This window comes from Leptopilina boulardi, unplaced genomic scaffold (genome assembly GCF_019393585.1).
Source record: "Leptopilina boulardi isolate dan_hultmark-lab unplaced genomic scaffold, ZJU_Lbou_2.1 LbouV2_341, whole genome shotgun sequence".
Taxonomy (NCBI): domain Eukaryota; kingdom Metazoa; phylum Arthropoda; class Insecta; order Hymenoptera; family Figitidae; genus Leptopilina; species Leptopilina boulardi.
This window is the reverse complement of record NW_026137909.1, coordinates 4,999,638-5,576,353: the sequence shown is the minus strand read 5'-3', so window position 1 is coordinate 5,576,353 and position 576,716 is coordinate 4,999,638. Positions and strand designations below refer to the sequence as shown.

The window sequence follows — 576,716 nt, the reverse complement described above, 5'->3', positions numbered from 1 at the left end:
TAGCAGCAGTTTTAGCACAAGTTTTAGAACCGTTTTCAGAAGCATTTTTAGCAACAGTTTTAGAACCAGTTTTAGAACTGATTTTTTTAGATTGATTAAGATTGATTGATTTTAGATTGATTAAGATTAACTATTACTAAAACTGTTTATAAAAATGGTTCTAAAACTGCTGCTAAAACTGGTGCTAAAAATAGTTCTAAAACTGGTGGTAAAACTGCTACTAAAAATGGTTATAAAACTGGTGCTGTAACTGCTGCTAAAAATGGTTATAAAACTTGTGCTATAACTGCATCTAAAAATGGTTCTAAAACTGCTTCTACAAATGGATCTAAAACTGGTACTAAAACTCCTTCTAAAAATGGTTCTAAACCTGGTACTAAAGTGGATGCTAAAAATATTACTAAAATTGGTGCTAAAACTGCTTCTAAAAATGGTTCTAAACCAGGTGCGAAAGCTGATGCTAAAAATAGTTTTAAAACTAGTGCTAAAAATGTTTCTAAACCTGGTGCTAAAACTGTTTATAAAAATAATTCTAAAACTTGTGCTAAAACTGCTGATAAAAATGGTTCTAAAACTGGTGCTAAACATACTTCTAAATGTGTTTCTAAAAATGTTTCTAAAAATTGTTCTAAAATTGGTGCTAAAGCTGGTGCTAAAAGTGGTTCAAAAACTGAAGCTAAAACTGCTGCTCAAAATAGTTGCAAAACTGATTCTAATACTGTTTATAAAAATGGTTCTAAAACTGGTGCTAAAAATGTTTCTAAAAATTATTCTAAAATTGGTGCTAAAAATGGTTCTAAAACTGGAGCTAAAACTGCTTCTAAAAGTGGTGCTAAAACTGCTTATATAAATAGTTCTAAAATTGGTTCTAAAACTGGTCTACCGTGGGCATACCGTGGCGGTTAGGCGGATCTACCGTGGGCATACCGTGGCTGTTGCGTGGATCTACCGTGGGCATACCGTGGCTGTTGCGTGGATCAACCGTGGGCATACCGCGGCTTTTGCGTGGATCTACCGTGGGCATACTGTGGCTGTTGCGTGGATCTACCGTGGGCATACCGTGGCTGTTGCGTGGGTCTACCGTGGGCATACGGTGGTTGTTGCGTGGATCTACCGTGGGCATACCGTTGATGTTGCGTGCGTCTACCGTGGACATACGGCGACTGTTGCGTGGGTTTACCGTGGGTTTAGCTTGGCTGTTGAACTCGGCTAAATATTAATATATTTGTTTCAACTTTGAGAAATTCTGTTCTGTCTGATGAAAACTAAGTGGAAAAGGTGGAAAAAAAATATTATTTGACTACATGTACTAATTTATTTGTAGTTCTTATGCTGCTTAATATCTTTTAACGGATAAAGTTCACTTGAACTCGGCTAAATATTAATATTTCTGTTTCAACTTTAAGAAATTTTGTTCTGTCGGATAAAAACTACGTGGAAAAGGTGGAGAAAATATTATTGGACTACATGTACTAATTTACTTGTAGTTCTTATGCTGCTTAATATCTTTTAACGGATAAAGTGCACTTGAACTCGGACAAATTTTAATATTTTTGTTTTAACTTAGAGAAATTTTGTTCTGTCGGATAAAAACTACGTGGAAAAGGTGGAAAAAATAATTATTGACTACATGTACCAATTTATTTGTAGTTCTTATGCTGTTTAATATCTTTTAACGGATAAAGTTCACTTGAACTCGGCTAAATATTAATATTTCTGTTTCAACTTTAAGAAATTTTGTTCTGTCGGATAAAAACTACGTGGAAAAGGTGGAAAAAATAATTATTGACTACATGTACCAATTTATTTGTAGTTCTTATGCTGTTTAATATCTTTTAACGGATAAAGTGCACTTGAACTCGGACAAATTTTAATATTTTTGTTTTAACTTAGAGAAATTTTGTTCTGTCGGATAAAAACTACGTGGAAAAGGTGGAAAAAATAATTATTGACTACATGTACCAATTTATTTGTAGTTCTTATGCTGTTTAATATCTTTTAACGGATAAAGTTCACTTGAACTCGGCTAAATATTAATATTTCTGTTTCAACTTTAAGAAATTTTGTTCTGTCGGATAAAAACTACGTGGAAAAGGTGGAGAAAATATTATTGGACTACATGTACTAATTTACTTGTAGTTCTTATGCTGCTTAATATCTTTTAACGGATAAAGTTCACTTGAACTCGGACAAATTTTAATATTTTTGTTTTAACTTAGAGAAATTTTGTTCTGTCGGATAAAAACTACGTGGAAAAGGTGGAAAAAATAATTATTGACTACATGTACCAATTTATTTGTAGTTCTTATGCTGTTTAATATCTTTTAACGGATAAAGTTCACTTGAACTCGGCTAAATATTAATATTTCTGTTTCAACTTTAAGAAATTTTGTTCTGTCGGATAAAAACTACGTGGAAAAGGTGGAGAAAATATTATTGGACTACATGTACTAATTTACTTGTAGTTCTTATGCTGCTTAATATCTTTTAACGGATAAAGTTCACTTGAACTCGGCTAAATATTAATATTTCTGTTTCAACTTTAAGAAATTTTGTTCTGTCGGATAAAAACTACGTGGAAAAGGTGGAGAAAATATTATTGGACTACATGTACTAATTTACTTGTAGTTCTTATGCTGTTTAATATTTTTTAACGGATAAAGTGCACTTGAACTCGGACAAATTTTAATATTTTTGTTTTAACTTAGAGAAATTTTGTTCTGTCGGATAAAAACTACGTGGAAAAGGTGGAAAAAATAATTATTGACTACATGTACCAATTTATTTGTAGTTCTTATGCTGTTTAATATCTTTTAACGGATAAAGTTCACTTGAACTCGGCTAAATATTAATATTTCTGTTTCAACTTTAAGAAATTTTGTTCTGTCGGATAAAAACTACGTGGAAAAGGTGGAGAAAATATTATTGGACTACATGTACTAATTTACTTGTAGTTCTTATGCTGCTTAATATCTTTTAACGGATAAAGTTCACTTGAACTCGGACAAATTTTAATATTTTTGTTTTAACTTAGAGAAATTTTGTTCTGTCGGATAAAAACTACGTGGAAAAGGTGGAAAAAATAATTATTGACTACATGTACCAATTTATTTGTAGTTCTTATGCTGTTTAATATCTTTTAACGGATAAAGTTCACTTGAACTCGGCTAAATATTAATATTTCTGTTTCAACTTTAAGAAATTTTGTTCTGTCGGATAAAAACTACGTGGAAAAGGTGGAGAAAATATTATTGGACTACATGTACTAATTTACTTGTAGTTCTTATGCTGCTTAATATCTTTTAACGGATAAAGTTCACTTGAACTCGGCTAAATATTAATATTTCTGTTTCAACTTTAAGAAATTTTGTTCTGTCGGATAAAAACTACGTGGAAAAGGTGGAGAAAATATTATTGGACTACATGTACTAATTTACTTGTAGTTCTTATGCTGCTTAATATCTTTTAACGGATAAAGTTCACTTGAACTCGGCTAAATATTAATATTTCTGTTTCAACTTTAAGAAATTTTGTTCTGTCGGATAAAAACTACGTGGAAAAGGTGGAAAAAATAATTATTGACTACATGTACCAATTTATTTGTAGTTCTTATGCTGTTTAATATCTTTTAACGGATAAAGTTCACTTGAACTCGGCTAAATATTAATATTTCTGTTTCAACTTTAAGAAATTTTGTTCTGTCGGATAAAAACTACGTGGAAAAGGTGGAGAAAATATTATTGGACTACATGTACTAATTTACTTGTAGTTCTTATGCTGCTTAATATCTTTTAACGGATAAAGTTCACTTGAACTCGGACAAATTTTAATATTTTTGTTTTAACTTAGAGAAATTTTGTTCTGTCGGATAAAAACTACGTGGAAAAGGTGGAAAAAATAATTATTGACTACATGTACCAATTTATTTGTAGTTCTTATGCTGTTTAATATCTTTTAACGGATAAAGTTCACTTGAACTCGGCTAAATATTAATATTTCTGTTTCAACTTTAAGAAATTTTGTTCTGTCGGATAAAAACTACGTGAAAAAGGTGGAAAAAATAATTATTGACTACATGTACCAATTTATTTGTAGTTCTTATGCTGTTTAATATCTTTTAACGGATAAAGTTCACTTGAACTCGGCTAAATATTAATATTTCTGTTTCAACTTTAAGAAATTTTGTTCTGTCGGATAAAAACTACGTGGAAAAGGTGGAGAAAATATTATTGGACTACATGTACTAATTTACTTGTAGTTCTTATGCTGCTTAATATCTTTTAACGGATAAAGTTCACTTGAACTCGGCTAAATATTAATATTTCTGTTTCAACTTTAAGAAATTTTGTTCTGTCGGATAAAAACTACGTGGAAAAGGTGGAAAAAATAATTATTGACTACATGTACCAATTTATTTGTAGTTCTTATGCTGTTTAATATCTTTTAACGGATAAAGTTCACTTGAACTCGGCTAAATATTAATATTTCTGTTTCAACTTTAAGAAATTTTGTTCTGTCGGATAAAAACTACGTGGAAAAGGTGGAGAAAATATTATTGGACTACATGTACTAATTTACTTGTAGTTCTTATGCTGCTTAATATCTTTTAACGGATAAAGTTCACTTGAACTCGGACAAATTTTAATATTTTTGTTTTAACTTAGAGAAATTTTGTTCTGTCGGATAAAAACTACGTGGAAAAGGTGGAAAAAATAATTATTGACTACATGTACCAATTTATTTGTAGTTCTTATGCTGTTTAATATCTTTTAACGGATAAAGTTCACTTGAACTCGGCTAAATATTAATATTTCTGTTTCAACTTTAAGAAATTTTGTTCTGTCGGATAAAAACTACGTGAAAAAGGTGGAAAAAATAATTATTGACTACATGTACCAATTTATTTGTAGTTCTTATGCTGTTTAATATCTTTTAACGGATAAAGTTCACTTGAACTCGGCTAAATATTAATATTTCTGTTTCAACTTTAAGAAATTTTGTTCTGTCGGATAAAAACTACGTGGAAAAGGTGGAGAAAATATTATTGGACTACATGTACTAATTTACTTGTAGTTCTTATGCTGCTTAATATCTTTTAACGGATAAAGTTCACTTGAACTCGGCTAAATATTAATATTTCTGTTTCAACTTTAAGAAATTTTGTTCTGTCGGATAAAAACTACGTGGAAAAGGTGGAAAAAATAATTATTGACTACATGTACCAATTTATTTGTAGTTCTTATGCTGTTTAATATCTTTTAACGGATAAAGTGCACTTGAACTCGGACAAATTTTAATATTTTTGTTTTAACTTAGAGAAATTTTGTTCTGTCGGATAAAAACTACGTGGAAAAGGTGGAAAAAATAATTATTGACTACATGTACCAATTTATTTGTAGTTCTTATGCTGTTTAATATCTTTTAACGGATAAAGTTCACTTGAACTCGGCTAAATATTAATATTTCTGTTTCAACTTTAAGAAATTTTGTTCTGTCGGATAAAAACTACGTGGAAAAGGTGGAAAAAATAATTATTGACTACATGTACCAATTTATTTGTAGTTCTTATGCTGTTTAATATCTTTTAACGGATAAAGTTCACTTGAACTCGGCTAAATATTAATATTTCTGTTTCAACTTTAAGAAATTTTGTTCTGTCGGATAAAAACTACGTGGAAAAGGTGGAGAAAATATTATTGGACTACATGTACTAATTTACTTGTAGTTCTTATGCTGCTTAATATCTTTTAACGGATAAAGTTCACTTGAACTCGGCTAAATATTAATATTTCTGTTTCAACTTTAAGAAATTTTGTTCTGTCGGATAAAAACTACGTGGAAAAGGTGGAAAAAATAATTATTGACTACATGTACCAATTTATTTGTAGTTCTTATGCTGTTTAATATCTTTTAACGGATAAAGTTCACTTGAACTCGGCTAAATATTAATATTTCTGTTTCAACTTTAAGAAATTTTGTTCTGTCGGATAAAAACTACGTGGAAAAGGTGGAAAAAATAATTATTGACTACATGTACCAATTTATTTGTAGTTCTTATGCTGTTTAATATCTTTTAACGGATAAAGTTCACTTGAACTCGGCTAAATATTAATATTTCTGTTTCAACTTTAAGAAATTTTGTTCTGTCGGATAAAAACTACGTGGAAAAGGTGGAGAAAATATTATTGGACTACATGTACTAATTTACTTGTAGTTCTTATGCTGCTTAATATCTTTTAACGGATAAAGTGCACTTGAACTCGGACAAATTTTAATATTTTTGTTTTAACTTAGAGAAATTTTGTTCTGTCGGATAAAAACTACGTGGAAAAGGTGGAAAAAATAATTATTGACTACATGTACCAATTTATTTGTAGTTCTTATGCTGTTTAATATCTTTTAACGGATAAAGTTCACTTGAACTCGGCTAAATATTAATATTCTTGTGTCAACTTAGAGTAATTTTGTTCTGTCGGATAAAAACTTCGTGGAAAAGGTGAAAAATATTATTTGACTACATGTACTAATTTACTTGCAGTTCTTATGCTTTTTAATATCTTTTAACGGATAAAGTTCACTTGAACTCTGCCAAATTTTAATTTTTTGGTTTTAACTTTTAGAATTTCTGTTCTGTCGGATAAAAACTACGTGGAAAAGGTGGAAAAAATATTATTTGTTTACATGTACTAATTTACTTGTAGTTCTTATGCTGCTTAATATCTTTTAAAGGATAAAGTTCACTTGAACTCGGCTAAATTTTAATATTTCTGTTTCAACTTTAAGAAATTCAGTTCTGAAGGATGAATACTACGTGGAAAAGGTGGAAAAAAAATTATTTGACTACATGTACTAATTTGATTGTAGTTCTTATGCTGCTTAGTATCCGTTAACAGATAAAGTTCACTTGAACTCGGCCAAATTTTAATATTTTTATTTTAACTTTGAGAAATTCTGTTCTGTCGGATAAAAACAACGTGGAGATGGTGGAAAAAATATTAATTGACGACATGTACCAATTTACTTGTAGTTCTTATGCTGTTTAATATCTTTTAAAGGATAAAGTTCACTTGAACTTATTTTACGGGGAACAGAAAATAATGATACTTTTATGCCCATGGTTCGGAAGATTTCAAAAATTTACGAAAAACTTTAGGTAAAACAATTTGTTTTGGGAAATGGAAAATACCGTTTTTTATGGGCCCATGGTTCGGAAGACTTCAGGAATTTTTAAAAGAAGGTTAATAAAAACAATTATTATTTTATGGGGAACAGAAAATAATGATATTTTTATGCCCATGGTTCGGGAGATTTCAGTAATTTTAAAAAGAAGGTTGTGTAAAGAATTTTTTTTTTGGTAATTGGAAAAAACCGATTTTTATGGGCCCATGGTTCGGAAGATTTTGTTCATTTTTGAAAGAAAGTTTTGTAAAACAATTTTTATTTTAAGAGAATGTTAAATAATGATTTTTATGCCCATGGTTCGGAAGATTTCGGAAATTTTTAAAATAAGGTTATGTAAAGCAATGTTTTTTTCGGGAAATGAAAAAGATTTATTTTTATTCGCCCATGGTTCGGAAGATTTCGGAAATTGGAAGAAGAAGATTAAGTAAAGTAAGTTTTGTCTCTTGGGAAATGGAAAATAATGATTTTCTTATGCCCATGGTTCGGAAGATTTCAGGAATTTTTAATAGAAGGTTAATAAAAATAATTATTATTTTACGGGGAACAGAAAATAATGATATTTTTATGCCCATGGTTCGGGAGATTTCAGTAATTTTAAAAAGAAGGTTATTTAAAATAATTTTTATTTCGCAGAGAATGGAAAATAATGATTTTTTATGCCCATGGTTCGGAAGATTTCGGAAATTGGAAGAAGTAGATTAAGTAAAGTAAGTTTTGTTTCTTGGGAAATGGAAAATAATGATTTTCTTATGGCCATGGTTCGGAAGATTTCGGAAATTGGAAAAATAAGATTAAGTAAAGTAAGTTTTGTCTCTTGAGAAATGGAAAATAATGATTTTCTTATGCCCATGGTTCGGAAGATTTCAGGAATTTTCAAAAGAAGGTTAATAAAAACAATTATTATTTTACGGGGAACAGAAAATAATGATTTTTTATGCCCATGGTTCGGAAGATTTCGGAAATTTTCAAAATAAGGTTATGTAAAGCAATGTTTTTTTCAGGAAATGAAAAATATTTATTTTTATTGGCCCATGGTTCGGAAGATTTCGGAAATTGGAAAAATAAGATTAAGTAAAGTAAGTTTTGTCTCTTGGGAAATGGAAAATAATGATATTCTTATGCCCATGGTTCAGAAGGTTTTAGGAATTTTCAAAAGAAGGTTAATATAAACAATTATTATTTTACGGGGAACAGAAAATAATGATATTTTTATGCCCATGGTTCGGGAGATTTCGGAAATTTTTGAAAGAAAGTTTTGTAAAACAATTTTTATTTTAAGAGAATGTTAAATAATGATTTTTATGCCCATGGTTCGGAAGATTTCGAAAATTTTTAAAATAAGGTTATGTAAAGCAATGTTTTTTTCGGGAAATGAAAAATATTTATTTTTATTGGCCCATGGTTCGGAAGATTTCGGAAATTGGAAGAAGTAGATTAAGTAAAGTAAGTTTTGTTTCTTGGGAAATGGAAAATAATGATTTTCTTATGCCCATGGTTCGGGAGATTTCGGAAATTGGAAAAAGAAGATTAAGGAAAGTAAGTTTTGTCTCTTGGGAAATGGAAAATAATGATTTTCTTATGCCCATGGTTCGGAAGATTTCAGGAATTTTCAATAGAAGGTTATTAAAAACAATTATTATTTTACGGGGAACAGAAAATAATGATATTTTTATGCCCATGGTTCGGGAGATTTCAGTAATTTTAAAAAGAAGGTTATTTAAAATAATTTTTATTTCGCAGAGAATGGAAAATAATGATTTTTTATGCCCATGGTTCGGAAGATTTCGGAAATTGGAAGAAGTAGATTAAGTAAAGTAAGTTTTGTTTCTTGGGAAATGGAAAATAATGATTTTCTTATGGCCATGGTTCGGAAGATTTCAGGAATTTTCAATAGAAGGTTAATAAAAACAATTATTATTTTACGGGGAACAGAAAATAATGATATTTTTATGCCCATGGTTCGGGAGATTTCAGTAATTTTAAAAAGAAGGTTATTTAAAACAATTTTTTTTCGCAGGGAAAGGAAAATAATGACTTTTTATGCCCATGGTTCGGGAGATTTCGGAAATTTTAAAAAGAAGGTTTTGTGAAACAATTTTTATTTTTTAGAAAATGGAAAATAATGATTTTTACGCCCATGGTTTGGAAGATATCAGAAATTTTCAAAAGAAGGTTGTGTAAAGAAATTTTTGTTTTGGGAATTGGAAAAAACCGATTTTTATGGGCCCATGGTACGGAAGATTTTGTTCATTTTTTAAAGAAAGTTTTGTAAAACGATTTTTATTTTAAGAGAATGTTAAATAATGATTTTTATGCCCATGGTTCGGAAGATTTCGGAAATTGGAAAAAGAAGATTAAGTAAAGTTAGTTTTGTCTCTTGGGAAATGGAAAATAATGATTTTCTTATGTCCATGGTTCGGAAGATTTCAGGAATTTTCAAAAGAAGGTTAATAAAAACAATTATTATTTTACCTGGAACAGAAAATAATGATATTTTTATGCCCATGGTTCGGGAGATTTCAGTAATTTTAAAAAGAAGGTTATTTAAAACAAATTTTTTTTCGCAGAGAAAGGAAAATAATGACTTTTTATCTTATTAAGCTGCTATTATTCTTCTTATATGTGAGAACCTATGTAAGAACTCATACAAGATCTCGGATAAGATCCCATGTGTGTTCCTATTTATCGTGTTGTTCATATAGGAACCTACACAGGAAACCTCATGGGATCCTGTGTTATTGCTTTTACAGAGACATAAGATCATGCGCGAGCTCTCACGCAAGTTCATCCCAGGAACCTTTTCATACAGGATCTTATGTGTGAACCTGTATGGGAACCCACATAAGAACTCACAAGAGATTCTGGATGGGATCCCATATGTGTTCTCACATAGGAATTTTCAACAGGGAAAAAGATGATAAAAATGTTTTAAAAATTTTTTCGCTCAATTCAATAATAGAGTAATGTAAAAACTTATAGTTTTTAATTATTTACGTAATTATTAAAATTAACAAAAATTTTGACGTTACAAAAAAAAATTTTTGCAAAAAAAAAAATTAGAGAATTCATTATTTTTCAAATTAAAAATTTGATACAAAAAATTTTTTGTCAAAAATAAATTAGAAAAATTTTGTTGTTTGACAGTAAGCGTCAATAGATGGCAGCTTTTTTCAGACGTTTTTTTTAATGAATTTTATTATTAATTAAATTTAAAAAGATGATAAAAATGTTTTAAAAATTTTGTCGCTTAATTAATTAATAGAGAATTGGAAATACTCACAGTTTTTAATTATTTTAGTTATTATTAAAATTAACAAAAATTTTGACGTTACAAAAAAAAATTTTTGCAAAAAAATAAAATTAGAGAATTCATTATTTTTCAAATTAAAAATTTGATACAAAAAATTTTTTGTCAAAAAAAAAATTAGAAAAATTTTGTTGTTTGACAGTAAGCGCCAATAGATGGCAGCTTTTTTCAGACGTTTTTTATTAATTAAATTTAAAAAGATAATAAAAATGACTTTGAATTTTGTCGCTTAATTAATTAATAAAGAATTGGAAAAACTCACAGTTTTTAATTATTTTAGTTATTATTAAAATTAACAAAAATTTTGACGTTACAAAAAAAAATTTTTGCAAAAAAAAAATTGATTCTGAAATCAATCCAAAAATTGATTCCAGAATCAATTTCTTTTGTATAATTCAATAAAATTAGAGAATTCATTATTTTTCAAATTAAAAATTTGATACAAAAAATTTTTTGTCAAAAAAAAATTAGAAAAGTTTGTTGTTTGACAGTAAGCGCCAATAGATGGCAGCTTTTTTCAGACGTTTTTTTTAATGAATTTTATTATTAATTAAATTTAAAAAGATGATAAAAATGTTTTAAAAATTTTTCGCTCAATTAAATAATAGAAAAATGGAAAATCTCATAGTTTTTAATTATTTACGTAATTATTAAAATTAACAAAAATTTTGACGTTCCAAAAAAATTATTCTGAAATCAATCAAAAGATTCATTCCAGAATCAATTTTTCTTTTTTAATCTAATAAAATTAGTGATTTTATTATTTAAAAAAAAAAATCAATTTTTTTTAATAAAATTTATTAATTAATTGATGAATTTTTTTATTTATTTTTATTATTTAGTTTTAAATCATTATTTATTCAAGTGTTAGTAATTTTTTTTTAACTATAAAATGTATACAAGTTAACCCTACTTAACCTGGAATGTTTTTTTTAAATTATTTTTTCTCTACTTACCTTGAGTTAAACAAATCGAAGAAAACATTTGGTATTCCATTTTAGGTTATTTTTCTACACTCACTTCACTTTTTATTTTACATTTAATTTTTTAATTTAATAATTTTGTAAACATTTTCTGTTTACATTTTCAAATTAAAAAAAGAAAATTTCTAGTGACTTTCTCTTAAACTAACCAATCACAACATTTCTTTCAATCGGAAGTCATCCATTTGTTTTTTCACGGAATGCATTACGGATAACCAAAAAACGTAAAAAATATCTTTATTTTTATAAATTTGTAAAAATTTTTTTTTTAATTTTTAACCAAATAGTCCCTCTTAGAATTTTGTCTAGTTTTCTGTGACAAGAGGTTGTTCACATATTATAAATCACCCTGTATATTCATATATATACGCACATGTCTCCGTAAGCGCACGTACCTAAATGAAATTACCGATATTATCGTCAGGAAAGTGAACCGTCTCTGGAGAGTTGGAAAGGGCGGTAGTTCATATTCATGGTAATTGCCGGCGCTGGGTGCGAGATGTCGAGTGTAGTTCATAATTAATTCATTGGATTAAACTTTACGCCATGTACCCAGTATGCATTACCTGAGTCCCGTTGCCTTGTCATCTCCATGCCCGTCCTCCTCTCTTTTGCTTGAGAATCGTTCTAGGCACTCGGTACTCACTGTTGGAAAATGAGAAGAAGGAGGTCGAAGCTATTAACATGATATTTGTATATTACACTATGGGAGGGATGAAAAATTCCCAACCTAACAATTTTTTTATTTCTCTCCCGTTCCTCCTTCCATGATCAATTATGACTCTCGTAATATTGTCATATCCCTCAATTAAAGATTGTTATGCCTAGAAAGGACAAGACAATTTAATTATTTTAATATTGTGATGGATATGTTAATTTGACCGCTATCAAATTGATCCGCTACAAACAAAACTCAATCCACAAGGAATCGTCAAATAAAATTATATCTCCAAGAGATCATCTTTTCAGTCTAGAATCCCATCATCATAATATTTTAATGAGTGGATATTTTGGATGAATATATAGAGATTATTTTTTTTATCCATTTGCTTCATATTACCCCAGATCAAATCTATTTAAATAAAACAACTAAATTTCAAATTTCTCCTATCTATGATCAAGACAATTTTTCGAGAATTTTTCATGATATAATGTATATGGAATATTCGTTCATATAAATACAGGATGCACAAGATGAATATTGATATTTGTGGTTTTCCCGTGTTCTTCACATATAGGGAAATGGGAGTCCAAATCTCTTGGTATATAAGACGATCTCAAATCCGATAAATTCTAATTCTAAGTTTGGTCGGGGATACGTGGGCACGATATACTCCGTTATCGTATCGCGTGCTTTAGACTCGAGCGGCATGGCATTAGAGGCCACGTGCATTGTTAAGTGGGATCCCAGAGATGATAATTGGAGTTGGAATTAATCTCCGGCCGTTAGGAGCCACCTGAAAACTTGATTAGTATCTTCCCCACCCCACCCCCCCCCCTGATGATGTGTGTTCGAAACTTCATCTCGGTAGCAGCTATCAACGTGCTGACACGATTACCGCGAATAGTTTTGGAAACCAAGGTGGTTTAGGTTGCCAGTATACACGAATTGTGTACAACGACGCACTCCCGTGACGAGTGACTTCCATTTATTGTGCGGTTAGCGAACCGAGCCATCCATTTATTCTAAACTTAATACACAATGTTATGTTATACATCAACTATTGTCCCCATCATGTTGGGAGATTTTAGAGTGACCATTTGTTTGCTCATGTGAATACAGATCATAATTGATATTTATTTCTTTTACCTCTCTAAATGTTGAGGTCGACTTCAAACGGTAATGATATTGTGATTATTCTGATAGAATTTCATTTTACTAAAATATTAACATTTGAGAGGCAGTTTAGTTGGTTAATGTTCAATCTCCTAATAGAAATATTTAACTCACTTCTCGAAATTAAAATTATAATTCAAAACCAGAATTTCGTATGACTTTTAATAGAAAAGTATTGCTGTGTGAGATTGCACGGAAACTGATTTGAATATCTGTTTATCTGATATTTCATAAATGGTTAAAGCTTAATTAACACAAAATTAGAACTTGATACTCTATATCTCCTGACTTAATTTAATCTACAAGACTTGTTTTAATTGCCGTATGTGGAAACTTGTCGGAAGTAAATACAAACTTTACATAAAGATCTATTTATAGAACAAAAATCAATTTCTAAAAGACAATTTTCATTATTACTTTGAAAACAATTGATAGAATAGAAAACAGATTTAGATTTACATTCGCAAAAACGAAATAATAATTATTACAAATTATTAATTCCTATACCATTGATTTTAGAATGACAGTTATATAATTATCTGACAAATATAATTATTGTTACATCTTTAGTAAATTCAACAATTCCAAACTTCTTACAGTCACCGCCTACAGAATTGAGGACAATTTTAAATTTCTATTTCAAGTCATTTCTACGATTTCAAAATTCTTACAAAGTCACTTCTACAATTTTCAAAGTACATTTCTACAAGTCTTTTTCTACAATTCTACAAGTTCCAAGTTTTAATAAAATCTAAAAATTCGAATATTATCCAAATTCTACAATTCAAATATATAAGAAGGAAGAATAAATTCATTAATTTTGCATCTTCAGGAAAATTTTCATCAAATTAATAAAAAGTAAATGACAAAATTATATTCACAAATTGTCTTTATTTCTTTTTGAAAACTTTTTTAATTCTCTCAAAAATCTTTCATAATTCCCAATTCCGAAGAATACTGCCGTTTAAAGCTGGCGGTTATTCTTCAATTGTATATTATTTTATTTCCTATATGTTTCCAAATAATTATTACCTTTGATTTCTAAATTTATTAATGTCACTTTATATAGTTGTGACTAACAAATTTTACCCTTTGTATTTCCTTCTGCAAAAACGATTATCCCTCGATATTCATATTTATGTTTAAAATTATTAAACCGTATTTATTTTCTTCAATTTATAAATATTATATCACCATATTTAAAATTAAAAATTTTTAAAATTATTTTTCTGAATATTCATATTCTAATATTGTAGAAATCCTATTTTTCTTTTTCTACAAGCGTTAAAAATGTTGACACCAATTTGCGATTTTAAATTCTATCGACATGTGCTATGGAAAATGGTTGTTGAAAGCAAATAGTACAGGAAAATTCAAAAATAGCTTGTTATGCAGGATAAATTCTTCTATATTTTCAGTTGCATTAAGGATATCGTAAACTGTCCGATAGATATTTTTTTCTATCACTAAGGATACTACCTTGTGTGTGATCAAAAAACGATAAATAATATCTTACAGGATGCATTTGATCTCTGTCAATATTCCATAAAATGACTTCTCGTTCCCGGTTCTTCTCTCCGAGTGACGCTTCAATATTTTTCAGCGCACTGAAGCGTAATTTGAACTTTCCGTCGGACACGAATCCATTAACACTCGCGCTTGTAATCCCTGCGTGTATTGCAGCAGTGTGCACAAAGCTCTTTAGATTTTAAAATAGAAATAAAGGGAAATATTCAAGCTTTTTTGACACACTGTTCTATATATATATTTCTGAGTGAAAACATTTTTCAAACTTTTGACTAATATGAACCGTATTGAAAAAACTTTTTTTTTTACACCTTTTATGTAATTTCCATTATATTAATCAGCGGAGTGAATAATTTTTCTTTTTGAAAAATTATTTATTAAAACGTTACTTTTTAAATGAAAAAAAAATTAATGTTGAAAATATTGTCTACTTTGAAAAAGGAGATAACTGCATCTACTAAATTCGAGAATTATTATCCTCTTACACGAAGTAATATGATTTAGCTGTAGCAAAAAATATGCATTAGCTGAAATTAATTAGCTGGTAGTGCTAACGATTTAAGCATAGACAATTAACCGTGAAACACAACTGAAATATTTGATTATTACAACTTTATATAAAATAAAATATTAAGAATAAATTTTCCTTTATAAATTTGGGAAAATAACTAAACCAGAAAATAGTTAAATAACCCGACGAAGTAAGTTTATAATTTTACATAGGAAAAACCAGCTCAAGAACTTTATTGTTACCTTACAACAACAATAGACCTCGGAGAGGGGGGATAAGGATAAACACCATTAATTAGACAAAATTTATAACAATAACACTATTTATTAATATTCACTTCAAATTTTATAAAAAGTTAAATAATGACAGAAGGCTGAAAAACAAGATTCAAATTTTATTTATTCAATTATATTTTAATAATAATGAGATCGTTTCTGAAGGAAATGACCCTTAAATTTAATAATTGAGACTCATCGTCCGAATTTACATGATGACGACGACGATCATCGTCTTGTTTGACTTTACATTTAGAATTATTTCATCAAAAAAGAATGACACTAACTCGACGAACACCAGAATGAGAATGAGAGTAAAATGGCCGACGAGTCAAACTTGAAAGCGTCGCTAACCAGCGCCCTCTCTTCTCGGTGTCATTTAAATTAATTAATATTTAATATAATATCCGCTATCGATACGCGGCCGGTCGGTAACGCAGATTCCTGAACTATCCGATGTTGAATTGATTGATGTTAGAAATCCATAGGAAAATTGCAAGATAGGATAATTTAATTATTTAAATAAAATGAAGTACCTTTGAAATTTTCTAAATTATCCCAAAATTCCAACCTCAATCTCCCATCAGGAAATAACGTTTTCACGCTCTCCTCAGATATAAGGCCTTATTTTTAAAATTAATTTTTACAATAACAAAAATTACGTAATTATAAAAAGAAAATTTTTAATATTTTTTTTTGTCATATAATAGCAATTAAAATCAGCTGAAATAGCTAAGAGTTAGCTATATCAGCAAACTTTTTTCTCGCTCTAATTTTTTTTGTTACTTTAACTTTGCTGTATCTATTGCTTTTCTTCAATAATTTGAACAGATTATAGAGTCGACAAGTTATTATATACGAAATAATCCACTAAACATTTAACAACCCTATATTGGATTTGGTCAAGTCACTTGTTTGTTAAATCGCGTGGAATGGTATTTGAAATCGATGTTGAGGGATAACAATAAACCTTTAGAGATTCCTCTTTCGATCGATATATATACATATATTTTTAACTCTCGTTTTTGGTTTACAAACAATAGTTTGAGTGTTTACGACTTTTGATTTCATAAAATTTCCTTCCATATAACAAAGCAAATTATCGTAATAATATTCAGGAGGTAATTCGGACCTTAAGGGTGGCGCGAAGTGTAATTCACTTAACCACTTACACTTAAGTGCCTGTCGATGCATAATCGGATGAATTCTATTAAACCCGCGTCTTTGTATATTTCTCACAGACTAATCTCGATTAAATTCTCTTTGATAGTTTTGATATTATAAACAGTTTTTCTTTATTATTTGAAAGAAAAAAAATTTTTCTAAAAATCATTTTTTTATAATTTTAAAAATAATAAATTAACATGTAATTGTTAATTTAAATTGGATTAAGTGTGTGCTCGATTTGCATCTGAATGAATTAAAATAATGAAAAGAATCGTCCAAATGCAACGAACCGAAAATTTTCCTCTCTCACTCGTTAAAGAGTCTTTGATGTGGGACAAATTCAATATTTAACAGTTAACTGAATGCTAGTTTCTAGAAGAGAAGAGTTCGCATGCAAATCACGTCTTACTTTTTATAAATACACGCGGAAATACGGATGATTTTATACTTAAGTTGAATAGCAGCTGCGAGTAAATTTAACTAGAATTTAAAGTGCAATATGGATTTTTCATTTGCATGAACAGCAGTAGAATCGTCGGGGAATGTGATTCTAATGTAATTTTCTGCACTTTTGGTCGCAGTGGAATTTCAATTTCGTTCAACATTTTTTACGAATTCACTGGCAAGAGGAATCAAACGCAATTCGCGTTCATCATCTCCCAAAGCATAGGTGGAGGTAGGGAATGAGTGTTGTTTTAATTGGTTTTCCAGCAGATCAATTCGTAACAATTAATTGTAAGAAGTCAATTGGTTATATCAATTACCCTAGAGGCCTTAAATTAAAAGCAATTTTGTAAATTTCATTTTTGTCGTCAGTAAATTTCTATTTGTTACTAAAAGTGTATCCTAATAATTTAGAAATGTATCTAGAAAATAATTTTCTACTATTATTAAATAAAATAATTTTTGTAATACAATTTGATTTTATTGATAGATCAAAAATAATATCAGTCGTATGTGTTTGATTAGTTTTGCTGCGTGAAATTATTCACAACTAAAATAATTGCTACCACTCTTGTATTTTGGTGCCAAACTTGCGGGTGCTTGACTCTCAAAACCAAAATTTGTTGAGCTTCTAGCGCGCTTGTGGTAAACGTACTCGAAAAAAACTTAAATACTTTAAATTTATTGGTGTGCACATTTAGTTGACAGTTTTGGTTTTAAATTTTATTCAAGTACAGAAATGAAAGATATAAAATCGTGAAGAATTTAAATGATGATCGACATAAGGTACACAAATATATATATTTAAAATAATTATAATTAGTAATACATTATAATAATTCTTCTAATTCTTGTTTAAATAAATATTTTGTATTATTCTATTTCCTGTAAAAGTTGAAGTTCTAAATTGAAGAAAAATTTATTTGAGAAAATTTCTATTTCTGATAAAAATAAAATTTAAATGCAATTTTTTAAAACTTATGAGTAGCATCATATATAGCAGGAGAGGAAGTATCGAGTTTGCTGAACGCGACGCAACTCAAGAAGACTCGCATGCTTGGAGTACACAATGATCACATAAATCATGTTTGCATTGGGTTTCTATAGGTACAACGTAAGGGTGAGACTGACCGCCCTATTTCCTGATTTATGGACCAAACTTCTACGGACTTATCTACGCGAAAATACTCCTCCGGAAGCGATCTTGTCACAAAAAATCGGCAGGAATTTCAAATTTTTCATAAGTCTGAGGTCAGGGAAAATATCGGTCTCTAAAGTATATGAATTTCATATTATATTTTTTCCCTAGATTGAAAATTTAATTGTTAATTAATTATTAATATAAAAATTTTAACAGTTCATTAATTAAATTAAACATTCATTATTTAAATTTTGATTGTAAATTAAGTTGACAATTTACAAGCAAACACTGCCAAGATTTATTCCACACCATTTTTTTTTCTCAAACTATTTTTTCAAATCAGGGATTAGAATAATAATGAGTGATTGGCTAAGACGACACCCTTGAATGACTTCCCCTTGTTATCCTAAACTGCACACTCAATTTCTTCCCTAACCCTATTTGTTCTATCATCTCATCAATCCTCTTAATCTCCATTTTCTGTCATTTTTAACATTTACTTTCAGGGGTTGAGTAACTTTTCTCCTATTCCCCATTCCCGCAATTTCATACTCCTTTATCCTGAATCTATCATTCTTGCTCCAAAAATTTGTAATTTTAATTCAGATTTAGTTACAATTCATCATATACATTTTTCATTTCGGATTCTGCAAAAATTGATTCTCATTGCAGAAATTGTTTAGTTCAAATAAATAATTTTTTTTGACACTTCTGAAAAAAAAGTTTATCCAATGACACACTTTCCTAGAATTTCTCCTTTCATCTATAATGGCACAATTTACTAATTAAACAAAATTGAGGATTGCGACAGTGGCAAATGTCTAAGACGATTGACGCCATTCTCAATTTGACAAACTCATCCATTGAATCGTGTGCAAGTTAGACATACAGCATCAATGAGGAAAATGACTCGCTAGTCGAACACAAGATCCTATTGATTTCCTTTGTGTTCCAATTGCCATGATGTCGTGTACGGCATCGCAAAGAGCGAATGTCTGCTTGCAGTTTGTCCAAGGATCGACGAGCAAGGAATGGGAGGCGGCCCCATTAATCAGGTCGATGCTTTGAAAGAATGGCACGTATGAAGTACCAAGAGAGAAACCTCTCCCCTCCCCCCAACAGCAGATACCCCTGGAGGAACTTGAGAAGCCGCTGGCTACTAATGGGATCGGGCAAGTTACTCTCAGGCCCAGAGGGCTTTTTTCCACAGCACACTGCGACTTCTAAACTCTCTATTTTAATGTTACAGGAGAGCGTAACATCATTCTTGAATGATAAACTCACATTGGCAGATTGTTTTTTTTTTTATAAACTCTCTGGCGAAGAGGGAAAAATTTTAATGTTTTGTTATTTATGTATCGATTTTTTCCAGCTCTTAATGGTTTATATGTAGAAAAATACTTTACAGTAAAAAATATAAAAAACGATTTATAATCCCATTAGAGAAAGAGGAATTCGGAAATTAAATTACATGGAGAAAAATGATTTCATCTAATAGTTCAGGAACCTGCGTTACCGACGGCCGCGTATCGATTATCGATTTCGGATTTGAATATTAATTAATCTAAATGACACCGAGGAGTGAGGCCGCTGATAAGCGACGCTTTCGAATTTGACTTGTCGGCCATTTTACTCTCATTCTCATCCTGGTGTTCGTCGAGTTAGTGTCATTCTTTTTTGATGAAATATTTCAAAATGTAAAGTATAAAGTCAGACGAGGCGATGATCGTCGTCGTCATCAATTAAATTCGGACGGTGAGTCCCTAAATTTTAGGGTCGTTTTCCTTCCAAATTGATTTAATATTAAAATAGAAATGAATAAATAAAATTCGAATCTTGTCTTTCTGCAAATTTTTGACTTTTTCTAAATTTTGAAGTGAATATTAATAAATAGCAGATAGCTGTATTTGCTAACTTTTTTCTCCTAGTTGAATGTAATCTCCTTTAGGATGATTTAATTTCACAGATACAAGATCTAATTATATTAAATTACGTTATTCAGTTAAATATTTTTGACAGCAATCAGAAAACATCGGCGATAATTCAAAAGATCATTTTGATTTTAAAATGTAAATGTCAAACTAAAGTACTTAAGGCATTAGTGAAAATTAAATTACGTAGAAAAGAGAGTTAAAATTTACGGTCACATGAAATATTAATGCTTAAAAATAAATATTATATTTTTGGTCGTAAAAACGTAACTATTCATAAGAGAATTAAAATCAGCGTCTTTTCTTCATGAAATACTCTTATGTTATAGAATGCATTCTAAATTCAACCCACGTTCTTATAAGCTTTTATTGCCTGGCGACAATAAGCACCCAACAATTCTCGTACTACATGTAAGTATAACATTTCGCATTACTTTATATACTGTGCAACGTTTTATGGACATTGGAATCGTTTTATTTACATGAGATTCGTTCAAAAACTATGTCATACATTGTTAGGAGGAAGTGTGAGGGAGTGTTAAACTGGTTTACAATTTTTTAAATACAATATCAGTTTTTTTTCATGAAAACATTTTTTTTTCCATTTATTGGGTTACAAAATTCTTTTCCATGTAACGAAATTTTCATTCAACAGAATTTATATACAATCCAATTTTCCTGTAACAGAGTTTTTATTTAACTTAATTTCTTCTTTGAAAAACTTTTATTTCACTGATTGTCTATTTGTTGTAATTTTTATTTATCGATGGAAAAAGTAATCGAGAGAAATCAGAATAGTAATTATGTGACGTTGTAAATTTTTTTTATAAATTTTACAATTCACAAATTTAATTTATTTTAAAAAAAATTAATTAATTAAATTTTACTTAATCAATTTTCAAAAAAAAAAATTTTGTTGAACATTTGGAGGTTGCAACGGATATTCCAAGATTGTAATTTTAATCCAAGGATGATTGGGACGCCTCTTATCTGTTGGAAATTAATGATTATCCATTGAAGATTTATGAAATTATTTCAAAATTTGCCGCCTTTTTTTTATTGTGTTGTCCATTGACTAATCAGAAGATCAAAACCTAGTACATATTCCCGCAAATCCATGGCACAAGGATATTTTATATTAATTATATATTATGACGAAATTGATGTTTGTCTAATTTTCTATTTTCTACAAATTATATAACCTTGGTAGAATTCAACTAGCCTTCCGTTTTCTAAACGCGAAGCTCCTGATGCCTATGGCCCATTTGAATCGTCATACGAACCTGTCAAGCATTTTGTATAATTTTTGGATTCATTCCCGTTGTGTTTTATTATAACGTAGTCCTGACAGAATACTATTAGAAGATAATAAAGGAGAGACTTTTTGGATTATCTATTTAATTTTGAAACATCTGGATAAAATAATAAAATATTATTATTAAGGAATATTAAAAGGGCCCTAAAATACCCTTACAACCCGCCCTGGATCAACACATGAAAAATAGCAGAAGACAATTGAATGCCGGTGCATGGTTACCGATTAATAACATCAAAAATAAAATACCATTTATCGTCCTTTTTTGTCGGCAACCTCCAAAGAACCAACATCTTAGAAAAAGTTATATTTTTTTAAAATATTTGTTTTGTGTTTTCGCTGTGCCATCATAATTTGTGAAATTTCTTTTGGTAAGATTGTTTTCTTTTTGAAAAATTCAGCAAAGGAAAAATATATATATTATTAAAAATTTTCTTATTTTCTATTTTTAACTTATCTTGTAAATGATTTCCTTTTTCTGAATTTTTCTTTTCATTGATAATTATAATTCATTTTTGCATGTTTTAATTGTGATTTCTTTCTTATTTAAAAATGTTTTCTTTATTATTTGAAAATTGTAATTTTGACCCTATTTCTCATTAATATTAGTTTGTATTTGTGACTACTATTAATTCCCCATTTATGTGTTTTGACTATTTCCCCAAAAATCTCTTGATAAAATTTTTATTGATTGTCATGATTTAATTTATAAAAAAGAAATTAATCAATCTTGGAAATTCCGTGACAAGTGAGCACAAGCGTCTTTCTTATTGTTGATTTTGCTTGTCTTTTATTATAATCAGCTATTTTAAAAATTATGTTATAAATTAAAAAGAAATGTTTAATTAAAGTGAAATTTATATTTTATAACTTTGTTAAATTATTTCTATTAATACAAATTAATTTTTTTTGTGACAATTCTTGCAGCCTTCTTTCACGTATTCCCCTCTCTACCGATTTCTTTTGAGTAGCCGAGGAAATCAAGTCGTTGTGATTTATTATTATTTTTTTTGTGATCATTTGATCTGGCGCCCGCGGATAATTTTATTAATTTAATCTTTCAATTATTAACAACGCCAGTGTAACCTAAAAATTATTTCTATTTAATTAAAAATTTACTAATAGGGTTACAATTATTACTATCTAAGTTAATTAATAAGATATAAAGTTATTAAATAACTCGTGGATATCTAATTATTTGTTACATGTTATCCAATTCAAGAAACCATTGGACTAATTGATTTTTGATGTCTCTATAGCTGAATAAAATAATTATTGAACTTTCACTAATTATGAATTCCGCGTGTGAAGTTATACACACCTACAATTTAATTAAATGTTTGAAATGAATAATGGTGTAGTTGGATAGTGCAAGATATCATTTACTTACGACCCTCAACATAATTAAATTACTCTAAGGATAGTAAATTACGAATAGATGAAGAGAATGCAAGCAATGCACTAATTTCTGTGCAAGACCACTGTTTAACTATTATCCGATACTTCCCTATTAACCGCAACCGACAAAACTTTCAAACATGACGGAGACAGAATTTCAGAGATATTTTAGAAATTCTGCGACAAAAAAAATTATTTTTTTTATATCGCAGTTTTTCAAATAAAATTTGAAAGTCATGGAAAAAAGTTAATTTATATTTAATTGATACGAGGAACGTCTGGTACTATTCAAATGATTATTTCATACAACTTTGGTATACATAACAATTTCTTATTTATCAAAGCAAATATTAGAATCACTAATAAATGATATCAATTTTTAATTATTATTAATTTTTCCTAATCTATGAACTTATAATAATTATTATTATAATTATTCATTTATATTACATTACAATATTAATTACATGATTAATTATTATTAACATTTATTTTATACATAATTATTTGTGTAATATTTATAAATAATTATTTAATTACAAGTATTTGTTTCATTTGCAAATACTTGTGAGGAGAAAATAATGTGTGGGTAAAAATATATATGAAGAGAGACCGGTACTTAATAAGGTTAGGAAGTACCTGCAAAACTCTTCTGTCGGACTTCAAGATGTGGTTTAGTTTTGAATTACTCCGGCTTGGGATTAATTAACCTCCTGAGCATAGCTATTTACGGTAGATATTCCAAATTTCACCCTGGTCATTTATTACTCTGACCTTTGCCCACTTTTATCTGATTATAACTTTAAGTTTGTTAACGACCGTAATCTAATATTCAATCATCACTATTTTATTATCTATTGAGGATTAATTATAATTGATCAAGTTCAAAAGTTTTGTTAGCAATCTTGTCGGATGTCAAATTATGAATGTGCAACAAATCCGTTGCACATTTGTTGCACATTCATAGTTTGCGTTTATTTTTTTGTTACTCTGAAAATAAATAATAGCAACAGGAGAATTGAAATTTGTAAAAAAAAATTAAAGGAAAAGATCACTTAAATATTTAAAATATAACAGGACAAAATATATTTGGCCAATAGTCTGGCTTTTCTCTTTAAGGCCCGGAGGCGTCAACCCCATGGAATGAAGGAAGTCACACTGCACGTTTATAGTCAGCCCTATCTTTTCGCGTGCTTTTCACGGCCGGCTCATTTATCAAGCAAGCTTCCATTAATATCCGACAAAATAGTACAGAGACGCGACATCCTATACAAGTCATGCTTGTCCGGCGGCAGCATTCCATCTTGCACAAAAGTTCGCCAATCTCAACATTCGCGTTCTCATTATCTTCCAGCTGGCTCTTAACCAGACCTTTATCACCACAACAAATTTTCTCTTTCTCTAACTTATTCATACATACAATATAATGAACTTTATTTAGAATTTTAATTATATTTGGTTTGCAATTTAGAAACAATGGAAACTATATACAGCATTTTTGAAATATGCAGAAAAAAAATCGATTTTTTGAACCCCAAACATTAAATTATCAACTAAAGGGATCTTCAAGTTATAACAGTATCCTGTTGCGGTTTACAAATTTAGGATCAACCCTTTGATATCGAGTTCCATTTTCCAAAATTTGTGGAATATTTTTTTAATTAACGTGAGGGAATAATTAATATCTTGTCAATTTTGAAATTGAGGTTTATTAAATACATACTTTAAAATGAAAAGAGAAGCGGCATATCTAATAAAGAGGAAAAGCACCTTTTTGATCTTCTATAATTCACTCTTCTATCCAGAGAGCGATGAAACGAATGTCTTCGTAGCTGTGAAGTGGAAGACGACAAATGGCCACGGCAGGCTAGTAATAAATTCAAGATATCGCCCATTCACAGTCTCGTCTCGTGGCACAGAATTGTAACTTCAGACCTCAGGGAAATCTGAACGATTTTACGTTACTGGCTTAACCAGTTTAAATTATGAACATCGACTTTTAATAGAGCCTTAGATTTATCTTAAGTATTTGAAATCTTTATGAAGGAACCCCATTCTTGTTTATGGAAATTAGAGGAATATGCTGACAATAGGAGTAAGGAAATTGATAGATAAAAAAAAAACCCCGAGTAACTGGATCTGGGGAAATAAAAATTTCAACTTGAATCTGTTTTTAATTTTGAAATTACATAATTAGAAATTATTAAAAATTATTTTTTGACAAATTAAATATAAATAGATAAAACGTGACTCGAAAATTCTGTGAAAAGTTATGATTAAATAATTAAAAAGAAGTAATTTGAAAGAAAAAAAAAAGATGAAACCTTAAGTTAGAGATCTTAACTATGACCTGGAAGAAAGGAAAAAGGCGTTTCGAGAAACGCTACTAATCTTACGTCCCTATCTTCTAACTATTTTAACCTTGTTACTTAAATTAAACATTAGGGTATAAAACTTTTCTTAGACATTTTAAAATTTGATTTTATAAGTGTTTAAATATAATAAAAAGTTGAGAAAAATTCGATCCTTGGAAGGAATAAAATAACATAAAAAATGTATGTTATTAATATTGTTATTATTAATATTTATATTAAAAAATATACTGAAATTCGTTTAAATAACATTAAATTTCATAAAAAAATAATTCTAATAATATTGTAAATTCACAAGCACTTTTATATAAAAAAAATTCGTAAAGTCAGTTTACCTTATAATAACTCAAATTTCATTAGATTGTCAAAAATTCTAAAAACGTACAAATACTATTCCAATAGTTAAAAAACCTTTAAGATCTATTATAAAATTAGGAAAGGATCCTATTGACAAGTGGGATGAAACGAACATTGTTTATGAATTTAATTGTAAAAACTGTCCAGCGAATTGCATTGGAGAATCTAAGCGTTCATTAAAAACACGTATTAATGAGCATAAAAATACTAAAAATAAAACATCGTCTCAATCAGTAGTAGGATTACATCGATCAGAATTGAATCATGAGTTTGACTGGGATAATGTTCTTATACTAGACCGTGAACAAAATTATAAAAAACGATGTTTTTCAGAAATGTTACACATAAAAATTAATGATTCCACTATTAATAAAAAAGGAGACATAATGTATCTAAACAAAATATACTTCCCTTTAATTTCCAAATTAGACTCGTGATTCTATTTTTCTGAAAATATTTCACTTCCACGTACTGTTTACATCTAAGTTCATTGACTCCTCTATTTCATTTAGATTTTAAATTTTGTATTTTCAATTTAGTCTTGACAATACTGGTCTATAAACCTGACGTGCCAGCTTAGTCTGAGCAAAATAAAATTTTCTAACGCTAAGATGTAACGGTTCAACTAATTATTGGTAATTGTTATTACTTGTGTATTTTTATTATTTGAAAAAAAAGATAATGTGGTGTTATAAATAAAATTATAAATATTTTCATTAGATTTAACCTGAAGATGATGACGAACCAAGTCATCGAAACGTCGTTTCTTGTTTTGTGACAATAAACAATATTAATAACATACATTTTTTGTGTTATTTTATTCCTTCCAAGGATCGAATTTTTCTCAACTTTTTATTAAACATTCCGGAAGGGAAAATCCTTACTCTACAAATGTTTAAATATAACTTCATTTTCGAAATTATTTTTTCATTTCTAAGATAATAAATGTATAGGCAGAAAATATTTTTTCCTTAAATAAAATTGTTGAATTTTTTTTAGATTAAAAGAAATTGTTCTACTAAGATGGTAAAAATGGAAAAAAATTCTGAATTTCTAAATTTGTTTTATAAAATTCAAAAAATGTAAACTTTTTTTATACAGAAATAAACAAAAACTTTTGCAAAAGAATATTCTTTTCAAAATAAGAGAAGCAACTTAAAGAAATGAAATTTTGGAATATCCACATATCAGACTTAAATCTAATCCAATAGATTTAGCACATATTTCGTGAATTTCTCAAAAGATTTCAAGTTTCTTATCGTAGTTGTGAGATTCACAAAAGGGAAACTAATGCAATGCTAGGAAAATATCACTTCACTTTTTTAAGATATGCTACACAGTACGGAAATAAAAAATTTTATGTTTTTACTCTAATTATTTGTTTTATTATTTCAGAAAAGAGGTGAAAAATCTGCATTTCTCCCGGACAACAATCTGAAAAGGAAATCCGATTTTTTTAATCTTTTCGGCCATACACTAAGATAATATTTCGTAAAAAATAAAATTTTTTAGTAAAATTTCTATGATAAAAATTCTATTTTATAATTATAATTATTTTTCAGGACTCTAAAAATTAAAAAAGAATTAATCGGAATTCCGTCAGAATCCCATCGAAAATTCTTTGGAACTCCGATGAAATTCCGTTGGATCCCTCATAACAAAAGGATATCCCTAGGATATCCATAGGATATCTTGGGATATCCAAACCGCCGGTCTGTGGGACATCCATAGGACATCCACAAAATATCTATTGGATATCATATCGCAGGATATCCATGGGATATTCTTAGGATATTTATGGATCTGTAATGACCTGTTTCACGTGTTTGGCGCTCTAAAGTAAACTACTTTCTCTAACAATATTCTCAAAAAAAAATATTTAATAAAACAATAACAGCTATTAGTAACGTTTACACTAATTAGTAAAATGAATAAGACAATTAAGATTTATTTCTTTAGAATTGTTGTCGCCGTAAGAAACAACTAATAACTCTCATAACAAAAGGATATCCCTAGGATATCCATATCAATGGTCGATATCCTAGAATGGTCCCCAGAATATCTTGGGATATCCATAAGATATCCCTAGGATATCCTAACCGCCGGTCTGTGGGACATCAACAGGACATCCATAGGATATCCACAGGATATCCCTAAGATATCCATAAAATATCTATTGGATATTATATTCTTCAATATATTCTATATATATTCGATATTTTTGGATATCCTTAAGAGATCCTTTTGATATCCATAGGACATCCCTAGGATATCTGCGGGATATTATCAATATATCCCAAGATATCTTGTTTTATTAGGGATGTTCCGACGGAATTCTGATGGAATCTCCAGGGGGCACTTTCCGGGGAATCTATTCAAGTGGGGCCCGAAGAGCAGGTATCAATTTACCGTAGGTAGTCGGTTTGGAGCAGCGGGCACTTGAGAAAGAATGCGAAATTTTAAGGAAAAAATTTTTCCAATCGATATAAAACCTTTTGTCCTTTATTCTAGAAGGTTCAAAAAATTTTTTAAGCGATAAAAAAAATTTTCGATTTTTTTGAAAATTCTACAGTGGTGTAATCCCTTAAAAATAGTGATTGTATTATTAATTTGTAACAATAACACGATTCATGTTTCAGTGTCTATAGTTTGTATCAAGTACATTGTGTAGTACTTATAAAGTACACACTTGCGATTAGATGAAGTTGAGCTCAAGTGCGCGCTTGCTAGACCTACACCCCATTTTCGATGATACAATCCTTTTCATATACTCTTATATATATATACTTTGTAGAACAAACGCGTAAAGTTTTCAGACATAAGCATCGTGTGGTTTCAGGGAAAATGTGCTCACGTTCTTGCTTTAAAAAATTTTCATAAAGACTTTTCTTTGGTACGAGGTTTTAAACGTATAGAGTAAAAGCGTTTAGAAGTCACTTGCAAACCGCTCAGCTGTTACATGCGAAACTCTTTTCGAACTGCGATATACATTGTTTTTACCGCTATTCTGTTAAAGACATTTTTTTTCTATATATACCTTTGTATAAAATTGAAGAAGAAAATTAATTGTCTAACTTTAAGAAAATTTATCTTACTCCCAGTATAGTAAATTAATATTATCGTACCTCTTTTTTTTTATTTTTAGTATTTTTTAAAAATTCTGATTAATACAATAAAATTCCAATTGCAATAAATATTCCGTTTAGTGTATCAAAGTATACACTCTTAAGTGGTTATATATTTAATCAAAATCAATTTTTTAAATGAAATGGACCAATAAATGTCCAACAAGAATTCTGTTTTAGAGACTGTATCAGAGTTAAGTTCGTATTTAAGACACCTAAAAGTTACGAGCGCCTTTAGCGATAGAAGGCTATATATATATGGCTGTACTGAAACTTAGAAAGGACTCGTACGAAGAGTGAATTCTGATCACGGCATAAGATGAGATAAGCGGTTAACCGGAAACTTATTGAGAAAAAGTTTCCCTGGTAAAACCAGAACGTTCTTCATGTTTCTAAAGGACTTTTAAAAAAATCTTTCATATTTCTATTTTTTCTAGCAAAAAAAAAAAAAAAAAAAAATGGAAACACACCAAGAACGAATTTTTATAGGAAGAATTTTCTTTTCAAACGAGTATTAAATGTTCACTACAGCAAGACTTTGTACTCAGAATTTTTATCATAAAATCTTTCCATCAATTCTGAAAAATTCTATTTGTATAATATTGAAATTATTATATTATATCTACTTAGAATAGAAATTGATATATAAGGATCAAAATTTTATTGATTAATTTTTTTATAAATTGTCCTTTAATGAACTTTCTTGGAAAAAAAAGAAAAAATGTTGAAGTGTTAAAGGAGTTAAGACGCCGTGACATTTTGGGATCTTGTGAGGGATTTGTATATATATTTTGCAAGCTGGGCGAGTGCAGATAAGTACCTCGTTACTCTGACTTATTCAGCCAAATACACTCGGACCGTTGACTTAGTGTTAAAGGTTCTTGTCAATGAAGAGACAACTATGCTTCGTCTCAGATGGCACATTATAATACATATAATACGATGCGGTATAATATTCGCTGGAGACGAAATAATAGCTGCAGAACAATAAATCCGCTTCAGAGAATTGCGCCATGTCGCGAAAAAAATTGGAAGCATTTCGTTGGCGATGTAGGTCGACGTCGACCTCACTGTGCTCTCTGCAGGTCTCAAAGCCTCAAACCGCACGCTTGCCATTTTATTCGCCAAGTTTACACTAGTCTGCGCTATTCATAAAAAGTATTACAAAAAAAAAAAGAAGTAGTAATGTATATACGTTTCCTTACTATACGCAGATCCCGAAAAATAACATCCGTGAAGATTTTCCACCTCGTCGTGATGAATCGAGTTCTTTTTTTTTTTATTTCCTTGCTACTTTATAAGTTTCATGTACATTCCCTTTCCTTTTTATGAGCTTTTAACATTATTTTTTTTTTTTTTTGGAAAACAGTTTATTAAAAAAAAACTTTTATGTTAAATTATTAATTTAGAAATAGAAATAACTAATGGTAAAAATTAAATTTTTTTTAATAAACTGAAATAGATTTTTGTATCTTCTATTTATAAAATAGTTACTGTTGGTAAATTTTATAATTTAATTTATTAATATTCAATTTTATGGAACCTGTGATTGATTAAGTACATACGATCCTGGAATTGTCATGGTAACGACGCATGCGTGGTAGGGAAATTTGGTATTATGACTCCAGTAGTACTTGACAACATCGGGACAATTTGTGTGACATGAGTATTTTCGACGAAAAGTAAACAAATCGATCTTTCTAAATAAATATCGACGAAGTTCAAAAAGGGAAGAAATAAGTGAGATTAAAATCAAAAAGTGACAAAATTGATAATAATCATCGATAAGTAGCAATTTTATAATTCGATTTTTGTAAATTCATTTCATGCATTAGAAAATTTTGTAGGTTAGAAAATATTTATTTTTTTTGTATTTCTTTTTAATTTAATGAATGTAATTTAATTGCACTGTCAAAATATTACGTAAATAAATTTCAAAAAATTCCCAAATAAATATTAAGAAAAATATAAGAATAAAAGTAAAATAGATTGTTTTTTATCATTGAATAATATCTAAGGCGCGGCGTTATTTAATTTTTATATTTTTAATATTAGTAATAAACCCCAATAACGTGGAATATTCCATTCACATTCCAGGAACATTAATTTGGAATATTCCAGGAATATTAAAATATCCGACCTTCGGAATATTGAGGGAATATTTAATTGAAACATTGTACGAATATTTTTTTCGTAATACGCATTTGAAATTTATCAAAAGTTATTATTATTATTATTATTTGTTATTATTGTTATTATTATTTGTAAATTTTAATTTAAAAACCATTTTTGTATTGTTTCAAAATTTATTATTATTATTATTATTATTATTATTATTATTATTTGTAAATTTTAATTTAAAAACCATTTTTGTATTGTTTCAAAATTTATTATTATTATTATTATTATTATTATTATTTGTTATTATTATTATTATTATTATTATTATTATTATTACTATTATTATTATTATGTTTCCATTAAATATTTCTTCAATATTATCTGATAGAATAATCCTCCAACATTCCAACGGAATTTTACTCCAAAATTCCAATGGAATATTCCCAAATATTCCGGTGGAATATTCCCTCAATATTCGACTCCCACAGCACTGAAACTTTCCTAAAGATTTCTTTGAAATGTTCGGAATATTTAATTGCAATGTTTAGTGAAAATTGTGCAAAGATTTAAATGTTTACACAATTTCCACTAAACATTGCAATTAAATATTCCGAACATTTCAAATAAATCTTTAGGAAATTTTTAGGAAAGTTTCGGTGCTTTGGGGGGAGTGGAATATTTCGAAGGTCGGACATTTTAATATTCCTGGAGTATGGATGGAATATTCCAAAGAAATATTCCGAATATTCCAAAGAAATATTCCGAATATTCCAAAGAAATATTCCGAATATTCCAAAGAAATATTCCGAATATTCCAATGGAATATTCCCGAAATGTGAATGGAATATTCCTTGTTATTGGGGAAACTAAATTTAAATGTCCCGCTACATTTTCGACACAAAACTGCTGAAGTCAAGTTTAGAATTATTTTTATAGTTACTCAACGACTCGTATAGTGCATTGTAACACGTCATTGTGTGGAATTATTCTTAAAATTGACCAATTCGGAGCTTCAATTTTTAATTAGGCAAATTAATTTTCGCCATATTTAAGTTGTAACTTTTGTATTTATTAAGTATTTAATAGTTAATTCCTCTAAATAGAATGAATCGTTATTAGAGAGTTAAAAAAAATATTTGATGTGAATTGATTTTATAGTCAATTGTTTATTTAAATTGTCACAATTTTTGCGGTTATAATATACAAAGAAAGAAATATGTGGTTAAAATTTATTTTAATTATCCGAATGATTGAAATATCATTTTCTGAATTGCAAACGACGATCGAAAATGAAGCCAATACAGAAGGGGAAAATAATGTGGATCTTGTGCCAACAACTGAGCAAATATTTGATCCAAATATAAAACTTCTCAATTCAGGAAAAATCGATGAGGATGATGAAAAAGATGATGAAGAAGAGACGAGTATAAGGGATAAAATGTTAGCAATACGTGACGTTGCTTATTTTCTACGTCGACATAAATTTCATGATTACGACAGAAGATATCACACAAATGTTAACGATGTGCCAAGACGATTGTACGAGGACTTTCCAAAACCGCCACTCAAGATCTTACACTGGGAAGTTCATAAGGAGTGTGAAACCAGCTTTGTCCTTTGTCTTAAGTACCTTCAAAGGATAGTGAGTCTCGTTGCTTTGAGGCGAGAAGATGACACCGTCACAATTATGTTGGAACACAATTGGACACTGCCTAATAATACTCCACAGATCAACATAACACAAAGTGAATGCGAACAAAAAAATAAATCAGAAGAACAATTATTCGAACCATTTAAAGGACCAATTGGTAATTCAAAATGTAATTGTTTGTTTTATATTAATGGGAAAATGAAATTTTCCAATATTCAATTAAACTTTGTTCAATATTTCTAAAACTCTAATCAGTTTTATAATTAGAAATTAATATTTTAAAGTTTTGCGTATATAAATAAATAAATAAATAATTGAACCAACTTTAGAGCGATTTCAATGGCGCACGTCTGCGAGTTATTACATGTGTTGGTATACGATGCTTGGTACACATGAATTGACCCATTTTGGAGAACCGTGCGATAACCATGCAGATTGTTTGGGAATTTATGGGACCCATAACAAAGATCCAAGAGCAGACGACAAAAACCCATTTGCCTGTGCCATCTACAGTTTCTGTCCTGATGCATGCTGTTCTATGAAGCATATCACAAATTGGAAAGAATGTTACCAAAATAATCCCTGCTATGAAAATAATCCACCAAGTATATTTAATTTTAGCACATATATATATAGCAATTATTTCTCTATGTGAATTTAAGATAAAAAAAATTATTTTCTACAGATAAACGTGAATGTAAATTAAGCCCATCGGAGAACCAGAATTTTGAAGCTTTGATGAGAAATGAAATAAACGTAACATGCCATTGTCAAAAATCGGGTTATGAGTGGTCCTCTAGATATGGAATATGCATCGATGTGGATGAGTGCATCACTAATAAACACAATTGTTCTTTGAGTTTGGGAGAAAGCTGTTTCAATTTGCCTGGCGATTTTGTCTGTGTCTGCCAGTTTGGTTACATTTATAATTTACAAAAGCAAGGATGCATACCGGATCTAATAGTTGAAAATCTATTACACAAACGTAGTAAAATTCCTCAAAAAATGATTCAACACAAAAGTATTTTAACTTTAATTTCAAACATATTCCATAAATCGTCTGCAGCTATTTTTAGTTTTCATTCCTTTTTACTTCCCTCATGTTACTCAATTTTACTCGCTGTTTGAAAATTTTCCTTTTTTTTTAAAAAAAAAAAAGAAAAAAAATTCAATTTCATTTTTCATTGCTCCTTTTCAGGAGATTTAAAAAATAAAAGTTATTACATGAATTTTTAAAAATTTAATACCACTTCTTAAATTCTTACGAATTACTTATTTTATTTGAAAGAATATAAAAATTTAGAACATATTAAACGATTATTGTCAAACGTAAATTTTTGACGATAATATTTTTTTTTTTTTTGTAATAAGTTATTACGTCGTCGATATTTACAATGCAATATTCACTTGAAAAAAAGGGTATCACGCCACTTAAAGTACTTATTGCTTCGCGTATAACCTCGACGATCATACTTCTCGACTATAACAATTCAAATTTTAATCTCGCACTGTAATGACCTGTTTCACGTGTTTGGCGCTCTAAAGTAAACTACTTTCTCTAACAATATTCTCAAAAAAAAAAAAATTTAATAAAACAATAACAGCTATTAATAATGTTTACACTAATTAGTAAAATGAACAAGACAATTAAGATTTATTTCTTTAGAATTGTTGTCGCCGTAAGAAACAACTAATAACCCTCATAACAAAAGGATATCCTTAAGATATCCATAGGATATCCATATCAATGATCGATATCCTAGAATGGTCCCCAGGATATCTTGGGATATCCATAAGATATCCCTAGGATATCCCAACCGCCGGTCTGTGGGACATCAACAGGACATCCATAGGATATCCACAGGATATCCCTAAGATATCCACAAAATATCTATTGGATATTATATTCTTCAATATATTCTATATATATATATATATATATTGGATATTTTTGGATATCCTTAAGAGATTCTTTTGATATTCATAGGACATCCCTAGGATATCTGCGGGATATTATCAATATATCCCAAGATATCTTGTGTTATTAGGGAATATTATTTTTGTGAGTCGGTTACTCAACTTACAAACTCTATTTATTTAACAAGCAAAGTACAAAAACTTGGAGGTAATCAATCATAAAATATCTATTGGATATTATATCGCAGGATATCCATGGGATATCCTTAGGATGTCCGTGGGATATTCTTAGGATATTCACGGGATATTTAATATCTCAACATATATTTTTAAAGGTTAAAATTGTTAAGCTAATATAATGAATAATAATATAATAATATAATATAAAATAATAAAATAATAAAATAATAATATAATAAAAACAAAAATCTTATGAGCTTCTAATTTATTTTAAATGAAGATTTGAAACGCATTATTCAAAGTTTTTAAATAAACTCATGCACTTAATGTATAATATGACTTTAAAAACAGTATCCTGAGAATATCTTCTTGACATCCAGAAGATATACTGAGAATATCCTGAAAATATCTGTGGGATATCCTGACGATATCTATGGGATATCCTGACGATATCTATGGGATATCCTGATGATATCTGTGGGATATCCAGACGATATCTATGGGATATCTGGAGGACATTTATGAAAGTCTATAGAGATATCCGGAAGGTATCCTGTGGATATCCTCAGATATCCATGGGATATCCAAACCGCCGATTTTTTGGATATTCTTAAGAGATCCTTTTGATATCCATAGGACATCCCTAGGATATCTGCGGGATATTATCAATATATCCCAAGATGTCTTGTGTTATTAGGGAATATTATTTTTGTGAGTTGGTTACTCAACTGACAAACTCTAATTTATTTATTTAACAAGCAAAGTACAAAAACTTGGAGATAATCAATCCTTTCAAAGCTTCACTGAGTCTTTTTGGAAGACAATTTACTAACCGTGCTATCACTTTGAGTAGCGACTAATTAATCTGACCACACCTGCTTATGCATTAGTTTTAAAGGTTCTGTCCCCACTCTTTACAATACACACTCATATTTCATACTGTCGACAGAATCGAAAGATATTTTCTTTGTTTACTTTTAATAAAACTCTAAATTTTATTTTAATCACTATCACAATTTAAATTCTTATTTTATATAAGAATAATATTTACATGATAAAGAGATTTAAATTTTATACGTAAACAAGAGAATCCTTTATTTCCAAGAAATGTATATTATTTTTTTGTCGAAGGTCCTTGCCTCTATCTCTACATCAGATATGCCACTTTTGCAAAAAGAAATTGCAGAGCATAACAGGAAACATTCTCGTTTTGTAATATTTTTTAAAATGCAAATGAATTACTGAATCTGTGCAAAATTACATAACTAAAGTGTCTTTGCTAATAAAGCGTATTTACAAATTTTCGTAATATTCGACTTATTTACTTTTAAATCATGATATAAAATTAATTTAAACAATTTTCCATAATTTTATTGTAGCTTGAGGATAAAAATTTTATTAAATCTTATTAACCTTTGTGTTAATATTTCGATTTAAAAGCAATTATTTACTTTTGTGGTTTATAAACAAAAATCCTTGGAGTTACGTCATTTCAAAATAAACGTATATATGTAAGTCATCTGTGGGTTTCTGAATGTCGACCTCTAAAGTTTAAATGTCGCTCATTAGTTGTGCGAGTGAAATAAAGCCCAAGCCTGACGAAATATCATGCAAATCTAAACTTCTCGTAAGTAGAGGTTGAAGGGAAGTTGAAGCTCGTTTACATGTAGATGCATCGCATCGGTTTCACTCAATAGATATAGGTTACGATTAAACGTAAAAGGAGGAAACCAAATTCGCAGCATCTATTAATATATATTATAGATGTTATACTTTTTAAAATGCATAAAATATATATTTAAAAAATATATAACGATTCCGGTATGAATACATCCGAAAACATTATTTTTGATTATTAAAATCATAACATTTAGATATTTTTTTTAAATTCTTTGATAATAATATAAAATCCTTCAAATATGAGTGGAAGACATTAAAATTAATCCCCTAGAATCATTCTGAGAAAGAGAAGTCTATAATTATGCATCAGACGAATTAAAGGAACTGAATTTACGACATTTGAAAATAATTGAAATATTTATTAAGCACTCAAGATACTCGGAATTTAATTTGATATTTCTATTTTTTCTACAAACCCATCTCTCCACGACCTGCATATCAATTACACGTGTAATTACATGTGGCCAAATCTACACGTATAATTACACGTGTAATTTTTTAATAGGGACTTATTTGGTCGATCTTAATTTAATATATTTTGATTTGTTATAAGTTTTGAAATTTTGAAACATAATTTTCTTATTATATATATACTATTAATTATGTAATTTTTCTCACTCTGAAGAAGAATTTAACAAAACTTTTACTAACTAAAACGAAACTCCAAAAAAATACACATTTTCGACAAATTAAATTTTTTAGGAACATATTCTTCTAATTCGGTTTATTTCTGAAATCAGGAAGTAAACGGATTTCTTACAGGTGAAGTATTGATTTCTCTACGTGCGCCCTATAAGTTGAATATACTCTAAGATTCTAAGCACGACTTCAGAACTAACTGGAACCAGGATAGGCCAAGTTTTCATTGAACTCTGATCACTCCTTGACTCAAGAAAACTATGAATTCCTTGATGCTGCGCTACCGATAGAAGATTAGATGTGAGATTAGTTTCCATGAAAGTGTCTAAGAGTTAATTGAATCTTAGCAGACGTTTAATTTAAACTTAAGTTCAGTTGTGTGTTACATTCATGAGAACAAACTGTAATTGACGATATACGAGTTGCCATGATCTTCATAGATTTTTACAAGATCTTTATATATATATATGAATTTATATTTTTAAAAATCCTATATTTTTCTATAGCTTACTTTCCGACACTTCTTCTTATAAACTTCTCAATAGCAACCCACTTAAGAAACTTCAAAATAATACTAGTAAAATTCTCCAATATTTAAAAGATAATGAATTTTTAAAATACAAATATCATCACAATGCATTAACTTTAACTGATACTGTTTTACCAAGATTCTATGGCGTCCCAAAAATTCATAAAAAAGACATTCCATTTCGTCCTATTATTTCATTAATAAATAGCCCTACATATTTTTTGCAAAAACCTTGTACAATGAATTAAAAAATAATATCTGTATTCCTAAATCACATATTAATAATAGTTTTGAGCTCATTGAAAAAATAAAAAATTATTATATTCCAAATGATTACATTTTAGTCTCTCTTGACGTTAAATCTCTGTTTACCGAAACGTACCTCTTGACTTGGTCATTCAAAGTCTTGAACGAAGAATCACAAATATTAATAATTGTAAAATCCCCTTTAATGATATCTCACACTGCACTGATTTTATTTATAAAAACACCTTCTTTGTCTTCGATGGAAAATATTATCAACCGATTGGTGGTACTCCTATGGGTTCTCCAATTTCTGCGTTTTTCGTTGATATTGTAATGGATGATTTGGAAAGTGATTGCCTTAAAAAATTAAAAATTGAACAAAAATTGTGTACCTATTTTTTACTTTAGATATGTTGATGACAATATTTTATGTATACATAAAGATCATATTAACCCTGTCATTGAAACTTTTAATTCTTATCACAATAAATTAAAATTCACCTATGAACAACATCAATTATTTAGATATTTCTATAATTATAAAAAATAATAAAATTACATATAATTAGTTTCAAAAATCATCTTCTTCTAGAAGACTCATCAATTACTTTTCGAATCACCCACTCCAACAAAAAATAAACATTGTATATAACCTTGTAGACCGAGCAATGTTATTATCACATCATTCCTTTCACAATGACAATGTAATGAAAATTAATAATATTTTACAAAACAATGATTATCCACTTAAATTTATTAAAAAAATATACTAAAATTCGTTTAAATAGCATTAAATTTCACACAAAGAATAATGATAATAATTCTAATAATATTGTAAATTCACAAGCACTTTTATATAAAAAAAATTCCTAAAGTCAGTTTACCTTATAGTAACTCAAATTTCATTAGATTGTCAAAAATTCTAAAAACATACAATATACATACTATTCCAATAGTTAATAAACCTTTAAGATCTATTATAAAATTAGGTAAGGATCCTATTGACAAGTGGGATGAAACGAACATTGTTTATAAATTTAATTGTAAAAACTGTCCAGCGAATTACATTGGAGAATCTAAGCGTTCATTAAAAACACGTATTAATGAGCATAAAAATACTAAAAATAAAACATCGGCTCAATCAGTAGTTGAATTACATCGATTAGAATTGAATCATGAGTTTGACTGGGATAATGTTCTTATACTAGACCGTGAACAAAATTATAAAAAACAATGTTTTTCAGAAATGTTACACATAAAAATTAATGATTCCACTATTAATAAAAAAGAAGACATAATGTATCTAAACAAAATAAACTTCCCTTTAATTTCCAAATTAGACTCTTGATTCTATTTTTCTGAAAATATTTCACTTCCACGTGCTGTTTACATCTAAGTTCATTGACTCCTCTATTTCATTTAGATTTTAAATTTTGTATTTTCAATTTAGTCTTGACGATACTGGTCTATAAACCTGACGTGCCAGCTTAGTCTGAGCAAAATAAAATTTTCTACCGCTAAGATGTAACGGTTCAACTAATTATTGGTAATTGTTATTACTTGTGTATTTTTATTATTTGAAAAAAAGATAATGTGGTGTTATAAATAAAATTATAAATATTTTCATTAGATTTAACCTGAAGATGATGACGAACCAAGTCATCGAAATGTCGTTTCTTGTTTTGTGACAATAAACAATATTAATAACATACATTTTTTATGTTATTTTATTCCTTCCATGGATCGAATTTTTCTCAACTTTTTATTAAACATTCCGAAAGGGAAAATCCTTACTCTATTAATTTTTAATCAATGTTTAAATACATGGTTTTATAAAAAAAAAATTGCTAAAGTTATGAATAATTAACAGTTATTAGCGAATTATTATTTTTTTTTAAATACTGAGTAAACAAATATTTACGAAATCAGTGTTTTTTCAGTGGGTAAGCTTTTTTTAAAACAATTTTTTAATTGTCATTTTAACGAGATTGTGACAAATATTTGTCGATCGATAATCGCTCGACGTGCATCACTTTCCAAATGACAGGTGTCCTCATTAATTTCCTAGATATTTTGTTGGCGAGTAATTATTTGTACAGATCGTATGTCTAGATTATTTATTTAAATATTTAATATTATTGTAATTAATATTCTATATTATAGTGGAATTCACGAGGATGAAACGTAATGTAAAAGTTAAGGCAGAACACTATACGTGTCGTTGAGTAACTACAAAAATAATTGTACACTTGACTTCAGCAGTTTTGAGTGGCAAATAAAAGGGGAAACTTTAAATTCATTTAATAATTAATAATTCTATCAAGTTTTATTATTTAATAAATAATATTTTTAATATTAATAATTAATAATTATTCAATAATAAAAAAAAATCTATTTTACTTTGATTGTCACATTTTTCTTAATATTAATTTGCAAATATATTTTTGAAATTTATTTACGTAATATTTTGACAGCAAAATTAAATTACATTCATTAAATTATAAAGAAATATAATATTTTCTAACCTACAAAATTTTCTAATGCATGTAATGAATTTACAAAAATCGAATTATAAAATTGCTACTTACCGACGATTATTATTAATTTTGTCACTTTTTGATTTTAATCTAACATATTTCTTCACTTTTTGAACTTTGCGGGTATTTATTTAGAAAGATCGCTTTGTTTACTTTTTCCGGATCCCACTTTCAAAATTCCAGATTACACATTCCGAATTCCACTTTCAAAATTACGTATTTTACATTCCGTATTCCGGATCCCACTTTGAAAATTCCTTTTTCGGGATTCCACATTCCTTATTCCGGATCCCATATATCACATTTCGGATCCCAGATTACGTATTCCACTTTTCAAACTTATGATCTTACATTTCGGATTCCACTTTTCCCATTCCAAATATCACATTCCGTATTACGTATCCCACTTTCAAAATTCTGTATTCCACGTTTCACATTACGTATGCCGGATCCCGCACTCCGGATTTTACATTTTTGATTCCATATTCCGATTTCCACATTCGACTATTTACATTCCGTATTCCACATTCTGAAAGTTAATTCCGGAATTTGGAATCCGCAATATGGGATCTGGAAAGTGGAATACGGAATGTGAAATATAGGATTCGGAATACAGAATTTTAAAAGTGGAATCCGGAATGCGGAAAACGGAATGTGAAAACTGGGATCGAGAATGTGGTAATTGGAATATGGAATCCAAAACCTGGAATTCGGAATACGGAATGTGAGATCCGGAATTTCGATAGTGGAATCCGGAATATGGAATTTGAAATACGGAATTTTGAAAGTGGGATCCGGAATGTGAGAAGTGGAATCCTGAATAAGGAATATGAAATCCGAAATGAGGAATCCGAATCCCACATTTCACATTCCGAATTTCACATCCCACTTTCACAATTCCGTATTTCAGATTCCACATTCCGGATTTCACATTCCGGAATATGGAATGTGGAATACGGAATTTTGAAAGTGGGATCCGGAATGTGGATTACGAAATGTGAAATACAGAATGTGGGATCCTGAATACGGAATTTTGAAAGTGGAATCCGGAATCTGAAATAGGGAATTTTGAAAGTGGGATCCGGAATGCGGGATCTGGAAAAAGTTACGTAATTGACCCTCAGGTAAAAGCAAAAAAAAAGGTGTTTTTTTGTTTAATTTTCAGTCTGATGAGGTCGACGAAACGTTGCTAAAGGAATTAAACAGAATTTTTTTTCTATCTACCTTCCACTGATCATTTATTTATCACCAATACAAATTAAATATGAAAGGACGTAATTCAAATCGAATATTAAACATTATTTAATATGTCGATTGGTTATTGAAGACGACTTACAATTAGTCTCATGTATTTAATCCGAAATAGAATTCGAGTCTAGTTAGGTATACGATTTCTTATTTTCTCATATATATGATTGGTAATTAATAATAATAATAATTTTAATTATATATATATATATATATATATATATATATATAAGAAAATCTCTCACTCTCTACTCGGCGCCAGTGAATGAACTTTCTACCCTGTAAAAGAAGTTTGTTGTCCCGCACGTAAAGTTATTCAACAATCCAGTCACTTTCATTTTCTTTCGGCAGTTAATAATCATGTCTCTCAACGAGTGGTTCGGTGAACGCGAAGTGCTACTTACGGGAGTTACCAGTGAGGTAGGCCGTGCTGTTCTCGAAAAGATTTTACGTACTTTTCCAAAGATTAAAGTTTATTCAGTTCTAAGGTCGCGTTCAGGATATAACAAGGACGATCGGATTAAGAGGATTTTCCTCTCACCTGGGTATAAACTTTTTGATAATCTTAATAGATCGGAAGAACAAATTAAAAATAATTTTCCTTCATTTAAATTTCTTAATATAGTTTTAATTAAATTAAAATTATTAAATTACACTGACCATACTGACTGATATATTGATTATCTTAGAGAAGATAAAATTTCAATTCTTTTGTGTTTACATTATTATTTGAGTTGCTTTATAAAATAAATTCAATAATTAATACACTCCAAGTTTTTGTAATAGAACAATAACTTTTTTATTTTAAAAATTTTGTTTTTTTAATTAAGGTTATTTTTCTCCTCTTTCGAAACTAATTAAATTTATAATGATTTTCTCGTAAGAAGACATTTTTTAAAAAAATTTTTGCACTGAACGTTTAATTAACAACGATGAAATTCAATGATAAAATATTTTTAGCTTCTTTAGAAAAAAAAAGATTACTCTAAATGTTTCCAACGCATTTTGACATCTTAGAATTGAATTCGTTGTAGAAATTGCCCTTTAACGTCAAGATTGTAAGATATTTTAATCTAAAAGTTTGCAAATAGCGTATAGTTTTTTATTTTTGAAACCATGTAATATAAACAAAAAAAATTTTCTAAAAGAGATTTACTCTTTCTTTGATTGCATTCTTTAAACGTTCATTTCCATTTTTCAACATCCCAAAGCGACTTTTCTGCTTTGAATAAAATTGCCCCTTAACTATTTTAATTTCGAGTTGAAAAAACGAGAATCTGGTAGACGAGAGATTTTCAAATATTTGAACAAAAAATTATTATTGTTATTGGTGTTAATCCGACTTTTTTTAATTTACATATTAAGAATAAAATTTAAACTTAAATAAAAAAAAAATTACCAAATTTATAAAATAAATATATTTAATTTAATTAAATCATTCTTTATTATAATACAATTACTGTAACAGGAAATATTTTCCTATTATATTTTGGTAAGGGTTTATAGTCACGTGGGTGAAACGCAAAGCACTATACGAGTCATTGATTAACTACAAAAATAATTGTACACTTGACTTTAGCAGTTTTGAGTATTAAATGAAGCGGGAAATTTAAATTTAGTTTTATTATTAATATTAAAAATATGAAAATTAAATCAATTTTCATTTAATCAAAATTATATTAGTTTTTAGAAAAAAGTACATTTAGAAGAATCATACAAATATAAAATGAATATTTTCTTATTTAGACTGATAACATGATTAAAGACAAATAATTAATAATTTTTTCAAATTTTATTAGTTGATAAATAATATTTTTAATATTAATAATATTTAATAATTATTTTACTTTGATTCTTATAATTTCCTTAATATTTATTTGCAAATATATTTTTGAAATTTATTTACGTAACATTTTAACATGCAAAATTAAATTACATTCATTAAATTATAAAGAAATAAAATATTTTCTAACCTACAAAATTTTCTAATACATGTAATGAATTTACAAAAATCGAATTCCTACTTACCGACAACTATTATTAATTTTGTCACCTTTTGATTTTAATCTCACATATTTCTTCACCTTTTTGAACTTTGTCGATATTTAGAAAGATCGCTTTGTTTACTTTTCATCGTAAATACTCGTGTCACACGAAGTGTCCCGATGTTGTCAAGTACTGCCGGAGTCATAAAGCGACAATTAAAATTTAGAAAATATTATCTTTACCATGTATTATTAAATTATATTAAACCTGTTTTTAATATTAATTTTACTTGAAATTTTATACCAACATATTTTTAAACCTATAGCTACGTGTGGTGTGTAATTTTTTAAAATGATAACAAGATAAAAATATCCACTTAAAGATATAGGTTTGATGTAAATTGAAAAACTAATGCACAGCTTTAACCCATATTTAGCTGCAGTGTGAAGTAAATATTGAAATAAAAAAAAAAGTAGGAAAAACTTGGAAAAAGTTTGATAGCCTCTTAAATAGGGGCAATAAAACAAAAATTCGATAAGCTGATAGCCCTATCTCAAGTTGGACGTCCAATGTAATGCACTAAAGATTCAATGAACCTTCCAGTAAATTGTACGCGTACCAACGAATGGGATCGTCGTATTACGTGTTTGGACGTCGTTATGACTGAAGCTTTTGCATCATGAAAGCACGCGAACGTGTTTTAACATTGTCGCCTAGAGGTAGCAATTTTTTCTATTAAATTCTTCCTTAGTAACAAAAAAAAAAAAATGTAGATTTAGATAAGAGATCCCGAATGTCCATTGGGAAATTTACCACTAACTCATTAACCAATGAGATTTTGACAACCCGATATTAAATACTAATTAAATAAATTTTAATGCATATTTATAAAAATTTCTTTTAAATTAAAATTATTTTTTTAAATTCTATATTATAAAAATTTTATCTAATTACAAGTCATAAATAATATGAAAACAAAAAGGATTAATTCTAAAATCATTTTGAAATATTGGACTAATATTAATGAGCCAATTGGTGTTATTGGCAATTTCCCGCATTGAGCAGGAATATGTCACATAATGTCATTGGCTATTAAATGTCAAAGATGCGTGTGCGGAAGTAATCCAAATTTACAGTATACCCTCATTAACTCAAGTGCGCTACCAGATTTCTAAGGCTTGTAAGCAAATCGATCCTTATCGTATACATTCCATTTAAAATGGTTTCATTATACGAAAACATAAAAATAAATTACTTTTTATCTTTCTCCTTTAACAACACAGATATACAATAAATTTTCTTATTACTTTATTTTTATTATTATTGACTATTTTGTGAATATTTTTTTTTTCGAATCATTAAAATGTCTCTTTGGTATTTTTACAATACACATTACAAAAAATAATTAAAAATTGAGGTTGAGAGATTTGATAAAAGAATTTGACATAAAAATTGGAATAATTTTAATTTAATTTTCACGATTCACTGCGGTATCCCAATTAATTGCCTCATCAGGTAATTTACTTTATCTCTTTCAATAGAGTAAAGTGCTTGTCTATTCGATTGAACTATTGCATGAACGTGTAAAAGGTGCTTTAAGACAACTCGAGGGGAGAGTTAAAGGGAGGTTTTTATTGAGCTGCAAAAGACTTGGGATTCTCCAACGACTTTCGTGAAATGTTACAACTCAACGGTGATTTTTCTCTTTTATACAAAGAATTCGCGCGCAATAAATCTATTCCTCCATTTTCGTTGAATTTCTTCTTAAACGACAGCTATCTAGCAATGGTCTTGATGCCCTTTTCCTTTTCTTTATATTGTAATAACTATAGAATTCCAAATTGAAAATTAGGTTTTATTCCATTTGTGATTCTATTAAATATTATTAATTACATTCTTTATATTTGACAATTATTTAGAAGATTTGATAATAATTTTATAATTTAATGATGAAGTGAAATAAATTAAATTTTAGATATGAGAGACTTCGACTTGAAGATCCAAATGCAGTTTCACGTGTAAAGGCACTAGAGGGAAATCTCCTTTACGAAAGCCTTGGACTAAGTAAAGAAGATCAAGTGCTTCTAGCGAATGTCAGCGTCGTATTTCATGCAGCTGGACCACATGACACTGTGCTTGAATTCTGTCAAGACCTACCTAACCTCAAAGTGGTTGCAGCAGCTACTAACCTCTTTAGATATAGGGGCCAAATTGCTGAAAGTTTACTCAATGAACAAGTACCTGATGTGCCACTAGCTCTCATTCGACTCCCCATTGTGGGTCCTGTTTACAAGGAACCAATGCCAGGTTATGTTGAAGTCATAAAGGGACCAACTGCCCTAATGGTCGGTGCTGGATTTGCATTTGGACACGCTGACTATCAAGCTGAAATTATTCCTATCGATTTGGCCGTTAACACCCTTATTGTCACAGCATGGGAACGAGGTTTAAGGTAACTAACTAAATTATAATTGTTATTTAAAAAATAATATTCATATCAGTAGAAGTAAATAGAATTTTATGATTTCCCGATCATAAAATAAAAAACTATAAATATTTCTATTTTTAGCAATAAAAATACGTTTATTCGTAGCGGTAAAAATTTTACACGTGATTCTCGATCACCGAACCAATTATTTTTTGGAAAAAGAGCCATCATAACAAAAAAAAAAAAACCCCAAATTTCCGATACTATTCAATTTAATCAAAAATCCGAATAACTTTTTTTTTATTAATATCTCTAGGAACGTGTATATTGAAATATTTCTCTTTTTTTAGTCTAGAAACAAAAATTTCTATAATCAATTTACAAAAAAAAAATTTATCGATATATATATATAGTTAATAAAATTCTCTTTTGAAATTCCTTTTTTTGCTATTATTAAAGTTTAAATTAAATTTTTCCACATATGAAAGAAACTAGAACTATTTGAAAAATTCTTTGTAGGTACGTGATAGTTTTTTTTTTTTTTTTTTTTGAACGTAATATGATTTAAAACTATCTATCCTGTATGTATCTTTTTAACACACGATATTGAAATTCAATATGTATATGACAAACCAGTAATAATTAAATTAAAATAAAAATTTTCGATGAAAAAAGAAAACTTATTGCAAAAATATAAAAGCTGTGAATATTTTTATTAAAATTCTGACATAGGAAAAAAGTAAAATAGTATAGTAGCAACGGCAGCATTGTGTTAAAGCCCATTTTCTTTATATATTACAAGCATTGACCAACCTCCCGATTCTTCTGAACAAGCGCCCGTCGTAATTTTTACAATAAATTTTCTCTTTTCTCTGCACGTGATGTTGCAAAGGCACTTTCTCGTCTGCGTATTTTCCTGACTAGCCATCAGCCTTTCTGTTTTCCAACGTTATTTATCGTCGCAACACGAAACGAGTATATGTAGGTTTTGCGAACAACATTGCTTAAATTATATAATAAACAACTTCGACTTTTTAGACTCTTCTACATCCATCAATTATATTTAACTGCTCTTAAGAAATTATTATCGTCCATGTAAATTATATAACACGTTTATAAATAAACAATAATTAAAGAAAATATTGACATTGGTCTATTAATAAAAATTATTACAATGTATTTTCAACATTTCGTTAAACTGGTTAATTGAATTCAAATTTTAATTGTATAATTGAATCAAATTTTATTCATATTCCAAAATTGTCAAGTCGCACTATAACTAAATAAAAAATAAATAATTAATAATTTATATAGAGTCAGTTGAGGTAAATGGGGAAAAGAGTTTTCGGAACTTAATTTACAGTTTTAAAATTAAGTTTAACGTCAATATTTTAACCTCAGATCTTATATATATTATATAATTACAATAAATCAACTATATAATTATAATTATGTACGTATATAATAACAATTAATTAATTATATAATTACAATTCATTACGTATATAATTACAATTAATAAATTATATAATTACAATTAATTACGTATATAATTAAAATTAATTAATTATATAATTACAATTAATTACATATATAATTACAATTAATCAATTATATAATTATATTTAATTATGTATATAATTGCAATTAATCAATTATAAAATTATAATTAATTATGTATATAATTACAATAAATTACTTATATAATTACAATTAATCAATTATATAATTACAATTAATTACGTATATAATTACAATTAATTAATTATATAATTTCAATTAATTACTTATATAATTACAATAATTTACTTATATAATTACAATTAATCAATTATATAAGTATAATTAAATACGTATATAATTACAATTAATCAATTATATAATTATAATTAATTACGTATATAATTATAATTAATTAAGTATATAATTATAATTAATTATGTATATAATTACAATTAATCAATTATATAATTAAAATTAATTACGTTTATAATTATAATTAATTATGTATACCTATAATTACAATTAATTATATAATTACAATAAATTAATTATATAATTACAATTAATCAATTATATAATTACAATTAAGTACTTATATAATTACAATTAATTAATTATATAATTACAATTAATTACTTATATAATTACAGTTAATTACGTATATAATTACAATTAGATAATTATATAATTACAATTAATCAATTATATAATTACAATTAGATAATTATATAATTACAATTAATCAATTATATAATTACAATTAATTACGTATATAATTACAATTAGATAATTATATAATTATAATTAATTATGTATATAATTACAATTAATCAATTATAGAATTACAGTTAATCAATTATATAATTACAATTAATTACTTATATAATTGCAATTAATTATGTATATAATTACAATTAATTAATTATATAATTATAATTAATTATGTATATAATTACAATTAATTATATAATTACAATTAATCAATTATATAATTACAATTAATTATATAATTACAATAAATCACTTATATAATTACAATTAATTACTTATATAATTACAATTAATTAATTATTTAATTACAATTAATTACGTATATAATTACAATTAATTAATTATATAATTATAATTAATTACTCATATAATTATAATTAATTAATTATTTAATTACAATTATTTAATTATATAATTATAATTAATTACGTATATAATTACAATTAATTAATTTACTAATTTATAAGACAGAAGTTGAAATTATTATTAAAAAATTATTCTTATATTTAAAAAATTATTTCATTTCTTTTAACTAATAGTTGAATATGAATTTTAAATTTATTTTGAATTTTTTTCCCTTTGTAATTAAAATTGAAAAGAAGATAAAAATTGTAAAAAGAAAATTATATGTCTATCGTATAATTTACTTAGATACTTATTTGCAAACGTATTTATTAATGTGACAAATTAGTTTCAAAATGAAAGATATATATCTTTTTTGAAGAGTAAAAAGGAAAAAAAGTAGTTTTGTATCGTAGAAGAACTTACATATTAATATTAATTCATACATAAAAGTTAATTTTGTATTTATTTAAAAACATAAAATTTTAATTTCATTAAAAAATTGTTTTTTCTTATGCAAAAACGTTATGTCTCATTTAATAATAAAATTACTTTATATTTTTTTTCTATTATTTGTGATAAATGTTGAAGCAGACATTGACTGGAGTCCTGTAAAGAAGGTTCTTGGTAAGTATAGTATTTAAATAAGTCAAGGTCAACTGTGATTAAAAAATGTCATTGATTACAAAAAGTAGTTTAAAATTCCATTTTGACATTTTGATATTTACAGATAGAATAACGAGATGGAAAAATTCTACAATGTGGCCAAGTCCAGATGAATCTTTTTGGTAATAAAATATAAACAATCTTGTAACACATTTTAAATATAATTTATAATGAATACAAAGAATAAAGTTTGAAGAAAATTAAAAAAATAAATTTTAGTTTAAAAATTGTTTTCTTCGAGATTTTGCTTCGGCAAAACTGTGTTTTGTCTAAACCTCAATGAATAATTTATTTTAATAAATAACAAAATAGCGGACTGTTAAAAAAAGTTTCAAAAATTGCCTTTTTTCTTATTAATGATTGATTTTTTAAAAAAATAGAAAGTTATTTATGTAAAATAATGAGCATGGTTTGAAAAAAATCACTTGGACAGATCAAGAACAATTAATACCAGAATTTCAAACCGGTTTTTAAAAAATAGAAACTGTCTTGACAATATTTTTACCCTAAATTCCATTATACAATTAAAAATAAATGCTAAGCGGGGGAAACTGTTTGTCGACTTTCGAGGGGCTTTTCCGTCAATTAATCATCAGCTTCTTTGGAAAAAATTATATTGTTTGGGCATGAGTGATAAGGTAATAAAGATTCTTATGGATTTATATAAAAAAGCAAACGTCTCTGTCAGGAACAGTGATGGTGTTTCTAAATCAACTAAAGTTACAAGGGGGGTGTTACAGGGAGAAGTTTGTAGCCCTATCCTTTTTTCACTTTTTATCGCTGACTTGGAAGAGTTTTTAAAAAACGAGGGTATTCATGGAGTGTCTGTGGGTCACCTCATAGAAATTCTTATTGTTGCTTATGCCGATGATATAGCCGTTATGTCTAAATCTCCGGCAGGGATGAATAAAATACTGAAAGCATTGCGTAAATATTGTGAAATTAATGAACTTGAAGTAAATGTTAGTAAAACTAAAATCGTCATTTTCCGAAAAAGTGGAGGGAAGAAAAAGTCGGTATACGAATATTTTATGTATGGACAGGAGAAAATTGAAACAGTATACATATTTGGGAGTCCTATTCTCAGAATCCTCTATTTTTTCCGATGCTTCTCAGGATTTCATAAGTAAAGCTAATTTAGCCGTTGTTTCATCAATATCAATAATAAATAGAATAAATGAAAATCAGTGGGCAGCAAACGAAAGAATATGTAACAGTCTCATTATTAGCGTCTTATCTTATGGTATTCAAATCTGGAGTTTGAGATATCTCGATGAAATCGAAAAAGTGCAGTCTAATTTTTATAAAAAATTACTAAGAGTCCCTTTGAATATACCAGCTTATGCTATTCGTTTAGAAACAGAAAGGAATAAAGTTGAAGTTAGAGTATTTAAATTGATATTGAACATGTTAGACAGAATTTTGAGTATGAGTGATAATAGATATCCTAAAATATGTTTTAATAGATTACGGGATACTGAATTCCTTCCTGATTTGAACGTGAAATATATTTGGGGCAAACAAATATGTAGATTTTTTGAGTCGATAGGTAAAGCAGATAGCTGGAGAACAATTTCACTTGAATATTTAAATAAAAATAAAACACGGCTAATTAAAGCATATGAATTTTATGTACATGAGGAAGACCGGAAAAGATTGAATAATTCACAATCCCTGCAGATTCTTCCTAATCTCACGATGATGGATAGAACACAAAATTATTTATTAATCAGAAATAATTTAGAATATACTAGACTGTTTGCTCAAATTCGATTAGAAAATTTTTATAATAAAAGACTAATATTTAAAAATAATTTATTAAAATTAAAATGAACAGACACTTGCTGGGATTGCGATTTGCAATCTACGGAAAGCTTTTACCACTTATTTGTCGAGTTTTCTATGTAAAATGATATACGTCAACAATTTATATGTTCCAACAACGATATAGAAATGGTTAGAAATACATGGATAGACTTCTTAAATGATCCAAATTACGACCGAATAAAAAGAATATATTTATTTGTTAAATCGGTTATTGAAGGAAGAAATTTGAGATTGTAATTTTACGCTGTATTAATCGCAACTTCTTTGTATAAACAATTGGTTCTTGAACAAATAAACATATATATATAATTACAATTAATCAATTATATAATTATAATTAATTACTTATATAATTACAATTAATTGATTATATAATTACAATTAATTACGTATATAAATACAATTAATTAATTAAATAATTATAATTAATTATGTATACCTATAATTACACTAAATTAATTATATAATTACAATTAATCAATTATATAATTATAATTAATTACGTATATAATTATAATTAATTATGTATATAATTACAATTAATCAATTATATAATTATAATTAATTACGTATATAATTACAATAAATTAATTATATAATTACAATTAATCAATTATATAATTATAATTAATTACGTATATAATTACAATTAATTAATTTACTAATTTATAAGACAGAAGTTGAAATTATTATTAAAAAATTATCCTTATGTTTAAAAAATTATTTCATTTCTTTTAACTAATAGTTGAATATGAATTTTAAATTTATTTTGAATTTTTTTCCCTTTGTAATTAAAATTGAAAAGAAGATAAAGATTGTAAAAAGAAAATTATATGTCTATCGTATAATTTAGTTAGATACTTATTTGCAAACGTATTTATTAATGTGACAAATTAGTTTCAAAATGAAAGATATATATCTTTTTTGAAGAATAAAAAGGAAAAAAAGTAGTTTTGTATCGTAGAAGAACTTACATATTATTAATTCATACATAAAAGTTAATTTTGTATTTATTTAAAAACATAAAATTTTAATTTCATTAAAAAATTGTTTTTTCTTATGCAAAAACGTTATGTCTCATTTAATAATAAAATTACTTTATATTTTTTTTCTATTATTTGTGATAAATGTTGAAGCAGACATTGACTGGAGTCCTGTAAAGAAGGTTCTTGGTAAGTATAGTATTTAAATAAGTCAAGGTCAACTGTGATTAAAAAATGTCATTGATTACAAAAAGTAGTTTAAAATTCCTTTTTGACATTTTGATATTTACAGATAGAATAACGAGATGGAAAAATTCTACAATGTGGCCAAGTCCAGATGAATCTTTTTGGTAATAAAATATAAACAATCTTGTAACACATTTTAAATATAATTTATAATGAATACAAAGAATAAAGTTTGAAGAAAATTAAAAAAATAAATTTTAGTTTAAAAATTGTTTTCTTCGAGATTTTGCTTCGGCAAAACTGTGTTTTGTCTAAACCTTAAAAAATAATTTATTTTAATAAATAACAAAATAGCGGACTGTTAAAAAAAAGTTTCAAAAATTGCCTTTTTTCTTATTAATGATTGATTTTTTTAAAAAATTGAAAATTATTTATGTAAAATAATGAGCATGGTTTGAAAAAAATAATTTCAAACATAACTATAAATAAATATTGTGAAATTTTTTATAAATTTTGAATGCATGATGAGCGTGGCAAAGGAGTTATTTCCGCATCCATCATTTTGCATTTCCTCTTTGAGCACTCGACTGAGCATCGAGTTCACATTTCATTCGAAAGTACGTATTCGCCTTTTCTTTTTTTTTTTTTGCTTCTTTCTTAGTCGATACACTCTAGACTTGGGGAATTTCAACGTCGCGACTTTATATTCGAATGCCTTCAAGAAGAGATCGCAATCGCTTACGAGGAAAAATAAAGCTTAGTTTCGGAAAACCACTGGAGTTTCAAAATGTAATTTTCTAGGGGTATAGAGAAAATGTGGCGATATTCGACATTGATGGATCACTCGCTCGGATGATTTAACCTCTTCTGCCTTCATCTCAAGTAGGCACGATACCTTTTTTTTGCCAAATGACACTTGATATAAAATATTCTCCCATATATATTTTTTTCCCTACATATTGTCTTTATATCCTCACTTTATTAAATTTATTGTTATCAATTTTTTTTATATTCCTTCTCATTTGTTTTGCGCCCAAGAACAAAAGGTTCAGGAAAAATTACACTCAAGTTGCTATAAAATTAAATTTTTTCAAAGAATGTAAAATCATTCACTTTTGCATTTATTTTATATTTAGAATTTCTGGTTATAATTTCTATTCCACATATATTTAAAGGCTGAAACATTATAAAATTCTTAATTGTTTTGGTTTAAGTTGACTTTTTCATATTGGACAATATTTTTTAACGTTGAAACTTTCATTAATTGTATATATATATATTCAATTCAAACATGTGAAGTGAATATAATTTATCTTCAGCGAATTTCCCGGGAAAGCTGCAAATGAAGTTTCATGTTTGAAATGTTAAATATAACGTCATTTATTTTTAAATTAAAAAGTCTGAGTTTAATCAAATGACACACACGAACTGCACGAGTTTAAGTACATTTTGGCAAAGTAATTCAATAATATGTTGTACATAAAATTATGCATCTCCATATGAACGTAAACTGAAATTAAATTCGAAACATCTCAAATATTATTAATTTTATCAAGAATATATTATATCGTTCTTAGTTAAAAATAAGAATGATTTAATACTTATAAATTAAATTTAATTACTATTGGAAGATTGATAAATGAAACACTATTTTTTTTTTGGTTTTGACACAATTTAACAAAAGTATTAAAATCTTACAAAATAAAGAATAGAATTTATAATTGAAAATAATTTTAAAAAATTAAATGAGTAAAAGAATTTTTAAATAAAAAAGAAATTATTAAATATTCAATCCTGTAAGCTTTCTAATTATGATATATAAAAGCAAAGTTAGTTTTGAAATTTTTATGTTATTTCCAGAATGAGTTGTTTGCACAGCTAATGTTAAATTTTGTTAGAGGTTTTCAAGATATACTTTTCCTTTCATAGTCGGTAGCTTTCTCCTTGCCATTATATTACTTACGAGTTGCAATTTTTTTTTATCTATATCTACACATATTACCCAATGTTTAATTTCAGTTGTACATTTATTAAACAATCATTGAATTTTAAAAAATAATAAGAGAAATTAATTTTTTTAAATGCAAAACTTGTATAATTAAATTAATTATTATTAAAATATTTGTTGTCCTAATTTTAATTTTTCTTTAATATTTAATTTTTTCTAACAACTAATAACAATTTCTTAATCTAATCCTCTAACTTAGTTTAACAAAATTAAGTAGAGAAGAGGTAGTATCAAAATGAATAAGAATTTTATAGGGGAGAGTCAGTACAGTTGGGCCACCTTTTGATTTGTGGCCATAACTTCCGTTCTAAACTGAATTTCGGATTTTCTCACGTATGGTTGGAAACATCTTTTCCAGTGCAACATTTTCCCTGAATAACAAAAAATGATTGGATCAAATATGTAAAAGTGATAGGCATTTCAAAAAAATAAATTTGATCGTTATGGTCGGACCAGGTGTTCACGGTTGGGCCACCGTACAAAATCAATGTTATATATAAAGAAAAATTATTAAAAATGTCCCGACACAGAAGAAACATAGTATTATTTTCATCCCTAAATCTGTATAATATTTGCCTGCAACAAATTTTACCATAATTGAGGGCGTCACCGTCTATGTGAAGTAGCATTTGTTAAAATAGTATTTTTTGCGCAATAAAGTTTATGCTGGTACTACGTCAAGCAAAACAAAATTCCCGCGGTTGGTTTTTCTCTTTCTTCTCGAAGTTGGTCTGAAAATTCAAGAAAAATGACAAAAATTAATAATATTAAAATTTTTGTTTGCAGTAGACTCGAAATAAGACATTATGAATCGTTTTAGGAACTTTTCTAAAACGAAAATTTTTTTTTCCCATTGGTAAATGACGTTTTTGACACATCGCTACGTCGAAAAATGAATTTATGATGTCAGGACGTATCGTAATTGCACAATTTTAAGTGGCCCAACCAACACTACATTTATTGGCCCAACCTAAACTATCACGTCGTTTTACTTTTTTATTATACAGGCAAAAAATGCATGATACAAACATCAAATAAGACACCACATTTTCAAAGAATACTCTAAAGAACAAACTTAGTCAACTTACTTTATTGTTTGCATCTCCTTCTTTTTTTTATTTCACTTTTTCGGACACCACAAACAAGTTTTCCTTTTAATCTTTAGCTTACATTTACAAAACACATCTGTACAAATTGCGCATTTCACTGAGACTTGCTAAAAGTGACGTGAAAAGTTTATTACCATGGCTAGTAAGTATTTGCATGCAAAGGTAGATGGCGCTAATGTGAAAGGTCTTTAAACGCAGTACTGGCCCAATCGTAAAAGTGGCCCGATCGTACTGACTCTCTCCTACAAATTTATTTATTAAATAATTTAAATATTTTATTCCTAATAATTAATAGTTTTTTTAAGACTTGAATTAAATAATCCTTGGTTATTGAGTTAAATTAAGACTTGAATTAAATAATCCTTGGTTATTGAGTTTTGTAATTCTTTACCTATTTGATGTGATTGTTATGTCATAATTATTGAATTAAAATTTTTAATTATTATTAATTCTTCGCAATCTAAGAACTTATAATTATTCCTTACTCTAATTCCTCAATTTAATTTAGTTTAAAAAAAAAACTAAGTTGGGGAGAGTTTATTAAATGAATGAACAAAGCGATAATTAAACAAAAGATTATTTATATATATATATATATTATATATTAATTTATTTAACAAATTAATTTTACAAAAAATATTATTTATTTATAAAAAATGTTACGGTGACGTGACACTTTAATTATTTTTAATTTAAAAAGAAAATTATTTTTGATTATAAAGGTGCAAAAAAATTGAATGTATACCAATTTTTTTTTTTTTTGCAGAAGTAGAAATGACAAAGTGTCAGTTTACAACGCAACTTCAATTGGATGCACATGGGGCGAACTTGTTACATATGGAAATCGAGGAAATCGTAAATTTACATATCCAACATTTGGTTTTCGTGGAATGACGAATAATGTCGTGCTCCACTGGTTAGCCGTCTTTTTTACTGACTGGCTGCCGTCCGTCATCTGTGATACAATCTTGAATTTGTTTGGTGCAAAACAGAGGTAAGTTAATTAATTAATATCCTGCTATTATATAGATGAAAAATTATAAATTCATTAATCTTGGCAAAAAATTGTGTTTTACATAGAAATTGTTTCTCACAACCAGTTCATTATTCTTCTTTGATAGATAATTTATCTTTAACTTAAATATTTATAAATACAAGAAAATTAATTGGTAATTTAATTTTTAAGTCACATATGAAAATAAATAAAAAAAAATTTAATTCTCGAACAAAGGCAAACAAAATATGAATAGTAAAAAAATAATAAAAAGATAGAGGATATGAATATATATAAAATTCTTTACTTCAGAAAAAATTCTATCCTTTCTTCACTGTTTTTTCGTAATTCAATTTGATACATCTTACATACAAGAAAATATAATATAAAACGTATCCGTTTTTCAATTACATTACAAAGTATTCCTTTTTTTATTTGGAATTTGAAAAAAAAACAAATTTAAAGTAAGTAATTCACTTTAAACGATGAACTAATTTCTTTTTTCCATTGGAAAAAAAAATTCAATTGCCAAATCGTTTCATATGAAATATTAAATTTTCTTAAAAAAAAATTGTTACGAAAACTTATAGTTAATTAAAAATTTATTTGCAATGATTTACACATATACTTGCATAATCTATAATACATGTTTAAATATACATATTATATGTTTATGTGTATAATTTATATCATAGTCTATTCGTGTTATTTTATAACTTGTTTTGTAATAAATTTCTCATATAATAAAAGACATTTAACACAATTCTTCCAAGTGGGTTAAAAGTATCAATCACGTCGACACTTTTATGTTTCCGACTTGTTTCACTTTTATATATATATATATATATATATATATATATATATATGAAAAGAATCAATGTTTCGACATCAAAGATGAAAACCGTCTTAACAAATAATGCACCACCACCAAAGTGTGTTAGATCGCAATGCAAAAAAAAAATTACAAATTTTTAGATCGAAAACATTGATTTTTACAAAAATTTGTACTACTTACGATACAAACATTAAAAAAATATAACGAAATGTAAAAGTAAAGGGAGAGCACTATACGAGTCGTTGAGTAACTTCAAAAATAATCATACCCTTGACTACAGCAGTTTTGAGTGACAAATACAGCGGGAAATTTAAATTAATTTTAATTTAATTTTATTATTAATATTAAAAATATGAAAATTAAATTAATATAAATATTAAAATAATATTTAATAATCTTTTTTGTTATTTGATAAATAATATTTTTAATATTATTAATTTAATATTATCTATCTTAATTTAATATTTCATTATCTATTTTTATTAAATAAATAATTGAATTTATTACACGATCACCTTAGTTAAAATACGAAAAATGAATTGAACGATCACTCCGAGTCAGATTTAATTTTTATTAAACATTATACATAAAAATTATTTATTTTCTAATATAAATTTTAGTATATTAATTACAACTAGCGATGTATTCCTCGCTCGCTAACGCTCGCTCGGTTAAAATTGTACTTATTGTTGTTTACTTATTGTAGTTTATGTATATTATATATATAATTTATGTTTTAAATTAATATCTTATTAATATTGTATAAAATTTATCTTAAAATTGAAAAAAGATGTTACATAAAAATAGTTTGTAAGATTTTCTAAAAGCATATATGCAAAGTATTTTGATTTATTTGAAAATAATTGAAAATAGATTTTTCAAGGACGGTGTCGAGGTCACGGGGTCGGTGTCGTTTTTCGAAATTTGTTAACTTAATATAATAGAAGATGTTTCGTTTTAAATTAAGAAATGTTAAAATTATTAAGTTAAAAATATTTGATTTTAATGACACTTAAAATTAGACACAATATTATAGGTTACTAACTAAAAATTGAAAAAACAACAATAAATAATAAAAAATTGAAAAAATCAAAAAATTCTTAAAAAATTGCAAAATAACCCTTTTTCGGGTTAAAATTGAAAAATAACCCTTTTTCGGGTTAAAATTGAAAAAAGATGTTACATAAAAATAGTTTGTAAGATTTTCTAAAAGCATATATGCAAAGTATTTTGATTTATTTGAAAATAGATTTTTCAAGGACGGTGTCGAGGTCACGGGGTCGGTGTCGTTTTTCGAAATTTGTTAACTTAATATAATAGAAGATAATAATTGCTGCAAATAAGCTTTGAATTAAATTTCCATTTGCCAAAAAGAAAAAATTTAAAACACAAGCAAAAATCAGACATTATTTAATGACAATAGATTTATTTTACTTTAATTCTTATATTTTTACTTTAATATTTATTTGCGAATATATTATTGAAATTTATTTACGTAATATTTTGACACTCCCGATGTTGTCAAATACTGCTGAAGTCATAAAGCGACCATTAAAATTTAGATTCATTATATATTTTTCTTAATATTTATTTGCAAATATATTTTATTAAATTATTTACGTAATATTTTGATAGGACAATTAAATTATACATTCATTAAATTAAAATGAAATAAAATTGAAAATATTTTCTAACCTACAAAATTTTCTAATTGCCGAGAAAAAAAATGGTCAACTTTTATCTATTGAAATGCTAAAAAAGCATTTCAAATATAGATATTTTTTTTGTCAAGTTTTGAGAACAGAATTGAGCATATCAAGATTGGTTTTCAATTGGTTATTTTCTAGGATCGTTGCTGAACATGTCCGAGTGCAAAATGCGCTTCGTTCTCTGGAGTCAGTAGCATCCAAGCCGTGGTCAGTAGAGAGAAATCACGTCAATCGACTTTACAAGCGCCTTAGCCCACAGGATCAGGAAACATTTCCTCTTCAAGCTGATATCGATGTTGAATCCTACGTTTTGTGCGCTGCTGCCGCAAGCAGAAAATATTGTGTGGATGAAAATAGTATTAAAATTGTCCGTGGTTTTACAAGAGCTATTTTCTTTCTTACTATTGTCATGTTTTGCTTTATATTTATCTTTTAAGGTATAAAAAAAAATACATTTCTCTATTATCTATTTAATGTCAGAAATAGTATTTTAAAAATCACGAATTTCGTAACATATACTGATTTGATTTGAATATATAAATGTAGTTACTCGTGTAAATATTTGTATAATAGAAATTATATCCGTAAAATGTTAATTATTTATGCGTCTTTAAATTTTATCTGATAAATTGGGTGTACTTCCGAAGTAGGGGTACCTCCGATTTTAATAAAACTTGGTATACTAACGTATTTTGGTGCGCTGATTACGAAAATGATAGTGAAAATTGGCGCAAATTTGATTATCATGGTAAAAACCATAAAAAACACCATAAAATAATGGTTTTTTACGATTATCTCGTAAAAAACAAAAAATTTCGAAAAAAGTTTTAGACAAAAGTTGTAGATCTCAAAAAAACACACATTTTATGTTTTATGCATTTTTTACCAAAAGTCATTATTTTTCGAGAAAAATCCAAAAAACGAAAAACACCATGATAATGAAAACATATACAGCAGTCATGGTTAGACATATTATTTGACTCGTATATAGTATCATATTCACTATTAGTCAGGATCTAACGAATTCCGCAAAATACTTTCGGCCATATCCACCCCCTCTCGCCAAGGTTTTTTTTAAAAAAAAAGCGAGCAGTACCTTACGCGGCCGAAGGCCGTGTTTACTATTTTGCGTTTACCGCTGCTGTGGACTCCACCCCACAATTTCCGCAAATTACTTTCGGACCATTTTTCTCGAAAAATAATGACTTTTGGTAAAAAATGCATAAAACATGAAATGTGTGTTTTTTTGAGATCTACAACTTTTGTCTAAAACTTTTTTCGAAATTTTTTGTTTTTTACGAGATAATCGTAAAAAACCATTATTTTATGGTGTTTTTTATGGTTTTTACCATGATAATCAAATTTGCGCCAATTTTCACTATCATTTTCGTAATCAGCGCACCAAAATACGTTAGTATACCAAGTTTTATTAAAATCGGAGGTACCCCTACTTCGGAAGTATATCCGATAAATTTATTAGATGTGTATAGTATATTTCATTTTTATAATAAATAATACAATTTTCTACCTAAAAAATAGTATATTTATTAGTTGCATAGAAATATATGTCTAATACCTATGTAAGAAAATATTACCGTCGATTTTGAGTATAAAATAAACATAACTTTAAAAATCAAGGTCAAAGACCAAGGTGCGAATATAGTCTCATTGAAATTATTCTAAGTAATGTCTATTTTTGAAAAAAACATAAAATTTAATAGTTTTATAAAAATTAATTGAAGTTGGTGTGTGAAACGCCACCTTGTATATATATATTAAGTCCTTCTTGAAGCTAAAAAAAGGTTTGGACGGAAATTTTATTTACTCTCGATAAAATAGTTTGACTTCTCAATGCTATTGGATCGGTGTAAAAGTGGGCCGTTCTCGTTAAAAGTTTGCGTACACTTGTTCAGTGATGTTCGCTCGATAGTAATTTTATCGGTCCCAGTCTGCTTTAGACATTCCGCTTTTGCTTTAGACTTTGCTCTACATTTCTTAAAATTGAACTCTATTCAAGCATGAACAAAATTCAGGCATTTAGATATTTGTAAAAATTCTTCAAGTTTATGGTCCCTTCAATTTAATAGTATAGCGCAAGACTTTTGGAAAGGAGAGAATGGGAAGGATGAAAATATTTCAACTTGATTATTGAAAACTCAATAAATCTAAATTTGATGGAAACCTTCCAAAATATAGCGGAGAATTTGCATTTATCATAGAGACAGGCCTTTTTTTTGGAAAAGACTCTTTTTCGATCGAAAGAAATTTTTTTTACAAAATTTTTTCATCTAGAATCTTTTTTCTCTTTTCAATTCTATTCTCTTGACGTCATAGTTTCCTTTCTTTTCTCAATCCAATTATCACTGTTATATTATTTTGCCGTAAAGTATTTTACTGCGCGCGAGAGAAATGCATTTACTGAATTATTATTAACATGTCAATCATATTTAATGTTTGTTTCTTTTTTTAACCTGTGTAAAGCATTTTCAGACTATAAAAGACTGTTTTCAACAAAACTTAAATATAATTGCAAAGAACCAACACGTAACTTCATGCACGCAAGTTTTCTCACACAAATAATAAAGTAATCGTGTTTCAAGAAAGAGAGACAGAAAAAAACGTGTCCCGTTGAAATCGTAGGAAATTGCTGTAAAGCGAATTCTTTCGCTACTTGACAAGACACGCAAATTAAGAAATGTCATTTTAAATAGAAAATATTTATCATTCTTCAATGATATATATATATATATTTTTTTTAAATTCCTCTAGCTCTCTTAGATTCATCAAATATAAGAAAATTCGTCGCATTGTTTCCAAATTCCAAATCCTTTATTGTTTTTATTATGTTCATGAAAGTAACGATTATAATTCTTTTTATTTTCTATAATTAAAATTAAATATCTAGTATGTAGTAGTATTTTATTTAGTATAGAATAATTAATAATTGAATTTGAATCTCGCGCGCCTACCACCTGGTGGTGCGCATATAAACTAAAGTAGCAGACGATAAAGCCATGCCGGAGACCTGTTGCCGAGGAGCTGACAGAGGGATTCGTTAACTTGTGCCTTGATCACATATATTGCGCCATAATATAATTGTTATAAGTAATTAAAGATTTTAGTCTGTGTAATTAAAGAATATTTCGATAAATCGCTGTCTATTGTAACGTTGAATTTATTTTATTATTGATTTTTATTTTAAATTATTTATTATTATATTTTCAAGACAATCAACGTTATCTACACTTTTTAATTATTAATTTTTCCAAGACGCCAAATTATTTTATCGAAAATAAATAAACAAAAAAAATAGTTAAATAACCCGACAAGTAGATTTTATAATTCTAATTAGGAAAAACAAAAACCAGCTCAGGAATTCGATTGTTACTTTACAGCAACAATAGACCGCCGAGAGGGGGGAATAAGGATAAACAACATTAATTAGACAAAATTTATAATAACAACACTGTTTATTAATATTCACTTCAAATTTTAGAAAAAGTTAAATAATGGCAGAAGGCTGAAAGACAAGATTTATATTTTATTTATTCAATTATACTTTAATAATAATGAGATTGATTCTGAAGAAAACGACTCGTAATTAATTTTTTGGAAGTCACCGTCCATTTGACGACGACGATGACACCTCGTCTCATTGTTATAATTTTAAATTTTTGTTATTTTACACGAAAAAGAATATAATACAACTTGACTCTACGAACACCAGGATGAGAATGAGAGTAAAATGGCTGACGAGTTAAACTCGAAAGCGTCGCTAAACAGCGGCCTCTCTTCTCGGTGTCATTAAGATCAATTAATATTAAATAATATAATACCCGCGAACGATAATCGATACGCAGTCGTCGGTAACGCAGATTTCTAAACTATCCGATGCTAAATTAATTGTTGTGAGAAGTCCATAGGAAATTGACTGCCAGTATTGAGTTGACAGATCGTCAACAAAACAGTAATTTTGTCTTCTTGGTGTTCTTGAATATTCGGGACTCTCATCCAAATATATACACCAGGAAGCTCTTCTCTTGATGACTTCTAATTACAATGATAGATAGTGATATCCTGAACGTTTTTGTGACCCGGCGAGAATCCTCTGTGCTTCGCGAGACTTTTCATAACAGAACGAAAGGATAAATCAGAAACGAATTTTGGATTAATGGAGACTGCCGATAATCAAGATTGTATTCTGGTAACTTTGATCAGTCATATTATTTCCTCGCTTTCAATTGCTCCTATTTAATTGGTCGTCTCGCAATTTTTTCTTTATATTTCCAATCCTTCATTCTCATTGTGGAGATCTCTTATTTTGTGTTTCTCTCGTGAAAATTAATGGAATTTAACTGAAATTCCGTTTCCTTATCCAGCGAATTCCATTCAATTTCTTTCGAAAGCAGAATTTGCATTTTCATAATTACGTCGAATTTCAATTTCCGTTAATGATGCTTAATCCTAATTATGTTGAGATACAAGATACCATTTATATGTATAAAAATAAGATTCGGGATTCTGATAATAATTTCAGCCGAAATTCTGTTTTCTTTTTCGCCGATAATGGATAAAATTTATCCAAATTGTTGTGTCCAAGTTTCCCTTGATTTAGAAATTAAATTAACAGAAATGGATACGCTGTTCTTTTGAACCCGCATAAAATGTCTATATATATAGTTTATTTAATCTTGGAAATATAACCGAACGTCTAAAATCTCGATGCAGGAGCCTTTTTGAAAATCTAATTTTTCTTTTTACTTTTTATCCCTTTTTACTTGGGAATAGAAAGGAGAGCCATTTCATTTCGCAGAGAAACATCCGCCTTTTTACTCAAGACTTTTCCGCTTCAACACTCGCTGCTATATAATGTATATAGGTATAATGCATATAAAGTTAACGTTCATTCGAAACGCCAGAATGAATTTAATAAATTCACTTAGTCCTTCTCGTTCCACGGTTAGCACTTCTCAGAAGCACTACACTTACTACGTCTCATACAATTTTCTCAATTCCTCCTTCCGCTTTTGTGCAGGCTTCTTCTTTGGCTCTCCTCTGTGTGCGCGCATTTGTACAACCGGTAGAAACCTCGCTCTCAAGAAGAACAGACTTTCGCAAATTATCATTACAGAAAGAGAGAGCGAGAAGGGAAAGGGAGAAGACTCACCCCAATTATTGCCCACGAAACTAATCCACAACTTTCTTTGCTGAATTTTCTGCCTCGGAATCGCGTAATGGAAGACTTTTAAAAGGGACATCTTACGGTTCACCGCTCGACGATCAACAGTCACGCGACAGAATATTACGTCTCTCTTTCTATGTGTGTGTGTGTGTAAAAGCCGGATCGTTCCCGCTTCCTCAAGAACTCCTCAAGACTGAACAACTCAAGGGGTCGAGTGGTTTGAGAAACTCGTAGATTCTCCCTTTTTTTGTAAAATGAGGGGAAAAAGAAAACGAGAGGTTAATTTGCCTTCAAGAAAATTGGCCAAGAGGAGTTCAACTTTTAGACTTTAAAATATAACCACTATACTATGTATAAAGATATTTTTCTTTTTTATCAAAAAAGGAGGCAAAAGAATTTTCACTATTACGACGTAACTTATGGAAAATCGATTTCCGTAACTCAACCCAAAAGGAACCTTACTAGAATTCAATTGATTGAAATGATGAAATTCCTTGAGAGATTTACTGGGAAGCATAGCGTTTCAGGTATACGTATAATTGCGTTTCAATGTAGCATATATATATATATGTATTGATAGAAGCGTTTTGTGGCACGGAACCTCGAAATTTTACCGATTAAAAAGCATCACTAGAATTGTGAAGGGAAGCGACTAACGGAATCTATATTGCGGAATGCCAATACAACTCGTATACCGTGTGCCGCGAGTAATTACGGATATCGATGGGAAATGAAATGCTGTTGGTCGCCACGTACATTCTCCACTTCTATATCGCGCTATATATATATACGTATTAGGAAATAAAAAATAAGGCATTGCTGATTCTTTTGCGAGAATAAAGCAACGGATTTTCAAAGATTCTCATATATATTGAATGTATGATTCGATGTCCACTCATCAATAAAACGAAATGGGTTCAACATTTCATGTGCGCAATTCCATTCAAAACATAAATCACTTTTATGATTCATATTGCATCAGTAATAACGTATATTATTATCTTCGAGATCAAAAGGTTGATTTTCTTCAGTTTTGATCTATGATCTTAATAATAAAATGCCGTGATGTAAATTAAATAGATCTTTCGAATAATTGAATAATAAACGAACATTCCTTTTTGTATATAGGTATGGGTAAAATTATACACATCCCATAAAAATTTTAATGGCAATTTTGAAGATGACATCTAATTATTTTTTGAAGGAGTCAGAATTCCTATTTTTATATAATATTAACAAAATATAATAAAAATAATGATTGTAGTACATTACATTAGTCTACATATCTTTAGAAGTCTTTTCCATCTTGACCAATAAAAATTCTTGCACTAGATTATAAATTATCCGCTTTAATTCATTGGTACTTTTTGACTAATTTCGGCATCGAAAATCTAGGGATCATGATTGGTCATGCTAATATTAATATTTAAAATCAGGAGCAAGACCTGCCAACTTACTAAAACTGATGTATCAAAATCCCTTAATATGGAGCACCCCTGCCTATGGCTGTCCGCTACCAAGAGTCTTGTAAATTCTTGTTAGACCTTGTCGTGGTGGTGGTGCTTTTCACTAAAGGACTTCTAAAAACCAAGATGTATATAGGGAGAAATATATATGAAAAGTAAAGAATTGAATAAGGACGTTTATGGTGCAGGGGAGGGATAACCTACTGCCGGCTCTGCTGGAGGTGAGGAAGTTGGCTTCCTAGCGTCGAAATCCGGTGACAACAGTGCTGCAGTATTGGATACCTTGGGTGCTGCAGCACCTTATGCCACAAAGAGGATGGACCATGGAGGCACCCAGTTTCTTAAGGTTCCCCAGGTTCGTTTGGAAAAAGATGGTGAAACCTTGCGAAATCCAGAAGACCGTTAATCGAACGATCAAGAATGGATTAAAGGTTCTTCAGGACCTTATCCTACAGGAGAGAGCGTATCCATGAGAAACGTCTTCGACGCGCGGTCATGGAGGCGCAAAAGAAGAAACAAAGTTGAGGAATGATGTCAAGGTGACGGAATCACTAAAGCCGAAACAGTTCAACAAAACGAAAGATTCGGGAGAATTAACAGTGGTCGTCCGAGTAGCTTCAGGTAAGACGTATGCTGATGTGTTGGAAAAGCTCTGCATGGAAGTTAATCCTGACATTAGCCACACGAGAGTCTTGGTGACAAGGTCCCCAAAAAAAGGAGACGTCTTGATCAAGGTCAGAGGTGACTCGGACAAGGTAGCTTTTTCCGCCGAGATGATCAAGGCTGTTGTCAGCATAGATAAGGTGCAGACGATAGATCGGAAGGTTATACTCGAGATCCGCGACCTGGATTTGTTTACCCATGAAGCAGAAGTTCAGGAAGCGCTGGAACGAGGGCTCGGAAAGCCAGGAAGCTGACGGTCTTAGGACCCAACAAGCGAGGGATGAAGCTCACAGTTGTTGTCACCGACCAAGAAGAGGCTGCCAGACTGGAGGAATTAGGGCGTATAAAGATTGGCTTTATGTGCTGCGAAATAAGAAACAGTCATGGTCGTCTGGTGTCACTGATGCCTGGGTTACGGCCATCTAGCAAGAAGCTGCAAGGAAACAGACAGATCGGCTGCGTGCTTTAAGTGCGGGGCAGCCGATCATAAGTTTGCAGATTGCAAGAGCAGCCACAGTTCCTTCTTGTGCAAAGCGAAGTCCGGCGACAAGGTTGCTCTTAGCCACGTCGTTGGAAGTGGAGCATGCAGAGTCCCTAGGTAAGCCCTCGAGGAAGCCAAATAGACCAGTAAGATCGGCAACGGCAAGGGTCGCGATAGCGTGATCCCAGGGACCGTCACCTACGAAGTTTAAAGCTTGACGGCAGTTCCGTAGTGTGAGGATTACTCCAGCCAAAGGGTGTGGTTTTTAGTGGGTCGACCAGAACAAGAACGGTCATACCCTCGGAGCACTGGGCTCCAGGTATCTGCCTTGGATACCAAGGGTTATGCAGATTTTCCACTTCCCTCGAAAAAAAATATTTTGTTTATATAATCAACTTTGTTAATAGCAACTTAACGTATACCCTTTATTCCATACTAAACCGCGTAATGATCAATTTTAAACTCTAAATATTAATATCAGTTTATAATTAAGAAATAATATGAAACCAACAGTTAATAATAAATTCTATCATTTCGTGAAAATTGTACACTCCATGAGCGTTTATAATTTTGTTAGTAAACAATAAAGTGAGGAATAAGTAGTTGAGAAAGTTAGTAGGAAATCAGCTTTACTTGTAATGTATCACACAGCGTAGCATCAAGACGATGTCGTTTATGTATACATCGAAAGTGCTTGAAAGCACCTCCTTCCGTATGTGTAACGAGATGTTAGAGCTAGACAAACAAGAACGGAAATTGGAGCCGACTTGGTGTCTCGAGGTTCGCCAAGCTCGGTCAATAAACACACGGCGTTCTTCCGCTTCGTTCATGAGTAGTAGTAGTAGTAGTAGTAATGTCTTTCGCTGTGCGTTTCGCTAGAGAAATTACGCACGTGAAATGAGAAACGAAGTGTGTAAACTCACTTGCTACTGCGCTGGCAAATATTTGCAACCATTTCCATTACTGAGAAACCGCGACACAGTCTTTTCTGCAAACGTACGTCAAACATTCTTGATAGGTAAAAGGAAGTTGTTCTTTCTAACTATTGAATTTGACGAGATAGTCAAATAAACATCTTAAATTACAAAATTTCTGTTTTATTTACATAAATTTAATTATATATTAGCTTTACTTTAACGTAGATGATCAATTTTAAAATTTATACGATTTTAGTGAGAAAATCCCAAGCTTTCCTCATGGGAGCGAAGGATAAAGATTTAAACTTATTATTAAGTACAAATATTTATTGAAACACTTTAAAAGGATTGTTATTCAATTCATTATTAATGAAAAGGCTGAAAGATCAAGATTGGTGTCAGGTCCCTGATGATTACTTTAAAGTAAGAATAGAGTACGAATAGTGGAAGTGGAACTCACACCACTAAAAGTGTCGTTGCAGGTAAATTCAGTTTCGCAACCTCGATGATCTTGTAGGTTAAATGTTATTAGTTACTTTTTTTATTTAAATTTAATTGTTTATAGAAAATTTTCGAAGTTTGCGAATACTGTTACTCTGGCCAAGTTCATATTCGTTTGAACTGGATTACACTAATCCAGAGAAATTGGCAACCAATGGAATTTATTCAATACAAAAATTAGAACAACTCAGAGAAAAAAATAACGTTTCCCCGTTGAGAAACCGTCTAATCAATAAAATGAATATATACATTTTCCAATAGGGGACATAAATTATTTTGCTCTTTATCATATCAAAAAGTATAATTTCCGCAAATTGACATTTTCGATTCATCTATTGCGGTGAGTTCTTGCCTCTCCCCTTAATAGCGATCGTCCGGAATTGAAAAACTCTCTCTCTCTCTCTCTCTTCAGCTTTCGATGCGAGAATGGCTTCGATCAACCGCAGAGTGGTTCGCACTGTTAAGTACTACAGCAACGTATACTTGGGCCATTCCATGCGAAATCTATGTTCGATCGAGGTTTCTTTAGCAGAATCATGTTAAGAGCCACTTTTAAAAGCCTTCGCCTTTTAACGGAAGTTGGCACATTTTTCTTATACGATACTCGTGCACCGTAAATTTCGCCTTCCTGAGTTAATTCCAAATTTAAAATCTTGTCTTCTAAATTAGAATTTTTTGTATTTTAAAATAAATTCTAATTTTCATTATTATGATAATTTTGTGGAAAAATTGAATTTGGAATATATTATTACCTAAAGACAATATTATACGATTAATCTCCATTCAATTATAATAATCAAACATAGGACCTAATGAATGTATACAATGTGTGATTAGCATTAAGCCATCAAATAGATATAACGTTTTCAAATAATTATTGAATTTGACAATCATAATTTAATTTTTTTTAAAAACATTAGTAGATAAATTTGCAAAGTACCGTGAAGTAAGTAGTCTTTCGAAATTTCTACTTTTTTTAACATTTATACAAACTTTTAATTAATTTTTCAAATTGGTTGCGTAAATTTTTCCGGATTCCATATTTTGGATTCCACTTTCCGGAATCAACTTTTCACATTCAGGATTCCACTTTTCACATTCCGCATCCAACATTACAGATTCAACTGTTTACATAACGTATTCATGATTCTACTTTTTACATTCCGGATTCCACTTTCCACATTTCAGATTGTACTTCTCACTGCAACCCTATTTGCAAATTTTTTATTAAATAGAAATAATTTTTAGGTTTCACTGGCGTTGTTAATAATTGAAAGATTAAATTAATAAAATTATCCGCGGGCGCCAGATCAAATGATCACAAAAAAAATAATAATAAATCACAACGACTTGATTTCCTCGGCTACTCAAAAGAAATCGGTAGAGAGGGGGAATACGTGAAAGAAGGCTGCAAGAATTGTCGCAAAAAAAAATTAATTTGAATTAATAGAAATAATTTAACAAAGTTATAAAATATAAATTTCACTTTAATTAAACATTTTTTTATTTATAACATGATTTTTAAAATGGCTGATTATAATAAAAGACAAGCAAAATGAACAATAAGAAAGACGCTTGTGCTCACTTGTCACGGAATTTCCAAGATTGATTAATTTCTTTTTTATAAATTAAATCATGACAATCAATAAAAATTTTATCAAGAGATTTTTGGGGAAATGGTCAAAACACATAAATGGGGAATTAATAGTTAATCACAAATACAAACTAATATTAATGAGAAATAGGGTCAAAATTACAATTTTCAAATAATAAAGAAAACATTTTTAAATAAGAAAGAAATCACAATTAAAACATGCAAAAATGAATTATAATTATTATCAATGAAAAGAAAAATTCAGAAAAAGGAAATCATTTACAAGATAAGTTAAAAATAGAAAATAAGAAAATTTTTAATAATATATATATTTTTTCTTTGCTGAATTTTTCAAAAAGAAAACAATCTTACCAAAAGAAATTTCACAAAATTATAATTGCACAGCGAAAACACAAAACAAATATTTTAAAGAAATATAACTTTTTCTAAGATGTTGGTTCTTCGGAGGTTGCCGACAAAAGAGGACGATAAATGGTATTTTGTTTTTGATGATATTAATCGGTAACCATGCACCGGCATTCAATTGTCTTCTGCTATTTTTCGTGTGTTGATCCAGGGACGGGTTATAAGGGTATTTTAGGGCCCTTTTAATATTCCTTAATAATAATATTTTATTATTTTATCCAGATGTTTCAAAATTAAATAGATAATTCAAAAAGTCTCTCCTCCATTATCTTCTAATAGTATTCTGTCAGGACTATGTCATAATAAAACACAACGGGAATGAATCCAAAAATTATACAAAATGCTTGACAGGTTCGTATGACGATTCAAATGGGCCATAGGCATCAGGAGCTTCGCGTTTAGAAGACGGAAGGCTAGTTGAATTCTACCAAGGTTATATAATTTGTAGAAAATAGAAAAGTAGACAAACATCAATTTCGTCATAATATATAATTAATATAAAATATCCTTGGGCCATGGATTTGCGGGAATATGTATTAGGTTTTGATCTTCTGATTAGTCAATGGACAACACAATAAAAAAAAGGCGTCAAATTTTGAAATAATTTCATGAATCTTCAATGGATAATCATTATTTTCCAACAGATAAGAGGCGTCCCAATCATCCTTGGATTAAAATTACAATTTCCCACGATGACTCGTTGAACAGGAATCAGGAATCGGGAAACGGAGTTTATATAAATAAAAATAAATTTATAAAATTAATAAAGGAATATTAAATTAATTAATTTAAAGCAATCTTGGAATATCCGCTGCAACCTCCAAATGTTTAACAAAATTTTTTTTTTTTTGAAAATTGATTAAGTAAAATTTAATTAATTAATTTTTTTTAAAATAAATTAAATTTGTGAATTGTAAAATTTATAAAAAATTTTACAACGTCACATCACATTCCACACTTCAGATTCCACTTTTCACATTCCGTATTCCAGATTCCGGATCCGACTTTTCACAATCCGCATTCCACTTTCAAAATTCCGTATCCAATTTTCCAGATTCCACATTCCGGATTCCACTTTTCACATTCCGTATTCCACATTCCTGGTCCGACTTTTTACAATCCGCATTCCACTTTCAGAATTCTGTTTTCCGGATCTGTATGTTGGGTGTGGAATCCGGTATTTTGGAAGTGTAATTCAAAATGTGGAATCCGGAATGTGAAAAGTGGAATCCGGAATGTAGAATACGTAATTTTTAAAGTGGAAACCGGAATGTGGAATTCAGAATACGGAATAGGAAAAGTGGAATCTGGAACACGGAATTTTAATAGTCGGATCCGGAATGTAGAATACGAAATTTTGAAAGTAGAATTCAGAATTTTTAAAAGTTGGATCCGGAATATGGAATCCGGAATGCAGATTGTGAAGAGTGGAATCCGGAATGTGGAATCCGAAATACGAAACATGAAAAATGGGATCCGGAATTTGGAATCCGAACTGTGAAAAGTGGAATCAGGAATGTAAAAAGTGGAATCTGGAATACGGAATTTTAATAGTGGGATCCGGAATGTGAATATTGGAATCCGGAATGTAGAATACGGAATTTCCAAAGTAAAATCCGAAATTTTTGATAGTTGGATCCGGAATGTGGAATCCGGAATGCAGAATGTGAAGAGTAAGATCTTAAATGTGCGATCTGAAATACAGAATTTTGAAAGTGAAATCCGGAATCTGAAATACGGAATTTTGAACGTGGGATCCGGAATGTGGAATGCGTATTGTGGGATCCAGAATACGGAATTCTGAAAGTAAAATCCGGAATCTGAAATACGGAATTTTGAAAGTGGGATCCGGAATGTGGAATACGGAATGTGGGATGAATCAATAAAAAAAAACTAAATTGTTGCATTTATTTTTTAATAATATATTAATTCTTCTAGAAAGATATTGTGCTGTGCGGGATTTAATTAAATAACTATAATTTTAATCTTAAAATTTTGTACCTACTAATTAATGTAGATTTTAAAATATTAATTTATCGACACTTTTGGAGTTGGCTAGTCGCAGGTTTTAACATCGTAGACCACACGACGAAAATACTTTAAGGAATACGTGAAAAGACGACATCGAGAGAGAGAGAGAGGATCCAAAAGCCAAGGGACTATATCTCTTAAGAGTTGTAGGTTGTGGCGAGAATAATATATCAACCGGTTCCATCTTCGGATATCGTCGTTTCGCGAAATTAGATGGGATATCTCTTTTCGTATATCTCCCAGCTTCTCTTCCACTTTCCTGCAAATATTTTTCTCTCGGACATTTTTATTATTCAGACAACAGGTCTCGCGCGCTCTATTTTATCAAAAAACATTATTAAATAAAATTTATCAGTTGATATATATATATTATTTCCCGTATATATATATATGATATTCATCGTAAAAAAATGTTTTCATAGAACGATAAATGAAAATCGTAAATTGTATCAAATTTTTTTTTGTTTTAATTTTATTTTACAAAAAAAGAAATAAATGTGAAAAATTGATATAAATTTACCATTATATAAGTATATTGAACCACAAACCTCGTAAGTCAAAATTCATTGGCCATAACTTTCCGTTTGATTCTAATTTACACTCAACTATTAGTGAAGAGTAAGTGTCCCTCTGGGGTACCGTTGATTTACATGAATAGTGGGAAGAGGATGGATAAGGGGTTGAGTGTGAGAATTTGCGATTGCGCGGCAGTAAAATTCTATTGTTTTGGATATTGCGTGTAGGAGGCGGTTTATAGTGGGAGCGTCGGGCCGAGAATATGATAGCCTCCGGAACCGACAAAATGCATACATATGTATGCGTTTCGATACATACAGTATATATCCGTTTTTGAAAAGCGCGACTTGCCTTTATTAACAAAACTTGACTGTAGATATAGTTGAATTTTACCTGTATAACTGCCACTGATATTTGTGTCTATAGAAGTGGATATATAGATATATATATATATATATAGTGAGTAAATCGAAACAGATTGGAGTAGACGCAAAACGGACATACATAAAGACATTTTGGATCGAGCATCGACAAGTGCCGTTCAACATCCTGGCAATTTGCAAAACGACCCTTGTTCTTTCCCATGTTTGCGACGATTATCGTAAAGTCAAATTGGAAATCGATACCGAAAGCAGAAGAGAGCAATTTCGAGAACTATATTGGACTAAGAAAGAGCAGTAAATGGACTTGCCCAAAATTTATAGCTTCATGAATAATTAAAACAAACTATATATCGAAAGCAACGAATTACTTCACTGTACTGCCAAGATTGGCAGAGATTCTCGAGTTTCAAGACTCGAAAGTAATTAGTAGCTTGTCTACAAAACGTTAACGAAGTCCGCTTGCTATATATTGTCCGCAAAGTTGCTTTTTTCTTCAAAAGAAAGAATTTGATAAGACCTTTTCATATAGAAGACTTTAGACTTTACTTTAAAAGACGTATTCTATTTAGGTCGTTACATTGCAAAGAAAGCGTTGACTTCTGTCTCAACAAAAAAAAAAAATATAAGACACTGTTTTAAGGAGTTACACCATTGTAGAATTTTCAAAAAAACGAAATTTTTTTTGACTTACAGATTCTTTGATAGTAAATTGTTACCTGCTCTTTGGGTCCACATAATACCATTGAATTCAACTTCGAACTTTTCTAATTCACTAAAAGACGTCATTAGAAGGTAAACTATATATGGTCCTGGAATAGCAGCAACTAATGGTAAAAAATTTTTAGTACAATTTATTATTTTTTCATGAATTAAACACATGTCAAAACTTTAAACGCGTTTTTTTCGAAATACGATTTTTCAAATTTGCACGCAGTATAACTCAATCAATTTTCACTTTTTTTCAATTAAAATTTTTATCATATCTTTAAAACAACATTCTTCACTGAAATACGTGTCCGATTTTCGATATAATAAAATTTCTATTTTTTAGGGACGAAAAAGTACCGATTTTTTGGTCGAAATATCAACTTGTAATTTCAAGAGCTCGCCAATTTAACAAAAATGAATATTTTCAAAATCCTTGGGATATCCGGGGAAATGATTAGGATATCCCTGGGACGTCCTAGGGACATCCTTAGATATCCCTGGGATATCCTAACCGCCGCTACTTTGGATATCCTTAAAGTATCCTTAGGATATCCCTGGGGTATCCCTAGGATATCCAAGGGATGTTTTTGGAATATCCTAGGATATCTGGTGCTGTGAGGGTCAGCTGATCATAACGTTTATTTTATTTTTATTTATAAAAAAAAATTAATTTCAATTTTTTTCAGAATCATTTCGAATTAGGATTTTTTATCACATTAAATCAGGATTATTATGGACTAATACCAGATTTTTCATACAAAGATTTCAGAGTATGTACGGACTCATTATTATGATTTACATAAAAATTCTGGATTATTCTGGGTTTATTTTGAATTATTTTTTGATCTAACTAAAATTAATTTGTTGCGGGCTAATTGCGGATTTATTTCATGTCAATTTCGAACTATTTCAGATTTTTTATTTCATCCGGACTGATTGCTGACTAATACGGATCATTTTTGGATTGTTTTCGTACAATCTCTGGACTAATCCAGACTGATCTGTCTGTATTTAATCTAAAATCAGGGGATCAATTAAGTAACTTTTTGCGGATCCCACTTTCAAAATTCTGTATTTCAGATTCTGGATTCCGCCTTCAAATTTCCGTATTTCGAATCCCACATTCAGTATTACACTTTAACAATTCCGGATTCCACTTTCAAAATACCGTATTTCACATTCCGTATTTCGGATTCCACTTTTCACATTCTGGAATCGACATTCTGAATTCCATGATCCAGGATTACACTTTACACATTCCGTATTCTACTTTTTACATTCCGTATTTCGAATTTCACATTTCGGATTCCACTTTCAAAATTCAGGATTCCACATCTCACATTCTAAAAGTGGAATCCGGAATGTGAAAAATGGAATCCGTAATGTGGGATCTGGAATGTGGAAAGTGGAACATGGAATGTTGAATATAGGATCCGGAATATAGAATTTTAAAAGTGGAATTCGGAATGTGAAAAGTGAGATCCGGAATGTGGAAATCGGAATATGAAATGCGAAATGTGAAAAATGGGATCTGGAATTTCGAATCCGAACTGTAAAAAGTGGAATCAGGAATACGGAATGCCGCATCCGGAATGTAAAATATGGAATGTGGAAAGTGGAATACGGAATATAAAAAGTGGAATCCGAAATGTGAAATTCGGAATACTGAATGTGAAAAGAGGGATTCGGAATTTGGAATCCAAACTGTGAAAAGTGGAATCAGGAATACGGAATTCCGGATCCGGAATGTGAAATATGGAATGTGACAAGTGGAATACGGAATATGAAAAGTGGAATCCGGAATACAGAATTTTGAAAGTGGAATCCGAAATGTGGAATTCGGAATACTGAATGTGAAAAGAGGGATTCGGAATTTGGTATCCAGAATGTGGAATGCGGAAAATGTTACGTAATTGATCCCCAATCCGAAATTTTAATCAGAGATCAAACTACCACTATATATTATCAAAAGTATGACACGGGAAAGTACTTCCTGATAAATTTTTTATAAAATTTAAAAAGAAGGAAAAAGAAGTAGAATAAGACAAAATTACTGAAATTGTTTAATGATTTAAAAGATACATCTTTTTTTCTGTATTGCAAACAATAAACGAGTATAGAATTTTACAGGATTGATAACCATTTATACCAATTCTAAATAATTATTATTGATTACTATTTTATAATAAATATTTAAAATGGCAATTGATGACTAACTTTGCATTTACCAGATCCATGTCCTGAATATTGGCTACAGTAGTATCCTTCACAACAATCGCCCAAAGTGCCATCTTTTTTACATCTTTGATCCTTTTGAAGGCATGCCATTGCGGAGGGAGCTATCATCATTAGAATTGTTGCAATCAACATCACCAATAATCCAATTGATTTAAATCCAGCCATTTTTCTATTATTCTTTCGCTGTAAAATCAATTTACAAAATAATTATAAATTGTTAATTATTTTTACTAAAAATAAAAAACTATTGAAAAAATCTCTTTTTGCAATATTTTTCTCCACAAGGTAACCAATTATTTTTCTCATACAAAGCAAAAGTTTTATTTTTATACTATTTTTTTAAACTTTAGTTTAAAAATAAAATGTAAATTTTTTTCACAAGATAAAAAGTGTAAATATAAAGTATCAAAATTTTTATTACTTACCGCAATTTTAAATTGATATCAAGATGAAGAGATTATGAATAAGTACATACTTGGAAAAGAAAGAGGGGGTCTTTATACTAAAACGATTGCGTCAGATCAATCATTATCTGATAGTTGTAAATATATGCCAATTAATTTTCCTTCTATTTATCATTATATTTTAAATTTACATATATTAAATTTAGTCGCACAAAAAAATTTTTTTTTTGCGCCGTACGATATAAATAGAATTTTTATTTTATTATTGATAATAAAACTTCAATTTCGTTAAATACTCTGTTTACATAGGTGTCTATTTTGTATCAATTATTGAAAATTTTATTTACCCTTTTATATTTTATCATATCTATAAATTTTTATTATTTCTAATTATTAGAATTTTTTTTTATTTAAATTCGATTAAAAGTTTTTTATAAATAAACAAAAATGTTCTCAATTCCTCAAAAAAAAAAAAAAAATATTAAAAATCCAAAAACCAAAAACAAATTCAATATATTTTTAAGGCAGACAACGAATTAAATTTTTTTTTGTTTATCGATTCTAACCTCAAAATAAGCTTCCAAACAAATAAATTACAATATACATAGCGCAATTAAAAATAGGTAACCTTATGAAAATTACTACTCAAGTCTTTTTGTGGTTACTGATGTCAAATTTCAGAAAATTCAAAATGGTGGATCCAATATGGCGGCCAAAAAAAATCCTAAAATTGGACCTAAGTTGATGAAAGTTGTTATTCGGGGGTTTTTGGAGTCGCTGATTACGAATTCGATATCCGTTTCATAAAATTCAAAATGGCGGATCCAATATGGTAAACTTTATTATTTTAACGAATTTTCGCTTTATACATGTGATATCAATTTTGGGAAATATAATATTTAAAACAATGAATTAGAATTTATTTTACAATTTTTAGTGGAATTTTTTATTGCCTAGAAAAATACATAATATTAAAGATAAATATTTTAAACGTTTTTAATATCTATAGGAGTGACAATCGTTACCAAATCTTCTAAATTAATTATTATTATAATCATTTGTTGAAAATTTATTAGAAAAAATATAATTAACGTCATTTGCATATTCCAGTTGCTTTGCCTCCTTTTGCATGACAATATCCAGAACAACATTTTTCCTTACTACCAATAACTTTGCAACTTTTACCAGTAATACGGCAAGCTGTTATCGCAGATGGAGCTACCATCATTACGATTATTGCAATCATCATCAACAATAGTCCAATTGATTTGAATCCAGACATTTTTCTGTTTGCTTCGCTGTAAAATCAATTAGAAAATAAATATTTGATTTTCGAAGCAATTCTTAATACTTAAACACCTTTTTATTTATTATTAAACTCATTTGTAAAACAATATGTCCCGAAAGCCTTATAGTTTCGCTTTGGCGTCAATCCGTCCATTCGTCGTACATTTATACGGTTGCCATGGTATTAGTTACCATAGCAACCGTTTCCATGACAACAGTTACCATAGGAACCGTTGCTATGGATTTTTTTCCTTAGCAACGGTTGCTATGGATTCTTTTCTTTAGCAACGGTTGCTATGGCTTTTTTCCTTAGCAACGGTTGCTATAGATTTTTTTCCTTAGCAACGGTTGCTATGGGTTTTTTTCCTTAGCAACGGTTGCTATGGGTTTTTTTCCTTAGCAACGGTTGCTATGGATTTTTTTCCTTAGCAACGGTTGCTATGGGTTTTTTTTCCTTAGCAACGGTTGCTATGGATTTTTTCCTTAGCAACGGTTGCTATACATTTTTTTCCTTAGCAACGATTGCTATGGCTTTTTTCCTTAGCAACGGTTGCTATGGATTTTTTTCCTTAGCAACCGTTGCTAAGAATTTTTTTCCTTAGCAATGGTTGCTATGGCTTTTTTCCTTAGCAAGGTTAATATTAAAATTGGCCACGAAACAATGTAAAAATTTTTTCATAATAGAAAATGTGTATTAAGTATCAAAGTTTTTATTACTTACCGTAATTCTAAATTCTTGATATCAAGAAGAAGGTATTATGAATAAGTACATAATTGAAACAGCAAAAAGGGGTTTTTTACTAAAAAAAGATTGCGTCATATCAATCATTATCTCTATTAATTGTAAATATTTGAAAATTAATATTTCTTCTATTTATCATCATATCATTTGAAATTTGCATATATTAAACTTAGACTAAAAAAATATTTTGTACCGTACTGCATAAATAGAATTTTTATATATTTATTGATAATGAAAATTCCATTCCGATATATTTTTTCTTTACATAGGTGATAAAAATTTATATTTAACAAAAACTGTAAAAATTCTTAAAAAAAATTAAACTTTTTTTCGAATTTTTTTTAAGTTCGGTATTGAGATGTCCTTTTTTATTATTTTCGAGATATTAATTAATTAATTAATTAATGTTAATAAAAAATGAAATATTTCACAAATAAATAAAGTTATTGCAATCCTGAAGATACCAATTGAAAGCTGACGTAATTTTAATTTATAAGATATATGAATTTTTATTAACATTAATTAATTAACTAATATCTGGAAAATAACAAAAAAGGACATCTGAATATTTTTTAAGCTAAAAATGCACATTTTTAAATTACAATAAAAATAAATTTAAAAAAGAGACGGAACTTAAAAAAAAGTCAAAAAAAATTTAGATTTTCAGAAAAAAGGACAAATTTTGAAATTTTTTTTTACCAATCGAAAGAGCACAAAAAAACCTTTGGAAAACATTTATGTTAAAATTTTTTTTATTTTCTTATATAATATTTACAATTTTTAGTTAATTAATTAACTATTTAAGGTTAATGAGGAATTCCATGGAATGTGATCACAAGAATTTTTGATGATTAGAGCAATTTTATTGAAACCCTGTGAATATATTCCTTTATTTGTATAAAATGAAAGCCCACAATCAGTTTTTCAAAATTTTCAAAATTTTTTGAGATATCTCTAATTAAAAATTTATATAATTTTTTTAAAGAAAACCATGTAACTTTTTTTTTGTTATCCAAATGAGATCAATTTTTTTTCAAATTTCTCACAAAAAGATGCTATTTTAAGAAAAAAATAGTTCGAATGAAAAGAAATAATTTTTTTTTGCTCGGAAAAAATGCAAAAAAAAATTTTGAATTCATTTTTTGAAAAAACTACATCTTCGATTTCAAAAATTTTTTTTTCTACTTATTGCCTATGATGTTAAGAATATATATACATGTGATATTAATGTTGGGATTTAAAATATTTACAAAATTGTATTAGAATTTATTTTAACAATTTTTTAATAAAAATTTTTATTGGCTAGAAAAATACAAAATATATTAAAAATTTGATTAAATATTTTTAACGTTTTTAAAATCTATAGGAGTGGTAATTATTATCACGTCTTCTAAATTAATTATTATTGATCATTTGTGGCAAATGTATAAAAAAAAAATGTAATTAACGGCTTTTGCACATTCCAGATTCTCTGCCAAATATCTGATAACAAAATCCAGAACAACAATTTCCCCATTGTCCATTAGCTTTACATTTTGTACCATTTTTAAGGCATTGCGCCATTACAGATGGAGCTACCATCATTAGGATTGTTGCAATCAGCATCAACAATAATAATCCAATTGATTTGAATCCAGACATTTTTTTTTCTTGAAGCTAGCTAAAAACCAATTTTATGAAAAAATATATCCTAAACTATAGTGATCGTAAAAAAAAAATTTTGCTAAGTTTTAAAAATATGCTAAATGTTAAACACACCTCTCCATAGCAAATTTAAGAGTCATTAAAATGTTGACTCAAAATTATGGTAGGATCTGTTTAAGCACATCGAAAATAGTCAAATATGCAATTTTGATGAAAATCCCAGCTGCTCCCCTTTTCAAAATATCGGCGAAGACGTTATTTTTTAATTAAAAAACACTGATTTTGCAAATTATATAATAGATTTTATATAAATATATCTCTCTATATTATAAAAAAAATTCGTTGCTGTCTTCAGTATGAATCATTCCATATCAACTGTATACAACCTACGTTTTTGACAAGGTTAGGTTAGGTAATTTTTGTGGTTATGTTCGTTTCTTGGTTAGGGGTATTTGAGGTTATGTCTGTCGGACATAGCTTCGAATCCAGCAGCCTACTCAGATTAGTTTAGGTTGATTAAGTTAGGTTAGGTAAGGGTAGGTAATTTTCGAGGTTATGTTCGTTTCTTGGTAAGGGGTATTTGAGGTTATGTCTGTCAGACACAGCCTCGAACCCAGCGGCAATCCTAGGGACTTGTGGCTATATTCTTGGTCAAAATTCATATATAAATTTTCAGTTTATGTTCGTTTATTTGTATTTTCTGACAAAATTTGAGCTAAGTTTAAAGTTATGTTCGTTTCTTGGTTAGGGGGGGATTTCCCGCCAAAATTTGACCTGAATTTGAGGTTATGTCTGTCAAACATAGCCTTGAACCCAGCGGCAATCCACTATTGCAATTGAACAATTCAACACTCGTTAATTAATATAAATATTTGTAATTGTCTAATTACCGAAAATCCGAATTAAAAACTCCGAATTAAAAATTCCGGATTTCACTTTTAAAATTCCGTATTCCAGATTCTACATTCCCGTATTTTACTTTTCAAATTCCGTATTTCGGATTCAACATTCCGGATTCCACTTTTCACATTCCATATTTCGAATTTCGCATTCCAGATCCTACTTTCAAAATTCCAGGAAACAAGATAAATATTTTTCTTAAATTTACCAAAGAGAATAATTTTGAAAATAATTTTTTGTTTTCAAATAAAAGTATGATTCAATCACAATAAATATGATTGAAAATATTGTAAATGCAACAAGTAATAGATTAGTGTGGAACAAAGTTCATGAGATAAACGTAATTACATCTCTTATAGAATGTGATGAAAAACAAAAAAAGCAATCATTATCACTATTCGAAATTATATACGAGGTTTTTAAAATTGTAAGTGAAATGCGCGTTATTATAAAAAGAAGTGTTCTTCGTGTTGCAATAAATAAAATTTTAATTAATTTTAAAAGAAAATTAGAAATCCGAATTCCATATTCCGCATCCCACATTCCGGATTTCATATTCCGGTTTTCACATTCCGGATTTCACTTTCAGAATGTGAGATGTGGAATTCGGCATTTTGAAAGTTGAATCCGAAATGTAAAAAGTGGAATCCGGAATATGAAAAGTGGAATCTAGAATACGGAATGTGAAATGCGAAAACCTGTTTGTGGAATTTTGAAAGTGGATTCCGGAATGTGGAATCTGAATTACGGAATTTTGAAAGTGGGATCCGGTAGTGAAATGTGGAATATAAAATACGGAATTTTGAAAGTAGGATCTGGAATGCGGAATTCGAAATACGGAATGTGAAAAGTGGAATCCGGAATGTTAAATCCGAAATACGGAATTTGAAAAGTAAAATACGGGAATGTAGAATCTGGAATACGGAATTTTAAAAGTGGAATCCGGAATGTGGGATTCGGAAAAAATTAAGTAATTGACCCCCTGTATATTGAGAAGTGTATGAATAAATATATATTTTTAGCAAATTTGGAGTTTTTTAATTGATAACTGACGTTTTCGTCGATATTTTGAAAAAGGGAGCAACTGGGATTTTCGGTAAAATTGCATTTGACAATTTTCGATTTACTTCAAAAGATGCAACCATAATTTTGAATCACCATTTTAATGACTCTTGAATTTGCTCAAATGTTTGTAATTATTTTTGATAATAACCTTTGTAATATTATTAGAAAATATTAATAAAAAAAGTGACATTTATTGCTAATGAAATGTTATTTTAATTTTTTTGTTAAGTGTAAAAAAAATAACTTTATTATAGAATTATGAAAAAATGTCAAAAAATTTTTTTTCGTAATAAAAAATGTGTATATAATAAATAATTAAGAAAATCAATTTGATATTACTTACATCAATAGAGAATTGATGTCCAAAGATTTAGAATATGAATAAGTACATATTTCAAAAGCAAAAGGGGATTTATACTGACAGATAATTATTATCTGTAACCAGGTCAGTTGAGAGGGGAACTATCGTGTGAAATAAGTTTTTTTAAAAAACAACTATTTAAATGCTCTTTTATATTAAAATGGCTTAATTCTTCTTAATCGGCAGTATTTAGGGTCGCAGATCACGAATTGAATATCTGATTTTCGAAATTCAAAATGGCGAATCCATTATGGTGGAAAACTTTCTAAGCTTTTCTAAACTTTTCTGTTCCATTACATATTTTTATGACACTAAGCGGTTACCAAAATTTGGATCAATTTTAACGCAAATTTAATATGGTCGTTCAGTCTCCTTATACTACTCCATGGCTGATTATTTGGATTCTGTTTATGAATACTAATCTTCCTACTTCATCAACTAATTAATTCTAAATATGCGCAATCAATATTGGGAAATAAAATATTTTTAAAAATGTATTAGAATTTATTTTACAAATTTTTAATGAAATTTTTTATTGGCTAAAAAAATACATAATATATTAAAGATTATATGCCAATTTTAAATGTTTTTAAAATCAATAGGAGTGGTAATTATTATCACGTCTTCTAAATTAATTATTATTGATCATTTGTGTCAAATGTATCAAAAAAATATCATTAACGTCTTCGGCATATTCCACTTGATTTGCCTATTAGTTGATGACAATATCCAGAACAACAGTTACCCCATTTTCCATTAGCTTTACATTTTCTGCCATTTTTAAGGCAAGCCGCCATTGCAGATGGAGCTACCATCATTATGATTGTTGCAATCAGCATCAACAATAATCCAATTGATTTGAATCCAGCCATTTTTTTTCCTTCAAGCTAGCTGAAAAAGAATATTATGAAAAGATATATTCTAAAATTGAACGTAAAAAAAATTTCGTTAAAACTAGTTTTAACCCTTAACTGCCACCATGGGTCCAGTAGACCCAAGCATTTTTTCTTGCTCAAATAAATTAAATGAGTTATTTACACCATTCGAAAAAAAATCACTTTTACCCCTTTTTTAAAAAATTTCAAATGTTTATAATTATTTTTTACACTAACTTTTGTAATATTATTAGAAAATATTAATAAAAAAGTGACATTTATTGATATTGAAATGTTATTTTAATTTTTTTGTTACATGTAAAAAAAAATTACTATTATATAAATGTGAAAGAATTCCAGGAAAATTTTTCGTTACATAAAATGTGTGTGGATAAAAAATGATTATGAAAATCAAGTTGCCATTACTTACGTCAATAGAGAATTGATATCGAAAAAGTTAAAACATTAATAAGTATACACTTCAAAAGCAAAGGGATTTTATACTGATCGATAATTGAGTCATATCAATTATTATCTGTAACCTGGTCACTTGAGAGGGGAACTATCGTGCGAAATAAGTTTTTCTAGAAAACAACTATTTGAATGCTCTTCTATATATTAAAATTGTTTGATTCTAGTTAATCGGCGGTTTTTAGGGTCGCTGATCACGAATTTAATATCTAATTTTCGAAATTCAAAATGGCGGATCCATTATGGTGGAAAACTTTCTGAAAATTGATTACTAATTCAATGTCAATTTTATAAAATTCAAAGTGGTAGATACAAAAAAAAGAACTTTAATTAAATTTTTTAAATACTAATAAAGCAATCAGAATTCAGAAAAGTAATTATTGTTTTTAGTTTAAAAACATATACGAATGTGTTAGATTAACTAAAAATGATAACTTATAATTCTCAGGAATTTGAAGTGTTACTCAATACTACAGTAAAATAACAATAAAAATTAAAAATAATAATAAGGAAAAACATACACAAATTATATTACCAACTATTCTCGATAAAATGTAGATTTCTTGATTATTGATAATGAAAAAATATATTATCAGCTAACACGTTTATAAGTATCTATTAAAGACTCTAATCATTTCATGATAATAAAATTATATCTTTTAAAATTTGTTTTATACATAATTTGATTGCACTTGGATTTCTCAAAAATAAATTGAAAGAAATTTATTTATTTAAACTGTGAAGGTAATTTAAAAAAATAATGTTTAACTATTGATGCAGTTTTATAGGATACTTGACATTTTTTCGAGGTCACAAATTTTAAGTAAATGTGATTGTTACATCGTGATTTCATATGTAAATATTCTCTATAAATTTGTCAGTAAAATACTTGATTGATAGATTAACCTAAATATTTTGTGAAGAGAAATAAAAAATAGTATAAAGAATCTCCGCGCATGATGTCAAAAAATTGCAAATATTTGAAGAAAATAGCAATTGTAATGGAATAAATTTTTCAGAATTCTAATGAATTAAACCACGAAGAACAAAAATTATATATTTTCGAAAAAAAGAAATTCTCTATAATCATAAATTATAGACCGCGAAAATAAACCACGGTAAGGAAAAGCACCATCAATTATCGGAAATCACTGAACTTATTACTAATCAAATAATTTGGATAATATTAAAAATTTATAGGTATTAGTTAAAATTATTTAATTATTAATTAATTATATATAATATATTATATAATAATTAAATTATTATTAGTTAAAATAATAATCGTTATTAATAAAATATAATTTTAGTTTTACAATAATAATATCTGTTCAGAAGGAACGACTACAATTATTTTGGGACTTACTTTCCAGTCGTAACTGATCTTGATAAATAGTTCGACCGAGTTTTAATATTTAATTTACTATTATTTTATCAATATATTAAATTACAAATATTCGATAAAAGTTTATAATTTTACATAAGAAAAACCAGCTCAGGAACTCTATAATAGACCTTAAAGAGGGGAGGGGTATACGGATAAAAACCATTAATTACACAAAATTTACAACAATTATACTATTTATTAATTTTCACTTCAAAATTTAGAAAAAATAAAAAATTGCCAGAAGTCCGAAAGACAAGATTCAAATTTTATTTATTCAATTATATTTTAATATTAATGATTACGATTTGGAAGGAAACGACCCTAAAATTAAATAATTAGGACTCACAGTCCGAATTTAAAGGATGATGACGACGACGATCATCGCCTCGTCTACCTTTACATTTTGAAATATTTCACCAAAAGAGAATGACACTAACTCGACGAACACCAGAATGAGAATGAGAGTAAAATGGCCGACGAGTCAAACTCGAAAGCATCGCTAATCAGCGCCTCTCTTCTCGGTGTCATTTATATTAATTAATATTCAATATAATGTCAATAATCGATACGCAGCCGTCGGTAATGCAGATTTCTGAACTATCCGATGTTGAATTAATTGATGTTAGAAGTCCATAGAAAAATGGCTGCCAGTAGTATTTTGATAGATTGCCAACAAAACAGCATTTTCGTCTTTCTGGTGTTCTTGAATATTCGGGACTCACATCTGAATATATATACGAAGCTCTTTCCTTGATGACTTCCAATATCAATGATCGATAGTGATGTTCTTAATATCTTTGTATTCTGATAAGAATCCTCAATGCCTTGCGAGAGTTTTTGATAACAAAACAAAAAATCAGAACCGATATTTATTTCATTTCCGATTGACTATTAATGGTGACTAGTGATGGAGTCATTATAATTTGATCCAGCGGGAAATTAGAATATCCCTAAGATGTCCGTGAACGTCCTAATTTCCCTGGACAAAATTATATTCCTTGGACGTCTGTAGAACATCCTGAATATCCGGATGCTGTTAGGATTGTCACGTCCTTGCGACATTATGTCTGCAAATTATCGACCTGTGGATCTCCGCCAGCTTTGAGACAGTTTTGCTCTATTTTAATCTTGCCAGCTTTGAGGCAGTTTTTCTTGGAAGTTTCGACAAACTTGCGTCATTCCTTTGCCAACGTTGGTTCTTTAACAATCTCAAGCCATTCTACCGCCAATATTGGGGTTTGTCGACTTGAGCCATTTTTCCACCAAATTGAGGTCATCATAACCAATTGCCAGTTTCCTGACAGTTTTGGGGTTAGCCAGGCTTGGACCACCAAGTCGCTAATCTTTGGGCGTTCATCAACCGTTTGACTTCAGGAGGAACAAAAATTACATTTTGAATTAAAGTAAGTCATTCCAATTTATATTTTAATCTAAAAATCTTAATTCTGAGTTCTAAAGTGTTTGATTCCGCTTTTAGTGGTATCTGATATTTGGACAAAAATCCACCTGACAGTTTCTACGAGAGATATTTGTAAAAGTGAAAAATAAACAAACCTTTGGTTCATCTAACAAAAGCATTCTGTTTCCTATCTGTTCCCTTAGTTCGAAGCCTTCCGCTTCGTAAATAAAACAGGTTTGAAATATAATATTATATTGTAAGTTTTTTGCATTTCCTTCGGAGACGTAACAGGATCATGAGATAATAAATACTTATCTTTCTTCGGATGTAAAAAAATGTGTTTAAAATACCCATATATAATTAAATTATGTTTTACGTTGCTTTTTAATTTTTTTTCTCAGGAAATTTTGTCAAGAACTATATTAATAACAAATCAAAGACGTATGAGAGTAAAACTTACTTATAAAAGTTGTATAAAGTCATTTGAGTTTGAATTATGCACGCTAAGAAATAAACTTAACTATATAAATATGCAACTGCCGCCATGAAACTTGACTCTCGAAAAAGCAGAATTTTGTGTCTCGAAAACTTAAGAAAAGACTAGTTTAATGTTTATATAAAGTAAACTTTACCATGAAGCTATATGTGTGTGTGTATAGTAAAAAAGACTCTCGTGTGTGCATTAAGAATTGTACTAGAGTTGAGCTTTTGTCGTGTGCAGCGCGTTTCTTGTTACTTGCGGGTGGCTACAATCTGTGCTAAATAATGCCACTCACTATCCTGAAACCGACATTCAGTTGCACGAAATACAAAAAGACAACAGCAAACTCCAAGATTTATGGAAGCGGTAGACCCACCTCATAGCATTCTCAAATATCTCCGCACTGAAATCCTGCACATCCATGAAATACACCTATATTCACAAACGGAAAAGGTATCACCATTTCTCACAATTTGCCCACATATGGTTAATATTATTCCAAGAAATGAATTTTATCTCAACATAATCTGATATGTTAATATTATATTCCTTTTCGGTGAATAAGATAAATGTAACATTTCTAATGTCATGGAAAATATAATCCTTAAAAAAAGTTAATTATCTAAAATGGTTTAAAATAAATTATACAAATTTCACCTGATGGTATCGTCATATTTATTTCTAACAGTTTTGAAATTGATTTAGTTTCCTCTGTTTATTGGAGAGGAGAAAATACTGTTTATATAGAAATGTGAGAGGGAAAAGAAAAATTGAAATATATACAAAAAGAAACAGTGATCCTTAAAAGTAAGTTATAAAAACATTATTTTTGTTCTATTTTAGATGCAGAATGTTTTTTAAAAATCCTTATTTTTATACTCCTATATATATATCCATAAGGAGATGGAGAAAATGAGATGCACATCTACTTGACAGGTAGATATTTTGCATTTCCCGTATCTCTTCACCTTCAATATGATGCTCGGCGACACTTTTCATCGGAAACTTTTACCGCGGAAGGAAATCTTGAAATTGGATCCTTCGATTTGTACCCCTTCACACACACACACATTTTCTACATGTGCTTGAGAAGCATCAACAGAAGGGAAATGGGCACGTCACGAATTACCAAACGATCGTATCCCTAGTTAGACGAGCTTTTGACGGATCAAACAGAAAGAGAGAGAAGGTGGGAGAGAGAGAGAGGAAGAGAGTTTCTGCAAACTTGGACAGCGTCGTATCGCATGACGAGCTTTGCCGGATGATCGCATGTGCCACGCTATTTTTGCTCATATCTCATGTGAAGCGTAACTATTCAAAAACTTGTTATTGCATTTAAATGTAAATCGTTCCCCACAACTCCCTTGTGAATAACACTATCGAATCGGTTCGTCAAGTGATTTGCCCGTCTTGTCCCAACGATAAAAAAACCATCTAGATGTCAAGGAAAATTATTATCACACTGTTACATAAAAAGATGAATTGTTTATCAGATTTAGTCTGAAATGCAGATTATGGAAAATTTTTACTCTACAAATTTCCAAGAACAATTCTTTTTATAAATAGATAGATTTTTCTAAGAATAGTGAAACTAGATTTTGCGTTTTGATAAATTCGCTATGAAAACATAATTGAGGAGGAATTTTTCAAAAACTGATGAATCCAAAATTTGGCATTTCGAGAAATTTAAACAAATGACATTTCTGCAATAATAAAAATAATAAATCATCCAGGTTAGGACCAAATGTTTTTTTAAATTGAAAATTCTTTGATAATTTTTTTGTTGAATTCTACTTTCACAAATCGATTCGTATTGTGATCTATCTTAAATCTTGTCATGAGGGTAAGAGTTTATGCTGCCTCATAGTTTATTACTGAATATATATTTTTGTTACTTTAAATAATAAAGCATATAACTAAATTTATTAATAATCTTATAATATAATAAACACACTCCACAACTCTAGTATGCTGGAAAAGAATAATGTAACACGGAACTGGGCAAAACCTGCGCTCATTGACACTGTGAACCTCAAGAGTAACGGTTTTTCACCGGGAGTGCGTTTTATATAGGCGATCAGTGGAGGAGACGCATGCGCAAGATTTCAGCTGTACAGCGCGCGCGTCGTGATCGGGAACTAAATTGATGTTTTCCAACGGTCGGTAACATACTTAACGACATAGGATAAATTAACTAAATATTTACGCACCAATTTTTAAATTATAATTACAATTTGTTAATTTTCCTTTTGAAATGTTGATGACAATAGCAATAAGTATAATTTGATTTGAATCGAACAATAAATTTTCATTATTAAACGTGGAACACAAATTTCTGTTATTTAATTAATGCTTATCGTCCAAGAAGTCTTACAACGTTTCCAAATCTAAATGATTTCCTCTTTATGGAGTCAAAATTAAAATAAAATGATAAATCATACTAAAGTTGTCCAACGTACACAGTCAATAAAATAATAATAATAAAATAAAAACAACCATAGTTGGAGAAACAGAGTTTGGAGTTGAAATCATAAAAGTGAATTATTTTAATTTTCTGAAGTGGAAATCCTTTAGATTTCGACCTTGTAAATTGCTTGGGTCCGTAAATGAATTTTTATGGTAACACCATTTTTAAAGAATTCTTTAGTCAGTTGATCATCGAATCAATTTGACAGCCTGTAGCAAATCTAAAATAATGTTGACACCTGTTACCGTTATAATAAATTTTTTTCTGTTTAAGGTTTAAAGTTTATATTTGCGTTATATTTTATTTTTTGGGTTTTCGTTTAATTAAAGTTTTTGTTGATAGAGAAGTACGGTCTATTTTGACGCCGTAAGATCCCTTAGGTAAATTTAACATTTATTACTATTAGTTATCTTCGCGTTTGTTAAGACCAGGTCAGGAGAAGGATAGCTCATGTAGCGGTAGAAAAGGGATAGGACTAATTACGTTAGAAATAATATGGAAAAGAAGGGCAGAATTAAATTTGACAGTGAGGTGAAAGGTCGACAAGAGGAGCTCCTGAAGGAAGTGAAAGAAAGAGGTCCAAGAGGAGACTATTGTAATATAATGAATTTGAAAATAAAATAAATAAATTAGTCAAATTAAAAATTGAGAGTAGAATTATTTACCATAACGAACGAGATGATATAAGATAATAAAATAGAGATTATTCGAATCAACAATATCAATAACAAACAAAAAAAATCACAATAAGAAATATAATTTCAACAAATCAATTATAGATATTTTATTAAAATATTGATGAGAGTTTAAAATGATGCATCATTTATATAACATTAGTGATTATTCAGATTACTTTATACATATATATATAAATTCATTCACGTCAACCACATTCACACACATACAGATATCATCAAAGAATTCATACATACATAGATTAGTAAACTGGTATTTAAAAGGAAATATAACAATGTTTAATAAATAATAAAAAAAAATAAGAATACTCATTCCTCGTTCTATTAAAGGTGAATTCGTAAGACGTGGCGCTGACTGGGTATGGAGATATGAACTTAAATTCCGGAATATCTAGAATTTCCTTATTAGTTCCAAAATCCTTAAGACCATTCGATATTTTAGTCGTAGTTTTATGGGTTTTTATAAGTAGCAACAGCTCCAAATCATCCCCTTGTACTCTGCCAACGCTTAGAATCCACAATCCCGCCCATTATCAATTAAACGCCACACTTTGAGTCATCGACGTCGGACATCAAAATATGGCGCGGGATTTTCTTTATACACAAGATAACGAGCAAATGAGGCAGAGGACAAGGGAACTACTTATTTTATATTTTCCGCAAATCTCTCCCCCCAAACGCCAGTCCACGATTCACCGAAATTCATAAAGTTTTCGTCGAAATTTTACGAAGATAATATGTATAAGAAAATATCTACCGTCAGGCGCTAAATCGTTCTCATATCGAGGATTTCCTCACACTATGGTTGTCAGCAGTCTCAAGAATGTAAGTACAATATTAGTTTTACTAAACTCTAAATAATACGGTACGAGGTCCGTTTATTTAAAATGAAGGCGATCTAGGCCTTATAGATGGCGACAGAATTACTCCTGGTATTGCCAGAAATAAAATAATTTTAATTAACATAAAATCGGATTACAAGGTATTTTTTTAAAAATAATTATTCTACTTGAAGGGACAAATAAAAATATTTCTCATATTTTCATATCCATACTGCATCATGAATAACGTAAAACTAAAGTCCATATAAAAGTTTTCGAGTGACCAACAACCACGGTAAGGTTCTTAAACTTCTCTCAATGGTCTTATTGGTTTGGAATCGTAAGTACGGCTTAAAAGTTTATGTCGTCCACTTCAGGAACGTTCGTCGTTTATTGTTCATTTTATCTATCTATAATTTTTAACGACTGTTACTAAAAGAACTGAAAAAGGGTGAAGAGCTTTGTTGAGTAAGTTATTAAGAGGATTTGCAAGGATTTTGAATCACTACTTTTAAAATTAGATGAATCGTAAGATTTAGAATTCTCAGCATTTGGAATAGATTTGCTATTTGGGTCTTGAAATTTGATACTAAAATTTAATATTAAAATAATAAAGATAAAAAATCAGACATATTTTATAAGAATACCTTATTATCTTCTATTAAATTCTGATATTTATTAATTATCCTACACATTAATGGATAAAACATGATTTAGTATTTTTTCCATTTCAATAGATTTGAAATGTTTAATAAAACGTACAATTTATTGGATACTTTAAATATTTATAAACATTCTATACAACCGTAGAAATTTTTAATCAAAGAATCCAATAACTGGAAATTTGTCAATATTGTACCCTTTAATATTTAAATATTGACATTTTGCGTTACACAATTTGTTTATGAAAACAAAAAATAACATTTTTAAAAAACATTTTTTTGGAAAAATATTTACAACCCAGTTATCAAATTGTTTTCTCATCATAAGACAATATTTATATGCCAGGAAATGAAAAATATTGAAATATTTACTTTACAATGGAAAAAACATGCTCTATTAAATATAAAGTTTAACGACAATTAAATTTTTTTTTATCAATTAAAAATGGTAATAAATATATAGAATTGTTTTTGAATTCATTTTGTCAATCAAATTATAATTCTTACAAAATAATTAAAAATAATAAAAAACAAATTTTTCAAGTTTAATTTTCAAGAATAATTATAAAATTTAAAAACTCCGCAATATATTGTTTCATAAACAAAATGCAATTGATAGTAATTGTTCCCTGGGTAGAATGAGATAAATCCAAATGGTTTAATGTGATGATATACGTGACGCCTCATGAAATATTAACTGTTTCCGAGCATATGGCGAGAGTTTCGAAACTCCTGTCCTCGCAGATGCAAGAAGATCGTAAATACTCTACTTATATCCTTGGCTTGTTTCTATGAAAACAGTTTAGATAATACACTTTGAACAACTCTAATAAGTAAATTAATACCAATTGACGTTAATACATCATTGTCAAATGAAAATAAATTATTGTTTTACTGGAATCTAAGGAAATAAAATTATCATGAATGCAATTTGTTTTATTAGATTTGAAATTAATCCAGTTGATATTTTTTTCAACTATTCTTAGATGTTTAATTGATAATAATTAATATACAATTTGAAAATATAAAACAAGTAGGTTAATTATTCCAAACGAAAATTATAAAGTTTGCGTTATTTTGTTAAAAACAAAATCAACATGATTTAAATTGAAAGGAAGTTGCTAATTTTCGGTTACTTTATTTCTTGGGTGGCGCAAACTATTCAGTTGCAGACACACTAGAGTCCAATACTACTGACCGATAAGCGACCGGAGCGTCTGATGAATAGGTTCGGATGCTTAATACCCATTCGTGTGCTCTGGGTGTACGCAGTAAAATCGATACTCCGGTGATTATGATGAGAGTTGGAGTTCGGCCAGAGCAGTAGTTTCACCGTAAATCCAAATCCAGACGCTGAATCCGGACTTGATCCCCTGGAGCGAGTCATCGCGTATAACAGTCCTGGCACCGATCTGGCACCAAAGTCACTTCCTAGCTGTGCGATTCTATATACATATATATATGAACATGAATTCATCTACTCGTCATTCTGACGCGACTGCTCACGCAATTCGAAATTTTGTGACTTCATAGCTCGTTTGCGCAATTGCGTCGCTCTAATCAAGCCAAGACTGTTGACGAAGATCCCTCCAAGGGATGCACAACGAATGAACGTCGTAATTAATAAGACACTGTAATTGAATTCAACGCTCTCGCAGCAATAATTATTTTTTTTAATTATACAAATTATAGTTAAAAATTGTCTTTTAAAGTTTAATAGGAAACTGAGATAAGAATACTTCAAAGATAATTTGTATTTCAATCTGATATAGTCAGCAAACATTTCAAATTGATATATACTTTAACGCGGCATTTTGTTGCTTACAAATGACTTAAAAATAATAAATTTTGTAAATAAACGACACCAGAGTGGGAATACAGCCATAATGGTTGTAAAATGTTGTAAATTATAAAAATTGTTTTCTTTTGATACTCACTTCATTTTGTTTGAATAATAAATTTTTGTATTAACAAACCAACTTGCCAAAGTCATCAGATTAATAGTCGACTTGTAATAAATAAATTCGATTCTAATTTGTCCTTTCGTTCTGTTATGAAAACTTTCGCCAGGCATTGAGGATTCTCGCCGGGTCATATAGACGTTGAATATATCAACTAACTAACTATCATTGAAAGTAGAAGTCACCAAGGGAAGAGCTTCCTGATGTATGTATTTGGATGAAAGTCCCGAATATTCAAGAACATCAGGAAGACGAAATTGCTGTTTTGTTGACGATCTGTTAAATCAATACGAGTAGTCAATTTCTTATGAAATTCTCACAACAATCGATTTAACATCGGAAAGTGTAGGGATCTGCGTTACCGTCGACTGCGTATCAATTATTGGTCGCGGGTATTATATTATTGAACATTAATTGATCTCAATGACACAAAGAAGAGAGGCCGTTGTTTATTGACGCTTTCGAGTTTGACTCGTCAGCCATTTTACTCTCATTCTCATCCTGGTATTCGTAGAGTCAAGTTGTGTTCTAATCTTTTTCGTGTAAAATAATTAAAATTTAAAATTATAAAAATAAGAAAGAGGCGTCACCATCGTTGTCAAATATACGTGACTCCCGATAAATTAATTAGCAGTCGTTTCCTTCAGAATCGATCTCATTATTATTAAAGTATAATTGAATAAATAAAATGTAAATCTTGTTTTTCGGCATTCTGCCATTATTTAACTTTTTCTAAAATTTGAAATGAATATTAATTGTGTTATTGTTATAAATTTTGTCTAATTAATAGTATTCATCCTTATCCTCCCTCTCCGCGGTCTATTGTTGCTGTAAAGTAACAATGGAATTCCTGAGCTGGTTTAAGTTTTTCCTAATTAGAATTATAAAATTTACTTGTCGGGTTATTTAACTATTTTTTTAAGTGGCGTCTTGGCAAAATTAATAATTAAAAAGTGTAGATAACGTTGATTGTTTTGAAAATATTATAATAAATAACATAAATTTAAAATAGAATAAAATATTCAACGTTACAATACATACTCAAACTGGAAAAGCATATAGTAATTAAATATTTTAATTTAAAGAAATATTTTACTAGGAGGACGTTTAGGACAGATTTATTCAGAAATAATGAAATCTTTAAATAATAATTTAGTATCACTTCTTATTATCAAACTGTAGTGATCTGAATTTTTATGCTCTAGGATTTCCTCGCCGGATGGGGCAAAAATTCTACTTTAAAATTTTACAAAATCTTTTACTTCATAGAACTCCTAGTCTTCTATATTTCTAACATGATGTGTGAGTGGGATGTAGTTAATGAAAACAAGGCAGGTTATAAAATGATAACATATATATATTTTAATTTAAATATACATAATTCCGTCGACCGACATAAGAAAACGGAAATAAAGAATATTAAGAAAATAAATTGATCATGGGACACACATAGACAAACCCTTACGAGGCATTGCTAGGTGGAGGGAAGAGATTAAAGAGGAGCACCTCTTTAAATCCCTTCCATCACGAATTGCTAATCGTTCACCTTAAAGGTTTCCAATTTTGGAATGCTCTGGTTTAAAGGTAGGAGCATCTACACCCTCCCTTGCCTACGCTACACCCCCATTCTGACTAGTACTCGAGAAATATAAAATAACTAAATGGATCAATTCTAATCATAAATTCTGAATCTAACCTTGAATCTGGTAATTTTATCAACTTTTGTTAATAAGATACATATGGAAAAAATTTCATTTAGTTCTAAGGGAAGATAGTAAAATTTCTTATCAATGTAATTCAGAATATTCTACTTGTGGAAAAATTTGAAAATATACTAACCTGATTTACACTTAAAGAAGTAGCAAGTTGAAATTTTTTTCTTATCACAATTTTCCCTCGTGTGTCAAGTGACGTTTCTTTTTCACATGTATACCTAATGCTGATGCTAAAAGTGTCTGAGGTATGCGAAAGGAAATTCGCTTGGAAGCTCTTTCGACGTGTTATCCGAATTGAGATCTTCCTGAAGAGGATTCTATCAATAAGAGAAGGTAATGGAACGTCACCTAGTTCCATTCTATGTGAAAACATGGAGGCAAACAAATTACGATCCACCTTGTTTTGCTCAAGCGATAGGAATTTCTCTCATTGACCGGATTTGCAACCACCTTTATATATATAAACAGTAAACGTATACAAATAGCCAAATTATATAAATTAATTTGTCAAGTTCTATTTATTTGAAAAGCTTTTTTTGGTAGGAAATATATTTTTTCGGCTTCTTTAGAAAAATTTTCATGAACAGTTGACAAAAATAACTTCAAATTATAAACAATTTTTACACTCTTATCACATTGGTCGTTATGTATTAAATTTTTATACGATATGATTATAAAAAATATTGATATTCACGTCGTGTTGAATCGCAAAACGATTCATTTTTATTGGCTATTCGTGGCAATATAAAGAAGGAGATTGCCCTTTTCATTGAGCATAAAATAAATTGCCAATAAACATCATATGTATTTTTGAATTGAATGAATGTAATGCACGTAATTATAAAGATACATTTTTTTTCTGTATTTTGTATATATGTTGAATAATTGAAATACTGTTTATGATATACTCGAAGAAAATCTTTATCTTACACTTTTTTTTCAATGCTCTTTTTCCCCTTCATGGAAATACTTGTCTGAAGTATAGCCATTACTTCCTATTAGACTGGACTTTTTAATCTCAAAGCTTACAAAAGATTGTTCTACAATTTTTTATGAAAAAAGTTGACGCCAGTAGTTAACTTTTATGTAATAGAAGAATAGTTTTGCAAATTATGTTACAGCATCGTCCAATATTAAAAATCATTAAAAACTTATATTGTTTGTAAAATGTCAATGAATTTAAAAATTTGAAATTTATTATTACTTAAAAAAAATAACATTGAAGAAAGAAAAATGAATTACTATAATGAAAGATATATATTTTTTAAATAATGCATTCTTTCTGTGTAACATTTCATAATTTATATGCTAGCACGCATCAAGTCAGCAAAACCCGTATGTATACAGGGACTGTAAAACTTCATATAAAACTTTAAGGTCTTCCTCGATGCTCCAGTTAGAGGTTTCTACTTAAAATAAAGAAAAATCGAAGCTGTTGGGGAATCCTTAAAAAAAAGAATGCATAATTTTTTGCATTCTTTTACATACATTTTTCCTCAGCTATTTTTTTATCGCCACATCGTAAATATTTAATGAAACTGCGTATTTGTTCCGTTACTCCTTGCTATTGGTATATCGTAATATGATGTATTCCTGTGGGATAAAGTGATAAAAAAAATACCTAGTTACATATTAAAAGTGTAATTTATAATTATTTTCTCCACATGTTTTTATAAAATTAATAAATTGAATACTTATAAAGTAACACAGAACAAAATAATAAAAAACAATAACTTTTGTAGAAATAATGAATTGGTTTTTAATTTCTCCCTCTACTTACTAATTCACATATTCTTCCTTTTCTTTACATTAAGGTAAAAAAAATCTCGTCGATGGATGTCCGCTACCAAAAGTCTTGTAAATTTTTGGTAGACTTTATCGTGGTGGCGGGAGTTTTCACTAAAGGACATCTAAAAACCAAGATGTAAGGTAAGGAGAAAAATCCAGTGACAACAATGTTGCAGTATTGGACACGTTGGGTACTACAGCATCCAATGTCACAAGAAAGATGGACCATGAGGGCATCCAGTTTCTTAAGGTTTCCAAGGTCCGTTTGGAAAAACTTGGAAGTGGAAGCGCTTCAAGCATTTCTAGTGTCATCAGCGGAAGAAATTTGACTTCATCTGACCTAGACAACGAGGCAATGAAAGACGAACGGGAGAACTGTTTAAAGCTTAGTCAGGTCGAAGGCTGATTGTCTTCAGATGATTGAAGAGGAGATTGCCAAGATGGTAAAGTATTGCGAAGTCCAGAAGAATGTCAACATGACTATTAAGGACGGACTTAAGACTCTTCAGGATCTTGTCAATGAGGCGAAGACGCCCTAGTTGATAATGAAGATAGCAACCTTGGTGGTGCTGTAGGCTATGCCATAGCACCGAATCCTAAGCAAATCAGTAAGAAGAAAGCGACAAGTAGATCTACAATGGTGATTCAAGTAGCAACAGGAATAACGTAAGCCAACGTACTGAGAAAACTTCGGAGGGATGTAAATTCGTACAGTCACACGTAGATCGTAGGTGCAAGGCCTACAAGAAATCGAAATCTCCTGATTAAAATAGCAGGAGACTCCAATAAGGAGGCATTCACCGCTGAGGTCACCAAAGTGGTTGGAAGCATGGGTAAGGTGCAGACTGTGTATCGCCAGGTCACACTGGTAAGTGACGGTCCTAGGACCCAACCGATGAGGAATGAAGTTCTTGGTTGTAGTCACTGACCCAGAGGAGGCGGACAGGCTGGAAAAATTCGGATCGCGAAAGCGAAATTTTAGGGACCTTTATCTACGAAGTTTAAAGCTTGATGACAGTTCCTTAGTGCGAGAATTAGTCTAGCCAAAAGGTGTGGTTTTCTTGGTAATTAACGAAATGAAAATAAATTCTATATAAATTTAATACCATAAACAAAAATTAATACCAAATATTAAACGAATAGGAATAAAAGAGAACACGATCCAGTAATTTAAACTAATCGATAATGGTCCAATAAGGAAAGTACTAAAATGCGCACGAATGGAAATGTAAGCGAAGCTTTGCGTCTCTCAAAGAATCTATGCGAATTGTGGTAGGAGAAAAGAGCCAAAGAAGTTATCGGCCCTGTGCGGAACGAGGTTTCTGGGTGGAAAGAAGGAAACGGCAAGTGAAGGAAGAGCAGAAATGAGAGGAAGAGGTTTTCTAGGCAAGATTATGTAGGTCACCGTCCATAGAGACTGAGGCTATAAATTGTCGTTAATCGAACGAATTACAGGGATTTTTGTGGGTATTGCTCCACGTAGTAGTTTTTTTTCAATTCTAGGTCATGTCTAATACCTACATCAATAATTATTGTTTTCCTTAAAAATTATTGTTCATCAATGTAAGTTGTAGAAATTAATATTAAAAACTCTTTTTTGTTTCTAATTCTAATTCTTAAATATTGATAATCTCAAAAATGCACACTTTTCGCGAATATAAACTTTTTGTTAAAAAAAGCACTTTGGGAATTAAATTTAGTACAGCTCTTCCTTTTTGAAAAAGAAATTAACTCTCGTGAAAAACATTCTGCTAACTCAAGAGCAGACGATTAGGGTGTATTCATACAAACTCCGGCTTCTAAAGCACGAGTGTAATCTTTTAAGTTGGAATTTAATTGTACTTGGACCGAGCAAGCTCTCCTCATTATCTTACAATTAGTGGTAAAAAGTAACACCTTTTAACATTACGAAGATTTAACATCTGCTTTAAAAAAAGAAAATTCACTCGTTTATTTTTCCCAGGATGGGGATAAATATATATATTCTTTTAAGAACATTTTGCTGCATGACACCAGCAGTATGAAGCTTCTGATCCTCTTTGCCTGAGTGAAGGAAATATTGTTTCACTTTTCACATCTCATACACTTCCTGACAGTTTTAGAGAAAAGATATTCCTTCTGAATTTTATCTTTTCTTTTCTCTCTCATGGGCTTTAGTTTTCAAGTTTTGAATTTAACTCAATACAGTGAGTAAAAAAAACAAAAAAAAAATTTTGTTCGTATGTATTGATCCTTTCTTTAAAAAACAATTTTTAAAAACAATGACATATGTAAAAATTCAGTTGATTTTGAATGAAAAGAAATTTTCTGTTTTAAAAATCTAAATTTTTTATTCAGTGACTAAAAATTCATTTCACGTGAATTCGTTGAATATATAACAATACTGGAATGATATAAACAAAGAGTTAAACTTTTTCAAGTTTCTTTTATTATTTTTCAGTTGAAAAAGGATTTCTCAGAAAGAGATGATTTTGTAAAAAACTTAACTGCTTATGCAGGGCAATAAGAATAAGCCGAGCGGTAAAGTTAAGAACTGTGGAAAAATAACGTTCGAAATTAGTCGAGACGTGCGTTCGAAAGAGATAATAGAGTCGCGTAACGGGATTCACTGATGTGCAAGGGGAACAAAAGAAGGTGTGATGAAATAGACGTGGACTGGGGAATCGTCGCTATTCTTTGAATTGCTCAAGATTACATTTTGCAACGCGTGCAGTTTCTCCAGCTCCATGGACTTGATAAATGCTCCAAAAAAAAGCGAGGACCTTTAACTTTTTTTTTCTCATCCACGGAAAAAGAAAAGGAGTTAGTCCGAATAATATAGCGGATTTCTATATTTCTGTTAATCTCACTTGATTCTTTACTTGTTTCAAATTTTTTCCTTTCTATAATTCTATTTAATTGTAAAACTTTTAGTTGAAATAGAAAATTTAATTATTCGTTGAGAACCATATATTATTATCGATCATTAGTAATACTTTATAATTGAAATTTTTTATTCCGCTAAATCCTTGATTATAATTAATGAAGCGAAAGACCGTTTGCACTAATATATATGTGCGTTCACTGGCTCACTATCGGAAACGATCAATGCCATTGCTTGACTAATCTAAGTTAGAAAAACAATTATACTATCATCACGCTATGGAAAGACTAAAAAGTCATGTTTTATAAAATCTAAAAATTTACCATCAAATGAAAAGAGGGAAATACAAAAATTGTCAAAGGAAAAAAATCGACGATTGGCTCAATAATAATTTGAAAATCTAATGAAGCAAATGAATTGTAATGAAAAATTAAATTTAATATTAGTTGAGAAACGCGGTTAAACTTCAGGGATTAAATTAAATATTAAAAATAATACATCTATCCTCAATAATGAGATAAATACAGAATAAATAATTATATTCAGAAAAGTTGGAAAAAATTACGCATGCGGGGTCGATTATATAATTCCATTTCTACTTTTCAATTTCCATTCCCTCTTTCACTTTTCTAATTTTCATTCCAGTTTCTCAAATTATCATTCCCACTTACACTTTCTCCACTTTTCATTCCCACTTCCATTTCCAATTCCATTTCCAATTCTTATTTACATTTCCTCTTCCACTTTTTCTAATATTCATTCTCATTTTCAATACTACTTCTACTTTTCCCATTTCCATTTCCTCTTCCTATTTTTCTAATCTTCATTCTCATTTCTATTTCCACTTTCATTTTTCCCAATTTTCATTCCCACTTCCACTTTTTTAATTTTTATTCCCATTTACACTTTCTCTAATTTTCATTCCCACTTTTACTTCTCTAATTATCATTCTCATTTCCACTTCCCCGTTTTCTAATTTCCATTCCCAATTCCAATTTTCTTATTTTTATTATCATTTCCACTTTTTCTCATTTCCATTTCCACTTCTAATTTTCTAATTTTCCTTACTATTTCCACTATTTATAATGTTTATTCCCATTTCTATATCCAATTTTTCTAATTTTCTTTCCCACTTCCATTTCCACTTCTTCTTTTTTCCATTTTCAGTCTTATTTCCATTTCTTCTTTCATTTTTCTAATATTCATTGTCATTTTCATTTCCTCTTTCATTTTTCCATTTTTCATTCCCACTTCTATTTCCACTTTTTCTAATTTTTATTCACACATCCATTTCCGCTATTTATAATTTTCATTTCCACTTCCACTTTTCTCATTTTCATTCCTACTTTCATTCTCCTTTCAATTTCCACTTCCACTTTTTTTAATTTCCATTCCCAGTTCCAATTTTCTGATTCTTATTACCATTTCCACATTTTACAATTTTCATTCCCATTTGCACATCCACTTTTTCTAATTTTCATTCCTACTTTCAATTTTCTAATTTTAATTACCATTTCCACTTTTTCTATTTTCCATTCCCAATTCCAATTTTCTAATTCTCATTTCTATTTCCACTTTGATTTTTTCCAATTTTTATTTCCACTTTTCTAATTTTCATTCCAATTTCCACTTTATCCAATTTTCATTCACATTTCCACTTTTTCTAATTTTCATTCCCACTTTCATTTCCACTTTTTCTAATTTTTATTCCCACATCCATTTCCACATTTTCTAATTTTTTATTCCCACATCCATTTCCACTATTTATAATTTTCATTCCTATTTCCACCTTCTCTAATTTTCATTCCCACTTCCACTTTTTCTAATTTTCCGAATGTAAGTGGGAATAAAAATGAGAAAAAGTGGAAATGAGAATGAAAATTAGAAAAAATAGAAATGGAAGTGTGAATGAAAATTGTAAAAAATGGAAGTGGAAGTTGGAATGAAAATTGGAAAAAGTGGAAGTAGAAATGAGAATGAAATTAAAAAAGTGAAGGTGTAAAAGGGGAATGAAAATTATAAATAATGGAAGTAGAAATGAAAATGGAATTACATAAAGGACCCTAAGTAATTCCTTAACAAACAGCGATAAATCAAAATTTTTATTTAATTATAATTATTTTTATGATTCATCGAAAAAAGTATATACATTTAGAATAACTTTAAAATTATTTGCTATATGCTACTATAACGTATATTTCTAATAGCAGTTAGTAATTACTTTGAAATTAGCTAGCATGCAATCTTCAAAGAGTTTGTCGAAGTCAGTAATTGCTTTTGAAATCGAACAAGGAGCAAAAAGATTTTGAACAATTGTAAAAGAGTTTGTCAAATAAAATTGTAATGTACAAATTGTTTTTTTAAGGACACACACTTCATATTTGTCAGATCTGATTAATTTGTTTTTTGTTAAAATTTAAGTAGGGAACCTCTTAACCTAATTCTTTTAGGCTTCGGTGACAATCGGCAAAATTTCTTTTTAAAATCTGAATAAAAAAAAAATATATATTTATATATTACAATATATGTTGTAATATATAGTGTCAAAGTTATTTACGTCTTTGCTTTGCTCATATGAAACTATTGTATTTCATTAACTGTAAAGAGAATGAGAGAGAGAGAGTTGAAAATCTCTGGCATTCTTGGCAAGCCATATGTTGCTAACCGAGCGAGTTAGAAGTTGGTTTTGGTGCAAAACAGATTGTAGTTAGCAGTACGTGTGTAGAGACTAGGCACTTGCGCAACTTGGCTGGGCTACAAATGTGCTAAGTTCACTCCTTCTCTTTGCAATTGTCCTGACAAATCCGAAACTTTGGCGTGTCGAGTAAACTTTCTGCTTTCGGACCGTAGTTATCTCAAAGCACCTCACCTATTCCACGTTAACATGCTCTACTTTAAATCAACCTGTGAGTATACAAACCATGATATACATTCACAAGTCTAAAGAAGCTCATCAAACTCATTTTCAGTGGTGCGGCAGGAAAGTGAAATACTTTCTGTACACAAATTTTTTACAAACTTTTAAAAATTCATTCGGGAAATAAAATCAAAAGGAACATTTATCAACATTTAGAGGTCTAATTGTAATTATTTTTTTTTTTATTACTTTTTTGAAATTATTAAAGGCAGATTTAATTTCAACATTTGTCGATAGTTTTAATGTACCGTTAACGGGTTAACCACATTTATGGGAAACGTATACGTATTGCTCATTAGCATTTAAAGCGAAGACAAATTTAATTTATTCATTAACTGAAGATTCTTCAGTTGATGATATGCTAACAATTGTTTTTTCAGAATGGTTCGATTTTGTTTTTATTATGATATTGTTTCTGTCATAAATAGGGAATCAATTACGTAATTTTTTCCGGATCCCATATTCCGTATTCCACATTCCATTTACAAATTTCGGATACCACAATCCGGATTCCACTTTCAAAATTTTTTATTCCTCATTCCGGATTCCACATTCCAAATTCCGGATCCCACTTTTCACATTCCATATTCCGGTTTCCACATTGCGGATTCCACTTTCAAAATTCCGTATTTCAGATTTCACATTCCATATTCCGGTTTCCAGATTCTGGATTCCACTTTCAAAATTACGTATTCCGAATTCCACTTTTCACATTATGGATTCTTAATTCTGAATCCCATATTCCGGATTATACTTTTTACATTCCGTATTCCAAATATTACATTTCGTATTCCACATTCCATTTACAAATTTCCGTATTTAGGATACCACAATCCGTATTCTACATTTCGTATTCCACATTTCGGTTCCACTTTCAAAATTTCGTATTCCAGATTCCGGATTCCACTTTCAAAATTTTTTATTCCTCATTCCGGATTCCACATTCCAAATTCCGGATCCCACTTTTCACATTCCAGATTCCATATTCCGGTTTCCACATTGCAGATTCCACTTTCAAAATTCCGTATTTCAGATTTCAGATTCCATATTCCGGTTTCCAGATTCTGGATTCCACTTTCAAAATTACGTATTCCGAATTCCACTTTTCACATTATGGATTCTTAATTCTGAATCCCAAATTCCGGATTACACTTTTTACATTCCGTATTCCCAATATTACATTTCGTATTCTACTTTCAAAATGTCGAATTCCACATCTCATATTCTGAAAGTGAAATCCGGAATGTGAAACTTTAAATACGGAATTTTGAAAGTGGGATCCGGAATGTGGAATACGGAATTTTGAAAGTGGAATCCGCAATGTGGAAACCGGAATATGGAATCTAAAATCTGGAATACGGAATGTGAAAAGTGTGATCCGGAATTTGGAATCCGGAATTTGGAATCCTGAATCTGAAATGTGGGATCCACAATCTGGACTCCGGAAAATGTTACGTAATTGACCCCCAAAAAAATGTCAATGGATTTGACAAATCTCAATCAGAAATTGGATTTTTTTTTTCACAAAATTAATATTTGTAGGAATAAAGAAAACTTTACCAAATGTGATCATTTGGTTTTAATGTATTTTGTTTTAAATGTTTATCTACTGAAAATGCATTTATTGTACAACTTACTGAAAGCCGTTAGGATAGAATTAGCTCCAGAGACTTTAGTGTTAAGTACTCCTGGTTTACTTAAACATTTCACTAGCACATTCAATCCTTGAGGATCAAGACCCTGTAACCGTTAATGGCCATTGCCAAAGGACTCGAATGTCTAGTGCACTTTTAGGGTCAATACAGGTTCGCATAGTTCAGAGCTATAACGATAATGCTAATTCTCACTGTTCCTTTATAGCATCTCTCCTTTGTTTCCCTTTTGTTTAAATCAATCTAAATCACAATTATCACAATTATATACATTTTTTTACTTTATTCAGAAAATCTTTATTTTTTTCATCTTGATGCTTTTAGTTCTTTCTTTTATATTTAATATTTTTTTTTTCATTTTAAAATCAAGCCTTTGTTAAACTAAACGTTTCCTTTCTGAACTGATGTTTTAAAATAATCAAAACAAAAAATTTAATAAAACTTTATTCACCCTTTGTTATTCTGTATATATATTGGAACAATAAAGTTCATCCTTCGTAAAAAATAGATTTTACTTAGCTATGAAACTTGGTTACTATTATGGAAGGAAGATTTTTTAAATCGTATTAAAAACTTGCTACATCTGCATATAAAAAATGGAACACTATAAAAAATCACATGTATGAGAATATTATGCGAATACATCGTTAAAAAAAAAACTTTCATGCAATGGGAGATTTATAAAGGAAACAATACAAAATATTTAGTAATTTAAATTATTTAGTCTGAAAAATATAATATGCACGAAATTCATTTACGGATTCTAAGGAATGTAGAAAAAGAAATACATAATAAATTATTATTGAATTTTAGAAAATTTAAATAAACGATTTTATCAATAATTTTACAGGGAGAGAAATTCATGGCAAAATGCTTAAGCTGTGAAAGTTTTTTTCTAAATAGAAATGGCTTACAGTGAAAATATACGATACAGAAACAAGATCGTCGAGAATGTAGGATAGACAAACGGAGGTCAGAAAATTCTTTGCTTTTCTATTTCGTGAACGGCGAAGAAAGCTATTGTATGTCTTTGATGCGATTCGAAAAGGCTCATATAACTGACGTTCAAAAGAGTAGCAAACGTCTACGTGATAGTACTTGGCTATGGGCCAACAACCTGGCTTGGTTAAACGAAGCGAATTGTCCGAGGGTTGAACCACGTGGATGGTCATACCTATCGATGTGGTTTTCTTTAATCGAAACTTACATCCTTTTTATTTCTTCTATACAATTTCTTAGACTGCAACATTCAACAAATAAACAACTCGGGGTCGATTATGTAATTCCATTTCCACTTCCATTTTCATCACCAAATCCATTTTCACTTTTTCTAATTTCCACTACCACTTCTATTTCCACTTTTTCTAATTTTCATAAACCACTTCCATTTCCACTTACATCTTTCTAATTTTCATTTCCACATCTATTTACACTTCCACATTTTCTAATTCAATTTTCTAAATGGATGTGAGAATGAAAATTAAAAAAAGTGAAAATGGAAATGACAGTGGTAATGGAAATTAGAAAATGTAGAAATGGAAGTGGGAGTGGAAATGAAAGTGGGAAGGAAACATATAAAAAGTGAAACATGAAATGTAAGTGGGAGTGAAAATGAGAAAAGGTAGAAATAGAAGTGGAAATGGAAGTGGAAATGGAAGTGGGAATAAAAATTAGAAAAAGTAGAAGTGGAAATGAAAATGGGAATGAAAATTAGAAAAGATGGAAATGGAAGTGGGAGTGAATATTAGAAAAAGTTGAAATGAAATTGAGAATAGTTGTGGAAATGGAAGTGGAAATATAAGAGGGAATATTTGAAGTGGAAATGAGTGTAGGAAGGAATATTTAAAAAAGTGGAAATGGAAATAAAAAAAAGTGAAAGTGGGAATGAAAATTACAAAAGTGAATGTGAGAATGAAAAGTGGATACAAGTGGAAATGAAAAATAGAAAAAATGGAAGTAGGAATGAAAATTAGAAAAAGTGGAATTGGAAATGAAAATTAAAAAATTGTAAGTGGGAATAGAAATTAAAAAAGTGGAAGGGGAAATGGAAAGCACAATGGAGATTGGAAGTGGGAATGAAAATGAGAAAAGTGGAAATGGAATTGGGAATGAAAATTAGAAAAAGTGGAATTGGAAATGAAAATCAAAAAATTAGAAATGGGAATAGAAATTAAAAAAGTGGAAGGGGAAATGGAAAGCACAATGGAGAATGGAAATGAAAATAAAAATGAGAAAAGTGGAAATGGAATTGGGAATGAAAATTAGAAAAAGTGTATATGAAAATAAAAGTATGAATAAAAATTGGAAAAAGTGATAATTGAAGTGGAAATGGGAATGAAATTGAGAAAACGTGCGAATGGGAATAAAAATTGAAAAAAGAGGAAGAGGACATGGAAATGAGAATGAAAATTAGAAATAGTGGAATTGGAATTAGAAATGAAAATTAGAAAAAGTGGATGTGGAGGTGGAAATGGGAATGGAATTACTTAATCGACCCCCTGCAGTAAACCAAACTAAAAATTTCACCTATTAATTTATTTTTTGTAAGATGTATAAAATATTTGCATAAGGTAAACCAAAATAACTTTTGTCATTTTGCAAAAATTACATTATACCACTTCAATTCTTATTATTGATACTATATTTCAACCTTAAATCGTAACCTCTGTCAGGGAGAAGATTATCACTCTCTTTAGTAGAAACATAATCGATAAAGTAAAGAAGGGTCTATCATGAGATTTTCCGTATGAAACATTTATACTAATGTTCTTCAACTCATTGTGTTTCGAAAGTTACTGAAATCAAATTACACGAAAGTTTACAACTTTTATTAACTTCCATTATCCATTTTCTAGAAAATTTGTTTTTGACATTAGAATAGGCACAATGTTCTATTTATTTTTTTTTTTTTGATTAAAGAGGATGTATCACGTCAATGTTATCTCTTATTTAAAAAACGTTTAACAAGCTATCATCAATTTAAAATTAATGAAATATGATTAGTAGTGTTGCAAGGCGGGTTCTGGCTCACTTACCGACCGAGTAGGTAATGTAGAAATCTACTTACCGACCGAGTTAGTTCCGGCTGCCACCGCTAGATGGCGCCACCGGCCAATTCAAACCCTCTTGGCGGGAAATTTGAATTTTTAAAAGTGGCTTGGCATTTTACCGGCCAATTCAAACCCTCTTGGCGGGAAATTTGAATTTTTAAAAGTGGCTTGGCATTTTACCGGCCAATTCAAACCCTCTTGGCGGGAAATTTGAATTTTTAAAAGTGGCTTGGCATTTTACCGGCCAATTCAACCCCCCTTGGCGGGAAATTTGAATTTTTAAAAGTTTAATTTAAAGTGGCTTGGTGTTCTACTTTACCGACCGAGTTAGTTCCGGCTGCCAGTGCTAGATGGCGCCACTTTCGATTACCGACCAATTCAACCCCCCTTGGCGGGAAATTTGAATTTTTAAAAGTTAAATTTAAAGTGGCTTGGTGTTCTACTTTACCGACCGAATTAGTTCCGGCTGCCACCGCAAGATGGCGCCACAATAGTTTATCGGTGAATTTAAAGTGAGTTGGTGAATGGGGTATTTTGAATTTTCGCGCCAGTGTCGGTAAGTATATACTATCAGTCGGTAATTTAGATCCCTGGCATGGATCTTGACTCGGTCGGTATGTCAGAGTTCTACCTTACCGACCGATATAGTTCAGGCTTTCAATCATTGGTGGTGATACTACAGTTTAAAAGTTACTTTTAAATGGTTTGGTAAAATAATTAAAATTTTTATCGGCAAATTTAAATGAATTAGTGGAGGTATTTAAATTTTTCTATTTTTAAAATGCTTTAAACTCAGCTGTTATTGTAAAATGGCGCTACTGCAATTGACTTATCAATTATAAATTTTTATTTGTAAGATGTTTTAAACTTACCGCCAATGTGACAACTACGAGTACCGTCATTTAGTTATGGTGTGTGTGTGTGTGTATTTAAGTTCTCACGTTAAAACCTAGGTAATATACGACACAGAAATATTAATTGTCCGCTAGAGCCAATGAAATTAACACATTGCAAGTATGAACGAGTAGAATTCATGTGATTGTACCTTAAGTTAATAGTCATGATAATTTCTTAGTGATTGTATCCTTCTTTCATCTTTTAAACCTCGTGGGGTGATGGTTCGCTATATGCTAATAATTGAGGTGCAATAATGGTAAGTTGTATTTAAATATTACAAAGTTATTTACATATTAATACTCTTAATAACAATGTTAAAAGCAAAAATTATTATTTTCATTGTAGAATTATCAAATGAGGAATTGTGGAAGGTGCTGTTTCTGTCGATACATGATGTCTTTGTTTGTAATTATTTTTATTAAATTATACTATTATTAGTATTTAAAAATTTTTATAATATAAAATTTGTGTTATATTTTAAAGTTAAATTATTGTGAAAATTAATTTAGAATGATCGACAAGGTGAGATTAACTTAACCTAAAATAGAGTATTGTTATTAAATTATGCTATAATTAGTGTTTAAAAACATATAATGTTAAATTATATGATAAATAGTGTGTAAAAAGTTTTATAATATTAGATTATCAAGTTAGATCATCATTATAATAAATTTAGAATAATTGACATGGTTAACCTAACCTAATTCAATCTAAACGTTATTCCACAGATGCAACATGGTATGAATTACTTTCCGTATAGATGTGCAGAAGGAAACCTTTATGGAAATTCATCAAATCAATCAGGTGCTCCACCACAACCTGGGATTCAACCTGGCGTTCTACCCGGAGTTCAACACCCGTCTATGACACAACCTCGGGCACAAATCCCGGTCGCTACAGTTGAACCACGAGTACGATTTCCATCTGCAGCTCAACCTAGAGCACATTTTCCGCCACCTGCTCAACCTCGAGGATGTGTATTCTCATCTTTGGTTCCATGTGCGGAAGCAAGGTCTGCTGATGGAACTTCATCTCAACCTCGAAAAACCATATTTATTGAACCTCAACCTCAACCTCAAAAATCACAATCTCGAAAATCCGAACCTCGAAAAACCATATTTATTGAACCTCAACCTCAACCTCAAAAATCACAATCTCGAAAATCCGAACCTCGAAAATCTGCACCTCAAAAATCCGAACCTCGAAAATCTGCACCTCAAAAATCTGAACTTCGAAAATCGGAACCACGAGAATCGAAACCTCGAAAATCTGAACCAAGAGAGTCAGAACCTCGAAAAACTGAACTTCGAAAATCGGAACAAGATGTTAAAGAAACTCAGCATGCTGATACGGTAATAGGAAAATTTTAATAATTATAAATTTTATATAAGATACTACAAATTTATATCTATCTATATTTACATTTATTTACAAATTTACAATTAATTTACATTTAATTTCATAGTTATAAGTATATATTTACAATTATAAATTCTATATAAGATACTACAAATTTATATCTATCTATATTTACATTTATTTACAAATTTACAATTAATTTACATTTAATTTCATAGTTATAAGTATATATTTACAATTATAAATTCTATATAAGATACTACAAATTTATATCTATATATTTACATTTATTTACAAATTTACAATTAATTTCATAGTTATAAGTATATATTTACAATTATAAATTCTGTATAAGATGCTACAAATTTATATCTATATATCTATATATTTACAAATTTACAATTAATTTAAATTTAATTTCATAGTTATAAGTATATATTTACAATTTTACATGGAATTTTATATATTAATTATTTACAATTTGTTAAAAAAAAAGGTGGAAAAAACGGACTCCATTCAGCGTAGACCATCAAGATGGGAACCAGTTGAGGAATACATTCCAGCAACAACGAACAAAATTGAAGATGAAATTTACATTCCAACTCCAAAGGTTCAAGAAACGGAAGAGGAACGACCGTCTTCACCTGTTTCAATTAGCTCGGAATCATCAAGTTCATCTGATTCCTCTAGTTCTTCATCCAGTTCTTCTTCATCGTCATCATCGTCTGACAAGGCAGTTAAACAATCGTCTTCTTCTGAAGTCGCAAATACTTTAACAGTGGCAGAACCTTCAAAAGTAGTTAACACTTTAAATGTGGTGAAAAATTCAGACGTGACCGAACAACATTTAATAGAAAAAACTTCCGATGTGTCCACGTCTTCTAAACCTAATGAATCAATAAGTGTCAGTGATCCTTGTATCAGAAAATTAACAAAACCCAAAACAATTACAGGCAAGAGAAAGAGGTCTAAAAATCGCAAAAGTGATGACGATGGGGATAAAAAACACAAGGATAAACCTAAGAGAGCAAAAAAAAGTTCATAGATCTATGTTTTTTGTTTTTACATGTGCTCCGTTTTACGCGTTTTTCGTTTTACGCGTCTTTGTTTTACAAGTACTTTTTTCGCTTTCAGCGTTTTTCACATTCACGTGATGTAGTTTTACATTTCCACGTGTTTTTTTGCTTCAACATATTATTCATTTTCACGTGTTTTTCACTTTAACATGTTATTCATTTTACATGTTTCTTCGTTTTACACGTTTTTCATTTTTAAGTGTTTTACGCGCTTTTCGTTTGTATAAACGAATTTAAATATCCACATTTGTGAAATGGAACAAACACATTATATCAAAATATATTTTTTTTATTTTATGAAAATAAGGACATTAAAGCGCTTTATTAGTGTTATTCGTTTTATAAAAGTTTTTTCTTAAATGAAGGGCTGTGATAAGAAGAAAAAAACTTTTTTTTTGTTTCGTTTTCATTTTTTTTTTCTTAAGTAATTTTTTTATGTTCTTCTGATTTAGTCCTTCTATTTGTTTTTACAAATTCCATGTTTAACATAAATCGAAAATTGTATTAATTTCTAAGATACAAAAAGGTTGTGCTTTAATACATTTTCAAAGTGTGTGTTTCTCTTTGTTATTAACGGGATAAAAAAAAAGTTATGTTTAAAAAAGAGATTGTTAAATCATGTAATTTAATAAAATAAATTTGCATTTAGTGTCTGTGTTTTTTTACATAGCATTTGATTTAAAACAAGTCCTTATGTGCTTAAAAAAATATTTTGAAGAATACATAATCACGCTTAATTTCAATTTTACATTTATGCCTTCAAGAGAATTTTATTTAATTACATAAATAAAGTGAAACTATATACAAGTGAAACAAATGTAAAATATTTAAAGTGATTGTCATGAGTTGACATTTGTAGCGTGATATGTTTAATTTATGTCATAAACGAAATCTCTTAAAAATCGATAAACAATTCATACATATAAAATAAAGATTTCATATTTTTCTTGCACAATTTTAACAGAAATTTATATCTTATAAGTAATTGTTACCTTTAATAATTAAATACCTATCTACAAATCAAACTAAAGGTAAATGCGAATTATAATAACTTTAAACTCATTTCTATGCTTCTATGTCTATAAAAATAATTAAAATTCATTACTGTAATTCAACTATTTAATACTGTACAAAGTAATTAAATGATATTTTAATTAAGAGGGAATCATAATTTATTTAATTAATTAAAGAAAAAAAAAAGTTTAACATTAAGGAATTGTAAAGCGCAGAACTGATGGTGCATAAGAGAGAGAGAGAGAAGATACATCTATAGTGGGGCAAATGAGTGAGTGGGGATCGCTGCGGTGGGGAGCGCCGTGGTGGGGATCGCTGGTATAGAGCACAGCACGCCAGCCACCAGAGTCATTCTTTCAGCTCCAATCGTTTAGGTAAATGTCTCTTACAGCTCTGCCAGGTCTTCTCTTGTATTTCAGCATTCGTTTGATTCCAGTTATTTCTTACAGATTTTTTTTGTATTGCAGTTTTCGATTCTTTTTTCTTACTTAATGTTTTGTTTTAAGTTTTCGTTTTTATATTATTTCTCTTATATTTCTGTTTTCATTTTTTCAGTTATTTCAATTTTCCTTTTTTTTCTAAACACTATTTTAGCTTTTGTACCTCTTGCTACATAATTTTCTCTATTTGAACTTTGTTTCAATTATTTTCTTTTCATTCAACTGACCTTATTTTTCAAATCTTTTTTCAATTATTTCTTTTTTATTTTAGTTATCATATTAACTCATTTTTTCTTATATTATGTACTTAATTTATTTGAATTATCCACATTTTTTTTCTGAGATTATTTTGACTATTTTTTATCTGAAATTTTTTTTTTTTAGAAATAAAAAAATAATGGACCCTCAACCAAATTTAGATGATGATAATGATAATGATTCCGTAATCATAATTTTTGACGAGTACGCTCACAATAATTATGAAGACGATGATGATGATGATAATTGTGATGATGATGAGGACAAATATGATAGTGCGGGAGAAACTATCATCATTACCGATGATGAAGATGATGATGATGATCATGATGATGATGATGATAATGATGACGATGATGATAGACTTGTCATTGATATTGATCTGGAAGAAGTTAGTAAAAAAAAAGTTATATTTTAATTAAAATTAATTTTTACAATTAACCTGAATATTTTTTTTTTATTTTTAGATGGCGGAGTTATTAGAGGCCTATCCCGCGACTGAGGAAATGTTGCATATAATTCAAATGAATTTAGAAATTTCAATCACATCACCACCACCTTCACCATGAATTTTAAATAATAAATTATGTTTTTCAAATTTGTGTCTAATTTCTTTAAAAAAAAATGAAACGTTTAATTTTAGTATGCATAATTTAAACATATATTAAGGCGTGGTTTGTTGCATGCGTGCGCAATGTAGAGTGTATGTGTATAGTGGGGATAAATTTGCGCGCGCATTATAATATGTGGTGGGATTGGATAGGAAAGTGGGGAACTAGTAATATAAGACAACTTCCAGGCTATCAAGATCATTCTTTCTTACAGGTCTCTCCAGTAATAGTAAGTATAGACTTCTCTCTTTAGTACAACACTTTTTTCAGGTTTTCTTTCAGCTTTTACCATTTGCAGGTTTTATTGTTATTTCAGCATTATTTTTTTCTAAGTTTATAAATTAAATTATTCTCTTTTAGTTTTTGTTTTCTTTTTAGGCCTTGTTCTCTTTTTTTAGGTCGTTTTGTTTCCAATTCTTTTCAGCTTTTACCATTTGCAGATTTTATTTCAATTTCAGCTATATTTTAATTTCAGATTTTTTTATTTTTATTTAGGTTTTATTTTCTACAACAACCACTAAAAAATGGATCTTGAAAAAGTCAACGCAGTTGGACGTTTCGAAGGTTACTTGCCGACGAAACCTCTATCTGAGATGACGAAAAATGGTTTATATTATATTACGAAAATGAAGAAGGTGCAAACTAAATATGGACCAAGAATCATTGTCGAAGTGAATGCTGATTTCATCACCTATTTACCATCGAGATTCGCCAAACACTTTGAAGAAGAACCCAGCTCTATGGAAATGATGCAAGAAGCAGCAATAGCCAAGCAGCTTCAAATGAAATATCTTGGAGGAACATACAATATTGTTGAATTTCAATTTTTAAAATAAATAATTGTATATATATATTTATTACAAAAAGAATGTTAAAAATAAAAACACAAAGTTTTACCTATAAATTTGTTTTAAATTTACTTTTTCCCTAACATAAGTTAATTTTAAGCAATAGAATTAGTTTATTTTCATGAATTATAAAATAAAATTTAAATTAATTAAAGGGATAGGTTTTTAAAATTAACAAAGATTTTTATTTAAATTTAAAATTAATATTTATTTAAAAAAACTTATTAAATATAATCACAATTTTCATAGAAAGATTTTAAATTAGTAAACGTAGAATCAACTTCGTCAGTTTCTTTAACAATAGCACTTATATATTGGTTTGGAGGATCCAAAAACCAATCGCGAAGAATCTTTACATTTTTTACAGCACAATTATCATTATAAAGAGTATGATGTGTACATGTTAACAAATCAGATTTAATTTTTTTCAACGATGGACATTCAAAATCTTCTAAATTTTGTACATTTACTAAATATTTTTCTAGCCATGTCTTTTTCTCCAATCCTTTTACATAGATGACACTAGCATTTCGAAGTACGTCTTGTAGAATTGGACGAAGTTCATCGTATGAGACGTCTCCAGCTGTCCAATCTATTCCATGGTAATTGTGTGTTAACCAGCGATTTTCACTTTTATAGCGTCCTGGCAATGAATTCCACGTACAAGGTGATTCAAATAGGTAGACAAGTGGTTGAGCATCTGATTGAAGAGGAAGTATTGCCAACTCTTTGAAAATAAAATCGTTGTAGGGTCTTTTAAATCCTTGAACGTCCACAATGAACTCCATGTTGAAACAGAAATGAATTTTTGACTGAAAACTACTGCATTTATACCCAATCATACCCCCCCCCACCACTTTACCCCCACTCCTCTACAGCAACTTCTTGACGACGCCGCTGATTGGTTTATATTGTACAACGCGGTCATGGATAATGAGGCAATATGCAGTGGTCTCAGCTGGCATATTATTTCCTGATTCAAATTCTAAACGTACATCTACTGATGCTTGTTTAAGAAACTCATTTTGTTTTGAACAATCAATAACAATTAGAGGAAATAGTTGTTTAAAAATAGCCCTTGTTAAAATAGGTTCTGAGTCTTTTCCATAGTAAGATGTTTGAAAATTAGCATACATTTCATAAAGAAGAGCGTACTGATTTTGATCAAAGTTTAGATTTAAATTTCCATAAGGGTAATATTGTGAATTTAAAAATAGTTTAACATTTGTAATGTTACAATGATCAAAATGACAGGCATATTTTTTTCGTTTATCTTTTCTTGCTGTTTGAAATCCTACAATTACATATCGTGGTTTCTCCAATTGTGTTGATGTTTTTATTTGCCATAGGACTTTTGAACTTGTTGGAACTAACGGATACTCATACATTTCCCATGATCGAAAACTTATTGAAATTAAAGGATCTTTTTCAATAAATTTCAATAATTTTATTTTATTATTATCAGCTGGTAAAATGTATGGTACCATCCATTCTAGTTTATTGATGAAAATTTTAAATTCTTCATCAGCTCCTTGTCCTGTTTGTATTATAGCATTAGTATCATTACGTGCTCTTGTTAAAATAAGTTCATGTTTAGCGTTCATAAGAATTTTCTTATAATCCTCAGCAAAACCAAAAATCATGCCAAGTGGTATTGTAACATCAAAATATCCATTTTCTAAAGTAATTCTTGCATCAGCTGAAATTTTTGAAAACCCTGCATTCTCACTTAGATTTAGCTGAGGTGGAGTTAGAGATACTAAATTTTTCATTATAGTTGTATGTCCAACGTATTTGCATCGATCAATCTCGATACCATTTAATTCATAGCGAATTTCATCAAATAAAAAACATATTGCATTGCTAGACAAGTGCACGTTTTCTGTAACGGCAATACCATCATTTTTAGTCAATTTCCCAAATATGTGCAATGAACTTTTACTCGGTAGAATACATAAATCTTGATGTTGAACTGCAATTCGAATTTCATCACTATTGTTAAAAGAGGATGAAGCATACGGTTGATGAGCATGAATTTCATAATGAGCAATGGACTCATCAAAATTCACTGCTGCTGGAATGTTGAGAATTTCGTCCATTTTTGTTGCAACAACACCCAAAAAATATATAAATTATTTGTCTTGGCGTTTTCCTTGAGGTATAACTTTTAGACCTAGTTTTTTCAGGAACAGGCGATTCTGAGGTGTTAACACCTTGTGAGACAAATTTAAACTGATTTGTCTTTGACATGTTGGTTGACTTTTATAGTTTCCACCAACTTTTTGATTATATACAATTCCCATTACATTGACTTTATGTGCAATCGGATAGTTATAGTTTCTCCTCGAAAATTAATCAAATCACCGTCCTGATCGACAATGCGGAGTTGAATATTATGTATTGTCTTGACAACAATCGGAAGGTAAATGACGTGTGCTGGCACTTCCACAATCTTATATCCTGGTGGAACGCTAGGGAAGAATTCATGGATGGTGTGGGCCTTTTGATTATTTATATACGCTCCAGATGTAATGCTACACTCAACTCTGACTGAATTTACCTTGAGAATTGCTACAGGTAAATCAGACATGTGTGTTTCATTAGGTGATAATTTCCGCGGCATAAATCCCAATAATTTACCAATTGAATCTTTATGTTTAAAATCAATTGGTAAATTTGATTCAACTAAACAGCGTAATGTATTGTTATTAGGTTTTATACTAATAACAGTTCCAAGTTTCACAGAATCTTTTATACATGTTTCAATATCTTTAATTTCATAACTTCCAGTTGGTATATCAATTATATGATTACCAATGTAAAATTTATTGTTACCTTTATCAATATTGGGAATAGAATTAAAAGTCAGTAATTCAACAAGACCGAGGACATAATTTTTATTTGGATTAAGTTCTATTGGTGGGAAATATTCAGCTTCAAGAACTGAAGTGTTTCCCGTCAACGTTAATGTAAACGAATCACTCATGATGCGGTCAGTTTATATACTAAAATAATACAAAAGTTACATGTTCTTATATAGGCTAAAGCTACTCTTAACAACATTAAGTTGTTTACATAAAAATTTTAAACATAAATGTCCACACACATAAGTATCATAACTTTGATATCTCTCATGATTATATTTTATTAAGTTACCGTCACCCAAGTATGTGATTAGATCTGTTGGTGGAGGAAGGTTGCCAAAACTATCAAAATACATTATTTCGTTATTACATTTTTTATATGCCACCCAATGTGTTCCTGGACCTTCTTTATTATCCAAGTTAATAATTCCAGACTCATGTCGATAAGGTCCTTTAAATGGTAGTTCATTTCGCATGAAAACTCCACGAAAATATGGTATTTTCATAGTTTTAGCATATTTCAAGAGATCAAAATCAGTTAGAGGACGGTGAGGTAGCTTCAATGCAAGTTTTTTTTCTTCCTTAATGTTGGTTTCATCTTCTTCTTTTTTAATCCTTTCCCCTGATTGTATGGTTTAATATGAAGACCAAGTCCTTGTCGGTAGGGTTTCAGATGTAATCCTTTTCCAAGCGATATTGCTTCCATTGCTTTATTATGTCGGTGAGCTTCGGCAAGTTGTTCCTTGGCAGTTTTAGCCTTGTTTACAGCTTTCACTATACCTGAAGCTCCACCAGCAAGAGCTCCCAAAGCACTAAGTCCAGCAAAAATCGGAACCAGTGGTAAAATACCACCAACTTTAGAAGGTACAGGTAAAATTCGCGGTGATAAAATTTTTGATTTACCACCAGCATTTTTTATTGCTTCTTTTGCACCAATCAGAGCAGCTTGAATTGATTCTCCAGAATTATGATTGGGTAGCATACTTTTTCTAGCAGCATCAACAACTCTTCTTAATGCTAGTCGCTTTTTCTTACACATGGTTTTTCTTTTCTTCTTAATTGTAGACTTTTTCTTCCTTTTCATTCCCATACCTAATGTTGATTTAGCTTTCATCGTTCCAGATATCGCTAAAGCTGCTGCCTTTTCACTAATACTAGAATCCTTAGCTGTAACACGTTGCCACGCCTTTTCAGCTAGCTCTTGGTCTGCAACGTTTCTTGCTTTAATGTTTTCTTGATTTTGCGAATATGCAATATCATGTGCTTTACATGCAGCGTCTAATGGGTTAACACCTTTATCACCACGTGCTAATCTTTTTGTCAACTTTGTACCGGGTCCACAGAATTGGTATCCAGGTAAATGTAATTCAAAAGGTAAACTATTGATAATACGGTTAACTAACCCTCTACCACAACAAAGATGTTTTTTATCACTTCGATGTAAAATCATTCTACACTCTATGAAGTTTGATGTGCAACTGACTGTAAGACTATAAAAGCCGAGTATTTATAGTTTACAGAGCAGTTACTGTCAAGATGCAGTTCACGAAACAACCTGTAGCACTCCCAATCACAAGTATTGACGTTGAAACTAGTGAGAAAAAAGTTCAACGTCATGGTAGTTTGTTTTCAGATAGCATCCGAGCTGTCTTTTGTGGTCCCTCAAATTGTGGTAAAACAAACGCTCTTCTCTCTTTAATCATACATCCAAATGGTTTAAGTTTTGAAAATATTTACCTATACTCTAAATCTCTGCAGCAGCCAAAATATCAATTTTTAGAAAATGTAATTCATGACGTGGATGGAATTGAATACTTTCCATTTAGTGAGCATGAAGAAGTAGTATCTCCAAAAGATGCTAAACCGAACTCAATATTCATCTTTGATGATATTGCTTGTGAAAAGCAAGACAATGTTAGAGCTTTCTTTTGTATGGGTAGACATGTAAATGTTGACAGTTTCTACTTGTGTCAAACATATGCTCGTATTCCAAAACACTTGGTGCGAGATAATGTAAATTTACTGGTGCTTTTTAGACAAGATGAAAAAAATTTAAAACATGTCTACGAAGATCATGTAAATACAGACATGTCTTATACTCAATTTCGTGATTTATGTTCTGAATGTTGGAAATCTGATAAATATGGATTTGTCGTTAGTGATAAAGATAGGAATTTTAATGAGGGAAGATATAGAAAGGGATTTGATTGCTTTATTACACTATAAATATAACTACTTTATTCCATTTTAAATTAGTATAGTTTATGTTATCAAGACGGAAACATGTATCGAAAAGAGCAAGAAACACTTCGTCAAATAGCAAAAGCAAGCGACGCTATTAGACGAAAACATCGGTTACTTAAAATGGGTAAAGAGGCTGCAGAGACATTGTTAAAAGAAACTCTGCAACCAATAGTTACACCTCTTCAAAAGTTGGCAAATGTAACTGAAACTCCTTTCAAAAATGTTAAAATTGAAAAATTCAAGAAAGATGATAATGATTTCTCTTTTTCAACTGCTGTTGACGATGATGAAGAATTTGATAAAACTCTACTAAATTCAACTTTACTTGATAAGAGCAATAACTTTGAAAAAGAAGAAGAAGATTATGAAAAAATTACAAATAAATTTATTTTTATGTTAGATAAAAATAGAAAACTGTTTGTAGATACGGTTTATGGAGTACGTAAACTTGCCAACGGTTCTTTTATGATTGGTGATACACCTATTGAATTTGAAGGTTCACATATTAAGCTTATTGGAAAGAAAAATTATTTAAAAACTGCTGGGTTACTCGAACTATTATTTAAACAAAAACCAAAAGAAGCTTTAATAAGTTCAGATGATTTTTCAAATTATAAAGAAATTCTCATTGCTACGAATGCACATCGAAAAAATTATAGTGCAAGTGAATCTGTCAACATAAGTAGAACTTCCAAGTACACTGATGTTATTGCAAAACTTATCAAAAGTACACCAAAGAAAAGTGGTGGTTCTTTAAAGAAGAAGAAGAAGCCTAAAAATATATTACCACAATTTATGATTGCAAAAAGACAATTTAATCCAGACTACATCTATTGGGATGATCCAAATGAACTCGTTGACCGTTTACGACTACTCATAGGATCACAGCAAGCTGGTAATCCAAGTCATAATAATGAGATTATGTCAATTATCGAAGAACTTCGTGAAGCTCGAATTATATATTAAGAGAGAGCATATAGAAAAATTGCTTAGTATTACAATGAGCATTGATGTGTTCGGACATTCTTTAACACGACCTGTTGCAAGTCGTGGACTGCCTGGACCTTCTGGCATTGGATTTAAAGTTACTCCAAGTGGAGATTACAATATTGAAGGCAAAAGACTTTGTAACGTTCAAGACGCTGAAGAGCTTCATGATGCAGTAAATTTACGACTTGTACAACAAATTATCCGAAACGAGATAAAAACTATCTTTCAAATTACATCTTCTTTAAGATCAGCCATTGATGATTTAAATATTTTAATACAAGTTGTTGAAGATAGAGTTAACGAAAAACTAAAACAAATTGAATTCCAACAGAATATTATTATCAAGGAAACTACATTTATTCCAAATGATGAATGATAAAAAGTTAACAGTTGTAACTGAACTGCATAAACAAGCGAGAAGGAATTTTCCTCGTCGTAAAGTTCAAATGCGTGGCATAGATGAAACCTGGCAAGCAGATTTGGTAGAAATGATACCTTACTCCTATTCCAATAAAGGTTTCAAATACATGCTCACAGTAATAGACATATTTTCTAAATATGCCTGGGCTGTACCTGTAAAAAGTAAAAATGGAAAAGATATTTCTTTAGCCATGAAATTAATATTAAAAGAAGGTCGCATTCCAAAAAATTTACACACTGATAGAGGCAAGGAATTTTATAACTCTGAATTTCAGAGTTTAATGCAAGAATTCAATATTAATCTCTATTCGACTTATAGTAATTTAAAAGCATCAATTGTTGAAAGGTTTAACCGCACTCTAAAAAATATGATGTGGCCTGAATTCAACTTGCAAGGCAATTACAAATGGTTTAATCTTTTACCAATTCTCATATCAAAGTACAATAATAAAAAACATCGTACGATTGGTATGAAACTTAAAGATGTCACCGTAGAAGATACAAGAGAACTGATGAGACGCATTCGTAAACTAAGAAGAATTCCACTGAGAAGACAAAAATTTAAAGTTGGAGATAGAGTTCGAGTCAGCAAACATAAAAACATCTTTGAAAAAGGATACACCCCCAACTGGACAACGGAAATATTCACTGTAGATCAAGTTAAACGAACAAAACCAGTTACATACAAACTTACAGATTATGAAAATCATCCAATCGAAGGTGGTTTCTACGAAGAAGAACTATTAAAAGTTAAATATCCAGATGTTTACCTCGTCGAGAAAGTCCTTAAAAGCCGTGGCAACAATGTATATGTAAAATGGCTTGGATTTGACAACTCACACAATAGTTGGATAAAAAAATCTGATATGTAATATATATATAAATAGTTAAAATAAAGTCAAATATAGTTAAAAAAAAGTTAAAAAAAGTTAAAAATAGTTAAAGATAAGTTAAAAATAGTTAAAATAAAGTTAAAAAAAGTTAAAAATAGTTGAAGATAAGTTAAAAATAGTTAAAAATAGTTAAAATAAAGTTAAATATAGTTAAAAAAAGTTAAAATAAAGTTAAAAATAGTTAAAAAAAAAGTTAAAAATAGTTAAAGATAAGTTAAAAATAGTTAAAATAAAGTTAAAAATATTTAAAAATAGTTAAAATAAAGTTAAAAATAGTTAAAGATAAGTTAAAAATAGTTAAAATAAAGTTGAAAATAGTTAAAATAATGTTAAAAATGTAACTAGATTAAGGTTTTAATAAATAAACATAATATGAAATGTACAATATCTTTTATTAAAACACCTTTATATTTCCAAATCATCATTTATTTACAATTCCATAGCTTCATCATCATTAATTTGTGTAATTTTACAATGTCCCCATGCAAGGGTATCGGTACTATTGGATAACAGAAATCTTTTATCGTCGTAAGGACTTAAAGCTATTTTTGTTTGTTTTAATGTTTGAACATTGTGAAGTTTCGATCTGATACAATATTGAGTTCGCGATTGCATTTTAACATTTCGTAAACAATATGTGTAGTCATCAAAGGTAATAGTTTTCTTTACAACCGCAGATTTCACACCTTTTGCTTTTTTAATAAAATCTTGATCTTCCACTCGCACACTGTACATTTTGCTCCGCAAGCCAACAAATTCAGTAACAATTTTTCCACTGCACTCATCTTTCATTAAACCTAAAATTTTTTTGTTGGCTTGCGGAATACCGTAAACGTTATTTACAGGGTAATCGGAAGTGTCGTATTTGTGGATATCTGCTTTCATGTCTGCAAAGATGTCACAACATTTAATTTCATAAATCAGACTGTCGGTGTCGGTATACAATAACTTACAGTTTGTTTTGTCATACTTTTTTAAAATATAATCATAGTGAAAATCGTAGATTAAAGTTTTTGAAACGTCTAAAACGGTTAAGCCAACATATAGTGGCTTGTTCATTAGAACTTCTACTTTTCTAAGTTCCACAGCAACCAAATTTTCATTGAAAATGGCCCTGCTGTGGAAATTAGGTTTTGAGATTAAGGCTTCAGCTCCATATCTACCCTCCCACTTTGTCACAAGTTTAATGTCTACATGTTTTCGCACGTTCTCCATTGTTTTTCCGAATACCGCATTGTTCATTAGTTTAAATAAGTTTTTCTCGAATTCATTGTTAGCATTAGTTCTTCGCATGGTATTGAAATCAATGTAGCTTTTTAACCATGTGGATTGATTAAATTTTAAAACGCGATGAATTTTAATTAAAATAAGGCCGTTGGTAATAGCTTGTTTCAATGCTCGGTAATGGAGAACGTGCTTTCTCTTCGGTAGAAGGGTAGTTAGGAGCTTCTCCTCTTTGGACCCTGGTGGCTTCGAGCGTTCAGGGCAAAACGGAAAGTCACTATGTTTATCATGTAATTCCTCGGGATAATCTAAGTCAACTTCTAAAATGTAACCAATTGGTGCATCATCTGCAACATTAAAATCAAAATTATTGTCAACATTTTCTACCCACTCGAAGCCACCAAAGGGAAGCGACTGAATCATGGCCCAACCATATAGGTTGTTTGCGTCAAAGTATACGATATAAGATGTCTCCTCACTTGCATCATATTTCTCCATGTACGGATTATTAGCTTTCGCGTATCGATTGGTGCATTGACTTACTCCACCTCTTATTCCGCGTTCAATAAACATTACCATGTCAATGTCTGTGAGGAGTTCCAATCTTATATTCGTATACTTTAACATGGCATCCCATGTCAGTCCTGGCGTTGTATAATAATGCGCAGGATCAAGACCGTACGCGAGTAAACACTGATCCCTGAAATTTTCAAAAATATCCGCGAGTAACAATACATCGGTTTGCATGTACAAATACACATAATCACCAAGATTTTGACAGTTGAATTCACTCCACACATTTTGCGCATGTACATAATCATTATCTGAAATATTAGAATCATTCAAAGTGCTATAAAAATTTTCTTTTGACGGTAATTGAGTTTCATCGAGCTTTTCCCTCGAGTCAATGTACTCATAGGGGAAAACTCCTTTTCGCGTTAACAATTGAATTTTGTCGTGGCTGTAATTGGAAAAAACCGAATTAACAATTTTATATTCGTTGAGATAGGACGCTAACTTGTCCAATGATGATGCCATGAATTTAAAGGAATCAATGAATCGAAATTTGATTAAACTATTTTTAATATTTTTTGTAAAGCTGATATACTTTTCTTTGTTTATAGGAAGTAGATCAACTCTACCTTCAAACTCAGTAGCAATAGCTTTAATAATAAAATGAGCGTCATAACCGCTAAGGTTATGAAAAACAACAGGTATGGTCGGTGATTCATGGTAATTAACATTGCAATTTTGATGCGCAGCACCTCGGTACTTCCCTGTTAGATGGTTGTGGTCTCTTACTTTTACTTCACCTTGCACGATTTTCTTTTGACAAATATGACAAGTATTAGCATTTTTAAAACCAACTAATTCTTGTGAGGTTAATGCTTGCATGGGTTTAAAATTCTTTAAAATGAGCTCTGCTTTATCTGCTAAATTTTTTAACTCTTTTGAAAACCATTTAGCAGGATCTTCTTCATCTTTTGGGGATGCTTTATATGTGGACAATGAGTCATCAAAGCCACACTTTAAATAATATCCAATACTGAGCGTTTTATGATTTTGCAAAACCTCAGTATTGCATGCTTCTTGTGGTGCTTCCGCAGGAATCAAAAGACTCTCACAATCAGCATAAATGATAAAAGGCACGCGCTCCTTATTTTGATAATTCTTAAACTCAACAGTATTTTTACCTGGTTGCGGTAATCTGATCCTTGTATCATTTAATTTTTTGCATGTTTCCTCGTGTTCTGTAAGCTGCAATTTGTCTCTAAAATAATGGAGACAACGATCACAAATAAACTTTTTATTTTTCTTCTTCGACAGCTGTGATCCAACCAATCTGGATAGATCTTTTATCCAGACATAGTGGTAGTTAAAAGATATGATTGGTAAATCATCTTCCTCTTCTGCGCTAAGACTTTCATCAATGTAATGATCTTCAATGCGTAAAAGATTAATATGATTTACTCTCTTTTGTGATGTAAGATGTAGAGGATAGACACTAAAATTTTCTTTCTTTTTCGACAAACCATAGACATTAACTGAAATATTAACGTTTTGAGACTCAAATTTTGAAATATCTTTGAGGGCAAAAGGAAACTCAATTCCTAAAAAATTAAGTTCACCTTCATAAGACTTATACTTTGAAACTCGTTCCGCGTTCTTTTCAACTTGATGTAAAGCAGATAAAATTGCCCATTTAAAGCATTGATTATCACTATTTTTTATATTAACACAAGCATGTTTTTTATTAATAGAAGATGGTAAATTGATGTAGGAACTTGCGCGCATAGGGTTAAATTTGTTAATGTTAACCTCTAACCTATGAATTGAATCAAGTTTCCAGTTAGAGTCCTTCTCCTGGAATTCTTCGATTCTTTTCAAAGTTATTTGTTTAACATTAACATTGTACCAGTCATCTAACGGGGTTGTTAATAAAATTTCATCCGTTTTCGCGATAAAAGTTTTTAAGTCAGATTGTTCTTCTTTACCATTAATTAAATCTTTTTTAAATTTCGCACCCAACACAGTATAAACTTTTAAAGGACCATACTTGTTTAATGCTTTTTCAATATTTAATTTAAATAAAGCGTAGGCATCATCAAGGAACTCGTTAATATCCTTGTAATCTAAATTTATAATAGCACTGGTTTGCAAACGATTATCGAATGCTTCATCAAAATCCACCCATTTCATTCTAGCATTAGTCACTTGCACACCCGCACCACGTTTCATTAGAGCATCAAAATGGCAACGCAAGTATTCTAATTTTTGATCTAAATTCAAACATCTAGATCTTTGAGAAGTAGTTAAATCTGATCTTCGCAAAAAATTTCTAAAAATATTTTTATACCTTTGACACTTATTTTGCCATTCGAATGCGGTAATGAGCTTCTCATCAACCGCCATTGACATTGTAATAATGAGCTGCTGCTCCGCGGATTTAATAAAGTTGTCAGATTCCTGACAAATTTCAATAAATTCATCAATCTCGATTCGTTGCCGAGACTTTTTTACCGCCTTACATTTAGGCATCTTAAAAGATAAATCTAAAAAAAAATATCTAAAATAGAAAAAAACCCACCACCTCCTGAAAAGAAAAAAAAACCTAAAACTAAAACCAAAATACCCACCACCTGAAATAAAAAAAAACCTAAAACTAAAACCAAAATACCCACCACCTGAAATAAAAATAATAAACGAAAAACAAAATCTGAAATAAAAATAATAAACGAAAAACAAAATCTGAAATAAAAATAATAAACGAAAAACAAAATCTGAAATAAAAAAAGAGAACCTAGAATAGAAAAAAAGCTGAAATGAAAAGCTGGAATGCTGTGGAAGTACTGCGCTAGACCTGTAAACAGAAAGCAGTGATGCTGGTGGCCCGAGCGCTGTGCTATATACCCTACTTCCCACTATGAGGCACCCCACTACCGCGCTCCCCACTACGACGCGCCCCACTACTCAAGCGACGCGCGCAACCAGGTGGGACTGCCGCTGCGCGCTCTGCTGTAGGCATAGGAGGGAGTCCCCGGCTGAGTTCACATCGATGCGGGGAGAGACGATACTCAGCATATGAACCCAGCGCTGGCAGCGGCATAGACGCAACCAGCAATGGGGATCCCTCTCGATGTTTTTTCCATACAGGTTTAGATATATACATTGAAATTTTAAACTTTAAATTAACTTTAAAATAGGTAAAATAAAATGGCGCCATCTTGCGGTGGCAGCTGGAACTAACTCGGTCGGTAATTTAAGCGGGAAATTTAAAAACCCCCACTTTATATTAATAGAAAAAAAATAATTTTACATTTGGCGTAAAAATAAAATAGCGCCATCTTGCGGTGGCAGCTGGAACTAATTCGGTCGGTAATGTAGAACACCAAGTCACTTGAACACAAAAGTTTAAAAATTCAAATTTCCCGCCAAGAGGGTTTGAATTGGCCGGTAAAATGCCAAGCCACTTTTAAAAATTCAAATTTCCCGCCAAGAGGGTTTGAATTGGCCGGTAAAATGCCAAGCCACTTTTAAAAATTCAAATTTCCCGCCAAGAGGGGTTGAATTGGCCGGTGGCGCCATCTAGCGGTGGCAGCCGGAACTAACTCGGTCGGTAAGTAGATTTCTACATTACCTACTCGGTCGGTAAGTGAGCCAGAACCCGCCTTGCAACACTACTATGATTTAAAGTTTTTGATAAATTTAATTTTGAATTATCTTTGCATATATATACTAAATTTTGTGAGATGAGTTTTACTAATCGACGAAATAGTCGAAGTGGGAAAGCACTTAGTTACTTGTGCAAATGGTTATTCGATACAGTACACGCTGATAGCCTCGAACGCATTTGAATCATATAACGCAAATCGCATAATGACAGTAAATTCCGCTATTGATTATTCTCACATTATAGTTATAGATTTCACAATATATTCGGTTGGAATAATAAAGTATTTAAAAAAAAAATAATAAAAAAAAATTAAAAAGTTTTATATAACATTGAAAATTTCAGTTAAAGAAGATTTGCAAGTAATTGTAGAAATCATCATTTAACTAACAAATTAAGTATTTTTAATTATTATATCAATATAAGCACAACGTAACGCTATAATACAAGGAATTTAATTCATCGAATAAAATATAAATAAAAACTTAAAATCAAATTGGGAGAATTCTTTATTGGAAGAATTAAAGTTCATTAGTAAGTATTAAATAGAAGCATTAATGACTTTATGATTTAAAAATTGACAACAATTTCTCCAGCCTGTCCGCCTCCTCTGGGTCGGTGACTACAACTGCGAGCTTCATTCCACGTCGGATGGGTCCTAGGACCGTCACTTTCCTGTTTCCTGGCTTTAGGAGCACTTCCGCCAACGCCTGTGTGACGGTATACACCTTTCTCATGCTTCCAACCGCTTTGATGACCTCAATGGTGAATGCCTTCTTATTGAAGTCTCCTCCGATTTTGTTTATAAGATCTCCTGATTGTATTAGATTAACAATATTTCCAGTACCAAATCCCAAAAAGGTATTACCTTTCATAATTTTTAGAAGTAATTTGTAATGGGAATGTATAGTGTTAACACCTTGCCCAAGTTAGAATCAAAGAATATTCAGTAGTAGAATTTATAGGCACTGAAGTTTAAAGCAAGTAGTATACTGACACTTACGTCAGACATAACTGGCAGAGAACACACCAGTTTACCTCTTCTCTGCCGATCACACCATTGTCTTTAAATTTAATTCCTTTAGTAAGAAATCTTTAGTCACAAATATTAAATAACGAAAAGCATAAAGATCTTCTTTTAAAAAATTTTATCATTACAATCCCCGTAAAATTTTGAATATGAGCATTTTATATTTTCTAATCACAGAATCATCTAATAGAATATTAAATACTAAACAGGAAGCTAATAAACAACAATAAAAAAATATAATATTTCAAAATTTCCTTTGAAATAATATTAACAATTGTGTATCTGTCAGCTATTTCGATTTACACAATTCTTATTTCCTTTTAAAAGCATTTATTTTCTAAAAAATAAGACGTCACACGTTTCTTCCCGCTGGGAATGTCAGCAGGCAATGTAGATTTTTTCTTGCCCTTTCCCTCTCACAATGTCTTCTCGATATACGTAAATCTTGTAGTTTAGTTACTGTGCGCGAAACGGTTTAAAAGATCTGTTGATTGTGAACTCGTGACAGCTTGCACGCTTCTATCGCGTTAGGGGGCCGCCGGTGGTTGGTGGAGTCGTCGAAGTGCGACGAAGAAAAGAAAAATAGAAGAAAACTCCTGAGAGAGTTCTTCTCTGCCTTCTATTCAACTCTCTCTCTCTCTTTCACACACACACACATAAACATACATATAATGTGTGATAGAAAGTGGAACCGATCCCCTATGCTTTGCTTCTCAAGAGGAGAGTTTCTTGTTTGCAATTGTCAAGCAGCAAAGCAATATCAAAACATGTAATGGGATATCGATATTTGAGACAGCAGTAGAAATATCGATATTTTATAAAACGATATGTCGAGAGTAAAAGAGAAGTAATAACATTTTAAAGTAATAATTAAATGTTGTTAAATCCTGAATAAAATAGATCACATATACCAAGAGAGTTCAGTTCAAATTTTGGTGATCATCATCTTATACGAATTTTTTTTTAAGTTTGGAACTACTGTTACTCTGTCCAAGTTCATATTCGTCTAGACTTAGAAGAATTTCTAGCATTGCATAAAAAAAGTTCTCCGTCAACAATTTGAAGGAAAAGCATTCTAGTTCCAGTGTATTCAACTCTGCTACAATCTTCACTACTTTTTGTAGAAGAACCATTTTTCTTGTAATTTGGGTTTCATCACGGTCAATTGGATTCTGAACCTGAGTACATCACTGAGGTCCTACTACAGGCTCTATTACTTATATATATATATAAACGTATGTACATACATAACAAATTGAAAAATAATATTATTTAAATTAAAATTATCTTATTTTTAGCAATACCAGGAGTAATTCTGTCGCCATCAATAAGGCACAGATCGCCTTATAATAATGAGGCAACTATCGCCTTCATTTTAAATATATGGACCTTGTACCATATATTTAAAATTATTGAAAATGATATTGTACTTACATTGCTGACACTGGTGAGTACCCATCTCCTCTTGGAGCTCTAACTTCCACTTCCTTCAGGAGCTCCTCTGGTCGACCTTTTCACCTCACTGTCTAATTTAATACTGTCCTTCTTTTCCATATTATTTCAAACGTAATTAGTCTTAACCCTTCTCTACCGCTACATGAGCTATCCTTCTTCTAACCTGGCCTTAAGAAAGGCGAAGATAACTAATAGTAATAAATGAACATATAATAATAAATGTTAAATTGACCTGAGGGATCTTCCGGCATCAAAATAGACCGTACTTCTCTATCAACGAAAATTTTAATTTAACAAAAACTCAAAAAAAATAAATATAAACTGTAAACCTTAAACAGAAATAAATTTACTATAACGGTAACAACAATCTTGAAATACATTTCTTTGTCTTGCTAATTAATTTTAATAATTCTTCTTGCTAGTTATTTATCTACAAATAGGTTGGTCCTCCGGTTGCAGTTTTGTTGTTTCTTAGATCTGCGGCTATAAAACTCTTTTGAGTCCAAAGTAAAACAGTCTGCAGAAAGAATACAAACGCATTCGGCAGACTTTCAGCGGACAGTTGTCTGCAGGAAATCTGCGGGCTGTTTAACTTTGGTTACAAATCAAACATTGAAAAAATAGTCTCCTTTCAAACTGATATAACTGGAACATAGATTGTCTACCTTGTCTCTCAAGGAATAAAATTTCATCAGAAACTACTAAATGGAAACTACTAAAGCATTAATTAATTAGAATTCAAAGATTTACAATTAGAAATCAATATGGAAATGTGAGGAAATAATTGTCCACTAAATGAATAAATCTTCTTCAGATGCTCTTCTCAGAGGCTTAGGATTCTGGTTTTCTTAGATTTTGGGAGTTCTTTTTGTTGACGTATTTTCGCCAATTCAATCCAAGGACTCTTCACTAAAACATAATTCCTTCTTAATTAATCAAGTTTATAAATTTAAATTTCGTTAAATACAACGATCTGAAGCCAGAATACAATTCGAATAATTAAGCATTATTGATAAATATTTCAGCTTTTAAGTATCCTAATTTCCTATTTCGTTTTCTTACCAGTACTCTTAGTTCATAGGCTTCTTCTCTGTAAATTAAATAGAATTTGAATAAAAATAAATAATTAAATTACACATTTCTTAATTCGCAACGTAACACTGTGATCAAATTGATATTTCATCGTCCCATTGGAAAAAGTTACTCTTCAAAAAAAAATATCCTCAAAAATTTCCCATACCATTGAAACGCAAATATTCCCATCTTGCTGATGCCAAACATTTCCCAACTTCCCAAAGAAGTTTAGAACTTGATTTTAACCATCAAAGATTATCGATTATGGATTTGTAATTTCATCAAATATACGCATATCTTTTGGAATTTCAATTTCATTTGATTTTAATGTGAATAAGATTCTCACGTATCATTATAATTCTAAGGGAATATTTGTTTAATTACATGCATATCTACTTTCAATGCTTAAATCAATTTCTATTGATTTTATTTTTATGTCTCAAATTTGAAAAATTTAAAAAATAATTGAACCTTCTTTTCTAATGATGAAAACTTATAACATTTCCCTAGGCTGTTCCTCGTTTTAACTAAGTTAATCAAAACTATATACAGTTGAGAGGAGAACTAAGTTAATTAAAACTATAGTTGAGGCGATGCTAATAAATGAATAGAAAATTAGATAAAAAAAATTTTTTTAGTGGTAATTCCTTTTATCATTATAATAAATTACTTACAATTAAAATTATACGAATCCGGTATTAGTTACTAAAAATTTAAAAATTCAGACTTTCAGATCCAATGTAAACAAAACAGTCGAGGTCCTCCTATGAAAATTTCTATTCGGAAATTTTTTGGATTCACTAATTACAAAATTGATGTCATTTTTCAAAAATTCAAAATGGCGGATCCAATCTGGCGGACAAATATTCAAAAAATCAAGCTGCGCGCACAAAAATTGATACTCGGGAGTTTTAGAAGTCGCTGATTGTGAATTTGATGTTAGTTTAAAAAAAAAATTAAATTCAAAATGGCGGATCAAAAATGGCGGACAAATTTTTATCAAAATCAATCCAATTGGTCTAAAAATTGTGACACGCAAGTTTTCGAGGTCGCTGATAGCAAATCTGACGTTAGTTTTTCGAAATTCAAAATGGCGTATCCAATATGGCGGACAATTTTTTTTAAAAATTGATCCAATTTACTTGAAACTTGTCACTCGGGGGTTTTTGGGGTCGCTGATAGCGAATCTAACGTTAGTTTTTCGAATTTCAATATGGCGGATCCAAGATGGCGGACTATTTTTTTAAAAATTGATCAAATTTACTTGAAACTTGTCACTCGGGAGATTTCGGGGTCGCTGATTAAGAATCTGATGTTAGTTTTATGAAATTAAAAATGGCGGATCCAAGATGGCGGACTATTTTTTTTAAAATTGATCAAATTTACTTGAAACTTGTCACTCGGGGGTTTTCGAGGTCGCTGATAGCAAATCTGATGTTAGTTTTACGAAATTCAAAATGGCGGATCCAAGATGGCGGACTATTTTTTTAAAAATGGATCAAATTTACTTGAAACTTGTCACTCGGGGGTTTTCGGGGTCGCTGATTAAGAATCTGATGTTAGTTTTACGAATTTCAAAATGGCGGATCCAAGATGGCGGACTATTTTTTTTAAAATTGATCAAATTGACTTGAAACTTGTCACTCGGGGGTTTTCGGGGTCGCTGATTAAGAATCTGATGTTAGTTTTACGAAATTCAAAATGGCGGATCCAAGATGGACTATTTTTAAAAAATTGATTAAATTTACTTGAAACTTGTCACTCGGGGTTTTCGGGGTCGCTGATTAAGAATCTGATGTTAGTTTTACGAATTTCAAAATGGCGGATCCAAGATGGACTATTTTTTAAAAATTGATCAAATTTACTTGAAACTTGTCACTCGGGGGTTTTCGGGGTCGCTGATTAAGAATCTGATGTTAGTTTTACGAAATTCAAAATGGCGGATTCAAGATGGCGGATTATTTTTCTTCAAATTGATCAAATTTACTTGAAACTTGTCACTCGGGGGTTTTCGGGGTCGCTGATTAAGAATCTGATGTTAGTTTTACGAAATTCAAAATGGCGGATCCAAGATGGACTATTTTTAAAAAATTGATTAAATTTACTTGAAACTTGTCACTCGGGGTTTTCGGGGTCGCTGATTAAGAATCTGATGTTAGTTTTACGAATTTCAAAATGGCGGATCCAAGATGGACTATTTTTTAAAAATTGATCAAATTTACTTGAAACTTGTCACTCGGGGGTTTTCGGGGTCGCTGATTAAGAATCTGATGTTAGTTTTACGAAATTCAAAATGGCGGATTCAAGATGGCGGATTATTTTTCTTCAAATTGATCAAATTTACTTGAAACTTGTCACTCCGGGGTTTTCGGGGTCGCTGATTAAGAATCTGATGTTAGTTTTACGAATTTCAAAATGGCGGATCCAAGATGGACTATTTTTTAAAAATTGATCAAATTTACTTGAAACTTGTCACTCGGGGGTTTTCGGGGTCGCTGATTAAGAATCTGATGTTAGTTTTACGAAATTCAAAATGGCGGATTCAAGATGGCGGATTATTTTTCTTCAAATTGATCAAATTTACTTGAAACTTGTCACTCCGGGGTTTTCGGGGTCGCTGATTAAGAATCTGATGTTAGTTTTACGAAATTCAAAATGGCGGATCCAAGATGGACTATTTTTAAAAAATTGATTAAATTTACTTGAAACTTGTCACTCGGGGTTTTCGGGGTCGCTGATTAAGAATCTGATGTTAGTTTTACGAATTTCAAAATGGCGGATCCAAGATGGCGGCCAAAAAAATCAAGCTGCGCGCACAAAAATGTGCCTAAATACATAAAATCCAGTCTGTGGAAAATCTTTTCAGCTTCACCATACTTTTAGAAATACTTTTAATTTTATTTTCTTCTGGAATTTGTAAATTTAAATTCGTTAAAGGATTAAAATAATTAATTATCTGAAATGAAATTCAATAAATTAGTGATAAAGGTATCTAAATTAAGTCAGGTGTCAGTTTACTCAAAAAAAAAAAAAAAAAAAACGGTAAAATCCAGTGATAAACTTCTACCATCGGAGGGTTAACATGTTTTTTTCGCGTTTTTTTTTCCTTTTATTTCAAGTTCCATCGATAGTATTGGTTCGATTGGTTCGTGGTCATCGGGTGGTTCGAGATCGTTTGCAAGGGTGGTTCGACGTCGGTCGCGGTCGGCGCTCCCTGGAGGTGGCAAGAGTCGACCTCCTCCAACCACCAAGGCTGGAAATTTAGCTAAGCGCTCGCGCAGTTGTTCCGTGCGCTCCACCACGAGAGCAGTTCTATTTACCGTTCCTATTCATACACAAGCTTTTGTCTTCTCATTGAGGCACAAAATAAAAATAAAGAAATTAAAAAAAAAAAAATCATCATGAAAAATTCTTAATGACGATTTAAAAACAAAAAAAAAATTAAATTTTAATTCTAATAAAAATGAACAAAAAAAGGTGATTACAGTGAATAATTAATGGCACGTGGACACTTTTTCCAAGTGTTTGTGATTTAAGGTGGCTTAAAAAAATGTGCTAAGTGAGTGAAAGTGAAATTTACTCATCATAAACGGATAGAGATGAGTAGAGAAGGTGGAAAAAAATTTCTCCTCCAAGAGTGGAGCACGTGGTTTTATTATGGGAATTAGCAACGTATGACTTAAAAATTCTCCTTAAAAAAAATTTTTTTAATTTAACAAAAAAAAATAGTCCCTAAACGAGATGGCAGTGGGAAAAAAACTTTTATTCATGTGCGATTTAAACCCAACAAGGTGTGTTTGTAAAAACAAAATTTTTGCTTTTTAATTTCATTTTTGAATAGAAATTATACTTGACTTAAAATTTATTTTAACTTTATTTGTTTTTTTTTCTAATTTTTTGTAAGAAAAATTTTCTTTTTATAACGAATTTTACAATTAACGTTTAATTTGATCGTTATATTTTTAATGTAACGTTATTTTTTATTTTTCAAATTCTTTTTTTTATTTACTGCACTTGTTAGTAAACGGGAAGAATCACAATATGACGTTAAATGAAGGTAGTTCAAAGTTCGAACAATCGTGTCATATTCTAGCATTTAATATTCAACTTTGTTTTTAAACTCTATTGAAATTTTCAATTAAAATATTTTATGTAACAACAAAAATTGTTTTTCGAAATATATGACAGTGTATTTTTAAGTAATTTTTCAAATAAACATTTTTTTTTAACTTTTTTTATATATAGTATCAGAAAAGAGAATAAAAATTTAAAACGAATAAAATATAAAAAAAAAAATTTATATTCCCAATTTTTAGAAACTGAATAATAAAATTTTTTTTTACATCTAAAAAAGTGGTTTAAACTTTTCTCATTATTTGAAAATATAAAAAAATTTAACTTTCAATTGTAAAATAAAATTTATTTATATATTATGATCAGTTAATGGTAGAAATTTTTTTTTTTACGAATTTGGTTAAAATAATTATGTTTGAATTTAAAAAAAAAGTGAAAATATGTGAATAATTTCAAAAAGGATAAAATTTTACGAAGAAAATAAATTTTGACGCCGCCCAAGTAAAAAAAGAAAAAAACTATGTAAAAATTTTCAAACAACTTTGACACATTAAAAGTGCACATGAAGTTTTTAAATAAAAGAATTTCTTCTTTTTTTTATTATTACTAGTTTTCTTTTATTTTTATCTGTTAAATAAGTATTCGCAAGTTGAACCCATTATGTAAAAAAAAAACTCACAACAATTTGCATTTGTAAATTATAATTTTATTTAATTTTAATTTATCTGAAATTTGTCTAAGCGTAAAAAATGAAAGAAATTTATATTCTTAGAATCGATTTTAATAATCTTTCAATCTCGAATGTTCGAAACGTAAAGGTAAACTAAGAATTTTCGTTTTTTTAACTTTTTCCCAATTAAAAAAAAAAAATTTTTTTTTAACATAACGAGTTCGATTTTTTTTAATTTTCTCAAGTTCAAAGGATATTAGACTTTTGCAATAGGAATTTATCCATAGAAAATTTTACCGGCAATTATATCTCGAAAAGTTTTGCTTAGGGTCTTTGATTACAAGAAGTCAGTTTATCAAATTCAAAATGGCGATTCCAATATGGTGGACATTTTTTTTTAAAACTGACTTGATTCGCTTGAAATATGTTACTCGGGGATTTTTAGGGTCGCTGATTACAAATCTGTCATCGTATTATGAAAATTCAAAATGGCGGATTCAAAATGGTGGAGAAATTTTAAAAAAGTTAAACCAAGCTCACGAAAATAATTACTCAGGGGTTTTAGAGGGTCAGGAATTACGAATCTGATGTCAGTTTTTAAAAATTCAAAATGGCGGATCCAATATGACGAAAAATATTTTAAAAAGTTAAATTAACCTCGCAAAAATAATAAGCTCAGAGGTTATAAGGGTCGCTGATTACAAATCTGATAATAGTTTTTAAAAATTCAAAATGGCGTTTCCAAAATGGCGACCGAATTTTTCAAAATTCGTAAAATTTACTTGAAACGTATTACTCGTCGATTTTTCAGATCGCTGATTACAAATTTGCAGTCAGTTTAAAGAATTTCAAAATGGCAGCTACAATATGGCAAAATTTTTTTCAATTTTATCGAATTTACTTTCAGAGTTTTTAGAGACGAATATTTCGTATCAAATAAAATTTTTTTTTTTACAAATTCAATACTGTTAGAAGTTTTTATTATTATTTTTTTTAATTCTACTATTTTTATTTATTATTTTTTTAATTTTACTATTTTTTATTATTAAGTCTAGCTGATTACAAATTTGACATTATATTTTGTAATATGAGTTCATTAAACCAATATTTTACGATAAATAAGTGACATATTTAGAACGGTCGCTGTTTATATATAAACAATTTATCACATTGAAGTAATTAATATTATTAAATGGCCTGCACTGAGAATATTTAGTGCAATATACATATAATTAAATCCCTTGAATATTGTTGGAAGCTATTCGCGTTATGTCAAACCTATATTATAAAATTAACAAAGAGGAAACCAGACATTGTTGTTGGTAAATTTTGAAAATCCATCGTTGATAAACGATGAAAGTTAAAGTGCCAAATATAGAGAGATCAAAGTACCACTTTATGGTAATGATAATGATAAAGAGGATGCTAATAATGGAGATTTTAATTGACATTGTTTGCACACATTATCGTGTTCTTTTTTTTGAAAAAAATAAAATTTATTAAAAAATACAAAAAAGACGCTAGAAAAATTTTAGAATTTTTTTTTTTATTAGTTTGCAACATCTTTTTCCATGTAGCTATTTTCTTTTTTTTTCTTTTTGTTCAGTGGATTTAAAAAAAAAATTATTTTTCTCGTATAATTTAAATTTAATGAAATTTAAGCAAAAATCATCTATTTTCACAAGGGTTATTTCACCATCGTTGATGTGAGTGCACAGTAATTATATTCGTTTTGCGGTCGACTATAATTTGAAATGATTTCAAGCATATGAAAATTAACGATCGCACGAAATTATATATGTAAATTTCATTCTACTATAATGCGTCGAGCTGCACTTTTAATTGAAGTTTAACTTCTCGCCTCCGTCCTCCGGCGATTTTAGCGTAATTTAATACGCTCGTGAGAGCATCGCTAATTTCATTTACACCATTTGTACTGTACGATTGCGACTACTACTATGTGTGTATATGTATATAGCTAAAAGAGACTAAGGGAAGGGAGAAACAAAGTGAATTGCCAGTTGTCTCTTCCTTCCTTTTCTTTTATATTGCATATATATATATATACGACAAAGTCACTCATCTCCATTAATGCAACTTGTGTTGTTCAATATTACGATATCGATAATATCCTTTCGATATATTTTATATCGATATTCACATTAGGAAATGACTATTTCACAATATTCCAAATAGAAAATAGTTTATGGGTTTTAATATTTTTTTCTCTCATATTCAAGATACTTGGAACGCGGCATTTTACAAAGAACATAAAATAAAATTTATTAGTTGCAATAATAAATCTCACAAATCTTAAAGTTGAGATTATTTTTACAATTTTTTTGTTTGTTCTTTTAATACTAAAATCTGAATAGTGACAGTTTTCTATTGCACTAGATTATAAATTATCTGCTTTAATTCACCGGTACTTTTTCACTGTGAAACTGGCGCTGCAAAGGTCAAGTACCAACTAATGTATCTTATTCTCAACAGGCCCTAGTTCCTAAATATTTTACTATAGTTTGCAGAAATATATTCTCTACTAGATTTAATAGCTTAAACCTTCCATTTTTCAATTTTGATTTTTAGCCAGGTTTTTTGGGATATGGTCCACTGTGAACTATACTGAATTCGGAATTAATCCAATTCGAAGTAAGTTCGATCAAACGTAACTAGTGAATGCAGATTCTAGATTTACTGATTTTAAGGCCGGAATAATTTTTGATTCAATAGAAGTAATTTTGAATTTATTAGTTGTGTATGATTCGATTAATTTTGGATTTAGTTAAATAAAACCAAATCATATAGCTCAGAATTTCTCCTAAGAATATTTAAATTACAAATAAATACCAAATTTTCCAGATAAAGATATCAGATTATTACGAATCCACTTGGAAAGATTCCCCGGAAAGTGACCCCTGGAAGTTCTATCAGAATTCCGCCGGAACATCCAACGTAATTCCGTCGGAATTCCATCGGAGTTCCAAAGAATTTCCGATGGGATTCCAACGGAATTCCGATGGAATTCTGACGGAATTAGGACTCTAAAAATTTTGAAAAAGATTAATCAGAATTCCGGCGGAAATTCTTTGGAACGAACAACAACAAACAATAACACCAAGATCACAAATCTAATCCTTCTTTTCCATTTTGGAAATTTTTGATTATTTTTTGATCTAACTAAAATCAAATTGTTGCATGCTAATTGCGGATTTATTTTATGTCAATTTGGGACTATTTCGAACTGATTAAACTGAATAAAATGGATTTTTATTCAGTTCACATAGATTTTATTAAATATTTGGAGGTTGCAGCGAAAATTCACAGATTGATTTAGTTCAGTTAATTTTAGATTTTTTTATTATTAATTTTGTAAATTTATTTGATTTATGTCCCTAATAACACAAGATATCTTGGGATATATTGACAATATCCCGCAGATATCCCAGGGATGTCCTATGGATATCAAAAGGATCTCTTAAGGATATCCAAAAAATCGGCGGTTTGGATATCCTTTGGATATCCCATGGATATCTGAGGATATCCACAGGATATCTTCTGAATATCTCTATAGACTTTCATAAATGTCCTCCAGATATCCCATAGATATCGTCAGGATATCCCACAGATATCATCAGGATATCCCACAGATATCATCAGGATATCCCACAGATATCATCAGGATATCCCATAGATATCGTCAGGATATCCCACATATATTTTCAGGATATTCTCAGTATATCTTCTGGATGTCAAGAAGATATTCTCAGGATACTGATTTTAAAGTCATTATGAGACTACGAGTGAGAATATTCTGTGAATTAAATTTTATATAAGAATATCCCACGGACATCCTGAGGATATCCTGCGATATAATATCCAATAGATATTTTGTGGATGTCTTAGGGATATCCTGTGGATATCCTATGGATGTCCTGTTGATGTCCCACAGACCGGCGGTTTGGATATCCTAGGGATATCCAATGGATATCCTGTGAATATCCTAAGAATATCCCACGGACATCCTGAGGATATCCTGCGATATAATATCCAATAGATATTTTGTGGATGTCTTAGGGATATCCTGTGGATATCCTATGGATGTCCTGTTGATGTCCCACAGACCGGCGGTTTGGATATGCAATGGATATCCCAAGATATCCTGGGGACCATTCTAGGATATCGACCATTGATATGGATATCCTATGGATATCCTAGGGATATCCTTTTGTTATGAGGGGTAAACTTTGTTTCCTAATTCCTGTTCAATGAGTCATCGTGGGAAATTATATTTTTATTCCAATGATGATTGGAACACATGTTATCTATTGAAAAATAATAATTATCTATCAAGATTCAAGAAAATATTTCAAATTTTACCGCCTATTTTTGATGTGTTATCCATCGACCAATCAAAAGATCGAAACCTATTCCATATTCCTAAAAATCCATGGCCGATGGCCGAAGAATATTTACATCGTGACGCGGTGAAAGAGATTCTCATTCTGGTGTTCGTAGAGTACAGTTAGTTGTTCTTTTTTTTTTGGTAAATAATTAAAATGTAACGTGTAATGATAGGACAAGGAGTCCTCTTTCTCCTCAACTGGACGGTGAGTCCCAAATAATTAATTAGGTTTCGTTTCCTTCTGAATCGATATCATTGTTATAAAAATTTGTAAATTTGTAATTAATTAAATGCAAATCTTACTTTTCCGGCCTTTAGCCTCAGTTTAATTACTGGGTTTTTTTTGCGGAATTTAAATAATAAATATTATATATTAATAATCGGAATTAACCCCAACATGAAGTGATGTTTAATAATTAATGTAATTATTATAAATTCTGTGCAATTAATTGTGTTTCTCCATACTTCTCCTTTTCCTCGGTCCATTGTTGCCGTAAGCTAACAATAGAGTTCCTTAACTGGTTATTGATCAAAATATAATAATTTGCATTTCGAGTTATTTGAATTTTTCTTTTGATTGTTTTTCTGCAAAATAATCTGTCGTCTTGGATCTCGTAAATAAAATAATTGAAAGTGTAGATAACGATTGTTTCGATTCAATAATAAATTGCCACAAATAATAAAAATAATAATAATAGTAATAATAATAAATTGTAAAAATCAATAAATCCTCTCAATTGAAAATTTTAAAATAAATTTTTTCATTCTTCATTCATTAATTATAATTTATAAAAATTGTATTATAAATTATCTTCTTTAAAATTAACATTGTCTTAAGATAAAATTCTTTTTTTGTTTCTTAAAGAAAAAAAAAAGTGGTTAACAATATCTTTAGTTTCTTTGATGTAAAAATTTAAGTTCGACTTTCCTCTCGCGAATGTCTTGATTATAACTCGATTTTAAATTCTGCTTTTCAGAAAGGTACACGGAAAGAAGTTTTGATGGAACTTTTCTTATTAACTATATATATAAAAGAGAAAAAAAAGAAGAAAAACTTATTTCTCTTTGTCAGTCAGAGGTTTTTAACACACGAAACTTAATTTTTTTTTAGATATATAAATATATGAAATGGATGGTAATTATTATTTTTTTTTATTTATCTAAATAATTGAAGTTCCTAGCGCTAAAAAGCTCTCCGAGGAACAATTACATATTTATATACATATATTCGAAGAATTATAACAATATAATAAAATTCAGAATGAAAACGTAATTAGTAATTACCGAATAAAAATATTTAAATATAAATTTAAAAATTTTGTGAATTAAATAAAAAAGAATCTAAAATTGAAGGAATTAAAAAAATAAATATTTACGGATTGGTGAATGTAATACCAAATATTGACAAATGCACATAAAAACTTTTTTTTTATTTTCATGTAGCATTGAACTGAAATTTTGTTGTGACAATAAAATTCAGAGAAGTGTACAAACTTGTAGTTTTATCTTCTTTCAAGTTATAACAAAGCACAAGTTACACGATAACGTGAATGGAATTTTTTAAGCCTTTAACTTTGTTTCCGAATTTTAGGGGAAAGGAAAAAGTGTATATATATGAAATAGAAAATTCCCCTCCTTTCAATAATAATAAATAAATAATTAATTTAAAAAAAATCAAACTCGTTTTTAAAAAATTCTTCCGCCATATTGGAACCACCATTTTGAATTTTTAAAATGATATTTAAATAGAAATATTTAATAGTAATTTATATTCTTAATTATACATTGTTTAATCTGTGATAAATATATTATATATAATAGTATAATTGTATTATGCAAATTAAAGTGACGGAAAAAAAAATTCAGGAGCAAAAAAAAAAGTCGTTGGTACATTCGATTTTTCTCTATAGAGATATACGAACTGATACCTCTCTCTCTCTCGAGTAATGAAAGAATCTCGAGAGTCGTTTCTATGTACCGCGCGCGCTTGCATTACTGCGTTTGGTTTTAACGCGTGAATTCAATCAAAATGAAATTACGATCGTCCTCTACTTCGAAATTGCGTTTCTGCATTGTAGAGAGTACTAATTGCATTCGTCCGAAAATTGAAGCCATTATCGTTTCGATTATGCTTCGATAATTAAAAACTCAACACACTTCACGAGACATTTGTGTAGGGATTTTTTTTTTTTTTTAATTTATTTTTAATCATACATAGTGTAAGCAATTCATTAAAACATTAAATTGCATTACTAAGCAAATTAATCTAATTATCCATTGTCATGCTTAATTTATTAATTTATGTATTTTCAATATCGATTTTCCTTCTATTATTATTCTTGTTTTAAAAAAAATTTAATTTTTAAATATATTTTTAGTTTCTAACAATTATCGTCGATAAACAAAAAGTTTCTAAAAATTGGGATCTGTAAAATAGTATTTCTTAAGTGCACTAAAAGAAGTGGATTAAAATTGTTTAAAAGAATTTTTTTAAATCTGAATACATAAAATTTTAATTACTGAGTAAATTTTTGTGAATTAGTTGTAAATCTCGTAATAGAAAAATAAGTGTGACATGATAAAATACAGGGTTCAATCGATTCGGCGAGGATAGAAGAATTAAACGTAAAAGAAAATAATCTTGGAGGCTCAAGATTCTGGGAAATGAATCAAAAACGATGGCTTATCGAAACGAGAAGAATGAATTTACGACAACATGAAAGAGGAAATGGATGTATGCATTTCAAGATGATGTATACCATCTTTCTTGTCATCTTCCTTTACAGTGAGTATAACTTCAACTTCAAAGACTTCTTTACATTTTGACAAACATTCTTTTTTTTTTAAAGTGTAAGATTTACACTTTTTCTTTTGATGTAATTTTTTACAAATTCATAAAAACCAAACCCACTTTCCCTTTTTCGTAAAAGTTGGTTTAATGACACTGTTATGTAGCACAAATAATTATTTTATACAATAAAAATAATTAAAAGTGAATTATAATTATTGTATTTTTGAGTCTGGATTCTCATTCAATAACTCGGGAATTATTTCAATTGAATTCTATTAAATTTATTTAAATTTGAAAATTAAATAAGGAATTACACATTTTGCAAAGAAAGAAAATTTGATAACTACGACGATTATAAGTAGTTTTTTTAGGAATCATAGGTTTTAATAAAATTGGAAACAATTTGGAAATTATATTCAATTAAAGAAATAACCGCCCATATTGTGACGTAAAGTTTTATTAATTTTACCACTTACAATTTTTTATTTGTATTTAAAATTTTATTAAATGGGTGAAATTTATTTGGTTGTCATGGATTTTATTAAATATTTGGAGATTGCAGCGGAAATTCCCAGATTGATTTACTTTAGTTAATTTTAGATTTATTCATTAATCATCGTGGGAAATTAAATTTTTATTCCAAGGATCATGGGACACCTGTTATCTATTAAGAAATAATAATTATCTATCGAGATTCAAGAAAATATTTCAAATTTTACCGCCTATTTTTGATGTGTTATCTATCGACGAATCAGAAGATCGGAATCTATTCCATAATCCTTAAAATCCATGTCCCAAGGCCCAAGGATATTTGTTACTTGTATCCTGACGCGGTGAAAGGGATCCTAATTCTCATACTGGTGTTCGTAGAGTACAGTCAAGTTTTTTTATTTTTTGTGAAATACCCGACAAGAAGCCTGGAATAGAAAAGAATTAAAGTTATCTCATATTCGTATACGAAATTAAAAAATTTTAATTCCATTTAATACCTGATTTTTCCACTTTTTTGAAGTCATCGAAATAAGATAAATGGCCAACGAAATGAATTCTAAAATCCAATAAATAAATTATTAATAAAATGTTTTCTATTCATTTAAATATATTCTATTCATATTCTATTTGATATTGCTTTCCGAAAACGGAATTAAAAGTTATTCATGTTTGTTGCTGTCTATTCCTTATAAAGACTTACGAAATAACAAATAAATCAGGTATTAAATGGAATTGATTTTTTTAAATTCCTTTTAAATTTTAGCCTTCTTGCCGGGTAATTAAAATGTAACGTGTAATAATAGGACAAGACGTTATCGTCCTCGTCAACTGGACGTTGAGTCCCAAATAATTAATTAGGAATCGTTTCCTTCTGTGTCAATCTGATTACAATAAAAATAGTAGAGGAAACTCAGTACAGTTGAGCCACGTTTTTACTTGTAGCCATAACTTCCGTTCTAAGCCGAATTTCGGATTTTTTCACGTATGGTTGGAAAGATCTTTTCAAGTGCGACATTTTCTCTGGACAACAGAAAATGATTGGACCAAAAGTGTAAAAGTTATAGCCATTTCAAAAAAATAAATTTTGTCGTTACGGTCGGACCAGGGATTCACGGTTGGGCCACCGTACAAAATCAATATTATATGAAGGAAAATGATTAAAAATAGCCCGCCACAGAAGAAACATAGTATTATTTTCATCTCTGAATCTGTATAATATTTGCCTGCAACAAATTGTACCCTAATTGAGGGCGCCACTGTCTATGTGAACTAGCATTCGTTAAAATAGTATTTTTCGCGCAATAAAGTTTATACAAACTTTATTTGTTTGTACAAATTTCAAAAAATCGTTTTAGGAACGTTCCTAAAACGTAAATCTTTTTTGCCCACTGGTAAATGACGTTTTTGACACATCGCTACGTCGAAAAATGAATTTATGATGTCAGGACGTATCATAATTGCAAAATTTTAAGTGGCCCAACCAACACTACATTTATTGGCCCAACCAACACTATCACGTCGTTTTACTTTTTTATTACACAGACAAAAAATGAATGATACAAACATCAAATATGGCACCACATTTTCAAAGAATACTCTAACGAACAAACTTAGTCAACTTACTTTATTGTTTGCATATTCTTCTTTTTGTTTAATTCACTTTTTCGGACACCACAAACAAGTTTTCCTTTTAATCTTAAGCGCACTTTTACAAAACACGTCTACACAAATTGCGCATTTCACTGACAATGAGACTTGCTAAAAGTGACGTGACAAGTTTATAACCATCGCTAGTAAGTATTTGCATGCAAACGTAGATGGCGCTAATGTGAAAGGGCTTTAAACGCAGTACTGGCCCAACCATAATGGTGGCCCAACCGTACTGCGACTCTCCTCTAACTTTTGTAATTAATTAAATGTGAATCATACACCTATTTTCAATCTTCAGACGATTTCCATTGTTCACGAAAAAATAAATTTCACCAAATTGTGATAAAAATGTTCACGTCATTGATGTACTTTTATTTTTATTTCCATCATATTTAATTGGATGATTATTTTCCGATTCGATAGAAAAATTCCAGTGGAAAAATCCTTTAATAAATCTTTTTAAAAATAAGAGAAACTTATTTTATCTTGAAAAAAAAAGTTATATTCTTTTTATGAAACGTATATAGCAGATAGTTCGGAATACTTGTTATTCCTGAGGGAAATTATAGAAAAAGAATTCAAGGGATAAAACTCAATCTCGCACATTGTTTGGCAAATTAATAATATCCAAATGATGTTAAAATTGTTATTGATTCTTCGTTTGGAATAAATAATAGAATATCAAAATTTATATATATATATATAGGATTTGTTTAAAGTGATAAAAGTAAAAAATAATCTTCAATTTTACAGAAGGAACAAATGAATCGCAGGTTTTCTTTTGAAGTAATAAAATATAATTTGTGATTGTGAAATTAGCAATAATGATGGAATTTTCAAGAGTTCAAATTTTTTTTTACCCAAATAGCATGTTGACGTGTAGTTTATTAATAAATAAAGTGGCAATTGTTTTAATGAAAAAGCTGTTTGGTAGAAAAAAAATTGAGTGAAGAAAATGGAATGAATATAATGAGTGAGAAAGTAGTAGAGGAAAACAACGATTCAAGTATGGTGAATTTGCGTTTTAGGTGGACGGCCAACATCGTCGTCGTCGTCGATGTAAATGTAACCACATTTTAAATAGCATTTCCGCATGGTAAGATGGTGCTTTGTCGGGTTCTTCTTGCGGCAGGTGCACAATTACTGCGGGCGCCACGAATGTACTTTTCATGCTAATAAACTTAAGTAACGAACGTCCTTCGTGTTGTGGCAAGTTGAAGTACTTGGCTCGGTTGGACTCAGCGGTTGGGATTATGAGCCGGATAAAATAAGGGAGACACTGACTGCCCTCGTAAGTTACATAAGATGAACTCTAAGAAGGTGGAAACCTCAAAACACACCCTCTCTCATTCAGTGTGCCTTAAAATTATTACAGTTTAACATTCTTGAAAGTGCACAATTTAAAAAAAGAAATCATAATTACTTTAATTAAGCCTAAAACTGTGTCACTATTTCAGTCGCAAGTTTCACTACTGCAATTAGGTAAACTATTTCTAATGACTTCAGCTCGACATTTATATACTCCCTTTAACTTGACACTTTTACTCCATTTACCCTCTCAACATTCATCCCCTTTTAAATAAGAGTTAGAATTTTTTAAACAGCAATCTTTTTTCCATTTGCTTTTTTCACCAGTCTTTAAATGATTTTAAAGAATTTGGAGATATGGCAAAATAATGTCGACTTTATTTCGAAGATTCAATAAATTGTTAAATTAATTGTGATTATCGAATTTTTGACTACTGCTTGATAATTGAATTGGTGACTCATTTTTTTAAATTATTTGTTTATAAATAACTTAATTGGTAAATATGCAAAATATTATTTATACGTTACGGTGACATGACATTCCAATTAAGAATTGTATATTCCAAAAGAAATATGTATTTCAATCTAAAAATACTTCTTTTTTCTGCTTTGTAGTCAATTTAATATTTGATGCAAAGAAAATAACCATTAAAATGGCAAAGAGTTATGATAGAGGAAAAAAGAAGAAAAACACAGTAAATGTGATAATATAATCCGTAATGTTTGATGGATATAGGCATTGCATACCGTACTCTAAAACTATGGCTTTCTGTTATGTAGAATGTTGTGTATATATATGTTAACTGAATAAAAGGCAGTTTGAGAATCGACAATGAAAGTTCACCGTAGGCAAATGCAACGCCAGGATACCTCGAATCTCCATTAGGAAATGGAAAATATCAGAAACTTGGCCTTTATATATATATGTTCGAATATGAACAATATATGGAAACAGACGATATCCGTCAAGCTATCGGAATTTAGTTTTGCATAATTCTCTTTTCTCTGATAAATCCAGTGTGTTTGTTGTCTAAAACCAGTATTTTTCTCATCAAAAAACAGTAAACTTCAATTGCCAATTGAAAAGTTATCTTTCAATATTGAACTCGTTTTTTGCTATTTGAAAAATTATTTAAAATCCCTAAATCAATGACAAATATTTTTATTCACGATAAATCTTGACGCAAAAAAAAAAATTATGATGAAAAAATTGTAATTAACCTTTTGTCAGAAGATGATATAAAATCTCGTATAGCAGTAGAAGCGATAGGAAATGAATTTCTGGAAAATCGAATAGCGCTAGATTTTGAGAAATTGAATCTGTGTGAACATGGAACGACGTAGAAGGAAGACGAATCGTCCTTTAAGAGCAGTTAATTAATCCAAGTCTGCAGTTAATTCGATGGAAGGACTTAGTTCCAGTGCGCGATTCCCGCGAATGACCCAGTTGTGGACATTGCTTTCGCTTCGTTGGCAAACAAGGCTGAGGAAGATTAATCATCATTCACGGGGAATATAAGGGAGTGGAACTCTACAACACTAAAGCAGAGAACCGTACATAACGACACTGCAATGCGAGCAACAGAAAATAATTAAATCTTTGGACTGAGATAGAATGTTGTCAGTAATAAACTGTAATACCCCCCTGCTGCCAAGCGTACAGCAGCAGTGCATTGAGCTCAAACACTATTGATCCGAATTATCTGATCAAGAACTTCTTTTTCTTTTTATTCCATTCGATTTTCTACCGTAAAAGAGACAGTATAACTGTAACATCGATTCTTTTACGAGGGTCGTAAAATAATACCTCGAATACCCATCGAAGGCAAATTCAAAAAGATCCCTGTGATTTAATTTCGCTTAAAGTGGAAAGCAAATCCAGTTTTAAAGATTTTGAATTTCCAAGTGAAAAACTTTCTATTTTAGACAATCATTTTGTAATTCAGCTCTCTTTCTCTCTGTTTTTTTTGTAGTTCTTTAATAATATTAGAATAGATTTATTGAATCCCACCTACAAAACTGATTTGGTATTTAAAAACCGATGAAAAGTACTCAAGTTATATCACGGTAATGATGAAATAATTAGAACTCCTTCATTTGTTGGTCGATACAGACCATCCTTAACTACAAATTAATTCTACATTCATAACATAACTCGCAGAGATCGATATGATATAATGAGATTAATTGGAAATAACAATGACTTTAGTTACAACCAGATGAGATCAATTAATTTAATAATTTTGCAAATAATCAAAACATTTATTGGTGACAAAAATAAATATTATAATGATTTTGTTCGTTTAATAAGAATTTATTATTATTTCTACATAAATGAAATTAAATGATATTTTTTTTATTAAAATAAAAATACGACTCAAATAAACTTTTATTTTTAATATTAAATAAATATAATAATTCATCATTTATAATTAAAAATAATTCATCAATTATTGGAACTGGTTTTTGAATATAAAAATTACTGGTGATTTTTAGGATTGCTGATTACGAAAGTGAAGTCAGTTTTTCAAAATCTCGGCTTTAATATAGTAATAGGTAACATGGTACACGGTAATAAGTACTCTGATTCCCGAACCCTGACACTTTTTTTATTTTTTGGTATTAACTAACTAAACCTGAACCACATTCTTTGGCTGAACTAATCATCACACTACGGAACTGCCGTCAAACTTTAAACTTCGTAGGTGAAGATTCCTGGGATCTTACTTTTGCAACCCTTGCCTTTACTGATCTTTCTGGCCTAATTATTCGACTCCTAAAGATCCGTCCTGAAGACGCAGCAGCCTCCGCTGTCTGCAATATGGCTAATTTTCGCCTTATTGACATACTTTTCTCTACATAAGAAGCAGCTTGGGAGTCTACTGCAGTTTGCAAACTTATGATCTACTTTACCGTACTTGAAGCATTTCCCCGATCTGTCTGTTGCCTTAGAAACTCTTCCTATGTGTCCGTACGCCAGGCACCGGTGTCACCGAACGACCATCACGCTGATTTTTATTGGACAACACATGAAGCCAATCCTTATGCGTCCCAATTTCTCCAGCCTGTCCGCTTCCTCTGGGTTGGTAACTACAACTGCGAGCCTCATTCCTAGTCGGTTGGATCATAGGACCGTCACTTTTCTGTTTCCTGGCTTCTGGAGGACTTTTGCTAATGCCTGTTGGACCTCTTCTTTCTGGGTAAGGCAATCCAGGTCGCAGATCTCCAGTGTGACCTGTCGATACACGGTCTACCCTTCCCCATGATTCCAATCGCTTTGGTTACCTCAGCGGTGAATGCCTCCTTATTGGAGTCTCCTCCGATTTTAATCAGATCTCCGTTTCTTCTAGGCCTTGCACCTACGACTTTTGTGTAGCTGACGTGAGAATTCAATTCCCTCCGAAGTTTGCTCAGAATATCGGTATAGGTTGTTCGTGTTGCGACTCGAATTACCATTGTAGATCCACTCGTCGCTTTCTTACTGGATTGCTAAGGATTCGGTGCTACCGCATAGCCTACAGCGCCACCAAGGTTGCTATCTCCATTATCAGCTAGGGAGTGCTTTGTCTTCGCCTCACTGACAAAATCTTGAATAGTCTTAAGTCCGTCTTCAATAGTCATGCTGACATTATTTTGGACATCGCAAAACTTTACCATCTTGGTGATCTCCACTTCGATCCTCTGAAGACACTCAGCTTCCTCCTGCCTAAGCTTTAAACAGTTCTCGCGTTCTTTTTTGATTGTCACTTTGTCTAGGTCAGACGGAATCAAACTTCTTCACTTGCTGACAGTAGAAACGCTTGAAGCGCTTCCTCTTCTATTTCCAAGTCTTTCCAAACGGACCTTGGGAACTTTAAGAAACTGGGTGTCCTCATGGTCCGTCCTCCTTGTAGCATTGGATGCTGTAGTAACCAAGGTAGAAGAGGTGTCTCCTCTTGCTTTTACTTCTTCGCCTCAGCGTTAGTCCTCTCTGGACTGCTGGAGATTTTTCTTCGTTTCTGTGCCTCTATGACTGCCCATCAAAGCCGCTTCTTATGGATACGCTCTCTTTTCCTGTTTCGCTCTTCTCGGTTCACCTCCACATTGTTTATAGCGCCACCAAGGTTACTATCTCCATTATCTGCTAGAAAGTGCTTTGTCTTCGCCTCACTGACAAGATCCTAAAGAGTCTTAAGTCCATCCTTAATAGTCATGCTGACATTCTTCTGGAATTCAAAAGACTTTACCATTTTGGCGATCTCTTCTTCGATCCTCTGAAGAGATTCAGCTTCCTCTTAGCTGATGATCGTATTAAAGCTGATTAAAGACGGAATCGAATTTTGGTTTAGTGGTCGACTGATTTCTAGGACAAGGATTTGAAAAGATCGTCATTCGGAGTGTCGTGGCGAATACCGGTGTCACGTGGTACATGCCGAAGAAGCTAGGTCACTGTAAAGTCTTGTTAATTTATTAATCTTGTTGAAAATATTAATTTTACTTTAAATTTTGAACTGGTATGGAATATTCTAAGCAAAATTAAAATAAAATATCACACTATTAAGAAATAAATTCGCCTATACAGCAATTTTCGCTCGTTACAACAGTTTCAAACTTACCATTTGACCATAACACCATAGTGCTAGTTACGTTTAAACATAATTTTTTCAACTTAAAAAGAAAACTCCGGAGTTTTCGTCTGAGTCACACAATATATATATATAGGTTGCGCGTTTGCGTCGCTTGGTATCTGAAAACTTAGAGTGTGAAATTTTCCAAAGTTTCCAAAGTAGTTCGAAAAGAGAAAGTTTAACGGCAAACCGTCTCTGAAGGATCTTGAAGATACTAAAATGTTTTAGTCTTTCTATTTTTTTTTTATTTTCTTCTCCCTTTTTCCAATGTGCCATACGCGCTGGACGGAAGTTGTAATTAAATTTTCCTCGAGAATTACAGTAAACGACCAAAGTTTCACATAACCGTATCAAATTGAAAAGATTATACTCCTTGGCTAAATGAAAAACTTAGGACCTTTTGACAAATTTTTATTTTCCATGACAAAAGAGTATCAAAAACTGTTGAATATTAAAATATATGCAACAGGAGTATAATATATTACTTCAGTGTTGATTATAATGTCAAATTTGTCGAAAGGCACCTTAAGAATTCAATTTTTTTTTACGAGCTTACACGAATATTAAAAAGCATATTTGATTTTTATTTATTGCCACTATATATATAATTTTTCCTAAAAAACGAGAATTGGTGAAATCAAATAAATTTGATAGTAGCTAAAAATGGAGTCGAATTTTTAATAATAATTGCTGGGGGATTAATTGCTTTATCTCTGTTCGGCAAAAATAAATAGAATGAATCATTCATTGACGCGGTGATAAATTATGGTAACTAATAAAAAAAAGCTAACTAGATTTTTTGGTATATGTTTATTTTATTGCAGCATTTTGCTTTGAAGGATAAAAATTGCGAGATGGATTCAGATGGTTCAATATTAATGGTGTATCTCTTTGGCAAACTCTCATCGAAATTTTAATTTAATACATATGCCTTTGATCTATTTTTCCGATTCTCGAGGCAACGTGTAATGCAAACCTGATTTGAATCTTTTTATATATATATATATAACCACTGTATTTACTTAAAATCGAATATTCACGATAAACTCCTTTAATTCCAATTTACATGTTAATATTAGTTTGAAAATATTCCCACTTGGAAAGATTCCCCGGAAAGTGCCTCCTGGAGGTTCTATCAGAATTCCGCCGGCACTTCCAACGTAACTCCGTCGGAATTCCATCGGAGTTCCAAAGAATTTCCGATTGGATTCCGACGGAGTTCCGACGGAATTCCGATTGATTTTTTCAAAAATTTTAGAGTCCTAATTCCGTCGGAATCCCATCGAAAATTCTTTGGAATTCCGACGGAATTACGTTGGAATTTCCGGCGGAATTCTGATAGAACCTCCAGGAGGCACTTTCCGGAGAATCTTTCCAAGTGGGTTTCGAATTATTTATTTGTAGATAAAATAATAAAATCGGTTACATTTTCACTTTCTCAATTGTCTTTGTGTGTGTGTGTGTGCTCAATTCTCAATTTGCGCCCTGTTGTGTTCTTCGCCAAAGTTCTCAGATACAATCGACAATTGAGTTCTGCTGGATTAAAACGAAGCTTTGAAAACATTCAAGGCACGAAAATAGAGCTCAAGAGGAAAAGTTTAAACTAGAATTGAAGCAGTTCAGATCGACGAATACTTCGTTGTCGATAGAGGAAATTTCTTCAAATTGAAGAAGTAAAGTAAAATTCGATTCGATCTTGCAGACATTTGTAATAAGAACTTCAAACTAATATCGAAAAAAAAAATGTTTTAGAAGAAAAATATAACGAACTTGATTGACATTGCTAACAAAAAAAAAATTTAACAAAAAGTAAATCTATTACAATGTTTGACCTACATTGAACTGAAATTTGACACTGTCGTATTCTGTTTCGATTTTTCAATAAATGTCCAAATTCTAAGAAAATAAATCTATTTAAGAAAAATATATATATTTTAAAGGTAATTTTGTTGATGTAATCGAGTACATTTTTTCTCTTTGCACTTGATAGAAAAATATTGGATTCACAAAGCTATCATTTCATACTATATGCACTTTACATTACAATATAATATAAAATACAATTGAAATACATTGCGAAGGAAATGTGAAATTCATGGTAGAGATTCTTTCATTTTTCCCACACACACACAGAGAGAGAGAGAGAAAAAAATATTTTTCAATAATATTTGTTCTATAACGTAATCTTCGACGAATTTCTAAAAAGGTTTTGTATTCCCTACACACACAAAAAACTGGAGTTATTTTATGCAAAAAAGTATTATAAGAGTAAGCAAACATAAAAGTTTTAACAAAACTGGATTTACCTTGACTGTGTCGTCTAAATTTTCATTTCTATACTAATATAATATGAATTTTGCATATTAGACTCAGTGGTGTGTTCGTATACTAAACATTCACTTTCAAAGAATTTAAAATTTTTCAACTTTTCCACAAGTTCTTACAATTTCATTTCATAGTTGACGTCAGTAAATTAAGCCGCCCACTAAAGCTTTTACCGTGGGGGATTAAATTTTTATGCTTTATTTTATTATATTAGGAAAAAAAAGGGATTTTAAAAAAAACTTCACTCTCTGAAGAGTATAACTTGATTTTTATTTGCGAGATTCCTTTTTTATTAGCAATAAAATGATTAAAAAAAAAATATATTTTATGACACTTTAAACTAGAAAAATTGTTTGCTTATTTATACAAAACATTTTGTTTTTGAAATAGAAATTAGTGAAATCGAAAATTTTTTTAATTTATAATTAAATGTTTTATATTTAATTATTATTAATTTAAATTATTTACTAATTTATTTAAATTATTGCACGACAAAAGTAGAATCAAATATTCAACATCAAGCATATCGATCAGAGATATCGGAATTAGTCATTCAATCTCCGTTGGTCGTTATCTGCAACGAGCAGGCATCAATATAGTTTTATATCGCCGCAAATTTACAATTTATACTTTTTTATACTTTAGCAAAAAGAAAAAAAGTGATCTTGTTAAAAATTGATCATCAAAAAACAAAAATTTTAATAATTGTTATTTTAATTGTTTGCGCGAGAATTAACGATAAAAAAATATATTAAATTCAAAAATTATCAGATCAAATCAATTATTATTCAAAAAAAATTAATAATCAATAAATCAAAAGAAACTAATAATATTAATTGAAAAATGAATCAAATATCAATAGAGAAGGGTCACAAAAAAAATTATGTTTATAAATAATAAAAAATATATTTTAAAAGAATTAACGTGGAAATACAGTAAAGGAAATCAATGCAAAAAGAATCTGAATACTTTTCAAAATGAAGATTTACATCACAATAATTAATTAAAACTAAATATACATAAAAATAATATTAGTTTCACTATAATAATGAATAAATTAATCATTCTGCATTTATGACACTATAAGAGTTGTTAACTACAAAAATAATCATACACTAATTGACTTCAGCAGTTTTGAGTGGGAAATGAAGCAGGAAATTTAAATAATTTTAATTTAGTTTTATTATTAATATTAAAAATTATAAAAATTAAACCAATTTTCATTTATTAACAATTTAATTAGTTTTTAGAAAAAAGTACATTTAGAATAAATAAATTAAAAAGAAATTAAAGAAAAATATTTTCTAACCTACAAAATTTTCTAATGCATGCAAAGAATTTACCAAAATCAAATTATAAATTATTATCAATTTTGTTACTTTTTAATTTTAATCTCACTTATTCCTTCACTTTTTGAACTCCGTCGGTATTTATTTAAAAAGATCGCTTTGTTTACTTTTCGTCGAAAATACTCGTGTCACACGAAATATCCCGATGTTGTCAAGTACTGCTGGAGTCATAAAGCGACTATTATAATTTAGATTCATTGTATTTCCCTTAATATTTATTTGCAAAAATATTTTTAAAAGTTATTTACGTAATATTTTGATAGCACAATTAAATTACATTCATTAAATTAAAAAGAAAGGAAATAAAAAATATTTTCTAACCTACAAAATTTTCTAATGGATGCAATGAATTTACAAAAATTAAATAATAAAATTGCTACTCATCGATGATTATTATCAATTTCGTCACCTTTTGATTTTAATCTCACTTATTCCTTCACTTTTTGAACTCCGTCGGTATTTATTTAGAAAGATCGCTTTGTTTACTTTTCGTCAAAAATACTCGTGTCGCACGAAATATCCCGATGTTGTCAAGTACTGCTGAAGTCATAATGCGACCATTAAAATTTAGAATATTTTTATTAAAATTATTATTTACTTGTGAAAAAATTTTCTAATTGAACTTTAATTTCAATATTTTTCAAGGAGAAAATATTTTATATTCGATAAAGTCAACTTATCAGAATAACTGTAAAAATTGGATAAAAAAGACTTTATGTTTTACGAGTACACTATACACACTTTATAAAGTTAAAAAGTAGGTACGTTATTTGGTAAAAAAAAAAGAAAGGAAGGGGCGGAACGATGAATGATAACTTTACTTTCTGCTTTATTATGCATTATTAGAATCATAAAGTTCTTCGACCAAGTGATTTAGGAGTCGAAAGTTGTCTGGAAGTCATTAAAACCTCGGCAGTTTTATATCAGAATTTTTAAAGGCGCTTTAGATGAAATGATATATGTGTATTCTTTGAAAATTAGTCTATTATATTAATGTTCTCTTTGGCTTCAAAAAAATATGGACAAATTAACAATTTTTAATGAAACAAAATTTTATTTCCATACTGACGATAAACTTAAAAAAAAAACAAAGCATACTTTTTTAACTGCTGTGAATCACGCACTGTTTTAAATATACAGTAAAGTCTAAACGTTACATAAAAATACTAATTACTAATAAATTTATTATTTTAAAACATGCAAAAATAAAAAAAAAATAATTCCATTTTGTCAAATTTGGATTTACATTATTAAACACTGACAATTAATTTGTAAATATCAAACATTTACATATATATTTAAATGAAGTTTGATGAATTAATGCCTTCAGCAATGTATATTTGCAAATGTAATTATAACATTTGTTAGTATTAGACCACAAGCAGAGTATTTGCTGTTTAAAATTTAATAGTGGCTTTTGAATCTTCTGGTTTAGTTAGCGGAGATTTTGACGTCGATGAGTCCAAGTGATTGATGCACACGAAATCCATCACAAGTTTGTACACACTTGCCTCGACAACGAGTACATAAATCAACAGTTATTACTATATTTTTTTGGTTTTCCTGGTGTGAATATGTATTGAAAGTAAAAAAGCAAACATTCCATACATATTGTGCGTTATATTCAAACCAGAAATTGACAACATGCGCAGTACTGCGGCTTCAACATTGGATATAGTATTGACACAATGTATCGTGCTACAGAATTGTGGCGTAATTTTCAGCAAAAAAAAAATTGAAAGATTCATGTAAAATTGCAGTACTTAATACGCTGAACAACAAACTTGAAAGGATAAAATCTTTTAGTGTTTATTTTACTAGAATTTTAATTAATTTATTAATGATAAACTCACAAATTTTGATTATTATAATATGAAGTCTATTTGCGATGCTTTAGCTGTGAGTAATTCTCAGAATTGGTCGGTGTTTTCCGAGAAACTACGGAGAAATTCGAGAATTGAAAAGAGGCTTGTGCCGTTGAATGAGTGTGATGAATGCCATTGGGGGTCGTCGGGGTGTGCGGAGATTTTCGGGGAATTTTGATAATAAAAGTGGAATTCCTGGTCTTCTCTGTCATATCGCTTCTAGGACTTGAAAAGGGCCTAATCACGCCACGCACAAGTGTATCGCCGATAGCACATTGGTAACTTATATTCTTGAAATTTAGATTATTGAATTGTAAAGTGTTTAAATTTATTTTTATTCAGAATTGTAGTGTTTTATTATTATTTAAAGGGTGTGGCGGTTTTTTATGCAATGGTGGGTGATCATATTTAAATTGGAGAAGAGGCGTGAGATAGAAAAGACCAGGAATCATCGATAGTTCGCAAGGACACTTGGTCCAGGAATTCAGGATAATTTGGTTCGCAATTCCAAGCAGATTTTGAGGAAATTAATCTTTTGATATTTGGAAAATTCCCGTTGCACACTGACGATCCTCATTTGCCGATTCGTTGGGTCTTGGTTACAGACGCCGTTATCTGATGTCGCCATTCTTCTCACCAATACCATTGAGAGCGATAAATTTTTAATTTGTTTATTGTTACTGTCTCTTTGTTTTATTGAAATCCATTTCCTTCTATAATTGTTCGACATATTTTGGAAATTGCATAATTCCCGTTCATATTTTTACATCTAGCAGTTGTTCTTTTATTTTGTGTGTGTGTGTTTATGTGTATGAAAAAGTTACGAGAGACGTCTCTAAATTTCTAGTTTGAACAGAATTGTCGATGACGTAAACAAAGTAATTTTATAATTATCTTCATTGACTTTAAATATATATTGATTGAATTATTCATTAATGTATTATTTTGCACCTTTTAAATATCTTAATTAATTTGTATAGACTTAACCTGGTATTATTTGGAATTAAATTTATATTTCTAGTTCTCGAAGTAATTTCAATTTGAAGTCATTAACTGAATTTTATATATAAATAAATAAATATTGTTACAAACTCGTAATTAAAATTTTAAAATTATTCATTGAATCGAAAATTCAGAAGTATAATAATTAATTTTCCCGTGTTTATGAAGAAGTTCATTTGGCACCAGAAAGTGTCAAAATAAATGAACAAATGAGATATCTTTTTTTTTATTAACGATAGTTGTTTTCAACGTGATAGATTAGTACAAAGAAAAAGTTTTGTAAAACATTAAAGTAGTTGAGGACATGCTCGACAGTTAGCAACGTGAGACCACTCTGTGATAGTATAAAGTAAAGAGTCATCTGGGTTATGTGTTCACAATTCTAACTAGATTAAGGCTGGCCTTTCCAACTGTCGTAAAGTTACAAACAAAAGGTCATTACCTCACCGACCTTTTCCAATTATCACCATCTCGAGTAGTAGCGTCGCATTCGCAAATATATATATATATACATATAAAATATATATTGTATATATATATACGGGACAGATTTTCCTCGGTCTCAGTTATTAACTTATTTTGCCGTAAGGGGACACCGTTACTGAGCTATTATGGAAGCAGGCGGCACAATAGAGCCGCAAGGTACAACGGCGTACTTCATTCCGGGATTCCTAACAGAGGTTTATGTGCTCGCAAACAATGCTGTCGTTCGTCTCTCCTTCACATTTTATTTTCTTTTCTCTATTTTTTTTCTTCTGTTGCATTTTCAATTTACTCACGCGTTCTGTGAAGAACAGTGTCATTCGCCTCTTGACATTTTAGTATTTTCAAAAATCCATGTTGTCGTTACAAGCATGAGCAATTATTCCAAATTGTGTTGTAGAAGTTTCATCTTCGATTTTATTATTTCTTTTTATTAAAAACTGAAATATATAATACAGGGTAAGAGGTTCGGTTGTGGTCACCACTCTTTTTTCAAACATCCTTAAATATCGTCGTTTATTACTATTAAGTGTTTCTATGACTTTTTCAGGTTTTTTTACTCATGTCGACTCAAAAGAAATCGAAATCCTACAGTCAAATCACGGGGATGAAACGAACGATGGAAGAGGAGCATTTCACGTAACGTCACTGTCACTCAAAACTGCTGGAGTTGTAAAGCTACTATTTTCTAAATTTTAATGGTCGCATTATGACTTCAGCAGTGCTTGACAACATCGGGACATTTCGTGTGACACGAGTATTTTTGACGAAAAGTAAACAAAGCGATTTTTCTAAATAAATAACGGCCAAGTGCAAAAAGTGAAGGAATAAGTGAGATTAAAATCAAAAAGTGACAAAAATGATAATCGTCGATGAGTAGCAATTTTATTATTTAATTTTTGTAAATTCATTGCATTCATTAGAAAATTTTGTAGGTTAGAAAATATTTTTCTTTCATTTCCTTTTAATTTAATGAATGTAATTTAATTGTGCTATCAAAATATTACGTAAATAACTTTTAAAAATATATTTGCAAATAAATATTAAGGGAAATACAATGAATCTAAATTTTAATAGTCGCTTTATGACTCCAGCAGTACTTGACAACGTCGGGATATTTCGTGTGACACGAGTATTTTCGACGAAAAGTAAACAAAGCGATCTTTCTAAATAAATACCGACGGAGTTCAAAAAGTGAAGGAATAAGTAAGATTAAAATCAAAAAGTAACGAAATTGATAATAATCATCGATAAGTATCAATTTTATAATTCGAATTTGTAAATTCATTCTTTCTCCCCTGATAAAATCCTTCTTGTGAATTTTTATACTCAATACTTAATATTTAAATTCAATTTTTTTTCAACGCGATTAAACTCACCGATTTTTAATATTTTTCGGCAAAACTAAAATAAAAACATGAAACAAAGATAAGCAACTCATTAGTTTACTACGTTGACAAGTTGCTATACCCAAAAAAAAAGATAAGAATAGAAGTCGCGTGCAAGATCGCTGCCATTCTCAGTGCGCGGAGGATTTCTGCTCACGACTGGAGCAAATTGCGGATTACTTTCAAATCCAAGGGATTTCTCAGTAGCGTTACTTTAAATTCTAGATCTTCAAATAAATGTGTCTTGAGTCTTTTTCTTTTCTCTCCGTTTTTTTCATCCAGTCATGACTAAAGTTGTTGCAAAAAAAAAGAAATTTAATCTCTTTAATTCTCTTAGTAACTTTCACTCAGGCAGTTGACACGACACTCACAATATCCTATTATCAGCTCAGCGAAAAAAAGATTTTTATCTACCTTATGTTATTCCACGACTTTTCTCCAATTTTATATTCCACTTTTCTGTCCGTTTTATTTAATTCCCCTCTAGCTGTACAATATTCCTTACTAAAAACACAGAAAGTTTACTTTTTTTTAAACTACAAAAAAATGATTCTTACAAAAATACTTATAGAGAAATATTTAATATCAAATTTAAAAATTCAAAATGTCCGACCCAATATGGCGACCAAATTTTTCGTTAGTTGGATTTTAAAGTAGGGAAAATTTCTCCTATTGTAAATATTTCTAAACTAGAAATTAAAAAAAAAAAATTAATCCTCTATCGATAGTTTGAGCATTTATGTACAAAGCGAACAACGAAAAAAATTAATCCACAAATAGCGAAGCTTGGAAAAAAGAATGCAAAAATTGTGTCAACGAAAAGTTAATTACAATCTTCACCTTTATTCACGGTTAATAAAGGAAAGTTTAAAACATATTTTTAGATTTTTAACTTTACGTTGGACATTATAATTAGAACGTTCTTTTTCTACTTTAATTACAATTTTTTTTTTAAATTTGCCAGAGATGCGAAACACTTTATATAATACAATGATTTTTCTTTTTTTGTCAAGAAAAAAAAAAAGTGAAAATACACAGCGATTTAAAAATTAATATTAAAACCGAGAAAATAGGAATGTATTCTAGAAATTACAAGTACCTTAGCAGCTTTATATTGCCGGTTGTAGGAGTTAGAAGTAATTTATTAAAAATACCGCGCGACTCGAAAGTTTTAAACCTCAATTCGAGTAGGTACTCTTGCTCCAACTTTTATTATTATTTGCATAAAAGTGAACACAGCACGTAAAGCAACATCATGATTTTAAAAATATAATGAGTCACCATGTACTAGAAATAATTTTTCATTTTTTTTTTTTAATTTCATTAAATCGTCAAACTTAAATATTCTCTTTTAAAAAGTTGTTATATTCCTGTGGGATTTAAAATACAAATTTATATTTTCATTATATATATATATACAATTTAATAAAAATATAATTTGATTAAAATCTGAAACAGTATAATTTATATTTACTTTTTACAGATACGTGCAGTATTAAAACAAATAATTGAAAAGTTATACAAATAATATATCAGCGTTATTAATAAAATTCACTGTAACTGAAAATTTTTTCTTTATCTCTTATTTTGTTAAATTGAAATAAATTTTCTGCTATAAATAATTTAATCATTTTAAGCAGCTTTTGTCAAGGTATTAAAAGCATTTTGTTATAATTAATTTAATACATAAAATATAACGAAAAATGTTTAAAATGTACATTTGCAATTTTTGTTTATATATATGTAGTAATGTATATAAATTTATGTTGAAATTTTATATGTTGAGCTTAATTTAATTAAAGTAGAGTATTTGTGGAGAAGTGAAGGCATGCGTTTCAATTTATTGCTCAAATGTAAATTAAAGCCTGGATTAATAATGTTAATTCGACGATGGAAATAGAGGTAACATTCGCTTTGATTTATTTCAAATCGAGAGAAACAGTAAATTCAGTCATAAACTCAATGTTCAGATTTCATATAAACTGCATTTCTCTTGTTTTTTTTTATTACATGTACAACATGTGTTTTCAACTGATTTTTATATACTAACTGTAAGATTACTTAAGTAAAAAAAAATTTTACTCTGTACCCACAACATATTTTTGTTGAGAAACACGATCTAAGAAATTTCCAAAACTTACGTCACGAATTTGATTATAAGTACAAAATAATATTAAAAATATCAAATTTTTAAGGTTTAATTTTATGAATTAAATAAATTAATCAGATTAAAATAATGTGATTGAACACGTGGTAAGTCTTTCATTCTTTTAATTTTAATAATTTAACATTCTAATTTAATAAATAACAATCGAAATCTTTTTATTTATTTGAAAAGTGCATTGACTTACCTGATGAGGGCTAAATAGCAGAAACATGTAGTAACAACGTTATGTCAACCAATAAATAAACATCTTAACTGTAAAAGGCTTCTAAACATCATTAACAAATTTATAATAAAAACAGTTTGAAAGAAATTTAACAAAATAATATTATCTTTCATTATGAAATAAAAATTAATTATTTGTACGCTAACTTATTTTCAGGTTCTGCTACTGAAAAATTTAATATTTCCTAGGAGAAAATTTTGTCCCATCTTGGGACTATTTTTTGCAATACTAAAAATAATAATTCCGTTAAAATCATTAAGATTTATTTATTTAGTTTAAAACAACCTATAGGAGTACAAAAAAAGAGAGAGAAAAAAAGATTTCTAAATAGTTTCTTTGATCCACTGCAGGAAAATTCACTGTTGTCAATTTCTCTCAAGATTCTCTTGATGTGATGTATATATATATATATATGTATATGCGTCAAAACTATCTAGAAAAGATCGTGGAATTGAATTTAGAACTGTGTGCTTTATGTCGTCGTATAACCATTTACAAAGTGCACCACAACCCACCACAACCGCGTTTCATGCAGAGCTAGGTTCGTGGCGAATATGGCACCGCACTACAACGACGTAACTCACTGCTTAACTGTATGTGGTATGCCTACTTTTTAGACAACTTTGTTCTAACAATACATCTGCAGTTTTCAACAAAATTTATTTATATATAATTTGTGACGTTATTTTTCTGATTGACGTCACAATTGCATCAATCTGAGAATAAGATTTTTAGAGCAATTATTGATTTTGTTTCTTTGGAATTGTGGTGTTCCACTATATCGACTTTGGAAGCTGATAATAATAATACAATAATAATTATATTATTACACTTAGATTTGTTTATAATATTTATTTCTTTATTGAAATTAATCAAACAGCAAAATTATTTTATGGAAAATAATCTAAAAAAAATAGTTAAATAACCCGACAAGTAAATTTTATAATTCTAAATAGGAAAAACTAAAACCAGCTCAGGAATTCTATTTTTACATTGCAGCAACAATAGACTGCGGAGAGGGAGGATAAGGATAAACACCATTAATTAGACAAAATTTATAACAATAACACTATTTATTAATATTCACTTCAAATTTTAGAAAAAGTTAAATAATGGCAGAAGGCCGAAAGACAAGATTTATATTTTATTTATTCAATTATACTTTAATAATAATTAGATAGATTCTGAAGGAAACGACTCCTAATTAATTTATTAGGACTCACCGTCCATTTCATGACGACGATGAGGCCTCGCCTTATTTTTATAATTTTAAATTTTAATTATTTTACACAAAAAAGAATAGAACACAACTTGACTCTACGAGCACCAGGATGAGAATGAGAGTAAAATGTCTGACGAGTCAAACTCGAAAGCGTCGCTTAACAGCGGCCTCTCTTCTCGGTGTCATTGAGATCAATTAATATCCAATAATATAATACTGGCGACCGATAATCGATAGGCAGTCGTCGGTAACGCAGATCTCTACACTATACGATGTTAAATTGATTGATGCGAAAAGTCCATAGGAAATTGACTGCCATTATTGATTTGACAGATCGTCAACAAAACAGCAATTTAGTCTTTCTGGTGTTCTTGAATATTCGGGACTCTCATCCACATATATACAACAAGAAGCTCTTCTCTTGACGACTTCTAATTTTAATAATAGATAGTGATGTTCTCGACGTCTTTGTGACCCGTCAATAATCCTCAATACCTCGCGAGAGTTTTCATAACAGAACGAAAGGACAACTCAGAATCGAATTTATTTATTACAAGTCGACTATTTATTAATTATAATAGATAAAGATTTAACGAACGCAAGATGACATTTATCAATAAAATAAGAAGGAATTTTGTCAGTTCCATATGTATTCTTATTATTTAACAATTTCATTTTATCTCTAATTGTCATCAAATTCCATCTCTAATAAAATAATAAAAAATAATATACCTATAACAGAAATAATTTTTTATTTAACTTTGACAAGTTGAATAAATATTTTCCCTTGAACATTGCAATATTCGCTTAAAATTCGAGTTCATTATTTCTTGTGCTACCAGTGGGTGGATATAAATATCCTTGCAAATTTCTGCAACTGTATCCAAATTACCCTATTACAAATTGGATAATTTCATTCTCTTCTTCTTAAATTTTCTACAACATTTCCTCAAGTACAAGTTTCCGCTTCAATACTCTATAGTAGTTGCTTTACCTAAGTAAAAGCCATTTTCTTTATTCGTGCACAAGCAGTAAAATGGAAATGACATGTCGTATGGAGTTCGATAAAAGTTGAGAAAAAAAAAAACATTTTCCTTCTCTCTTCACTTCTCGTAGCGTTGAGAAAATAAAATATAATCTTTTATTGTTATTTTTACATATATTTTTATTTTGTCCACTAATGCAATGAAATCTTTTTTTTATGCGAACAATAAACTTCCGAGTTAAATAATTGAAAGTTCTAAACGAAGAAAAAACATACTATTTTAATTGTTAATTTTTTTCTAATACAAATGTTTAATTATTTTTCTATTTGAGTACTATTACATCTGTTTAGAATTAAAAATATTCCCCCACCCCCCTTTGCATCGAAACACATCTACTCATTTGAATTTAACTTAGTTTTGCGTTAACAAGAATTTCAGTACCACGACTGTGACAAAGTCACTTGGGAACGCGGCCTAGCGACTACATAGTCCAATGTCGAGTCACAGCACTAATGAAATAATTTCATTTTGCGTGTTCACACTCTCCGGTTCTCGACATTACTTTTTGACTAAATTTCCAACTGTACCGATATGCGTCCTGTCATTAGTCTGCTTTTATTAACGACTTTTAAGCCTTTGCCTATCTGATGCATAAAACATTCGCCGTATTTCATGAATTTCAACAAAATATGTATATTAATAGTAATTCTTTTAAACAGTCAATTTAGCTTATAAAAGAAAACCAAGTGTAAATTGAAAGTTACATTTATAATAATAATTAAATTCTATTGATACTATAATATCATCGTTATTGAATAATAATAAATAATTATTAATAACTTAAATATTTCTATCAATATCTGTTGAAATAACAAATTAAAATTAAGAATCTAATTCTTCTTCAAAAATTTTTTGTCTTCTGAAACAAGATTTAAATCTAAGATCTAGATTTAGGATTACACTATAAAATTAAATTACATTTCCTGTAATGTTTTAGAAGTTTGACTAAAGCATTCTGAAGAGCATCTCTCTAAGTTTGATGTAGTTTAAAGTTCTTGTTAGAGTTTGGTCTGTATACATTATTGCATTTTCCAATTTGACTAAAATTTAATTTTCACACTTCCAGTAGTATGGAGTAATATAATTTTCACCGCAAAGAGTTTTGTAGACAATGCTTTAAAATACCTCAATGATGTTCGTCAATGGACAGGAGTGTTACATCCCGAGATGAACATAATAATTTAAATTTATTTTTGAATCTAGACTTGACGTCTACTAAATTTTTTGAAAGTAAATATGAATTTTGAGTTTTAAGAATTAAATTCTAATGCAACTACCCTAATAACACAAGATATCTTGGGATATATTGATAATACCACGCAGATATCCTAGGGATGTCCTATGGATATCAAAAGGATCTCTTAAGGATATTCAAAAAATCGGCGGTTTGGATAACCTTTGGATATCTGAGGATATCCCATAGATATCTTAGGATATCCCATGGATATCCTGCGATATAATATCCAATAGATATTTTGTGGATGTCTTAGGGATATCCTGCGGATATCCTATGGATGTCCTGTTGATGTCCCACAGACCGGCGGTTTGGATATCCTAGAGATATCCATAGGATATCCTGGGAACCATTCTAGGATATCGACCATTGATATGGATATCCTAGGGATATCCTTTTGTTATGAGGGTAAGATTGTATTAAAAGTTTAGAGTACTAAAAATTTGATACTTTTTGCAATGAAAGAAATGTTATGTAAAGTTTCATTAACATGGCTTGGGTCCAGTTTCCTCTACTTTTTTTTCTATGCACATAGCTTATATATGTCGAGTATATTCACTGCACGAATATAAAATATACATATTCATTGTACATGTAGAGTCTCTTCAAAGTAGAGTATATATATATATATATAGTGGTATTCCCCCTCGGACCATAGTCGAAGCACTAGAGTTGGTTCGCGTCTTCATATAGGCACTCAGCAACCGAAGCTCCCCGGGATCTCATCTCCCGTCCCATGTCTTCCGCCCTGGCATGTCTGCCTCGTTTTGCCTAGCCTCCTCCGTCTTTCTACTTCATTCTACATCCGTCTTTTCCAACCTTTGCCCATCCTCGTCCTTGTTCTCTCCCCAGACTCACACTCCTGCCGCGCATCTGTTTGAACAACGAGGTGAATATTATTCCCCCGACTCCCTGAGAGACTTTCTACGTACATAACCGAATTCCCTCCTCAGCTCACTCCCTCTTTCTCTCTCTCTCTCTCTCTATCTTTTTCAAAAAGAGACTTATGAGCAACGTTTTGAAAACGATTTCAACTTTATCTCCAAATGCGATTAACCTCTTAAAAGGAAACGCTTTCAATTCTCAAAAGCAGAGTTTGTCGTGGTGAAACTTTTTTTCATGAAAAAAAACAGAAATTCTTCATTAAAAGAATTTAATATTTTTATTATTTATAAACTTGACTGCAAATCTAGAGTTGCCAAAAGTTTTCCAGATTACTATTCAAGATCCTTTCAATGTATAGTGAATTCTCCTCTGATTGGGACAATCTCAAAAAGACTTTCTGAAAATTATATACTTCAAACTTATTCAAATGTTAATTTAATATTTTGTAACAGGAAGTATTATTTTAAAAATATTAAACAAAACTTTTTCTATAGTCGACTAAAATTTAGAAGACAAGGGCCAATTTCGTTGAGGGTTATTTCCATTTTACTTTTTTTTTGTTAAAATACTAAAGTAAATTTCAAAAATTAATTTTATTTAAAAATAAATTAAATGTCGACAGACGCCGGGAAATAAAATAACATAGTTTATAAATTTAATTATTGATTTCATTAATCCTTAAACCCGCACTGCAATTAACCCTGAGCACGTGCGGTGAGAGAATTTTCTTGTAATTTAATTCAAGTAAAAATTACCTCGTTTCAATTTTGAATATATCTAAACTTAATAAATTTAAATTGACTTATTATTATCAAGAAATACATTAAAGGAAAGACGAGAATACTTCATCTGGGAGAGAAGTTAGTATAATCGGCAGTAGTACTAGTCAGATTTTGGTCAGACAATACAAAGCCTCAAAACTATAGTCCTGGATACCGACAATCTTGGAGTCTAGAAATTGGATTCTAGAATAGACCAGGGAATTCTGCACATGGCGTACTACGAGAAATTCACGTAACTTTTTGTACACGCATAGTTGAATCTGTAGCATTCCATATATATAAACATATATACATACATACATATATATATATATATACATAAAGGAATAGTATATATCTCCTACTGCAAAACTTTTCTAGTATCTTCCGCTTCCGTAAATAACGTATATGTATATTAGAGAGATGTTCGAGAATGCAGAGAATAATAAATATGTAGAAAATGTTATGTGTTCTCACTCCAATTCCCCTTAGAATTATTCCTAATCGCAAAAATAATATACCCCATTATGTATTCTTTTTTAGTAGTAGTGGAATTTTTTTAATGCTTTAAAGTATGCAAAATATAATTTTTATTAAATATGAGTTTCTTTATCATCACATCCCATCCCTCATAACAAAACGATATCCCTAGGATATCCATATCAATGGTCGATATCCTAGAATGGTCCCCAGGATATCTTGGGATATCCATAGGATATCCCTAGGATATTCAAACCACCGGTTTGTGGTACATCAACAGGACATCCATAGAATATCCACAGGATATCCCTAAGACATCCACAAAATATCTATTGGAAATTATATCGCAGGATATCCATGGGATCTCCTCAGGATGTCCGTGGGATATTCTTAGGATATTCACGGGATATTTAATATCTCAACATATATTTTTAAAGGTTAAAATTGTTAAGCTAATATAATGAATAATAATATAATAAAAACAAAAATCTTATGAGCTTCTAATTTATTTTAAATGAAGATTTGAAACGCATTTTTCAAAGTTTTTAAATAAACTCATGCACTTAATGTATAATTAATATTAATAGTTATTCGTTATTTGCGGGGAAGAATTTATATTGTTTAAAGCCAATTTATTTTCTGACAATATTAAGCATATGAATAAAGGAATGAATCACGAATGAGAAAAAAATTAGTTAATAATTTTTCAAATTAAACAACTTTCTCGAAAAACAAGTTGCATTTTATTTTATTTATATAAAATTTAATTCACAGAATATTCTCACTCGTAGTCTCATAATGACTTTAAAAACAGTATCCTGAGAATATCTTCTTGACATCCAGAAGATATACTGAGAATATCCTGAAAATATCTGTGGGATATCCTGACGATATCTATGGGATATCTGGAGGACATTTATGAAAGTCTGTAGAGATATCCAGAAGATATCCTGTGAATATCCTCAGATATCCATGGGATATCCAAACCGCCGATTTTTTGGATATCCTTAAGAGATCCTTTTGATATCCATAGGACATCCCTAGGATATCTGCGGGATATTATCAATATATCCCAAGATATCTTGTGTTATTAGGGTAGAATAATAATAATGTTTGAGGTTCATTAATTTAATTAGTTAATTGTTAACTCTGTTACGAAACTAGTAAAACGAAAATAGTAGTCAAAACAAATTGTTTTTAACTAACTAATCATTTTAACTCTGTAAAATTAAATTAATTTTACAAGTCACAATTTCTTTTTAATTATAAAACTATTTCTATTTCCGATTCCTGTTCCTATTTCCTGTTTCCTAAGTCAACGTGGGATATTATTGACTAAATTAATGGATAAATTGATCGCAATTCATTTATTAATGGACAATATTATTTCTACAAGATTTTGGATTAATTCAAATTTTACTACATTATATCAACAAAATTATATGACACAGTACTGGTAGTGATTTTTTTTTGTACGACAGTAAATGCAAAATAAGGTAAATATTTAATTGATTTAGGCAATTTGAATTTCATGCAGAGTTTATCACGGAAGCACTAGCATCTTTCATGCAAATATTTAGTACATATGACTTGCTTGCTTACTGTGCTCGCCCACAGGTGTAAATAATTGTAAATTACACAAGGGAGCGGAAACTGAATAAGGCTTGTGTTTACAGCGTTATGGTTCAGCAAAATTACAAGCTGTATTATAAAATACCTTAAAATCTCATACGGAGAGATATTAATCTAATTAGTGTATTACTATCATATTAATTAATCCCTTTATTTTATTTACTTCTTTTTTAGTTCCAAATGAAATAATTACTGTCAAAAATTAATTTTAAGGTCGAAATTCAATTGAATTTCATAAACAAAATTTTTTTTTAGTCTTATCACGGTGAGCCAGAAGGTGATTTAAATAAAAATAAATTGGCACTTAAAAATTCCTTTTGATTATGGTTCTAAGATGAATAAAAAAAACTTTTCTCAATAGGTTTTAAAATCAGCTTACGTGCCCATTTTAAAACAAATTGAGTTTTAAATATTTAAAAATAGTATTTTATGAAGAACCAGAATTTATTTAATGTATACTTATATGCGTATAGATAATAGATGTTTTAGATTTGGGTTCATATAAATTTATTAACAATGAAGTTATTTTCTTGTTTCGTTTTTATATTTATGCATTAAAGAGTGTCGAACGGTATCTGAAATTCTTTGGCAAGAAAAGAGCTTTAATTATCGCTCTGAACGTGAAATAGTATTGATTTTAAAATACTTTTTTCTCGAAACACGAACACTTTTAACAAAATCAGCCAAAATCCTCATCTTATAAATTTCCTAAATCCAAAAGACTGTACGAATCCATAGAAAAACATGGTTACAAAACAAAAAGTAGAAAAGTAATCTAATAACAGCTGCGACTTTGTGCGCCCTGCAAGCTGCTGCCATCTGACGGCGGCAGGAGGTAATGAACCCCTCATTATATTACTTTTCGTTTTGCAATCGTGTTTTTGTATGGATTCGTATAATCTTTCGGATTTAGAAAATTTATATAAGATAAGGATCTCTAGCTGCTTTTATAAAAAGTGTCCGTCTTTCGAGAAGAAAGTATTTTAAAATCAATGTTTATCATTTTCACGTTTAGTGCCGCTTTTATAGAGCAATAATTAAAGGTCTCTTCTTGCCAAAAAATTTCAGAGATCATTCGACTCTCTTAAATAAATTTTGTCACTCTTAAAATCGTTCTTTTAACATTATAATTTAATTTTTTAAAATCGGACACAAACACTACAGCAATATAATTATTTATATGTAAAATTGAAAATAAATAATTATTTTATCATTTATTACAGTATTTTATAGATTAAATAAATTCTGATTCCCCATAAAACACTGTTTTTATATAAAAACTCAATTTTATTTAAATCGGACACGTAAACTGATTTTAAAAACTATTGAGAAATGTTTGTTATTCATCTAAGAATCATAATCAAAAAGAATTTTTAAATGTCAATTCATTTTTATTTAAACCACCTTCTGGCGCACCGTGTTATATTATGTTTATTTCAATAATTTTTCTATATTCATATAATGGTGTTTTTGTTTCAGGTTCATCGGCACAATGTTCTAGACTATTTAGAACGGACTTTCTTCAGGAAGTGCCTACTCCAGAGACAGGTCCTTATTTCGACACGACTGCCCCTGCGAACGTGACGGGTCTTGTAGGGAAACCAGTTCACCTAGTGTGCAGAGTAAAGAACCTCGGTAATCGAACTGTAAGTACCATGACGTGATCGATAGTACTTTTGCATTTGAAAAAGTGAGGTCATAATACTCCAACTCTACAGCCAATATAATAGGAAACGTGATCGAAATTACCGTAATAGACTCCAAATAACGACATGGCTAGCATGAAAATATTGATTTTCTTATTATTATTGTAATAATTTTTGATTACACAACATTAGAATAATAAAATAAAATCAACGGTAATTTTTGGACAAAGTAGAAAAATTAAACACTAACTTGAATAAATTGGACAATTTTATTTTAACTTTAACAAAAGAAAGAATTTTGATTTATTCTGACAGAACGAAAACTGAATTATAGATGTTAGGGTCATTATATCATTTAAATGTGGGTCTTCAATATATAACAACTACTAAATCCTTTTGGAAGATTAAGTAATATTAATGAAAATTTTAAGTAGAGTAGGTGATTGAATGTATCACGACCCTAAGTTAAAAATGCAACTTTGCTGAAATTGCACAGAAACAAGGAGATGTTGATTGCAGAATCAACTCTTCCACTACATGAATCGGGTGTGATCATTGCCACCAATTTCATTGTTTAAAGAAGTTTAAATAGTCTTCTGCTGTGCAAAACTGAAAAACCGTAACCTCATTTTTCAAATAGGTTACGTTGACCATTACATTTTTCCTTCTGCAAGAATATAGAAATTAAAATTATGAAAAATTTAATCCATATCAGGTAGAAATAATTATTTCTATCTTAACAAAACAAAATTTGATCGAAATTTTAATCTCTTTATTTTTATAGAAGTGAAAATGTAATGGTCAACATAGCCTAATTCAAAAATGAAGTTACGGTCTTTCAGTTTTGCACGGCAGTCTTCTCCGCAAGGCGATGATGTCTTTTCGGCCAGAGTGTCAAGTGTTCAGGAGTGGGATTACAATTAGCGACAGCACTACGAAGATTTCGCTACGTAACGATTCTAAGCAACATTCACTTTAAAAAATTTTTTAGTTATCGGGTAACTCAAAAAATGGTATCATTTTGATAGATTTAAGTTGGTACAATTGTTTTTCTGTGTATTTTTTTCTCATATTTGCGTTATTTTATAATTTAACAATTTTTTTTAGAATCAAGAATGTATCAAATTCATAAGAATTTCCCACGATGAAGAAATGAAGCAATTAAAAGAAATATCTAAAAGCCTGACAAATTTTTCAAGTGTAACACTTCAATTCTCAAAAAGTTATAAAAAAGGCAATTCTAGACAACGATAATTATTAATATTATTATATTAACACTTTTATTTCTAAATTTAAACCTTAAATTTTTTTATAATTAATAATTATAAACTAAATAAAACATAATAATAATAAAGAAAAAAAGGAGACATTTATTTCCCATTTCTTTACAAAAAATCAAGAAAATAAGCCAAGTTTATCCAATAATAATAAACTATTTACTTTTCTTTTTTATATTAATAATTAAATATTTATTGCATTTATATTTATTATCTTTTTCATAGGATGAAAAGTTTCTATTAGACATTGTCTAAAATGGGAAAAAAAATTTAATTAAAAAATTTTTGAAGATATAACCTCGAAAAAAGAATTTTTGTTCTCACGCAAGGGTTAACTAAAAAAAATACGGCATTTTTTGTAAGTTAAAGAGTTTATCAATAAATGAAAATTTAAATCAATTTAATTAAAAAATTATTAATTAATTTAATTAAAAAAATTTATCAATTTTTAAATTTAGGTAAAGAATATCCTAATTTTAAATCTCATGCAATTATTATTTTTAATTCTTGCAATAAGATTAATTTTCTTAATTTTTATTTATTACCCTATTGAAAAAAAACACGTATAATTATACGTATAATAATACGTATAATTATACGTATAATTGTACGTATAATTATACGTATAATTGTACGTATAATTATACGTATAATTATACGTACAATTATACGTATAATTATACGTATTATTATACGTATAATTATACGTATAATAAGACATACGAATTTGAAACAAGAATTATACGTATAATTATACGTATAATAATACGTATAATTAATTATACGTATTATTATACGTATAATTATACGTATTATTATACGTATAATTATAATTCTATTAAAAATAGAATAATAGAATAGAATAGATTAATTAGTAGCAAAATTGCGCTGAAAATTTTTAAAAATTTTAAAATGCAAATTAAATTTCACGAAAAAAAATATCGTCGAATGTCAATTCAAGCAGTCACCCATCCAAGTACTAACCGCGTCCAACGTTGCTTAACTTCTGTGATCTGATGAGAACTTGTTCCTTCGCCTTGGTGTTTCCGCTGTCTTGTCTTGATTAATAACTTTGTCGTATAAGTATCACTAAAAGTGAGGTTAGGTGCGATACAATACTTATACGACATAGTTATTAATCATGACAAGACAGCGGAAACACCAAGGCGAAGGAACAAGTTCTCATCAGATCACGAAAGTTAAGCAACGTTGGACGCGGTTAGTACTTGGATGGGTGACTGCTTGAATTGACATTCGACGATATTTTTTTTCGTGAAATTTAATTTGCATTTTAAAATTTCTAAAAATTTTCAGCGTTATTTTGCTACTAATTAATCTATTCTATTCTATTATTCTAGTTTTAATAGAATTATAATTATACGTATAATAATACGTATAATTATACGTATTATTATACGTATAATTAATTATACGTATTATTATACGTATAATTATACGTATAATTCTTGTTTCAAATTCGTATGTCTTATTATACGTATAATTATACGTATAATAATACATATAATTATACGTATAATAATACGTATAATTATGCGTATAATTATGCGTATAATTATACGTATAATTATACGTATAATAATACGTATAATTATACGTATTATTATACGTACAATTATACGTGTTTTTTTTCAATAGGGTAAATTAAATTAAAAAAAATTTATTTCCCTTTATAAATTATTTTAACATTAAACCAGATAATTTATTTTTAAAGTAGTTATTTATTAAATTAATAGGTTATTTACAATAGGTATTAAAGTATAATTTATTTCGTCACCCTCACAACACAAGGATATTCAGGATATCCCTGGGACGTCCTGGGGATATCCATTTGCTTTTGGCGATTCGGATATCCCTAAGATATCCTCTGGATATCCATGGACATCTCTAAGATATCCCAGGGATATCCAAACCGCCGAAAACAAATCGATATCCCCAGGACGTCCCAAGGATATCCTGAATATCCTTTTGTTGTGAGGGCACTAATTAATTATTTTATTTGAAACTAACAGTTGGCAAACATGAAGTTAGAGAATTGATTCCACCTTCATGTTGTATTTGTTTGCTACGTAGATAAAATATTTTAGGAAATTGACATGAATTCTATGTCAATGTCCTTATCTAGAGGGGTTATGTTTATATTTTCTTCTAAATTACCATCTTGCAGTTTAAGCTTTGAAGAAACTGTCAACGGTAATTTATTTTGATCATGATTTGGAACAAGTTTCACTAAAAATATGTAAGTTTTTAATTCTAAATAACGAAAAGCGCTACATAGCGACTAGCGCTATTAGTAATCCCACTGCAGTCTTATCCGCAAGGTGAAGGTGTCTTTTCAGTCAGAGTGTCAAGTGTTCAGTATCATTTCCCGCAGAGTGGATGTTGTGTTTATTCCCACAAAAGGCAGATGATTATATATTGTTGTATCCCACTAAGTGTGGTTGAAGTTATTAATTATTCCCCGAGTCAGGGTTGATTTTTGATTGTTTATATTAAAAGTACAAATATATTGAAAATATAAAAGTTAAATCAAAAGTATTGAGTGATTCTTAATAAATAAAATAAATAAGAGAAGACTTCCGCATTTCTAACCATCGAGTGACAAACACGAGTAATACGATACTTTTCTGTTCCGATTATAATTCTGATGAGTCTCTTTAAATAATTGCCTTTAATGAAACAGTAATTCTTAAAGAAATCAAACATATCTTTACACAAAACACAAAAACATCATTTATAACAAATTAAAGTTGTAATTTGGAAATAAAATCTTTCTTGTTTTTTATTTGTGAGACTTGATGTAAGTCAAGTAGCTTAGTTGATTTTATTATTGAATTGTGAAATAAACATTTATATTCTTTTGATTTTTAAAAGAATTATATTAGGAATATATTGTAATGCTTTTGAGGTTTATGTAATAAACTGAGTATATTATTTTAATTCGACTCCATTTATTTAATTCACTTTGAAATACTTTTGTCTCATGTTTTTTTTCGATATTTTCTCCTAAATACCGTCTATCCGGGTTAATTGAATTAATAATTTACTGAGAGGTAGTCCACTACCTTATTTCTAAACATTGTTTAGCGAAGAGCAATTTACGTTTTACCAATGAGCGGAATTGTTAATAATAACATTTAAATTTGCAATGTAAATATTATTATTTTTCTAAAATTTCCTTTTGTTTAATTAACTTCCGTCTTTAACAATAGATATTTTTTTATGAGAATTTTACAAAGTCTTTTTTTGGTTATTCAAAAACCACGTTACAATATCAGATTTACAAAATACAGTGGAAACCGCTTTTAACAAGATCCCTTGTAATGAGCGATCGGCTATAACGAACGGAAAATAATTATTTGTTTGGTTTTAATGTAAAGTATATGTAATGCAAATCGCTATTAACGAGAGATCAGTTATTACAAACGTAAATGCAATGTTTATTTGGTTTCCATACGTATAGAAAAGTGCTTATAGCAAGCCTCGTACCAAGCAGATCGATAAGTGAATAGGCAGTTCGTTTTTGGCAGAATTAGTAGAACTTTAAAACAAATCAAAATTCGTAATACTGTAAAAATGTAAAATCCGAAGAGAGTGAAAATTTTATCTATAAGTGACAAAGTTGATATTAATCGTAAATTAGAAAATTAATCAACAAATTTCACTATGCGCAAAATTTATCGATTAAAATACAACGTGATTGCAATATTCCGATTCGTGGACTAATTTAAAAAATTCAAGCAGAAAAATTTGCTATTGATCTGGGGGTTAATAACGTAACTTTTTCCGGATCCCACATTTCACATTCCGGATTCCATATTCCGAATTCCACATTTTGGATTTCATATTCCGGTTTCCACATTCCGAATTCCACTTTTCATATTCCGGATTCCACATTACATATTCCACCTTTCACATTCCGTATTCAGGATTTCACTTTTCACATTCCGGATCCCTCTTTCCAAATTCCGTATTGCAGACTTCACATTCCGGATTAGACTTTGAAAATTCCGGATTTCACATTCCGGTTCCAACATTTTACATTCCGTATTACCGATCCCACTTTTCACATTTCGTAATCCGGATTCCACATTTCGAATCTCACTTTTCACATTCCGTGTTTCGCATTCCACATTCCTGACTCTACTTTTAAAATTATGTATTCCGGATCTTATATTCCACTTTCCACTTCCCACATTGCGGATTCCATTTTCAACATTCCCGATTCCACTTTCAGAATGTGGAATCCGACATTTTGAAAGTGGAATCCGAAATGTGAAATCCGGAATGTGGTATTTAGAATATGGAATGTGAAATCCGGTTTTTTAAAAGTGGAATCCGGAATGTTGAATCTGAAATACGAAATTTTGAAAGTGGAATATGAAATACGGAATTTTGGAAGTGGGATCCGAAATGAGGAATTCGAAATACGTAGTGTGAAAACTGGAATCCGGAATTTAAAAAGTGGAATACTGAATGTGGAATTCGAAATGTGAAAAATTGAATCCGGAATGTGGACTGCGGAATGTGGAATCGCGAATAGGGAATTTTCAAAGTGGGATCCGGAATACTAAATGTGAAATACAGAAATTGGAAAGTGGAATCCGGAATGTGGAATCTGTAATTTTGAAAGTGGGATTCTTAGACATTGTTGCTTATTAATTCATATTTTCGACCTGAGGGGATTATTTTCAGTGGAAGAGTAGAATTAAATTGACGGTCTCGGAAGGTAAATTGCGAGTTTAAACAATGTTAGCTAGTTACATACGATGTATTTAATTACAACACCCAAAAGGACATCGAAATTAACATTAAGTTTATATTCCAGTTACTTGGTATAATTGCTCACAAGAGTCAAATTTGTGTTATTAAAAATTTTAATAAGTTTGAAAATATTTTCATTGTCAAAAGTAGAATTATATATATATAGTAATTTGAATTCCTACAAGTTTCTACTAATAATCGTAATATTTCTGCATATAGTAAAATTTATAAAAATTAGTCATTTTTAAATTTTTTCTAAATTTCAAGTTAATTACAAAAAATTTACTACTTTTGAATTTAAAGATAAACATTTTTATTTTTATACTTGTTTATTTTTCTAAGCATTTTTAGTAGGTAATTCAAGGGGATTATACTATTAATTTTATGAGAAAATATCAGAAAAGTATTGTTAAACCTGTGAAAAAATATAAGTATAGATACTAAAATATAGAATTATATTATAAAACTAAGTATTCCTTGTAAAATTAACTTTTTCACATTATCTTACAACTTTCTCGTTTAAAATATTATTTTCTATAAAAAGAAACTATATTACTTTTAAATCTTTTTCGAATAAAAAAAAAAGATGAATAACACTCTCATTAAAATTTACTTATTCTTAAAAACTTTTCCCTCTAATTTAATTAATTTCGATTGTCCATAAAATCAAAAGACATTAAAAAATAAAGTGTCGTAAATTATTATTATTTTTTTTTTTTAAAGTAAAACAAAGTAATCAAGTAACAGAAGAGCGACTTGGATCGTAAAACTTTCATATGGATAAAAGCAAAGGAACAAAGTTTTATATACGTTCAGATTATATATAAGGCAAGGCGTGAGTTTGTTTTTCATTGACGGCAATCAATATCGTTTGCAATTATTCTGTAAAATTGTAGATTTTTGAAGAAATAAGATTAAAAAATTTTCAATTTGTGTAAATTTTACTATTTTTTATTATCCAAAAATATTTCCATTATTTTATTAGTAAAATTTCTTAGATATAATAAATTATATAAAAAAATATTTATTTTTCAATATAGTCAACAATTTGAAATAGTTAATTTATATCAGACGTCTCTATAAATCAGTTTCTATACAGAAAAGGCTTTTTGAGGAAAGCATCCATTAAAAAAATTAAAATCATAGTGTTATATATTTTTCTCGTCTATAAATCTAAGGCTTTTGGATGGCCAAGACCCTTTGACATATAAATCCTAAATCCGCATTTGCTTTGGGATAATATTAAATAGATAAGATAACAGAGGAAAACAGTGATCGATTGTTTACGATTGAATGTTTTTTCGATTGATTGGAGGATTTGAAACGAAACTTGCAGCATCAAAATTTCAAATTTAGATTATCTTGTACACGACACATTGGATCACAATATAAATCACATAATTTTGAGAGCAGTAGTTTAGTATTACTTTACAAAATATTTGTAACGTTTGTAATTGTAAGAATCAATATTTAGCTCGCCGAGCCAGGGTTCGTTTTGATTCCAATAAAAATAATAACAATAACGGGTTAATTACAAACTGAAACAAATTATTTATTTACAACGGTATTTACAGGTGAAAAATATATAGGCGTACATATAAATCGCGGAAATCGGTTTTACACAACGATTGTCGGCGTCTATCGCGATACGTTGAGCCGCGGAATCGAGAATCGGCGCAATCTGATAACGTCGCTTATTTTAGCCGCGCATTAACGAAATCGGCTTCAACTTGCTGCGATGAGCCGTGAAATCAATTGCAATACTTCCTAAAAATCCGCGATATTCTAGTGAACCACGAGTAAAACTCGTGTTCTAATTATACGAAAAGTAAAACTCTAAGTATATCTACAAACGATAATAAAAACGGAAAATTTACTTTAAACTTCATGAATACAATATGAACTACGAGTAAAACTCGTATTCCAATTATACAAAGAGTAAAACTCTAAGTAAATCTAAGAAACGGTAAAAAGAACGGAAAATCTATTTTAAACTGCGGGAATATAATATTTCTTTACTATACATTTGTTACGTTACTTTACAATATTTCTTTACTATAGATTACGTTACTTTACATCTCGATGCATTACTTTACAATTCGTTACTATACACTATTCACACATAAAACCGATATAATGTTCGACGGGTAAAACCCGACGAACGAGAGTAAAACTCTCTACAAAGATTTTCGGAGTAAAACTCCTAGTCAAGTGAGTAAGACCCACCCGGACTCCGTGTAGCACGATAGTGACGGTCCTCGGCGAGAGCGCAGCTTATATAGCCGATCGGTCGGCTGGGCGCACGCGAGTGAGCTATGGCGATGCGGCCCGCGCGGCAAAATCGGGTACTACGTCTTTGTGCTGCGCGGTCGCTAACATGTTTATCGACGCGTGATAATATTTAGTACAAATATTTACCGGCCGATTTCTAACTATCATTACAAATTGAGGAATTCAAATGCTCTCTAAAAATTTTAAAGAGGATATTGAAAAACTTTATAATAAATATTTTATACCATCAAAGCAATGGTTAGAAGTCATTGGATTTTAAAATTCAATTATAATCTCAACTATATTAATTTCTGATGTTGCAATATATTACAGACATTAACTTTATAGTCGTGTATTCGAGTGTATTAATGCTAAAATAGAAAGAGAGAGAGAGAGAGAGAGGAGTTTCATTGTATATAAAATACGATGACAGTTTCTCAATTATTGCTTAGATTAGAATACAGAGTTTATTGAAACTAAATTCACAATTTTCACGAAAATTAAACAACCACATTTGAAACATTGTTTTCATTTATTTGTCCAAAAAAAATTTCCTCAACACATGAAAAAGTATATCCCCTAATATTTTTTTAAAAAATATATCACTGAACGTGATAAGATAAGAAAATACACGAAAATAAAATTTAACGAATAAAAGAGAGAGAGGTATAAAAACTGACCACTGTAATTGTACGCAAAGTGCATAATACTCATTACCTTTTTTACTCAAAACGTGATTGAGATCTTATCACAAATATAACTAAAATGAAAATAAACGAAATTCTTTGTGAAAAAAAAAATGAAAAGAACTTTTATAATCTGGAGATGAAAATCTAGTTTAGTTACAGGCAATTTGTATTATTTTAATTTCTCATAATTATATTTCGTTTATTTTTTTTTTTAAATATTTAATTGTTTTCCTTTAAATTGGTAATTTTTTTAAAAATTAAACAAAAATTCTACTAATTTTTTAAAAATCAATTTTTGAGATTAAAAATTTAGAAATCTGTAAATTAATAAATAAGAGATTTGGTAATACACAATCATAATAATACCAAATGTATTTGATTTGTTTTCAGGTATCATGGGTTAGGCATCGCGATATTCATTTATTGACAGTTGGTCGTTACACGTACACAAGCGATCAACGTTTTGAAGCGTTGCATGCTCCACACACTGAAGAGTGGACCCTCAGGATTCGATATCCTCAGCGTACGGATTCTGGAATCTATGAATGCCAAATTTCCACAACTCCACCAATAGGTCATCCTGTTAATCTTAATATTGTTGGTAAGTTATATAATGTCCAGAATGGATAGGACAATTTAAATATTTTACCAGCAATGTATTTTTATCGTGCCAAGTTTCGTGAATATATTTAATAATCAATATCAGATTATGAAAATAACAATAAACGTCCTTATTTATTTTTAAATTGAACTTTATTTGTATGAAATAATTAGAGCGAATATCGTATCGTATGGGGAAACCTAAGGCTCTCCACGGTACGAAGGCCTTTCTATATCGTCCGTGCCTTTGCTCATGCGCAGTTCCCAATAGCGATTTATTCAGTCAGACAGTTAATTTTAATAAAAAATTCCATTTCAAAAGTTTTGAGTAGACATTTTAGAATCTATGATTCAATCAAGGTTTGCAATTCAAATTAAATATATATGTGTCTTTATAAATAGAAGAAATAACATGAGCCAAAAATATCAAAATAAAAAATTAAAAAATATTCATCCTCAAAAATCGTACTCTCTAGGTAAAAATCATATACAGACATATAACGAGGAGAATACACATACAAATTGTGATTGCTCGACGAATAAATAATGCAACGCGAATACCACGAGCGCTGCCTAGAAACTAGCTCGCTATCTAGAAATTATCTGTTCTCTCGTTTACTCTGAATTCACTAGAAATTCAAGGTAGGAGAAACCACTACTTAGATTAACACTGCAATTAGCCTCACCTTAGAGGGAAGACCCATTCTCTTATTTGTTTAAGAAATTTCTACCTCAAACTCTAATTAATCTTTGAATAACGCAACTGCAAATAAAAGATAAAAAAAAAATTTGCTTTTTTTTAAAAAAAAAATTAGAGAAAATAAAAACCACACAAAAAAAATAGATGTATTTTTGCTGAAATTTTCTAAGTAAAAGTAAAATATTTTGATCATGAGAGAAATGACGCTAACCAATTATTCTCCAGCTAATGAAGCTTTGCAAAAGGAAACTCGCTTCCTTTGTTTTCTTTTCTCCTCTTTCGAGGTTCTTTCATTATTTTTACGTCAAGTACTTCTAAAGTTCCTACACCGCGATTCGATTTTAATAATTTTGCTATAACAATTTTTCATTCCTCGATAATTTTTTAAATCAATGGGAAATTATATTATAATTCAACTAAATAGAAAAAAAATAGAAATACGAAAAATTATTCCTTGTAAAGAAAATGACTTTAAATTAGAACGATCATTTAAAAAAAATGTTAATTTTATGATATTTCATTTCCGACTCTTACTTTCATTTTCTTTTCTTCTAATCCTTTCTCTCTCGTTTTTTTTTCTGCCGGGAAGTTGAAAAGTTCTTGGTGAAAAATAGTGGAAGAATGACTGCCCTCTTTGACGGAACTGTGGATCTTTCTTTATTTTATTTTTTTTTTCCCAGAGAAACGTCGACCGGAGACAAATCTTTCATTCACAGGAAAGAAAAGTTATCAGCGAAGCGCATTAAATCTTTAAGAAAGATAATAATTCTTTAAAAATAAAAGCTTCTTGCAGGTTTTTATAACGATAAAGAACATCGGATCAAGAAAATAATACACAAAGTATTACATCAAGTATTTATTTTTGAAAATATAAAATTTTTTTACATACTAATAATTAGATTTTAATGAAATTTTCTATTAAATTAAAATAAATTTTCTAAATTCTATTTAAAACTCATTTGAGGGTTTTTAGGATTTCTGATTACGAATTTAAAATTAGTTTAGCAAAAAATTAATAAAGTCATTTTTTTTTAATAAAATGCTTTAAATTTACAAATTGTACAACATAAAAAACATTGAACAATCATCCAACAAAGGAATCAATTAAAGAGCTTGTTTTTTTTCGACAAAATTCAGGTAAAAATCCAAACGAATTATAAATGGAATGGCTAACTAGTATATTCGTGAAACAAACTCGTTAAGCGAGAATAAAAAAAAAGCCTGACAAAGGCTGGTGTCACTGAAGTCCTTTGATGCTATTGTCCCGACGAAAAAGCAATCTTGTTCACTTTCTACTTCTTTTTTAGTTGGAACACTCAGTCTTTAGAAAATCTTGTTAGAACTGGTAATAGTTACATGTCACACTATATTATAATAGTGAGACAAATGAAAAACATTTTTAAATAAATAATCAACGATTAAATTAATTTAAAAAAAAAAGTTTTTAAGATTCGAAATGATTTTAGTTAAAATTGAAAATTATTAAATGAATTTGAATTCCTCGGTCAGTAAATAATTATATTTTCCACTGCAATTGTTTTTTTTTTTTTGTTTATTAAATTCGTTAGAAAAATATTTTTTTTATACTTTATTACAGAAAAAAGTGGGAAAAAATATCTACTGTAGTGCAGTATATTATCATGATCGCGGGTGATTGCGCGATATAACGAGAGCTCAGCTTAATCAAAAATTTTTCTCTTTACCTCTGCACACCAATAACTTGCGCACACTGACAATGATATCAAGTTCATTGATAAATGCTTTATTGACATTTAAAAATAACAGCTTGGGAATATAAACCCTCTCCCATAAATTGATGAACAGCAGCGCGATATAATAAAATTCATTTACAGAAAATTAAAACATGAAAAGAATTTAAAAAGGAAAATAATTATTTTTTTATTATTTATTTGGAAAAAATTTTTTTTCTTCGTATTTAGCAATTCCGAAACTATTTTTTTAATTCTCAATTCGGATCAGCAATTTTGAATTTAAATTTAATATGATTATGGAATCTTTTAACAATTATTGGTAATTTAGCAACAACTGTTAAGAAGAATATAAATGGATTTATTAACAATGACACTAGTGTTACGTCTCAGAAGGAGATGGACAAAACCTATTATATTATTATTTTCTTTTAAGGGCATGTGGAATAAGCCAACTTCAGTTTATACATGTTTTAAATCCCACCGATTTTCATGAAAAATACGAAATAAATTTTAATAAAATTCACAGAAAATCAAAAGGCATTAAAATAAGCTGCAACGCTTATTATTTTAATCCAATTTTGCTTATTTTAATCCATTTTGGTATTAAAATAAGCAAAATTGGATTAAAATAATAAGCGTTGCAGCTTATTTTAATACCTTTTAATTTTCTGTGTTGAAGGAAATTTTATTTGGAACATAGACGCATTGGTGTCTGTTTTGTTTGAAATAAAATTTTATTTCTAAATGTAATTATTTTTTCATGAAAATCGGTGGAATTTAAAACATGTATAAACTGAAGTTGGCTTATTCCACATGCCCTTAAATCTTGTTTTATTTACGAAGCAAAAGGCTTCGAACTAAGAGAACAGGTAGGAAAGAAAATTCTTTTTGTAGACGAACCAAAGGTTTGTTTATTATTCACACTTTTACAAATATCTCTCGTAGAAACTTGATTTTTCGTTAAAATATCTGATCCCACTGAAAGCAGAATTAAACACTTAGAACTCACATTAAAATTTATAGAGTAATATATGGATAAAAATGACTTACATTAAAATAAATGTAATTTTCGTTCCATTTAAAATCGATTGGTTGAGGAATGCCCCAAGATTGGTGACTTGCTGGTCCAAGTCTTCCCGGGATGAAACATGTAGGTATTCCAAAAGTAAAATTGAGTCACATAGTATTCGAATAAGTATTCCTCCGTGCCAACATGTAGACTGTGGAATACTTTGAGAAAAGTTACTAAAGTAAACTGATGGTATACAAAGATCTACCACATAGAGAGGAGAGTATACCGTTCGTATACATTGGGATATTATATGAATTTTTCCAAATTATCTTGTAATGAACTCCAACTATAGAGTTCTAATGGTGTCTAATAGATGTCGCATTGTCATAAAGACAAAAATTCTTCTTAATAACAAATGTGAATAAAAATAAATAATATTAAATGATAATTAATTTATTCATTGAATATTTTTTGATACAAATAAACACCAAATATATACAAAAATTTTTTCTTAAATAACATAATTATATACATAATATGTAATAGTTAATTAATTAATATACAAGTTAAATAAGTAAATAGATAAACATAAAGAAAAATAACTATCTGAATTAAATATTTGAAGCGATAAGTAATATGGTATATCCTTTATAAAACTCATAATTCCGTACCTGAAAAAAATGTCAACATTAAGTTGCATTCTAATCAATGATATATTTAAATATTTTAATGTTATTAAATTATTTTTTAGAAAAATTTTTTCGTTATAATATTTTATACAATAATTTATTAAATAAACTATTACAATTGGCAGTGAATACAAGGTTAACATTTATAATATTAATATTATATTATAATATTTAATAAAATATAAATTTCTGGTTTAGTAAATAAAAAACATATGAAAAACATACTTGATTTGCTTATAATTTTTACAGCATATGATTTCGTACCATCCGATGGGTAATTTGTTATTAATAAATTGTGTCACTTAGTGCAGGATTTTTTTAGTTAAAGAATTATCTTACACTTCAAATTATTTCGTTTAATAAAAAACTTTAAATATTACATTAAAATAATAATTAATAAATAAATTCTCAATAAATTCTTCACTTTAACTCACTAACTACAGACTGTAGGTTGCCCTTCGTTCCCGACAAATGCTAGAAAGCAACTGAAAGCTTGAAGATCTGCCTTAGGAAAATTTTTGATAAAATACTAAACATTTAAAAACATTTTCTTCGTCTCTTTGCATCTTCAAAATTCACACATTTTCTATCTAAATAAATCTATAAGAAGAAAACAGGTAACGAAAAACTCATAAAATAGGACCTCTTTCATCGAGAAATCCTTGACTGGTCATCCTAATGCAAACCAGATGTGTCAAACCTTTACAAACGAAAAAATACTCCAATCTCTGCTTTAGAGTAAAAATATTTTGCAGTATTAATAAAAAAATCTTTCTTCTTGTTATCAGTTATGTTTAGTAGTTCTTACTCAAAATATAATACTAAAATTTAAATAAAATACTGTAAATCTCAGTTTATTATGTATTATTTTATTTATTTATTAGTGCCATTCTAATTTTTTACTTCTGCCATCTATGTGTTGTATCACCAATTAAGTATCCAAAAATTCAGAGACTGCAGTATTCATTTTATTTACTCCGGAAGATGTTCATACTTTTGAGAGAGTTCTGAAGACCTTCTAGATTACTCTGAATACTTTGGTATACTTAGGAAACTAAGATGATCCATTTGAAGATTCAGCTTAGTTTACTTAGTGTACTGTCATATGCGTTTCGAATATTACGGAAGACGTTCAGGTATACATTGAAGATTATGTATACAAGTTAGAATACTATTTGGTATACTCTATATACTTTCAATACCGTTTGGAATACTATTTCGAATATTCCGATTACTGCGTATACTTATTCGAATACTATTTATTTTATCCCAGGTGGTAAAACCAAAAATTGTTAGGAAACTGGAAAGAAGTTACGATAACCCAAAATTGACGTTGAACTTGTTGTACGTACAAGTTAAAATAATTTAGAATAACTTCTTGAGTAAGAATTTATTACTGCTCCCTGAGCAGAAGTTTTATTTGTGCGTTGACACTTGTTGAACAATAAGGAATTTTCTTGAAGAAGAACTGATTAACTGACACCCAAATAACAACTGATTTGTTCCTCGAAAATGTATAATTTATATAGTGAAAAACCAATCGATGGCAAAGGGCTGGCCAGAATGACGCGATTACAATACCATATTTGATCATCTTTGTATACTTACTTTTAACAGAATCAAGGGTTTTTGGCACGTGTAAAAAGAGGAGTACACTAATAACAAAAATTTATAATCTCAGAGATTCCAAAAATCAACAAATAACATGTTTCATGAAAATTGGTTTTGCTGTATAAAAGTTATTAACAATAAGTGTCAATGTCAGCTTAGCTTTAAACCGCTTTCCGCGGTGAAATCACATTTTTCTATATTTACAATTTTCTCAGTAACCCACTTTACAAATCTCGTGGATTTTCTGAAATACTTGACTGTAATCTGATCGTAGGAGTTTACGGCCTTACGGGAAAAAAAATTGCTTAGAGATGTACTATTAATGAAATAATCCATTATGTTGAGCGAAAGAAAGATTTATTTACCATAGGCTAAGGTATTAACACTTCACGAAAAATTGATCTCCTGATAATGATTATTATTTTTAATAAAAGTTTTTAGTTCAGTCATAAAAAAGTTCCTCCGTATATAACTATATATATTTTTTATTACTTACTATATTCTTGCAAGGAATATTAAAATATTGTAATAGAAGGAGAATTTTTTGAATACCTAAGCATATAAAATGCATTTTAACGCAAAGGCATAACTTTTATTTAATGCAGAAAATTACCACAAAATGTTGAATAAGGAGAAACCAACACTTTGAATGAAAATGGCCATATATGGATAGTGAACAGTAGCGTTTATATACACAATGTAGAGGATGGTTTCATGCGCAGTGCGGTGTAATACACGCGGGATATAGTATCACTATAGCTCTTTCTTTTCATTTCCGAGCGCGGCGACGGCTTATGAGAAATTTCCAAGGCAGGCAAGGCTAACCGCATATCCGTCAGTGTTGGCTGAACATAATGACGTAACTTACCAACAGACAAATGTGCTTTATGAATTAATGTTACAACTAAGGTAACCGAAACTATCATGAGCATGTGTTATTCACCATTATGCCATATATGCAAGCACGATATGGTATTTACGTTCTGAAAAAGAACAAAGACAGCACGGATTTCCAGTTTATTGAAATCAATATTCAATTTGAAATTCATAATTGAAATCATCAAAATAGAACTAAATGTCATGAGAAGTTTCATAAAATTGATGTGAAAATTATTTAAGGCTTTTAATGGTTAATTGTTATCTAGGAAATAAATTATCGTTATTAAAAAGAGTTCCATATACCATTAAGATGGAAATTTGTAATTGTTAACTTATTTACAATTAGTTGATGTACATTTTTACAATATTTATATACAACAAAGGGTAAAATTAATTTTTAAAACCTATAAAATTGAATTTCTGGAAATCCTGTCTAATAATAAATAAGAAGGTAATAATGCTAAACTGACCATGGCATCAAAATTTTTCGACGAATTATTTTTCTTTAGCAAATATGTAACCAATCTCATCGTTACATATCATGTTAGCACAGTATTCATCCGAATAAACATTTTACATCTCGTTTCGGTTATCGACTGCCAATTGTCACTGGCCTGTCTGATGCAAGTAGCGTTTCCTCTTCACTGGGTTCGGCATTACACTACAGCTCATTGTTACGATAGGTCGTCATTGATTCGTCTTTCTAGCATTCTTGAATAATTGGGATTCACATTCGATTACATGCGCCAGGAACACATCCCGTGATGACTTCCAGTGACATACCATAATTTCCTATAATAACGATTGATTTTGATTAAATATTTGATGATAGTTATTTGTATAATTAAAAAAATTATTGATTGTTAAAATTGACGAAATAGAAAGACAATGATTAAAATAATTTTAGAGAAAAGTGTACATTATTAAAAAATAAATAAAAAAAAAATATTCAGTTTCCTTAATCAAAACACGTGTTCAACAAACTTATTAAATTCACATTATCCCATTATACAAATTCTCAAATTGACTGCACACAACTTGAGCATGTGTTCAACTCGAGGAGCACTATTTCCAAATAATCGGAAATCGAGAATCCATCCAATAATTCATAAACTTTAATAACCACGTATTCACACCGCTCATGAAAAATATTTTATTTAAATTTTCAAATCCTAAGTAATTCAATTATCTCACTTTCTTTTCTCTAAAAATATTTAAATCATTTTAAGTTTAATGAAGATAGAACAAAATTCCTTATTCCCTTGGCTGCAAAGTTCAGGTCAAGTGGGATCGACCTTTTTTTCTTTTTGCTTTGTTCCTCTAACAACCGTATTTTAGAGTGCTGTAATTCGTCAAAATTTCAATTTATAATATTCAATAATAATTTTTATAAAAAAGATTATTCGGATGAATACTGTGCTAACTTGGTATGTAATGATGAGATTCGTTACATATTTGCTTCTCCTTAACTGCAGGAAGTGTTTTCAAAAATTAATTTAGAAATAATAATAATAATTTAGAAATAATCTCAAAGATTGTTCTAAGAATATTTCCACAAACTTATCTAGGAACATTCATGAAAGATTATTTTGGTTCATTCAAATCTAAAATTCCTTGAATAATTTGTGTTATCAAATTTAATTTAAACTTCATAATTACTATTTAATTATTTATTCGTTGCATTTTCTCCTCCATAATTTGGATATGCCACGTTCTGTTATGACAAATTAGTAATCCATTTAATTTGCTATCAAACACAAAAGCTTGTAACATTGATTTCAATTTATTTATTGATTTTCATTATAAATTATTTATTATTATATTTTCAAGACAATCAAATCAATTCCATTGTTACTTTACAACAACAATAGACCGCGGAGAGGGGGGGATAAGGATTAACACCATTAATTAGACAAAATTTATAACAATAACACTATTTATTAATGTTAAATGTTTTTTCCGGTGTCAAACCAAGACACCGAAACGTTGCCGAATAAATAATTTGGTGTTTTATTTATTGCTTCCAATAATCGAAAGAATCTCAAATTCTACTATTTATTAATATTCACTTCAAATTTTAGAAAAAGTTAAATAATGGCAGAATACCGAAAGACAAGATTTATATTTTATTTATTCAATTATACTTTAATATAAATGAGATTGATTCTGAAGAAAACGACTCCTAATTAATTTATTGGAAATCAACGTCCATTTGACGACGACGATGACACCTCGTCTCATTTTTATAATTTTAAATTTTAATTATTTTACACGAAAAAGAATAGAACACAACTTGACTCTACGAGCACCAGGATGAGAATGAGAGTAAAATGGCTGACGAGTCAAACTTGAAAGCGTCGCTAAACAGCTGCCTCTCTTCTCGGTGTCATTGAGATGATATGATATTCAATAATATAATACCGGCGATCGGTAATCGATACGCAGTCGTCGGTAACGCAGATCCTTACACTATCCGATGTTAAATTGATTGATGCGACAGGTCCATAGGAAATTGACTGCCAGTATTGATTTGACAGATCGTCAACAAAACAGCAATTTAGTCATTCTGGTGTTCTTGAATATGCGGAACTCTTATCCAAATATATACAACAGGAAGCTCTTCACTTGATGACTTCTAATTTCATTAATAGATAGTGATGTCCTCAACGTCCTTGTGACCCGGCGAAAATCATCAATGCCTTGCGGGAGTTTTCATAACAGAACAAAAGGACAAATCAGAATCGAATTTATTTATTACAAGTCGACTATTAATCTGATAACTTTGGCAAGTTGGTTTGTTAATACGTGAATTTATTATTTAAGCTCTAATTGCAAATGATGAAAATTACATTACTTTTATTTCGAAAAGTAGATCATTTAAAAAATTACCAAAAAACTGTAACAATATATGGGTAATACTGATAAAAACAAAAGCGGATCAACGGCTGAATTTTTGAGGATAAAGTAAATATTCCCTTTATATATTTCGATATAGCGACGAATGATTTCCAATCCTGGCTTTCGACCAAAACTCCTTTCGAGCGGTTAAACAGAAATAAAAGATGCAGTATTGAGAATTTGCCGAAAGTAAATGCTCAACTACGTTTCCCTATTGAAAATCCCCACATGGGAAACCACATGGGAAACCACATGGGATCCTATGTCAAAAACTATGTAAAACCCCATTCCCCATATGGGAAACCACATGGGATCCCATATAAAAACTCATGGGAAATTGGGACAGGAATTGGCATAGGAAAATATCAAAACGAGGTTCCTCCATGTCATTTCCTATGTCAAATCCCATGTTAAATACCATGTTAAATACTAATTGAGATCCTTTATCACTTTTTTGAAAAATTTTCCCATGTCATTTCCCAAGTAAAAACCTTTATCATTTTTTTGAAAAATTTTCCCATGTCATTTCCCATGTGAAATCTTTTATCATTTTTTTGAAAAATTTTCCCATGTCAAATCCTCTTTCGCCTTATCGAAAATACCCACATAGGAAAGCATATGGGAATCCACATGGGACACCATATGGTAATCCACGTGGGAAATGGAATACGATTTCATGTGCATTCTTCCAAATGATAAAACAAATAGATTTAAGCATAGGAAATCATATAAGATTTCATATAGATTCTGAAATTTCAACCTAAGATTTCACATGGATTTACATATAGGAAACGATATAGGATTTTATTCGGGAATTTTTTAGTTGGCTGCTTTATGCAGGCGGCAGTTTACAAAAAAAATTAATTATTTGATTAAATATCAAATAATAATACTTCAACTCATCTGAAAATAAAAAAAAGTTTACTTTACTTCTGCCTTAGACTCTCAGCTTTTATAGTATTCCAGACTGATCTCAACTGTGAGAGAAAATATTTTCACCATCTGGTGGTGAAACAATGAAACTATAATGACGATCAACATCTATATTGAAATTTCCTATGTCATTTCCCATGTCATTTCCCATGTGAAATCTTATCATTTTTTCGAAAAATTTTCCCATGTCATTTCCCATGTGAATTCCTTTATCATTTTTTTCGAAAAATTTTCCCATGTCATTTCCCATGTGAAATCCTTCATCATTTTTTTGACAAATTTTCCAATGACAAATCCTCTTTCGCCCTATCGAAAATACCCACATGGGAAAGCATATGGGAATCCACAGAGGAAATGGAATACGATAAAGGATTTCACATGGCAAATGACATGAGGTTTGACGTGGGAATTGATATGGGAAAATTTTTCCAAAAAATAATAAAAGATTTCACATGGGAAATGACATGGGAAAATTTTTTGAAAAAAATGATAAAGGAATTCACATGGGAAATGACATGGGAAAATTTTTCGAAAAAATGATAAGATTTCACATGGGAAATGACATGGGAAATGACATAGGAAATTTCAATATAGATGTTGATCGTCATTATAGTTTCATTGTTTCACCACCAGATGGTGAAAATATTTTCTCTCACAGTTGAGATCAGTCTGGAATACTATAAAAGCTGAGAGTCTAAGGCAGAAGTAAAGTAAACTTTTTTTTATTTTCAGATGAGTTGAAGTATTATTATTTGATATTTAATCAAATAATTAATTTTTTTTGTAAACTGCCGCCTGCATAAAGCAGCCAACTAAAAAATTCCCGAATAAAATCCTATATCGTTTCCTATATGTAAATCCATGTGAAATCTTAGGTTGAAATTTCAGAATCTATATGAAATCTTATATGATTTCCTATGCTTAAATCTATTTGTTTTATCATTTGGAAGAATGCACATGAAATCGTATTCCATTTCCCACGTGGATTACCATATGGTGTCCCATGTGGATTCCCATATGCTTTCCTATGTGGGTATTTTCGATAAGGCGAAAGAGGATTTGACATGGGAAAATTTTTCAAAAAAATGATAAAAGATTTCACATGGGAAATGACATGGGAAAATTTTTCAAAAAAATGATAAAGGTTTTTACTTGGGAAATGACATGGGAAAATTTTTCAAAAAAGTGATAAAGGATCTCAATTAGTATTTAACATGGTATTTAACATGGGATTTGACATAGGAAATGACATGGAGGAACCTCGTTTTGATATTTTCCTATGCCAATTCCTGTCCCAATTTCCCATGAGTTTTTATATGGGATCCCATGTGGTTTCCCATATGGGGAATGGGGTTTTACATAGTTTTTGACATAGGATCCCATGTGGTTTCCCATGTGGTTTCCCATGTGGGGATTTTCAATAGGGTTTGCTTTATAGAAAGGGAGAGAGAGAGAGAGATTCTGTTTCACGGAAATTTCACGAACGAAGAAAGCCCGGCTTTCAAGCTTTATGGAGAATGATAGAACAGCCGGTTTCGGTTCTGGTTATCACGCTTGCATTGACTTTCATTATCTGATTTTCACGTCTTGACTCCATTCAATCTCTTGAAATGTTGCTTTTTGTTTTCGATTATACTGTTATTCATTTTATTTTCAAGAAACTTATGATTTAGAGAACAACTTTGTTTCACCTACTTTAAAATTTGTTAATAAAAGATATATTAGGTATGCACCATTTATTTATTTTGACTAAAAATTAAATAGTTGACATATATTATTTTACAAGAATGCTTTTTACAATATGATAAATATGAGTGGATGGTACATTTGGTCACTGTGAATCTTGTAATATTGTGTATACGTTAGTAAACGTCACAATATCGATCTACTAATACCCACATAGCACCTGAGTGTGATATGTGACACAAATAGTTATTCAGATAAGGCAAGAGATAATTAGAGTGTCCTGAGGGAACCCGCATTTACAATTCAGGTCTTGGAACCTGAATTGGCACTTAGATAAACAATCTACTCCAATATAATTCACGAGAAAGATTAATTAAACAAAAAAATTATTTAAAAATAGTAAATACAAATTAAAGTTGTGTTGATCCAGTTTTTAAAAATAGAATTTTATGTCAAGCGAAAGAGTTTCGGAAATAGAAGTGTATTATTAGTGAAATCGAAAAAACACGCTCTTCGTTTCATGGAGAATATGAATTCCCAATGCAAAAAAAAAGGAATGAAATAGTAGCAACAGAAATCTGGTCAATCATCACGAAACATGGGCAAAACGTTTTGCGACACGTGTCGACGATGATTTATTAGACGTGCCGGAACCGAAAAGTAATCGCTGGTTTCCCATCGGGTGGACAGTAATCGTTTATCGTATAATGATTTATCGTAAACGGAATTGGACAAAATACAGTATAGTATATGATGCGTGATTCACAGTAGATATAATTTTGCCATTTATGTATTCGAAATTTAGTTTTTGAAAATTACAAATCCATTAAAATTTCAAATCTTTTTATATTTATCTCTAATTCGTTAATATTTATATCTGTTAATTCTCAACATCTTCTAAAAGTGATGTTCAAGAAAATTAAATTGCTTTCAGAGAATTCTAGAATCTTGTCTGAGATTTTTCGGTTAAGTACTTGATCCCTCTTTTTGATTAATCAGTACGAGAAAATCTAATCCTATCGTTTTTTTAAACAGTTAAGGAAGTTGTTGAATTTTGCTTTTCAAGATGACGATTTGAGGCTTCTGATGCAATATATGACATTAGATCGTAAAAAGACGTCGAGGAATGAAAAGGGGAAGCAATATGCCTGCAAAGCAGTGTGTTGTCGTATAACATGAACATTCTCTCTCCCTCTCTCGAAGGAAACGAGGATCTCGAACAAAAGACGATCGACCGCTTAGGATTTTCCTTGACCTCCTTTGGTCAGCAAACCTACGTTATGAGAATCGGAAGGCTCAACAACGATCGTAAGGACCAAATGGACCATAGATATTGCTAATGAAGCATCAATTCTTATTCCTCTCATCTCTTTTATCAAGTATATCAGTTATTATCATTGACAATAAAAATTTTGTCTAATTCACAAACAATTTCTAAATTTTTACTAAGGAAAAAAATTTGAAAAATTATTATTGAACATTTTTGCTGGTTCATCTTTGAATATACAAAAATTCTTTTCTACTCTGAATCTCGGAAAGTTTAACCGAGTGAAAAGCTAATGAACCGAAAGTATCGCAAATATATACCTGTCTGAAAGTTGAAAATAATGTTTCCTATGTATTATCGGTTTAAAGTTTTGCTTCTCTAAAGTAGCCGATATCACTTTACCAAAAAGACCATATAGCGGAGAACCACAGTAAGGCGAGTGGAAAGAATTATGACACGAGTTTTGTAATATTGGCGACAATCTAAATACTGGGATTTGGGAATATTTTCCTTATGTAAAATCATTGGGAATTGTTTTATTTTCAATAGTGTTATGCATTTGAATTTTTTTTTTTGGTAATTTTCAGCCTTTAGTAAAAAATTCTTTCGATAAGAAAACAAAAGAAACTCGTAACTCGTCGTTCCCTCGTAATTCGGTCGTTCTAATTTAGATCTAAGGAAAAACAGAGCGTGTTTTATTCTTCGTGAAATGTCCTCGTCGCAAACGATTTTCGTTCTACTACTAGTACGTGTAACGTATTGTCTCGATTTGACTTGGTTTCCTTGCCAAGCGGCCAAATGATGCAGAAAAGTATGAAAAGAGAGAAATCGCCAGTTCTGTAATTTCAAATAGAATTTCCAAATAGCAGAAGAGTCAAAATGAAAATGTAACCTATATATGTGATACTTCGATCCACAAGCGAGTATCTCTTTATAATGTATCTATATATACTGCTATCTGAAATTAGATCTAAAATTACGTCTAATAACGTTCAATTTACGGAAATATTGAATTCTTCATTAGGATTCGATTTCGTGTCAAAGCTAGAGCTTGTACAAACAGAATATCTCTGCTTTCAAGTTAGGAAAAACAAATTGGTATTATAGAAATTCGATTCTGAAACTAATTCTGAATTAATTATTATGATTAATGTCCAGCTCCATTGGAAAAATATTCTCCAATATTGGTATTAAAGATTTAATTTAAATAATTACTTTCCCTGAAGTTAGAATTAAATAATTGATAAAGGAAATGCTCATATTAATTTCCGTTTGAATTTCGTATCAGTTTTAGACAATGGAAGAAAGTCCTAGTAATGTAATTGAAATTCCGTTTTCGGTGCAAATCCAATAGAAATATTTTTTTTGAAAATAGAAAAACTCCCTGGTAATTTCGGCAGAATTCTTATGACAGTTTCCAATTGAATTTCGTTTCTTTTTCCACCGAAAAGGAAATCCGAAATTCGCTTGTACTTCTGATAATTATTTCGGAAACGAAATTCCCATAGGAACTTCAGTGAAATAGAGGGAATCTTTTTTATGTTTAATTACACTGAGAGAAGAAAAGCACGGAATCAGAAATGGAGAAGTTCAGCATCTGTACACCAAGTTGAGCGCAGCAGCAGCGTCACTGTGTGATAGATGCCGTACTAAAATGTGCAATGGATGTTTTGCTCGGCTTGAGTATTTGTCGGTCGCTATGAGACAGATTCCGTATAACTTAGTTCACACCGCTGCCGCGCTGCTAGAGCTTAGTATCTGAACTATAAACAACACCAACTGAACAAAACTAAAGAACGGATACTGACACCCATTTTACACGGCCGGCGTTCGTCACAGTACGGATTCTGTGCTTTTCTTCTCTCAGTGTACCGAATTACCTAGATAATTGGTATTTCTTTTAATTTTAAGAAAGCTACCGGAATATAATTAAATTATCAAATATTAAACAAAATCATCAATCCCCAAATTATCGATTGGTATTCCACCATATGAACTACGCATTTTTGATGAGTAAATCAGTTCTTATTTGGATGTCACTAAAAAATAATATAATAGATTTTGTGCATCTTCTTTTGAGATGTAACACTATCATGTGTTTATTTTTCAAAATAAAGTGCAACACAGGTTTTTTTTGTGTGGCGGGTAAAAATGCAATCCAATAGAGTTTGTGTGCTAGTTTGGCTTTTAAGGTATATCCTGGGATACCAGAAATAGATGTTAGATGGGTTAAAGGTCCGCCAGGTACTATCTTTTTGAAAAAAGGAAATAAGACGAGGCGAGACGACTCGTCTAGCATTCCCTTAACGCGATCTATGCTCAGCGGATAGAGTAAAAGGCACATCAAAGCCGATCTTATCTCTGATACTATAAAGGTTTCGCTATCCGAACTAAAAGTGTCTGCTTCTCTCAATTTCTTAGCAACGGCAACGTTGCAACTTGAGATAAAGCCTCGAGAAAACGAGCTTTATATATACCTTTCTTTTTTTTTCTTGTTTATAGAACCAATCACCGATGTCGTTGGTGGACCGGACCTTTTTATCAACAAGGGCAGCACAATCAACCTCACGTGCCTCGTCAAGTACGCCCCGGAGCCACCCTCCGCTATGGTTTGGAGCCACAACCAAGAGGTAAAATATGAAAAAAAAAAATTATTTAATATCGCAGCTTGAAAAAAAATTAATATAAAAATATAATTACAATTCTCCCTAAATTAATATTTTTGGAAAAATCGCCTTTAGAAGAAATAGCATTTTTTTCAACATTTCTGGCGCAAAGTACATATCCTTAAATTGGCTGATTGTCCCTTTAAGATAGTAAAGTTTTTCTTCCTCGAGGGTTAAATTTATTTTTTCTCCCCTATCTGTGATATGGTGGGAGATAAATATTTATTAGAAACTTTCCGACTCGACGTCATCAAAACAAAAGTAAGACTGAAAATTTTCAAAAAAGAAGATGGAATTATTAAAACGTCAAAATGATATAAAATGTTTCTTTTATTAACATTTTTTAGTAAAAAAAAATTACTACACATAAGCAGATGAAATTAAGATGAAATGAGAATTAAAACGTTTGATGTCATTGCTTTTTAACCTCCAGGGCAGACTTTGAAGTTTTATTGTACTGTTTTTCTCCATTATATAATAACGCACCAACATCAATGAAAATGTGAAAAGAAAATGAATGAACGTCTAAATGAACATACAAATAAATTTTTAACAAGGTACAATTTTTATTTCTATAATATTCATTGTGATGCTCATATATTTTAGTGGGAGATAATATGTATTAGTTTGAAAATTCCAAATCTGAGATTATTTATTATGTACATAAATAATCCGTAATTAGAATTTGTATATTTTTAAGTTTAGAATTTTTGACTAAAATCAATTCGGAGTGTTCTGGATTTAATACACGAAACTGATGTCAGAAAAAATCTGAATTAATCTAATTTCTCTTTCATTTGTAATAATTTTGGATCAATGGGAATAATTTTTTAAAACAAATTAATCTGGAATCATGTCATCGGAAATTAATCCGATAACTTCGTAAATCTAGAATTAGGCAGTCTTCGAATTAAACCAAAATTAGTTCAAAACCGGAATGCTTTTGGGATTCTTTATCTTTTAGAATATTTGAGCTAAATATTAATTATAATCTTAGAATTAGTGAATAATTAATTAGAAATGAAAGCAAATTGTAAAATTTAAAAATTCCAAAAAGATTAAGCGTAAATATCTCCCTTTTTTTGAATAATGGAATCAAAATGCTAATCACTAAGCTTGAATAGCTTGTTAAATCAAGGGAAGAAAGGTCTAATAACATTTATGTTCCATACTCATCGAGCAGGAATTTTCGACGATAAAACCAAATGCAACCATATAACACGTATATCGCAACGTATTCTCTTTATTCGCAGGCGATTAACTTCGACTCTCCAAGAGGTGGCATTAGCCTGGTTACCGAAAAGGGACCCGTGACTTCCAGCCGTTTACTCATTCAGAAAGCCATTCAAAAGGATTCTGGTCTCTACACCTGTGCACCGAGTAATGCCCACCCAAATAGCGTTCGAGTTCACATTCTTAACGGTAAAGATTCTCGTTTCTAACTATATACTCATTAGGTACTGAAAGCTTTTCCTTTTACTTGTTCTATACTTGTAGATATTCTTTTTTTGCACAGCAACACAAAGGAATTTTATTTTTTATTCTCACATCTGATAAATTACCAAATTGGAACATAGGGAAACTATAAATATTTGTTATGTATATTTTTTTTGGATAACTAAAATAATTAGTCACAGAAAAAATTGTGAAACGAGAGTTTTAATTAATATAATATTTCAAAAACTAATATCTCCTTCATTCAGTGCGATCCAGGTTTTGAAAAATTGATGGGGTTCAGTTAACAATTATTATTTATTATCGAGTGCTTGGGAGTCCATTACGTAATTATTCCTCATTTCACAAATTAATTTTCACATTCCACTTTCCTCATTCGATTTAGTATTTATTACAAAAAATCTACTTACAATTTGTTGATTAAGTGTTATGTCCGACAACGCAACATAATTAGTAAATTTTAATTTATTTTTGAGTCTAGATTCATTGTCCACAACTCAGAAATCTTTCAAATTGGTTTATTCAAAAAGGGGTAAAAAGAATTGAAAAAATAATAATGCACTAAATGTACTGAAATCTTTTCAGAAGGAATATCAAAAAATAATGAGCAAATTTTTTAAGGATTGAAGGAACTAAAATGCCGCAAATTAATGTCCTTCGGAACTATACTCTGTCCATCGAGAGTTTGCCCTCGGAAAACGACGAGTTTTAGTCATTTTCGCGCAGAACATCATAAAAATGAAAGAGTTGGCGGAGTTTTGAAATAAGGACCGCCTTTTTTGAAAAAAATGTTAATTTTAGGCTTGGTTCAAACATATGGTTTAAATCGTCACTTCTAATCCCCAGTCGTCCGTGCGATCACAAGTCCCAAGTTTATAAGGGTCCTAATAAACTGCACATTACAGTGCAATAAAAATTTTAAAAAATTTTAGTTTTGCAGATAATTAATTTTGAACAATATATTCGGAATCTGCAAATTCTCACGATTCTAATGATATGTAATAGTTTTGCAAAACAAGAATCCCTGCAATTGTTATTAATGTTTCAGTTGATTCTAGTTCAGAAAGTGAATAAAGAAAAAGATTTGTGCATATTGTATGTTAAACAAATTATGTTTTATTTTGGGAGTATTTACTCGCGTATTAGTGCACAATTATCTTGTAATAGTCGTAATACTTCGTAATAAGTGTAATAATAACATCAAGAGTGTAAACTGAAGATGCACTATTATTTAAATTATAAAAATTTTAATTACAGTGAATGACTTAATTGTTATTATGTATATCAATTAATTAATCATAATTAAAAATACAACCTTACATTAATAATTAAGTTAAATTAAAAGTTTATACTAAATTCTAAAAAGCTATGTGTACATACAAACATTTCATTAATCACTGAATTTGTAAATTATTTAAATTTTAATGTATTATAGTTAAACAACATACTGTTGAAATCACAATAAAATGAGGATTTCAAAAATAACATTTTTAATTTTGTAAGAACAAAATTAAAAAACTTTGTATTCTTTATTAAGTCATTACCATTTGAATGTCTCTTTTAGGTATAAAGGTCATAAATTACCCTTTGACTCGTGAGGGCCTAAGACCGTGTGGAAAGGTAGGAGACCGAAACGATTGTCATTGGCTATTTTTCCGATGAAAAAATTACGGAAACGCCATTTTTAAGTTTTTCAACGCCCTCAGAGAAAAAAACTGCGCGACCGAGGGCAAACTCTCGATGGACAGAGTATAGAAGTTTGACAAGTGAATTAAAAAAAAGAAAGAACATTGATAAATAATAAAATTACTTACTTTTTACAATTTTATTTATGATGATTATGGGAAAAAACTCGTTTAATAATGAACCTTGGACCCTTGGTATATAATAATGATATCTTGAACTTTGAAAATAAAACTGACTAATCACTGGAGAAATAATTATAAAATTGAATGATTTAAAAGAATGAACTCGAAACTTGAAACAATTGAAAATAGAAGAATGAACTAAGAGAATTAAACTGAACTGAGAAAACTTAAATACTACTGACTTTTTCATTAGGGTCTATAATTTTTATATTGCTATCCTTTCTTAATTTTTTAAGACGGGTGTAAGTTTGGGGATGAATATTTTTAAGAGTGGGAAATTAGAAAATATCAATGATTGGATTTATTGTGAAACAAAATAGGAAAACTTAACTAAAGAAAGATGTCATTGGGTCCTTTAGGCCCAGCCCTTGCAAATGATGACTTTGCGTAGGCGTATCTTAGGACAAGGGTGTCTTGAAAAAGTGGGGGGTTAAAAGTTCAAGCTATTTCTAAAAGATGGAGCCAAGATTCACTTTTCAAACGAATTTTCAAAATTACAAAAAATTTTTAAAATTATTTAGAAAATACATAATTTTATAATTATTTACGGAAAGACTTTATCGGAAAGAAAAGGACCCTAGCGCTCGACATCTGCTATGGGATTCCGTTTAGCAACGGCGCTAAGTAGTGCTACGCTACGCTACGCTTGGCTTAGCTACTCTACGGATTCTTCTAATTAAAAAACAACTTAAAAACAGGGTAGTACAACACAACACAGTACAGTACAGTACAGTACAGTACAGTACAGTACAGTACAGTACAGTACAGTACAGTACAGTACAGTACAGTACAGTACAGTACAGTACAGTACAGTACAGTACAGTACAGTACAGTACAGTACAGTACAGTACAGTACAGTACAGTACAGTACAGTACAGTACAGTACAGTACAGTACAGTACAGTACAGTACAGTACAGTACAGTACAGTACAGTACAGTACAGTACAGTACAGTACAGTACAGTACAGTACAGTACAGTACAGTACAGTACAGTACAGTACAGTACAGTACAGTACAGTACAGTACAGTACAGTACAGTACAGTACAGTACAGTACAGTACAGTACAGTACAGTACAGTACAGTACAGTACAGTACAGTACAGTACAGTACAGTACAGTACAGTACAGTACAGTACAGTACAGTACAGTACAGTACAGTACAGTACAGTACAGTACAGTACAGTACAGTACAGTACAGTACAGTACAGTACAGTACAGTACAGTACAGTACAGTACAGTACAGTACAGTACAGTACAGTACAGTACAGTACAGTACAGTACAGTACAGTACAGTACAGTACAGTACAGTACAGTACAGTACAGTACAGTACAGTACAGTACAGTACAGTACAGTACAGTACAGTACAGTACAGTACAGTACAGTACAGTACAGTACAGTACAGTACAGTACAGTACAGTACAGTACAGTACAGTACAGTACAGTACAGTACAGTACAGTACAGTACAGTACAGTACTTATATTACAATTTAAAAAAAACGAACAATCATCTCTATGCTTAACATAAACATTTATTTTAAACCACCTCCATAACAACGGTTGCTATGGTAACCGTTTCCATAGCAACCGTTGCTAGGGTAATCAACAACACTAGTAGATCCCAACAGGTGGTTGTTGGGTGTCGACGAGTCTCATGTCTCAATTTAGAGAAGTCTCAAGCCTCAATTGCGACATGTCTTATGTCTCAATTGAGACGAGTCCTAAGTCTCAATTGTGACTTAAAACTCGTCAATTGAGACAAATCTCAAGTCTCATTTGAGAAATAATAATTTGCCTTTTCAACAGGCAAGGGGTTAACCACTTTATTTTAACCCTTTTATTACCCTTGGATACATTGTAAACAATTTTTACCGCCATCTTAAATAATTATGGTAACGAAAACTAAAAAAAATTTGATTTTTTGAAAAAAACTCAGTGTATTCTCCTCTTAAGTGAATTTGAATTTGTGTTATAGCTAGTGACTTTGCGCTACGCTCCGAAGCGATTACACCGTAGCGATTTGGAACAAAATCTTGACCAATTCGCTAACTCGTAGCGCCGATAGACTTTGTTTTTTATCTTACACGCCACTAATTAATTTTTTTGACAAAATTCAAACGGGAGTTGATCTTGATTATCATATACAATAAGTCTGTAAAAAAAAATTAATTTTTTAGTGCTAATTAATGCAATGCGCTACTTAGCGCCGTTGCTAAAAGGAATCCCATAGCTGGAGGATGCACTTGTAGAGATTTTACGGTAGTATTTTATAATTTTTATTGTTAGCAAATGTTGGATTTTTCTAAATTTCCAAGTTTATCAACCTGTTGCGATCTCATCCAAATTGCGAATACGCATGCGTCGTTGCCATGACAACCTCAGGGCCGTAACGTGAAATTAGAGATTCAGTAACTTTACATTTAACAAAAATTTGTTATTTTATTTATTTATTAAAATATTTCACAATAAAATTGTTTTTATCTTCTAAAAATATGTATTCGGAAGTGAAAAAATATGTTGAATAAAAATTTTGAAAACACTCTAGCTGAGGCTTTGTTTCAGAAGAACACCCAGCGGCAATGCATCACGGAAGTGGTGACAGAATGGCAGCGACGTTACTTCCGGTTGTCCTACTTCTCAGGATGATATTCTAGTAGCCAAAGGAAACGTTAGTCAAAACAAAGATGAGAAACTAAGTGCAACCGTAAGATCAACAAACAATATTGGCTTACCTAAAAGTGGAATGTTGCGTCAACGTCAACACAAGGAGAAAATGATGCCTATAACAATATATGACTATTTAAATTAAATAAAATGTAATATAAATCATTTTTACTGGAAACTATCCACATTATTTTCTCTTTGCGTTTGATGTTGTGAAAAATTTTGCAATTAATGAAAATTGCATATTGTACCTGTGTATTTGATGATTCCACTATTCTAAGCCAATTATTAAATTGTTTGGAACAATTTTTATACCCACGGAAGAATCGAGTTTCAAAATCAATATGAGATATGGTCAAAAAAAAATAATGTACATTGATATTTTATTAATTCCAAAACAAAAAGATGGAACTAACAGACTTTCATTTGAAATTCATCAAAAATAAGAAAACAATTTTGGCCAAACCACGTCAACTATACACAGCTTTCAAAAAAAAAGTATCTTTAAAGATCAAGAGTTGATACTTGGCTATATTATATTTATAGTATACAGTAGGGGGATTATGCACAGCGATATAGTTAAAAAACTTTTATACTCTAAATAGCAAAATGCGCTACTTAGTGACTTGCGCTATTTTATAATCCTCTTACAGGTGAAAATACATTCAACCACCAAACAATTTAATCTAATATTGACGGGTTTGTTATGATGCAAAGAGGCTCGAAATTTTCTCCATAGCTCTAAAATTTGCATTATAAATTAACTTCTGTGAAACTAAACTGATTAAACTTTTATTATTGGGATTTTAGAAACGATTTTTCCTCTTTTTTTGAGAATAAATAAAAATTTAATTTTCTGTAATAAAAAAGGATATTTTTTTTTAAAAGACGGATTTAAAACATGTTTATTGAAATTTTGAAAAATAAAAATTGGTTACATGAAGATATTTTGTGTCTGTGATTAAAAAGCCGAAGTTTTTTTTTAAAAATTGCCAATCCAATATGGAGAATTTCAAATAATTATTGGATTTAGCTATAAATATTCGTAATTATTTACAAAAAATTTTTGGTGGTTCAATGAAATTCTACTAATTTAGTCCAAGGATGCAGTGGGAAAAAAAAATTATTTTTTTTCCTATACAACTTTATAATTCAATAAACAATGAATTTTTCCTTCAAATTGTTTTTGTAAATTTTTAATTTAACTATTTTACAAAAAAACCTTGATTTCAATTTAAAAATTAATTCGTTTAAAAAAAATGTATATTTCAGTTTTATAAATCACTTTTAACGTTTTTTTTTCCTTTTCATTCTTTTTATCTGGCTTTGGCAGATTTTAATATTTAACAATTGAGTTAACTTCGCATTTCATTAAATCTTCATTATATATTTCACATTTTATCATCCATATTGAAAGTCTATCATTTCCATCCCTGTACGAAATTCTTTCTTTTCAGAACTGCGCGGAGATGTATAATATAAAACGATGAGAATAAAAAATGAAACTGTATTAACTGAAAAAAAATGTATTGTACCTGCCCTTATTAACAAATATGGAAAAAAAGTGATATTTATTTCAAATTTTTTTTTTTTATTGATTACAGAAAAATAAACCGAAACAATTATTTCTTACTCATTTTTTTCTGTAACTAAAAAAAATAGCTCATGAATTTTTTGTAAGGGTGGGTCAATTTATATAAAATTGAAATAAAAAAATTTTACAATTTAAGTGAAAAATATTATTTTATAAATTCTGCATGTATAAATATTTAATTTATTCTTCGAGTGAATTTTTTTTTATTATTTTCACGTCTATTTTATTAATTTTATTACAGTGAGTAAAATTATTAATATATACAAAATTTTCAATTTCATATGAATTGTCTCACCTACTATTATGATTTAGCAGCAAAAAAAAAAATTTTACTCAAAGTTGTAGTAATGAAATAACGATAAAATTTGCTATAAAATTAAATGAACTTTTTTATTTAGATAAAAGAAGAAGTATAAACATAAAAAAGAATATTCGAATTTAGTACAATTTTTTAAAATATTATTTTGTTAAGAGTTAAAAATTAAAAATTTTGCTACTTTATTCAATTAAAATTAATAAAATTTATTTAATTTTTTGTTAATAATTAAGTAATTAATATCGATATTCTATTATTATAACAAATGACATATATATATATTAAATGATGAGCATTGTAAATAAACACTTCTTTGTACATATCACTGGACAGAGTAATTAGAGTTAAGCGTTAAAAAATTGCATTATCGATTGCCAAACAATCATTTCATGCTTTTATTATAATAAAACACAAAATTTTTAAAAAACTAAACTTTTAAGAATATTTTTAATTTAATGTTAAGTCTTTTTATTCTTTTTTTATTATAAATAAAAAAAATAAAAATAAATTATCCAAGCGTTGAGCAAGTGTTAAAGTTTGCGGTAAATTTTATCGGTAGATATTTGTTATTGTTTTGGTTTTTTCAACATTTTTCGAAAAAGGCTTATCTTCTCGGATTATACAAATTTTTTCTAAGAAAGCCTAAGAAATCTTTGGAAATTACTTTAAAATTTAAATTATTAGAAAAAAAATTACAATTTTTTTTCTATTACATATAACACGAGATGAGAGAGCCCTTTTCGAAATTCAAAATTGAATTATTCATTGCAATTTGTTTTACGATTGTTATTACTCAGTTCAGGTTGCGCTAATAAAATATTTATAATCGAGCATATGCGGTGATTTGTCATTTTACATTGTATTATAGACCGTCAAAATAAACGTAACAATTTCTCTCAAATTTCGATTTATAATTTATTCCTATATGTTTGTATAATTTTCAGTCGAGATAATTTTATTGTTACAACAAATTATATTGTTGTCATTAGAATTAGGTTTGAATTTGACAATTGATAAATATTAATATATCATTTTCTGCTTTTCTCTTTTGTAATAAAATTTAATGAATAAATATTAACTTTATTTTAAAATGAATATAACCTCAAAATTCCCCGGGGCTCTATGTAACTATTTTGCATTCCACTTTTCACTTTTTGTATTCCATATATTCCACATTTCACTTTTCAGATGAATGTGAAAAATGGAATGCATAACGAAGTAGTAAATCAAAAATTGTTGTGATTATTTAATTGAAACTACTCATAATTTTTCTGATACAATATTCAATTCGTCAATTATTTTTCAAGAATAATTTCAGCCTGTCCTGGTCGACTAAACAATATAACGTTGAATTTAATTTATTATTGATTTTATTTTAAATTAAAATGATTTATTATTATATTTTCAAGACAATCAACGTTATCTACACTTTTTAATTATTAATTTTGCCAAGACACCAAGTTATTTTATGGAAAATAACTAAAGCAAAAAAATATAGTTAAATAACCCGACAAGTAAATTTTATAATTCTAATTAGGAAAAACTAAAACAAGCTAAGGAATTCCATTGTTACTTTACAACAAGAATAGACCGCGGAGACGGGGGATAAGGATTAACACCATTAATTAGACAAAATTTATAACAATAACACTATTTATTAATATTCACTTCAAATTTTAGAAAAAGTTAAATAATGGCAGAAGACCGAAAGACAAGATTTATATTTTATTTATTCAATTATACTTTAATGATAATGAGATTGATTCTGAAGGAAACGACTCCTAATTAATGTATTATTGGGACTTACCGTCCATTTGACGACGACGATACCTTGTCTAATTTTTATAATTTTAAATTTTAATTATTTTACACGAAAAAGAATAGAACACAACTTGACTCTACGAGCACCAGGTTGAGAATGAGAGTAAAATGGCTGACGAGTCAAACTTGAAATCGTCGCTAAACAGCGGCCTCTCTTCTCGGTGTCATTGAGATGAATTAATATTCAATAATATAATACCCGCGATCGATAATCGATACGCAGTCGTCGGTAACGCAGATCCCTACAGTATCCGATGTTAAATTAATTGATGCGAGAAATCCATAGGAAATTGACTGCCAGTATTGATATGACAGATCGTCAACAAAACAGTAATTTCGTCTTCCTGGTGTTCTTGAATATGCGGAACTTTTATCCAAATATATTCACCAGGAAGCTCTTCACTTGATGACTTCTAACTTCATTAATAGATAGTGATATGCTTAACGTCCTTGTGACCCGGCAAAAATCCTCAATGCCTTGCGGGAGTTTTCATAATAGAACAAAAGGACAAATCAGAATCGAATTTATTTATTACAAGTCGACTATTAATCTGACGACTTTGTCAAGCTGGTTTGTTAATACGTGAATTTATTATTTAAATTAAATGAAGTATCATACAACAACTTTTATAATTTCTAACATTTTACAACCATTATGGCTGGATTCCCACCCTGGTGTCGTTTATTTACAAAATTTATTTAAATTTATTATTTTTAAGTGATTTGTACGCGACAAAATGCCGCATTACAACAGTTAAAAAATTGGAACTTGAGTGAACATGCCGGTTTCTACCGGCGTCTCGTGTTTGCCACGTGACGTCAAACACCGCCATGACACGTCCAGGGCCGTAAACGCACAATTCTGTTAAACCAAATTTCTAATTAATAAAAAATACTTCCTGTTACAATACTGAATTTTTCAGATAAGAATAATATTCCCAGCAATCGTTTACATCAGAAAAAAGAATTAATAATTTTTTTTTCAAATACCAAAAAAATTTTCTTTACAAATGTCCCATTTGAAGAAAATTTATTAATTTCTGAAATACTGCTTTCTAAGTATGCGAAAGTATATAGAAGTCTTCTCTTTTTACCCTTGCAATGAAACATTTTAAAATAACTCTCAGTTTCATTTGCGAAGTTATAATGGCACAAGTTCGAGGCGGTTTATATCTTGGTTAAAACGACGGTAAGCAGTAAAAATGTCCTCCTTGGTGTACGCGAAAAAAGGGAATAAATTGCTTTTAGTAGAAGGAAAAATCACAAGCATCTCGAGCGTGTTTCATAATTTACAATCTTTATGTACTTTGTTACGACGTCATTTGTCGGAAAGAGAGGAAAGTTGTTGCGTACGAGAAAAAAGCTTAATACTTTTAAACGTTTCTCCTACCAGCATCGAACTCCATTAATTTTTTTTTCTTTGAAAATTTTTTCTACCAAATTAAAATAACTGCGAAAAAAAATTTTATACTTTAGATAAATTACAGTAATATTTGTAAAAATTCAAGTCATAGTGTGTATTAAATTGAAGTTGCTTTATATTATATTTGTAAAAAGAAAATTGTGCCTGGTAGAAATGCCCTACATTTGAAAACTAGACAAGTCGATTCCGGCGGAGTTTCTTTCTTTAGTTCGCATATAGCAAAAGCAGACCTCCTTCTCTCTCCCTCTCTCTCTCGAGATACACGAAAAGTTACTGGAATAAAGCGACTGCAAAATCGTTTTCAAGCAAAACTTGGAACGTCCAAGTTCTTAACTTTCGAATGCCAGATTGTTGCTGCAGGAGCTTGGTAAAAACGATTGTTTTTTCACCAACTTCTTCCTTCAATTTCAATGCGAGTCGAATTTTCACGGAAGTAGAGATAACGGATTTTCGCCCGACTTTTTTTTTCCACCAATCAACGCTTTCGTTTAAAGTAACTTCCGTGCGTCTTTAAGTAATATTACACTAATGGGATATCGATATCAAAATTATGTCAACAGTATCGTTATATCAAAAATGGTATATGTTCCTACAAAAAGTTCCATTCATTGGGTTTTTTTGGACAAATAACAATTATCTGCTTTTTAAATTTTTTATTTCTTTCGTAAATTCGACATTTTATTGTTAAAAAAAGTACAATTTTTGTAAAAACTGACATATTATATTTTCCAAATGGCTCGTACAAAGTTACACGAAATACTAACTAATACATTTTTCTTCACGTGGAAAATTTTCTTTTTACTCTTTCCGAGTTTTCTTTAAATGAAAGAAGAAAATCAACACTTCCCACGAATGACGATTATTTGGCACAAAATCAGACATTTTTAAACTACCAATATTTGTACAGACAACAAAAAATTACTAACATATCAAATCGGTTTGTTTACCATATGCCTAAGCTTGGTTAATGACGTTTTGGATATATCAAAGTCAAGCAGCATTTACTGCTGGTGCCATCTATTAACAAACAGCGGGAACTTAGTTGGTCACCTAATAATTAAGCAGCACGCGTCTTAGAACGAAAGTACAGTGGAAACTCTCTATAACGAAACTCTTTATAAGATAAAATTCTCCATAACGTAAATATCTGTTCAATTTGGTTGGTTTGTATTAAAATCTGTATATAGATACACTCTCTTTAACGAAGCAGTCACTCACCATAACGAAAGTACAATGTCTCAAAATAAAAATATTTTTTTCCAATTTTGCTTCATTTGTTTACTTCTGTGTGCTGTTATTGCTACCAGACAATTTCTGATGGTATAGGTAGATAGATAAGAATGTATTCGTTACTGTGAAAAATTAATTTAGTCTCTGTTTGAGTTTACTAGAAGTCGAATGTGACTAATTGTACATGGCTTGTAAAAGAAAAAGTTTTTCTATAGACGAAAAGGTTTCGGTAATTCATGCAATTGAAAAAGGCGAAAAGAAAAGTGACGTCGGGAAATGTTTTGATCTTAGTGCATCTACTGTGGCGACTATTTGGAAGAATAAAGATAAGATTTTAATTTTTAACAAAAATTCTTTTTATTTCATGAACAAGATTTAAAATTATCTCAAGACATAGACAAAATAGTTAAACAAATCCAAATAACATATTTGCAAAGCAGAAACACTCAATCTAAAATCACAGACTATTATAAATAATTTGTTTTCATGATCACAAAGGGTTAGCTTCTTTTTCTTTAATTCTGTCTATTTTTTTAAAATAAAAATTGAATGTGAAATACTGTTTTTTTTGCTCACTCGAGATAACGAAAACTCCCTATAACGAAACAAAATGCCCGGTCCCTTGAAATTCGTAATAGAGAGTTCACACTGTAATTGAAATTAATTTTCGATTAATAAAAAAGATCGCTATGAAATTTGAATTAAATGTCACCGACTGTGAATGATACTTTGTCAGGCAAACCCCGCCTGACATACAAGTTTGGAGGAATTGTAACTATGTGACAAGAGTTGCAACTCTTGACTGACCACTGAGATCTCCCCAGGCGACGAAAGCTGCTAAATAGACAAGCAGAATAGTTACTTTACTTTCAGAAAGCTTTCAACGAAGAGAAAATGGTACACGCAAAATTAAAATAAAATAATTGAAAAGTTTGTTTTAAATTATAACTTTAGTAAAGTGTAACGCAGTATTACATGATCATTAATCATCTCCCGTTAGTCGGTGTACTATATATAGAGTCAGGGATATTTTCAAATCATTCAAACACCTGTGGACAATTCTCTCTTATCCAAGGGGAAAACATTTCCTTAACGCACCAGCATGTCATTTATCTTCAAAGAATTGTTCAATAATTGCGACAGTTCAAAAATATATTTCCAAATTTAAAAGAGTATTGTTATGGGAACACATCATAAACAGCATTCCTCATGGTAATAGGGGAATAAATCATACTAATACAGCGGGAGCCCTTGAGGAAGACTTCAATAGTTTTCCTTCATTGAAAGCAGCTATTACACGGGAAATTTAAATCTTCCTAAGGGCAGAACAAGCTTCTTTACTAAAGTGCAATGCAAAGTAATATTTCTGAAATTTCTTATAAGCATCTTCCTTCTTTATTATTATCTGATTTCTCATGGAATCAATTAGAGATCTTATTGCAACCATAATAGATAGATCAAAGCTTGCGGAAGTTTAGAAATTGTACCCTCCTTAACAGGTAAGGTAGTAAACGGAATGTAGAACTACTCCTATTTGAGAATAGTTACTTAGAAACCTGATCTATAAATAAAAATTATAATTCCCATGAAAATAGATGATTTTCGGAATCACTCGGAACAAAAGGCGCGAGTACTTCTTTTTGTACAATTTCAGATTCTAACACTTAGTTTTTTTTATTTAAACGCCATTCTACATTCGAAACTGCTGTTAGATATTTAAATTATAATCAGCTGCTGAATATTCCGGAAGTATGTTTTCACTGTTGGCATATTTTTTAGGATTACGATAGAGAGAGAGACAAGAAATTCTTAACAAAGGATTTTTATTGCACTCTTTTCTGGAGGTGCCTCCATGTTTTTCTTTGACAAATGCTTTATCATCACTTATCCATCTCGTAATTTCAAGGACACTCAATGTCAATTCAAAACAAAATCATTCCAGGTCATTTGAAGGTCAAGTCAAGGTAATTTGAAGGTCAAATCCCACTTGGAAAGATTCCCCGGAAAGTGCCCCCTGGAGGTTCTATCAGAATTCCGCCGGAACTGCCAACGTAATTCCGTCGGAATTCCATCGGAGTTCCAAAGAATTTCCGATGGGATTCCAACGAAATTAGGACTCTAAAAATTTTGAAAAAAATTAATCGGAATTCCGACAGAATTAGGACTGTAAAAATTTTGAAAAAAATTAATCGGAATTCCGTCGGAATCCCATCGGAAATTCTTTGGAATTCCGACGAAATTACGTTGGAATTTCTGGCGGAATTCTGATAGAACCTCCAGGGGGCATTGTCCGGGGAATCTTTCCAAGTGGGATCAAGGTCATTTGAAGGTCAAATTAAGGACATTTAAGGTCGTTTGAAGGTCAAATCAAGGTCACTCAATGTCATTTGAATGTCAACTCTCAAGGACATTCAAGGACCAGTCATGAACATTCAAGGTCACTTGAAGGTCAACTTAAAAACATTCAAAGCCATTTGAAAGTCAATTTAAGATATCTCAAGGTCATTTAAAGGTCGTTCAAGGTCATTTGTAGAACAAATCAAGGAAATTCAAGGCCAAGTCAAGGTCACTCAAGGTCATTTAAAGGTGAAATCAAAGATATTCAAGATCATTTGAAAATCAAGTCAAGGGTGACAGTTTCTTTTTCTCACGTAAATATATTTCTAATATATATTTACTAGTAAATATGAATTTACTGTAATTGTAAAATTTATGAAACACAATGTAATAATGACATATTATAATGTTATTTTAATTTTACTGGCAAATAATAATTGTTATACAGAAATCATTAAATCTTTGATCATTAAAAAATACTTTAAATAAAAATTTCTTTCTAAACTTCCGTCGAGCTACTTTCGTATATTTTAATAATCTGCACAACTTTTAAATAATCCATGAATATTTTTCACTTCCTGAACTTGATAATTCATTATTATTATATGAACAAGTAGAAGAAAGTATAAAAAAAAAACTTGAAAGAAGTTTGCACAAGGCGAGTTGAAATTTTTATGAAGCTTTGACTCGGGAGAAATATTTTCCACCAAATTTCCAAGTCTACGTATAATTACGTGCAGGGGATGTGACTATGGGTGAGAGAGAATGAGAAGTTGGCTTTCGAGGGGAGCTTCTCGAGAGTCGGGGAGGAACGGAACAATCCGAGCAGAAACAGTTCGTTCAACACACATATATATATATATAGGGACGATACGATTGCAATGTGTCTCGAATGAGTCGCTTTTTCATTAGGCAAAATGCTCCGGGCTTTCCACCACTCAAAGCTACTTTAATTGTTTTATAGATGCACGAAGCTAAGTGGAACATGCTTTCTTAGTGTTTGGTTCTCTTGCTTCTTGTAACGGGAAAAGAATTGCATTCGCCCTCGTTAAAAGGGGAATTCACGCGATGAAAGCCTCAAAAAATTCATTTTCAGAGTATACTATTTTTAGAGCCATACTGTTTTTTATTGTTAATTTTGTCGATAAAAATTTATTCTCACATTAATTAAATTGATTAAATTACGATAATTTTCAAAATAAATTTGTTTTGCATCTGAAAAATAATTGTCTTGTATATGAGGAAAATTTCAACTTTATACAAATATATAGTAAGAAAATAAACAATTTATTCAATTAAATAATTCAAATGAAGAAGATGTGAATCTGTGATTCAAATTAATTTACATAAAACTACCTCTTCAGAAGGTGATCATACCAACCAGAATCTCACAGTGTGTTTTGTAATAAAATAGTCGAAATTAAATTTCCAAAGAGGAACAAAATTAATTCATAAATAATTGAGTTTAAAAATAGGTTGCAATATAAGGAAAATTTTAAAGGAAAAAAAAAATAGGGTCCATATCATCTGCTGTTCGCAGGCGCAATCCACAATCGATTGAACACTCGCATATTTTTGTTCGCTAAACAAAAGAAACAAGTTTTCTGTGAGAAATTCTAACTTTTTATGAGAAATTAATCTTCTATGATAATCCAAAGAGCAGAAATCATGAGTTGGAATCATCTACAACCAAAAAGAAAAATCAATGGTCAGATGGTGTGTGCATTTAATGGGATTAGGAATAACGAAGGAAAGGAATTCAAAGGAAGCTATAACAAATGATAGATGCAAATATCAATTTCAGAAAATAAAAAGTTATAATTAATTATTAAAGTACTGCAACTGACTTTCCGTTACTTTATTAAAGTAGATTTTTATATTTTCCTTAATATTTATTTGCGAATATATTTTTAAAATTTATTTACGTAATATTTTAACAGCACAATTAAATTACATTTATTAAAATGCATGCAATAAATTTAATAGAAAGATAATTAAATTGAAGGATATTGTTTGGCATATTTTTATGTTTGTAAAAATATTTTTTTTATTTAAAAAATTTACAATATGGCGGAGTTACAGACGTTCTTCGAAAATGGTTTTTATTGGAGGGGCTCCACTGCACGCAGCACACAAGTTGCAAAAGTTAATGTGGAACAAAATAAATTTTTTTTTTCTTAATTGACATTAGAATAACTACAGAAATAGTTGGTCTTATTCTAGAAGGGTTCAAAGAATTTTTTAAGCCAAAAAAAAAATTTTCGGTTTTTTAAAAATTCCACAGTAATGTAACTCCTTAATAATTGCCAATAAAAAATTACCGCAATTTGACACGGAAGTTACCGATGCTGTCAACTTTCAGGGGTCTCTCGAAATGCGCAGGTCATTGAGTCGGGGGATCCCGCTATAGCAGTAGTTGGGGAATGAGAACCTTTTGTGTGACGTCACTGACATGCAAAACTGATGAAGTCTAGTGAAGTACGATTTACTTTAACAGTAACTCGCTGATTTCAGCAGTACACTGTACGTTCGGTACATTTCGTGACGGCACGCGGTTTTATTTCAAAGCATTAAAAATTTGTATTTATAAAAGTTTGAAATAACCAATGACAGTGAAAAAATACAATCTGTGAATTGTAAGAATAACAAGTGATTTTATTACTGATGAACAAAATTATTACTTTTAATCTGATGTCAAATTGTAGTTATGTTAACGAATATAGGTTAGGTACATTGCGTCAAACTTTTACAAATTTTCTTTTTTGTCAGTTTTTAGTGTTATGAGATTTGTACTATTTTCCTAATTTTATGTTTTTATTTTTAGTAATGATCAGTAATCACTATTATTATATTAACATAAAAAGATATAAAATTTTTTAAATGTATTTACTAAAAAGATTTTAATATTATTTTTTGATAAAATTTCACGATTTAACATAAAACTTTTTGGCTATAAAAAGGTAAAATAAAATTTGTACGTAAAATAAAAATTTTCTCATCATAAAAAAATTTATTCCCAAAAGTATTTTTTTTTTTTTTTACAATGAAAAAGAAATTAATTTTGAAAAACCTATCGCAATTGTAAAATAATTCTTTGTTTCGTTATAGTATTTATTAAGTGTGATTGAAAAAAGCTGACGAAGAAATAAGTAAAATATTCTTCATTACCACTCAACTTGTTTTTATCACAAAAAAAAATTCTTTTTTCATATATATATTAAAAAAAATGACAGATTTTTTTTCAGGAAACTGTTGCTAGTGACAGATGTTTGAATTTTAATTGAAAAAAACTGCAATAACAGACGCAAGGTGTGTGTGCACGCAAATATCCAAAAAGTAGTAAATGTACCACTACCACCTCCTAAGGCTGGGTTTGACATTGTTGGAGAGCTGATAAAAAATTCAGACTTTAATTAAGAATACGAAAGAAAAGCCGTGGGTAAATACCGCCTGAAATTAAATTCCAAGCACTCTCTAGTGCCAGCGGAGCATTAATAATAAAATGCACCTCGTATGTCAGACTTGGACTCATCGTGTAAAATCGTTTTGTTGGTGGGGCACACAAAAGTTAGTCAAAAAAAAAAATGCTCCAAAACAAATCCAATGAAACGAGCAAAGTTTCAAAACATTAACGTTCATAGTAACGAACATGTACACAAATAGAAGAGTACACGTAACGTTGAATCGAAATAAAAGTTTCTAAAAATCTATTTTTAATTATTTGCAGTTAGCGAAAATTTAATATAAAGTTTTAACTGACATTCTTATCTTTTTTCTACCAAAAAAAGAGAGAGAGAGAGAATTGCCGCCATATTAGATTCGCCATTTTGAATATTGGTAAAGATTCGTAATTAAAAAAAGTTTTAAATAATTAGAGTAGTTGAAAAAAAGGAAATAGAATTTATTGTATTGTAATTTAATATAGTTTTAACGAAAGTGGCTTTTATATTCACACTCGTCTTTTCCAAGACTTCATTAAAATTTATAAAATATTATATTCTTCCTGTTAGGATATGTACACCTCTCGGGTTTAGTATTATATATATACATCATTTTTAAGTTTGATTTATGTGAAAAAATGTCATGTTATCCGAGATGATATATAGATAAAGTATTGTAGATTTTTTTCTATCGAATTTAAGGTTACCAGGCGACGACCTACTATATTTTATATGACATACTTTTTAACAATGTGATCTCTGAGTAAAAGGGAGAAATGGATGTTGGGAATTTTCAACAGCGCGGCGTCATTTATTAGGAAATAGTCTGGCAAAAGGTATTTCCCTAGTTGGATTGGCCCTTGGACAAATGGGGGTCGCCGACGCGACGTCTTATCGTGACTCTGCGTGTCAGTGGCCTTCCCTCTATGTATATATATATTATCCGCAACCTGACCTCGCTCCCCTCTTCGTTTACACCCTTAACCCACAAGCTAGAAGTTGTCTGCTTACCCTCTTGAATCTATTTTTACTCTATGATGTGCCGCGCAACGATTCAAGCAGAACGCGTCATCAGTCCTCGAAAATTCCTCCTTTTCCTGGCGCGCAAACACACTCGTCCAAAAGTTCAAACAACCTCTATGAATTAAATTTCTACCACTTCGTCGACGAGGATCGATCCTCTACCTAAACAACCAGTCTGAACTTGTGTGGCACTTGTTTTTTTTTTTTTTATTTCTTTCTCTCTGGGAAAATAAGTTTAATGTACTTTTCCTAAGAAAATTATCAAAAGTTTTACTTTACGTTTATTACTCTCCTTTTTTTTATTGGAAAACTTCTCGTTTTTTAGATAGCAATATTTTTAAGCTTTTGAGTATTGTTTGCAAATATAAAAAATCAGAGATTAATGTACTTTATAAATCAAATAATATTTTGTTACGTCACGTCAAGAAATAAATATTAAAAACTAAAAGCTCGTCACAAAAATTTCTGATTACGCAAAATACAAATTTTGTACAATTTTTGATTTTACAAATCATAAACCAGAAGGATTAAAAATTAGAAAATTAACAAACGTTGGAAATATACCGAGTTGACAAGATTGAATTTCAAATTATTCCTATCTTGAATCAATTTAATCCCGAGGAATTATTATAGAAAATCGCTTGTGCCTTGGACACGCTACAAATCTTAACGTCAAATCTTTAACAAATAGGAATTATACAGTAATAAGAGAGTGCGTTTTCAGTCCAAGACTCGTTCAAAATCCTAAGGTTGAACCTCTAGGAATTTTTGGTTCAGGAAGGGAACAAATGCCGAATTTCGCGAACGAAAAGTGATCAATCAACAACAATAGAGTTACGTAAGGCAACATAAATAAATTTTAATAATCAATAAAAAATAATTAGAAATTATTGAAAAATTTCCATCATTATTATTATTAAAATTTATTTAATCAATTTTGAACCTAGATTCTCATCCAATAGCTCGGGATCAATTTGGTTATTTATTTCCATTAAATTTTTAGAAAATATGAAAAATTAAGGAAATACACAATTTAAGGAATAAAATTTGTTAGTCACAACTTTATAAAGTGACATTAATAAATTTAGGAGTCATAGGTATTAATTAGTTATAAACACATAGAAGATAAAATAATATACAATTCAAGAATAACCGCCAGCTTTAAACAGCAGTATTCGTTGCAATTGGGAATTATGAAAGATGTTAATAGATTTAGAAAAAGTTTTCAAAAAGAAATAAAGATAAATTATGAATATAATTTTATCACTTACTTTTTATTAATTTGATGAAAATTTTCGTGAAGATGCAAAAATATTGAATTTATTTTTTCTTATATAAGTATTTGGATTGTAGAATTTGAATAATATTCGATTTTATAGAATTTGTAGAATTGTAGAAAAAGACTTGTAGAAATTTTGTACTTGAAAATTGTAGAGGAGACTTTGTAAGATTTGTAGAAATGACTTTGAATTTACAGGAATGAATTTGAAAATTGTAGAAGTAACTAAAGATTGTATAGAAACATAGGTTTTTATATGGGTTTGTCCCCACTTTATTTTTGAGTTTGTAATGTTGGGGAAAAAATAGCGAAAAAGAAGAAATTTGTTGAAGGAGATGAAAAGTCTTCGAAAGGGTTTTCTGAAATCGTTCATTTATATCCTTTGACTTTCCTGTAGTAAAAATATTCTCCTTTTGTAGCACTGATTCTGTCTTCTAGAAAACAATAAATGAATTAAATCAATAAATATTTTTTGCAGAGAAATTTGATTAAAACCATGTTAATTCAAGTGAATAATAACAATTAATTTAGAATGTTGTTTCTCCACAAGATAAAGGTATATCTATCGCATTTCTCTCTATTCTTCCTCTCAACTCATCCTCTCACCCCGGGTGTCGAAATTCCGCTGATTTCTCGACGAACGTCAATTACAATTTCAAGTTAGAAGATAATTTAATCTGGTAAACCGCGTGTCTAATTTTCTGTACTAATGGAATTTCGTCAACGTGCTTTGTTTGTACGCGGCGATGACGACGAAGCAGCGACTACGAATCGCAGGCAACCTAGAGGAAGATTGTTCCAACTGTGTGCCGGCTCCTACCATGCAATTACGCACTATTAATAATTAACGATCAATTCCTCCAATATTCCCCATATATATATAATAATTGATTAAATAAATTCCTGTTTATTATTATAAACAGATTATTAATAACCAATTATTATTCATACAAAATTGATATATCATATTAATTTGTGTTCTTCATTAATTATTATAATATAGATAGGTGTTGTAAAATAAAATGACTCTCCATAGTACAAAATACGGTTTATATACAAATGAGCAGTCAATATTCTTGGCATACTACGCATGTAATTTTGCTATAATGATCAGCTATCTATAATCATGATATGAGGATCCGGGCCGCGTATTATGCAGTGGATAATATGTATCACATTTTGAGGTATAAATAAAGACATAGCTATAACGCTGCTGTCAATGCAAAAGGTGCAAAATACACATTACGATAATGTCTGAACGTGCACGCATGCATAAATCTAATCGATTGCTACCCACAATTCTCGCTCGTGCACGATAGGATCTGACAATACATCATGGATCAAACAGCATAGTAATTCAGCCAGTTGGTACAGGGTTAATACAATAGGTCAATCGACATGTGGTACACCCAACCTGGCATATGCGACCATAATCATTTATGTGTACCTGAATTTGACTGACGCCTATGTCTATTGTATATATATATATATATACATATACCCCTTGCCTTTAATTATTTAATGTCATAATTTAAATTACCATCAATTTCATCTTTAATTCAATTTCCGTGTAACAGCTTCGTGAAAAAGTCTGGAATATTTTCTACTTGTAGGAATTGGCAGAAATGATTTCCATTAGTAGTTGTGTCCAAATTCTTAAAATAACACAATTATTTCCCTGTGACTTTGATAGTATTTAATTTCACTTATTTTTGATCTAGGAGTAATATATCCTAATATATGGACTTCAGAAATTATATTAATAATTTTAATTAATAAAGAGAAAAAACGGTTTCGACTCACGAGAGAAATACAAATTAAGAGATCTCCATAATGACAGTGAAGGATAGGAAAATGAAAGAAAAGATTGCTAGACGAACATTTATGGGCGAGCAATTGGAAGCGAGGAAATAATATGACAATTTTGACTATCGTCGGTCTCAATTAACCCAAAGGAAGACCACGTGAAAAGGTTTCAGGGAAATTTTGCAGAATGACTCTGGAAGAAGTTTCTCGAACATTCTCGGAAAATTACTACAAATAATTCCCAGAAAATTTGCAATTTGTTTATTAGTATATTCCCAAGTGTCAAACTAATTTAAAGTTATTGTTTTCTCAACTCTACTAAGGATATTAATTAAATATTTTTAAAGTGTAATTATTATTATTCATTAATTATAAATTAATAATAAAAAAAATATTATATAGAGGAGAGTCAGTACGGTTGGGCCACGTTTTGACTTGTGGCCATAACTTCCGTTCAAAACCAAATTTCGGATTTTCTCACATATGGTTGAAAAGATCTTTTTAATTGCATCATTTTCTCTGAACAACAAAAAATGATTGGACCAAAAGTGTAAAAGTTATAGACATTTCAAAAAAATAAATTTTGTCGTTACGGTCGGACCAGGGCTTCAAAGTTGGGTCACCGTACAAACTCAAAGTTATATGAAGGAAAATGATTAAAAATGACCCACCACAGAAGAAACGTAGTATTATTTTCATCCCTAAATCTGTATAATATTTTCCGGCAACAAATTTTACCCTAATTCAGGGCGCCACCGTCTATTGTGAACTAGCATTTGTTAAAATAGTATTTTTCGAACAATAAAGTTTATGCTTGTACTGCGTCAGAGAAATCAAAATTCTCGCGGTTAGTTTTTCTCCTTCTTCTCAAAGTTGGTCTGCAAAATTTAAGAAAAATGACACAAATTAATAATATTTAAATTTTTCCAATAAAATTTATTTATTCACTTTAAAGAAACGTTCCTAAAACGCTTCATGTATATCAAAATAAAGTATTAAAAGCGTCTCCAGAAAGGGGGATCCCATAAAATCTTATTTAAATTAATGAACGCTCCCAAAAGGTTTTCAAAACACGAAACGTTTATAATGCGTTATTGCAGTAGACTCGAAATAAGACGTTATGAATCGTTTTAGGAACGTTTCAAAAACGTTAATCTTTTTTCCCACTGGTAAATGACGTTTTTGACACATCACTACGTTGAAAAATGAATTTATGATGTCAGGACGTATCATAATTGCAAAATTTTAAGTGGCCCAACTAACACTACATTTATTGGCCCAACCATCACTATCACGTCGTTTTACTTTTTATTGCACAGACAAAAAACGCATGATACAAACATAAAATAAGGCACCACATTTTTAAAGAACACTCAAACGAACAAACTTAGTCAACTTACTTTATTGTTTGCATCTTCTTCTTTTGTTTAATTCACTTTTTCGGATACCATAAACAAGTTTTCCTTTTAATCTTTAGCGCACTTTTACAAAACACGTCTGTACAAATTGCGCATTTCACTGAGACTTGCTAAAAGTGACGTGAAAAGTTTATTACCATCGCTAGTAAGTATTTGCGTGCAAAGGTAGATGGCGCTAATGTGAAAGGGCTTTAAACGCAGTACTGGCCCAACCGTAATGGTGGCCCGACCGTTCTGACTCTCCTCTACAATATATATTATTTTATGATCAATGAATATTTTATAAAACTCTGAAGGGTCTCTTCTTTAATTTTTATTTTTTTTCTTGCAATTCATTATTGGGTTTTTTTAATTACATATAACAATTATTTCACAGCGCAGTATGTAATCAAGGCAGGAGATCACGAATCTCTCTGCCGGTTTCTCGGCAACAGGTCTCCGACGTGGTTTTGTCGTCTGCTACTTTAGTTTGCATGCGCGCCACCAGGTGGTCGGCGCGGGATATTTAATTTGAATCTTTGCTTTCACTTGACATATCAGTGTGAGAAATTATTCATCAGGAATTTCCGAAAAATAAAAAGAAAATGGCTGACCGTATGAAATGGAGAATGGATCACCGGCTCATCTCATCGCATGTCAGTGCGTGAATTTCACTCGTCAGTAATTGTTTAATAATAAATAATAAAAGGAATATAGAAAATTGAAAAACAGATATAGAAACAACGTATTAAAACATTTAACTGACAGTTATTGCTTTTACTAATTATTTTCCTTTTGTTCTATTGGATTGGATAATTAATTAACCAATTATCGAGATAGAGTACGCTTTATAAACCAATTAGTACAGAAAAAACTAAACAATATTTCTAGGATGATCGAATTACTAAAAAAAATTGCCACCTATCAAGAGTTTACGATCAACACATATTCCTTTTATGACGATAACATCTTATGAAGAAAAATAGAGAAGCGAAGAGAGAGAGTAAGCAAGCAAACATTATAAATTTCGTTTTACTGCATGTGGAAATGGTTTACGAGATATTCCACGTGAAGCTCTCGCACCGTTTCTTGATATTAAATAAGCAACACGTTTCCGGATCTTTTGCTAAATAAAGCATCGAGTAACGAGGAGCTGGACGTTTCGCGAACATTCCGAGAGAGCTTTATGGAGAGTCTACGCCCTAATGCGGTACAGTTTATCATGGTTTATGCAACGTGTTAATGGAACCGCGAATTAAGAGGTCTATAAATTTACTCTTATATGCTGACTGCTCAACTCTTGATGATACCTCAGAGTAATTCTTCAACAACAAAGAATTGTTTGCATAAGATGAGTTTATTTCACTGGAAGGCAAAGACACTATTTCACATTCAAGCAGTGAAATATTTTTTATAATTGAAATCAATTTTGAAATTTATTTTATTAGTATTTCATTACTTTTTTTTAATACTGATTGCAAAGCACATTTTTTGCAGAGAAACATAATTAAACTTTTAATTAACATTTCCTATCAAAATGTTTGTACTCAACCTAAGGGGTAGATGTGTCTTTGGGATTTTCGACTCTATACTAGGCAATTAGGACTCAACTCGGCTGACCGTTAGACCGCAGGTGCACCAACTACTCTCCTTAATTGAAGTTACGTCCTTTTGGAGACATGGAATGTATCCCCAAAACTTTCCTTTCAATAACAAATTTCCTTTCTCAATTGAAAATTTACGATCAGCACAGAATTAGGTGAATGCTGGTTGCCTAAATTTCTAAACTTTTAGACCAAACATTGGTTCATGTTTTTAATGAAAATTAAAAAAAGTAAAATATACGGCTAGAATTTTAGAAGATTAAACATTTAATAACTCTTGTTTTAATGTATGAATACAAGATTTCTTAGCTTATACTTTTATGGATGAAATTCATTAGGCATGCACTATGTTCAAAGAGCGTTGTAAGTTAGCATGAAAGTACATTTTCAAGTTGAGACTTTAGTTGAAATATCTGAAGGTTAGGGGACTCATGAATTTTGCGAGTCCCTTTGAAAATGGAGTTATTAAATCATCCAAACCGAAACGCTTTATCGAGCTTCTCGCAGCGCAGATTACCGAGTTGTGAGAGTAAGAACATATTTTATCAGAGGAATAGTAGTCTCAGAAAATGCTCAAGGATTTTGATCGATAGGCCCTAGAGTACAAAGATCTCAATATAACCCGTCTTTTTTTTTTATTAAAAGAACATCAGTCACTTAATTTTCCCTCTCACATTTTCATTTTAGAGATGCATAAAATATTATTAAACAGAAATATCAATGAAATAAAAAACTAATTTCGACATTAATTTAACTTTTCATAGTAAATTGAAGTTTATATGGAGACTTTAAATATGTCAAAAATTTTTTTTTTTCTTCACCATGAATTCTAAATTTTGTGGGGAAATATCTTAAAATGTAGATCTAACATTGCGAGATCGCAAGTATCCGCACACAATGTGCGCACGTTCTGGTAAAGTTTGTGTTGGGGAGGTCTAAGATAAGCTAAGCGATAAAGGACTTTCATCGTCATCACGAATATACGATCCAGCAGGGAAGAACGATAGCGTAATCAACGTCAACGAAGAGGATTCTTATCGTCAATTTCATCCCTCAACTTGTTTCGTTATTCGGGAGTTCAACATTCGGTACCCTGTAAAATTGTCGATGAAAAAATCTTTTATATAAAACATTTGTGGAGTGAAGAAAAAATATAAAAATCTAATCAGTTACAATTTGCTAACCTTTTCTTTCATCATAGAATTTCGTCCCCTCGATGAAATTATTTCCGATGGAAAAAATATACTTTATATAATTGAATTAGAAATCTTTCCTAAAAATATTGTGTGGTTTTGAAATTTATTAATTTAAAAATTATTCCTGTTACAAGAATAAGATGTACAGAAGTTGTAACAATTCACCGTACAAAATTAAAGTTATATGAAGGAAAATGATTAAAAATGGCCCACCACAGAAGAATCGTAGTATTATTTTCATCGCTAAATCTGTATAATATTTGCCGGCAACAAATTTTACCCTAATTCAGGGCGCCACCGTCTATTCTGAACTAGCATTTGTTAAAATAGTATTTTTCGTGCAATAAAGTTTATGCATGTACTACGTCAAGCAAATCAAAATTCTCGCGGTTAGTTTATCTCCTTCTTCTCGAAGTTGGTCTGAAAATTCAAGAAAAATGACAAAAATTAATATTTAAATTTATTCACTAAAATCCATTGATTCACTTTAAAGAAACATTCCTTATGTCAAAATAAAGTATTAAAAACTGGGGAGGGGGGGAGTTACAAAAAAATCTCACAAAAAGGGAGGGGGTATAAATTTAAAAAAAAAATCTCATTTCATTTCATTCCAATGTCCTCGTAGAGTAGTTTCTGATTGGTCAATGTTGATTGACATAATTAATTTTGCTGATTTTGTTTCTGACTTATCAATGTTGATTGACATAATTAATTTTATTGCAAAAGTCTCTGTCACTCCTATTGAAAATTCAAAATATAGGAAACTTCACTCTTTTTCGTGATGTGATGGTGAATTTAATATTTGATATGATAATTATTATTGTCAATTGAAATAATTATTAAAATTCCGTAATTATCTTCAAAAATTGCGTAACGGCATGTAACTAAATAAATAGTAAGTCGTGATACATCCTTTGGTTGACAGCTGCACACCAATAACAATGACATAACCTCAAATAACTGTTGCTCTACGATAAGATAATTTTTCAATTTGCATGGTACAGGTAAACCTGAATCTAAACATAAATATTCTAGTTGTATATATATATATATATATATGATTGCATCATTCGTCACTTATTTTTTGTGACTATATTACTTGTTATTTTATTTATAATGAGTTGTAAATGCAGACATTTTGTTTTGTGCACGCGACGCGTGCTTTAAAACACTTCGCACCTACTTGCGTAAATATAACTGTAAGCGTGTTGAATTTGATAAGATCCGTAACGGCCATATTGCAATCATGATAGGAAAGTGAAAACTGATATAATTAATATAATACGAAGCGAGCTTTCAGTCGGAACTTATTTGCTAATCGTCACAAGTCCCGCAAAAGCTATATAAATTGTAATGTGGATATTTGTGTATATCTATCGTAATAAAAAAAATTTCATGATTGTCCCCGATGCTTAAAAGAAGTAAATAAAAAAATAATAACCAGTAACAACAGCAAACTTAAATTAATGCATTTTTCTAATTTACCGTTACAAAAATCCAAACATTGTGTCTATGGAAATTTATAAAACACAGAAAATTGCGGAGTAATATTATATATATAAAACTAATGGAAATTGAATATATATAGACATTTTAAAAATTGATTTCTTTTCACTTTATTAAACTCCACATTTATGATTAAGTGATGTCATTGTGTGAATAAACTCAATGTGAATACAACCCTAATAAACTGCGCATTTTCATTTCCCTCGATGAAGGGAAAAAATAAATAACAATATTGATAATAATTGTGACACATTTTATATGAACCGTGAGAAAAGACCCTAATATAAAGAAATTCTATCAATTTTACGAATGACAAATCACAACACTTGAAAATTTTTAATTATTTTTATGGTTCAAATAATTATCAATAATTTATTTATTATAAATGAACAAAATTTAAGCAATGCACGTTTCATAAATATTTCTAATGCGTTGTCAATTAATGCAATTAATAATTTCCTATTACACAATATCATAATCGACATATATGACATTTGTAAACAAACAGGGTTGGGAAACAAGAGTCCAAAATATGTTCGTCCAAAACAGAGTTGGGTAGGATTGAAATTCGCTTTGGACGAATATATTTTGGGCTCTTGTTTCCCAACCCTGTTTGTTTACAAATGTCATATATGTCGATTATGATATTGTGTAAAAGGAAATTATTAATTGCATTAATTGACAACGTATTAGAAATATTTATCAAGCGTGCATTGCTTAAATTTTGTTCATTTATAATATATAAATTATTGATAAGTATTTGAACCATAAAAATAATTAAAAATTTTCAAGTTTTGTGATTGTGAACTTAACTTAAATCTTATGTGATAAACATAAATAAAGGTTAGTGTATTTTATTTTATTTCGAAATAAATTTTTTCTTATTTAATTGCTCGCAATTTATAAGTTTTCGCTTCTCTCTTTCTTAAAATTCATAATAAAAGTATTTTTAATATCTTAATATTCAGTGCAGTGAATAAATTAATTAATAAACTTGTCAATAAGAGCATGCCAGCCATGACAGTTATACTTTGATACCAATTCAGGTATCAAAAAATGATCCCATATTATCGATCATTTCTTGAAAATGATCCAAATATTTGGATCAATTTGATACCTTATAACGAATCAAAACGTTGCATTCCAAAATGATACCATCCAGTTTACAGTGATATGGTATATTTTTTTTATTAATATTATAATTTTTACTTACTTATAGGAACAAACTCCATTATAATTCCATATAACTGACGACTTTTACAAAATTTTTGGTATAGAAACTTACAATTAGGTCCTCTTCTTTTCTAATTTAAACGTACAATCAACGAATTTCACGAACGCTATATGTTTGAACTGACACCGGCACTGCTATAATTAATTTGGGGGCCAATTATGACTGAATTTAGCTTCACTATGGTCTAGTGTAGCTTTAACTGAAAGTCTTTAATAAATAAAGGTTCAATCACAACACAGAAAATTATAAGGTATTAAAATAAGCTAAAACGCTTATTATTTTAATCCAATTTTGTTTATTTTAATACCAAAATGGATTAAAATAAGCAAAATTGGATTAAAATAATAAGCGTTGCAGCTTATTTTAATGCCTTTTAATTTTCTGTGAACTTTTCAGTTTTGCATTCTTGAAAATTTTTTAATTCAGATTAAAATTGTTTCTATTAAAAACTTATAATTCAAAAATCGGACAACCGGTGGGACAAAATCTGCAGATATTGAAAAAAGTACATGTCCGGGAAATGAGCACGATTAAAAATTATTTTCCGCCCATCAGTAAATTAAAAAAAAAACAATCAGATAATTATGAACTCAAAAAGTAGATAAATATCAATGCATATTGCACTGAAAAATAAACATTTATCAATTATTTGAATCGACAAACGTGTTATAATATTTACTCGTATCGCTGGCTATCCACTCAAATGAGAAAATATCGTAATAGACATTTTCAACTTGAAAGCATCGATTCGAAACACACTTGAGTATCTCATGAGTTTTTCCAGTATGAAGTATTTGGTGAATGTTGAAGTTTTATTGCAGAGAGTTATAAAAGTTTTGTTGGTACTGAGATTTCTATTCTTATACACAGAGGGTGCGGGAGAGAAATCGAACAGCAATTTCGTGTAGGGATGGAAAGGGTGGTTACGCAATACACCGCAATGTAAATTCACTTTGACATAACATTTGCTGCCATACAAAGGCAGAATCCAAGTAGGTACCATGACTGAGCCTCGATAGTAGTGGCTATAGGTAATGGGACGGGAAACTTAGTTGAAGGAGAGAACCGTTTCATTGTCAACCGGAGTAAACTTGTTCCTTGTGTATGAAACGTTCTACATACAGTAATTCTCTCCTATGTGTTGATAGATGGTAATTTTGGCAAACATTATGTTACTTGAGAGTATAGGATTCCTTTGGAAATTACCAATCTGAGATAACTGTTTTCAACCTGCATCTATATATAGATATATTTCAAACAGATTGAGAATATATACGTACTATTGAAAATTTTGGATTATAATTTTAATACAAATAAAAAAGATAATAATTTTAAAACTATTAATATAGTAAACATGCCATTACTTTAGCATCCTCGATTGACAAAAGGAATATAAAATTTTTTAGACTAATTTCTTAATAATACATCAGCAAAATAACAAAATTCCGTCGCTTTTAAATAAATTTATTTAATCTATTACATGGTAGGCTTAAAGCTGGAATTTCAAATCAAGCATTTTTTCAGCTAATCATTACAACAGAAATTGTCACGAAAATATCACAACTTATAACAAAACCAGTCGTGGCAAAAATTAATTTTTCTCCAACAGATCGAAAGCATCTCAATGATTATTTCTTTTGGCACAGATATTATTTAAGTACTAAAGATTCGTTTCAAGTTCCATATATAGAAAACGTCACGCTTTGACTAAATGTTGTTCCTTTCTATGGAGATTCTATCCGAATTATATCCTACATTTTAATGGAATGCAATTTACAATTTTTTAATAAGATATTTTTATTTTAATGTTTAATTCAGATTTTTGCTCAATTTAAATAGTGAATTTATTTTATAGACACATTTGTTTAAAATTTGTTTTCTGTAGAATTTCGTAAGATAAGTATTATTAATTATAATTGATTATGATTATAGTATTACAAAAAGATATAATGCTTAACAGAAATGTATATTCAAGATAATTTAACATATTTAAGTTAAGCAAATTTGTATTTTTGAAAATAATTATTAAGATATCAACGTTGATCATATCCCATTGCCCCATATCAAGATAATTAGGTTTACCCTCTGAAAGACACCATGTTTTGTTATAATGTAGAAAAATATATATTTTTTCTAAGTCATCACCTTCTATAATAATAATTAGTTTGCAAAGGGGAATATGATATACATAAAAGTTTAAATAACCTTTAATCTAGATTTTTTAATTTATTATAGTCGGAATTTAAACAGATGAACTCTAATTGTAAGTGAATTTTTTTTTTATTTCTGTTTAATTCAAAACTTGATAATAATCAAAGTTGATTATTGAAACTTTTTTTTCTATATACAGAAATGAGACTTGGAATAAGAGAGAAAGGGACAAAGTTAAAAAGTGTTGATAAGTATTATCGAAGAGGAACTAACGAGGAAGCAGATAGTTACTTAAGTGTTGGCACTTCTTCTTTAAGTTATACCGCCTGCGTTGCACTCTTGTATAAGGATGAGGTGAAATAAAAGAGAAGGAAAGCTTAAAGACAGTTAAAAGAAGAAAAAAAAATAGAAAAGGACGAGATAAATTGCCTGGAATAATCGGATACTATCCGTCATCGTCAAAAATAACCTAAAGATCTACGTTTTAGCATAGCATGTGCATATCGCATTTCTATAGGTTTGAAAACTTCTTATCTTTTTTTTTTAAATAAAAACTATATACAATATTATGATAACAGGATTTCATGCAAAAATAGTGGTGTACTGCTATCTAAAGAAAGATATTTTCAAAATTTCTCACTCTGTTAAAGTTAAAGATGTAATTATTATTTTTTGTACATAAAGAAAAGTAAAATTATGATACCTGCGCAAATTAGAATTTATTTAATTAATCGAAATAATGATGATTCTTCTTATCTTATCTCTCAAGACTCTTCCATCAAGACTGGGACTTCATTCCCAGCAAGAAGGCTGGAATTAAAAAAATCAATTCCATTTAATACCAGATTTTTTTGCTATGTAAGTCATGTAAGAAATAGATATCAGCAAACTTGAATTCCTTTTAATTCCGTTTTCTTAAAGCAATATGAAATAGAATATAAATAGAATATATTTGAATGAATAAAATTCACATTTCGGATCCCACTTTTCACATTCCGGATTCCTTATTCCGGTTTCCACTTTCCAGATTCAACATTCCGGATCCCACTTTTCACATTCCGGATTCCACTTTCCAAATTCTATATTCCACATTCCGTATTTCACTTTCCACATTTCGGATTCCACTTTCAGAATGTGGAATACGGAATGTGAAAAGTGGAATCCGAAATGTATAATACCGAATTTTGAAAGTGAAATCCGGAATGTGGAATACGAAATGTGGGGTCCGAAAAAAGTTATGTAATTGACCCCTAGGAAATGACGAAAGTCTTCTCAGTTTTCGTATAAGTCGAGTAGTATTTATTATTTTGACTATAAATACATTATTAAGGCTAGGTCCAAGTGAGGCAGCGCCATCTACATTGATACTAAAATTTTGGAAAATTTTCAACAGCCTTTTCTTGAAAACAAAATAGTAAAATGCTTTTTCCTTTATGGATAATTGATTATTAGCAAGATATATACCAGCTAAAACTTTTTTTGAGTTAAAATAATGAAAAAAATTTCATGTCGATAAATTAAATATGAGCACTTTTTTCACAAAAACTGTAACAGTACTTTCTCTGAAATTACAATCAAAAATGCAATTTCCATTTGGAAAATTAATAAACGCTAAAAAATACACGACCTAAGATTTACCAATCACGAAAATAAGAAAAAAAAATTTTATTAAATATTTAACATATTGATACGGCTTTACTGATTGTGACAGCCCTTTGGTAGATTATGTATTTCAGGTGGTTAGCAACAGCGCCAATCTCCTCCTTTCGGCAAAACTGCGAAACGTCTGGTGACATATATAACCTGCCAAACGGCTGTCATAATGAGTAAAATATGTTATGTTAAAATACTTTTTTTTTGTTATTTTCGTGATTGGTAAATCTTAGGTCGTGTATTTTTTAGCGTTTATTAATTTTCCAAATGGAAATTGCATTTTTGATTGTAATTTCTGAGAAAGTACTGTTACAGTTTTTGTGAAAAAAGTGCTCATATTTAATTTATCGACATGAAATTTTTTTCATTATTTTAACTCAAATAAAGTTTTAGCTGGTGTATATCTTGCCAATAATCAATTATCCATAAAGGAAAAAGCATTTTACCTTCTTGTTTTCAAGAAAAGGCTGTTGAAAATTTTCCAAAATTTTAGTTTCAATGTAGATGGCGCTGTCTCACTTGGACCTGGCCTTATTTAACTGGATTTGTTCAAAACGTCCATCGTGAGTGTCGGGTTGATGATTTGGTTGGTTTCCATTGTCCCCCACTCGCCAAAGTTCCCACTCGCCATTTGTCATAATTCTCGTCAACTACCGCACCCTGCTCTAGTGAAAATTTAGTAGACGGTTCCAGAATAGGTGAAAAGCCAAGTACACAAGTGCAAGTCCAAATGCAAATCCCATAAGTGCAAGATAGATAGATAGACTACCTATCTCTTTCGCACTCATAGGATTATCACTTGGACTTGCACTTGTACTTGGTTTTTGCACCTATTCTGGAACCGCCTTTATATATAGACCAAATTTAGGTTTTTGGTACAGCAGACGATAAAAGGCGGGAAAATTCGAATTTTGCAATTTGAACCTTTATTAAAGATTCTTCTCGGTAAAATTTGATTATACAATCAACAAAATTCACAGGAATCGAAGTGAATTTTAAAAATCACTTCCGAGCAACAATTCAATGATGAATTAATTTTGCAAACATTTTTGAAAAGTAAAAAAAGAAAAAGATACAGTACAATTGATAAAAAAAATCAGATATTGTGGGTTGACGTAAAATTTAACAGCATCACCTGCAAATAATATCGATTTATACTGCTTTTTTATTTTTATAAAGATCATAAAAATATCGAATTTATATTTGTGACCAGATATTGTATCAACTTTTTTATGGTCTTTCTTTCACGTTTGGCACTAAAGTAAATAGCAAACGTGACATAATTTTTTTTTCTATAATTAGAATTATTATCAAAAAAAGAAAAAATATGATGATGATAATGAATTTCAGAATAAAGTAAATAAGTTTTATTTTTAATAGTCTACTTATATCTATTCTGAATCTAAATTATACATGAAATAAAATATTTACACTCATAGGGAAATAAATATAGGGTATTTCAAGTGTAGAATTTTTTTTACCAATTGAAAAATTTTTTTTTTTTTGATTCAGAAAAATGAATAGTAAAAAACTAAAAAAAATATTTATTAAATTAAGTTTCCCAAAAAGAGTAGGTATTTATAATTTTTTTTTTTTTACTAAAATTGATTTTTGTCTATTTAAACATTTATGGATGAAAGAGTAGGTTCAAAATATAGATTTTTAAATTTTAATCTAAATTTTTATCATAATCTGTGTATATAATATGATTTAATAGATAAAAAGTAAATAAAAAATAAAAATCTAAGACGAATAGCAAAAAAATTTATATTTTATTTACTTTTGATTAGAATAGAATGTATGTACAACTGATATTTGAAATTTATGTTACATGAACTATTTGTATAAGTGATTTTCTGTAATAGTTATTTAAACAAAAATTTATTCATTAATTTCAATTTAATTTAATTTTTCAATTTTAATTCTTCAATTTTAATTTTTCAATTTTAATTTTTTTATTTTAATTTTAAAAATTTTTCAATTTTTTTTTTAATATTGCATTATTTTTAATTTTAATAGATTCAGTTATGAAATGTTTAAAAAAATTATCGTTCTTTAAAAATTTCACTTTCCAATAAAAAAAAGGAAAAAAATTATTAATTTATATTTAGGTTCGTGTTTGATAAAATTGTTATAAAATAAAAAAAAAAGTATGAACATTTTAGTGGAAAAAATTTTATTTAATACTAACAATTCTCAAGTTTCTTGTATGTTCTCTAAAATAATAAAATTTTATGACAATTATGCCTTATGAAATATTTTTTCTCTAAATCGCTGTAAATAACTGATATTACAAGACAAAATTTACCTTTTGATTATGAAAAAAAAAATTGTAAATTTTTAAATTAACAAAAACATTTACAACGTTATATAATACCAAAATGATAATAACAATAATATTTATAATAATAATAATAATAATAATAATAATAATAATAATAATTATAAAATAATAATAAAAAGTAATAGTAATAAATTTTATTAGACGCAGAAAAGTATGAGAACCTGCTGTGCATGCTCAGATTAAAAGAAAATAAAATAATTTTATGTCGTTGAAATTCTTTAGTAGCAATAAAAAATAATCAGTTCTCAAATGCAGTAACAGAATTTATAAATAAAGAAAACTTTGCTGTATAATAATATCAAAAGTGATTGAATAAAATGAAATAAAAATCATGCGAAGGAATTTAAGAAGGTTATTTTTTTCATCTTTTATATCAATAATTATTTATTCAATAATTTTTTTTGTCTCAATAATTAATTAATATATTTAGGTAGATTAATTAATTGTTATATATTAATTATTAATTAGAATATTATTATTATTATTAATTATTATTATTATTTATTAAATATTAATTATTAAATTTATTATTATTGTTATAATTTTAAAATTAAAATTAATTGTTCCTATAAATTAATATTGATGAATATACATATTTTCACTTAAATGAAAAGTATTTAGAGAAAAAAAAATATTCGTTTTAAATCGTTCTATCGGCAATCTTCAAAAATCTCCTACTCCCACTTGTATGATAAATCATTTTTGAACACAAGAATTTTAAATTCGTGAAGAATAAATAATCAAAGAAATACGAAATCACAAATTACTTCAGTATGTGTTGAATCAATTTGTAGTGACGACGGAAATAAGATTAAAAAATAACGCAAGATTTTAAAAGTATAAAATTTTGAATAGTAAAAATAGATTTATTAAAAAAAAACTTATTTCTAATTAAAGAGATTAATTATAAATATAAATTAATTAATTTAATAAATTTCTTTTATATGATATATTTATAATTAATTATAATAAAATTAAATATTTTGCATTATCATTTATTAATAATGACTTATATGTGAAAGAAAACTGTTTTTTATTAAAAAAAAATTTTCTTTTAGAATGAAATTTTTGGCTTTTAAATGTTTCTTAATCATTGTTGTAACAACAAAGTAAGTAATTTTTTAAATTATAAAATATAATTTTATGTATATATACCATTAGTAAAAATTATATTGGTATTTTTTTTTTTAAAATAAGACATGGGATTTCAAGTGTAAATGATGTATCAAGAAAAAGAAAAATAATTATTGACACTGATGCTGGAGGAGATGACGCAGTGGGTATTCTTTTGGCTCTTAAATATGAATCAGCAGAAAGGGAAATTGAAATTATTGCCATTACTTGTACATACGGTAATACAAATATATCAAATGTTGAAGTAAATATTCAGAAAATTTTAACTATTGCTGGAAGAAACGATGTAAGTAAAATATTAATAATTAATTAATGGCATTAATTATTTAATTAATTAATCAGTTAATTAGTTTATTCATTACATCGAAAATATTCAATAAAAACTGATGTTGTTTTTATATAAAATTAAAAAGGAACTTTTAATTAAGATAAAACTATCCCTAATAACACAAGATATCGTGGGATATATTGATAATATCCCGCAGATATCCTAGGGATGTCCTATGGATATCAAAAGGATCTCTTAAGGATATCCAAAAAATTGTCGGTTTGGATATCCTTTGGATATCCCATGGATATCTGAGGATATTCACAGGATATCTTCTGGATATCACTATAGACTTTCATAAATGTCCTCCAGATATCCCATAGATATCGTCAGGATATCCCACAGATATTTTCAGGATATTCTCAGTATATCTTCTGGATGTCAAGAAGATATTCTCAGGATACTGTTTTTAAAGTCATTATGAGACTACGAGTACGATATAATATCCAATAGATATTTTGTGGATGTCTTAGGGATATCCTGTGGATATCCTATGGATGTCCTGTTGATGTCCCACAGACCGGCGGTTTGGATATCCTAGGGATATCCTAAGGATATCCCAAGATATCCTGGGGACCATTCTAGGATATCGACCATTGATATGGATATCCTATGGATATCCTAGGGATATCCTTTTGTTATGAGGGATCATAAACATAATAATCTATAAATTTTTGCTTCCTAGGGTCACTTTTTTCAGAGTGCGTCACATTTAATTATTGAATGTAAACATCCAATTATTATAAATTTTTAGATTCCTATTTATTCCGGTGCTCATAAACCATTGATTAAAAAATGGGCACCTACCCACTATTTTGGAGAAGATGGAATGAATGATTTTAAATTTAATGAAACAATTACAGTTAAAATTAATAAATCCCAACATGCAGCTACAGCCATGGCAGATTTAGTTAAAACATATCCAGGTGAAATTTTTTTACTTTTTTCAAATAAAAAATTCACGATTTAAAAATTCTATTGTTTTCAAAAAATTTGTATAAATAAAAATTCAGTGAAATGGAAATTTTTTCTAAAAAAATTGTGTCACTTAAAATTCTGTTAAATGAGAATTCGATGAAATTAAATTTCAGTTAAAATATGAATTAAAAAAATTTCTCTAGATGATTACATATTTATCAGTTATTGGCATCGAGTGTACCAATTATATAAATGCTAATTATACATTTCAAAAATAGAAAAACATAATTTATCAAATAAATCTGGGTTGAATAAACAAAATGAAACTAAATTAAAATTTTTGCATGAATCAGCAATAGCTGAAGGGGAATTAATTTGCTTTCTTCTACTAAATTAAATTCTCTATTTGAAATTTTTCCAAAATGAAAATTACTTATTACTAATTTTAATTAATTACTATTATAATTAATTACTAATTTTAATTAATTACTATTATAATTAATTCTAATTTATTAATATTAATTATAATTAATTAATTACTAATTCTTCATCGATTCAAAATAGAAAATTTAAATAATTTAATTTGAAATTATCCCACTTGGAAAGATTCCCCGGAAAGCGTCCCCTGGAGATTCTATCAGAATTCCGTTGGAACTTTTAACGGAATTTCATCGGAATTTCATCATCCGATGGAATCCCGACAAGATTCTGACGGAATTCCGATGCAATTACAATTAATTCTTTTTTCATTTTTAGAGTCCTACATTAGGAAAATTATTATTATTATAAAATAGAATTTTTATTTCTCTAAATTATTAATAATTTTGATAATAATAACAATAACAAGTTGAGTGGAAAAAAATAATGTAAATGTTTGAATAAAGAAAAATTAAATTAAATCTATCTATCAAGTTGAAGAACATTGTTTGAATTTGTTTTATGTTTTTCATTTATAAATTCTTTAATACATAAACGATTTTTTTTTATCTTTTGAGCCATACACTAAGATAATATTTCATAAAAAATCAAATTTTTTAGTTAAGTTTCTATGATAAAAATTCTATTTTATAATAATAATAATTTTCTTAATGTAGGACTCTAAAAATTAAAAAAGAATTAATCGGAATCTTATCGGAATTCCGTCGGAATCTCATCGGCAATTCTTTGGAACTCCGATGAAATTTCGACGGAATTCTGATGAAATCTCCAGGGGGCACTTTCAGGGGAATCTACCCAAGTGGGTAAAATTATAGGAAAATAATATTATTTTTCGATATTTAGGAGAAGTAACAATTATTGCACTTGGACCTACAACAAATATAGCACTGGCTATCAGCCTTGACCCAGAATTTATAACAAATGTTGGCCAATTAGTTGTTATGGGATCAACTATCACTGGCTGGGGCAATATATCACCTGGTGTTGATTTTAATTTTGGTTCTGATCCAGATAGTAACTCAATATTAATGGAATCCACAAAAAAACCAATTATTCTTGTACCACGCGAAGTCTCATTAAGCAGTCCAATGTATTTGGTAAATAGCCTTAAAAAATTTAAATTTTTTTCCCAAAATTAATAACTTACTTTCCAATATATATTTAAAAAAAATTTTAATTTTTACTATATAGAAATGGAGGAAAATAATTTTGGGCAATATAAATTCATCATCAATCAATTTTTTAAATAAAGCAGAAAATATTTTTCAAGAAACAAAAAATCTTTATTGGTCATCAGCCGATCCAAGAACTGTTGCTATTGCTTTATGGCCAAATGATATAGTCAATACAAATTATTTGAAATTACAAATTATTCCAATACGTGAGGGAGAAGGGAGAGGAGGAATTCTTGTTGAACGAAATATTAAAGAACTAAAATCATTTAATGCATTAACGGCAATTACAATGAATGTTGAGAAATTTCAAAAGATATTAATTCAATATTTAAGTATTAATTAAATGAAATTTTATTTGTTTAAAATTATTTTTTAATGAATATATGTAACACGTGTGAGGAAATTAATATTTTAATCTCTTAACTACCATAGCGGTCTCTCAGACCTTTTTTCGTTTATAGGATATTTTCTCTGCGCATCTTTGTGCGCAACTAATTCATCATAATCTGTAATTATTGTTCTGACGTTTTTTGTGTTAATTAATTAATTAATAATATTAAAATTTGCTGTTTACTTATTTTCCAAAAAAAAAAATGTGAAATAAAATTTAAAAAAAATGAAATTAAAAGAAAATACACATCACAATTTGGGTGCATGTATATTTTTATGTGTAAATGAATTTTTCACATTAAAATGTATTTTTTATCAGCAACCAGTGCTTTTGTGGGCGAATTCTTTCCGCAAATGTGAAACTGCTGAAGGTATGAATTTCGTAACATAACGCTTTATGACCTCACAGCTAAGCTTAATAACTAACATAAGTTATGACGGTCCCTCGACTCATGTGCTCGTTTCAACTTGGAATTGCGAGGAGATGAGCACGTATTTCCACACCTTTTTGAAGAAAGAATACAAAAATTTTCAAAAAAAAAAAAAAAAAAAAACAGAAAAGAAATAATTACATAAACTTGTTTTTATTATTTAGAAAATATTTTCGATTATAAATAATTTTAATAAAAACGAAGAATATTTAATAAAATTTAATTTTTTTATAAGTAATTTTAAATTTTTTAAAAAATTATATTAATAACGTAGTTTAAAAATAGTTTGGGAAAAAAAATATTTCATTTACTATTTTTATAATATATATATATATATATATATATATATATTTGGGTGAATTTAGTGCAGAAAGCAGGCACTCTAAAATGAAATTTAATTCGAGTTAATTAGCATATCATTTAATTACTTAGTTTCAGAAAATTTAACTAATTAGTCTTCTTTGTCAAGTTAAAATAAAGTAAAATGTTTGAAACGCTCATATATTCAGGGTTGATGTATTTTTCAAGGGACATATGGTGAAAACTCTTCCTTTCATGTGCTCTCACACAATACACACGTATCATATGAGGAAGTATTCTCTCGTATAATTTTACTATTTTATATATCGCAGTGTAATCTTGCTTCTGATATGCATTTCTTATGGTTGCCTTTACCGCACGTCGCATGAGACATTATACCACTGTCTGTTCTCTTGTTCATTTTCCACCAACTCTCTCTCTTTCTCTACGTTTCTGTTCTTTTTTTCCCAACTTTTTTTTTTTTTTTTTTTTTTTATCTTTTTCTCAGCGTTATTTCATACACCTTTATCTCTTTTTCTACTACTAGGACCAGCTTTGAATCCTGAGAGGTTAGCGCGCGAGACAAAAAGTCTAGAAAAAGCGACCATAAGGGAAATTTCCTTAAGGCCATCATAAAATAATTCATATTTTATTCATATTTTTAAATTTATTAAGTACTTTTAATGAGATAAATTGAAATTCTTTTTTGTGATTTTATTATAAAATTGTTTTACATTTTACAAAATTATGGAATGTAATTACATAATTATGGCCAAACGCTTGAACCCTATCAAAAAAATTACACGTGTATACATTTGACCACATGTAATTACACGTGTAATTCGTACTTTCAATTTGAAAGTTATTTTTCAAAAAAATTCCACTTGTAATAACACGTGTAAATCATACTTTAAAAATTTTTTAAACTACAAGAATTTGTTACACATATAATTTACACACGTGCAATTGATAGGGGAATAGTGTCAGGGTTGGACACTTGGCTTTTTTTAAATAAGAACACTAGCGCCACCTGTGTGCGTACGTGACGAATCTTCTAGTAGTATAACTTAACTTTTTGTGGCATTACATTTTTGGAGAATCAAAAGTAGCGTCTCCTGTGACTTCGGTGCAATCGAAGAGATAAAAAAAGTTTTGTTTGACTTGTGAATAAACCTAAAAAATGTGTAAAAAAGCAAGAATTCGGCAAGGTAAGCTTATTGAATGTATTGTGGGGTACATAATTTAAGAAGAAAAAAAGTGAAAAATCGAATCGCGACACATGTCTGGTTATGGTTAGCACAATTCGAAAATGATGCTTCTAGTTAGGGTTGGACACCCATATTAATTATGAATTTGACACAATTTATAAATAAATATACAAATAAATTTTATTTTATTGATATTTCAGTGCAAAATTGTGCCAAAGATAATAGAAAAATAAAACTTAAATTGTATAAATTTTGTTCATCATTTCATTGAGTTATTTGGAACAATAAAGCGATATTTTTTGTAATTTGAGTTCATTCCTTTTTTAAACCCATGAAGCTTTACAATTTGTAAAGAATAAGTAAAGATAAACATGAAAAAATAAGAATAAAAAACATTACAAATGTTATTTTACGTTTTTACCAATAATGCGTTTCGATTTTTAAAAAGTGTCCAACCCTGACTGAAAAGTCCAACCCTGACTAGATTTTTTTTTTAATGTTTATAACTTTTTTAATTTTGGACCAATCAATTTACGGTCCACAGCAAAAGTGTTCCTCTTTTGTAGATCTTTCCACCCATATACCACAATTGACTGAATTTATCTAAACAAAATATTTATAAACAAAAAACCAAAACTGTGTCCAACCCTGACACTATTCCCCTACTTTAAATATATCTCAAATATTATATAAACTTTTTACACGTGTAATTAAACGTGTAATTCATACTTAAATTTTTTTTATAATTTCAAGAATTTGTTACACGTGTAATTGGTACTTTGATATTTCTCGAATATTTTATAAACTTTTACATGTGTAATTACACGTGTAATTCATACTTTGAAACTTTTTTAAAATTATACGTGTAAAAGTTAATAAAATATTTAAGAAATGTCAAAAAATCAATTACACGTGTAAAAAGTTTTTAAAATATTCGAGATATATGTAAAGTATCAATTACACGTGTATTTACACGTATAACAATTCTTGAAATATAAAAAAGTTCCAAAGTATGAATTACACATATAATTACATGTGTAAAAGTTTACAAAATATTCAAGAAATATTAAAGTATCAATTACACGTGTAATAAATTCTTAAAATTTTTAAAAATTTCAAAGTATGAATTACACGTGGAATTTTTTGAAAAATAACTTTTAAATTCAAAGGACAAATTACACGTGTAATTACAGGTGACCAAATCTACACGTGTAATTACACGTGTAATTTTTTGATTGGGAAACAAAACATTCTATTTTTTGGGGAACAAAAAGTACTATTTGTAATTTAGAAACATAAAAATATGCCTAACAATATCCTTCAATTTAACTATGTTCCTATTTCTCCTTCCCCGAAAAAAATAGCAAAAAAAACATTAAATTTCAGCCTCCTATAGTGGTGTAACCCCTTAAGCTACTTAAAATCGTTCCAGAGTTATTGGATTAAATTTTGTTTTAATTCTTTTTATTGTTATAAAATTTTTTAAATTATTTATGTTGCATTACGTAACAAGTGTTTAATTCTGCTTTTAGTGGGATTAAATATTTGAACTAAAGATCATAACCCGTCAGTTTTTACGAGAGAGATTTGTAAAAGTGTGAATACAATAATTTTTTTGATTCATCTACAATTAGCATTTTCGTTTCCAACCTATCCCCTTAATTCGAAGGCTTCCACTTTGTAAATAAAACAGGTTTAAAAAAATATAATAGCTTTTTAGGATCTCCTTCTGAGATGTATATAATCATTAGAATTAAAAAAAGAAATAAATATATTAACAAAATAATAAATTTAAAAAGATCTCAATTGACTTTATTGATCGTAAAGTTTAACTGATTTTATACAATGGAAAATAACATAACTTGGCCTCTAGTCTCAAAGCATATATACAAAGTTTTATAGTTGTTTGAAGATATAAATTTGAATTCCAAATCCAAAGCGATTGCAGATGCTGCAAACAGGTGTAAAATACATCTTCTTAAACGATTTCAAGGGTGGTTATTGGAAATTTTCACGATTTCTATAAAAGTGACATAAAACTTCGTATATTACCTCTGCAATTCATATTAACTATTTGAAATTAGTAAAATATTTCTAATCAACTGACAGAAAATTAAACCTTGTAGTATTTGTTACTCAATCAAAATTTGTATCCGCAATATTGTTTACAGAAATGGAAAAAAAACAGTTAAACACCTTGAGGTGCCAGGTAGAATACAGAAATATAAGCACAAAAAAAATGCAAGAGACAATCGTTTATTGATTAAACTCTAGTGTTTCGTTTACTTGCCAGTCTTCATTACCGGAAGTCAAGGAGAGAAGGTACCAGGACATTGAAACACGACACAGTCGTCACGTAAACTGCACTCGTGACTTGAATCGTGAGCTTTTTCTTATTGCCGGTATACCTTCTCTCTGTTATACAGGATCAGAATATAGTACAATCCTATGCAAAAACCCTCAGCTGTGATTTTGCGAAATTCTAATAAAAGTAACTTTACGTTCAGGATGTTACCATTATGAATATACATATTATATAACGCATTTATGATTTTACCGCGCCAAACTTCAGAAAATTCAAAGCTAGATTCACGAAAATGTATACAAAACTAAATTAATAATTTAAATTTAATTTTCAATATCAAGACATCCAAAAGGAGCGAATATACCTAATTTACAGGAATAACCATTTCTCCTTGAAATCATCTAATTCTTTAATTGCATCTTATTCCCAGACGAAAATACTTCGTTTGCGTTAGACCGAGGGGGACTTCACTTCAGTAATCAGTAATCGCTAACGGTAATCTGTATCAGATTTTTATGTTGATTTCTAATATTTCTCGATATTTGTTTGGGATTACCAGATTTCTTTGCGATTACCAGGACCACCATGCGATTACCTATAGGGATTACTCCGCGATTACCTGAAATTTCTAGAGGGACTGCCGGCTTGATTGCCAGTCACTGCGTCTGTACTCATTCTATTGAAATTTAACTTCGGACGAGCTCGGTGGAAATAAGCTTTGATCGGCCTTTTCAATCTTAATATTTATTACTCGGGAAATATTCATATCAATAAAAATTATGTATTAAATGGAAATATTATATTGATTACGATAGAAACATTAATATAAAATATTTAATTTGAATATAAATATTAAATTAGTTTTTAACAGATACCCATTTAAGTAAATTTGAAAATTATATGATGTGATGTGATCAAGGATGTGATAATAATATTATATTTGAATCTAATTTGTTATTAAAAATACAGTTGTTACTTGTTTTTATAACACACAATCTTGTATTATTATAATTTTTATTAATCAAGATTACACAAATATAATGAAAAAATCTAATCCATTGTTTTAATATAAAATTATAAGTTACGCTTCATTACTTGTAAACTATATTACATAATATCGCCATTCTAAATATAAATCATACAATATATAATTCGAAATTAACATAAAAAGAAAATAAGATTTAATACAGATTTTGACAAGTATGTTTTGGTGTCTTGGCTGGCATCATCACACTAGACACTTCGTTCTAGCTTGGACTTCTTCTCCAGTTCTCGGCAACAGTCGAAAGATCTCAGTGTTCAAGGGAGCCATACAATCGCACCACGATTTCTGGCGTGATTACCTGATTACTATAGAGACATCTTGCGATTACTACTAACATTTTTGAAGATTACTAAGATTACTTGAATTTTTCTTTCATACCCAAAAAGAAGGTAATCTTGGATTAATAAAGTGAATTTCCCCTCGCGTTAGACAAGAAAATATTCACAACAGTGAAATAAAATTTTTGAATGGATTATGTTAAAATTCCCTATTATAGTATGAAAGGTACAGTGGAAAATGATGTTTCGTAAATTATATAACTAGCGGTGTGTAAATTGTTCGGTTATACGATGTGCAGACCATATTCCGGCATAATGCAACGGCCCACGACACACGTTATGTAGCACGTTTGATGCGATCATTTATAAACACATCCGAGCGCTATTAATCACGCGTTTCAACGGTTCGACGAACGCACTAATTGAACGATTCGATACGTTCCTCGAACCGTATTGATCCTGACCGCATCGATACGACCGGTAATAGGGAATTGCATTTGAATTCGACTCTTATTATATCGACCTGAGCCCTTTCAACGTAGCGGATTAGTCGATCGACAGCGATTTGCATAAATGAATGTTTGCTACTTTCCATTAACACACCTATCCCCTTTCTCTCACATTCTGCTCTACTGTGTCTCTCAGCAACGGAATTCGCATTTGTGAATGTAACTGCTCATGTATCTTAACATTTATATAAATTTTTCTATTTTGGAGATACATTACATTGCATTGGAAAATTCAAACATTGATCAACGAATTTTAACCTCATCACATCAATTTAATGATAATCTTAATATAAATGACAGATATTTAGACTTGGTTCTGTCATCTTTACCCTGCGAAGTTGCTGATAATAACATATTATAATTTTAATCGCTGGTAATTGATTAATGCTTCTCTTGATGTTAATGAAGCTGCATGTTAATTTTATGATTTACTTTATAAAATTTTAGAGGCTAAGTTTCCTTTGGTACCCTAGAAGAGGCGTCTCGGATGAATATCCTCAATGGTATACTAAACAGATTATTATTCTAATCAGGCTTAAAAATAATTGTAGACTAAAATTTAAAAAATCTGTTAATGAACTGCACCTTTAGGCATATAAAAGAATCAGATATGATGTAAAGAAGAAGGTTCACAATCAGTATAATGATTACCTTAAGGCCATTGAGAGTGAGGTGACTATTAATCCAAATTCAATATGGTCTCATGTTAATAGATCAAAGAATGTTTCTGGAATTCCTGGTGAGGTTTTGTATAATGGCCTTGAAATAGATAATTCATAAGATATTGTAAATGCTATTTCTAACTTGTTCCTAAGCGTTTATAAACCTTCTTCTACACATCCAGGAATATCTGAAACTGAACTTCTCAATTTTATTGGAGATGGAATTCATGTTGATGACAATTTAATTAGAGATAAAATGAAATTTTTAAATAATTAGAATACATCTGACAAAAATCTTTCTTATTTTATTGTCATCTTGGGTTCGTTAAACCTTTATCTATTCTAATTAATTCATCACTTAAAACAGGTGTTTTCCCGGATGTGTGAAAATCAGCTAAAATTATTCCCGTATTTAAAAGTAGTGATAAATCATGGGTTTCTAACTACAAACCTATTTGTACTTTGAGTAACTTCTCTAAAATTTTTGAAATGATAATTAGAGACATTCTTTGGTCTCATTAAATTTATCTCCGAAAGCTCTCTATGAGTCAACACGGTTTTGTTACTCGCCGTTTTACAACATCTAATTTATTCACATTTATCAATAAAATTGAAAATTATTTTTTATTTAATCAACAAGTTAATGTAATTTTTACAGATTTATCGAAAGCTTTTGTTTGTGTGAACCATGAGTTAATAATTACTAAGTTAACTAAACAGTGAGTTCCAAATAAAATACTTAAATTAATACTATCTTATTTAAGTAATAGAAGTACGACAGTTTTTTTATAATTGTTTTTCCTCCTTTTCTATTGTTCCTACCTCTGGGTTACCTCAAAGTTCTCATCTTGGACCATTACTCTTTCTTATATATTGTAACGAGGCATTTTGTCGGGTACAAATGACTTAAAAATAATAAATTTTGTAAATAAACGACACCTGGGTGGAAATTATAAAAATTGTTTTCTTAGCATACTTACTTCATTTTGTTTAAATATTAAATTCACGCATTAACAAACCAACCTGCCAAAGTCGTCAGATTAATAGTCGAATTGTAATATAAATAAATTCGATTCCGATTTGTCCTTTCTTTCTATTTTGAAAACTCTCGCGAGGCATTAAGGATACTTGCCGGGTCACAAAGACAATGAGGACATCATTTTTTATCATTGAAATTAGAAGTCATCAAGGAAAGAGCTTTCTGGTGTATATATTTGGATGAGAGTCCCGAATATTCAATATCATTAGGAAGACGAAATTGCTATATTGTTGAAGATCTGTGAAACCAATAATGGCAGTCAATTTCCTATGGATTTCTCGCATCAATAAATTTAACATCGGATAGTGTAGGGATCTGCGTTACCGACAACTGCGTATCGATTATCGGTCGCGGTTATTATATTATTGAATATTAATTGATCTCAATGACACCGAGAGGAGAGGTCGCTGTTTAGCGACGCTTTCGAGTTTGACTCGTCAGCCATTTCACTCTCATTCTCATCCTGGTGTTCGTAGAGTCAAGTTGTGTTCTATTCTTTTTCGTGTAAAATAATTAAAATTATAAAAATGAGACGATGCGTCATCTTTGTCGTCAAATGGACGGTGAGTCCCAATAAATTAATTAGAAGTTGTTTTCTTCAGAATCGATCTCATTATTACTAAAGTATAATTGAATAAATAAAATATAAATCTTGTCTTTCGGTCTTCTGCCATTATTTAACTTTTTCTAAAATTTGAAGTGAATATTAATAAATTGTGTTATTGTTATAAATTTTGTCTAATTAATGGTGTTTATCCTTATCCCCCCTCTTCGCGGTCTATTATTGCTGTAAAATAACAATGGAATTCCTGAATTAATTTTAGTTTTCCTAATTAGAATTATAAAATTTACTTGTCGGGTTATTTAACTATTTTCCTAGGTTTAGATATTTTCCATAAAAGAACTTGGCAAAATTAATAATTAAAAAGTGTAGATAACGTTGATTGTCTTGAAAATATAATAACAGATAATTTAAATTTAAAATAAAATCAATAAATAAATTAAATTCAGCAATGAATGATTTAGATGAAATTCTTTGTAATAATTTTTTGCTATATATTTTGATGACATTAAAATATTTAAAGCAATTAATTGTATCGATGATTGTGATAACAATTTCGCATCTTCGCTCAGATTCAACACACATTGATACTATTGTTCGTGAAGCAAACAGAACCTTGGTTTTTATATTCAGAACTTGTAAAAAATTTAAAAACAAAATTGCTATTAAATCCCTATTTTATTCTTTCGTAAGGTCTAAGTTTATTTACACCTATGCTCAGAATTTGTGATACTTTTAATAAGGTCTACTCTAACTGTAATAATAATTTAGATTTTTTGACATGTGACATGTATGGTTTGCTATTACAAAGAGGATATGATGCCTTAGTTTTATGTACATGTGTAAGCATGTGTTTTATATTATTATAATTATTAATGATGGTAGTTACAACTTAATATACAATTTTTTTTGTACAACGATAATCCCGTAATTGGTCTTTGAGACTGTTGGATTTATTTCAATAAATAAATTATTATTTTTCACAGGGATAATGAATTTTAGCTAAAGCTGGTTAATTTCGTAAGGTCCAGCGGACCGTTATATTCTGTCCTTGCAAAGCGTTAGTTTGCACATCTTCGCTTGTTCCTCCATCACTACAGATAATCCAAGTATACAAGCATCTATTCTGTAGTTTCTGTCAGCAAGCAAACACCCTAACTGCGATCAACAGCATCACATTTGCACTGCCTCGAAATGTACACACTACAATTTTACATCCAATATAATTAGTAATGTCTGATAAAATTGATACTCATATTTCTTTTTTGTAAAAAAAAGTATATTTATTAAGGCTCATAATAATTTTTAGTATCAATGTCAATTTCAATAACACGATAATTTCTCCATAAAGTTTGTTTGAGGAATATGTTATTGTTTAGAAAACAGATTATGATTTAACGGTGAGAAGATACGGAAATTAGAGGATAACATTTATTCTCTGTATCTAAATCCTGGCAGATTAGCTCTACTATAAGTAAAGAGCAAGTATAGCAACATCAACATATAGCAGCATAACGGAGGGATAGGTACTAAACAGCTATGCAACACTCAAGCGGATAAAGTAAACGTCAAACCAACACTGGTCAAACTGTATGCATAAGAGGAGAGTCCTCATCGACTGTTTACACTGGAGTTTACCGGCTAAGGTAATTACCACAATCCTACACGGTTTCGTGCTGCGAAACAACTTCAACATCAATCACTTAACGTCCAACGATACCGAAAGACTTTGTGTGAGCTACAGCCGACAGGCACGCACCTTAATAATACAAAAAAGGCTAAAGAAATACAAATTTTATTCAGAGATTCTGTCTTACTGACATTTATTAACGTATTGAATTTTTATGTTCATTCATCATGTTTTCTCGCTTCTGGCAAAAAGTAATTGGATTTATTCAAAGGGAATATATTCTTCTTATCTTTTATTTTACAGAAATATATTTAATCACATTAAATAACTCCAAGAAATAAATTTTTTTAAATATTCTTTTTTTGATTTCTGTCTCTTTTGCTTTTATTGTTACTTAATGACTATTGTAAGGAAGATATAGTATTTTGAGTTCAGTCATAATTGTACCTTCAGAAATGTCACAACTTTTAAAATCTGCCATGTCTTATTTAATTATTTGTTTATTTATTTTTCTGACAATTGTGTTTTTTGTTTTTCTTAAAGAATGGATTATTTTTGAGTGTAAGTTTTTTGTTTTATTTTTGTTTTATTTTATTAATTATTATTAAATTATTTTATTTTCATTTTCATGATTTTTTAATTTATTATTATTATTTTAATCATTTTTATTTTTATCATTTACTAATCTAACAATAAAACTATTCCTTCGATTAATTCTCAATTTTATTCATTTTTAATTGAATTTTAATTCTGACTCCAAATACTATTTCTCCATCGTATGGGTGTTTTTTTGTTGATTCCATTTTTATCGATTTTTGACGATTGTGAGAATGATTGACTGATAATTGTTTTCATCGTTTTTATTTGGTAACTTGTATTTTGTTTATTATTTTATTTATCGAATTTATTTTGTTTTTATTTATTTTTTAATTCTTCTATAAATTAATTAATTTTATTTATTGATTTATATTTTTGTTAATTGTTCTTTTATAATTTTGTATGTATATATTTTTATTTATTTATTCAATACTCTGACTACCTTTTGTATTTTTGTTTTTTAAAGTTTGTAATAGTCTTCGTCTCATATTAATTTAGTTTCTTTGTATTTTTGTTTGTTGTTTTTAATTTTTTGTAATTTTATATTACTTACTAGACTCCCTGAAGAGGAAATCAGTGTAATTTTGAAAAGTTGGAGAAAATTTAATTAAAAATCCATTTGTCCGAATGTTATCGTTTTTGTTGCTTAATCTTTTAAAATTAATCAACTAATTATAAATTTAACAATATTTATGAACTACTTTTGCATTAACTTTCCAGTCGTATTTACCAATAAAGTAGTTCGGAGTAAGCTCCTATTAACAGATTGCTAATTGCTAATCGTTTTATTCAAAATATGTATATTGAAATACAAATTAATATTATTGAAATTAAATTAAATATTAACTTTTTCATCCGGCATATTTAGTATTTATAATAAATTACTTATTTCTTAATTATTAATTTATTTAAATTAATTATGGTAATAATTAATAATAATTCATACATACAGCTTTAAAATAACTTGAAGAAGGTTATTTAGATAAACATCTACTTATCCAAATTATTTATTTAAACGTAAAATTCCTTTTCCATATCATACAAGAAAATAACTAAATATCAAGCTATTTTCCTGAATGTTGAAAATATTTCTGATAGATGGACGTATAATAAAAAAAATTGAAAAAATATTATTTCAATATAAGGAAAAAGTTGTGTATTATATATCGATGGGCGTTTTTTTTAAGACAATATATATTGATATGTGTAAAGGAACAACAACAACAACAAAAAAAAGCCGAAATAGTTTTGTAAGAAAATGAAATAAATTGATAGGAAATAACAGAGAGTCGAATATATGAAAGTTTTCAAAGAAACAAGGTTGAATATTGCCATAGGTCGTTCACTGGGTAAATAGAAAACATCAAGTTTATTTCAAGGGGGGTAGAAATGTTTGTGCAGGAAGGTTCACGAATGCTCCTTCGGCACGCTTCGCAGCTCATTGACCATAATTCAATAAAGCACTGGCGGAATTGCATCTGGAGCTGTGCCGAACGATTGCATCACATAATCGAAATTGACGAGGGCATCCTTCATAATACTCATAGACAATTGTTTAGTTAAGTACACTCAACGACTCCTCGTTGACTATATATATATATATATATATGCATCAATATATGTTAATATTGTAATTTCAGATAATAATTCATAATCGAAGTTGATACTAAAAATTAATACAATTCAACATTTATTAGCATCTGGATATTTAGGATATCCTACGGAGGTCCAAGGGAAGAATATAATATCCGTTGATACTTAGAAATTAATAACCGGTTTTGATTAAAAGTAATTTTTTTAAATAACGTGGCACAGGAAAAACACCGTTGTAATGTTCAAAAAAAAAATATCTCAGAAAAATTTCCCGGGCTTGGAAGAGAATAATAAAGAAAATATAGTTTTAAATTAGTGTAGAACTTGGATAATTCGAAATCTTGAATAACTTGAAATTTTTTTTCTCCCTTCATCCCCTTGGGGAATTGGTTATAGTTACTTACTTTTGAGGCTTTACTGAGTTCGGTTTAAGTTTCAAGATGTTCATGTTTAAATTTAAAATTCGAGGAAGGTCAACAGTTGCAGCTATCAATAGTAGAAAAAAAAATTAAATTCATAATTGTGGAAATTAAAATTAGGAATAGGATATTAAATTAAAATTGAGCAAATTTAATAGCAATATTACAAGGTGTAATTATAACTGTTACGCCTGACAACGTAACATCCGTAAATTTTAATTTATTTTTGAGTCTAAACTCATTGTCCACAACTCAGGAATCTTTCAAATTGGTTTGTTTTAAAAAGGGGTAAATTTAAAAGGACTGAAAAGATAATAATGCACTAAATGCATTAAAATCTTTTCGGAAGGGATTATAACATTTTGACTATTTTTTTTATTTTTATTTATTATTATTAAAATTTATTAAGTCTTAATAAAATGGATAATAATAATTATTATAATATGAATTATAATAGAAAAATGTTATCTACACTTTGAGGTTAATTTTGAATTATTTTAATTTTATAAGGGAATAATTTATTGTAGCGCCAGAATATTTTATATAAAAAAATATACAAAAGTTGACTATTTAATTATTTTAAATATTTACCAGACTAGTTCAGAAAATGATAGGAAAACTTTCTAGCAAACCGCGGAGAGGGGGGAGGTAAAGAGAAAAACACATTAATTATTTCACTGAATTTAATTTCACTGTAATATTTATTTAAATTCCACTATTCAATTTTATTATTAATTTATTACTTTCTTTTTTTTTAAATAACATGTGAAAAGTTTACTTAATGTATTCGGCCTATGGCCGAACTTACAACAATATTATTCCGCTTGTCATGCGGTGAACAAACATCACTTTTAATATTTTCAAAACTTTATTTTTATTTTATGCCAATCTGGCGAGAAATGGAATTTATTGATCACTGGGACTCACCGTTAATGCGTCGCCGTCCACGCATTGCGCCTCGTCCTGACATGTTCGAGTTAATATCAAAAATTATCTTTTTCACTAAATTGGCGTGCTGCCTGATACCACCACCAATACGAGAATAGAGTATCAATTAAATGGCTGACCTTTGACTTTAGTCGGCGTCACCTTTCACGCTTTCTTTTTGATGGTGAGTCCCAGTGAAAGTAATTAATAACTTTCTATTTGTCGATAATCAATATATCACGCGTCGATAAATTTCATCGATGTCGCGGTTAAGGTAGATCGCAACTCTACCAGAGAGCGTAATAGTGTCCTCTATTCAAAATGGCTGCCCCCATTATTGTGACAGGATCAAAACAATCAATATTTTTTCGGCTTCCTGGTGCTCTTGAATATTCAGGAATCTCATCCAAACATGTGCACCAGGAAGTACTTCCCCTGCTGACTTCGTAACAGATGGGCGACCATGGATTTGGCTATTGTCGACAATTCCTCGTGATAACATGAAATCATTTTTGGAACGCGAGTATACAAATTTTATTTATTAAAATAATTCGAGAGTGATTCGACGAGTTGGCAGGTTTAATCTATTATTTTACTTTAATTTTATTGTTACATTTAAATAATTACTTATTTTGTCTAATTTATTATTTTATTTATTTTAGGAAAAAGGAAGATTCCCATTTTGATGGGGTAATAAAAAAATAACAACAATTTATTGTGTGTTGCAAAATGCCACGTCACAGGATATAAAAAAAAGAGCAAATTTTTAAAGGAATGACGGAACTAAAATGCTCAACTTAGCCAGACTACGTCCTTCGGAATTAGAAGTATGACAAGTAAAAATAATTTAGATGACAGGAGTAAGTAATTTTCTAAGAACCGATGAGAAACTTGAAAAAAAGAAATATAAAATATAAAGAAATAACGCTGGACGTTACATAAGATTAAATTTATGATTTAGTTCCGTGGAGTAAATACTTGCCGAGGAAGCATATCCTAAATAGACAAACAAAACCTCTGAACTACTCTGAAAATTCCATAAAATCTTAAACAGTCTTGCAAAGGAATGTCACATCACAAGGTTACTGAGATCCCAGGGTCGTATTACAGAAAATGAGATCTGGTAAGGAAAGGGGATAGAAATAAATTTACTGATCTCACATTGGTGGTGGGTGGTATTATAATCTTTGAAACCAAAAGGGGTTGAATGATAAATTAACTTGAAAAATTTATTTCATTTTATACAAAACATTCTATAAACTAGAAAGATAATTCAATTGCCTTAGAATGATATCATATACAATGTGAAGCAATATACCGACATGTCTAGAAAAATAGTACTCGTTATATTCACCCACTTTCTTTAGCATATCGTATAGCCACTCGCGAATGCATAGAATTTTTATTCTTTGCATTCACAGATTATCCCCGCTGTGGTATAGTAGGTAATAGACGTCGCATTGCCAACGCGCCATACTGCGACTTTTCTGCTTTAGCAAAGATAGCAAATTCAGCAGCTCGTTTCCTCCATTCTATACTCATTCCCTCTTTCTCTTTCAACGTCTTACTTTCTCTCGTGAATCTTCCGTTCTCAAATAAACGCTGCATTCGTGCATCTCACTTTTCACCTATCAACGGAAATTAAACAATCTTGAGAAAATGAGTTTCACTAGTGACATCCGTCTTAGTTCTCTCGAATCCAAAATAAGCATTACTACTTTAAAAACATTGCTTCTTTTATTTGTTATATTCATAAAATTAATAGAATCATTAATTTCAGATGGAACTTTGATGATGTCCATTAGAAGATTGATTTTCTGACATTTCGCCAAAATTATATTACTAAGCACTGTACAATTTCTACATTTCACGAATTCAGGAAAATTATTTGTTTATTTTTAACAAAACGGGATATTTAGATAAAATTACTCACGTTGCGCCAGAAGGAGGTTTAAATAAAAATGAATTGGCACTTAAAAATTCTTTTTGATTATGGTTCTAAGATGAATAAAAAACTTTTCTCAATATGTTTTAAAATCAGCTTACGTGCCCAATTTAAAACAAATTGAGTTTTAAATATTTAAAAATACAATTTTATGAGGAACCAGAATTTATTTAATGTATACTTATATGCGTATAGATAATAGATGTTTTAGATTTGGGTTCATATAAATTTATTAACAATAAAGTTATTTTCTTGTTTCGTTTTTATATCCAAAAGACTGTACGAATCCATAGAAAAACATGGTTGCAAAACAAAAAGTAGAAAAGTAATCTAATAACAGCTGCGACTTTGTCCGCCCTGCATGCTGCTGCCATCTGACGGCGGCAGGAGGTAATGAACCCCTCATTATATTACTTTTCGTTTTGCAATCGTGTTTTTGTATGGATTCGTATAATGTTTTGGATTTAGGAAATTTATATAAGATAACGATCTCTCGCTGCAATATAATTATTTATATGTAAAATTGAAAATAAGTAATTATTTTATCATTTATTACAGTATTTATTAGATTAAATAAATTCTTATTCCCCATAAAACACTGTTTTTATATAAAAACTCAATTTTATTTAAATCGGGCACGTGAACTGATTTTAAAAACTATTGAGAAATGTTTTTTATTCATCTAAGAATCATAATCAAAAAGAGTTTTTAAGTGCCAATTCATTTTTATTTAAACCACCTTCTGGCGCACCGTGATACTATCACGTTCTAGCGACTAATTAATAGATAATTAATTATTATTGATAATTAGATTCATTAAAATAGAAATACTATTACAATTTCATATAATATGATTTATTCTCAATTAGCAAAGCTAATTAATAATTTTGACTGTTTATAACAATATATATATGGATAATTACAACAGCTCATCAACAAAATGTATAATATTTAAATCTTATCAATTATCGTATTGATAAGTAATTACCAATTAGGAATATAATTGTTTCATATAGTTTGAAATATCGCAATTTTTTTCTCTATATCAATTAGAATTATAATTTTTTAAATTTTTAATAAATAAATTACACTAGTTATCACTGTTTTTTGTATAGAATTTTTGTAAAGTACTTGAATGTAAAAGAACAATTTAGTTTTATAAACATGTTAGTATGTAGTTATTCACATGACGTAATAGAAATCTCGAGAAGTAAATGCCAAGCCACCGGGACAACAAGCATAGATATATCGCGTATACACCAAGTAGTAACAATCTTATATAGCATGCGACGGAAACAGTGTCTGACGCAATCAGCTGTTTCTACTTGCAAAGTGCTCAAATAATTTACCACTAAGTGAAAAGATAATTTCTAGCTAAATTATATACAATGATATCTTTCCTTTATTTAGAAATATTATATTATATTTTGTTTATTTTATAAATGATAATTTTTTTTTATCTGAATATCGTGTCTTTGCATATCTTTAAATTCTTGTAAAATAAAATCTGTCGAATTATGTATTTACTAACGTATCTGACACTAGCGGCAAACATAGGAACTACATACCACCTTCTTTGCGATTGGTTTTTATTACCGCTGTTTTATCACAATTTTTTTTTTTACAAATTAACTTCAATTTGGTTGTTTTAACATATTTCACTAAAAAAAAAAAAATCAATAACTCTTTTACCATATCTCGGAATATATTTACCTTGATTCCCTCTAGGAAATTCAGTATTCGCTCTGAAAATTCATTTTTCTATAAAAAACTGTATATATCCTAGAAATGTCGCGTCGTTATACGAGTAGCCATACCGTCGAAATGCGTCTCGTGTCCGTTGGCCAAGATATATATGGGCAAATCCACAGAACCGGCCGATTTTTACTTATCAAGATGAAAATTTTCCAAATAGCAAGCACACCTTTTATTTATGGTTTACTTTCTTTAAAATATATTCAAGAACAATTATCTTCTTGCGTGATTCATTTTATTTTAATGCCGTTTGAGTTAAAAGCCAAAAACGAAAATATTATTTTTCTTTTGGAAATTATAATTAAAAATGGCATTTCTTTGTTTTTTTTATATATTATTTGAAATATGTGCAAAACATTTTGAATAATAAAATATGATAAAATACAAATAATTAATTTTTTAATTATCAAAAATAAATTATTTATATTTTATCATATTTTATTATATATTTTATTTATTAGCATTTAATTTTTTATTTCTGTAAATTAAATTGTTTACTTACTAATTTTGATATTAACTATTTTAACCAACAAACTGACATTATTGACATCGATTTTGATATAACTTTGAAAATAAAACAAATGAAAGGATAATTCATTTTTCACGATTAACTAGTTAAATTTCGATAAATTTTTTTTTATTTTTAATTTTTAGACGTTATAAATTGAAAATATAATTTGGCGTTTGCATACAAGAATTATAATAATGTCTTTATATAATCACACATGTTTTCAACTCATCATATTTTATCCTGTAGTTGTGCTACTGAAAAAAGGCTAAGTTGAAAATGGTTCACGCTTAAACATAGAGTGATAATTATTGGAATATTTTCTTTAATTCTGATTGCACTCTATTCTATGATACATACATTTGTTCGTCTGTTCACAAGCAATAAGCTCCAATTTGAAAAATTCAAATCGAATAATCGCCGCAAAAGATATTTACAAAAATGTATAGACATTTCATTATTATAAAATAATGAGTAACGCTACTTTCAACGACTATCATTTCTTTTTATTTAAGAGCACATATTTTTTATTACTTTCAAAACATTCTTCAATAAGTAAACTATAATTCACCACAGTTTGGAATTGTTCGGATCTATGCCGAACAAGTTATACCTATAAGAATTAAAATTTATACCTGGAGTAACACCGTAAATTTCATTTTTTAAGTTACTTAATTCGATTTTATTTTTTATAAAAGACTAGAAGGTTCACATTTATTCAATTTTCTTATTTCAATAGGTTCTCAGAGATATTACAAAATGGTTGAAGTATGAAAATAATTAATATAATACTTCTAAAATAGAAAAATATGTGAGTAACATGAAATCGGCCGGTTCTGTGGATTTGCCCATATATATATATATATTTTTTTTTTTATTTGCTTTATGCGAGTTGTCTGACGTTGATTTATGAAATTCTTTTCTATACAAAACTACAAATGCGACTTGCATCGTAAAAGAGAAATGATAGATCAAAGGTTACAGGCAAAATATATATAGTCCAAAGAAAAAAAGAAACTTAACCCGCAAGTATTAATCCATTTCCATCAAATGTAAAATTGATTCGAATGTGAAAAGAAAGAGATTGCACAAGTCTTATTGGCTATAAAAACTATGTGAAAAGAATCGCATCTATGGAAGCGTGAAACTAGTTCTATATTCTATATCTTAATAATGAGAATGTAATGGAGAAAAACGCAATCGGTTTTCAAGCATTGCTGCAAAAAAAAAAAATATATATATATATATATATATATATATATATATATATATATTGAACCGTAATTCTCCATTGCGCGGTATCCATTTCCAGCAGCCAATGATATTTGAGCTGACATAGGGTCGACTGAGTTTATTTTCAATCTCTGTTTCGTTTCGCTTCTTGTACCTTTGTGCCAAAGCATATCAGCTTTTCGACCAATGGGAGAATATTTCTTCTCATCCAAAAACGAATTTCTCTCTCTCTCTCTCTCTCCCTTGCTCTCCTAAACCTCACCTCCTGAGCAATCTCTTCTGCTCTAATTTACACCCTTGTAGCGCTTTAACCATTTCTCTAAATTTCATTTTCTCTGAATTCACATCCCCGTTGGCTTTAAGTATATATATATATGTCTTCTTAAATTGTATTTCCCATTTGTGAAAATTTCTAACACTTACATTACTCAAATTAAAAATTTTAACCCTAATAACACAAGATATCTTGGGATATATTGATAATATCCCGCAGATATCCTAGGGATGTCCTATGGATATCAAAAGGATCTCTTAAGGATATCCAAAAAAATCGGCGGTTTGGATATCCTTTGGATATCCCATGGATATCTAAGGATATCCACAGGATATCTTCTGGATATCTCTATAGACTTTCATAAATGTCCTCCAGATATCCCATGGATATCGTTCTGAGAATATCCCATGGATATCCTGCGATATAATATCCAATAGATATTTTGTGGATGTCTTAGGGATATCCTATGGATGTCCTGTTGATGTCCCACAGACCGGCGGTTTGGATATCTTAGGGATATCCCAAAATATCCTGGGGACCATTCTAGGATATCGACCATTGATATGGATATCCTAGGGATATCCTTTTGTTATGAGGGTAATATATTGTTTCAACTAATCGATGATTATAGGCATTATGAAATAAAAAGCAGAACTACATTTTCTATTTCTTTTTTTGTCTTTCAAAGAATGTATAATTAATACGAATTTCAAACCTAAAAATCCTCTCCATTATTCAACGTACAAAAGGAATGTAATATAAAAATAACAGCGAACGCAGAATACGATTTTAAGCATTAAATGCGTCGAAAAAAAGGCAAAAATAAGAAAGAGAACTAGAAAAGTTGTAAAAGAGGAGAAAAAGAGGGACGTGTTGAAAAAAAAAACACACACACACATTCACCCTCGGACTCGGAAACCTTTACGAGCCATCAACCTTGGTGCGCAAACACCGTCAAACGCATGCACCATTAAGCTATGAAAAGAGGACGGAAAAATCCGAGTAAAGAAGAATCGCACCAGAAATGGAAAAAAAAGAAAACAAAAAAAAAAAAAAAGGGGGACGATATGACGAGGGGGAAAAAATCCATTCGAATGTTATGATGGGACAAGGTAATTCAATGACTACTCCTGTGTGCTTTTTTGTTTCTACACATATATGTGTCTTACCAAACCCGTTTCAATGACCATGGTAGTTTTACAGAGTGCTTGGATACTTTCAAGTGTGTGTGAAAACCCCTTCAACATTCATCCCAAAAAACATTTCTCTAAGTGGGTTTTCTTTTCTTTTAACAAGTTTGACAAACAGTCATAACTTTTATTTTTCATTCTGTCGCAGATAAGTGAATTAATAATATAAATCGTTCGGATACATATATGATCACGATATACAAGATTTTAAATCCAAATAAAAGTTTTCGAACAATATATATACGTATTTTGATATGTCAATTTTTGTCAATGAACCGTAGTTGTATTTTTTATTAAATTTTTAATTTACTTTTTGCTTTGAAAACTTAATGTAGCAAAAAGTTTATGCTCTGATGTTTCATTTTTTGAAATAAACAATGACAAAAAAAAAGTAGACAAAATTAAATTATCAATCAATTTTATTGATACAATTCGAAGAAGATATTGTCACTTAAAATAATTTCAAGATTTACCTAAAGTTATGTAAAGTCAAGTTCATGTTATTCAAGGTCAAATCAAGGACATTCAAGATTATTTGAAGATCAAGTCAAGGAAATTCAAGGTCATGACAAAATAAAGTCAAGGACATTCGAGGTCATTTGAAGGTCAATTCAAGATCACCCAAAGTCATTTAAGGGTCAATTCAATGTCATTTGAAGGTCAAATCCAGAATATTGAAGGACATTTAAAGGACAAACATTCAAGGTCATTAAAAAGTCATTCAAAGGTCTAATAGAAGACATTAAGATCATTTGAAGGTCAATTTAAGGGCATTGAAGTTCACTTAAAGGTACAATCATGGATATTAAGATCATTTGAAAGTCAAGGCCATTACAAAGTCATTCAAAGGTCAAATGTAAGACATTGAAATCATTTAAAAATCAATTAAAACTCACTCAAGGTCATTTGAAGGTCAAATCAAGGATATTAAGGTCATTTGAAGGCCAAGGACATTAAAGGTCTTTAAAATGCCATTCAAAGGTCCAATAAAAGACATTAAGGTAATTTGAAGGTCATTTAAATGTCAAATCATGGATATTAAGGTCATTTGAAGGTCAAGATCGTTACAAAGTCATTCAAAGGTCAAATATAGGACATTGAGATCATTTAAAAGTCAATTCAAAGTCACTTAAGGTTATTTGAAGGTCAAAATGAAAGGTATTAAAATAATTTAAAGGTCAATTCAAGGATATTAGGGTCATTTGTAGGTCAACATCGTTACAAAGTTATTCAAAAGTCAAATCTAGGACATTATGGTTAAATTGAAGGCCTAGTCAAGGGCATTCAAGGTCATTTGATTGTCGAATCCAGAATATTCAAGGTCATTTAAATGCCAAGGGGTATTCAAAGGTCAAATCAATGATATTATGGTCTTTTAAAGGTCATGTCAAGGACATTAAAGACTATTTAAAGGTCAAATTCAGAATATTCAAGGTCATTTGAAGGTCAAGGTAATTTAAAGGTCAAATCATGGATATTAAAGTCATTTAAAGGTCAATTCAAGTTCACTCAATGTCATTTGAAGGTCATTTGAAGGTCAAGGTCATTACAAAATCATTCAAAGATCAAATCAAGGACATTAAGGTTAAATTGAAGGCCAAGTCGAGGGCATTCAAGGTCATTTGATGGTCAAATCTTGATTATTCAAGGTTATTTGAAGGCCAAGAGCATTCAAGGTCATACAAATTTGTTCAAAGGTCAAATCAAGGATATTAAGGTCAATATAAAGTCAAATCAAGGTCATTCAAGGTCATTTTAATTTCAATTTAAGGACATTAGTAGGTTAATTCCAGAATATTTAAGGTCTTTTGGTGGTCAAGGTCATTACAAAATCATTCAAAGATCAAATCAAGGACATTAAGGTTAAATTGAATGCCAAGTCAAGGGCATTCAAGGTCATGTGATGGTCAAAGCAAGGACATTCAAGGTCTTTTGATGGTCAAATACTTAATAGTCAAGGTTATTTGAAGGTCAAGAGCATTCAAGGTCATACAAATTTATTTAAAGGTCAAATCAAGGATATTAAGGTCAATAGAAAGTCAAATCAAGGTCATTTTAATTTCAATTTACGTTCATTTGAAGGTCAAATTCAGAATATTTAAAATCATTTGTAAGTCAAGACAAGGGCATTCAAGGTCATTACAAATTTATGTCAAGGATATTGTCATTTGAAGGTAAAATCAAGGACATTAAAGTCATTTTAAGAAAAAGTGAAAATCATGTAAGATCTTTTAAGGTTATTACGAGGTCAAGTCATTTTTAGGTTAAATCTGGGATATTTAAGGTAATTTGAAAGTGACAGTGACAAGCTATTGCTTGTTTCTCTTTAGTAATTTTTTTTGTAACATTTCTTCTTTTTCGAATAGTAAAATAGTAACAACATTTTAGCGTTAGCTTATATGTGTAATAAAGTTTCGATAAAAAGTTAGATGTAAGGAAATAAAATACTTAAAAGTTTAAGATAAGTAAAAGATCGTTACAAACGTCTCAACTATATATAGCTGAAAGGATTTTAAACACCAGTATTACATTTAGGGCAGTATATTGCCTCAAGCTTTACTCTCGACACATTTGTTACACACAATTCGTTGCAAAGAAGCAGAAAACGACTTTTGGTTAATGTGAAAAAATATTCGTTTTTATCCAACGTATTTTTAATCAAATATATTAAAAAAGGAAATTTATAATGAAAATGTAATTTAATAATAAAATATAATGCCAAAACAAAAGATTATAGAAGAATTTTTTTCTTTTTGTAAATTTTAAATACAGATATGTCCCTCACAACAAAAGGATATCCTAAACTAATGTAGGATATCCTGAAAACGTCCATAGGATATCCTAGGATATCCTGAGGATATCCTCAGATCATCCAAACCGCCGTTATGTAGGATATTTTTGGGATATCCCTGGGGATATTCCATGGATATCCTAGTGATATCGTGGGGAAATTCTTGGGATAAACTTGGTATATCGTTAAAATATTCTAGAAATATCGCTAAGATCTTCCTAGGATATCATCATGATTCAAATTTTGACTATTTGAGATAGCGATTTTTTGATACAAATAGGTTTCCCATGATTGTCAATCATCTTTCAAATCTGGACCTTAAAGTTGATAATTAGAGCATATATTTAAGCCAAAAATGCGATTTTTGACACTTTAAATTCGTTTTTTATGGGACTGACCGAATGAAAAATTTTTGTTCTAACACACGCACCGAAAGTACACCATTTCTTATCTGTGTAGCTGGAGAAAAGTATGTCTTTTCCGACGAGCCGGAGGGAAAGTTACATTCCCTCCCGGTGACGTCACTGAGCGTCGTTTTATGGATACCTTAGGGACATTTTTAGAACGACTCAAGGATATTCTAACTCTTAAGATAATATAGACATACTGTGGATATCCTTAGGACGTCCTAAGGACATCCCTAATTATTCCAGGGATATCCTAATAATATCCGGGGAAATGATTAGGATATCCCTGGGACGTCCTAGGGACATCCTTAGATATCCCTAGGATATCATAACCGCCGCTACTTTGGATATCCTTAAAGTATCCTTAGGATATCCCTGGGGTATCCCTAGGATATCCAAGGGATGTTTTTGGAATATCCTAGGATATCTGGTGCTGTGAGGGGTAGTTTTAAATCTGTATTTAAGATGAAAAAAAAATTATATTGACTGGGGGAAAAAAAAATATATTAATTAACAGTAGTTTTAAGCGCATCTTAGTTAAAATGAGTAGAAGTTTCTTGATTACTAAAGAACAGTTTTGAGGGTTCGCTCAGCAAGAGTTACTTTACGAGCGACAAAGCGCCCAAGGCAAAGATTTCCGCTTCAGGATGACGCACAAAACCGCAAAGTGACAGTCTGCTTTTCCCGTTGAAACTAACTGCTGTCAAGTTAAAAAAGTTTACAAAGTACGTTTTCTGAAACGTTATTAAAGGCAGTAACACTTTCAAGACACTTGGTTTACTTTCAAAGATCATAGACTTAGAAATCCTTTTACAATAAAAAAAAATATATATATATATTTAAAACAGTCTACAATAAAAAAAAAATGTAAATGAAATTATAAAAAGTAGAGCAGACATAATTTTAAGGCAATATATTAAATTTTAATATATATAATCTAAATATTTACGAGTTTTACTTATATGTTTACTATAATCTTGGAATATTGGTTTGAGAAGTATAAATAATAGTTTGAATTGCTAAAATATTCTGTTCAATGCGCGGAAACGTTTTAATATTATACGGAATATAATAAGTCGATTTCGTAGTAAATCCCAGATTGCAAGTGCAATGGCTGATTCCGCCTTTCGGCAGTTGTCACGATTTCATTTGCATCTGATCCACTTGAAAGGAACCTCGTATATACATATACATAGTAAAGTCTGGTTTCAGTTAAGAAATTCTCTTTCTTAGATTTTACACCAGAAGATACGCCCACAAAGTAATGAATTGCATTCTGAGTTTGAAAACTTATTTAAAAATTCTGTTTTTGAATTACAATTTACAATTATTTTTGAGTAGCTGTATAAAAGAAAATTACGTATTTACACTCATAATAAAAGGATATCCCTAGGATATCCCTAGGATATCCATATCAATGGTCGATATCCTAGAATGGTCCCCAGGATATCTTGGGATATCCATAGGATATCCTTAGGATATCAATAGGATATCCTTAGGATATCAATAGGATATCCACAGGATATCCCCAGGATATCCAAACCGCCGGTCTGTGGGACATTTATATTGTTTAAAGCCAATTTATTTTCTAACAATATTAAGCATATGAATAAAGGAATGAATCACGAATGAGAAAAAAATTAGTTAATAATTTTTCAAATTAAACAACGTTCTCGAAAAACAAGTTGCATTTTATTTTATTTATATAAAATTTAATTCACAGAATATTCTCACTCGTAGTCTCATAATGACTTTAAAAACAGTATCCTGAGAATATATTCTTGACATCCAGAAGATATACTGAGAATATCCTGAAAATATCTGTGGGATATCCTGATGATATCTGTGGGATATCCTGACGATATCTATGGGATATCTGGAGGACATTTATGAAAGTCTATAGAGATATCCAGAAGATATCTTGTGGATATCCTCAGATATCAATGGGATATCCAAAGGATATCCAAACCGCCGATTTTTTGGATATCCTTAAGAGATCCTTTTGATATCCATAGGACATCCCTAGGATATCTGCGGGATATTATCAATATATCCCAAGATATCTTGTGTTATTAGGGTAAATACAAATTTGTATCTTTATTTGTTTTTTTTTTAATTTAGAGTAATTTTAACCATTTGAAAAAGAGACCACAAGGGTACAATTATTTATTTCGATTCATATGTCAGTCCAAATCTCCAGTGCCATAAAATCACTCTTATCACATAAATAATTGTATGTACTCCCGTAGAGATTCAAGAAGATTAAAAGAAATACAGAGGTCGTTATGTGTGCTCTCGACCGCAATGCAAACTTTTCTACTGTACACATGTTAAAAGAATAAGTGGAACAATTCAATGTGATTTATTTACAACTTTTGTTAGGTAATAAATAAAAAAAAAACTGTTTCTTAATGATAGAATTATTCTGACTAAATATTATTAAAATTATTTATCTGAAAATGTTTTCCCTTAGTCAATTAATATAATCTATATAAGGTTTAATTTTTGGCAGTTCTTTTTCGATTATATTTGAAATCTAACTCTTCCGAATTTAAGTGTTAACCCCTTCGCAGTCGAAGCCAAAATATCATAAGTGGGCCCAAAATGTCAGAAAAATTTTTGAATGATCAAAATTTGTGCAAATGTGTATACTATGGTAATTAAGGTCTCTGATTACGATTCCAAAGTCAGATTTTAAAAATTCAAAATGTCGGAGACAATATGGCGGACGATTTCTCAAAAAATGACAAAAATGATTTTAAAATACTTAAAAATTATTACTCAGGGGTTTTGAGGGTCGCTGATTACGAATCTATAGTCAGATTTCAAAAATTCAAAATGGCCTTACCAATGTGGCAGATAATTTTCTAAAAATTTAAAAATTAATTAAAATTACTTAAAATCTGTTACTCAGGGGGTTTTAACTATCGCTGTTTACGATATTTAAGTCAGATTTTGAAAATTCAAAATAGCATAGTATGGGTGTGATTATTATTGTATCCATTTTGAATTTTGAAATTTTGTAATTCTGACATCAAATTCGGATTCAGCGACCCCAAAAACCCCCGAGTAACGAGTTTCAAGCGAATATGGTCAATTTTCAAAATTTTTGGTCGCCATATTGGATCCGCCATTTTGAATTTTGTAAATCTGACATCAAATTCGGAAGCAGCGACCCTCAAAACCCCTGAGTAACAAATTTTAGGACAATTCCGTCTTATTATTGGGCTCAAAATTTATGTGCGTTTATACATGTCATCGACACTTTGAGCCCACCTATTCCATGACGTATATACACGTCATCGACACCCAAGGGGTTAACAGTTTTTAATTTTACAAGCTTTTTTTAAAAAATTTGCGTTTAAAGTGGAATTTTTACATTCCGAGGCAGAGATTATCTCTTTTACCGGAAACTCACAACAGAATGGAAATTAAGAAATTACTCGCGACATAATTAATGGAATTATATCAAAATCTGTAGAATTCCACTGGAATTCTAAGCTTTTCATTTTTTATCAAAATTTTTTATAATAATTTCCACTGTAAACGGAATTCTGAATTAAATTGACAGGATACCCTTCAGTTTTCTGCGAAAAATCAACGTAATTTCGTCTGAAATTAAAAAATTCCAAAAGAAATGAGAAAATGCACTTCTGAAAATGCTTTCTCTCGCTTTAAAATGACTTTAAAATGGAAATATTATAAACCAAATATATTGAGAAGATTCTGTATAATTTAGTCATTAATTGTTTCCTTCTTAAGTTGTTCTCTTAACTCGGAGCCTTCTGATCTGTAAATAAATCAGAGGTTAAAATATTTAAATTCTTTCATGTTGTCTTCTCTTCCGAGACGCAACATCTGCTATAATTTAAAAACGTGTGTAATTAATCACTAGACATTATTTGCCTCACTAGTGAGAAATAAAAAAATTTTCTAATATCCATGACGTGTTTTTTAATCAATAAACTACACCAAAAAAATCTAGATCAAATGGCATACATTTTTTCTTAAAAAAACCCATGTTATTTTCTTCAAAACAACTTGTCACATTGATTCTCAAAAAAGAGACAAGTTTATCTAACTGTTATTATCATGTACCTTTTGCATTTTCCATCGAGCCAATTTCAAAGACGTGGAACAAGTCAGTATTTGATGTTTTGAGAGTAGTGCAGAGAAACTTTTGTTTGAATATCGATCCTATACGGAGACTGCACTCGCGTACAAAAGACTATATATATACCTTCGTTCTTTTTCTTTGATATGTCAGTTTCGCTCATTGCTCTTCTTTCCATACATCATACACGGGAGCGCGCGAATGAGAAAAGTACCATGTTGAGCCCGCGTGTGCGGAGACAATATCACCAAATAGATTTCTTTTTTTTTGTTCTGTTTTTCTATTTTTAACTTCTATATTTAATTCCTAAAAAACTTGCCAGTAACTCATAACTGAGCGTTGTCTACAACATTCACCACAGTCTTCTAATTTTAGTCGACTATGGAAAAAATTTTGTTTTAATATTTTAAAATAATATTTTCTGTTACAATTTCAAAATATCAAATTATAACGAATTGATATTAATATTTGGATTAAAAAATTATTATCATTTGTCCGTGACAGCCGCCAACGCTTTGGTATTTCCTTATACGACTTTAATCTAGTCTTAGGTCCAAAGCACTTTCCATAAAGAAAAGGCAGCAGCCTAACTGTTATTAGGATTAGCAACAACAGGGAATATATGATGTGGTTTCTACTTCCTCTCCACATTTTCTACATTTTGGATCTTCAGCAAAATCTATTTTATGTCTATGATAGTGGCGGCCCGGCATCAGAATAGGGCCCCCGTAGGTTATCGCCTGTCGTAAGAGGCGACTAAAGGGTACCCCCTGCTGGAACGAGAACGGAGTCCCAGCTAGGGTCTGGCAGTGCAGAGGCGTTCATGCAAGTCAAATATTTGTTCGTCCGTCCTCAATGCGATCCGTGCGAGTCGGATAATTGAGAATGCGTCCCAAAAGCCACGGTGATGATAGTGAACTCCCGTAATGGTAATGGTAAAGGACGGTGGTCTGTGTTATACTTGCCACTGTTATTGTCTGAGGAGGTTTGCTTTAGAGTTTTTCTGGCATCAATCTCGCCGCTGCCAACAATAATTAACAAACCTGTGTAACATTGGCCAATAAGCATCCCAAAATGCCGAATGGTTCAATCGTGATGTTCCAATAAGCAAATGGTAAAAGATGGTGGCTTCGGCACGTGTTGCCGCTTGCCTTGACCTGAAGTAGTTCCGAGTTTTTCGGAAATCACTACCTTCCGGTTGGTCTTGACATATATGTGGTGCATGTTGTGGTATTTAACCGGTAACCGACCGCCAGTATGGCCTCCGGTTCCCCGGATACTGGAAAGTTGTACTCATACCTGAGTAGAATGGTACCATGGGACGTGTCTGGAACCCAGGAGACCCTTAGGTCTCCGCCAGGCATTGGGTATGAATTCGTGGTGACAGTAGTTACAGCCCACATCGCTTGGGGTTAGCGTGCGTTAGCACGTTGTGCACACGTCTTTCGCATTCGGTGTGTAAGTTGCATTAACTCAACTCGGGCGGAAACCTGCAGAGTTTCCAGGGATTGGAAAGGTCCCGGCTCTCACCAAGAGTGGCAATCGTGACTTAGGTCGGTCGCATTGTCAATTGGCAGGTGACTGGAAGAAATTCTGCGTCATCGGTGCTGGTCAGGCATTAACTCTTGATTCCGTGACCAAGGGGTCTGTGTGGGTTTTCCCTGACAGGGAGATCTCGCACGTAAAACTACTAGGCTACTGTCTATGATAGTGTAAGTCTTCGTTTCCGGTTAAAAGATTGTTATGGGTTACGATTTTTGCGTCTTTTTTATTGAATCTGTGGAAATCCGCTGCTTTTTTTAGGTCTATATTATTTCCAATGAGTACCATGGCTTGTCTACAACCTATAGTTGCCTGCCCCTTTTTTTGATACGCTGTATTTTGTCACTGCTTAAATTCCGAGACCACACATTTTTCAGAGACACTAATAGGTTTAATAAATTGTTCCCTAGCTCTTATTTTAGCTGGTCAAGCTTTAAACTTCGTAGGTGAAGATTCCTGGGATCTTGCTTTTGTGACCCAGAAGACTCCGCTATCTGGGATATGGCTAATGTTTGCCTTATCGACATAATTTTCTCTACATAAGAAGTAGCTTGGGCTTCTACTGCAGTTTGCAAACTTATGATCGATTTCAGCACGTAGTCGACCTGTCCACTCCCTTACAAACTCTTCTTATTTAGCCGCATGCGAACCGAATAAACATCACCCTTCTTATTTTTGGGTAACACATAAAGCCAATCCAACTTTTCCAGTCAGTTGGGTCTTAGGACTGTCACTTTCCTGCTTTTTGGAACTTTTCCTCCAACGCCTGTTGAACCTCTTCTTCCTGGATAAGGCGATCTAGGTCGCGGATCTTCAGTGAAACCTGTCGATACAGTCTGTACCTTTCCCATGCTTCCAACTGTTTTGATGACGTCAGCGATGAATGCCTCCTTATTGGAGTCTCCTCTAATTTTGATCAGGAGATCTCCCTTTCTTGTAGCCTTGCACCCATGAATTGCGTGTGACTAACCCTGCTACCTGCGTCCGAATTCACTTCCGCCCAAAGTTTGCTCGGTACATCAGCATACGTTGTTCCTGCTGCAATTTGGATCACCATTGAAGATCCACTTCGCCTTCTTTTTGCTGGTTTGTTTAGGATTCGGTGCTACTGTCGCCTTTGCAATCTTTTTGACAAAAGGTGCCTCCTCTTGCTTTTTCTTCTTCGCCTCGGAGTCAGTCCTCTCCGAACAGTTAGTGCTTTTTCTCTGTTTCTACACTTCTATGACTGCCCGTCAAAGCCGCTTCTTATGGATACGCTCTCTTTTCTTGTTTCGCTCTTCTCGGTTCACCTCCGCATTGCCTATAGCGCCACCAAGGTTGCTATCTCCATTATCTGCTAGGGCGTGTTTTGTCTTTGCTTATTACTCTTTCTAATGATCTGTACCTCGCCACCGATTAAATTCCAGGACCAGACATTTGTCACAGACACCAATAGGTCCGATAAATTGTTTCCCATCTCCTATTTTGGCTAGTTGATCCGCTATGTTGTTATCATTAATTCCGCTGTGACCTAGGATCCAGAGGGTGGTTATTTTCAGCTAGTCTGTTGAGTGCCGATTAGGACTCCAGTGTTACTTTTCAAAAATGCAAGAAAGAAATTTTTAAAAATTAATAATATTTGCTTGAAACTAATGACTCCGTAGCTTTCGGGATTAATGAGGCCAAAAATGTCAACGATTCCAAAACTAAATCGTTATTTAAAATATAGATAAAAAAAAAGAATTGGATTCACAATCCACCAAATGTGTACGATTGAGAGAAAAAAGAAAAAAAAATTTCATGCGCATTTAAAACCTAAGATTATAGGAAATCTATGAAAATATAATAGTCGGATAAAGTGCACTACGAAGAAGTTTAAACTATATAGTGCCGGAGAAAGCTTATGTTTTTCAGCATAAAAAAGCGAAGCAATATAGGTTAATAGGAGACACCATTATATGTAGTTATGTAATTTCTTTTTCTCAGAAAAAAAAATAATTCTCCTTCTTTTTTCTGCTATTTCATATCTGAAGATGATTTACGAAAGAAAAGCAGCTTTAATTTCACGCGTGACTAGATATATCGACCATCTTGTTTGTCGTTCGCCCTTGTTATCATACCACCTTATCGAAAACAGGAATTCTATTCCAGTATTTTAGTCTTAAAATTAAATTATATGTTTTGAAATTATTTATTGATAATTTTTAAATTTTGCAAAAATAGGGGGAAAAAAATGAGTGAAGAAAAGGGAAAAAAATTATCCTTTGGTTCTTTCAATATTTTAGTTATTTTTATTATTATTATTATTATTCTAAAAAGAAAATACATATAAAACGCACGCATGGTTCTGAATACTTTATCATTTATTTTAAATTGAAAAAGCTTCCCAATGCTGTAAGTGAGCAAAAGCAATAACGTAATGGAACACACTCAGATGACCCACATTTCTGTGGACTGTTGGTAAATGATATCTCGCACACTACTGGGTTGTGTGCCAACTTGATCGACGAAATCCTCTATTGTTAAGTACACCTTGCACACGAATAAATCCAAAAAATATATTGTTCCCTTAGCAATTCAACTCTTTTTCTCTCTCTCTCTCTTATATTGCCTTTCATTTCTATAAAATGATGTACACCGTTATGAACTCCTTAAATTCTTTCAAAAAATTTCAAATTCCCAGCACATTTTTGATATATAATGAAAATTATTTTTATTTTCCACACACACACACATTATATAAAAACTTTTTCCATGGAAAATTGAAACATTCTTCAAATTTTCCTTTTTCAGAATTTCGTATTATTTCTCATGTTTCTTTTTTTGGAATGCTAAAAAAATTTTTTTAACCAGAAATGCTACAAAGGTAAATAAGAGAAAGAAATTGTCAGATAAAAAGAAAAATTTAGAAAAAGATAAGTGAGAGAAAAAGAAAGGAAACAGTAAAGAAGAAATAGAGCCAGGGAGAAGAAACGAACAAAAAAAAAAAAAAAAGGTGAAAGAAAAATATGGAAAAGCCCGATTTGGAGAGGTATAAAGAAAGAGGAAATAATAAAAAAGAATAAATATTCTGGAAAAACTAATTAATATCAAGAATATATATATATTGTAAATGAATTTATATTGAATGATAAATTGAGACATTTAAGATGGTGATAAATTGAGACAATCTTGTTTTCGCGCAGTACATTTTGTCAAGTCTGTTGATGAGAGAGAACGGAAAATGGATACCTGAGTATTATATTTCTTGAAAGTAGCGACGCAAAGACGACAGTTATGTATCCAGCAAAACGTGTATGTTATGAAAAAGTGGTCCCAGTGCTCTACAAGTTATCTAAGGTTCTATATACATATATATATAGAGTACGGATCACTTTACGTAATTTGGAAGCATCTTCTTCTATATGTTCAGGTGGAGGCACTTATGTTAAAATATATAAATTCTACGCGCAAAAATTGCTGCTTCATATTAAAAACTATTATATTTTTACTTTATAGAATCAATAGCTCATAATTCTAATAGTTTCATTTTTTGACAAAATAAAAAAAAGTTGATTAAAAAAGGCTGAAAAAAATTGTTTTCGATTTTTACAAAAAAAAGTACGTTAATCTCACACATGGGTCTATTAGACCTCAAGATTAATAAAGTCTGCTTTGTATGACAGTAGACAAAAAAATTAATTAATATGGAATTCATTGGTAGTTTTGTATGTTAATTTATTATAATTTATCTACAACCACGTATTTTCCACATTTATATTTACAACTTGTAAATTTCTCCCATTGAATATTAATTATATTAATTAAAAGAATTATTGTCTAGAATATTAAGAAAAAAAATTACAATTTTCCAAATTTATTACTCGCCTGCTTCTAGATTTAACCATAAAAATATTTATAGTCTTAATTTACTGCCATACGAAAGTTTTACTTTGTTTTCAGATAAAAAAAAAAAAGTCAAGCGGAGGCTTACGGGCTAAGTAACAGTATCTTTTGATTTTATAGCTTAATCACTTTATTTGTTCAAGTATAATATATGATATTTTTTTTACAGCCTATACTTTTCTTCTGAGTAAAATGTATATTTGACATAAAACCAATCTCAGAATCCAATCGACATTTATATTAAGAAAAATAAAATTGTTTTGATTACTCCTTAAAAAATATATAGGAGACAAATAATAATCCTTGTAATTAGTTTGAAAATTTATCTCTTTTATTGACTTTTTAAAATTCTTGTTTTTATTAATATATTTAATTATTATTAATTATTAAAAGACTGGAAAATAATTATATTTATTAATATTTACATTACGATGACGTGGGAGCATTTTTTTTTTAAATAACTTTTTACAAAGAAATAGAATTTATCGCATTTTGAAAGATTTTCTATCAGATGGCACCATCTATTGCAAACAGGATCAAACTGTGGACTACTCACAGCATCTGCTTTATCTGGTTAGCGGTGAACATCATCAAAAGATGGAAATCGTAATTTTTGCAATTTTTTCCATTTTTTTAAATTAATTGTCAATTTTTAATAATTATTTTTCTGCATTAAATATTTAGTAACCTAATCCTATCTAAAAGAGGAAATTCGTATTGTTATGTTATAATTATTTAATTTAAATTTTTAATTATTATTAATTTTTCCTAATCTATGAACTTATAATAATTTCCCAATCTAATTACTCAATTTAACTTAGTTAAACCCTAATAAAACAAAATATCTTGGGATATATTGATAATATCCCGTTGATATCCTAGGGATGTCCTATGGATATTAAAAGGATCTCTTGAGGATATCCAAAAAATCGGCGGTTTGGATATTCTTTGGATATCCCATGGATATCTGAGGATATCCACAGGATATCTTCTGGATATCTCTATAGACTTTCAAAAATGTCCTCCATATATCCCATAGATATCGTCAGGATATCCCACAGATATCCCGTAAATATCCTAAGAATATCCCACGGACATCCTGAGAATATCCCATGGATATCCTGCGATATAATATCCAATAGATATTTTGTGGATGTCTTAGGGATATCCTGTGGATATCCTATGGATGTCCTGTTGATGTCCCACAGACCGGCGATTTGGATACCCTATGGATATCCCAAGATATCCTGGGGACCATTCTAGGATATCGACCATTGATATGGATATCCTATGGATATCCTTTTGTTATGAGGGAAGAAACTAATGTTGACTAAATGTTGCCACTTGCGTATATTAATATTTTGAACTGCTCTCAATGGGAAATGTTTCCCTTCATATAGAAACATTTTTGTATTTAAAAATTTATTTTTTTAACATATTAATTTTTGAAAAAAGTATTTATTTATAAAAAAATATTACTGTGACGTGACAGTATATTAAATCTTTAATTAGAATTTATTGCAAAAATTACCTAATAAAAAAATATTCATGTTTAAAATAAAATAATTTTATAATAAAAAAAAAATCTGCAAAGCACTCAAAGGATCCACTTTGGGAGCCCTTGAAATATAATTAATTCAATTAATGTTGAGAGAATGGAAAGGGTAACTTGATCTTTAATTTGTAGTCGTGCTCTCAAAGTAAGTGCGCTTCTAATGACAGATTGAATAAGAGGAAATGATGAAAGGTAATGCCCATGGTCATCATCAAGTACTTGCACTCAATCAAGAAAATTGTTTTCCTTTCTTTGAAGAATTTCAAATGACTTAGATAGGTTAATGCAAAAATTACCCTCAGCTTAAATTGGTAAAAAAAAAATTTACTCCTAACTTGAAATATAAATGAACAATTAAGTATAAATTATAATACAATTTATTAAATAATATAATTTTTACAAGAAAATTTAAAAACAATTTTTATAAATTATAAATCGTTTTCTGATGATTCACTGACCTGACAAATATATTTCCGTTATTAATTTAATTGAAACCAATTGCATGGGTATTGTGAGAAAAGAAAAAAGAAATTGAATGCAATGCAGTACTCTTTTGTTCATGGTAAGCCATGCGAAATTATTGCGACGTCTTTTCACGACACACTGACGGCAAAATTCAACGCCTGCGTCTTTCCAAAAGACAGGAAAATTTATCAGTGGGTACTTTACAACTTGACCGAAAGTAAGAGTAATGCTATCAACTCATGCTTTAATGAAGAACCATTTAAGTCAAAGCTTCTTTGCTCAATGTTCTTTACAACAAGCCCTTTCATTAATCAAGAATTAAATAAATTTTTGTTCCTTTTCAGTTCTACTACAGCATATACTCTTTTATCCATTTTGCGAAATTTAATTCAATTTTATAGAGTAATATTTTTCTAAAAGAAAATTTTCTTGTAAATTATTATTATTATTACAGTAGTTTGTAGCCTATTCTCTTATAAAATCAAATAGAATTAATTATATAAACAGTAGAAATCGAATTAGATGCGAGATGTCAGTTTTGTTCAGTTTGCAATTCCGTACAGTGGCAGAAGCAAACTCTCTGTCGACTGCTGATGGAACAATCCGGATTTGATCAGCTGGCAGATTTATTGTTCCATGTCACGTGGTCATTTTGAATTCTCGCAAACTGGCGTGCAGATTGTCGTGTCGTTTGCTTCTGGCACATGTACCAATTTTTTGCTTTTACTATCAGTTTTTTTTAAAATGACAAAAAGCTGTTAAATAATGAATCCGGTTAAAGTGAGAAATCTATTGCAAGTATAGTGAATGGATGAAGAGACAATTTTATCGTTTATCAATAAGTTATACTCGGTTACTATTGAACATAACATCATCATAAAAAATACAAAATGTATATTAAATATTATTCAACAACAAATTTCAACTGAAAATAATTTTTTGGTTTCAGGTCAAAGAATTTGATTCAGAAGCTGCATGTTCCACAGATTTTAATGCAAATGAAACTAGTGATATGGCCTACGGAAATCTGCTATCGATTATTTTAGAAGCCGAAGAAACTGAACAAAATTGTATTAGACGGATCAAAGCTTTGTTAATACAGCAAATTGTATAGCCGATTTAACAATTAAGGTTTGTTATTTCAACTGTTCCATAACAATTTTCATTGTTTATCAAAGAATTCTGTTTGTTCACCGAACAATTTGAATAGTTTTAATAACAATCCCATTTTAACAATTTTTTTTTGTTCTAAAAACAAATAGAACTGCTGGTTCTATATTGACAATCCGGCATTGTCGTGTGGATTAATTTTTAGTAACCACAACAATTCTTTTTTTCCCTGTAGTTTCACCCTTATTTCTACGTTGCATTTGTTATTACGAGACCGATCGTATTGTAATATAATGAATTTGAAAATAAAATAAATAAATTAGGCAAATTAAAAATTGAGAGTAGAATTATTTACCATAACGAACGAGATGATATAAGATAATAAAATAGAGATTATTTGAATCAAAAATATCAATTACAAACCAAAAAAATCACAATAAGAAATATAATTTCAACAAATCAATTATAGATATTTTATTAAAATATTGATGAGAGTTTAAAATGATGCATCATTTATATAACAGTAGTGATTATTCAGATTACTTTATACATATATATAAATTCATTCACGTCAACCACATTCACACACATACAGAAATCATCAAAGAATTCATACATACATAGATTAGTAAACTGGTATTTAAAAGGAAATATAACAATGTTCAATAAATAATAAAAAAAAATAAGAATACTCATTCCTCGTTCTATTAAAGGTGAATTCGTAAGACGTGGCGCTGATCGGGTATGGAGAGATGAACTTAAATTCCGGAATATCTAGAATTTCCTTATTAGTTCCAAAATCCTTAAGACCATTCGATATTGTAGTCGTAGTTTTATGTGTTTTATAAGTAGCAACAGCTCCAAATCATCCCCTTGTACTCTGCCAACGCTTAGAATCCACAATCCCCCCATTATCAATTAAACGCCACACTTTAATTTCAATACAAAAAAAAATACTTTTAATAAAATTTAATTAATATATATATATATAATTTAACAACCATTGATAAAACAAAAATAGATAAAATTACACAAAAGAACGACATTTGAGTCATTGACGTCGGACATCAAAATATGGCGCGGGATTTTCTTTATACACAAGATAACGAGCAAATGAGGCAGAGGACAAGGGAACTACTTATTTTATATTTTCCTCAAATCTCTCCCCCCAAACGCCAGTCCACGATTCACCGAAATTCATATAGTTTTCGTCAAAATTTTACGAAGATAATATGTATAAGAAAATATCTACCGTCAGGCGCTAAATCGTTCTCATATCGAGGATTTCCTCACAGTATCATTTGTTTTTCATATTACTACAAATAACAACGATAATAATTTATTACTAATTAATAATAAATAAACAATAATTATTTATGTAATAAATCACTCATAATGAATTACAAACTGACACAAAAATACACAAACTTTTGCAGTAGTGCTAAGATGTACCTACAGTTACCAAGTGACAAGTTACCAGTTTATTCAATTTATACACATTCATTTCTACAAATGTTTCAATTAAAAATAATGTTATTTAAATACAAATGACCGTAAAAAATATAATTTATGCATATGTTGTATTCCAGGCTTCTTGCCGGAAAAGTTTTTTTTATGTTATTTCATGATTTATGCAAAAACTTTAATTAAAAAAAATACAGAAAAACTGAAATCTAAATTAAATGTAATTACTCAAAATAATTTCGGTGAATGAAAATCTGAATTAAATATGTAATTACTTAAAATAATTTGGATAAATTAAGTTTTGATTGATAAAATAAAAATATTTTTATAAACTAGTTTTGCCCTTAACGTCATGCACCAAATCACAATCTATGAAACAATTAAAATCAAACTTTAGAATAATTTAATTAAAATAATAAAGAACATTTCTTACAACTTTTTAATGAAACTACTTAATCTTATTGAAAAAGGATAAAATATTCAGTGATGATTTGATTGAGAATCATTAGAACAACAAAGTTTATCTAAATCATGTTGTGAAATATTGTGATGTCTTATTTTATTCTCCAGATTTATAGCGTCTTTGCCTGTAAATATTTTCTTATGTTCAGTGTCAATTGAAATATCACCGGAATCACCAGCCTCTTGGAAAGCAAGATCAGACATGTTAGAATGAAGAGAGTTTTCCCTGAAAACGAAAAATTTAATATCAAAGAATTACTAGTGTTAAAAATTACAACAAACATAACAAAAATTATAAAATAATTTCTTATTAGAATTCTATTTGCTGATAAATTCGAGGAGCAAATTAACTATGAATTAACTTGAAGTATATAATTATCCAGAATTATTTAAAGTATCGTGAATTATTTTGAAGTATAAAATAAGTGTACACCAAATTTTTTAATTATTTACCCCTCGGATAAATTAAATAATATTCCTTTAATTTGGAATAAGTTAATACCTGAAAGGTGCTATAATAAGAATCTCCTTATCTCGAGGTGCAGGATCTTTAATTATTGAACCAGGTTTTGGAGTGGTTAATTCTTTTTTAATATGTTTTTTCTCTTTGCAATGTCTTTTTCCATTGTCTTTGTCACTGGTAACCCAATTGTGAAGCAATTCCCTAAAGTCATTGTTGTCGGCGGTATTTCGTTTCTCAGGTTTGATGGCTTTGAAGGAATTCCTATGGGAGTCAAGATATTGCACAAGACTCACATCCACAAATCGATCGATTAGTCTGTGTTGATCCTCTGGTGTCAACAAGTGATTTTTCTCTAATATTTCAATTTCTCTTCTATCTTTACAATTCTTTTTGCAAGGCCTAGTTCCAATACAATTTTTTTTCTGAATTGGAGTGCGACCCTTACATTCTGATAATTCAGCAACAACGTCATCTTCACCAGGATGTGCTCCTGGTTTTACACATTGTACCTTTCGACGAAGAGTACCTTTTTTCTTATTACAAGCATTACACGCACTCCATTGACTGACTCTCCATCTAATTATTGTTTAAATATAAATAATAAGAAATTGATAAAAAAAAATTAATTTGAAGGAAAATTATATTACTTTGCAAGGCATGATTGTTCATTGCATGTTTGAGTTTTGGGTTCTGGACGTGGTATACTGGAGCAAAAACTGGGAGACACTTTTCCAGCTTGCTGTTCAAGACACGTAGGTTCTGAAATCTATTTACAACCGAAATATATAATATAGTTACAGCACCTCCTAACTTAGATGTTAATTGGATTGTCACCTGTGGAAGTATCATCCACACAGTCGGTAACATTTAATTCAAGTTCAAGAGCGCCTTTTTCTAATTTATTGGTAATCTAATTCAATTGCTTTTGCAACTGTCACCAGTAACCATTATTATACTTTAATTAGAAAAATTAATCAGTAAAATTATAAATTGATTCAAGCTAATAACTTCGGTTCCCACTTGGAAAGATTCCGCGGAAGAGTTACTCCTGAAATAATTTTCGTCTAGTAGGATCTAAAAAATCTAATCTACCTAAAAATCAATGGAAGTTCAATGGTAACCAAAATGTGAATTTTGCAGGAAACGAAAATCCTCCCGCAGATTGTGAAGAAATTCCGATATTTTCCACTGGAATTTCCTTTCCTTTATAGCCGCGAAAACATAAAAACTCTCTGAACATTTTAATAATTATTTCCAGCCGAATTCCGTACAATTTCCTCCAGAAACGGAGTTTCAACATCTTTAATGAGCCATTTTATAGGAATCTTTCCAAGTCAAATTGAGTTATTTAATTCAAACTTACCTTTGTACCTCCTCCACATTTAGCACTACATGTTGACCACTCTAAAAATTCCCATGCATATTTAGGAGTCGCCGTAGAATTTCCCGACTTAAAGTAGTATTCATAATGAACCCCAGGATTAGTTTTTTCAAAAAAGCAATACTGCAACAATATTTCACATCAACAAAATTTTATCATCTTATTAGAATAATTATGAATAAATTTCAAAAAAAAAAATACCTGCAACTGAATATCCTCAGTAATTGGTCCTTTTATTGCCAAATTTTCTTTGTCCGTTTCCGGATGAGTGTATATAATGGTAGAACCAGCGCAAGGGTAATCTCCATTGGATTTTTCTTCACTAAATTTTAATTATTTTTCAATTAGTTGCAAATAAAAGTTGTTAATTTGTAGTAGTATATATTAAAATTTATTTTAAAGTATTGGTAAAAAATGGGCAAGCGCTTTTCCCAGAGAAGACTGACGTTTGGTATATGGAGGGTTCAAAGGGAAAGAGCGAATCAAGAATCAGTAGAGGTAACTACATCACAGTTGGTTGAAGGATGCCGTACGGCACCCAACAGACCAGCGGAAAATAACCGCGTTACCCTCCTCTAGGGTTCCTGGACACAACAGAATTAATGGTAATAACATAGCCGATAAACTAGTCAAAATAGGAGCTAGAAAACAATTTATCGGACCTATTGGTGTGCTTTATTCACTGCCAGAGAAGCGCAGAAACGAAGAAAAGCTTTGGCAGTCCGGAGAGGACTAACGCCACGGAGAAGAAGAAAAAGCAAGAGGAGGCACCTCTTGTCAAAAAGATTACGATGGTGACGGTAGCACTGAATCCTAAGCAAACCAGTAAGAAGGAAGCGACGATTGAATATACAATGGTGATCCGAGTTGCAACAGGAACAACGTATGCCGACGTGCTAAGCAAACATTGGAAGGATGTGAATCCAGATGTGATCTCCATGCAGGAGATCTGCAGATCAAAATCGGAGATGATTCCAATATGGAGGCATTCACCGTTAAGGTCACCAAATCGGTTGGAAGCATGTGAAAAATCCAAACCTTGTATCGACAAGTCACACTGAAGATCCGCAGCCTGAATTGCGTAAGATGTCCAATAGGCGTTGGCGGAACAGCTCCAGCAAGCAGGAAAGCGATGGTCCTAGGACTTAACCGACGAGGAATGAAGCTCGCAGTTGTAGTCACCAACCCAAAGGAAGCGGACAGACTGGAGAAATTGGGACGCATAAGGATTGGCTTTATGTGTTGCCCAATAAGAAGAAGGTCATTCGGTGCAACTAAAGCCCGGCGTGCGGCCACGTAGGAAGAGTATCTAAGGCAGTGGACAGATCGACTACATGCTTCAACTGCGATGAAATCGATCATAAGTTTGCAAACTGCAGTATAAACCCCAGCTGCTTCTTATGTAGAGAAAAGTATGACGATTAGGCGAACATTAATCATATCCCAGATAGCGGAGTCTTCAGGGTCACGAAAGCAAGATCCCAGGGATCTTCACCTACGAAGTTTAAAGCTTGACGTCAGTTCCGTAGTGTAAGGATTAGTCCAGCCAAAGGGTGTGGTTTTTAGTGGGTCTTTCTTGGATACCAAGGGTTATGCAGATTTCCCTCGTAAATAATAATAATAATAATAATAACAATAATAATAATAATAAATTCATCACATACAAATCAGCATTCAGACAATATTTATCTCCTTTCTCGAGTTTAACTGCCAACATACTTCCACTTGGTTTTTTCTCATACATCCGAATACTTGTACTTCCCTTTGGAACCGTTACCACTTTTTGATAATCTATATAGCGTTATGTATTCAAATATTAATTTACATTAATCATTAAATTAAGCCTTCAAAAAAGAATATATTGCAACCGAAAGCAAAAAAGATTTTTGTCAAAGAGATATTTTATATTCACCAATATTTTTCGTATTGATTTCTTTTCAATTTTTTTACATTATTAAATATCGATTTGTTATTTATCGAAATATATTCATATTACTTTTGAGTTTATCCTTAGTGAAATCTCCTTGTTCATGAGTGCAACCAACACCAGTGCCTTTGCAAACCCCACAAGGATCTTCAATGGTATCTGAATCTATTTGCCAGTCACATCCAACCTTCTGCATTTATGGATATACAAAAAGTTAAGTTCCTTTACTTTTTCCAATAGATTATAGTAGTATCATAATGTGACTAAATAAAATAATATACTAAAAGGAATTCTTTCATTCGAATTTTAATTGTCAATTTAATTAAATTAAAACAGGGATCATAGGGAATTAGTTTGGGCACAGTTATCAGTAATACATTTTATTTTTTTAATAATTTTTTTTTGAACTCATTAAATAATATATTTTGCTTCCTCGTGGAGGAAGCTTTGTAGTCCTTTCATTTATAAAACTTTTCAAAGTGGCGGAAACAAATTTTTTTCTTTATAGAAACATGTTATATGAGATCCTGATCAATTGTCCGGATGTATGTATGTGTGTGTGTATGTGTGTGTGTGGATCCCTTTTTTGTTTAGAAGATAACTTTAACAGGTTTTAATGGATTTAGATAAAATTTGGTAGGCTCATTTATCATATTAATATCTCAAATCTGACCAAAGGATTTTGAAAAATATCCCAAAAAAAAAATTTTATCGTCTTTTTTCCAAAAATTTTTTTTTAATCGAAAAAATTTTTAAATAGAAAAATTTAAGGTTATATATAATAGAATCGTTTTCCTTACGTCAAGACGAATCGATCGATATATATAAAGTATACATTTGAAGTAAATTTAAAGAATTAATGAAAGTTAAAAAATCAAAAATTGACATTTTGGCAATAAAATTTTGCTTTCTCCACGAGGAAGCAAATTTTTTTGCTGATCGTAAAGAGGAAGCAAAATGTTCATGTAATGAACATCTGAATTTACAACTTGTTTAAATAATTAATACTTGAAGAATTTTCATCTACTTTTATGTATTTAAATAATTAAGCGAAATTTAAAAAGAAATTAATGAAATAAAAATTGTATATTACTCTGCAAATTCCTGATATACACATGTAATTAGTTCCAATTTTACAAGAAGTTCCATCTTTCACGACTGGAGCAAGCTGCATTACTACATTTTTTTCATTTATACATTTCAATGAACACATATTAGTCTCATCTACTGTGTAAGGAGTCCATGTATGCAATCCGTCCTTAACTTTCTTCTTGTTAAACTCTTGACATTGACTAACACGAAACGAAATAGCAGAGGAATCACAAGGCTGAAAAATTACAATATTTAATCTTTTTTTCATAAATAACTTTATAACGTCTAGAAAAATTTAATTTTAGTGTCACTATCAGACATATTGGATCCGACATGTTGAATTTTGAAAAACTGACATCAAATTTGTAATTGGATGTTTTAGATAGACAATTTTTGTTTCAATTTTGTTTCGACAATAACATTTTTTTTTCTGAATGTTCTTTTTAGGATAACATCAAATTAAAAAAAATTTTCCCAATTTTTGAAAATATATATAAAGTTTCATTACCTTTGTGTTGCAAATTTCAAATTTCTTTCTCTCACCAATGCAAAATCTACCGCCATTCGATGGTGCCGGTTTATCACATTCTCTTTCCATACTTTTGACACCCCCGCCGCATGTTCTGGAACATTCGCTCATTGGTCCCCACTCACCCCAACCGCCATTCACTGCTGACGGACGTGAACCAATGTCCACACATTCCTTATGAATGCACCACTGCATAAAGTCGAAATTAAAAACGTTCAACAATATGACATTATCCACGTACATATATATACACTTTTTATACATATGTAGTCATTCAATTAAATACATATTGTTTATGTTGCGAGGCAGAAAAAAAATCGGAACAAAATTTTTTAATCTTTTATTAAAGGGGATACACCAGTTGTAACTTTCGGAAAATTTATTTTTTTGCATTTTTTTAAAATATATGTTTTTAGAAGGGTGTCTACATTTTTATGCTGATCCGACGAAAAATAAATATCACTATGCGGAGGCGCGCCACATAGTTACAAATTACTTTCGGACAAAAAAGTATGTTGTTTTAATGTTCCCTTTGATTGGGAACTAAAAAATCTTATAAGAAATGTAAATTAATTTTATTTTTCTATCTTAGATGAACTATACTTGTGGAATTCTGGTCACCGGATATCATGCTTTTTCCAAAGGCGTCACTTTGTGATGACCATAGTCGCTGAGCATTGAAGATAGTTTTCCTGCGAGGGACAAGGCGCAGATTCATAGATATGTAAGTAGGTGGGGTAACCAATTAGACATGGGACCTAATCATGAGGTGACAAGGAAGAGAGGGAATCCTCGAGTAAATGACGAGAGACAACAGTTCTAAATTTTGTCTTGAACCATCAACACTTATATCGTATATACGAAATTTTAATTTGCAATTTCTACCCGCAATGGGTCTTCATTGGGCCGCGGCCATTTTTCTCATACGCTTTAATAGTGGATCCACGTGTTCCAATTGTGTTCTATTGTGCAGTTTGTGATTAATAATTTTACGGAATAAACTAGTCATCAAAGATTATTCCTTGTGTCACCTGGGACCAAAGATTTTATAATTTAGTGCTCATTCTACGACCAGTCACGTAGGTTTTTCGAGGGACGCCTCATATTACATAACCGCATTTTATTGAAGGAAGTTATCAAATCAACTTGTCAAAGGATTTCAAAGGAATCGACTTGCATCATCTCCACATATGATCATCAGTATTACAAGTATTTTACAATATTGTATAATGAATATGAGTAGATGTATGTAAGCCTGTGTACCGAATGAATTATTTTGTTCAGGGTAATAGATATTAGCGTGATGACGGAAGATATTCTTCGTCTCGATTACCATTGATATTGCCAAAAATCAATCCCTAATTTCTGTCAATACTTGAAGAGAGGAAGAACATGAACCTGTATCGAGGACTATAGGTAGGCGATAGCATAGGATACCGGGATTATTTTTGTAATTTAATTTTTATGTGTATAAGAAAGCAGGTGAACTGATTATAATTAAACATCTAAATTTAACTTTAAATTATTCGTCTTCTTATTTTGTCGAATTTTATCATATAACTTATAGATTATTGTATACCAAATTTTATTTGATATTTAAATTTTATTATAATATTATAAAGATTAATTATAACTTCGATGGCTCATAAAGTTTTTGATAAAAAAAAATTTGTTGTTAACGTTCTAGACATGTACTTTTAGGTAATAAATAATATTTTTTTAAATTTACGGTTTACTAAGAAAACATTATTGAAGAAGACCTTATTTTCGCCTTACAACTGGTGTACCCAAACTAGATACATTCTTTATTAACAAACCTTATTTGTACCACATTTAGAACCTTCTGCCGGTGGAGCATTATTTGTTATGCATTTGCCACCATTTTTGCACCAAAGTGCCTCACAATCACCTTTTTTATCACAAGACTCCGAATTGTTGTATATCAATTTACATTGATAGTCTTGTCCGTACATTGCTCCAGGCAACATATTTGGATATTTAAATTGATCAGAAGGATTTTTTGGATCATCTGTTAGACAATCGCCTAAACCAGTTCTGTGGAATTTTTATTTTCTATAGAAATTTTTATTTGAAAAATAAATACGAAAATAAAGAAAGTGTTCTCCAAAAACAAAAATTAAAAAAAATAATTTCGAAATTAAATTGTTAATTGGTAATTACTCCATTAGAGTTGTTATAAATTTTTTGCTACATGTTGACCATTTTAGAGTGTAAATAAAAACATAAGGCGACATGAGAAAATAACTTTTGTCTTTATCTTGAGGAGGACAACCACTAATTTCTTCGGTGTCATGGGCACATCCTAAACTGTAAATTAAATTTTACTGAACTAATAAATACTTTTTCCAGTTATTTATTAGTAGGCATAAACATTATTCTATTTACGTGTGTCCAACTTCATGAGCTACTACAATACCCAAAAGAAGTCCACTATCTTCATTAATGCAAGCCGCCTTTGCTCTATCACAGACTGTTGATACATAAGCTAAACCCATCAAAGAACATTCCTCGTTTTCGTCACAAATGTCGTATCTAAAAAAGGGATGTTAAAAATAAATCGCAATTAATTCCAAAGCAATAAACTATTTTAAAATAGATAACAGTGTGTCACTGTTGACTACTAAATTATAATCAAAACCTAGTAATCAAAATGCCAAGATCGTGATGATTAGGATGAGTATGAGATTCGGGATTCATTTTCATAGCCCATTTAGCAAAACTTGATAATGTCACCTCTGCATTGGAACTAATTGTTAAGTCAATCTGCAAAATAACTAAAATTGTAGTAACTATTTTTCCTTCCAGAAAAAAATAGCAAATTTCAGCCTCCTACAGTGGTTGTAACCCCTAAAAAGAAAACCTCTTACTTCTTCTTTTTCCTGTTCCAAATATACCATTCGCACTACAACAAAGTCAATTTGATTTCCAACAGAACTGTCGTGATAAAAATCTGACACCATATTTGATATTGTCAATAAATACTGTTGATAATCTGTTCCCTTGTGATGATCTAAAAATTTTTTATCAGCAATAATTGCTGCTTCAATATATCGATGAACGCTGTGAGTTGCATCTGATTTTTTGTCACTTCGTTTAGTTGTATTGTGATTTTGTAATGATAATTCACGCTCTCTTCTTTCTAATTGTTCAGCCCAAGCTGTTTCCCAATTGTCTAAAAACAATCAAAATCTGTTTTAGAGATTTTTTACTCAAAATTCCTAATTTTATGATTAAACTAAAAGTGAAATAAAATTTCAGAATTGTTATATTAATAAAATGCAGAAAACTGACCATCAGTACCACAGAATTTATCATTTTTTTCATGCGGAGCACTTCTTTTATAAGCTATGTGAACATGTTGACCATCCGGTTCAGCTTTTACTTGATGCAATGGTTCAATAAAATATCGTCCATTATTGGTATGTACGTAACCAGCCTATAAGTTAATAGTCATAATTAGTGGATTTTTGACGTCAATCAGTAATATTAACAATTATTTTATAAAAGAACATTAATATTAATCAACAAAAACAATTAGAGTAAATTCAAAATTCGAATAGATTTTGTTTTGATAGACCAAGAATATTTTGATTCTAAAGCTTATTAAGACTCTTGTTATGTTTCTCTTTGAGTACATGCAAATTCATAAATTCATTTGCACATAGATCGACGCGATGTTACACTGTCGCCGATTCAGCGACGTTTCGCTCTCTCTCTCTCTCTATATATATCATAAATTCAGGATTAAAACGCGTCAGCAATTGGAAACTAGCAACAAAACGCAGATCTGGAAACCAAGCTGTCTAGTCGCTTGAGTTGTAAAATTATTCCCGACATTAAAAGCTTCATAGTGCCAATAACAAGAATTGTTGCTTTTAGTCGTGTACAACTATATTTGAATTTCAAATTATGACACAGTAAGATTTTAATTTAAAGTTTCTGAATTGAAAATTGTCCTTTTCTTTTTACAGTTCGCTGAATATTTAATTATATTATTTCCTTACGAAATTGATTTATTTGTATTACCTAATAAATATTCCAGTATATTCTCTAAATTTGATATTTTTGCCTTAAAAAAAATTGTGCTTTAAATAAATAAAAATGATGATAATAAAGTGTACTAACAACACCGTCGCAAAGGGATAAAGCTGCTCTTGAATTCTTGTCTCCCCTGACAGTGCCCCTATAATGACACTGTTGATCCGACACCCTCTTAAATTGAAGACCTTTGTTCAAATCGCTACTGATTCCCTTTCCACGGATTTCAATCACCATTTCTGGTGAGATAAAATCGTGAAATGGAGTTAACTCAACATGATGTTCAATTCCATTAAACGGAAGAACCAAGTGCAATTTGTCCTCATTGTCATCATCATTGATTGATCTTTTTCTTCTTGCATCAACTTCACGACGATTGTAATATCCAGACAAAAAATATGTTTCCAAATTTCCATCATGAGACACACGTCGTGGCACCAATAAATGTGGATCCTTTATGTCTCTCGTATATCTAAATATTTTTCGAAAAAGGTTAACAAAATTTAAATAGGAGAATTATTATTTGTTTGCGGAAATTATTATTTTTACAGGATTAGGTTAAAATAATTTTATTCGATATATATTTATACCGCATTTATATAAAAGGGAGAAAAATGAAAAAAAAGCAAGTGATGCGTGAAAGAAAGAGAAAACGAATGAAACAGACATTGGACGAAGCATTCAATGTGAATATCGATTCCCAAACATGAGCCTCAGGGTTAGGAGTGACAAACCGAATTCAGGGAAGGCGAAATTGATGGCACCAGCAAAATGAGATCGAACTTACCTACCATGGTAAATACTCCCGGGGCTCTTGGTATATTTGTCCAGGATTTTCCCATCGGCGTTAAGCTTATTCGTTGAAAAATCACAGAGTATTAAAAAAAATGTCACTAGAAACATTTTCGTTATATTCAAAAAACTTTGAAAAACTTTCAAATAACATAACATTAATGACATGTCAATAACAAGTCAAAAGCACTACTGGGTTATTTTTATCAAACGGTTTACTTCAGATATGACAAATATAATTTATACTTCAAAAAAAAGAAAACGAAAACATACAATTAACAACAAAAAAAATTGACTTTTAATAAAAAAAATAGAAATTTTTTTTTTGTTCGTATTTTACGAACCGTAATCGAACGATACGGTTTTGGGAACAATTTAAAAACAAAGTCGTTATCACGAGGGACAATCATGCAGAACACAGAATTGCATACGAGAGAATTTAGCAGCCTATTTATCCGGCGTTCGGCATTCGCTTCAATGCAAATAGTAAATAATCCGTGTATGGCATATTCAACGAGGGAGGCAACGAATTTCGGTACGCGTGTCACGCATTTGATTCTAGTGTACCTCCATTGTCATGTCACTTTATATATATATAGAGAGAGAGAGAACAAATCAATTTTTTTTTAAATCGAATAATAGCAAATAAAATTAAAAATCCATATATATAGATATGAAACAAAATAATTTTATAAACTAATATTTTTTTTTTGCTTTCAATTTTTTACACCGGACCACCGGAGACAATCATTTTCCACAATTTTTAAATTATATAAATTCTCTCGAAAAAAATGGATTTGCTTACTTTACACTAATTATGAATTTGATGTCAGTTTAGAGAAATTAAAAATGGCGGATCCAATATGATTAAGAACACAATGAGAATTATTAATTTAACTTTTTAAAGATATTTTTTTTTAACAGAATAAAGAATTTTTATAAATTATTATTAAACAAATAAATTATATTTTACATTTTTTTAAATATCCATAAAATAATAAAAATTATTTTATTTTTATTACTTAAATTAATAATAATATGATGAAAATATATTTCATATTAAAGTAAAAATTATTTAAAAATTAATGATAAAAGTTAAATAGTTGTACTTTTTTTTTAATATTAATAGTATAAAAACATTACATTACCGTCTGGAATATAAAATTTTATTCCATTTGTTTTTAATAATTAGTTTTAAATTAATATTTTTACTTAAGAATTTAGAATAATATAAAAATTCTAATTTAAAATTTTTTTATTTGTACTAAAGCTGGTTTAAAATTAAATAACATTAACTACCTTGTTTCTAGAATATTCCCTAATATTTCTTTTTCATTTATCAATATTTCGAAGCCTTTTTCGACCTTTTTCGAACTCCATAATTCTAATAAAATTTCGTTAAAATTTTATCACAATTATAAAACGTCTAAATTTTTCACGTTTACACTTTTAAAACCAAACAGTCTGATAGAATAATCAATTCTGATCAATAATTACAAATTATATTCAAAATCGTTGTTTATAATTTGTAATGATGGAAAAAGGAACCGGAGAATTGTTTATTTATTATTGCTTTGAATAAAATTTTGTTTTGGTAGTAATTTTCGAACGATTAATAGTTTTAGTGGTATGCATCAATTTTTAAAATTGTTATTCGTAAATATTTACTAAAAAATTTGAAATACATTTCTTAAAAGACAAAATTTTTTTTTCAGAAATCCATTATATTTTTGTATCAATATTTATAGTATTAAATAATTTAGTGGGCGTTTCAGGAAAAATCACATTGAGATATATTCTAATCATTAACCGTTTTTTTTCTAATCAATAGAATTAAAAAGGAGATAAAAACTGATTTTTTTGTTGTGCAAGATCGCTTGGAGGTATAAATTTGTAAAGGGACGGAGGCTAATAAAATATATGCAACATTTTGTCACCGTGACATATTTAACAATAAATAAATATATTTTTAAATAAATAATTATTTACAAATCAATGAATATGTTTGTAAATTAATTATTATTTTTAAAATACTAAGTATTTCTAAAAAAACAAATATTTGTAAATAAACAATTATTTCTAAATAAACAAATATATATTTATACATCATTATCAGAGGATAATAAAACCGAATAAATTGATGCAACATAGGAGTGACAGAAAATCTTCAAGATAAAATAATGATCATATTCAATAACAAAGGATTATTTGATTAAATTCATCTTTCACATATTAACAATTATTGAAAATACAATATTAAAATTTATACAAGAGTGTGTGTGTGCAAGAAAGAAAGAGATAAATTAAGAGAGGGAGCAATGAGATCTCTGGTACAGCAAGAGAAGAGAACAAGATAGTAGCGTCATCAGTGTTATGACGGCGATATCACAGCCCACCGCATCATTGAACTTTTCATCGCGACGCGCATTATTGAATCGATTGATAATTCTCACATAACTGTGCATTATAATTTTTTCAAATGGTACACATTACATTATTGTGACAGTAAAAAAAAATTTATTACCACTTTCTTTAAATTTGTTTCTCATACAATTTTGTGCAATGTGCGTCAAATTTTAAATATTTTGTGTTGTTTTCATCACATTTTTCTTGGTAAATATTAATCGGTAAGTTTTATATTTTATTACAATATTTTTATAATTTTTTTCTGATCTTAGTTGCTCAGTAAAATATAATATAATATAATATGATATTTGAGAAACTATATATATAAATTGTGGAGAACGAATTGTAATAATTAAACACTTGTTAACATTTTCATTTAATTATATCTTTTGTATAAATTTATACATTTTTTGAGGAAGATTACAGTCGAAAGTACAAAATGAGATAAAAAAAAACAAATTCCAATTCGATTTAACCCTGACAATTCGGAAACAATGAATGTGCAACGATTTCGTTGCACATTCAAAGTCCGTGGAAATAATGTGAATAATAAATTGAAATTGAAAATTACCGTTGAATTTAATAATTGTACTATTCAATGACTGATTTTTTATGTTAATTTAAGTTGCAATTATTATAATTAAAGTAAATGAATTTTAGCACAAGTACTAACTGTAATTTTCATTCAATTTCAATTCATTTTCAACATTATTTCCACTTACTATCAATGTGCGACGAATTTTTGTCGCATAGTTTTTTTTCAATCCGCGACAAATTTCAAGTAGACGTTTCATCAATGTATGATTCAATCATTACAATGTTCGGAGTTTAATTAAATATAGAAAGCGTCGTCATAAATGAAAACTAACATATGAGCCAAAAATAGCAACAGTAATATTTCATGACAGATTGGATGGATCGTGAGAAAAATGCAAAGCGCTTTTTGTCAGTTCCGATCATCAAGTTGCATGGTCGAATGGATTCTTCTATTACCGTAACTGCGTGTGCGTTACTTGACGAACCATAACAAGCACTGGTACATATCTAAAAAAAAAAAAAAAAAAACAACAAATATGCAAAATCATTTTACAATTTTCTCGTTGGCTCGTTTTAAAATCGTCGATGCATGGATATACCATGTATAAACAATGAGCGCAAGTTCGTTATTTGTAGGTTGGTTTAATTTTAAAATTTTTGGAACATTGTATAAAATAACGAACCATTTGGGGAAATCTAATAAAAATATATAAAAATAATTTTCTCTTTTATGTCATCTTTTTTTAACAGAAAACTTTCATATATTTTAAAGAAAACGATAATTATTTTTGTAAAAAAAAAATTATATTCTTTGTTACAGTTACTGATAAAAAAAGTATCGTTTCAAGATTTTTGATGAAAAATTTAAAATTTTGAAAATGAATAACCTGGTTCTATTGCTTACAATTGTTCTTACAACAGTGGCTGATGGAACAATGCAACCACGAGGTAAATATAATTTTATTTTACAATCTTTTTGTGTGTATTTTATTTTCATGATAAAAATCAAATATGTTTTTAGATATACTCATTTAATTAATTTTTATAATGATCCACATCTTTCGAATTTTGTAATGATGCATATATATATTATTTCCTTTGATAAAATTTTAAAGGATATCTTTTCTTTGGAACATCAATAGGAAGCAATTATTATTTTATGACGATAAGAGGCTTTTTTAAAAAAGATATTAAAATTGACTTTTCAATTTTAATATCACATTGTATATCGATTGAAACTCGAAAGCAGTGTTTACCTATCATAAGCTCAAATCCTGCCTCATTAGCGTTGACAAACCAATCTCTTTGTTCTACTAACAATCTACCTCGTAAATATTTATTATCAACACTTCAACTATATTGGATACATGTAAACGGGTCTCTAAAACTGCTTTGTAATTGGACAATTCTTTTTTTGCTATAAAAGGTAAAAGCTTCCGAATTAAGAAACGACAATGATTAAAAGTTATACAGTTACGGTATTGTAAAAGATGTGGCAAATTTGGAATTTATGAAATCAAAATATAAATAAATTTAATGGAGGAATTCAGAAAAAAATTACTGTCAAACTAGGACGTGATAAGAATTAAATTATTCTGTAGTAAAAATATCAATGTCATATTGAGTGCGTTAAGGTCAAGAGATTAAGCGTCATTAGAATGATTAATACCATATGCGGTTTAACAAACGATTCTCTTTTTCACGTTAGAACGTACTTCCGCAGGGTCAACAACTCAAATGATTAAAATACATCAGTTTACTGATTTTCAATCATTATAGAAATTTCAAAAATTAGTTTAGATGAATTTAAATAATTCTCCGGATACAAAATGTTTTCTTTTTTTGGAAACCAATCTGGATCCACCACCTGAAGGACGGGGGTCAATTACGTAACTTTTTCCGGATTCCATTTTTTACATTCCGTATTCCAGTTTCCACATTCCGGATTCCACTTATCACATTCCGGATTCCACATTTCGGATGTCCGGTTCCACATTCCGGATAACACTTTTCACATTCCATATTCCGGATACCATTTTTAAAATTCCGTATTCCACTTTCCACATTTCAGAAATGTTGAATCCGAAATGTGAAAAGTGAATGGAATCCGGAATGTAGGATCCGGAGAACGGAATATGAAATCCGGAATATGGAATCCGAAATGTGGAATGTGAAAAGTAGGATGGAGAATTTAGAATCTGAAATGTGGGATCCGGAAAAAGACAAAAAACAAGTCCGGGAGGAATAAAAAATTTTATTTAATTAATTATAAAGTTACAATTTTTGAGTTTAATGAGATCGACTCGGAAGAAAACGGCCCCAACAAGAAGACTGGAATGAAAAAGAATTAAAAAAATATAATTCCATTTAATACCGTATTTCCGTATTTCGAATTCCATTTTTTACATTCCGTATTCAGGATTTCACATTTCGGATTCTACTTTCAAAATACCGAATTCCATATCCCACATTCTGAAAATGGAATCCGGAATGTGGACAGTGGAATTCGCAATGTGAAATCCTGAATACGGAATACAGAATTTTAAAAGTGGAATCCGGAAAATTCAACCAAAATGTCAATGAACATCGCCGTTTTCTTTTGGAATTACTTTAATGATGTCTTCTCATTATTTTAATGCCAAACTAAAAATAATCGGTGAAGGGAAACTGAAATTATCTTAATTTTTCATTTCTATTGGTTATTTTATGTAATTTTTGTAATATTTATTAAAATTTAATTACAAAACATGAATTTTCGTATCAATAAAGAATTTCTACAATAATTAATTCATTGAAATATTTTAAAACATTAATTTTTGTTAAAAATTGATGAAAACAGCGGTTTTTAAATGGTAATTAATTAATTCTATAAACGTTAAATAATGTTTAAAATTTTTTTTAATTTAATATATACACTTAGTCATCAAAAAAAAAATGACATATCGTAAAACTCTATTCCTCTAGTTAAGTAACAAAGTCACGATCATTGCATAAGATAGGACTTTCTTAAGAGCTTAGTTGGTGCTGACTCATACGAAAAATTGGTGTTCGGCAATTTTACGACTTGTAGTCGCAAAAAACGACATAAAACTAAATTTTCTCTTTTGATGGTTTATAAAGGAACTAGAAATACATTCTATCATCCAAAGATATATATATAGATTCACTTCTGAATTATATAATAATTCATCCCCTATTAATACTGTCTGGATTTTTTTCCGTTCGACAAATTTTTAAATAAAAATTCTATATTCCCTTTAAAAGAATTAACTTTTTTAAAAATTGAAAATAAAAATAACAGATATTACACAATGTATGAATTTTTAAAAACGATGGAATGAATTTTTATAAATTTTTTTTTTATACAAAATGTATAAGTATCGACGATGCATTAATTTCATATATAGTGAGAGAGAAAACAGAAATTCTATTGCAGATGGAGAAATTAGATTGCGTTTATAATTCTTTTGTGTGGGTCGCTTTTGTTATTGGCGTTTCAAGTTCATCCCACACGCAATGTACATTTATTTGTTCATTTCGAATTTTTTTTTCACTAAAATAAATCAGTCACACACGATTCAAGGATTTTCAACCCCTGTTAGCCATCTTCTTGGAAATACATAATGTCGGATACACAGTAAGGTATCTTTCACACCAAATACTGCGTTGCGTCGTTTCACTTGAGACAACGTCTAAGTCACGTACACACAAGAAAGGATAAGAGTAAGTGTCGTAAATTACAACCGACTGTATAGACGTAGGTGCCAACGTGACTGGACCAACAAACCATCTAACATCTTACTTTTCCGTTTCATATATATATATAGACAAAATCAAATACTTGAAAAATATATCTAAACCATATAATTCCTTTTTTTGATTTTCATTTTTAAATTATCAATCACATAGAATTATTTGGATATTATTTTTTCGATTATATTCATTTCACAATTTCAGAAACCCTAAAAGTTTTCGTAAGGAAAAAGAAAAATGCATAAAAAAGAGAGGGAGAGAAAATTGAATTGAATAGTAACATAAATTTCCAACACGAAAATTGATTGTTTTGCGTGGGTTTCAAGTGCGTATTTCTTTTGGTTTCCGATGCCCGTGACGATTCTTTATTTATCGATCTGAAAGCAAAGGGTGTGTAGGATGAATACTTTGAAGATTCAATATGTGAATTATTTGATGAAGGAACGAAAACAATCACTACCCACGATTTTCTAAGATTACAAACTTATTTGTATTTCCCTCCTATTCTGTTAATTATTTACTGAAAAATAAAATCATGCATCGATTCCCGTTAATTTATCGCAAATATTTTTTCTACATGAGAAGTAGCTTGGGGGCTTCTACTGCAGTTTGCAAACTTATGATTAATAATAATATAAATTTTGCTTACAAAAAATGTATCAGATATTTATTATACTATAAATGTTCCCCTGGCTTTCAAGATAATTAATTTCTCCTTCCGGATAATTTCTTCAAGTTTAGGAGAGACGAGATTGTAGAATTATAATTGAATTCGAAGACGATGTCATGATTGTATCATAAAATAATACAACCATGAAGAGAATTAAATTTAATGCAAAGGATTCTTAAACTTATACGAAATAAAAATCTATTCGCTCATCTTATTTATCAAAAATTCATCAGCAAAAAAGAAATTCCCGGGATGAAAAATGTAGGTATTCTAAAAGTAAACTTAAGTCACATAGTATTCGAATAAGTATTGCTCCGTGCCAAAAGGTAGTCTGTGGAATACTTTGAGAAAAGTTACTAAAGTAAACTGATGGTATACTAAGATCTACCACATAGAGAGGAGAGTATACCGTTCGTATACATTGGGAGATTATATAAATTTTTCCAAATTATCTTGTAATGAACTCCAACTATAGAGTTCCAATCATGTCTAATAGATGTCGCATTGTCATATAGACAAAAATTCTTCTTAATAATAAATGTAAATAAAAATAAATAATATTAAATGATAAGTAATGTATTCATTGAATATTTTTTTATACATATAAACACCAAATATACACAAAAATTTTTTCTTAAATAACATAATTATACATAATATGTAATACTTAATTAATTAATATACAAGTTAAATAAATAATTAGATAAACATAAAGAAAAATAACTATCTGAATTAAATATTTGAAGCGATAAGTAATCTGGTATATCCTTTATAAAACTCATAATTCCGCACCTGAAAAAAATGTCAACTTTAAGTTGCATTCTAATCAATGATATATTTAAATATTTTAAAGTTATTAAATTATTTTTTATAAAAAATTTTTGTGTTATAATATTTTATACAATAATTTATTAAATAAACTATTACAATTGGCAATGAATACAAGGTTAACATTTATAATATTAATATTATATTATAATAGTTAAAGAATCATCTTACACTTCAAATTATTTCGTTTAATAAAAAACTTTAAATATTACATTAAAATAATAATTAATAAATAAATTCTCAATAAATTCTTCACTTTAACTCACTAACTACCGACTGTAGGTTCCCCTTCGTTCCTGGCAAATGCTAGAAAGCAACTGAAAACTTGAAGGTCTGCCTTAGGAAAATTTTTGAAAAAATACTAAACATTTAAAGACATATACATTGGAGATTATGTATACAAGTTAGAATACTATTTGGTATACTCTATATACTTTCAATAACGTTTGGAATACTATTTCGAATATTCCGACTACTGCGTATACTTATTCGAATACTATTCATTTTATCCCGGGAAGACGATAAAATAGTACAAAATATATGCAAACATTAATGATAAAATCGTTGCTTGATAAAGCCACGAAACGCAATGAATTACTCATAGTACGCCTTAACGGTGAGTGCAATCGATTCCGACTCTCTCTCTCTCTCTCTCTCTTGATGAACACCATCTGTAAATTGGTCAAAGCAATGTAAATTTACTCAGATTGGCGGTGTATTTTCAATTAAAAAAATTATACCACTTTTCTAAATAAATTCAAATTCTTCTAGATTGACCTCTTCGTATATCGATTAATTATTTTTGATTAAAGTCTCTTTATTTTTAGAATTTAATTTAATGGAAAATTATATATTCCAAAAAAAATAGGATTTAGAATCAGCATATATAGAGCATTAAATGATTATAGAATATACCCGCGGCATTGCAAGTTCAACGCTTAACTTCGCTTGTCGAAATTTCATTTGTTTAAATTATCCTGCATGCTGTCAGATAAATCATGAGGGAAAGGACGAGAACCAAAGTTGCGGATAACATTTTGTGTTGAATCCAATGGATGGACAAGTTACATTTTGACCTATATGCGTCAATGTACATGCCATACCAATTTAACGACAACGTTGCATTCCATCGATTTAGTCATTGTAAATTTACTATATGTAATAATACATAACATTTTATAATACAGTTAATAGTCAATCGATGTATTTTTAAATATGGATTTAATTTGTCCAAAACGAGAAGAATAAACAACTGCTGCATTAAAATATAAACATGAAACTTCTTTCAGAATTTTTAAATTGTAATTCATAAATGTTTCTATTTAACTTAAAAATTATTTTATATTAATATATCTATTTAAACTTTTGAAAATTTCATTCTACAATATTTACGCATATATATGGCGTTTAGTTCTTGGTAAAATGATGAGGTTTATTAATTAACATCCTGTCAAAGATTGATCTCTCACTTACGTGCTAATGTAGATTGGCTGTATTACGCATTGTTAATGTGCTGACACATATTCACTATATATACGACAACGATCGAATTATACCTTGTTGATCTTGATAGAAGCTATAGACATGGCTTCACAATTAGTAAATTGACAATATCAAGAGTAAGTAATTAACATTGACACTTTCTCCCTAATGACATATCTCAAAACAAGAATCCTTTATCACTTTATAAGAAATTAAATTATTCTGACGAAAATCTGAATTTTAATTATGGTAATATGTAAACTTCAGAAATGAAAATTTATGATAAAAACCCACTTTCGCGGAATTCCTGATCTACTTTTGCGACCTAATTTCACGAATTCCGTGATCTAATTTCGCGTAATCAGCAACGTACTTTCGCCGAATCTGTCCTCTAATTTCACGAAATACGTAATATAATTTTGCGGAATTCGTGACGTAATTACGCGTAATTGATGACCTATTTTCACTGTATCCGTGATCTAATTTCGCGTAATCAGCGACCAAGTTTTGCAGAATTCGTGATCTAATTTTGCGTAATTGATGACTTATTTTCGCGGTATCCGTGATCTAATTCCACAGAATTCGTGATCTAATTTCGAGAAATCCGTGATTTAATTACACGTAATCTGCAACCTAGTATTACGGAATTCGTGATCTAATTTCAAAAAATTCGCAATATAAATTTGCTGAATTCGTGACATAATTACCCGTAATTGATTACCCATTTTCGCGATATCCGTGATCTAATTCCGCAGAATTCGTGATCTAATATCGTTAAATACGTGATCTTATTACGCGTAATTCGCAACATATTTACGCGGAATCCATGATCTAATTTCGTGTAATCAGCGTCCAAGTTTTGCGGAATTAGTAATCTAATTTTGCGTAATTGATAACTTATTTTCGCAGAATTCGTGATCTAATTTCAAAAAATCCGCAATATAATTTTGCAGAATTCGTGACATAATTACGCGTAATTAATGACCTACTTTTGCGGTATCTGTAATCAAATTACTCATAATTCGCGTATTAATTACCTATTTACGCGGAATATGTGATTTGATTTCACATAATTGGCGACTTAGTTTTGTGAAATCCATGGTCTAATTTCACGAAATCCGTAATATAATTTTGTGGAATTCGTGACCTAATTACGCGTAATTGAAGACCTATTTTCACTGTATCTGTGATTTAATTTCGCGTAATCAGCGACCAAATTTTGCGGAATTCGTGATCTAATTTTGCGTAATTGATGACTTATTTTCGCAGTATCCGTGATCTAATTCTGCAGAATTCGTGATCTAATTTCGAGAAATCCGTGATTTAATTGCACGTAATCTGCAACCTAGTATTACGGAATTCGTAATCTAATGTCAAAAAATCCGCAATATAATTTTGCGGAATTCGTGACATAATTACGCGTAATTGATAACCTATTTTCGCGATATCCTTGATCTAATTTCGTCAAATTCGTTATCTACTTTTAAGAAATACGTGACCTAATTACGCGTCCTTGACGACCTATTTTTGCGGTATCCATAACCTATATTTTCGTGGTATCCGTGATCTCATTTCGAGAAATCCGCGATCTAATTACTTGTAATTCGCGACCTATTTTCGCGGTATCCATGATATAATTTCGAGAATACCGTAATCTAATTACGCGTTATCTGCAACCTAGTTTCGCGGAATCCGTGGTCTAATTTCGAAAAATCCGTGATCTAATTACGCGTTATCTGCAACTTAGTTTCGCGGAATTCGTGATCTAGCTATTCGTAATCCGTGACCTTATTTAGCAGAATTCGTAATCCAATTTTGTGAATTTTGTAATCTAATTTCGTAAAATTTGTTATCTAGTTTCGTTGAATTATTACCAATTAAGAGTCAGAAAGTCCCAATCAACTTATGGGTGGTAAATGCTGATGCAATATATCGCCTACTATTAATAGCGGCGATTGATAAAATTTTTTCTTGAAAATTAATATTAATTATAATTTTAAAAATTTATTGCAATTATGCTGATGATCCATGGGATAATTAGTTTTCGGAGATAATATTAGCTCTTGGAATTTATAATTAATTAATTTAAATATTAGCTTATGTGTATTAGGAACAACAATAATAAGTAAATAACTTAAATATATCTATTTGTAGAGTTTATATAAATAGTTTAACCCTTAAATACAATCCGTTTGTAACAACGTAATTATCCATCCTTTTAGATGGAATCCGCTTGTAGTACTTATTTGCATTAGTTTACCCTGCAATGTTAACTATGGCTGAATGAGACTTTTGAGATAAGCTATAGCTACATACCTTAAGGTTTAAAGGGGCTTGAGTAGGCTCACAATACATAATTAAGTGGTACGCTGAATCTTCCTTTCTATACAATTTCCATTTATACCGGTAAATTCATGTTATTAAATTTTCCTACGTAACGCTAATTATTCACTAATTATTAAATATTTACTGATGTGTGTATATAATCTATTTTTTTCGATTGTTATAGGAATTTATACATCAGGACATCTTGTTGATGTAGAAATAATTTTTCCACGAAGAGTAACACACGATGGTGAACTGATTTCATACAATGTAACCCATCATCAAGGAAATAATACCGATCAAGATTTACATTTGCGCTTGACTCGAGCAAACAATGAATATCATCTGCATCTAACACCAGTTGTCGATTTTATTAGTCCCAAGATAATCATCGAGAAGCAAAAGAGGAATATTCATGTTCGTCATTCAGTCAAAACTTTCAGTAAATGCCACTATCGTGGATACGTTCGGGGTCAAATAAATTCAAGAGTAGCTCTTTCTGCCTGTAATGGTCTGGTGAGTTTTATATTTATTTTCCCATTTTCAACTTCTTTGGATAAATATTTTATTATTAAATAATGTCTTATTATATTTGATTTAAATTAAGACCATATGGAAAACGAAATAAAAAGTTTCGAAAGAGGACTATTAAAATCTTGGACCAAAAGGAAGAAGAGATATTTGACCTTATACTTTGTATAAACTTTCAGTTTATATAAATTTCTTAACTTATTGTCTTAACTTTTTTTGAACATTACTGCAAGCCACACTTAATACTGTGCCCATTTTTGATCGCCTTATTCGCGTTTATAATAAATCAAGACGTACTTAAGCAGATACTTACAGCTAACCTCTAGATAGTTAGATACTGGCGCAACGTGTAATCCGGATATACCCGAGTTCAATCTAATTTTACCAGGGGATCTACTTTCTTGAAAGTACTACTCTCTTGAAAGTCAAATAAAGAGACCTCGTCGCTCAAAAGGGTTTCGAAGATCGTAAACGAGCTTTGAGTTTGGCAGAGTTATATACGCATATCTTTCTCTTTTAGCTTTTGTGACTTTACCCCATACTATCTCTATATGTATAGCGAAGCGGTAAAATTTATTCCGCGAACGCTAAATCGACTGACTAAATTAGCAACGATGCAAGAGAACCTTTAGCGGAATACTGCGAAATATTTCCCTAAACCACGAATGTAATGTAATTAGCTTCCACAATTTCTATAATCAATTAACCCTTTAATATCAGTGAATTTAGAATTTAGCTTTGTATAACGTGGTAAATTTAATCTCACCTGTTTATGAAACCCACATCCGGAGAAATTAAATAATCTTTCGAGAAGTAAACATAGAAAGAAAATTTAACTTTTAGAAAAATAAAATAATAAATATTTCTTAGATTTCCCTAAATTAATTTCAATAACTAACAAATTTTAAGAACCACTTTTTTTAATTCATCAACTAGCTAAATTCCACTAGAACAATTAACTGGAAAGATAAAAGATAGAATTGCGAAATTAATTTCGAGAACCAAGAACTCTCTTCTGATGTACATTAGGAACTAAAGTCTATTAAATTCTAACATCGATCGAAAAGAGAGATAGACTTTCTAGAAGCTGGCAAAATGCATCGTACTCGTTTGTCTTATCGCGTGACTCGTCTCGACAAACGCCTCTGTGGGCTACGGTTTTGCCTTCTAGCACGCATTGCAGTCACATTTTGAAAAATTTCAAGCTATCTCAAGTTTTTAAGTGCAAATTACTTATAGTCTCCTTCATTCCCAGTGGAAAGGATTTGCCATTAATCATTCACGATAATTCGTATCATTCGGATGAAAAAATAATTCTGGATATAAAATTCTCGCACTAATTTTTCTTTTTATATTTCTAAAGTTCAATTTTTAATTATCTATAGTAAAGAGTATAAAAAAAAATGATAAAATTATACAGACATAACTTAGTAGTTTAACTGATTTTTTTACCAACGGAAAAAACGTACTACTATTGTTTACTTTACCTTATCTTCTGCAACTTTATCTCACGAATAAATTTAAAAAAGTATCTTAATCCGCAAGTGAATAAATGAGAAAAAAAAGTATCTACACCTGAGCGAGATATTTTGATCTAATTAAAATAATTTATATATTCATTGTTGCCGATGACTTTATGTAATTTAATTTCGAATTTGTATTGTATATCGTGTGTACATAAACTATCAGTTTATCTTTCTCAAGGAACAACAACGCGAGTATATACTCATCCCGAAATGAATTATTCTTCCGCAAGTTGTACTTTATTATTCAACAAACAGTTTAACCACATGACCATGTCTGTTGAAGGGCTGGGCACATACTTGTGTTTGTAAACACAACAATCGCTATACATATATTGGTAAACAAGAAATTTAATTATATGCTATATATCTTCATGGGAATTGATTTGTTAATTTTGATAAATGAATATGCGACGAATTTATCGCACATTCATTTATCTATTAATTGTACAATGAATGTGCAACAAATTCGTTGCACATAGTTTGCCATCCGTCTGGATAAATAAAATATTAAGAAATAAGTAAATTTATCAAACGAAATACTCAATATATTTATAAAAAAAAATAAATATAAATCAACCGTCCATTTATTAATATTTAAACAATTTATAGTTAATCAATCAAAAATTATTCAAGAATCGATTCTCCCTGATCAGGTCATTAAATTTAATAATTTTATTAATTGTGCTATTATTTATTTTTTTTATTTAATTTTATACCTTCCAAGGATCGAATTTTTTCAACTTATTAAAAACATTACGAAAGGGAATATCTTTACTTTATATAAACTGTAAATCCTATTAATAAAATTTAATTAATTGTCGATATGAAGTAGACTGGTACCGGGCGACTGTAAAGTATTGTTAAATTATTAAACTTTTTAATATTAATTTAACTTTTTTCAAATCTGTCGCGTGCAGTATGGAAGATTGTAATTATCATCAATTTTAATTCAATTTTCCACATTAGTTTTGTTGCGTTACAAAAATTAAACTTTAAAAGATTTCCACAAATAGCCGGATTAATATAATTAGTAATTCCGTTTTTTATTCAGGTCGTTAATCCCTCTATTACGTAATGTAAAAAAAATTTTTATAACAAAAATGTTACGTCCCGAACTAAGGCAAGGGTGGTTTTTATTAATTAACAAAAAAGGGGAGGTAAAGTGCTGATTTATCAAGTTGGTAAATCTTGATATTTATTTTTATGTGGATTTGTGTCACTTTATAAGAACATGGGTCCTTTGTAAATAATATTATGCATATTCCCTTTTAAAATGAACAATTTATTTGACAATAATGTTTTAAAATATAATTTTACTTACAATGTTGAAGTTGATTCTGGATTGTTACAATGAATGCAACCGGCTTTACACAATTGTATCGCAGGATGACAATAATTAAGTTCGTTATTTAGCACTAATGCACCAACGACTATTTAATACTATTTAAGAGTTATTTCTCGACACTGTATCTTAATACAAAAAGAAACTTGTTTAATAATCGGAAGTAACTTTTATAAAATAATATTGATAGACAATCGAAATAAATGAACTTATAAAATACAATGAAAATTACCTTCGATCTTATATAAATTATAAGAAACAAGATTCTTTTTATTAACGCTTATTTAAAAGTACAATTTCACGACTGAAGGGCCGATTTAACGATACTGTTCGGGCAGAAACTCACCGGAGTAATATGACCATTATAAGCCCATTAACAGCGGTTTATATACTTTTTTAAACAATGAAATGATCTAATTTAATTATGATAAAAATTATAAGATCAAAAGGTTATTTAAATTTGTATTTTAGTTAATGCAATTACCTATTTTAATTATTATTGCAATTTTTATCTTCGATCAAAGTTTATCATCTCATGACATACTTTCTTATATATTTACTATATTATAATTATGTGCCTTCTCAGAAAGGTACGAAAAATATGTTTATCTATTATTATTTAAATCTTTCCATTAGTTATTGCGCAAATGTTAAGCTACTATTTAATTATTTGTATATAAATAACTTTACTGAGAATGTGATATTCTTTAATATCGACGCCTCATAATTAATTCTAATTGTAAGTTGATCAATTATCATACGGGTTGATAACGCATCGACTGCAGTGAAGAAGAGCAATGCTAATTATGGTCGATAATATTGAACAACGCATGTAGATCATTTCTTTAAAAGATGTAAACATATCTATATACTTTTCTTTTATGAGATAATTAATTTTAAATACTATATATTAATTACATTATAATAATAGTTACCCACATAGCACCGAAAGTTTCCTAAACCTGTATTAAAGCTGTGCGTGCCAAGTTGGAAAAATTTACCGTAAAGCTTAGCACAGGTTGTGTAAATATGTAAATGTCCGCAATTGAGTAAATGTTTAGCGTAAAACTGTACTAAATCTTTAAATTACGTATTTAGTACAGGTTTAGCGTAAAACTGTACTGAATCTTTAAATTACATATTTAGTACAGGTTTAGCGCAAAACTGTACTGAATCTTTAAATTACATATTTGGTACCCCTATCGAAAATTCCGATATCGAAACCTATATAGGAAACTATATGGGAAACTATATTGTTTCCCATATAGTTTCCTATATAGGAAGCTATATATAGCTATATATAGCGTCAATAATATAAAAAAAAAAAATTCTTCCGACGTGTTGACTCTGAGACGCGAACCCTCGACCATCATAGCTCTCAACCGCACTGGGAGCGCCTTAACGGGCTCGACCAGGGGAGGCTATGAAATATCTTGAGAAAATGTCTCTTATAACGAAAATACTTTAAACAGATACTTATATTATTTTGTAAAGTCATCAAACAGTTTTTCAGATGTTTATTATTACAAAGAGTATATTATTGTATACATATATTTTTTTCCAATGGTATATGCGTTTTAATACCCAATTTTATATTCGGAGTTTATTAACTTCAACATTTTAATTTAGAATGACATGAATTTAAATTTTAATCATGTGAACTCTGCATAAATTTCAATTTTTTTGGAAATAAATTAAGTAACAACCCTGGCGGACTGTGAAAACCGAGTTGTAACCGAATTGGGTTACGATTCGGTTACGATTCGGTTACGTTTCGGTTCATTGTGAAATATTATCGTTAATCGACGAAATATGTAGTAAATAACTATTAGGAATGGTTATTATACATTTAGAGAGCTTATTTATGCAATAATAATAATAAATTAAAATATAATTAATTAATAATAAGTATTTTAAGTGTACAGTGCATACAGTTGTTGAATTACCATATATATGTATATTACCATTAACGGCAGCTGTGATACGCGCGTTAAACCCTAGATGGCGTTAAGGATCACTTTTTCGAATGAATTTCTAAAATTAAGCCCTTGAGTGTCAAATGTGTAAGTGAATATATAAGTTTTAAAAAAATAGATCAATTTATTATAACAACTTTTTTGACTTGTACAAATATAAAAAATAAATTTTTATAACGAACAAAAATTTTTTTAATAAGAAAAAGTTTTTTTTGTGTCAAAATTATTCTTTCTCATTTTATTGAGAAAAAAAATTTTTTTATTCAGAAAAAAAAAATTTTTTAGGGAAAAAAAGTTTTTTTATGTCAAAATTAATGTTTCTCATTTCATTGAGGAAAAAAATTATTTTAAGAATAAAAAATTTTTTTGGAAAAAATTTTTTTTCAAAATTAATCTTTCTCATTTTATTGATGAAAATAAAAATAATAATTAAACAAATAACAAAAATAATTTTAAATAATAATTACAATAATAATAATTAAACAAATAACAAAAATAAACATTTTTTTCTTAATAAAATTTCTTTTTCTTCAATAAAATAAAAAAGATTAATTTTGAAAAAAACTTTTTCTCATTAAAAAAATTTTTGTTCGTTATAAAAATTTATTTTTTATATTTGTACAAATCAAAAAAGTTGTTTTAATAAATTGATCTATTTTTTTAAAACTTATATATTCACTTACACATTTGACACTCAAGGGCTTAATTTTAGAAATTCATTCGAAAAAGTGATCCTTAACGCCATCTAGGGTTTAACGCGCGTATCACAGCTGCCGCTAATGGTAATATACATATATGTATATGGTAATTCAACAACTGTATGCACTGTACACTTAAAACACTTATTATTAATTAATTATATCTTAATTTATTATTATTATTGCATAAATAAGCTCTCTAAATGTATATTAACCATTACTAATAGTTATTTACTACATATTTCGTCAATTAACGATATTATTTCACAATGAACCGAAACGTAACCGAATCGTAACCCAATTCGGTTACAACTCGGTTTTCCCAATCCGCCAGGGATACGAACATTGTTACTTAATTTATTTCCAAAAAAATTGAAATTTATGCAGAGTTCACATGATTAAAATTTAAATTCATGTCATTCTAAATTAAAATGTTGAAGTTAATAAACTCCGAATATAAAATTGGGTATTAAAACGCATATACCATTGGAAAAAAATATATGTATACAATAATATACTCTTTGTAATAATAAACATCTGAAAAACTGTTTGATGACTTTACAAAATAATATAAGTATCTGTTTAAAGTATTTTCGTTATAAGAGACATTTTCTCAAGATATTTCATAGCCTCCCCTGGTCGAGCCCGTTAAGGCGCTCCCAGTGCGGTTGAGAGCTATGATGGTCGAGGGTTCGCGTCTCAGAGTCAACACGTCGGAAGAATTTTTTTTTTTTATATTATTGACGCTATATATAGCTATATATAGCTTCCTATATAGGAAACTATATGGGAAACAATATAGTTTCCCATATAGTTTCCTATATAGGTTTCGATATCGGAATTTTCGATAGGGGTACCAAATATGTAATTTAAAGATTCAGTACAGTTTTGCGCTAAACCTGTACTAAATATGTAATTTAAAGATTTAGTACAGTTTTACGCTAAACCTGTACTAAATACGTAATTTAAAGATTTAGTACAGTTTTACGCTAAACATTTACTCAATTGCGGACATTTACATATTTACACAACCTGTGCTAAGCTTTACGGTAAATTTTTCCAACTTGGCACGCACAGCTTTAATACAGGTTTAGGAAACTTTCGATGCTGTGTGGGTATCTATAAGTCTAATTATTATGTATATTATGTGTACATATATGCACATATATATATATCCATAATTATGTAAAAAATTATTTTGAAGTGGTCGGGATGTAACAAAAAATAATTTTCAAATTATTAAAAATGTCAATTATAGTTATAAAAATTTATTTTGCATTTTTGCCCCTGGATTCACATTCAATAGCTCGGGAACGATTTTGATTATTATTTTCTATTGAATATTTGGAAAATAAGATAAGGAATTACACAATGGAAGGAGTAAAATTTTTCAACTACAACTAAATAAAGTGACTTTAACAAATTTTGGAATCAATGGTAAAAATAAATTGAATACACAAAAGGTTAAAATATACGCGATTAAAGCGAATAACCGACAGCTTTAGACGGCAGTATTCTTAGGAATTAGGAAATATGAAAGATTTTAAAGATTAAAAGAAGATTTCTAAAGAAATAAAAGATAATTTTCAAAATATAATTTTTTGACATTTATTTTTTTATTCAGTTGATTAATTTTCCCTGAAGATGTAAAAATATAAATATATCGTCCTTCTTAGATTTTTGAAATTATTCGATAAATTCTTGAAGATTGTAGAAAATAATTAAATTGTAGATTTTGGAATAATAGAAATATTTGTAAAATAATTTGAACTTGTATATTGAAAATTGATTTGTAGAAAAACTCAAGAACTTGTAAATTTTAAACTTGAAAATTGACTTGGAAATTTAGAAGTTTGAACTTGAGAAACTCCAAGAATGTGTGGTTTCTGGTTATGAAACTTATTGATATCCCACTTGGAAAGATTCCCCGGCAAGTGCCCACTGGAGATTCTATCAGAATTCCGCCGGAACTTCCAACGTAATTCCGTCGGAATTCCAAAGAATTTCCGATATTATTCCGACGGAATTCCGATTATTTTTTTTCAAAATATTTAGAGTCCTAATTTCATCGGAATTCCGTCAGAATTCCCTCGGAACTCCGTCGGAATCCCATCGAAGATTCCCCGGAAAGTGCCACCTGGAGATTCTATCAGAATTCCGCCGGAACTTCCAACGTAATTCCATCGGAATTCCAAAGAATTTTCGATGGGATTCCGACGGAGTTCCGACAGAATTCTGACGGAATTTCGATGGAATTAGGACTCTAAATATTTTGAAAAAAATTAATCGGAATTCCGTCGGAATCATATCGGAAATTCTTTGGAACTCCAATGGAATTACGTTGGAAGTTCCCGCGGAATTCTGATATAATCTCCAGGTGGCACTTTCCGGGGAATCTTTCCAAGTGGGATGGCTATACTTTTTTTTAATAAACCAAATTGGGCAATATTAATTGATAAAATTCAATAATATTTTTTATTTAATAAGGGAAATTATTGTTAAGTACGAACAAGTAGCATATTCTAGTTAAAAGCGACAATTTCTTAAAGTAAAAACCACATAGCAAATTGATGCAACATTGGATTAATTAAAAAATTAAAATCATAAAATAATTATGATTCATTGTAATTACAGTGGTTTTCGTAACAATTTTCACTCACTATACGAATGTGCGATGAATGTGCAACGAATTCGTTGCATTCCAACCCGGCAGGGACGCTATATAAATAATTTAACGTTATAGATTAAAGATGAATATACATATTTTAGAGAAGGACGTTGATTATCCCTTGAATGTTTCCAGTTAGAATTTATATGTGTCAATTGGAAATTCTCTAAGTTGTGTCAAGAAAACACTATCGAGGTATATGTGGACTACCAAAGATATAACGATGCTTAACGGAGCAAAGCAAATATCCTACCGCAGTACGATACTATTTAGTCAAAGGGTCATAGAGCGTCGATCGAGTGGAGAGAGTAGGGTATTCACGGGCAATTGCCAGATCGGCGATTGCCCGTAAAATTCGTGGCCTCTACGTTCATGAGGTAGTAAACTCAATTAATCGGCAACTACCAACACTTCTATGCTGTGGAACAACCAATAAGTAATTTTGACCTTTAATTCTCAATATTAAGATCAAATTTTATTTGTCTACTTTCTCAAATTCGATATAATTCATTGATTTAACTTGTTTCTAATTGTAAATTAAAATTAAAAATAGCTATATTATTTTTATAATGGAAAGTAAAGGCAAAATTTATAGGTGCATTTTTTTTGTTGATTTATTGTAATACATTTTTTAATATTAAAGGAAAAAAAAATCTGTACATAGTTTATTGTCGTAAAGTTTATACACGTATATATTATATATTAAAAGATCGTTTAAATCACTTGGAATCTTTTATGTGGGTAATATGTTAAAATTAAAATTTCATTATGAGAATTGCTCATTCAACTTCCGCTGTGTGTACTATTAAGGAGTCTTCGGTGAGATTTCAGTGTAGAAACCACAGCTTAATATCTATTATGGCCACTTATTCGCATTAGCTGGCGCTCTGTTATTAAAGTTTGTACTTTACGTCTTCATCTAAAACCGACATAATGAAATTGATAATGTTTCCAATTAACTTGTCTTTTAAACTACAAATAAACAAAAAAATTGTATTTCTTTGATTTAATAATATATAATTTTTTCCCCCTAATTTATAGATTAAATAACGTTTTTAAAAATTATCTAAAAATTTCTACTTTCTTGATATAGAAATAAATTTTTCCCCACTTGTAGAAGATTTACTAGTATAAAATAAAGTCTCCAATAAAGAAGGTGAACAATAATTTACCCATTGTAAGATTCTAGAAAAATGGCATAAGAAGTAATTTAATTATTAGATCCAAATTATTTAATCAATGAAATTTTTTTTATTAATCATTAATATCGGTAAAAAATTTCTGTCTGTCAATATAATTGTTTAACATATGTCGATAGGAGCCCTTTAAAAGCAATATTATATTTGAATGTTATAGAGGCAATATTATTTTAATACACTGTGACTGACGCTTTCAAAGTTACTTCAATCAGCTATATACATTGTATATACAGAAATAAATGCGTGTATCTTCAGCATATCAATGGTTATGTTTCAGGCAGGTGTCATTCATGAAGAAAATGGTGAATTCTGGCTCGAACCAATTGATAATAAATTCCATCACGAAATTCAAAATGACATAAAATCTGCAAATCTACTTTCGAAGCTTGCTAAACCTCACGTTCTGTTTCGTAGATCAAGTGTTGCATTCAATGAACATAGGAGAAATAAAAGAAGAAAAAAAAAGAAAGCTGAACAAAATTGCGGTACCCGCGGTGAGAATCTCTTGTAAGTTATTTGTACAGTCCCATCACAAAGAGAAATAACAAAACTTTAACCAATTCATAATTATAGGGTTACCAAAAATTCTAAAAAGTTGTTTTAAAAATTAATCCGCTTTTTTTGTATAGTAAACAGAAAGCTATACGAAATGAAATTGCCTAAAAGTATAGAGAATTCATTAAAAATTTCCCTCGATTCTGTATTCCAAAAATTCATCACTTCCGGTCAAACTTTCGCAATGGGAAATCAATTTTCAGAAGTATAATATTTATATGTATTTTGAACTGTACAGAACCACGTCGATTGTTTGAAACACACGACAAAGAACAGAATCAATCGAGAGTTGATGAAGTTCAAGGACAAGGACGAAGAAAGCTACCACTGAGACAATGGCAACGAGCCAAGAGATCTATAAGCAAAGCAAGACATGTGGAAGCTCTTGTCGTCGCAGACACCAGTATGACAGCTTTCCATCAGGATGGTGACGTCGAAACATATCTTTTAACAATTATGAATATGGTCTCGGCACTCTATCTTCATCCATCGATTGGCAATTTTATCAATATTGTCGTTGTTAGAATTATTCTAATAGAAGAAGAGGATATAGAGGTATATGTAAAAATCAATTATTGAATAGTTCATTTATTCAATTTAACTGGAATTTTCATTTATTTTCCACATTGTTTCCAGTTATTATGAATGTGCAACGAATTTGTTGCACATTCATGGTTCCCGATTCGCCGCAGGGTTAAAGCGCATGTAAACAGTTCCGAGTTTTTCAAAACTAATTTAAGTAAACTAATGTTGATTCCTAAACTGTATTTCAATGCAATTCTCACTAAATCATAATTATTATTGCAAATTCAATCAAGTTCCCTGGTTTAAATTTCGGAATAATTTCAGATTAAATACAGATTCAGGGGGTCAATTACATAACTTTTTCCGGATCCCACATTTTGTATTGCACATTCCGGATTCCATATTCCGGATTCCACATTCCAGATCCCACATTTCGGATTCCACATTCCGGATCCTACATTTCGGATCCCACTTTCAAAATTCCGTATATCAGATTCCGGAGTCCACTAACAAAATTCGGTATTCCGGATTCCACATTCCGGATCCCACTTTCCAAATTCCGTATTTCAGATTCCACATTCAGGATTCCACTTTTAAAATTCCGTATTATACATTCCGGATTCCATATCCCGAATCCCACATTCCGGATTTCACTTTTCACAGTCTGTATTCCGAATTCCATATCCCATATCCCACATTCCGGATTTCACTTTTTACAGTCTGTATTCCGAATTCCACATTCCGGATCCCACTTTTAAAATTTCGTATTTCAGATTCCACACTCCGGATTCCACTTTTTACATTCCGGATTCCACATCCCACATTCTGAAAGTGGAATCCGGAATGTGAAACGTAGAATACGGAATGTGGAATGTAGGATCCGGAATACAGAATTTTTAAAGTGGATTGCGGAATACGGAATCAGCAAAGTTGAAACCGGAATATGGAATCCGAAATGTGAAATGCGGGATCCGGAATGTGGAATCCGGAAAAAGTTATATAATTGACCCCCAGTTTGAATTAGTTCAGAAATTGTACGACAAACAATCCAAACATGATCGGTATTAGCAATCAGTTTGGATGAACAGATAAATCGGAGATCAGATGGGAATAGTACGCAATTGACATGAAATAAATCCGCAATTAGTCCGCAACAATTTTGATTTTAGTTAGATCAAAAAAGTAATCCAAAATGAATTCATAATTTGTATTTAAACTATCCGCAAACAGTGCACAATAATCCGGATTAAGTATACTATCAAAATACTGAATCCGACATGAGTCCGTAATAATCTGAAAAATCTTTATGTGGAAAATTTGGTATTTATTTGTAATTAAAATATTCTTAGGCGAAATTCTGAGCTATATAATTTGGTTTTATTTAACTTACAAGTTACAATTAATACAATCCAAATAGGAGTCTAGAATTTGTATGTAAACTATATCCACAAACAGAACGCAACAATTCGGATTAAGTACTGTCAAAAAACTAAATCCGGCATTTATGTGAAAAATCTGGTATTAGTCCACAATAATCCTGAGTTAATTTATTAAAAAATCCTAATCCGAACTGAGGATTCATTTCGGATTAATAATATTATACCACATTAAGACCGGATTGTTGTTGATTAATACTGAATTTCTTACATAGAGTCTCCGGATTCTTCCGGACTCATTTTCATCAAACTGATTTCGGATTAGACCTGATTTAATTCCGAATTAATTACACAAATCGGATGAATTTCGGAATTAGACAAACTAATTACGGATGACAAAAACCTGACAATAAACCGGATTGTTTGTAACTAATTCAAGATTAGTAGAAAACAGTTCAATAAATTTCCCAAAGATCAGGGAACTATTTTCCTATGACCTAATGATTTCAGCATGGACTGAACGTTTCAATTAATGCAGAGAAGACTTTGATCAACTTTTGTAAATGGCAAGAGAAATTGCAGCTTGGCGATGACACACATCCAAATCACCATGATGTTGCAATATTGATTACCCGAGAAGATATATGCACACGAAATGATACACCATGCAGTACTCTTGGCGTAGCTCATGTGGCAGGTATGTGTCAACCCAATCGCAGCTGCAGCATCAACGAGGACAACGGGATCACTCTTGCACATACCATTGCCCACGAGTTAGGCCACAAGTAAGTTTCACCTTTACAAAACCAAAACACTGACAATCAAAATCCACCGTGTATATATAATAGATATATTTGAGAATTAATTTCCATAAAGAAAATTCGTTACCTTTCGTTTTCAATAAATTCTTGTAATAATTCTGCAGATGCAATTTTCTATCGGAAATTAAAAGAATTCGGAATAAAATAATTTTTTTGATTACATTTACAAAACTTATCAAAATTTGAACATTTTTGTAACTTTTGTACGAATTGTGATTAATTAAATATTTATATGCATTTCAGTTTTGGGATGTATCATGATACAGAAAAAATGGGTTGTAATAAACGAAATGGCAATAAATTACATGTGATGACATCGACATTCGAACCAGACGCTATGATTGTAGCTTGGTCCAGATGTTCAAGAAGAGATATCACTAACTTTCTAGAGTGAGTGATTAAATTCCTTATATGTCTTTCCGCCTCTAAATTGACCTTTTAGCTTTTTCTATTGTTCAACACACACCCTTCGATTTTGGACCTTCTTTTTTCGATATAAAAACCTTTTCTTTACACACTTAGTTTGATTTCCCTTTCGTTTCCTTTTTTGTCATTTCCTTCATTCTGTTATTTAATTTCTTAAGTGAACTCCGTAATCTTACATCATCAATTTTTTTTTCTATCCAGTGCGAGGTGTTTTTTTTTTTTTACTTATTTTCACTAATTTCATTAGACGTAACGAATTCTTGTTTAATAAATTTATCCCTTCGTAAAAATGTATTAAACGTATATGAATTAATATTGATAGTTTCCAGTATTAATTAATTAGAAAATCAGATTTAGAAAGCCAAAGTGAAACCAATGGATTGAATTAGATTAATTATCTAATTCAATCCATCGGTTTGACTTTGACTTTTCAAATCTAATCTCCTAATTCTTTTAGGACATAATTTTTAATGGATTTTTACTTTTTCGGATAGAAAGCGTTATAATATTTCAAAATGAGTATATAGACTTTGTGATAGGTTGCTTTTATAGTTCCTTGAATGTTATTGTGTAAACATTTTCAGTAAAGGTAAAGGAAAGTGTCTCGAGGATGAACCTGCAGATAACGATTATGCTTACCCAGATCTTCCTCCAGGAGCAATGTACAACGCAGAACACCAGTGTCGACTTCAATTCGGAGTCAGAGAAGCGTCAGTGTGTTCGCCATTGCAGGAGGTAAAGTTAGATTTGTACAAAGGAAAACGTATCTCAACTGTGACGTCCCAGAGGGGTGGCGAATGCAAGCTACATATATATATATATCAAGAAAGGGATTGTAAACTCGATGTTTCGAGACAATTTTTTACAGTATACTATTTTCAATATTGAAATTGAAAATTCCTAAAGAAATATCTTTATATATATATATATTTTATTTTAATTTCAATTTTAAATAAAAGATTATTAATTAAAAATAATTTATCTAAATTTGTTTATAGGAGAGAAATTAATATATTTTCTTTTCTTGTTATTAGATTTGCTCTAAACTTTGGTGTGTTGTGAATGGAACTTGCACAACAATGTTGCATCCTGCTGCACCTGGTACACATTGTGGCAAACATATGGTGAGTTTAACTTTATTGATAAATGCATATGGTCAGTAATAATTTCACGATTATTGCAAACAATTAAATTGTCAGTAAATATTTATTCCATGTAATTTAATCCTATAAGATATTAATTGCTGACATAAATAATTACTGATTAGTAAAATAATGTAGAACAAGAGGAAAAAGATGACAATTTTTTAAATCCCAACAAAAATATCTTCGATGTAAAAAGTTACGCCAAGCAAAAATTATATCGAAACAATCTATGAAATGAAAGTTAGTTAAGTAAATTTTAGGATTATATGTTAAGTTTTAATTAATTTTTTTAATATAAATAATTAAATTCAAAAATGGTATATTATACAAATTATAATTTTAATATATGCGTGCAATGTATAGAAAAAAATAATAGTTTTGATCTAAATATGATAATAGAGTTAATAATTATTATCAAAATAATTAATTGAAATCAATTTTTTGATTAAAAAAAAAATTCTATCAATTCCAGAACTAATTATTTCTTATTTAATATAGAAATAGAATATGAATATTATAGAATAGAATATTGTATAGAATATGTAATTTAGTAGAGAAAGTACAATAAATTCTTAATGTTTATTTATTTTAATTTCTTTTTACACTTTTGTTTCGAGCGCATTGGATTGGGAAAAAGTAGGTAGCACATCTGTGGGGAGAAACTTGCAATGTGACGCTTTTCCAGAATTTTATCGATAAAGTAACTTTCAAGCTTATCATGTTCCGAGATAACTATATAGCTTCTGCGGGAGCTTGCGTAGACGCAGCAAACGTAGAAAACCTTTGGTAAACTATATTAAAGAAAAAATTTCCACGACATCATTCCAAGAAATCCGAAACAAAAAGCGGAACAGAGTTCACTCTTTTCTTCAAAGAGGGGAGTTTTGCTTCCTCAAGAGGAAACTTTGTAGAGTTACAAATTTAATTATTCTTTCCTTAATTTTCAGACACAATTTTTGTCACTTCCCTTACTTAAATCTAATTTTTAATGTATGTTTAACAGAATTTTCATTTCATCGAATCTTTCTTCAATATAATTTGCAAATTAATCTAGTTCTCATTAGACCAAATTGTTATTTTATTTTAGAATCAATATAATAACAAGTTAATATTATAATTAACCCCTTAACTGCGATGACGAAAATTTAACGGACAAAATTTTCGTTATATCAGCAGTTAAAGGATTAATATTATTTAATTAATAAATATTTAAAAATAATTGAAATTAAAACTTGGATTTGAAACTTTTTTAACGACATACAGTGGTGTGAGAATCAAGAATGTGTCCCAATGATGGACAAACCAATTGAAATTGATGGTGGATGGGGTGAATGGAGTTCATGGAGCGAATGTTCAAGAAGTTGTGGTGCCGGTGTATCAATAATGGAGAGAAAATGTGATCATCCAGAGCCTGCTAATGGAGGAAAATTTTGCATCGATGAGAGACGTCGTTATAAAATTTGCAATGTGGAATCATGTTCAGAAGACGTTCCTACTTTCAGGAGCTTTCAGTGCAGCAGCTACAATGGAATAGAATACAAGGGAAGAAACTACACATGGTTACCATATTTTCACAAATGTAAGCGATATATTTTTAACAAACATCAATTACAAATGACAAACATGGATACTCTAAAGAGATAAGTGAAAAAAATTTATCTAAAAGCTTGAATCGTTCAGCGGAACCATGCGAGTTGTACTGCACTGATACCGATGAAGGAATTATTGTACCTTGGGGTGAATCTGCATTCGATGGAACGCCTTGTAAACTGGGATCAAGGGACATGTGTATCGCAGGAATTTGCAGGGTAATTTGAAAGATCATGGATTTATTTCTCTTTTATAATTAAGTATAGAAAAATTGAGTTAATGGAGCTGGAGGTCAATTACGTAACTTTTTCCGGATCCCACTTGTAAAATCACGTATTTCAGATTACGGATTACTCAAAACAAAATTCCTTATTCCGGATTCAATTTTTCACATTCTGTATTCCAGATTCCACATTCCGAATCCCACTTTCAAAATTCGTGATTCCACTTTCAACAATCCGTATTCTTCATTCCGTATTTCAGATTCCACTTTGAGAATTCCGGATTCCAGATTCCACTTTTCACATTCCGTATTCCACTTTTTAAAATTCGGTATTTCAGATTCCATATTCCGGATTCCACTTTCAAAATTCTGTATTTCGGATTTCACATTCCACTTTTCACATTTCGGAATTCACATTCCATATTCCACTTTTCACATTCCTGATTCCACTTCCAAAATTCCGCATTCCACATTGAACATTCTGAAAGTAAAATCCGGAATATGGAATCCGGAATGTAGAAAGTGGAATATACAGAATATGAAATAAAGGATCCGGAATACGTAATTTTGTAAGTAGAATCCGAAATACGGAATGTGAAAAGTGGAATCCGGATTATAGATTATGGAATCCGGAAAAAGTTACGTAATTGACCGCATGGAAATAATTCCGGACTGTTCTTGGGGGTCAATTACGTAACTTTTTCCGGATTCAAATTTTCATATTCCGGATTCCAAATTCAGGATTCCACTTTTCACATTCCATATTCCACATTTTGGATTCCACGTTTAAAATGTTATATTCCGAATCCTATATTCCACATTCCGGATTCCATTTTCCACATTCCGTATTCCACTGTCAGAATGTGGGATGTGAGATCCGGCATTTTGAAAGTGGAATCCGGAATGTAAAAAGTGTAATCCAGAATATGGCATTCAGAATGTAGAATCCGGAAAGAGAAAAGTGGAATCCAGAATACGGAATGTGGAATTTGAATATGGAATTTTGAAAGTGGGATCCGGAATGTGAAATGTGCAATGCGGAATGTGGGATCCAGAATACGGAATTTTGAAAGTGGAATTTGGAATGTGGGATCTGGAAAAAGTTACGTAATTGACCCCCTAGAATAATTTGGAATTAGTCCGAAACATTCCGGTTTGTCAGGTTTTTGTCATCCGGAATTAATCCAGGTAAATCTGAAATTTGATGGATTTATGTAATTAGTAAATCTGTAATTAATCAGGTTTAATCTGAAGTCAATTTCGATCAAACGAAACTACTCGGGGGTTTTTAGAGTCGCTGATTACGAATCTGATGTCAGTTTTTCAAAATTCAAAATGGCGAATCCAATATGGCGGATGACAAAATTAAAAATTAGTTGGATTTACCTAAAACTTGTTACTCGGGGGTTTTTAGGGTCGCTGATTACGAATCTGTTGTCAGTTTTTCAAAATTCAAGATGGTGAATCCAATATGGCGGACGAAAAAATTTAAATTTAATTGTAAAGGTGTCATATTGAATTTACTATTTACTTCCATCTTGAGTTTTGAAAAACTGACAACAGATTCGTAATCAGCGACCCTAAAAACCCCCGAGTAACAAGTTTCAGGTAAATCCAACTAATTTTTAATTTTGTCATCCGCCATATTGGATCCGCCATTTTGAATTTTGAAAAACTGACATCAGATTCATAATCAGCGAACAGTGTCAAAATTTTTTTAAATAAATAAATTAATATTTCAATTAAACTTTCTTTAATAGTCATATATATGTATATTTTGCCACTCAAAATATGACTTTCCAACCCCTATTTTCAATCCTTAAAATATCTTCATTGCCGATATAAAAAAAGACGTGTCAAATATTTTTAAATCCTCTAAAAAATGCGCATAGACTCAAGTCAATCGGCGATTGTCACTTGGGCAGTGTTTTACTTGTAAGATTTACATTTTTTTTCCGCCATCATTTTTCAGAAAGTTGGATGCGATTGGAAAGTTGACTCTAATGCAACGGAAGATCGCTGTGGAATTTGTCATGGCGATGGTACTCAATGCGAAACAATAAGTGGCTTTTATGATAATATTGAAGGACAAGGATATAAGGAGGTAATTGTAATTCCTGCCAGATCGAGAAATGTGAAAATTGAAGAAGTGGGAGATAACAAAAATTTTATTAGCATTGGAATACCAAATTCAGATGAATATTTTCTCAATGGTAAAAGGTAAGAATATATGTTATAAAAATTTAATTTTAATAAATCCAACATTTTGTCGATGTTTCGAAAAAATAAACCCATGATTTTTTTTTTGCTTTACCTTCTTAAAAAGGCAAATCACCCTGCCAGGTGAATATTTAATTAGCGGAACTCTTGCACTCTATGAACGTGATAATGATATGGAAAAAGTGGAAATTCCAGGGCCAATTAAACAAGATATTGCTATTTATGTAAGTTGAAATTTATTATAATATTTGTAACTTAAATGTTTTTCACAGTTATTTTATAATTTTTGCAAAACGAACACTTGTAGATTATAGAAAAGTTAAAAAAAAATTCTCCGTGGTAATAATAATTTTAAAGTAGTACAATATAGTAAAATAGTAATAGTAAAATATTTATGACTGTCAACAGTTGATGTGCTTTTTATGAAATCTGTAAAGTACCGACTAATTTCTGTAGTACAGAATAAGGTAAACCTTCTAATTTACCTGTTCCTTGAAATTTTTGAAAATGTTGACTAATAAATTGAATGCATGTTTTTTTCAATCCTTGCCTGCTTAATTTATCTGCTAATGTTACAACATCAGTGACATTATCAGAATCTAAATTTTTGGACAATACTTCTTCGCAAACAATCATCAAATCTTCAATTTGATAAAAGTGAGCAGCATTTAAAATTTCCAGAGCCAATTCATCTGACTTTTCTATCTTGCCGGTGTACATAAAACGCAAAACTTCGACAAATACCTCATAGTTAATATCAGTAACGTTCACATCATTTGTAACTGACTCTTTCATGTCAATGGCAAACATTTTATTAAAAACTGTACTTTTTGAAGTAAGAATGCTCTTATGGGCATGTATTGTTTTATTTCCTACGTGAAGATTGACGTCTTTGATTTTATCTTCACTAATGAAACATTCATCTTCTTGTAACTGGTTGTGTTGAATGTTTGCTTTCAAAAACATTTCTACTTTACAGAACAATATTAATTCATTTTCTTGTAAATTTAAATCATCTTTTAAATTATAAATAGATAAAGTTCCAAGGTATACGTCCAGATTCTTCTTATTCTTTTCAAAGTAAATCATTCTACTTAGAGTAAACAGTTTTTCATTCCTCGGGTTTAGTACTGAGATACATATAAAAAAATTAATAATAGAATCCGTACTTGAGTGTTCACGATCATAAATGCATAAGTAAACATGCGTAATATCAAAACTTTTTAATTTTTTTAATAATAAATTACAAATAAATTGTGGATACTTCGTCATTGAGCAAGGTTGACTTTCCTCGTCAGAATGTATTTTATTATTTAAAAAATTATATTCATTTGGAAATATCCATTTGAAAATCATTGTGTCATCAGCAACCATTGTCAATCTGTAACAAACATCCAAAAAAATGAAAAATTCTGTGATTATCCCACAAATAATTAGGAGACTATTTTTAAAAACTCGAAAAATAATCACAATTCTTTTTCAGTTATATTGTGAGAATTATTTAACAATGTTTACTCTAATAGAACCATAAATACGACTTTACTTATGACCCTTAAGGTCAGGTCCAAGTGAGGCAGCGCCATCTACATTGAAACTAAAATTTTGGAAAATTTTCAACAGCCTTTTCTTGAAAACAAGAAGGTAAAATGCTTTTTCCTTTATGGATAATTGATTATTGGCAAGATATACACCAGCTAAAACTTTTTTTGAGTTAAAATAATAAAAAAAATTTCATGTCAATAAATTAAATATGAGCACTTTTTTCACAAAAACTGTAACAGTACTTTCTCAGAAATTACAATCAAAAATGCAATTTCCATTTGGAAAATTAATAAACGCTAAAAAATACACGACCTAAGATTTACCAATCACGAAAATTAGAAAAAAAAATTTTATTAAATATTTAACATATTGATACTGCTTTACTGATTGTGACAACCCTTTGGTAGATTATGTATTTCAGGTGGTTAGCAACAGCGCCAATCTCCTCCTTTCGGCAAAACTGCGAAACGTCTGGTGACATATATAACCTGCCAAACGGCTGTCATAATGAGTAAAATATGTTATGTTAAAATACTTTTTTTTTGTTATTTTCGTGATTGGTAAATCTTAGGTCGTGTATTTTTTAGCGTTTATTAATTTTCCAAATGGAAATTGCATTTTTGATTGTAATTTCTGAGAAAGTACTGTTACAGTTTTTGTGAAAAAAGTGCTCATATTTAATTTATTGACATGAATTTTTTTTTATTATTTTAACTCAAAAAAAGTTTTAGCTGGTGTATATCTTGCCAATAATCAATTATCCATAAAGGAAAAAGCATTTTACCATCTTGTTTTCAAGAAAAGGCTGCTGAAAATTTTCCAAAATTTTAGTTTCAATGTAGATGGCGCTGCCTCACTTGGACCTGGCCTTAATACACGGTCGGGAATTTGAAACAATAATTACGTCCGTATTCATGATTATTTATGTATTTTAGACCTCATTTACGGTCATTTTACTTAAAAACAATATTTAATTTTTGTCTAATTAAAAAAAATTTTTATTTTTAAAAATCTATTATTTAATATATTTTTTAAATAATAAATAACTAGATTTTGATTAAAATTACTTTAACATTTAATAAAATATAAACATTTTTTTTTAAATCATATAAAGACTGCAGTATAGTCGTTTTTCTCATTTATTATCAATTTATAAGTTTCCGTCTAATCTTTGAATAAGACTTTTATTACACAGAAAGTTGAATAAGACGGGGCTCATGAATATCCCATAAAAATCATTAGTCAGACTTTTCATTTGTATGAATTTCATTTGACAGAATTTCTTTTTAGACGAACTTTTATTTTTCGAATTATCATTTGTATTACTTTCTTTATAAACAAAATTTTATTTAACATAATTTTTAGGTACCGAATTTTTATTGTAACAAATTTCTTTTTATCCATCTTTTATTTAAAATTATTATAATTTATTCAATTTTAATTTATCAGAATTCTCATTCAACAGAATTTTAGTTATTCAAATTGTTTAATGTCAAAATTTTTAATTTATCGAATCTCCATTTATTCGAATTGTTATTTGATAGAATTCCTGAAATAACAAATTTTCATTTGATAGAAATTACAAATGACCAAACAAACAAAAATCAGGAAAATTTAGGCGCAATTTTTAAAATAGACCAATCAGAAATTGTTAAGAAAATTGTGATTTTTCTATTTTAAAAAAAGCGCTGAAATCTTTTTGACTTTTGTTTGTTCGGCTATTTGTAATTTCTATCAAAGAAAAATTTGTTGTTTTAGGAATTCTATCAAATAATAATTTGTGTAAATAAAAATTCTGACACATGGAGATTCGATAGTTTAAAAATTCTAACATTAAATAATTCGAATCGCTAAAATTCTGTTGAATGAGAATTTTGATAAATTAAAATTGGTTTAAATTATAATAAATAAAATAAAATAAATAAAAATAAAAAATTTGCCAATGGAAATATTAAAAATGTTTCAATAACGTCGAGGGAAAAAATTTGATCTCAAATAATTAAATTAATAATTATTTAAATGTGCATCTTTATTAGTAATTTTATCAAAAGAATTTTAAAATCATTTTTTAAAATCATTTTGCAACAATTATATTAAATAATAATAATAATTAAATAATAATAATAGTTATTTTTTATTAACGCGCCGTAATTGGCGCACTCACCGTAATTGATGAACTTACCCAATCTAAAAATTAGGGGCGGTACGAATTCAACACAAGTAAACTCTACACAAAAAAATACTGCACCGCTAACTGTACACGAGTCAATTCTCAACAAAATTAAATAAAAATATATTCTTCACAATTAAATACTACATCGAAAAACCCTGCACAATAAACTATTTACTAGAAAATTATCTCCATAAACTCTACACAAATAAACTCAACACATTAAGATATAGAATTAGAAAAATGAAAAAAAAATTTTTTATAATTCTACACAAATAAATACTACATCAGTAAATTTTACAAAGCTATAAAAAATAAAAAATTAAATTCGACACAATTAAATTTTACACATGAAAATAATATTTTCTTTATTTCCGATTATTTATAAAATTCTACACAATTAAACTCAACATTTATAAATTCTACACATCAAATAAAAATATTTTAATCCTACACAAATAAACTGTACACATTCAAAATTCAACATATTAAATGAAAATAATTAAATTCAAAACGAGAAAACCGTACACAAGAAAATACTTCACCGCTAACTGTACACGAGTAAATTCTCAATAAAATAAAATAAAAATATATTCTACACAATTAAATACTACATCGAAAAACCCTACACAATAATCTATTAACTAGAAAATTATCTCCATAAACACTACACAAATAAACTCAACACATTAAGATTTAGACTTAGAAAAATAAAAATATTTTTTTTATAATTCTACACAAATAAATATTACATTAGTGAATTCTACACAGCTATAAAAAATAATAAATTAAATTCGACACAAAAGGAAAGATTATTTTCGTGTGTTGAATTTAATTTATTATTTTTTATAGCTGTGTAGAATTTACTAATGTAATATTTATTTGTGTAGAATTATAAAAAAAATATTTTTATTTTTCTAAGTCTAAATCTTAATGTGTTGAGTTTATTTGTGTAGAGTTTATGAAGATAATTTTCTAGTAAATAGTTTATTGTGTAGGGTTTTTCGATGTAGTATTTAATTGTGTAGAATATATTTTTATTTTATTTTATTGACAATTTACTCGTGTACAGTTAGCTGTGGAGTATTTTCTTGTGTAAAGTTTTCTCGTTTTGAATTTAATTATTTTCATTTAATATGTTGAATTTTGAATGTGTTCAGTTTATTTGTGTAGGATTAAAATATTTTTATTTGATGTGTAGAATTTATAAATGTTGAGTTTAATTGTGTAGAATTTTATAAATAATCGGAAATAAAGAAAATATTATTTTCATGTGTAAAATTTAATTGTGTCGAATTTAATTTTTTATTTTTTATAGCTTTGTAAAATTTACTGATGTAGTATTTATTTGTGTAGAACTATAAAAAAAATTTTTTTTTATTTTTCTAATTCTAAATCTTAATGTGTTGAGTTTATTTGTGTAGAGTTTATGAAGATAATTTTCTAGTAAATAGTTTATTGTGTAGGGTTTTTCGATGTAGTATTTAATTGTGTAGAATATATTTTTATTTTATTTTATTGACAATTTACTCGTGTACAGTTAGCTGTGGAGTATTTTCTTGTGTAAAGTTTTCTCGTTTTGAATTTAATTATTTTCATTTAATATGTTGAATTTTGAATGTGTTCAGTTTATTTGTGTAGGATTAAAATATTATTATTTGATGTGTAGAATTTATAAATGTTGAGTTTAATTGTGTAGAATTTTATAAATAATCGGAAATAAAGAAAATATTATTTTCATGTGTAAAATTTAATTGTGTCGAATTTAATTTTTTATTTTTTATAGCTTTGTAAAATTTACTGATGTAGTATTTATTTGTGTAGAATTATAAAAAAAATTTTTTTCATTTTTCTAATTCTAAATCTTAATGTGTTGAGTTTATTTGTGTAGAGTTTATGAAGATAATTTTCTAGTAAATAGTTTATTGTGTAGGGTTTTTCGATGTAGTATGTATTTAATTGTGAAGAATATATTTTTATTTAATTTTGTTGAGAATTGACTCGTGTACAGTTAGCGGTGCAGTATTTTTTTGTGTAGAGTTTATTTGTGTTGAATTCGTACCGCCCCTAAAAATTATGTTAAATAAAATTTCGTTTACAAAGAAAGTAATTCAAATGCTAATTTCGAAAAATGAAAATTTGTCTAAAAAGAAATTCTGTCAAATGAAATTCATACAAATGAAAATTCTAGCGTCAGTATCAATACTGTCCCAAAATTATCTACATTCATCCAATTTCAAGATTAAAAATAGAAAATTTTGAAAAATAAAAATTTCTAAAATTTTTTTTATTTAAATATAATATCTATAAATACGACCAATTTACCAATTTTTTTTCTAAATCCACCCCGAAATATGACAATAAACACGACTGTAGAAACAGTTATAAAACTACAAAATATCAATAATATAAGTTAACAAAAATGTCTTGATAAATCTTTTATTAACTTCGAAAAAATATTTGAGAAAAATGACTTACTTTATTTTATTCTCTCTTACTAAATGAATAAAAGCTCAAACGGCACAAAGAAATAAATCAAAGAAAACCCGAAGCCCAATATCAGTTTCAGGGATGGGAAAGTAGATTATAATTTTTTTGTTGGAATTGATCCTACAGGTGCCTTTTCATGGAAAGAATGCCATTGCCCCTACTCCCTAAAGGTACTGCCACAGTTCAGCTATCTAAGTAGGGTTGTCATGGTAATAACGCATATAAAAGTGAGAGAAGTAAAAAATATTCTTATTTCTCTCACTCTTATATGTTACCATGACGACCTTAAGGTGCTTTTATACCTCACCGATCCCGAGTATACTTCTGTCGTGTACCATTGGAATAAAAGAGACACAATTATCTTTTGTCTCTTTTACTCCAATGCTGTACGACGATAGAATATACTCGGGATTGGTGAGGTATACCGCCTTTACTTAGATAGCTGGGTTATGACCGTACCATTAGGTTTCCACTCACTATTTGTCATAATTCTAGGTCAACTACTGCACCCTGCTGTAGTGAAAATTTAGTGACTTAAGGCTGCAGTCCCATGGCAGCGTTTTGCGTTGCGTTTTGTCACTAGACCATGAGTGTAAAAGAGATGCAGATATATGTTTGCTATGTTTACACTCAGGATCTCAGGATCTCAAACGCAACGCAAAACGCTGCCATGGGACTGAAGCCTTATTATTAAAATTAAAAGTTACTATAAAGTCACATAATTTTAACTAGAGCAGGGTGCAGTAGTTGAAGAGAATTATGACAAATGGCGAATGGGGACAATGGAAACTAACCAAAAGCTTCGCGAACAAGATGCATGAACAGGGTTGCGCATGTAATATACCTCAGGTAAATTACATAGGTTTTCTATGTATATTACATACGTAATATATCTCTTTGATTTTCTACAAAATGTATAAGGGTACGGTCACACTATCTCATGCATGCAGAAACATTTGGCCGGTCACACTTCAACGAAATCTAGTAAATGTTTAGTAACTTTCTAGTAATTTTCCAAAAATTTCGGTTGTAACTAGAAAGTTACTAAACATTTACTAGATTTTGTTGAAGTGTGACCGGCTAAATGTTTCTGCATGCATGAGATAGTGTGACTGTACCCTAATACATATAATCAAGTGATTGCGCGGACAAATTTAAAATTATTATATAAAGAAACTTACTTATTTTGCACATAAAAACGAGACGAAATAAGTGTTTTAAATAATTCTTTAAAATTATATAATGCATTTTAATTATCTGCCTTCCTCCTGCAACCTGCCCATTCTTAACAATTCGGGCACGAGCTACATAACCTTAAAAAGTCACATGTTTGTATGCTTGCAGGTGGATTATTGTTGTTGCGATTTATCAGTGTTGAATTTAACAAAACAAATTTATTATTAAAGAATTTTCAATTTTAAAAACAATTTGCGGACTAACCTAATATAGAATTATAATTTTTTGTTTCTATTTAGAAAAAATGTCAAAAAGATAAAAACCTTTTAAATCACCAAATTATAATAGACTTTGATTACAAAAAAATGCCTTAATTTTTAAAGATAAATAATAGATTAAATATAAATAATTTATTAAAAGTTATTAAATTAAATTAAAGGTATTAAATTTTTTAAAGTCATGTAGCTCTGTTTTTGTTTATCCGCTATACATTTTATTTAACAGATCCTTAAAGTTGTGTGCATTTCCATTTGAATGGAAGAGAGGAATAATTGTACCGGTTTACAAAGATGGAGATAAAAAAAATGTTACTAACTACCGTCCAATTACCTTACTAAGTGCTGTATCTAAGGTCTTTGAGAGTATAATTTTTGATATGATCTATGAGCAAGTTGAACATTTGATAATTGATGAACAGCATGGATTCATGCGGCGTAGATCAGTATTAACAAACTTAGTTTTATTTACTAATTTTATATCATCGAATCTTGAAAAGGGAATACAAGTTGATACTGTTTACACTGACTTTTCTAAAGCCTTCGATAAGGTTGATCATGCTATTCTAGTGGGAAAGCTTGTATCTTTGGGTTTTTCTTGTAATTTAATTAGTTGGATAAAAAGCTATCTTACTGACAGATATTCGTCAGTGCGTATTGAACATGAATTTTCAAATGTTTTCCTAGCAACTTCTGGTGTTCCCCAGGGATCGAATCTTGGACCTTTATTTTTTCTACTTTTTATAAACGACACAAACACTATATTTAAACATAGTTTATTCCTCTTGTTTGCTGATGACCTTAAATTATACAAAGCAATAACATGTGATCAAGATGCTCTTGATCTCCAATCAGATCTGAATGAATTAACAAAATGGTCAATAAATAACAAACTTCTTCTTAACATTAAAAAATGCAGTGTAATTACCTTCAGTAAACTTCAGCTAATTAAAGAGTATCAATACAATATTGGTATTGATGTTCTCTCTAGAGTATCAGTGGTGCGTGACCTGGGAGTTACACTAGACTCAGAATTGGATTTTGGAAAACATATTTTAAATATTGTCAATAACGCGACTAGAGTGTTGGGCTTTGTCACTAGAAATGCATCGCGGTTTAAGAATATAATAGCGTTAAAGGTTTTATATTTTTCATTAGTTCGACCAATACTTGAATTTGCTTCATTGATTTGGTCACCTTATCAAGAATACTTATTGATGGCACTGGAACGGGTGCAAAATAAATTTATGCGTTTTGTTGCTAGGCAGACGGGGATACCATTTGATAGATTTAGTCATGACTATACTGAACTGAGAAGGATTCTGGGTATTCCTCTATTAAGAAACAGATTCTTATTTACTGATTTACTATTTATGTTTAAAACTATTAACGGCATTATTAACTGCCCTCCACTCTTATCTTTGCTAAATTTTGCTGTTCCTTTTAGACCAACCAGAAATCCAACTCTGTTCAGACAGTCTTTTCAAAGAACAAACTATGTAATAAATTCTGTTATAAATAGGATAACAAGAGAAGCTAATGAGTACCATAACAACCTTGATTTTTATGGTATTTCTTTAAGTAAATTTGTATGTAAGCTACGCTCTAAAATTTTTGATAATGCTTGAGAAATAACAAAACATTGTTTCGCACTGTCATTTTTCTTATGTTCTTTTTTTTTTATATACTTTAGTACTCTTGTACGAAAGGGCATTGCCCGTATATATATGTAAATAAATAAATAAAATTTGTCTGCATTAAATTTATGGTTATGTGAGAAATGGCATTTGTTTAAATTACTCGAAATGACAAATTTTTGATTTATTAAGTTTCGAAAACTTACTCATATCAATTAATAAATATATAAAACAAATTAATAAAGAAAGAAACATTTTGCAGTATTTATGATTTAGTTCCTTTTGATTCATCTGTTATTGACAAACGTTCAAATTGCAATTGATGGTACGAAAAATATGGTATTATAGAATTCAAATTTTTTATTTTAAAAATAGTATTTACTTTTTAATAAACATTTAAAATGCATAAAATGTCAATTTTAACTTTTGCAACGATCGTAATTTGAAAAAGTGAGGTTATGTATGGAAGGAAAATATCGGTATGTAATTTACCTAGTTTTCTACGTATTATACAGTTTATTACGTCGAGAATGAATTATACGTCGAAAACCGCCAGTGACGCGTCACTTCTCAACCCTGTGTATGAGATAGAAAAGGACACGAATATTTCTTTGTCCTTCTCTAACTCATACTTCACGTTTAGGAACGTCTTTCGCGAAGCTTTTCAGTTAAATAGAAATTCTATTAAATCAAAATGTAGTTAAATAGAAATTTTCTGATATGAAAATTCGTCTCATTGTAAAATTTACATTATTAAATTCTACTAATAATAAAAATTCGTTAATTTTTAATTCCACTATCTTTTTTTACGTAATTTGTAATTTATTTCAAATCTGTGCCTTTATTTTTGAGATAACTTTTTATCTTTGTTTTAAATAATCTCGAAAAGTTGACTCTCATGATTAAACCTCAAATTTCATTTAACATAAATATCATTTGACATAAATCCCGTTCGACATAATATTCATATGGCACAAATTTTATTTGATAATAAAAAATGTACCTGATAGTTTCTTGATTTTTTTTTACTGGGAACAAAATCACAAGTGTGCGCTTTTCAAAAGTTTAAAGTATTTCTTTTGAACCTACTCTTAAAAGTCACTGTTTAAAATTTTATAATATATCTTTTACAATAATTTTGATAATTATTTTTTTTTTCATTTAGTTGATTTACAGAGGAACCTATCTCAATTTCGGCTTAAAATATGAATATACTGTATCTAAAAATGAAATCAATTACATTCCACATTATTCTTGGGTTTTTTCTGACTGGTCCCTATGTACAGTTACTTGTGGAGGTGGTGTTCAAACTGCATATGCATTTTGTCAAGAAATTAAAAGTGGAATTGTCGGTGATCGATTTTGTAATGAAACATCCAAACCTGAGTCAATTGACCGAGAATGCAACTCCAAATTATGCCCTGCAAGGTATAAATTCAAAATTATATTTCATTAGTAGTTATTTTCGCCCTTTCCATAATTGAAAACAAAATTGTTCTTAAATAGAAAAATAATTTTTTAAATATTGAATTAGTTGGTGGGTTGGTCCTTGGCAAATATGTCCAGTAACATGTGGAGAGAGTGCTTTACGAAAAAGAACCGTTATGTGTGTTTTATTTAATAATTTCAAAGACAGCAACAGCATAAAACTAGCACTACCTGATGGAGATTGTGATGAAAACACAAAACCCGCTGAACACGAGGCATGTCCAAATTTAACACCATGTGGAACAAACTCTGAAATTCCTTTTATTATACACACAGAAGATAAGAAAACTATTTCCTACAATATCACGTCCAGCGATCAAGATGATATAACAATAATTGACAGCGTCACTTCGGAAAAGCCGGATATTCTCGAATTTTCCAAAATGCTTCAAAAAAATATTTACCAAAAACATTTAAAACCCAAGTGGATTATTTCCAAGTGGAGTTCTTGTACACATGGAAAGAAAAATAGAATTCCATTCTGTTCAATTTCAGATGGTTGCAAATCTGATAATAAGCCACAAATAATTTTCAAAGATTGTCATCACGAAAAACTTATACATAAAAATCGTCATCACAAAAAACGAATACATTATATTTAGGCTAGAGTAAAAAATAGGTACTGTTAAAAATTCTTAGACAAATGATTTATTATAGAATATAAATTTTATTTTCAACTTTGAGATTGTAAATACATTATGTCGCAATATTATTCTCAACGATTATATAACTTCAATAAGACGGAAACTGCTTACATTTGTAGATTTTAATTAAAGTAAAAAATAGATTCTCCACACTGAAAAAAAAATTTATTTGGATCAAATAAAAAGTATTTGATCCAAATACATCATTTACTTGTCTATTATCCAATAAATATGTATTTAAACCAAATACACATTTACTAAACCTAAGTATTTTATTTTATCGTAACAAATAAATAGTTATTTGAATCAAATACAAAGTATTCAAATAAAATAAATAGAATATTCAAAACTAATAAATAATTATTTCAATCAATTATGAAAATTATTCCATTCAAAGAAATATTTACTAGACATAAGTATTTTATTTTATCGTATCAAATAAATAGTTATTTGAATCAAATACAAAGTATTCAAATCAAATAAATGGAATATTCAAAGCTAATAAATAATTATTTCAATCAATTATGAAAATTATTTCATTCAAAACTGCATGTTTTTTGATTCAAATAAATATTTATTTGCATTAATAAAATATTTTTCTTGAAACAACTAAACATTTTCTTGAATCAAATATTCGATTATTATTTATCATAAGTAATTGTTTTAATTAAAACTAAAACCTCTTTAATTGCGGCTATTATTATTTTAGAATGAGCCGAAAGTTCTGAACGTTCATATGAACGAAATATTTTTTTCAATCTATAAATTATTAAAAATTATGATGACCATGTAAAATAAAACAGTAAATCAAACAATTATTAAGTTAATATCTCCTTTTTAGATACTTTAAACAATATTTTGTAATAAAATTCGTACTTAAAGAAGTTGCAAAAAAAAAATTTCGTTCATATGAACGTTCAAAACTTTTGGCTCATTTTATTTGATCCAAATACATAATTTATTTTCATAAAATGTAAGAATTTTTTGATTCAAATAAATCAAAATTTGAATTGAATAAATAACATATTTATTTACTAATTCTTCAATTTCTAAATTAAATTCTTACTCAAATAAATAAATTAAAAAATATGTAATTTCTGCATACTATGATCGCATATTTTCATTTTTCAACTAATTCATACATAGAATTAATGATTAAACGCAAACCTGAGAAATAAATAAATCTAACGCATGGGGGGAATCGAACTCATTATTCTAATTACACTTAAATATTTAATTGATCAAAATATTTTATTTTCTTTTAATAAAATAGTGTATTAACATTAAATAACGCATTATTTATATTAAATAATTTAGTTAATTAGAATCAATAAATTAAATTTATTGTATCAAATATTTTTTATTTGTATAAAAAAAAATGAAATATTTGAGTGAAATAAATAAGTTAATAGTTGCAAGTAACTCATTATTTTCGTTTCAAAAAAACATTTAATTGATTAAAATATTTTTTTATTTGTCTTGATAAAATAGTGTATTATTATTAAATAATTTAGTTGACTTAAATCAATTAAATAAAGTTATTGTATCAAATACTTTTTATTTGTTTGAATAAAACGAAATATTTGAGTGAAATAAATAAATAAATTGTTTCAAGTAAATCATTATTATCGTTTGAAATAAATATTTAATTGATTGAAATATTTTTTTATTTGTTTTGATAAAATAGTGTATTTGCATTAAATAACGAATTATTTGTATTAAATAATTCAGTTTATTTGAATCAATTACATAAATTTATTGTGTCAAATACTTTTTATTTGTATCAAATAAACGCAATTTTTGAGTGAAATAAATGAATAAATAGTTTCAAGTAACTCATTATTTGTATAAAATAAATTCATTTATTCAATTCAATTAATTATTTAATTGAACCAAATACTATTTATTTGGTTCAAATAAATGCGATTCAAATAATTCAAGTTTTTTGAATCAAATACATATTTTTTTGATCCAAATAAAAAGTATTTGAAACAATTAAATATTTTTCAAATAATTTGAAGTATTTGAATCAAATAAATTTTTTTTTCAGTGCACTAGAATAATAATAAAAATAAGAAAATTATAAAACAAAATGTTCAATCAAAAAAAATTAATCACAATCAGTTAATTTAAAATTAACGATGAATTCCTGTAACACGGAATAAGGTAAATCTTTTAGTTTTTTAGATCCTTGAAGTTTTTTAAAATGTTGAATAATAAATAGAAGACAGGTATTTGTCAATAATTGTACGCTACATTTATCTGCTATTATTAAAACATCAATAACATTATCATAATTTAAATTTATTGACAAAATTTCTTCGCAAATAGTTATTAAATCAGTGATTTGATAAAAGTGAGCAGCTTTCAAAATTTTCATAGACAAATTATCTGACTTTCCTATTTTTCCAGTGTAAATAAAACGCAAAACTTCGACGAAAACATCATAGTCAATATCAATAACGTTAACATCATTTGTAACTGATTCTTCCATATCAATGGAAAACATTTTATTAAAAACTAAACTTTTTGCTTTAAGCATTTCTTTATTAGCATTTATTGTTTTATTTCCTATGTGGAGAGTTACTGTGTTGAATTTATTTACAGTAATGAAAAATTCATCCTTTTGTAATTGTAAATGTTGAATGTTTGATTTGTAAGACATGTCTATTTTATAGAACAATATTAATTCATTTTTTACGAAATAATTCTTTATAATAGAAAATTGCAAATCCCCAAAGGACACTTCAATCTCATTAATATTATTTTTATTAAAGGAAACCATTCTGCTTAGAGTAAATACTGGATGATTTGATGAGTCGAGAATTGAGAGGGATGTACAAAAATTAACAATATCAGTACCCAACGAGGTTGTATTATCAAGATGTAAGCAAAATTGTATTTTTGGTGATGAATTATTACCAACATATCTTAATGCTGTGTACCAAGTAATTTGTGGATTTTGCTTCATTTTGAAACACTGACTTTTCATTACTTTAGTGCGTGCATAGCAATAGTCTGGAATAATCCATTTAAAAAACGTTTTCTCATCAACCGGCATTGTCAATCTGTAATAATCACCCAATAAAATATAAATTATGTACAATTACTTCAAAAACGATTTAGGGTAAGTGTACCAATTACGGCGCTTTCATAAAAAATAGCTATTATTACTATTATATTTAATATACCTATTGCAAAATGATTAAAACAAATTATTTTAATATTTTTTTGATACAATTACTTATAAAGATGCACATTTAAACAATTATTAATTTAATTATTTGAGATCAAATTTTTTCTCTCGCCGTAGTTGAAACATTTTTAATATTTCCATTGGCTCCAATTTCGGCGGGCAAAGTATCTTCAAAATACACGTAATTTTGATCGCCGAAATCGATACACCGAAACTGATAAAAACGCGCCGTAATAGAAAATTACGGTATGTATTAGTTTTAATTTCTCATATTTATTTAAATAATCGATTTTTATAAAGTTAAACATTTTTTAACAACTAAATAACATAACCTTTTAGTTTAATAAGTCTAAAATTGAGTTTATATAATAGAAATGTCGAATGTTCTATTTCAAAGGTGTTTTGACTTGAATCGCTCCGCAATTAGTGCATTTACCCTATTAAAAAATCGAAAACTATTTATTTATTTAATCAGTAAAAGTTAAAAATTTTTTAAGATATATTATGAGAATTATTTAAGAATAGAATAGAGTGGGATGTACCCGGTAAAAAGGCTTGAATTGAAAAGAATAAAAAATACCTGATATTCGAAAAAACTGTGAATTTATTAATTCCATTTAATTCGGGAAACTTCCTCTTTTTTCAATACTCTCAAAATGGATACAATTTAAAAAAATTTAATTCATTTATATTCTAAATGCAAGTTGTATTCTACTAATCGAATATATTTCATAAATTTTTAATTCCAAAAATATTTGTATATTTTGAATTCGGTTAAAGAGAAAACATTCATGATATTTTTTAATCACAAATAATTCCTTCCGAAATGGGCGACGTTGAAAAGTTTCAATTCCAGAAGTGGAATTGATTTAATATCTCTTTAATTCTTTTCAATGTCATAAGGTAAAAAACTTTGCTTTCCTGCATTATTGACATATATGATAATCAAAGTTTAATTCTAATTACCCAAGTAGCACGGAATATTGCTTAAATGTCAAGGTAATATCAAGTGGGAATATTCCTGTGACATTCAGACGATATCATAATGTCCGCTTCATGGGGACATTCCACGGTGATATTCCTGTGACATTCGCGTGATATTCGTATGATACTAAGGGAATATTCCCGTGAAATTCATGAAATATTGAGGGGATATCCCTGTGATATTGAGTGGAATATTTCTGTGATATTGAGGGAATATTTCTCTGATATTGAGGGAATATTCCAGTGATATTGATGAAATAATTTTAAAAATTCTAAAAAAAAATTTTCTATTTTTTTTCCATTTATTTAAATATTCAAAACAATAAAAACAAACAACATTTTAGAATTTTATAAATAACAGGGATATTCCCTCAATATCAGAGGAATATTCCCTCAATATCACAGGAATATTCCGCTCAATATCACAGGGAGATCCCCTCAATATTACATGAATTTCACGGAAATATTCCCTTAGTATCATACGAATATCACGCGAATGTCACAGGAATATCACCGTGGAATGTCCCCATGAAGCGGACATTATGATATCGCCTGAATGTCACAGGAATATTCCCACTTGATATCACCGTGACATTCAACCAATATTCCGTGCTACTTAGGTGGTTTATAAGAAATCCTCTAATCCAAAATAGTTCATATAGGGCTCGTTGGATACGGAATTACGCCAGCTTTCAATTGGTAGCTTCAGAATTGCAATAACTTTATTTATTTGTAAAATATTTCATTTTTTATTAACATACCTACTTTTTGTGTATTTTCTCTATAAAACTCATAAATATAATGTATAATTTTTTTTATATTTTATGTCCTTTTATTAAAAGCGAGTCATAGATAAAATAAAAATTTGAAAGAATATATACGATAACTTTAATTCAAACCCATTTATCGAGTTACATAATGGAAAGTACTTTTTTCGTAGTGTAAAATTATTATATCTAAATTTTTCTGATTTATTTTTATAACTTACCTGCTTTGATAAATCTGGATTTGTTAATTCTTGAAAAAAGTATAATTTACTTTCTTTGTAATTTTTTGTTTAATAAAACTGATTCTTTACTAAATATATTTAATAATTATATTCAATTACAGAATTATCTCTTCTCATTATAGGAATAAAATAAAGTCAACGCAAAATGGGCATCTGACTTCTGACCACTGAACTCTATATATCTGGAATGATGTCTGACATTGATGGTCGCGAACCGAGAGAGGTCTGATCCTTGTATCCCTCTCCTTCTCTTGCTAAACTGCGCAGGTTTAGTTTTGGATAAGGAAAGTTAAGGCCAACGCACAATTGGTTCGCAAAAGTCGTTCGCGAAGGAGATGCATGAGATAGAAAAGGATACGAATATATCTCTGTCTTTTTCTAACTCATGTTTTACGTTCGCGAACGTCTTTCGCGAAGCTATATTCTGCTTAGGCCTTTACATGTTGATGTAAATGCAGAATGCAAAACCGAAAGTTACTAGATTTTAAAGTTTCATCAAAAGAATATTTGCGTTCTCATCCCTGTTCGCCAAACAAAAATTTCCACCTACGGTTTCAATTTTAATTTAAAAAATGTAAATTAAATATATAAATTACGCAAATAAATTATAGGATAAAGTACCGAATAAGGCCCCCCTTGGATTTTAAAGAAATTTAGTATACTTACTTATTTTTGTGCGCTGATTACGAAAATCATAATGAAAATTTGCGCAAACTTGATTATCATAGTGAAAACCATAAAGAACATAAAAAATCACAGTTTTTCATGATTATCTTGTAAAAATAAAAAAATTTCGAAAAAAGTTTTAGACAAAAGTTGTAGATCTCTAAAAAAACACACATTTTATGTTTTATGCATTTTTTACCAAAAGTCATTATTTTTTGAGAAAAATGGTCTCAAAGTAATTTGCGGAAATTGTGGGGTGGAGTCTACAGCAGCGGTAAACGCAAAATACTAAACACGGCCTTCGCCCGTGTAAGGTACTGCTCGCTTTTCTTTTAAAAAAATCTTGGCGAGAGGGGGTGGATATGGCCGAAAGTATTTTGCGGAATTCGTTGGATCCTGAGTTTAATGGTGAATATGATACTATATACGAGTCAAATAATATGTCTTTTCTCCAAAAATAATTACTTTTGGTAAAAAATGCATAAAACATAAAATGTGTGTTTTTTAGAGATCTACAACTTTTTTCGAAATTTTTTGATTTTTACAAGATAATCGTGAAAAACTGTGATTTTTTATGGTTTTCACCATGATAATCAAGTTTGCGCCAATTTTCAGTATGATTTTCGTAATCAGCGCACAAAAATACGTAAGTATACTAAGTTTCATTAAAATCCAAGGAGGGCCTTATTCGGAACTGCACCCAAATTATAAAATCAAAATAAAGTACTATGTATATATTAATAAAAAAATCTAGCTCGAAAAAATCTACGTCATCTATGGCATGGGGGTACTATTTGCCTCACGACAAATACGTAACATCGGTGAATTACCGCCAATCAACGAGATCTGAGGTTGGTTCCACAATAGGCAAAATCGTATCGTCTTGAAGACGATTTTCATGCCAAAACGATGCGCGCGCATGCTTTTTCTATTGTCGCCAAATGGGATCCGAAATCTTGTGTAACTACTCAACCTTGAACCCACTTGTGGCAACCATCTTGCTGTTTTGTCTCTTTCTTTATACATATGTTCGACAGAGACAAAATAAAAAATGGCTACCGCAAGTGGGTCGACACCAGATGGCGTATCGCAGTATTTCAGATCCCAGTTTCGTTATGAAAATCGTCTTCAGGACGGTACGATTTTGTCTATTGTGGAACCAACCTGAGATAATAACTCTGACAATCAATATTACTGTTTATAATATCATAAAAAAATTAAAGGTCCAATTTCAGAAATCTACTAAAAACAGTTGGAATTTTTGTAATCGAACGCAGTTCTGCATAATCGTGACTAAAATAATTAAATGATATATCTAGTTGTCTTGCGACAAATCTTACGGAGCATTTACACCTTTGGTAAAAAAATTTTTTATTTTTGAATTTTCCGAAATACACAAACCTGATTGGTTGTTCACAATCTGATTGATAATGGACAACCAATCAGATCTTTGCATTTCCGAAAATCAAAATAAAAAAATTTTTTTACCAAAGGTGTAAATGCTCCATTAGGAATGAATTTTGTATTTTTTCTAAACTATCATTGATTTTCTACAGCGGCTCAACCCTTACTACCTCTGGTTCAACCCTGACTACTTTTTTTTTTTTAATTGACTATAACTCCGAATCTTTTGGTCAAATAGTTTTACAATGTTCAGCAAAAACATTACATTTTAGTAGATCTTTCGAACCATATGCGAGAAATCTCAAAGTTCGGCCTACAGGGGAAGTTATACACAGGTGTCTGGAAAGTAAAAAAAAGTTTGCCTACGATGCCAAGAAAAATCATTGTTACCTTGTGGTTCCTTAGCACCCCCTGAAACGAAAAAACTTAACCTAAAAATCATAGCTGTTCATTTAGAGAAGTTTCACTCCTTTCTAGGGGTGATTTTGAAATTTTTCCAAAAAAAATTGTCTTTTAAGGGTCAGAAATAAGTTTTAAATTATGTTAATGATTTTTATTTATGTCAATGTGTTTGTAGAACCTCATTTTCTAGATACAAGCCATTAAAAAATTTTTTATTAAAAAAACTAGAATTCTTTTATATTCTTTTAATTCTTTTCTTCTTTTACTTTTATTTTATATAGGTGACGATTTTTAATAATTTAATTAACAGTGAATTTTGCGATTTTTTGGAAAGTTAAAAATGTGTATTTTCAATACAAAAAATATTGAGATGTCCTTTTTTTGTTATTTTCGAGATATTAATTAAATAAAAAATTAAATTAAAGAAATAATCAGTGTAAAGTGAAAATGAAATTATATAATAGATCCCCAATTTACGATAAAATTTTAGCTATTATTATTATTATTATTATTTTAATTCAACACAATTATGTTTTGCATAAATTAAAAATTTTAAAAACCAAAATTTCAATGACAACAACAATAACAGAAAATGAAAATCCTACAAAACTTATACAAAAGAGTAACAAACGAATTTTCTTTTTTTCAATTGGAGCAATTTCCTCTGATGCATAATCCATGCTTCGATTTCTAAATTCACGAACAATGTTCTTCATCCATTTTTCTACCAATCCAGCTTGTGTTGCTCGTTGAAAAATATATTTAAATCTACGTGAATATGGTGAATTAGTTTCGAACATCATACTCTCTAATCCTGGAGATAAAGGTTCAATTACTATTTTAAGTTGAGGTTTGCCATTTTCATTTCTTGTATTTTCAATCAACATTTCCGCCTCATTAACTAGCATTGTGCAACTAACATTTTTATATTTAATTATATACTGTAAGCAAACATCGATATGATCTTTATATAAAATATGTTTTTCAGCAAAATTCTTTATTCTTCTATCCTCATTCATTGCACTGTTAATTGTAACAATTAAAAATTGCTGACCAATCGGTTGAAAAGGATATTTATCCACATCATTAATTGTATCAAATTTTAATTCTTTTTCGCTGATCAGCTCTAGACTTGTTAATGCTCCAAAAAGATTTGTGGAAAGTCCAATGCTTATAATAAGCAAATAGGAGAAAATTAATCTCTCTCTTGTCTTTATTGGCTCCATTGGTGCGCAAAGTTGAAGTGTAACTTGAATAATGTACATCAATTTCCAATGGCGAAGATCAAATTTCAAAATTCTAATGAGAATCCAAATTAATATCAAAGCGCTAATATTCATTGTAATTGTCAGATAAAGTAATGTTTTTCCCTGAATTTCATTATCATTTTCCATTACAATAGGAACAAGAACAATTATATTATGTTTATCCAGAATCAAATAACTGTAAAGACAATTTGGAATCAATAGTACGCTAAATCCAAAAAAATCAATCTCATTGTTTAGTAATTTATAAGCATAGCCAGTTGTAAGACTTTTATTGTAACAATGAAATCTTCCAAAACCTACATCAGATGGAACAAATGAAAGTTGAAAATTCATAACTTGCGATAAAAGTTTAGCAAATGATAAAACTTTTCCTTTCATTTCTATCGGATATCCTGTTGAATTCATTTTTACAAAAGCTGCCGGTGGATGATGGCTAACGCCAAATTTTATTTTATATCCATTTAAATCACGTAACTTGTCTGGAAACAATGGAACACGACTGGAACAATTTTTTTTTGTATTTTTTTTTAAATAAGGATTAAAATAATTGACTGTTAAAATTTGTTCATTATTTAAAAATACATTTTCTTCTTTATTAATTATTGTAATGTGCAAAATTGTTACGTCGAGGAATCTCTTATTCCACATATAATGCAGGAATTTTTCGAATTTTAAATTCTTTTGTTCTGAATAAAAAAGAAAGAGACATTTTGGATGACCTTTAGAATAAGATGAGTTGCTTATCAAATTAATTGAATTTGTCAGTTTTTTTAAAATTGTAGAATCTTCTACATAGATGACAATTACGAACAATGTCGTTGTTTCAGGATTTTTAATGATTTGAATAAATTTTGAATTTTTCAGTTTCTCTTGGTTGGCATTTTGAAAATTTATTTGCAAAACAGGTGTATTTTCAATCAAGATCGATAATATTCTTTCGTTATTGATTTTTGTGTTATTTTCCGTTATGATCATTACTTGGTGTACCTTTAATTCTGTTTTGCAATAGATTTTTAAATGTTCCAAACATTGTGATAGATTTGATATTTTTTTACCTCTGACATAATTAAACCAGTAAGCTATGCTTATTAGGATTATTAAATTTAATTTCATTTTCTGAATTAATTTAATTCTCGAGAAAATACAAAAAATACTGTCCCAAATTACTGAAAAATTAAAATTATTATATTTTAGTGCAATACATTGTAATGAAATAAAAATTTTTAATAAATTGAAATATTTAGTTAATTTTACTGAACGATAAAATAATAATTACTGAAAACAAAACTTACGTGAATATTTCGTTCTATTTAATAAATTCGCAAATATTTAAAAAAATGTTGATGGGATCTTTTTCAGCTTTCTAATTTAACAATGGAAATTATATTTTTAGTTAATTGTTAATGTACTTTTTATATTTAATTGGTTAATATTCGATGAACTGATGCAGAAAACATTGTAAAAACATGAATAATTTTATTGCAAGTAAAAAAGTTTCCTTAACCTTGCTTTCTATATATTTGTTTATATTTTATTTATTTATTTGAGTAAACAGATCTATAAAAAGAAAAATTATTTTTTTTTGCTACGCATTTAGGGAAATTCAATTTAAACGAATAATTGTCAGAAAAATCGAGTAAATAATTATTCTCGTCAAATTTAAATAAAAAAAAATCTGTAAAATAAAAATTCATTTAACAATTCTGCAATATAGAAATTCAGTTAAATGGGAAGCGAAAATATTTTTATGCAAATAATATTGATTGTTTTCTTCAGTCAAGGTTTATCGATTTTACTAAAATATACATACAAAATTTCTTTCTTTTCCAATAGTTAACTTTTTAGAAAGGTGGAAAAAAAATTCAAAAATATTAAAAATTAAAAATGCGGATGTGCTACAAATTTTTTTCAAGTTTTTTTTTTTTTTATTTTTTAAACGTTTTCCTACATTATTTTTTTTTTGGAAAAAATTATTTTAAACTTTTAATTATAAGCCGCATCTTTGGCTAATTCTCTGGCCATTTGTATTCCTTTACTCTCGTCGGAAAAAACATAATTCTGAAAATAACATTTAGTTTAAAAATAAATATCCTTATATTTGATTTAAATTATTAAATTTAATTAAATTAAATATTAAATTATAGGTAGGGTCAGTTGGGATAAATGGGGACAAAATCGCTATTGTTCACAAATTACATAAGTTTCTTCCTTTAAAAGGTAATATTTGAGGGTTTATTTTTTTTAAGTTGTTATTTACGTTCCCAGGATTTGATTTTTGTTAATTTGGTTAATAATGGCAAGCTGTCTCCATTTACCCCAAAAATTTGAAAACTCAGGGTAAATGAGGACAGATTGTTATTATTAACCAAATTAATAAAAATCAAAAATTCAAGTGAATTTCTGTTATAGGAGTCCCTATTTACCCCCTGTCCTCATTTACCCCAACTGACCGTACTTTCTTTTTTTTAAATATTTATTTTGTTTATAAATTATTTCCCTTTGTAGTGAATTTTGTATAAAATGTGTCAACAATAAATTTAAAAAAAAAAACAGTAAAGTTTTAATAAAAAATAATATTTTTCTTACCCATGAAACTTTATCGAATTCACTCAAGGCATCTTCCATTTCCAAGAGTTCTTGTTTTACATTTAGCGTTTCACCATTTCTATTTCTCCATCCATTTTCTTTCCACTTTCTTCTTAAATCAGTATTGTACCGTTTTACAAAATTAGATCTTGTGTGAAATCTTATTTTTCTCACGTTTGCCAATAATGCCTGTCTACAGGCAATAGTGATGGCTTTAATCTCTGCTCTATTGCTTGTTTGGTTACCTCTTATACGAGATGAAACGTTTCTATAAAAAAAAAATATCACGAACAGTTCAAAAGTAAAATTTGTTACATTTATTTGTAATTTCCATTTTAAAAAAACAGAGTCAAATACTTATTAGAAATAAATAAATATTAAATAATAATTTAAAATATGAATATGCATCGAAATTTAAAAATTACAAAATAATAAAATTTTTTGGTACGCATGAATAATTTATAAACCAAATTTTTTATCATTATATAATTTGATAGAATCTTATTATTAATTTTTCAGAATATTTATTTGTTCGAATATTAATGTTTTAGAAAATGCAAATGATCGAAAATTAATTTGACAGAATTTTTTATTTAGACGATCATTAATTTGACAGAAATTTAATTTTATCGAATCTCAATTTTATCGAAACTTTCTTGTAGAATCCCTGTGGGCAAAAAACCATGTTCGTTCTTAAAACGTTTTAAGGACGTTCTTAGAACGTTTCATGTCCGCCAAATAATGTTCTAAGAACGTCCTTAAAATGTTTTAAGAACGAACATGGTTTTTTGCCCACAGGGATATTAATTTTGCAGAATTTTAATTTAAAAGAATTTTAATTTTGAAAAAAGAGGATTAGAAAGAATATTAATTTTGTAGAATATTCATTTGCTCGAGGATTAATGTCCAGAAAATTAAAACGGTCATATATCAATTTGCCAGAAATAATTCGACGAAAACTTCAAATTTGACCAATCAGAAATTATCAACAAAAAAAATTGTGATTGGTCAAATTTGAAGTTTCCGTCGAATTATTTCTGGCAAATTGATATATGATCGTTTTAATTTTCTGGACATTTAATATATTCGAGCAAATGAATATTCTGCAAAATTAATATTCTTTCTAATCCTCTTTCTGCAAAATTAAGATTACAATAGAAAATTTGAAAATAGATTAATTCAGGTGTTTTAAAATTATTTATAAATGCGCATATTTTTTTTGCTTGAGTAAATTTCCTATTTTTCTAAATACATACAATTGATTATCATCATCGAACCAAACACCAATTGCTGCAGTTGCATCGTCAGTTCCATTGTAAAGACACATACCATGGGCATAAATGTCCACAAATCCATCATTATCTCTTTTAACCTCATAGTCCTCAATTATATTTTCACTTGATTCATCATATTCATCCTATTTATCATTAAAAAATCAAAATAATAAATTTAAGTTTTAAATCATGAAATGTTGATTTTTTACAAAATTTGTTTATATTTAATTTTTATTCAATTATACACTGCAAAAATTTGAGAATATTTTTTTTTTATCTAAAAGAGGTTTTTAATTAATAATACACATTAAAGGGTTTTAAATTGGAAAAAGAGATAAGAATTTTATACATATTATAAAGTATTAAGTTTGTTTAATATAATTTGAATTCTAAGATTTTTAGTGAATAAAAAAATACCTCATTTGATGATGAAGAATATTCGTCATAATTGTTGTACGACATTTTGATTTCAATTCTGAAAAAGAAAATATGCCATTTAGATAATTCAATTATCTAAAATAGTTATAAATAATTAAATAGTTAACTGTTTATTTAGTAAACAAATTTTTTTTTTAATTTCAAGTTTTTAATTTCTATAGGGTCAGCCGGGGTAAATCCGAACGGTGGGTAAATCCGAACGCTAATTATTTCATCTTAATTAAAATTTTTAAAAATAAGTTCGATATGAGAATTTTTACCTCAGATCCTCTTCAAGAGATTCTAAGTATTATCCCATTTTTCGTTTGTTAATTGTCAACAGCATAAACAAAGATAACGAGTATTGCAAAAAAGATTGAAAATCAAAGATGACACTCTTTCAGTATTTTGTCTCGTATTTGAAGAAAAAGAAGCTAAAAATTTATTTTATTATTTATAATTGTTTGTTATGAATACTAGAACAGAAACTATTTTTGATTTTTGCCTTCTGTAAAATTTTATTAATAATATCAGACCGTTCGTATTTACCCAGGAAAATTGGAAAATCGGGGTAAATCCGAACGGTATTTTCAATAATTTTTTTTTACATCAGAGCCACACAAAATTGTTTTTATTTCATTACACTATTATTTTAACATTATAAAAGTACATAGAAAAAAGTTTTTCTTTCTATACATATCCTCGTTAGTAATTAATAAGCAGAAACTTAATCTCTGTTCTCTCGAAGGAGTGTTTCAATTTTTTTGCCAAATGGTTTGTTGAAAAAATTTTTTCAGGATCTTAATAAAATTTGGTATTCTACGGTTTTTGGGGTCGCTAATTACCAATTTGAAGTCAGTTTTTCAAAATTCAAAATGGCGGACGAGAATTAAAAAATTCATTGGATTCGCTCGAAAATTGTTACTCGGGGGGTTTCAGGGTTAGCAAATTTGATCAGTTTTAAAAATAAGTTTTAGGAAAGTCCGCCATTTTGAATTTAAAAAATTTGACTTTTATTTTTGTATTTACATTCAATCACTCCAAAATACTTTCTGTACCAAGTTTTGCAAAAATCCGTTATGATTTGATAAAGTTATTGAAGGTTTTAATTGTGTAATGCATTTTAATTTTTAACCTGTTTGATTTTTGTATTTATATATGATGCATTATTACATAATAGGTTTATTATCGTATTTTTTTGAGTTTTTATATAAGTTTAACAATTGCAATACTTTAAATTTATTTTCCCCAAGATTTTTCTGAAATACAGTGGCGTTCGTATTTACCCCGGTATTTTAGGAAAGTTGCAAAGTATCGAGGTAAATACGAACGCTAAGTTTCCTGCGATTGTAATTTATCAAAAATTTTTGCTACCCCATAAAATTGTTCTATGGAAGTAACAATAATTTTTTTTTAAAGAAAAAACTTATGTTATTGTTGAAACTTACTAAAAGCGTTCGGATTTACCCCGGTTGATCCTACATTAATATTTAATATTATTACAATTTAGGAAAATCATGTAAATTTGTGAGTTATCAATTTTAAGGAAGAGTTTAAGAAATGTATAAAAATTAATGAATACATGAAATTTTTTGTTTCATTATCCTTAAAAATCCATAAAATTCTATTTACGAATTTACTTTCTATATACTTTCTAGGGATTAGTAATTTTACAAATGCTAAACGAGTTCCAAGATTTATTACCCTTAAGACCCTTATATTTCTATTTAAATCGACAAAAAAAAAAAAAAACATATGTAGTACACTTTAAATACAATTTATGATCAGCAAAGTAGAAGAAAAAAATTTTTAAAATCCTAAATTTAAGAAAAGGTTTTACTTTACAATTTATTTTCCTCAGTACTTTATTTTTGAGACTAAATTCTGAGCTCGTGCTGTGAAAGAAAAAATAACAGAACATTAAAAGGACTTATACATACTACGGACAATATACAAATACTAGACTAAAATTTGTGACACATCTGTCTATATAAATAACAGAAATGAAAGATTTACGAAAACAAAATTTCCTTTGTTGAAAAGAAATCTTAAAAATTCCTTTGAAATATAAAAACCCTAATAGTGTAAATGTTTAATTTTAAAATAGGCTAAAGGAAACAAATGTCGAGTTACAAAGGTCATTTATGTGATTCGAATTTGTAAATGTAAATTTGTAAATTCACCGAATTTTAATTTGCCAAAATTTTTTGTGTACGAATTTTTAAGACACCGAAATGTTCATTTTTCCAAAATTACAAATATAGCCAAACAATCGACAGAAAGATTTCGGTGCAATTTTTGAAAATTGATCAATTAGAAATTATCAAGAAAAACGTGATTGGTCAATTTTCAAAAATTGCACCGAAATCTTTCTGTCGATTGTTTGTTCGGCCATTTGTAATTTACGGAAAAATGAAAATTCGGTGTCTTAAAAATTATGTGAATTAAAAATTTGGAAAAATTAAAATTCGGTGAATTGAAATTTCTGTCATTTAAAAATTCGAATCACATAAAATTCGACTAAATGAAAATTCTGTTAAATTAAAATTCTTTTAAATAAAAAAATCATATGTAAAGAAAATGACTGTAAAATTAAAAATTCTGCCAAACAAAAATTCGGTAGCTAAAAAATAATTTTGTTATGTAAAAATTCTTATAAAAAGAAAATCAAATTTTAATTTGAAAATTAAAAATTCGTCTAAATAATAATTATTTCTGATAAAATAATTTAAAATAAAAATTCTAATTAATGATTTTTATGGGAAATTCATGAGCCGCATTTGTTTATTCAAAAAAAGGAAGATTTTTTCATGAAACTTTTTTTTTATTTAAAATGCATTTATATATATATCAATACTTGTACTTTGAAGTTAAGAATAAGGAAAAGAGAAGGGAACTCTACAACCATTTTGAGAGGCGGGACATGGGTGTAACCACGCTGCAACTAATTGTAAGAAAGGTCAAACCCTCTTCGTTGAGTTTTAAAATGGTCGACTTAAAATGCATTAATTTTCTGAATTGATTTACTTAATTATGAAAATAATCAGTTTTACCCTCCAGGAAGGTGAAATAGAAACTTTTATTGGCTTTATTAAAATTTTGTGAAAAGAAATGTTTAAGGAGACTTTTTGGTTTAGAATTGACAAAAAAGGCAAATTTTAAAACTTTTATTGTACGAAAAGTATTAAAGAAATTGCAAAATTTTTTTTTGAACATTGTTGCACATTACGTAGAGAAAATTTTTCAAAAAATATTTGAGTGTATTTAGTTCAATTTCGTAGCTATAGGTGGCGTCTTCCAAAAGGTACCTTTTTTTTGGTGCATCAAAAAGAAGTTTTTGGAGCAATTTACTTCAAAAAAAAAAAAAAAAAAAAAAAAAAAAAAAAAAAAAAAAAAAAAAAAAAAAAAAAAAAAAAAAAAAAAAAACAGGGGGTAAAAAATAAAGTTTCAAAGGTTTATTCTCTAGTTTTTTAACTAAGGAATCGAATGGTTTTTAGTTTTTTAAAATCGGTTCAGTAGATTTCAAGAAAAGCCGTGCACCAGTATGAAAAATGTTTTCGAGAAAAACGCGTTTAAAGTTTTAATAAATAATACATTGAGCCAGGACTATCAAACAATTTTTTATTACAACTTTTTTTTTTATTTTTTAAAAAACGTTTTGGGACAGTAATTTTATGATACTAAGGAACATTTCCAAGCAAAAAAAAATAGATTTTTTTGGATTTCTAAACTAGAACATTTTTCATTTATTCATAATTCGTAAAACGTAAATTTTTGCGAAGAGAAAAATAATTAAACTATTTAAAAATATTTAATTTGAGTTGTGTTATACTAAATCTTAATAATTTTACGAATTTTTTTTCAAAGAGTTATAAAATCATTCGGTGAACTGACCTTGAAAAAATTCAACAAATTTAAAAATAAAATTAGTAAAAAATTATTTTAATCCAATAATAGAACTTATTTGAACTTATCAAAAAGATAAAAATAATTAAAATAAAAAATATTGTATTAAAATTTATTTATCGATACACATTTTTCTGTTGTACTTGCAAATTACATAATTAACTACAGAAATAATTAGTTTAAATTTTCTGGAGTGTAAAACGAATAATGAAAAAAATGTACTATTCACAAAAGAAAAAATATAGTAGATTGTAAATATTATTATTAAGATTAGATTGACTAAATAAATTTTTAACATTGGAAATTTAACACTCCAGTTTTCTCCGTGTAGTCAGAATTATATGCAATCATCCATTTTTTTTATTTCTCTGAAAAAAAGTCACTCCAAAAAAAAGTTCTGGGATTGAATTTTGATACTTTGGTAAATTGTTGTCCTATATAAAAGTAACCGATATAAAAATTATATTACTTATTTTAAAAAAAAATTATGAAGAATAGAAGTTGAAGTTCTGAGTTTTGAGGTAACACTGTTATTTTCAAATCCATATAACTTCTACAAAACTTTATCGATTTTAATTTGTTAATAGGATTTTTTTGTTGGGGTTTTCAAATATAGTTTTCAATGCCAAAAAATTAAAAAAAACATGTTAAACCCTATTTTTTCAAAATTAACCCTCATTTTTCATTTTTAGTCTCTTACGCCACCCTAAATTCTTTTTTGTGATTTTTATTTGAAAGTTGAGATTTTTTCCAACAAAACTGTATAAATATAAAATTGGGACATTAGGTTTTTAAAAAAAAATGTTTTCATTCAAGGAATTTAATTTTTTAATTTTATTATTGAAAAAATTCTTATTTTTTGAAAAATCAGGCGACATATGCTTTTTAGATGAAAATGAATTGATATTTAACCTATTTTTGGAAAATTGAAAATTGTCACGACTATAAAGTTTCCTCTTATAAGCAAAAAATAGATGTTCATTTCATATGACCATTTAGCTTCCTCATCATGATATACTTATACATATTCAAGATTAAAAGAAGGATTATAACTAAAATAGCGATCAATTTTATAATTATTGGTAAAATAAAATTGATTAAATTTAAATTTATTTAAATAATAATAATAATTTTAATAATTAATAATAATAATAATTTTAATTTTAATAATTTTTATTTATTTAATTTATTTATTTTATTTTTTATTTATTTTAATTTAAATTAATTCGTTTTCATGCCAGGAATACAATTTTGACAAGAAATAATTAAAATTTCTATATAAGAAAAAGTAATTTCAAAAAATACAAAAAACGATTTTTTTCAAAAATTCAAAAAAAAATGATTTAATCTTCAGATTTTAGTAAATATGAACTTTATATAGGTTAATCGATTCGTTTTAATGCAAGAAATAAGTTTTTTTTACAAAACAAAATTAAATTTACAAACAAAAGAGATTTTGAAAATAAAAATTTTCAAATTTTGAAAAAATTGTAAAAAAAAAATTGTGAATATATTCGAAAATCCTTGTGTCAGATTTTAGGTATTAATGATTACAATAAGCATACAAAATTTTAGGACAATCCGTTAAAACGTTTCTGAGATAATTTGTACACAATATTTTGTGACATACACATACACACATACATCTGGACATTTGCTCAGGACTTCATATAATTATATGAAAATGAGTCCATATAACCCAATTTTAAAAAATCGAAAATCGTCACGAATGCAAAGCTTCCTCATGAGGAAGCAAAAGAATGCAAAATGTTAAATTATTATTTGACAACAAATTTTGGCTCAAAATTATTATATAACTATAAAAAAAAATCTTTTTAAAACAAGTGAATTACAATAAGTGATTCCAATTATCGAGTTGCAATGGTAATTCATTAGTGATAAATAACCTTTAAACTCGACAATTGGTTACATTTACACAATTTCCAGTCAACAAAAAACGTTCTATGTGTTTCAATAACGTTCTGAAAATTTTTCATGTTCAACAAACGTTGTCGTAACATAAAACGTCCTTAGAATGTTATTTTAAAAGACATGTACTTTCTAAAAACGATTTAGGAACGTTATTGGAACATTAGGCGGTTTATTGCTCACTGAATTATACCCAGAATTACCTGTCGTTAAATCTCTTGTAGCAATTGTCCCTTTTAATTATACAATTATATCAAAGCGGGAGTGCTCAGCTTTTCAATTGGATTATTGCCAGGTTCTTTAATCTGAGGTATATAGAAATAAGAAAAGGATAAAAAATATTTCTGCCTTTTTCTCTTTTTTTCTTAAAGCTGACTCTACATGACCATATATATTAGGTAATTCAAGTTGGGAGTGGGAAATTCAAGATGGCGGAAGGCCAGTGCCTAAACAAACATTAGAAATATATAGGATAAAGTCGAATTTTTTTAATATCTCGCTTAAATAAAATTTTGGAACGTAAGTTTATTAGGATTTTAGTTTCTATTTTTAATGGGCTATGTAATACAATAGTAAAATTAAGGGGGAAAAAAAAAATCGTTTTTAAATTATTTTATTAAATAGGCCATTAAAAATAGAAACTAAAATCCTAATATACTTAGATTCCAAACTTTCATTTAACAAGATATTTAAAAAAAATCGACTTTTGGGATTAAGGCCAACGCAGAATAGATTCGGGAACGTCGTTCGCGAACGAGATGCATGTACGTAAAAGTCACTAGACCTTCAATCCCATGATCCCCTACACTCATGGACAGATATGAGTACACTTTTTGTACTTTTCTAACTCACTACGTGTTATCATGGTAACACGTGCGTTAGAAAAGGACAAAAATGTGTAGGCATATCTGGCCACGAGTGTATTCAATTGAGTGTATTACATTTTTAATTTTTGTTTATGCTGATTCTACACTATTACCTAAAATTGCGCGTGCGATCCGCTTTTCCGTTACGCTTCCTATATTGAGGGTGGACTTATACATGTTGATGTAAATGCAGAATGCAATACCGAAAATAATGAGAGTGAAAAGGATTTATCCCTGTTCTTTTAAGGTTGGATTTACATATTGATGTAATTGCAGAATGCAAAACCGAAAATAATGAGAGGGAAACTTTAATCGCATTTAACCGAAGTTGGTTAAACTGGCCCTAAACTATAAAAAATGTTACGGCCTAAGCATAAGTGAGTCGAGTACGTAAGACGGATACGGGATAAGGCACGCGCCATGACAACGTTTTGCGTTGTGTTTTGTCACTAGACAATAAGTTTAAAAGAGATGCAGATATATGTTTGCTATGTTTACACTCAGGGTCTAGTGACAAAACGCAACGCAAAACGCTGCCATGGGACTGCAGCCTCATGGTGTAGTTACAAAACGTTGACATGAAACGTAAAGGTACGGTCACACGACTTTTGGAAAAACCATTCATGTCTTTCTCTCTCCTAAGACAGAGGCATAAGATTGTCTCACTCTGCATTTTCTTACATTTCCCAAAGACGGAAAATGCAGAGTGAGACAAACTTATGCGTCTGTAATAGGAGAGAGAAAGACAAGAATGGTTTTTCCAAAAGTCGTGTGACCGTACCCTAAAAGGCCTGAGCAGAATAGAAACGCTAACCGTAATCGCAATCGCAATCGTAAACGGAAGAATGAGTTAGAGAAGGATAGTCATATATTGTTGTTCTTCTCTTACTAATTCTTCCGTTTACGATTGCGATAACGATTTCGGTTACGTTTCTATTGTGCTTAGGCCTAAAGCGTCAAATTTTGTAACTAGACTGTAAGTGCGAGAAAGAAAATCGCATACATTTATCTCTTTCATACTCATGGTCTAGTAACAAATTATTAATACAAGAGACATACAATAGTGTACAGATAGCACTATCCTTTTCGCATACAATACATGGTTTTCTATTTTGCATTCTCTCATGGAACCATTAAATTCGGATAATTATTTTTTTTTCTTTCTTTACAGAAAAAATATACTTATAAAAAATACATATATACCCTTTTTTCTGTAAAAATAAAAAAAAATTATATAGATAATATTCCCCCTCGATAAAGTGTCACATTTCAGAGTGTCACAATTTTAACACACGAACGTGTTTTTTTTTCACTGATCCAACGTTGTAAAAATCTGCGTACGATTTTATACCTACCAAGCACTGAATATTTCTTTTTTATATTAAAAAAAAGAAGCTTGGAGCTTGGACTGCATATTTTATTTCAATTAATTTATTCAATTGGAAAAAGTACAGGTATTTTTTTCTCTCTCTTATTTAATTACACTATTAGTCAGAATTGTGCGACCATTCATTTTTTGATGAATGAAAAACAAATTTAAAAATATATGATCAAAAATTTTAGAATCATTACATTTTAACCAAAGTTAACGAATTTTTTTTTAAATCAGAAATACGTTACACAAATGATTTTTAAGAGAGCAAAATTACGAAATAAAGAGAATTTTATTAAAAATTTTGTTGTAAAATATGAATTTTAAGTGTATTAGATTTTGAAAATTTCAGTTAGTAGAAAATATTTAGAATTTATTACGAAAAAATACATTTATTTTGATTTGATAAGTATTCGCAGTGATATGAAATTATGGATTATTATTATTTTGAATTATTTTCGACATAACCTAATTTTGCAAATTTTTATCAATTATAATTTTTAAAGAGTGGAATAATTGAATTAAATATTTCTTTAGTGTCATTTTAACATATTTTCCACGACTTGAAAATACTTTTATAAAATTTGATATTATTTAGTTTCCTTCCGCAAAAGGGAACATTTATTCAAAGAAACCATTAATTACATGTCAAAATTTTACTTCTTTAAATAATTGCAGGCAACTAATCAAACGTTATCTACATGGTATAATGAACGTATTTTCTATTTAAATACGAAATTTTAATTTAAAAGAATCTTAATTTTACAGAAAAAAAAATTGTACAGAATTTCCATTTAACCGATTATCAAGGTTGCTGTATTTTTATTCAGGCGAAAATAAAATTGGCTATAAATTCAATTTCATCGAATTTCAATTTTTACGAAACGTTGTTCACTCTAGAATATTAATTTTGCAAAATAATAATTTAAAAGAATGTTAACTATTCTGCAAATTAATATTCTATGAAATAATATTTCGCAAAAATTGAGATTCGATCAAATTGAATTTATGGCTGATTTACTTTCGTCTAAATAAAAATTCTGCAACCTTGATAATCGGTTAAATGGAAATTATGTACAATTTTTTTTTTCTGTAAAATTGAGACGCATGAATATGTTCTAAAAAATCATTAGTTAGAATTTTCATTTTATGGGATTTCATTTGTCATAATTACTTTTGAGTCGAATTTTTATTTTTTCGAATTAGTATTTTGCAGAGTTTTCATCAAAACGATTTTCTAAATTACAGAATTTTTATATAATTCTGATTCATGATCATATAATATATGATCTAAAAATCTATAAAGTTATTACGTGTAATGATGATTGTTCTAATGTACAAAATGATCTTAATAATCTCGTGAGATGGTCTGCCGATATAAGGCTAACTCTTAACGTTAAGAAATGTAGTGTAATATCTTTCTTTAGACATGAAAATCCAATTTTGTATAACTATGTTGTGGGCGGTGAACAATTGAGTAGGGTTTCCAACCTGAGTGACTTGGGGGTCACTTTTTCATCTAATCTAAGGTTTGATACTCATATTGCTAATACTGTTAACGCGGCACTTAAAGTGTTTGGCTCAATCCAAAGAAATGCGTGTCATTTTAAGAACATAGTGGTCTTAAAGTCATTATTTTTTGCTTTAGCCAGATCAAAATTAGAATTTGCAATAGCAATATGGGTCCCATACCAAGAGTACCAATTATTAAAACTAGAGCGTGTTCAAAATAAATTTCTCCGTTTTGCAGCAAGACAAGTTGGTGTATATTACAACATACTCAGTCACGATTATACAGATTTAAGAAATAAACTAATGGTTCCAAAATTCTACGACAGAATTATTTTTTTGGACCTACTATTATTGTTCAAAATTATTAACGGATTAATCGATTGTCCATCAATATTGTCAAAAATAAATTTTATTATTCCTTCAAAAGGTTTAAGAAATCAAAAACTGTTCAGAGTTAAATTTAATAAATCTAACTATTTAGACAACAGTGTTATTAACAGAATTTGTACTAGAGGTAACGAGTACTGTCACGCGTTAGACTTTTTTGGTATATCTTTAGGAAAATTCACAAACGACTTACGAAAATTAATTTTGTATTAGTCGATAAGTCACCTACATGATTTCGTCATTCTGTGATTATATTCATTATATATTTTTATAATATTAAGTGCTTTTGCACTAAAGGGCATTTTTAACTTTTTACTTGTAAGCCCGTACATTGTAATTAAATAAATAAATAAATAAATATTTTATTTGCTCGAATTTTTATTTAACATAATAGGCATTGTAAAGAATTTTCATTGGGTAGAATTTCATTGCATAGAATTTTCATTTTATTCTTTCAGATGAATTTTTATTGGTTTGAATTATTATTTGATATAATTTCCATATAACCGATTTTTCTGCAGAATTTTTACTTAAACGAAAAATCATTTAACAGAATTTCTAATTGATAGAATTTTCATTTGTCCGAAATTGCAAATGTCCGAACAAACAATCGATTTTGGCGCGATTTTTAAAATCAACCAATAACAATTTTATGAATAATTTTTGATTGGTTGATTTTAAAAATCGCGCCAAAATCGATTGTTTGTTCGGACATTTGAAATTTCGGACAAATGAAAATTCTATCAATTAGAAATTCTGTTAAATGATTTTTCGTTTAAGTAAAAATTCTGCAGAAAAATCGCTTTTATGGAAATTATATCAAAGAATAATTCAAATCAATAAAAATTCATCTGAAAGAATAAAATGCAAATTGTATGCAATGAAATTCTATCCAATAAAAATTCTTTAAAATGCCTATTATGTTAAATGAAAATTCGAACAAATAAAAATTCTGTAAATTAAATTTTCTATTATAAAAAAAATTCCGTAATATAGAAAATAGATTTGATGAAAATTCTGCAAAATACTAATTTATTGAAACTTCGTAAAATTTTGTATATTTTGGTATTTGAATTAAAAAAATTTTTTTTTTTTAAATATTCTAAAATTTCAATAAATTTAACAGAAATTACATTTTTTTGGAAAATTTAAATAATGTAAAAAATTATTTTTTAGAATCTATAAATGTCAAACTACGATTCAATAGAAGTGGAAGAAATACAACGTCCTGATCCTTTAACTGAAGCACCTTTGTTGTCATTGAATTTTGTCATGTGCCCTCATCATCATTGCCAATGTGCCAGTTCATACAACTGCTGTTCAAGATCTCTTACTACATCAAATTGTCAAATTTTCTATCCTCCTCTTCCTTCGTCTTACTCATATTCTTCAAGTTCAGTTCCTGCTCCTACAATTGTAATTAATAGTCCAATAATTGTGGTTAATTCTCCACCACCTTCGTATTCTGCTCCTTATCACTATGAAAATAGAAGACGCCCATGGTGTAAGTTCATATTATTTATTTATGAGGCAAAATTTCTGAAGTGATCCAATTAAAAAAAAAAAAAAAAATTCTTAAATCGGACTGCAATTTGCATAACATTTAGTACTATGGATAAATACATCACCCATGAATTATTATTAATTTTTATCAAAAACTGTAGATGAGGGAGAGGATTAAAATTTTGGTGAAATATGAACAGTGGATTTTTTTTGAAAAATCATAACTATTGTATAAAAGGTTGAAAAAGATTTTGACCTAGGTACGTGATTTCGAAAGGTTTTTTCCTTCTCTTTCGAATGGTACATTTTTTTTTTAAATTCAAAATTTACCCCTTTTTTCAAAAATCAAAAATATTTTTGACTTTTTTTTAAATAAAGGACAATTTTTGTTTATTTTTTTACCCCTTTAAAATGAAGCTTAAAAATGTATGCTTTTAATAAACAAATTAAACAAAATTTAGTTTTTTTTTGTTTTCGAGATATTAGTTAATTAATTAATGTTAATAAAAAATGAAATATTTTACAAACAAATAAAGTTACCGTAATTCTGAACTTGACAATTGAAATTTAACGTAATTCCGTAATACTTCATATACGCCTCACACTTTGGCTATTGGATCACTTCAGGAATTTCGCCTCTTATATAAGATATTATTATTTATTTGCCCTTTAATAAAATATACAATTTGTACAATGTATTCACATTATGAAAAAAAGAAAGAGAAGAAAATATTCTAATTATAACAAATTGCGCCACATTATTATTATTATTATTATTATTATTATTATTATTTCTGAAATACCTACATTACCGGAAATTGTGCGATCTCTACTTTTTCGATGACTATAAAACAGTTTAAATCTAGAAAAATTAAGATAATTATAAAAATTAATTATTAAAACTAAAAATTTAGTTTTAATTTTTTCCTTTTTATTTTCTAAAAGCTAATGAAATTCTGAAAGAAATGACACCTTGACAAAGAGAATATGTTAATTTTTCAATTAGATATCTAAGAAAAACCCAATTTTCAGTGTTTTTATTCAGGGTGTCTAACGGTCAGGGAAAAGTCAGGGAATTTCTTTAATTTTCTGGAATTTTTTATAAATAAATTAAAGTAACTATTAGTTTCAAAAAATTTTGTACTTTTTTCCCAAAGTAAATGCAAATTTAAAAGTTGGCCTTCACACTCAATTATTAAGCATGTTATATCTTATATTCATTAAGTAAATAATTATTTACTACTATTTATTGAATCTAATAAATGATTTTTTAAACTTGGATAACAATTAATTAATTTCTTTCAGTGAAATATTTGGTTTTTTAATATAAATAAAAATTATATGATACAATTTTATTTTATCGGTTCAACTTTAAATAAAGTAAATTATTCATTAATACGAATAATTTATTATTTAATGCTAATACCCACATTTTACTTATAAAAATTTTTACAACGTCGAATATTAAATTATCGAATTTCTATTTAGCAAAATTGTATAAAGTAGATTTTATATTATGCAAAATTTTTAATTTACATTTAACTAAAATTCGATTTAAAAGAATTTCTATTTAGCAGAACTCTTATAAAGCATTTTTTCTAATACTTTTTAAAAATTTTAAATTAATATAATTTCAATTTAACGAAATTTATGTCTGGAGAAATTAATAAAAAAAAGAACTAAGTAGAATTTTTCTTAAATGAGAATTCTATTAAATAAAAATTAGTTCGAATTAAAATTTTTTTTAATAAAAACTTTCTTAAAATTTGAAGATCGTTCAAGTCATCTTCAAATTTTAATTAAAGCTACCGAATGATAAATTCAATTATTTATTTATTTAAAAACTTTCTTAATTAAGAATTTTGTTAAATAAAAATTATGTTAATTATGGATTTATTCAATGACAATTCTGTTAAGTAAATATTTTGATAAATCAAAATTTACTAAAAATAACAATTCTGTTAAAAAAAATATTTCTTTATGCAATTTTTCTTGACATAAATTCCTTTATATTGAAATTGTATTAATTTGAAATTCAATGTACTAGAAAATCTGCTTTATCTAATTTTACTAAATAAAAATTTGATAATTTAAGATTTGACGCCGTAAAAATTCTTTTAAATTAAATAATGAGAATATTTATACGTCCCTAATTAATTAATTTATTTCACTTAAATATTTTATTTTCTACGAAATATTATTTATTTGATTCAAATACATATGAAATTAGTGGATAATAGACAGGTAAATGATTTAATTGTATCAAAATAAATTTTATTTGATCAAAATAAAAATTTTTTAGTGTAATTTAGGTCATGGAAAAGTCAGGGAATTTTTTTTCTAGCAGTTGTTAGACACCCTGTTATTTTTTTTTACTTCTCTGGCAAAAATTAATATTTTTCAACGTTCTTGGGCTCATTGGAATGGTATTTTATTATAAAATTCAAATTATTAAAAACAATTCATGTCCATATTCTTCCTTAGCGTATGAAAACCGTGAAATATTAAAATTTAAATATTAATCATAATTTTTTGACTTTTTTTTAGCCAAATTTCACGGTTTGCATACGCTATAAGAAAGAATGTGGACATGAATTGTTTTAAATAATTTGAATTGTATAATAAAATACCATTCCAATGAGTTCAAGAACGTTGAAAAATATTAATTTTTGCCAGAGAAATAAAAAAAAAAATTAGTAAAATCACTGAAAATTGGGTATTTTTAAGATATCTAATTAAAGAATTAACACACTGAAAAAAAAAATTTATTTGGATCAATTAAAAAGTATTTGATCCAAATACATCATTTACTTGTCTATTATCCAATAAATATGTATTTGAACCAAATACACATTTACTAAACCTAAGTATTTTATTTTATCGTATCAAATAAATAGTTATTTGAATCAAGTACAAAGTATTCAAATCAAATAAATAGAATATTCAAAACTAATAAATAATTATTTGAATCAATTATGAAAAATATTTCATTCAATACTGCATGTTTTTTGATTCAAATAAATATTTATTTGCATTAATAAAATATTTTTCTGGAAACAACTAAAAATTTTCTTGAATCAAATATTCTATTATTTGTCATAAGAAATTGTTTTAATTGAAACTAAAATCTCTTTAATTGTGGCAATTATTATTTTATTTGATCCAAATACATAATTTATTTGCATAAAATGTAAGAATTTTTTTGATTCAAATAAATCAAAATTTGAATTGAATAAATAACATATTTATTTACTAATTCTTCCATTTCTAAATTAAATTCTTTCTCAAATAAATAAATTAAAAAATATGTAATTTCTGCATACCATGATCGCATATTTTTATTTTTCAACTAATTCATACATAGAATTAATGATTAAACGCAAATCTGAGAAATAAATAAATCTAACGCTACGTGAAAACGAATGCTAACTTCTTGATGTCATTTAAACTTGCAAAATACCTAACTCAGAAAAGTGCTTAACATCATTTAGTTACAGTTAAGATATTAAATTATATTTTTATTAAAAACGCATTTTTCGTTGTTCTGAATCATTGTAAATATTAATTTTTTGTAGTTGAAAAAATATTTGACTTTAGGTCTTAGAATATTAAATAATATATATAAATAACTGAATAGTATCAAATAACTCATTATTCTCATTACACTTAAATATTTAATTGATCAAAATATTTTATTTTCCTTTAATAAAATAGTTTATTAACATTAAATAATGCATTATTTATATTAAATAATTTAATTAATTAGAATTAATAAATTTATTGTATCAAATACTTTTTATTTTTATCAAAAAAATGAAATATTTGAGTGAAATAAATAAATTAATAGTTGCAAGTATCTCATTATTTTCGTTTCAAATAAACATTTAATTGATTAAAATATTTTTTTATTTGTCTTGATAAAAATAGTGTATTAGTATTAAATAATTTAGTTGACTTATATCAGTTAAATAAAGTTATTGTATCAAATACTTTTTATTTGTTTCAATAAAACGAAATATTTGAGTGAAATAAATAAATTAATTGTTTCAAGTAAATCATTATTATCGTTTCAAATAAATATTTAATTGATTGAAATATTTTTTTATTTGTCTTGATAAAATAGTGTATTAGGATTAAATAACGAATTATTTGTATTAAATAATTTAGTTTATTTGAATCAATTACATAAATTTATTGTCTCAAATACTTTTTATTTGTATCAAATAAACGAAATATTTGAGTGAAATAAATGAATGAATAGTTTCAAGTAACTCATTATTTGTATTAAATAAATTCATTTATTCAATTCAATTAATTATTTAATTAAACCAAATACGATTTATTTGGTTCAAATAAATGCGATTCAAGTAATTCAAGTTATTTGAATCAAAAATACATATTTTTTTGATCCAAATAAAAAGTATTTGAACCAATTAAATATTTTTCAATTAATTTGAAGTACATTGAATCAAATAAATTTTTTTTTCAGTGCATATTCTCTTTATCAAGGTGTCATTTCTTTCAGAATTTTATTAGCTTTTAGAAAATAAAAAGGAAAAATAATTTTATTATAATATTTTTGAAGATTTAAACTGTCTTATAAGCTTGTTTATATTGTAAAAAAAATAAAAATTTAACTCAAAATTAACTATTTTTGTTTTGCATAATTAAAATCGATTTTTTTTTAAACAACTCTAGAGTTATTTGTTTCAAAGAAGGTTTTTTTTTGTTTATTTTACAATGAGAAAAACTCCGTAACTGCAAATGAATGTTGGTATTCTTGAGTTTAATCTTTGTTGTGTCAATATTGGATCACTTAATCCTCTTGTAGCCACACAGGTATAGACGGCACAGAGTATTAGATTAGTCATAGGTTCTTCCGTAGGCATTATAATATGTATTATGATGATGTCTCTTCCACCTTTATTTAAAGGTGAATAAAGCAGAAAATCTGTTTATTGATCCTCACTAAAGATTAAGGAAAACCGCTGAGAATATTGACACAACAATTTAATGTTGACAATATTTATATATCTATTGCACGAAGAAAAATAGACTTTCAAAATTTTCTTAGAAAAATGGATTTGATATTCAGGCTAGACTACCTTAAGATTTTCTTAAAATAAAAGTTTCGTTAAAACTAAAATAGTTAATTTCGTTAAATTAAATTTATTCATAAATTAAGAAATTCATTCGTTTAAGGAGGCATTAAGGATTAAATTTTACAATTTTTTTCTAAAAAATTGAAATTTATAAATTTTTTTTCTTCTCTCTCTCTCTTTCTGTCAATTGGAATATTTTTTTTCTAAACAAATTAATTTTTTTTTAAATAAAAAAATCGATTTTTTTCGCCTTTTTTTGAAATGTGAAACGACTTTTTTTTACTCAACTGAATGCTAATAATTTTGTAGTAATTTAGTATGATTGATAGTTTTTTTTCTTTCCTATATCTACAGATGTACAAGAACAAATACGTAGAAACAGACAAAGAAGGGAAAATAGAAGAAGACAAGCACTTATAAGAGATATTTCGAGAGAAGTAGAAGAAATGCTTGATAGTTTCTTTGAGGTTAGTTCCATTTAAATTTTATCATTTTACACCATAAAAATTATAAAACTATTTTATTTTTCTGTTTAGAGGGAAAATGTTAGATGGAGAGGAAGATGGTAAACAATATTCAAGACGACTACAAACTTTCCTAGCTCACTCGTCTTATTTTTTTTTCTTTTTAATGATTTTTTTTAAATTATCTTTTTCATTAGTTGCTTTATATTATTTTACATTTTAACTGCTAAGAGTTTCTTAAATTTTAATTTACTTTAATTTCCTTTTATTTCAATTAAAGTAATTAAAATAATTTAATATAAATTAATTTACATATATTTAAAAAAAAGACTTATTTTTTCTTTTTTTTATAGTTACGAAAATACTATTATAATTATAATATGTATAAAAATGAAAAAAGACCTTAAAACAAAATTTACAATATAAAATAGTAAAAAAAAAAATTTATATTTATTAGCAATTAACTAAAAAAGCTCTTGTAATGTTGGGAGAAAAATTTAACGGTCTAATAGACCGGGAAGAGCAACAAATGGTATTTTTTAGTATTTAGCAGTTTATATGGTAAAATTGTCTTGATTATAACTAAAATCGATGTATTAGGCAGTAGACTTTAAAATTTATATAAAAATCTATAATTGTCTAACAATCAAAATTCTGTAAAACAGAAATATAATAATAGTAAGTATATTATTTTTTTCCTTTTACTAATTAAAAAATTTTAATATTTCTCAGTTGAATCCTGTTAAAAATAGAAATTTTATTCTATTAATTACTTTAGTTATTATTCTTTTAAACTAGAAAAGCTATCATTTTTTCCTAAAAGAAACTAATAGTAATAAAAAAAAAGGCTAGAACTTTTCTTTAAAAAAAAAACAACTACAAAATTTCAAACAATTTGACAATAGAATAACTTTATTTTTCAATGCGACAACGAAACATTTTTCTTGGCTCAACAATACGTGATGAAAAAAATTATTTTGTCAACGTGAATTTTTTTTAAATCCTTTTAGAAAATCCAAATAAAGTAATAAAAGAAACAGATGTTTGCAAATGTAAAAAATTGAACGGGCTCCATAAAAATGACAGAAATATCTAAACCCCAAAATTTTGAGAGATATAATAAATTTAAAACTTAATCCTCTTTTTGAAAAATCGGTTATACTTGACTATTCTGTTTAACGAATTTAAATTTTTATTTTATAATTCCAGATCTCGCAGTTTTAATGGACCATAATTGGGTATACAAAAATGAAAAAAATAAATTTTAAATTAAGGTAATTATTTAATTATTTAGTTCAAATTACCAGTGGAACAAATCTTATAATTGAATTCATTTATTTATTTATTTATTGATACAAACGGGCAATAACAACTTTGCCTAATCGTACAAAGTACTAATTAACATAAAAGGAAGTATTGTCGTCGCTAAATACTAGATTGCGTAATTCTTTAGAAAATACATTGAACGAAACTCCGAAAAAATTTAAATCATTTTTATATTGATTTGCCTCATGAATAAGTCTATGAATTACCGAGTTACCCAGATAATTAGTTCTGGCAAATGGCAATTTAAATAAAGGAACATTTCTTAAAAATCGTTTAGGTACAAAAAGTCCAAAAAGACTCAAAAGATTTGTACAATTAAATAAACCGTTTATAATTTTAAAAACAAAAAGAAGGTTTTAATTTTTATTCAGCAAAATTTTATAAACTGCAATTTATAAAAATATTTAACAATTTCAATTTATGAAAATTTTGATTAAAAATCTCCTGAAATTCAATTGTTTTCAGCAATTGTAACTGCAACTATTTTGAAATTTAATAATTTTTCAAATTTTTAACTTAAATTCTTTGTTGAATTATATATTTCTAATAACTTTAATCAGTCTTTAAAAATTCCATTAATAAACACATTTCTCAATTAAATTTTTTTTTAAATTCCATTATCTTCTAAACTTTGTAAAAAATCTTCCTCAATTCAAATTTACCAAAATTCTTTTTGTATATCTTTAAATTTTTATTATTTCTGAAAAAATTTAAATATATCTCTTTGAAATTCGATAACTTTCAAAATTTTTATCTAAAATTCTTGGCTAAATTAATTATTATAATTATTTTAATTCAATTTTTCAAAAATTCAAATTTTTTTTAATCAAAATTCTTTAAAATTCAATTATTGTTTAAAATTTTGTCAATAATTTTAAGCAATTCTAATTTATAACAATTTCAATTAATAAATTAATTTTTTTTTCAATAATATTTTAATTAATTTCATTGAAAATTTAATTACTTAAAACATTTGCCAAAATTGTGAATTCGAATAATTTGTACAATGACTTGGAATTTTTTCTTCTTTTAAAGTAACTTTAAATTATTATTTTTCAAAATTTGTCCTACTGAATTGAAATCATGAAAATTTGTCGTTGTTGAATTCTAAAGTTTAAAAAAAAAAGTTGATGAAAATGTTTCTGTGAAACATTCTTATTATAGAATTAGAAAGAATTTATTTAATTTCTAATAATTAATGTTATTAATAATGAAATATTTATTAAAAAATAAAATTTATTAAAAATAATCAAGAAATTGGGAGGTCTCAAAATTTTTCACCGTGTAATTTATAAATTTATTTAGTGTAATTTAAAACAACTTTAAAGCATTTTGGTTAAGGAAAATATACATTTAGATTTTATTCTATTTTTCTCCTTTTTTCAAAATAAAATTTCCCCTATAATAAAGATTTTTATTTTATTTATCACAAATACTTGGTTTATGTTATTGCGTTTTTATATGATAAAGTAGTACATAAAACGAATTTAGTTTTGAATAATTTTTTGAAAATATATTTATTTAAAATTTTTTTTTCATTATTTAACTCAATTTATGAAGAATTGATATTAGATAAATTTTTTAAAAGATATTTTTTATGCCTTACAGTAGATTCGAAGCCTGATTTAATTGATTTTTCATTTCATAAAGTTTTTATGTAAGCAAATTTGATCTATTAATTGAAAATTTGTTGAAATAAAAATTTGGCTAAATAAAAATTCTGCTAAATAAGAATTAAGATAAGTGAAAATTCGATAAAATAAAAATTCAGATAAGTAAAATTAAATCAATAGAAGAATTCAATTAAATAAAAATTCCTTTAATTATAAATTCTTTGAAATAAATATCCGTGAAAATTCCGTTACATTTAAATTTTGTTAATCAAAAATTCTGTTGAATTAAAATTTGCTAAATTAAATATAAATGAAAAAACAGATAAATAGAAATTTCATTAAATGAAAAATCAATTTAACAAAAATTCTTCGGTAAGAAAATTCCATTCATTAATAAATTTTACTTTATAAAATCTGATTAAATTGAAATTCGATCTTGTTGACATCGAAACATGGAAAAAAATCATTATTTTTAATTTGAATTATTTAATTTTGCCGATTTTTTGCAAAAAAATTAATTTACAAAATATTTTATTAATTTAATTGAAATATTTTGTACATTTTGGCGTCATTGGCTAAAAATTCATCAAAATAGATTTATTATTTGGATCAGGAATTTTTTTTTAAAATCATGTGCAAATAAAGGTAAATTTGAAATAAAAAAAAACAGAAATACTTAATAAAATACATTATATATTTTAGAAAATGATTACAAATTAATAAAAAGAAGATAAGTTTTTAAAGATACATTTAGAATATATCTTGGAAAAATAAAATGTTCAATATTTCGCTGCTCCTTGGTTAGCCAATCTATCTGCTTGCACATTTCCATAAATACCGCTATGCGCTGGAACTGTAATCTAAAAATAAATTTCAAAATTAGAAAAAAAAATTTTTATTTGCACAAATTGTTATTTGATAGAATTTTCATTTGTCGGAAACTGAAAATGTCCGAGCAAACATTCAACAGAAAGATTTAGGCGCAAATTTTAAAATTAATCAATCACTATTTTCTTGATAATTTCTAATTGGTAAATTTTAAAATTCGCGCAGAAATCTTTCTATCGATTGTTTGTCGGACATTTTCAATTTCCGACAAATGTTTAGAAATTGAAAATAATTTCTGTAAATTAAATTCTATTAAAATTAAAAATAGAAAAGTAAATTTATACTTTAAAGAAAATTAAATGTTTTATTTATTTACCCATTTAACCCGAAGTTGATCAACCAATGACAGCATCTCCTGTATATCGCTTTTATTAGACACAGGGTTTCCCCTTGCATTTATCCAGCCATTGTTGAGCCAATCATTTACCCATTTTGTTGCACAATTCATGGTATAATGAGAATCAGTGTTTATCTGTAATTTTCGGATACCAGCACCCAGTGCCTGTTTACATGCCGCGATAACAGCGTGTAATTCTGCCCGCTGATTGGTTGCCCTTCCAATTAATGGTTCAGATACATTACTGCAAAAGAAATTATTCCTTTGTAAAAATTGCCATTACAAAATTTTTTACGTTTTTCAGTTATTCTAATGAATTTTCATAGAATTTTCATAGAATTTTAATTTCATTCTATTAGATAAATTTTCAAATGTTCGAATTATTATTTGATACAATTTCCACATAAACAATTTTTCATACTACAGAATTTAATACTTAATCGAAAAATCGTTTAACAAAATTTCTAAATTGATAGAATTTTCATTTGTCCGAAATTGCAAATATCCGAACCAAACAAACGACAAAATGATTTAGGCGCGATTTTTAAAACCAACCAATCACAATTTTATGGGTTGATTTTTGATTTTAAAAACCGCGCTAAAATCATTTTGTCGTTTGTTTGTTCGGACAAATGAAAATTCATCTAAAAGAATGAATGAAAATTTTCTCAAATGAAATTCTAAAAATTCAACTAGATTCTGTAGAATTAGATATTTAAATAAATATGCAATAGACTTATGTAAAATTTAAAATAAATTTTAATACCTAACAAAACAAAAAATTTACAAAATTTATATTAATAAATATATTGAAAAGTAATTTTACATACAGATGATTTCCGTCAGAAAAAAATACGCCAATACCAGCTCGAGCGCCTGAATAACCATTATTGGTGCAACAACCATCCGTATAAACAATGACATAACCTTCATTGTCTGTTTGTAATCCGTAATGCGACATCTTGTTTTTTTATATTTTTTTTTAAATTAAATTTCTGCAAACAAAATTTAATCGATTATATCGAGTAGAGATAATTTACAAAAATTAAATTGATCGTCTATTGAAATATTATATAGTCAAAATCGTAGAAAATCGAAACTTTTATTTTTTGTTAAATCCATAATTGTTATAATTGAAATTATTAAATTTTAAAAAAATTTTGGATGGAAAATTTTATAAATAATTAAATTTTAAAAGTTTTTAAATTGAAATTTTTGAAAATAATTGAATTTCAAAAAGATTGTGTTAAATTTAAGACAATAATTAATTATAATAAAAGAAATTTTTAGTAATTTCCGTGATTTCTGTTGATGATGAATTTATTAGAAATCAGATACAAAAATTGAATTCTAAAAATTTTTCATTGAAAAATATACTTTCAGATAATTGAATTTTTGAAGAATTATATATAAAAATTATTAAAAATAATTGAAATTTTTGCTAATAATTAAATTTCAAGTGATTTTGAATTAAAATTTTTTAGTAATTTTATTTTGCTAATTTTTTTTCAAAATTATAAACAATTATTAAATTTCATAAAAATTTTAATTAAAAAATAGTTTAAGATAATTGAATTTCTGAAGAATTTCATTAAATTTATTTAAACTAATTAAGTGAAGAATTTTAATTAAAAATTTTGTTAAATAATTGAAATAAAGAAAATCTGCATTGTATACTAAAAAAAGCGTTTAAATTTTTTTTTTTTAATGTAAAAAAATAGTCGAAAAAGTCCCATTTTATTAAAATAAATCGAAAAAAGTCGTGTATAATCCAAGGCCTGTAATTATTTAAAAATTAAATTTTTATTTCATCGCTATATTAAATAAACTTTTTTGAACTAATTCAATTTTTGTCACAAAATTTTTCGTATATGAATTTAAAATATAATGCGAAATATAATACAAAATAGTATTATTCTTTCCTGCAAAAAATATAAAATATGAAAAGATTTTCACTCTCAATCTCTTCTTTAAAAATGGAAACAAATAGAGCCTAATGTAAACAAATCTCTGTTATGGTTTCACTTCCAGACAATCTGTTATAGATATACATCAGTATGTCTCCGTTTGTCTGAATACAGTATAATGATTTTATAATGTATTTCGAAAGGTAAACATATTTTCTCGTTTCGCCAATTTACCTATATTTGTCAAAGTATATATTGTTTTCATAACGCAGGAAAAAAAAAGTCCCGGAAAATTTTGTTCCCAAAATTCTTTACTATTTATTGTTATTGCGTCTTATGCCAAGAAACAAATACATAATGCGTAGGTCAAGAATCAAACAATGGAGAATCGAACAAAAAAAATAAGGCGTCATTGAAATATTACTCTAATAACTAGCAAAATTAAACGCGCGCAAGCGCGCCAAATTGGCTACTTAATTGTTTGTTATAAAGAAATTAAAGATTAATATTATCAATAATAATTTAATTTATTAGAATATTATTACATATTAAATGATAATAATGAAAATTATACAGGCCTCGGATTATACGACTTTTTCCGATTTTTTTCAAAAATACGACTTTCATCGACTTATTTTAATAAAATGCGACATTTTTTTTTTACATTTGAAAAAAAATGTAAATAAAATACATTTTTTTAGTATAAAATGTAAATTTTCTTCAGATCTTCTTCAATTCAATTATTTAACAAATTTTGAACTAAAATGATTCTTCACTAAATTAATTATTTTTAATAATTTTAATTAAATACATCACAAAAATTTCTAATCAAAATTAATTATCCAAATTTTAAATCAAAATTAACTTAAATTAAATTATTATCCAAAATTTCAATTACAATTCAATTATTTCCCAATATTTTCAGTTTAAAATTAACAAAAATTCAATTATTTTCCAAAATGTCAATTGAAAATCAATTATTTACCAAGTTTTCAATTCAAAATAAACTAAAATTCAATTATTTTCAAAAATTTTCAATTTCAATTTAATTAGTTTCATAAATTTCAATTCAAAATAAACTAAAATTCAATTATTACCCGAAATTTTAATTCAAAATCAATTAAAAATCCAATAATTATCCAAAATTTTCAATTTAAAATTTCATTATTTACCAAGTTTTCAATTTAAAATGAAATAAAATTCAATTATTTTCTAAAATTTCTATTCAAAATTAAATTTCCAAATTTTCAATCAAAAATGAACTTAAATTAAATTATTATCCAAAATTTCAAGTAAAATTCAATTATTTCTCAAAATTTTCAATTCAAAATGAACTGAAATTCAATTATTTTCCAAATTTAAAATCAAAAAAATTTCATTATTCTCAAAATTTTGAATTCAAAATTAATTGAATTTTCAATAATTTGAATTTAAAAGCACCTAAAATTTAATTATTTCTAAAATTTTACATCGAAAATTTTTTTTTTTTAAATTTAATAATTTCAATTATAACTCTAAGGAAATTCAATTGTTTTTAACTATTTAATAATATTCAGTGAAAATTCAACTATCTGAAATCATTTTTCAATTAAAAATGATTTTCAAATTATTGTATTTTGTCCGCATTTTCTAATAAATTTTTAGTGAAATCATCTAAAATTTTAATTAAAAATCACTTAAAGTTTCAATTAATTTCAAAAATCTCAATTTTAAATCTTTGAAAATTCAATTAAATTTAAAAAATGTTTTCCAAAAATTGTTTGATAAATTATTTTTAGTCCTGTAAAATTTAATAATTGTTTGAAAATTAACAATATCTTTTGAAATTTAATTATTTCTAAAAATTTCAACTTTAACCCTTCGAAAAGGATTATTATTAAAAATAACATTTTTATTTAAAATTCTGTAAAATATTTTTGTTAAAATAAAAAACAAATCCACTTTTTTTTGGAATATAAATCGACTAAAACGACTTTTTTGTGTCTTTAAGTTGATTCGAGGCCTGTGTTTTTATAATTAATATTTAATAGGTATTCGTTGGCTCCTGGTACCTTAAAAATTAATTTTTAAAAATAAATTTTTTTCAAATTACTATCTTGTACGAAATTTCCTGGCGCATCTTTTTTCTCATCATAAATTTTTTGTATTTGTATACAATTTTTGAATCAATATACAACTTTAAAAAAAATTTCGTTGGTAAACGTTGTGTACTTCAGCTTCGTGAATTGAATTTTCGAATTTGGAATTTTAAAGAAACTTATTCCGAAATTTGGTAACACAATTATACAACTTTGGCAAAAATGAGAAAAAGAATTGTCAAAATTTGACACGTCATAAGATTACTATTCAAAAAAAACACGTGAAATCAGAAAAGGCCAACTTCAAGTTAGGACAGAAGGACAGACCAAGCATTTTATTATTATATAATTATTTAATTGCAATCTCTAATTTATCATTTTTATATACTTAAATAAATTACAAGAACAATATTAGATTTTAGATTAATTTTAGATACTTAAATAAATTAATATCAAGAACAATAGGGATTTTAGGGCTCCGAAATTTTTACGAATTAGAAATATCACATATACTTTTTAAGCGGATTTTAATATGTTCCCGATTTTTTTTTTTTGTAATATTGAAAAAAAAATAGTTTGGATAAGTTTCTTTTACCTGAATTATAGCGAAGCAGCTGGAAAAATAACCAAAGTTGATAATTGAGAAAAAGGGTAAAAAAAAGAACTGGGCAAGAAGAATATAGCTATAATACTTGAAACTAATGCAAATAAACCACTGCGAATCACTGTCAAGTGTGAACTGTGTAAAGAGCTGAGCTGCGAAATAAAATTGAACCAGTAAGCACTTTCAAATACATACCAGCAAGTACCAGTAATAAGGTGCGCGCGCATATATTATACGGATTATAATACGATTAGAAAAAACCTTGGAAAAAACCCCAACTTCTTGGAAAGAAATTAGGTGTGGAAGGGTTCTTAAGGAGGTTCTACAATAAGGCCTAAGCTGAATAGATTCTTGAACGGGAACGCAATCGTAAAACGGAAACGTAAGAATGAGTAAGAGGAAGGATAGACATATTTGTTTGTCCTTCTCTAACTCATTATTTCAATTGCATTTGCGGTTACGATTCCGAAAAAATTTTTTTTTAATCTTTTTATAATCACCTATTATAGTTCGAGAAAATTCTAACATTGATATGGGGCTAAAGAAACAATTTATTTGAATTAAATAAAAAAAAATTTCTTCTAAATAAAGATAGATAATTTTTTATGAATCAAAGATAATTTGTTTGAAACAAATAAATTTTCTTTGTAACAAAGAAAAATTTATATCAATAAAGAAATTGATTTTATTGAATCAAAGAAATTTCTTTTCTGGGCGTAAATAGCAACGTTTTTAAAGGAAATTAGTAATAATTTTCTTTTTTTTTTTTTTAATAAAAGGAAAAATAGTGAATGAAAATTTTATGAAAAATTCAATTGTATAAAGAAGTTGTAAAAAATTAGTTGCCAAAAGTATTTTTATTATATAAAACAAATGTTTTAGTAATAAATGCAAAAAATTGACATCAATAAACATCGAAAAAATATTAAACAATTAAAACAAAAATATGAATATTATATTTTGAAAAGTGATAATAAAAATACGTTAAAATTAACGTATTTCTTAACGGATCATTTAAAATTTTTTTTGATTTTCAATATTTAAATAATTTTTGTTTGACTTTTTTTATTTATTATTATTATTATTATTATTATTATTATTATTATTGTTATTATTATTTTCTTTACTTTTTATTAGAAAAAAATATTTTCTTAAAGTTATTAAACAATTGGAAATTTTAGTAGGAAAAAATAAAAATTTTCCTTACATTTTCATTTGATGAAAATTATTATTTGAGGTAAATTTCAGTCTTGTCTACTGAATCTTTATCAATTAGATTTTAAAAATATAACTGTAACAAAAATATTTTTTTTTTATAAAAAGAAAATAAATACAAACAAAAAAAAATTCTAAGTTCAGAAAAACGAATTTTTTTTCCGAACTATAAATCCATATAGTGTCACATTTTTACCATAAAAATACTTTTATTTTTATATACATTCATTTTATTGGCTCAACAATATAAGTGAAGAAAAATATGATTTTGTTTTTCTCAGTATATACTTTTTTTGGGGTGTATATATGAGAAAATTTGTTTTCTTTACTCTCGAATAATAGAGGTATATATAATTTATATTTTGTTATTTTAGACGTTCGAGACCTGACCATCCAGAGTGCACAAATCCTTTATAGATAAAATTCAAAAAGATAGTAAAGTAATAAAAGAAACAAATGTTTTCAAGATGTAGAAAAATTGACAGAAAAACCCAAAATCTCTAAGGGATAATAAATACAAAACTTAATCCTTTTTCTGAAAATTTAAAGAGATTTATTTTCATCATTATATAAGGCGAAGCGTCCGTTTCGGAACGCGAAAAATAAGCACATCTTTACTGTGTTTTTTTTCTAACTTATTTTTATTCTAAATTAAAAAAAAAAACTTTTTACATTTAAAAATACAATACCTAATGGTTTCAATTAAAAAGAACAGTATAATTTTTGTTTTATTTTAAAATTATTATTTATTGCTTCCAGAAGGAGCCAAAAAATCGCAGTTATAGTAAAAGGAGACACATTTTTCAAAATTTCTACTTTTGTTAAACATTACATTAAAATAAAAATTATTATTCCGTGTTTTTTTGAATAGTAATCTTATGACGTGTCAAATTTTGACAATTCTTTTTCTCATTTTTTCCAAAGTTGTATAATTGTGATTCCAAATTTCGGAATAAGTTTCTTTAAAATTCCAAATTCGAAAATTCAATTCACGAAGCTGAAATACAAAACGTTTACCAACGAAATTTTTTTTAAACTTGTATATTCATTCAAAAATTGTATACAAATACAAAAAATTTATGATGAGAAAAAAGATGCGCCAGGAAATTTCGTACAAGATAGTAATTTGAAAAAAATTTATTTTTCAAAATTAATTTTTAAGGTACCAGGGGCCAACGATTACCTATTAAATATTAATTATAAAAACACAGGCCTCGAATCAACTTAAAGACACAAAAAGTCGTTTTAGTCGATTTATATTAAAAAAAAAATGGATTTGTTTTTTATTTTAACAAAAATAATTTACAGATTTTTAAATAAAATTTTTTTTTTTTAATAATAATCCTTTTCGAAGGGTTAAAGTTGAAATTTTTAGAAATAATTAAATTTCAAAAGATATTGTTAATTTTCAAACAATTATTAAATTTTACAGAACTAAAAATAATTTATCAAACAATTTTTGGAAAACATTTTTCAAATTTAATTGAATTTTCAAAGATTTAAAATTGAGTTTTTTGAAATTAATTGAAACTTTAAGTTATTTTTTAATAAAATTTTAGATGATTTCACTAAAAATTTATTAGAAAATGCGGCTAAAATACAATAATTTGAAAATAATTTTTAATTGAAAAATGGTTTCAGATAGTTGAATTTTCAAAGAATATTATTAAAATAGTTAAAAATAATTGAATTTCCTTAGAGTTATAATTGAAATTATTAAATTTCGAAAAAAAAATTTTCGATAGAAAATTTTAGAAATAATTAAATTTACATGCTTTTAAATTCAAATTATTGAAAATTCAATTATTTTTGAATTCCAATTTTTGAGAATAATTAAATTTTATTTGATTTTAAATTTGGAAAATAATTGAATTTCAGTTCATTTTGAATTGAAAATTTTGGGAAATAATTGAATTTTAATTGAAATTTTGGATAATAATTTAATTTAAGTTCATTTTTGATTGAAAATTTGGATAATTAATTTTGAATAGAAATTTTAGAAAATAATTGAATTTTATTTCATTTTAAATTGAAAATTTGGTAAATAATTAAATTTTAAATTGAAAATATTGGATAATTATTGGATTTTTAATTGATTTTGAATTAAAATTTCGGGTAATAATTGAATTTTAGTTTATTTTGAATTGAAATTTTTAAAAATTAATTCAATTTTATTGTGATATTTTTTTTTAAATTATAAACAATTGTTAAATTTCATAAAAATTTTAATTGAAAAATAATTTTGATATAATTGAATTTGTGATGTATTTCATTAAAATTATTAAAAATAATTAATTTAGTGAAGAAACATTTTAGTTCTTAATTTGTTAAATAATTGAATTGAAGAAGATCTGAAGAAGATCTACATTTTATACTAAAAAATGTATTTTATTTATATTTTTTTTCAAATGTAAAAAAAAAATTTTGCTAGTTTTATAATAAAAGGTTCAATAATAAGTCAATTGATTCGATTTTAATAATTCTCCAAGTTCTTAATAATAATTTTAGTTAAATAAATATTTTTTAATAAAGCAAAAAATTCAGATTTTTCAAAATTTTTCAATTTCAAAATTTTAATAATTTTACAAAACTAGAGATAAACATACATATATTGGTGTTAATACATTTTTTTAAAGTTAAGGGTCAAAAAATGTTTTTTTCTAATTTTTAAAAATTTCAATAACTTTGAATAGAATAGCAGTAGAATGTTCGCTAATAAATTTTTTTGGTAAAGTAAACAATTTTTTTTATATATTTATTTAACGTTTTAAATATTTTTTTTAATATTATTTTATTAATTCAAATAAAATGTTATTAAATTTAATTAATTTAGATCGTTTACTATTATTGTTATTAAAAAATTTAAGTTTGATTTGAGAAAAAAATTTAAGATACAAAAAATGTTTTTAAACATAATTACGTATTGCGTTTATTTAGAAGAATCTCGTTAAAAGTAGGCAAACTAAATTCTATTTTTGAAATGTTAAAAAAATTTTAAAGAAAAATTTACAGTAAGTAAAAAAGTAAAAAGTGGAAAAAAAGTAAAAGTAAGTAAAAATTATCTATATTAAAAAAAATTTATAATACTTAAATATAGCTGGTTCCTACTAATCTCATTAATATATATTAGTAAATTAAGAATTTCCAATCGTAGTGAATGAAGAGGTAAATTTGAATTAAAAAATCTTTGAATACATAATGAAAAAATAGAATATATTTTTTTTTCTTTGAAAATAATTACAAATTTATAAGAATATAAAAATATTTTATAAGAATATAGATTTTAGTGATAAATGTATAGAATATATTTTGAAAAATTAAATTTTCAATATCTTGCAGCTCCTTTTTTAGCTAATTTATCGGCTTGAATATTTCCATGAATGCCACTGTGCGCTGAGACTCTGACCTGAAAAAAAAATTGTAACCTTTAGAAAAACATATATTCTCAAAAAATCATAATCAATTGTCATATAAACAATTAATTTTTATTTCCTCTTCTAAACGAAAATTAAATCTAACCACTTAAAAATTTAATTTCAGGGCTAAAATTAATTTAAATAAAAAAAATAAAATTTATTTTACATTCAAATAATAAAATAACAATATAGTAAATATTTTTTGGGCAAAAATTGATAAATTCTTCTAAAATTGAAGCTATATAATTTATTTCTGTAAATTAAAAAATATTATTTTAAAATTAAAATTTTAAAAAATAAAATTTTAAAAATTAAAACTTAAAAAAAAAATGTTTTATTTACCATTTTTATATGAAGATAAGTGTCAATTAAATACATCATTCTTTTAATATCTTGTTTATTAGAAACTGGATTTCCTCTTGCGTTAGTCCAATCATTCCTGCGCCAAATATGAATCCATTTAGTTACACAATTGACAACATATTTAGAATCTGTATTAATTTGTAATAATTGAACTCCTTCATTGATTGCACGTTCACATGCTGCGATAACCGCCTGTATTTCGGCACGTTGATTGGTTGCCCTTCCAGTTAATGGTTCCGAAACATTACTGCAAAAAAAAAATTGCCATTTTTCAAAATTTTACGATTTTTAATTTTTTTTTTTTTTTTTTTTTAATTTTTAAATAGATTAATTTTCTATTTCACCGAAGTTTCCTTTTTTTCGAAATTGCAAATATTAAAACCGTTAAAACAAACAACCGCGAATGAAAATAATTTAAGCGCAAAATTTTAAATTTGACCAATATTTATTTTTTTGAAAATAAGAAGCCTTGAAGAAAAATTCTTCGATATAAAAATTTAATTCAATATAAAATAAATTTTGATAAAATTCTGCTAAATAGAAATTAGATAATATGGAATTCAATGTATGATAAAGAAAATCGAGTCGGTATATCAAAACTACACAAGAATTTTCATAAAAAAGTTATATTGTACAAAACATAAAAATTGTTATTTTTTACATTATATTTTTATAATGTAGTTTTTATTTTTTGTTAATTTTAACTTTCACTTTGTAAATGAAAAAAAATAATTTTTATTTGTTATTTTGTACAATGAACATTTTTTTGTTTTTTCTTAACGTTATTTTTTTACATAATTTTTTTTTTGTTATTTTTTACACACAGAAAAAAATTTTTTCGTTATTTTTTTGGGGAGCGGTTCGAGGTGCCCACAAACGAAATGCATACATTAAAACTGTATATAAGCTGCATTTACAAGTACAAATGAATTTTATCATTTTTTTTTTTTTTTAAAGAAAACAGACTTAAAAATCATACAAAATTTTTTCTTATTCCTTATTACACCCATAACAGAAATTTTTAATTGAATTTTTGATTTTTGTCAATTTGGTTAATAATAACAAGCTGTCGTCCCCATGTACCCTAAAAATTTGAAAACTCGGGGTAAATGGGGACAACTTGTTATTATTAACCAAATCGACAAAAATAAAAAATTCAATAAAATTTTTGTTATGGAAATCATAAGGAATAAGAAAAATAATGTTTGAATGATTTTTAAGTCTGTTTTTTTTTTCAAATGTGAGACAAAATACTGAAATAAAAAAATAATAAAAGATATAAATTAATCAAATTTAATTAAATATTTTCATCCCTTAATACAGTAATATACTTAAGGAAACTTTTTTCTTAAAACTTTCTTAGAAAAACTATGCTGTCCGCATTTAACCCAAATTTTAGAAAAATACGATTAATGATAAAATTCATTTGTACTTGTAAATGCAGCTTATATACAGTTTTAATGTATGCATTTCGTTTGTGAGCATCTCAAACCGTCCCAAAAAAAATTACGAAAAATTTTTTTTCTGTATTTAAAAAATAAAAAAAAAAATTATGTAAAAAAATAACGCAAAAAAATTATGTAAAAAATAATGTTAAGAAAAAACAAAAAAAAATTTCAATGTACAAAATAAAACAAATAAAAAATTCTTTTTTCATTTACAAAAAAAGTTAAAATTAATAAAAAATAAAAACAACATTAAAAAAAAAAAATGTAAAAAATAAAAATTTTTATGTTTTATACAATATAACTTTTTTTATGAAAATTCTTGTGTAGTTTTGATATACCGACTCAGAAAATCTCATAAATTGAGTATACCTAACGAATCAAAAAATCTCCAAAATTTACATTAAATAAATTTTTTTGAAAATTATAGTGGTACTTACAGACGATGTCCATCATTAAAAAATACGCCAATTCCAGCTTTAGCACCTGAACGACCATTATTGAAACAACAACCATCTGTATATACAATGACATAACCATTGTCTTCTTCTAATCCTTCTATTCCGTGTAACATCTTAATTTTTTTTTTTTGAAACAAAATTTCTGTATTAAAAAAAAAAAAAAAATTAACTAAATTAGTCAGTACACGCACTTTTATCTAAAAACTATAATTTTTATTAACATTTTTTTTTTCTTCAAAAACTATGAACTATTTTGTTTCAAGAAAATATATTTTTGAAAATTTTTTATTAAGTTGTACCTATTTATATTATTATATTTTAGATCAGTAGAATTTCAAATTAATGAAATTTTTCAAATCAGAATTCATTCAAAATGCAATTGTTAATAATTCAAAATAAAATAGCTAACATTTTTTTTTTTTTTTTATTTAAAAATATACGAAAATATGAAGTTGGACCAAATTTCCTTTAATTTTAATTTAACTTTACAATTGGAATTTTTAAAAATAATATTTTTCAAAAAATAGAAAGAAAACAATTTACTTTCATTTGGGAAAAGTTTTTTTTACCTGAATTATAGAAGTGAAAATAATACAGTTGAACAAATAATCGAAGTGTGTTTATGTTGACTGAGAGGGAAGCAAAAAAAGAACTGCGCAGTTAGACGAGCTATACTTGGAACTAATTGAACTGATCCTCTGTGTAAACAGTAAAGAAGTGAGAAAACTAATAAAAAACCAGGAAGAACCAGTCAAGTACCAGCAAGTACCAGTGAGATGTGCGCGCGCACTGTCCAATGAACACACCCACTTTGTAAAGAATTTGGAGGGGTTATTTGAAAGTTCTCTTTAAAAAAATAAATTTTAGTTTTTTACTAATCGAAAATCTTGTGTTTTTCTAGTTGAAAAAATAATTAAACATTTTCTTAAATTTTCCTAACATTTTTTAGGGTTCCGTACTCAGTTCGGAACCCTATTAATATCGGTTTTTTTTTGAAATCGTGTACCCCCCCCCCCCCTTAGCGGTCATACGAATTTATCAGGAGGGCTAAAATTTGGTACACATATATGTATTTTCGCGTGTAGATTACAGGAAAAATATAGCGAACCTGATAGGAATTGATTATCATAGAGTTGTCAAGGAAAAACCATGAATTTTTACGAAAAATACCTAAAAATGACTATGTACCCCCCCCCCTTCCACACAGCACATAAAATTTCCTGAATTTGTCCTGAATATTTCATTGAAAGATTCGAAATATTTCAATGAAAGGTCCATGAAATTTTGATGCAACAATGAAATGTCCGACTATAAGAAATATTGCCATTCCGATTGTACGAAAAATTTCAGCGAAATGTTGAGGAAATGTGAGGATGAAAAATTACTGACATATTATTTTTTAATATTTGCATAATAAAAAAATGAAATATGTTACAAATTTTTAAGTGCGAAATATTTTGAAAAGATTATTCATTAAAATCCTAGAAATTCTAGAAAGACGGCATACGTCGATTTAAGACATTTTGAGATATGTTAAATTTAAGATTCACTTGTAAGTTATAATTTAAGGTATTATTATCGAAAATTTTTTTCTTTTACAAAAGGTTTACTATCGGTCAACTAATTTTGTCACATATTTTCACAGTCACTACCGCAATTTATTTCTGAAATTCATTTTTTTTATTTTTCACAAATATATCCGGATGATATTGCCTAAATATATGTATTTTTAACAATTTAGAAATATTTCATTTCAATATTTCTAGAATTTTAATGAATAATCTTTTCAAAATATTTCGCACTTAAAAATTTGTAACATATTTCATTTTTTTATTTTGCAAATATTAAAAAATAATATGTCAGTAATTTTTCATCCTCACATTTCCTCAACATTTCGCTGAAATTTTTCGTACAATCGGAACTGCAATATTTCTTATAGGCGGACATTTCATTGCTTGCATCAAAATTTCATGGACCTTTCATTGAAATATTTCGAATCTTTCAATGAAATATTCAGGACAAATTCAGGAAATTTTATGTACTGTGTGGGGCCTAGCAGCCACATCTTTTGACATAAAGAGCTCAAATTTGGCGCACTTACGTATTTTAATGTGAAAATTACAGGAAAAATATAGCGAACTTGATTCGGATCAATTTACGTAGCGTTGTCCGTTTATTTTAATTTATAATTTAATTAAATCTTTTGAAAATTAGTATTTTGCCAATTTCATTGAAATAATTAATGTCTAGCTTTAAAATATTAGTGCATTAAAATTCTTGTTAAAAGAAAGAAACTTTGTTTATTTAAAGGAAACAACTTTCAATGATATTGTTTCCAAGACGCACCACGTGGAGGTAACTATATAAGCAAAAAGTCTACTGTTTCCACTTCTTATCATGTTTATTGAATTATTTCTATAATCTACACAAAAAAATACGTAAAAATAGTAAATTTGAAACCCTTTAGATAAATTTTTTTTCGTTATTGGGAGAAAATTCATGATAATTAGTCTAGTGGTCTTGAATATACGTATAGAATCAATTTTGATATTTAAATTTTGATTTATCAATTAATTCAGATTTTTTATTTCCATCTTCCTTATTTAATTTTTCTTTTTATTGTGTCCCAAGAAAGGACTGGCGCCCAAAACAATATTTATTCGAGTCTTCTTATGTAACCTTGATTAATTTTTAATCAATCAATTTATTTAAAATATATAATAAAATAATTTTTTTTTTAATTTACCTATAATTTGGTATTATTTAAGGTTTTTTGCTAAAATTTTAATATTTTTTTTAAAAATTACAACATTGATTTACTAATTTATATTAATGAGGTTCGTAAAAGTGTAAAAGTATTCTTTACGAATTCATTTAACTGCCCCACAGCACCGGATATTTAAGGATATCCCTAGGATATCGCTAGGATATCCTGGGGATATCCATTGCCTTGCGGCGGTTTGGATATCCCAGGGATGTCCCAGGATATCCTCAGGATGTCCGAGGGATATCCAAACCGCCACAAGCAAATGGATATCCCCAGGATGTCCCAGGGATATCCTTAAATATCCGGTGCTGTGGGGATATTATATGAAGGAACAGCGAAATGTTTCACTAGAATAATAAAAGATTTAACTGGAACAATTAAAACTTTTGCTATTCTAGTGAAACCTTTCGCTACTTCCGGTACTTCTCTACAAATTTGAATTATAGTAAAAATGTTTACTAATTTGTAATAGTGACTCACATTTTGCTTCTGAATTAGTAAAATTTTACCAATTATTAGTAATTTTTATTAACTATTAGTAAAATTTAACTAATTCTAAAGCAAAAAGTGTGTCACTAATTTAAATTAGTAAACATTTTTATTCAGATTTAAAGATAGTATATCTTCTTTTCCGTGTATAAAAATTAAAAAAAAAAAGTTAGGATAATTTAAAAAATATTTCTTAATGTTTTAATATTATGTTAAACGACCTTGAATTTTTTCATTGCACATTCATGTATAAAAATTCGTGAATGTGCAACATGACCTTATAAGTAGAAAAAAATATTTTATTATAAAGTTAATTCTCACTAAACTTTCTGACTAAATTAGAATTGTATTCAGTCTGTTATAATGTGGCCATTTTATACTTATTTCCCCAATAGATTTTCGACCAGTAAAAAACTGAAATTTATATTTGTAAAGAGATAACTTCCAAATAACCCCTCCAAATACTTCACAAAGTGGGCGTGTTTATTGGACAGTGCGCGCGCACATCTCACTGGTACTTGCTGGTACTTGACTGGTTCTTCCTGACTCTTTATTAGTTCTCAGTTCTTTACTGTTTACATAGAGGATCACTTCAATTAGTTTCAAGTAGCTGGTCTAACTGCGCAGTTCTTTTTTTTTGTTTCCCCCTCAGTCAAAATAAACACACTTCGAGTATTTGTTCAACTGTATTATTTTCTCTTCTATAATTCAGGTAAAAAACTTTCCCAAATGAAAGTAAATTGTTTTCTTCCTATTTTTTGAAAATATTATTTAAAAAAAAGAACTTAAAACTATTATAAATAAATATTTATTTTTATTAAATAATTTTTATTTGTGTTAATTAAATCGTATTTGTTTTAAATATATAGAAATTATTCAAATACAATTTATTTAATTTAAATAGAAAATTATTTGGTACAAGTAAATATTTGATAATAGACAAAAGTAACCGATTATTTGAATAAATTTCAGTGTATTGAAAAATTATATTTTAATAGAAAATTTTTTAATAATAAAATATTTCAACTCATTCAAATTTTTAGTTACCCCTATATAACACGGAATATTCCATTCAAATTCTAAGAATATTCCATCCATATTCCAGGAATATTAAATTGTCCGACCTTCGGAATATTCCATTGGAATATTGGTGGAATGTTTCATTGAAATAATGAAGGAATATTTTGTTGGAATATGAGAGGAATATTCCATCAGAATATTGAGGGAATATTTAATTGAAATATTGTACGAATATTTTTTTCTAAATACGCATTTGAAATTTATCAAATGTTAATCAATTATTTGTAAATTATAATTTAAAAACCATTTTTGTATTATTTAAAAATTTATTTTTCAGAAATAAATATTTATATAAATACATAATTGAACGTATTTTATTTCAATAAAGACAAAATTAAAAAATTTAATAAGTAAAAGGTAGAAACATATTATAAAATCAGTAATAATATTTTGATTTTTCATTATTAAAAAATATTAGTACAATATTTCCATTAAATATTCCTTCAATATTTTGGAATATTTCTCCAAAATTCTAACGAAATGTTCCGCAAATATTCGAATGGAACATTCCATCAATATTCCGATGGAACATTCCATCAATATTCCGATGGAATATTTCCTCAATATTCGAGTGGAATATTCCGAAGGTCGGACATTTTAATATTCCTGGAATATAGATCAAATATTCCAATGGAATATTCCCAGAATGTGAATGAAATATTTCGTGTTATTGGGGTAAAAATTTGTATTTAACTAAATTCTGATTTAAATTTCTCAATTTAAAAAAAAAATTCCTTTTTATATTTTTAAAACACTAAATTCTAATTTGAAAAATTTTAAATTCTACTCGTCTAAATAAAAAATTCGTGATCTTGAAATTCTTTCTACTATTTTATCGAATAATTTAAAAAAAATTGTTCTTTTTTTTTGTACAGAAATTTTGTTCCAAACAATAAATTAAGATGTATTGCGAATTAGAAGAAGACAATGGTTATATCGTTGTATATACAGATGGTTGTTGTTTCAATAATGGTCGTTTCGGTGCTAAAGCTGGAATTGGCGTATTTTTTGCCGACGGAAGTGATCTGTGAGTACCATTATTTTTAAAAAATTTTTTAATAAAAATTTCGTACATTTTTTGTTTTGTTAGGTATTCAAATTTATTTTAAATTTTATACAGGCTGATTTTTATATTCCCGACCCCCTAAAAATTTTTTTTTTAATTTTACATTTTTTGTTTAAAAAACGAAAAAAAATTAGATTAAAAAAAAAAATTTTTAGGGGGTCCTGAACATAAAAATAACTCTGTATAAATTTATTGTATACTAGCAATATTAAACGCGCGCAAGCGCGCCAAATTGAGTATTTAATTGTTTGTTATAAAGAAATTAAAGATTAATATTATCAATAATAATTTAAATTTATTAGAATATTATTTCATATTAAATGATAATACTGAAAATTATTATTATATGTTATTAAATTATATATAAAATTGAATTATTTTCAAAATTTTCAATTTAAAATTCAATTATTTACCAAGTTTTCAATTTAAAATTAAATAAAATTCAAATATTACCCGAAATTTTAATTCAACATCAACTTAAATTAAATTATTATCCAAAATTTCAATTAAAATTCAATTATTTTCCAAAATTTCGAGTCAAAATTAATTATTATCAAAATTTTCAATCAACAATCAACTAAAATTAATTATTATCAAAATTTTCAATCAACTAAAATTAATTATTATCAAAATTTTCAATCAACTAAGATTAAATTATTTTCGAAATTTTCAATTTAAAATTCAATTATTTACCAAGTTTTCAATTTAAAAATGAAATAAAATTCAATTATTTTTTAAAATTTTTATTCACAATTAATTATCGAAATTTTCAATTAAAAATGAACTTAAATTAAATTATTATCGAAAATTTCAATTAAAATTCAATTATTACCCGAAATTTTAATCCAAAATGAACTTAAATTAAATTATTATCCAAAATTTCAATTAAAATTTTATTATTTTCCAAAATTTCGAGTCAAAATTAATTATTATCAAAATTCTCAATCAGCAATCAACTAAAATTAATTATTTTCAAATTTTCAATCAACAATCAACTAAAATTAAATTATTTTCAAATTTTCAATTTAAAATTCAATTATTTACCAAGTTTTCAATTTAAAATAAAATAAAATTCAATTATTTTTTAAAATTTCCATTCAAAATTAAGTATCGAAATTTTCAATTAAAAATGAACTTAAATTAAATTATTATCCAAAATTTCAATTAAAATTTTATTATTTTCCAAAATTTCGAGTCAAAATTAATTATTATCAAAATTTTCAATCAGCAATCAACTAAAATTAATTATGATCAAAATTTTCAATCAACTAAGATTAAATTATTTTCAAATTTTCAATTTAAAATTCAATTATTTACCAAGTTTTCAATTTAAAATAAAATAAAATTCAATTATTTTTTAAAATTTCGATTCAAAATTAATTATCGAAACAATGCCAAAAAAACATTGAAAAATTTTAACCAACACAAAATAATGTCAAACAATACATTTAAAAAAACAAAAGACCTATAACAAATACTAACTTCAGGTGTGGACAGAATGAACGAAAGATATTCACGATTATTATATGTAATTTAATTGAATATTTAATTTTGAAATTTTGAAAATTAATTTCTTTCGAAAAAATATGAGACGAAATTTATATACTGAATTTATGAGAATTTCTGTGTCTGTACAGATTTGAATACCATATATTATTGATTTTCTAATTAGCAAAATTTTATAAAATATATTTTATATCGAAAAAATTAGAGCGCATTATTATCTCATAAAAATCATTAATTAGAATTTTTATTTTTACGAATTTTATTAGAAATAATTTTTTAGGCAAATTTTCATTATTCGAATTAGCATATATATTCAACAGAATTTCTTTTTATACGAATTTTTACTTAAAAAAAATTTTAGCCACCTGATTTTTGTTTAGCAGAATTTTTATTTTAGTTTTTTTTTTCTTTACATGAATTTTTTATATAAAAATAAGAATTTTAATTTAATCGATTTTTAATTTAACAGAATTCTCATTTCAATCGAATTTTATGTGTTAGAAATTTTAAAATTGACAGAAATTCCAATTTATCGAATTTTAATTTGTCCGAAATTAAAAATGACCGAATAAAAAATCAACAGAAAAATTGCGGGGCAATTTTTTCAACATTGATCAAATCTTGATAATTTCTAATTGATAAATTTTTCAAAATTTCGCCGAAATCTTTCTGTCGATTTTTTGTTCGGTCATTTGAAATTTCGGACAAATGAAAATTCGGCGTCTTAAAAATAATTCGTACAAATGAAAATTTGGTGAATTTGAATTTCTGTCCATTTAAAAATACGATTAAATGGAAAATTTTCAATAGCCTTTTCTTGAAAACAAGATGGTAAAATGCTTTCTCCTTTATGGATAATTGATTATTGGCAAGATATACACCAGCTAAAACTTTTTTTGAGTTAAAATAATAAAAAAAATTTCATGTCAATAAATTAAATATGAGCACTTTTTTCACAAAAACTGTAACAGTACTTTCTCAGAAATTACAATCAAAAATGCAATTTCCATTTGGAAAATTAATAAACGCTAAAAAATACACGACCTAAGATTTACCAATCACGAAAATAACAAAAAAAAAGTATTTTAACATAACATATTTTACTCATTATGACAGCCGTTTGGCAGGTTATATATGTCACCAGACGTTTCGCAGTTTTGCCGAAAGGAGGAGATTGGCGCTGTTGCTAACCACCTGAAATACATAATCTACCAAAGGGCTGTCACAATCAGTAAAGCAGTATCAATATGTTAAATATTTAATAAAATTTTTTTTTGTTATTTTCGTGATTGGTAAATCTTAGGTCGTGTATTTTTTAGCGTTTATTAATTTTCCAAATGGAAATTGCATTTTTGATTGTAATTTCTGAGAAAGTACTGTTACAGTTTTTGTGAAAAAAGTGCTCATATTTAATTTATTGACATGAAATTTTTTTATTATTTTAACTCAAAAAAAGTTTTAGCTGGTGTATATCTTGCCAATAATCAATTATCCATAAAGGAAAAAGCATTTTACCTTCTTGTTTTTAAGAAAAGGCTGTTGAAAATTTTCCAAAATTTTAGTTTCAATGTAGATGGCGCTGCCTCACTTGGACCTGGCCTTAAATAAAAAATTGTTTTAATATTTTTGCAATTTCAAAGAAATGAAACTTCGGTCAAATGAAAATGATAACTTATTTAAAAAAATTAGAAAAAAAAATAAAAAAAAATTGTATTACTTTTTGAAATGGCAATTTTGTTACAATAATAAATAATTTATTTTGTAGTAATGTTTCGGAACCATTAACTGGAAAAGCAACCAATCAGCGTGCCGAATTACAAGCGGTTATTGCGGCATGTAGAAGTGCAATTGAAGAAGGAATTGATAACTTACAAATAAATACAGATTCCCATTATGTGGTGAATTGTGTAACAAACTGGGTTCATCTTTGGCGCAGAAAGAACTGGACTAATGCAAAAGGAAATCCAGTTTGTAATAAAGAAGATATTAAGGAAATGATGTACTTAATCGATAATTATTTTGATGATGTCGAAATGGTAAAAAAAACATTTATGTCCTTTTAAAAATTAGTTTTCTTTTGTATTTTTAATTTTAAAATAATATTTCAATTAACAAAAATATATTATAGCAATTAATCATTTTTTTTTTACATAAATATTTATTATTATTATCTTTTTTTTTAATTTTTATTATTTAAATATAAAATAAATTTTCTTTATTTCATCGCTTTTGAATTTAACAATGGTAATTTCAATTTTTTTTTTTTGCAAAAAATAGTTTATGTTTAATGGAATATTTATTGTTATTATTTTTTTTTCAGATTTATGTTCCTGCGCACAGTGGTAATTATGGCAATGAACAAGCCGATAAACTGGCTAAAAGAGGAGCTGCAAGATATTAAAATTTCTAATTTTTAAGATATATTCTATATTTATCTTTAAAAACTTATCTATATTCTTATAAATCTGTAATTATTTTCTTAAAAGAGAAATATATTATATTTTTTTATTATGTATTTAAAGTTTTTTTTTTATTTCAAATTTACCTGTTCGTTCAATATACGATTGGAAATTATTGATTTACTAATTTATATTAATGAGGTTCGTAGAAGTATTCTTTACGAATTTAATTATTTCAAACTATTTTTTTCGAATAAAAATTTTGTGAAATTCAATAATTATTGTCAGAATTAAAAAAAAAATCGACAAATAAAATTAATACTAAAAATTCCAATTCAAAATCACTTAAAATTCAACTATTATCAAAAATTTCAATTTAAAACCTTCTAAAATTTAATTATTTCTATAATTTTTCATCTAAAACTTTCTAAAAAATAATTTCAACTATAACTCTTCTGAAATTAAATTACTTTTAATGATATTTATATTATTCTTTAAAATTTCAATTCAGTAAAATTTAATTATTGCGTCTGTAATTATTTAAATTTTTTTTTTTTTAATTTAATTATTTTTAATAATTTTAATATTTCTTTAAAAAATTCAAAAAAATTTCAAATAAAAACTCTAAAATTGAATTGTCAGAAATTAAAATCAAACTACAGCAGTTTAAATTTGCAGAAATATTTCAAATTTAAAAGATTAAATTTTTTGAAATATATTAATCTTTGAATTTAATTAATTAAAATATTATTATTTAATATTAAAAAAGAACTAGTTGAAGTTAGTAAAATTTTTGTTTCATTTTATTAATAAAAACATTGAAGAATAAAGAAAACGCATTAAAAAAATCTTTGAATGTAATTAATTAAAACTTTATTTATTATTAAAAAGAAAATTAGTATAATTTGGTAAGATTTCTTTTTCTTCATTTTATTAATGAAATCATAGAAAATTAAATAAAAAGTAAAAAAAAAAAAAATGTCAACATTACGCGGTATTCCCAAGCGGTCACCCATCCAAGTACTAACCGCGCCCAACGTTGCTTAACTTAAGTGATCGGACGAGAACTTGTTTTTTCAACGTGGAATGAACGTTGACATGTACATTTTTTTTCATTTCATCTTATCAATATTGTATGTAAAAGTGAATTAAAATAGTATTAATAAAAAAAAATTTTCACGTTTTTTTTATTAACATTTTGTAAATAAATAATTTAAAAAATTATTAAAAATATAAATTTTATAAAACAAACATTATTTTTTAATACTACTTTAAAGACAAAATATCCTTTTTGTTTTTAAATTATAGTCGATAGTTATATTAATTTTTTTTATTTATGATTACTGAAAATTAAAAATTTTAATAATTCAAAAAAAAAAATTGTTTAACATTTTCGCAGACTCTATTATTTTATATACGTTGCGATTGACAATGTTGACAAATAAATTTATTATTTATTTTAATTGTCAAATTAGTCTATAGAGTAAACAAGACCACCGCAGACTATAATTATACTCGGCGAGTGTCAAATTTGAGAATTATAAAAACTCAAGACAAAAGGGAAATAATTCAAAAATAATTAATTAGGGTCATAAATTTTTATAATTAATTTTTTTTTATTAATTGAAAAATAATATTATTATAGTGTTTTTACAATTATTCTAATTTTATTTGTTTGTAAAATATTTCATTTTTTACTAATTTTTATTATTTAATTAATTAATTAATATCTCAAAAAGATGAGGTATTCGCTAAATTTGGCACATGTCTTTGGCTTATATTAAGGAAAGTTCATGAATTTTTTCAGTTTAAAAGGAGCCCGATAACAAGCTTAAAAATTAAAAATAAATTTTATTTTTCAAATAAATAAATAAAAAAATTTTAATTTTTCAAAATTATTTTTTTTTTAAACTTCAATATTTTTTGAGTAAAAAACTTAATCTCACATGGAATTGCTGAAATAATAAAAATGCAAGGAATTTTTTTTTATTTTTCTTTATTTATATTTTTGCAAACTGGGCGAAACCAATTTGCAATCTTTGGTGTTTTTTTTAAATTCCCACACACTTGGTGATACACACAGTTTACATTTTTTGTGCAGCTTTTGACTGCTTGCATTATATCTATGTTACAATTTTTGCACTTCCATAAATTTTCTTTTCTCTTAACATTATTAATAATTTTTCTACTGACAGCCAAGCATCTTTGGTAAAATATTCTTGTATTAATTTAATATTAAAATCTTCGTCAATTATAGCGCAACTTACATTTTCAGGTATTACCTCTATAAATTCTTCTTCAATTTTATATCCCAAAAGGGATTTTTCTATCATATTTTCAGGGACAAAATATTTTAACATAAATGTTATTTTTTCTTCCAACAATTTTTTTTTAAACGGAAGAATATCATTTTTTTGGGGGAATTTTATTTTTTTTGGGAAGACCTATGGGTGTAGTTGTTGCAGAATGCCTCGGTCTTCCTCTCATTTTTTGTACTTGTGGCATCTTAATACTCCTTAATGCCTCTTCATCAATCATTTTTTCATTACTATTTTTTTCACTGTGTAAAACGTTATAATTTTTATCAATGGAGGACAAATTTATTACGTCGCATGCAATTTCGTAACCAAAATCATCCTTTGTTAGGAAAGCTGCTTCGTTCTCTAAAAATGCAGCTTCTTCTAAAGTCAAAAATACTTCCTTCTCCGGGAGCAAAGCTTCATCTTCCTGCTGCATCGCATAATTCTCCAGGAGTAATGCTTCTTTTTCTTGATAAATTTTATCGTCAGCAGGAAGTGAAGGTTCATTTTCCTGTTCAATTTCATTGTTCTCCGGTATTTAAGCTTCATTTTCTTAATCAATTTTATCGTCCTCTGGAAGTGAAGCTTCATTTTCTTGTCCGATTTCATCGTTCTCCGGTATTGAAGCTTCATTTTCTTGATCAATTTCATTGTCTTCTGGGAGTATAATATTGTTAACCAACTCAACAGGTTCATTCATTAGAATGCGCCTTTTAACCTATTAAAAAGTATTTACATTGTAACATATAATTTAATAACACAAGACATATTAATAATTCCATGTTAATTATAATAACGCTTACCTCTTCAAAGAAGTTAATAAATTGATAAAATTTATTAGTTGATAGTTCAGATATTAAAGAATTAATTTCCATTAACTCCGTTTTTCCTATCTTCAGCTTTTGGCCTTGGGACAAAGGTTTCCTTTTTTCCTTTTTTTTTTCTTTATCAGAAATATTGACATTTGGATTGATTTGATTTGCATTTTCTTCGCAATTTGCAGAAACTCTTTGATTTTTCAAGTAATACTCTTGCGTCCATCTTACAAGACATAATTCATTGTCCGCTAATGGAATGTCTAAATGCTCCCTGGCCACAAAAATGTGTCTAGAAATTAAATTGTTTTTTGTAATTAGCCAATAATAAAGTAATTTATTTTTGATAAAACTTATTGTATGGTGATATACAATATAATTTTGTTCTATTTTATATTTTATGCAATTACCAAATTAAAAAAATGAATATAATATACCTGCAAGGCAGACCCATTGATAAATGGTCATTGCAGTCACATGATCAATATTAAATTTTACCAAAGAATTCCAAAATTAATAGAATAAAAATGACCGTTGGTAACGAATTTCCAATAGAGATTTCCAAACAATTTCTATTGTTTTTATTAAATAAATTTCCTTATTTCCTTCTTTATTAATTATATTAAATTTCCTTTTTAAACGATTTATTATTTATTTTCTCCAATTATTATATTCAGATTCCAAATAGCAAATTAATCAGAAAATAAGAAAAAGGCGTCTTCTTTATACGAGATTACATTAAAGAATGAATGAAAAAATGTTTTTCTTTTCTCCTAGGTTGTCAACCAAAAAAAATGAATATCTAAAAAGAATAAAAAGATTGGAATAAAAAAGATAAGTTCGACCGTCGGTAAAAAGGTTTTCATCTATATCTCGACGCATACATACATTTGATATATGTATATGGGCTTTGACTATCCCGCAGCTAGGTTGATAATTATAAGAAAATGGCATTATTCTTTTTGTCTCTAAAGCATCTATAAATAATAATACGCCTTCATTTATTAAATTTTCTTCAAAAAATCGTATTTAAAATTTTATTTTATTCCATTCATTGTTCAATTGTTTTACAGAAATTTTTGCGAAATATATAATAGAAGATGATGAAACGTTAAAATTTTGTTTATTTCTTTCAGGATATATAATAATAAACTTTTCATTCATTGAAAATGATAATTGACAATTATATTTCATGAAAGAATATTTAACATTCATTTCTTTCAATAAATTATTTATATATTCTTCTTCATAAATAAAATTTAATTTTAAAACAATAATGTATGTAGAGTTTTATTTTTTTTTGTAAAACTGTAATAAATATACTGATAAAATACTATATAAAATAGTTTGTGATAAAATTTCTTAAAAAGAAAAATACGTTATCTTTTTGTCTTCGGTAATTAAAGATATTATTGTTTCATTTAACGTTACTTCTGGTATATTAAAGTCATAATTAAATATAAACATATTTTTTTTATCTCCACACATTTTAATTTAATACTAGCGTCATATCCGCTCTCTCGCTAACGCTCGCTCGGTTGAAATTGTACTCATTATTGTTTATATTATTTCAGTTCATCCATATGTATTTACTCTATTTTTTAAATTAATATTATAATAAATTTATTATTATCTTCAAGTTTAATATTTTTAAGAAATCTTTAATACTTTCCATAAATAAATAATTTATTTTAATGAATATAATGATTTGTGTTTTGTTCTACATTAGCTTTTTTATGACTTTAAAACGGTTAAAATATAACAAATTTTAAAAATGTTATTTCCTAAAACTTATTCAGGATTTTTAGAAACAACTATCATATTCGTAATCCTGAAAACCCTCAAGTAACAACTTTCAAGCAATTCCAATCAGAACTAATTTTATATAGGTAATTAATTATTTATCAATATGGGCTAACTTTCCATAGTTAAATTTACTTTATTTTATTGTTTTAAATATAATATAATTATAATTATTATATTATTATAATATAATTTTATTGTTTGTAAATAAAGTACGTATAATGACTATATTACAAAAGTTTATAATAAAACACTATTATTCAATAACTTATGTTACTAACATAAAAAAATGATTGAATTTTTCTTTATACTACGTCATAAAAAACATGTTTACATTATAGTAATGCAGAACATTATAATAATAAACATATTTTTAAAATAACTTTTAATACTTTTCATAAATAAATAATTTATACAAACAAATATTTTTGGTTGTTTCAAAGAATTTATTTTTTTTAGTTTTCACTAAACTGTCATAGGAAATTATGCTACCTCTGTTTTTTCGATGATTCTAATACGGTTTAAATATCTATAAATTTTAAAACTGTTATTTCCTGAAAGTAAAAAAAATCAGATTCTTGGCCCAGTGACGTAACGAAGACGACAAAACAAACACTTTTAATATAATAGAAGAAATAATATCTGTACAAAAATTGTTGAAAAGAATATGAAAAACGTAAATTCTTGGGCCAGTGACGTCACGAAGACAACAAAACAAACATTTTAATATAATAGAAGATATTTGAAAATTTTTGACACCTGTCCCTTTGAAGGTGGGACAGTTCAAAGCGAGTATAATTTTAGTCAGCGAAAGTTTAAGACCAAATTGTTATTACAACACTAAATGTTACTTTTATTAGAATAGAGTAAAAGAAAATGAGACGTGATTTAGAAAAATAAAAAAAAACTGGGACAGGATGCATAATTCAGGAAGGTACACAAAAATAAAATGATCTAATTAAAAAAGAGAATAAATACATATATTCTGAAACCCCCTTATTTCCCGTTTACATTTTTGTTAGTCATATTAACGGCGTTTATTATGCTGGGACACATACCCATTGAGTCGCTTAACTTGATGGTGGTGATAGCGTCTGGTATGATTTGCGAGTACCGGCCGGGGTACTGGACGGATGTACGGCAACTCGAGTAGAGAGGGAATCGTACGTTCCCAGTTTGCCAGGTCCCCAACTGGGACAGATTCTTTGGCCGAAATGGTACACTGGGACAGCTGGGCCGGCTCCGGTGAAGGTGACCGGGGAATAGGAGATCGGGGAAAGATCTCGAGAACGTCGTCGTCTATGACGATAGGTGTCCCTACTCGGGGAGGTGGAACATGTGGACCAGCTACTGGTGAGTGTGGCAGTACAAGTGGGACAGCCAAAGTCTCGACCCTGATGATCCTTGGGACGCCTGTAGTGGGAGGTGTCCCGGTACTGGTCGGGTTTTGGGACACTTCGGTAACCCCAGGGGTTGGTAGTGAGCTTTTCCCAACTGCTGCCTTCTGTAGGAGCTGGTCGAAACGATGGTGAAATTCCTCTTCGGTGAGCGTGGGTGCGATCAACAGACCTCGCGGGGTGGGGTGATAAATCACCTGAGGACCGGAAGGTGTTGTCCCTTGCGGCAGATACTGAGGTGCAAGGATATGTCCAGGCAAAATGTCAGCCTGCGCCCTTTTCTTGGCCTGAAAAACTCGTCGGCGTTCCTCGCTGCGCCTTTTCCTCTGCTGGATGTCGTAAGCGGACCTGGGTCTAGTCATCTGTTGGAAAATTCCATGGTTAAATTCCTTCCATTAATAAATTAAGGAGGGACGTGGTTAAAAGTTACCTTGGGACAGTTCGTTATTCCATTAAATTTAGTGGGACACCGGGGTCTCGGTTGGAATGATAAAATACACCGTGTTTCACGGTTGGATCATGGAAACCGCGTGATCGCAGTGGAAAACAAAAGTGGGACACTATGCGTCACAAGTAAATAATGTAGGACACCGTGGGTCACGGTTAGGGCGATAAGGAACACCGTGGTTCACGGTTGAAATATAGATACCGCGTGAGCGCAGTGGAAAACAAAAGTGGGACACTATGTGTCACGGTAAAATAATGTGGGACACCGTGGATCACGGTTAGGGCGATAAGGGACACCGTGGTTCACGGTTGAAATCTAGACAACCGCGTGAGCGCAGTAAAAACAGAAGTGGGACACTATGTGTCATGGTTGAAATAATAGGGGACACCGTGGGTCACGGTAAATAATAATGAAAGAAGGGAAAAACAAATTAATAAAAAAAAGAAGGAAGTGTTGCAGCGGTGATTATTTTGAATAAATCAACGCGTTATTTTGGAACGTTATATGAGTAACGTACAGGGTGGTTAGCACTTGGTAGGAACAGGGTAAAGGACGTTATCTTTTTGTCTTCGGTAATTAAAGATATTATTGTTTCATTTAACGTTACTTCTGGTATATTAAAGTCATAATTAAATATAAACATATTTTTTTTACCTCCACACATTTTAATTTAATACTAGCGTCATATCCGCTCTCTCGCTAACGCTCGCTCGGTTGAAATTGTACTCATTATTGTTTATATTATTTCAGTTCATCCATATGTATTTACTCTATTTTTTAAATTAATATTATAATAAATTTATTATTATCTTTAAGTTTAATCTTTTTAAGAAATCTTTAATACTTTTCATAAATAAATAATTTATTTTAATGAATATAATGATTTGTGTTTTGTTCTACATTAGTTTTTTTATGACTTTAAAACGGTTGAAATATAACAAATTTTAAAAATGTTATTTCCTAAAACTTATTCAGGATTTTTAGAAACAACTATCATATTCGTAATCCTGAAAACCCTCAAGTAACAACTTTCAAGCAATTCCAATCAGAACTAATTTTATATAGGTAATTAATTATTTATCAATATGGGCTAACTTTCCATAGTTAAATTTACTTTATTTTATTGTTTTAAATATAATATAATTATAATTATTATATTATTATAATATAATTTTATTGTTTGTAAATAAAGTACGTATAATGACTATATTACAAAAGTTTATAATAATACACTATTATTCAATAAATTATGTTACTAACATAAAAAAAATGATTGAATTTTTCTTTATACTACGTCATAAAAAACATGTTTATATTATAATAATGCAGAACATTATAATAATAAACATATTTTTAAAATAACTTTTAATACTTTTCATAAATAAATAATTTATACAAACAAATATTTTTGGTTGTTTCAAAGAATTTATTATTTTTAGTTTTCACTAAACTGTCATAGGAAATTATGCTACCTCTGTTTTTTCGATGATTCTAATATGGTTTAAATATCTATAAATTTTAAAACTGTTATTTCCTGAAAGTAAAAAAAAAATCAGATTCTTGGCCCAGTGACGTAACGAAGACGACAAAACAAACATTTTAATATAATAGAAGATTTTAATATAATAGAAGATATTTGAAAAATTTTGAAATAACGATAACTTAAAAAAAAAACAATATTTTTTGATGGAATTTGAAATTTGGATGCATTTTACATGTGAATTACTAAAAAATAACAAAAAGTTGCAATATTTGCAAAAAAAAAAAAAAAAATTTTGCAAAAAGTTGCAAAAAAAAAACAGATTTTTTTCCAATTCATATGTTTAATTTATGTTTAAATTTCAATTTTGAATAATATCTGTACAAAAATTGTTGAAAAAGAATATGAAAAACAAAAATTCTTGGGCCAGTGACGTCACGAAGACGACAAAAACAAACATTTTAATATAATAGAAGATTAGTGATTAATAATTATTAATAAAATAAGAAATAGAATAAAAAACAAATAATAAAATAAATGAAACTAAAAAATATTATTAAAAAAGAAAAAAATTAATTTAGCCTTGAATTATTTATTACTAATATTATTTTTTTATTATAATTTTTTTATTTTGTTAATCATTAATTAATCATTACAAAATAATATTTTACAAAATAATATTACAAAATAATATTTTGTAATGATTAATTAATGATTAACAAAATAAAAAAAATTAATAAAAAAATTATAAAAAAAAAATAATATTAGTAATAAATAATTCAAGGCTAAATTAATTTTTTTCTTTTTTAATAATATTTTTTATTTTTATTTATTTTATTATTTGTTTTTTATTCTATTTCTTATTTTATTAATTATTATTAATCACTAATTAATCATTAAAAAGTATGAATTAATATTCTGATCGACTTAAACTTCTTTTTTAATTTACGAAAACTTGAATTCGAATTTAATGCGAGATACTATATGCGAGATTATACGGAAACTGAGTTAGCCTTTTATTATTTTGACAATTGAACTAGCTTCATATTGAACTGAGCTCGAGTTGGCATTTTATTATTCTGACAAATGAACGGGCATCTTATCAACGCAACGGGAGGCGTCGAATTATCTCGAAAACAAAAAATAATGCCATCTCAAAAATTTAACCATCGATTTATTATGACTTAAACAATATTCATGATTTTTTTCGCGTTTCTAAATGAGGGAGAACATGGTTAAAAGTTATAAACAAATTTTATTTTTTAAACAAATTGTTTAAAAATTGTTAGAGAGAGATGAGCTCTGTATATTTTTCCTCACCTCGATCTCAGATCGGGCTCGGGAAAAATATATGTACAGTGTGTTCCAAAAGTATGGAAACTTGCAAATATCTCGAAAAGTACGAATTTTCGTAAAAAATGTTCAAGACAAAAGTTGTTCCAAACAAAAAGGTGTACATTTTCGAAACCAAAAAATTGGGCCCAGAGCCCAATGTTGGGCCCTACAATGAAATAAGGGGTTTTCTTAAATGAGATCACTAATTTTCAGTATCAAATTCGTAATCCCCATGAAATTCTGCGTTCAGACATGTGGTATAAGTGCCCAAAATATTGGGTCCAAAATTTTTCTACAGATAAATAAATTTTAAAAAATCGCATCTTGGAGGGTTTTTGGGGTCACAGGATTAGAAATTAGAAGCTAATTTTCAAATTGGGCATACAGCCCAATGTAAGATTCAGCGGCCAAATGTAAGGGCCCAATATTTTTGGAATTTGTACCACAACTCTAACCCCAGAATTTCATAACAATTACGAAATGGAAGGAAACTAATTTTTTTACTGTAGGCCTCACATTGGGCTGCGGAATCTTACATTGGGCTCTGTGCCCAATTTGAAAAGTAGCTTTGAATTTATAATCCTGTGACCCCAAAAACCCCAAAAGATGCGATATTCTAATTTTTTTTATTTGTCAAAAAATGTTGAGCCCAATTCCAGACATTGGGCCCAATATTTTTGTCATTTTTACTACAAGTCTAAACACAGAAATTCATGGGGATTACGAATTGGATACTGAAAATTAATGGGTTTTATTTAAAACAACTAATTTTTTTTTACTGTGAGCCTCACATTGGGCCGCTGAATCTTACATTGGGCTGTATGCCCAATTTGAAAATTAGCTTCTAATTTCTAATCCTGTGACCCCAAAAACCCTCCAAGATGCGATTTTTTAAAATTTATTTATCTGTAGAAAAATTTTGGACCCAATATTTTGGGCACTTATACCACATGTCTGAACGCAGAATTTCATGGGGATTACGAATTTGATACTGAAAATTAGTGATCTCATTTAAGAAAACCTCTTATTTCATTGTAGGGCCCAACATTGGGCTCTGGGCCCAATTTTTTGGTTTCGAAAATGTACACCTTTTTGTTTGGAACAACTTTTGTCTTGAACATTTTTTACGAAAATTCGTACTTTTCGAGATATTTGCAAGTTTCCATACTTTTGGAACACACTGTACATATATTTTTCCCGAGCCCGATCTGAGATCGAGGTGAGGAAAAATATACAGAGCTCATCTCTCTCTAACGAGAAGAGAGATATCAATAGGCAACCGATTTGAATGTTCGCGCATACTGTTGCGTAGATATATATATTTGAAATAAATCGTTTTTAATGTTAAAATTCTGAAAATTTATATACAGATCGTTTAAAACCTCAGCTTTCGTTTACAATTATTTATTTGAAAAAAAAATCGGACCAATTTTAGTGAAAAGAGCAAATTTATGTTTAATTGTAGAAAATAAAGGTCAAAATTCAAAAAATTTTAAAATCAAAATTCACCATTGGAAAGAGCATGAAAAAACCTTCAAAAAACATACCTGACAAAATTTTTTTATTGCATTTATAGACAGCAGAAATTTTATTTAAGATAACATATATTCATAATAACAAATTAAATAAATCAATGAAAATATATTTTTTTAATTATTGTTATTTTTATTTACCATATGCTTTTAGAAAATCTTACGTACTTATTTTTGTAACATGTTTTTTCAATTTTAACCTGAAAAAGGGTTATTTTGCATTTTCATCCCAAAAAAAGGGTTATTTTCTAAATTTATGCAATTTTTTACGAATTTTTGGATAAATACCTTTAAAATTACTCTATTTTTAAAAAGTTACATATAAACAATTTTTTTCAATTTTTTATGGTTTTTATTATTATTTATTGTTGTTTTTTAAATTTTTAGTTAGGAACCTATAATATTGTGCCTAATTTTAAGTGTCATTGAAATCAATTGTTTTTAACTTAATAATTTTAACATTTCTTATTTTATGTCACGTCACCGTAACTTTTACATTCAAAATTATAAGAATTCTTTTTTTTTTAAATCAATACTAAGTTGAATGTCTCTGCGACTAACACCCGTGTTTTTGTTACGCATCTAAAATACCTTTCACTTAAATGTAAACTCCCGCCCCTTTGTCGCGTGGCCAAAAATCTTTTCTTTTAAATTATTAAGTTAAAAACAATTGATTTCAATGACACTTAAAATTAGGCACAATATTATAGGTTCCTAACTAAAAATTTAAAAAACAACAATAAATAATAATAAAAACCATAAAAAATTGAAAAAAATTGTTTATATGTAACTTTTTAAAAATAGAGTAATTTTAAAGGTATATATCCAAAAATTCGTAAAAAATTGCATAAATTTAGAAAATAACCCTTTTTTTGGGATGAAAATGCAAAATAACCCTTTTTCGGATTAAAATTGAAAAAACATGTTACAAAAAAAAAGTATGTAAGAATTTCTAAAAGCATATGGTAAAGTATTTTGATTTATTTGAAAATAAGTGAAAATAGATTTTCCAAGGATGTGCGGTGTCGAGGTCACAGGGTCGGTGTCGTTTTTGGAAATTTGTTAACTTAATATAATAGAAGATAATTTAAATTTAATTGATTAAATTTATAATAATTTTTAATTTCAATTTTAATTTAAACAAATTAATTTAAAAATGAAAATAATAATCTTATTTTAAACAAAAAAAGTTTTTTTTACCAATTTTACATTAAAAATAAATTATAATTTATATATCACTACAATTTACCGAATTTTGAGAAAAATCCGAGACATGACCCCGTTTTCTCATATGAAATGCCTCATATAGAGACAACGTCTTAAGTCGAACTGATTTTTTATGACGTGATTTTTCATGTTCTTTGTGTAACAATGCGCTTATATGAGTAATAGGGATAAGTTAAATAAAATTTGGAACACGTGCCTTCGCCGATGTTCTTATCTTAAATACTTAAATAGAAATTTGAATCCAATATCAGATTATAAATCATATTATCTTAATTATAAAATTTGAATTTTAGACAATTTAAAACTTGATATTAATTTAATTACATATGAATATAAAAGAAATTTTAATTATAAAAAATTATAAAATATTCCTTATAATAATTAACAATAACAATATCTACTTTTACTTGCAAATATCTCGAAAAGTACGAATTTTCGTAAAAAATGTTCAAGACAAAAGTTGTTCCAAACAAAAAGATGTACATCTTAGAAACCAAAAAATTGGGCCCGGAGGCCAATGTTGGGCCCTAAAATGAAATAAGGGGTTTTCTTAAATGAGACCACTAATTTTCAGTATCAAATTCGTAATCCCCATGAAATTTTGCGATCAGACATGTGGTATAAGTGCCCAAAATATTGGGCCCAATCCAAGATATTGGGTCCAAAATTTTTCTACAGATAAATAAATTTTAAAAAATCGCATCTTGGAGGGATTTTGAGATCACAGGGTTAGAAATTGGAAGCTAATTTTGAAATTGGACACTAAGCCCAATGTAAGATTCCGCGGCCCAATGTGAGGACCACATAAAAAAAATTAGTTGTTTAAATAAAACCCACTAATTTTCAGTATCCATTTCAGAATCGTTATGAAATTCTGGGTTTAGATTTGAATTAGAAATGACAAAAATATTGGGCCCAATGTCTGGGATTAGGCCCAACATTTTTCGTTAAAAAAATAAATTTTAAAACTCGCATCTTTAGGGGTTTTTGGGGTCACAGGATTATAAATTCAAAGGTACTTTTCAAATTGGGCACAGAGCCCAATGTAAGATTCCGCAGCCCAATGTGAGGCCTACAGTAAAAAAATTAGTTTCCTTCCATTTCGTAATTGTTATGAAATTCTGGGGTTAGAGTTGTGGTACAAATTCCAAAAATATTGGGCCCTTACATTGGGCCGCTGAATCTTACATTGGACTGTATGCCCAATTTGAAAATTAGCTTCTAATTTCTAATCCTGTGACCCCAAAAACCCTCCAAGATGCGATTTTTTAAAATTTATTTATCTGTAGAAAAATTTTGGACCCAATATCTTGGATTGGGCCCAATATTTAGGGCACTTATACCACATGTCTGAACGCAGAATTTCATGGGGATTACGAATTTGATACTGAAAATTAGTGATCTCATTTAAGAAAACACCTTATTTCATTGTAGGGCCCAACATTGGGCTCTGGGCCCAATTTTTTGGTTTCGAAAATGTACACCTTTTTGTTTGGAACAACTTTTGTCTTGAACATTTTTTACGAAAATTCGTACTTTTCGAGATATTTGCAAGTTTCCATACTTTTGGAACACACTGTATATCACATCTTATAAAAATATATATACAAAATCAGTGTATATAAGCGCAGGTTTATTATCTTAAGATCAATTCTCAATTCAGAAATTTTATTTCATCTGTAATATATAGTGAGGCAAATTTATTTTGTTGGATCGAATATATTAAGAAATTTTATTTCATACATCATATAGTAAGGTAAATTTATTTTATTAATTTATATTCTCTTAACCCCTTCGCAGTGTAGCACTCTCTAAATTTGAATCAGCGGAAAATCGCTGATTAGGCAGCTGTAAGTATGCAGCTGATTTATACAGCGTATATACATTGATAATTAGCGCATATACACTATTTCATCAGTGTATAAACGCTGTTTGAATCAGCTGCATACTTATAGCTGCAAATTAGCGACGTTTCGCTGATTCAAATTTAGAGAGCAAAAATAAAGCTTTCGTGCCTCCCGTATGTGGTAAAAAATTTTTTTTTTTAAACTTGATATTACCATATTGTATGTTTTTGGGGTTGGTAATTACGAATTTGAAGTCAGTTTTTCAAAATTTTCAAAATTAAAAATGTCAGATCAAATATGGCGGACGAAAATTAAAAACTCATCGGATTTACTTGAAACTCGTTACTCGGGGGTTTTTTGGGTCGCTGATAACGAATACTATGTTAGATTTCCAAAATTCAAAATGGCGGATCCAATATAGCGACCGAAAAAAATTTGAAATTCACTAGATTTGCTTTCAGGGTCACTGATTACGAATCTGATATCAGTTTTTCAAAATTCCAAATGGCGGATATTTTGTTAATTATTTATAAGAAATAAACTCAAAATATAAAGAAAACGTAAATTCTTTATTAAAATACTCTCGCGTCTCGATACAACTACTACACATGTATATAGTCGTTCTCGATAGGAGAAACAGGTTTACACATATAAAAGGTTCGAGCCTCCACTCAATGCAATCACAGTCAAATTCGTAATCAGCGACCCCGAAAACCTAAGAATACCCATTGACAAGTTTATCGTATTGTGTCTACTTATTTTTTTTTTAGATACTACTATAGCGGTCATACACACTTGTGGCATTTTATGCTTCTATAGAGTTCAATAACAGTTAAGGAGTTAAGCAAAACAAATGGCACAGATTTTAGATTCTACTTTGCAATTGAATATAAACCAAAAAATAAAATTGAAAAATCGTCAAAAAATTTTAAGTTTGGTAACAGATGAATATATTAATAAAGAACGTCCAACAATTTCTAAGACACAAACAACTCTTAAGCTATATCTGAAACTTCATTGTCAATCTAAATATAATAAAAATTTATCATCAGATTTATCGTCAGACGATTTATTAATTTGGAAAAATTTAATTGAAACAATGATGGCAAAGAAAATTATCAAAAATAGTGATTCTAATTATTTATCATCAGCAAATTTGTCTATGGATAAAAATAATAATTTAAAAATTATTATCGATTATTCGCGTTTAAATTATTTAACAATGACAAATGATGAATTTTATTCTAACCAAAATAATAATTTCATTAGTAATTTAAGAAATAAAAATTTTTTTACATCTCTTTATATAGAAAATAGTTTTGAATTAGTTAAAATTTCCGAGGAATCATGTAAATATACTGCTTTTAAAACACCTTGTGGAAATTATGAATTTCTTAAAATGCCTGATGGTTTGAAAAAATCAAAATCAACATTTCATCACTTTATTTATTTAGCTCTAGAAAATTTAATTGAAAAAAAGATAATAATATTGTATGGTCAAGAAATTCTCATTGCCACTGAAAGTATATATCAACAATTTAAAATTCTTAAACGTCTATTTCAAATTATAATTAAAAATAAACTTTTATTAAAATTTGAAAAATGTCAATTTTTATATAAAAATTTGGAATTTATTGATTATAGAATTTCTAGAAATAAAATAGAAATTTTAGGCAAACATAAAGATGCAATTCGTGATTATCCACTTCCAAAAACTAAAGATGAATTCAATCAATTCAGAAATATTACAGATTATTTTGAAAACATTATTGAAAATTATTCTAATGAATTGACATTTGAAAAGTTGAAAGAAAAATTAATTCAATTTCCCGTTTTAAGAAATTTTGATCCAACACTTGAAACAGAATTACATTGTGATGGCAGTGATATTGGTTGTGGAGGATTAGTGATTCAAAGATTTGAAGACAATCTTTGGCATCCGATTAGCTATTTTTCTAAAATGTTTACAAAAAAGGAAATGCAAATGACACCGAATCAACGAGAAATGCAGGCCATGAATTATTCATTGGAATTTTATGAAAAAATTCTTAATGGTATACATTTTAAACTTGTGACTGATTGCCAATCGTTGATAAATCGGAAAGTGAAGAAGAATCATGAAAAGTCATTTGAATTTAAATGGTATGAAAATGTTAATATTAAATATTGTTCTATTGAATATCGACAGAGAGGAGAATTAAAACATGTCGATCAGTTGAGTCGTTCATTCCAAAAAGAATAAAATTTTACATTCTAATATTGTCACATACACTTATTGTATTACTAAAAAAAGTTTTTTTTTAAATGTAAAAAATTTTAATATTTATTCTGAAAAATATCTTTTACAAACAAAAAAAAAAAAATAATAATAATAATAATAGTGAGGATTGTAATTTTGTTTTTGAATTTTTAATATTATAGTTAAGATGGTAAATAGGTTGTACGAGTTTCATACATAAAAATTTGACTGTTGGTCAATAAAATTTCTACCTTATCAGATATGATTACGTTAATGAAATACTTGATAGGAGACACCTATTTACCATCTTAACTAAAATAATAATAATATTTCACTTTTAAATATTAAATCAGTAAATCAGATGATGATGATGATGATAATAATGAATTCAATTTATTATCTTCTTCTCAATTACGTATAGAAAATATTTTTTTAAATCAAGAAATTGAAAAAGATAAAGAGAACAATAATATTATACTATTAGATGAAAAACTTCCAAATTATTTTACTTCGACGTTTAAATTAATAAAACTATTTAGAAATTTAAATAACAAAAAATCGACAGGCATTGATGGAATTCCTAATATTGTATTGAAATATCTAACACCGAAAATCGTAAATAATTATTGTATCCTCTTCAATAATTTACTAAACAATAGTCAATTTCCAAAAGATTGGAAAAAGTCAAAAAAAATATACGCATTCGTTGGCATAAAATATTGTACGCGACTTCGAGAGCATTGTATTATCCAGTAAGTCCTATAAAATAATGTATAAATATGTAATTCATTGTTTATTGTGAAAACATGTATTATTATTGATTTTTACAATTAATAAACGACTACAAAAACAAACAAAAAACAAAACAAGTTCTCGTCCGATCACTTAAGTTAAGCAACGTTGGGCGCGGTTAGTACTTGGATGGGTGACCGCTTGGGAATACAAAATGACAAAAAAAAAAAAATTTATTTACAAAAAAAGTTAAAATTAACAAAAAATAAAAACAACATTAAAAAAATATAATGTAAAAAACAAGAATTTTTATGTTTTGTACAATATAACTTTTTTATGAAAATTCTTGTGTAGTTTTGATACCGACTCGGATTTTCAGTAGGGTTCAAAATATCCAAATAATCGATTTTTCTAAAGTTTTCATAAATCTTGATATTATTTTTTTTAATTTCTTGTTTCAGTTAAATGTTGGCAAGAAAATACTTAAATAAAAAGGGATTACAGACATTAATTATTCTTAGTATTAAATTATTATGAATTTTTATGAAATTTAACAATTGTTTATAATTTTAAAAAAAATATATCAAAATAAAATTGAATTATTTTTTAAAAATTTAAATTCAAAATAAACTAAAATTCAATTATTACCCGAAATTTTAATTCAAAATCAATTCAAAATCCAATAATTATCAACAATTTTTAATTTAAAATTTAATTATTTACCATGTTTTCAATTTAAAATGAAATAAAATTCAATTATTTTCTAAAATTTCTATTCAAAATTAATTATCCAAATTTTCAATCAAAAATGAACTTAAATTAAATTAATATCCAAAATTTCAATTAAAATTCAATTATTTCCCAAAATTTTCAATTCAAAATGAACTGAAATTCAATTATTTTCCAAATTTAAAATCAAATAAAATTTCATTATTCTCGAAAATTTGAATTCAAAATTAATTGAATTTTCAATAATTTGAATTTAAAAGCATCTAAAATTTAATTATTTCTAAAATTTTCCATCGAAAATTTTTTTTTTTTGAAATTTAATAATTTCAATTATAACTCTAAGGAAATTCAATTATTTTTAACTATTTTAATAATATTCTTTGAAATTTCGACTATCTGAAACCATTTTTCAATTTAAATTGATTTTCAAATTATTGTATTTTGTCCGCATTTTCTAATAAATTTTTAGTGGAATCATCTAAAATTTTAATTACAAAACACTTAAAGTTTCAATTAATTTCAAAAATCTCAATTTTAAATCTTTGAAAATTCAATTAAATTTAAAAAATGTTTTCCAAAAATTGTTTGATAAATTATTTTTAGTTCTGTAAAATTTAATACATAATTGTTTGAAAATTAACAATATCTTTTGAAATTTAATTATTTCTAAAAATTTCAACTTTAATCCTTCGAAAAGGATTATTATTAAAGAAAAAAAATTTTTAATTAAAAATCTGTAAAATATTTTTGTTAAAATAAAAAACAAATTCACTTTGTTTTGGAATATAAATCGACTAAAACGACTTTTTGTGTCTTTAAGTTGATTCGAGGCCTGTGTTTTTATAATTAATATTTAATAGGTATTCGTTGGCCCCTGGTACCTTAAAAATTAATTTTGAAAAATAAATTTTTTTCAAATTACTATCTTGTACGAAATTTCCTGGCGCATCTTTTTTCTCATCATAAATTTTTTGTATTTGTATACAATTTTTGAATGAATATACAAGTTTAAAAAAAATTTCTTTGGTAAACGTTGTTTACTTCAGCTTCGTGAATTGAATTTTCGAATTTGGAATTTTAAAGAAACTTATTCCGAAATTTGGAAACACAATTATACAACTTTGGCAAAAATGAGAAAAAGAATTATCAAAATTTGACACGTCATAAGATTACTATTCAAAAAAACACGTGAAATCAGAAAAGGCCAACTTCAAGTTAGGACAGAAGGACAGACCAAGCATTTTATTATTATATAATAACTAGCAAAATTAAACGCGCGCAAGCGCGCCAAATTGAGTATTTAATTGTTTGTTATAAAGAAATTAAAGATTAATATTATCAAAAATAATTTAATTTATTAGAATATTATTACATATTAAATGATAATAATGAAAATTATATGTTTACAGGCCTCGAATTATACGACTTTTATCGACTTATTTTAATAAAATGCGACATTTTTGTTTACATTTGAAAAAAAATGTAAATAAAATAAATTTTTTTAGTATAAAATGTAGATCTTCTTCAGATCTTCTTCAATTCAATTATTTAACAAATTTTCGACTAAAATGATTCTTCACTAAATTAATTATTTTTAATAATTTTAATTAAATACATCACAAATTCAATTATATCAAAATTGTTTTTCAATTAATATTTTTATGAAATTTAACAATTGTTTATAATTAAAAAAAATATATATCACAATAAAATTGAATTATTTTTTAAAAATGTCAATTCAAAATAAACTAAAATTCAATTATTACCCGAAATTTTAATTCAAAATCAATTAAAATTCAATAATTATCCAAAATTTTCAATTTAAAATTTAATTATTTACCAAGTTTTTAATTTAAAATGAAATAAAATTCGATTATTTTCTAAAATTTCTATTTAAAATTAATTATTTAAATTTTCAATCAAAAATGAACTTAAATTAAATTATTATCCAAATTTCAATTAAAATTCAATTATTTTCCAAAATTTTCAATTCAAAATGAACTAAAATTCAATTATTTTTCAAATTTAAAATCAAAAATAATTTCATTATTCTCAAAAATTTGAATTCAAAATTAATTGAATTTTCAATAATTTGAATTTAAAAGCGTCTAAAATTTAATTATTTCTAAAATTTTCCATCGAAAGTTTTTTTTTTGAAATTTAATAATTTCAATTATAACTCTAAGGAAATTCAATTATTTTTAACTATTTTAATAATATTCTTTGAAATTTCGACTATCTGAAACCATTTTTCAATTTAAATTGATTTTCAAATTATTGTATTTTGTCCGCATTTTCTAATAAATTTTTAGTGAAATCATCTTATATTTTAATTATAAAACACTTAAAGTTTCAATTAATTTCAAAAATCTCAATTTTAAATCTTTGAATATTCAATTAAATATAAAAAATGTTTTCCAAAAATTGTTTGATAAATTATTTTTAGTTCTGTAAAATTTAATAATTGTTTGAAAAATAACAATATCTTTTGAAATTTAATTATTTCTAAAAATTTCAACTTTAACCCTTCGAAAAGGATTATTATTAAAGAAAAAAAATTTTTAATTAAAAATCTGTAAAATATTTTTGTTAAAATAAAAAACAAATCCATTTTTTTGGAATATAAATCGACTGAAATGACTTTTTGTGTCTTTAAGTTGATTCCAGGCCTGTATTTTTATAATTAATATTTAATAGGTATTCGTTGGCCCCTGGTACCTTAAAAATTAATTTTTAAAAATAAATTTTTTTAAATTACTATCTTGTACTATTCAAAAAAACACGTGAAATCAGAAAAGGTCAACTTCAAGTTACGACAGAAGGACAGACCAAGCATTTTATTATTATATTTAACCAACATAAAATAATGTCAAACAACACATTTAAAAAAAACAAAAGACCTGTAACAAATACTAACTTCAGGTGTGGACAGAATGAACGAAAGATATTCACGATTATTATATGTAATTTTTCATTAATTTTTAGAAATTTCAGCTAAAATGTGAATTTTTGATTTTTTTAACTTCAATTAATTCTTTAAATTTAACTCAAATGTTTATATTATTATATTATTTTTGTATGTTTATTTCATTGTTAATTCTTTCTCCACGAGGAAGCAAATTTTTTTTTGCTGATCGTAAAGAGGAAGCAAAATGTTCATGTAATGAACATCTGAATTTACAACTTGTCTAATTCGAGTCCTAATTATCAATGTTTAAATCTTGTCTCCTTGATTTAAGCAATTTCAAATTAAGGAAAATTTTCTTTTGTCATAGTTACCACACCCCCAGAGACAGCCATAATTTTTGCTAAACACATTCAACTGTAGGATTTTCCTTCCATTAGGATAAATTACTTTTCTTCTTCATGGCGTCACTTAAGTGGACTCGGCGGGTGGTAGGTATAGGTACAAAAAGACGGGACGATAATGATGCAATGTACGCCTCTAATTTTCTTCAAATTTTCAAAAAAAAACTGAAATTTTCAAAAATTAATTAATTTTTAATGTAAAATAATTTAATAAAATAAATTAAATTAAATAATTAATATTATTAATTAATTTTAATTCTAAAATAAGTGTCGTTAAACAATTTTTTTTTTTGAATTATTAACAATTGAAATTTTTAGTAGTCTTAAATAAAAAAAAAAATAATCAATATAACTAGTTCCAATTGACTATAATTTAAAAACAAGAAGGATATTTTGTCTTTAAAGTAGTATTAAAAAATAATGTTTTTGTTTTATAAAATTTATATTTTTATTAATTTTTTAAATTATTTATTTACAAAATGTTAATAAAAAACGTGAAAATTTTTTTTTATTAATACTATTTTAATTCACTTTTACATACAATATTGATAAGATGAAATGAAAAAAAATGTACATGTCAACGTTCATTCCACGTTGAAAAAACAAGTTCTCGTCCGATCACTTAAGTTAAGCAACGTTGGGCGCGGTTAGTACTTGGATGGGTGACCGCTTGGGAATACCGCGTAATGTTGACATTTTTTTTTTTTTTGCTTTTTATTTAATTTTATTAATAAAATGAAAAAAAAAATCTTACCAAATTCAACTACTTTTCTTTTTAATGTTAAATGAATTTTTAATTAATTAATTCAAAGATTTTTTTAATGCTTTTTCTTTTTTTTTTTTTATATTAATAAAAATTTTACTAACTTCAACTGCTTTCTTTCAATATTAAATATAATAACATTTTAATTAATTAAATTTAAAGATTAATATATTTTAAAAAATTTAATCTTTTACTCTATTTACACAGATCGATAATAACGAAATTAAAACATTTTTGCTCGTTATTATTTGTAACTAAAAATATTTACGATTATAATTTATTTATAATTTATTTATAATTTATTTATAATTTATTTATAAATAATATTAAAAGGACAAATAAAAATTTGATCAAATAGAAATTGTGTGTAGTAAAAGTTCGTTTATATAAAAATTCTGCAACACAATAAATAAATATAGAAAATCGGTTTAATGAAAATTCTATCAAAAAATAATTCAAATAAATAAAAATTCGGCTAAAAAATGTATTTTATCTATAATAAAATTTTATCAAATAAAAATTCTAATTAATTTTAGACATTTATGCGTCTTAAAAATAAGATATATATAATTTTTAAACATTTGATTAAACATGTTGTGAAGAAAAAAACAAACAGAATTTTTTTTTTATATTTATTTAAGTAGAAACGTTCAAATAAAAATTAATATATTTTTTTTTGACAAAAATCATTGGGAGTGAATAATTATTGTCCGAGTGGGGACGTGAAACACGTAATATGATGCAAGAGTGGGGGAAATTTGTTATGTGGGGGTACTTTGTTCCACCTCCATAATGCCCATTTAAGAGGTTAGAGTGGGGAAGAATGGGCCCTATAGTTTCTTGGTTAAAGGTAGTTACGGCTTGCATATTGATTTTACATTCATTATTCGGCAGTCTGTTTTGTGAGAAACATGTGTTCTCTCTTCGCGTTATCTAAGTTGGAATTATTTGAAATTTTCCATTAATTTTACATCACATGGAAAGAAAATAAATATCAAATTTTTATAAAATTATTTTCAAATATTAAATTATTTTCAAGTCGTAGAATATATATAAGAAATACTGATCATTAAAAGAATTTTATGAAATTTACAATATATTTATATTAAAATTTTGTAATATTTAATTAGTGATATTAAATTTTATTAACGTCTGTATTAAATTTATAAAAGTTTTTCTAAACTTTAGAATTATATAAAAATTATGCTTTTTAGCCTATTTTTCACGATTTGAAAATAATTTGATAAAATTTGAGATATTTTTATAAAATTTGATATTTATTTTCTTTCCGTGTAGTTAAATTATTTTTTGTAATGAATTATATCTTTAAATTATCAAAGTGAAACTTATTTTAAATAAAAAGTGAATTTTTAGATTTTTTTTGGTGAATTAAATATGTGCGTGTTTGCAAGTGTAAATTATTTTAAAATGAAAATTGTATTTTTATTATTTTGTGCTAGATAAGCGAATTATAAATTATTAATTTTTCAAGTGCAAATTATTTCAAATTGAAAATGTGTTTAAATTTTAATACGTTAAAAATTTAATAATAAATATGTTCGAAAGTGATAAACAAAATTTTCTGCAAATGGTTCTACTCGAAAGGTTTGTGGAGATTGGAAATTTTTGCTTCAAAATATTTTGAAATCGAATCTTAAACTACAACGATAATTAAATAAGCAGTCATTATTGGTAAGTTACATCATTATTTTCATAAATTTGAGTATGTAATTATCAATTTAAAAAAATTTTTCTTTTCGAATTTTTGAACACTCTTTTTGCATGATGAAAAGAAAAAATTTTTCTATTTTCTTTAGTTAGAAAATAAAATTTTAGTAATTTATAAGAAACGAAAAAGTTTTTATAGAAAATAAAAATTAAAAAATTGAATTTTATTTGAAAATACAAAATAGAAAAAAATGAAAAATAATGAGATATTTCTTTTTTTTGGAATAAATGGATCCCAATATTTTTAATATTTATTAATTAAATATAAAATTTTAGAAAATAAAAATTTAGAAATTGCATTTTATAAGAAACGAAAAATTTATATGGGGAAATAAAATTAAAAATTGAATTTTATGGCAAAATGAAAATTAAATAAAAGGGGGATGCATGATTATAATGTTCTAAAAATCATAAGTTAGAATTTTCATTTTATGGAATTTCATTTGTCATAAGTATTTTTGAGCCAAATTTTTTATTTGTTTGAATTAGTATTTTGCAAAATTCACTTCACAGAATTTTCATTTGTTCGAATTTTTATTTATTTGCTCAAATAATAATCAACCAATATTAAATTAATAATCAACCATTAAAATTGTGATTAGTTGATTTTAAAAATCGCGCCAAAATCGATTGTTTGTTCGGCCATTTGCAATTTCGGACAAATAAAAATTCTATCAATTAGAAATTCTGTTAAATAATTTTAAATAATTCTATCTAATTAAAATTTTTTAAAATGCCTATTATGTTAAATAAAAATTCGTGTAAATAAAAATTCTAACAAAAAAAAAAATTCGAACAAATAAAAATTCTGTGAAGTGAATTTTCGGTTATATAAAAATTCTGTAATATATAGAAAATCATTTTGATGAAATTTTTTTAAAATACTAATTTGAACAAATAAAAATTCGGCTCAAAAATAATTATATGATAAATGAAATTCCATAGAATTAAAAATTCTAACTAATTAATTTTCGAACATAATCATGCGTCCCAAAAAAGGGTACATTATAAAATATTTTTATTCAAAAAAGGTGGATCCCAACATTTTTAATATTTAATTCTCTCGTGAATAGCATCTTAAATAATACTTTGAAATTTATATTACATATATTTAAAGGTACGAAGTAGTTATTTTGAGAAATTGTGGAGATTTTAAATTGTACTTCATCATGAAAGATGAGAAAATTTTTTATAATTAATAACATTTTTCATACGGAACTCAAAATTAAGGAAATATTAAACTCTGAATTTTTCTTACATTTTTTTTTATTACTTTTTGGCGCTAATTTTTTTCATAACTCTTTTTACATGTTTTTGAATAATTTTATTAATGGTACAAATTTTATAAATTATTGAAAAATTATTTACATTACAATTATCAAGAAAGATTCTTTATTGCCTTTGCAGATCTAATTTTTTGCATTTTCACTTTCCATTTATATATTTCATTTTGATTTGTTGAATTTATAATTTAAGGCCAGGTCCAAGTGAGGCAGCGCCATCTACATTGATACTAAAATTTTGGAAAATTTTCAACAGCCTTTTCTTGAAAATAAGATGGTAAAATGCTTTTTCCTTTATGGATAATTGATTATTGGCAAGATATACACCAGCTAAAACTTTTTTTGAGTTAAAATAATAAAAAAAATTTCATGTCAATAAATTAAATATGAGCACTTTTTTCACGAAAACTGTAACAGTACTTTCTCAGAAATTACAATCAAAAATGCAATTTCCATTTGGAAAATTAATAAACGCTAAAAAATACAAGACCTAAGATTTACCAATCACGAAAATAAGAAAAAAAAAGTATTTTAACATAACATATTTTACTCATTATGACAGCCGTTTGGCAGGTTATATATGTCACCAGACGTTTCGCAGTTTTGCAGAAAGGAGGAGATTGGCGCTGTTGCTAACCACCTGAAATACATAATCTACCAAAGGGCTGTCACAATCAGTAAAGCAGTATCAATATGTTAAATATTTAATAAAATATTTTTTTCTTATTTTCGTGATTGGTAAATCTTAGGTCGTGTATTTTTTAGCGTTTATTAATTTTCCAAATGGAAATTGCATTTTTGATTGTAATTTCTGAGAAAGTACTGTTACAGTTTTTGTGAAAAAAGTGCTCATATTTAATTTATTGATATGAAATTTTTTTTATTATTTCAACTCAAAAAAAGTTTTAGCTGGTGTATATCTTGCCAATAATCAATTATCCATAAAGGAAAAAGCATTTTACCTTCTTGTTTTCAAGAAGAGGCTGTTGAAAATTTTCCAAAATTTTAGTTTCAATGTAGATGGCGCTGCCTCACTTGGACCTGGCCTTAATTAAAATTGTTGCGTACGATTTTGTGAATTTTCGTTTAAATTTCGAAAGTCGTGGGATGCGCAATTATTACATCAGTTGGATTCCAAATAATAAAGTTGAAGATAGCTTTTTTAAATAATACTTTATTATTAAAAACTAGATTCCCGGAATACAATTTACTTCGGTTGTATTCTCTTGTTCTGAATACTACATGCTGTTTCTAAGTTTATATAGTCTTTTTGATAAGGTATAACAATATAATTCCTTGATTTAAAAGTATTTTAATCATATATAGAAATTACACAATGAGTGTAATGAAGATCTAGATTAAGTACATAGTATGTATCAAAAGATCGAAAGAATTGAAATACGTAATTGATTAAATAAACCTTATTTGGTAATTTAGAGAACATATGTGATTTGACATAGTTTTAATCGGTTTTAATAAATCGTAGAAAAGATGGAAACATAACATTCGTTATATGTAAAAAATGTCTTCTCTTTAATCCATTCTACACCTGGTATATTTTGATCCCTATTTTTAATTTCCCTATAAATTTTCATTATTTCAATGCATTTATCCTTTGCGAGAAGTACCATATTGTCAGGATTTTTTATACTAAGCACTGCTTGTTAAAATTTTATTTTTAATATGTCTCAACAATTTTCTTTTATTATTGATAATAACTATATGGAGCAGGGGTGACTTTCTTCTTTCTAAAAAAACATTTCTTGCATACGATTGCAAAGTTGTTCCAAAGGTTTATTACCTGTACGCAAAGTTCTTTTCATTTTACCTATAACAAATTATAAAAAGGCATAACTATTAATTAAACTTAAATGACAATTCATGTTTCATACATCATCTGCAATGTGAAGAAGTTTATGCAAATTAATTGAACTAGAAGATTTTCCATAAAATTTTATCATAAGTAAAACAAATCTATTTAAATCATATCTTAGCTTTGTCATTATATTTTACAGCCAATTTTATAGAACACAAAATTCTCCAACTGGTAAAAAGTAACAAAAAATGATTGTAAAATTGAGTCAACATTTTTTTAATACTACAATACCGGTTCATTTTCGTGACATTAGCATTCCTGGTGTTATTGATCAGCTTCATTTCAGCAATATTTTCCAAGTTGAAGTTTTTTTCATTGAACATTTGTGTGTAATTGAAATTCAAACACCTCATAATACCTCATAATACTTGAATTGTTAAATTTCTTGTCCAAAGGTCGTTTTCTTCTGAGTTTTTCTACGGCTTAATATCTTGGTTGACAAGCCTTATGTAATTTTACAAAGGTATCCGTAGAGAACCTTTGGAGTAAATTCTCCTTTTTTTTATTGACAAAATATATAAATATATATTTTTTATACCAAATGGTCCGCAATCAGTAATAGCACAAATTGACAATATTAATTAGTTGTCGTTTGTTGCTGTCCTGTCAGGATCGCCAAAATTTTTATGTCACGGATAAAATGAAGAATAAATAATAAGTTACAAATTTAAGTATACTTTTATTTGACTTTAAACTTCATAATTTTTAGTATAATTGTTCTTAATTCTGAGGTCGGAGAATATCTGAATCTTTGATGATAAAGGGCACATTATATAAGGTTAAGGTTTCAACATACAAGCAGATATGTTACAATTGTCAATTTCATTTTGCTGATTGGAACATAAAATATGTTTTGATGTTGTTTATTAAAATAAACTGTTCTCTAGGTACAGGTATAATAAATTGTTCGCCATGTTTTTCCGGTATGAGAATTAGATGTTGAATTCGATCTTCATCGTATTCTAATAATGGGATTTTAATTGAGTAAATTAAATTTTGGCTATCAATAACAATAATTATTTCGGATATATCGATGATATGTTGGAACATATGTTTATTTAAAGGAATGCCAAATTTTGTGTTATATTTATTTTCAAAATCTGTATCTATTAATAAGAATGGTGTTAATATTTGAGGGTGTACTATACCATGCTTTCCATCATTAATTGAATCTATTAACAAACTTACGTCTTGACTTAATTCGTCTACAAGCATTGCAATGATGGAAATTTGATTGGATAATATTATATTTTTGGTATTATCATTTACTCCTTTTGTTAGACGGTTAAATTACTCTATGTTTTCATTACTTTGCTTTAATAATAATTCAGGACTATATGATGAGTCTAAAGTGCTTTTCATTACTTTTGTCTGCCTTTTTATAGAGCTTGCAAGAATTGCGTTATTTTCGTAGACAGTGTTGCTTGACACCTCGATGAAGTAGCTGACGTATTTGCTGCTTTTTTCTTGCTTTATTTCTTGTCCAAAGGTCGTTTTCTTCTGAGTTTTTCTAAGGCTTAATATCTTGGTTGACAAGCCTTATGTAATTTTACAAAGGTATCCGTAGAGAACCTTTCAAGTAAATTCTCCTTTTTTTATTGACAAAATATATAAATATATATTTTTTATACCAAATGGTCCGCAATCAGTGATATCACAGTTTGACAATATTAATTAGTTGTCGTTTGTTGCTATCCTGTCAGGATCGCCAAAATTTTTATGTCACGGATAAAATGAAGAATAAATAATAAGTTAAAAATTTAAGTATACTTTATTTGACTTAAAACTTCCCAATTTTTAGTATAATTGTTCTTAGTTCTGAGGTCGGACTATATCTGAATCTTTGATGATAAAGGGCACATTATATAGAGTTAAGGTTTCAACATTATTATCTTATCAATATGGGTTCGATTGATACGTTGACATTATTTAGACAATGCATTGCACCTGTGGCTTATGAAATTACATGTTTTTCATAGAAATATAATGTAATGTGTAATTTTTATCTAAAGTCGTTGCTAACTTCTTGTAATTTATCGAGAACTTGGTATCTTTTTAATTCTTCATCATCTTGTATGGATTGCTTCAGACAGTCATCGATTTTATGACATGCTGAATAATACATATTGTCAAATATGTTGGATTCGAAATAAAGAAACTAACTTTAATTTCTAAACTTTATTGAAAGTTTTTTAACTAGTGGATGTAGAATTGGGTAACTTAATATCATAGATTTCTTCCATATCTTTGAAACTTCTTTTATGTGGAGGTTGGAATCAAAGTTGCAATTGATGAAATTTTTTATAATTGGAAATAAAATTTGTCCTGTAACTAAATCCAATGTGAAACAGTGCTACATTCTAAGATGTACATAATAATGATTTTAAATGTATATTTTTGACAATGCTATTATATAAAATATTATATAATTATTTTCTTATTTACAAAGAAAAAAAATTTCAATTCGCAATTTTTATTAGTATTATTTTATAATTATTAAATATTTATTTATTAAGTAATAATTAATAAACATTCATTTTATAAAAAAACAAATATTGCCGAAAACAATTCAATATTAAGAATTATTATTATTTTTTAAAAGCATTCATTCTTTATACGTTGCATACATCACGGACACTCTTAGTCATATTTTTTTTATCTATTAGTACAATGGTTGTGAGTTAGAAATTTTGAAAACATGAATCATCAATATTACATATAACTACTATTGATTTTTGGGATTAAGATTTATAAAATTTGAGAAAAAAAATCTTGTTTAGTTACATATTTTTAATATGTCGCAGAGCATAAAATAACCAGCGAATTAACATTAAAATCAGAAGCTAAACAATAATCTGTACCTTCATTGTAAATCAAGTTTTTAAAAATAATAATAATTGATAATAATTAGTAATAATACAAATACAATAGTATACAAATAATAATAATAATAATACAAAATAGTAATAATAATAATTAATAATAAATATTTAATTATTATACTAATAATTGACAACGTCCTTATGTGTTATGTGACTTTTAAACAGATACATATATATTTTATAAAGATATGGATAACTAAAATAATGTATTTTAACCACTCCTTAAGGAAATAATGATGTAGTTTTGGATGAAGCAAAAAAAAGTTTACTGAAAACAAAAATTACATATTTTAATTAAGAATTAAATTACTTTTTTTTAATTTAAATTAAATTTACCACTTTAGAATTCCTTGTTGAACATACTAATAATAAATATTTTCTTTTTTTTTATGCCAATACATAATTTGTGTAATTTCGAGAAAAATTTTAATTTCTAGAATTTCTAGTAAATTATATATTTAGGAAATTTAAAATATTTACATGTTTGTAAAAATTTAAAGACTATTTCTATTAATTGTAATAAAAGAAAAAATATGTTTGACAATTAAAGTATTTAAATTATTTAACACATATTAATAATTCCAATTTTAAATAATTACATCTTAATATAATATTATTCCTTTGACTTATCTAAGTCAGAACTGAAATTTTAGCACATAATAATTGTAATTTTATGTTTTATAATTGACATCTTTCTTTTATTCTATAAATAGATAGTTTTCCCTATCTATTTATGCAAATTTCACTGGTAGTAGGGTTGAATTTTTTTTTTTAATTTTGTTCAAAAAATAGCCGATCTGTAAATGCAACAGATTGCTTGGAATAACTTAATATTCAGCTGTGAGATCTGAAAAGTGAATTCTAAAATGAAATTGGAATTTCAAAAATTTTCGAATAACTTAGTAAGCAATCAGAATGGCGGATACAAGAGTGAACCAAAGCTTACATGGCTAGAACATACGAAATAACCAACTACACATGGATTTCTTAATTTAAGAAAGATATACAATTTTAATACATTAAATTACGTTTAAAAAACAAATATAAGAAAAAAAAATTATAACTATTTTTACTTCTATAACATATTTAAAAATCGTATAAACAAATGTTAAAATTATTGAGTTAAATTCTTTTCAGTGTTAAATTTTTTAAACTACTTTATTTGCTACTAATGTCTATGTTTTTAATTCACAAAGTTTATTTATATAATTTTTTATTCTATTAACTTTTAAATTTGTGTTTCTAATTAAAATATTTTAAATTACACAAAATTGTGTATTTGTGTAATTACTTTTGTATTGCATACATTTTATTTGTTCAACAATATATGGAAATAATTGACGTCCTTTTGGTTAAAATACATTTGTAGTTTAAATTGTAAAAATTAAATAAGTTTGTTGTCAATGGAAAATTAAATAATATTTTGAATTTATTAAAAAACATACTTTAAATGATTTATTATTGCTTAATTATTTCAATTATTATGAATAACAAAAACAGATGTTCAAAAATTTTGTCCCAAATTTCAATCAAAAGTATATTTAAAGAAATTGTCACACACTATTTTCCAAAACAACACATATTTTTAAATTTAATACTGAACTTGTTTTTTTAATGATTTCTTCAAATGGAATGATTCCCACTCCATTTCTTTAGATAAAAATAATGTGATTATGAGTCAGGCCTAATATAGGGGACTCAAGTTAACAAAAAGAATATATCAAAGAAAAGAGAGAATTTTTATTTTAACAATTTTTACAATATTTTGATTAATAATTTTTAATTATAAATTGTTTTCAACAATTGTTATTTAACTAATTATTATAAAATTATATATTATTAATAAAGAACATTTAATAATTTGTATACTTTATTTTTAATTATTATTATTAAATGTTTATTTATTAATTATTAATTAATAAATATTAATTTTTTTATAAAAGATATTGTAGAAAGCATTCAATATTTTTAACATTCATTCAGTAAACCATAACACATGTCACGAACCATTATATAAGGTTAAGGTTTCAACATACAAGCAGATATGTTACAATTGTCAATTTCATTTTCGCTGATTGGAACATAAAATATGTTTTGATGTTGTTTATTAAAATAAACTGTTTTCTAGGTACAGGTATAATAAATTGTTCGCCATGTTTTTTCGGTATTGAAATTAGATGTTGAATTCGATATTCATCGTATTCTAATAATGGGATTTTAATTGAGTAAATTAAATTTTGGCTATCAATAACAATAATTATTTCGGATATATCGATGATATGTTGGAACATATGTTTATTTAAAGGAATGCCAAATTTTGTGTTATATTTATTTTCAAAATCTGTATCTATTAATAAGAATGGTGTTAATATTTGAGGGTGTACTATACCATGCTTTCCATCATTAATTGAATCTATTAACAAACTTACGTTTTGACTTAATTCGTCTACAATCATTGCAATGATAGAAATTTGATTGGATATAAGATTATATTTTTGGTTTTATCATTTACTCCTATTGTTAGACGGTTAAATTTCTCTATGTTTTCGTTACTTTGCTTTAATAATAATTCAGGACTATATGATGAGTCTAAAATGCTTTTCATTACTTTTGTTTGATTTTTTATAGAGCTTGCAAGAATTGCGTTATTTTCGTACAATTTGTCAAGTTCTGAATTTACATAACTTAAATCGCTTTCTTTTAATGTTCAACGAATCGAAAAAAGACTGACAGTTATGAATAATTTACAAATTTATCTAATTTTGAATATTATTTTATTTATTTTCTTACTTTTATTGCCTTCGGTTGAGGGATTTGTGAAGAGTGGCCGTAGACACTGTTGCTTGACACCTCGATGAAGTAGCTGACGTATTTGCTGCTTTTTTTTGCTTTATTTCTTGTCCAAAGGTCGTTTTCTTCTGAGTTTTTCTAAGGCTTAATATCTTGGTTGACAAGCCTTATGTAATTTTACAAAGGTATCCGTAGAGAACCTTTGGAGTAAATTCTCCTTTTTTTTATTGACAAAATATATAAATATATATTTTTTATACCAAATGGTCCGCAATCAGTGATATCACAGTTTGACAATATTAATTAGTTGTCGTTTGTTGCTATTCTGTCAGGATCGCCAAAATTTTTATGTCACGGATAAAATGAAGAATAAATAATAAGTTAAAAATTTAAGTATACTTTTATTTGACTTAAAACTTCACAATTTTTAGTATGTTCTTAGTTCTGAGGTCGGAGAATATCTGAATCTTTGATGATAAAGGGCACATTATATATGGTTAAGGTTTCAACATTATTATCATATCAATATGGGTTAGATTGATAGGTTCACATTATTTAGACAATACATTGCACCTGTGGCTTATGAAATTACATGTTTTTCATAGAAATATAATAGAGAAAAAATTTAAATAAAAAGAAAAGAAAAAGTAACATCAAATACTAGAATATTACAAAACGTATGTATGTTCAAAGATAAGCTGTGTTTCGTATTTTCTATGTCTTATGCATATGGTTGGGAAAGTGTCAGGTGTATAAACAATATTTTCAGAAAATTGTGTGTTTCCTTGATTCTAACATATAATTTATTTAAATTTCACTGAGTTAAGAACCTGCGTAGAATGTACATTCAGTAAATATCAATAATTGAATATCTATTCCTGACTTCTGCTTTTCTTGCAATATACACACACTTCATTTCATCATGGACATTCTACCTCAAAATTTTAGAATCTTATGGTTTTGTGGCCTATGGAGTGAAAATGATAAATTTTCTCCAATTTTTTTCATTCATAAACTATTTGTTTTATTTCTAATTTCACACGTTTCACTGGGTCAAGTTTTATATGTTTTAATAACAAGTAAAAATATTAAAGAATTAACAAATGGTTTAGTATTTACTGTCACATTTGTCACACTTTGTATAAAATTAATAAATTTTTTGTGCAATGCAAAAAATATGAAACAACTTTTAAATATTTTTCGTGATAATATTTGTCAGCCAATATTTTGGGAGGAGGAAAAAATTTTAAATAATTATAGAATAAAAAATTTACGATTATTTTTTGCATTAATGATTATATCACAAAGTGTAAGTTTAACATACATAAGTCAACCAATTTTTAAATCAAGAGAAATAATACAACTACCACTTCAAATTTATGATCCTTTTCATACTACTGATGTTATGATATTAAAATTTTTTTATGCAATGCAAATTTTTGAATGTACATATTCAGTTTGTTTACATATGTGTTTTGATACAATGTTATTTGGTTTTGTAAATTTAATATGTGCTTTGTTCGATATACTTTGTTTTCGACTAGAGATGATGAGTAGAAAAGAAAATTTGTCTGAATTGTCATTTAAGCATTGCTTTAAATTGCATATTGTTATATTAAAAATTTTAAAATATATGAATTCTGTCTTTATGGGAGCAATTTCAATTATGTTTGTTCTTATTCTTTTTGTCATCTGTAGTGGTATTTTTCAAATTACTGAGGTTAGACACTATTTTTATTACTATACTTTTTTAATACTGAAGAATTAAAAAATAATTAAAGTGACATTTTTGAATTCATTTAGAAATCCTCAAAATTTAATGCAGATAAAATAATATTATTATATTTTATCTCATATATTATTGGACAAGCATATGTTTACTGTTGGTATGGAACAGAACTTGAAGAGAAGGCAATACATCTTTTCTTTTTAAATAAATAATAATAAATAAATTTAAATAAATTCTACATATCTTTTCAAATTTAATAGGTTAAAAAATTGGCTTTAACTGCTTATGAAGTTGATTGGTCCTGTGCATCTGCTACAGATATTAAAAATTTGTCATTTATGATTTTAATTGCTCAAAAAGGATCAACTATTTCCTATAAAGGAATCTGTACATTAAGTCATGAAACCTTTGGCTTGGTTAGCAAGTATACATATATATAAAATAGTTAAATTTTTTAAAATAAGAAAATAATATTTCTTTACTTTATTTCTGTAGATAATAAAGTCATCTTATGCTGCATTGAATGTACTAAAAAGTTATTCTGAAATTTAAAAAATGAAACTTTATGAAACTAAAAATTATTTAATATAATAATATTTGAATTACTTTAAATCACTTTAAAACCTTGTGACTAATTGCGCCGTTCGAAACTTGATTCGACCAACCGAAAAAAATTAAAAAAAAGATTATTATATATTGCACTGTGAAAAATTATTTTAAAATCGAAAATTCATATAAAATAATAATAAATACTAATAATTTAAATATAATATATAAAATGGGCACCGTGTATAACTTACCCTTAATTTTCATTTTGCCATAAAATTGACAACGTCGCATTTTCCATTTCATGGTTTTTAACAAAGTAGAAAACATATGGAATCATGAAACCCTTATGAAAAACGTAAGATTTTGTATTTATATAAATTTATTTAAACTTCTAATATTTCTATATTCAATCATCCATTTCTTTATCAACTACGTGGATTGTCAAAAAAAAAAAATTCAAAAAATGTTTCAAATCGATTCTTTGAAATTGAATGAAACTAAAACAAATCTTCTACAGCTCCATCATTATGAGGAGGTAAGAAAATTACAATCTGATGTACATGAGTGGTTTCTTCACTAAATCGATTTTGAAAGTATAGCTCAAACATTGTCCAAGCGAATTCAATCTAAAATTATATATCTTTTGTATTATCAATCGATTTATATAGAAAACTTTCAAGTAAACAATATATTAAAAAAATATAATCAATTCTTAAATACTTGAAAAGATTAAACATTCCTAAATTTTACTACTTTTTTATTTTTTTATCATGGTACAAAAATTTTTTAAAATATTTTATGCAATAGTATTGTAAGAAAGGGAAACAACAATATCTTAAAGACAATTGACTGTTATGTATTTCCTTGATTCTAACATGTAATTGATTTAATTTTGTGGTATATATAAACCCCGTCTTCAGAATGTAACTTCAATACATGTAAATAATTAAATAGCTCCTTCCGTTGTGTACATATTCCTGGAGTACAAAATTTATTTCAAAATGGATATTCTTCTACAAAACTTTAGAACATTATGGCTTTGTGGTCTATGGAATGAAAATGAGAAATTTTCTCCATTAATTTTCATATACAAAATAATAGTTCTATTTCTAATATCTCACATTTCATTGGGACAAGTTTTATATGTTTTTGCTATAAGTAAAAATGTTAAAGAATTAGCAAATGGATTAGTATATACCGTAACATTTGTGACACTTTGCGTTAAACTTGGCAATTTTTTATTTAAAATAAATGATATGAAAGGACTTTTAAAAATATTTCGTAAAGATATTTGTCAGTCTGTATTAATAGAGGAGAAGATAATTTTTAATCACTATAAAATTAGAAATGAAAGATTTTTTATTATTATAATGATTGTTTCACAAAGTATAAGTTTAACATATACAATTTTGCCACTTTTAAAATGGAAAGAAAAACTTGAATTACCATTTAAAATTTATGATCCTTTTTATATAAAAAATTTTACAGCAATAATAATTTTATATATAATTCAAGTTATTGAATGTTTTTATTCAGTTTCATTAAATGTATGTTTTGACACAATGGTCTGTGGATTCATTAATTTGACATGTTGTTTGTTTGATATATTATGTCTAAGATTAAGAAATATCAGTAGGAAAAAAAATTTGTCTTCCATATCAATGAAAAATTGCTATAAAATGCATATTGTTGTTTTACAAATTTTGGAAAATATAAATTCTTTTTTTATGGGATCTGTAACAATTGTGTTTCTGCTTATTCTTTTGGTCATCTGCAGTGGAATTTTTCAATTAACTGAGGTTAATTATTTATTAATTTGACTTTTTTTAATTGACATATTAATCAATAAAATGTAAATATATATTTTCTACAGAAATCGTCAACAATAAATGCAGATAAAATTATATTACTTTATTATGTTGCCTTTATAATTTTTCAAGCATACGTGTACTGTTGGTTTGGAACTGAACTTGAAGAAAAGGTTCTTGATTTTTTTTTAAAATGATATATTTAGTTAGGGCAGACTGGAAATAATTAATACGATTTTAATAAAATCAGTTATACAGTAATAAAATTTTAACTAACCGGGGTATCAACGAACCTAGTTTTTCCTAAATTGATTCAATTTTTTCATATCTATTAATTTTTAATAGGTTAAAAACTTGGCTATCACTGCTTATGAAATTGATTGGTCCTGTGCATCTGTAACAGAAGTAAAAAATTTGTCTTTTATGATATTAATTGCTCAAAGAGGATCCAACGTTTCTTATAAAGGACTTTGTACTCTCAGTCATGAAACATTTGGTTTGGTATGAAAATAAATTTAATCAAATTACTAAGAATAAAAATTAAAATTTCTTTAGACAATTATAATTTAATGAAAATAGAATAGAAAATAATTAAATTACTTAAAAATAAATGTTGACAATTTTTATATATTCTTAGATAATGAAGTCATCATATGCAGCACTCAATTTATTAAAGAATTATTCGTAAATTAAAAAAAAATATATTTTTCGTCTATTTTAACTGTATCTCTTAAATAATGTAATATTATTTATTTCATATATACAAACAAATCGTTTGTAAATTTATTGGACTGAAGATAAAAAATTCGTTTGTATAATATTAAAATTATTATTTTTATTAAATAGAACGTCTTATATAAAACTTTTGTTGTATTGTGTTTCAATTTGGAAAACGTTGGAGCAATTGACAACAGATATGAAACTTTCATTCTCTTATTTTTCCAATCCAGTAGTTGCCTTTTTCGAGCATGAATTATTTAACTCGTAACATGTAGATTTTTACGGGTTTTTATACAGCCTCTACAATCCAAAACGAATGATCTAAATTCTAATTCTAAATACAATAAATTGTCTTTTTTTTATAAGTATTAAATGTTTATTTATTAATTAATAAATTAAAAAAATATTTATTTCATGAAAAGTACAGAAAAATCAACAAGTCGGAAGTTTAGAATTTTGACTCATGATTGAACTTTATGATAGTAATAGCACTAAAAGATTTTAAACATTATTTACACACAAGTTCACCTTTGTCAGAGCGATATTTTGAAATTGTTTAAAATCACAAAAATACAAGAGAATTATAGCATTGCTGGAAGTAAGAAAATTATACGCTCCAATATGTCTCAAGGAAAATCGAAGTAGAAATTATAGTTTAAACAACATAAATACAACTTTGAGTACGAATCTAAAATTAAAAATAAATTACGTTATTGTTTATTTTTAACAATTTTGCAAAAGTATTAAATTTTAAAAAAAATAAATGTCATATTTTGTGTAACGTTAGGAATTTTAAACTTATATTATTGTAAAATATTTTAATCAATAAGGACGTAAGAAAAGGAGCAGGTGCTTCAAGAACATCTTTAGAAAATTGGCAGTTGTGCACTTTATTGATTGTAAAATGTAAATGACTTAGTACTGTAGTACAAAGACCCTCGATAGATTGTTTATTCAATAAATTTCAAGAACTGACTTTACATTTCGTGTGTCGATGATGTTAGCTTTCTTCTATCATTCCTTATTTGATCATGGATGTTCTGCCTGAAAATTTTAGAACCTTATGGTTGTGTGGTTTATGGCACGAACACAAAAAATTTTCTTTAACATTTTTCATCTATAAAATATTAATTTTATGTTTGATTTGTCATATCTCATTAGGTCAACTTTTGTTTGTATTTGTAACAAGTAAAAGTGTTAAGGAATTAACAACTGGTTTAGTATTCACTGTAAAATTCATTGAATTATGTGTTAAATTAATAAACTTTTTATTTAAAAAGAAAGAAATGGAAAAATTATTGACTATTTTTCGTGAAGATATCTGTCAAGGAATATTACGAGAGGAAATATTTATTTTAAATAAATATAGAATAAAAAATCGTCAATTCTTCTGGATATTTTTAATTGTCTCGGAAAGCATGACCACCATATATATGATACAATGTGTTTTAAATTGGAATGAAAATATGGAATTACCTTTTCAAATTTATGATCCATTTAATTTTACTGACTATTCGATGATGATACTTTTCTATATTACAGAAGTGATAGAGTGTTCATATTCTGTTTGTTTAAATGTATGTTTTGACACAATGGTTTATGGATTTATAAATTTAACTTGTGGTTTGTATGAATTACTTTGTTTTCGAATAAAAAGATGTGACAAGAAAAACTCGAAATTGCCATTGTCAGTAAAGGAATGTGTACAGCTACACATCACTATTCTTCAGATTTTAAACAACGTTAAAACATTTTTTATGGGTGCAATTACAATTATGTTTGTATTTACACTATCTGTCATCTGTAGTGGGATTTTTGTCGTAACTGAGGTTATTTTAAAAATTTACTTTACATTTAAATACAGCTTATCTTAAAGATAATAATTCGTAATATTTTTTTATTTAAATATATAAAATTTAAACTGAATAACAATATTCTTTACATTTTGAAGAAATCATCAAAACTTGATGCAGACAAGATGATTCTATTGTATTATATTTTTTGTATTGTTGCTCAATCATATATGTATTGCTGGTATGGAACAGAACTCGAAGAAAGAGTAAGCATTTAGAAAAATTGAAATGAAAATATAATTCCTTTTTTGAAAAAATATTAGGGGAGGTTGCATTTTAGCTATATACATAAAATAATATTTTTTAGATGAAAAAAGTAGCTGTTGCAGTTTATGAAATTGACTGGACATTTTCTACTCCAGCAGAAGTAAAAAGTTTAACACTTATGATTTTAATTGCTCAAAAAGGATCAACTATTTCTTATAAAGGATTATGTTCTTTAAGTAATGAAACATTTGGATGGGTAAGAGAAAATTATACAACACTTTTCAATGAAAAAGTATCATAAAATTAATTTGAATCATTAAATAAGAAGAACGTTTAAACTTGTTGGCTTTTCAGATAATTAAATCAGCATATGGAGCACTAAATGTTCTAAAAAATTATTCTAATTCTTAAAGAAATATATTTTTTAAGATAAAATTTTTTTGACTGACTACTCGTAAATAACAACTGTAATAATTAGAATATGATAAATGCAATTTAACTTACATTAACATTTAGTTATATTTTAATCTACATGGGGTTCCATACCAATTGTGCATATACCTATCTAATACTTTATTTAACATTTTTTACAAATTTTTTTTTATTTAACATTTTTTAAATTAATTATAATTTTTATTATTAATTATTCTTATAGTTATTTGTACAAAATTTGTTTACAATAATATTTTTAAGTAATGTTATTTTTTTTATGTTATCGATGACATTGATGCTTACTTTTTACTATAATAATTATCATTATGCATTATCGTTGTTTATGGTGATGGCAATTCCATTGCAATGATGATGTTCATTTTAATTTTTGGAGATGGTTTAATTTCTTTATTTACAAATTGATCCATCTGAAAGCATAACATAATTTGGAAATTTAGTTTCTGTTTTAATATAATTTTTTATTAAATAATAAAGTTTTTTTAAATAAAAAAATTTACCTTTTTTTTCTTCATTTGGTACTGCTATAGTTCAATATCATCATCTTCAGGTAAGAATACATAATTTTCTTCCGGTATTCCCATTTCAAAATCAATAGGTGATGGCGAAGAAGTTGGACTAAAATTATCCCTTTCTATTTGATCATCATCATCAGTATCATGATGAATATCATTGCCTTCGTTATAATTTCTTGTAAATATTACTGTTTCCGCTTCACTGTCGTAATCCACGTCCTGCTGCATTTCTTGAATATTGTCAGAGTTATCCAAAATAATGAATCCTTCGATGTTGTCCTCCTCGTCCTCCATTGATTCGGTTTTGATAGATTTAGATTCGAATTTAATTTCTTCACTATTATTTAAACTTATTTCCCCTTCCATTGGTTTATTATCTTCAGTTTTGACGATAATGTTACCAGTTTCGCTGCTTAACTTTTGGTTTTCCATTTTTAAGCAGTTGATGTATTTTATTTGAATGTAAATTTTCTTTACCATTTCAATCACTTAAATACCCCAAATCCCCACCATTCACAAAATATCCACCTTCCCCCTCCTATAGTATCGGCGGTAAGCAATAGTGCCGCCACATCGTGTCATCTATGTTAACTTAAAGCTAATAGTGGCAAAGTTATAATAATAATTTAATTTAAAAAAAAATAACAAATTTAATTTATATATTTTAAATTTCAAAATTTTGTGTCACATTGTGATGATCAAATTTTAGTATTTTCATGAAATATAAAAAAATTATACCTATTGTGTTTTCTTGTAAACACATTTTTTTGTAGTATATATTACAAGCTGAGGCTATAGTTTTAGTCTCACTAAATGGGCATACATTTCCATACTCAATGAAAATTTTACGAAATACAACATATGCACATCGTTTTTACAGTATGAAATTAATTCATTCTGAAAATTAAAAACATATGCAGGGATGGATTTTTTTCATAGTACCATTTAATGAATTCTTTTCGCTTAATTTCTGTCATTGTATCAGGCGAATAAAATTTAATATCTGGTAAAGGACCTAAATAGCTTTCATTTTCAGGTGTATTAAATAAATGGGGAAATGTACCCTTTTTCTCCTACTCCCACTATACCAAGTGACGGTAAAGTTGATAAAGGTAAGTGGAAGTAATTGAGCACGGTGTGCTTGAATCAAGTTTAAATAAAAAGTTCTCCGAAATGGGGTTTCTCCACAGATTTTATTAATTTGGGCCTCCCTGAGTATTTTCCAATAAAAACAAAAAAAATCGGTCGGGCCGTTTTTGAATGGGGTTGATTTTTAGGGTTGAAAATCGGTAAATGTGGAAAAAAAACTTTTTTAATCAAAAATATATTTAAAAAAAAAAATTTTTTGGTCAAAAATATATTTTTTAATTAATTTGGACTATTTTAAGACGAAAATATTTCTTCTCATTTTTTTGTAAAATGCGTTTTTTAAAAATTATGATCATATGATCATGTGTTAACATAGTTAGTTGATGTGAAAGCTTAACCTAGTTAGTAGTGTTTTTTTTATTTCATCTTGCAATGTCAAACGTTAAAGATCACGCCGGAACACACGATGAAAATCGTTGTAAGATCTGCTTATTTTGTTTGAAAAAGAAAGGACGTAATGGTAAAAATATAATCATAAAAATAATCAAAGGAGGAAAAATTGAATCTTTAGTTCAATTTGTATTCAATAATTATAAGGCCGATGATAAGAGTTTACCAAACGCAGTTTGTAGGACATGTTTAGATAAGCTTTATACTTCAAAACGGAATGATACAAAATTACTCGAAGCACCAAAAGTATCTTTTAACTACAGAACCATTGAAACTAGACAATCCGAAAAAGAATCGTTATGTGATTGCTTAATTTGTCAACTAGCTCGACAGACACTTCAAAATATAGACAACATTAATAAAGCTTCGGAATCTAAAGGCATATTGAAAATAATTAAAAATCAATCTAAAGGTATATATTCAGAAGGGTTATTCACAATTTTCACATATTTTATTATGTTAATATATTTTATAAATTTCAAATTATTTTGGACATAGGTAAAGTTAATATTGAAGACAAGAGCAGCAATGAATCCAGTAGCTATCGCTGTAATGATTGTCTTTCAGTAATAGCTAGTGGTAAGTCACATCAATGCAATACTTCAACGCGTATGGAAAATGTTAAAGCACTTATATCAGAATCCCCTTCACAAGTTCAAAATCAAATTATTTCCTCAGTTTTGAAAACAAAAATTTCCAATGAAAGCCAGAATACAATATCTTTGAGTCAGCAGCGTGGTAAACCATTAAAAGTTATTGTAAAACCACAAAACTCTAATACAAAGAGTATTAATGAACCGATTGTAACAGCAACTGTCTTTAAAAAACTTCAAAATAAATATGGACTTTCTCAAAATGTCGTGACAGGAATTGCAAAAGATTTGCGCATTGCTACTAAAAATCGAAAATTTATCGAACCTAATTTAAGGCAATCTCTTTCTGATACCATTCACTTAGTAGACTCATTTTTTGACTTAAAAGTTTATACATTTAAAAAAACAAAAGGCAAAGAAAATTCCGAGTTGCCTGCACCAGCTGTGTACTGCAAAAATTTATGTGATTTAATCGAATATGTAAAAGAAAAACGCAATATTTCAGACGCTTGCTTAAAATTTGGTATTGATGGTGGAGGAGGATCTCTAAAAATTTGTATGTCGATTCAATCTAATGAGAGTGAATTGGAACCGAGCCCGAAAAAAAGACAAAAATATTCAGAAGATGTTGCTTCCAAATCATTTCAAGATTCCGGTGTTAAAAAGCTAATCATCCTTGGTTTAGTTGAGAACGTCCAGGAAAATTATGGTAATGTAAAAAATTTATGGTTTGATATAGGAATTGACGACGTGGATGGAAAAATTGCAGCTGATATTAAATTATGTAATATAATGGCTGGCATTATGTCTTCGAGTAGTAGTCATCCGTGCACTTGGTGTGATGTTTTAAAAGGATCTCTTAGTGAATCTTCTACTTTGCGCACAATCAAAAATATAAAAGCAAACTATACTGATTGGGTTCATGCTGGCGCCAAAAAAGAATTTGCCAAAAAATTTAAATGTTGCATTTCCCCACCAATATTTAATGTTGACCAAGATAAAACTATGCTTGATATAATACCACCACCAGAACTTCACTTGTATTTGGGAGTAGTAAATGGTATATTCAATCATATGGAAAAACAGTTTGGGAGTACAGCTTTATCCTGGGCAAAAAATTGCAATGTTGAGCGTCAAGTTAAGTACAGAGGCGAAAGTTTTAATGGAAATAATTGCAGGCAGTTATTAAATAAATTAGATGATTTACGTCGTATTTGCCCTATAGGATGTTTGAAGTATGTGCAAGTTCTTAGTGATTTTCGAGCTGTTGCTAATGCTTGTTTTAGTAATATTTTAGATCCTAATTTTGCAAAGTACATAGATAATTTTAAAAAAAGCTATTTAGAATTAGAAATCTCCATAACACCCAAAGTGCATTGCATTTTTTATCATGTTAAAGAATTTTGTGAAAAACATAATGTTGGCTTAGGTGTATTTAGCGAACAAGCCTTTGAATCTGTTCATCATGAATTTAAAGTTATATGGAACAAATACAAAGTTCACTCGAATCATCCCGATTATGCTAAGCGCTTGTTGCGAGCCGTTTGTGAATTTAATGGTCTTCATATATAATACTCTTTTTATATTATATTAGAATTTTTCATTCAAACGGACGTTAATTTTATTGTTGACTTGATAAAATAAATAATTTCCATGCTTTAAATTACAAATCTTGTTATTTATTGTAGTTCTGTATTATAATCTAAATTTCTTTATAGTTGAATAAAACAAAATCTAAATTTATAAAGAAAATACTTAAACATTTTGAAATACTCATAATTTTTAAAAAAACGCATTTTACAAAAAAATGAGAAGAAATATTTTCGTCTTAAAATAGTCCAAATGAATTAAAAAATTTATTTTTGACCAAAAAAGTTTTTTTTTTAATATATTTTTGATTAAAAAAGTTTTTTTTCCACATTTACCGATTTTCAACCCTAAAAATCAACCCCATTCAAAAACGGCCCGACCGATTTTTTTTGTTTTTATTGGAAAATACTCAGGGAGGCCCAAATTAATAAAATCTGTGGAGAAACCCCATTTCGGAGAACTTTTTATTTAAACTTGATTCAAGCACACCGTGTGAGACTATCTATGGAAGTAGTGCGAGCTACAGTCATAGAAATGATTTTTGTCCCTATTAAAATAAGTTCGGGTTTCTTTCTCCTATAAGCTTTGATGATTTGCAAGGTTATTGAAAATAAATTGAGCATTGTGGGCAATGCAACTAATTTTTAAATTTTAATGCAAAAAATTATTTGCATCGCCGTTATTTTTATTCGGTACATGATCCCGTACCTTCGACATATAACAATCATGATTGAATTTTTGATCACTTTTACAAATATTGCAGTAAGAAATACCACACGTATGATCTTTCGGCTCATAAAAAAAAGTCTGATTATTTCGTACTACTTGGAGTTCCGTGTTGCACGAATTTCCATGTTGCATTTTTACTTCAACAGGCACACACTTGACAATATGTGTCACCTCTCCTGCAATTACTGCCATATAACCAGGACCTTTCCTTAAGTCAAACGCAAATTGATCCGGAGCTTGTATTGCTTAAGAAAGGGAGTTTCTTAAAGTCTGCTTTTCTAATAAGCATTTTTGCGTCATAACATCTCTATATAACGTTTTCATTTGATGTCTGATATGCTTTTCAACATATGCAAACATATGCTTCTTCTTTAATTTTTTAAAAAGTTATTTATATAAGAAACAAACAAAACTCCTTCACGAGTAGTTAGATCATATTGTACAATATTGTATTGCCAAATTTCATGAATTTTTACTATTTTGTAACCAAGATTTACTGCTGCTTTAATTCTTCAGAAACCCAAGTTCCTTCAAGTACATGTAATGCCTCATCTTCATGAGTGCAATCACTCGATTCAAGAGTTTCACAGCGTGTACGACAAAGAGGGAACATTAGTTTTCCATGTTGTCGAATTGGAAGAAGTGGATGGTAGAAATCACACGGAGGTAAAATTTGACAGAATACTAAACCTTTTACATTGGTAATGTTTTACAAATATACGGATATAAAGAACAAAGGACTTTATATTCAATTTTTTCACCTTCTTTAATCTCATAAAAAGATCTAGTATTTCCTGTACGACCTCCGTAGAAAGCATCTCTAGGGTTTAGTACTTTATTATTTTTTAAAATAGGGTGGTTTTAAAAAAAACTTCTAACTCTGCATTATTCAATTTTTTTCTATCAAACTGACACTCCCAAATCTCAATGACCTCATACCCGTTACGTTTAATTTTATCTCGAATTGCGAGAGTCCGATTATATCGGTCATTCATAGAGGTTTCAGATTATCAAGTATGGTGATGATTGTAAACTACTTTACACTGATCCCGAAAGCCTCGTTTATAAAATTAAATCTGTAGATATCTCTTTTGATATGAAGGTAGATATTTGCAAAGGTACATTGGATTGCGGAGTAAAATGTACAGTCTTCGCGTTGAAGGTCAATATTTTTTAAAAAAAAGTTAAACGTTGCTTTTTGTCGATTATCTGATTTCAGCTGTAGATACCGCACACTGAATTTAACGACTGATAGGTAAAGGTTTACTGATAAATATCTTTCTGGGGGTCGATTACGTAACTATTCCACATTCCACATTCCGAATTCCGCATTCCACTTTTCACATTCCGCATTCCACTTTTCACATTCCACATTCCGAATTCCGCATTCCACTTTTCACATTCCGAATTCCACATTCCACTTTTCACATTCCGAATTCCGCATTCCACTTTTCACATTCCACATTCCGAATTCCACATTCCACTTTTCACATTCCGAATTCCGCATTCCACATTCCACTTTTCACATTCCGAATTCCGCATTCTACTTTTCACATTCCACATTCCGAATTCCGCATTCCACATTCCGAACTACATTATACACATTCCATTTGAATGTGAAAAGTGGAATGCGGAATTCGGAATGTGAAAAGTGGAATGCGGAATGTGGAATGTGAAAAGTGGAATGCGGAATTCGGAATGTGAAAAGTGGAATGCGGAATTCGGAATGTGGAATGTGAAAAGTGGAATGCGGAATTCGGAATGTGGAATGTGAAAAGTGGAATGCGGAATTCGGAATGTGGAATAGTTACGTAATCGACCCCCTGTGCCTGATGTACATTGCTAATCTTTTGATGATCCACTTATTTAGATGATGCAATGTTTTGTAAACAAAAACATGTCATTGAACTTCAAGAAAATCATATCATATGATATGTTAATTAGCATTAGGTAATATGTTATATAATGCAATATAAGAAAATAAAATGCTTAACATTAGTTTTAGAAGGATTAAAATTTATTTTTAACTTCGACAATTTAATTATTTCATATTTCGAACAATTTTACAATTTTTATTATAATTGTTATAACCATAAATTTTTTATAAACTTTTATTACAATATTTTATTAATTAAATATTATTAACATATTTGTTTTTTGAATTTTATCAGAAGTTTATTTTTTACGGAAATTAGAGTTTCATAATTAATTAGATAATATTTTTGTTCTAATAATTATTAATTTTTATTGTATTAAATATAAGAACATAAACTCAAAAGTTAATAATTGTTACAATTATTTGACATCGTTGTGTATTTATCAAGAAGTTATTTATCGTTATTTATTTAATAACGTATAGTGAAGACTTTTACTGTAATCTGGATTTCTTGTTAATGTACAAGGCCTAAAAAATTCTTGTCCTCTTTCATGGAACCACTTATTTGCCACTAGAAAATATAATTATTTCTTAAATTCCAGTAATTACTATTTAAATGTCAACTAATTTAACATGGTTAGATTAAAATAATTATACAAAATAGAAATACCCCATTTCACTCCAGAAACGACACGACATCCTGCATGTAATGTATAAAAATCTAAGTCTCCACTTGGTAAAACATTGTACCAAAAAACCGCATTTCCTTTTTTAGGTGTCAGTGTGACATTGAGATCAGTAAAAATTGTTTTACCACCTTCTTGAACATTGTTTAACTAATTTAAAATTATATTCAATTTTAGAATGAGAATTTTTATTTATCAAGAAATATTAGAATTTCAAAAATTAAATTTTACTTACATAAAACATAAGTGTACCAATTCGATTACCTACTGCAAGATGTGGAAATGGATTATTCTAGAAAAATATATATTTTACAAAAAGAGGAAAAGAAGATTTTAGGTTATTTATTGATTATAATTTAAATATTTGTTAACCTCATCAGGATCAAAATCAGTATGTTCATTAAAATATCCACCAGATTTATAATATGCAACCTGTAGATTCTCGGCAGTACCACCATACAAATTCGTCATTTGTTCTGCTCGTCGATTTATGGATTTAATGTATTTATGATCTTCTTCGTCAAGCCAAGCATTTTCAGCAACTCGTATTTTAGATTCATGCGATCCATCTTCAATTGAACGCACTATGGCAGTTTCCAACTAAATAAATAAAATTTGTATTTAATGCAGATTAGTGAAAAATCTATTTTTTGAAGATATAAACATATCAATTGCATAAGTGGCCTGACTCTAAATTCAAGCAATTGAAATCAATTAAAAACGAAGAATTTAAGGAATTATTTAAAAAGAAATTGTACATAACAGAGGTTAATAAATGGGAGAGAAATGTTTGGTGCTTTAAAGAATTTCTTTATAATAGAAATAGGAAAGAAAACATTTTATGGTCCGAGTGTTTGGTCTACATTACCTGTTGGACACCAAGCAGATATTAGAAAAAAAAATTGGGGATCAAATTATAAAAGATAGTAAAGTTGTACATTTTTATAATAACAATAATTTTATCCTGAAAAAGAATTGTCTTGAAATGTTAAGTATATAAAAAATGGTATTAAATAATTTTTAATGTTAATATTAGTAGTGAATAATGTATATGTGTTTTAGGTTTACAAGAAGCTGGTTTAGTATGAGGGAAAGAGAAGAATTCTTTTATCAAGACCATATTTTATCTTTAAAGGCAAAAAGATTTTGTGTCCACCAAGGTTGTTAGAATTATGACAATCTACTAGACAAAATTATGCCAATAAAAAAATTCTCTTAAAGAATGGTAGAGGTCTAAGCAAGACTTTTACATTTAAGGGATGCCAGTAGAAATTTAAAGGAAAGCTGAAGTGTAGAAAACACTTTAAAGACTATTTTTGATGACATTTTTTATATTCCAATATAATCCTGATGATTTTGTTGGTATGAATTTTCACTCGAACACATAAGGTCGGATTCAGTTTTTTATGGTATAGACTGGTTCGACAGGTTAGTTTTGAACATTTCTGGAGTTTATTTTTTTCTATTGCATAAAGTGCAAAAAAAATTTTAACTTGATAAATCGTTTAGGGTTTTTATTCAATGTGCATGCAATCCTGTTGGTTCAGGGCGATGTGAAAATATTTGCGATAAATTAAAGAAACGATGAATTGTAACAATTGAAAGTAAAGATTATTTATCTCTTCCACGTGCTGTTGGAATTATTAATTGATAATCTTTATGATACAATACTGAATTTAACGACTGTTGAGTCGAATGTTGAGTTTTGTATACCTTGTAATAGAAGTTACAAAACTCTTGCTCTTGTAAAAGTGACCAAACAGGAGGAATTAGTTAATGTGGTGTCACGTCCCGGTGACATATGAATTTAATCAATAGGAGAGAAATGTTTGATGCTTAAACAAAGAAGCCAGAATTTCTTTATAATAGAAATATAGGAAAGAAAAAATTGTTTGGGCCGAGTATTCAGTCAACATTATCTTCTCGACAGCAAGCAGGTATCAGAAAAAAATTGGGGATCAAATTATAAAAAATAGTAAAGGAGTTCATTTTTATAAAAATGTTATTAAATAATTCTTAATTTTAATATTAGTAGTAAATAATGTACATGTGTTTCAGATTGACAAAAAGCTGTTTCAATATGAGGGAAAGATAAGATTTCTTGTATCAAGACCGCAAGGTAAAAAATTTCTTGGGTAAATTTACCAAAAATCTTCTGGAAGCCAAAAAGCCCAAGAATTTTTTGGTAAAAATACACAATCATCTTGGTATTTTTACACTATGTATTTGGAAAAAATACCCAAAACTTTTTATGTTAAAATATACAACATTCTTGGTATTTTTACAAAAAATTTATTTGAAAAATTATTATATGTATAATTAAAATATTCTACATACATATATACAGTAATATTATATACTTTAAGAATAAAAAGGTCTTCTTCTTTAAACTAGCAGACTACCAGAGGAAAAATCACTAATGCTTAATGATTTCTGCTTTGAACTTCTTTTTCTTTTTCCTTAAAGATTTTTAGGGTCTCCCTTATTTTGTCCATATATCCTGGATTATTTATTTTTTTCTGTATTGAAAACTAATGCCTTCAATGAAAGAAACAGTACTTTTGGACTTTGTTTCTAAATTTGAATTCCAAATATCTTGAACTTTTTTTCTTAATAATACATCCGCATGCTCGATAAAATACTTTCCTTCAGTTAAGTATGGCCAATCGTTTTCCAAAATTCTCCCCAATGATATGTTATTTTCTTCTCTGTGATTGATACACCTTCTTTGAGAAGGATATGTTTTCTCTATTAAATCGGTGACAATCATTGTATCGCATTGTTCTTCGAAATATTTCAGTAGCAACCTTTTTTTTCTTTCTGACTGTCTATCGTTTCGCTATCCGATAATGGGTGTTCAAAAGCTACACATCCATAACAGTCTTGGTCTTTACCATATCTCATAATTTTAATCTTATTCATCCGGATTGTTTGCGATTCATCGCAGTCTTCAATATCTGTGTATATTAATTACTTTTTTCCTCTCATCTCAATTATATTTACTTGTCATACTATTAATTCCATGTAGTGCCATTAATTTGCGCATTTTAGTTCCTTCATTCCTTTAACTTATTATTTTTTTATTTACCTTCTGAAAAGATTTCAGTGCATTTAATGAGTTATTAGCTTTTCAAATCCTTTTAAATTTAATCATATTAAAATAAACTGATTTCAATGATTCCTGAGTTATGGAAAATTAGTCTTGACTCAAAAATAAATTAAAATTTACTAATTATATTGCGTTGTCGGACGTAACATTGTACTAAAAATTTGTACAAAACAAATTTTTTTTATTAATAAGTAGTATAAAATAAAATATTGACAAAACTTACCTAAATATGTGTATATTATCCTAGAATGTTAAAAACATTAATATTACTTCTTCACTGTCACAGAATTTACTTGTGTATCACGTGCGGTTAAACAAAGAAAACTATTATCCCGAATTAAAGGACAATGTGTCCTGTCTCAAAAATAGAAATTTTTAATTATTATTATGTGCATCTTAGGATGTAACACAGGGAAACGTTTATTTTATGGATTTAAGATTTTCTATATTGCTAAAAACATGTTCTGAAATATTAATTTACTAATATTAATAAAATTGGAACAAACCATAGGATATGCTTCTTCTTGAAGTTTATCTATTTCTTCATCAGTAAGAACATTGTGGTATATGACAATATGAGGTTCTAAATAGACATCTTCTTGTTTAAAAGGCGCTATTTTTAAAAAAGGATTTCCATGATCGACAAATCGACATCTCAAATGTTTTTCTACATCTTTAGATAGAGGAATCATTCCTTTGCATAGCATTTGTGCATAGTCAGTAAAAACTCCATACTCAAAGTCATCGACATCAAACTTGGAATTACACACTGATGATGTAACGTTATCAAGACCAATATTATTTTTAAATCCTTCCACAAAATTATCTACTTTGTGCCATAAACTTTCTAATTCATTTAACATATCAACTGTATTTCCAGCGCCTAATAAATGTTGTCTTGCCTTACGTGATACTTCCATTAGTTCTCTTGAGTAGTGCTCTACATTACTATAAAAGAAAAAAACTTTTTTATTTAAATTATTATTAAAAAAAAATGATTAATATGGTTGGATTTTTATTCCAAAACCGATTTTTTATGAAGATATGATAAATAATTTAGTCACTTTTATTACAATAGTTTTACCTGATTTCTTTCAATTGTTGTTGCTGATGTGTAATCTGATTAAGTAGATTTCGAATTAAATCTGTTTCAGCATTTATAAACTCTTTAAGAACACCTATAGTAAAGAAGAAATCACGACTTCCATTACTTGCTGCTATTACACCAATTGCGAGGAACAGTGATAATATTTTTATCATTATTAACCTGCTGGAATAAAATAAATTTTTTAAATTTCTCCTTATTTAAAAATTTTTAAAGCTTTTGATTGTTAATAAAAATAGAAATTAAAATTTGTAAAGATTTTTTTTAGAGTAACATCGACAAATCAGCAGTTCGTATTTGCTGTTGACTAAACGAAAAGGCTTAAGAAATGTGTTGTTAAAGTGACTACACTTAAAGTAATTAGTAGATAAAGAGGAGGTTAAAATAAGAATATATTCCGAACTAAAACAGTTAATTTAGGTTTAAATTTATTTTTCTTTGTTTAATAAAAAAATTATTATAAAAAATTATTAAATACATTTAGTGAAAAAACAAATACAATGTTTTGACAATATTTCATTGTCCTCATCAATCTACAAGAAATATAGTTTTTTTAAGTATACACATAACTTTAAACACAAGTAGCTTACTTATTTCTTAAATTTACCATTGTTTTTTAAAAATTTATAATTATTCAATCATTGGAAAAAATAAATTTATATGAAATTACTATTCTATTAATTATATAAAATACTGATAATAGTGTTATCTACGATTCTACTGCCCACTTAACAATATAATTATAAACTAGTTTTCTAATATTACAGTCCAGTTTGTTGCCTTTGACATTACGTTGTAATATTATATTTTTTTAAAATACACTAAATTTCTTCTTAAAAAAAAAATAAAAGACATATTTTTAATAATTTTAACAATAAATACATTTTCATACTACAAAGGTAAAACATAATTTATTATTAAATATTATATCTATCGACAAATAATAACAAAAATAGTCAAAAACAATTTAATTAGAAATTTAGAATAAAATGATCTTCAAGATTAATTTAAACTGAGTACAAAATTAAAAAATTCGTTACAATATTTTAAATAAAAAGTGCATCAATTTTTCAATATTTTTGTCCTCTACTTACATTCTCCAATTATTTCCTTCACAATTCACATAATAATTTATACTTTATATCACACTTACATTCTGCAAAGAACAGGTTGACACTAAAAGCTTATATAATATTTTTCTTCTTCATTTATTTTAAATTGGAGTCCCACTTTTTGCATTCGATTATACTGTCAATTATTTTATTCCAACTTAACAAATTAATTATCCAGTAGATTCTTTAAATGATTCTTTTAATTTAAAGAAATAATTAGAATTCTTTTATGTCTACTAGCGAGCCCTCCTTGATTAATTTTGTTCTGGTTGTCAGCGAAATTTTTAAATGTTGAAATTAGTGGAATTATTTTTGTATTAATTAAAGAAATAATCTAATGTTTACTATTTTTTAGATTGCTAATTTCGATGTAATACTCCTTTATATGGAACTTTTTGTAACGATCTAAGCAATAAATAATAATAATTAGAATGCTTATTGTTTTTTTTTTAAATTTGTTTAAGATCAACCTAAATGATTCGACAAGTAAATATCCTTGTCATTTTAATTGCATTAAGTACAACACTTGGAATAGAAAATGACAAATTCACTAGAACACTCAACAGCATTGAAGAATTACTGAAAACCAAAATTAAACTTCTAAATGATCTGGATAAACAATTTCATAACAAAGATATTACGATGATTCCTTTCAGGTGTGTAATTCATTCGTTAATTTCACAATTTTTAGTAAACATAATAACAATTAAAATTAATTTTAAATAGAATTAATTTTTTTATTAAAAGTTAAAGTATAAACAAATGTAGTTAAAAATATCAAATTTAAATATCAGATTACTACGTATTTGCAATTTATTTATTTAATTTAACAAGTTCCTAAGGCTAACAAATCCTAGGAATAATAAATAGTAATCCGTAATAAACAAAAAAAGGCGCCTAGTTAATATTTGCACGCAACGCAACGGTGGGATAATATATTCTTAAATATTGCAAGTAATACTACTTGGAAATAGATGCAATTTAAATGTATAGCAATAACAAATATAATTACTGTACAATTAAAGTGCGTCGAAAAAAAGATTTCTTAATGTAACAAAATTTTTACGCTGAGAGAAACAATTGGTTACGATTACCATTTCGTTAGTAAGAGTATTTTTGCTAATTTATATTAGTTGTTTTTTACTATTTAGTTAGTCTAACCATTTAGTTAGTAAGGTAACTAATTAAATAGTTATTCTAACAAACTAATTATTTAAACCAACTAATAAAATAGTTATCACAGAATTATTTTACTCCACACTCACACCTCCAACCACGACCACTCTTGATCACGCCTGGAGAGAATCTGATTAATTATGCCCGGTAGGGAGAAATGTGGGGGCAGACCACATTTAAGGAGATTATTTTTAAATTTTTAACGATGATAGCATTTGTTGTATTTAAATTTGTGCGGTTATTTAATTTAACTTAAATTAGTCAAAAGTGAATAAAAATTATTTATCCTATCACTATTTTGTGGAACTAATTGTGTAACTTTAATTATTTGATTTCTTAATTTATCTAAGCATGCTTGTAAGTTATGTGAATTGTTTAACGTTTGTTGTTAATTATTATTTATTAATTGTTGTATTTGTGGAGAATTGTTTTAAGTGTTTTTCATTAAGACGTTTGAATAAGAAGATTCTGATGTGAAATTATTAAACATTTGTTCTTTTTCCATTTTACTCTTTCTTATCGCTTCTAATTTTTCTTGCATTCTACGTTTTAATTCAATTCGTTTTTCGCATCCTCTATAAGAGGCTGGATGTCCATTTTTTTTGCAAATTACGCAATATACATACTCCCAATCGTTAGCATTCGTTGGCTCCGGAAGTTTACAATTCCCCGGTGTATGATTCTCGCTACATTTTACGCATCTATAATCTAAGTTACAATTGGAAGCTACGTGTCCCAATCTTTGGCACTTTTTACATTGTATGCTTTCTCTTTTTTTTAATCTTTCCCATCTGATAACTTGATAGTTTATGTATTTAATTTTATGCAATAAGTTTGTCTCGCTATTTGGGGTTAACTGTACTAAAAAGAAAGGTAACGTTTTATTTTCTTTTTGAGATTTTAAAGTTGTGAATCTGGAAACTTTAATAAATTTTATGTTTTCTGACTTGAATGATTTTAAATTTTCAAGTATCTCAGCGAAATCTGTAGTTGAATCTAATCGTTTTAAGAGAAAGGATTTCTCTTAAAGAACTTGGTAATTGTTGTTTGGTCTTGTCCATATATTATGATCGGTGATGGTTTACCTGCCGTTCCCTTACTGTTGGTCGAGATAATTATTTTATTAGATGTATCTTGGTCCTGGCAGTTGGTCGGATTATTGCTCCTGGTCACACTATTCTCGATTGAAGGAGGAGGGAAATTTTTCTTTCCACTTTTTTCACTTTGTTGATTTTTATGATGCTGGGAAAAACCCGTTGCCATTTCATATGCTTTTTTCGCTATTTCGACATCTGTTTCCATTTCAGTGTTGGTATTTTTTACTTGAATATTTTTCAATTCTTTTGATTTTGCTGATGTGTTACGTCCAAAAATATTGAACATAACATAAATTTATTTAATTAATAATTAAAATAATAATTAATTTTAAGCCTAGACTTTAAAGTCCAATAGCTTGGGAATACTTTCAAATCTCTTTTGATTATTCTGATTCAATTTAGAAAATAATTTGGGATATTGAATTTAAAAGGATTCAGATCTTTCTCGAACTGAATTGACAGTTCAATAATTGATCTTGGATTCACAGGTTATTCAAATGTAAGGAATCAAATACAAAAATTATGGAATAAATTCTTATACATACATTATATATGTACGAGAATGATTCCGGAATTAGGAATTATGAGATAGAATGTAGAAAGAAATATTAAGATAGCAATTTCAAAATTGTAACTTACTTTTTATTATAATTGTTTGTCCTTGAAATTGGAATATTCGATGAAGTTGAGTAACTTGTAATTTAACTTGAGATTGAAGAAGATTTTTTAAACTCTGAACTTCCTTACGGAAGTACATATATTTATATGACATTTCCCACTACCAATTTTCTTAAGGGCGAAAAATTTGGGGATAGAAATGTCATAGTAAGGGAAAAAGAGGTTGGGTATTTTAAGATTGGTTCAAGAAAAAGAAAAATGGAGAAAAACTCATTAGAAAAATGGGCCTTATTGGAGAATTTGGGTCCGTCCCATATTTGGGGGTTTAACGCATAGAAGGATCTTTAAAAAAAAGGGGCTGAGACTTGTCCTAGCTCAACTTCATCTCTCCTTCCAACTCCAATTTTACAGTTTTTACAGAAATGGCGTAAACTCTAAATTTTAGAATTTTCCTTAAATTATATTCATTTTACATAATAATATATAATTTTTAATAATAATTTGTTTATAAATGATTGTTATTAACAATAGCAATAATAATATTAGTGTTTAATTTATAATAACAGAAAGAACTTTACAAAAAAAACACTATTTAATAATTATTCAATAAACTTATGAATATTCATAATATTATTTATTAAATGTTAATAACAATCAAGGTTATTAACAATAAAACAATTAATTTTATAATCAAATAATATATTTTCAAATTATTTAGAATTTAATTATTTATTTACAATTTTATTGTTAATTAATAATAATTTATTTGATATTTGGATCCCATTAATAAATTTTAAGTAAAACTAAAAGATATTTATTTAATTTTTAGTTTAAATAATCATTTAAGATTTTCATCTATTAATTAGTTAATTATTCATTGTTTAACAATTATTGTTAATTAACTATTATGTTATTACATAATTTTTATGTTTTGTTTAATAAAAATATTGAATTTATATTAATTGTAATAATTTCATTTATTTTAATTATTTATAACAATAATTAGTTAAACAATTAATAATTATAAATTCTTTATATAATAATTAACTAATAATATTATTGAAAATAATATATATATAGAAAATTTATTCTAAATGTTGAATTATTATTTTGTACTTTGTATTGTATATCTATATATATCTATACATAGGTATGGTTATATTACTTGTTTACATAGGTTTTTAAGTGCTACGGCACTTAAGGAATATGGTCCTTTGAAGGTAATCTATTGTTTGATATAGATTATTGTTTAGTGGCGACAGATGTGAATTTTTGGGACTGGATAAATCCATGGGGTGTTATAAATTTTTAAAGTATCTTATTTACTACAATTTGAAAACTTGAAAATATTTACTTTACAGGATAAAGATTTCTTAAGAAAGTTGGAAAAAATTTATAACTCATAAACTTATCTTATCCTCAAGAATTCATGTTATAGCGAAGTAAAATAAAATAGAAAATGTGTGAGAAAATAAAATAAAATAAATTTTAAACGTCAAAATTCGCTGGACGTTACAGATGGATGCTTTGTAAAAGTTCTTCTATCGTACTCGCTTGCTGAACATCTGTTTCCATTTCATTGTTCATTTTGATTTCTTCGCTTGAAGGTATCAATGTATTTTTTAAGATTAGTGATGATTTTTTATCTGGACTTGTGTTTGGTTTCACATAGGCTTTGAACCCTCAGTTTTCTTATGAGTGGGTTTTTTGCGCTGTTAGTTGTGAAGTTCTTGTTCTTTTGTCATACAAAAGTATTTCTTCATTTTATATCATGTCTGGATTTAATGGAGAAAATCATAATTTATTAACATCTGATAACTTTTGGGATTGATAACCCCCTTTTTCACTATTAATGTTTATTATTTCACTATCACTTTTTAAATTCAAACTCGCGCGGACGCGAAACTCTGCCTATGGTCCGCTGCTGTGGTGGCGGTTTATTTAAGTCAGACTTTTTTTAAAAATATAGTCTTTTCCTTTGAGTCTGGTGAGCTAGCTCTACCGATTCTTAATTTACTACTGTTACATCCTAGGATGCACAAAGCAAAGTATTTAATTTAATTATTTCAAGTCAGGAACGCATTGTCCTCTAACTTGGGAATAATTTTATAATTTGAGTTTTCTTTTAGAAAAAAGGAAATTGGAAAATATATGGATTAAATTTTGTCGATACAACTTAAATTGAATCGGCAAAATTTGGAAAAGGTCCTAACCAAAATGTGATGTTGATAGTATGGGTCCAACTTAAATTGTACCAATACTATCAGGGAACAGAAAATAGAAAAGAAATGATAATCAAATAAATTTTATTATTAATTCACTTACTTTTTTATTGATTATTGTTTTTTTACAGTGTGTTGTTGAATATCAGTTTTTCCTTTCCTTGAATATATTCCTTTTTTTTATATTAATATTAATTTTATAAATGAAATTCTTTAAATTGGGATTTTGTAGCAATGATAATACTGGATACTTTTATGAAGAATATTTTTTTATACTTGTGTTTTTTTTAGAAATGAATTTTATGTACTTGATTAAAAAAATTGAACTAAAAGGTTTGAACTGAATTGAAGAATTTTTTTAACTGACTTCTAATGGGACTTCCCTTGGTTTTTAAAGGGAATGATTCCCACTCCACTTTTTAGATAAAGATAATATTATCAGGCCCATTTTTGGGGACTTGAATTTATAAAAAGAATATATAGAAGAACAAGTACAACCTCCCCATAGGGTGTACTTTAGGCTACAGGCTGATTCCCACAGATTTATTAGTGTATTTTTGCAGCATTAGAAGTCTAAACAACATTTTTTCTTTAGAAATATTGGGTTTAATTATGAAGCGTTTAAAGAAGCATCTGAAATTCTAAAACAACATATCTCAAGTACTACAATAATGTATTTAATACTAAAAGGACTAGCGGAAGAATGGAAACCAGTAAAAAATTTATTAACAAAAAAAATAGAGGACATCGAAAAAATGTTTTATCAACATTACAATTTGCTTTGCAATGATAAAATTTTCTTGTCCAATGATATTAAAAAACTATTAAAATGTCGATACGTTCATCACGATATACCATTTCTTAAAATTGCTCCATTTAAAGAGGAAGATATTTATCTAGAACCAAGAGTTGTAATGTTTCATGATGTTATTTCTGAGGAAGAAATAGATACTATGAAGGATATGTCTAAGCATATGGTATGTTTAGTTAATACTGTTTTATATAAAATAAAGTTACGATCTTTTAATTTTATATTTTATTTTCTAGCTTCAAGGATCAGAAGTCGAAGGAGTTAATGGATCATACTCATCTCAAGTTAGAATTAGTGAGACTACTTGGCTCATTGACGATGATCACAAACATGTGAAAAATGTAAATCGACGTGTGGAAGATATGACAAATTTAGCTCTTGATTCTGCAGAAGTCTTACAAATCACACGTTATCAAGTCGGTGGCAAATACGATGTACATTATGATTTTGATATTGAACATGTAGGTCTATAAAATTTTAAAAATCAAAATTTCAATGTAAGAAAACATTTTCATGCCATTGATGATTCAGATAAATTTAATGTAATAACTTCAACTATATTTAACTTTTACAGAAAATGCCCTTAGAAATTGGGGATCGTATAGCTACTCTCATGTTTTATGTAATAATTTCATTAATAAATATTTTAAAAACAAGTAGAAGCAGTAAATTAAAGGCCTTTTTTTACTTTTTTTTACAGCTAAGTGACGTCAGTGAAGGAGGTAATACAATTTTCATCGATTTAAATATTACAATATCACCTAAGAAAGGAAATGCAATATTCTGGTACAATCTTAGAAAAAATGGAGATTTTAACTTACTGACTGCTCATTCTGGTTGTCCTGTGATTGCTGGCACAAAATGGGGTATAGTATATTTTTATTTATATTTTTTTTGAATGATGATGCAACATCTATACAATTGATAAAAATTTTAAACTTATAAACATTTCAATGAATGATATAATTACTATTATCATTTATATGTATTATTGATTTTATTACTTTTATATATTTTCAGTGGCGAACAAGTGGCTTAATGAAATTGGTCAAGAATTCCGTAGACCTTGTACGTGGGAAGAAAAGCCAAAGGAATCTAAATATTTCTCTACAATAAGCAGTTTTAATTTAATTAACAATTAATATTGTTTTTAATAAAAATTAATAAATATCAACATTTATAATTAAACATTGTTACATCGGACTTAATATAATAATTAGTATAATTAAAAATAATAATAATGTCACGTCACCGTAACATTTTTGTTATAAATAAATAATAATTATTATTAATAATTAATTTGAATAAATAAAATAAATATTTATGTAAAATTAATTTGTAAATAAATAGAGGCGAGCTGGTACCGCCGCGAGAAATACATTGGAAAATATTACTATTGTCACGTCACCGTAACATATATATATATATATATATATATATATTTATGTACACGATAAAGTAGAAACTGTTTTTATAAATGATTTTTCCGTTGGCCAAACTCTTGTCGCCAATAAAATGATAAAAAAAATATTATCTATTTCAAACTCTTTTCAAATTAAAAACAAAAAACCAAAAGAAAGAATAATTCTTAAAATCCCTAATATTAAAAGACGAAAGAATTCAATAATTTTCTCTACTCCTGAAAGCCAAACTGCTAACAAATTGTCACCTAAATCCTCAATTTCCAACATCATTAATGATCCAAAGTTCCAATAATCAACTCCAATAGTTTATTTTCTTCGTATAATTTAATACATTAAAAAAAAAATATATATATATATCTAATAAAATTAAAGCTAGCAACATAGTAAAATAAAATAAGATACCTTTATAAATTAATAAAAATTTTAGAATTTAAAGAAAAAATATATAAGTAAAATAAAATAAGATATCTTTATAAACCATTTATAGAATTTAAAAGAAATATATATAAAATACATATAAATGAAAACAAAACATTTTCCTATAAATTTTTTTTTTATTTTTAATATAAAATATTATTTCTTTACATCACAATACACAATTAATATAAACAAACAAAAAAAACTTTAATCCTAAAATATTATTTATTTACACACACACACAAAATACATACATACATAAATTAAAAATACAAATATATTTATTTTTACACTAAATCCGAAATTATATTTTTTTTATAATAATACTGCCGGCCCATAATCCACCTTGCCCCTTGATGAGACTTTCTCATCTCCTTCACAAGTGCAACTTTTAAATGCACGGGTTATCCGTGCCATTCGTATGGGAGCGTATATGTCACTCCATCATACAAGAGCTCTGGATATACCCTTTCGAACCTTTTTCCTCCCAATTCAAAAATGGCTTTTGCGGGAACCTGTAATAATGAATTTTTTTTATTTATTTTTTATTTTCAATTATTGAATAATATTTAAAATATTAAAAATTTAATTACTTACCACCACCATTTGACTATTCTTGATCGAATAATAGATACCCCTCACATGGTATACTCCAAGTGGTCCTTGACGGTTGTACTCCGCCACTAATTCTGTCCTCTTTTCAACAGACCTTAACTGAGTGGGTAATTCCACTGCTTCTTTGTCAAATTGAATGAAATTATTCCCCGCATGTTTTTTTAGCACTTCCTCTTCACTATCACCTTTTCTTTTCACTCCTACGGAAACTGTTTTTTCATTTTCACTTTTAATCTCTTCTACATTCACCGATTCTATTTCGCTTAAATTCGCAATAAAATTTGCGAAATCTAAATCACCAAAAAACTCCTCTATGTCACTAGGAGAAAACTTCTCCTCTTCAAAAAATGTATCTAAGTCGATACTACAATCTTGGGAATTTTCGAAAGACATCGCGTTAATAATAATATAAGTCACTGATCTTTCTTAAACTAAAGTTTTAAACCCATCCTAACATCCTTTTATAGGATACAATTTTCCCCACTTTTACAATTTTTTCCCTTTTTTCACAAATTCCTTACTATGACCATTTTCCAAAAACTATCTTTTCATTTATAACACCTTTATTTTTTCTCTCAAAATATATAGATATATATATAATGTATATATAAGAACAAAAAAAAAAAGAAGATTTCAAAAATTTTCTAATTTCACATACAAAATTTTTGCTGAAACCTTGAATGCATATTACGCACTCTGCATTTGATACTTCAAAAATTTTTTTTTTCAGATAAACATATTTATATAGAATTGTATAATTTAATACATTAAAAAAATATATATATATATATACACCGTCCGACACGATTTTTCACACACGAAAAAAACAATGATTTTCAGAAACTAGGACCAAAAAAAAGATACCCGTGTCTGGGCGTTTTGCTAGATCAGGTCATTTTTTGCTTTTAGGGGTAAAAACAACCCTTAAATGAAAGGTGATAGGAAATCTTGTACAAATTAATAATTTTTTATGAAACCTGGTATCTCGGGGTTTTCCGGGTCGCTGATTACGAATCTGATGTCAGATTTTCAAAATTCAAAATGGCGGATCCAATATGGCGGTCGAAATTTATAAAAATTCACCAATTCATTTGAAAGTTGTTACTTAGGGGTTTTTGGGGTCGCTGATTACGAATATGATGTCAGATTTTCAAAATTCAAAATGACGGGTTCAATATGGCGGTCGAAATTTATAAAAGTTCATCGAATTCACTTGAAACTTGTTACTTAGGGGTTTTTGGGGTCGCTGATAACGAATATGATGTCAGATTTTGAAAATTCAAAATGGCGGATCCAATATGGCGGTCGAAATTTATAAATATTAATTATTTTTTGTAAAACTTGGTATCTAGGGATTTTTGGGGTCGCTGAGTACGAATCTGAAGTCAGATTTTTAAAATTCAAAATGGCAGATTCAATACGGCGGTCAAAATTTATAAAAGTTCATCGAATTCACTTGAAACTTGTTACTTGAAGGTTTTTGGGGTCGCTGATAACGAATTCGATGTCGGGTTTTCAAAATTCAAAATGGCGGATCGAATATGGTGGTCAAAATTTATAAATGTTATTAGATTTTTATAAAACTTTGTATCTCTGGGTTTTTGGGGTCGCTGAGTACGATGGTATCTGATTGTACAATGTGATTGTAGATTTTTAAAATTCAATATGGCAGACTCAATATGACGGTTGAAATTTATAAAAATAGTTAATTTTTTGTAAAACTTGGTATCTAAGGGCTTTCGGCGTCTCTAAGTACGAAAGTGATGTCAGATAAAAATAATAAAAACGCCAAATCTAATAAAGGTGAAGATCACAAATCTGAAAAATAATTTTGAAAATTTAAATGTTCGATCAATTTTTTGTTAAAATTTGCAAGCTAACATTTTAAAATTTTTATTTTAAGTGATTTTTAATCTGAAACAAATATGATGCAATAAAATAAAATTAATAGAAACATTTCATAAAAACTCTTGTATTACGTTTGTGTAAATTTTAGACGCTTATTTTTACGATTTAAAGATTCGACCACCATATTGGATTCGCCATTTTGAATTTTGAAAACCCGACATCAAATTTGTAATCAGCAACCCCAAAAATCTTCAAGTAACAAGTTTCAAGTGAATTCGACGAACTTTTATAAATTTCAAACGCCATATTGAATCTGACATTTTGAATTTTAAAAATCTGACTTCAGATTCGTACTCAGAGACCCCAAAAACCCCTAGATACAGAGTTTTACAAAAAATAATTAATATTTATAAATTTCGACCGCCATATTGGATCCGCCATTTTGAATTTTCAAAATCTGACATCATATTCGTTATCAGCGACCCCAAAAACCCCTAAGTAACAAGTTTCAAGTGAATTCGATGAACTTTTATAAATTTCGACCGCCATATTGAACCCGTCATTTTGAATTTTGAAAATCTGACATCATATTCGTAATCAGCGACCCCAAAAACCCCTAAGTAACAACTTTCAAATGAATTGGTGAATTTTTATAAATTTCGACCGCCATATTGGATCCGCCATTTTGAATTTTGAAAATCTGACATCAGATTCGTAATCAGCGACCCGGAAAACCCCGAGATACCAGCTTTCATAAAAAATTATTAATTTGTACAAGATTTCCTATCACCTTTCATTTAAGGGTTGTTTTTACCCCTAAAAGCAAAAAATGACCTGATCTAGCAAAACGCCCAGACACGGGTATCTTTTTTTTGGTCCTAGTTTCTGAAAATCATTGTTTTTTTCGTGTGTGAAAAAAAAAGTTGAATTTTGTCGGACGGTGATATATATATATATATATATATGTCTAATAAAATTAAAGCTAGCAACATAGTAAAATAAAATAAGATACCTTTATAAATTAATAAAATTTTTAGAATTTAAAGAAAAAATATATAAGTAAAATAAAATAAGATATCTTTATAAACAATTTATAGAATTTAAAAGAAATATATATAAAATACATATAAATGAAAACAAAACATTTTCCTATAAATTTTTTTTTTATTTTTAATATAAAATATTATTTCTTTACATCACAATATACAATTAATATAAACAAACAAAAAAAAACTTTAATCCTAAAATATTATTTATTTACACATACACACAAAATACTTACATACATACATTAAAAATACAAAGATATTTATTTTTACACTAAATCCGAAATTATATTTTTTTTATAATAATACTGCCGGCCCATAAACCACCTTGCCCCTTGATGAGACTTTCTCATCTCCTTCACAAGTGCAACTTTTAAATGCACGGGATATCCGTGCCATTCGTATGGTAGCGTATATGTCACTCCATCATACAAGAGCTCTGGATATACCCTTTCGAACCTTTTTCCTCCCAATTCAATAACGGCTTTTGCGGGAACCTGTAATAATAATTTTTTTTTTCATTTTCAATTCAAATTATTGAATAATATTTAAAATATTAAAAATTAAGTTACTTACCACCACCATTTGATTATTCTTTATAGAATAATATATACCCCTCTCATGGTATACTTCTAGTGGTCCTTGACGGTTGTACTCCGCCACTAATTCTGTCCTCTTTTCAACAGACCTTAACTGAGTGGGTAATTCCACTGCCACTTTGTCGAACTGGATGTAATGATTCCCCGCATGTTTTTTTTATTGAGCACTTCCTCTTTACCATCACTTTTCCTTTTCACTCCTACGGAAACTGCCTCCTCATTTACACTTTTAATTTCTTCTAAATTCACTGACTCTATTTCGCCTAAATTTGCCATAAAGTTTGTGAAATCTAAATCGCTGAGAAACTCCTCTATTTCACTAGGAGAAAACTTCTCCTCTTCAAAAAATGTATCTAAATCGATACTACAATCTTGAGTATTTTCGGACGACATCGCGTTAATGATAAATAAAAGGCACTGATTTTTCTTAAACTAAAGTTTTAAACCCATCCTAACATCCTTTTATAATTTTTGGACATTTTCTCCCCACCTCTTGTACAATTTTCCCCACATTTACAATTTTTTTTCCATTTTTTTTCACAAATTCCTTACTATGACCATTTTCCAAAAACTATCTTTTCATTTATAACACCTTTATTTTTTCTCTCAAAATATATAGATATATATATATAATGTATATATAAGAACAAAAAAAAAGGACATACTTTTTTTTTCTTTCTCCATTTATTCTAAAAACGTACCTAAAAGTTCAAAAAGGAATTTTTTTTGTTTTCTCTCAAAAATATATATAAGTAGATAAGCTATGGGAGTTCTAGATAGTAGAAATCTGTTACCGGCATTACCATCATTACTTTGCTTTTTATGCATGACAACAATGAGATCAATGACTCATCTTATGTAATTAAAATTCCTAGTATTATATTAATTCATAGAATTGTTTTTAATGGATAATCCTTTGGCGACAATTCTTTGATCTAATCGCATTTGAAATTTTCATAAAGAATAATTTTCTTTTTGACAAGTTTATTTTATGAAATAATTTCATTTCACGTTGTTATAATCAAATGTTTTTACTGAAATAAACTGTATGAAAATTATGTTTAAAAAATAAAAAAAATTATTTAAAAAATTATTTTTTTTTAATTTGAAAAAAAATTAAAATTTTAATTTACATGTCTTAGAACTCAAAATTTCGTGTCACGTTGTGGTAATCAAATGTTCCTATTGAAATAAACTATAAGAAAATTATGTAATTCTTTTGGAGAACCCACAATTTTCATTTTTTATGACTTTAAGGCACAGCAAGATGAAACAATGAAAAGTGATAGTAAAATAAATAATCATAAAATAAATCTCTGTGTTGCTCAACAAGTTTGCTCTTAGTGAATTGATGAACCAGACCTCACAAAACCTTGCAATCAATGTGGGTTGGTTAGAGAATTTATTTTCGAAGGTAATAAAATTCACCAATTTGTCAATTTTACATTACGTCCTATCAAAGACTTTAAAAAAATTATTTGCATCGACCACATCGCACGTAGTTAGGATGCTCAATTTATTTTAAATAACCTTGTAAATTATGAAGCTTGTAGGAGAAAGAAACACGGGCTTATTTTAACAGGGACAAAAATCATTTCTATGACTGCAGCTCACACTACTTTCATAGATAGTCTCAATTACTTCCAATTACCTTTATCAGCTTTATCGACGTCTTTTGGTATAGTGGGAGTAGGAGAAAAAAGGGTACATTTCCTCATTTATTTAATACACCTGAAAATGAAAGCTATTTAGGTCCTTTACCAGATATTAAATTTTATTCGCCTGATACAATGACAGAAATTAAGCGAAAAGAATTCATTAAATGGTACAATGAAAAAAATCCAACCCTGCATATGTTTTTTATTTTCAGGATGAATTAATTTCGCACTGTAAAAACGATGTGGATATTTTACGATGTGAATATGTTGTATTTTGTAAAATTTTCATTGAGTATGGAAATGTATATCCTTTTAGTGAGGCTAAAACTATAGCCTCTGCTTGTAATAGATACTACAGGAAAATGTGTTTACAAGAAAACACAATAGGTATTATTTCAAGAGGAGGTTATAGATTGAGAGATAATCACTCTCGAAAATCTTTAGAATGGCTTTTGTTCATGGAACGTAAGCGAGGGGTTTCTATTACTCACGCAGGTAGAGGTAGAGAATACAGACTAATTGAAGGACCGATAGTTAATGGTTATTATGAGCATAACGGTATTCGTTATGTTTTTCAATATCATGGATGCTTTTGGCATGGGTGTCCAGGATGTTTTTCAACTAATCGTGATATCAAAATCGGTGGATCTGAAACCTCTATGAATGACCGATATATGTAATTGTATTGAAATAAACTATAAGAAAATTATGTTTAAATTTTTTTAAATTATTTAAAAAATTTTTTTTTATTTTAATTTGAAAAAAATTTAAAATCTTTTTTATTTTTTTTATAAATAAATTTTTATGAAATTTTTAAATATTAAAATTTTTTAACGTATCAACATATGATTGTAATCGTAAATTTACAAGGAATTCGAATATGTTAAAAAAAATAAAAATGTTTCTAATTAAAAAATTTATAATTTTATTTAAAAACTCATTAAGAGTCATAAACCAATAGTGTCATTTGGACCCATAAACCTACTCCACCTCCCGGCTGTGCTTTGTTTACTCTAGCTCCGAGTTTATTGTCTGTCGGTAAAGTAGATGTATATCAATTTCGCTCAAGAGAGTCTTTCTATAATCCCTTTTTTAAATTTATTATTTTATTTTTCTAAACAGTTATAAACATGAAAATCTTAAAAGAAAACTAAATACAATTTTCTATTAGACCATAAGATCAACAAATCCCAAAAATCAATATTCTTTTGCGACATCCTTAATTTATATTCAGAAATATAATATCTTTTCTTTAACAATAGATCTATACCTGTGTATATTGACCCATTTTTAATTAGTTTTCTTACCTGTTCTTTATATTTAAAATCAAAAGCAATTTTGCTAATATTCTTTTTAAATATTCAGAAATTATCTCTATAAAAATAGTAGTAAATGTTTAAACAAAAAACATTTTTTATTAAAATAAGCTACAAGAAAAAAATATTTAAAAATTAAAAAAAATTATTAAAAATTTTTTTTTTTAAATTTGTAAATAATTAAAATATCAATTTACATGTCTTAGATCTAAAAATTTCGTGTCACGTTGTGGTAATCAAATTTTTCTATTAAAGTCAACTATAAGAAAATTATGTTTAAAAAATAAAAAAAATTATTTAAAAAATTTTTATTTTTAAATTTGAAAAAAAATAAAATCTACATTTACATGTCTTAGATCTCAAAATATCGTGTCACGTTGTGGTAATCAAATGTTCCTATTGAAAGAAACTATAAGAAAATTATGTTTAAAAAATAAAAAAAATTATGTAAAAATTTTTTTTTTTAATTTAAAAAGAAATCTCCATTTACATGTCTTAGAACTCAAAATTTGGTGTCACGTTGTGGTAATCAAATGTTCCTATTAAAATAAACTGTAAGAAAATTATGTTTAAAAAATTAAAAAAATTTTTATTTTTGAATTTGAAAAAAAAAATTATAATCTCAATTTACATGTCTTAGATCTCAAAATTTCGTGTCACGTTGTGGTAATCAAACGTTCCTATTGAAATAAACTACAAGAAAATTATGTTTAAAAATTAAAAAAAAAATTTTTTTTGAATTTGAAAAAAAATTAAAATCTCAATTTACATGTCTTAGAACTCAAAATTTTGTGTCACGTTGTGGTAATCACACGTTCCTATTGAAATAAACTACAAGAAAATTATGTTTAAAAATTTAAAAAAATTTTTTTTTTGAACTTGAAAAAAATTAAAATCTCAATTTACATGTCTTAGATCTCAAAATTTTGTGTCACGTTGTGGTAATCAAATGTTCCTATTGAAATAAACTATAAGAAAATTATGTTAAAAAAATAAAAAAAATTATTTAAAAATTTTTTTTTTTAATTTGAAAAAAAATTAAAATCTCCATTTACATGTCTTAGATCTCAAAATTTCGTGTCACGTTGTGGTAATCAAACGTTCCTATTGAAATAAACTACAAGAAAATTATGTTTAAAAATTAAAAAAAATTTTTTTTTTGAATTTGAAAAAAAATTAAAATCTCAATTTACATGTCTTAGAACTCAAAATTTTGTGTCACGTTGTGGTAATCACACGTTCCTATTGAAATAAACTACAAGAAAATTATGTTTAAAAATTTAAAAAAATTTTTTTTTTGAACTTGAAAAAAATTAAAATCTCAATTTACATGTCTTAGAACTCAAAATTTCGTGTCACGTTGTGGTAATGAGTTCTAGATAGTAGAAATCTGTTACCGGCATTACCATCATTACTTTGCTTATTATGCATGACAACAATGAGATCAATGACTCATCTTATGTAATTAAAATTCCTAGTATTATATTAATTCATAGAATTGCACAGTGGTCTGAAAGCGTTATAAAATTGCCAAAATTTAAGGTTATCGATTAAATTCAAATTTAACTTTATTATTTTCTAAATAAGTAATAGTAATCTTAAATGATATTTAAAATTATTTTTATTAAAGCCAAAACGTTTTAGAACAATACAAAAGTTATAAATAATTTATAACAATCATGACAGAGTCTTTGCAAAAAGTTGTATTACTTGCAAAGAAGTCCCATTCTTTCAATGTCTTAACTTATTAACTATTTTACAAGTTATTAAAATGCCTTTATGTATTGTATTTTTAATAAATTAATCATTTTCGGATGCAAAACTAGTTTTTATGCAAACTTTTTCTCGGCGAATGAAAGGAAACATTTTTTCGTTTCATCGTACTCCGATGTACCCCACTCAAATAAAGTTTTTCATATATCATTTTACTCCTGAATATATCAATTTTCTAATATGCTGCTACTTGCTGCTATTTTTTTACCTGGACATAGTTATATTTATTTATATCAAGTAAGATAAATGATTGCTTTTGTCACATTCATCGAAATATAATATATTTCTATCTACCTTTGAATCTTCTTTTGTTTTTTTTCCATATACTCTTGTAAACTTTTTTGACATTTATTATTGTTGGTTATAAAAATTTATTTTCTTATAAAATACAGTGAATGTATTAAAAAAATGATTATTTATATATTCTATTAATATTTATACTTTCAGAAATTTTTAATTAATTAAAGGTAAGTTTTTTCAAAAATTTTATTCATTAAATTGCTCAATTTTGGTTTCATAATAATATATGTACAAGTTAATTAAAAGTAATAATATATAAATGTTAATGTTTTATTAAATATAATGATAATAATTTATTATAATAAATATATTATATTAAATATTTAATTTGCAAATATTCTCAAATGTTCATTTATAATATATAATTTAAATTGTTTAATAGAAGAACACCTTAGTAACTTTTTAAAAAAAAAGGTTTAAAAATATTAAATTTAAAATCCATTTTAAAACTTTAATATTACAATTTTCTATTTCTCAAATTCTATTAATTGTTCATTATTATTTTTTATAACAGTTTCAGATTTTACGAATGCAAAAACCTTCCTACTAAGAACGTTTGTGTTCAATAATTGAATTTTAAACACTTTTATCCGCCATATTATATCTACTATTTTTTATTTTATTATATTTACTAGAAATGTAGACTCAGCGAACTCAAGAATCTTATTTTGAGCAGTTCCAACCAATCCCCATTATATTTTGAATTTTGGCAGTTTTTCGAGTTCTTCAGACCACTGTGAATTGTTTTTAATGGATAATCCTTTGGCGGCAAGTCTTTGATCTAAGCGCATTTGAAATTTTCATAAAGAATAATTTTCTTTTTGACAAGTTTATTTTATTAAATGATTAATTTTTCTTTGTCATATACTACTAATTCATGGAATTGTTATTAACAAAAAAGCCGAAAGTGCTTTGAGGTACAGTGTATGACTTAATTTGTTTAGTCTACATACCTATTTTTTCCCTAAAAAGTTATTATTTAATCATCTTGGAATGTTCATGAGTAATTTTTTCGGTATATATAAGGTGCATTATTTACGGGTTTTATTCAGTTCTAAAAATTCGTAACAAAGAATGCTGGATAGTGCAAAGAAAGCAGAGTTAAAGTGTCGAATCAACAATCTCCTGGAGCAGATACAAGAATTAAAGAGCTGCATTGAAAGTTTGGAAGCTTATCGCCGATTACTTAAGGAATATGAAAAAATAAAAATCTAAAATATAAAAAAATGAGTTTTTCTAAATTGAACAATGCTGGAAGAGGAATGAACTTTCTACCTACGAAGAAATTAAGCGAATTAGTGGAAAATCAGCAATATAACATTTCAGACTTGAAGACTGTGAAAACAAAATTTGGACTGAGAGTTGTTGCAGAATTAGAAAGCCAATATCAAGTGTTTTTACCGAAAAGAATTGTGGACGTCATTAATGAAGACGAAAATTTATTGCCACATTTAAAAGAACTGTGTTTAAAGAAAAAATTAAATTTTAAATATCTGGGAGGACCACATAATTTTTTTGAATTCATAGAACTGTAAAAAAGTGTCATGAATTGTGTGCCAAAAAATCATTCAATATTTTCAACAACATTTAATTTGAATTCATCATTTACGAAGCAAATTACAATAGGCGCAGAATTTTCATCAGCCGGAGAATTAATTGGTGTTCTAAAATTTGTGTCAAGTCATCCACGGAGCAATATTTCACTTTATCTTCAAGATTGGAGAATTTTTAAACAATACATTAACATTATCTCAGAATATTTCAAAGGTAATGAAACTCCTCAAGTAATAAAGTGTGGAAATTTTCATATTCGATTTGGAACTTTACATGGAGAAAATACAATAGCCCTCGAGGATCGAAGAGACAGAAATTTTTACTATCCGTATATTTTGAAGGAAGCATCGTTTAAAATTTTGGAAAATCTCATTTTTTGTATCGATCGACGGTTCGAATATTTATCTTCTGGACGTTTGAAAGAAGCATATTATTTAATTGTGAGAAATATTGTGGAAATTTTATGTCATAGCAATATTTTAAATCAAAAAGAAAATTGAAGTTTTCGTGCTTAAAAATTATAAACAGTTAATGATAAAACTTTTAAAAAAACATAATTTTACATCGCGTTAAGAAATTGAAACTTTATTTGTTGATATTATTACTTTTCATTTAAAATATTTATCAAAACAAATTTGTGAACTGATTTCTAAAGTAAATAGTGTTGAAAACAGTAAAGTATAAACAACTTATATGGATGTATGCAAGATGACGTCACTACTTAAGATAAATGTACTCTTTTAAAGAATGTAAGGAAGAGAGGAAATAAAAAAAATGAATTTTTTTACATGTTGGTTTTTATTTATTTTTAAACCTTTATTTATTTATTACAAAAATTTACAATACATTACAGATCTGACTTATTTACCCAACTATTATGCGAACTATCAAAACCTATCCATTTAACAAATACTTTAGATCCTTGATTTTTCAGCACTTTTTCAATTAAATAAATATCAAAATATTTAACTTCTAAAAGTTCCTGATTATAAAAGCTTCCAGATATTGGCATATCTTGATAATCTTTAAGAAGGTAAGTAACTGGTTCTGTATTATTTACGTCACTTATAGTAAAAATTTCTGTAGTCCAAATTGGAGTATAACCTTTTTCAAAAATGTGTTTAAATTTAGAAATTCGCACTTTGTCTCCTACTTTAAAAGATTTTGTTTTAATTGTTGAAAATTTTTTTCTTTTAAAAATAGTAGTTAATAATTCGTTTTCATTTTGAGCAGTTACTTCTTTAGGTTTTATTTTAATAGTTCGATGTTTAGTATTATTATACTCATATATCAAATTACTTAAAATGTGTATCCACTTATAATTACCATGAAAACTAAATTGCATCCACATTTTATTTTTTAAAGTTCGATTAAATCGTTCGCATATTGACGCTTTTAAATTACTATATTATGTAGAATACATATTAATATTATAAGTTTTCATTAGATTTTCAAAATGTGAATTATAAAATTCTTTTCCGTGATCCACTTGTGAATTTTTTGGTACGCGCTTTTTTATAAGAACAGATTTCATTGTGGCAGCAACTTCTTCACCTTTTTTAGACTTGACAGGAACTGCCCAGGCAAACTTGGAAAAGATATCAATGATGGTTAACATATATTTGTAGTTATTATTTTCTCGTGAATAGGGTTGCATTTCAACGAGGTCAGCTTGCCACCCACACAGCACAACATCTTACACTAGGCCTACAGCAGGCTTACATGTAAGGTTTGTAAGGTAACATCGTAAGCCCATAGTAGACTTACAGTAAACCTAAAATGTCCGCCTTACAGTAAGCTTACATGGTAGGGTCGAGGTAAGCTTACATGGTAGGGTCGAGGTAAGCTTACACGGTAAGGTCGAGGTAAGCTTACACGGTAAGGTCGAGGTAAGCTTACATGGTAGGGTCGAGGTAAGCTTACATGGTAGGGTCGAGGTAAGCTTACATGGTAGGGTCGAGGTAAGCTTACACGGTAAGGTCGAGGTAAGCTTATGAGTAAAGGCTGTGGTAAGGTTATTATTAAGTTGTAAGGTTGAGGTAAGGTTGTGGTAAGCTTACAAAGTAAGGCAAGTTATATTCAAATAATAATATTAATAATAAATAAATATTCAATAAAAAAATTTTTCTTTTGCCTTATTCTATTTTGGGAACCTATCATTTCGCAGAAAGTTTTGAAAACAAATTTGGGAGGAGTAGGATTCGAACCCGGGACCGAAGTATATACCTAACAACCTAACCAACTGAGCTAAACGGGGAACTGACAATGAGAAAAGTAATCTTACTTTTAAAGTGGAACCAAGAAGATAATCAACTCCTTAAAAGCAAGATTACTTTTCTCATTGTCAGTTCCCCGTTTAGCTCAGTTGGTTAGGTTGTTAGGTATATACTTCGGTCCCGGGTTCGAATCCTACTCCTCCCAAATTTGTTTTCAAAACTTTCTGCGAAATGATAGGTTCCCAAAATAGAATAAGGCAAAAGAAAAATTTTTTTATTGAATATTTATTTATTATTAATATTATTATTTGAATATAACTTGCCTTACCTTGTAAGCTTACCACAACCTTACCTCAACCTTACAACTTAATAATAACCTTACCACAGCCTTTACTCATAAGCTTACCTCGACCTTACCGTGTAAGCTTACCTCGACCCTACCATGTAAGCTTACCTCGACCCTACCATGTAAGCTTACCTCGACCTTACCGTGTAAGCTTACCTCGACCTTACCGTGTAAGCTTACCTCGACCCTACCATGTAAGCTTACCTCGACCCTACCATGTAAGCTTACTGTAAGGCGGACATTTTAGGTTTACTGTAAGTCTACTATGGGCTTACGATGTTACCTTACAAACCTTACATGTAAGCCTGCTGTAGGCCTGGTGTAAGATGTTGTGCTGTGTGGGCATGTCTCATCAATACCTCGAATGTCAACATTTCTTCGTTTATAATTTTTTCTTGCTGGCTTATGCAATTCTTTTACCAACTGCAGCTTTTGATTTTCCATTTTCACAAATCGTACCTTCCCCTTCCTTCCTTAGATTCAATTCCTTCTAGTCTGCTGTCCAATTGAGAAATAACATCTTTCATAGACAACAACTCTATATTTCTTTCAATATGTGTTTTAAGATTTTCGAAAAATTTTGTTGTAGTATCTTCTAGTGTTGAAATTCTTGCATTATTGTTACTTTTTAATGCTTCTATTACATCATAGATGGCGTTTGTTTTAGTATCTATAATTTTGTTAACAAGGTTCAAATTAACTGCATCACCATCGCTCTCAGCATCAGCTATGTTGGATAATTTTTTATTTTCCATGTTAAAATCTCCTTTAGATGTCAGCTTAAAACCAAGTCCTGGAGGGCCCCGGTTTGAACTTTCTGCGCTTTTAAATTGACGACCGAATATGTCGATACTCATCTTGAAAATGATACATATTTCAACAAGCTATTGATTAATAAATAATTCTAGCTTCACGCAATTCTTCAATTATTGATAATATTTCATTATTATGGCTAGGATTACCAGCTGCTTGAGATGCTAAAATTAACCTTAAACGATCAACCAATTCGTTGGGATCATCCCAAAAAACATAATCAATTTTTTTATTTTCTTGATGAATCATATATTTGGGAATTAAACCTTCACCAGTATGTACAGTAATATAATTTTGAAATTTTAAACTCTTTCTATCACGAATTGCGCCATCTGCCTTGAAATATTTCTTATGAGCATTTGCTGATAAGATTATAGTCTTATAGTTTTCTCTATCTATTGAATCTATATAATTTTCTTCGGGTGTTTTTTTAAATAAAAGCTCAAGCAAACCTCTAGTTGCTGGATAACTTGAATTTTTTATAAAAATGTCATTTTTATCAAAATTTATTGGTGAATCACCAATCATTAATTTCCCTTTAGATAATTTTCTTACACCATATATATTGTTTATGTCCTTTTTATTTTCATCCAATAATTGTAGATACACATTTGAAATATTCTCTTTTAAATTTTGTGGTGAATCAGAAATTATTGGAATGTTATCTTTAATATCTTCATCTGAAGCTGCTGTTCTAAATGAAGCTTCATTATCATCATAAAAATTATTCATTTGTAAATTATCATAATGATTATTCATTTGCAAATTATCATAAAGATTATCTTCTTCTTCTTCTTCTTGTTTTAATTCTTTTTTATATTCTTTTTTTGTTTCTACTCTTGCTGGACGAATATGTTTTACTATTTCAATGTCGTCAATTATTTTTTGTATTGGTGTAACAATTGGTTTAAAAGTATCATTTAAAGATTGTTCAATTTGTTCCTTTCCCAATTTTAATAATCTATGTTCTCGTCTAATCGCTTGACTTGCTTTAGCAATTTCTCCAAGAATATTTTTTTATTGTTGCAAATTTTCAACTTGTGCGTAAGGCATATTGTTGTTGTTGTTGTTGTTGTTACTTAAATGTATATAACTATACTGCTGTTTTGTTGAGTTACTATTCTAATTTTATAAAACAATCAAAACATTTTCTGTATCTACCCTGATTAATTTCACAATCTTTATCAATCACTAGAAAATCATGCTTACTTTTCCAGCAAGAACTACAAATTTTTTTAAATTTTGTAAAGGACATATCAGTATTTATATGATCATCATAAATATGCTTTAAATTCATTTCATCTTGTCTAAATAATATCAACAAATTAACATTGTCACGTATTAAATGTTTAGGAATCCGCGCATAAGTCTGGCATAAATAAAAACAGTCAACGGCCTTGTGTCTCCCCATAGCAAAGAACGCTTTAATATTATCTTGTTTCTCACATGCCACGTCATCAAAGATAAATATTGAGTTAGGTCGCGTTCTGTTCGGTGCCACAACATCCGCATGTTCATTAAATGGAAAATATTCAACACCATCTACCGGTTTTAATATGCTTTCAAGAAATTTATATTTTGGTTGATATAATGATTTTGAATAGACATATACGTTTTCAAATCTTAATCCGTTTGGATGTGTTAATAGTGCAAGTAAAGCATTTGTTTTGCCACAATTAGATAGTCCACAAAATATTGCTCGAACACTATTTGGTAGTAAATCACCGTGTCGACTTTCTTCATTATTATCATACTTTTGAGTAATTGTGTCAAAATTGAAAACAGGCAACTTAGTAGATTCTGCTTTAAACTCCATCTTGTTAAATACTGAGTTGAAAAAGTATAAATGCAATACTTTTAGAGTATAAACGTCAGTTCATGAAAAGCTGACAATAAAGTAGGTTGTACTTTCAAACATTTGACTCGAACATAAACCTCGAATTTTACCAATACCCTCTAAAATTGGGGGCGTTTTACCTTTTCTTATTCCTTTATTTGCGGGTTTAAGTGCTACAGGGGCATTGGCAGGAGGGGCAGCTGGAATTGCGAAAGCTGTAAATGATGCAAGCGCTGCAAAACGTCAACTTGAAGAAAGTAAACGTCATAATAAAACAATGGAGTCGATTGCCTTAAAAAAAGGGCTTTACTTGAAACCATATAGGACAGGATTAGGGCTTTCATTTAAAAAAGGATTAGGTTGCAAGTCAAAAAACTTAAAATGAAGCTACCTCACCGAGCCCTTACATATTTAGATTTACGTAAATTTGCAAAGCGCCTGAAAATTCCATATTTTAGAGGAATTTTCATGCGAAATGAACTACCTGTAAGCGGCCCTAGAAAGTATGAATCAGCAATTATAAATTTAGATAATAAAGATGGTCGGGGTACACATTGGTGTGCTTATAAAAAGAATAAAAATGAAATTATTTATTTCGATAGCTTCGGCAATCTTCGACCACCTTTAGATCTTATTGAATATTTCGGTGCTGGTAGCATAAAGTTTAATTATGAAAAATATCAAAATTATGACACATTTGTCTGTGGACATTTATGTCTTAAATTTTTATTTAATCAGTTAAATTTTCCTGATATGTATTCTATACATATAAAAGACAAATAATTTGAAATTTCAATTTAGTTAATAGTTTGATTTCATCATGGACGATTCACTAATATTAACATTATCAGGAAATTCTTCTATCTTAGAATCTCAATTCTTTCCACCCATTGACTTCCCTACTGAAAATCCCTGTATAAGATCTTGTACAGGGATTTTCAGTAGGGTTATCATCATTAAAAAATTATGCGCTCGGTCTTGTCGAATTTTTAACATTCAATTCTATTCCTAACATTGATATTGGAAAAAATAAAATTTATGTAGGCAAAGAAGAATTTATTATTCCTACAGGAAGTTATGAAATTAGTGACATTGATCAAGCGTTGCATTTAATTTTAAAAAATAAAGGTATTTTTTTTAGAATTAAACCTAATAATAATACTTTAACATGTACAATTTATTGCGATAAAGAAATTAATTTTGAACCAAACGACTCTATGGGCAGTTTGCTAGGATTTTCTCCGCGCAAATTAAAAGCTCAGGAATATCATGAATCTGATCAACCAGTATCAATTATTAAAATAAATTCTTTAAGAGTAGAATGTAACATAACTACAGGAGCATATATAAACGGGGAAAAAGTGCATACAATTCATGAATTTTTTCCTGTTGTGCCACCAGGATATAAGATAGTAGAAGTACCAAATCACGTCATTTATCTACCAGTTGCAGTGAAGACAATAGACCATATTCAGTTAAAAATTGTTGATCAAGACGGACAGTTGGTTAATTTTCGTGGAGAGACGATAACAATTAGACTTCACATAAAGTCTTTAAAATAATGGGGATTGTTTTTGGTAACAGAAGAAAAATTGGTTTTGGTTATAAAAATAACACACCATGGCAAAAGAAAATCAGTCAACGACGAGTTCTGAGACGGCTAACACCACAAAATCTACAGCTACTAAAAAGTCTAGGCCTCAAAATCGTGAAAAAAAGAGGATAAAAAGAATTTTTACTTGTATTTGTGTATTTGTATTTAGGCGAATAGTTTTTTGTTATGGAAGGGGAAATTTTAAATATTGATTCACCAATCATCTTTGATGAATATATTGCTAACTATGAGGTACATGCGCAGCAACCATATACATCATCAACGTACAATAATAGTGACGAAATAAGAATCACTGTGCAAAATCAGGATCATTGCCTTCTTCCAAGCAAAAGTTCGCTTCATGTAACCGGAAAAGTTGTGAAACCTGATGGAACAGCTTTAGCGCGCACAAAATTAGTATCTAATGGCATTTGTCATTTATTTGAGGAAGCAAAGTATGAATTAAATGGTGTAGAGATTGATAAAAATAAAAATGTCGGCCTTACAAGTCTTATGAAAAATTATGTTTCTTTCGATGCTAGTCAGAGCAAATTTCTCGAAAATGTTGGTTGGATGGAACTTTCTGACGAAGCAAAATTAACTAATGATGATGGTTATTTTGATGTGTGTATACCGTTAAATATGATTTTTGGTTTCGCTGAAGATTACCAAAAAATCATTATTAATGCTAAACATAAGCTTATTTTAATTAGATCTAGAACTGATTCAAATGCAGTTTTACAAGAAGCACCTTTCGAAGAGTTTAAAATTGTAATTGAAAAACTTGAATGGCTGTTGCCATATATAAAATTGTCAGATGCACGAAAATTTAAATTACTAAAATATATTGAAAGAGATCCATCCATTGCAATAAGCTTCAGAACTTGGGAATTGTATGAATATCCCTTGTTACCAGTTACTCCTAAGCATATTTGGAGTGTAAAAACTTCAAGTCAATTAGAAAAACCTAGGTTTATTGTTTTAGGTTTTCAAAGAAACAGAAAAAGTAATACTGCTCTAAATTCAAGTTATTTTGATCACTGTAAATTATCGGATGTAAAGTTGTTTTTAAATTCACAATGTTATCCCTACGGTAATATGAATCTTAACATTGATAAAAATCAGTATTCTACTTTATATGAAATGTTTACTATTTTCCAAGCGTCTTATTATAATAAAGAATCTCAACCAATTTTAACGAAAAAGGAATTTTTGAGATACGCTCCTTTAGTTGTAATAGATTGTTCCAAGTAAAATGAGTCACTAAAAAGTGGACCAGTTGACATTCGTTTGGAATTTGAATCGAATGAAAATTTTCCGACAAACACTTCAGCTTATTGTTTAATTTTGCATGATAGAATTGTTGAATATAAACCAATAAGCGGAATTGTGAAAAAAATTGTGTAAATTTGAAAATTTATTATTAGTTAATTAATTAATTAAACATTGTAAAAATATAATAGTATTACTAATAATAGAATTTTTTATTATTATTATTATTATTATTTAATATTATTGCTATAAAACATTATAACTAGAATAAACCTTAAATTAAGCAAGTAACACTTTACTTAAAATAAATCTGTATAATTCTGAAAAAATGAGAATGAATTATGGTAAAAAAAAGTCATTCAATAGTATACACTTGACCTTGCAAGGAATTTGACTCAGGTCAGTTATGTGCTACTCTAGAAGCTGTGACAAAATATACCAGATGTGGAATATACAGCAAGTTCGATGTGCGACAGGCCAGATGTGGCAGGCCTCTTATCTTTGTATATATATATAAAGCATCCACAAAAGATTTGATTTAAAACAAAAAATTTTATTTGAGCTCTACAAAATTTTATTAATTTAAAATATTAGTTTTGTAATTAATAACTGTTTTTATATGTATTTATTTGAAAAATAAACAAATATTTTTAGTGAAATATTTAAGCATTTTTTTTTATTTACGACTTTCTATAAAAAATTAAGTTATTTAATTGAATAATTTTTTGTCACTAAAAAATTATTAAAAAAACTTCAAAATTAAGGTATATAACAAAAATTTTATTTATTTATTAGAGTTATTTCTGATATCTCTCTATATATGTATATTATCAAAGAATAGGATAGGGATATTAAAATAAAACAGGCATTAAAAAGACAAGCTTTTTTTATTATTTTACGTTTTTATATTGTAATGTTTTAAAAATGTTTAAAATAGTTTTAAAAATGTGTAAAAAAAATTAGATATTTTAAGTTTTTAAAGAATTAATTTTTTTTTTTTTTTTTTAATGACAAATCTAAGGGCTCGTCTTGTTCATTATTGGAATAGCCTTCAACGTTATCCCCTTCAATGCCAGAATCCTGCCCTTCTTCTTGCCCCACCATCCCCACAGCATTTTCCTGCATCTCCCCCTCTCCTCCTCTATTTTCCAATATCTCCCCCTCTACTCCACTTTCCTGGGACTCCTCTCCTCCTCCATTTTCCAATATCTCCCCCTGAACTACACTTTCCTGGGACTCCTCCTCCTCATCATCATCATCATTTTCTTCGGACCTGGACCCGTCAACTTTCCTGACGTCATAAATTCTTCCTGGTACCAGCTCTATTCCTGTGACAATAAGGACTCAGCAGTGGTCCTTTTTCTTTCAATACGCTTAATACTGAATTTTAAGGTAAGTAATTATATTCTCATTCTTAGCTTTTTCTAAATTTGTAGTAAAACTGTAGTAACCCTTGCATTCCTTTTGCAGTGGAATGCTGAACTCATTTTCCTGGATTGGTTGGTTCGAGATTCCCTCTCTCTCACATAAGAACGAACTATTTTAACTCTAACTATTTGTCTAAATAAAATTGTAACTTAATTATAAAAATTTATATTCTCTTTCTTACCTGTACCCTTAGTTCAGAGCCTTCTGCTCTGTAAATGAAACAGGATTACCCTGAATCACCGAAGCGGAAATAAATAAAAATAAAAATATTGTTTCTAAAGTTATTTCTTATTTTTGAGACGTAACAACTAGTTTTTATTTTTTTAATTTAATTCATTGACCTTTCCTCATCCCTAATTGATTTTAAGCAATTAAAATCAACCAAGTAAAAAAAATAATTGGGAGTAAGCGAAAAGAATTGGTGATAACTTAAGCTGAATTCGGTTTGACGAAAAACCGAATTGGAACGTTACGGTGAATTATTTTTTTCTTATCGTAAATTCTTTTCTCTTGAACATTTGAATTGACGTTTGTTTATTTGAGTTTGCATTAAAAATATGAATATAATAAATGTTTCGAAGTGTAAAAAAGACGATTTGGAATAAGAAATATATAATTTTTTAAAAAGAAATAAAAGAGAAATATGACAGATTTAGCGACAATTTTACCATGTGAGTAGTACTCATATGGTAAATTTATCATATCAACACTACACACTTTATATAATTGTCGGTGAATTAATTAACTTATCTATTGTAATTTCTATGGTTTTTATTTATTTTTCAAGACTTTATAATTTAGTTTACTGACTTATTGACTTTTATATGTAACAAACTTTTAATATAAATCTCAAACATTGAATTCTGGAATAAAAGAATTATAGTCTCAAATTTAATTTAATATAACTGTTTCATTATTCCTTGGACACGGTCGATGAAATTCTTGTCCCACATCATGCAACCACTTATTTGCCGCTGGAAATTAAATTTACAAATTTTTTTATTGAAAATATATTTTTTTTACTTTATTAAAAGTACTAAATCACTGTCAATTTGAATAATAAAAAAGTTACCCCATTTAACACCAGAAATTACAGGGCAAGCCGAGTGTATAGTTGAATAATCTCTTTCTCCATTTGGTTTAAGGTTGTACCAAAATGCCGCAGCTCCTTTCCTTGGTTTTAGAGAAATATTTAATTCTGTAAAAACAGTATGGCCTCCTTGTTCTACGTCGTTTAACTTAAAGAATGTTTCTATTAGTTTATTTTTGTTCTTAATAAAATACATTAATACTGATAAAAAAAAAATTGTTTGACTTTAAAGAAATTTATAAAAAAAATACGTACGTAAAGTAAAACAGTAGCGATTCGATTTCCAATGCCATCATAATTACACATATTCATATCTTCATCCTAAAGAATATTTAGATTTTCCAATTTTATTGAAAAGCTAACGTTATTTATTAAACATAGAAATATAAAACCTTACAAAGAAAACTGACAAATTTTCTTGACTATTATAAGTTGTGAAATTTTTTTTTTTATAATAAATTTAGAACTTACAAGTAAAAAATCAACATGTGGTCTATAATGACCTCCAATTTTGTAATAAGCAACCTGTAACGCTTCTGAAGTGTCAATATTTAAATACGTCATGTCTTCTATTCTATAGCTCAATGTCTCTACATATTCATGCTCAAAATCTTCTAACCATCCATTTTGAGAATCCCTCAAAGCGGTATTCGCTTCATGCATGCCACTTGTAGTATTTATAAATTCAGAGATTGATAACTATAAAATTAAATTCTAAATAAAATCAAAAATAAATTAAAATTTTTAATAAAAAAAAATTGGTAATTAAATTTTGTTAAATAAAAATTTGTTAAAATGAAATTCTATCGAATGTTAATTTAAAATATAAAAATTCTTCTAAAAAGTAATTTATATATAGTAAAATTATTAAAAATTATGTATCTAACCATTGATGTTTATGGAAAATTATTATACGGATAATTAAAATGAATGATACCTTTGGTTTTGCCAAATTCATAATAATATCAATTTCCTTGTCATAAATAACGTCATGAAACATAAGAATTCTAGGTTCCAAGAATATTTCTTCTTCTTTAAAAGGTGCAATTTTTAAAAATGGAACTCCCCTATTAACGTAACGACATTTTAATTGTTTTTGAATTTCCAATGGTTGTGAAATTTCTCCTTTACAAAGAAAATCACGTCTTTCAAATAATGACATTTTTTTCAATTCTTTGATTTTATTTTCCGTAAGAATAATTTCCTAAAATATTATACTTTATTCATAATATGTTGATAACATGAATTATAATATTAAAATTATATCTTTTTGAATTCTTGTAATATGTAATGATTATGTAAAAGAACTTCGATGAAATAAACTAAATTAAATTTTCAATTAAATATTTATTTACTTTTGAGTCATTGAAAGCGATTTTGTTTTTTTTTCATTTTAATAGGTTTCATGACTAATTCTTCGGTCAATAACTTGGTACGAATCCATAGAAAAACATGGTTGCAAAACAAAAAGTAGAAAAGTAATCTAATAACAGCTGCGACTTTGTGAGCCCTGCATGCTGCTGTCATCTGACGGCGGCAGGAGGTAATGAACCTGTCTTTATATTACTTTTCGTTTTGCAATCGTGCTTTTGTATGGATTCGCATAATCTTTCGGATTTAGGAAATTTATATAAGAATCAAAAAGAATTTTTAAGTGCCAATTCATTTTTATTTAAATCACCTTCTGGCGCACCGTGTACTATAAAAATATTTAAATATTAAAATAAAAATATAAATTAAAAAACTTATTAATATTTTTTTTAATTGAAAAAAATTTAATTGTACATACATTAATTAATTGGCCATTTTCTTCATGGACATTTTGTTTTGGAACTGAATTAGTTTGAACATAATCCTCTACACATCCAAAAGAATTTTTGATATTTATAGAAGCAAATAAACCAGTTAAAAAGTAGTAAAATATTATTTTTAATGCAGTTTTCATTTTGTGTCCAAAATGTTTTCCCCTCAACACCTGTAAGGTAATATTATTAGTTAATTAAATTAATTAGCACATCCCTGCTAAAAATTCCGAACTAATCTGTAAAATAATAGACCAAAACAATCAGGTTTTTGTCATCCGGGATTAGTCCGGTTTAATTCGAAATTTGCCCGATTCGTGTAACTAGTGAATCCGGAATTAATCAGATCTATAATCCAAAGTCAGTTCAATCGAACGTAACTAGTGAATGCAGATTCTAGATTTACTGATTACTCAGGCAGGAATAATTTAGGATTCAATAGAAGTAATTTTGTATATTTAAAAAAAAGTCTTATTTTGTAAACCTGTGTAATGAATTAAAAACTTAAGTTTGACTAGAATTATTTGCTAGTCACATTTTTCTGCACCATATGTTTTGGCATGAAATTAATTATATAATGTCATGAAAGTATGATAAGATATTGATAAAATTTATACCTTATTACAATTCTCCACTACTTTCACATTTTGTTAGTCAGTATGAATAATAACAGAAAAAATTTATTAACTTTTTAATTTTTATAACGCACAAAATATGATGTACAATAAACAATATTAGTAATATTAAATAAAATATCTATTAGAGTTTTTTAAGGCGCACCTTTTGAGCTATTAGCGAATATCCAACTGTTATTTTATCCAGAGTTATTAACATTTTGAAATTGAGAAATTTAGAAAAACCTACTTTTTTGCATTAATCGTTAAAAACTCTTAATATGACTTCAAAATCATTCTGTTTTTCTCTTTATATCTTGTCTTTATCATTTTCTTTGTTAATGATTTGTAATACATAAAATCATGAGAAAGTAAAATATTAGAAATAATTAAACAAGATGGTTTTCTCAAATTTTATATATCTTAATTCCAAAAAATCAATAGTAGTCGTCTACTGTTGATTCATGTCTTTAAAATTTCTAACTCACGACCCTTGAATTAGTAGATAAAAATGTGAGTAACAGGGTCCGTGACGTGTGCAAAAGTTTTATGAATGAATGTTAAAAATATTGAATTGCTTTCTACAATATCGTTTATAAAAAAAAATTAATAAATAACCATTTAATAATAATAATAATTTAAAAAAAAATATACGAATTAATAAATTTTGTTTGTTAATAATAAAATTATAATTTTCTAATAATTAGTTAAATAACAATTGTTTAAAACAATTTATAATTAAAAATTATTATTTCAAATATTGTAAATTGTATATCTACATTTTTTGATACAACAAGTATCTTGTATTATGCTAATATTCGGTATGCGGAAAGTTACGTTTTTATTAGCGAAGTTAGAATCATTGATTGTGTCCAGCGTATTTCCAAGTTTCAATTATGGCCTTTGCAGTTTCTAATCTGGAAATCGTCGGCAGTTGATATTTAGAAACAATATAGGAAAATATTGAAGAATTTGCGTGTTGAATTGGAAGTGGGATTAAGTGACAAAGATCAAAATGCATTTTTGATATCAGCGGAACTTGTATACTAAAAATAGTTATTTTACTAAAGTGGTGTTATATCCTACAATATTTTAATTAATTTATTTCCTTTATTTCTTTGATCTATTTACCTTTTTTATGTAAAATGTGAGAGGAACATTTTGTTTTTCTTCCTGCATATCTAGTCTTTATCATTTTCTTGATAAAGACTTATAATATATAAAGTCATAAGAAAATCAAATAAAGTTAACAAGATGTTTTTCTCCAATTTTACATATGTATACATATCTTAAGCCTAAAAATCAACAGTAGTTGCCTACTTTTGATAAGTCATATTCTCAAAAGGTTTCAAACTCCCGACCCTTGTACTATTAGATAAAATATCTAACAGGATCCGTGACGTGTGCAAGAGGGCAATGTACGAATGTTTGAATCATACCTTTCTATTTTTATTTTAATTATATGTAAAATTAATATTTGTTGATTGTTAATTGATAAATATACGTTTATTAGTTATCAATTAATAAATGGGTATTCAATAAGGATAAAATAAGAAATGCGAAACATTAAATGTTACTTTTACCATAATTTATAACAATTAGTTTTATTAAATAAAAATTGTTTTAATTAAATTATAATTAAAATATTGTTATACAAATTGTTAAAATTAAAATCTTTCCTTTTCTTTAATATATTCTTTTTATAAATTCAAGTCCCCAAAAATGGGCCTGATAATATTATCTTTATCTAAAAAGTAGAGTGGGAATCATTCCCTTTAAAAACCAAGGGAAGTCCCATTAGAAGTCAGTTAAAAAAATTCTTCAGTTCAGTTCAAACCTTTTAGTTCAATTTTTTTAATCAAGTACATAAAATTCATTTCTAAAAAAAACACAAGTATAAAAAAATATTCTTCATAAAAGTATCCAGTATTATCATTGCTACAAAATCTCAATTTAAAGAATTTCATTTATAAAATTTATATTAATATAAAAAAAGGAATATATTCAAGGAAAGGAAAACTGATATTCAACAACACACTGTAAATAAACAACAATCAATAAAAAAGAAAGTAAATTAATAATAAAATTTATTTGATTATCATTTCTTTTCTATTTTTATTTCTTTTCCCTGATAGTATTAGTACAATTTAAGTTGGACCCATACTATCAACATCACATTTTGGGTAGGATTTAAGTTAAGTTTTAGTACACCATTTGTTTGCGGATAATAAGGTATAGTCGACAAATGTTTGGTTTTGAATAGATCACTTAATTCTTTAACGAATTTAGACATGAATTCTAAACCTCGATCAGAAAGAAAACTCTGGGGAATACCGAAATTAGTAAAGATTGTAACAAACTTTTTACATGAAACTCGAATATTAAACTCTAGAATAAAAAAATCAAAGTCTCAAAAGAGTTTTATTCTTTTATTTCAATATATATATATATACATAATTTAATATAAAAAAAATTACCAATTCTCAAAAACAAAACAATAAAAAGTTAATCACTTTTAAGAAATTAATTTTTTTTTAAAGGAACATTTTTTGCAATCTTTAATTAGAAAGTAATAATTCATTAGTGTCAATATTTTTTTTTTAAATTCATTCTTTTTTACAATACTATCAGGAGATTCATTTCGTATTCTTAAAGTATTTGTTACACAATTTTAATTTAATATAATTGTTTCATTATTCCTTGCACACGGTCGATAAAATTCTTGTCCCAAAACATGCAACCACTTATTTGCCGCTGGAAATTAATTTTACAATTTTTATATATACAATAGAAAATAATTTTTTTTTTACTTTATTAAAAGTACTAAATCACTGTCAATTTAAAATACATTTTTTTTCTTGTATAAAAAATTTTGATAAAAAAAAACTTACCCCATTTAACACCAGAAATTACGGGGCAAGCCGAGTGCCTAGTTGAAAAATCTCTTTCTCCATTTGGTTTAAGGTTGTACCAAAATGCCGCAGCTCCTTTCTTTGGTTTTAGAGAAATATTTAATTCAGTAAAAACAGTATGGCCTCCTTTTTCAACGTCGTTTAACTAAAAGAATGTTATAATTCATAATATTTCGATTGTGGATTATTGTTCCTGTCGTCTATATATATATAACGCAAAAATTGTCATCGGCTCAGTCTGTAATATGTAAAATAATCTATTCTAAAAAACTTTCTAACTGAATATTAAACTTCATTATAGAAGGTCCCTTTCAGGTCTCTTTCTCTATCTTGTAACTATTTCTCAAAAAACTTTGCTAAACTTTGCTATTCCCTTCCACTTAAAAATGACCTCTTTTTCATAATATAAAAAGACGATATGAAAATAAAAATTCATTCGTTGTAAAATCTTTGCTACGGCAAAGACTTCGTTTTTCAAATAAAATATCTTTACGAAAATATATATTATTTGTTTTATTAACTTTAATTGACGAAACCGTCACATGTCAGTTTAACTAATTTTTTTTGGTTTTTTGATAAAATACATCAATTATGATACGTACATAAAATAAAACAGTAGCGATTCGATTTCCAGTGCCAAGATGTTTAAATAGATCACTATCTTCTTCCTAAAGTACATTTAGATTTTTCAATTTTATTGAAAACCAAACGTTATTTATTAAACATAAAAAAACGAAACCTTAAAAAGAAAGCTAACAAATTATCTTGACTATTATAAGTTGTGAATTTTTTTAATATAATAAATTTTGAACTTACAACTGCAAAATCATAATGTGGTCTGTAATGACCTCCAATTTCGTAATAAGCCACCTGCAACTGTTCTGCAGTGTCAATATTTAAATTCGTCATGTCTTCTATTCTATAGCTCAATGTCTCTACATATTTATGCTCAAAATCCTGTAACCATCCAGTTTGAGTATCCCTCAAAACGGAATTCACTTCAATCGTACCACTCGTAACATTTCGGAATCCAGCGGGTGAAAACTTTAAAATTAAATTTTAAATGAAATCCTAAATAAATTAGAATTTGTTGAATAAAAAATTGGTAAAAAAAATTCTATTAAATAAAATTTCCGAACTTAAAAATTTGGTCAAAAGTCGTTTTAAAAAAAGTTCTATCGAATGTTAATATAAGAAATAAAAATTCTTCTTTAAACTAATTTATATAAAGTAAAATTTTTAAAAATAAAATATCTAACCATTTATTTTAATGAAAATTTATTATTATTATTATTTTAACTGAAAAATACCTTTGGTTTTGCCAAATTCATAATAATATCAATTTCCTTGTCATAAATAACGTCATGAAACAAAAGAATTCTAGGTTCCAAGAATATTTCTTCTTCTTTAAAAGGTGCAATTTTTAAAAATGGAACTCCCCTATTAACGTATCGACATTTTAATTGTTTTTGAATTTCCAATGGTTGTGAAATTCCATCTTTACAAAGAAAATCACGTCTTTCTAATTCTGACAATTCTTTTAATTCTTTGATTTTATTTTCCGTAAGAATAATTTCCTAAAATATAATACTTTATTCATAATATGTAATTTTAATTATAATATTAAAATTATATTTTTTTGACTTCTTGTAATATGTAATGATTATGTAAAAGAACTTCGATTAAATAAATTTTTGATTAAATATTTATTTACTTTTGAGTCATTGAACGCGAATTTGATTTTTTTTTCATTTTAATAGGTTCCATGACTAATTCTTTGGTCGATTAAAATAAAAAATAAATTCTACTGGAAATTTCGCACTTGGAAAGATTCCTCTTGAGATTCCATCAGAATTCCGTCGAAATTTCATCGAAATTCTAAAGGCTTTCCGATTGGATTCCGATGAGATTCCGATTACTTTTTTTATTTTTAGAGTCCTAAATTAAGAAAATAATTATTATAAAATAAAATTTTTATCATAGAAACTCTACTACAAAATTTTATTTTTTATGAAATATTATCTTAGTGTATGGCTCAAAAATAAAAAAATCGGATTTCCGTTGGAATTCCGTCGGAATTCCGATAAATTATCATAGAAACGTTCTAAAAAAATATATTTTTAATCAAATATTTACTTGACATTGTTAAAAAATCGTTTATGTATTGAAAAATTTGTAAAAGAAAAACATAAAACAAATGCAAACAATGTTCTTCAACTTGACAGATCGATTTAATTAAATTTTTTTTTATTCAAATATTATTTAAAAATTATTTTTTTCCACTCAACTTGTTATTGTTATTATTATCAAAATTATTAATAATTTAGAGAAATTAAACTTTTTTTAGATGCTTGTCCAAATAAATAGAAAGCCAGTTGATTTCTAGCTCTGCTGACAAAAATATTTCATAAAAAATAAATTTTTTAAAAGTAAGTGTTACATCTGGTCATTTTTTCCGACTTTATTTTTTTTCTCTATATTTAATTTTTTTCCACGTTTCTTATCTTTTTAAGAAAAAACAACATTTGTTTATTTAAAAAATCATGCTATTTCTTCTTATTCACCGACTCATAATGTATCTGGTTTTTCTCTTATTTCTTTTTTTTAAGTAGATAATAAAGCGTGAAACCTTATAGTGGTCAACATATATACAGAATGCACTTTTTCCAAAAAAATCCAAGAAACTGAAACATCCGTAAGCAATAATATTATAAAATACAACCATAAAAATCTTTTCGGAACTCTATAAATGCATCCTCCAGATTCAAAAATTTTACAGTCATTCAAAAAGTCATTCCAACACTTAAATTTCTATATTCAAACTCATAAAGAGTCATTCAAAGAATTATTCCAACATTAAAATTTTCTACATTCAAACTCATAAAGAGTCATTCAAAAGTCATTTTCAACATTCAAATTCGTATACACCAACTCAAAACAAAATTCTAAAAGTTATTCAAATTTTATATTTTCAAATTCTCAAAAGTTCAGTGAGTTTTCTACGATTATTACCGAATCATAAAAAAATCAAGGAAGAACGATTAATCCAATATATTTTGCATCTTCAGGGAAAATTATCTTTGATAAATAAAAAGTAAGTTTTAAAATTATATTTACTATCTTTACTTTATTTCTTTTTGAAAACTTCTTTCTCTTTCTAAAAATCTTTCACAATTTCCCAATTCTAAAGAATACTGCCGTATTAAAGCTGGCGGTTATTCTTTAAAATTGTATTATTTTTACCTATGTGATTCCAAATTATTTCAACCTTTGATTCCAAAATTTGTTAACGTCACTTTATATAGTTGTGACTAACAAATTTTACTCCTTATTTTATGTATTCCCTTTATTTTTCAATTTTCTAGAAGAAAATTCAATAGAGATAAAATAACCAAAATCAATACCCAAGCTATTGGATGAGAATCCAGGCTTAAAATTGTAATAAAATTTTTATAACTATAATTTTAATTTAAAATATAAATATTAAATAATTATTGTTTGTTATAAAAATTTGTAAAATATTATTTATGTTGCATTACGTAACAATAAGGTTTCTATGATAAAAATTCTATTTTATAATAATAATAATTTTCTTAATGTAGGACACTAAAAATAAGAAAAGAATTAATTGGAATTCCATCGGAATCTCATCGGAAATTCTTTGGAACTCCGATGGAATTACGACGTAATTCCATTGGAAGTTCCGGCGGAATTCTGATGGAATCTCCAGGGGGCACTTTCCGGTGAATCTTTCCAAGTGGGTCCAATATAACATTCTATTTTGAGCGAATTTTTTAAAGTTTTCCAAAATTTTCAGTTTTTATTTATTTTTTTTTTTTGATTTAAAGAAAAAGTATAATTTAAAAAAAATCGTTCCAATACGCTATTTTGATATTAGTTAAAATTAATGCAGTAGATGGTACAGAAACTTTTTTTCCAAGATTTGAAAAGAGCTTGTATCAAAGGCATTTAAAATGTTTCAAGACCAACGTGACTGATTATTATTATCATACGGTGAAGACAGCCTCGTTTTTAATGTAAATAATTTTATGATTAAATTTACGCGGTAATTTCTCATTCGAAGTAATATATTTTTAATTTTTATTTAAAATAAATTAAGTTCTATAAATAAAGAAATAATAATTGATTTTAAATTAATTTGATAAGTAAATTTTTTTTAATTTTTAATAATTAATTTATTATATGAAAATATATTAAGAGTATTTAAATAAAAAAAAATTTTATAACAACTGTAATATAAAAATGTTTAAATTATTAAAATAAAAAAAATAACTAAAAAAACTTATTAATATTTTTTTTTAATTAAAAAAAATTTAATTGTACATACATTAACTAATTGGCCAATTTCTTCAAAAACATTTTGTTTTGGAACTGAATTAGCTTGAACATATTCCTCTACACATCCAAAAGAATTTTTGATATTTATAGAAGCAAATAAACCAGTTAAAAAATAGTAAACTTTTAGTTTTAATGCAGTTTTCATTTTGTGTCGAAAATATTTTCCCCTCAACACCTGTAAGGCAATATTATTAGTTAATTAAATTAATTAGCACATCCCTGTTAAAATTCCAGACTATAATCTGCACTGAGAAAAATGTTTAGTCAGAGCAAACAAAATTTGGTTGGGACAACAAAAAAATTTTGTTGATATTTAAGCAACCAAACTATTTGTTTGAGTCAATCAAAAAATTAGGTTGAGTGTTTTTTGTTGGCATAACAAAAATGTTTGGTTAGCTCAACCAAATTTTTTTTGTTAGGTCAACAAAAATGTTTGGTTGATAAAACCAACAGTTTTTTTTTGTAAAATTAAAAATTTTATTCTACCTTATCTCTTTTCTTTTTATCTTTTTTATTTATTTCATTATTTATTTAACAATTTAACATTGAATTTATATTTATCCAATTGAAATATTTATGGACTTTGAAAAATCTCACCTCCGCCTGGGATCGAACCTCTGTTTTAAAACTGAAGGTCGGGAGCTCTGACCACTGGACTACCCATCCTTGTGAGAGATTTAAACTAACTGTTCTCTTAAGCTATGAGCTAAGAGCGAATCAAACTATTTGGTTATCGCAACCAAATTTTGGTTAGGACAACAAACGATCATTTTTGGTTTCTTAGACCAAACTGTTGTCGTAACTAAATTTTGGTTGGAATTTAAAGATGTTCAACCAAATAATTTTGTTTGCCTAACCAAATGTTTGGTTGAGATAACCCTACGACTTTGTTTCAGCCAACCAAAATTTGGTTACAAGAACCAAAATTGCCTAACAAAACAATTTTGTTGCAAACACTAAATTAATTATTCTCAGTGTGGAATCAGTCCAAAACAGTCAGGTTTTTTTCATCCGGAATTAGTCCGGTTAAATCCGAAATATGACCGATTTTTATAACTAGTGAATCCGAAATTAATCAGGTCTAATCCAAAGTCAGATCGATCAAACGTAACTATTTCAGATTCTAAATATATTGATTACATAGGCCGGATTAATTTCGGATTCAATATAGAAGTAATCTTATATGTATATTTATATATATAAAAAAATTATTTTTTAAACTTATGTAATCAATTAAAAATGTAAGTCTCACTAGAATTATTATTAGTCACATTTTTCTGCACTTATATTTTTTGGCACGAAAGTTTTTATATATAACATCATAAAATTATGATAAGATAATGATAAAATTTACAGTTATTACAATTTTCCACTACTTTCACATTTTGTTAATCAGAATAAATAACATAAAAAATGTATTAAAAACTATTTAATTTTTATAAGGTACAAAATATGATATAAAATAAACAATATTATGGTTACATGGAATAAAATAACTAGAACAATAAAATTAATTTATTTTCCAATTGAAAATAATAAAGCGATTAAATATCGTTAGAGGAAGAACGTTTTAGAGTCAACGGATAAAAAAATGAAGATTGCATATATAAATAAAAACTTCCGCTTTATATTATTAAAATAAGTATTATTTAATGAAAATAGTTCACTTTTCATAAAAAAAATTTTTTTTTTAAATATTAATTTTCAGTATAAAATGGATTTTAAAAAACATTCGCAATTATTTTACTTACTTTATTTTTAACTGTAGTGTGATGAGATAATTTTTTTGAACTGAATAAAAATAAGGAAAATTTATTCGTAATATTACCGTCATAAAGTTTTTTTTTCTTTAATCTTTAAAAAATATCTCCCATTACTTTCCTGTTATTCTTCATAAAGGTAAATTACACTTGAAATAATAAACGACATAATACTGAGGGGGGACCTTCACCGAAAAAAAAATTATTATCTAATATTAAGAATATTGTATTTAAAAAAAAAAATTTTAATTCTTAATACTAAATTACCGTCAAGTAGGATAAATTTTACAATTTCTTGTAAAAAAAAACTTACTCCATTTAACATCAGATAATTACGGGGCAAGCCACGTGCCCAGTAGAAAAATCTCTTTCTCCATTTGGTTTAGGATTGTACCCAAAAAAAATATTGCTGCTCCTTTCTTTCGTTGCAGAGTAACATTTATTTCTATAAAAACTGTATTGCTTCCTTTTTCAACGTTATTGGACTGAAAGAATTTTTTTAGTAATTTTTTTTTTCCATACGTGGTGAAATACATTGTTGAAAAGTCCATAGAGCAGTGAGTTAAAAATACGGAAGTTAGTGGACACAAAAAAGAATAATTATATCTATAATAATCGTCGCGTTCATTTTTTTTTCTCTTTTATTCAGTTCACACATAAAATTAATTGTATTTGCATAGGCTTTTGTTTTTTTGTTTTTACTCGATTTTAACAATTATTTTTTTTTTATTATTTTTATTTTTATTTTATGTGAATGACCTTATATGTAAATATTTAGGCTATTATCTCCCACATATCGTAATTTTCTTTTGAAAAGGCAAATTACCGATAGAACTTAATTTCCGACTGAACAGTAAAATATAAAACAAAAAAATTATAGCAAAAATAAATCAATAAAAAAAAATTAAGTCCCCTAATAACACAAGATATCTTGGGATATATTGATAATATCCCGCAGATATCATAGGGATGTCCTATGGATATCAAAAGGATCTCTTAAGGATATCCAAAAAATCGACGGTTTGGATATCCCATAGATATCTTAGGATGTCCACAGGATATCTTCTGGATATCTCTATAGACTTTCATAAATGTCCTCCAGATATCCCATAGATATCGTCAGGATATCCCACAGATATCATCAGGATATCCCATAGATATCGTCAGGATATCCCACAGATATTTTCAGGATATTCTCAGTATATCTTCTGGATGTCAAGAAGATATTCTCAGGATACTGTTTTTAAAGTCATTATGAGACTACGAGTGAGAATATTCTGTGAATTAAATTTTATATAAATAAAATAAAATGCAACTTGTTTTTCGAGAAAGTTGTTTAATTTGAAAAATTATTAACTAATTTTTTTCTCATTCGTGATTCATTCCTTTATTCATATGCTTAATATTGTCAGAAAATAAATTGGCTTTAAACAATATAAATTCTTCCCCGCAAATAACGAATAACTATTAATATTAATTATACATTAAGTGCGCATGAGTTTATTTAAAAACTTTGAAAAATGCGTTTCAAATCTTCACTTAAAATAAATTAGAAGCTCATAAGATTTTTGTTTTTATTATATTATTATTCATTATATTAGCTTAACAATTTTAACCTTTAAAAATATATGTTGAGATATTAAATATCCCGTGAATATCCTAAGAATATCCCACGGACATCCTGAGGATATCCCATGGATATCTTGCGATATAATATCCAATAGATATTTTGTGGATGTCTTAGGGATATCCTGTGGATATCCTATGGATGTTGATGTCCCACAGACCGGCGGTTTGGATATCCTATGGATATCCCAAGATATCCTGGGGACCATTCTAGGATATCGACCATTGATATGGATATCCTAGGGATATCCTTTTGTTATGAGGGTCGTCTTATTCTTCTGAATTCGGAAATTTTCTTATTTTCAAACTTTTGGACGCCAATTCAAAAACATTAAATATTTCAAGATTAAATCTTAGAGTACGTGAATTTCCCATAAAGATAATTAATTAGAATTTTTATTTTAAATATTTTATTAAAAATAATTTATTAAATAATTTTTCATTAAATCGAATTTTATGTGTTTTGAATTTTTAAATAACAGAAATTCCAATTCACTGAATTTTAATTTGTCCGAATTTTTATTTGTACGAATTTTTAATTGATAGAATTTTTAAGACGCAGAATTATCATTTGTCCGAAATTACAAATAGCCAAACAAACAATTGTCAGAAAAGATTTCGGTGCAATTTTCAAAAATTGACCAATTTGAATTTATCAAAGAAAATTGTGATTGGTCAATTTTCAAAATTGCGCCAAAATCTTTCTGACGACAGTTTGTTCGGCCATTTGTAATTTCGGACAAATGAAAATTCGGCGTCTCTTAAAAATTCTATCAATTAAAAATTTGTACAAATAAAAATTCGAACAAATTAAAATTCGGTAAATTGGAATTTCTGTCATTTAAAAATTCGAAATACATAAAATATTCGATTCAATGAGAATTTTTTCAAATTAGAATTCGCTTAAATTAAAATTCTTTTAAATAAAAAGTCATGTGAAGAAAATTAAAAATTCTGCGAAACAAAAATTTTGTGAAGTAAAAATAATATATATATAAAAAGAAATTCTGTCAAATGATAATTCGAAAATTTAAAAATTCGTCTAAAAAATAATTATTTTTAATAAAATTAAAAAAAAACAATTGTCAAATTTTAGATTATGCACGGTGCGCCAGAAGGTGGTTTAAATAAAAATGAATTGGCACTTAAAAATTCTTTTTGTTTATGATTCTTAGATGAATAAAAAACATTTCTCAATAGTTTTTAAAATCAGTTTACGTTCCCGATTTAAATAAAATTGAGTTTTTATATAAAAACAGTGTTTTATGAGGAAGCAGAATTTATTTAATCTAATAAATACTGTAATAAATGATAAAATAATGACTTATTTTCAATTTTACATATAAATAATTATATTGCTGTAGTGTTTGTGTCCAATTTTAAAAAATTAAATTATAATGTTAAAAGAACGATTTTAAGAGTGACAAAATTTATTTAAGAGAGTCGAATGGTCTCTGAAATTTTTTGGCAAGAAGAGACCTTTAATTATCGCTCTATAAAAACGGCACTAAACGTGAAAATGATAAACATTGATTTTAAAATACTTTCTTCTCGAAAGACGGACATTTTTTACAAAAGCAGCTAGAGATCTTTATCTTATATAAATTTTCTAAATCCGAAAAATTATACGAATCCATACAAAAACACGATTGCAAAACGAAAAGTAATATAATGAGGGGTTCATTACCTCCTGCCGCCGTCAGATGGCAGCAGCATGCAGGGCGCACAAAGTCGCAGCTGTTATTAGATTACTTTTCTACTTTTTGTTTTGCAACCATGGTTTTTCTATGGATTCGTACAGTCTTTTGGATTTAGGAAATTTATAAGATGAGGATTTTGGCTGATTTTGTTAAAAGTGTTCGTGTTTCGAGAAAAAAGTATTTTAAAATCAATACTATTTCACGTTCAGAGCGATAATTAAAGCTCTCTTCTTGCCAAAGAATTTCAGATACCGTTCGACACTCTTAATGCATAAATATAAAAACGAAACAAGAAAATAACTTTATTGTTAATAAATTTATATGAACCCAAATCTAAAACATCTATTATCTATACGCAAATAAGTATACATTAAATAAATTCTGGTTCCTCATAAAATACTATTTTTAAATATTTAAAACTCAATTTGTTTTAAATTGAGCACGTAAGCTGATTTTAAAACTTATTGAGAAAAGTTTTTTATTCATCTTAGAACCATAATCAAAAAGAATTTTAAAGTGCCAATTCATTTTTATTTAAACCTCCTTTTGGCGCACCGTGAATGATTTTTAACATTTTTATTGCTATGGAAAAAGAGTAAAAATTTATTGAGTTAATGATTTAGTGAATATTATTTTATTTTTTTTTTTTTGAAAAACCTAAAAGTAAATATATAAATTTATAATATAATTTGAACTTACAGTGAAAAATATTTTAATTCATTTTGAACATTCATAGCTTTAGTATTATTACATTTAATATGAAAATAAATAAATTCTACACAAATATATTTTATCTTAATGTCGAAATATTTTAGAGACTTTTTTTTAAAAAAATAAATTTTTTTTTAAATAATTCTTTAGATAATTACAGTAGAACTTATTCAGTTTCTTTGAAAACTTGTTCTTTCTCTGGAGGTGAAAAAGTGTTTTTTATTCCAAAAACATTGCGGATTTCATCTGGCGTTCGGCCTTTAATCATATTGGCAACTGATTTGCAGGCAATGTCAAGCAATTCTTTGATATCTAAAAAATTCGCCGCTAAAATCAGTTCGAAGAGAGTTCCATGATCGATCTGCTAACAGATGAAAAAAAAAAAAAATTTGAATTTCACTGTTTAGAAAAAGAAGAAAAATCAAGTGGTTACACGTACAGGTTTGACACAAAAAAAATATTATTTTGTTTTTCTCTAACTTCTCCCTGATTTACAGTCAAAATTTAAATTTTATCTCTGACCCTAATGAAAATATTTCAAGAGGTTTTCAATAACAAGGCCTCGGATTGCACGACTAATTCGAATTTTTTTATATTTTAAAATTGAATTATTAAAAAAATTTATTAACTTAAATTGTTTGCAATATCAATTATTTTCAATAATTTAAAACAAATTCTTCGAAAATTACATGATTAAAAAACAGTTTTCAATTGAAAATTCATTAAAATTTAATTATTGTCTAAAGCTTTTCAAAAAAAATTTCACCAATTCAAAATGAAAGTTTTAATTAATAATCTCTTGAAATTCTATTATTATTTCTAAAAATTTTAACTCCAACTCTTCTAAAAAAATAATTATTTCTAAATTTTTTTCTAAAATTCTTTGTTAAATAATTTAATTTTAATAATTTTAATCAGAATTTTCGAAAATTAAATGTTTTAAAATGTTTTTCAATTAAAAATTCTGCAAAGTTTAATTATTGTTTAAAGCTTATAAAATATCTACAGAAATTTCAATTTACGAAAATTTTCATTTAAATCATTAGCAATTGAATAATTGAATGTTAATTCAATTGAAAATTTTTTTTCCAAATTTTAAAATTTTTATATAATTCTTTGTTTAATTAATTATCTCAACAGTTTTAAATACAATTTCTCAAAAAATTAAATTTATTTAACTCGGTTTTTAATTAATGTTTATATTTTCAAAAAAAATTATAATTTTTGAAATCTCAATAAATGCAATTATTTCTATAAAATCTTAACTGTAACTCCCTCAAAATTTAATTTTTTAGAACACATTTCAGTAGAATATTCTCTAAAATTCAATCATTGTCTGAAATTTGTAAAAAAAATTCATTAATTTTTTTTATAAAAGTTTTATTTCAAAATCTCCTGAAATTCAATTACTTCTAATAATTTCAAATCAAACTCTTTTAAATTTAATTATTTTTAAAATTTTAATTAAAAATCTTCTGAAATTTTAATTATTTCACAAGTTTTCATTTAAAAATTAATTTTCTTTTCAATTTTAATAAAATTCTTCGAAAATTTAATTCTATTAAATATTTTCCAAAATTCTAAATTCGAATAATGTGCATAAATCAGACTTGAAAATTTTTCTTTTTTTTTTAAATGTACCTTGAAATTATTTTTGAAAATTTGTTCTGAAACTGAATTGTGAAATCTTGAAAATTTGTCTCAGTTTAATTCGGTGGTTTAAAAAGAAAAATTGTTGAAAATATTTTTGTGAAATCATCTTATTAAGGGAATTTTAGAAGCAAAATTTTGAATTGAAAAATTTCAAAAATTATAATTTTAGTAGCATTTTTAGAAATTTTGATATTTTTCCAATACTTTTCATAAAATTGCCTGACTTTTTCATGATTTTCCTGAACCTATGGCAACTCTGTCGTAATAATTAGTTATTGATTTACCATAAAATAAGAAATAAATAAAATTAAAATGGACCGCAATATAGTTACACGATAAAAATGGATTACGAATTCCGTGAAATTAGGATATGTAAAATGTTACCTTTAGAAATTCTGCGTCCCATGAACTAATATTGTCTGATCCTTTCTCTGTGTTTTCATCATCGTCAACAAGTGGAATAGGATTCTCCTTGTGATAAGTTGCCCATTGAATAATTTTTTTTAATATTGCCGAGTTGACATTAATCAAAGGAACAATTTCTTTTTCATCATCATCCTCACCTAAATTTTCCAACATGTTTTTTATAGTAATAGAACATTTTACTACCTCAACGTCCACTTCAAAAGTTTCGCCTTCAGTACTTTGTAAAATTATATTCGGCATCTAAAAATTATTTTTTACAACAATGTTACTGTTAATCTCCAGAATTTTGTTGAACAGCGTTGATATTGCTTTTATTTTAATTTTCTTTTTTTATTTTATATTATCAATCAATAATAAATTAACTTACATTTATTAGGTATAGGGGTCAGCCGCGGGGTAAATCCGAACGCTTTTAGTAAGTTTCAACAATAACATAAGTTTTTTCTTTTAAAAGACAATACTTCCGGTATTCTGGTGCATGAAGTTGTTACTTTACTTCCATAGAACAATTTTATGGGGTAGCAAAATTGTTTTGATAAATTACAATCGCAGGAAACTTAGCGTTCGTATTTACCTCGATACTTTGCAACTTTCCTAAAATACCGGGGTAAATACGAACGCCGCACTGTATTTCAGAAAAATCTTAGGGAAAATAAATTTAAAGTATTGCAATTGTTAAACTAATATAAAAACTCAAAAAAAAATACAATAATAAACCTATTATGTAATAATGCATCATATATAAATACAAAAATCAAACAGGTTAAAAATTAAAATGCATTACACAATTAAAATCTTCAATAACTTTATCAAGTTATAACGGATTTTTGCAAAACTTGCTACAGAAAGTATTTTGGAGTGATTGAATGTTAATACAAAAATAATAGTCAAATTTTTTAAATTCAAAATAGCGGACTTTCCTAAAACTTATTTTTAAAAATGATGAAATTTGCCAACTCCAAATTCGTAATCAGCGACCCTGAAACCCCCCGAGTAACAATTTTCGAGCGAATCCAATGAATTTTTTAATTCTCGTCCGCCATTTTGAATTTTGAAAAACTGACTTGAAATTGGTAATCAGCGACCCCAAAAACCCTAGAATGCCAAATTTTTTTTAAGATCGTGAAAAACTTTTTTTCAACAAACCATTTGGCAAAAAAAGTGGAACACTCCTTCGAGAGAACAGAGATTAAGTTTCTGCTTATTAATTACTAACGAGGATACATATAGAAAGAAAAACTTTTTTCTATGTACTTTTATAATGTTAAAATAATAGTGTAATCAAATAAAAACAATTTTTGATATAAGAAAAAATTATTGAAAATACCGTTCGGATTTACCCCGGTTTTCCAATTTTCCGGGGTAAATATACGAACGGTCTGATATTATTAATAAAATTTTACAGAAGGCAAAAATGAAAAATAATTTCTGTTCTAGTGTTCATAACAAATAATTATAAATAATAAAATGAATTTTTAGCTTCTTTTTCTTCAAATACGAGACAAAATACTGAAAGAGTGTCATCTTTGATTTTCAATCTTTTTTGCAATACTCGTTATCTTTGTTTATGCTGTTGCTAATTAACAAACGAAAAATGGGATAATACTTAGAATCTCTTGAAGAGAATCTGAGGTAAAAATTCTCATGTCTAACTTATTTTTTTAAATTTTAATTAAGCTGAAATAATTAGCGTTCGGATTTAACCCGGCTGACCCTACCAAATTTATTCCTACAAAGTAGTGATATTTTGAAGTTTTAACTAAGTTAAGCGAAGCTCACCAAAATGAGTACTCAGGGGTTTTCGGGGTCGCTGATTACGAATTCGCGGTCAGTTTTTGAAAATTCAAAATGGCGGATCTAATATGGCGGACAAAATTTTAATATGTAGAAATGAATTTTCAAAAACTGACCTCGAATTCGTAATCAGCGACCCCTTAAACCCCCGAGTACTCATTTTGATGAGCTTCGCTTAACTTAGTTTTATACAAATTGATATAGATCGAAATCACTTGAAAATATATTAAAAGTGAAAAAGTACTTTGTTCAATAAATCTAGTGTAGAATTGTCATTTTTTATCCGATCGAGGCCTATAAAGGCTTAAAAGTTTCGTAAATAAATATACTATTAATAAAAAATTTAAAACTTGCATTTTTTTGATTGTTTGACTTTGAAAAAATTAGTGAAAGTTAGACGAATGTTTAAAAATCATTAAAATTTGCTTGAAATTTGAACTTTGATCGACTGTAACTCTGACAATTTTGAATGGATTTTAATGGTTGACCAATTGTTTGAGAGGTAATTTAATTATCTTTCAAATGGTGATTTATTTTTTACATTTGGATTAACTGCTTTCTCTATCGGTGAATTTAAGTGACGTCACACTTCGAAAATACATAATTTGCTGTTAGAAAAAAATTGCACGAGGGAAAAAAATTTTAAATATGATTTTCTTACTTAAAAAACACGCATTAATCGAAAAAAAAAATGTTTTGTTTGAGTGACAAAAAAAATTTTGAATTGAAACGTCAGTTTTCCAAAATTAAAAATGACTGATACAAAAAGGCGAACTAAGTTCAAAATTTAATAAGGAATGGTTTTCAAGTGTGAAATTGTTGATATATTGTTAAATAATTATTATAAAACACTTGAAAATAGTTAAAAAAAATGTAGGGTTAGGAGTGACAGATTAAAAAAATTTTATGCCTTTCATTATATTTATTTAACAATATAACAACATTTTCGCACTTCACAACCATTATTTATCATGTTTTAAATTCCTCCTCAAAATTTTAGCTGAATCCATTCAGTATTTTACAAGAAAAGTTACGGACAAATTAAGAATTAACATTAACAGACATAACAGTCACATATTGTAATTTTAAGAAAAGGGAAAAAAATCACAAGAAAAAATAATTGTTATTTGCTTTATTTGAAAAAGTATAAAATATTCTAACTAATAACAAAAAGCTAATAATAAAAGTATAACTTACTTTTAGAATAAGTTGATATTTGAGAAAAGAAATTTACAACTTTCTTTTCGATGAGAATTTCGTTGACGATTTTTTTTTTCAGAACAATTCAGAGAAATTTTAGATTGGTTAAAAAAAATCGTGTGAAGGGAATATCTAAAATAAATTTTTTATGCAGTGATGGGTATGTATGTGAAATGGAACTAATCTAGAAGATCTGAAATATGAAAAAAGTCTTGTGTATTGGTCAGGGATGGGTCAACTATCTAAAGGCCTTTCTCCAATATGCACGGTCGTATATACAGGTCCGGAATCTCATAATGGTTCGCAGGGTCGCCGCGTGAAGCCCGAGGGCGTATTTGTCGAAGAGTCTATGGTTGGAGTGTAAACAAACGAACATAACCTCAATTTTTGGTATATACACTAAAAAATTTTTTGAGTTGATTCATAATTTCGACTTGTATATTTACAAAATTATTAAAAAAAGTGTTTTGATAGTGGAGAAATAAATAAGCGATTTTATAAGTGCATAAATGCTAGAATTGTACAAATATTTTTGTTTTTATAGTTGACTTATTATTGTAAAAATGATTTCTTTTTCAAAAAATTAATACTCTTCCTGTATTGAAATAATCCATAAAATATTGATTGTGTTTTTGTTTTGTTTTTTAAATTGACATAATTACGAAGATTACTTCGGTTTGTATAAAAGTGACAATATTTCTTTGGCTTTTGTAAAACATAAAATATTGACCGATTGTATATAATATAACGTATTATTAAACACTGATAAGCGCAGCTGAAGCCTTGTTTTAAGGAAAAGAAAACTACCTTTGATTTGAAAAACGAAAGTTTTATAATTTGCAAAATATTTTTTACAGCTTTTAACGAGACATAAACATAATTTACATTTTCTTAAAAAATTAGACTCTTATTTGTATAGAATTTTAACTGCTTTCTAATTTGGAAAGTTTTCTTTTGATAGAAGATGTTTTTTTCAGAGTTTGATTGAACTGAAACGCAAATTGGCACATTCTTAAACGTATATAATAAAATAAGGCATAAGTTAAAATGCTGGAAGCATGTTGTTTACAGGGAAAAGTGAATTTATAATTGTCTGTAACTTCATCAATAACCTTATCAAAGACGTGTTGCTGGTTAGCGTATTTGCGAAAAACTGTCTCTGTGAAACAAATGAGATTAAAAAAATGGTAATTGGGATGAATTAATCTACCCTGATCTTTTAACTCTACCAGGTTGCTGACTGCAGACTTTTTATCGCAAAATGTGAGAGCTTTAATACAAGAGTCACATTGACTGTAGTCTTTTTTCTTCAAAATTTGTCGACAAAGATATCCTAAAAATGAAATATAAATGTTAAAATTAAAATGATAAATTTTATTTTAAAAAATTAAGTTTTAATTGGCTTTTCTGTGGACGATCACAAACTACTTCTAATTAAAAAATACAAGAACTACTTTTTAATTTCATGCAATATATTTAAATTCAAATATTTTTTTTTTATTTTTGCTTAAAGGAAATATGGACAAGCACATTTTTATTGTATATAATCAATAAAAAATTGAATTAAAAAAAACTGTTTACATCGGTAGAATATTGATGAAATAACATCTGTGCCTCAGTTAAGTTGCTGTAAAATGTAAACCAATTCCTTTTTTGGACCAATAGGCTGAAATAAATATATGTATAAATAATCATAACTACAGATATATCTTAATAAATAATTAATAATATTGTAATAGTTATTATCATAAAGTGATTGTACGAAATATGTTAGAAAATATTAGAAAAAGCGTTAGAAAAATGCAAAACAAATATACACAAAACACAAAAACATTAATAAATGTTAGTTAATAAAGAATCTTTAAAACCTGTGGTGTAATAAATAATGCAGTCTATAACTGGTCTAATTGAATAGTCATGTTCAATGACTTCGTCAACTTCCCAGGTGTCTTCCTCAATTAGACTGTCCAGTTTGTTTTTAATACTGTTTAACAGTGATGTCGATTTGGAATGAGACTTTTCAAAAATTTCTTTAATTTCTGAAATTGTGATAAGATTTTGAACTTTCTGCTCAGTCACTAAACAATTTCCATATCTAGGCGGCTTTAATATACTGTATGCAGCCAACAACTTGTATAACTGCAAAAACGTTGGACATGTGGGATGCTCATTGGATCCAGCTGCCAATCGAATTGTGCCAAAGAATTTCTAAAGAAAAGACATTTATCCACAAAGCAATGAATATATAGTATATTTGAATCAGAAAAAATAACTAAAAGTACCTCTAGATTGTCTTGATTAACTTTTCCGGTTAGAAGATAAGAAAAATCAAATTTGTCAATTAAATAGTGACACATAGTCAGTGTTGACATAATTGTTACTCGTAATCTTCCTGCTGTTTCTAACGTTAGGTAATTACTTTCATCTATTAGACCATTTTCAAGATTTATCTCCCAATTGTTTAGCCACAGAAGAATATTTTGCAACACCTTTATAAAATATTATGGAAATGACTTTGAAAATAATTCTTAATAAACAAAAATAATAGAAAACGAATGAAAAAGTAATTTTTTCATGAAAATAGAAAATGAAGTACAATACCTTAAAATCTTTAGAATTAGGTGTAAGACCTTGATTTGGTTGATGCCGATTGAGTGCATCAAACATTTCATTCATTTTCATGCAAAAATTAGCTGTATCTTCACAACCTTCAAACTGAGGATATTGGTGCATTTGATAAAATATCAAACCTTTTGCTACTGAATCGCTAAAAATCTGAAAAGAAGTAAATAACTTGAATATTTCAAATAAACTAGGGAATTATTATTATTATTGGTAATAGAATATTTTCATAAATATGTACTTGAGTTGCATATCGAACACGCATTAGTCCTTGAGGATCTAATTTAATATGTCTTTTAGTTAATTTAGGGCACGCACGAACTCTGGCCTCGTGATTACTATCGACATGAAATAGATGTAGAAAATAATCCCACTTTATTTCATTTTCATCAGGATGAATCTAAAAAAGAAGGTAAAAAATTGAATTTAAATATGCGTTATAATAAACAACAAAATTTAAAAAAAATACACTAAAATTGTAAAAAAAAAAACTCACACGAAGATTATTACTGTACAGTCTATTTCTAATACATTTAATTAAATGCGGTGCATCCGAAAACATAAATACTTTTCTATTTTCATCACAAGGATGTGTAAACCAACATTTTGTATCTTCTCGTGAAGATTTAATATTCAATAGTTTCCACATTTTATCATTAGTTGAAGCACCATCTCCGAGAATCCCATGAATTTTCGCCCCACAATTTTCTAAATAGTAGATTGATTGCACGACGAGTTTCGCCAATTCATTTCCATGAACAGAGTTTTTTGAGGCAAAAACAGCAATGGGCTGAGAATATTTTTCAGTTAGAGATTGGAACATGAGAACGAGACCATGAGTTGCTACGGCGTCAAGATTTTCACCCTTTTTATTATTTTCACCAAAATCAGTTAATCCAGAGTATGTTAAATCTTTCGACGAAACAGAAATCGATTTCCTTAAATGTATTTCATCTAGAATTAATATACCATGGCGCTTCATTGGATCCTTTCCTTTAAATGATTTCTCGAGAAGTTTAAAGAAGCCGTCGTCAAAGCCACATTTAGTTCTAATCATTGATAAATAATCTCGTACAGTTTTGGAACACGGTAATGGAAGAATATCATTTTTTCTTAAAAATTCATAAAATGAAGGAGATCTTATATTCATAAGTAAACACAGCATTATAAAATCGTCTGAATAACGTCGACCCTTTGGATTTGTGTATTTAGCAGCACGAATAATTTCTTTCACTATCATCTTCTGATTTTGAGACATATTTAAAGATGAGGAATTTTTATCAAAATCATTTTCATTAATGTTAGCAATATTACATTGATTTTTCTCGAGAGATTTCTCTAAAACATGTAATCTGTATTTTAAACGAATTAATTCTTTTCTTCTCCTTTGATTTTTCCTCTGAAGTGCTTTTAGTTTTATTTGACTCGAAGGTTTTAATTTTTTAATCTCCTCATTATTGCTTAGTTTTTTTAATCTTCGTTTTTGCTGCGACAAAAGTTTTGACAATTTTTTACAATCACGACATTTACTGTAGTTTAGCGATAATAAAGAACAATTTTTTGACCGACATCCCGAAAGATTGTAATTATTACAATTTAACAAGTTTGATGTACAATCAACATCGTTTATATTTATTCCTTCACAAGCACAAAATTTTTTGAACCCTTGTAGAATTTGTGGCAAATTTTTAACATTATCTACTTTTTTCGGTAATTCAAACATTTCGGCATTCACAGTATTTGAATGTACTTCGTATTGCAATTCTCTATTTTTACTCATCACAACAACCTTCTCAAATGTATGTGTTTTAACATTTTCTTTGTTAACAAAGCATACAAATAACAAACTTTCTTCTTTTCCTGTCTGAGATTTAAGTACACTCCACGGCTTAGGTATATCTATGCTACATGGTTCATCTTCAGAAAATTCACTACCTACAAAAAACAATTACGAAATTATATTTCTAAAATACAATAAGCAAATTCAAAACATAAAAAATAATAATTAATCTTTCAATAAATAATTCTTAATTACGTACTTTGTGAACACAAATCAAAAGTTACAGCAGAACTGAATTGAACCGTATGAACCGCATAATCCGGATCAACTGTATAACCGACATTATCTGATACATTTTCTTTATTATCGTAGAAATAATCTTCAACATGAATTAAATTTGAATTTGTCGACGTATTATTCGATGTAAGTGGTGCATTTCCTAAAAAAAATGGAAAATAGAAAATATTGTACACAATACTAATACTTAAAGCATATATTTATTTATATTTACTTTATTTCTTTAAAAATTGTGGTATTTAAAAAAATAACTACTAAAATTAAAATTTAATTTTAAATAATATTCTGTGCACATCAAACTTCTGATTTTGAAAACTTAATTTATAAATTTTAAATTGCAATAAATATAATGTATTCTGCCAAAAACGTTAATATTTAAAAATCAAAAATATTAAATCTTTATAAAATATTTGCTCTTCAAAAGTAGATCAAACTTTATGAAACATTTTAAAAAATTATAACAAGTCATACATAATAATAGTTGTACTGAACGAAGTATAATTTGAATAACGCTTGTATATTTTACTTTCTATTCAACATATAATTAATTAAATAAAAAAATGAATACCATAAACATTATTTCACATTATTCTTTTTAAAAAATATAAAAACGTACCGTTTTTGTCTACGTCATTTTGAGTCTTATTATTATTGTTAAAAATCGAGGGCACTGCTCCCAAACGTAAACGCGGCTTTATTAAATTTTTTTCATAAATAATGTTGTCTTCTTGATTATATGTTTGTACTTTTCTAATAATTTCTTCTTCTTTGAAATGCAATTCACACACAGACATTGCAGATCTTAAACGTAAAACCCCAGGTATTGCTTGCTGCCATTTTTGTCTTATTTTGTCATCTTGCGGCACATGAAAACACGAAACACTTTTTCTTTCTGTTTTACTGTCACATTTTGGAACTACACAAACGGAAGGCATTTTAAAATTAAAAACAAAAAATACACCGCACGAAAAATTATATTTTTATAGGTTATGTTCGTTTGTTTACACTCCAACCATAGACTCTTCGACACGTAGCCACCTATCGGAGGGGCTTCAACGCACGACCCTGCGAACCATTATGAGATTCCGGACCTGTATATACGACCGTGCCAATATGTTCCTAAATGTTTGCGTTGCGTGACTAACGCGCGTTGGTTCGCAAGCGCAGTGACGTCATCAAAGCATTGATACCAATCGCGAACAAAAAGTTTGGTTTATGTTCCTCTTATCCCTGTTTTCCAACTTTACAATTTTTAATACAAATGTTATATGGGCAAAAAAGTTTTTCTTTAATTATTAAAAATTTAATAATTTTGGATAGAAAATCAGTAGAATGTTCGCTAACATCTCAAAAGATGCGTCTTAAAAAACTCTACAAAATTAAAGAAAAATATTCATTGGTAACGGTGGTCTAGTAACAATCTAGTAACTTTGACCCATTCTCTCCCTCCATTTTGTTTTTTCTACTCTTTCTAACCTATTAATTGAAGAGAGACAAAGAAAGAAATAGAGGGAGAGAATGGGTCCCCACCAGATGGCGTATTGCAGTTTAGCCGATCCCAATTAGGCATTTTACCTTGTGACGTCAGAGGCTGATGACGTCGATGCCTGGAGGGACAACAAACGAAAAAAACAATAAAGAACTGTCAAACAAGTGATTTTGAGGTTAAGTTTTTGAAGTTTTCAACGTTACCAACTGTAGATGGACTATAATAAAATTATTTGTTGTCCCTCCAGGCTTCCAGCTGATCGGGCAGCCATATTTGAAAGTGAAATACCTAATAGGTGTCCAAATGGAGCATTTACACCTTTAGTAAAAAAAAATTTTATTTTGCTTTTTCCGAAGTACACAAATCTGATTGGTTGTTCACAATCTGATTGATAATGGACAACCAATCAGATGTTTGCATTTCGGAAAATCAAAGTAAACATTTTTTTTTACCAAAGGTGTAAATGCTCCATAACATTTTTTTAAAGTTATGGACAAAAAACGATTGTTCAAAAATTTTAAAATGAAAAAAAATAGTTAATTTTTATTAATATGGCTCAAAGTACTCTTTATATTTGTCCGCCAGTAAGACCTACAATTTAAAAAAAAATTATCCCTTTAGCTCTTATAGTATATGAGATATTTAAGAAAATGTAGTACATGATCCAACAACGTAGAAGTCTCGCAAAAGTCGGTTCCAAATATTCACAAGCTGGCGCATACTCCAGTTGCGGCCATATTGAATAAATCAGCTGACTTGACTATGAGTGAGCTCATTGGGTAATTGGACGTAAAAGTATTATTATATGTCTAGTGCGTACAAAAACACATATAAGATTGAGGCACTGTAATAAAAAATTATATGACAGTGCACAAAGAAAAGCATATAAATGTATGCAAAAATTCTTATATTAATAATGATTAAAATAGATTTTTAAAACATATTTCAATTATATATTTAAATATTAAAAAATATATAATAATATTATTAAATATTAAATGATATATTATTAAAATAGTTATGAATAAATTATTTTTAAAAACTGTACAAAATTTTATTAATTATTGTAAATTTTACAAAAATAAATAAAAAATAAACGCGACCGCGCGAATTTTTTCATACCTAACATGATTTATTCTGAACAAAATTTTATTCTGAACTAAGAAAAAAGCGTATAAATAATAACGAAAAATAATAAATAGAATTGATTTTTAGAGAATTTAGAGTTTTATTAAACATAATTATAAAATAATTAATAATAATTTTTATTATTTTAATTATTTAATTTAATTTTTATTTGGAAAATTTAGATATTACAATGCTTCCTCCATAAGGAAGCAATACTAATGCGCCTAAATCTTTTTTAGTTTTTTTAAAAAGGTACCCAAAACTATTTCCTACCCCATCCTTGGGTCATCCATAATTTTTTTTATTACTCAGAGAATGCCTCTTATGCCTTGGGTCATCCATAATTTTTTTTATTACTCAGAGAATGCCTCTTATAAATATTTAATTATTTAACTGAACTATGATAAAGCAGATTTTCTAATATTTCGATTTTTCAAATATTACTATTTTTATTTAACAAAATTTATATTTAGAAAAATTTTCATAAAAAAGAATTTTTATTTATCAGAATTTGTTTTTTTTGTTGAATTTCTATGTTTCCGAATATTCACTTAAAAGTATTTTTATTAACAGAATTTCCAAATTAAAAGAATTTCTATAAATATAAAAAAATTCTTATTTAACAAAATTATTCTATTAAATAAAATTAGATTGTATTGAAACTTTTTGAATAAAAGTTAAAATATTATTTCATACGACTTATCAAAAATTTTCTAAATCTTTATCTAAATTTTGATAAGTCGTATGAAATAATTTTAAATCATAAATAGAATTTTTTTACTGTTAGATATTTTTGGTTTGACACAGTTTTTTCAGAATGTCGAAGTTTATTATTATTTTTTTTTTTAAAGAAAAAGGAAGAAAAAAACAATTGAGTTACTAGCTATGAATAAAGAAATGTTCAGATTATTATTACTTGTCAAAATTTGTTTAAAAAATAGTAAATAAAACTTTTGAAATGTCAATAAATCGTCCAAATGGATGCAGTTTTTTTTTCATTAAAAAAATAGTAAAAATTCAACATTTTTAAAAATGAAATTTTCAACATTTTCATGTTATAAAAACGATGGAACTAAGTACTTTGATTTTAACTATTGTGATTGTTCTTCCATTTTTCATTCAATTTCATTATTTACTCGTAAGTAGATTTATTACTGTTTTTTTTTAAATTACATTATTTTCAATATTAAAATTAGAAAATTTTTTTTTGAAAGAAATATAATTTTAATAATCTATTAAATGAAATCATTAAATTTTATTATTTATTTATATTAAATATTATAATTGAATGTAAATTAAATTTGAATAAAAATAATTTTAATATTTATTTTTTAAAAATTGTATTTTGTTTTTTTCAAATTTTCTAATTAAAGGAAGATCCTTGGATATTGTGCAGAGCTTTTCATTATTATTCAAGTAAAAGTAGACATAGAATACAAAAAGCACCAAGATTAATTGTACATTATCCAAAACGTCAATTTCCCAGCAATTCTTTGAATTCAATAAATATTTCTGAAACAAGTTTTAAAAATATTGAGTCTAAAATTGAAAATGAAAAAATTATAAATAATAATTTACAAGATGAAATTAGTCTTGATTATTCATCATCATCGATAGAAACTGTTAATAATGAAATTTCATCATTATTATTAGCAAAAAATATTAATAATAATGAAAATTTTGGAAAATGTCTTGAGAGAAAAATTTATGGTCAAAGTCAATCATATACACCAATGATGTTAAATAATTTTCAACAATATAATTCCACGAATAACAATAATCCAAAGGATATTAATGTGAAAAGTGGATGTACAGATTTAATTCATGATAAACATCAGAGTTTGGATACAAATAATATTAATAAAAATAATAATAATAATAATAACAATGCAAATGTCGAATTTCTCTACTCAAGAGATCTTTTTCTTTTTGAATATAGAAAAAGGCCGAATGTTAAGTCCGAAGGAACACAATCTGATAATAGAAAAACAGGAAGCTCGCGAATTTTTCGTTTTTAATATTGTAATCTGTGTTTTTGAAAATGAAAATGGTCACATAAATCTTAACTTTTTGTTTTTTTTTCTATATTTAGAATTTTTATATTAATTTATTCGTTTTATCGTGTCTGCAAGTGTAAAACGTTGAATAATTATTTTAAACAATTAAGAGTTGCAATTTTTTTTTTAGATTATAATTTTCTAAATTTCCTAAATCCAAAAGACTGTACGAATCCATAGAAAAACATGGTTGCAAAACAAAAAGTAGAAAAGTAATCTAATAACAGCTGCGACTTTGTGCGCCCTGCATGCTGCGGCCATCTGACGGCGGCAGGAGGTAAAGAACCCCTCATTATATTACTTTTCGTTTTGCAATCGTGTTTTTGTATGGATTCGTATAATCTTTCGGATTTAGGAAATTTATATAAGATAAGGATCTCTAGCTGCTTTTGTAAAAAGTGTCCATCTTTTGAGAAGAAAGTATTTTAAAATCAATGTTTATCATTTTCACGTTTAGTGCCGTTTTTATAGAGCGATAATTAAAGGTCTCTTCTTGCCAAAAAAAATTTCAGAGATCATTCGACTCTCTTAAATAAATTTTGTCACTCTTAAATTCGTTCTTTTAACATTATAATTTAATTTTTTAAAATCGGACACAAACACTACAGCAATATAATTATTTATATGTAAAATTGAAAATAAGTTATTACTTTATCATTTATTACAGTATTTATTAGATTAAATAAATTCTGATTCCCCATAAAACACTGTTTTTATATAAAATCACAATTTTATTTAAATCGGGCACGTAAACTGATTTTAAAAACTATTGAGAAATGTTTGTTATTCATCTAAGAATCATAAAAAAAAAGAATTTTTAAGTGCCAATTCATTTTTATTTAAACCACCTTCTGGCGCACCGTATTTATTTATTTTTAATTAAAAATGAAGAGACCTTTCATTATCTATGTTTTCCTACTTTCGCCGATTAAAAGTCTGCAGGGAACTTTCGAATTGAAAGAACATCCAGTGAGAAAATTTTTTACTATATAAGAAAGTTTTTTGTATATTTTCAAATCGATTCTTCAATTAATTTTGAAATAAAAAAAATTGATAGTAATGCAGAAAGGAAAATTAGATAAAACGACATCCACTTCTTTTTTTTTACAAAAACTTCAACTTTAATCTATTTATTTAACTAAGAAAAATTCGTTGTACAAAAATATAGTATTTAAACTTAATTACATGAAAGGAAAAGAAAAAATAATTATCACAAACTTTGTAAGTTATCAATTCACGCAAAAAAAAATATTACAATGAAAAAAAACATATTTAAAATTAGAAAACGTTTTTTAATTTTTATTGTTAGCTCCTTCTCTTGCTAATTTATCAGCCATTTCATTTCCATAAATTCCTCTATGACCACGAACATGATTCTGAAAATAAAATTCAAAATGAAAAAAAAAACGATAATTTTACAGTTCATTAAAAAGCAATGAATTTTGGAATTTTTTTTTTCGAGAATTTTAGAATAAAAAAATAATGATTTCGTTCTTTCACTCTTTTTTTTATCATGGTTCATAAAAAGATGCAAAAAAAAGTTTTAATAAAATAGTATTTTTTTTTTTTTTTAAAGAAGCCAAGTACCCAAGAAACTTGAAGTGGAGCAATTGCAGCTTCCATTTCTAAAAGTTCCTCTTTATTAATCACAGGTCGTCCGTCAGCGGTTTTCCATCCTTTGGCTTTCCAACTTTTCATCCATTTTGTTTTACAATTAATGAGAAATTGTGAGTCAGTATTAATTTTTAATTTTTTAATTCCCGCCTTTTGAGCTTGTCTCGCAGCAATAGTCACAGCTTGAATCTCTGCCATGTTATTAGTTTGTCGACCAACAACAGCTCGAGAAACATTCCTTTAAAATAAACAAATTAAAAAGAAAATAATAATTATCAACAATTGGTTATAAAAAAAAAAAATTTCAATTAAAAATTAATTAAAAAATAAAAAATTTAGTGGCTTTTAAATTATGTTAAATGAAAAATTAATATTTATTATTATTACCTAGAAAACATGGACAAATGTTAAAAATAATTTTTTCAAAAATAATAATTGTAACTAATTTTTAAGTACTTGGAATAAAATAATAGAGAAAACAAAATTGAAAAAACAAATTACATACAATGGATGATCGTCAGAGAACCAAACTCCAATTCCTGCCCTTGCTTTTCTTTTTCCATTTTGAGAACACGCTCCATCAGTATAAACATTCACGAAACCATTTTCATCTTTTTCTAATCCGTGTGTTTCAATCTATATTTGCAAATTTATTTATATTAAATTTTCATTTGTTTAGCGTTTCATTTTTTTATTGAAAAAAAAAGATATTTATTTGTGATGCGCTCTAAAAAAAATGATCTAAAATTCATATTGAAATCTTTTTACCGGTTTTTTTAATCGGTACAAATAAAAATTCGCAAAAATGAATAATATTCGATGAATGTATATTGGAAGGGACGAATGAATATATTCTAAAAATCATTAGTTAGAATTTTCATTTTATGGAATTTCATTTGTCATAATTATTTTTGAGCCGAATTTTTATTTGTTCGAATTAGTATATATATTTTGCAGAATTTTCATCAAAACGATTTTCTATGTTATAGAATTTTTCTATAAACGAAAATTCACTTCACAGAATTGTTATTTGTTCGAATTTTTAATTGTTAGATATTTTATTTAATCGAATTTTCATTTAACTGTAATAGGCATTTTAAAGAATTTTTATTGGGTAGAATTTCATTGCATAGAATTTTCATTTGTCCGAAATTGCAAATGACAGAACAAACAATCGACAGAAAGATTTTGGCGCGATTTTTAAAATCAACCAATCACAATTTTATGGATAATTTTTGATTGGTTGATTTTAAAAATCGCGCCAAAATCTTTCTGTCGATTGTTTGTTCTGTCATTTGCAATTTCGGACAAATGAAAATTCTATGCAATGAAATTCTACCCAATGAAAATTCTTTAAAATGGCTATAATATGTTAAATGAAAATTCGAGCAAATAAAAATTCGGCTCAAAAATAATTATGACAAATGAAATTGCAAAAAATGAAAATTCTAACTAATGATTTTTGGAAACATATTCATGCGTCCCTATTGAAAATTTTGTTTAAATATAAAGTTGAGTAAATAGAAATAATGTGATATAAAATAAAAATTCGATGACCTAAAAAATTATGTTCAATATAAATTCGTTATAAAAGAATTTTTGTCTTATTTTGTTAAAATAAATTTTTTTTTTTTATTTATCAAATATACCTTTGAAGAAGAGGCATAATTAATTGAATCAGTTTTCCTTCGCTTTTCTTCTCGATTTTCATATAAATTTGGTTCAAAAGGTCGCTTTACACTTGTGCTTGGAACATCGCGTTTACTAAAGAAAAATCAAAAAAACATTTTAACTGTTTATGAAAAAAAAACTATTTAAAAATTTTCAAAAACAATAATTGTATTCAATACAAAACAATTTTAAAAAAATTATACAAAACAAAACATATCTTACTAATATGAATTTTTGTTAGTATTTTTTGAAGAATTTCCATATGCGTTCACAAAATCATTCGCTTCTTGTCTGGTGTTGAATTTCTTGAATTTTGGCCCGGAAAATTGATGCACTTGTTCCTTACATTCATCCCTTTTAAAATTAATTATATTAATGACAATGAAAAAAAAATATATATATACATATATGAAATAAAATATAAATTTTTTTCATAAAAATAAATCAAATCTTAATATTTTCATCAATAAAAAAAAATAGGGCTCGTTGAATGCGGAATTACGTTAACTTTCAATAGGTAAGTTAAGAATTACGGTAACTTTATTTGTTCGTAAAATATTTCATTTTTTATTTACATTAATTAATTAATTAATATTTTGAAAACAGAAAAATTTTTTTTGTTTATTAAAAGCATACATTATAAGCTTAATTTTTAGGGGTAAAAAAAGAAATAAAAATTGTCCTTTATTAATAAAAAGTCAAAAATATTTTTGATTTTCTAAAAAGGGGTAAATTTGAAATTTAAAAAAAAAAAATTTTGCACCCTTCGAAAGAGCATGAAAATACCTTTTGAAATCATATAGGGTCAGTTAGGGTAAATGGGGACAAAATCACTATTTTTCACAAATTACGTAAGTTTCTTCCTTTAAAAGATATATATTTGAGGTATTATTTTTTTATGTTGTTATTTACATTCTCAGGATTAATTTTATGTAGCAGAAAAAAATTTAGTAAGTTTTAAACGCATGAAACTGACTGTCCCCATTTACCCCAAGATTCCCAAATTTCCTTAAGGCCAGGTCCAAGTGAGGCAGCGCCATCTACATTGAAATTAAAATTTTGAAAAATTTTCAACAGCCTTTTCTTAAAAACAAGAAGGTAAAATGCTTTTTCCTTTATGGATAATTGATTATTGGCAAGATATACACCAGCTAAAACTTTTTTTGAGTTAAAATAATAAAAAAAATTTCATGTCAATAAATTAAATATGAGCACTTTTTTCACAAAAACTGTAACAGTACTTTCTCAGAAATTACAATCAAAAATGCAATTTCCATTTGGAAAATTAATAAACGCTAAAAAATACACGACCTAAGATTTACCAATCACGAAAATAACAAAAAAAATTTTATTAAATATTTAACATATTGATACTGCTTTACTGATTGTGACAGCCCTTTGGTAGATTATGTATTTCAGGTGGTTAGCAACAGCGCCAATCTCCTCCTTTCGGCAAAACTGCGAAACGTCTGGTGACATATATAACCTGCCAAACGGCTGTCATAATGAGTAAAATATGTTATGTTAAAATACTTTTTTTTTCTTATTTTCGTGATTGGTAAATCTTAGGCCGTGTATTTTTTAGCGTTTATTAATTTTCCAAATGGAAATTGCATTTTTGATTGTAATTTCTGAGAAAGTACTGTTACAGTTTTTGTGAAAAAAGTGCTCATATTTAATTTATTGACATGAAATTTTTTTTATTATTTTAACTCAAAAAAAGTTTTAGCCGGTGTATATCTTGCCAATAATCAATTATCCATAAAGGAAAAAGCATTTTACCTTCTTGTTTTCAAGAAAAGGCTGTTGAAAATTTTCCAAAATTTTAGTATCAATGTAGATGGCGCTGCCTCACTTGGACCTGGCCTTAAATTTTTTTTTTATTCCTTATGACTCCCATAACAGAAATTCACTTGAATTTTGAATGAATGAATTTTCTCCCAATAACGAAAAAAATTTTATCTAAAGGGCTTCAAATTTATTATTTTCACATATTTTTAGGTGTAGATTATAGAAATAATTTAATAAACATGATAAGAAGTGGAAAAAGTGGACTATTTCCTTGAATTTATTTCTTCAGTCGTTACAACTTTAAAATAAAAAAATCGGACAAGTGCGAGTTACACTCGCACTGAAATCGATGGTTCCGTACTCGAAGCAAATTTATTTGGTATAAAAACAAATGTTTAAAAAATATGTGTTGTATGTCAAATAAAATAAGTGATACAAAAAGGAACAATTTTGTAAAATTCAAGAAAATTGTTCCGTTTTTTTCATCCTTTTATATATACAATAGTTATGATTTTTCAAAAACTCCACTGTTCATATTTCATCAAAATTTTAATCCTCTCCCCCCTCTATAGTTTTTGATAAAAATTAATAATAATTTATGGGTGAAGTATTTATCCATAGTACTAAATGTTATGAAAATTTTATCCGGATCTAAGAAATTTTTTTAATTAGATCACTTCAGAAATTTTGCCATATTTATTTATTAATTATTTATTATTTATTTATTTTTTTTTATTTATTATTTATTTAAAAATTTTTTTTTAAATATATCTAGAAATACTAAGCAGATTTTGCAAAAAAATTTAGAGTGGGCCGATAAGTTTTATAGGTTTAAATAAACATTTAAACACCGCGCGTAGCATTTTGCGCATTTTTGAAAATTAAAAAAAATTGTAAAATCGTTAAAAATTATTTTTTTTTCATTTTTCTTAGTGAAATATGATTTTAGGTTCCAAAAAAATGAAAAAAAAAAAATGTTTAAAAAAACATTTAAAAACCGCATTTTTAAAAATTAAAAAAAAATTGTAAAATTGTTAAAAATTATTTTTTTCTATTTTTCTTAGTGAAATATTATTAAAGGTTCCAAAAAAAATGAAAAATAAAATAATTTTTAACAATTTTACAATTTTTTTTAATTTTCAAAAATGCGCAAAATGCTGCGCGCGGTGTTTAAATATTTATTTAAACCTATAAAACTTATCGACCCACTCTAAATTTTTTTTTGCAAAATCTTTTTAGTATTTCTAGGTATATTTAACAAAAAAAAATTTTTTTAAATCATCCAAATTAAAAAAAAAATTAATTTGTTTATAAAAAATTGTTATTTTTTTAATAAAAAATGAAAAAAAAAAATTTTTTGTTAACATTATTGAAAAGTAAAAGAGAAACTGAAACTTTTTTTCTCTTAGCAAAAATTGAAAAAATCCATTTTTTTCGAGTTATCAGCCATTGAAAATAGGTCTACATTGAAAAAAATGAAATTTTGAAAATTCATAACTTGAAAATTTTTCACAAAAAAAAATAAAAAAATACGTATCTCTTTTTTTCACTTCAGAACAAGAAAAAAAAATATTTGGCCGAATTTAAAGGGTCGACGAAAATCTCATGTGAAATCGCCCATGTTTTACTATACTTAATTTGCATATGATAGGATAAAATTTGTAATAAACAAAAACTACATTTAAAAAAAACTTTTCAAGAATCAAATTTTTTAAAGTAGTTTTTCTCAAAAAGCTCTCGATGGAAGATTTTGGGTCTAGCGATTTTTTTAATCTACGAACATAACACTTTCAAAATCCAAAAGAAAATTGTAGAAAAATTAGCACATATTGGTTATATATAATAACCAATATGTGTTAATTTCTCTATACAAAATATTCACTTTTTTGGTTATAACTGAAAAATTCAATTTTTTTTTTACCAAGTATCGTAAATTCCTGGAATTCGTCCTATTGCAACGGCATAATAAGGCATTTTTATTTCAAATACTTGTTTCTTTAATTATTAAACAAAACAAAACAAAAAAAACTACCACAATAATAAAGAATGAAAATTTTCTTTTGTTTACAACTGCGCTTCCAAAACCTGACTACCATCAGGGCTGTGTCACTTCATGGAATTTGAGATATGACATCGTAGAAAATGTATGAACCAATGAGCGACTGTGTTTTAAAATTAATTTCTTAAAATTTTTATTCGACTCAATTTTATTATTCAGAATTTATTTTTAGCCGAATTCTCATTTCTTTGATTTATTATTTAACAGAAATACCATTTAATCGAATATTTCAAAATTAGTTTATAAAAATAATATAGACAAAAAAAAAATTTTTTTTATAAACAATAGGAATTTTTAGTTATTTTAAATAAAAAATAAAATTTTTCGAGATCCATTTGACAAATTTAAAAACAAAAAATAGATTTTTCTCGCATTTAAAAATAATTTTTGTTTTATAAAAATTTGTTATTATAAATAGTCTTTTTAAATTGTTTATTTATAAAATATTAATTAAATTAAGTGTTTTCCGTGTCCTATGTTTGTAACATATAATTTATATTCCATATTCATTTCTGAATATAAAATGTTTGTGAAAAAAATTACACTCAATTAGAAAAAAAAGTTATTTAATAATAATTATTTATTTATATAATAACAATAATTATTTAGGACCTTTACAACGAAATAACAATTATGTTTAATTATTTAAATAATATATTTTTTCTTCAAAAATTATTTAAATTTTGATAGTTCTCCCGCCATTCACCAGAACAGCGCCACCGTCGTTTTTCTTCCTCAATACTGTTTCAACCCTGAGCGCTAAGGCTGCTTTGGAATTACTTGTTTACAAAATTTTTGACACACCGTATTCAGTTACATTCATTCAATTTTATTTTTTCGTTTCTCTAAAAAAAAATAACGAATCTCCTTTAAAAAGTGTTAATAATAATTTTGAAAAAAAAGTTGTATTTTATCTAGAAATAATGGATATCGGAGAATTGTTATCCTATAAGGTAAAATTGTTTTCTTCTTTCATATTTCTTGCAATAAAAATCAGTCAATCTAACCTCAAAATTTTATAAATCGAAATTTTGCTCATAAAAAATTATTACCCGCAGTATAATATAAATTTTTTTTTTGCAATTTGTATAAACAAATAAATTTTGTAGGTTATAATTTTTTTTTTTAAATTGATATTTCAGAAAGTATAATTAATAACATTATCAGTGTTGCCACAGGTTAGGAAAATCATTGAAAAGTCAGGGAATTTTATGAAAAGTACTGGAAAAATATCAAATTTCTAAAAATGCTACTAAAAATTATAATTTTTGAAATTTTCAATTCAAACTTTTGCTTCTAAAAATTATTGTCTTACTAGCAAAATTAAACGCACGCAAGCGCGCCAAATTGAGTATTTAATTGTTTGTTATAAAGAAATTAAAGATTAATATTGTCAATAATAATTTAATTTATTGGAATATTATTACATATTAAATGATAATAATGAAAATTATATGTTTACAGGCCTCGGATTATACGACTTTTTCCGACTTTTTTCAAAAATACGACTTTTTTCGACTTATTTTAATAAAATGCGACATTTTTTTACATTTGAAAAGAAAATGTAAATAAATTACATTTTTTTAGTATAAAATGTAGATCTTCTTCAGATCTTCTTCAATTCAATTATTTAACAAATTTTGAACTAAAATGATTCTTCACTAAATTAATTATTTTTAATAATTTTAATGAAATACATCACAAATTCAATTATATCAAAATTATTTTTCAATTAAAATTTTTATGAAATTTAACAATTGTTTATAATTTAAAAAAAAATATCACAATAAAATTGAATTATTTTTTAAAAATTTCAATTCAAAATAAACTAAAATTCAATTATTACCCGAAATTTTAATTCAAAATCAATTCAAAATCCAATAATTATCCACAATTTACAATTTAAAATTTAATTATTTACGAAGTCATCAATTTAAAATGAAATAAAATTCAATTATTTGCTAAAATTTCTATTCAAAATTAATTATCCAAATTTTCAATCAAAAATGAACTTAAATTAAATTATTATCCAAAATTTCAATTAAAATTCAATTATTTCCCAAAATTTTCAATTCAAAATGAACTGAAATTCAATTATTTTCCAAATTTAAAATCAAATAAAATTTCAGTATTCTCAAAAATTTGAATTCAAAATTAATTGAATTTTCAATAATTTGAATTTAAAAGCATCTAAAATTTAATTATTTCTAAAATTTTCCATCGAAAATTTTTTTTTTGAAATTTAATAATTTCAATTATAACTCTAAGGAAATTCAATTATTTTTAACTATTTTAATAATATTCTTTGAAAATTCAACTATCTGAAACCATTTTTTAATTAAAAATGATTTTCAAATTATTGTATTTTGTCCTCATTTTCTAATAAATTTTTAGTGAAATCATCTAAAATTTTAATTACAAAACACTTAAACAATTAATTTTAAAAATCTCAATTTTAAATCTTTGAAAATTCAATTAAATTGAAAAAATGTTTTCCAAAAATTGTTTGATAAATTATTTTTAGTTCTGTAAAATTTAATAATTGTTTGAAAATTAACAATATCTTTTGAAATTTAATTATTTCTAAAAATTTCAACTTTAACCCTTCGAAAAGGATTATTATTAAAAAAAATTTTTTATTTAAAAATCTGTAAAATATTTTTGTTAAAATAAAAAACAAATTCACTTTTTTTTGGAATATAAATCGACTGAAACGACTTTTTTGTGTCTTTAAGTTGATTCGAGGCCTGTGTTTTTATAAATAATATTTAATAGGTATTTGTTGGCCCCTGATACCTTAAAAATTAATTTTGAAAAATAAATTTTTTTCAAATTACTATCTTGTACGAAATTTCCTGGCCCATCTTTTTTCTCATCATAAATTTTTTGTATTTGTATAGAATTTTTGAATGAATATACAAGTTTAAAAAAAATTTCTTTGGTAAACGTTGTGTACTTCAGCTTCGTGAATTGAATTTTGGAATTTGGAATTTTAAAGAAACTTATTCCGAAATTTGGAAACACAATTATACAACTTTGGCAAAAATGAGAAAAAGAATTGTCAAAATTTGACACGTCATAAAATTACTATTAAAAGAAACACGTGAAATCAGAAAAGGCCAACTTCAAGTTCGGACAGAAGGACAGACCAAGCATTTTATTATTATGTAATAATAATATTTTTATAATTTTAGGCCTCGGATCGACTTTTGAAAGAAAAAAAAAGTCATTTTAGTCGATTTACATTACAAGACATGTCTAAAAAGTCCATTTTTTTATTTTCAATAAATTTAATTAGTTGATAAATATTTTATTATTATTAACAATTTGTTATTAGAAATTAAATTAAATTTATTAATTCTCTAAAAAGAATGTTTCACAGAAATATTTTTAACAATTTTTGTTTTTAAACCACCGAATTAAAGTGAAACAAATTTTCAAGATTTCAATTCAGTTTCAGAACAAATTTTCAAAAAAAAATTCAAGGTATATTAAAAAAATAAAAAAAATTTCAAGTCTGATTTATGCACATTATTCGAATTCAGAATTTTAGAAAATGTTTTAAATAATTAAATTTTCGAAGAATTTCATTAAAATATTATTGAAAAAAAAATTAATTTTAAATGAAAGTTTGTGAAATAATTGAATTTCAAAAGATTTTTAATTAAGACTTTAAAAATAATTAGACCGAATTCATTTGCCAAAAATTAAAAAGGTCGAAAATTTAATTGATCGAATTACATTAAGTCGATATTTTATTTGAACGAAATTCTAAATGATCGATATTTAAAATGGTCAACATTTTATTCAGTCGATTTTTTATTCGGTCGAAATTTTAAATAATCGACATTTATGAAGGACGACATTTTATTTAGTTGATATTTTATTTGATCGAAAATCTAAATGGTCGATATTTAAAGTGGTCGACATTTTATTTAGACGATATTTTATTTGGTCAAAATTCTAAATGATCGACATTTAAAGTGGACGAAATTTTATTAGTTCGATATTTTGTTTGGTCGATATTCTAAATGATCCACATTTAAAGTGGTCGATATTTTATTTGTTCGATATTCTAAATGATAGAAATTTAGAAGCATCGAATTTTATATCCATCGAAATTTAATTTAATCGATATTTTAAAAGCTCGACACTTTTTTAGCTATACGAGTTTCCTTTCTATGTTGTTTGTCGGTAAAGTACATTGAAATTTTGCGGAAAATTTGAAATTATTGATGTAAATAATAATAACAGCATAGAGATGAAACTCGTATAGCTAAAAAAATGTCGAGCTTTTAAAATATCGATCAAATTAAATTTCGATTGATATAAAATTCGATGCTTCTAAATTTCTATCATTTAGAATATCGAACTAATAAAATTTCGACTACTTTAAATGTTGATCATTTAAAATTTCGACCAAATAAAATATCGTCTATATAAAATGTCGACCAATTTAAATATCGAGCATTTAGATTTTCAATCAAATCAAATATCGACTAAATAAAATGTCGACTTTCATAACAGTCGTTCTTTTAGAATTTCGATCAATTAAAATTTCGAACTTTTTAATTTTTGGGAAAAATCATGCGCCTCAGAATAATTAAACTTTTGAGCATTTTGAATTAGAAAATGTTTTAAATAATTAAATTTTCCAAAATGTTGATTAAAATTATTAAAATTAAATTATTCAACATAGAATTTTTGTTAAAAAATTTAGAAATAATTTTATTTTAGAAGAGTTCGAGTTAAAATTTTGAGAAATAATATTTGAATTTCAGGAGATTATTAATTGAAACTTTCATTTTGAATTTGTGAAATTTTTTAAAAACTTTTTAAGAATTTTAGTAAATTTTCAATTGAAAACTGTTTTAATTTTTAAATCATGTAACTTTCGAAGAATTTGTTTTAAATTATTGAAAATAATTGATTTTGCAAACAATTCAAGTTAATATATTTTTTTATGATTAAATTTTAAAATATAAAAAAAAAATTCGAAAAAATCGTGCAATCCGAGGCCTGTTATTGAAAACCTCTTGAAATATTTTCATTAGGGTTAGAGAAAAAATTTTAATTTTGTCTTGGAATCAGGGAAAAACATAATAATTTTTTTTTTGTGTTATCACCCTGATTATTTTAATTATTTAGATGTTAATTTTATGTTCTGGAGGAATGCATTTCGGTGGATAAACGTCATTAAACGGACAATTTTCTTTTTGTAGCCTCCAAACACTCCAAAACGAGGATTAGGAGGTGAAATTCAAGACGACGAGGAAGATGAATGGGAAAGTTCAAAAAGAAGAAAAAAAGTCATTAGAACTCCATATCATCCTCGTCAAAGGCAAATGGATGTTGAAAGTACTCCTATTCGAAATATTGAGCCTCCAACTCCAATTAGATCGGATCTTCCATCATCAGTTCACGATGTTGTTGAGACACAATTAACTGAAGAGGAGAAGGAAGATATTCTCAAATATGTTGAGACAGAAGCCGCAGAAACAGAACTTCTCGATGAAGCTTCACTTAAAAGAATGATTCTTCTCTTTGAAAAGCGAGCACTCAGAAATCAGGAAATGAGAGTCAAATTTCCCGATCAACCGGAAAAGTATTTTTTGATTTTACTTACGTCACCGTAGGGAAATAACAGTTCAGAAATAATTACTTTTAATTTAAAAATCCCTTTAATTAAGGGATCAGAAATTTCAAAAAGAAAAATTTTCAATTTTTTAATTTCTAACCCTCTGAAAAAATTAAATTTTTTCATTTCTGATTTTTTTTTTCTTCTAGATTCATGGAATCGGAAATTGAATTACATGAAACAATTCAGGAACTTCGTCAAGTCTCCACATGTCCGGATTTATATCCGACAATGGTTGAATTAAATGTAGTTCCTTCTTTACTTGAACTTTTGTCCCATGAGAATACAGATGTTGCAGTTGGTATTGTTACTTTATTGCAAGATCTCACTGATATGGAAAATTTCGACGAGACTGTTGAGAGCGTTGAATCATTGATTAATACACTTGTTGATCAACAAATTTTTGCTCTTCTCGTTCAAAATATTGAGAGACTCGACGAAACAGTCAAGGAAGAAAGTGATGGAGTGCACAACACATTAGGTAATTCGTTTTTCTCTTTTTACATTCTCATCGCCCACGGTGCGCCAAAAGGAGGTTTAAATAAAAATGAATTGGCACTTAAAAATTCTTTTTGATTATGGTTCTAAGATGAATAAAAAAAACTTTTCTCAATAGGTTTTAAAATCAGCTTACGTGCCCAATTTAAAACAAATTGAGTTTTAAATATTTAAAAATAGTATTTTATGAGGAAGCAGAATTTATTTAATGTATAATTATATATAGATAATAGATGTTTTAGATTTGTGTTCATATAAATTTATTAACAATGAAGTTATTTTCTTGTTTCGTTTTTATATTTATGCATTAAGAGTGTCGAACGGTATCTGAAATTCTTTGGCAAGAAGAGAGCTGTAATTATCGCTCTGAACGTGAAATAGTATTGATTTTAAAATACTTTTTTCTCGAAACACGAACACTTTTAACAAAATCAGCCAAAATCCTCATCTTATAAATTTCCTAAATCCAAAAGACTGTACGAATCCATAGAAAAACATGGTTGCAAAACAAAAAGTAGAAGAGTAATCTAATAACAGCTGCGACTTTGTGCGCCCTACATGCTGCTGCCATCTGACGGCGGCAGGAGGTAATGAACCCCTCATTATATTACTTTTCGTTTTGCAATCGTGTTTTTGTATGGATTCGTATAATCTTTAGGATTTAGGAAATTTATATAAGATAAGGATCTCTAGCTGCTTTTGTAAAAAGTGTCCGTCTTTCGAGAAGAAAGTATTTCAGTAATTTAAAATTTACAACAATTTCAATTAATAAATTAATTTATTTCAATAATATTTTTATTAATTTCTTTGAAAATATTTAATTATTTAAAACATTTGCCAAAATTCTGAATTCAAATAATTTGTACAATGACTTAGAATTTTTTCTTCTTTTAAAGTAATTTTAAATTATTATTTTTCAAAATTTGGCCTATTCAATTGAAATCTTGAAAAATTGTCATAGTTTAATTTTGAAGTTTAAAAAAAAAAGTTGATGGAAATATTCCTTTGAAACATTCTTATTATAGAATTAGAAAAAAATTATTTAATTTCTAATAATTAATTAATAAGATGCGACTTTTTCGACATTTTATTTTTATTACGAAATTTGTAAACAAAATATAATTTTTCTCTAAATTAATTATCTTAAATAATTCTAATAAAATTCTTCACGAATTCATTTATCTTAAACTATTTTTTAATTAAAAATTTAATGAAATTTAACAATTATTTACAATTAAAAAAAAAAAATCATCAAACAAAAATTACAAAAAATTTCAATTTACGTTTTAAAATTTTCCATCTAAAACTTTTTGAAATTTAATAATTTTAACTATTACTCTTTCGAAATATAATTATTTTAAATGATTTTTCACAATATTCTTTAAAAATTCAATTATTTGAAAGCATTTTTCAATTAAAAACTTTTGAAATTTAATTTTTGTCTGTAATTTCTAATAAATTCTTTATCAACAGAAATTACAAAAAATTTCAATTAAAAATCACTTGAAGTTTAAATTTCAAAAATGTGAATTTTGTAAATCCTAATCTAAAATTTAATTACTTTTAAAAAATGTTATCTAAAATTATATAATTGATAAATTATTTTCAATTCTGTAAAATTTCATTATTGTCTGAAATTTAATTATTTTTAAAAACTTATTTCCAAACTTCAATTATTTAAAAAAAATTTTATATTTTTTTTAAAAATTCAATTATTTAAAAAAGTTTCAAATAAAAATTCTAAAATTTTATTTTATTTTTTAGAAGTTTGTCCTACTTAATTAAAATTGATGAATTAATAAAATGTATTTAATATCTAATAACATTAGTTATTTAAAGTAAAATATTTATTAACTAATTAAATTTAATTAAAATAAAAAAAATCGACTTTTTTTTTAATCTAAATCGACTAAAACTACTTCCTTCTCTTTCTAAAGTCAATCCGAGGCCTGAATTAGAAAAATTAGAATTCTTTTTTTAAAGAGAAAATTAATTTTAAAATTTAATTTAAATAAATTAAAAATTTCAGTTTCTTTGAAAAATATGAATAAAATCAAGTTTTGTATATTTTATAAGACGGTATTCGGTTTGTTAAAATAAAAAATTACTAGCATTTTGCAAGAAAAAAATTAGTTTAGAAGTAATTTTCATTCTGTGAAAAATTAATTTTAAAATAAGTTTAAAAATTAAAAAGTGTTTATTTATTAAATGTATAGAATTCAAATTTTTATAAAAAATTGAAAATTACATTTAAAAAAAAAAATAAATAAATACTATATTGGTAAAATCTCTCCTTTAAATCTCACTTTTCTCTATAAATTTATCATCTTTTAAAAAATTTGGAAAAAAATGTTGGTTTCTATACTTTCTATGTTTTAAGAAGTTTTTTTATTCATCGAGAAAATGGGTGGTCTCAAAATTTTCACCGGTAGTGTAATTTAAAACAACTTTAAAGCATTTTGATTAAGGAAAATATACATTTAGATTTTACCCTATTTTTCCCCTTTTTTCAAACAAAATTTCCCCTTTTTTCCCTTTTTTAAGCAAAAATTAAAAAATTTAGGGTCAGCCGGGTTAAATCCGAACGCTAATTATTTCAGCTTAATTAAAATTTAAAAAAATAAGTTAGACATGAGAATTTTTACCTCAGATCCTCTTGAAGAGATTCTAAGTATTATCCCATTTTTCGTTTGTTAATTAGCAATAGCATAAACAAAGATAACGAGTATTGCAAAAAAGATTGAAAATCAAAGATGACACTCTTTCAGTATTTTGTCTCGTATTTGAAGAAAAAGAAGCTAAAAATTTATTTTATTATTTAAAATTGTTTGTTATGAATACTAGAACAGAAACTATTTTTCATTTTTGCCTTCTGTAAAATTTTATTAATAATATCAGACCGTTCGTATATTTACCCCGGAAAATTGGAAAACCGGGGTAAATCCGAACGGTATTTTCAATTATTTTTTCTTATATCAAAAATTGTTTTTATTTCATTACACTATTATTTTAACATTATAAAAGTACATAGAAAAAAGTTTTTCTTTCTATATGTATCTTCGTTAGTAATTAATAAGTAGAAACTTAATCTCTGTTCTCTCGAAGGAGTGTTCCACTTTTTTTGCCAAATGGTTTGTTGAAAAAAAGTTTTTCACGATCTTAAAAAAAATTTGGTATTCTAGGGTTTTTGGGGTCGCTGATTACCAATTTCAAGTCAGTTTTTCAAAATTCAAAATGGCGGACGAGAATTAAAAAATTCATTGGATTCGCTCGAAAATTGTTACTCGGGGTGTTTCAGGGTCACTGATTACGAATTTGGAGTTAGCAAATTTCATCATTTTTAAAAATAAGATTTAGGAAAGTCCGCCATTTTGAATTTAAAAAATTTGAATTTTATTTTTGTATTTACATTCAATCACTCCAAAATACATTCTGTAGCAAGTTTTGCAAAAATCCGTTATAACTTGATAAAGTTATTGAAGATTTTAATTGTGTAATGCATTTTAATTTTTAACCTGTTTGATTTTTGTATTTATATATGATGCATTATTACATAATAGGTTTATTATCGTATTTTTTTGTTGAGTTTTTATATAAGTTTAACAATTGCAATACTTTAAATTTATTTTCCCTAAGATTTTTCTGAAATACAGTGCGGCGTTCGTATTTACCCCGGTATTTTAGGAAAATTGCAAAGTATCGAGGTAAATACGAACGCTAAGTTTCCTGCGATTGTAATTTATCAAAAAAATTTTGCTACCCCATAAAATTGTTCTATGGAAGTAAAGTAACAACTTCATGCACCAGAATACCGAAAGTATTGTCTTTTAAAAGAAAAAACTTATGTTATTGTTGAAACTTACTAAAAGCGTTCGGATTTACCCTGGCTGACCCTAATTAAAAAAATTTTTCCAAATTTTAAATATTTTCAAATAAAAATATAAAAATTTATCTGTTAAAAAATAATTTCAATCATCAAATTCAAAATAAATTTGTTCGTTTTTGCAGCAATTTTTGAAAATGTATTGGAATTTAATCCAGAACTAAGAGCAGAAGCGGGAAAACAAGGATTAATGCAATGGCTATTAAAAAGAATAAAAGCAAAAATGCCCTACGATGCAAATAAACTTTATGCCAGTGAATTACTTTCAATTCTTCTTCAAGATTCAATTGACAATGCCACACTTTTGGGAGATTTAGACGGTGTTGATGTTTTACTACAACAACTTGCGGTAGAAATTCCATAATTTTAGCCACAATTTGCTAATTTAAAAAATAAAATTTCTTTCTCTTATAGATGGAAATTTTTTAAAAATCGGTTTTTTTTCAGTATTACAAACGTCACGATCCACAAAGTGCAGACGAACAGGAAATGATGGAAAATCTTTTTAATGTTCTATGCTCAAGTTTATTGTTAACTGTAAATAAAGATAGATTTCTCAGAGGTGAAGGTCTTCAACTTATGAATTTAATGCTACGTGAGAAGAAAATGTCAAGGAATGGTTCATTGAAGGTATTCAATTTAAAAAAAAAATTTTTAATTCTCGCACAAAACTTTTCTGTTGGATATTTGTTCGGACATTTGGAATTTCGGTGAAATAAAAATTCGGCGTTTTTAAAATTTCTATTAAATAACAATTCGTAGAGATAAAAATTCTGTCGATTGAAGTTTCGATGATAAAAAGAATTATATTAATAATTTTCCTCAGGTTCTTAGTTATGCAATGAATGGTCCAGATGGAAAAGATAATTGTAATAAATTTGTCGACATTTTGGGATTGAGGACAATATTTCCACTTTTTATGAAAACGCCAACAAAAAATAGAAAGAAATTATTATCTGTTGAACAACACGAAGGTATTTATTATTTTTAACTAATTTTTGAAAATTTTAAATACTTTTCAAAATTATAAAATTAAATTAATATTTTTATTATTTTTTTTTCTTACTTACAGCGTGATTTTCTTGTTTTCGAATCAAGTTAAATTCTTAAATATTTGAAAAAATTTGACTTACAGTTGTTTTTTTTTTCAAATAAATGTTAATTAAAAAAAAAACTTTTATTAAATGTTTAGAATACGTTGTTTGGATTATTGCGAGTATGTTGAAAAATTGTAAAGGAACACAGAGGCAACGTTTACTCAGTAAATTTACTGAAAATGATTTTGAAAAAGTTGACAGACTTATGGAACTTCATTTTAAATATTTAGAAAGGGTAGAGGAAATTGAAAAAGAGGCGCAGGTTTGTATTTTTTTTTTTGTTTTTAATTGCAAACTATTAACAATATAATTTTTTGTCTCAATTTAAATTCATGACATGCAATATCACATTATTAAAACGAAAAATTAAGGTAAAAAAGGTATTTATTTTGCAGAATAAAATGTGACTTTTTAGGTGAAAATACAAAATTTATAATTATTAATGTTTGAAGTTAATTTATTCTTTTGTATCGAATTAGTTGTATCAAAAAATTTAGAAAATTACTAAGAATATGTGCAACTAATATATTAAAATATAAAAAAATATTCAAAAGCTACACATTCAATTAATTTGAACTCGAAAAAATACTTGGGTCTACTGGACCCCTTGGTGCCAGTTAAGGGTTAAATAAAACGAATTTTAATAACCAGATTCCAAAAATTCAGCTCTATGCACCGCTTTAAACTTAGAATTAAATTTTTTTTTAAATTTAAATTAAAAACAGTAATAATACAATAGTTTAATATTAAAAAAAATATAATAAATTCAATTCTAGGAAGAGAATGATGAAGATGAATCTTATTTAAAAAGACTCGATGGCGGATTATTTATTCTACAAGGTGTAGATTATATTCTTTTAGAAGCATGTGCTGGTTGTCCACCGGCCGTTAAACAAAGAGTAACTAGAATTTTATCACAGAGAAGAGCTTCTCTGAAAACAATTAGACATATAATGCGAGGTAATATTTTTTTAGTAATAGTTTTTTAAAAAAAAATTTATTTTATTAAATTTAATTTCTCTCAATATTCAATAAAATTTAATTTCTATAAATAATCATTTTTTTTTGAATGATTTTTATTTTTAGAATATGCAGGAAATTTGGGAGATGCTGCAGAACCAGAGTACAAAGAAGCTGAACAACAACATATTCTTCAATTGATTGACAAATTTTAAATTAATGTTTTTTGAATGATTTTTTTTTTTTTTTTAAGGATCATTACGGGAATTTTTTTGTACTATCAAGGTATTTATATATATTTAGAATCGACTTTTATAATATTATATATATATAGAAAAGTAAAACCAAACCAATTAATGATTAAAGAGATGATTTTAAAATTTAAATTAATTAAATATTTTTTACCTGCACTTTTTTCTAGACCAAATTCATTTTAAATCAGACAGGATGAAGCGTTGTTTATCTAAAATTTAGAAGAAAAAAATTTTAAAGTAATTTAGTTTTTTTTTCTTTTTGCATTTGAAAGAGCTTTCATTTTTCTTTCAAAATCCGTTGAAAAAATTTAAAAATAACAAAATGGCGGGTAATTTAATAAAAAAAAATTTCACTTGTTCCCGATTCTGGTAAAAAAAAATTTTTCTCTTCTAAAATGACATAACTAAATTACTTTAAAAATTATAGCACTTTAAAGTTATTTTTTTCCTAAATTATATAATAATAAAATGCTTGGTCTGTCCTTCTGTCCTAACTTGAAGTTGGCCTTTTCTGATTTCACGTGTTTTTTTTGAATAGTAATCTTATGACGTGTCAAATTTTGACAATTCTTTTTCTCATTTTTGCCAAAGTTGTATAATTGTGTTTCCAAATTTCGGAATAAGTTTCTTTAAAATTCCAAATTCGAAAATTCAATTCACGAAGCTGAAGTACACAACGTTTACCAACGAAATTTTTTTTAAAGTTGTATATTCATTCAAAAATTGTATACAAATACAAAAAATGTATGATGAGAAAAAAGATGCGCCAGGAAATTTCGTACAAGATAGTAATTTGAAAAAAATTTATTTTTAAAAATTAATTTTTAAGGTACCAGGGGCCAACGAATATCTATTAAATATTAATTATAAAAACACAGGCCTCGAATCAACTTAAAGACACAAAAATTCGTTTTAGTCGATTTATATTCCAAAAAAAAGTGGATTTGTTTTTTATTTTAACAAACATATTTTACAGATTTTTAAATAAAAATTTTTTTTTTTAATAATAATCCTTTTCGAGGGGTCAAAGTTGAAATTTTTAGAAATAATTAAATTTCAAAAGATATTGTTAATTTTCAAACAATTATTAAATTTTACTCAACTAAAAATAATTTATCAAACAATTTTTGGAAAACATTTTTTAAATTTAATTGAATTTTCAAAGATTTAAAATTAAGATTCTTGAAATTAATTGAAACTTTAAGTGTTTTGTAATTAAAATTTTAGACGATTTAACTAAAAATTTATTAGAAAATGAGGACAAAATACAATAATTTGAAAATCATTTTTAATTGAAAAATGGTTTTAGATAGTTGAATTTTCAAAGAATATTATTAAAATAGTTAAAAATAATTGAATTTCCTTAGAGTTATAATTGAAATTATTAAATTTCAAAAAAAAAAAATTTTCGATGGAAAATTTTAGATGCTTTTAAATTCAAATTATTGAAAATTCAATTAATTTTGAATTCAAATTTTCGAGAATAATGAAATTTTATTTGATTTTAAATTTGGAAAATAATTGAATTTCAGTTCATTTTGAATTGAAAATTTTGGGAAATAATTGAATTTTAATTGAAATTTTGGATTAGAATTTAATTTAAGTTTATTTTTGATTGAAAATTTGGATAATTAATTTTGAATAGAAATTTTAGAAAATAATTGAATTTTATTTCATTTTAAATTGAAAACTTGGTAAATAATTAAATTTTAAATTGAAAATTTTGGATAATTATTGGATTTTTAATTGATTTTGAATTAAAATTTCGGGTAATAATTGAATTTTAGTTTATTTTGAATTGAAATTTTAAAAAAATAATTCAATTTTATTGTGATATTTTTTTTTTTTAATTATAAACAATTGTTAAATTTCATAAAAATTTTAATTGAAAAAATAATTTTGATATAATTGAATTTGTGATGTATTTCATTAAAATTATTAAAAATAATTAATTTAGTGAAGAATCATTTTAGTGTTCTAAATTTATATTTTCTAAAATTTTATATTTAATTAATAAATATTAAAAATATTGGGATCCATTTTTTACAAAAAAAGAAATATCTCATTATTTTTCATTTTTTCTATTTTGTATTTTCAAATAAAATTCAATTTTTTAATTTTTATTTCCTATAAAAATTTTTCGTTTCTTATAAATTACTAAAATTTTATTTTCTAACTAAAGAAAATAGAAAATTTTTTCATTTCATCATGCAAAAAGAGTGTTCAAAAATTTGAAATTATCAAACAATTTTTGTAAAACATTTTTTAAATTTAATTGAATTTTCAAAGATTTAAAATTGTGATTTTTGAAATTAATTGAAACTTTAAGTGTTTTGTAATTAAAATTTTAGATGATTTCACTAAAAATTTATTAGAAAATGCGTACAAAATACTTAATTGAAAAATGGTTTCAGATAGTTGAATTTTCAAAGAATATTATTAAAATAGTTAAAAATAATTGAATTTCCTTAGAGTTATAATTGAAATTATTAAATTTTAAAAAAAAACAATTTTCGATGGAAAATTTAAGTAATAATTAAATTTTAGATGCTTTTAAATTCAAATTATTGAAAATTCAATTAATTTGGAATTCAAATTTTTAAGAATAATAAAATTTTATTTGATTTTAAATTTGGAAAATAATTGAATTTCAGTTTATTTTGAATTGAAAATTTTGGGAAATAATTGAATTTTAATTGAAATTTTGGATATTAATTTAATTTAAGTTAATTTTTGATTGAAAATTTGGATAATTAATTTTGAATAGAAATTTTAGAAAATAATTGAATTTTATTTCATTTTAAATTGAAAACTTGTTAAATAATTAAATTGTAAATTGAAAATTTTTGATAATTATTGGATTTTTAATTGATTTTGAATTAAAATTTCGGGTAATAATTGAATTTTAGTTTATTTTGAATTGAAATTTTTAAAAAATAATTAAATTTTATTGTGATATTTGTTTTTTAAATTTTAAACAATTGTTAAATTTCATAAAAATTTTAATTGAAAAATAATTTTGATATAATTGAATTTATGATGTATTTCATTAAAATTATTAAAAATAATTAATTTAGTGAAGAATCATTTTAGTTGCAAATTTGTTAAATAATTGAATTGAAGAACATCTGAAGAAGATCTACATTTTATACTATAAATGTATTTTATTTACACTTTTTTTCAAATGTAAAAAAAAGTCGCATTTTATTAAAAGAAGTCGATAAAAGTCGTATTTTTGAAAAAAGTCGGAAAAAGTCGTATAATCCGAGGCCTGTAAACATATAATTTTCATTATTATCATTTAATATGTAATAATATTCTAATAAATTAAATTAATATTGATAATATTAATCTTTAATTTCTTTATAACAAACAATTAAATATTTAATTTGGCGCGCGTTTAATTTTGCTAGTTTTAGATAAACGATGTTTCAGTTTGCCTGATTTGAAATAAATTTGGTATCTAAAATTCTTTTTTTAAAATTCTCGTTTTGCTTTTGTTTCAATAAAAAATGACAGTTTTCAAAATGTGTAGAAAAAGTGTTTCGAGTAAATTTTTAATTTAAAAGAAAACATTTTATTTTTGTCTTAAGGTTTTTTTTTTCATTTTATATTAGAGAAGAGGATGAAAAAATATTTTTCATGTTAAAGTAGGTATTAAATATGTTATTATTTGTAAATAATTTAATTACGAGCGTTATAGTGGGTTATAAAATTATTTAAATCATTTACAAGTCGAAAGATTGATTTGTTTTTGCTCCACCATGCGACTACAATCGACATTTGAATTAATTTCTTGCACTGTTCGCAAAATGTATAAATTTTTTTTTCTTGACTAATAATAACAAGGTGAAATTTTAATAAATTAGTTGAAATTTAATTAACATTAATCATAATTAACGAAGAAAATATATAGTATAAAAATTTTTATGTAACAAGAGAATAATTTTCCCGCGTGATGTGTGAGGGGCAAAAAAAAAATGGGAGGGAAAAAAATTTATAATTCTCTCAATGGCGCATGCGTTAAGGCATGCGTAGTGCGTGTAATTGCGCGTGCGCCATATGAAGACACAGTTCACTCGTGGTCTGCGCAGCGCGCGAGCGCAGTTTGAACTGAGTAGCTCTCATGTTCAGATGTTTTAACATTTCTCTCTATCTTTTTCACTTAATTTTTTCTCTCCTCCCTTGTAATGATGTTTTAAAAAGGGGAGAAAAATAAAATTTCTTTACCCTCTTGCGCGACCGGTTTATTTTCGTCGTAGAACTATTAAATGCGCTCGCTTTCCTCAAGGCGCCTCGACGACTTTTCTCTCTTTTCTTTCTTTCTCTCTCTCTCTCTTCTTCTTCTCACTTTCGTTCCACGGAAAGCCAGTCGTAGGTCAACGCACGTTCCCAACTAGTATGTGAATTATAATAATAAATTGTTTCGCGCAATATTTTAGAAGGAAAAATAAATTATTTTTTTTAAATTGGTGTTTTTTTTTTTTTTTTAATTCAACAAAAAAAGGAGTAAGTGCCATGGAAATAAAAATTGGGATTTAAAAAAAACAAAAAAGGAAAAATTATTTGTGCTTCCCTAGGAGGGAAAATTGTCTAGTGGCAGTGGGAAACTGCGAACAAGGATAATAGGGATTTTTCCGTCCATATTCTTGGTGAGCAGATGATATTTTCTTCTATTGTTATTGTGTATTATATTTTTTTTTGTGTGTTGAAAGGAGGGGAGGATTCGTATTGCCTGGACCCTTCCTAGAATTTTGTTTTTTCTTCTATATGAATTGGTGACCTTTTTATATGGGTGCGTTTAAAATTTAAAGGGCAATATGAAGAGGGAGAATGTGTGTGTTTTGATTCATTGCGAATCATGTTACAATATACCTTCAATGCTTTTTTTTTACTATTCGAATTTTATTTATAATTTATTTTTATTTGCATTTGTAATAATTGGAAAATTTTGATTCAAATTATTTACAAATTCCAAGGAAACAATTTGTTATTATTTTTAAGGTACAACCGAGAAAAATCAATTATTGTTATTATTATTTTTTAGCAACATCAGGAAAAGTAAAAAATAGATATTATTTTTACTATTATTATTATTATTACTAGTATTATTATTATTATTATTATTATTGTTATTATTATTTAATTATTACCAAAAAAAAAATTTTTGATCTATTTTATAAGACTAGATTTTATTAGATATTAAAACTCTGTTTATAAATATTTTTGACGATAATTTTTTAAAGATATTTTTACATTTTCTATATATGAAAATATTTTATGCTCGCTTGGTAATAAATTTTACGAATAACAGATTTTTGGAATGCCAATATTGTCGAGAGGTTTATTAGCTTTTTTTAAATGATAAAAAATCTGGCTAAATTCTATGTTTTTTTTTAAATAAAATTTAAAAAAAAAAAAATCTAAATAGTCTAAATAAATTTCTTCTACTTTTACCAACTAAAAACATTATATTGCATTAATTTCATGATTAATTTTAGAATAATAATAATAATAGTAATAGTAAAATAATAATAATAATAACAATAAAACGGATTTTTATAAAAAATTTAATTAGTTTTTTTTTATTAATTCCGTTATTTAATTTTTGTTGTATTGTCAAAAAAAAAATCGATTTTAGCTTTTAATTATGTTTTTATTTATTATTTTTGTTCATGATGTTAATTATATATATTTTTGGAGAAAGGAGGATAAAAAATTTTAATTGAAATAAATCTTACATTATATATATATATATATACGCGGCCAATATGGTTTAAAGAGGCTGGACGTTTAAATCGATTTTCTACACTTCTAATTGGCTGCGAAGACATTTCAGGAAATATTAGCAGCTGCAGTTGATATTTTCCTTTTTTCCCCTCTTGGAAATGCGTTAAAAAAAAATTATAATGTTAATTCAAAAATAAAATATGCGGGTAAATCTTTGGAAATTTTTAATATTTATGTCCCTCGTATATTTTTTTTTTGTTTTTGTTTACTTTAAAAACATCTATAAATTATAAGAAAACTAGCAAAATTAAACGCGCGCCAAATAGAGTATTTAATTGTTTGTTATAAAGAAATTAAAGATTAATATAAAATTATATGTTGACAGGCCTCGGATTATACGACTTTTTCCGACTTTTTTTTTTCAAAAATACGACTTTTATCGACTTATTTTAATAAAATAAAATAAAAAACTAAAATGATTCTTCACTAAATTAATTATTTTTAATAATTTTAATGAAATACATCACAAATTCAAATTATATCAAAATTATTTTTCAGTTAAAATTTTTATGAAATTTAACAATTGTTTATAATTTAAAAAAAAAATATCACAGTAAAATTCAATTATTTTTTTAAAATTTCAAATCAAAATAAACTAAAATTCAATTATTACCCGAAATTTTAATTCAAAATCAATTCAAAATCCAATAATTATCCAAAATTTTCAATTTAAAATTTAATTATTTACCATGTTTTCAATTTAAAATGAAATAAAATTCAATTATTTTCTAAAATTTCTATTCAAAATTAATTATCCAAATTTTCAATCAAAAATGAACTTAAATTAAATTAATATCCAAAATTTCAATTAAAATTCAATTATTTCCCAAAATTTTCAATTCAAAATGAACTGAAATTCAATTATTTTCCAAATTTAAAATCAAATAAAATTTCATTATTCTCAAAAATTTGAATTCAAAATGAACTGAAATTCAATTATTTTCCAAATTTAAAATCAAATAAAATTTCGTTATTCTCAAAAATTTGAATTTAAAATTAATTGAATTTTCAATAATTTAAATTTAAAAGCATCTAAAATTTAATTATTTCTAAAATTTTCCATCAAAAATTTTTTTTTTGAAATTTAATAATTTCAATTATAACTCTAAGGAAATTCAATTATTTTTAACTATTTTAATAATATTCTTTGAAAATTCAACTATCTGAAACCATTTTTCAATTAAAAATGATTTTTAAATTATTGTATTTTGTCCACATTTTCTAATAAATTTTTAGTGAAATCATCTAAAATTTTAATTACAAAACACTTAAAGTTTCAATTAATTTCAAAAATCTCAAATTTAAATCTTTGAAAATTCAATTTTCAAAAATATTTTTGTTAAAATAAAAAACAAATCCATTTTTTTTTGGAATATAAATTAAATTCTGTATAAAAAATGCAGATTATTGTTTAATTAATGTTTTTTAAATTAATTATTAATTCATTCATTAATATTTTCTATATTTTAATTTATTTTAATTGTTTAATATTATTGTTATTATTATTATTATTATTATATGTATTAACGAAAATATAATTTATTATTATTTATTATGGTCAAAATTTTGAAATTTGAGTTTCTAAAAATTATTAGTCCAAAAAATAATTATTTTATTAAAGTTATCAAAAGTTAAGAAGAAAGATGAAATGAAAATTTCTCTAAATGTCAACGTTCATTTCACGTTGAAAAAACAAGTTCTCGTCCGATCACTTAAGTTAAGCAACGTTGAGCGCGGTTAGTACTTGGATGGGTGACCGCTTGGGAATACCGCGTAATGTTGACATTTTTTTTTTTTACCAAAGGAAAGATATTTTAAAAATTTAGTTAACGGTTTTTAAAATCTGTATTTTAAATATTATTATATTAAAATAAAAATGAAGTTTTTTGGAAATTTTTTTTTCAGCCGAAATATTAGCGTATTTTTGTCAAAACAAAATTTATCATTTCGATGATAAACATATAAAAATATTTCTATGTTATTTTTCAATTTAAAATAAAACAATAAGAAAAATAAATAAATTATTTTTTTCTTTAATAAAATTTTTATTGGTCAATTTTAGAAATTTATATATTGAAAAATAAATAGTTTTTTTTTAAATGAAAGATGATGTAATTTTCAATTTGAAAATTTACTCTAATCATGAATTTGTCTCGCATTTGTCTGCTCCATCTCCTTGTATAAATCTCAATCTCGTCTGCATCTGTCTTATTATATGATGAGAAAATTGCATTTTTATTTTATTTTTTTTTTAATAATTAAAAAATAATAATTTTTTTTTAATAATATTAATTAATAATATTGCTATTAATATTAATTATTAATTAAGAATTAATAACTGAAAAATCCTTAGGAATTAATCTATATTTAACGTTATAATAATAAGCCTATAATTTTTTTTTTTTATCTAAATTATTTCATTATAGATGAGTCATTAAAGTTTGATGAGCAAAGATATAAAAATACACTTTTCTTTACATGAAAAAAATCCTAATTTTGTATTTTAGATGCAGAAAAAAGATTTTATTATAATATTTAAAAATTAAAAATTAAAGTAAAATAAAATTATTAAAATAAAATAAAAAAACATTAAAAAAAAATTGCACAACAAATTTGAAATTTCATATTAAAATTAATAATTAAATTAATAATTTAATTATTTTCATTAAAAAATTATTTTTCTTATGTATATAGGGCATTTATCCTCAAACGATCGAATTTATAATAAAAATTTATTTAAATTGGCTTGATACCTTAATAAATTATTGTCTTACATATGTTAAAGTAACGAATTTTTTTTTTTTTAAAAAGTTATTGATTCTTAAAAAATTTGTAGAAAATATTGGGAGTATTAGTTTTGAAAATTTAAATAACTCTTTTTTCAATTCGTATAATTATACAGTGGAACCTCGATTATCCGAACCTCTATTATCCGGACCTTCTATTATCCGAACCGAAAAACATTTTATCCGAACTTCTATTATCCGATCTATTTTTTGGTCTCCCGAATTTTAAATTTTATTTTCTCTATTTATTTTATCATTCATATTTTCGCGGGACATTTTGGCAAATTTATGCCAAAAAAATTTTAAAAATTTTCGAATTTTCTGAGTTTTTAATATACATATTATTAATTAATATATATTTACATATATTTATATACACGGAAAAAAAGAAAAAGTAATTTTTACTACTTTCATAGTAAAATTGGACCTGTCCGAAGTTTCTGCGCATCTCTGGCAACTTTTACTCAAAAAATAGTAAAATTTACTATTTTTGTAATAATTTTTACTATTTCTGGAGTAAATTTTACTATTTCTGGAGCAAATTTTACTATTTTTGGAGTAAAAGTTGCCATAGATGCGCAGAAACTTCGGACAGATCCCATTTTACTATGAAAGTAGTAAAAATTACTTTTTCTTTTTTTCCGTGTACTTATGTATATTTAAAAACATATGTATTAAGTTAAATATATAGTTCAACTGTACATTTTTTTACTTTAATTATAAAAAAAAAAAATTAAAATCTCTATTATCCGAATTTTCGATTATCCGAACCCGGCCTTGCCTAGATTAGTTCGGATAATCGAGGTTCCACTGTATGACAAAACTTTACAAATTTTAATTTTTATGAGAATTTTGAAACTTTTCTTGATATTATTTCTTGATTTTTTAAACTTGTAATTTCAAGGTTGACACGGATCAGGTAAATCATGGAAAGGTCAGGGAATTTTAAGAAAAGTAATGGAAAAATTACAAACAAAAATTATAATTTTTGAAATTTTCAATTTAAAATTTTGCTTCTAAAAATTATCTTGCATTTTTATTAATTTTAGGTCTCAGATCGATTTTTAAAAGAAAAAAAAGTCATTTTAGTTGATTTACATTACAAGAAAAGTTTAAAAAGTTCATTTTTAATTTTCAATAAATTTTATTAATGATAAATATTTTATTATTAACAATTTGTTATTAGAAATTAAATAAAATTTATTAATTCCTTAATAAGAATGTTACACAAAAATATTTTCAACAATTTTTCTTTTTAAACCACCGAATTAAAGTCAGACAAATTTTCAACATTTCAATTTAGTTTCAGAAGAAATTTTCAAAAATAATTTAAAGTTACATTTTCGAAGAATTTGATTTTAATATTATTCAGAAAAAAATTAATTTTAAATGAAAATTTGTGAAATAATTGAATTTCAGAAGATTTTTAATTAAGATTTTAAAAATAATTAAATTTAGAATATAATAGTTTGATTGAAAATTTTTTAGAAATAATTGAATTTCAGGAGATTTTCAATTGAAACTTTTATAAATTTGAATTAATGAATTTTTTTTTACAAATTTCTGACAATAATTTTCAAAGAATTTGTTTTTTAAATTATTGAAAATAATTGATTTTGCAAACAATTCAAGTTAATTTATTTTTTTAATAATTCAATTTTAAAAAATAATAAAAAAAGTCGAAAAAATCGTGCAATCCGAGGCCTATTATTGATAACCTCTTGAAATATTTTTACTATAGGGTCAGGGAAAACATTTTAATTTTCACTGGAAATCAGGGAAAAATAAAATAATAATTTTGTGTCAATCCTGAATTTGTAATTTCTAATATAAATATAATTTTCAAAATTTAAAAAAAAATTCCCTAACTCAATCAAAACTAAAAAAAATATATTTATTTTATTGTAAATTACGATTATCTGTATCGATTTGAACAAAATTTGTCGCCTACCCGTTATATAATAATTTGAATCTCAAAATAATGTAAACAAAAAAAAAAAAAAAAAAAATATCCTCCATGGCCAATAAATTTTTTCATAGGGGTCAAAATAAAGCCACACAGTGTCCCCTCTTTAAATCTCGTTTGTGTCTCGTGCATAATAACCCTTAACGATCTTGACCCGTCTTCGTCACGGATATGTATTTCCGGTTTCGGCATTTAGTTCGACTCGGTCAATTTTATTACAGTTCTAAATCTCACGTTTTAACTGTTTTTTTTTTTACACTTTAGAGAATAGAAATTCCATGAATTATTATTTATTTACAGTAATTATATAATAATAAAATGCTTGGTCTGTCCTTCTGTCCTAACTTGAAGTTGGCCTTTTCTGATTTCACGTGTTTTTTTGAATAGTAATCTTATGACGTGTCAAATTATGACAATTCTTTTTCTCATTTTTGCCAAAGTTGTATAATTGTGTTTCCAAATTTCGGAATAAGTTTCTTTAAAATTCCAAATTCGAAAATTTAATTCACGAAGCTCAAGTACACAACGTTTACCAACGAAATTTTTTTTAAATTTGTATATTGATTCAAAAATTGTATACAAATAGAAAAAATTTATGATGAGAAAAAAGATGCGCCAGGAAATTTCGTACAAGATAGTGATTTGAAAAAAATTTATTTTTCAAAATTAATTTTTAAGGTACCAGGGGCCAACGAATACCTATTAAATATTAATTATAAAAACACAGGCCTCGAATCAACTTAAAGACACAAAAAGTCGTTTCAGTCGATTTATATTCCAAAAAAAAGTGGATTTGTTTTTTATTTTAACAAAAATATTTTACAGATTTTTAAATATAATTTTTTTTTTTTAATAATAATCCCTTTCGAAGGGTTAAAGTTGAAATTTTTAGAAATAATTAAATTTCAAAAGATATTGTTAATTTTCAAACAATTATTAAATTTTACAGAACTAAAAATAATTTATCAAACAATTTATGGAAAACATTTTTTAAATTTAATTGAATTTTCAAAGATTTAAAATTGAGATTTTTGAAATTATTAAAACTGTAAGTGTTTTGTAATTAAAATTTTAGATGATTTCACTAAAAATTTATTAGAAAATGCGGACAAAATACAATAATTTGAAAATCATTTTTAATTGACAAATGGTTTCAGATAGTTGAATTGTCAAAGAATATTATTAAAATAGTTAAAAATAATTGAATTTCCTTAGAGTTATAATTGAAATTATTAAATTTCAAAAAAAAAATTTTTGATGGAAAATTTTAGAAATAATTAAATTTTAGATGCTTTTAAATTTAAATTATTGAAAATTCAATTAATTTTGAATTCAAATTTTTGAGAATAATGAAATTTTATTTGATTTTAAATTTGGAAAATAATTGAATTTCAGTTCATTTTGAATTGAAAATTTTGGTAAATAATTGAATTTTAATTGAAATTTTGGATATTAATTTAATTTAAGTTCATTTTTGATTGAAAATGTGGATAATTAATTTTGAATAGAAATTTTAGAAAATAATTAAATTTTATTTCATTTTAAATTGAAAACTTGGTAAATAATTAAATTTTAAAATGAAAATTTTGGATAATTATTGGATTTTGAATTAATTTTGAATAGAAATTTTAGAAAATAATTAAATTTCAGTTGAAATTTTAGATAATAATTTAATTGAAGTTCGTTTTTGATTGAAAATTTGGATAATTAATTTTGAATAGAAATTTTAGAAAATAATTGAATTTCAGTTCATTTTGAATTGCAAATTTTGGGAAATAATTGAACTTGAATTGAAATTTTGGATAATAATTTAATTGAAGTTCATTTTTGATTGAAAATTTGGATAATTAATTTTGAATAGAAATTTTAGAAAATAATTGAATTTTATCTCATTTTAAATTGAAAACTTGGTAAATAATTAAATTTTAAATTGAAAATTTTGGATAATTATTGGATTTTTAATTGATTTTGAATTAAAATTTCGGGTAATAATTGAATTTTAGTTTATTTTGAATTGAAATTTTTAAAAAATAATTCAATTTTATTGTGATATTTTTTTTTAAATTATTAAATTAAATTTTAAATTATTACAAATAATTAATTTAGTGAAGAATCACTTTAGTTCAAAATTTGTTAAATAATTGAATTGAAGAAGATCTACATTTTATACTAAAAAAATGTATTTTATTTACATTTTTTTTCAAATGTAAAAAAAATGTCGCATTTTATTAAAATAAGTCGATAAAAGTCATATTTTTGAAAAAATTCGTATAATCCGAGGCCTGTAAACATATAATTTTCATTATTATCATTTAATATGTAATAATATTCTAATAAATTAAATTATTATTGATAATATTAATCTTTAATTTCTTTATAACAAACAATTAAATAATAAATTTGGCGCGCTTGTGCGCGTTTAATTTTGCTAGTTATATGTAATTTTTTATTAAAAAATAAAATGTTTTTTTTATTGTTTTTATAAGAATGTTTGGAATAAGTCGAAAAAAAAGAATCATTAACTATAGAATTTTCATTTGACAAAATTTAATTAGGTAAAAAATTTTCATTTAGCCGTATTTCCTTATCTTGGACTTTTTAGACTTTTAATTCACATTCAATAACAAATTTCAAGTGATTTAAATTTTTATAATTAAAAATTTTTCAACTTCGTCGAATCTGCATTTTGTCTTAAATTTCGCTTACTAATTTTTATTTGATAGAATATTATGTATAAATGTATGATTTTTCATTTGACCGAAATTATGTGCAATTGTCCGAAAAAATAACCAACAAAAAAAAATATTTTGCCGCGAATTTTAAAATTGATCAATCACAATTTTTTTTGGGGATAATTTCTGATTGGACAGTTATAAAAATTGCGTCGTAATCTTTTTGTCGATTGTTTGTTCGGTTTTTTTTTAAATTTCGGTCAAATAAAAGTTCGACGTTTTGAAGAAATTTTTTTAAATAACAATTCCTGGAAATAAATATTCGACATTTGCCTAAAAAATTTTTTCAAATAAAAATTCGATGTTTTAAAAATTTATCAAATAATAATTTATGCAAATAGAAATTCGGTAAAAAAAAAAATTCTAAGTTAAAAATTTTTTCTCAAATAATTTTTTTTTTTTTTTTTAATATTGATCAATAACAAAAGTTTAAAAATAATCTAACATACGTATATATACGCTTCTAATGGCTTGTAATTACAGTGTTATATACATATGTTTTTGCTTGTTTTTTCAATAACTTGTTGCCTATAATGAGAGACGTGCAATAATGCCGTTACAGTGATTTGAAATTCCATTCGCGTCTAACGTTGGGTGCGGCTTATATATATTTATGTCAGATTAAGATTTTGGCAAGAGTCTTCGAGAGTTTTGAGACACATAATATCGATTCTGTAGTTCGCTCCCTACCTTTATATACTATATATATATATTTCTCTCGGCGCAAGATCAGCAATAAACATTGTTTAGGTTACCTATTATTTTTTTTCCTTCTTTTCAAGTCTGCAATCTTTTATTTTATTTTTTCTTTATTTTAGAGCCATTCTCTGAATCAATATTCGCAGAAAACTCTCTTTACATTGAATTTTCAATTTAACGCAAAACATTTACAATGTCGAAGTTTTTTTTTTTTTTTAACTATATCAATTTTATAAGGTACAAATTCCATTGAATTTTAAGTGATTCGGATTTTTAGAAGCCAAAATTTTCATTTTAACGAATCTTTATTTGTCCGAATTTTTATGTGGCCGAATTCTTTTATTTGGAAAATTTTTAAAACGCCGAATTTCCGTTTGACCGAATCTTTACTTGTCCGAATTTTTCTATGACCGAATTCTCTTACTTGGAAAATTTTTTAAAACGCCGAATTTTCATTTGACCGAATTTTTATGTTTGATTTTTTATATGACCGAATTCTTATACTTGGAAAATTTTTTAAAACCTTGAATTTTCATTTGACCGAATCTTTATTTGTCCGAATTTTTTTATTCGGAAAATTTTTAAAACGCCAAATTTTCATTTGACCGAATCTTTACTTGTCCGAATTTTTATATGACCGAATTCTTTTATTTAAAAAATTTTTAAAACGCCGAATTTTCATTTGACCGAATCTTTATTTGTCCGAATTTTTTTATTCGGAAAATTTTTAAAACGCCCAATTTCCATTTGACCGAATTTTTATTTAATTCTAAATTTAAACAAAAAAAAATGCTTTAATTTAATAAAAAAAAAAAATTTTCTTAAATATTTTGTTCCATTTTTCTTGTGGCAAAAGAGAAAATTAATATTTCTGATTTATTATAATAATATATTTAAGTTTCAAATAATAACCCACATAAAATGTTTTAGCGAAGAACGCGCAAACTTTATAAACTATTTATGTATATATATATATATATGTAAGTACTGAAGTAGTAGAACAAAATGTGCAAACGGATATAAAATTATAATCAACATTAAACCGGTTATAATACTTATAAATAAATCTGAAGACACCACTTTCTTTATATTAAAATATTTATAAGTAAATTAAGTGACACAAACAATATTTTGAATAATTTTTCATTTTACCGTAATTACAACTGATTGGAATAAATAAGCAACAAAAAAGATTGCGGCGCTTTTTTTAAACCTATATCAAATCAGAAATATTATCCGAAAAAATTGATCAGTTTTAAAATTCGCGCCAAAATATATTTTTTTGTCGTTTATTTTTTTCGGACATTTTTGGCAATTTCGGTCAAATGAAAATTTGATAATTCACATAAATTAATATGTTATAAATAAAAAATTTTCAATTCGATTAAATAATAAAAATTTGAAAAATGAAAATTTGACTAAAAGAATTTTTTTTTCGATTAAAAATTGTAACTAATAAATTTTATATGAATATTCAGTTATGCCCTTTTTTTATTTTAAATACAAATTCTATAATAAAATGCATTTTCACTTGGTACAGTTAAAATTATATATTTATATATGTATGTATGAGTGACTTGGGTTGGAAATGCTACATTTGTCCCGCTAATTTACGTTTGTTAAATTCATTATACTCTTCAGCCCCCTCTTAAACAATCGTTATTATTAATTGTGACCCGACAACGCGGGAATTTCTTTAAGTGGTAGTAGTATTATTTAAAAAAATTTTAACTGAATATAAAAGCTTCAAAAAAAAAAAATAATAATAATAATAATTCACACAATTTTTTTAAATGTAATTTTCATTTAACAGAATTTTTATTTGTCAAAATTTTAACTGAGTCTGATGAATTTTTTTTAAATGCCAGCACATTCATATTTCACCGAAACTTTATTTTCCAGAATTATTATTTATACGAATTGTCAATTTGATAGAAATTTTAGCCGAATTTTCATTTGATCGAAAAAATATTAAAATTTTGGTGGTAATTTTAAAATCAGTCAATCACAATTTTTTTTTAATTATTTCTGATTTTTTAATTTTAAAATTCGCGCCAAAACTTTTCTATTTGTTCGGTCATTTGCAATTTCGGTCATACAAAAATTCGATGATTTAATAATTGTCTCAAATAAAAATTCGATACAAATAAAACTTCTGACAAATAAATTTTCGATGTACTGGAAATTTTGCTATTTAAAAATTCGACTAAGCAGAAATTCTATTTAAAAGAAAATTCTGCTAAATAATAATTCGTTTAAATGAAAAAAATCTCTATTGAAAATTCGGTTAAATAAAAATTTTGTCAAATAGAAAATTATTTTAACATATAAATTAAGTTAAGTCAAAATATAAATATACTGTTAAGTGAATATTTTGCTAAATGAAAATTAGATTAAAAAACAATTATTTAATTACAACTTTTGTATTATTTTGCAAAATTAAAATTTTGTTACATAGAAATTTTTATTAAAAACAAATTCCGTAAACTGGAGAATCTGTTTTGGAAAAGTTATTTGCAAACGAATTGCTATTTTGAAAGAATTTTTAAAACGACGAGTTTTCATTTTTACCGAAATTGGAAACGACCGAAAAAACATAACCAACAAAAAGATTTCAGCGCAATTTTTAAAATTGTCCAATCACAATTTTTTTTCATAATTTTTTATTTGGACAATTTTTGAAAATCCATTTTTTATAAGTTTCTATTCTTTTTTTATTTTGTATTTTTATTATATTCTTTAATTTTGTCCTTATTTTAATTTATATTGTTTCATTATTAATTTTTTTTTTTAATTTTCGTCTGATATTAATTTAATTTCATTGTATTTTTTTTCTTTTTAATTAATTTTTATAATTTTATTTATTGTCAGACAGAAAATCTATGAGATTTCGAAATGTCGAAGGAAATTTTACAAAAAAAAATCTATTTATCCGAATATTATCGTTTTGTTAATTTTTTTATTCTAATATATTCTACTCGGACGAAGAATTGATAATTGCCATAGTTGAAATTTTTTTTTGTTGGTTATGTTTATTCGATCATTTGCGCATGCGTCGCATAATTTGGCGCGAATTTTAAAATGAATCAATCAGAAATAAGAAAATTGTGATTGATTAATTTCAAAAATTTCCCGCCAAATTATTTCCGTTGGATATTTTTGTTCGGTCATTTGCAATTTCGGACAAATGAAATAATTCAGTGAAATAAAAGTAGTATTTTGAATAAAAATTATTTTACATATGTTAATTTTAGTTAAATCAAAATTCTTTTAAGTGAATATTCTGAAAAAATGAAAATTAGAATAAAGAACGATGTTATGTTAAATAAAAATTCTGTATTTTGAAAAGTTTGCCGAATATAAATCATGTTAAATAGAAATTTTATTAAATGAAAATTTAGTCAATTGAAAAAATCTATTTTATAAAAATTCAACTAAATAAAAAATTTTTTTAATTATGAATTCAGGAGGTCAATTACGTAACTTTTTTTTTGGGTCCCACATTCTGGATTTCACTTTAAAAATTACGTATTTCAGATTCCACATTCCGGATTCAACTTTCATAATTCCAGATTTCACATTTCACATTCGGTATTACGGATTCCACATTCCGTATTCACTTTTCAAATTTCGGATTCCACTTATCACATTCCGTATTCCGAATTCCACTTTCAAAATTCCGTATTTCAGATTTCACATTCCGGATTCCACTTTCAAAATTCCGAATTCCACATTCCGTATTCACTTTTCAAGTTCCGGATTCCACTTATCATATTCCGTATTCCCATTTCCACATTCCGGATTCCACTTTCAAAATTCCGGATTCCACATCCCACATTCTGAAAGTAGAATCCGGAATGTGGAAAATGAAATCCTGAATACGGAATTTAAAAAGTGGAATAAGGAATGTGAAAAGTAGGATCCGGAATGTGAAAAGTAAAATACGGAATGTGGGATCCGGAAAAAGTTACTTAATTGACCGAAAACCAAAATAGAGGATTAATTTTTAAAAACGTCTTGATTTTATAACAAATAGTTACTCGGGTAATTATGGGTTCGATAATTACGAATTTTTTTTTGTATCAAAGTATTTCAGATTCCACATTCCGGATTCAACTTTCAAAATTCCAGATTTTACATTTCACATTCGGTATTACGGATTCCACATTCCGTATTCACTTTTCAAATTCCGGATTCCACTTATCATATTCCGTATTCCCAATTCCACATTCCGGATCCTACTTTCAAAATTCCGTATTTCAGATTTCACATTCCGGATTCCACTTATCATATTCCGTATTCCCAATTCCACATTCCGGATCCCGCATTCAAAATTCCGTATTTCAGATTTCACATTCCGGATTCCACTTATCATATTCCGTATTCCCAATTCCACATTCCGGATTCCACTTTCAAAATTCCGGATTCCACATCCCACATTCTAAAAGTAGAATCCGGAATGTGGAAAATGAAATTCTGAATACGGAATTTAAAAAGTGGAATACGGAATGTGAAAAGTAGGATCCGGAATGTAAAAAGTGGAATACGGAATGTGGGATCAGGAAAAAGTTACGTAATTGACCCCTAGTTTGAAATAAAAATTCTTAAATATGAAAATTCAATGCAATATTAATTTTACTTTATAAAATTCCAATTTATTTTTGTAAACGTAGAAATTCAAACAAATTCAGTGTCAGGAATATTCGTGCATCCCCAAAAAACATTTTTTTAATAATAATAATAATAATAATAATAATAATAGTGCAATAATTAAAGTAGCTTATAGCACGTGCTCTTTGAGTATACATGAACGCATCGCACACGTGTTTAGTGTGTCACGCATGGAATTTTTAGTTCTATATAGTTGCTGTTGCGTTGCGTTATGCGTTACGGTTTACGTGATGTTCCTTCGTATGATTCCGTCGTTTCTCGTTCACACTCGACTTGATCTAAGAATATCGCGAGCAGCCATATTTGGCAATGAGACTTTGAGTTGCTTTTTGAGTCTCGTGGCACAAAATCTCCTGAAAACGGATGGATAGTCAGTTTTTTTTTTTTTTTTTAATTAACATTTTTCAAAAAAAAAAAATAAAAAAAATGTCTCGTTAATTGTTACCACTGTCAAGTTACCCAATTACCCCCTCTGTCGTTGAATACATACTTAATAGGAGTTAAAGTATCCGAAGCATGAAAGTGATACGCACGTTAAACAAAGGAGGGCACATATATATATATATATATAACAATTTTAATCTGCCTCGAAAGGCGCGCTTTTTACCGGCTGACCTCGGCCAACAAAAGACGTGAGAAAAATGAGAAACCTTCATTTCCATCGTTATGCTCGTCAGGAGGAAGTTATTATTAAAAAAAGAAAAAAAAATTATTATTATTATTATTTATTATTGATCTTAACTCATTTTGGTTAAATTAGAATTAGTTTTTTTTTACAAAGGTATAATATTTATAATTATTATTTATTATTTTTTGGACAGAAGGATTTTGAAAATGGAAAATACATTTTTTATCCAATTTTAATATTAGTAAAAATTTCTATTTCAAATGTAATTTTTTCTAAACCATCAATTTCCTTTTTCTATTGAAAAAATTTTTTTTTTTATATTTATTTTATATACACACAGATAAAAATTAATTAGCTACAGATGCTAACGAATGTTTGCTAAAACTAAAATATTTGCCAATCGAGAATTTAAACCCTACAGCAAACTTATTGGCTATTAATTATAATTATAATTAATATATATCATTTATATTATATCTAATTATAATTATAAATAATATTAAATTTCCTACATTAATGAAACAAAGTTTACTGTGGCAGCAAAAAAAAAAAAAATTCGTTGCCACAGCAAACTTGTCCTATGCGTGTATAGTAAAAAATTATTATATTAATTATATATTTGTTAATTTTTTTTTTAAATATAAAAATAAATAAAAAAATTTCTTTATTTAAATTTCTATATATTGTCCAAGAATATTTGTCCGGCCTTAGAAGAAGACTTCAAAGAGCTTAAGGGCAAAGCCGGCAAAGCACCGAAGGTCTATTTATATTGCGTCTGCGGCTCATGGCGATGTTTATAATAGTGATCATTTGATATGCGTACTAAATAATATAAAGAGAGAAATTAGATCTAAATCCCATCGGTTTTACTATTATTATTATTATTATTATTATTATTATTATTATTATTATTATTATTATTAATATTATTATTGTTAATATTGTTATTATTATTATTAATATTATTATTGTTATTATTATTATTATTATTAATATTATTATTATTAATTGTTAATTTCATATGAGAGAATTTATAACACCTTTCCCAGAGGTGAAAAAATTCACCTGGATTTTTCACGCGGAAGTGAAATTATATAGAATCGACTTCTCACGAATTGGCGCGTCCAATGCAGACAAATCACAGTCGGAAAAACAATGTAAATTCCCCTATAACTTTGAACAGAAATTTTTTTTTTTCTGTGCTTAAAGCCTTCATTTTAAGGTATAAAAATAAGGTATCTAAATTTAGTACAACAAACTTCACAGCGAAAGCCGAAATTTTTTTTTTTTTTTTTACGAAAAGCGTACAAAAATTCAAATTTTTGTAAATTTTAGCCACATCCGTTATATTTTAGCGTAAAAGTAATTTAGAATAATAAAAGAGTGTAAAATTCTAAGGAATTTAAAAAAAAATTTTAACCCATTAGCTCAAAATCTAACCGAAATATGATTTCTGCAAAAAACTGTTTTTTTTTTTTTTTGCGTGAAAAAAATCGGTACTTTATACCAGTTTTTATTTTATTCATTTTTCGAAAAAAAAGTGCTAAACGAAAAAGTTAAAGCTAAATAAATTCCTAAAAATTTACAAAAAGAAATAATATCCTAACGATAATAGTTTTGAAGATATAGACCCTTAAAGAAAAATTGCCCATTAAAATCACGAAAAAAAGCCGGGTTTTTTTGATGAAGCCACATTTTGGTCAATTATTTTTGAGCTATAGGATTCAAAGATTTTTCAAATTACTCGCAGAATTTTATACACTTTCTTTTTTCTAATTACTAATTTTTTCGCTGAATTATAATGGAAGACGACAATTTGCAAAAAAAAAACTGATTTTTTTGCACCCAAATTTTCAACCTCAATCTCTCCCAGAGAAATAACTTTTTTCACGCTCTGCTCAGACATAGCCTTATTTTTTAAATTCTTTCTTTTAATAACAAAAATTATGTAATTATAAAAAGAAATTTATTTTTAATATTTTATTTTATATAAAAATTTTATTCTCTAATAATGAAATATTTAATTTTCATTTTTAGGTTAAGTGCGTGCGAAACGTGATATTTACATTCAAAGCGTTTAAATATATTCCTCCATTTCACATTTTTGGAGAAATTGCACTAGTTCTTCATTCAATATTTTTGAATAATAATTAATAAATACTTCCTAATATATCACAATGCATTTAAGGTTATGTTAGATGACCTTGAATTTTTCCATTGTACTCACATATGTAAAAATTTGGGGATTTGCAACATAACCTTAACCCTTTGCGGCATATAGTGACACTCCTGATGAGTGTCACCTTTTTTCTTGCACTTTTTTTAAATACTTCAGCCACTATATTTTACACATTTCAGTAACAAAATGTATTTAAAATGTATTTTAGAATATCTATATTACAATATAACTACATTAAAAAAAAGTGTTTTTTAATAAATAATATAAATGTTATAAACAAATTAAGTTTAAAAATAGCGTTTTTTTTACAATAAATGTAATTTTGACTAAACAACAATATAGGAAATAACCTAACAATAATGTCTATATTAAATTTTCGGGGTCCCTGATTACGAATCTGGCATCAGATTTTCAAAATTCAAAATGGCGGATCCAATATGGCGGATGACAAAATGAAAAATTGATTGGATTTCCTTGAAACTTGTAACTCGTGGGTTTTTGGGGGGCGCTGATTACGAATATGACGTTAGATTTTCAAAATTCAAAATGGCGGATCCAATATGGCGGACAAAAATTGAAATATCGTTTAGATTCGCCTGAAACTTGTTACTCGGAGGTTTTTTGGGTCACTGATTACGAATTCGGTGTTAGTTTTCAAAAATTCAAAATGGCGGATCTAATATGGCGGATGACAAAATGAAGAATTGATCGGATTTGCTTAAAACTTGTTATTCGGGGGTTTTTGAGGTCGCTAATTAAGAATATGACGTTGGACTTTCAAAATTCAAAATGGCAGATAACAAAATGAAAAATTGATCGGATTTGCTTGAAACTTGTTACTACGGTGTTTTTGATGTCGCTGTTTATGAATATGACTTTGGATTTTTATAATTAAAAATGGCGCTTTTGTGTGTATGTGTGTCTGTGATCAATTTGATCAATTTTAACAAAATTGTCTCCTATATTGGATCCGCCATTTTGAATTTTAAAAAACTGACATCGGATTCGTAATCAGCGACCCCGAAAACCCCTGAGTAACCAGTTTCGAGCAAATTTTGAACAATTTGTAAAAAATTGTCCGCCATATTGGGTCCGCCATTTTGAATTTTGAAAAACTGACATCGGATTCGTAATCAGCGACCCCGAAAACCCCTGAGTAACCAGTTTCTAGCGAATATGATCAATTTAAAAAAAATTGTCCGCCATAGTGGATCCGCCATTTTGAAGTTTGAAAATTTTTTATACTGCCTTCGGATTCGTAATCAGCGATCCTTAAAACCCCCTATAATGCACTTCAAAGATAAATTCCTGTTAAAGAAAAATGTATGCTTCAAAAGGGTTAACAAAACTTTTCCACGGTTCTAAAATGATTCAATGTAAACAGAGATCCACTGTTGCCTACTATTATTTTAATTATGTATAATTTTCATATAGTACTCTAAAAAGTCCTTTATTAAATTTTTTTCATTTTCTGTCCTCTATTTTTTTTGAAAAATATTTTTTTAGAATCACTGCGTAAATTCTTATGTAAAAAAAAAATAACTCCAAAACGGAGAATCTATTTTCGGCGGAGGAAGTAGATTAAATTTTAATCGAATTTAACCATGTACGTAGAAAAAATATATATCTATAAGGGTAATTATGAAGGTTTAACGATATTAAAATCTGAGCGAGCATGCAATTCATAAAGGACATATTGCGATCGGCGCACCCACATCTCGATTTCTAGGTCAGGAGGGTGTGGTAAATTACTGTTCAAGTGTCGATCGTGATCATGAAGCAGACAGCGATACATGTATATATATATATATATATATATATATATTTTTTTTTTTTTTTTAATATTCACATACAACTTATTTTATATATTGTCCCATTGCGAATAATAATAAATGCACTCTATTTGAAAAGAAAAAAAAAAATTTCTTTTTATTTGATTCAAATTGGACAAATTTTTAATTTTTTGAATTAGCATTTAAAAGAATTTTCATTTCATAAACAAATTTTAATTTTAAAAAATTTTCAAAAATCGAATTTTCATTTCGCAGAATTTTTTTGTGATTCGAATGTTTTAACGTCGAGTATTTCAAATTCACCGAATCTTCATTTGTCCGAAGTTTTATTTGACCGAAATTTCAAATGTCCAAACAAGAAAGCAACAAAAAGATTTCGACGCGAATTTTATAATTGACCAATCGAAAATTATAAAAAAAAAAAAAAAAAAAAAATTGTCATTGGCCAATTTTAAAAGTGGCGCCAAAATCTTATTGTTGGTTATATGTTTGTTCGGTCATATTTGAAATTTCGGATAAATGACGATTTGGCCTTTTTAAAAATTCTATTCAATGACAATATTTGTGCAAATAAAAATTTGGACAAATCAATAAGATTCGGTGAATTGGAAATTCTGACATTTAAAAATTCAAATCGCTTAAAATTCTCATAAATGAAAATTGTGTTAAATTAAAAATTTGTTAAATTAGAATATTATATGGGGAATAAAAATTCGGTGAAATGATAATTCGAAAAATTAAAATTCGCCTAAAAATGAAAATTGAAATAAAAATTATTTTGGTGCAATTAATTTTTTTTTTTGACAATAGTCAAATAATCAATTATTTGAATCAAATAAATTTTTTTTTCTAATTGCAAAATAATGTCAAATGTCATATCTAAATAAAGATGAGATAATGACATTGACGAAAAAAAATTGTAAGGCTTATTGACGAAATCAAGATATACTTATATATAAATGCTCTATTGTAATATGACATCTAAACAATGTATGTTGAATGATTTATATATATATATATATATATATTAAATTACTGTTCAATAATAATTTGTTTACCTTTTCGCCATTAAGGTCGTTATATAAATATAAAATTAAAAGATGTGATATAGATTTTGGACAATGAGAATAATTTATTTTTGTGTACGTTAGGCACGTTAGATGCGCGCTGAGGACAAATTCTGGAATAGGAATGAAATTAGAAAAATTAATTTCATTTCATTCGGTAATTAAATTAACGATTTTTTTTTTGTTTGTCAAAATTTTTATTTTACAGTCACTTAATTTACATTACTTTTTATTTAAATGAATTTTATTTAATTTTAATTTTTACAGAATTCTCATTCAATCGAATTCTATATGTGATTCGAATTTTTAAATGACAAAAAATTCCAATTCACTGAATTTTAATTTGTCCGAATTTTTATTTGTAAGAATTTTTAATCGATAGAATTTTTAAGATGCCGAATTTTCATTCGTCCGAAATTACAAAAATTATCGAACAAACAATCGACAGAAAGATTTCGACGAAATTTTTGAAAATTGACCAATCATGATTTTCTTGATAATTTATAATTGATCAAGTTTTGAAAATTGCGCCGAAATCTTTCTGTTGATTGTTCGATCATTTTTGTAATTTCGGCCAAATGAAAATTCGGCGACTTAAAAATTCTATTAATTAAAAATTCGTACAAATTAAAATTCGGTGAATTAGAATTTCTGTCATTTAAAAATTCGAATCACATAAAATTCAATTGAATGAGAATTTTGTAAAAATTAAAATTTGATTAAATTAAAATTCTTTTAAATAAAAAGTCATGCGTAAATTAAATGACTGTAAAATAAAAATTCCGCCAAACAAAAATTCGGTCGCTAAAAATTTTTTTAAGTAAAAATTCGTATAAAAAAATGTTGTCAAATGTTAATTCAAAAATTCGTCTAAAAACAATTATTTTCAATAAAATTCTATAAAATGGAAATTCTAATATTAATGATTTTGATGTGATAATTATGCGCCCGATAAAATTATTTAAAAAAAAGTTATTTTATATTTATAAAATAATAAAAACATTAGAATTATTATTTTATATTTATAAAATAATAAAAAAAAAAATTATAATTATTGTACTTATTAATGCATTCCACTTTTACAGGAATGTAAAACACTGACACAATGTATATGTATCTTTTTTTTTTATCGTCATTTGCAATTAGAAAGTTTCTACTGGGCCTATACGTGATAAAATTTTTGTTTTCTTATTAACATTTTTTAAGGGGATAATCAACGTACGTTTACCACTTAAATTCAATGAGCCATGAAATGGGCTAAAGTTGCTCAATTTTTTTTTTTTTTTTTAAATTAAAAATATTTATGTTCATTCTAATACGTATTGTAGAAAAAGTACTAAAATTTTTTTTTTTATTAATTGTTTAAATAAATTGCTGAAAAAATAAATTTATAAATTATTATTTAGAAAATTAAATAGAATTTTTAGGTTAGAATTCTTGTGAATTTACTTAGCAGAAGTGCCAACCATGTAACTCGAAACTATGTAAAATATGGCGCGAAATTTAATAATTGTTCTATGAAGTTTTCTACAAAAACAAAACAAAAATTAAAAACCGATGACAAAATTAGAATCGAATGGAATTAAAAGAAATTCCATTTAATTTGAGAAAAAACTCTCTTTTTTAATTTTCCTTATATATTAGAATTGAAATCAGTAAATTTCTATTCTTTTTAATTTCCTTCAAGAAAAGTGAAAAAAAAAATTATAATCTTTCGAAATAGAACTGAAAGTGAATTAAATAGAATTGAAAAATATCTAAATTTATTTTCTATAGATAGCAAAATAAAAATTTACTTTTTTGGTTATGGCATTGAAAGAAATTAAAAAAAAAATTATAATATAAATCTATTCCAATTTCGTAAGATAGAAACTTTTGATTTGCATCGTGTGACTTTAGAAGGAATTGTGTGGGATTAAAAAAAAATCATTAACAAAAATGTATTTCCTTAAATCGAAATTAAGAATCGTCTCTGCTATCTTTATAATTATTTATAACATTAAACTTTTTCTAATTAAAAAACAAAATATTTACCCTACAACCACAAAAATCCTTTTATTTTTTAATTTATTTGAGACAAATAAAATTATTATTTAAATCAAATAAAAATATATTTGCCTCAGAGCATAATAACTTTTTATTTCTTTTAAATAGAAAATTTAATTTAATATAAAGATAAAAATTTATTTAGTGCAAATAAAATTTTTTATTTAAATCAAATAAAATTTTTTATTTAAATCAAATAAAATTTTTATTTAAATCAAATACAATTTTTGTTTAAACCAAATAAAATTTTTATTTAAATCAAATACAATTTTTGTTTAAACCAAATAAAATTTTTATTTAAATCAAATACAATTTTTGTTTAAACCAAATAAAATATTTATTTAAACCAAATAAATTTTTTGTTTAAACCAAATAAAATTTTTATTTAAATCAAATAAAATTTTATTTTTAATATAATAGGTATACAATTTGAATTTTAGAAAAAAAAATTAACCTAAAATTATTTTCAATTTGCAGCCAAGAAAAATTGTATTTCATTGTAGCTAAATTTAAATGAATAAGGTTATGTAGAATACAAATAGTCATACATTTATAGTTTGTTGTATTTTCAAACTTTTATTTATAAACTTATTGTATATAAGTGTATATTGTACTACTTCATTGATGCTTTACATGTTTTATAAATCACTTTATAATACCGGTGAACTAACCTAGTAACCTCTATCACTTCGGCTAAATGAAGTTATAAAACATATATATATATACGCATGCATTGCGACATTAAAGAACTCTACATTTCTCATTGTACATATATATCCGCACGCTTATACCTATCTTGTAAGAATTCTTGAATTAAAAGGAATTAAAATTTTTTTTCTTTTTAAATTTACAAAAATTTTAAATTAGAAATTTTTTTTATTTATTTTTTTTATTTTATAATAATAAATGCCAAAAAATTTTCTTCTATTTCACACACCCAGAGAAATTATATATTTGTTTGATTTAAATAAATTTTTATTTGATTCAAATAAATTTTCATTTGATTTAAATAAATTTTTATTTGATTTAAATAAAAAATTTTATTTACACCAAATAAATAAACTAGTAGGTTGTGAGACAAATATATACGTTTATTTAATTCAAATATATTATATTTGGTTCAAATAAAGCATTTCTCTGGGTGCATAACCTACAAATTAGAACGAATATATTTGAAAAAAAAAAAATTAATTCGTTTCCATTCCAAATTATATAATTTCTGCTTCCATCAAATTTTGTAATTCATTTTTCTATTCCAAATTTTAATTTTTGATTCCATCAATATAATTTATTTCTTTTCCAAAATATAACTTCTAATTCCACCAAATACTTATAATTTGTAAATTTTTGTAATTTAATTTTAATTTTTTTTGGGTAAATGCAAAAAAATTCTTTTCCATTTCTAATATTTCTCCAAATTAGAAAGAATATATTAAAGAAAAAAAAATTAATTCGTTTAAATTCTAAAATATAATTTCTAATTCCACCAAATATAATTTGTAAATTTTTGTAATTTAATTTTAATTTTTTTTTTGGGGTAAATGCAAAAAATTCTTTGTCATTTCTAATATTTCTCCGAATTAGAAAGAATATATTAAAGAAAAAAAATTAATTTGTTTAAATTTTAAAATATAACTTCTAATTCCACCAGTAAAATTTGTAAAATTTGTAATACTTGTAATATTTGGAAATTATCTAATTCAATTTTAATTTAATTTTGAATTTTCTTTTTTAAAGTATAAAAAATATTAACGTCTCTTAAATTTCCGAAAGGAAATAAAAGATAAGAAATTTTAATCTTTAATCCTGACAAATAAAAAATTTGATCAAATATAGAAATTCTGTGAAAGTAAATATTCGGTTATAAAAAAATTCTGTACTATAAAAAATTGTGGAAAAAAAAATTTTTGCACAAATACAAATTCTGACAAATCAAAAATTCGATATAAAATTCTACTCGATATTCTGTTCGATTATATAAAAATTATGAAATATAGAAAATTGGGTTTAATGAAAATTCTCTAAAAAAAATATATAATTCGAATAAATAAAAATTCAGGTGAAATAAAATTCTGTTTAATTTAAAATTCTATTAAATAAAAATTCTAACAAAATTAATTTTTCGCATTATTTATGCATTTGAAAAATTTTTTTAAAAATAAAACGTATTTTATTATATTTCAATATAAAATAGTTAAAATTCTTTTATTACGTTTATCTTTTCTTTAAAAAACTTGCTTTTCCAATATACACTACGCTTGAAATCGTCAGCAAATTTCAATATATATATAATCTCTTTTCTCACGGGATTTTCTTGGAAAAAGTAGTTTTAAAATAGAATTAGTTGCTGACTATGATTATCTTTATAGCTCCCTTATCGATTCTAGTCTCTGCCTCTCTCTCTCTCTCTCTTTCTTTTTTTTCTGATGACACACCTCCATAGTTGATTCGCGAAATAGGACACTTGATCGATCGTCAAAATAACAAATACATACACACACACACACAAATTTAAATCTCAAGGGGGCAAAAAAATTTTTATGATCAAAAATGTTTAATTGTTGAAAAATATTTTTACACTTTAGAATAAATATTACATTGAATAGCGATATTTTATTTCAATTTTATATAAAAATTTTTATTTCAAAACAAAAATTTTTTATTTAAATATTTATATAAATTTTTAATCACTACGGAAAAAATTAGTTTTGTATATTTACATATAATTTCCCTGGTTTTTATATTTAAGGCCAGGTCCAAGTGAGGCAGCGCCATCTACATTGAAACTAAAATTTTGGAAAATTTTCAACAGCCTTTTCTTGAAAACAAGATGGTAAAATGCTTTTTCCTTTATGGATAATTGATTATTGGCAAGATATACACCAGCTAAAACTTTTTTTGAGTTAAAATAATGAAAAAAAATTTCATGTCAATAAATTAAATATGAGCACTTTTTTCACAAAAACTGTAACAGTACTTTCTCAGAAATTACAATCAAAAATGCTATTTCCATTTGGAAAATTAATAAACGATAAAAAATACACGACCTAAGATTTACCAATCACGAAAATAAGAAAAAAAAATTTTATTAAATATTTAACATATTGATACTGATTCAATGTACATAGATGGCGCTGCCTCACTTGGACCTGGCCTTAAGAATTTTTATTAAACTAAATTCATATTAAAGAATTTTTATTAAACTGAATTTATATTTAAAAAAATTTTTATTTAGTCAAATTTTTATAAAATTATTTTAATTGACTGAATTTTCATTTAATATAATTTCTATTTAAAATGATTTATATTCGGCAAACTTTTCAAAATACAGAATTTTTAGTTAACATAATATTGTTTTTTAATTTAATTTTCATTTATCAGAATATTCACTTAAAAGAATTTTTATTTAACTAAAATTAACATGTAAAATAATTTTTATTTAAAATAAAACTTTTATTTCACTGAATTATTTCATTTTGTCCGAAATTGCAAATGACCGAACAAAAATATCCAATCGAAATAATTTGGCGGGAAATTTTTGAAATTAATCAATTATTTCTTATTTCTGATTGATTCATTTTAAAATTCGCGCCAAATTATGCGACGCATGCGCAAATGATTGAATAAACCTAACCAACAAAAAAAATTTCAACTATGGCAATTATCAATTCTTCGTCCGAGTAGAATATATTAGAATAGATTAATTAACAAAACGATAATATTCGGACAAATAGATTTTTTTTTAGTAAAATTTCCTTCGATATTTCGAAATCCCATAGATTTTCTGTCTGACAATAAATAAAATTATAAAAATTAATTAAAAAGCAAAAAAAAATACAATGAAATTAAATTAATATCAGACGAAAATTAAAAAAAAATTAATAATGAAACAATATAAATAAAAAATAAAGACAAAATTAGAGAATATAATAAAAATACAAAATAAGAAAAGAATAGAAACTTATAAAAGATGGATTTTCAAAAATTGTCCAAATAAAAAATTATGAAAAAAATTGTGATTGGACAATTTGAAAAATCGCGCTGAAATCTTTTTTGTTGGTTATGTTTTTTCGGTCGTTTCCAATTTTTGGTAAAAATGAAAACTGGACGTTTTAACCAATTCTTTCAAAATAGCAATTCGTTTGCAAATAACTTTTCCAAAACAGATTCTCCAGTTTACGGAATTTGTTTTTAATAAAAATTTCGATGTAACAAAATTTTAATTTTGCAAAATAATACAAAAGTTGTAATTAAATTTTTTAATCTAATTTTTATTTAGCAAAATATTCACTTAACAGTATATTTATATTTTGATTTAACTTAATTCATATTTTAACATAATTTTCTATTTGAGAAAATTTTTATTTAACCGAATTTTCAATAGAGATTTTTTTCATTTAAACGAATTATTATTTAGCAGAATTTTTTTAAAATAAAATTTCTGCTTAGTCGAATTTTTAAATAGGAAAATTTCCATTACATCGAAAATTTATTTGTGAGTAGTTTTATTTGTACGAATTTTTATTTGAGACAATTTTATTAAATCATCGAATTTTTGTATGACCGAAATTGCAAATGACCGAACAAATAGAAAAGTTTTGGCGCGAATTTTAAAATTAACAAATCAGAAATAATCAAGGAAATTGTGATTGATTAATTTTAAAATTAAAACAAAAACTTTTCTGTCGAATATTTGTTCAGTCAAATAAAAATTCGATTAAAATTTATATAAAATTATTTTTTACAAATCAAAATTCTGGCAAATGAAGTTTCGGTGAAATAAAAAATCTGATATTTTAAAAATTCGACTTAAATACTATAATTGTGTCTCATATATGTAATTTTAATTTGCAAAAATTCCAAAATAATTATAAATTCCAATAAAAATAATTATTCTAAAATAAAAAAATTTCAAAATAGAAATTAATAATTACAAAAAATTTCTATTAATTAGCTTTAATGTAGTACCATTATTATTTTAAATAGGTATATAATAAGTAATTTCAAATATAATAACAGAGATTGAAACAATAGATTTTAATGAAACACTGAGTATATACTAAACAAAAGAAATATTCTCTCTTTTTCTTTCTCTCAATTTTTTTTTCTTTCCATCTTTCTCTATAGAAAAATTTGCTTTGTCTACATAGAAAAAGATCTCGACTTTTGCAGAACATGCAAATTTTTTTTTTCTCTCTTTCTGTCTATCATTTCTTTTTTTTTTTTTTTTTTTTTTTTCTTTTTAATTTTAAAATATGGATCAAACTTCCGTATTCTAGAACGAGAGACTATACGATTTAAATTTGGAGTACTCGATGAATAAACGTTGGCAAGACGATACTTTATTAATAGATTCTCGACAAGACAAGCAATTCTAAATGTACAACTGTACTTAACATCAACGTATAAAGCGTAATTTAAGAAATCTGATAACAAATTAAAAAAAAAAAAAAAAACGAGAAAAAAAGAAGTACGATGAACTCTATAATATATCACATAAAATGCAACATAATGGAATTTTTTTTTTCTAAATAAAATTAATAAACCAAATTTTTGCTATGGAAAATGAGAAATATTTTTATTAAATTCTTGAAAGTTTTCATTGTTGAAAATTTGTAATAAAATTTATTTTTTGGCAAGGCTTGGTGTTAATAATAAAAAAAAGAGACATATGGGGGAAATATTCCTCAAACGTCCCAGTCAGAAATTTAAAGTTCTTGGATCTTGATAAATTGTTGACTTAGATAAAAATAAAAAATAATAATAAAATAAGAAACCAAATTTTAAATTATTTAAATACAATTAGTAAAAAGTGGTGGGGGTTATAAATTTAAAGTTTCATGGGGGAGTATGATTATCCAATAAAAATTATTAATTAAAATTTTCATTTTAAAGAATTTTATTAGAAATAATAATTATTATTTAGACGAATTTTCATTTTTCGAATATTAGCATTTGACGGAATTTTCTTTTTATTCGAATTTTTATTTAACAAAACTTTTAGCAACCGAATATTTATTTGGCAGAATTTTTATTGTACATTCACCGAATTTTAATTTGTCCGAATTTTCAATTTGTCCTAATTTTTATTTGTACGAATTTCCAATTTGTCCTAATTTTTATTTGTACGAATTTTTAGGACGCCGAATTTTCATTTGTCCGGAATTTGTAAATGACCGAAGAAACAATCGACAGAAAGATTTAGGCGCAATTTTCAAAAATTGACCAATCACGATTTTTTTTTTTTTTTGATAATTTCTAATTGGTCAATTTTCGAAAATTGCGCCGTAATTTTTCTGTTGATAGTTTGTTCGGTCATTTTTGTAATTTCGGACAAATGAAAATTCGTCGACTTAAAAATTCTATTAATTAAAAATTCGTACAAATTAAAATTCAGTGAATTGGAATTTCTGTCATTTAAAAATTCAAATCACACAAAATTCGATTGAATGAGAATTCTATTAAAAATTCAACTTCAACTCAATTAAAATTATTTTAAGTAAAAAGTGATGTAAAGAAAATGAATTGAAAATAATAATTTTGCATATTCGGTAGCAACAAAATTTTGTGGATTTTAATTTTCAATTTGATTCTTTTTAAATCTAAATACTTTTTAATGAGAAAAATTAAAAAAAAATGTAACCCCTTTGTTTAGAATTAAATTTTAAAAAATAATTTTTTAATTTCTTAGTTTTTTTGTAAAAATTCTTTCTCATTAAGAGAATGAGACGTTACACGTGCGCGTTTGCATATATAATTTCGCTAGTTCTGTAATATTATTAAAAACTTGCAACACAATGCATTTTGATTTTAACCAAGTTGCTTTGTTTTTTTTATTTTAACGTTGCTAAAAACCAGCTTCATATAATAAACGTTTAAATTATTTTTTCCTCGAATTTTATTACTTTGTTTCAAATCTATTTTTATTGTTCAACATATTTTTTTAAAAACAATTTTTTTTTTAATTTTAGTAAAAATAGAAAAAAAAATTTACATTTTTTAATATGAAATTTTGAAATATTTCAAATAGTTAAATTTTTTTTTATTTCTACTTTGGCAGTTGTGACTTTTTGCTCAATTCGCGAAAGTATATATATATATATATACCTATAAATTTCTCAGTGGATTGTAGATATATAAATATCTCGGACACAAAGTGTATTTCCTTTATTACTATGTTCTTAAAATGTTGAATATCTTGCGAAACTTTTTCATTCAGAGAAATTTTCTTTGATTCAAAATTATTGTCATTTTAAAATTAGTTCCTTTTCATTTTTTTTTTCTATTTTTTTTAGTTTATTGTTTTATTTTTTTTTCTACTAATTATTATATTATATTTTTATGAGTAAGAATTAAAACAAATTAGAATTATCTCGTATTGTTTAAAATTTTGAATTAAAAGGAATTAGAATTATGAATATAATTAATAAAATAAAAAACGATTTTTTTTTAAAGATTTCTTTGAAATAAATTTTGTTATTTTGTTTTCGAAAATTGAATCTATTCGTTTTTTTTTTTAGCGAAATTTGAATGATGAAATTTTAAAAATGAAAAAAAATATATAAAAATAAATTTTAAGATTCGGAAAGACAAAAAAAATTCGGATAACAGAAGTTTGGATAAAATGTTTTACAACAGAGGGTTCGGATAATCGAGGTTCCACTGTATTCTTAAAAAATTTTAATTAAAAATAATTGTAATTATCTCATATTTTCTAAAATTTTGAATTAAAAAAAATTTAAATTATGAATTACATCAATTTAAAAATTTTTTTTTGTATTTAAATAAATTAGAATTATGAATTATTTAATTATTAAAAATTTTGGGGACGCATGATTATCCCATATAAAAATTAATTAATTAGAATTTTCATTTTTCAACAATTTTATTAGATATAATTATTTTTTTTTTTAGACGAATTTTCATTTTTCGAACCTAACATTTGTTAGAATTTCTTTTTTAAAGAATTTTTAGGTAATTTTTATTTGGGTAGAATTCTTAAAACGCCGTATTTTTATTTGTCCGAAATTACAAATGACCGAACAAACAATCAAGAGAAAAATTTCGGCGCTCTATTTAAAATTCCACCAATCAAAAGTTGTCAAGAAAATCGTGATTGGTGGATTTTAAAAATTGCACCGAAATCTTTCTGTCGATTGTTTGTTTCGGCATATTCGGCATACATATTTTAAAAAATATGTAATTTCCCGAATTAAATGGAATTAATTAAAAAAAAATATGGCATTTGCCGAATTAAATGGAATAAATTTTAAAAAATAAGGAATTTCCCGATTTAATTGTAAGAACTATGGAATTTTCCGAATTAAATGGAATTAATTTTTTTTAATAGAAAATTTCCCGAACTAAATGGAATTAATTTTAAAAAATATGGAATTTCCCTAATTAAATTGAATTAATTTTAAAAAATACGTAATTTCCCGAATTAAATGGAATTAATTTTTTTTAAATAAAGAATCTAAAATTTAAATCTGAAAATTTTAACTAATGATTTGTATGGGATAATCATGTGCCTAAAATTTTGAATTAAAAATAATTAAAATTATCTCATATTCTCTAAAAAAATTTTGAATTAAACATAATTAGAATTATTTATTTTCTAAAAAAATTTTTTAATATATTCTACTTAATCTATAAAGAAAATATTTAGAAAAATTAATTCCTCTCTATTCAAAAATCCAAATTTGTATTTCATTACTGGAATTAGAATTAGTTTTTTTTTCATTTCTTCTCGAAGGAAATTACTAAAAAAAAATTAAAATTTCTATTCTATAGTGAAAAAAATTGAATTTTCCCGAATTAAATCGAATTAATTTCTTTTTAATTATGTTTTTATTTCTATGTTAATTTCTGTTAATCCCGAATTAAATGGAATTAATTAAAAACATAGAAAACTTACCGAATTAATTGGAATTAATTTTAAGAACTATAAAATTTTCCCGAATTAAATGGAATTAATTTAAAAAATATGTAATTTCCCGAATTAAATTGGATTAATTAAAAACATAGAAAACTTACCGAATTAATTGGAATTAATTTTAAAAAATAAGGACTTTTCCCGAATTAATTGGAATTAATTTTTTTTAAAATAAGGAATTTCCCGAATGAATTTTAAGAACTATGGAATTTTTCCGAATCAAATTAAATGAATTTAAAAAAATATGTAATTTCCCGAATTAAATGGAATTAATTAAAAACATAGAAAACTTACCGAATTAAATGGAATTAATTAAATACATAGAAAACTTACCGAATTAATTGGAATTAATTTTAAAAAATAAGGACTTTTCCCGAATTAATTGGAATTAATTTTAAGAACTATCAAAATTTCCCAAATTAAATGGAATGAATTTAAAAAAAATATAATTTCCCGAATTAAATGGAATTCATTTTAAAAAAATGTAATTGCCCTAATTAAATGGAATTAATTGAAAAAATACGTAATTTCCCGAATTAAATGGAATTAATTTTTTTAAAAATAAGGAATTTGCCGAATTAATTTTAAGAACTATGAAATTTTCCCGAATTAAATCGAATTAATTTCTTTTTAATTATATTTTTATTTATATGTTAATTTCTGTTAATTCCATTTAATTCCATAGCCTTGTTATATACACGTACAAACTGAATTAAAAAAAAAAAAAAAAAAAAAAAAAAAAATATTATGATAATTATATTCTCCAAGTAATAATATTTTTCTTATGGTGTATTAAATAGAATTATTGTCATTTGTTAGTTGGATATCTATATTTCGAAACTGTAAAGACAAAATTATAAAAATAATAATAGAAATGAATGGAGTAGAAATATTAAGAGAACAATGAACATTATATATATATAAATGTGTATGCTTATTTGTGTGCGTGTATGTACTGTTTACGTGTGACAAGATTCTATTTCTACGACCATTCTGGGCTGTAGAGAAAGGAAATATCCTCCAAGAAAAACACTATTCGTCTCACACAAAACCACTTTTTCCCATTCTTTGCAAAATGTTTCCCCCTTCTCATTTTTTTTTTCTTTTTTTTTTGTTTGTTAACCAGACGTTAAGTTTTTTCTTTACTATGGAAAGTGTGTGTAAGATTATTTTCTCAGAAACATTACCTGATTTGGAATAATGAGAATATAGTTATATTTTATTTTATATGTATATATATATATATATATAGTAAATAAAATGGCAAGTCTGAAATATTTAAGTCTTTAAAAATCGAGTATACACAAGAGTCCGTTTACCATATATAATAAGTGGGCGGTTTTACCATTGGAAAAGGTCGAATGAAATTTTAACTTAAAAATTATATTGAGTGATAAGATTTTTTTTTTGTTTCATTATATATTTCGAAAGAGAATTTTTTTTTGCACAAAAATTTATTTTTTCTAAATTAAAAAATTATTTCGAAAAAAATTTTCTTTATTTTTTTTTTGTCGCAAAACTAATTATTTCCACAAATAAATAAATATTTTGCAAATATATAAAAATATATTTTGAAATAATTCCAAACATTATATATTTGAAAATTTTTTTAGCGCAAAAATAAAATTTTTTTTTCAAAATTAAAAAAATATTTCTCGAGAAAGAATAACTACAATATTTTTTTTGTTGCAAAAAACATTTTAATTAAAAAACAATTTGTTTTTCAATTTAAAAAAAGAAAATATTGGACTAATTTTTATATTTGTCCGAGATTTTTCTATTTTTTTAAAAAATTTTTTAATAAATAAAAAATAATTTTTTTATTTTCTGAAAATTTAATCACAGTGAGATATTTTTTGTTAACTCAATTTTAAATTCAATGAAATTCTAATATGAAACCTTGATTTTTTGTTGTTTTCTTTTCAGTTTTTTTTTTCTTTTCAAAAACGCCACGCATTCTGACTTTTATAATATTATGTTTATATTATCCATGAGGTGGGCGATAGTTCGTCGACAGCAAATTCTCAACATCCAATCGATTAATTTATATAAATATATATATACATATATAAATGTAATATTACTGAGACATTATTGTGATTATTATTTTCTTGTCTTCGTCTTTATATATTTTTTTAGACTTTAAAAATGATAAATAATATATGTTCGAGGTATATCCTCAAATTTTCGACGTTAACGAGAAAAAAAAAGTCAGTAGGTGTATTAATCAGTCTCAAAATAAGACATATTTTTATTTTCATTTAAATTCCGGTTTGCAACAGGATTATTATGGTGTCAATGTAAATGATTTTTGATACGCATTAATAAAAATTTTCTTTATCAATAATTTTAAAATAAACTTTCTATGTTTATTTATTTATTTATTATGTTACAGAATTTTCAAATATCGGAATATTCACTTCATAGAAATTTTATTTGACCGAATTTTTATTTGCCAGAATTTGTTTTTTTCATTTTTTTTATATATTTTATTACATTATTTTATAATCATATTTATAAGGAATTTTCCGAATTACATGGAATTAATTTTAAAAAATATGGAATTTCCCGAATTAAATGGAATTAATTAAAAACTTAGAAAACTTAACGAATTAAGTGGAATTAATTTTAAGAACTATGAAATTTTCCCGAATTAAATTGAATTAATTAAAAACATGTAAAACTTACCGAATTAAATGGAATTAATTTTAAAAAATAAGGACTTTTCCCGAATTAATTGGAATAATTTTAAGAACTATGAAATTTTTCCAAATTAATTGGAATTAATTAAAAAAAATTTAATTTCCCGAATTAAATAGAATTAATTTTAAGAACTATGAAATTTTCCCGAATTAAATGGAATTAATTTAAAAAATATGTAATTTCCCGAATTAAATTGGATTAATTAAAAACATAGAAAACTTATAGAATTAAATGGAACTAATTTTAAAAAATAAGGACTTTTCCCGAAGTAAATGAAATTAATTAAAAACATAGAAAACTTACCGAATTAATTGGAATTAATTTTAAGAACTATGAAATTTTCCCGAATTAAATAAAAATTAATTGAAGAAATATGTAATTTCCCGAATTAAATGTAAGTAATTTTAAAAAATATGTAATTGCCCTAATTAAATGGAATTAATTTTAAAAAGTTCGTAATTTCCCGAATTAAATGGAATTAATTTTTAAAAAATATGGAATTTCCCTAATTAAATGGAATAAATTTTAAAAAATATGAAATTTGCCGAATTAAATGGAATTAATTAAAAACATAGAAAATTTCCCGAATTAAATGTAATTAATTTTAAAAAATATGTAATTACCCTAATTAAATGGAATTAGTTTTAAAAAATACGTAATTTCCTGAATTAAATGGAATTATTTTTTTAAAAAATAAGGAATTTCTCGAATTAAATGGAATTCATTTTAAAAAATGTGGAATTTCCCGAATTAAATGGAATAAATTTTAAAAAATATGGAATTCGCCGAATTAAGTGGAATAGATTTCAAAAAATATGGAATTCGCCGAATTAAATGGAATTAATTTTTTTTTAAATAAGGAATTTCCCGAATTAAGTGGAATAAATTTTAAAAAAATATGGAATTCGCCTAATGAAATGGAATTAATTTTTCAAAAAATAGAAAATTTCCCCAATTAAATGGAATTAATTTTTTTCTAAATTTAATTTCTCCCTTTTTGAATCAGCTATTTTGTAGTTTTAGTGAATTTTGCAAAAAAAAAATCTCACCTCATTGCTAATGGGAAAAAAAAGAAATAAGAAAGAAAATTGATGAAGGCCATTTGCAGTAGTTGGTAAAAAGAAAAAAAAAAAGTAAAATTGGGATGAGATGTGTCGTGGCCACTTGAGAAGCTGCAGTGCGGTTTCAAGGCATTAGAGTAAGGAGGTCCTTCATTTTTTTTTTTTCTTGTCTCGTTAGGAAGGTGGCATCTCTCTCACTTGTGGATATAAAGAAGTGGAGAAACGCGAAATTTGTGTGGGTGTTAAGAGGTTGTGACTGTGATGGAGATATTTAGGTTTTGTTTCATATATATATAAAAAGCGAATAGTAGTAGTTATCACATAGACATATATACATGTTTAGTGCCTGACTCGATACGTGGGCTGATGATGCCTGTAAGGTCTCGTTCATATTTTTCTTATAACTACTGGTGTACAATATAAGTTGACATTATAGGAAAAAGAATTCGTTTAGAATCATCGTTTGGTTATAAGAATGTCACATTTTTTTCATATTTTTTTTTTTAATAAAGTTTCGACCTCGAATTATGACACAAGAGAAGGAAATCGAAGAGGAATCAATAATTTTTGATTTAGATATTTATCTTTGGTTACTCAATATATATATAAACTAAATAAAAAAATTTCCTTATTTTCAGTTTTTTCGATATTCATTCTTCTAATATTCTTTCTTTCGATATTTATTTTTTTTTTATTTCCACTATTTTTTGATATTAATTTTGAATTATTTTCATAATTATTCGATTTTCATTTTTACCGAAATTGCAAATGACCGAAAAAACATAACCAACAAAAAGATTACGACGGGATTTTTAAAATTGTCCAATCACAATTTTTTTTTTTGATAACTTCTGATTGGTCAATTTTTCAAAATACCAGCTAACTTATTTAGTTTCTATTCATTTTCTATTTTTGTTATAATCTTTAATTTTGTCTTTATTTTAATTTATTTATATAAATTTGATTTAATAATTACGAGCCGAATTTTTTTTTTTGTTGGTTATGTTTATATAATCATTACGCATGCGTCGCATTATTTGGCGCGAATTTGCGTCATTTGCAATTTCGGATAAATGAAAATTCTGTGTGTTTTAAAAATTCATACAAATAAAAATTTGGACAAATAAAAATTCGGACAAATAAAAATTCGGACAAATAAAAATTCGGTAAATAAAAATTCGGTAAATAAAAATTTGTATAAATAAAAATTTCTTTTATGAATTCAGTTAAATAAAAAATTTTAAATACGAAAATTCAGTTCAATTTGAAATTTTAATTCAGGCCAATGGAAATTATGAAAAATCCAATGCATAAAAAGGTTAACATTTTCTTTTTCATTACTAAGGTCAAATCGATTTTATCTCTCTGTGACGGTATAAAAATAGTTATTGTACATTTTTTTCTGTTTAAAGTAAAATGTTCATAATTCTTGAGCCCTGGTATATATATATATGTATATATATGTGTGTGTGAAATTTTTTGATCTAAATTTAACATCTCGACGACCTAACTGACAATGCTTCATCCCATAATTGCTCATCCTCCGTGTGAATTGTGTGAAAGTATAAGCAAAGTATTACGTAACATATATATATCTTTGTGTGTTGCCATCGAGTTGAAATCAGTCGGTTAACTTGGTGTGTTCAAACTTGCAGAAAGAGAGAAAAAGAGACAAGGGACCTGCGCTCTCTCATGCTAAAGGAGAGAGTGAAGGGAAGGGAAGGAATATGAATTGTGCAATGAATACCTACTGCAGCGTTACATCGCATTAGCCTTCGGACATAAACCCATTTTCTTGTTTTAATCAGCCTAATGCTCTTACTCTTTCCCTCCTAAACCTAAAATTTTGTTAATTTAATATCTAATAAAATAATGATAACAATATTTCATTTTTTTTGTTTCAGATACTTTCCGAAGAATCTCCTGTGCCATAAAAAAACTGCCTTCCAAAAAAAGAAGAAATTCCGTCATCAGATTTTAGTTTTAGCAGAATTTCCATAGCTAAGAAACTATAGTGATTCCAATTTTCTCCATATCCGCTCAAACATGAAGGAATAAATTTGCGGAAAATGAAACTCATTTTAAAATTTCGGGTCCGCAAATGGCCTGAGCAATGCTGACAAAAAATTTTGATTTCTTCCTCAATTGACAATCAAGAAAAAACATTTGGGATTCCAACGGATTTGATCCTGGATCCATTAGATCAAAAAATTGTGGATTATCCTTCCAAATTGGAAAATAATTCATCGCAATTAAATATGGCAGCCACGGCAAAACGTGATCATAGAAGAAAATTCACCGCCGAGACATCATCAGGTGAAGAGGATATTGCCGCAATTGCAAAACAAATAAGCGATCATGCCGAGGCAATTTATCAAACATGGAAAAGTCGTGGACTTGCACCAACGGAAATTTTAAATTGTCACAATAATGCCGCGGCTGCTGATAAATTTGGCAGTGCACTATCGCCAATTTCACCATCAGCCAATAAATTAAATGTCATCGATGGTGTTGTTGATTCATCACCTGAATTAGATAATAATAATCTTGAAAAATTGGTGAATAATTTCGTTGAAGAAGATAAGGCACGCGTTGCAGCGCGTCAACGTTCGCCTGGTAAAAATTTACCCTCATCAATTCAATTTGCATTACAAAAATTTGAACGTAATTCCATTCAACAATCAAAATCAATAAAATCATTAAACACTGAAAATCTCCATAAATCCAAATCACCATCATCAATTATACAAATAGCAAAATTAAATCTCTCTAATAATGTTAAAGAAATTGAAAAACCCAATAATTTAGTGAATAAATTTTCCGACGATTCCTCAAGTTTAAATACATGGCCATTGAAGAATAAAATTTTTAACGATATGAGTACAACAAAAATGCGTAATCAAAAAAAAATTTCAATCGATAAAGATAATTCAATTTATCTCAAGGAAGTTGCACGCGAGGAAAAAAGGCTCATTGATGCCCTAAAGACTGGTACATTAATTGCCGATGAAACGGATTCAATTCTTCATTCAAATTCTATTTCTAATTCTTATTCAATGATTAATGAAAAAACAATGAAATCATCAGATGATGTTGATAATTTGTCAAAAATGTCTCTAGTCGATTATGCAAAGATTCGTTATTGTGCCGCACAAAATCAACAACCAAAGCAAAAACAAGAAAATGAAGAAATTAATTCACCTGAACAACATGTTTCAATAACAAGAAGTAAATTTGAGCCTGAATTACAGAAATGTTCAAAAATTGATGATACCAAAGATGAACGTGATTTGGTGCATACAAGATGGGGTGTTAAAGTTAATGCCACAAGGCCAAGACTTGAACAAGTTCCACATCCTGAATTGACAATGCAACAGAAACAACATATTAGAGCAACGGGAAGTGGAGGAACGGGAAATAATCCTGTGAGACCATTTTTAACGAGGGGTTCAGTGGCTGAGAGGGTTCTTATATTTGAAAAATGTCCCAGTGAATTATTACTTGATAAAAGAGGTCCCAGACAAACGGGTGTTAATAATACGAGGGCAAATCATGACGTTAACAACAAAACACAGGTAAAATTCAATTTAAATTACTTTTTAATTGTTTTTCAATTATTACTTCTATTTGGAAATAGAATTAAAAGGAATTAATTTTATTTAATACAGTATAGAATACATTTTATAAATTTTTAATTCCAAATATTTTCTTTAGGTAAAGTATTAAAAAATATAAACGACATGAAATGTATCAAATTTTATGTGAGAATTTTTCCGAATTAAGTAGAATTAATTTGTTTTAAATCTTCATAAAATATACGTAAAGAATATATTTAAAAAATTTTAATACCAAATAATTTCTTTAGATAAAATATAAAAAATATAAACGATATTTAAATTTGTAAAATTATGTAGAGAAAATTTTCCCGAATTAAAAAGAATTAATTTCTTCTAATTCCGTATAGAATATATAAATATGTATATATATACAATTACAAACAGTTTCGTTAGATAAAGTATAAAAAATATAGACGATATTTAAATTCGTAAAATTATATAAAAAGGGAATTTTCCCGAATTAAAAGGAATTATTTTCTTCAAATACGGTATAGAATATATTTTTACATTTTTAATTTCAAATATTTCCTTCTGGTAAAATATAAAAAATATAAACGATATTTAAAATCGTAAAATTATAAAAAGAGGGAATTTTCCCGAATTAAAAGGAATTATTTTTTTAAAAATCTGTAAAGAATAGGTTTTCCTTGTTAATTTTTAATTCCAAATATGTATTTTTCTTTAGATAAAGTATAAAAATTATAAATGATATTTAAATATTTAATTTAAATTAATTTTAATTAATTTCCTTTAAATAAAGTATAAAAAGTATTAATGATATTTAAATTCTGAAAATTATTATATAAAGAGGGAATTTTCCCGAATTAAAAGGAATTATTTTCTTCAAATACGGTATAGAATATATTTTTTCATTTTTAATTTCAAATATTTCCTTCTGGTAAAGTATAAAAAATATAAACCATATTGAAATTCGTAAAATTATAAAAAGAGGGAATTTTCCCGAATTAAAAGGAATTATTTTCTTTTAATTCCGTATAGAATATATTTTGTAAAATTTTAATTCCAAATAATTTCTTTAGAAAATGTATAAAATATATAAACGACAATTTAATTTATCAAATTATATGAGAGAATTTTCCCGAATTAAAAGAAATTAATTTATTTCAATTCTGCAAATATAGAATATACGTAAAGAATAGTTATTTTTTTAATTTTGAATTCCAAATAATTTATTTAGATAAAGTATAAAAAATAAAAAAGATATTTATATTCGTAAAATTATTATACAAAGGGAAAATTTTCCCACAAATTAAAAGAAATTAATTTCCTCTAATACGGTATAGAATAAATTTTTGATTCCAAATATTTTCTTTAGGTAAAGTATTAAAAAATATAAACGACACGAAATGTATCAAATTTTATGAGGGAATTTTTCCGAATTAAGTAAAATTAATTTGTTTTAATTCTGCAAAGATAGAATATACGTAAAGAATATATTTAAAAAAATTTTAATACCAAATAATTTCTTTAGATAAAATATAAAAAATATAAACGATATTTAAATTCGTAAAATTATATAAAAAGGGAATTTTCCCGAATTAAAAGGAATTATTTTCTTCATATACGGTATAGAATATATTTTTACATTTTTAATTTCAAATTTTTTCTTTCTGGTAAAGTATAAAAAATATAAACGATATTTAAATTCGTAAAATTATAAAAAGAGGGAATTTTCCCGAATTAAAAGGAATTATTTTTTTTTTAAATCTGTAAAGAATATGTTTTCCTTGTTAATTTTTAATTCCAAATATGTAATTTTCTTTTAGATAAAGTATAAAAATTATAAATGATATTTAAATTCGTAAAATTATTATATAAAGAGGAAAATTTCGCAAATTGAAAGGAATTAATTTCTTTTAATTCCATATAGAAAACATTTTTTTTTGTAAATTTTTAATTTCCAATAAATCTTTTAGAAAAAGGTATAAACAATATAGACGATATTTAAATTCTTAAAATTATATGAGGACTTAATTTTCCCGAATTAAAAGGAATTAATTTCTTCTAATTCCGTATAGAATATATTTTTTTTTGTAAATTTTTAATTCCAAAAATGTAATTTCCTTTAGATAAAGTATAAAAAGTATTAATTATATTTAAATTCGTAAAATTATATAAAGTGGAAATTTTCCCGAATTATAAGAAATTAATTTCTTTTAATTCCGTAAAGAAAATATTTTTTTGTTGTAAATTTTTAATTACAAATATGTAATTTCATTTTAATTAAAGTATAAAAATTAAAAATGCTATTTAAATTCTTAAAATTATTATATAAAGAGGGTATTTTCCCGAATTAAAAGGAATTATTTTCTTTTAATTCCGTATAGAATATATTTTGTATAATTTTAATTCCAAATAATTTCTTTAGAAAATGTATAAAATATATAAACGAAATTTTAATTTATCAAATTATATGAGGGAATTTTTCCGAATTAAAAGGAATTAATTTATTTTAATTCTGCAAATATAGAATATACGTAAAGAATAGTTATTTTTTAAATTTTCAATTCCAAATAATTTATTTAGATAGAGTATAAAAAATCAAAAAAGATATTTATATTCGTAAAATTATTATATAAAAGGAAAATTTTCCCAAATTAAAAGAAATTAATTTCCTCTAATACGGTATAGAATAAATTTTTGATTCCAAATATTTTTTTTAGGTAAAGTATTAAAAAATATAAACGACACGAAATGTATGAAATTTTATGAGGGAATTTTTCCGAATTAAGTAGAATTAATTTGTTTTAATTCTGCAAAGATAGAATATACGTAAAGAATATATTTAAAAAAATTTTAATACCAAATAATTTCTTTAGATAAAATATAAAAAATATAAACGATATTTAAATTCGTAAAATTATATAAAAAGGGAATTTTCCCGAATTAAAAGGAATTATTTTCTTCATATACAGTATAGAATATATTTTTACATTTTTAATTTCAAATTTTTTCTTTCTGGTAAAGTATAAAAAATATAAACGATATTTAAATTCGTAAAATTATAAAAAGAGGGAATTTTCCCAAATTAAAAGGAATTATTTTTTTTTAAATCTGTAAAGAATATGTTTTCCTTGTTAATTTTTAATTCCAAATATGTAATTTCCTTTAGATAAAGTATAAAAATTATAAATGATATTTAAATTCGTAAAATTATTATATAAAGAGGAAAATTTGCCAAATTGAAAGGAATTAATTTCATTTAATTCCATATAGAAAACATTTTTTTTTTGTAAATTTTTAATTTCCAATAAATCTTTTAGAAAAAGGTATAAACATAAACAATATAGACGATATTTAAATTCTTAAAATTATATGAGGACTTAATTTTCCCGAATTAAAAGGAATTAATTTCTTCTAATTCCGTATAGAATATATTTTTTTTTGTAAATTTTTAATTCCAAAAATGTAATTTCCTTTAGATAAAGTATAAAAAGTATTAATTATATTTTAATTCGTAAAATTATATAAAGTGGGAATTTTCCCGAATTAAATGGAATTAATTTCTCTTAATTCGATTTTATTTCAGCCTTTTGTGTTTCTTTATTTGCTTTTAATACCACAGGCAGAAAAATAAATTTAATACGACTATAGATTTAGATTTTTTTTTAATTCCTTTTATTTTCTTTTTAATTTCATTTCGAAATTTTATTTTTTGTGAAATTATTTCTATAAGATTAAGCAATTTTTAAGAATAAATTTAATGTTTCTTATAAAAATAATTCATCATTAAAATTAATTATTTTTAATTCGTTATATTTTTTTCTATTACATTTCTTAATATTATTAGATATTTGCTTTTATATAAAAATTTTGAAGAATAAAAATTAATTAAATTTTAATTAAAAAATAATTAGGTAATTTATTAAAATAAATTTTAATATTTTTTTCTAAAAGTAATAAATTAATATTTTATTTTGAAATTATTTCAAATTTAAATTAACCTGAATTTTTATAAACTTGACCGCCTTTTTCTTCTCTACTATCTTGTTTCCATTTATTAAAAAAAAAATTTCTTAGATAATTATAGTTTCTAATAAAAATTATAAAAAATTCTTATTGGAATATATGAAGTGAAAATAAATATTAAATGTTGAAACTTATATTGTTTTTTTTTTATCAAAAAAAGAATTATAATTAAATTAACTTTTAAGTTACATACAAATATATCGATATCTTATTGATTTCTTTAATTGCTTACCGCAAGGTGGTGTATATATCTTATTATACTCGTGTTACATCTCAAAAGGTAACCAATAATATTTCTGGTAGCGGTTGTCTATTCTAAAATAAGATATCAATATGTATAGGTATATTTTAAATGCTTTTACACAAATTTGTAACCACAAAGAAATTCAAGCTATATATAGAAAATTTTAAATATTAGAAAATAGCAATTTTTTTTTCTTTTCTATAGTAATTTCCTCTCATTTTCAATTTCAAATTATTATATTGACAGAGAAAATTCACTAAATTCCTTATCATCGTAGAGAAAGCAGCTAGTATAAATAAATTATATAACAGGGTGGCCACAAAGTTAGGAAAATTTGATAATTTGTGAAAAGTTTTTTTTTTTTTTATCAGAAAAAGGTTAAGAAAAGTTTGATCGTTTGAACTGGAATTTTTAATTACTTGCTCCCTAAATTAATGTTAAAAACTTTTCTCATAGAAACGTTTGCATTTCAAATTTTATTCTCGTCATATACTCTTCTTCTCAACATTACGGTAAAAAGGCTTAAATTAGACAGAATTAAAATAACCTCATTTTCTAAAATTTTTTAAATTATTTTATTTAATACGGGAAATTTTCTTTTATTTCTAAAATGTAGCTTCAAAGTGAAAAGAATTTTGGAAAAAAAAATAATTATTTTTTAAGTCGAAAATTGTATTCTATTTGTAGAATATATTTTGTAAATTTTTAATTCCAAATAATTCCATTAGATATTAAAATAAATAAACGACATTTAATTATTTTAATTTTCAATTCCAAATAATTTATTTAGATAAAGTATAAAAAATAAAAAAGATATTTATATTTGTAAAATTATTATATAAAGGGAAAATTTTCCCAAATTAAAAGGAATTAATTTCCTCTAATACGGTATAGAATAAATTTTTGATTCCAAATATTTTCTTTAGGTAAAGTATTAAAAAATATAAACGACACGAAATGTATCAAATTTTATGAGGGAATTTTTCCGAATTTAAGTAGAATTAATTTGTTTTAATTCTACAAAGATAGAATATACGTAAAGAATATATTTAAAAAATTTTAATATGAAATAATTTCTTTAGATAAAATATAAAAAATATAAACGATATTTAAATTCGTAAAATTATAAAAAGAGGGAATTTTCCCGAATTAAAAGAAATTATTTTCTTCAAATACGGTATAGAATATATTTTGTAAATTTTAAATTCTAAATAATTTCTTTAGATAAAATATAAAAAATATAAATTATATTTAAATTCATAAAAGTATCTAAAGAGGAAATTTTCCCGAATTTAGAGGAATTAATTTTTTTTTAATTCCGCATAAAATATATTTTGTAAATTTTTAAATACAAATAATTTCTTTAGATAAAGTATAAAAATATAGATGATAATTAATTTTTGGTAAAATTATCTAAAAATTGAATTTTCCGGAATTAGAAGAAATTAATTTTTTTTAATTACGTATAGAATATAGTTTTTAAATTTTTAATTTCAAAATTATTTACTTCATATATAAAAAATAAAAACGATATTTAAATTTGTAAAATTGTATAATGGAGGAATTTTTCCGAATTAAATGGAATTGTTTTTAAATTGATTTGAAAATATAAATAAAATTCGGGAATTTTTCACTATAGTGGCCGCCCTAAATTAAAAATATTAAAAAAAAAAATTCACATGTCGATAATAAAAATAGGTACGAAAATAAATACACGAAAATAAAAATAATTGATTAAAATATCTCGACATTTGAATTGAAAATTTATATTTTTTATTCAAATTAATGATTAATTAATTCTATTAATCAATTGATTAATCGATATTTGCATTTCGAAATTGAAAATTAATAATTTTGTTAAAAATTACTTTATATAATGAATTATTAATCAATTGATTAATGTAAATAAATAATTCTTTTATTACAAAAAAAAAAAATTATTTCAAATTTATAAATTCAAATTTAATTTAAAATTTAATCGCGTTAAAATGTCTTATATAGTTGCATATAATAAATCTTGATGTAAAAATGAAATTTTACTAATTAGATTTAAAATTCTAATTTTAGTCGTACGTCCGTGAGAAGCAGAAGAAAAATCTTCCACCTCATACAACATTACAGAGACACGTTAAGGCAAATAAAAATGTGGACATACCGCGGTAAATATTACATTTTTTTTTCAAATTATAATTTATTACTTAAACTTGAGATGCATAAATAAACAATATAAAATTCATTAATTTCTAATTTTTATTTAAAAAAAAATTGCAATAGACAGAATTTTCTTTTAGTCAAAATTTTCACTTCAGATTCAGAAATTCAGAAATTTTTACTAAACGAATTTTTTAGGTAAGAAAATTTTTAGGTTACTTAATTTTTATTTAAGAATATTTTCATTCAATAGAATTCTAATTTAATCGAATTTTAATTTCTGCAGTGTTCTCATTTAACAGAATTTTAAATAACTCGAATTTTTAAATTGAAACAACTAAATCTTTCAAAATTTAGTAAAATTAATTTTCATTTTTTCAATTTAAAAATTTTTTCTTTTTATTCGGTGATAAAATTAATTTTTAGTTTGAGGTTATGTCAAGAAATTGAATCTCCTTGAAACGCTGATTTTTCATTTGACCGAAATGATAAATACCCGAAGAAATAATTGACAGAAAGAATTTGTCGTGAATTTTAAAATTGACCAATCACAATTTTCTTAATAATTTCTGATTGGTTAATTTTAAAAATCACGCCAAAATGTTTCGAGTACTTGTAATTTCGGTCAAATGAAAATTCGACAGTTACAAAACTGTCGGAAAAAAATTTGACTCACTTAAAATTCTGTTAAATGAAAATTCAATTAAATTATGGAATTAATTTCAAATAAAAAATTGGGTAAAAAGAAATTTTGTAAAATAAAAATTTGATATCTAAAAATTTTTTATTAAGAAAATTCAGCTAAAAAGAAAATTCTATCTATTGAAAATTTTGTGAAATGAAAATTGTAATTTTAATGAATTTTATTGGATATTCATATGAGCTTCTTAAATTTGAATTAATGATTATGTATTCTTGAAAATGTTGTGTATACTTTTTTAGATTTTATTTTCCCGAGGGAAAACCTGTGGCTCTCTCGCAAGTGGAGGCAACAGTGGCTCGTATCGCGGCCGCGTTTCAAGTTCTTCCAGGTCAACGAGCATCTCGTTCTCAGTTCCACATCATTGCTAAGGTAAGCTTTGTTAAAAATAAAAAAAAAAGGGTCAGAATTTCTCAAACGGATCACCTAGAATTATACAATTTAATTTTCAATGTTAAATCAATTTTTTTTTTTTTCATTCTTAGTGTGACCAAAAAAAAAAACTTTCTGAAACTGAAACTTTGGAACAATTTTTTTTTAAGGCTGAAAAAATTTTAAATTGTTAATAATTATAAAATAAAAAAATTTTGTTAGTCTCTATTAATTTCAAAAACTTATTTAAAATAATAAAAATAATAATAATAATAATAATAATAATAATAATAATAATAATAGTAGTAAAAATAAATTTACGTTGAAAGTTAATTAATTTTGGAAAAATTTTAGGTGATCCGTTCGTAGAAAAAAAAAATGTTGACACGAAAGAAAAAAAAATTAACAAAAGCGAATAATTTTCAACAAGGAAGAATTAAATTTTTCATGAAAAGCCAAACGCAAGCTTTTATCTTGTACTCTACAATTATTCATTATTTTTTTACAGGCTTGTGATTTGCCCCTTTATTGGAAAGTTCCTCTGTTCCTTGCAGCTAGAGGCGATCAAACAGGCTTCGTCGAAATGAATGCTTTCCTCGAATTTTGGAAAGAGTGAGTATATCTTTTTAAAAAATCATTTTCATTTAATTTTTCAATTTAGCAAAATTTAACCGAATATCAATTTAGCAGAATTTCTTATTCAACAGAATTTTAAGTAATTCGAATTTTTAAATGCCAAAATTTCGAAATCACCGAATTTTTATTCACACGAATTGTTATTTGATAGAATTTTTGAAACGCCGAATTTTCATTTGTCCGAAATTGCAAATGACCGAATAAACATAACCAACAAAAAGATTTCAGCGCCATTTTTAAAATTAACCAATCAGAAGTTATCAAGAAAATTGTGATTGAATAAGTTTAAAAATCGCGCCGAATTCCTTTTTTATATGCAAAAGTCGAGTTATTTACGCCTAAACAAATAAATTTTATAATTAAATTAAATTAAAATTTTTTTTTAAATTCAGACTGACGAATAAGCATCACGATACGGCGAGTAAATTTGTCAGGATCACGACAAAAGGATTAAGAGACAGTATTTTGCCAGAAGACTTAATTCCATTGGTGCAGGATGTTGTCGAGACACATCCGGGTTTAACGTTTCTCAAGGAGGCAATTGAATTTCATTCTCGATACGTTCACACTGTAATTGCAAGGATATTTTATTGTGTTAATCGGAGTTGGAGCGGGAAAATTTCTGTTGCCGAATTGAGAAGAAGTAATTTACTCTCAGTGATTAGTGTTCTTGAACATGGCGAAGACATTAATCTTGTCACAGCTTATTTCAGTTACGAACATTTTTACGTCATTTATTGCAAATTTTGGGAACTTGATCGTGATCACGATCTTTTTATTGATAAAATGGATCTTATGAGGCACAATGATCATGGTAAGGATATTCTCATTTGAACAATAATAATAATAATAATAAGCAAAATTATTTCTATTTAAATAATTGAATAGAAAAAAAATTAATTTTATAATTTATTTAATTTATTTTTAACCTTTAAACTGCATTAGCGGTCTGAGAGACCGCTATCTTAGGCCTCGGATTTAACAAATTTTTAACTAAAATTTTTCTCTAAATTAATTATTTTTAATAATTTTAATGAAATTTTTCACAAATTCAATTATCTTAAATTATTTTTCAATTAAAATTTTAGAAAATCAACAATTATATAATAATAAAATGCTTGGTCTGTCCTATCCTAACTTGAAGTTGGCCTTTTCTGATTTCACGTGTTTTTTTTTTTGAATAGTAATCTTATGACGTGTCAAATTTTGACAATTCTTTTTCTCATTTTTGCCAAAGTTGTATAATTGTGTTTCCAAATTTGGGAATAAGTTTCTTCAAAATTCCAAATTCGAAAATTCAATTCATGAAGCTGAAGTACACAACGTTTACCAACGAAATTTTTTTTAAACTTGTATATTGATTCAAAAATTGTACAAAAAATTTATGATGAGAAAAAAGATGCGCCAGGAAATTTCGTACAAGATAGAAATTTGAAAAAAATTTATTTTTAAGGTACCAGGGGCCAACGAATACCTATTAAATATTAATTATAAAAACACAGGCCTCGAATCAGCTTAAAGACACAAAAAGTCGTTTTATAAAAACTATAAATAAATAACTATAAACTATAAACTAAAATTCAATTATTACCCGAAATTTTAATTCAAAATCAATTCAAAATCCAATAATTATCCAAAATTTTCAATTTAAAATGAAATAAAATTCAATTATTTTCTAAAATTTCTATTCAAAATTAATTATCCAAATTTTCAATCAAAAATGAACTTAAATTAAATTATTATCCAAAATTTGAATTAAAATTCAATTATTTCCCAAAATTTTCAATTCAAAATGAATTGAAATTCAATTATTTTCCAAATTTAAAACCAAATAAAATTTAATTGTTCTCAAAAATTTTAATTCAAAATTAATTGAATTTTCAATAATTTGAATTTAAAATTTGGAATTTCCAAAAAAAAGTCGATTTGTTTTTTATGTTAACAAAAATATTTCAGATTTTTAAATAAAAATTTTTTTTTTAATAATAATCCTTTTCGAAGGGTTAAAGTTGATATTTTTAGAAATAATTAAATTTCAAAAGATATTGTTAATTTTCAAACAATTATTAAATTTTATAGAACTAAAAATAATTTATCAAACAATTTTTGGAAAACATTTTTTAAATTTAATTGAATTTTCAAAGATTTAAAATTGAGATTTTTGAAATTAATTGAAACTTTAAGTAATTTTTAATTAAAATTTTAGATGATTTCACTAAAAATTACAATAATACAATAATTTGAAAATCATTTTTAATTGAAAAATGGTTTCAGATAGTTGAAATTTCAAAGAATATTATTAAAATAGTTAAAAATAATTGAATTTTGAAAAAATTTATTTTTATAATGAGTTATAATTGAAATTATTAAATTTCAAAAAAAAAATTTTCGATGGAAAATTTTAGAAATATTTAATTTTGAATTCAAATTTTTGAGAATAATTAAATTTTATTTAATTTTAAATTTGGAAAATAATTGAATTTCAGTTCATTTTGAATTGAAAATTTTGGAAAATAATTGAATTTTAATTGAAATTTTGGATAATAATTTAATTGAAGTTCATTTTTGATTGTAAATTTGGATAATTAATTTTGAATAGAAATTTTAGAAAATAATTGAATTTTATTTCATTTTAAATTGAAAACTTGGTAAATAATTAAATTTTAAATTGAAAATTTTGGATAATTATTGGATTTTGAATTGATTTTGAATTAAAATTTCGGGTAATAATTGAATTTTAGTTTATTTTGAATTGAAATTTTTAAAAAATAATTCAATTTTATTGTGATATTTTTTTTTTAAATTTTAAACAATTGTTAAATTTCATAAAAATTTTAATTGAAAAATAATTTTGATATAATTGAATTTGAGATGTATTTCATTAAAATTATTAAAAATAATTAATTTAGTGAAGAATCAATTTAGTTCAAAATTTGTTAAATAATTGAATTGGAGAAGATCTGAAGAAGATCTACATTTTATACTAAAAAATGTATTTTATTTACATTTTTTTTCAAATGTAAATAAAAAATATCGCATTTTATTAAAATAAGTCGATAAAAGTCGTATTTTATTAAAATAAGTCGATAAAAGTCGTATTTTTGAAAAAAGTCGAAAAAAGTCGTATAATCCGAGGCCTGTAAACATATAATTTTCATTATTATCATTTAATATGTAATAATATTCTAATAAATTAAATTATTATTGATAATATTAATCTTTAATTTCTTTATAACAAACAATTAAATACTCAATTTGGCGCGCTTGCCCGCGTTTAATTTTGCTAGTTGTTTATAATTTAAAAACAAATCAAATAAAAATAAAAAAAATTTTAATATCAAACTTTTTATAATTTAATTATTTTAAAAATTTTCCATCTAAATATTCTTGAAATTTAATAATTTCAATTATATCTCTTTCGAAATTCAATTATTTTTAATGATTTTTATAATATTCTTCTGAAATTCAATTATTTGAAAGCATTTATCAATTAAAAAATTTTTAAATTCAATTTTTGTCTAATTTTTAATCAAATTCTTCAGCTAGAAAAATTACTAAAAAATTATAATTAAAAATCACTTAAATTCAATTATTTTCAAAAATTTCAATTTACAACCTTCTAAAATTTAATTATTTCTAAAAATGTCAACTGTAATTATTATTTGAAAGCATTTTTCAATTAAAAACTTTTGAAATTCAATTTTTGTCTATAATTTCTAATAAATTCTTCATCACAAAAATTTTTAATTTAAAATCACAAATTCAATTAATATCAAAAATCTGAATTCTAAATCTTTAAATATTCAATTACTTTTAAAAAATGTTATTTTAAATAATTTGATAAATTATTTGCAATTCTGTAAAATTTAATTATTGTCTGTTTAATTATTATTTCTAAAAATTTCAACTATAACTCTTATAAAGTTCAATTACTTTTTAATAATTTTAATATTTTTTGAAAAATTCAATGATTTAAAAAAGTTTTTAAATAAAAACTGTAAAATTGAATTGTTAACAGAATTTTTTTTTTTTTAGAAATTTGTCCTACTTAAGGGGAGGGACCGGTGAAATTTCAACTCATTGAAATTAATGTTGTTAAGAGATGTCAATTTTTTTTCTGGCATTAAAAAATCTTACAGTGAAAAATAATAAAAATTGTAAAATAAGTTTAAATTTTTAGTGTTTGAAAATTCCGAGTTTTATTTAAAAAAAATTTATTAATGATTTAATTGTTTTTCAATTTCCCAAAATTTTGAAATTAAATTTAATTAAAATAAAAAAATCGATTTTAGACTTTTTTTGTAATGTAAATCAACTTAAACGACTTTTTGTGCGAACAAATTAAAAAACATACGACAATTGTAATTATAGTAAAACCTCTGGAAAAACATAAAAAAAAATTAATAACGTTTTAACAGACCGGAAAAAGCGTAATTTTTTAACACCTATCTGCTTAAAGGTTTTAAAAAAGAATCAAAATTAAAAATTTAATAAAAATTCTAAATTTTAATTTTTTTTTTGAAAAATAATAAAATTTTTCTTTCTATAATAAAAATTAAATGTGTATTAAAAAATTAATGAAATATAAGAATGAAATTAAAAATACAAGAAAATATAGTAAAAGAAAAATTACAAGATAATTATTAGCTTTTGAATAACTTGTTATTAGTTACTCATTGAGTATACTCATAAAAAATTGGTATAATTAAAATTTTTCCTGGAAATATTCACTTTTGAAATTTATATTTTATTCTGAAAAAAACTAATAGGGTGTTCAGCAATTTTTGAGAAAACAAAAAATTTCAAAGACTTTTTAAAGTTTTCAAGGTCGAAAATAATTTTTTTTCAGTGTTAACGTTTAAGGTAGAAATTCAAGACTTTTAAAGCTGATTTTTTTACAGAAATCAATAAATTACGATTTTTTAATTCGATTATATAATTTTAATTATATTTACTTTATTTTTCAATTAAAATTCTTGGAAAATACTAAAAATTTATTTTCAAAAATTTTAACGGAATTTTTTTTTTAAATTAAATTATTTTTCAAAATTTTTACAGCTTTACGAAATTAAAATTTTAATCAAATTTTACGAAATTACAATTTTAATAAAATTTTACGAAATTTGAATTATTTAAAAAAAATTTAATATTCAAGGTTTTGTTTTAATAAATTCAAGGTGTGATATTTCAAGGTTTTTATGGTTCGCTGAACACCCTGTTACTAATTGTAAAAAAAAGAAAATAAAAATAAAATGAAAATATAAAAAAAATTTTAAATGATTAATTTGTTCTAATATTTAGCGTTGTCAACGAGGATGATTGAAAGAATATTCAGTGGAGCAGTGACGAGAGGAAACGGAAAAAATGCAACCGAAATTCGTCAAGGAGAAGGGAAAATGAGTTACACGGAATTTGTTTGGTTTCTGTTGAGCGAAGAAGATAAAAATCATCCGACAGCTATTGAATATTGGTTCAGGTAATTATTATTTTTTTTTTAAAGTCCATTATTTACTATAATTAATTCTTATTTGTCTATTATTTGCTATAAAAATATATAATTATATAAAATATAAATATATTTATTTATATTATATAAATTATATAAATATATAAAATATATAATTACAACTGATTCATTTAAGTAATTTCGAAAATTTTAATTAATTTTTAAACTAAAAACTAATTTAACTTTAACTTTTAACTAATTTGTTCATTTATTATTATAAATTCATTCTTTATTCAAGTATTGAAAAATAAATCCAAATAAAAAAACAATTATTTATATTTTTACATTTTTCAAGCTTGAAATAATAAAATAAAATAAGCTTGAAATTTCTAAAAAATGGAAATATTTTTCAAAAATTATTAATTTACATATATCGAAAAGTGTATTTTTTTCCCCTCCTTCATATAATAAATTTCCACACGCGATAATATCTGAGAAAAATTCTTTTAATTTTCCCTATTATAAAACCAGTTTCTTTATTATTTTTTTTTTTTTTCCCCTCGCTGCATATAGATGCATGGATCTAGATGGAGATGGTTATCTGTCAATGTATGAACTGGAATATTTCTACGAAGAACAGTTACTGAGAATGGAGGCAATTGGCATTGAAACATTACCATTTGAAGATTGTCTTTGTCAAATGTTAGATATGATTCATCCAAAAATACCCGACAAAATTTCACTGGCAGATTTGAAAATATGTAAAATGACAACAATTTTCTTTGATACGTTCTTTAATCTTGAAAAATATTTAGATCATGAGCAAAGGGATCCTTTTGCATCTGCGAGGGAACATGACGCCGACGGGCATGAGGTAATTTATTTAAATTCAACTCCAATGTAATTCTAACTAAAAATAAAAAAAATAATAAAAATAACGATAAAAATAAAAATAGTAATAACAATAATAATAATAATAATAATTTACATGTTTACTTGTAAATAAATAAATAATAACAATAAAAAAGTAATAAAAATAATAAAAATAATAATAATAATATAATAACAATAACAGTTATGAGAGATAAAAAATAAAAAAAAATTTTTTTTTTAGCTATCCGATTGGGATCGTTTTGCTGCCGAGGAATACGAATTATTGGTTGCAGAGGAGAATGGAAACGATCAAACGGAACAGATGTAAGTTTATGTGAATGAAATTAAATTATAGTTTGAAAAATTTTAACTATTGCTCTTTAAAAATTCAATTATTTCTCAAATTTTTAACAATTCGGGGAAATAAAAAGATTTTTAATTAAAAATACTCTAAAATTCTATTATTCTTTGAAGTTTGTAAAAAAAAAATTTTATCAATTAAAATTTATGAAAGTTTTAATTTAAAATCTTTTGAAATTTAATTACTTTCAAACAAATTTTAACTCGAATTTTTCCAAATTCAATTAGTAATTAGATAATTAATTGTGTGTTAATTCAATTGAAAATTTTTTCCACAAATTTTTATCTATATAATTCTTTGTTTAATTAATTATTTCAACAGTTTTAATCCAATTTTCAAAAATTCAATTACATAAATCGTTTTTTAATTAATGTTCATATTAACAACAAAATTATAATTTTTTAAATCTCAAAAAATGCAATTATTTAGAATATATATTAATTTCAGTTGAAAATTGTCTAAAATTTAATAGTCTGAAATTTGTAAAAATTTCATTAATTCAAATTTTTAAAAGTTTCAATTAAAAATCTCGTAAAATTTAATTATTTCTAAAAATTTTTTAATCAAATTCTTCCAAATTCAATTATTATTTTTAAAATTTTAATTAAAAATCTTCTAAAATTCAATTAATTCACAAATTTTCATTTAAAATTAATTTTTTTTTTCAATAATATTTTAATCAAATTCTTTGAAAATTTAATTATTTAAAAAATTTTCCGTAAATCTGAATTTATCTAATATTCGATTATTGTCTGAAATTTGAAAAAAAATTCTCAAATTCAAATTTATAAAAGTTTTAATTGAAAATCTCCTGAAATTCAATTAATTCTAAAAATTTTAAATCAAACTCTTGCAAATTCAATTATTTTAAAAATTTTAATAAAAAATCTTATAAAATTCAATTATTTTACAAATTTTCATTTTTAAATTTATATTTTTTTAAAAAATATTTTAATCAAATTCTTCAAAAATTTAATTATTTAAAACATTTTCCAATGTCCTGAATTCGAATAATATGCATAAATCAGACTTGAAAAATTTTATTTTTATATGTTTCATTATTTTTCAAAATTTTTGTTCTTTAAGTGAATTGAAGTCTTGAAAATTTATCGCAGCATAATTCGGTGGTTTAAAAAGAAAAATTCTTGAAAATATTGCTTTGAAAACATTTTTATTGAGGAATTAATAAATTTTATTTAATTTCTAATAACCAATTTGTTATTGATAATAAAATATTTATTAATTAAATTTACTATAAAATATTGACTTTTTAGACATTTCTTGTAATGTAAATCGACTAAAATGACTTTTTTTCTTTCAAAACACGGTGCGCCAGAAGGAGGTTTAAATAAAAATAAATTGTCACTTAAAAATTCTTTTTGATTATGGTTCTAAAATGAATAAAAAAAACTTTTCTCAATAGGTTTTAAAATCAGCTTACGTGCCCAATTTAAAACAAATTGAGTTTTAAATATTTAAAAATAGTATTTTATGAGGAACCAGAATTTATTTAATGTATACTTATATGCGTATAGATAATAGATGTTTTAGATTTGGGTTCATATAAATTTATTAACAATGAAGTTATTTTCTTGTTTCGTTTTTATATTTATGCATTAAGAATGTCGAACGGTATCTGAAATTCTTTGTCAAGAAGAGAGCTTTAATTATCCCTCTGAACGTGAAATAGTATTGATTTTAAAATACTTTTTTCTCGAAACACGAACACTTTTAACAAAATCAGCCAAAATCCTCATCTTATAAATTTCCTAAATCCAAAAGACTGTACGAATCCATAGAAAAACATGGTTGCAAAACAAAAAGTAGAAAAGTAATCTAATAACAGCTGCGACTTTGTGCGCCCTGCATGCTGCTGCCATCTGACGGCGGCAGGAGGTAATGAACCCATCATTATATTACTTTTCGTTTAGCAATCGTGTTTTTGTATGGATTCGCATAATCTTTCGGAATTAGGAAATTTATATAAGATAAGGATCTCTAGCTGCTTTTGTAAAAAGTGTCTGTCTTTCGAGAAGAAAGTATTTTAAAATCAATGTTTATCATTTTCACGTTTAGTGCCGTTTTTATAGAGCGATAATTAAAGGTCTCTTCTTGCCAAAAAATTTCAGAGATCATTCGACTCTCTTAAATAAATTTTGTCACTCTTAAAATCGTTCTTTTAACATTATAATTTAATTTTTTAAAATCGGACACAAACACTACAGCAATATAATTATTTATATGTAAAATTGAAAATAAGTAATTATTTTATCATTTATTACAGTATTTATTAGATTAAATAAATTCTGATTCCCCATAAAACACTGTTTTTTATATAAAAACTCAATTTTATTTAAATCGGGCACGTAAGCTGATTTTAAAAACTATTGAGAAATGTTTTTTATTCATCTAAGAATCATAATCAAAAAGAATTTTTAAGTGCCAATTCATTTTTATTTAAACCACCTTCTGGCGCGAAAAGTGAAAAGTCAATCCGAGGCTTACAATTATAAAAATTGTAAGACAATAATTTTTAGAAGGAAATGTTTGAATTGAAAATTTCAAAAATTATAATTTTAGTAGCATTTTTAAAAATTTGATATCTTTGCAGTACTTTTCATAAAATTCCCTGACTTTTCCTATTTTTCCCTGACACTTTCCATGATTTTCCTGGTCCGTGGCAACCCTGTATATTTTAATTTTACTAAATAAGCAAAAAATAATTTTCAACTTCTTTTATCCATTATTGATTACTTGAGAAAATAAATTTAAAAAATGATATTCGCCTTCAATAGAAAATTGTTCATCATTTCATTTTTATTGAATTATCACATAATAATTTTATGTAGAAGGTCTTTTATAATGAAAATTGTTAGAATATAACGGTTGCGTAAAAAAAAATTTTTTTCATTTCCAATTTAATATTTTCCTTTTGAAAATTGGTAATATTAATAAATTATTACTATTAATGGCTTTAATTAATAATTAATAATAATTAACAATAAATTTTCATTTTACAGAATTTCTCGTTTTATTCAATTATTTATTTAATAATTTAAAAGTTTATTACAAATTAACAGAAATTTTTAAATAAAAGAATTTTCATTTTACCGAATTTAAATTTGTCCAAATTTTTATTAGTAGCGATTTTTATTTAAAAATTTTTTTATAACAATCGACTGAAAGATTTTGGCAAGATTTTAAAAATTGACGAATCAGAAAATTGTGATTGGACAATTTTAAAATACGCGCCGAAATTTTTCTGTAAATTATCCGTTCGGGCATTTGTCATTTCGGTCAAATAAAAAATAAGCGTTCTAAGGATTTTATCAAATTTTGAAAGATTTAATTGAACAATTGTCAACAAAAGAAAATTATTTTGAAGGACTTTTATTCACGGAAATGCAGACGTCTAGAAAAAAAAATTAATTAACATTTAAATAATTAAAATAATATTATTAATTGTACTTTCTCAAAGATGAGATATTAATTTTCAAGAAAAAAATTTGAAACCTGCATAATTTATTTGTTTATATACAAATCCAAATTTTTCTTTTAAATAATTATATTTTCCAAATGGCTTGCTTGTTTGAAAATTTAAATAAATATTTAAAATCTTCAAAATAAAATTTCATTTAGACAATAATTATTAGAACGTATTTAATTTAATTTTTCACCTCTTTTTGTTTTAGGCTTCAGGAAGCTGTAATGGATGATGAGTATGCATCAAGTCAAGATATGAATTTAGAGTCAAACTCATTAGAAAGTGGAAATTCAAAAGGCCCAAGGGGCTCGAATGAATCGGGTAATTTAAAAAGTCATCAACCAAAGGCCGCTTATTGCGATAGCTGTGATAGCGACGATTATGCAGACAGTGACAATTAACTTCGACATATATAGTCCTAAAAATCAGTTGAAGTGCGAATGATATCACAAGAGCGAAAGATTATAAGGAAAGAATGATAATGATGACGAAAATTCCTAAAAAAAAAAAAAAAAAAACAAAGTCAACGTAGATGAAGCTATCAAACTTGATTAACACTCCAAAAAAATTATTTTCAAGAAATTATAAAAAAATCGACAACCAATTAATTTTTTGTCTTGAAAAGACTGTCGGAATATATACTAATATATATAAAATATATTTTAGGGAGAAATTATTTTTTTCATTGTAAAGATACGTAAAAAAAAAAAAATAATTAATTAACAATTTTCCGCTCGAGTTTGTTTAGCTTCTGCGTTCCTATACAAAAAAAAACTGCTGAAGTATCATAATAAATAAGCAGATATAGAATTTATCTAGAATCGTGTGTTAGATGTTTCATAGCCGTTATTAAAAAAAAAAAATTTTATATTCTAATTTATTGTTTCATATTTTTATTCACTTGGCGGTAAAAACGCGTAGATATTATATATTATATAAATATTATGAAAGATCTTTATATTGAGATCTTGTAATAATCGAATCTAATGTTGTATTTATTACAGAAAAAAAAAAAAAAAAAAAATTTGCTATTGTGGCATTTTCAGAGAACGATATTACCTCTGGTAGCTCTCTTATTAGTTTCAATAAATTTCGTTATAGAAAGAATAAACAAATTCTTGTTTTTTTTTTCTTATATCCTTTGAGAAAATTTATATTCTTTTCTTATAATATATTAAATTTCTTTCAGCCTTTTTTTTATATGGTTATTTTTCGCATAAAAAAATATTGCAAGTTTTGCGATTTCGGAGATTTCATTTTTTTTCAATCACATAAAATACCAAAAATAAATCATAATCATTTTTCCCTTTTTTTTTGAAATTAATGTCAATTAAACTGTTATTTTAAACTTTAACAAAATTTCAAATTTAAAAATTCTGCTAAATGAAAATTTTGCTGAATACAAATTTGTTCAATACACAGAAATAGGGTAAAATAAAATTCTGTTTAATAAAAAACTCTCTAAAATGTAAATTCTATTACTACAGTTTCATAATAATTTTTTATTGTTCAAAATTTTTTTTTCTTGTTTTGTCAAATAGTGAGATAAAAAAAACCTCAGATTCTTAATCAGTGACCCTTAAAAAGTTTTCTTAAGTGAATTTAAACTTAAATCGGGACGCATGGATATATTCTAAAAATCATTAGTTAAAATTTTTATTTTATAGAATTTTATTTGTCATAATTATTTTTGAGCCGAATTTTTATTTGTTCGAATTAGTATTTTTGCAGAATTTTCATCAAACCGATTTTCTATATTACAGAATTTTTATATAACCGAAAATTCACTTCACAGAATTTTTATTTGCTCGAATTTTCATTTATCAGAATTTTTATTTACTCGAATTTTCATTTAACATAATAGGCATTTTAAAGAATTTTTTTTGGATAGAATTTAATTGCATAGAATTTTCATTTTATTCTTTCAGATGAATTTTCATTGGTTCAAATTATTATTTGATATAATTTCTATATAACCGATTTTTCATACTACAGAATTTTTACTTAACCGAAAAATCATTTAACAGTAATTCTAATTGATAGAATTTTCATTTGTCCGAAATTGCAAATGGCCGAACAAACAATAGACAGAAAGATTTCAGCGCGATAAATAATAATAATAATAATAATAATAATAAATAGATAAATAAATAAATAATAAATTTCAGATAATTTGAAACTCAAATCAATTAAAATTTGGACAAATTTTAAAATTCGGATAATTTGAAAATTAACTCAATAAAAATTCAGATAAATTAAAATTCGGATAATTTGAAACATGTATAAATAATATAAATTCAAATTTGAATAAATTGAAATTATATTCAGTTATTTTTAAACTTAAACTAATTAACATTTATATCAATTAAAATTGAAAAAATTTAAAACTTTAGACAATTAAATTTCGGATAATTTAAAACTCATATCAATTACAATTTGGTCAAATTGAAATTCGGATAATTTAAATCTTAATTTAATTAAATTTTAAATAAACTAAAATTTGGTAATTTGAAACTTTAAAACAATTTTTGGATAATTTTAAACTTAAATTAATTAAAATTCGAATAATTTGTAACTTAATACAATCAAAATTCAGATAATTTAAAATATTAATCAATTTCAATTTGGCCAAATTAAAAATCTGATAATTTGAAACTTAAGTCAATTAAAATTCGGATAATTTAAAACTTATACAAATTTGGATAATTTGAAAATTAATTCAATTAAATTTCAAATAAATTAAAATTTGGTAATTTGAAACTTTAAAACAATTAAAATTTGGATAATTGTAAACTTAATTCAATTAAATTTTAAATAAATTAAAATTTGGTAATTTGAAACATTAAAACAATTAAAATTTGGATAATTGTAAACTTAATTAAAATTTGGACAATTTTAATGTTAAATTAATAAAAAAGGGGACAAATTGAAATTTGGAAAATTTGATAAAACTTAAATGAATTAAAATAAAATTAATTAAAATTCCAATAATTTAAGAATTAAATCAATTACTCTTTAGGTAGATTGAAATTTTTATTAATTTTAATTTTCGATTGAAGGAATTTGCATTTGTTTATAAAATTTTAATTAATTCATTTGTTTTGATAGATA

At 27.3% G+C, this 576,716-nt stretch overlaps 28 protein-coding genes, 6 long non-coding RNA genes and 3 other non-coding genes across 46 annotated transcripts; 19 read left to right on the top strand and 18 right to left on the bottom strand.

The window, feature by feature from the left end:
- The first annotated feature begins 32,239 nt into the window (after nucleotides 1-32,239).
- LOC127285804 (growth arrest-specific protein 6-like) lies at nucleotides 32,240-40,060 on the top strand. The gene is made up of 4 exons (XM_051311987.1): nucleotides 32,240-32,801; nucleotides 32,974-33,249; nucleotides 33,330-33,665; nucleotides 39,999-40,060. Exons 1-4 carry the CDS (start codon nucleotides 32,240-32,242, stop codon nucleotides 40,058-40,060), a joined length of 1,236 nt encoding a protein of 411 aa, XP_051167944.1.
- A 1,873-nt stretch (nucleotides 40,061-41,933) lies between these two features.
- Nucleotides 41,934-60,604, top strand: LOC127285836 (fatty acyl-CoA reductase 1-like). The gene is made up of 4 exons (XM_051312043.1): nucleotides 41,934-42,165; nucleotides 45,582-46,058; nucleotides 56,196-56,423; nucleotides 59,106-60,604. Exons 1-4 carry the CDS (start codon nucleotides 41,981-41,983, stop codon nucleotides 59,401-59,403), a joined length of 1,188 nt encoding a protein of 395 aa, XP_051168000.1. The 5' UTR covers nucleotides 41,934-41,980; the 3' UTR covers nucleotides 59,404-60,604.
- LOC127285853 (uncharacterized) lies at nucleotides 49,074-52,567 on the top strand. Of its 3 annotated transcripts, none has more exons than XR_007843642.1 (2): nucleotides 49,074-49,277; nucleotides 52,419-52,567. It is a non-coding gene; the product is annotated as an uncharacterized LOC127285853 (long non-coding RNA). The 3 variants fall into 3 exon arrangements; XR_007843643.1 differs by lacking the exon at nucleotides 52,419-52,567 and adding an exon at nucleotides 49,381-49,529; XR_007843641.1 differs by lacking the exon at nucleotides 49,074-49,277 and adding an exon at nucleotides 52,110-52,315.
- Nucleotides 54,458-55,651, bottom strand: LOC127285858 (uncharacterized). The gene is made up of 3 exons (XR_007843653.1): nucleotides 55,409-55,651; nucleotides 54,913-55,051; nucleotides 54,458-54,691 (listed from the first exon to the last, which is right to left on the bottom strand). It is a non-coding gene; the product is annotated as an uncharacterized LOC127285858 (long non-coding RNA).
- Nucleotides 60,605-75,884: 15,280 nt separating the features above from the next.
- Nucleotides 75,885-76,740, bottom strand: LOC127285851 (uncharacterized). The gene is made up of 2 exons (XR_007843639.1): nucleotides 76,499-76,740; nucleotides 75,885-76,256 (listed from the first exon to the last, which is right to left on the bottom strand). It is a non-coding gene; the product is annotated as an uncharacterized LOC127285851 (long non-coding RNA).
- Nucleotides 76,741-77,389: 649 nt separating this feature from the next.
- On the bottom strand, nucleotides 77,390-78,658 carry LOC127285855 (uncharacterized). Its single transcript, XR_007843651.1, has 2 exons — nucleotides 78,486-78,658; nucleotides 77,390-77,775 (listed from the first exon to the last, which is right to left on the bottom strand). It is a non-coding gene; the product is annotated as an uncharacterized LOC127285855 (long non-coding RNA).
- Nucleotides 78,659-82,979: 4,321 nt separating this feature from the next.
- On the bottom strand, nucleotides 82,980-84,278 carry LOC127285850 (uncharacterized). Its single transcript, XR_007843638.1, has 2 exons — nucleotides 83,782-84,278; nucleotides 82,980-83,367 (listed from the first exon to the last, which is right to left on the bottom strand). It is a non-coding gene; the product is annotated as an uncharacterized LOC127285850 (long non-coding RNA).
- A 24,809-nt stretch (nucleotides 84,279-109,087) lies between these two features.
- On the top strand, nucleotides 109,088-110,981 carry LOC127285720 (probable serine/threonine-protein kinase samkC). The gene is made up of 3 exons (XM_051311858.1): nucleotides 109,088-109,099; nucleotides 109,306-109,929; nucleotides 110,433-110,981. The coding sequence occupies exons 1-3, from the start codon at nucleotides 109,088-109,090 to the stop codon at nucleotides 110,979-110,981; spliced, it is 1,185 nt and encodes a 394-aa protein (XP_051167815.1).
- Nucleotides 110,982-121,069: 10,088 nt separating this feature from the next.
- On the top strand, nucleotides 121,070-121,573 carry LOC127285719 (uncharacterized). Its single transcript, XM_051311857.1, has one exon. The coding sequence runs from the start codon at nucleotides 121,070-121,072 to the stop codon at nucleotides 121,571-121,573; it is 504 nt and encodes a 167-aa protein (XP_051167814.1).
- A 450-nt stretch (nucleotides 121,574-122,023) lies between these two features.
- On the bottom strand, nucleotides 122,024-125,857 carry LOC127285718 (uncharacterized). Its single transcript, XM_051311856.1, has 2 exons — nucleotides 122,758-125,857; nucleotides 122,024-122,481 (listed from the first exon to the last, which is right to left on the bottom strand). The coding sequence occupies exons 1-2, from the start codon at nucleotides 125,855-125,857 to the stop codon at nucleotides 122,024-122,026; spliced, it is 3,558 nt and encodes a 1,185-aa protein (XP_051167813.1).
- Nucleotides 125,858-133,830: 7,973 nt separating this feature from the next.
- Nucleotides 133,831-272,105, top strand: LOC127285843 (carcinoembryonic antigen-related cell adhesion molecule 1-like). 3 transcript variants are annotated; one of them, XM_051312055.1, is made up of 7 exons: nucleotides 133,831-134,339; nucleotides 142,287-142,482; nucleotides 170,087-170,253; nucleotides 179,663-179,873; nucleotides 195,762-195,889; nucleotides 197,179-197,347; nucleotides 271,745-272,105. In XM_051312055.1, the coding sequence occupies exons 2-7, from the start codon at nucleotides 142,362-142,364 to the stop codon at nucleotides 271,756-271,758; spliced, it is 810 nt and encodes a 269-aa protein (XP_051168012.1). In that variant the 5' UTR covers nucleotides 133,831-134,339; nucleotides 142,287-142,361; the 3' UTR covers nucleotides 271,759-272,105. The 3 variants fall into 3 exon arrangements, with proteins under 3 accessions (XP_051168012.1, XP_051168011.1, XP_051168009.1); XM_051312054.1 differs by lacking the exon at nucleotides 271,745-272,105 and adding an exon at nucleotides 201,812-204,764; XM_051312052.1 differs by lacking the exon at nucleotides 271,745-272,105 and adding an exon at nucleotides 201,809-204,764.
- Nucleotides 227,059-235,902, top strand: LOC127285838 (uncharacterized). Of its 3 annotated transcripts, none has more exons than XM_051312047.1 (6): nucleotides 227,059-227,784; nucleotides 232,323-232,373; nucleotides 232,462-232,684; nucleotides 233,481-233,652; nucleotides 234,926-235,179; nucleotides 235,274-235,902. In XM_051312047.1, the coding sequence occupies exons 1-6, from the start codon at nucleotides 227,762-227,764 to the stop codon at nucleotides 235,598-235,600; spliced, it is 1,050 nt and encodes a 349-aa protein (XP_051168004.1). In that variant the 5' UTR covers nucleotides 227,059-227,761; the 3' UTR covers nucleotides 235,601-235,902. The 3 variants fall into 3 exon arrangements, with proteins under 3 accessions (XP_051168004.1, XP_051168005.1, XP_051168006.1); XM_051312048.1 differs by lacking the exon at nucleotides 227,059-227,784 and adding an exon at nucleotides 231,482-231,615; XM_051312049.1 differs by lacking the exon at nucleotides 227,059-227,784 and adding an exon at nucleotides 231,986-232,101.
- A 305-nt stretch (nucleotides 272,106-272,410) lies between the features above and the next one.
- Nucleotides 272,411-284,386, bottom strand: LOC127285848 (A disintegrin and metalloproteinase with thrombospondin motifs 12-like). Its single transcript, XM_051312060.1, has 17 exons — nucleotides 284,070-284,386; nucleotides 283,370-283,754; nucleotides 282,536-282,680; nucleotides 282,112-282,416; nucleotides 281,883-282,007; nucleotides 281,630-281,776; nucleotides 281,405-281,551; nucleotides 281,041-281,278; nucleotides 279,203-279,412; nucleotides 278,696-278,929; nucleotides 277,672-277,792; nucleotides 277,340-277,466; nucleotides 275,877-275,997; nucleotides 275,658-275,798; nucleotides 274,942-275,060; nucleotides 274,334-274,870; nucleotides 272,411-274,057 (listed from the first exon to the last, which is right to left on the bottom strand). The coding sequence occupies exons 1-17, from the start codon at nucleotides 284,240-284,242 to the stop codon at nucleotides 273,850-273,852; spliced, it is 3,483 nt and encodes a 1,160-aa protein (XP_051168017.1). The 5' UTR covers nucleotides 284,243-284,386; the 3' UTR covers nucleotides 272,411-273,849.
- A 1,836-nt stretch (nucleotides 284,387-286,222) lies between these two features.
- On the top strand, nucleotides 286,223-326,469 carry LOC127285828 (A disintegrin and metalloproteinase with thrombospondin motifs 12). The gene is made up of 15 exons (XM_051312029.1): nucleotides 286,223-286,701; nucleotides 287,838-287,965; nucleotides 296,260-296,591; nucleotides 306,293-306,509; nucleotides 306,809-307,125; nucleotides 308,982-309,256; nucleotides 309,536-309,682; nucleotides 310,303-310,453; nucleotides 310,753-310,842; nucleotides 312,127-312,442; nucleotides 312,544-312,671; nucleotides 314,649-314,896; nucleotides 315,003-315,120; nucleotides 325,352-325,614; nucleotides 325,721-326,469. The coding sequence occupies exons 2-15, from the start codon at nucleotides 287,896-287,898 to the stop codon at nucleotides 326,274-326,276; spliced, it is 3,228 nt and encodes a 1,075-aa protein (XP_051167986.1). The 5' UTR covers nucleotides 286,223-286,701; nucleotides 287,838-287,895; the 3' UTR covers nucleotides 326,277-326,469.
- Nucleotides 286,827-300,101, bottom strand: LOC127285856 (uncharacterized). The gene is made up of 3 exons (XR_007843652.1): nucleotides 299,707-300,101; nucleotides 299,454-299,602; nucleotides 286,827-287,524 (listed from the first exon to the last, which is right to left on the bottom strand). It is a non-coding gene; the product is annotated as an uncharacterized LOC127285856 (long non-coding RNA).
- Nucleotides 315,114-321,217, bottom strand: LOC127285841 (speckle-type POZ protein-like A). The gene is made up of 2 exons (XM_051312050.1): nucleotides 321,087-321,217; nucleotides 315,114-316,277 (listed from the first exon to the last, which is right to left on the bottom strand). The coding sequence occupies exon 2, from the start codon at nucleotides 316,268-316,270 to the stop codon at nucleotides 315,317-315,319; it is 954 nt and encodes a 317-aa protein (XP_051168007.1). The 5' UTR covers nucleotides 316,271-316,277; nucleotides 321,087-321,217; the 3' UTR covers nucleotides 315,114-315,316.
- A 1,916-nt stretch (nucleotides 326,470-328,385) lies between the features above and the next one.
- LOC127285842 (speckle-type POZ protein-like) lies at nucleotides 328,386-331,707 on the bottom strand. The gene is made up of 2 exons (XM_051312051.1): nucleotides 331,487-331,707; nucleotides 328,386-329,386 (listed from the first exon to the last, which is right to left on the bottom strand). Exon 2 carries the CDS (start codon nucleotides 329,377-329,379, stop codon nucleotides 328,429-328,431), a length of 951 nt encoding a protein of 316 aa, XP_051168008.1. The 5' UTR covers nucleotides 329,380-329,386; nucleotides 331,487-331,707; the 3' UTR covers nucleotides 328,386-328,428.
- Nucleotides 331,708-337,166: 5,459 nt separating this feature from the next.
- LOC127285732 (ribonuclease H1-like) lies at nucleotides 337,167-345,704 on the bottom strand. The gene is made up of 5 exons (XM_051311871.1): nucleotides 345,563-345,704; nucleotides 339,525-339,582; nucleotides 339,090-339,250; nucleotides 337,834-338,101; nucleotides 337,167-337,305 (listed from the first exon to the last, which is right to left on the bottom strand). Exons 2-5 carry the CDS (start codon nucleotides 339,567-339,569, stop codon nucleotides 337,231-337,233), a joined length of 549 nt encoding a protein of 182 aa, XP_051167828.1. The 5' UTR covers nucleotides 339,570-339,582; nucleotides 345,563-345,704; the 3' UTR covers nucleotides 337,167-337,230.
- Nucleotides 345,705-347,534: 1,830 nt separating this feature from the next.
- LOC127285731 (uncharacterized) lies at nucleotides 347,535-357,157 on the top strand. The gene is made up of 4 exons (XM_051311870.1): nucleotides 347,535-347,679; nucleotides 350,673-351,000; nucleotides 356,456-356,568; nucleotides 356,638-357,157. Exons 2-4 carry the CDS (start codon nucleotides 350,682-350,684, stop codon nucleotides 356,668-356,670), a joined length of 465 nt encoding a protein of 154 aa, XP_051167827.1. The 5' UTR covers nucleotides 347,535-347,679; nucleotides 350,673-350,681; the 3' UTR covers nucleotides 356,671-357,157.
- A 3,020-nt stretch (nucleotides 357,158-360,177) lies between these two features.
- LOC127285730 (ribonuclease H1-like) lies at nucleotides 360,178-365,477 on the bottom strand. The gene is made up of 4 exons (XM_051311869.1): nucleotides 365,310-365,477; nucleotides 361,560-361,724; nucleotides 360,709-360,973; nucleotides 360,178-360,364 (listed from the first exon to the last, which is right to left on the bottom strand). Exons 2-4 carry the CDS (start codon nucleotides 361,688-361,690, stop codon nucleotides 360,284-360,286), a joined length of 477 nt encoding a protein of 158 aa, XP_051167826.1. The 5' UTR covers nucleotides 361,691-361,724; nucleotides 365,310-365,477; the 3' UTR covers nucleotides 360,178-360,283.
- Nucleotides 365,478-369,729: 4,252 nt separating this feature from the next.
- On the bottom strand, nucleotides 369,730-372,990 carry LOC127285728 (ribonuclease H1-like). Its single transcript, XM_051311868.1, has 4 exons — nucleotides 372,788-372,990; nucleotides 372,198-372,360; nucleotides 370,292-370,559; nucleotides 369,730-369,939 (listed from the first exon to the last, which is right to left on the bottom strand). The coding sequence occupies exons 2-4, from the start codon at nucleotides 372,329-372,331 to the stop codon at nucleotides 369,859-369,861; spliced, it is 483 nt and encodes a 160-aa protein (XP_051167825.1). The 5' UTR covers nucleotides 372,332-372,360; nucleotides 372,788-372,990; the 3' UTR covers nucleotides 369,730-369,858.
- A 3,038-nt stretch (nucleotides 372,991-376,028) lies between these two features.
- On the top strand, nucleotides 376,029-381,641 carry LOC127285727 (ribonuclease H1-like). The gene is made up of 4 exons (XM_051311867.1): nucleotides 376,029-376,186; nucleotides 377,430-377,581; nucleotides 380,892-381,162; nucleotides 381,447-381,641. The coding sequence occupies exons 2-4, from the start codon at nucleotides 377,457-377,459 to the stop codon at nucleotides 381,525-381,527; spliced, it is 477 nt and encodes a 158-aa protein (XP_051167824.1). The 5' UTR covers nucleotides 376,029-376,186; nucleotides 377,430-377,456; the 3' UTR covers nucleotides 381,528-381,641.
- Nucleotides 381,642-382,504: 863 nt separating this feature from the next.
- Nucleotides 382,505-382,623, bottom strand: LOC127285870 (5S ribosomal RNA). Its single transcript, XR_007843660.1, has one exon. It is a non-coding gene; the product is annotated as a 5S ribosomal RNA (ribosomal RNA).
- Nucleotides 382,624-384,374: 1,751 nt separating this feature from the next.
- LOC127285726 (uncharacterized) lies at nucleotides 384,375-385,659 on the bottom strand. Its single transcript, XM_051311866.1, has 4 exons — nucleotides 385,529-385,659; nucleotides 385,078-385,442; nucleotides 384,629-384,932; nucleotides 384,375-384,543 (listed from the first exon to the last, which is right to left on the bottom strand). The coding sequence occupies exons 2-4, from the start codon at nucleotides 385,092-385,094 to the stop codon at nucleotides 384,379-384,381; spliced, it is 486 nt and encodes a 161-aa protein (XP_051167823.1). The 5' UTR covers nucleotides 385,095-385,442; nucleotides 385,529-385,659; the 3' UTR covers nucleotides 384,375-384,378.
- A 1,742-nt stretch (nucleotides 385,660-387,401) lies between these two features.
- Nucleotides 387,402-393,990, bottom strand: LOC127285725 (uncharacterized). The gene is made up of 2 exons (XM_051311865.1): nucleotides 393,885-393,990; nucleotides 387,402-388,202 (listed from the first exon to the last, which is right to left on the bottom strand). The coding sequence occupies exons 1-2, from the start codon at nucleotides 393,924-393,926 to the stop codon at nucleotides 387,471-387,473; spliced, it is 774 nt and encodes a 257-aa protein (XP_051167822.1). The 5' UTR covers nucleotides 393,927-393,990; the 3' UTR covers nucleotides 387,402-387,470.
- A 9,304-nt stretch (nucleotides 393,991-403,294) lies between these two features.
- Nucleotides 403,295-403,413, top strand: LOC127285867 (5S ribosomal RNA). The gene has a single exon (XR_007843657.1). It is a non-coding gene; the product is annotated as a 5S ribosomal RNA (ribosomal RNA).
- Nucleotides 403,414-406,934: 3,521 nt separating this feature from the next.
- Nucleotides 406,935-417,296, top strand: LOC127285766 (uncharacterized). The gene is made up of 3 exons (XM_051311943.1): nucleotides 406,935-409,152; nucleotides 413,275-415,760; nucleotides 415,844-417,296. The coding sequence occupies exons 2-3, from the start codon at nucleotides 414,963-414,965 to the stop codon at nucleotides 415,979-415,981; spliced, it is 936 nt and encodes a 311-aa protein (XP_051167900.1). The 5' UTR covers nucleotides 406,935-409,152; nucleotides 413,275-414,962; the 3' UTR covers nucleotides 415,982-417,296.
- A 554-nt stretch (nucleotides 417,297-417,850) lies between these two features.
- Nucleotides 417,851-420,720, top strand: LOC127285770 (uncharacterized). The gene is made up of 4 exons (XM_051311947.1): nucleotides 417,851-418,117; nucleotides 418,192-418,299; nucleotides 418,472-418,627; nucleotides 418,764-420,720. The coding sequence occupies exon 4, from the start codon at nucleotides 419,878-419,880 to the stop codon at nucleotides 420,718-420,720; it is 843 nt and encodes a 280-aa protein (XP_051167904.1). The 5' UTR covers nucleotides 417,851-418,117; nucleotides 418,192-418,299; nucleotides 418,472-418,627; nucleotides 418,764-419,877.
- Nucleotides 420,721-420,822: 102 nt separating this feature from the next.
- Nucleotides 420,823-421,341, top strand: LOC127285781 (odorant receptor 49b-like). The gene is made up of 2 exons (XM_051311961.1): nucleotides 420,823-420,905; nucleotides 421,007-421,341. Exons 1-2 carry the CDS (start codon nucleotides 420,825-420,827, stop codon nucleotides 421,205-421,207), a joined length of 282 nt encoding a protein of 93 aa, XP_051167918.1. The 5' UTR covers nucleotides 420,823-420,824; the 3' UTR covers nucleotides 421,208-421,341.
- Nucleotides 421,342-434,762: 13,421 nt separating this feature from the next.
- Nucleotides 434,763-441,512, top strand: LOC127285768 (prolyl 4-hydroxylase subunit alpha-1-like). Of its 2 annotated transcripts, XM_051311946.1 has the most exons (6): nucleotides 434,763-434,866; nucleotides 439,887-440,300; nucleotides 440,371-440,595; nucleotides 440,709-440,756; nucleotides 440,835-441,000; nucleotides 441,155-441,512. In XM_051311946.1, exons 2-6 carry the CDS (start codon nucleotides 439,995-439,997, stop codon nucleotides 441,274-441,276), a joined length of 867 nt encoding a protein of 288 aa, XP_051167903.1. In that variant the 5' UTR covers nucleotides 434,763-434,866; nucleotides 439,887-439,994; the 3' UTR covers nucleotides 441,277-441,512. The 2 variants fall into 2 exon arrangements, with proteins under 2 accessions (XP_051167903.1, XP_051167902.1); XM_051311945.1 differs by lacking the exon at nucleotides 434,763-434,866 and having other exon boundaries at nucleotides 438,207-440,300.
- Nucleotides 441,513-478,748: 37,236 nt separating this feature from the next.
- On the bottom strand, nucleotides 478,749-483,995 carry LOC127285778 (S-phase kinase-associated protein 1-like). Of its 2 annotated transcripts, none has more exons than XM_051311958.1 (3): nucleotides 483,835-483,995; nucleotides 480,802-481,083; nucleotides 478,749-479,125 (listed from the first exon to the last, which is right to left on the bottom strand). In XM_051311958.1, the coding sequence occupies exons 2-3, from the start codon at nucleotides 481,081-481,083 to the stop codon at nucleotides 478,931-478,933; spliced, it is 477 nt and encodes a 158-aa protein (XP_051167915.1). In that variant the 5' UTR covers nucleotides 483,835-483,995; the 3' UTR covers nucleotides 478,749-478,930. The 2 variants fall into 2 exon arrangements, with proteins under 2 accessions (XP_051167915.1, XP_051167913.1); XM_051311956.1 differs by having other exon boundaries at nucleotides 478,749-479,128; nucleotides 483,835-483,993.
- Nucleotides 483,996-484,535: 540 nt separating this feature from the next.
- On the bottom strand, nucleotides 484,536-489,640 carry LOC127285741 (uncharacterized). The gene is made up of 9 exons (XM_051311885.1): nucleotides 489,153-489,640; nucleotides 488,499-488,678; nucleotides 486,956-488,394; nucleotides 486,701-486,859; nucleotides 486,439-486,612; nucleotides 486,120-486,326; nucleotides 485,706-486,045; nucleotides 485,419-485,503; nucleotides 484,536-485,170 (listed from the first exon to the last, which is right to left on the bottom strand). The coding sequence occupies exons 1-8, from the start codon at nucleotides 489,469-489,471 to the stop codon at nucleotides 485,457-485,459; spliced, it is 2,865 nt and encodes a 954-aa protein (XP_051167842.1). The 5' UTR covers nucleotides 489,472-489,640; the 3' UTR covers nucleotides 484,536-485,170; nucleotides 485,419-485,456.
- A 2,356-nt stretch (nucleotides 489,641-491,996) lies between these two features.
- LOC127285776 (retinoblastoma-like protein A) lies at nucleotides 491,997-493,219 on the top strand. Its single transcript, XM_051311954.1, has 2 exons — nucleotides 491,997-492,291; nucleotides 492,527-493,219. Exons 1-2 carry the CDS (start codon nucleotides 492,220-492,222, stop codon nucleotides 493,169-493,171), a joined length of 717 nt encoding a protein of 238 aa, XP_051167911.1. The 5' UTR covers nucleotides 491,997-492,219; the 3' UTR covers nucleotides 493,172-493,219.
- A 1,085-nt stretch (nucleotides 493,220-494,304) lies between these two features.
- Nucleotides 494,305-500,379, bottom strand: LOC127285772 (ribonuclease H1-like). The gene is made up of 6 exons (XM_051311950.1): nucleotides 500,208-500,379; nucleotides 496,718-496,849; nucleotides 496,474-496,588; nucleotides 495,330-495,460; nucleotides 494,798-495,062; nucleotides 494,305-494,586 (listed from the first exon to the last, which is right to left on the bottom strand). Exons 1-6 carry the CDS (start codon nucleotides 500,258-500,260, stop codon nucleotides 494,503-494,505), a joined length of 780 nt encoding a protein of 259 aa, XP_051167907.1. The 5' UTR covers nucleotides 500,261-500,379; the 3' UTR covers nucleotides 494,305-494,502.
- Nucleotides 500,380-501,099: 720 nt separating this feature from the next.
- Nucleotides 501,100-512,807, top strand: LOC127285751 (beta-catenin-like protein 1). The gene is made up of 9 exons (XM_051311920.1): nucleotides 501,100-501,298; nucleotides 505,568-505,950; nucleotides 506,133-506,464; nucleotides 510,490-510,713; nucleotides 510,812-510,994; nucleotides 511,191-511,338; nucleotides 511,557-511,723; nucleotides 512,238-512,421; nucleotides 512,548-512,807. Exons 1-9 carry the CDS (start codon nucleotides 501,269-501,271, stop codon nucleotides 512,634-512,636), a joined length of 1,740 nt encoding a protein of 579 aa, XP_051167877.1. The 5' UTR covers nucleotides 501,100-501,268; the 3' UTR covers nucleotides 512,637-512,807.
- Nucleotides 512,808-516,767: 3,960 nt separating this feature from the next.
- LOC127285742 (uncharacterized) lies at nucleotides 516,768-574,127 on the top strand. Of its 2 annotated transcripts, XM_051311888.1 has the most exons (11): nucleotides 516,768-517,074; nucleotides 517,183-517,327; nucleotides 553,636-555,306; nucleotides 561,650-561,741; nucleotides 562,676-562,805; nucleotides 563,314-563,417; nucleotides 563,834-564,255; nucleotides 568,743-568,917; nucleotides 569,461-569,761; nucleotides 570,002-570,084; nucleotides 573,814-574,127. In XM_051311888.1, exons 3-11 carry the CDS (start codon nucleotides 553,990-553,992, stop codon nucleotides 574,004-574,006), a joined length of 2,817 nt encoding a protein of 938 aa, XP_051167845.1. In that variant the 5' UTR covers nucleotides 516,768-517,074; nucleotides 517,183-517,327; nucleotides 553,636-553,989; the 3' UTR covers nucleotides 574,007-574,127. The 2 variants fall into 2 exon arrangements, with proteins under 2 accessions (XP_051167845.1, XP_051167843.1); XM_051311886.1 differs by having other exon boundaries at nucleotides 516,768-517,327.
- On the top strand, nucleotides 520,132-520,250 carry LOC127285868 (5S ribosomal RNA). Its single transcript, XR_007843658.1, has one exon. It is a non-coding gene; the product is annotated as a 5S ribosomal RNA (ribosomal RNA).
- Nucleotides 574,128-576,716: the final 2,589 nt, after the last annotated feature.

Excerpts from the sequence above, each read along its gene's own strand:
- LOC127285727 (XM_051311867.1), top strand. The coding sequence starts at position 377,457 with ATGTATTGCGAATTAGAAGAAGACAATGGTTATATCGTTGTATATACA. Across the intron at positions 377,582-380,891 it reads TTTGCCGACGGAAGTGATCT|TAATGTTTCGGAACCATTAA; the intron begins GTGAGTACCATT and ends TTTATTTTGTAG. Across the intron at positions 381,163-381,446 it reads ATTTTGATGATGTCGAAATG|ATTTATGTTCCTGCGCACAG; the intron begins GTAAAAAAAACA and ends TTTTTTTTTCAG.
- LOC127285828 (XM_051312029.1), top strand. The coding sequence starts at position 287,896 with ATGAATAACCTGGTTCTATTGCTTACAATTGTTCTTACAACAGTGGCT. Across the intron at positions 312,672-314,648 it reads GTATCGCAGGAATTTGCAGG|AAAGTTGGATGCGATTGGAA; the intron begins GTAATTTGAAAG and ends ATCATTTTTCAG. Across the intron at positions 325,615-325,720 it reads TCCAAATTATGCCCTGCAAG|TTGGTGGGTTGGTCCTTGGC; the intron begins GTATAAATTCAA and ends ATATTGAATTAG.
- LOC127285726 (XM_051311866.1), bottom strand. Across the intron at positions 384,544-384,628 it reads TTATTAACTTCTTTGAAGAG|GTTAAAAGGCGCATTCTAAT; the intron begins GTAAGCGTTATT and ends ACTTTTTAATAG.
- LOC127285718 (XM_051311856.1), bottom strand. The coding sequence starts at position 125,857 with ATGCCTAAATGTAAGGCGGTAAAAAAGTCTCGGCAACGAATCGAGATT. Across the intron at positions 122,482-122,757 it reads ACTTGTGACAAAGTGGGAGG|ACATGAAAGCAGATATCCAC; the intron begins GTAGATATGGAG and ends ACATCTTTGCAG.
- LOC127285778 (XM_051311956.1), bottom strand. The coding sequence starts at position 481,083 with ATGCCGAATATAATTTTACAAAGTACTGAAGGCGAAACTTTTGAAGTG. Across the intron at positions 479,129-480,801 it reads GGGACGCAGAATTTCTAAAG|CAGATCGATCATGGAACTCT; the intron begins GTAACATTTTAC and ends TTCATCTGTTAG.
- LOC127285720 (XM_051311858.1), top strand. Across the intron at positions 109,930-110,432 it reads AAACTCAGCATGCTGATACG|GTGGAAAAAACGGACTCCAT; the intron begins GTAATAGGAAAA and ends TTAAAAAAAAAG.
- LOC127285742 (XM_051311888.1), top strand. The coding sequence starts at position 553,990 with ATGGCAGCCACGGCAAAACGTGATCATAGAAGAAAATTCACCGCCGAG. Across the intron at positions 555,307-561,649 it reads ACGTTAACAACAAAACACAG|TCGTACGTCCGTGAGAAGCA; the intron begins GTAAAATTCAAT and ends TTCTAATTTTAG. Across the intron at positions 568,918-569,460 it reads GCTATTGAATATTGGTTCAG|ATGCATGGATCTAGATGGAG; the intron begins GTAATTATTATT and ends CGCTGCATATAG.
- LOC127285728 (XM_051311868.1), bottom strand. The coding sequence starts at position 372,331 with ATGTTACACGGAATAGAAGGATTAGAAGAAGACAATGGTTATGTCATT. Across the intron at positions 370,560-372,197 it reads TTTAATGATGGACATCGTCT|TAATGTTTCGGAACCATTAA; the intron begins GTAAGTACCACT and ends TTTTTTTTGCAG. Across the intron at positions 369,940-370,291 it reads CTTATCTTCATATAAAAATG|GTCAGAGTCTCAGCGCACAG; the intron begins GTAAATAAAACA and ends TTTTTTTTTCAG.
- LOC127285781 (XM_051311961.1), top strand. The coding sequence starts at position 420,825 with ATGATTCTATTGTATTATATTTTTTGTATTGTTGCTCAATCATATATG. Across the intron at positions 420,906-421,006 it reads GAACAGAACTCGAAGAAAGA|ATGAAAAAAGTAGCTGTTGC; the intron begins GTAAGCATTTAG and ends AATATTTTTTAG.
- LOC127285841 (XM_051312050.1), bottom strand. The coding sequence starts at position 316,270 with ATGGTTGCTGATGACACAATGATTTTCAAATGGATATTTCCAAATGAA.
- LOC127285741 (XM_051311885.1), bottom strand. The coding sequence starts at position 489,471 with ATGCCTTCCGTTTGTGTAGTTCCAAAATGTGACAGTAAAACAGAAAGA. Across the intron at positions 488,395-488,498 it reads TTTTGATTTGTGTTCACAAA|GTAGTGAATTTTCTGAAGAT; the intron begins GTACGTAATTAA and ends TGTTTTTTGTAG. Across the intron at positions 486,327-486,438 it reads CTAATTCTAAAGATTTTAAG|GTGTTGCAAAATATTCTTCT; the intron begins GTATTGTACTTC and ends TATTTTATAAAG.
- LOC127285731 (XM_051311870.1), top strand. The coding sequence starts at position 350,682 with ATGTCAAACTACGATTCAATAGAAGTGGAAGAAATACAACGTCCTGAT. Across the intron at positions 351,001-356,455 it reads AAATAGAAGACGCCCATGGT|ATGTACAAGAACAAATACGT; the intron begins GTAAGTTCATAT and ends CTATATCTACAG. Across the intron at positions 356,569-356,637 it reads TGCTTGATAGTTTCTTTGAG|AGGGAAAATGTTAGATGGAG; the intron begins GTTAGTTCCATT and ends TTTTCTGTTTAG.
- LOC127285804 (XM_051311987.1), top strand. The coding sequence starts at position 32,240 with ATGATTGAAATATCATTTTCTGAATTGCAAACGACGATCGAAAATGAA. Across the intron at positions 33,250-33,329 it reads CTATGAAAATAATCCACCAA|ATAAACGTGAATGTAAATTA; the intron begins GTATATTTAATT and ends TATTTTCTACAG. Across the intron at positions 33,666-39,998 it reads AAAAATGATTCAACACAAAA|TGGAATTCACGAGGATGAAA; the intron begins GTATTTTAACTT and ends TCTATATTATAG.
- LOC127285836 (XM_051312043.1), top strand. The coding sequence starts at position 41,981 with ATGTCTCTCAACGAGTGGTTCGGTGAACGCGAAGTGCTACTTACGGGA. Across the intron at positions 46,059-56,195 it reads GCATGGGAACGAGGTTTAAG|AAGTAGAAATGACAAAGTGT; the intron begins GTAACTAACTAA and ends TTTTTTTTGCAG. Across the intron at positions 56,424-59,105 it reads TTGTTTGGTGCAAAACAGAG|GATCGTTGCTGAACATGTCC; the intron begins GTAAGTTAATTA and ends GTTATTTTCTAG.
- LOC127285751 (XM_051311920.1), top strand. The coding sequence starts at position 501,269 with ATGGATATCGGAGAATTGTTATCCTATAAG. Across the intron at positions 505,951-506,132 it reads TTTCCCGATCAACCGGAAAA|ATTCATGGAATCGGAAATTG; the intron begins GTATTTTTTGAT and ends TTTTTCTTCTAG. Across the intron at positions 511,339-511,556 it reads ATCTGTTGAACAACACGAAG|AATACGTTGTTTGGATTATT; the intron begins GTATTTATTATT and ends TTAAATGTTTAG.
- LOC127285766 (XM_051311943.1), top strand. The coding sequence starts at position 414,963 with ATGGACATTCTACCTCAAAATTTTAGAATCTTATGGTTTTGTGGCCTA. Across the intron at positions 415,761-415,843 it reads GTATTTTTCAAATTACTGAG|AAATCCTCAAAATTTAATGC; the intron begins GTTAGACACTAT and ends GAATTCATTTAG.
- LOC127285719 (XM_051311857.1), top strand. The coding sequence starts at position 121,070 with ATGATGTGGCCTGAATTCAACTTGCAAGGCAATTACAAATGGTTTAAT.
- LOC127285725 (XM_051311865.1), bottom strand. The coding sequence starts at position 393,926 with ATGAGAAAACGGGGTCATGTCTCGGATTTTTCTCAAAATTCG. Across the intron at positions 388,203-393,884 it reads CGGATTTTTCTCAAAATTCG|ATGACTAGACCCAGGTCCGC; the intron begins GTAAATTGTAGT and ends ATTTTCCAACAG.
- LOC127285848 (XM_051312060.1), bottom strand. The coding sequence starts at position 284,242 with ATGTCATTAATGTTATGTTATTTGAAAGTTTTTCAAAGTTTTTTGAAT. Across the intron at positions 279,413-281,040 it reads CTAAATGTGGTACAAATAAG|TGGTGCATTCATAAGGAATG; the intron begins GTTTGTTAATAA and ends GACTTTATGCAG. Across the intron at positions 274,058-274,333 it reads CTTATTATAGCACCTTTCAG|GGAAAACTCTCTTCATTCTA; the intron begins GTATTAACTTAT and ends TTTCGTTTTCAG.
- LOC127285768 (XM_051311946.1), top strand. The coding sequence starts at position 439,995 with ATGTATTTAATACTAAAAGGACTAGCGGAAGAATGGAAACCAGTAAAA. Across the intron at positions 440,596-440,708 it reads ATGATTTTGATATTGAACAT|AAAATGCCCTTAGAAATTGG; the intron begins GTAGGTCTATAA and ends TAACTTTTACAG. Across the intron at positions 441,001-441,154 it reads GATTGCTGGCACAAAATGGG|TGGCGAACAAGTGGCTTAAT; the intron begins GTATAGTATATT and ends ATATATTTTCAG.
- LOC127285772 (XM_051311950.1), bottom strand. The coding sequence starts at position 500,260 with ATGCCTTATTATGCCGTTGCAATAGGACGAATTCCAGGAATTTACGAT. Across the intron at positions 495,461-496,473 it reads ATTATGCCTCTTCTTCAAAG|ATTGAAACACACGGATTAGA; the intron begins GTATATTTGATA and ends TTGCAAATATAG. Across the intron at positions 495,063-495,329 it reads TTCTCTGACGATCATCCATT|GAATGTTTCTCGAGCTGTTG; the intron begins GTATGTAATTTG and ends TTTATTTTAAAG.
- LOC127285730 (XM_051311869.1), bottom strand. The coding sequence starts at position 361,690 with ATGTCGCATTACGGATTACAAACAGACAATGAAGGTTATGTCATTGTT. Across the intron at positions 360,974-361,559 it reads TTTTCTGACGGAAATCATCT|TAATGTATCTGAACCATTAA; the intron begins GTATGTAAAATT and ends TTTCTTTTGCAG. Across the intron at positions 360,365-360,708 it reads ATCAACTTCGGGTTAAATGG|ATTACAGTTCCAGCGCATAG; the intron begins GTAAATAAATAA and ends ATTTATTTTTAG.
- LOC127285842 (XM_051312051.1), bottom strand. The coding sequence starts at position 329,379 with ATGCCGGTTGATGAGAAAACGTTTTTTAAATGGATTATTCCAGACTAT.
- LOC127285843 (XM_051312052.1), top strand. The coding sequence starts at position 142,362 with ATGAATCAAAAACGATGGCTTATCGAAACGAGAAGAATGAATTTACGA. Across the intron at positions 142,483-170,086 it reads TCTTGTCATCTTCCTTTACA|GTTCATCGGCACAATGTTCT; the intron begins GTGAGTATAACT and ends TTTTTGTTTCAG. Across the intron at positions 179,874-195,761 it reads TGTTAATCTTAATATTGTTG|AACCAATCACCGATGTCGTT; the intron begins GTAAGTTATATA and ends TCTTGTTTATAG.
- LOC127285732 (XM_051311871.1), bottom strand. The coding sequence starts at position 339,569 with ATGTCGTACAACAATTATGACGAATATTCTTCATCATCAAATGAG. Across the intron at positions 339,251-339,524 it reads ATTCTTCATCATCAAATGAG|GATGAATATGATGAATCAAG; the intron begins GTATTTTTTTAT and ends AATGATAAATAG. Across the intron at positions 337,306-337,833 it reads AATTCGATAAAGTTTCATGG|AATTATGTTTTTTCCGACGA; the intron begins GTAAGAAAAATA and ends TGTTATTTTCAG.
- LOC127285838 (XM_051312047.1), top strand. The coding sequence starts at position 227,762 with ATGTGCATATCGCATTTCTATAG. Across the intron at positions 232,685-233,480 it reads CTATTGCTGGAAGAAACGAT|ATTCCTATTTATTCCGGTGC; the intron begins GTAAGTAAAATA and ends ATAAATTTTTAG. Across the intron at positions 235,180-235,273 it reads TAAGCAGTCCAATGTATTTG|AAATGGAGGAAAATAATTTT; the intron begins GTAAATAGCCTT and ends TTTACTATATAG.
- LOC127285776 (XM_051311954.1), top strand. The coding sequence starts at position 492,220 with ATGGAACTAAGTACTTTGATTTTAACTATTGTGATTGTTCTTCCATTT. Across the intron at positions 492,292-492,526 it reads TTCAATTTCATTATTTACTC|GAAGATCCTTGGATATTGTG; the intron begins GTAAGTAGATTT and ends TTCTAATTAAAG.
- LOC127285770 (XM_051311947.1), top strand. The coding sequence starts at position 419,878 with ATGGATGTTCTGCCTGAAAATTTTAGAACCTTATGGTTGTGTGGTTTA.